At 38.8% G+C, this 510807-nt stretch overlaps 17 protein-coding genes and 2 long non-coding RNA genes across 46 annotated transcripts; 12 read left to right on the top strand and 7 right to left on the bottom strand.

Annotated features, from left to right (window-relative positions):
* Positions 1 to 17639: 17639 nt before the first annotated feature.
* On the top strand, positions 17640 to 19715 carry LOC129773967 (uncharacterized). Its single transcript, XM_055777646.1, has one exon. The coding sequence runs from the start codon at positions 17640 to 17642 to the stop codon at positions 19713 to 19715; it is 2076 nt and encodes a 691-aa protein (XP_055633621.1).
* Positions 19716 to 25736: 6021 nt separating this feature from the next.
* LOC129773966 (uncharacterized protein K02A2.6-like) lies at positions 25737 to 26834 on the top strand. Its single transcript, XM_055777644.1, has one exon. It carries the CDS (start codon positions 25737 to 25739, stop codon positions 26832 to 26834), a length of 1098 nt encoding a protein of 365 aa, XP_055633619.1.
* Positions 26835 to 30296: 3462 nt separating this feature from the next.
* On the top strand, positions 30297 to 31190 carry LOC129773965 (uncharacterized). Its single transcript, XM_055777643.1, has 4 exons — positions 30297 to 30314; positions 30360 to 30527; positions 30579 to 30752; positions 30825 to 31190. The coding sequence occupies exons 1-4, from the start codon at positions 30297 to 30299 to the stop codon at positions 31188 to 31190; spliced, it is 726 nt and encodes a 241-aa protein (XP_055633618.1).
* A 75-nt stretch (positions 31191 to 31265) lies between these two features.
* On the bottom strand, positions 31266 to 32326 carry LOC129779487 (uncharacterized). The gene is made up of 3 exons (XR_008743676.1): positions 32158 to 32326; positions 31731 to 32099; positions 31266 to 31652 (listed from the first exon to the last, which is right to left on the bottom strand). It is a non-coding gene; the product is annotated as an uncharacterized LOC129779487 (long non-coding RNA).
* Positions 32327 to 37944: 5618 nt separating this feature from the next.
* LOC129775376 (uncharacterized) lies at positions 37945 to 50488 on the top strand. Its single transcript, XM_055780066.1, has 9 exons — positions 37945 to 38315; positions 38376 to 38985; positions 39045 to 39107; positions 39168 to 39949; positions 40007 to 40164; positions 40224 to 40593; positions 40656 to 40796; positions 47364 to 49099; positions 49156 to 50488. Exons 1-9 carry the CDS (start codon positions 38022 to 38024, stop codon positions 49736 to 49738), a joined length of 4737 nt encoding a protein of 1578 aa, XP_055636041.1. The 5' UTR covers positions 37945 to 38021; the 3' UTR covers positions 49739 to 50488.
* A 5710-nt stretch (positions 50489 to 56198) lies between these two features.
* On the top strand, positions 56199 to 70305 carry LOC129775378 (uncharacterized). Its single transcript, XR_008742945.1, has 3 exons — positions 56199 to 57793; positions 69658 to 69721; positions 69778 to 70305. It is a non-coding gene; the product is annotated as an uncharacterized LOC129775378 (long non-coding RNA).
* A 282-nt stretch (positions 70306 to 70587) lies between these two features.
* Positions 70588 to 72358, bottom strand: LOC129775377 (CAAX prenyl protease 1 homolog). Its single transcript, XM_055780067.1, has 2 exons — positions 72194 to 72358; positions 70588 to 72133 (listed from the first exon to the last, which is right to left on the bottom strand). The coding sequence occupies exon 2, from the start codon at positions 72126 to 72128 to the stop codon at positions 70773 to 70775; it is 1356 nt and encodes a 451-aa protein (XP_055636042.1). The 5' UTR covers positions 72129 to 72133; positions 72194 to 72358; the 3' UTR covers positions 70588 to 70772.
* Positions 72359 to 74514: 2156 nt separating this feature from the next.
* Positions 74515 to 77974, bottom strand: LOC129779025 (uncharacterized). Of its 3 annotated transcripts, XM_055786262.1 has the most exons (3): positions 76820 to 77974; positions 75557 to 75846; positions 74515 to 75499 (listed from the first exon to the last, which is right to left on the bottom strand). In XM_055786262.1, exons 1-3 carry the CDS (start codon positions 77165 to 77167, stop codon positions 75391 to 75393), a joined length of 747 nt encoding a protein of 248 aa, XP_055642237.1. In that variant the 5' UTR covers positions 77168 to 77974; the 3' UTR covers positions 74515 to 75390. The 3 variants fall into 3 exon arrangements, 2 of the variants coding, with proteins under 2 accessions (XP_055642237.1, XP_055642236.1); XR_008743549.1 differs by having other exon boundaries at positions 74515 to 75846; positions 75903 to 77974; XM_055786261.1 differs by having other exon boundaries at positions 74515 to 75846; positions 76820 to 77971.
* Positions 77975 to 89122: 11148 nt separating this feature from the next.
* LOC129779992 (E3 ubiquitin-protein ligase RNF38) lies at positions 89123 to 130117 on the top strand. 13 transcript variants are annotated; one of them, XM_055787815.1, is made up of 12 exons: positions 89531 to 89774; positions 99734 to 102040; positions 102117 to 102420; positions 108359 to 108584; positions 108659 to 109339; positions 115571 to 115823; positions 115891 to 116595; positions 116655 to 116801; positions 116861 to 117318; positions 117388 to 117572; positions 127233 to 127345; positions 127475 to 130117. In XM_055787815.1, the coding sequence occupies exons 5-12, from the start codon at positions 109167 to 109169 to the stop codon at positions 127541 to 127543; spliced, it is 2103 nt and encodes a 700-aa protein (XP_055643790.1). In that variant the 5' UTR covers positions 89531 to 89774; positions 99734 to 102040; positions 102117 to 102420; positions 108359 to 108584; positions 108659 to 109166; the 3' UTR covers positions 127544 to 130117. The 13 variants fall into 13 exon arrangements, with proteins under 13 accessions (XP_055643788.1, XP_055643794.1, XP_055643789.1 ...); XM_055787823.1 differs by having other exon boundaries at positions 108359 to 109339; positions 116861 to 117004; positions 117068 to 117318; XM_055787824.1 differs by having other exon boundaries at positions 89533 to 89774; positions 108359 to 109339; positions 116861 to 117004; positions 117089 to 117318.
* A 30364-nt stretch (positions 130118 to 160481) lies between these two features.
* On the bottom strand, positions 160482 to 162612 carry LOC129776903 (beta-catenin-like protein 1). Its single transcript, XM_055782836.1, has 4 exons — positions 162483 to 162612; positions 161553 to 162422; positions 160952 to 161458; positions 160482 to 160895 (listed from the first exon to the last, which is right to left on the bottom strand). The coding sequence occupies exons 1-4, from the start codon at positions 162510 to 162512 to the stop codon at positions 160620 to 160622; spliced, it is 1683 nt and encodes a 560-aa protein (XP_055638811.1). The 5' UTR covers positions 162513 to 162612; the 3' UTR covers positions 160482 to 160619.
* Positions 162613 to 173347: 10735 nt separating this feature from the next.
* LOC129775722 (acetylcholinesterase) lies at positions 173348 to 382204 on the bottom strand. 9 transcript variants are annotated; one of them, XM_055780761.1, is made up of 9 exons: positions 244235 to 244949; positions 243286 to 243750; positions 198287 to 198537; positions 188921 to 189058; positions 188323 to 188860; positions 188032 to 188229; positions 187251 to 187958; positions 187008 to 187180; positions 173348 to 176732 (listed from the first exon to the last, which is right to left on the bottom strand). In XM_055780761.1, exons 3-9 carry the CDS (start codon positions 198522 to 198524, stop codon positions 176614 to 176616), a joined length of 2112 nt encoding a protein of 703 aa, XP_055636736.1. In that variant the 5' UTR covers positions 198525 to 198537; positions 243286 to 243750; positions 244235 to 244949; the 3' UTR covers positions 173348 to 176613. The 9 variants fall into 9 exon arrangements, with proteins under 9 accessions (XP_055636736.1, XP_055636737.1, XP_055636738.1 ...); XM_055780762.1 differs by having other exon boundaries at positions 243286 to 243805; positions 244763 to 244949; XM_055780763.1 differs by having other exon boundaries at positions 243286 to 243763; positions 244763 to 244949.
* Positions 200744 to 204907, top strand: LOC129775721 (uncharacterized). Its single transcript, XM_055780759.1, has 2 exons — positions 200744 to 201222; positions 201278 to 204907. Exon 2 carries the CDS (start codon positions 201489 to 201491, stop codon positions 204558 to 204560), a length of 3072 nt encoding a protein of 1023 aa, XP_055636734.1. The 5' UTR covers positions 200744 to 201222; positions 201278 to 201488; the 3' UTR covers positions 204561 to 204907.
* Positions 205220 to 207004, top strand: LOC129773964 (uncharacterized). The gene has a single exon (XM_055777642.1). It carries the CDS (start codon positions 205220 to 205222, stop codon positions 207002 to 207004), a length of 1785 nt encoding a protein of 594 aa, XP_055633617.1.
* On the top strand, positions 262984 to 263769 carry LOC129773963 (uncharacterized). The gene is made up of 3 exons (XM_055777640.1): positions 262984 to 263120; positions 263174 to 263379; positions 263447 to 263769. The coding sequence occupies exons 1-3, from the start codon at positions 262990 to 262992 to the stop codon at positions 263767 to 263769; spliced, it is 660 nt and encodes a 219-aa protein (XP_055633615.1). The 5' UTR covers positions 262984 to 262989.
* On the top strand, positions 302536 to 384372 carry LOC129775723 (fibroblast growth factor receptor 3-like). 2 transcript variants are annotated; one of them, XM_055780771.1, is made up of 5 exons: positions 302536 to 302817; positions 304668 to 305383; positions 374729 to 374910; positions 382143 to 382341; positions 382422 to 384372. In XM_055780771.1, exons 2-5 carry the CDS (start codon positions 305106 to 305108, stop codon positions 382729 to 382731), a joined length of 969 nt encoding a protein of 322 aa, XP_055636746.1. In that variant the 5' UTR covers positions 302536 to 302817; positions 304668 to 305105; the 3' UTR covers positions 382732 to 384372. The 2 variants fall into 2 exon arrangements, with proteins under 2 accessions (XP_055636746.1, XP_055636745.1); XM_055780770.1 differs by having other exon boundaries at positions 304635 to 305383.
* On the bottom strand, positions 344369 to 345658 carry LOC129775724 (uncharacterized). Its single transcript, XM_055780772.1, has 2 exons — positions 345440 to 345658; positions 344369 to 345379 (listed from the first exon to the last, which is right to left on the bottom strand). Exons 1-2 carry the CDS (start codon positions 345647 to 345649, stop codon positions 344825 to 344827), a joined length of 765 nt encoding a protein of 254 aa, XP_055636747.1. The 5' UTR covers positions 345650 to 345658; the 3' UTR covers positions 344369 to 344824.
* Positions 384373 to 391884: 7512 nt separating the features above from the next.
* Positions 391885 to 397740, top strand: LOC129779595 (uncharacterized protein K02A2.6-like). Of its 5 annotated transcripts, XM_055787160.1 has the most exons (4): positions 392362 to 392783; positions 392848 to 393424; positions 393520 to 394459; positions 394585 to 397740. In XM_055787160.1, the coding sequence occupies exons 3-4, from the start codon at positions 394145 to 394147 to the stop codon at positions 397168 to 397170; spliced, it is 2901 nt and encodes a 966-aa protein (XP_055643135.1). In that variant the 5' UTR covers positions 392362 to 392783; positions 392848 to 393424; positions 393520 to 394144; the 3' UTR covers positions 397171 to 397740. The 5 variants fall into 5 exon arrangements, with proteins under 5 accessions (XP_055643136.1, XP_055643135.1, XP_055643134.1 ...); XM_055787161.1 differs by lacking the exons at positions 392362 to 392783; positions 392848 to 393424 and adding an exon at positions 391885 to 392023; XM_055787159.1 differs by having other exon boundaries at positions 392364 to 393246.
* A 26844-nt stretch (positions 397741 to 424584) lies between these two features.
* On the top strand, positions 424585 to 488017 carry LOC129776841 (heparan-sulfate 6-O-sulfotransferase 2). Its single transcript, XM_055782729.1, has 5 exons — positions 424585 to 425584; positions 444338 to 444583; positions 455304 to 455637; positions 483198 to 483597; positions 487316 to 488017. The coding sequence occupies exons 1-5, from the start codon at positions 425381 to 425383 to the stop codon at positions 487452 to 487454; spliced, it is 1323 nt and encodes a 440-aa protein (XP_055638704.1). The 5' UTR covers positions 424585 to 425380; the 3' UTR covers positions 487455 to 488017.
* Positions 488018 to 496597: 8580 nt separating this feature from the next.
* LOC129776842 (SPRY domain-containing protein 7) lies at positions 496598 to 498660 on the bottom strand. Its single transcript, XM_055782730.1, has 2 exons — positions 498431 to 498660; positions 496598 to 497813 (listed from the first exon to the last, which is right to left on the bottom strand). Exons 1-2 carry the CDS (start codon positions 498531 to 498533, stop codon positions 497242 to 497244), a joined length of 675 nt encoding a protein of 224 aa, XP_055638705.1. The 5' UTR covers positions 498534 to 498660; the 3' UTR covers positions 496598 to 497241.
* Between the last annotated feature and the right edge of the window lie 12147 nt (positions 498661 to 510807).

Here is a 510807-nt window from a genome sequence, read left to right as displayed (position 1 = left end):
ACCCGATATCCCCATCTTGTTCGGCTAAACCTTTCTGTTTAGCGATTGCATTTGCCACTCGCCACAGCTTTCACAGTTGGAAAATTTCTTCCCATCCAGCTTGTGACATATTTTACAGTAAATTACATTCAATGGCACGTCGCATTACCACCATTCAGTATCGGATTGGAGGTAATTTTAACCTGTAATTGAACATTTGCGATGACAGTGGTACAGTGTCGACTTTCAATGTGGGGTCATAATTTGGATCTCTATGTTTACAAAAATGTCCAACTAAATAAGTCGCATTACATGTCCGTCCAATTAGCTAAATGTCGAACTAATTGTAGATTACTGTACTTTAAATCTGGAAACAATTTAAGAATTGGTGAAAATTGAATAATCAGGAAAGTCCCCAACTATCAATAAGCTCAGAACAACTGCCAAATTCACATACTCATCAGATCCTGGCAAACAAATTATGAAAACATCAATTTGTGTTTTATTATTATTTTGGATAATGTTTTAGAAAGCATTGAACTTTATTTCCTAAACTCTTTTTTGGAAGGTTTAATGGCCCTGAAAAGCGCCTTGTTTTATGGAATGGTTCCAATTTAGAAAACTTAGTACTCGTGGTTTTGAAAAAAACCATTTCGAACGCCCTCGAAGCCGCCTTGTTCTGGATTTGCCACCAAAGCAGTTTGTATAAAGAACAAACTTTTTTCTTCTGCTACCTGATGCCGTTTTGCGATTGCGTTTGCCACTCGCCACTCGCTGCAACTGCCTGTTGTCTTGATGTCCACCGAACCGAATGTGTTCTGTTCCGAATGCAGGTTTTCTTATCGTCGCGAGCAGTTTTGCCAGCTAACTCGATCACTTCGGCGGCCGAAGCTATATAACGCCGGCTAGGTGGACTGGTGCACTGGAACTAACGCGCTCGGCCTAGCTACCCTTGCGGGGAACTCCAAATCAACACGAGCGGGAACTCCAGATCAAGGTTCGAGCGGGATTTTGCCTTTTCCTTCACTTTTCCTCCTTTGCCATATCCAACCATGGCTGCTTGTGTTGGTTTGTTGATGTGAGGTGATGCGAAACGATGTGGTGTACGGTTCGGATGAGAATGATCGTTACGGCAGCGGAGAGGGGATTTTTAAGCTGACTGGCTGGCTCGAGAATTACGCATGTGTGAGACTGCGACTATTGTTTCCCTCATTTTTTTCTTTTTCCTTTCCAATCGTGCTTCATTCTATTTCGCTGCTGCTCTGGTTGCCCGTTTTGGTCGGTACGATTTGAGGAGCACAAAATGGACCAATAAAAAATGGGCACAGAGTGTATTTGGACAATGCTTGATATTTCACAATTATTCAATTATTTATCTCAAGAAAAATGAAATGTTATTCGTTATGATAGATGAGTAGATATATTTCCTATCAATTGATGCAAAAACCTTTGCGATCTATTGAGAAATGCTCGAGTTATAAGCGTTCCAAATCTTGCATTTTTTCCTACTTGTTCAGTGCCTAGATTTCCATTTCACCCCCTATATCTTCCGGTTAGACGTAGTCCTACGTCAAAAAATTTAGCAACACGGATCAATCTGTGCACCTCGCATTGCCCGAAAGTAAACATTAGTAAACATTCCGCAATATGGCCGTAAGGTAAGTTTATTATTTTCTATAAAAGATTATATTTGTGAGTTTCCAGAATATACCCTCTATTGGGAATCACCCAGCGTAGCTGTTTTAACGGAGAAACGTCTTACCTCGTGCTCGTTGATGATGGAGAGCGAAGTCGAGGATCAATGATTACTAAGCAACGGTTTATGCGGTGTCGGTTACTTTCACACTGCCATAATGACGTCACAGCTAAGAGTACGGCTGTTATGATTGTATGTTTGTAAGAACACATCTTCCCTCTTCTCAAAATAAAATTATAGGAGGTTGTCCCCAAGATACGACCGCATTGTTGACGTAGAACTACGCTGTTATTTTATATAAGTCGCTTGTTTACACTTTCGGATATTATTCTATAGTGTTGTGAAATTTTAGAAACAACTGCTTAGTAGAATAATCTCTTAAATGTTTTTTCATTGTAGAATCAGTTAACGATAATTGATTGATGATTCATTCTTGCCCTCGCATAACAATACACTAGCTGATCATATATCGCAATTAATTTCATGTCAATGCATTAAAAATTTACGTCGAATGCAATTCCGGTGGCCTTTTTCGCAATTGACATAGACTCGGCTACAGTCGATTATATACATGTGGCATCAGCATCATTATTCCACATCTCATAACTACATCAATATATCTTTGGCACCGCGAGGAAACAACAATAATGACAACACATGCAAGTATCAAATATCATGCTACATGTTGTTTAGTATTGCCTCAGTGGAATTGCACCTCTAGGCATCGTTCGTACAACGTAAACTAAGCGCCAAACAAGCGTTCGCCATAGTACGCATACAGAGCCATATATTGGTGGCTTGAAACTACTAAGAATATTAACACTTCTCATCATTTTGCGTTATTCTCAAAAGAAAAGATTCTGCCTCGAAAAAAGTTGCATTACTTTCTCATGCTCGAGATAAGCGCATCTGCCACCCTTAGTGGAGGAAGTGTTTCTACTGGCAAGCGAAACCTAATCACATACAACATATACAACATTCCAGAACGATATTTACTTTCTTGGTGTCTAAACAAGTGAAATAAACTATTTTTGTTAATATCAACAACTTTGAAAACAGTAGCATTGCTTTATTATGATCAAGATTAGCGCAATCCTAGTTGAAGGCAGTTTTGCGACTGGCACGCGAACCCAAATAACTTATAACATTCCAGTACGACATTCAAGATGCTTGGAATTCCCCAAATGATTTTTTGGCGCACAACCTTGATACCTGCTTTGCCATAAAGTCAGTACATGCATTCATGCAATGTCAAAGGCACCAAAGAAGCTCTTATGATGACGAAAAACAAACAATGTTAACTGCTTGGAAAAAGAGTGAATTATGCCACACAGCTTGTACTCTGCTGTAACACCCATCGATGCGAATTCGCTGATGAGTTTGTCAAGAGCGACCGCCTTCACCACCAACGGGGGGAGCTTGATTTTGGTTGCTGCCTGGGTAATAGCGTTTATATTTTCGAGCGTTATAACAAATCTTAGGGATTTTCCGATTCTGTGAGGGATGCACGTGAGAGCTCGGAATGGGAAATAATTATTACACCAATTAATTCACTGACTTCAAACACGTTTATTTTCCGTTTCAGCGATACACCTATCACACCTTGTCTCTAGCGAAGCTTCTTCAATTCTCCGTTTTTGACGTAGGACTACGTCTAAGCGGAAGATATAGGGGGTAAAATGAAAATCTAGGCACTGAACAAGTAGGAAAAAATGCAAGATTTGGAACGCTTATAACTCGAGCATTTCTCAATAGATCGCAAAGGTTTTTGCATCAATTGATAGGAAATATATCTACGCATCTATCATAACGAATAACATTTTATTTTTCTTGAGATAAATAATTAAATAATTGTGAAATATCAAGCATTGTCCAAATGCACTATGTGCCCATTTTTGATTGGTCCATTTTGTGCTCCTCAAATCGTACCGTCCAAAACGGGCAACCAGAGCAGCAGCAAAATACAATGAAGCACGATTGGAAAGGAAAAAGAAAAAAAATGAACGAAACATTGGTCGCAGTCTCACACATGCATAATTCTCGAGCTAGCCAGTCAGCTTAAAAATCCCCTCTCCGCTGCCGTAACGATCATTCTCATCGAAACCGTACACCACATCGTTTCGCATCACATCACATCAACAAACCAACACAAGCAGCCATGTCTGGACATGGCAAAGGAGGAAAAGTGAAGAGAAAGGCAAAATCCCGCTCGAACCGTGTTGGTTTGCAATTCCCCGTAGGTGTATTCACCAATTGCTCCACAAGGATAGCTAGGCCGAGCGCGTTAGTACCAGTCCACCTAGCCGCCGTTATATAGTTCCGGCCGCCGAAGTGATCGAGTTGGCTGGCAAAGCTGCTCGCGACGATAAGAAAACTCGCATTCAGAACAGAACACATTCGGTTCGGTGGACATCAAGACAACAACAGGCAGTTGCAGCGAGTGGCGAGTGGCAAACGCAATCGCAAAACGGCAGCAGGTAGCAGAAGAAAAAAGTTTGTTCTTTATACAAACTGCTTTGGTGGCAAATCCAGAACAAGGCGGCATCGAGGGCGTTCGAAATGGTTTTTTTCAAAACCACGAGTACTAAGTTTTCTAAATTGGAACTATTCCATAAAACATGGCGCTTTTCAGGGCCATTAAACCTTCCAAAAAAGAGTTTACGAAATACAGTTCAATGCTTTCTAAAACAATATCCCAAATAATAATAAAACACAAATTTATTTTTTCATAATTTGTTTGCCAGGAGATAATTTGTTTGAGTATGAGAATTTGGCAGTTGTTCTGAGCTTATTGACGGTTGGGGACTTTCCCGATTATTCAATTTTCACCAATTCTTAAATTGATTTTAGATTGAAAGTACAGTCATTTACATTTAGCTCGACATTTAGCTAATTGGACGGACCTGTAATGCGACATATTTATTTGGACATTTTTGTAAATATAGAGTTCGGGGTCCAAATTTTGACCCCACATTAAAAGTGGACACTGTACCACTGTCATCGCAAATGTTCAATTACAGGTTAAAATCGCCTCCAATGCGACACTGAGTGGTGTTTCGGCACGTCGCATTAAATATAATTTAGGTTGTACAGTAACTCACAGTCACAGTCACAAGCTGGATGGGAAGAAATTTTCTAACTGTGAAAGCTGTGGCGAGTGGCAAACGCAATCGCTAAACAGGAAGGTTTAGCCGAACAAGATGGGGATATCGAGTGATAACAAAACAATAAACTCTTTAGATTAAAGATAATTTTGTGATCCTGAAAAGGACCTTTTTTAGCCTGCATCTGAATCCAACGAGCGAATAAATCGTAATGAATGTATTTTCTTCTTCTTCTTCTTTTTGGCTTTAAGAGGGTTTAAACTTTTCAGTTCATTCGCCTCTATGAATGTATTTTTTGCCATCGCTGCCACGCTCATTCGTTCGTCTCGTTGGACTCGCCCCTTTGGCTGAGTCTACCGATTTGTCTCTATCCTGTGAGCGTGTACCGCTAAAGTACAAAACGCGCGGATCCGCTGAAAAATATATCATTCTCTTTCAAACCGTAAATCAGTGTGGTTGTATGGCATCATTTCACATCTCACCGCATCAACGGATTGGTGCCGTAGCACCAGTATACCTAATAGCGTTTATAGAATTTCTGCCGCCGGAGTGCTCGAGTTGAGCACATTCGGTTCGGTGGCAACAACTAGTTTCAGCGAGTGGCAAACGCAATCGCAAAACGGCAGCAGGTAGAAGAAGGAAAAAGTTTGTTTATACAACCTGCTTTGGTGGCAAAACCAGCCTCCGTAAAACACGGAGCTTTTCAGGGCCATTAAACCATTCAAAGAAGAGTTATTAAAAGTTATTTACAATACCAATGCATTCTAAAGTGACATAATATGACATATAATATGAACTGAATTATTTTGTTTATGCGTGTTTTTGAACTTATTGATGGTTGGGGTCTTTTAAATTTATCATTCAGTTTTCTCAAACCCATACATGGTTTCCGAATAAAAAGTGGCTTCAAATTACAACACATTGTATGCAGGTTGGCATTAACGAATTTTCTCGGTAGCATGAACTGCTTTCTTTGGTTGATAACTGATGTTGAAAATTGACTGACGTTACATCTGCATTGTATAGAAAAATAACTAAGGAGCAACATGATGAGCTATGTAGTTCCTGCTGCTCTGTTCTTATTTTAAAGGACTTTAATCCGATCATCCGTCCCTGTATTTACTGTTGGTTTTTCAGAACGCTTATAGCTCGTTTATTTCTCGACAGATCGTAGAGTTCGTCTCCAAAACCTCAGTTCTTTTTCATTTTTATTTACTTTGTTTGCGGAGACTACAAATCCTACAATTCATTCGTCTCCGAAACCACAGTTTAAGGTACGGTAATGTGCTCAATAGTGAAATATATGATAGTGAATGAGCTGATGACCACCTATGCATTCCCTATCACAGCCATCATTTTGATTGTACGATATGTGCATACGCCAAAAGAAGTTTGTAAAAAAAACGCAAAAACACAACACCAAACGTTCTTTTATGAACCCCCAACATGTTCATAAAGAGTAAACAGTAAACTAATCCATTTTTCAGGTAGATAAGTAGGTATTCACGTAGGAGAAGAAAATAAAACAATATATTTAAAATATATATTTAGCAAAAGCTGTCCCCTTTGTATGGTCCTACGTCACTCCGGTTATGTCCCCGACATTACCCACCCGTCTTTTTCCTCACATCTACACTTTAGTCTATTATGTATTCTCTCCTCTCTCAACTTTCCTAAACTAGGGATGCGTCATCTGATGTGTAAGGGACAAGACATTAATTGTTTTAGTCGAGGGGTAATACATATATCAAGACTCTACAACCCCCCCTTAATTTTATTTAAATTTCTTCATTTCAGTATGGGATATAATCCAATAGTTTTCTTGGTTCTGTTCGAACACGCTTTGAGCGTGCTGGTATTTCATTCAACGACGCTGCATCTTCTGTAACTTGTTCATAAATTACCTCCTCCGTTTGCGTAGAGTTTCTATTCATATGTTCATCACTAGATTCATTCTGAATTGATTGATGATCGATCGCAGGTTCAATTCGTTTAAGATCAGATACATTTCGACGATATTCCTTCGCATCTATTGTTGAACGTATTGAGGTATCTGCACCTGCTCTCCGGATAACAACAAACTCCTCAGGCTTAAACCCGGCACTCAGTTTATTTTCTTTAAGCATATTTCTCATTAAAACTCGATCTCCCACCTTAATGTCACTGAAACCTGCCCGACGTTTCAAATCGGCAGCTATTCTCCCCTTTTCTTTCTGGACTTTGTCGTAATCACGTACAGCTTCATCCATATGAGAACTGAACTGAATGCGAGGCAGCTTGGAACGTATTTTTCGACCAAACATTAACTCTGAAGGTGATCGGCCTGTTGTGGAATGCGGTGTGGCGTGATAGGATAATATATATTGGCATAGAACATATCTCCAACTCTGACCTAGTTCCTGTGCGATTCGCATCCGTTTCAACAGGGAACGGTTCTGCCTTTCAACCTCTCCATTTTGTTGAGGCCAGTATGGAATAGTATTGATTAATCTAATTTCAAACTCATTGCAGAAGGTTCTGAATTCTTCACAGCTCCCACTGAACTGTGGTCCGTTGTCAGCTCGAATGGTTACAGGTATACCAAAACGACTGAAGATTTCACTTAATTCTTCGATTGTATGCTTTGCTGTGGTTTCTTGCATTTCACAGACCTCTATGTACCGGCTATAGTAATCAACAACGACAAGTAAAGTTTCTCCGTTAGGAAGCGGTCCCAGAAAGTCTATGGCAATGTTTTCCCATGGACCGTTTGGCATCTCTTTCCTGACCATTGGCTGTGGAGGATCAGGAGTTGAAACTAGAAGACATCCTCGACACTTTTTCACATATGCTTCCACCGCAGTATCCATCATGGGCCACCACACCACACCTCTTAGATGAGATTTCATGGTACGCATTCCCAAATGTCCTTCGTGAGCGATCCTGATTACTCTGTCACGCAACGAATTAGGTACAACGATTCTATCCGTGCGTAGTAGTATATCACCAAATCGACACAATTCCTTGGCAATTACACGGAAAGCTAGTGGCAATTGATCAATGCTTCCATTGTCAAGTCCTTTTAGTACTTCTTGTAGTTCCGGGTCTCCTTTTGTCGCCTCAACAACTTCCTCCCAGCGAAGTGCAGCGGATGTTGCAGCTGACAAAGCAACGTGTTTAATGAAAAGTTCCTCATTTGGATCAAATGGAACTGGTGCTAGCGTGCTCAAACGCGAGAGTACATCCGCCAAATTTCTCTCTCCCGAAATATGAGTCACTAAATAGTCGAAAGCTTGCAGTCGGAGAACCCATCGCTCTATTCTGGAACAAGGACGTGATCTTACAGCGAATAAATAGACCAATGCTTTACAATCTGTAAGAATATCAAATTGTCGACCATATAAGTATACTTGAAAACGCTCGACGCTCCAAACTATCGCCAAAGCTTCTTTCTCCGTCTGACAATAGCGTTTTTCGGTGTCTGTAAGAGATTTTGAAGCACAAGTAACAACTCTACTGTTCTTTGCTACGTCAGTTTGAAACAATATTGCACTTAGCCCTGTAGGACTAAGGACTAATCGGCCATTACTGTCGTTCTATCCTGTTTATTGTAAAATCCCAACCTTAGGATGTCAGTCATCGCAACCTTGATAGTGTCGAAAGAAGTTTGATGTAGAGCAGACCATTCAAATTTGGTGTCTTTCTTGGTCAACATACGGAGCGGTTCATCCAGTGTAGCCAAGTTCGGAATAAATTTATTGAGATAATTCGCAAGACCTAAAAAACTTCTGACTTCAGCTTCGTTTTCTGGTCGTCGGAATGATCTGATGGCTTACACCCTGCTATCTGCTGGAACAATTCCATGGGAAGTTATTTTGTGACCCAAGAAAACTATTTCTGTGACCCCAAATATGCATTTATCCCAATTCAGTTCAACTCCACGTTCATCAAAACGCTTCAAGACTTCTCTCAATCTCTCATCGTGTTCCTCGCGTTTATTGCCTTCAACTATCACGTCATCAAGGTACCAATATGTTCCTTCACAACCTGTTAATATCTGGTCCATAACCTTTTGGAACATCTCGGGGGCGGTGACAAGGCCGAAGGGAAGCCGTTTGAACCGGAATAAACCTTTATTTGTAATGAACACAGTCACGTCACGCGATTCCTCTGCGAGCTCAACCTGTAAAAACGCTTCCTTGATGTCCAGCTTACTCCAGTATTTTCCCGGACCTAACCTTGCAAAATATTCGTCCACGATTGGCATCGGGTGTCTCTCACGAAGAACAGCTTCATTAACACGGCGCAGATCCAGACAGATTCTAGGTTCCCCATTGTTTTTCCCAACAAACTACCAGTGGTGATACCCACGATGCTGGTCCTTGCTTTACTTCAATGATATCCTTGTTCAGTAGTTGCTCCAGTTTTTGGTTTACTGGTTCTTCAAGCGGTATTGGAATTCTCCGAATGGGTCGGAATACTGGCTTCACTTTCGGATCCATATGAATCTGAACTTGTACATCTTTAATTTTAGAAAATGGTTTCGTTTCGTTTGTAACTCGGTAAGCATCTAAGCCGATCTTGAGGATGCCAAGGTCTTTGGAAGTACTATCCCCAAGTAAAGATCGTTGTCCCCCTTTAACAACATAGAACTCTGCTTCAACCGACCTGTTTCCCACTGTGACGTCTGCTACAAATGTACCTATGATGGACAACGGTACGTCGCTTGCATAACCTTTAAGAACTCGAGAGCTACCTTTTGTACATTTTCGTACAATAGCCTTTGCCTGTTTCATATTTTCCCATACTGAATCCGGAATTAAATTAGCATCTGATCCCGAATCAATAAGGAAATCCAAATTCACACTACCGACATTGCATTTTATATCATTGGTATCATTCCCTGAATAAAAAGTGTAGTACGTCTTATCATTGTCATTTTTCATCGAGGGTCTATCCGCTGTTTTCTCTTTTCCGATTGCCCGAATTTGATTCTTTCCTGGAGGTGGTTTCATTGAATTTCGTAAACGGCAACACGATTCAAAATGGCCATTATTTTGACATTTACGGCACACGACGTTTCGTGCTGGGCACTTCCAGGCAGTAGAAATGTGGTCACGACGTCCACAATTGTAACACCGATAGATTTTTGGATAACTAGTTGTTGGATAGCGATATGTGGTAGTTGAAACTGGTTTATTGAACTTTCTGAAATTGTGCGACGTAGCTTTTGGTCTGAAATTGTTCCCCCTTTCAGCTGCAGCAGTGATTGTGTACGTATGCTGTCCGACTGAATTTTCCTTCGATTTCCCGTTTAGATCTTTTACTTGACTTTCTATGCTTTCCAATGCTACGCCAAAAGACTCTATCTCGGTGAGTGATCGATCCTGTTGGAGAATACGCCGACGCAATTCCATGGATGTACAACCTTCGATTATTGCATCTGTTAAAAATATTTCTGTCAGAACATCTCTGATTTCGTCAGAGTATTTCGTAAACCCACAATCTGAAGACTGTTGACGTAGTCGCAGCATAAAATCAGGAAATCGTTCACCATCCTTTTCTTGATTTGCCTTAATTTGTACCGCTCGAGACAATCTTGTTGACGTGGTTGAAAAAATCTATCAAGCGCATTTATTGCTACATCATACCATTGCTTTTCCACCGAAACCAGAGGAAAATTCTCGCGATCCGGAAGATTATTGAAAACACGTTGAAGTTGAGGGCCACCCAAATGTAGAAGCTTAGCTCGTTTCTTCTTTTGATCGTCGATATCATAGGCATCGAAGTAGCATTCCAAGGCGCCTTTCCAGATCCTCCATTCGTTATGCAAACGGTGTTTTTCGATATCATCACATCGAAACTGTTGCACCGGACGGCTATCATCCACCTGTAATAAGTACATTTGTATAAAATTGCATAATCAACTTTATTAATATAGTATCGTGTTCCACATAATAGTGAGTAACTCAGTTTTCAGCATTGTAATAAAATATCAGTAAAGGAAATATATATTTATTTTATTATAAAATTGAGAATATCACATGCACAAATATAAATCATATCCACAAAAACGGACCCGTGATCAACAATCACCTCCCACAACAACTGCTATGGGCACATAACTCATTTAAATTTTGTTTTACCAATACACTTATAGCAACCACTATAATACATTCTTATCTCTCCCGTGGTCGAACTTGACCACCACCTGTAGCAACTACTACAGGTACTCATTTCATCAAACCCCTGATCATTTGTTCTGTGATCAGCTCCTATAGCAACTGCTATAGGTATATTCCCACAGGCCCCTGATCATCTGATCAGCTCCTATAGCCACTACTATAGGTACATTCCCAAATCTAACTGTTGAGCAAACAGCATATTCCACACCAGAAAATACGCTACGCTTTTTATATCACTACCGATTCGACGATATGCTTTTATATATCACTTTTCTGTCACAAATATCCGTATGTGTATCACCGCAACTAATATTCACAAATGTCAATAGAAGAAAAAAAAAGAAAATATTTCAATTCCGTCGGAATTTGTGCATTTACCAAACATAGATCATTCAGCTTGTATATAGAAAAGAGTACCAATATATGCAAACATTTACTCATACACTACCTCCAGTCTTTTCACCGTTTCACAATTAGTTTTCCAGAACATATAATTTTGAAAATCCCAGCATGATATCCGCCATTTTGAATCAGGCTTGGTTTTTTATCGCAATTTCACAATTTTTCTATTTATATTTCAATAACCCAAATTGAACTGCAACTTACCATTGCTGATCCCATCCTCGTCGCCAAAATTGTGAGGGATGCACGTGAGAGCTCGGAATGGGAAATAATTATTACACCAATTAATTCACTGACTTTCCGTTTCACGTTCACGTTCACGTTTATTTTCCGTTTCAGCGATACACCTATCACACCTTGTCTCTAGCGAAGCTTCTTCAATTCTCCGTTTTTGACGTAGGACTACGTCTTTCATTTCTATACCGGGGTGTAAAATCAAAGTTTCGAAAACGAAAGCGTTACGCCGGAGACCGAGATTTTGAGCGTTAATAGCTCCTAAACAACTGAACGAAATTGTATGATAGACACTTCATTCGAAAGATAAAATGTCTACGCGTTCTATAGTTGTTACTTTTTGATCCAAAAACTTGTTTCAATAGTCTTAAAATTGCTTTCAAAACAGGCTATTGAAATCACCAATCGGTATATAAGCGAGCGCCGCTCGGAAATCCACTTAGTTCTAATTGAACAGCGATTGGAGCATGTTGTCGCTGTTGTGGTGAAGCTCTTCGTTTATCATGAAAGCGCGAATGAACGGTGTCACCAAGAGCCTGTTCGTGCACCTTAGGCCAGAAGGGAATCCATCAGGAGGAGAGTGATGCCACAAACGATTCCCCGGGAAGATCTCGAAGCAGCCGCTACACACACACATACACGCGCGGAATTCTTTCCGTTTGGATGCCATTCAGCATCGAGAAAGATCCGGAAAATTATCTGCCAGTTCCTCTGGGAATTTAAAATTACATTCATGTGAAAGAGTTTATTTTAATGTTTTCTATCCATGTAACACTGTGACCAAATATGTTTCAATCAAGTGCTATTAACAGATGGTTATCGAATTAGCATTAACCACTGGTGGGCTTCCAGTATCGAGGAAAATGTGGAAATATCTAATCGTTACTGAAAATAATCTGCCAGTTCCTCTGGGAATTTGAAAATACATTCATGTGAAAGAGTTTATTTGAATAGGCTTCCAGTATCGAGGAAAATGTGGAAATATCTAATCGTTGCTGGAAAATAACCTGCCAGTTCCCCTTGGAATTGAAAATTACATTCAAGCGAAAGAGTTTATTTTAATGTTTTCTATTCATAAAATATCCAGATAATACATTTGAGTTTGTGATTTGTCAATCAAGTGCAGTTAGCAGGAAAGTTTCTGAAGATTATTCTTCAGAACAAGGTTTTTCGTATCCTATATTGGATGCATAAAACCTTGTCCCCCAAATATTCATTTATTCATTCATTCAGAATGGATTTAGATTCAACTTCAAACAAATAATCTCTAAATCAACGATAGTCCTACGTCACCCTTGCGGTTGTACCATAGGTATAACCCACTTCCTGTTTTTCCTCACATCTACACTCTAGTCTGTTATGTATCCGCGATGACAGTGCTACAATGTCGACGTCTGGTGGAGACTTTCAATTTGGGGCCATAAATTGGGTCCCAAACTCGTTAGAATAATCTCTATTAGATAAGAAAACACGAAGCCAGTTTTAAAATGTTAAAATTTGAATGAAAATTTTCAAATCTTGGTATTTAATTACTTGAAACACGTATTTCCGACTTTTATTTACCTATTTGTGTATACATTTCTAACATTGTTACTATATCTTTTCATTATAATATAAAGTTGTCTTTAAAAACTATTTTCTTATGAGATTTTTTCACAATTTGCAAGAAAAAGTTTTTTTCATTTAAATAGGATGCAGTTTTGATACGGAAAAGTTAAATTTCATTCATAGTTTTAATTTCAAAAAATGTTCATTCCCCCTGGAAATCAATTATTCTTTGATGCTCCCCTAAACTAGTAAACAAAGCTCAATGCCGTCAACGCGAATTCTCTCCTCTCTCAACTTTCCTAAACTAGGGATGCGTCATCTGATGTGTAAGGGACAAGACATTAATTGTTTTTAGTCGAGGGGTAATACATATATCAAGACCCTACAGATTCGTTTACTATGTAAATCGCCAAAATCCGTTCGAGGCAAAAATAGTTATTAACGTTAACTTTATTTCCTAAAAACGTGACCTGTTTCCTGATCTGGCACCCTTAATGAAAGACGTAGTTCTACGTCAAAAAATAATAGTGAAGAATTCTATATGCTGATAACAGTAATCGCTTCGTTTGTACATCTAAATTTGCATCGGGTATCCACCTTTGTTATGTTGTACTTGCACTGGGAGCGATACTGAAAAATGCTGCTATCCATTCCCCTGTAAAGAATCGATGCGAAATGGAAAGCAAAAAACGAATGAATGGACGTAAACAAAACACAAAATGACAAACAAGTTACTTTTACGAAGACCGGAGCATCTCAGAAGGTAAATAAACACGGAATATTGATTCAGTGGAAGTTAATTTTTTTCTCCTTTTTTTTTCGCATCCGTGCTTTGTGGATAACCATTACACAAAATAAACACACATGAGGACGTGATACCTGCCCTTGCCATAGTGGAAATCGACAATCGGCCTTGATTTTGGATTTCCTGTCGTTTCGTGAAAGTCTGCGCGATTTCACCTAATGTTTTTCAGTCTAACTGGTTCCTCGACGTCTGGTCTTAAACGCCTCCGAAAATAACGACCCCAGGTTTCCACGGTCGAGTATGTCCCTATCTAAGGGTGGGTTTAGACTAGTGATATATTCATGTGAAGAAATATGATGAGATTTATAGAAATCGCATCAACCGTTTACACTAGCGTGAACTTCTATAATGAATATATTCATATCTTAGGGTGGGTTTAGACTAGTGATATATTCATGTGAAGAAATATGATGAGATTTATAGAAATCGCGTCAACCGTTTACACTAGCGTGAACTTCTATAAGGCTAGGCGCAAATTGAGAAGCGTATAGCGCTCGTAAGCGAAGGCGAGTCTACCAACACGACTCATACGTGCCACGAACGTAGCGTGGTGGAGCGCATATTGAGCCGCAGTTTGGTGTAAATCAAGGCGCGTAGAAGTATATCCTAAGGTGGGCCAACTTGCTAAAACCACTCTTCAGCCATCTTGGAAGTCTACTGTGTTTTGTTTGTAAACAAAACACAATACGCTAGTGCCGAAGCTCGTTCCTGATCAGTCTGACTCTTTCACGCTTCAAGCAAATAATTCCCCTTCTGCTTTCTTCCGTACTGCTTTCATATACCGCTCCTCTATCCAACTTAGTGACGAAACGGCCTCACCTAGTACCATAGACCCGTCTTGGTGTAAATAACATGCCACTCGCATACAATGACTGATTAACACAGAGTTGCGCGATATATTTATTTACTAACACAATCACCCGACCAGTACAGCCATACAGTGTCAAACCCACGGCGCTATATGATTGTTCACCAACACAACTACTACAACCGGCATGACCAGCACGAAAAACTGTGGTTCAGCCACAGCGGCGCGCGAGTCGTGTCTCACGAGCGCTCTACCATATCGCGTCATCTGGCCAATTTGCGGCCAATTTGCGCTATATCGCGCCAAGTTACTCGCGCTATATGCGTCTCAATTTGCGCCTCGCCTAATTTTTTTTTATCCCATTTATTTATTTAAGGCTCATTAGCATTTTAGCTGTAACAGAGCCGAATTTTAATCGTGTACATGTCACATGGTTATCATATCTATAATTAGCACATTACACAGTGGCCGTTCGCCAGTATTCCTTCTATACCATTACATATGGTACATTCACACAGCAGCCATTTAGGCGTAAGAGAATTCCTTCTGTTCTTCCATTATCCAGTTGGACCACCGGACAGCGGAGACAGTTGATTGATCATTGTTGAGTTATTTATAGAACAGCAGCCCGATGTGTCTTGCAGAGCAGAGCAGTGGTATGGATGAATCGATCTTATTTCGACCATGGATCGATCTCCGTCGCTGATGATTGTTGCGTGGACGTAGCTATTCTGTAACAACACAAAGATGGTCAATGAGGGTCCTGAGTTTTGAACTCACGATCGATCGCTTACTGAGCGAACGCGCAACCAATGTGGCTACGGAGACCCCCTTCGCCTTGCCTAATGAATATATTCATATTTTCGGTGAATTTATTCACCTAAAGTAGAACTGCATCCAACTTTAGTGATTTCTCACCAGTGAGAAATCCACAAGCGTTTACATATGCTGAATTTATTCAAGTTATATATACCTCGAATAAGTGTATCATATTTATTCTCACCCGTTTACACCTATTTTCACGTGAATGAATCCATCTATAACTATAGATCTCCCTAATGTAAACCCGCCATTAGATGAATTTATTCACCTGAAGTAGAACTGCATCCAACTTAATGATTTCTCACCAGTGAGAAATTCACAAGCGTTTACATATGCTGAATTTATTCAAGTTATATATACCTCGAATAAGTTTATCATATTTATTCTCACCTATTTTCCTACACCTATTTTCACGTGAATAAATCCATCTATAGCTATAGATCTCCCTAATGTAAACCCGCCATAAGACAAGACGTGACAACTGGCTTCTTACTCTTCTTTCTGCATTTTCGTCGACCAAGTGCTGGATAACAGGAAAGCGAGATGTGAAGGTTGCCAAATGTTATAAAATTTCGGAAGATTATTTTCCCATGAAAAACATGTGTTCTTCGTATCATGTATTTTCTGATCTGCTCATTTTATTTGTATTAATTGGCGATCTAACGTACAAATCTACACCTAGGCGGTGCTGCGGTGAAAGTGATGATGGTTTTAAATTTTGCCATGTGAGCTTATGGAAGGTTTGTAGTTCTTTCCATAAATTACAATGTTATAATCATAAAAGATTATTTGATTGCGAGGAGTTTGTAAGAAATTTAATTCTGCGCAATTTTATATATCACATGTTATTTATTTACCTCTTTCAATAGTGAAAACTATGAAAATGTTGACAATGGTTGAATTAAAGAAGGAAATTCGAGGGCACAATCAAACACAAGTAGAAAAATGCACGATTCCTGCATGTGAAAACTACCTTGGAAAGCCCGGAAGTAAAATATACGTGATTTGTTTTTGAGTTTTAGTTTACATTAGCATCATTTTCTTAGTTCAAAAACAAAATCCAGATGTCTCACTGATCGTTTACGTTTTGCGTTAGATCGCCAATTGTCTACTATTTCAAACAAGAAGTACTTTCCTGTTATTTTGGTATGCAAAAATATGAAAATATGAAAAATTAATCAGATATCTCAAGTTAGGGTAAGAAAGACGTGCTTCAAGTAAATAAATAACGCCAAGTAAAAATTTTCATTCAGATTTTAACAATTTAAAAGTGCCTTCGGGCCGAGTAGTTGGACTTGTTAAAAACTAATTTCGTATCCAGATGTCGACACCGTATCGTTGTCATCGCGGATACAATTCATTTCGTTTTCACCGTGAAGTGTATACAGGAATAAGGCTTTATAATTGAACTTTGATATCGTTCAAACACTAACAGTACTGAGATATTGATAAAATAATACATTTCCAAAATATAACATAGCGTTTATTCAGGTTTTGTTTTTGTTGGTATGTATGCTTTATTCAGGTTCCAACATGATTTTAAATACTTTTTCTGCTACCTTGGTTGTTATTTGTTATGTGGCCCTAATTTTATTGCTAACTGCTTTACGGTTGGAAAATAATTGAATGTTCATCTCTGATAGGTCGCTGCTATTATGCTATGCTAGATGACAAGAGAATCACAAAAAGATGTAGGGTGGAAATTCCGATGCAATGTTTCCCTCTCTTCAGGAACTGAACACCGGACGTAATAAAAACGAAAACATACAAAGAAACTGTTGTATATGCAAACAGTGTTAGATTATCCTAAAATCGTTCTGGCGCCACTGCCTGCAGTTATAAAAAAATAGATCGAATAAAAGCTACACACGGTTCTCTTTATCCCGATTTCTAAAAATTGTTATTCGCTTAAATTAATACAGTATTTCAATAAAAGTAGTAACATATCTTCGTATATGTGGTTAACACTTCTGTGATTCCTGAATATGTAACATTTTGGTGTCAGAAGTGGGATACAGCAGTAAAAGTTTTTCGGTCGAAAAAAAGTCGCGTACGCTTCGATTCCACGAAAAGCAAAATGGCTTCCCAAGACCCGAATGCAGAGCTAATGCAATCTCTCACAAAAATGATAGCCGACGCCCTGAAGTCATCCATCCAATCCACTTTGGGGCAAATGAATCCTGCCGGAGATGCAATGGTGCCACCCGTGAAACCACCTTCGTTTTCTGTTCCCGAATACCGTATTTCGGACAACACATCCGTTACTGACTATTTCAAGCGCTTTGAATGGTCTCTGCAATTGAGTAAGATTCCGGCAGAACAATACCCACACTATGCTCGAGTGCATATGGGTACAGAATTGAATAACGCCATCAAATTCCTGATAAGTCCTCGCGATCCAGCGGACATCTCGTTCGACGAACTTCGATCGGCACTAGTAAATCACTTCGACCAGCCAAAAAATAAATACGTTGAGAGTATAAAGTTTCGGGAGATCGTGCAACAGAGCGACGAATCCGTGTCCAGTTTCGTTCTCCGGCTCAGACAAGGTGCTGCGCATTGTGAATATGGAGAATTCCTTGATAGAATGTTGATCGAACAGCTCTTACACGGTTTCGATTCACGCGAACTGTGCGACGAAATTATAGCAAAGAAACCGGCGACATTCAATGACGCTTTCGAGATTGCGCACACAATTGAAGCTACCCGTAACACAGCTAAAGAAGTGAGAACGGTAAGACAATCGCTAGTTCCAGAGGGAACCAACAAGTTAGGTTATGAGCCACCGAAGACACGGAGGGGAAATCCAAATGACGTATCTTCGTCACACCTATACAAGGGTAGTGGGAAACCAACATACGACTCTAGAGTATGCAGTGGCTGTGGTGGTCAACATACACGTAGTCAATGTAAGTTCCGCAATGCAACTTGTTTCACCTGTGAGAAAAAAGGGCACATTGCCAAAGCTTGTAGGTCCAGTAAATATCAATCACAGGATCGCTCCACGTCTCAAGTGCAATTGGAGAAGCCTTCTGAAGAAGTCGACGAAGTAATGCGGTTGAGCAAAATTCATTCAGTCGCTGCGTGCCAGAAAAAGGTAGTCAGTGTCGAAATAGACGGCCTCCTGGAAATGGAGGTTGATACCGGAGCCCCGTGCGGCATCATTAGCGAGAAAAAGCTACGAACGATCAAACCCACGTTTACACTAAAGGGCACAGATCGGCAATTCTCCAGTTACACCGGACACAAAATTATGTGCATGGGTCTTCTTCCAGTGAATGTCAGCGTCGGAGCAACTACACACAAACTGAACTTGTACGTTGTGTCCGGGGACTATGACGCCCTTTTTGGAAGGGAATGGATTTCGCAATTCATGAAAGAGGTAAATCTAAACGAGCTGTTCTCAAAAACTGATCCGATACATTCACTAGTATCTACAAAATCGACATGTGCAGTAGAACGAGAGGCTCTTTCGCAGTTGCTGGTGAACTTCGAGGATGTTTTCAGTGACACCCCTGGTAAGCTGATTGGGCCTCCCGCATCAGTGCATTTGAAACCTGGAACAACTCCCATTTTCGTAAAAGCTCGAGACGTACCACTTGCATTGAAAAGCCAATATGCCGAAGAAATTGATAAAAAATTAGCACCCGGTGCCTATGAGAGAGTGGATTACTCTGAATGGGCCTCCCCCACACACATTGTGGTCAAGAAGAACGGAAAACTACGCATCACCGGCAATTACAAACCAACGGTAAACCCTCGAATGATTATCAACGAACATCCGATCCCCAAAATCGAATACATTTTCAACCAAATGAATGGAGCCAGTTTGTTCTGTCATCTGGATGTTACGGACGCTTACACACACCTTCCTATTGATGTGGAGTTCCAACATGTTCTAACTCTCAATACACCAACACATGGACTGGTACGCCCTACAAGAGCAGTCTACGGGGCGGCAAACATTCCAGCGATCTGGCAACGTCGTATGGAAACGGTATTTCAAGGTCTATCTATTGTATTTTGTAAAGAATACTCGATGATTTATTATAACGTATTTATTTTCTTGTCTTTACTCTTCAAACGTACATATCAAACTGATGGCGGGCTCTCCTTGTTCTTCTATCGCACTCTACTGCTCTATTCATGCTAGCGCACACACACTACTAAACAATAGTTACGAGGGGTGCATACATATTGCAACATCCTCCCTTTCCTAATCTAATGTTTATCAGAACTGCAAGCGAAAATCTTTAAACTTTTCTGGTATACGAATTTCTCTTTTTGGACGGTTATTCTGCGACGGTGTAATTGGTTGACGGTTATTCTGCGACGGTGTAATTGGTCGAGTACCCTTATGGTTCGACCCAGGAGACGTAGCTGTGGCTTTTGTTGTTGTTTCTCCTGGTTCAGAATACGGTTGGTTTGAAGATGACAGTAGAGCAGTTGTTCCGGTAAGATGTTCAGTTGGCTCATTTATAATTTCAACTTCAGTTTGATTCAATGAACCAGCATGAGATTCCTGATTTGCAGATTGTACCATCGGTTGGAGAGGAAAATGTTGTGTCGTCGAACTGTCAGGATTATATGGCAAATAGCGACATGGCAACGTAACGGTTTCCTTGCGCGGCTTCAGATGAACCAGTGAACGACGATAGTCTGATCCATTAGCGTGTACCAGGTACGAACGATCGTTGAGTTGGCTCGATATAGTTCCTTTCGTCCAAACTTTTGAGGCTTCTGGATTGAGTTGTACGTAGACTGGTGATCCAATTTGAAGCTCTGGTAAGTTGCGTGATTTCTTGTCATAATGCAGTTTGGTTCGCTTACGGTTTGCTTCAATTTTAGCGGGAACATCCTCCTCTACCTTTGGAAGCAGTTTCGTTGCAGCGGTTGGCACACCGCATCGTGTTGTACGCGACAAAAGTCGTGCTGCCGGACTGGATCCAATATTATTTGGTATGTTACGCCAATGGAGTAGCGTATACCAAAAATCAGAACCGCTTTCATCGGCCTTTTTCATTAAATATTTAGCTATTTTCACCGCAGACTCTGCTTTCCCGTTGGCCTGTTGATGGTGTGGAGCAGATGTAACCAACTCAAAATCCCAATCAGAAGCGAACTTGGTCATTTTCTTATTCACAAAGTTGGTTCCATTGTCAGTGACAACTCGTTGAGGTACTCCAAATCTTGCGAAATTCTGCTTGCACTCGATGATGACAGACTCTGGACTCAAATCCTTTAATTGGTTTACTTCAAAGTAGTCCGAATAATGATCCACCGTTATCAGAAACTTTCGCTTTGCACCTTGAAGCTCACAGAAGAAAACATCCATGGAGACCAACTGGAAAGGATGGACAGGTATTTGGTGGCTCTGCATGGGAGGATTCTGTTGAGACGGGGCAAACTTTGCACAGATGACACAGTTTTTTACGACTTCCTGTATATGAGCGGACATTCCCGGCCAAAAGATGTTCGCTCGGGCCAATCTCAACGTAGCCAAGATCCCATTATGGCTGGCATGACAGTTTTCTATTAATTTCTTTCTCAAAACATATGGAATCAAGATACGGTCGTTGCGAAATACCAAGCCATCCTGGGTTGATAGTTCATTTCTGTAACCGAAATAGATTTTTGCACCATCTGGAACGCAGTCAGCACTTCTCGGCCAACCGTGCTGTATGTATTGGATGATAAGTTGAATCGATTCGTCCTTCTCAGCTTCGCGAATGATTTCGTCTAGTCTCGCACTTGATACCTTAAGGAAATTACTCAGTTTTACATTTTGGATTTCATTGAACACCTTGAAAATACTCTGTTTCGTATAGTTATCGTTAGGCTGGATATCTCGTATTGGTGCACGTGAGAGTGCATCAGCGATCACATTTTCTTTCCCAGTTACATATTCAAGGGATAAGTTGTACCGTTGTAGATTAAGTAGCATATGCTGTAGACGCCGAGGTGCCGACAAAAGTGGCTTTTGAAACACGTTTAGGAGAGGTTTGTGATCTGTTCGGATAGTTGTTCTTGGATTCCCGACCACCAACTGATCAAATCTAACACAAGCAAAAAGAATAGCGAGGAGTTCCTTCTCTATCTGTGCATAATTTTTCTCGGTGGCTGTCAGTGTTCTTGATGCGTATCCGATAACTCCGTTGTTCTGGAACACGGCAACTCCCAATCCTATACTACTAGCATCGCACTCGATGGTAAGTGGTTGATTCATATCGTAATAGCGTAATGACTTTATATCAGATACCAATGTCTTCACCTTATTAAATTCTTTCTCTTCAACAGCTGTCCATTTCCATGGGACCGATTCAGAAATCAACTTTCGGAGGTTCAACAAGTTGGCACTGAGGTTTCTTATAAATCGTCCAAGATAAGTAACCATTCCCACAAATCTGTGTACTTCCTTGCGGTTTATTGGCCGCGGGAATTCCCGGATCGATGCTATCTTAGATTCGTCAGCTTGCAATCCTTGATCGGTTAGCACGTGACCATAAAATTTCACTGACCTTTCACACAGTTTCAGCTTCGATCGATTGAGTTTAACGTTATGTTGATCGAGTCGGCACAACAGTTTCTCCAAGCAGTCGTTGTGATTCTGTAGGGCTTCTTCCATGGTATCACCCATACCATACACAAGTATGTCGTCCGCAATACACTCAACACCCTTAAGGTCCTGGATTACTTCCTGCAGTTTAAGTTGGAAAATTTCTGGTGCTGGAGCTACACCAAATGGAAGACGGGTCCATCGATAGCGACCGAATGGCGTCCAAAAAGTGGTTAATTTGCTGCTGGGTTCATCAAGGACCACGTGCCAGAAACCCTTTTTCGCATCAACGGTGGTGAAAACTTTAGCTTTCCCCAGCTCCGGTAGGATCTCGTGGAGAGTGACAAATTGTAAATTTGGTCTCTTTAATGCCTTATTCAGAACGATTGGGTCTAAGCATATTCGAACACCTGAACCAGGGTCTCCGCGTTGGACTATTACAATGTTACTTACCCAGTCAGTGTGAGCTGTTTCTTTGACGATGATACCGCTCTTCTCTAGATTCTCTAGCTCTATTTTTAGCTGACTTCGTTTCGCTATGGGTACACGACGAGGTGGTTGGATTGTTGGCGTGATGTTGGCGTCGATCTCCAACGCTACAACACCCGTAAACTTTCCATAGCCTTCGAACAAATTTTTATGATTGTCAACTATTTGCTGAGCCTTTACCTGGAGAACTTTTAGTCGATTTCCGTGTTGTGATGTTGTGCTATGTTGTGATGTGATAACAGGAATGTTTGAACCTTCAAAGGAAACCGAGTTGCAAAACTTGATGAGTCCAAGCTCTCTGGAAGCATTTGCCGATAGCAACGGCCGATGATCAACGTTTACCACTTGCAAAACAAGAACAAATTTTCTGTTAAACCGACGACAGGGCACTTTAACTTGACCCAACACTTCTATGGGATTGCCGCCGAAACTCTGCAAGCGAAATTTGGATGGTTGTAGCTGTGGATCTCGCGCACCAGAAAGCTTCACTAGGCATTCATGACCAATCAGACTAGTATTGGCTCCCGTGTCGACCTCGCAAAGAACTGATTTCCAATTTGTACCGAATTTCAAATTCAGCTCCGCTAAGACACTTCCGCCAGTGTTGGAATTATCAAATATTTTCCCAATCTCGTACTCTTCTTCAGATTCTTCTGATTCAGACTCACTTTCTGGCGACGTCTCGTCCGAAGACTTTTCCCCTTCATTTACCTGCTTCACACGTCTTGACTTTTGGTTTTTCAACTTGCACGCTTTCTCGAAATGGTTTCTCTTCTTACAGCGATTACAGCGTTTACCGAGTGCTGGGCAGGCTCCCTTGACAAATTCGTGATAATCGCCGCAAAACTTGCAACGTGCTGATTTCTGCTTAGATTGTCCTTTGGACTTGAATACTTTATTAACCTCCGAATTCGTAGGAAAACTTCCTAACTCCAGAGATCGTCTGGCAGCTATTTCTTCTGCGCGACACAGATCAATAGCCTTATCTAATGTAATTTCTGCGATAGTCAGCATCTTCGTTCTAAGTTGTGGCCACTTGTTAGCTGTCACAACCTTGTATGCAATGAGCTCATTCTCTAGTTCTCCTAACTTTGCCACCTTTGCAAGTATTCGAAGTCGTGCTTTAAAGTCATCTATCAACTCATTGGATAGTTGAGAAGCAGTGAAAAAATCGAAACGGTCGATTATAATGTTTCTTTTCACTATAACTTTGGCTTTAATAGCCGCTAATGCCGCTTCCGGATCTGCTAGCTGCTGCTCGTTTAGCTCAAAGTTGAAATATTTTTTCCTGGCCTGCTCGCCGATAACGGATAGTAATACACTCACTTTTCTCGCGTTGTTTACAGCTTGCCACTTATCCATTCCTATGGCACTTTCATAATTTCTCCAATTCCGTTCAAAAAAATCGAAATTTTCGGACATATCACCTTCCAACGATAGGGGTGATGGTTGAGGTACGGGTACACTGAGTGCCGCTGGCTGGACTGGCTGCTCCTGCGAAGACCGCTGTGACACAGTGGTCATCATCTGCGCAAAAATCTTCGATTGCTGTTCCATAAACAGCCGAAATTGTTCCGAATCCATATTGATGAGGAAACTGGAAAGATAACTGTACTCCTGTGAAAATTTTTTCGTCGATTCAAAATGGCCGCCGATGAAACTCAATTCGTTCACACGCGACTTTCAGACGATCCGATCGAAAAAGAAACGCTATTTTCCGCGATATACTTATTGACGCCGGAAATATTAGAAGCACGCGATTGCTTCTGACACCATATTGTATTTTGTAAAGAATACTCGATGATTTATTATAACGTATTTATTTTCTTGTCTTTACTCTTCAAACGTACATATCAAACTGATGGCGGGCTCTCCTTGTTCTTCTATCGCACTCTACTGCTCTATTCATGCTAGCGCACACACACTACTAAACGATAGTTACGAGGGGTGCATACATATTGCAACACTATCCAATGTCATCAACTTTTATGACGATATTATAGTTTATGCAGACGGGTACGAAAACCTCATCTCAGCCCTTACATCGGTTTTTGAAAGATTAAGGCACCATGGTTCACGTTGAAACCGATCCAAATGTATTTTCGCCTCGCCGGTACTTGAATGTCTGGGTCACAAAATAAATGCACACGGGTTGCACAAATCAGACAAACACATTGAAGCCATACGGGATGCACCCCGTCCTTCAAACAAAGAGGAGCTACAACTGTTTTTAGGAAAAGCCACGTACTATAATTCGTTTATTCCTAATCTCTCAACACGATCTCGTTATCTGCGTGATATGCTACAAGACGAAGCTTTCGAGTGGAAGCCGGAACGAGTGACAGCTTATGAAGACATTAAATCAACACTAATTTCACCACAAGTATTAATGCAGTATAACCCGGCTCTTCCTTTGTTGCTAACAACAGACGCTAGCAAAACCGGTTTAGGAGTTGTCCTATCACATCGCCTGGCGAATGACTTGGAACGCCCGATTGCTTACGCAAGCTGCTCAATGTCTCCTACTGAGCAGCGCTATCCGCAGATTGACAAAGAGGCTCTCGCTATCGTGTGGGCGATCAAAAAGTTTTTTCACTTCCTCTACGCTCGCCGATTCACTCTAATCACCGACCACAAACCGTTGACGCAAATTCTTCACCCTACTAAATCGCTCCCAAATTTGTGTATCAGTAGAATGGCCAATTATGCTGATTATTTGGCACATTTCAATTACGACGTTGTGTACAAATCAACGAAGGAGAACGTAAATGTAGACTACTTTTCTCGTATCACACGACCACCAACAAAGGAACAAGTAAACAAACTTTCACTTCGTGAGGGAAGAGACATCGGTGAAGACGAGTTCGACGTATTTGCTCTTCGTCAAATTGCACAACTACCCATACGCATCACATCGGTCGAGAGACACGCAAAGATTCTAGTCTTGGTAAAATCATTCAACTTTTGGAAGCCGGTTCTGATTTGTCACGATTTGGCTATAAAGCTCCGGAGGTGAAATATTCGCTGGCTGCAGGTTGTTTAGTGTTCGAACACAGAGTTGTAGTGCCGCCAGTGCTGCGACAGTTTGTGTTAAAAGACCTCCATGTAGCACATATTGGGATTGTGAAAATGAAGGGCCTCGCTCGCTCGTTTGTTTATTGGCCAGGAAAAGATGCTGACATCCAAAACACAGCAAAATCGTGCCCTGAGTGTGCTCGTCAAGCACACGCTCCCCCGAAGTTTAGTGAACACCACTGGCAGTATCCCAAAGGCCCCTGGGAAAGAATACATATAGATTATGCGGGTCCAGTGGCAGGCTCAATGTTACTGATTATTGTAGCCGCGTACAGTAAATGGTTGGAGGTGAAGGTCACCAATACCACCACGACAGCATCAACGATTAGTATTATGGATGAGTTGTTTTCGAGATATGGAGTACCAATAACCGTTGTGTCGGACAATGGCCCCCAATTCACTGCAGCAGAGTTTAAAGAGTTTTTACAGAAAAGTGGAGTCAAATTTCACAAGTTAACGGCTCCTTATCACCCCGCAACAAACGGCCAAGCCGAACGATACGTGCAAACTACTAAAGATGCTCTGAAGGCCATGGGAACTACAGCGTCGACGTTGCACATAAATCTCAATAAGTTTCTACAGCTATACCGTCTAGCACCACACGCAACTACCGGTGAATCACCTTCTAAATTATTCCTTGGTCGGAGTATTCGAACGCGATTTGATCTATTGAGGCCCGAAGACGTACAAATGAAAGTTACGAACAAGCAGCAATCTCGTTTTGAACCATCATTCCGTGAATTCGTCCTAAATCAACAGATCTATTTCTTATCCGGCAACCCTCGTATGGAAAAATGGATTCCCGGAGTTATTACGGCTCGACTTGGAGATCTACATTATGAGATCGCCTATGAAGGTAAACGGTTCAAGCGTCACGTCGACCAGATTCAGTCGAGAAACAGTTTCAAGTGTCCACAGCTAATCGAAACAACTGATGCAGAGGATTCTAGCCAACAAGAGGCTCCAAGGCGCATCCATTTCTACGAGAACCGTTCAACTTTTCCGGAGAATTCTTCTACACCAATCAGTGCGAGAAGTGCTCCTGTCCATCCCGATTCTCCAGAGTTCCGAACACCAACTGGTAGTCCAACTCCTACTATCATGCGGCGTTCTATAAGAAATCATCGCCCTCCGAACAGATACTCTCCGTAAACGATTCAATAAGAAAGAAGGGAAGAAATGTTGTATATGCAAACAGTGTTAGATTATTCTAAAATCGTTCTGGCGCCACTGCCTGCAGTTTTAAAAATATAGATCGAATAAAAGCTACACACGGTTCTCTTTATCCCGATTTCTAAAAATTGTTATTCGCTTAAATTAATACAGTATTTCAATAAAAGTAGTAACATATCTTCGTATATGTGGTTAACACTTCTGTGATTCCTGAATATGTAACAGAAACCATAATAGAAATTTTCGCTAAAATGAAATTTGAATGCAACTATTATTCAATTTTGAATATATTTGGCAACACTGTGAAAATGTTGGAAATCCCATTTTTGTATATTTATCTTTGTCAACTATTTTCCTCATCAACCAATCAGAGGCCGAGTTGCAAGTGGTCCGAGTTTGACAGAAAAAGTGGTCCGGAATCGGCCCCCTATTATCATGTCTCGTCTCAGGTCCATATCCACAATGATATATCAATAGCGGATACGAACAGACAAATCAAATCTATTCTACGTACTTTGATGATTGTTCCACCCAAGGCGCCTAGAAGTATATCCTAAGGTGGGCCAACTTGCTAAAACCGCTTTTCAACCATATTGGAAGTCTACTGTGTTTTGTTTGTAAACAATACACAATACGCTTGTGCCCAAGCTCGCTTGTGATCAGTCTGTCTCTTTCACGCTTCAAGCAAATAATTCCCCTTCTGTTTCCTTCCGTACTGTTTTCATATACCGCTCCCCTACCCAACACAGTGATGAAACGGCCTCACCTTAGGATATACTTCTAGGTGCCTTGGTTCCACCCAAGGCGCTTATATCAATGTATAACAGGTGAAGCAACATCATCACTTCAATAAGAAGGGTATTACGGTTTGTGGAGCGGGGGTTGTTTGTTTTGTTATTGCTAGGGCCATTTTTGCATTTTCATATGCGAGAGTCGTGGAAATGAGAATGAAATTCTACAAAATCATCCCTTCTTTTTCACATAAATTCGCGAAAGTCGAACATAGTAGGCATCGTTCGAATAAGCATCGTAGCAGTTTGTAGAGAGCCGCCGGCAGCGTGCTGATGCTGTTTGTAAACAATACCGACAGCAATTCCAATATGGCTGAAAGCGCATTTCATATGATTGTTTCACCTGGTATATATAGAGGCGCCTTGATTCCACCTATTTCATATATATCAATGAAGTACATATAGAGGTGGAGCAGTAGGCGAAGTGTATCTGTATTGGCAAGCAAAATATCGTGTCGTAATTATTTGCATTCAATATGGAATGTATATGGAAGAAACAAAACAATGTGCAATGTACTTACGGTTGCATGATAATTTGAGCCAAAATTCTCATGAAATCATTCAACTGGTTGTTTTTTAACAGATGACAATTATATCGTGGCTTATTTCGATTATTCATGTGGTAAAAAGGTCCAGAGCAGTCAAAGATAAACCCAACGACTGACGTCACTATTTGCGAAATAGTTTTGGCAGCGCATGCTATGTCGCTCGAAACTCAACCATCTTCATTACCTTTTATCCAGGACATTGCATATATATAGGCACTTTGCTCTGAACAGCGATTCTAAGGGCATCCGCACCAATGCGTTACTAAAGGGTGTGTCACATCAAATTGCATCACGGAAAAAACGCTGTAGAAATTCGCCCAGTAGACCGATCCTTTTGAAAATTTTAGACAGTAAAATAAAAACTATTAAACAACTTTTGGCATTTTCTTTTTATTCATGCTTCGAGCCCAAGCCCGTATGCTCGCACCTTCCTCTTTACCCCGTCCATAAGGTTCTGTACAACGTCAGTTTGTAGTTTTTTTTTTTGAACAGAAATCCATTTTCTCTTGAAGTCCGCCTCCGATTTGACAACTTTTGGGTTCTTCCGGAGGGCCTGCTTCATAATCGCCCAATATTTCTCTATTGGGCGAAGCTCCGGCGCGTTGGGCGGGTTCATTTCCTTTGGCACGAAGGTGACCCCGTTGGCTTCGTACCACTCCAACACGTCCTTTGAATAGTGGCATGAAGCGAGATCCGGCCAGAAGATGGTCGGGCCCTCGTGCTGCTTCAATAGTGGTAGTAAGCGCTTCTGTAGGCACTCCTTAAGGTAAACCTGCCCGTTTACCGTGCCGGTCATCACGAAGGGGGCGCTCCGTTTTCCGCAAGAGCAGATCGCTTGCCACACCATGTTCTTTTTGGCAAACTTGGATAGTTTCTGCTTGCGAATCTCCTCCGGAACGCTGAATTTGTCCTCTGCGGAGAAGAACAACAGGCCCGGCAGCTGACGAAAGTCCGCTTTGACGTAGGTTTCGTCGTCCATTACCAGGCAATGCGGCTTCGTCAGCATTTCGGTGTACAGCTTCCGGGCTCACGTCTTCCCCACCATGTTTTGCCTTTCGTCGCGGTTAGGAGCCTTCTGAACCTTGTATGTACGCAGGCTCTCCCGCTGCTTGGTCCGCTGGACGAATGATCTTGACAAATTCAGCTTATTGGCGACATCCCGGACCGAACTTCTCGGATCACGTCTAAACTGCTTAACTACGCGCTTGTGATCTTTTTCACTGACGGAGCATCCATTTTTGCCGTTCTTCACCTTCCAGTCGATTTGACAACTCCGGATTCTCGAAATGAGTGCGCAGGATTAATTCACGACGCTCTTTTTCGTTCGACGACATTTTTCCAAATTTACGAAAAATTGACAGTGAAGCATGGCCAACGTGATCTATACACTCTTATCTGATTATAAGCGAAAGCTGAAGATATAATTCCTAAAAATTAAATTTCTACAGCGTTTTTTCCGTGATGCAATTTGATGTGACACACCCTTTATTCAAGGGTTCTAGATTCGAGTTTTAGCCGTTGCCAATTTATTAACTCGTTGATTTGCGCACCCGTCGTTGCTATGGCGGTTGCTATAGTATCGCTTCTCTTTCGCACCGTAGGTTGCTAAATACGATTTCTATTTCTAAGAGAAATGACAAGTGTTTGTTTGTTTTTTGTTATCTCTGTGAGCTTCGAATAAGAAAAAAATATGGAAAACCGGGAAGTTTTTTCCGAATATATTTCCGAGTCTAGCGACGACGAAAATCAATTCTCGGAACAATTATTAATTTATTCAAGGCAAGCATCAATGCCAAACAGTGAATTTAACCGCGGTAGTTCCTGTCTTGGGAAACGACCCAATATTGATCGTAGAGCGGAAGAAGGTGCCATCCGATTGTTCCACGACTATTTTTCTGAAACACCGTTGTATACAGATGAGCAATTCCGTCGACGCTATCGGATGAGTCACAGATTGTTCCTGAGAATAAAATCTGCAATGGAAAATAATGAATATTTTGTCCAACGGCCCGAGGCAACTGGTAAAATGGGACTGACATGTCTCCAGAAATGCACTGCTGCAATTTGACAGCTCGCCTACGGATCACCATCGGATGCAATGAATGAATACGTTCGGATTGGTAAATCCACAGCCCGAAAGTGTTTGATTGAGTTTTGTCGTACAGTGGTTGCAGTATTCAGCGACGAGTTTCTACGCTCCCCCTCACGAAGTGATTTGGAACGTTTGCTTGAAATCGGGAAAGAAAGAGGTTTTCCAGGCATGCTTGGGTCACTTGATTGCTGTCATTGGGAATGGCGGAATTGTCCTGCTGCATGGGCGGGATAATACAAGGGTAAGGAAAAGAAACCCACTATAATTCCGGGATCCAATAACGACATAACAGTGTTGCATAGATCACCGTTGTTTTCAAACATTCATACCGGTAAAACATCCATCAGTTACGTTTGAAGTAAATGGCGGCACGTACAGCACCGGATATTATCTAGCAGACGGAATTTACCCTCCCCTAGCCACGCTAGTGACGACGATTTCAGCACCTGTTGGCCAGAAACGCAAGGTATGTTTTTGTTTCCTTCGATATAAACTTTGCTGCCATCATTTGCATTTATATTTTTTCCCTTTTGTACAGTATTTCGCAGAAAAGCAAGAGCCAGCTAGAAAGGATGTCGAACGCACTTTTGGAGTGTTAATGGCTCGATTCGCTATTGTGAAAACCCCAGCAAGGTCATGGAATAAAGACGATTTGAATAGTGTTATGCGAACATGTATCATCCTCCGCAACATGATCATTGAAGATGAACGTGAAGATGCTGTGCCCTCCAATGAATCGAGAGACAGTGTCTATGAAGTAACGAGACCTGACGATACTTTTGCAGCGTTCCTGAATCGATACAAAAAAGTACATGATACTAGGCTTCACCATGAGCTGCAAAACGACCTAATTGAGTATCTTTGGAATATGAAAGGAGACGATGAGTTTCATAAAATTATTTAGTATTAAATAAAATTATAATTAATTGTCAAAAAAAATCATTTTTATTTATTGGAAGTCAAAAACATCATCGCCTAAAGACATCGATTCAGATTCCAATTCATGTTTGGTAAATTCTCTGGTTTCGTTTAAGATGCGCTTTTGCTCTAGCACGTAATACTCCTTTGCAGTCGTACTCAAACCTTCTAGGTTCATGGACATTATGGTATGATTTGCCATCCTGGTCAAAGCTACTGCCTTTTACTTGCTGAAGGTAAGACGTTCATTTGCAGCATACGCTAACATTTTGCCAGCTTGAACCATTTCAGTTGCTGTGTTAGAACCAACCTCTTGGTTCCTCCGAGCTTTAGATGCTTTCTGGCCAATCGGACGATTGGAATGTGAAGGGCCAAAATCTGCTTCGTATATATCGTCTAGGGCCAATTCAACAATCTCTGCAACGCATGTTTTCCGATTACTTGATATCTAATAGAAGAAATCTTTCATTAATTCATGAATACATGCATACCTAAATATATTTTCATTATTTAAATATATACAAACCTTTACGGTGTGATATTGTTGCCATTTTGGAGCGCTTTGAAGAATGATGTAACAATGCATTAATGTAAAAGGGGTTTTTTTCCGTTGTTGCAAACAATGCAATGGCTTGCTTGATAGCATCTTCCGGAGAAGCTCCACTTTGGCCACGATTCATGATTTGGGCAACACATCCAGCAAACTTTGCGACGACTCTGTTGATTTGGTGCCATCGAGCTTTTATGCCAGTAGGGGCACGTAATTCTGGATTTTCCATCACTTGTCGTTCGGTGCAGATCTCCAAAAAAAATTCGAATACGGCTAATGTGGCGCATAATTTGCAGCTTTGTTTTTTGTGCTGGTTCATAACGGCAATCAACCGTGCCGGCGAAACTGTAGTCAATGTTTAGTGTTGATTGGATACCATCTATGTAAATAAGTTCAAACTTACGGGATACGTCCGAACGGCAATTCTGACATTACGTTTTACCTTCCACTTCACTTATCTTGGTTGAAAATAGCAACACTTGGCTTAGTTGCTATCGCGTTGCCAAATTTGTTAACTCACTATTCACCGAGAGGCAGATTACTATTTCCCACACCTGAACCGCAACCACCAGTGGGATTGCTGCGTTATACAAGGGACAGACATACAGCTGTACTTGCGTTGTACAGGTACTATCGTACCATGACAGACATACTTTGGTTGTACATTGTACCGTATGTCAAACTGACAATCAGAATTTTTCCAATTTTTACCACATATTTCAATGAAAAAGGTTTTTATTTAGCGTCTAAACTATCAAAAACAATAAGCAAATTTCCACTCTGAGTTATTAACTCAAGAGATAGTCACCCAGCAAATATTAAGTCGTATGAATAGCTATCAACTCAAGAGATAGTCACCCAGCAAACATTAAGTCGTATGAATAGCTATAATTGGAGGCGATATACATACAACCAAGACACATTTGTATGATATATGATGCAGATAACTAGCATATACACACAAAAGTGGAGGCGATATACGTATATGCCATATTTTGTACGCATATAAAGCCGTATATAACGATATGCGATGCTTTTTGGACTGATATGCGATTTAATACGACAACGTTACCACTCAATCCATCGATGACATGGAAAATCGTGTTTTTGCATTTTATGCGATTTTAGATATATATGATCCTAGGTGGTGCGGACTCAATCCACTTCATTTTCAAGCAAATTTATGGATTTTTTCAAGCGATTTCTTGCAATAAATTCTCAGACCACCAGAGATGCCAGATTAACAGATATGTTTGTAAGTTTACAGACATATCTGTAAAATACTTTTTATTTTTGTTGCAAACTTTTTGAATACAACAATATTTCACGGATTTTTGAAAAATGAGAGGCTCTATTTATCACATCAAAGATAATTGACTCATCGTATTACATTTTTCCATAGTTTTAATACATAAAAAGTTTTTATATTTAGTTTATATCAATACACATGACGTTAGACCTATTTTTTGAGTAATTCATGAACACTTTGTCGTCCGGCGTAACCACAGTGGTTATGCTCGCAAACTAGCGCCTAACTGCCGGTGTCACCACAGTGATTACGTGCGCAAAATAGGTCGCATTGCAGTGATGTCGTGAGCATAGTATCGCTCAGTGGCCGACGACAGTACTTCACTATCTTTTGCATTCTGTTGGTGTTTTGTCCGGTAACAATAAATTGTATACGTCAGCGTTTTTCATGATTTCATAAGTACTTTTGCCCTGAAATCATTGCAGACGAAACCGACAATACGATTCTTCACGATGAATGAAAAATTGCATTAAATGTATTTATACTATACTTCAAAATTTCATGACAGTGAGGGAACAGAGTCGAGAACTTATGAGAACTATCGATGAGATTGGTAAAACTTAACAGATTGTAATTTCCCGAGAATATCAAGAACAGCCGACGACAAACCAAGTAAACCGAATTAGCGCTGCCGGCGCCAAGCGAATCATTTTTAGCAAAAGTACGGTGCAACATGTGCGTCGCTAATTTCCTTAAAAATGACTCTCCTAGAGGGACATCTTTTGAGCAAACGACAATGAGTTGATTCTCAAAGCCTTAACCCTTTCGTTACGAGCGGCGTCTATAGACGACATCCGCGCGACGAGCTGTGTGTACGAGCGTTGTCTTTAGACGACATGAAATTCATACTGCTCTTCGATCTAACCAGCGCGATGTGCATACTTTTCGGCGCAGTAATATTAAGATGGACTACATCCGAGCGAAAACGGAGACCGTTTTATCCCTGTCCTCGAGCATCCCTTCAACCTCACACTGTTAGACTATATCTATCTATATAAATGAAGATGGAAGGCCAAATCTGTTCGTAAGCGGGCCTCGAAGAAGGGATGATCCGATTTTAGCCTTCTTTATTTTGTTGTATTCGTCTCTTCCCGTAGATGAATATAGTGGAGAGCAAAATCAGAAAGTTTCCGAAAAACTCAGAAGGAATGTCGGAAAATTCGGAAATATGTATTTCCATATGACCGAAAATTACATCATAATAAACGTTTTAGTCCATTCAATATTTGCGCTAACGAAGTTGATCTATGTTCGAAAATGGAAATGGATTTTCAGGCAAAACAACGCATTCCTATATCTTTTATCTTTCTATATAAATAAAAATGGAAGGCTAAATATGTTGCTTATCCCAAAATCCGATGAAGGAAAGGTCCCTTTTGAGCTGTCTTCATTTTATTGTATTCCAATCTGCCAATCTGTCCAATTTGCTAAATGTCGCATTAAATGTAAACTACTGTATATACAGCCATTTAATGCCAATAAAGAAGTTCTCAAGGGGAAAAATGATTTTTCGGACCACCGGTTAACTTTAAAAATCATATCTCAAAAACAAAAAAAAATTGCATCTCTGAAATTGAGATATGTTATGGATAACATCCGCAGCTTTCTAGAAAATTATAAAAAATATATAGCGCCCTCTAGTCCAAAGCCATAAAAATAATAAAAAAAAAACTACAATCGATAATTACGAAACTAAAATCCTTTTTTTCTTTGCAATTTCAATATATTTTAATGAAAAGCTAGCTCATTGGCTTCAATTAGATATGTCGATAATCTAAATCGGTTAAGTGATTCAAAATTTATGAATTTTTGAAAAAAGTCAGTTTTGGGAAAAACTGGGGAAAAATGATTTTTCGGACCACCCTAAAATGGAAATGGTCACCCTAACGAAAAAATAAAAAAGGGTCTAATGTTTTGCGATAAAGAATAAAACTACCACTTTTCATCGAAATCTGAGAACCACTATATCGGTTTGGCATGGAATGGCTGTATATATAAAGGAAGTACATATACAAAATATACAATAATATACAAAAGACAATCTCACGTGCATCGCGATGTACAAAGTATCAATGAATCTGGAAAAATTAACGTTAAAAGATATTTCTACAGATCCGCACACTTTTACAGACATTTCCACATTTTTAACAGACTTTCACATATTTTTACAGACTTTTTTTTTTAAATCATCTGGCAACTCTTCGTTCCACTTTTCATCGAATGTTTTCAAATCGCAGGAGTAAACATTTACGTGACTGTGACTTCGTTTGTTTTTATTTCATTCGGAGAAATATTATATCAGGGAAAGTGGACATTAAAAATGCGTTGCTCAGTGAAAGGCTGTTCCGAATAAGGATTCGCGTATCTGTGGAGTAAGTACGATGCTTGAATTATTGAAAACCAAAAGTGTAGCAAACCTTTCATACACATTTTCAGGATTCTTTTATAGCGTCTTAATGCAGTGGACTGTAAAAATTGCTACTTAATCCCGCAGCGCGATACCAAAGCAGCCTTTATGCGGATTGCCAAACGTGAGAAACCAAATTCCCCCCGTGGGCGCGATGCAGACTGCCTACATTGCAGTGATGCAGCGGGGATTTTCCATTCGCATGGAACTTCACATCACTGTGGCAGATTGATGGACGCGTTTCATCGGAGACAAAACAAAACACACGCTTAAACTATAACTATGTACATTGTTTTTTACTTAATACTATAGAAATATACATGAAATTATACAGAGTTATAAATTATACAAGCACTTAAATTTCTTCTTAAATTCTGCTTCAAATTTGCTGCTGTTGCGTACACTCTGCTGTCTTTAATCGAACTGATGTGTTGTCCTTGTACAGCAAAAACTATCATCCAATCCGTTGGCGGAGCATGTTCGATTCTTTTTGAAGGAGAGCTGTGGATTGCACTTTAGGGTCTGGCGTCGAGGGATTGCATCGCATGCATCTGTTCTTTCTTCAGTGTGCTTGCGACTGTACAATTTTGATAGAGATATCTCGTTACATTTCAACCGGAAAACAAACATCGAAGCGCAGATTGCTCTACCATTATATTCATAACCAGTACTAGTGGATCATAATTACGCGGATTTCATTCGGCCAGCTTCACTAGCAAAACTGTTTTCACCGACGTTAGAAAAAATAGTTCCCAAAACATTTCACTTTTGCTAGGTATGTACGTATCAAAATTCGCCAATGTCGAATTTCGCTCCCACGTTAAAATCTTGGAATGAACTAAGCGTTATTCGTAGTTTGTTGATGATCGGTCAGGTTCTGATACCTTGCAATATGAGATTCACTTTCAGAGATGCAATGGCCAATTAAACAATTGACGAAAAAATGAAGTTCGTTCATTTTATAAGTTTAATTTTTTTTTGTCTTTGATAACAATACCTTTTTTATAGTGTTGATTATCATAAGAAAAATAACACTCCTAATCGTTGGATCTCTTTTGACATTTCAATTGGATCTTTTTTGACAGCCGTTTTGATTCAGTCCGCACTACCTAGATATGATCGATATTTTGATTGATATTTTATGCGATTGTGATTTGATACGAAATTATATGTGACTTATCATGTGCAAAGTTATACGATTTAATGTTTGCTGGGCAGTGAAAAGAATGTTTGCCAAGTGTTTTAATTCGATTTGTTCATGCTACCCACCACTAACCGTCTATGGCGCTGCGCACAGTACAACTGTAGCCATGTACAGCGGTAAAATAGGTCGGTACAGGTACAGCGATTGTACCGAGTTGCTTGCATGGTTCTAGCGCTGTACATGGTGACAGACATACAATTTTCGAAGTACAACGCTAGTACAGCTGTATGTCTGTCATAAGTATTATGGTGAGGGTTGTTCAAATGTCTGTAACAACGCATTGGTGCGGATCGAGATGAAAAAAAAGGTGGGAAGATTCACGGGTTTTGCTTGTGTTAAACTTTGATTGTATTAGTAGCCAGGAAGATAAGAAGTTCACATACCAGGCATAACAGTCAGTTGTTACTCAAATGGTACAAAATTGAATGTGTCAACGAATAACGTTGAAAGAGGATATACAGAAAATAATTACATATTTCCAAAAAATATTTTTCGCGTGACATTCATCATTTGAAAAATAAACAAAACATGTCACGAACCAAAATGTTTCATTTTTGTTATATCTTCTTATATCAGAATTAGTATTCTAATTTTTACTATGTTTGGATTTTAGAGCATCTTCATGGTAGTTTATCTCTTGTCAGCAATTGTAATTCCTTTTTTCACAATTAGGGTGCTGAAACTTCATTCGTCTAAAACTAAGACGGAAGTAGAAAACTTTTCGTCTCAATTTAGGTCATATGGAGTCTATTCAATTTATTTTTCAAGTGCATTTTACACGGAAAAAAAACTTGCTACTTTTTTCTCATGCGCTGTAAAATGTTTTCCGTCAAAGGAAAAAACGATTTTGTAACTATGACTTTGTTCATTTACGTTTTTGGTCGATGTAACGAGAAGTAAAATAAGATTGAATTAAAGTTTAGAACACCTCAACAATACTCAAATTTCAGTTTCTGCTAAAATTTCAGTTGGGCCCCTATGATTTTGAACGCTAGCATTGACTTAAGAAAAAATACTAATTTGTTCATTTCATCTGCTTGTTTTTACTTTCAATAACAAACACTTTTCCTATGTAGTGGACTATTATAAGAAAAGTAACATACATAAACAAAATCTGTGACGTCACAGATTTAAAAATCTTCCCACCTTTCATTTTCCATCTCGGGTGCGGATGCCCTAACGGATCACTCCACCTTACACAAGATACATTGATGTTAATATATGATGCTTACCTACTTTATTATTATCTTAAAATTATGCAAAATATTGACATCATTCAATTCCAAAACAAACAACCCACAGTGATGGGAATGAGTGCAGAAAGTTTCAAATTATTCCGTACTCGAGATGCCTTACCAAAATAAGCCAACTAGGCAAGCTCCCGTTACGAGATCGGCTAGTGCTGATACATCGAAAGTAAGTCCAGAAAAACGTGCAACTCCGTCTAGAAGAAAACGAAGAAGATCCAGAACATGTAGTTCCAGTAGTGCTACCACCAATCCCGACGAGCTAGAGGATCAAACTCTCGATGAAACAATCCAACGATGTGCGGATATGAATAATCTTACGCCGGAATGCATTAGGAAGCTGCTGAAGAAGTTAGTAATGAACGAACATGTATTAGCGATAGTGAAACTCAAGGTTAGTGTTGTGCTTCGAAATAGAACGAAGTAGATTTTCCTTTTTGTGCGTTTTATTTAGGAGGAAGAAGTGTTGCCACAGTCGGATTCGGGTGGTGATGGAGACGGGGAAGGCGAAGGCGATGATGAAGATGAGGAGCTAAATTCACTTCAACCAAAGCTGACGAGATTGAAGGCGAAACAGCTGAACAAACAACCGTTACCCATAGTTCCACTGAAAGCTCCCATACCAGATGAGGAAGTGGCTGCTTTGATACGGGAAGAACTTGGTTCTGACGATGATGACGAGGAGTATAAACCGACTGAAGGCGACATCTCTGATGACGATCCGAACAATACAATCTCAGACATTGATTCACAGCCAAGAACGCCTGCTACTCCAGCACAAGTGACAGGAACAGAAGCAGATGATGCAAACGCACAGCTCTACACCAAAGATGGACTTTTCAAAATTCCACGAGCAAGAAATGATAGTAATTGCTCCTATTCCGAACAGGAGCAGGAAAATATTGCACGCAGAACCAGATCTAAACTGTGTTTGCAAACAACAGCGATTGAGACGATAGAATCTACATTTATTCCGCCGGACATAACCACCGATATGTACGAGTTCGACTGTGACATGGATCACGTGTGGAAGGAGTTCTTGAATGAATTCACCAAACCATTACGTAAGTAGAACGTAACAAACTATATCTTGAATATTTAGCTAATTATCATGTTTGTTTAGCAAACAATGCTGAAGACGATGACGACACTGATCCCGAATATGTCGCGGCGGAGAAAATACCAAGTAAGTTTATCAAGTGTTATTAAACTTCACTAGCTGTTATATGATGTTTTTTGTTTACAGTGGATCCCGAAGAGCTTCGTGAAGTAAAGGTTTCCAAAAAAGAGCTCAACGAGTTGGTATCCGAACTTCTTGAAATGAGCGGTATCATGGATGAATCATACCTGGATGAAACTGTATTCAACGATGCATTAGCTAACGAAAACAATAGTCAAAAACAGGATGAACAAACAAGTTTAAGGAGTACAGAAAGTTCACAGATTCATACTCCGCAACCGGAAGAATCTGGATTGTCGATGCATGAGCAATCTTCTTGCTTGAATGGAACTGTAAATTATCCAGTATTTCAACCAACCGCCATGTCAACTCCCACAGTTCTTGTTGTAAATAGACAAACAGAGTCAAACACTATCACACCATCTGTTGCTCTCACATATCCTCCATCAATTGCATCAACCCAAATCACGGATCGCCCCAATGGTCAAATGAGCAGCAGCACATTTCGTTCTCCGAATGGAACGACACAAGGACAATACTTCATCCAAGTATCAAAACCAGATGAATCTAGTTTCCGCGAATATTATCAACCTTCCTATAACAACGTGCCAGCCCCAGTGGAAGAACGACCCTTTGTTAAACCATCGGAGCGAAAATATCGCTATTTGTACAATGTTTTACCCGCTCCGATTATTTTCCCTGAAGGACATCAAGGGTTCACCGACTTTCAACTACAATTATTTCATCAACAACTGAGAATACATGTCCAATTAGCCGCACAAAGTTTCATGCAATCTTACGCACATCCCAAATTCTGGAGATTAGCCACTTCTTTCAAGCAAATGTTGGTAGGATAGATCCCTTTTATATTGGTAGAGCAGGTTATAGAACACTATCGTTTTCAGCTGGATTTGCAAGAAGCTTCTTCCACAAACCCTGCTATCAAGGCATTCAACCTTGATGTCGCTATCGAATGTTGTACATCGTGGGAGGATGAGTTACAATTGGAGACAAGCGAGAACAACGAGATGATACAATACCTGCTGGAAGAAGCAGAAAAGGCGTATGTACTAAATCCGTTAGCTTTGCCTTTTTCGTTAATAAAATTACATTTCTCCGCAGCGAAAAAGCGAAACAAAATGGGAAATACTACCAAGGTGGATTCCACCCAAAACTAATGGAAAAAATTATCAACTGTACCGCATTTATGTACCCCAAATTATTGCCGTACACCCCGTTCCGCATGGATTTTAGAGCCGAAAAACGAATCATCAGAGCAGAAGAACGTCTCTTTGCATTCGGTCTGGAAATGTTTTATCCCATTGCTAAAGAAGAACTCGACAAACACAAACCGACACGGGGGAAAACTCCAACCATACAACAGGTTTGTCGATTCATCAGTAGGTATCTCTGCCCGTTACATACCGACGGGAAAATTTACGCGTATGTTATCTCTCGTCGACATCGTGCTACCAATATGAACCCAATCAAGGTAATGATGGTGCATTGCGATGACAATCTATTTTATGACGACGTTTCTGTTTTTCGTTTCAGTATTATTTCTTGCATGCAAAGGCGCTCCCATATCAGCACACCCTTGAAAGCATCGATTTGAACAATGTAATTCCGCCGGCCGCCTACCAATGCGGTATATTACCTCATCTCTGGGACAAATATCTGTACTCGAATGCGAGGGTGAGTATATAGCCATTGTTTATGTACATGGAATCCATGTCAATTTTCCGAGTTACATTAATACCTATCATATTGCGTAATTGTATATCTAAGCCTACAGGTTCATTATATCTGTTAAAAATGATGGACATTTGTATCACATTGGTTGGTAATCGACTGGATGAAGCGTACCATCGGTACCTCGTGCCTTGCAGGCATAAAATAGACCCCATTCGTGGGGTCCTTAGCTTCCTGTCCAGTAACTCCTATCCTTACCTCCCCGCGGTGCCAACTGGGGTACGAGTAACCAAAGTGGAGATCGGGTAACCAACCCCGGTAGGATCTTGGTCGTACGCTGACAGGGAAGGGGGCCTATCTGAGCGAATGTTCACAATCAGGGGGGCTGATCATTGTCCTCGTGCTAGGGGTTGGTGCAGACCTTGCAAGCCATCCGCAAAAAAGGAAACGCACCATACATTCCCGTGACCGAGTGGTTAGCGTCCCACACTATCATGCCGGGAGTTCGGGTTCGATTCCCGTTCTTGTCGGGAGATTTTTCGTCAAAGAAAATTCTTCCGGCTAGCAATGTGGTCACGCGTATTCTAGAGCTTGCCACTCCAGAGTACATTCAAGGCGTGTCATTCGACATAGAAATCTCAACCAAGTACTACTCATAAAAATGACGCAAGTAGTGCTACGTTGAGAAGGCAAAAGTTCCACTGCCATAAAAAAAAACACAAATTTCTGAATAGCTCGAGAATTAATCAAGCAAATGGAGCCAAATTTGTCATGCGAATGTTTTAGGGGACACGAAACGTTTCCATGGTGAAAAGAAACTCCTCCCCCTCTCTAAGGGGGAGCTGCCATACAAATGAAACATACATTTCTGCATAATTCAAGAACTAACCAAGCAAACTGAACCAAATTTGGCATGTGGAGGTTTAAGGGGGCAAGAAATATTTCTAAAGTGGTTCAACACTCCTCCCAACTTTATTAAACATTCTACCCCCCTCTCTGAGGGGGCGGGGGCTGCCATACAAATGAAACACAAATTACAAAGGGCACACAAACACAAACTTCTGCATAACTCGGGAACTAATCAAGCACAATTTGGAATGTGACGATTTTTGGTATGAGAAATGTTTCTTTGATGGTTTGACACCTCTCCCTCCTCTGGAATGGAGAGGGGGTCCCATAAAAATATTACACATATTTCAACCAAACATGACAATTGAAAATTTCGGAAAACTCTGAAGGAAAAAGGGAAAATACGGAAAATTAAATTCCCATCTGTTCTACAATTACATAGTGACAAGTGCTGTTAGTCCATTTGATGTTTGCGCTAGCGAAATTGATTTTTGTTCGAAACTGGAAATTGATTCTAATGTGATGAAACGCACTCCTATATCTTCTTCGATCTATACCAATAAAAGAGTATAGCCGAATGTGTTGATAAGAGCAGAACTCGAGGAAGGAATTGTCCGATTTAGGGCTGTCTTTTTTCTATCATATTTTCTGTATCAAACAAGTATTCCATGTAACGGAGAAACATGTTATTTGCAAGTGGTTGAAAAATCTTGAACGAGAATTGTGTCTGAAAATAATCTGATATGATAAGTTTTGTTAGAAATACTAGGAATTTTATAGTAAAAGGTAAATTCAACTGTGTCGATTAGAAGATCAATCAATGAACAGTTCTGCGATTGAACCCATGAACTTGCTCATAGTAAGAAAACGTGAATGTTTGAAGGTATTGATAACAAAAAACAAATGTTGGGCGGGACGAAGTTTGCCGGGTCAGCTAGTTATACAATAAAGATGGACAGTCAAGATATTTTTTGAAGCTTGACGATTCCAACGCGATCAGAACGACTCCAAGGTCGCGAATGGAATCAACACACTCTAGTATTTCAGGCTCAACTGAATAAATGAATTCAATTCGAGACTGCCGGTGGGTGAACGACTATCTACGACAGTATGCAACAGTACAGACTTCAACATTATGTCGTTGTATTGAAGCACTGGTTCTTTCTTTCTTTTCCTTTCCAGTCAGAAACGACGGAACGCGAACTACCATTCGCGCGGTGAACGTTTCGGGGAAAGACTCCTCGAACCTCACCGGCCTGAATACTTTTATTCAACCTTCTATTTTTCAATATCTACCTTATTTACAAACTTAAAACCTAGAGCGCGCGGTCGTCGCGCCGAGCTTCCGCGCACGCAAGCGATCGCACAATAAACAAATAAACTAACGATACCGCCGGCTCACTGTTGCGTCGTCACGTTGAACTTCCGCGCGCGCAAGCGACCACACAATAAACAAACAAAAACTAACTGTAGCGCGACGAAGTAATTCAACCCCCTAAAATGTGCCAAGTTCACAACGGGGTTTTCAAATTAACTAAATATATCCGCTTCGGACACATCCAGGTCGCTACAGTATTTCGTGTTGTTCACCATTTTCGCAAGGTTTGCCCCATTCTACAGCGACCGCTCGAAATCTGCAACGCTTTACCCGGAATGGTTTTCATCGGTTCTCATTCATACTTTCAAAGAGAAACGCAAAGCGCTGAAAAAGATGCAAACGTATCTCGGAAAACGTTATTCCATACAAACTGCGATCGTTTAACACGTTTGTCGCCCAACGCGACGTTTTTGAGTTTCTTGCACAGCCCAACTTGCGATTAAATTATTAAATGAAGATCAAACTTAGTTTGTAGATAACTTTTACATGATCTAGCAATGTTTGTTTCCAACTGAAAACGAATTGATGACAATAACACATGCCAAAGTCATATTATAGGGGTTTTGCAAAAAACTGCAGTACAAACCATCCGTACTATAAATTAATAAAAAGTATAGTATAAACAGTATAATATTATGGTAATGATTATATTATTTTTCTTTATATCCTATAGTTACATTTAGGTGTCTGTCAAATTCCTTCTAAAAATCCTACTCAATTCGAGCGAGGAAAGTGTCACCCATATCTGGGTGAGGGGCGTCGAAAGTGTTAAAGTGTTACAGCAACATAACATGGTCCATTCCGGAGCTCCGCAAGGTAGTCATCTGGGGTCTATTCTATTTGTTATGATTATGGATTAATTACTATCATTCTTGACTCACGCAAGAGTGTTCATATACCAGATGATGTGAAAATTTTCCTTCCCGTGCAAAACACCTGTCATAACTGTTGTGAGTGAGCTAAATATGCCCCATGATAAGAGTAGCTCATTAAAACGTGATGATAAGACGAGGCGGACTGTTTCCACCTTCGTCGGTAGATCGCGGAGGTCGAAAAAATTACGAGTTGATAAGACGAGGTGGACTGTTTCCACCGTCGTTGATAGGTCGCGGAGGTCGAGAAGAAATTAAAACGCATTGAAAAGACGAGGTGGACTGTATCCACCGTCGTCAGCAGACCGTGAAGTTCGCTAAAAAAGTTACTGGATAGTAAGAATGATTCCAAAGTATAACATTTCTTCTATACCATTACATATGGTACCATCACACAGTAGCCATTTAGGCGTAAGAGTATTCTTTCTGTTCTTCCATTATCCAGTTGGACCACCGGACAGCGGAGATAGTTGATTGATCATTGTTGAGTTATTTATGGAACAGCAGCCCGATGTGTCTTGCAGAGCAGAGCAGTTGTATGGATGAATCGATCTTATTTCGACCGTGGATCGATCTCCATCGCTGATGATTGTTGCGTGGACTTAGCTATTCTGTAACCACACAAAGATGGTCAATGAGGGCCCTGAGTTTTGAACTCACGATCGATCGCTTACTAAGCGAACGCGCAACCAATGTGGCTACGGAGACCCCCCGATCGTGCGCTTGGAGAAAGCCATATCGATGCTAACAAAAATGTTGGGCACGTGCGAACGACCGCGACTGGTAAGCGCAACGCGTCTCAACGTTGACGAGAATTTTACTGCTATTTATGGTTCGAGCGACGGTATTCGAGCTACTGTGAGATGGGATCATATTAGACCTTTCCCGAGTGAAATTTCCGCCAGCTAGATGTAGGAAGAATGGAACCGCTTCATTGAAAATTTCGAAATAGCTTCATCCCTAGGAAACAAGGTCAACGCACCACAGCGATCATGTTAAACAGCTCGAGCTTAGACTTGTTCGATCAAATAACGCGCTTCCAGAACTCCAGCGACCCTGTTGACATGGTCCCTCGCAAACTGAAGTCGTTTTTTTGTTGGTGTTGCTGACCATCGGTGGCTTTTTGGCGAAGTAGCTCTTCAGGTTCCGTTCCACCAAAAGACGTCGAATGGTGCGATTGGAAAGGTCCAGATTCAACCTTTCTCTAATCGGCCGAATGATCTTTCGTGAGTTTTACTTTACTTCCTGGATGATTCGGTCCTCTTACCGGTCGATCGACCACGTTGCCGAGCATCTGATGCTTCCGAATGATCAGTTGGACCGCATCACGGCTTACCCCATTCTACTCAGCAATATTTCGTTGAGACTCCTTACACTGGAAGTCACACACAATCAAATTTCAAACGTGTGTTGAAATTTTCTTCTCACCCATTTTCCGGAAGCTTCTTCAGCGTCAAAAACACGTAACGATGCACGAAATGTTGACTCAACAGTTACGAAAATATGTTTGTGTCAGATGTAAACAACCAGCTGTACACACCAAAGGATGCATCAGTGAAAAAAATACGGTAAAATAAATTTACGCAGGTGTAATACCCTAAAAGTACCCATTTAGGAATATTTGTTTTTCTAATTTATTTATTTATCACTCATACTGAAATGGCAAAATGGTCTACTAATTACTTACTTTTACTTAGTATTGACTGGAATATCGAAAAGATTGAAAAAACTTTTAATATTTGAATACTTTGATTTTAAACGAGAGTGGATTCTTTTTGCGCCCATCAGTGTATTTCTGTTTTCTCGTATTGACCGTGTATGGTAAAAAATGTTGATTGAAATTAGATCGGATATGGAAAGCTTAACTATCACTGACCTTTACTTAATCCATTTTTATTTAAAAAATTCTTGAAATACATCATTATGATATAAATTCATTCATTACAATTCATTCAAAATATGTGTTAATTTTTTTGGCACCCCTCGACAGCGCGACTGTGCCTAAAATGGCTGCGTACTGCTTTCTATCCAAGGCGGTATAATAAGGTGGAACCAAGATGGTGGAGTTAACAGGTGGCTCGTAATTTACACTATTTAGAAAAGACGTATGAGGAATCCTCGTTGATGGCATTGAGCTTCGTATTACGAAATGGGGGAGTAGGCATGACAATATGGGGTTGCAGATGAAATGAACACACTTTTAAAATAAAAATTATGAATGAAAATTATTTTTTCCAAATCAAATTAGTACTCTATGTAAATTAAAATCACTTTTGCTTGCAAGTAGGGAAAAAATATCATACAAAAATTGTGTCTAAAGATAATTTTATATTATAATGGTAAATTTTGGTGAGAATATTTGGAAATTCATAGAAAATAGTTTAAATTAGGGTCATAACAACGTACTTCTAGTAGGTAAATAACGCCAAGAAAGAGATTTCATACAAATTTTAGTAATTTAAAACTGGCTTAGGGCCGACTAATCTGATACAGAAAAGTTGGCCTCATACAAACTAATGTTGTATCCAGATGTCGACACCATTCCGCCGTCAACGCGAATGGCAAGACGAAAAGTTTGGATTTGTTTATGTTATTACTTACGTTGATATGGTTACATTTGATTTCGTCGAAGGTATTTGAAGCAGTATAATAAATAAACAGTTGTCGTTGAAAATTGTAACCTAGTAACCTTTATGCATATGCTTCCGCCAGCTGGCTCGGCTAATGTGATTCAAGGAATGCTTTGATCGTGGTACCGCCACTGGCGTATAATTTGCAGCTTTGTTTTTTTGCTGGTTCATAACGGCAATCAACCGTGCCGGCGAAACTGTAGTCAATGTTTAGTGTTGATTGGATACCATCTATGTAAATAAGTTCAAACTTACGGGATACGTCCGAACGGCAATTCTGACATTACGTTTTACCTTCCACTTCACTTATCTTGGGTGGAACGTTATGTCAGAACTGCTGTTCAGCCATTACTTGAGTTCGATTTGACAGCGGCCAAACGAACGGCTAGGTTTTTCCGAGAAAGAGGATAACGAATGGCATGCAATGAGAAGCGCATACACCTATGTGTTTGCTGTGCATAAACGTTGGTTTTGTTTACGCTGTTGGCATCATCGTTGTGTTTCGGTGACTGCTGCAAGTTATTGTCTGGTATATGTTGATGTGGATCGCTATGTAGCATAAAAATTAGACCTGCTTTGTTTATAAACAAAAATAGTCGCTGTCATTTTTCATTCCCTCTCGCATCTTCCATGCCTTATCATCATACTGTCGAAAACGAACCACCTGTCAATTCGAGCTCCTTGGCCTTATCCCCATACTGTCGAAAACGAATCACCTGTCAATTCCAGTCCCTTGTTTCTATCTATGTTTGGTACAACGTCAAACTTTTCGCATTTAGATGGATGTATATTTTAAATCGTTTCGTAAATATCTAATTCCTGTGCTGTTTCTTCTTTGCAGTTAGCAAAAATTAATGGATACACAGTACAGAAAACTGCCGAAAGCCAACCAGAGGAGTTAGCCTGCAATCAAGAACAATCGAACGTAAATATCACAGTTAGTATTGTGCTAGATGCGCAGCAGTCTTCCTACAACGAGAGTAAAGGACCACTATACATCAACCCACTATTTCTGGATCCCACGTATGATCTGAAAGGACACCGAAATAATAAAAGTTCACCAAAGGAGGATTATGAATCGGCGGTTGTTGGAGTAGAACCCAACAAGTGGCCGGATCAACCCACTGCTGTCAACAATTCGATCAAAAATAGTGATGATTCGCCGGAAATAACTCACGCAAACGGACAAGATGTTCTAAAGAAATTGAACGAACCATCTCCTTGTTGCAACTGTAATTGCCACAAAACTAACGAGTCAACAGATGATGATATTTTGAAACGCCGTTTGGGTAAAGGCCAGAAGAAAGTAACAGATTACTTCCAGTTGGCTCTCAAGTCCCAAGTGTCGGTTAATGTGAACGATTTGAAGGAAAAGCTTTGGGAAATTTATCAGCGTTTCAGGAATTCGTATGAAGAACACATTGTTTTGGGGAATTATGTTTCGCAGCGAGTATTGAAACATTTTAAGCTAATAGAAGGTTTTAGTTATTTTTTAGACGATCTCAAGGAAATGAGTTCCTCTCATGCGATGAAGAAAGTTGAAGGGGAAACTCAGAAGAACGAAAACTGTTTTTCAAATGCGTCTGTTCATAAGATGTTCAAGTTTGCCAGTGCCGAAGAGAAGGATTCAAATTATGCCTATAATTTTTTGGAGAAGGTTGAAAAAAGGCTATTAGATGAGAATAAGCATGCTCAATTTAAGAAATTTCTCGAGATACTGCAAACATTTAACGAGAAGGATCGCGTAGCTGATCTATATTATAAGATCGAAAGCCTACTTGTTGCGGACCATCCGGATTTGGTAGACTTGTTTCTAACTTTCTTGCTTCCCGGACAAGCCGCTGAAGTTGGAAAATTTTTCGAACATTTCATCCTCACCAATGCAAATGATTTTCTAACGAAGTTGAATATATATTTCGCAAAGCAGCCTTCTCAAATCAAAAAGATTTACTCGTGTTTAAACGATCTTTCGAACGAAAAAAACGTCACAATGGATTTGATAAAATTGCGGATTCTTCCACTGCTTAAGGGAAATCCCTTACTTATCGAATGGTTCCTGCAGCTGTTCCCTTCGGAAAAGCCACCTGAGAGCAGCCTTTCAGATCATGAAGTGATTTCCACGAAGAAACTTTCCATGTTGGACTCCCCTGATGCGATTCATACGTATGAAGAAGTTTCCTTCGGTGATATTCCGTCGGAATCAACTGGTGAAAGTACTATATGTGGAACGAAGTACATCCAAGGGAGAATCATATATGGAACGTTACCTGCAAGACTTTCTTTCCTAGCGCATAATTGTACTATATCGCCGTCTCAGAATGGTATCTCGCAACCTAAAGGTTGCATGCACAATGTTAATGTACGCAATGTCGAAAAATCCAGACAAAGTGCCGATTGTGAGGATCAGAACCATACCCAAGACGAAAATCAAGAGACACAACGCTACAAACTTTGCGATGACACAACATTCAAAGCACACGCAATTAGACTGAATCCGCTGGTGCACTCAGGGAAGGGAATCAATTATTCCGATGTGGCTCATCTTCTTATTCCCGAATCGGGAGTCTCTACTGAAAGGTATTTTATCGTATAACGTTTTCTGAACTCAACTAATAACCGCATAATATTTTTAGTAACTCGTCGGTGGAACAAGACAAACAAACATCTCCAAAGAAACAACAGATGAAAACATTGATTAAGAAACGGATAAATTCTCCTGTAAACAAAAAACCTAGCTTGGGGAAAAGTTCACCCACAACCAACAAAAAAGCACCCCAAGTCACTCCTTCCGATTCAGGTGTAATTAGTGTCTCGAAGAAGTTGAAAAGCATGATTGACGAATCTAGCGGAGCGGGCTCGGACAAATTTACACAGGCTTCCTCCCCCTTGACTATGAAACGGAAACCAGTTGCAATGTCGACGCCATCTGTACCGGTTCCGACGAAAAAGGAGAAAATTATTAAAAAGCCATCCGTGGAGCAATCTCTCCCCGAAAATAAAACAGAAGCATGCGAGCCAAAAGAGAAATCGAGTACCCATTGTTGGACAAGGGATGAAGACAAAGTGATATTGGAGGAAATTAAGAGCGGATATAGCACCGTAGATGAGTTGGTGGACCGAATTGGTAGGAAGATTGAGAACCGAAATTTCAGCGAAATCAAAGATAGGTATGAGTTTCTTATGGATGTGTTGAAGAAGGTACAGAGAGCAAACTAAAAAAATATCATTGAGTACGACGAGTAACACACTTGACTGTTGATGGGGAGTGATTCGCACGATTTTGTTTTAATTTTATCAAACATTAGCTGTATATATTTATAAAAATCATTGACGTTATACATTTCTAGTGCTATTGTATAGAACCGAAACGGAAGCTTCCCGGAGGTCTGAAATATGTATTTGGAATCCTTCACTCATTATTGTGTTTAAGGCAAAAGGTTTGTCTCATTTGTGTTTCCCAACTGAACCAAAATAAACAAAGGTTGAACAAACTAAATTTTGATTCGTTAGTTCACTTTCAAGCAGTTTTTTTCACATCGAACCTATTGTGCCTTTTTTCATCTAATGACAATGACAATGGACAATGGGCCTGATCACGAACGTCACTTCACGGTGAAAACGAAGTGAATTGTATACAACCTTATTACGGCGGTCACCGTGTGTGTAGAATCCAGAAGAGTTCATCCGTCGTGACAACTTTGATGAGCTAGGTGTTATTATGAATACCACGATACTGTCACGTCACGGGGAAAAACAAGTATAGGGCCTGATCACGAACATCACTGTCACCTACACTTCACTTAATCTTTTTGTATCTATCATCATTGTCACGGACAGTTGCGTGTAAAAAAAATACTCCGTGAAGTGAAAGAGTTCATTCCTGTTTATAAGAGACATTTCAGATGCATAGTTTCGGGTGTTTGAACGTTATGTCGGTTGCATAATTTCGGACGTTTGAACATTATGTAAATAAAAAAAATAAGTGTATGAGCTAATATTCCATTTAATTGAACGTATGTTTTAAGATGACAAGTTTGCTATTACACCTAGATGATTCGGTATTTCAATGCCAACTATTCGGACTCATTCCATGAATTCCCTTAGAAAAAACCTCGGTCGAAAACTGCTAAATACATTTGGTAATGCAAAATTAGTAGAATGTACAAATTTTTTGTACATATTGTCAACAAACCCGCATCCCTACCAGAGATTAGTATATTTTACTCGATAACATTAGTAAGCTTGGATATTGTCATATCTGAAAACTGGTGAGAAAAGCGCGTATTAACCATTTTCATTGTTCCCATAAGGCAATACGGAGGTATAATAAGGATATAATTCTGATACGTGCATTTTCGGCGAGAAAATGTAGCCGATATTGGGCTTCCGAATCATGGTTCTGCTTGACATATGTGTTTATTAGTACGGTCGAAAATGACTATAGATTGGTAGTATTTACCAAAAAATTCGTTATATTTACTAATTATTTCTCTCAGTGTTAGTTTGCTAAATCAAACGTTGGTTCAAAGATGAGGAGGAATACTTGGTTGCTCTTGAATGATGTAGTTGTAGTATAGTAGTATAGGTCAACGTTAAAATCATTTATTAAGAACCGTTTCTACAATTTTGATGAATAATAATATCTTCTATATCTCAGAATAAACCCGAATTTATCCATCTCATGATCAGTATAATCTGAGCTACTCCCACATGAAGTTTAATCCACTTATCCTTTCCATTCTCGTGTAATTTGATATACGGGACATGAGCTTTGATATAATTATTTAAACAGAAACTGGTCAGTAGCGTCGGACAGAAAAATAATTTTCATATGAAACATCTGATGAGTTTCAAGGAATTTGCCAAAAGCAGAAAATGATTCAGATTTTCTTTAGACGGATATCAAAATTATGGAATGAGAACTAGAGAATAGTTTAAAAAAATATTCATTTAAAAGTTTTGTAATGATAGATTCATTTTTTCCTTATTAGAAACTTAAATATTCTTTCATTCAAAGTATGTCTTCAAAACAATATCGTTGAAAATATCTATTACGTAAAACGAAAGATCAATGGCCTTATTCGATGTAACTATCGTCCTGATTCGGGTCTTGTCTACCAATTGCGAATGTTTGAATTACCAGCTCTGCAATGTTGGAAAAACATTACAGTTATTATTTTATATTCAGAATATCAACAAATCAATATTATACATAATCAATCATGATCGTTTTGGGCCAGTGGCCTCCATTGCCATTTTATGCGGTTGCAACTCTCTGTTAGTCTAATCCTTAAAATAGAATCAAAAATTTTCCATTCATTTAGGACAATCGAAATTAGACCTTTCGCCATGTTTCAATCGGTCTACGGGAGTTACATTTTTAGTCCTCAATTACATCCCATAACGCATTTACCCAGGCCCCGGCCGAGAGGATATGATCCGCGAGTCAAGATGTGTCGCAAATTTAGCTGTCATTGCCAAACTATCAAACTTGTGATAGTTGCTCGTGGCAGATCTACGTAACAAGGTGCTCCCATACGCTAATCATATTTAACTCGAAACACGCGAAAATTTAAAGAAGGCAGTTTTGCAATTCTAAAATTTGAATGGAGATTCTTAAGTTATTCGATTACTTGAAACACGACGCTCTCTTAACCATTTGGCTACATATTTCACAACACACAACATTTACAAAAACTCGCCATTATAATATAAAATCATCATCAGACACAATTCCAGTTCAATATTACGTAATACTGTATTGCATAGAATACATATTCGAAATAGAAAAGCAAATTTTCATTCATTATTTTTTATTTTAGAAGTGTGTTAATGTCATCCTGTAAATTAATGGCTGTAGAGTGGATTTCACATTTTGACCCACCTGGTAGTATGTTAAGCGCCTTGACTTACATCAGCTTGAGAGTTTGGCAGTTCTCGCGAGTGACAGTGGTCACAAATTGCATTTACGACCCGGACATGTTTGACGCTGTCAAATGCAGTGTATTAGTATATGGATGCCCTAGGGCCGCATTTATCGAATCCAAATAAACAAATTTACGTCCTCTGGATACGTCAGGATTTCGTTCTAAAAATGCCACCAAGCGGGTAAATTGCTGTTTGTTTATCTTTTCTTTCTTAAAAAGCAAGACAAGATTCAAAATGTTAGTAAAAATGCTAAATAAATCCGAAAATAAACTTACTCCATTCCGCGTGATTAGCTTTCACCATCTAAAACACAAGTGACAAATATGGGCCTGATCACGAACGTCACTTCACGGTGAAAACGAAGTCAACTGTATACAACCTTATTACGGCTGCCACCGTGTGTGTAGAATCCGAAAGAGTTCATCCGTCGTGACAACATTGACGAACTAGGTGTTATTATGAATATCACGATACTGTCATGTCACGGAGAAAAACAGGTATATTTGTCACTTGTGTTTTAGATGGTGAAAACTAGTCACGCGGAAGGGAGTAAGTTTAATTTCGCATTTATTTAGCTTTTTTGCAAACATTTTGAATCTTGTCTTGTCTTGTTCAAGAAAGAAAAGATAAACAAACAGCAATTTATAAGTAACTAACTCTACTTCCGATTATCCTAAACGAATGCATTGAAAGCAACTTTTTATTTTTTTATTTCAATTTTTAGAAGTAGACTAACAAAAAATTGCAACACCATGAAATGTAAATTGAGACCACAGGCCCAAATATGTTGTAACAGTGTGAGGGAAACAACAAATCGTCAGCTCACATTAGAAATATAACATCATTATGGTTGATTATGGGCCCTATTCCAGAAAACGAGACGAGCAATTCGTCTCGTCTCGTCTCGGTTTCAGTCATTGTCGAGACGAGCAAACTATCCCATTCCAGTACACGAGTTTTATTGAAATGTTTTATTTGGACATGTTTTTGTTTTGAGAAAAAACAACAAACAGTTTAAAAAATTGATCAATCGATACTCTTTTCTCAGTGCCAAAATATTAAAAAAACATAACAAAAAGGAATAAGTTTCATATTTCACCAAAAGATTGGTTCCATTGATATTTTTCCTCTAGCATATGGGTTCATCACTCAGACGTTTTGTTATTATGGATTTATTGGGGGCAATGTTTATTCACCTAATCAACGATTTATCAAGAAAAGTTTTAAATCTATATATATATGTATTTCCAATAAAGTAGTTGTTTTGAATTACTCATTTTCGTTCAATATGTGAAGACCCTTTTCGTGCCGTGTTAATATATTCAAAACAGTCATCTAGCATTCCTGGATATGAGTTCAATGTTTTCATTTGGTTGTGTTGTTTGGAAGAGGCCCATTTGAGAATCTGTAAAATCTAGCAATTACTGAACTGAATTTGATGGTTGCCGTGAAACAATTTTTGAATATAAAAGCGAAGCAGAAGAATACCGATGCTTTCAATCAACAAGGTGAACAAACACATCAAACAAACTAGATGACTCGACGACGAGCGCGGCCAAACGGTCGTCGAGCCAGACGAGCTACTCGTCAGTTTTTAGTCGAGCTCGGCTTCTGGAATATGAAAACAAACGAGACGAGCACTCGTCTGCTCGTCTCGTTTTCTGGAATAGGGCCCTATGTATAATATTGATTTCTTGATATTTTGAGTATTGAATAATAACCGTGAAGGTTTTCCAGCATTGTAGAGCAGGTTCTTGTTATTCAAACATTCGCCCGATAGTTATAAAGAATAAGGCCATCATTTTTTTTTCCTTTTAACATAATAAATATTTTCAACGATATTGTTTTGAAGACATGCTTTAAATAAAAGAATATTAAAAAGGTGATAATAGATTGAGGAGCCAAATGAACTGCAAAGTTTAATGTTCCTTAAAAAACAAAGAATTCAACTGTTAGAACGAGTTTCAAAAAAGGAAAAAATGAGTCTATCATTGCAAAGCTTTCACAAGATACAGTAAACATTCGCTAACTGGGCGAAAGGGGAAGACCAGTTATTGACATTTGCGTTTTAACTGGTCCGACATGTTAAACGTCAAATAAAATCGAGCTTCAATGAATTGTTTGATTCGCGTTGATAATGAAATTGGATAAACAAAAGGATTCCATTGGAAGTTTCGCATTGAGTGTGACAACAGTTATGAAATATAATTTGAGGAAATTATTTTTCTGTAATTTAATCAATGTTTTTGTCATGCGGAAATAATGTCAATTTTCATAACATTTCAAGTTTCATTCGAATGCCCCTCACAGCAAATCTTCCATTTGAATATGGCGTCGATTGTCGATTGTCCATGGACCAGTTAACGTTCGCCCAGTTAAAACGCAGACCAGTTGAAACAGGACCACTTAGCGAACGATTACTGTATTGTTTCGAAATTCTTTTTACATAATGTTGATATCCGTCTAAAGAAAATCTGCATCACTTTTAGAAAATTCCTTGAAATCCATCAGTTGTTTTATATGAAGATTATGTTTCTGACCGATGCTGTTAACCAGTTTCTGTTTAAATAATTAAATCAAACCTCGTATCCCGTATATGAAATTACACGAGAACAGGAAGGACAAAAGGATTGAAATTCAGAATCCTATATGGGAGTAGCTCAAATTATACTGATCGTGAGATGCATAAGTTCGCATTTTCTATGAGTTAAAGAAAGTATTATTATTCAACTAAATTGTAGAAATGGTTCCTGCAAAATAATTCTAACCTTGACCTATATTGAATATTTCTCACTATTCACTATGCATCTCATATACTGTGTTAATTTTACCCGTATAACGTTCAAACGTCCGAAATTATGCAACCAACATAACGTTCAAACGCCGGAATTATGCAATTGACATGCCTCTTACACGTAACTGTCCGTAACTGACAATGATGATAGACACAAAAAGATCAAGTGAAGTGTAAGTGACGTGACAGCGTACGTGGCAGCGATGTTCGTGATCAGGCCCATTATTATTTGAAGCTACTGCATGCAGGTCCACAACTCATGCTCGCTACTCTCCGCCAGAAGTATTGGGTTTTGGGTGGAAGAAACATGGTTAAATCCATCTTTCACCATTTCCACATTTGCACATAAAAGCAAGCCCACACTAGTCCAACAAAGCACAGCCGATTTGCAAGCACCGAGAGTCTCGCCGACAAGACCATTCTCTGTTTGCGGAGTGGACTACTGCGGTCCATCTTTTATTAAGCTTCTCCACCAAGACAGTTCACATAGAGTTGGTGAGCGACCTGTCCACTCCAGCGTTCATAACTGCACTTCGCCGCTTAGTTACTCGTAGAGGAAAAATAGCAGAATTGAATTCTGATAACGCCGCGGCATTCAAGGGCGCGTTGGATGCACTACATCGCATCTATCGCATGCTGAAGGTCGACGAAGATGAACGAAGACTAATATTCGACTGGTGTGCTGAAAACCAAATTCGTTGGAAATTTATTCCGCCACGAGCACCGCATTTCGGCGGTCTCTGGGAGGCCGCGGTGAAATCGGCGGATTTACACATGCTGAAGACTATAGGAAACGTCAACATATCATACGCTGACATGTTGACGCTTTTGGCACAAGTTGAGATGTGTCTCAACTCTCGTCCTCTCACCCCGATGCCGCAGGATCCGTCCGATCTGGAGGTTCTTACACCAGGACACTTTCTGATCGGCGAGAATATGCAATCCGTTTCAGAGGTAGACCTAACGAGGATTGCAGACAACCGTTTGGACCACTGGGAATTAACACAGAAAAGGTTCCAAGTCATTTGGTCTCGGTGGTATCCAGAGTACCTTCAGCAGCTGCGGTCACGTGCTATCAAAGCATGTAATCCACCTGTTTCCATCGAAGAAGGACGGATAGTCATCATCAAGGAGGACAATGTTCACTCAGCTAAATGGCCTCTTATCTCTTAAATTACCAAGCTTCATCCCGGAAAGGATGGTGTAGTTCGGGTGGTCACACTGAGGACTGCATCAGCCAAGGAACTCGTTCGAGCTGTATCCAAAATTGGAGTGAGCGATACCGTCAGCGAAGAAGATTGCACCTTCACTTGTCTGAAGTTTCACGCAAAGAAGGAGGTTTTACGAAGAAAGCTGCCAGTGTATCCGGTATTTCATCCACCTCGAGTGCAGCCGCAGAAGGCATGAGCTGGAGAAAGCCGAAAAGGAATCCGAAATCGAACGGAAGAAACTACACATGGAAAAGCAGTTACCACGCCACATTCCGCCAACGAGAGGGAGAAATAGACGATGATGAGAACAAGTCTATAGCTTCCGGACCGCAACAAAGCAGCAAGGGAAAAAGGTGGAGCAATGGCAGCAGGACCAGTGTGAAGTTCCCATTCACGATCCGATGAATCCAATGCCTAGTGAGATCGAGGTTAACGTTAATACGATAAGTATCGAACATGAGATAGGTGGTGTATCGAAAACGATAAATGCGCTGGGCGCAGTAACGATTAGTGAAGCTAGTATCCTAAAACCAGTTATTCAGAATCAGAGTTTAGAAACAAATAATGCCAATGCGCCTCAAGAGAACTGCCAGGTAGTCAGGAACTATGAACGCTCAATGACAAATGAGCCAAGAGTAAATAGGTATAGAGTAGTAGATCAAATTCCCGATTGTAGTGCTCGTTGGTTTCCAACATTATGCTCTGCGCCAGAAGCTTGTCGAGAAATTCCAAGCGTTGCGAATTTTGAATGCAATCAGATTCCGATGAATAACGTAAGACCACATAACGACGAATTGATGAATGAAGCCCAGAGCAATGTGAACACTTTTCCGTTGCCTGCGCGAGAAGGAAATTTATCTGCCGGTAGACCGATGTTGTATGATAGTGCCTTTGTTCCGTCAGCACAACAGCTCGCTGCGAGACACATAGTGGCGAAAGATTTGCCTTATTTTAGTGGCAAGTGTCAACGTTAGTGTGGGCAGCTGCCGACGTAACCTTATCGATTGAATCGAAGCCGTCACTACATTCAGGCAGGGCCGATAGAGGCAAAAAATCGTTCTTCGGTGCACATGCTGCTGAAATAAATTTAGAAAAAGGGGCGTTAGCGGTGATCTCATTCGTTCATGTTTTGTTTGTAAAAACATCAATCATCGTGTTAAAGACTGTACAGATTTTGCTAATATGAGTCAGCAAGAACATTGGAAGACGGTGCAACTAAATAAGCTCTGTCGCAATTGTCTAGGGGCTCATGGACGGCGGCCATGCAAACTGCAACGATCGTGTCTACAGGATGGGTGCCGGGCGAAACATCATCCACTGCTACATAGACATCAACAGGTAAATAGTGCTATCGTTTCGGGAGCTGTGTCAAATCACCATTATACTGGGCGCACAGTTCTATTCCGAATCATACCGGTTACGTTTTACGCGAATGGTCGTTCAAAAATGGTAATTCAATAAAAACACCTTCGCGTTTTTGGATGATGGGTCATCGAAGACGCTGGTTGAAGAATGTCTGGTAAGGGAATTGGATGTCAAAGGAGAGGCTCAGCCACTCTGCTTGCAATGGACGGCAGGAGTTACTAGGGCAGAAGTAGATTCGCAGCGCGTGGAGTTGGAAATTTCTGGACGTGATTATCAGTACAGATACACTATAAGAGACGTAAGGACGGTGGGCAATTTGGACCTACCCTTACAATCAATTCATTATAAAATATGTGAATATGTGAAATATGTGAAGTGTTTCCACAAATGAAAGGACTGCCGATCACAGACTACGATCAGGCAACGCCACGTATACTGATAGGAAGTGATAACGCTCATTTAACGGCAACGCTCAAGCTTCGTGAAGGTATGCCGGAGGATCCTGTAGCAGTTAAAACAGGAAGTGGGTTTTATCTATGGTATAACCGCAAGGGTGACGTAGGACTATCGTTGATTTAGAGATCATTTGTTTGAAGTTGAATCTACATCCATTCTGAATGAATGAATAAATGAATATTTGGGAGACTTTGAAAACGAGAGCGTTACGTTGGAGGCACAAGGTTTTATGCATCCAATATAGGATACGAAAAACCTTGTTCTGAAGAATAATCTTCAGAAGCTAACCTGCTAACTGTACTTGATTGACAAATCACAAACCTAAATGTATTATATGGATATTTTATGGATAGAAAACATTAAAATAAACTCTTTCACATGAATGTAATTTTAAATTCCCAGAGGAACTGGCAGATTATTTTCAGTAACGATTAGATATTTCCACATTTTCCTCGATACTGGAAGCCCACCAGTGGTTAATACTAACTCGATAACCACCTGTTAATAGTACTTGATTGAAAAATATTTGGTCACAGTGTTACATGAATAGAAAACATTCAAATAAACTCTTTCACATGAATGTATTTTTAAATTCCCAGAGGAACTGGCTGATTATTTCCCAGCAATGATTAGATGTTTCCGGAACTTTCTCGATGCTGAATGGCATCCAAACGGAAAGAATTCTGCGCGTGTATGTGTCGATCCTTCGCCGTCCACCTCCTCCAGCACGTTAGGCAACGATGTTGTCTTGTCGATGTCCTCACGAAAAATGAATGTGTCTCACCACCAGAATATCGCTTAAGTATGCTTTTTGTGTGTGATTGAATCGAGAGAAGGTGTGGTTTAGGATGGCAATTTGGAAGGCAAACTAGAGGGGAATGAACTCTCTGAGCTCGGAACTTTCGGCGACAGAGCAAGAATCGATTGCGGGCGCATACAATATTGGATACGGAAATATTCTACTGATGGGGAAGAAAAATCTTCAGAAGCCATCCTGTTAATTGCGATTGATTGAAAAACCACAAAACCAAATGTATTTGGTCACAGTGTTACATGGATAGAAAACATTAAAATAAACTCTTTCACATGAATGTAATTTTAAATTCCCAGAGGAACTGGCAGATTATTTTCAGTAACGATTAGATATTTCCACCTTTTCCTCGATACTGGAAGCCCACCAGTGGTTAATACTAACTCGATAACCACCTGTTAATAGTACTTGATTGAAAAATATTTGGTCACAGTGTTACATGAATAGAAAAACATTCAAATAAACTCTTTCACATGAATGTATTTTTAAATTCCCAGAGGAACTGGCTGATTATTTCCCAGCAATGATTAGATCTTTCCGGAACTTTCTCGATGCTGAATGGCATCCAAACGGAAAGAATTCTGCGCGTGTATGTGTCGATCCTTCGCCGTCCACCTCCTCCAGCACGTTAGGCAACGATGTTGTCTTGTCGATGTCCTCACGAAAAATGAATGTGTCTCACCACCAGAATATCGCTTAAGTATGCTTTTTGTGTGTGATTGAATCGAGAGAAGGTGTGGTTTAGGATGGCAATTTGGAAGGCAAACTAGAGGGGAATGAACTCTCTGAGCTCGGAACTTTCGGCGACAGAGCAAGAATCGATTGCAGGCGCATACAATATTGGATACGGAAATATCCTACTGATGGGGAAGAAAAATCTTCAAAAGCCATCCTGTTAATTGCGATTGATTGAAAAACCACAAAACCAAATGTATTTGGTCACAGTGTTACATGGATAGAAAACATTCAAATAAACTCTTTCACATGAATGTATTTTTAAATTCCCAGAGGAACTGGCAGATTATTTTCAGTAACGATTAGATATTTCCACATTTTCCTCGATACTGGAAGCCCACCAGTGGTTTATGCTAACTCGATAACCATCTGTTAATAGTACTTGATTGAAACATATTTGATCACAGTGTTACATGGATAGAAAACATTCAAATAAACTCTTTCACATGAATGTATTTTTAAATTCCCAGAGGAACTGGCAGATTATTTTCCGGATCTTTCTCGATGCTGAATGGCATCCAAACGGAAAGAATTTCGCGCGTGTATGTGTGTGTGTGTAGCGGCTGCTTCGAGATCTTCCCGGGGAACCGTTTGTGGCATCACTCTCCTCCTGATGGATTCATGTCTAGGTGCACAAACAGGCTCTTGGTGACACCGTTCATCAGCGCTTTCATGATAAACGAAGAGCTTCACCACAACACCACAACATGCTCCAATCGCTGTTCAATTAGAACTGAGTAGATTTCCGAGCGGCGCTCGCTTATATACCGATTGGTGATTTCAATAGCCTGTTTTGAAAGCAATTTTAAGACTATTGAAACAAGTTTTTGGATCAAAAAGTAACAAGTATAGAACGCGTAGACATTTTATCTTTCGAATGAAGTGTTTATCATACCATTTCGTTCAGTTTTTTAGGAGCTATTAACGCTCAAAATCTCGGTCTCCGGCGTAACGCTTTCGTTTTCGAAACTTTGATTTTACACCCCGGTATAGAAATGAAAGACGTAGTCCTACGTCAAAACCCGATTGGGATAAGCGATATACGGATCAAACCGAAGCTCCTCCGCTCGTCACGTTCATAGCTTTCACATATGTGAATGTGAGCAGGACATTAAGCTGCATGATATGGTATCCACATATTTTTCTATTGATAACCTCGGGGTTTCGTTAACAACATGTCCAAAGTCTGAAGAGGTGAAATGAGCAAATAGAATTCTGCGAGAGACGACCAAACGCATCGGAAATAAGTATGAAACTGGACTTCTGTGGAAGTTTGATGACTTCGAATTCCCAGAGAGTTTCGACGTTTGCAGTGTTTGGAACGACGCATGAGTAAGGATCCGGTTATCGGGCAGAGTATTCGGAGACAATTGGCAGAATACCAGACGAAGGGGTACATTCATAAAGCGACTGCACAGGAATTGAAGGAGGCTAATCCCCGTCGGATTTGGTATTTACCGTTGGGTGTGGCCATAAATCCCAAGAAACCATCGAAAATCCGTATATTTTGTGATGCTGCTGCGAAAGTAGACGGCGTTTCATTGAACAACATGTTGATTAAAGGTCCCGATTTATTGACATCTTTGTTGAGCGTGCTCTTTGGATTTCGCGGAATTTGCAGAATTAATTCACGACGCTCTTTTTCGTTCGACGACATTTTTCCAAATTTACGAAAAATTGACAGTGAAGCATGGCCAACGTTATCTATACACTCTTATCTGATTATAAGCGAAAGCTGAAGATATAATTCCTAAAAATTAAATTTCTACAGCGTTTTTTCCGTGATGCAATTTGATGTGACACACCCTTTATTCGCCGAGAAGATCGGCATTCGCAGAGGCTTCTGTTGCGAACAGATCCGAAACATAAACCACAAGTGTATCTCATGAACGTGGCCACGTTCGGGTCCACATGCTCACCGTGCTCCGCCCAGTTCGTTAAGAACATGAACGCATCGGAGTACGTAAATGAATACCCAAAGGCAGCTCATACCCACAAACACTATGTGGATGACTACCGTGATAGCGTCGACAGTGTAGATGAGGCAGTACGGAGAGCGTCGGAAGTGAAATTGATTCATGATGGCCGATTCCATTTGAGAGGATGGATATCAAACTCTGGTGAATTTCTCTCGCGAATCGGAGAACAGAAAAATCACTTGGAGAAAAATCTCACATTCGGGCAGGTGGATACAACATAGCGCGTACTAGGCATGTATTGGCGCCCAGAAGAGGATGTATTTACCTTTGTGACGTGTATGCCATCACCGATAAATCACCCTACGAAACGACAAGTGCTCCGTACGGTCATGAACATATTTGACCCTCTTGGACTTCTATCATTTTTTATTATCCATGGAAAGATTCTTATCCAAAATATTTGGAGAACCAAAGCAGAGATTAACGAGGAACTTTGTAATCATTATTCCCGATAGTTGGGAGTACTCACCCGGCTTGATTGCGTACGAATTCAACGTTGTTATTTTGCGCATCCAGCTGACGAAATAAAAAACCTACAGCTACACGTATTTTGTGACGCGAGCGAGGAAGCATACGCCTGTGTGGCCTACCTACGAGCTGAAATCAATGGTATCGTTGAATGCGCGCTGGTGGCCGGGAAAGCAAAGGTAGCGCCTTTAAAGCCGTTATCCATTCCTAGACTAGAGCTGGTGGCTGCGGTAATTAGTGCGAGACTGCGCCAGGCAATAATCGAATCTCACTCGTTACAGATCACCCAGACTATTTTGACGTAGGACTACGTCTAACCTTTCAATATAGGGGCCCATTTCAATATTTCGGTGTGAAAAAGTGTTCAGTTTTTGAACGCTAATACCTCCTCAATTAATGAATAGATTTTGGTTCCATAAACACACATTGATAGGAAATATCTTCAGCAATTGTTTATATGCTACACATTACGGGTTTTCAGCTCATATAAAGTTCAAATTGATGAAAAATTGGAAGAAAGAATTGCCTACTTTCCCATACATTTTGTCTGCGCTCCCGCAGCAAACAGCTATTCATTACAAGCAACCACGGGTACGGGCGAACCGTATGGACAGGGCGAAGGAGGGGGACAAAAAAGAGATTATAAATCAATATAGGCGGTCGCTACAACGTCAACTATATGGCTATATAAAGTGAGCGATGGTGGGGCTTGGCCACATTCTATCATCGGACGCCAAGCAGGATGGACGATATCTTGAAATTGATTCTCAGCAAAAGAGATATCGCTGCATTTGCCGGGGATGTATGCGGTGCGATACAGCAGGAATGAGAGACAGAAGTTTCAATGGGATGTGGAGCAGGAGAGCCTATCGAAGTGTGTTAAAAGCGGTGGAAGCGTCGGGCCGGGTGAATGAGTGGCTAATCGCGCTCGATTTGATAGAATACTGGAGTTTTTAAACGGTTTTACTTAGCTGTGACATATTTGTATGTTTGTATGTAATATGTTTGTCTATTTGAAATTTGGAACACACCTTTATCTCATTATAAAATCTATTTATATAAAACAGTCATTATAAAACTGCATATTTCATGATCTTGAAAATCCAAGATAGCGACCGCTACAAAATGGCGGATTACATATTTTCTCAAAGCCCCATCAATATGGGTATCAAATGAAAGGGATTGACTAGTAGAACACAGTTATTTATGAAAAATGCAAATCCAAAATGGCCGCCACCACAAAATGGCGGATTACATATTTTCTCTAAACCCCATCAATATGGGTATCAAATGAAGGACTTGACTAGTAGAACACAGTTATTCATGAGAAGTGTAAAGCCCAACTATATCACGATACCAGACGGTAAATTCCTATTAAGATATGCTTGCAATCAAGTATGTGTTCGTTGCCGGATGAACAATAACCCCTGCAACACTTGCACCGCACGACATTTGCACGACAAATTTTGATTTTTTCGTATTTGAATCTAAACGTTTGAGTGTTTGCTGAGTGCTGAGGTTTTATTTTATCCTTTGTGTTTTTTCTGTAATTTTGTACATCAAAAAATTAATCATTCTGGGATCTGTGCTCCATGATATTCGAATAATGGGCACCCCTTGGTGTAGTCCTACGTCTCTCCGGTTATGTCCCCGACATTACCCAACCTTTCTTTTTTGATGTGATTCAAGAACTGTCCTGGCTTGGATCCATGCATCAGATCCCCGCAAGTATCGACAATTTGTTTCTTGTCGTCTAGGAGAAATATTGACGCTGTCAAAAACTCAGGAGTGGCATTGGGTCTCCACGAAAGACAACATTGCGGATGAAGGCACCAAATGGAGTTGTAATCTAGATTTTTCTCAGAAATGCCGCTGGTTTGCAGGGCCAAAGTTTCTCTACATGTCCGGAAAGCATTGGTACACTTCCGCCATAGAAGACACGGAAGAAGAGCTTCGGCACTGTTTCATACATAAAACGGATGAAATTTGTGAAAAAGTTGACTGGGCGATGTTTTCCAACTGGAAGCGACTCTGGCGTACCATTGCATTTGTGCACAGATTTCTGACTAAACTGCGGGCACGAGTTTCCTATTCAGCGACGCCAAGTGGGGTTTTTACGCAAGATGAACTCAAGGCAGCTGAGGTTTCTATTTGGCAGTACGTACAACGAGAGACGCATCAGAGTGAGTTGATGATACTCAATGACACCAGCAGAAAACTTGAATCGCATAGCAAACTATACAAACTTTCACCTTTCATTGATGAAAACGGAATCATACGATCTGAAAGTCGACTTCTTGCCGCGACATACCTATCATTCGATACTGTTTGTCCTGTAATCATACCGAAGAACCACCACGTAACCTGGCTGCTTGTAAATTGGTACCACAAAAAATATTTGCATGCTAACGTTGAGACTGTTGTGAACGAAATAAGGCAACGTTTTCACATCTCAAACCTTCGAACATTAGTTCGAAAAATAGCGCGGCAGTGTCCACAATATAAAGTAAAAAAAGCTCAACCATTATCACCACGCATGGTACCCCTTATTCCTGCGGGATTAAAAGCACTTTTTCGTGTGTTTTCATTTGTGGGTTTCGATTATTTCGGACCAATGCCAGTACGCATTGGGCGTAGTCACAGAGATGGGTGGCACTTTTCACGTGCCTCACAGTAAGAGCGATCCATTTAGAGGTAGTGCACACATTATCAGCGGAATCGTACAAGATGGCCATTCGTAGGTTTATATCGCGCCGTGGTTCGCCATTGGAATTTTATAGCGATAATGGGACAAATTTTCTAAAATGCAGTAATGAACTGCAAGCTGAAATAGCTATTGGAGACATAGCAGAAACGTTTACGAACCGTGATACCAAGTGGATATTTAATCCGCCTTCAGCCCCACACATGGGATGAGCCTGGGAGCGTCTCGTACTTAGAGGCGAATGAACTTCAAAGTTTAAAGCCTCTTAAAAACAAAGAAGAAGAAGAAGCGTCTCGTACGCTCTGTGAAAACAGCCCTGGTCGATGGTTAGGTTCTCGAAGTATCGTTTTAGTACTCTGCTGACCGTGGATTGGACGATTCCCAGTATCTTACCGATGTCCCGATGTGACAACTCCGGATTCTCGAAATGAGTGCGCAGAATTAATTCACGACGCTCTTTTTCGTTCGACGACATTTTTCCAAATTTACGAAAAATTGACAGTGAAGCATGGCCAACGTTATCTATACACTCTTATCTGATTATAAGCGAAAGCTGAAGATATAATTCCTAAAAATTAAATTTCTACAGCGTTTTTTCCGTGATGCAATTTGATGTGACACACCCTTTATTCGCCGAGAAGATCGGCATTCGCAGAGGCTTCTGTTGCGAACAGATCCGAAACTTCTGTTGCGAACAGATCCGAAACGACTAGAATTCCTGATGAAGAAACTTTTCCAACCATTTTGGCCGAAGCCAAGAGTGTGGTCAATTCAAGACCCCTAACATTTGTACCGCTAGAGAACAATACGCAAGAGGCGCTCACGCCTAACCATTTTATCCTCATGAGTTCTAGTGGCGTCATACAACCGCCGAAATCGATATTGGATCCGAAGAAATAAGGCAGGAGCAACTGGAATCTAGCTAGGGAACTGATCGATCATTTTTGGCGTCGATGGATAAGGGAATATTTATCTTGATAGTTGGAAATAAACGCGTGTGTTCTGGTTGTGCACTGGAGAACTAATGAAAAGTTTTATTGCTCGTTTACTACAGCTAAATAAAGTGGTTGCTACTAAGCAAACCTGTAACTAGGGTTGCTGGGCATAGCGATGTACTAGATCGTGGGTTACTACAACTACAACACTCCTCCTTAACCTACGATGCCAAGTAGCTTCTTGAACTCATCATGAATCTGCTTCGTCAATGGTTTGGTAAAACCGTCCGCTGGCTGCTGCTTGGTGGAAACATAATCCAGGGTAATGTCACCACGGTTCAGTGCATCACGAACGAAATGATACCGGATAGAGATATGCTTCGTACGTGGATTGTAACCTTGATTCCTCGCTACGCATATTGCCGACTGGTTGTCGCACAAAATTGGTACTGGTTGATTTCCGTTGATTTCTCCCAGCATCTGCTGCCACCAGAGCGCTTCTTGCGTTGTCCTTGATAAGGCGACGTATTCTGCTTCACAGGTGGAAAGTGCTACAATATCCTGGCGTTTGCAGTTCCACGATATGGCTCCTCCCATCTTCTTGAAGACATAACCAGTAGTGGACTTCCGGTTTTCTTCATCTCCTCCCCAATACGCATCCGTATAGCCAATGAACTGCGGATTGCCAGCTGCAGAATACTCGAGACGATTGCTTGAAGTGCCCTTGAGGTAACGCATGATTCTTTTAACTGCCTCCCAATGACGTCGTCCAGGGTTGCTGCTGAACTTGCTTACCATATTCACAGCAAACGATGTCGGGTCGGGCACAGGTTGTTGCAGTCCACTTGCATCCCTCGAATGTACGGCTTGATCCTCATTGATGAACGCTACATCTCGGCTAATGATGACCTTGTCCGTATACTCGGCAACCTCGTATACGTATACTCGGAAACCTTTGGAATTCTCTGTATAACCAACGAAAATACCTTCGACAGACTTTGGATCGAATATTTGTCGCTTCTGCTTCGCACAGTGCACCATTACTCGAGATCCAAAAACCCGTAAATGTTTCATGTCTGGTTTCTTCTTATTCCACGCTTCTTCTGGGGTTGTTTCCAGTACACGAGTCGGAGATCTGTTCACCAAATACGCTGCAGTTGATACAGCTTCCGCCCAAAACTTCTTTGGTAGTCCGACGTCGTTCAACATTGTCCTCGCCTTTTCCACAAACGTCCTATTCATCCGCTCTGCTTTCCCGTTCTGCTCAGGTGTGTAGGGGCAACTTGTTTGATGAATAACCCCATCTCGTTCGATGCTCTTCTTCATCGTGGAATTGATATACTCTGTTCCATTATCCGTCCGCAGAACCTTCAATTTTCGTCCAGTTTGCCGTTCAGCAAGTGCCTTGAACTTTTCGTACACTTGTTTAACTTGACTCTTGGACTCGATGAAATACACAAAGACCTTGTGACTGGCATCGTCGACGAAAGTCACGAAGTATCGACTTCCACCCATCGATGAAATTTCAACCGATCCGCATACGTCGGAATGGACCAGATCTAACAGGTTGTCCGAACGTGAAGAGCTTGAGTTGAAGGAACTTCTAGAGTGCTTACCCTGAACGCATGCTACACAATCTGCTACGGCTGCAAGTTTTAGTGGTATTCCGTCGACCATCGTAGAAAGCTTGTTCATATACTGCTAATTCAAATGTCCTAGCCTTCGATGCCACAAGTTTGAATTGTCCACCAGGAACGCTGTTTCCGATTTCTTAGTATTCAACTCGTACATTCCATTGCTTTGAACGCCGGTAACTACAATGTCTCCATCCTCGTCACGAACTTCACATCCATCTTTCTTGAATAGCACGGTCATATAATTTGCACAAATCTTACTGATAGATAAAAGATTCGTCTTCAGGTCCGGAACCATCCAAACGTTTTTGACCTCAATCGACCCTTCTTCTAGTTCAAGCTTCACTGCTCCTCTCGTTACAGATTGGATTCTTTGACTACTGGCAGTGTCAATTGAATGAACCCAGTCCGTTTGCTTGGTGAAACCTTCTTCCGACCGCGTCATATGCGATGTTGCGCCGGAGTCAAAATACCAATCTTCTTGTCGTCCGGTCCCCGTAGCCAACGAAACGCACAGAGCTTTACCTTTAGGCTTCGACGAACTTGCTTTCGACTTCTGGGGACAATTTACAGCAAAATGCCGCGGTTGAAACAGTTTCCACTCTTCTTCTCTGCATCACCTTTCTTTCGCTTCGTTTTCTGCTTGGAGTAAAGTGCGCCTACGCTGCCGGAACTCTTCAATGGCCATTTGACGTCCTGTATGATCTTCGTTTTCACTACATCCGCTGTCAGCTTAATGCCCGATGCTTGAAGACCCATAATCATTGGATTGTAGTATTCGGGCAATCCTTTCAACAGCAATGACGCCAACCATTGATCGTTAACCTCAAATCATCTGCCGTCGTCACCAGCTGGTCAACGTAATCTTCAACAGAATCGCTCTCTTCCAGCTTGATCGTCGTCAACTTATCGAGCAGACCGAATCGCCGGATTAGTCCATCGTCTTGGAATGCTTTTTGGAGTTTGTCCCATGCCTGTTTAGCGGTTTCAGCGTTCTTGACCAATCTAAAGTTGTGCTTCTCGATGCTCAAACAGATAGTCGCAAGAGCCCGATCACTCATATCCGGATCGACCGCCGCATTCTCCAACGGTTTTACTGCACGTCATGTACCTTCGCGTATAAGTGCCATCTTCATAGAAAACGCCCACGAAGCCTAATTCTGCCGTCCTTTCAGCTTCTTCATGGCCGGTAACGATACTGCGCTTCCAAAATTCCGAACAACAGCTGCTGACCGCACACCGCCGCTTGCAGTTGGCCCGTCACCTTCACCTGTCTGTCTCGGATTGCCAGTGTTGTTTCCGCCGCCTTGAGAACTGGAATTCGAATCATCCCTCGGAATCATCTTTGGACTTGCACGAACTTATCCATCTTCGAAAAATTTTCTAACTTTCGGCCAATTCTGGGCCCATAACCTCTTGAGAGTTGGAAATAAACGCGTGTGTTCTGGTTGTGCACTGGAGAACTAATGAAAAGTTTTATTGCTCGTTTACTACAGCTAAACAAAGTGGTTGCTACTAAGCAAACCTGTAACTAGGGTTGCTGGGCATAGCGATGTACTAGATCGTGGGTTACTACAACTACAACAATTTACCCGTTATTGCCCGTCGAGCAAAGTGGTTCGAGGATGTTAAGAATGTCGCAGAAGGCGATTTAGTGATCGTGGTCGACCAATCGATGCGGAATGGTTGGACTAGAGTTCGAGTTGTCGAGGTGATGAAAGGTTCGGATGGACGAATCCGATGAGCAAGGGTTCAGACATCCAACGGAGTGTTTCGCAGACTGGTGTCTAAATTGGCTTTGCTGGACATTGAAAGCAAGTCAAACTAAGTAGAATTAGCAGTTTTACGGGCATGGGAGCTGTGGATTCGATGACCCCTCCAAAGCATGAGATGAAGTGTCAAGCGACAGCTTTGCCAACGATGACGAACACAACACAGCATCAAAACGAAAATTGAGTGAACGAAAGCAGAACAAATTATAATAAGCTACGTGAAATTTATTGAAATCTTTTATATTAAATATCTACGAAATACACATATTGCAAGTACCTATATCGAAATGAGAAAAGGTTTAGAAAAAATTAATTGAGGCTAACAAAATAATTATATATTTAGGCTGACTATCGAATTATTTCGCTGGGAATAGATTTTCTCGAGGAGTGTGAGGTTACAAACAAATGTAAGAAGCCTTTTCATTGTAAAATTTATTAAATTCTATAATAACAAGCTCTTTAGCTTTTAGCGACTCGTTAACAAAATAACCGGCTGATTATTCGCCAGTGAGCGCTCAAAAGACGTCCGAAGATCCTCAACACTCCCAGTCATCGATCATCGAATAACTACGATCCAGGTAGAGCAACCCAAATGGGGGAACTTGCTCGAAGCGCACCTGCGTTCGATCTACCTGGTCTGTTTTCTCTCTATTCTCGGATGACTTGTGACAACTACTCCAAACATCATTCCTGGCAAGACTACTACACCAACTGTCCATCGCATCGCAATCTTGGATTTGAAACTAGCCTAAAATACGTTCTTAGTTGAATCATCTGGCATGATTCAAGGTGGCCGGAATGATCAGAATCGAAATAAAATAAAATCTAAAATCTTTGTCACACACTCACATAACACTCACGCGACGGTATGACAAAATCGTCATCAGTGGTCACTGACCACTGTCCGAGAACAATTCCCCAAAAATGCTGTGCCGAAACACAATGGGCACGAGAAACTATAAATTACGCATGTAATCCACACTCACTCTCTCTTTCGCTAATAAATCATCATACGATATAGTTCAAGTCTTTTTTCATTCGGTGTGATATCACAGCGACAAAAGGATCCGTTTCCGCTTAAGTGACGCGCGTATAATTGTGCATTTCAGTGCGTTTCTGATATTGCACTTATCTTATTTCTAAAGGGACTTTAACCCAAAGGTCATTCGTCCCTGTTTGTTATGCACGCACGCTGATGAAATTTAAACTTGAATGTATCGTAGCGTATGTTTTCTGAAGACTGTCTCTAAATGATCCAAAATTTAAAAAACGATTGAACAGACTCAATTTTCTTCTCCGACAGGATGCTTTATTGTGCAACTTAGCCTTAGCCTACAAAACTACAAGTAAACTGCTTCTGGCAATTCTAAAAAAATGGAATTTGTGTCATATGAAATTGTTTTTTAATTTACCAGACTAGACTCTCTCGATCTTTTCATATGCTGCTTCACTACGAAACTATTTGTCTTTTTTTTGAGTGCTCTTCAGTCGATCCAATCGTTGCAACAAAGTTGGGTGCGAATGATTCCACGTAGAGTACATCCAGTCGTATATTGGGAAGCCCAGGTTGTCAATATTCAATTTAATCAGAGCTTTGCCCAGTTCCGTTGAGTATCCGAGGCCATTTGCGAATTCATCTGCTTGGTATTCAAATCGTCGCGAAAGCATAGTCATTGCGAAGGAAATCAGTGTGTTATAGGGCGCTAAAACGTACATCATGATCACAAGAAACCCAATCAGTATTGGTTGGACATTCTCGGGGAAACCCACTGCTTGGTACAGTGGAGCGTACTTGAAAAGATGCGAAAAGGCAACAAAGATAAGGAACATTTGGATTTGCATTATTATAATGTTCTTTCTGATGTGTCCCAGCTTCCAGTGGCCAAGCTCGTGCGCGAGTACGGCGAGAACTTCTTTATTTTCGCATCCTTTGCCTTTCTCTTCTTCGGTTAACGTTGAATCATCCGGAAGTCCTTTGTTCAGAAGCAAAGTATCGAAAAGAACGATGCGTTTAGCTCCGAATAATCCAGTAAAATAAGCGTTACTGTGGGCAGATCGTTTTGATCCTTCAACGACGAACAGTTTTCCAAGAGGAAATTTAAGTGACGCTGCAAGTTGTTCAATACTCGTTTTCAGCTCGCTATCTTCAAGTGGTCTGAATTTGTCAAACAGGGGAGCGATGTAAACCGGATAAATGCTTATCAGCACCAGGGAAACAACTCCAACGAATGCCCAAAGCCAAATAAAGAAATATTCACCACCAATTTGTACAATATAAACGATCGCTGCTACAATTGGGACAGATAAAACTTGACCCACTAGGAAAGACTTAATTTGATCTTTAACAAAGAATCCCGGAGTTTGCTTGTTGAAGCCATGCTTTTCCTCAAGAACAAATGTCCCGTAAATCTTAAAAGGTAGATCCTTGAACGTTCCGACGATATTGATTAGTATCAGAAATACGATGCTAACGCTGATTTCATGGTCCGGATTTAGACCAAGATTTGCAGTGATCTCGACCGCTCGAGCCCATACCATTGCCACAAAACCGGAATACAACTCAATAGAAACGATGGCGATATCACATATCAACAGCTTCAATACTTCGTAATTTGCTTTATCCAATCCATACAGTCTAGCTTTTTCGAATGTCTCCTTTTTCATAACATCTCGAAGTTCTTCCGGAATTTCTTTACTGGTTCGATACACATAGATCTGTCTTCGTGTTAAGTACAAGTTGATTAGATTTTCCAGAAAAAGGAAAATTAGAATTGAATACAGCGTGAGCTCGTTGATTTGCAGCCCGTCAAACATATTGTCTTGAAGGGGAAAAACAATATTTATGCGATCTTTCAATAGAATATGAATATGTTTCATACCGTAACTTTCTTATTTCGATGCCGGTTCAAAATTTGGTCGTGATGGACTAAACAGCAATATACACGTATGTTGAGAGAGAAAAATCACTTTTGAAATATAAAATCAATCTCAACTGTCCCGCAAGCGAATCTGATGACTGATGTGAACAAAATCTTTTCCAACAATGACAAGGTGTTGGCGAGTTTGCAATCGTTGATCGATTGTGTTCGTTTCTGGCAGCCCACAATCCAGTCGACGAACAAAATATCGACCTAACATTGGCCGAAATGCTGTGACTTCTCTGTCTTGCCTACACCCAGAAAACAGATTACTAAAATATGCCAAATCTTTTGTGAGGCAAACATTAGTAGAATGTACATATTTTCTGTAAATATTAATCAACTGTATGTAAAATCAATGTTAGATGCAATATACATCCCTGCCAATGATTGGTACATTTTACTAAGCGGTATCGGTAACTTTGACGATTGTCATTGCTGGAAACCGTGAAAGAAATGTAAACAGAACATTATTAACCTAATTGTCTAGCTGATAATTGAGTTGAGCGGAACTACTTTTCGATATTGTTTCTCCACAGAAAAAGGTTGAATTTACCCAGACAGGTGAGTGACGTTCTTGAAAATTAATTCAATTTATGTTCTTTAATCAACATTGATACATATTGGACAGCCAAATAATGATCCATGCTCATCTGTTGCGGGAGAAAGTGAAGACATTACTTCAATAATGAGGAATCTGGGTAATTCGAGACACTAAAACGAGCCTAGTTGAGCTCTAATTCCACCGCTATATTGTCGGATTTGGTCAAGGGCAACTTCATAAACTATTTTCCGACGATTGTGATCGGTGGTTCGATCAATTGGATGTTTTCGAAATCGTCAAAACGAAGGTTCCGTTTCCACTGACGCTGCGCTTCAACTCAATTTTGAAAAGGGGCATAGAACTGGCTCTTTGATGTAGTCTATCGTAGCTGTTTGTAGTAACCATTCTGTATTTGTAGCCGAGAATCAAACTCAATAGATGCTTGGTTTATACCGCATTTAGATAGTTCAACAAATGACTAAAATTGCATACAATAGTTCAAAAATTACTGTTATACTGGCTGGTTTTACATTTGTTTACTAATGTTATCGTCTAATATGTACGAATAAAGTGCGCTGCACATACATCGTCCCGTCACTGTGAAGTCAACGTGAAGGAATGAAATGTCAAATATTCTCCCATGGAAATCGTATGGTAACATTCACATACATCATCACCGGAAATTGTGACGTCGGCAGAATAAGTCCAAGAGAGTATTTGACGGGACGATGACGGTGATGTTGTATGTGTACCGCACTTAATTCATATCGCAAAAATCAACTAATCATTGGTAATATTTACCCAAAAATCGTCATATATACCAATTTTTCCTAAGAGTGTATAGTTCATTGGTCGAAAATACGGAATAATTAAAAAACCAAATGGTATCTCTGGTAGTCCGCTAAACTGTCATCTCAAACAAAAACAAATGGACCATATAACTGGTGAGTAAGGAAACTGTTATCGCTTTTTCTTTCATTAATTATTTCATTCTCTTTCAGACTATGATGTGAAAACATCTGGCTTTTCTATAGCCATCAATAGAAACTAGCCGGAAGATGATTTCCCCCATTACCAGTCGCCAAACAACAAGAACAACAGTGCAGATTTTCACCGTTGTCACAGGAGCCAACAACATCTGCAATTCCAATCAGCAGTATCCTCCAAACCCATGCCGGGGACAGCAACAACAGCGGCAACAGCAGAATCGAATCCTCGGGCACAAATGTGTATCAAGGAAATAAAAACTATCAACGCAGGAGGTATTTATCAACGAGCTCAGCTGGACTCGAATCGTCAATCCGAAAACCCCGGATTTAAAAATTTCGCTGTATTGTGGTTATTTGTATATCACAAATACATATTGTTTTGTAATACGTATTTTTTCGAGTAATAACATGACTAAAATTGATTATGTATTTTCCTTTTAATATTTCATTTCATTTTAATAACAAACCAATACAAACAAGCAGCAAGCAGTGCTGGAAGCAGCGCTGCAAGCAGGTCGACGCCTTGCACATGTTGGCGAAAAAGTGGCGTCAAGTTGTTCGATGAATGCATATGAAAGGTCGATAACTCGATTGCAAGGTGGCAGCATTTGAGGTCGATTGTTGACATTTCATCGACCCGATCTTGGCAGGCAAAACGGAATGTGGGAGATGATGACGAGTTCTGACCAAGATCACTGTTAAGGCCCATTTATACGTTGCTAGTAGCTGACTTGACAGTGAGCAGCTACTGACCCGGTGGACTCGCTTGACAATCGGTTGACTCGCCTTGTCTGTTCACACAGTGTGAGTTGTTGGCATGTAACTAGATACAACAGCACGGGTTTACCAGGGATGCCAGGTGATTTTTCAAATGTACATCAAATAATGAGAAACAGGAATCAGATCAGAATTTGACAGATAATTGATCCGAAATCGACATCTCTATTGGCAGTTTTTATCTCAGGTTTTCAGTTGCATTTATTATCACACAATTTGATCCCGAAATACACGCTAACCGTAGTTTATACCGTATACAATGTTGTCCAGCAAAACACGGCTGACTGTAGTTCGTACCGTGACAAAAGCGGTTACAAAAATACTTTGTGCTGAATTACTTCGAGCTGAAGGTACTATTCGGAAAAAGCAGAAAGGCAAAAGGATTTGGGCCAGGAATTGGATGCAAAAAAAAGGAGCAACAAATACAATACTGAACGAACTCTACGATAATGATCCCCGAGAGTACAGAGCAGTGTTGAGAGTAACACCAGAACAAGTGGAAACACTATTGGATTTAATTGCTCCAAAAATACAACGCCAAGATACACTTATGAGGGGTGCTATACCTGCAAGAGTGAAATTAGAAATTACTTTGGTGTACCTCTCCTCTGGAATATCGTTCAGATTATTGTCGATATTTTTTAGAATCTCGAAGGCATCCATAGCTAAGATAATTCCGGAAGTATGTGACGCTATAAATTTCAGTCTAAAAGATTTTATTAAAGTAAGTAGCTTTTTTTATTATCTAAGTTCTATTGTATGGAAAGTGATCCTTAAAAATAGTACAATATTGCATGACTTGGTTATAGTATTTGCGACTGTTGATTTGATTGTGAAGATGTAGGACGTTAGGGTGATCTTGGTGGAAAACCTACAGTCGCCTGTGATGTTTCAGTATATTCGTGATCAGAATATGTGTATTGCATTCTACTGACGCAGAGGGCATTCTTACGGTATCTAGAAAGAATTGCATGTATTTCATCTGTCGCATCAATTCTATCAATTGGGGATAACTGTCTGAGCTGCATTATAACATGTCTTCCAATTGCCTCACATTCATCTTCTGGTTCTCCCATACTCGAGGCAGACACTGTTAAATTATTATTCAGTTCCTTCAGTTCATTCACGGCCGCTTGTATTGTAGACTGCTCAGTTGACAATTTCTTCTTCGATCTTCTGTTCGATGGCTTCTTTGGTAGGATTTCATCAGCGTTGTTTTCATCAGTAGCATCGAGGTACTCCTCATCGATTATTGTAATTTCTTCAGCAAAATCGCTCCCAGATGTTGATGCATGAAATGGTTCCTGAAATTGAAAATATTTTATTTTATGACACTATTCTAATTGAAATCATAACTAACAATTATATTTTAATTTTTCAGATGCCGAATAAGGAAGAATGGCAAGATATAGGAGTAGGATTCCATTCAAGGTGGAACTTCCCAGGTTGCTATGGAGCTATTGATGGGAAGCACATCACAATTCAAGCACCACCTAATTGTGGTAGTGAATATTACAACTATAAGGGAACGAATAGCATAGTGTTAATGGCAATCGTGGATCACGATTATTGTTTTAGATATGTTGATATAGGCTCATACGGTCGTAACGCAGATGGTGGGATATTTCAAAAATGCTCTTTATATTCTCATCTAGAAAACAATATTCTATTGCCTGAAAATGGCGTTTTAGTAGGTGATGATGCGTTTCCATTAAAGCCGTATTTATTGAAGCCCTATAAAAATACACCGACTAAAGAAGAAAAGATTTTTAACTACAGATTGAGCAGAGCAAGGAGAATAGTTGAAAATGGATTTGGCATTTTAGCATCTCGTTTTCGTATTTTGGGAAAACCAATCCAGGTTAGAGAGGATACCGCAATGAAGATAGTTTTATGTGCATGTACTTTACACAACTGGTTGCGTATGTCTGCATCGAAAACGTATACTCCACCAGGAACAATTGACTATGAAGACATAATAAATTTTGAAATTAATTTAGGGCAGTGGAGGTCAGAGATTGAGGGTTTACGAAGCATTCAACGCTCACGGATGAATAATAGATCAAAGGCTATTGCAGAGAAAATGAGAGATAAATATAAACATTACTTTAATAGCGAGGGAGCGGTTACTTGGCAAAATAATATGATTTATTAATTAGAGAATACAGTATAATATAGTGTAGTATAGTTGCAGTATAGTATAATATCGAATCATTTAGTAATGTATATATATATTTAGTGTTATAGTGCATTATATAATAGAAGAAAATAACTTACTAGATTACTTATTGTTTGTTTTTCCTTCAGATGAATAATATTCATGATGTAATCCATGGCATCGAACCATTGGACGGAAGGTTTATATATCTCATCAGTACCACATCCGCTTCGTTTGCTTTTCTCAATTTTTAATTTCTCCTGGTTGTATGTAGAACGTAAATTTTTTATTTTTTTTGTAACTTCTTTCGTATCCGATAACCCCACTTCTGAACGAATGTATTCAAGCGAGGCTTTACGCAAATCTCTGTTTTTATAATTGGGATCCATACAGTTCCACAAAATGGTTTGTTCTTTATATAATTCCACAAAGTGTTCATTTTGTTCCGAATTCCATCTTTGCGTCATTTTTTTGCTTTTAACTGCTGCTGCTAACACGAAAAAACATGCAAACAAACAGAATGCACACGGACTACTATCTCTTCGTATTTCGCCTTGACAGCAGCTTCTTGTGCCGATTTGTGAAGTGAAAATGATAGTTGATTTACAGGTGGAATAAATACGCGTCAAAAATTGAAATTATGAATGAAAATGAACTTTTTCAAATCGAATATGTATTCTGTTTAATAGAACAATACTTTTTCTGCAAGTAGTGAGTGAATCTTGAACGAAAATTGTGTCTGATGATAACTTTATACTATAATGATAAGTTTTGGTGGAAATATAAAAAAAATATATAGGAAAATAGTTTATTGAGGATCAGGGTCACGTGCTTTAAATGGTCAAATAATGTATGTATGAAATTTTCATTCAAATTTTAACGGTTTAAAACTGCCTTCAAGTATACTAATCTGATAGAGAAATTTGCCTCACAAACACGGATGCCGCCATTTAATATAGATATTCTATCTTTGATTAGGGATGCCAGGTATCTTTCTCAAATATCCTTGCACGGCATATGGAATTATCATCTGATGTCTTCACTCATGGATGGCTTATGTTTTTGTTTTCAAGAAAACTATCTCAAAAAGAAAGAGTATAAAACAAAATAACAACGATTTTATTTAGAAACTATGTGGGTTTTATTTGTTTTCCAAGAATTTTCGAGTTTGTTAATATTTTGAAATATCTTCAAAATGGAGACATTTCTTTACGTTTGGCATCCCCGATTCGAGCGCTAAATGCTGTTTTTGACGTTTTTAGGGATGCGAGTGCGAGTAAAGGCCCATTTATACGTTGCTAGTAGCTGACTTGACAATGAGCAGCTACTGACCCGGTGGACTCGCTTGACAATTGGTTGACTCGCCTTGTCCGTTCACATAGTGTGAGCTGCTGGCGAGAAACTAGATACTACGGCACGGGTTTACCTGGGATGCCAGGCGATTTTTCAAATGTCCATCAAATAGTCAGAAACAGCAATCAGGTCCGAATTTGTCAAATGATTGGTCCGAAATCGACTTCTTTATTGGTAGTTTTCATCTTAGGTTTTCAGTTGAATGTATCATTACACAATTTTATAGAGATTACAGAGCAGTGTTGAGAATAACACCTGAACAAGTGGAAAAACTGTTGAATTTAATTGCTCCACAAATACAACGCCAAGATACACTCATGAAGGATGCTGTACCTGCAAGAGTGATAATATAAATGACATTAATATGCCTTTCTTCTGGAATATTGTTCAGATTGTTGTCGATATTTTTTAGAATCTCGAAAGCATCCATAGCTAAGATAATTCCGGAAGTATGTGATGCTTTAAATGATAGTCTAGAAGACTTTTTAAAATTTTATTCACACGCGTCAAAAATTAAAATAATGAATGAAAATGTACTTTTTTAAATCGAATATGTATTCTGTTTCTTAGAACCTTACTTTTTTTCGCAAGTTGTGAGTGAATTTTGAATGAAAATTGTGCCTGATAATGATTCTATATTAGACATTCTCCAGAAAACTATCTCAAAAAGAAAGCGTGCCCCGCCAGCGTGCAAAACGGAATAACAATGATTTCGTTAAGAAACTATGAGGGTTTTATTTGTTTTTCCAATAATTTTCAAGTCTATAAATATCTTCGCATATTTTCAAATATCTTAAAAATAGAGACATTTCTTTACATTTGGCATCCCTGATTCGAACGCTAAATTCTGTTTTTGACGTTTTGAAGCATGCGAGTGCGAGTAAATTCAAAAAACTTTGAAGTAGCTCGCACGCCGGATCACACATGACAATAACTGGCATGATGTGTTCACACGGTGTGAGTAGCTGCACTGCAGTAACTGACTAGACCGACTCGTATGCTTGCTCGCACCGTCTGAACCCGGCTTAAAATCAAAAAACTTTGAAGTAGCTCGCACGCCGGATTACTCATGACACTAACTGGCATGATGTGTTCACACGGTGTGAGTAGCTGCACTGCAGTAACTGACTAGACCGACTCGTATGCTTACTCGCACCGTCTGAACCCGGCTTTATGGAAGTGAAGGTACACTGGAGAAATAGTTTAGTAAAAGCAGCTACCAAATCTTTAGTTGCCAAAACATTGGGAAATTATACAAATGTTTCGTAAATATTACCAAAATTGCGTGAAAGCGATGTCAGACGCAATGAACGTTCCTACCAGAGATTCGTAGATTTTACTTCATACCATTAGTAACTTTGTTTTTTTGTCATACCTAACATCTGTGATGTGCGCACTTTGCAAATCGCCATTTCTATTTTGGAGATTTTCATTACATATATACATATTTAATATTATTAACATATGTATTTCTTTTCTTCATAGAGACACGAGAGAACAAAATGCGGATGAAACGTGCTGGTGCTACCGACACTCCCTACATAATGCTAACTAGAGCGATGCAACAGGAAGATGAACGGGAACTTTCCTCGTGTACGCTGCTCATAGAATAAGTTATATATTATTATTATAATGTATTCTAAGTATGTGGAGTTAAATGTAATCAAATAGAATTTTTCAAATTAAAAATAATTTTTAAAAAACATTTTTATTATCCCTGATGATTATCTCTCACAAATGAGAAGCAAAATTTTCACTGATATTGCACCAATGTTGGACCAACAAATCGTAGTTTGTTTGACGTTTGTGCCTACCACTTTTCTTTCGTAATATGTACCAATGATTAGTAGGGTAGAAAATGACTAGAGAATTGGTAACATGTACCAAAAAATTCGTCGTATTTACTAACTATTCCTCTCAGTGTAATGAAGATGGCGGAGTTACGAGGTACATAGCATGCGCTGCCATCGAGATGAAAAATGAAAGTTGAGAAGATTTTAAAATCTGTGACGTCACATTTTGTTTATGTATGTTATTTTTCTTATACTACACCAGTACATAGGAAAAGTGTTGTTATTGAAAGTGAAAACAAGCGGATGAAATGAACGAACTAGTTTTTTTTTCTTAAATCATTGCTAGCGTTGTAAATCATAATGACCCAACTGACATTTTAGCAGAAACTGAAATTTCAATATTACTGAGGTGTTCTAAACTTAATTTCAATTCAATTTTACTTCTCGTTACGTCGACCAAAAACGTAAATGAACAAAGTCACAGAATCTTTTGTTCCTTCGACGGAGAAACATTTGACAGTGCATAGGAAAAAAAAAGTTGCAAGTTTTTTCATGTAAAATGCACTTGAAAAAAGAATTTATTTGACTAGATTGGGACGAAAAGTTTTCCTTGCTTCAGTCTTAGTTTTAGATGACTGAAGTTTTCAGCACCCTAATTGTGAAAAAAGTAATTATAATTGCTGACAAAAAATAAACTTCCATGAAGTTTATAACATAGTAGACATTAGAATACCAAACATAGTAGACATTAGAATACTATTTCTGATATAAGAAGAAATCAAAGCAAAAAATAAAACATTTTAGTTCTATTTGTTTATAATGCGAAAAATCTTTCAACGCTGTGCGAAAATTGAATGTGTCGTTTTGTACCATTTGAGTAACTGACTGTTATGCCTGATATGTGAACTTCCCATCTTTCTGGCTACTAATACAATCAAAGTTTTACACAACCAAAACCCGTGAATCTTCCCACCTTCTATTTTTCATCTAGCGCTGCCATAACTATTTTTTACATCGTGACGACAATATTTTTGTTTATATTGAATTGCCTTCCACATTCGTGTAAAAATGCTATTTTCAATAAGTATGTTATCAATGAACTTCGACGTGATTTTCCGAATGTTCACTGCACGCTATCACATTATGTTTATAATGCGCGGGAGCATCAATAAAATGTATAATAAAATGTAAATGTATTTTTACTGCCCCACGGCCATATAAACAAACGAACTTTCCTTATTTTGACAATATTATATTAATATTGTTATGGTTTTCAGTGTCAGTGTGTGTGATGTGGGAAAGTAGTCTTCAATTAAGCAGCATTTCACTGAAAATGTCACTGCTTTCGAGGACTAAAACTAGGACTGCTCTCTGGGCCTTTTCACCACATAAATAAGGGAAATAAGTCACAATACAATTGTCATCTGTTAAAAGACAAAAAGTTACAATATTTCATGAGAAATTTGGCTAAAATCATCACGAAACCGTGAGTATTTTGAGCATTGTTTTGTTTCTTCCATATACACTTCTTATAGAACCCAAATAATTACGAAACCATATTTTGCTCGCCAATACAAATATACTTTGCCTACTGCTTCACCTCGATATGTTACTCATTGGACCAAGATGGTGAAATTGACTTCACTTTCCTCTGACGGGACGTTGTCTGTGTGGCGCACATCGAACATACTGGCACGGCAGTGGAACTTCATACAAATCAAGGCTGATTTAGACGATGCCAGTCAGCGCTCTAGTTGAAGTATCCAGTGAACAGAGAACAGACACTCTGTTCAAGATACTTGTACCAGTATCGAACAAGTAATTGGCCTCTAACTTGAACAGAGTGTCTGTTCTCTGTTCACTGGATACTTCAACTAGAGCGCTGACTGGCATCGTCTAAATCAGCCTTCACTCGTCGAAAAGTGTCTCCTTTTTCACTGTTTGTTTACATCGACGAATATATTTTTTTCCACTATGTTTCATAGGAGAGTGTATGCATACTGACAGATTTCTACTACGAGGTGTTTAATGAAGGATGAAGGTGGGAATGTTTATGTTTATATATGATTTATCGTACGATTTAATTGAATGCATGAAAGTTGTCAACAAAACTGGAGTTAAGCACATTTTTAAATTTGAACGAATATTGATAAGAGATTCCCAGCAATTCTTGATGTTTATTACGTGATTTGGTAACTGTATAAGTTGTTTGAAATGAAGGTTTAGTGTAATTATTTTATTTTGAGGATTATATTCACAAACATACAAGTATGATTAATATATATTGCATGTATATGATGCGCCTAGCCAGCCCATACATGCAAACGTGGAGGCGATATACATACATCCTAGAAAATAATAAATCGTATAATTATCGTTTATATTACATCAGATACCCCATATACATGTATATGGCCTCCAATTTCATTTGCATATGCCAGTTATACACATCATACAAGTAATGTGTCTTAGATGTATGTATATCATTAAGGATGCCAAATCAGAAATCAGATCACTTTTTTATGAAATAAAGTTAACGTTAATAACTATTTTTTGCTACGAACGGATTTAAACGTTTTGTATACCAATCGAATTGGAATTTTTTCTAGAATTTTTTTTGTTTGATATGCTATACATTATAATCCCATAGTTTGTATATGGTTTAAATTGATGAAAAATGGAAGCATTCCCATTTTTCCATACATTTGTTCTGTCCATTTGTGTGCTTTCCCGAACAGAGCTGTCAATAACGGGTAACTTATACAGCCGCTAGAACAGAAACAACGAAGGGGGATCGAAAAGAAAAAAATTGCGAAGTAAACTCCACCCTTGCATAGTATGTAAGCTGTCGCTAGCGTATAAGTATTGCATCTCCTCTGAGGAAAATTCTCAGAATATTTTTGTGCCCGAAACAACAAAGGTCGCTTATTCTGCTCGTTTTGTGTTTAATGTATCCCTTCGAGCTGTGAACGCTAGTGAATATTTCACTTGAAGTGCATCTGGCATTGCAATTAACACAACCATCCGAGGCATGGCAAAGCAGACGAAAAAAGAGAAGAGTACAAATGATTTTAGGTCGCTTCTAAACATTAGTGTTTGGTTTTTTTGTGTGTAGCTTGTTTTCATTGCGCAAAACATAGAACTTAGAAACTTTGTTGAGGGTATCGTCCGAGAGTCGAGAAACGATTTTTCATAAACGGTCATTCTTGCGATGTTTCATTTTCAGCACTGCAACTGTATGCATCTGTTAGACGCGTGTTTGATGCTTCTTGAATGGCGATGCACTTCTTCTTCTTCTTCTTTTGAATTATAGACACTTGAAACTCAGAGAGTTCATTCGTCTTCGATGGTGGTGCACGGAAAATCTTCTTCTTCTTCTTCTTCAATGGCACTAACGTTACTAGAGGAACTTCGCCGTCTCAACGTAGTATTACTTGCGTCATTTTTATTAGTACTTAGTTGAGATTTCTATGCCAAATAACACGCCTTGAATGCATTCTGAGTGGCAAGCTCTAGAATACGCGTGATTACAGTGCAAGTCGGTCCCTGGTATTAGGCGCATCATATACCATATATTTTTAACGTAATATTCCAAACATACATGTATTTACAAGAATCTATAATAATTATCATAATTATTAAGAACGTTTTCCGCCATTCGTTTTTGGGTTGTCTGTAGTAAATCGTATTTACGCATGACAATAGTTGTACTAAATGCATGTAGGAGTCGTATATTCATCCATCCAACCATCGTGAATACTGTTGCAAGTGGAAAATAAATGTGTGTTCATCGCTTCTGGCATTATGCATTATGACTAAATAACAACATAATACAGTAATTTAAATTTAATACGACATGCCGAGGAACCACTCAGTGTCGCTTTGGAGGCGATTTTGGTCTGTAATTGAACATTGGCGATGTGAGTGGTACAGTGTCGATGTCTGGTGGCAACTTTAATGTGGCGCCATAATTTGGTCCCCGAACTCGATGTTTACAAAAATTTCCAATTAAACGTGTCACATTACAGGTCTGTTCAATAATCTAAACGTCGCATTAAATGTAACTTACTGTATATAAACAATATTTATTCCCAGCTGTTTTGAGGCATCTCGCACAAATTGACAATATCTTTCAGTTGTCAGTGCAAGTCGGTTCGATTTTTAGAGTGTAGAAAAAGTTCACTGTTTACATAAAAGCAATCTCGAATCGGTCCCACTTTTTTGCTTGAAGTTACTATCCCCTGCTACTGGGCTGGTTCGTCTCTGTAATACCGGATTATAGCATGCTGCGAGGTGAAGAAACTTGTTTTAATAAAAAACAAAATAACAAATTGTGGGGCCCAATAGGAAAGGGGTGTAAGTTACATGTTCAATTTTCTCTTAATCGACTCCCTTTTTTGGTCATAACCAAGGCGCCTCTATATATACCAGGTGAAACAATCATATGAAATGCACTTTCAGCCATATTTGAATTGCTGTCGGTATTGTTTACAAACAGCATCAGAACGCTGCCGGCGGCTCTCTACAAACTGCTGCGACGCTTATTCGAACAATGCCTACTTTGCTCGGCTTTCGCGAATTTATGTGAAAAAGACGGGATGATTTTGTAGAATTTCATTCTCATCCAGTTCATCCACTACTCTCGCATGTGAAAATGCAAAAATGGCGTATCCTAGCAATAACAAAACAAACAACCCCCGCTCCACAAACTGTAATCCCCTTCTCATTGAAGTGATGATGTTGCTTCACCTGTTATACATTTATACAAGCGCCTTGGTCATAACCTCGCTGCAAAAATATTCTCAGACAATGTGAACGAACCTCAACTATCGGTTTCTATAGCAAAATCAAATTTGAACGTTTTTGCAGCTGAGTTATTCACAAAAGATAAAGTTGATGAAGAGAAAATCGATCAAGTCACTTACCCCCCTTTCCTTCTGAGCCCGTCATATTAATGTTACAATGTTTTTTCAGGTTAAATATTATTCCTACGGTACATTTTTATTTTAAGCTGTTTTTTATTCATTGTTGTGTCAATTATTTCGCAGTGCTGATTGTATATACGTATCATGCAATTGATAGGAGCACTGTTCGCATTGCGTGTCCTTAGTTAATAGTTTTGTTCAGGTACATAGACATTTAGTTTTTCTAATAATTCAGCTTAATGTACTCGTTGCGTAATTAAGTCATTAACGAAAGAAAGCATGGCAAATTTTTGGCGTTCTTCCCACCACTGTCGAAATGATGTCGCCCGCATCGATGAATACGAAATACGGTCGGTACGTACGGCGAATACGTTCATCGCAATTAGGAAGCGGGCGGTGGCTAAGATGGTATCTTTTGGTACACCAGTTTCTTCTGAGAAGCGCCTCGAATCAATGTTCTCAACTTTTACCTCGAAGGTTGAGTTTGTCTCGAGATTTTTCACAAAGTGTAGCAAGTTCGTTGACCAAAGATTTAAAGTATCGATATCGCTTTGTTTCGTTTTTATCATTAGAATTAGAATTAGATCATTTGCCATACTCATATACGATTTATTACAGACATGGAAAAATAACAAATGGCACAAAATATTTTCGTGAAATGTTTATTATAGCCTCACGAATCGGCATTCTTATATATGAGTATTTATATTTGTAGAAATAATAATTATTAAATTTACTTATGGTGGGAGTGGAATATAATTGTTTGAAATGGCACAGATTGATGTTTGGTGAAAACTGATCCGATGTGGGTTCAAACTCCGGTCGTCTGTATTATCGTTTTGCTGCATGTTTCATTAGAAGCATGTTTCATCGAACATCAGCAATTTTGAGTGCTGATATTCAGCAGTCCATTTTTGTAAATCCATAAAAAATCTATGGTTTCCTGTAATAGATTGAAATTAAACACGTTTTATGAAATCATTAAAAATTAAAAATAAATTACCATCATCAATGAAGTCATTGAATTGCTGTATTCCTGTAATCTAATCAAAGTCCAAATTGTTTTGTTTTGGTGATTCATTCAACATTCCATTTTCATCTGTTAATTGGTTATGAGTTTCGCTCATATTTGTTTCGATCCATTTAGCTTCTCTCCAGCGGTTGCGATGTTTTGTGAGTAATCGACTATAAGAGCCACTTTTTTTAAATTTAATTATTTTATTCTTCCGTATGTGTTCAGACATTGCTGTTATGAATTGAAACTTGTCAATGTTAAAGCATTTCATTGACATTTCAATATGATGTCATATGTTCTTTATTACGATCTAATGTGATATACTGTTTCATGATTTTCTTCAGCATACAACACGATTTAGTGCAATACTGAATCGATTTAAATTATACGCTTATACGACATACAAACTGCATCAGCGTAATATATGCATATGATGTGGATTAAATATTTTTAATGACAATGTACATAATAAAACTGATGTTTATTATACCGAATTGCGATTTTATTTGATAATGATATATAAAATCGAGTTTTTACATTTTATGCGATTTCAAATATACACGATACATACTTTGATTGATATTATATGCGATTATGATTTATTCTGATTTCTTGTAAGACCTAGCACGTGCAAAATTATACGATTTAATGTTTGCTGGGTATATATAACATCATATGCCCTAAAATTTGGTTGGCATATAATGCGCCTAACTGGCATATGCATGCAAAAGTGGAGGCCATATGCATACATGGCAAATGCTTACGGAATTTGTTTGGATGAATATGCAACTTTGACCGGCTATAATAGTGATTATGTTGAAATTGAATTGCGATCTAATACGAATATATTCATGAATTGTCAAAGCGCCAAATACGACTTTTGCCATACTCATATACGATTTATTACAGACATGGAAAACAAACAAATGGCGCAAAATATTCTCGTGAAATGTTTATTATAGCCTCACGAATCGCCATTTTTATATATGAGTATTTATTTTTGTAGATATAATAATTGTTTGATTGACTTGTGTTGGGAGTGGAATATGAATGTTTAAAATGGCACAGATTGATGTTTGGTGAAAGCTGCTCCGATGTGGGTGCGAACTCCGGTCGTCTGGATTATCATCCACCAGCTATCTCGCGTGGCTATCTGAAATTTAATTCAACAGCGGTTAAAACTTTCGAGTGCATCAGCATTTCATTGGCATTTCAATATGATGTAATATGTTCTTTATTAGGATCTAATATGATTTACTGTTTCATGGTTTTCTTCAGCATGCAACACGATTTACTACAGTACTGAATCGATTTAAATTATACGCTTATACGACACACAAACTGCATCAGCGTAATATACGCATATGATGCGGATTAAATATATTTTACGACAATGTACATCATAAAATTTATTATACCGATATGCGACTTAATTTGATAATGGTATATAAAATCGAGTTTTTACATTTTATGCGATTTCAAATATACACGATACATACTTTGATTGATATTATATGTGATTATGATTTATTCGGATTTCTTGTAAGACTTAGCACGTGCAAAACTATACGATTTAATGTTTGCTGGGTACCCAGCAAACAATAAATCGCATAACAAGCGTATATATAACATCATATGCCCTAAAATTTGGTTGGCATATAATGCGCCTAACTGGCATATGCATGCAATAGCGACTTTTGCCATACTCATATACGATTTATTACAGACATAGAAAAAAAAACAAATGGCGCAAAATATTTTCGTGAAATGTTTATTATTGCCTCACGAATCGCCATTTTTATATATGAGTATTTATGTTTGTAGAAATAATAATTGTTTGATTGACTTGTGTTGGGCGTGGAATATGAATGATTAAAATGGCACAGATTGATGTTTGGTGAAAACTGCTCCGATGTGGGTTCGAACTCCGGTCGTTTGGATTATCATCTACCAGCTATCTCGCGCGGCTATCTGAAATTTAATTCAACACCGGTTGAAACTTTCGAGTGCATCAGAATTTCATTGACATTTCAATATGATGTAATATGTTCTTTAATAGGATCTAATATTATTTACTGTTTCATGATTTTCTTCAGCATGCAACACAATTTGCTACAGTACTGAATCGATTTAAATTATACGCTTATACGACACACAAACTGCATCTGCGTAATATATGCATATGATGCGGATTAAATATATTTTACGACAATGTACATCATAAAATTGATGTTTGTTATACCGAATTGCGACTTAATTTGATGGTATATAAAATCGAGTTTTTGCATTTTATGCGATTTCAAATATACACGACACATACTTTGATTGATATTATATGCGATTATGATTTATTCGGATCTCTTGTAAGACTTGGCACGTGCAAAATTATACGATTTAATGTTTGCTGGGTATAGTCACCATCCGCTTCAGAAAGATGTCACGCGTTAGACAAATACTGAGTTAAGCAATCACAAAACTCTCCGAGAATTCTATTTAGTACGAAATCTTATCTTTTTATCGGGAACTTGCGTTATCCTATCGCACTCATACAACGCGAAATATAAATTAATAACTAATAACCATTGGAAAATAATTGATTTTTTTCCTACTTCGAAAACAAGATATTGAGAAGAAATATTATAAAATAGACGAAATCAATCGATTAAATTATTAAAACTTTGTGAATATCCTCTGCTTATCCAACATTCAACAGCAAGCACTGCACCAAAATCGGGAGATTTGTCGACAGACTAACTAATGCGGGATAATTATTCGATCTGTTGCAAAACGTCACTATCGTGACCAACTCGCGTTGACGGCGGAATGGTGTCGACATCTGGATACGATATTAGTTTGTATGAGGTCAACTATTCTCTATCAGATTAGTCGACCCTAAGGCAGTTTTAAATTGCTAAAATTTGAATGAAATTTTTTTCTTTGCGTTATTTGCCTTCTATAAGTACGCTGTTCTGACCCCAATTTAAACTATTTTCTATCAATTTTCAGATATTCTGACCAAAACTTGCCATTATAATACAAAAGTATCTTTAAACACAATTTGTGTATGATATTTTTTTACTACTTGCAAGCAAAAGTGATTTTAGTTTACCTAGAGTACTAATTTGGTTTGGTAAAAATAATTTTCATTCATAATTTTTATTTTAAAAGCACGTTTATGTCTTTTGCAAACCCATATTGTCATGCCTGCTCCCCCATTTCGTAATACGAAGCTCAATGCCGTCAACGCGGACTGGGCGTTGAATGAAATGGTTGAGCTTTCGTGAGCCACACAGCGGGAGCTTTTCATTTATTGATCAAAACGAATATTCCATCTGTCATTCATTCAGTTCACAGAAAACACAAAGAGAGGTAATAGTCGCTGGTTACTTGATATTTTTTTTTTGAAAAATGGCTATCCATTCTGCTCTGAATTTGGTCAAATGCGTTCGTACAGGGATTTCAGTTTTCAGTTTTAATTTACTTCATCGTAAACAGTGGAAAATTCATTTTTGATTGGTTGAAAATGATAAAAAATATTCCTATGGAATGAAAAGTGGATAATGATCCGCACCTACAAGTTTTGCCAGTGGATCAATATAATGTGTTTTTCTATGTATTGTGGGCTGAGCGCTGTAGCAATCTCGAACGCGTTTATATAAAAGTTTAGCTGTTCTGCTGTGTGATTATACAGCGTAATCACACTGGTGACGAAAAATTAAGTTGGTGAGCATACGGGAATTTAACAACAGTGCACAGAAAGCTTCGTCGGGAAAAAATTAACGATGGAACCCATGGTTTTGGATGTAATTCAATCTCTGGTAGTAGGAAGCATGTGAAAGTGAAAATGATGAGATAATCTGCTGAAGAGCATACGACAATTTCCGAAGAATACCGTGAATGTAACAAATAAAAGAAAGACGAATAATGCATGATAGTATTTGTAGTGTGTTCTTAAAAGTAATGTGTAAATGTTGAAGTAACCATAAAAGTAAGTTACATGTATTCATTATCAATGATTTCTTGGTTGAGTTCCGGTGGCATCTAAACATACGTATTGAATGGTAGACCAATGATTCAGAGTTTTTTTTTGTCGTATTAGCGTGTCTTTTTGTAAGGGGATTTTGGAGCATCGTTTGGAACATTCGTATGCGTAGCACTCAATCCTAGTCATTATTGTTTAGTTTAGATTCTAAGATATGAGTTTCAGCAATGAAAATAATCAGTAATTTAAGGTTTCGGGTTCTTTGAACACCCTAAGTGTTGGTTTTCCAAAAGTTATCCTGAAATTATGTTCTACAATGTTGGAAGAATATTATACCAATATCAACAAAAACGTTTTGAGGAATGACGAAGTAATCGCCTACAATTACCTTCCGTTGAGTCAATGACAGCAATTGGTATCAATACATATTTATACACAAACATTACTTCAGCTTAGCGAGCAGCAGTGTAAAGATTCTTTTGGAATAATTATTTCTGGTGGACAATTTGGTCTGCAATTAGAATAGATGTTTATTTGATGTAGATTATCTGAAAAGCGGCCGTTGGTTCACTCGCTCGCAACATTAGTATCCGTATTAGGGAATAATTTACACACTCACCATCACCCAAACACAAACCTTAAACAAAGGCGTCGCGATTCATAAATAACCTTGGTGGAGGTTTCGAACTGTCTGCCACGCACACAACCGTAACCACAAGTCAGCAGTAAGTTTGAATAATAATGAAACATTAAGGCGTTTTCCGTATCATAACACATTTCCATGATATGATGGGGCAAAGCTTGAACAAAAAAATAATACTCTGGTGTAGTCCGGATAATAGAGCGTAGTGAAACAAAAGAAGTCTAAAATACAACATTTCAATGACATTCAGCGAGCATAAAATTGGATGTGGAGATGAAATAAGATTTTTTGTTGTTGAAACGCTCGCTGGCATAACGCAACTCTGCCAGACATGTTCATTTTTGGTTCGAGGTCGCGCTGTTGTTGCTGTATCCATAAAACATTGTTACACAGCATAACAGTTGCCGTTTTAAAACGCGGAACACCAAGGAATTTCAATAAATAAAGTGACTTCAACAGGGGAGCTTTACCCTTTTGTTTAATATTTAGACATATTCGTTCGATACTGTTTCAGTGAAGTCACGTTTGTCACAATATGTTATTTGCGGCATAGCAAGGATCACACCGAATCCATCTATCATGAATATGAGACGGTTAATAGTTGAATGATTCATCAATGTAGTATTAACATGAGATACAAATCACCTTGGATTTGTGATGATAATGAATGATTTTGTCACTCCAATGCCTGCGTTAGTTGAGATTTGATTGTCTTACGAAAGTAACGTAAAACGTGGTTATATCGGAAAAAATAAGCATGCTGAAAGTTTAAATTTTGATGAAACTTCGTGTTGAATGAGCACTTCAGCACTTCGTGTCATTTCATTTAAATGTTACAAGCGTTTAGGTTTGGAATATTCCTGTAACATATTTTTACTTCGATGTGTGCATGGAAAAAATATCACAGAAACAAAACAGAAACAATTTTCCTGTTTTTAAAAATATTTTTTCAAGTTCTAATATTTTGCGTTGCATTATAATATTATATCGGACTTATAATATTAGTAGGGGTAAAAGGGGGGGAATTTGGACCACCTAAGCAAATCGTCTAATATTTCCAAACCAATACGGTCTAATTCAAAAATGTTACCTTGAACTTTGACCTACACTTGTTTTCTCTCAATCAATAATGTTTAATCAATATAAGAAACTTCAAACTACCAAATATATCATAGAATAAAAGAGATGATTTTTGGTCATGATGCGGGGTGATTTGGCCAAGTGTGTGTTTCATCGAAAAAAAACATACTTATGTTTATGTAAAGTATTTTGGGATAATGCTACAATCAGTAACAGTGTTCTGGGATCGATACCGAAGTCTTGGCCTGATTCCAGACCAAAAAAATTGGATTGAGACCATCTCGAATTCTTTATGGATCTATTCACTGTTGTTCGAGCATTTTCAAACCATTTCGAATCTTGGTCAAAGAAAATCCGCTCTTGATGGCCTGCGTTGCTCTTTCAAGTTTCTCCTTCTTCCAACGTTGTCTGCCCATTTTTTTTAAATTCAGCGGTATCTGGAATCAATTAGACCAAAGAAAAGCCTCAAACCTGTAGGACCAATTCACCCCACAGAAACGTGTCCATGTCAACCCACACAACATGCAAACATTAAAATGCAATTAATCTCATTTATCGTTATCAAACTTACAGTTTCGCAGCATCAAATTGTTCCTCTTCTGAAGACGAACAGAACTTTACTTTACACAATACACGAAAAGTTTGTTCAATCAGCGGGAAAAACCTTAAAACCACGATCGGAAAACTCATGTTTTTTTTTGACAATCAATGTGCTTGTCGTGTTCATGCTACCGTTTCCTTCCACCTGTCGAATTTTACCAAAGTTTTTTTTACGTTAGGTACATATGGTTAAACAATAAAAGGAGATGACATTATAAAAAATCCAAGTTGAGTTATACTTTTTGAGATAAAGGGGTAGTCCAAATCACCCTGTATGTCCAACTCACCCCGTGTTACCTTCTTTTATTAGTAACGCGTCATTATTTTATTATTAACGCCTCATTTATTTGTCAAACTCAAAGTTTGTTTATGGATATTATGGTTTTCCCAACGTTGATATCTGAATTTCCTGAAATACCCCGATAGCATTGCTTTGACTTTCTTGGCCGAGCCAATGCAAGGTTGTACTCAATTGTTGACGTGGCTTGAGTGCGCTTCCACAATTTAAAAGCTCGATGTAGGGACCAATTACTCGCAAAAATTGCACTACCTTCGTAGGAGTTATCCGAAGCGCTGCAAAAAAGCAGTGTAAACAACTTGCAATATTAGACTTGTAGATTTGTACTTCTAGTGCACCCGTGGCCGAGTGGTTAGCGTCTCACATTATCATGCCGGGTGTTCGGGTTCGACTCCCGTCCTGGCCGGGGAATTTTTCGTCAAAGAAATTTCCTTCGACTTGCACTGTGGTCACGCGTATTCTAGAGCGTGCCCCCCGGAATACATTCAAGGTGTGTTATTTGGCCTAAGAAATCTCAACTAAGTATTAATAAATGACGCTAGTTAATGCATACGTTGATACGGCAAAAGTTCCATAGGGAACGTTAACGTCATTCAAGAAGAAGAAGATTTGTACTTCTAGATTCATTATGGAATAGGAATATACAAGTTATAAGCTACAAGACTAATATTTTAGTTTTATTAGTGAAATTTTGATTATGTAACAGGGCCCAGGTGGTTCAATACGTTTGTGAACTCTATTCCATATGGCACTACGTGCGCACGTTTTTCTTATACGTAAAACGTTTATTTTTTAATGAAATACTAGTAGCAATCGACCCACTGAGATTATTGAGAGAATGCAGAATTTCAGACGCTTGTGGCTAACCTCTCTTTTTCACACTTCTGGTAAGCTGCCTCCCTTTTGCTTCCCTCCATACCAATATATCGTTCGCCTAACTCACTTAGTGACCAAATGTCCCTACCTTGTACCATAAACCCAGAGATGGGCAAATGAGCACCGCGGATCATCCGCTCGCGGATAATCGAGGCTCTACTGTATTTCTATTCAAACATCAAACACAGCACTACAAAATAAGCAGTGATGACTATCGGGTTCAAACCATTCATCTGAACACGTCGTCACTTAAACAATTTTCCGCATCTTCAAGTGCAACAGGGCAAACGTAGTCAGCTATGTATGAAGCGATCACTACTACTAATACGCTGTCTTGCGTTAACGTGATATTTGAGGCTCGAAGTTATCTACTAAACTAAGCCGATGGAAACGATAGAAAACAGTTGCAACATTGTTGATTGAACATGTAGCTCACTTGGCCACGCGTCGCCTCTGAGAAAACAGGTGAACGATTGCTTAGTATTTTTGTAGGAGCGATTTTATAAATATATTTTTTGAACATTGATATAAGAAAAACAGAGAATGTCGTGTTTCTCGTGTTAAAGTTCGCATATCCAAATCATTTTTTTTTTCTTCGAAAGTTTACTTGTGAAAATAAACAGGATTAACCCTTTGCGGTCGTATTAAATTTGAACATGAGTATCGTACTGGTTGTAATTATTATTAGTTGAAAAAGCAGTGATGTATAACTTTGTGAGATTATATGCAGAATATTCATAACTAGTGAGATTATGAAAGATGGAAATGATTAATTTTTCTGTAAACTTCAGATAAGTATTTACAAGATAGTATAAATAGTATTTACAAGACTGGGGGGAATGTGGTCACCCTAAGGAACATGCCCATTGCCTGTGTCCACATACCACTAAAATTCCCGTTCTTTGAATAATATTGTAGCTCAACTTATTGTAGTTAGTTATTGTAGTAGTAAGCGGTTTTTATTATGAAAATTGAAAATAGTTTATTTTTCATCATTAGAAAAAAGGTTGAAAAATCGAACATTTTTTTAGTGTGTAGGTAAAGTGGTCACCTGTGGGGTGACTATCAATACGGTGTCAATAGTCAATAGTTATACTACCAAACAAGCAGGTGACCACTTTATCCCACGTGCCCACATTACCCCCACTACCCCTATGTGTTTCAATGTGTTACTTTCAAATAAAGAATATGTGTAATTTTTTTTCTTCGTGTGATATCTTTTGAAACAGTCCATAAAATGCAGCTCTCATTTTCGCATATATCACAAAAATAATTAGTTTGATGTGTTCCGGCTTCAATCTTTCTGTTTGAACAAACAGAACAATGCTCTTTACATCTACATATTGCCGCAATGCATGAAATTTTGCATTAAGCCTTTCCACAGGCAAGGGTAACAATTTTTGTTTATACTGAGTACCGTTGTTTATTATTCATAGGAGTACTATTCTCATTCGTGAACAAGTTCACTAGACATTAAAATTCGTTTATAAAAAGTGTGAACTGATAAATTGTTGCGTAAAGTATAAGATTAGTATAGTTCCTTGCTGTGGTGTTTGAGAGCAGACAAACGACCCCAAAGAGTTAATATTAATTGTTCTAGGGCCATTATTTGGAGTATTGGATTAATTAAATTTACGGATTTCTGAACAGTTACGAACACACAACTGAAATGTAGTTGTCCCTAATAATCATTGTCTTACGCCCTTCTCCTTTTTTATCTTATCGATACATATAGTAAATTCTGAAATTTAGTGCTCCCTTGGCCGAGTGGTTAGCGTCATAACTAACATGCCGGGTGTTCGGGTTCGATTCCCGTTCTGGTCGGGGGAATTTTTCGTCAAAGAAATTTCCTCCGACTTGCACTGTGATCACGCGTATTCTAGAGCTTGCCACTCAGAATGCATTCAAGGCGTGTTATTTGGCATAGAAATCTCAACTAAGTAGAAATAAAAATGACGCAAGTAATACTACGTTGAGACGGCGAAGTTCCTCTAGGAACGTTAGTGCCATTGAAGAAGAAGAAGAACATATAGTAAATTACACTAGACTGCCTATTATACGTAAAAGTATCCCTTTGGTTCTTGTGTTCAATTGGACGTACAGCGGGATAGTGGATAGAATAGAGTGTTCCTTTATTGTGTTATCAATAGTCCTGAATGCCCGATGTTTCTTGTTGCAAGTAGCAGAGAATGTGAACGGAGAGAGAATGGATCTTCATCTTTTCACGATTGTTGCGTGGACGTAGTTATTCTATAATTACAAACAAAAATGGTCAACGGACCTTTAATTAAACTAAAGCTTAATAACTGTAACTTTATTTTATGAGTATGGGATATGGTTTACAAAATTCACACGTTCAAAACATCACCATTCTGTATTCATATGAAAATCACGAACTTTGCGCTTCACTTCAGCCGCAAGAGTTTTTACAATCTTCTTATTGACGCTACTTGCAGCTCTGGTCTAGATTTGTTGGAATGTTTGGCACTTGTGACCCTTCTGCTTCTTTCCAGTAAAAAAGCTCGCTTCATCAGAGCCCAATACCTTTCGATTAGGCGTACCTCAAAACAATTGGAATATCAAAACAATGGCTTCATATATCCATTGGTTTCATATTTCCACCGGTTAGATAGAGAAGTGAAATCTGTGAAGGTTGTACAGGAACGCGTCGTGCCAAACGTTATCTAACGCTTTCTCTATGTCCAGCAATACTTGTTTGCGAGATTGATTTTAGCTGTTTGACTAAATTCATAACCAACTTAACTGCGCCGAAAAGTATGCATATCGCGCTGGTGTGATCGATGTGCGCTATCACCCTGATGTCGTCTATAGACGACGCTCGTAGCGAAAGGGTTAAGCTGGTCTATAATTGAGTAAACTTGGTGAAAGCATTCAAGCATTGCTCCTCAAGGAGGATGTTGTTCGTTTCGGCGTGTTTTATGAGTTTGGTATAAATTAGATTCTCAAAGAGCTTGCTGAGCGAGGAGAACTAAGAGATCGGATGATAGCGGGACGTCGAAGTCTGTGCTTTATGTTAGTCAGTCTGTCGAAGTCAGGTGCTTTATGTTATTAGTTATTAGACCCAGTTATTAAAATTTGATAGTCGTCAGCAACGCCTGGAATAATTCAGTAGGTTCCTAATATCTCTCGAAAAATGCACCAAGCCTTTTTACGAAAAATTAAACATTTCCTATATGGTTATAGATCGTTAGGGAGTGTTCAGATATGTACGAAACTCTTACGAATCTATCAAAAAAAGATGTATAAGAACATCTCAACCAAGCAATCGGAGTTTTTGGCGCGTCACACTATTGACCTGGTAACTTGGCGTTGTCCTGAAGGAACACAATTCCTCTTTCGGCTGAATTTGGTCGCTTCAGGGCAACGCGAAATCCAGATTACGAACGCCATTTATTAGAGAATAATAAGTATCCCTCTACTACTCCTTATATTTACTTATTGTTCATTCCTTCTCTATCCTAACTACGCTCCATACGAATTTTCCTAAACAGTGCTCCACTGTCTTTTAGGACCAGAAAAAAAGAACTAAGATATTATTAGCATTTCCAGTAACTTTAGACCATTACAAGCGCGAAAATATTACCATTCTAAATATTATAAATAAATTTTACGTACACGAAATCGAAATTATGCTAATGAAGACTACAACTATCGAGATTATCGAGTTTACAGGTGTGTGATGCACGACATTCGAATTCGACACAACGCTTCATGTTAAACAGCTGTCGTTTGCGCATGTATGTTTGTTTTGTAGCAGCGTCAGTTACAGTCAATCGCAAAATTAAGTATACACCCCGTGTTGGTTTGTTATTTTTGAGTTTTTCGGGGTTAAAAAGTAAATAATTAAAAGCGACTCATATTCATCGTAAAGTTAATCCTTTTCACTCTCATGTAGTGATAAGAAAAAAAAATTAAAAGGTCACATTTCTACTTCATGTTTAAAAAACAAACAAAAAATCTTCGATTTAGACGTTGCAAAATTGAGTGTACAGTTCAAGTTTTTATTAAAAGGAAAATTGAAATCAGTTTAGAAATGTTAGACTTTTCAGATAGCAAAAATCAATCTCCTAGTATTTGGTATGGCCCCCCTTTGGCGTCCAACACTTCCTGCAAGCGACGAGGCGAGATTTCTGGTCACTGTAGACGGAAGTGCCTCCCAGATCTCCGTAATCGTCGTTTCGAGTTCCGCTTTGTTCCCTGGATTTTTATTTTTCAGGTGGTTCTTGATTTCCCACCAAAGATACTCAATAGTGTTGAAGTCCGGTGACTTCGAAGGTGTTTTGAATTGGTTGGGTCATTATAGAGCAGGTATTCCCGCATGGTGAGGTCAGTTTGCTTCGGGTCATCATTCTGTTGAAAGTACACCCAAAATTGATTTTTAGCTCATATTTTGTCAACCCGATTTATGTCATTACATAACAGAAAATGTCATGATTCACAAATACTGGTAAGCATTTGTGAAATATAGATGGTACAGCAATATAAGATTAATACGAGCGAGTGAAACAAAAGACAAATAAGCTTTCCGCATACCTCGCCACATACACGGCCCAGACCGAGATAGATATTGTTCTCTTTCATGCGCTCCTTTTTTACTCTTAGAAAACACTTTCCAACTTCATTATATAATCGGGTACAATATTATCACGTATTTGCTGAACAACTGCCGAAGCATCATTACCCATGAGGATAGCGTGGTCATGTAAAATAGCGTTGCATTCCAGCCGACCTTGGTTCGATCCCCATTGACGTGACGTCGTATAATTTTTTTTTGGCACAATCCCAAATGAAATGAGAAAAGAAAACAGAAAGAGATGTCTGCACGCATACATACAAACAATTTCTGAGCTATTAAAACAGCTCATTATTTGCGCATTTGACTCTCCAACACACGGAATGGCATCATTTCTGCCAAAGATGACATGTTTTCTGCCAACGCTAGTTTGGGTGTAGTAATCACGAGAGCCAATCTCTATACGGGACACTGAAGGTCACGTTCCAGGATGTTCAATGAAGCCATGTTGTCCATCGCCGAATCGATAAACTCTATGGTTCCAGTTCCAGAAGCCGACATCGTACCATACATCATCTGACTGCCGCCGCCGTGTTTTACTGTGGGAACCAAATGCTGAGTCTGAAGCATCAATCCTGGTTTTTTTTCACACTATCTGTCCTTCATCCGATTCAAAGAGATTGGTTTTCATCTCATCCGTATAAAGGACCTTGTTCCAGAACTCCATATGCCTTAGCAAACTGTAGCTGTTTTTTCATATTCGCCTTTGAGATGAAAGACTTTTCACGAGCAACAAGACCTCTCAGATTGTTCCTGTATGAGGCTCTCCGGACAGTGTCTGTGCTGACAGGTCTTCCAATGATGCCGACTACTTCGGTAGTCAATTTAGGAATGTTTGTTTTAGAGTTCTTTCGAATTGTTCCCACAATTACTCGTTCATCATTAGAAGACAGGATACGTTTGAATCTTCTACTCGGGAGAGTTTCCATGGTTTTCTCGTATTTCCACTTGTTTATAATTTTCTTTGATGTATAGTGGGTTCTTCCGACTATATCTGCTATTTCCTACAATGTCTTTCTACGACAATTCATATTTATTATCATTGTACGTGTAACAATATCTCTTTCTTTCCTCTAACTTGTCATTTTGATAAAAACTTTTTCAAACATCAATAAAAAACAAAAACCAACACTGCCCAAGCAGTGGTTAAGTGTTGATACCAATCACTGACGAAAAAAGTACGTTAATTCAAGGTGTACACTCAATTTTGCGATGCCTAGAATAGAGATTGTTTTCAATTTTTAGGAATAAACAATTAGCAGAAAAATATTCGCAGAATTTTATTGCACGTACAGCTAGTTAAATGTGTGAGTAATTAATATGCATAAAAAAAAAACAATGTATTCAAAATATTTTATACCAAATAAAAAGTATCGTCAAGTAGCATTTGTACACTTAATATTACGATTGACTGTATATTGTTTGATATTCGCATCTCGTACTCTGCATTGAAATTTGTTAACTAGCCAAACCAGCTTCTGCGCTCTGGTGGACGAGGCACTGCAAATGTTTAGCGTCGCAAAACTAAGCCCCCACAGTGTTAAATATGATGCTTTACAACTATTTGCCCTCCAAAGCATGTTTTGAAATTATTTAATTACTATGAAGCTTCAGTAAACATGTCGGAATGAATATAAAAATACGAAACACTTTGATGGCCGGACGATTTTAAAACCATTAAATTCATTTCAATCCATAATCACAAACACTGTGTGAAAGTCGGTAGATCGGATGATAGCCATTTTTCATTCTAATAACAAGTCACACATGTTTTTTTACACTGTGAGCTCATCACATTTTGTGTACATATCATTTTTATACCAAATAACAATTTCCCTTTTTTCTCTTTCTCTTTTGTTTATTTATTTTTGTAGACTAAAGACATAACCAGATGGCGTTCCATATAACTTCTGTGTCTCTCTTCTTGCACTTTTAACTCTTTAAATATATCATACTCCTTGGTGAAAAAGTGTCACGAACAGACATCAGCTAGTATCATGCCAGTGCTACCGCTAAATGAAGAATATGCATTAATTTGCTGCTGGAACCTCTAGTAGAAGTAATAATCACAACGCAGTTAGTGTTTCCTTTTTGATAAGAACCTTTCGGTCGTGTATATTTCATTCACACGGATATAGAGAGAGACACTATACACATCTAACTTAGTAGATGTTCGACTGTGATTGTTTTCATGATACGGTAGTTGTGAGTTGAGTTGTGAGGCATTGTATATTAACAGCTCCTGGGAACAAGTACTGATTAATATTCTATCGTCTTATGTTTGCTTTTATTATTTACACTTTTTATTTCTATATGGACGTGTGTTCTCTTGCTCAAGCTAGCGGATGCCTCTTCGTTGGTATGGAAGTATCACGATGATTCAGAAAAAAAATATGAAATGACTGTATTTGACCTCTGTTTTTCAATGTGTTCTCGTGTGAAGTAAACAACACCAGTGACTCTATGTATCACCGACATTGTGCTTCGTGCGTTTTACAAGTATTCGAATATTTCAATGCGATACTAAGCCGGGATTCCACTGGGGTAGCTTTAGAACACAATCTTTCCATCCAGACAACACGAAGCGACAATCCCACTTTTCCACATGAAATTTTCGTGTCAAATATTATGTTTACTATTCGACAGATTGGTGTGGCTTACAGTACAGTGTTGGCTTGGTGGAATCCCTGCTTTGAAATATGTGCGGATTTGTTTGACTCAATTTAGATCGCCGAGTTACTTTTCACATTCATTTTTCGTTGCGTTTCGTTGTTTCAGTTAAAGTATTAAATGGAAATATTTGGCTTCAACGTACATGATGTCAGAATAAGATGCAGGAAAGAGTGGTCAAATATAGTCGTCACCCGTTATCTCGAAACGGTTGGAATGATCCTTCCATGCCAACGAAAATATCCAATAGGCGAAAAAGTACCGTTTCGTGCATGCCTATATCCATTTTTTTCATCAGAATGATTTGTTGCCTACATTTTTTATTAGGTTTCCAAATAAATGCCATTGCTACAACCAGTATGTTCCTTATTAATGATCGTTCGTTTTTGTAGCAAGTAAATACAGTAATCTCGGGTAAGAATAATTCCATGGAAAGTGGTGACAAACAATAATTGCATTATCTAGAAGTTGTTCAAATAAAGTTGGACGTTCCCATCTATTGTTGCTGTTTGCTTGAATCAATTTAATGTTTAACGATCATTGAGATGAAACTATTTACCTTTCCTTTGGAAATCAACAGTATCGGACGATGCAAAGAGAACACACGATTTCGACTGTTATTTAAAGCTGTGAGCAATCTTATTGTCCTTGAATCTTCGAGCGTCGTATGCATTAGATAGGAATATGAGCTGTGTTATTTGTAAGTGGATACATTATTTGAAGTGTATATGTAATTCATAATGTAACATTTGTAAAAGTTTTATTGTATTCCCCAAGTATTTCAATTTAATGACTCCGACATCGATGAGTGCTTCATCATTTTATACAAGTGTTGTTTAGTTGTTTGATTAGAGATAATTTTGTCGGCGTATTTATTTCATTTCAATGGTTAATAGTATTACTTCTGGTGAGTTATAAATTAGATTCCAAAATTTGTTGAAAACATCTCTGGAATCAATCGTTCTTTTGTAATATGAATAAACGCATCTACTGTATAATAGTTGAATGATCATATATACACTCGTTTAACATCACGTTTCGCTCGAATTGCATGATTTGCTTTCACACCTAAGTATAGATAAATCAACAAAATTTGTATATACATTACCTATTCGATTAATTATATTATATATTTGTACCACATGGAGATCTCAATAAAATATAGTGTTCGTTTTAAACTTGGGAGTTTTTCTTAATAAATTCTATTTGCCTCACTAAACAACTGCGCTTTTTTATCAATTGGTCAAATGGGTTTCCTCTCGTGTTCAAATTAACATGCGTCAGACAGATGACACATATGCCCATCTAATTCTGTGTGCCAAAGCGTGATAACTTCCAATGGACAAATGGTAATCAGCCAGGCTTGCGTGCTTCCTCGGTAGCTCTTTTTTGCTTTTGTGATTTCATCCTTGTTTTAAACGTGAATGTATCATTTTGATCAGTGTTTCCCGCACGAATCTTCGGGATAAAACATTTCGCCTGCGTTATTTGCAAAACGCTTCTTTTCACCAGTAAGTAATGGTTAACTGACGTTGCGTTCTTATTTCCCCTAATATCATTACCCCACTATTTTCATCTTTTTTGCAGGTGCATTTCAATAGAACTACTGCAGGGCTTTTTCGTATCCGCACATCCATGTCACTCTAATAAATCTATCTCTAACATATGCACTGTAAAAGCAACGTTTATAGCTGAAACAGCAAAACTCATCTATAACTCCAGCGTGTCCTGCCTGCATTCCTGTCCGATACCAGTACCAAAGCAAGATGCCATTTTATAGCGTATATTTCTCGTAGTTGAAAATCAGCTGCTACTTTATTTGTAATGTTGTTTGGTGGTGTTTGGTGTTATGGTAGATTTCGATCACATCTTCTTTCGTTCGAGGTGACAGGTTGGTATATCAATCATTTATTAGTCTTATAATAACCTTATAGTACATTCTAGTTCATGAGCGGTCATTTTAAGCTGTTTATAATGCATATAGTAGTCGTTGTATAATAACATGGCGGGATGCTGAACATTACTGAACATTAATTCTTGTATTTTATGCACCTGTGTTACTACATCTTAACGAGTGTTCTTTGAGCCTTGATTACCGTAGTTTTGCGATGAACATAATGATATTGAATGATGATTTGACGAACATATAACGCCATAGAGTAATGTGAGACGAGTGACTTTTTGTTTCTTTTAAGATGGTAGCAAAAATGTCTTCAAGTTGTTTGGAACCAAAATATTCCAATTTCGAATCGATATATAAGTGGTTCCTAGTCTTTCTACCTCTAGCACCTTTTTTGAATCAATTAAGTCTTCCGCGGGCCCTGAATGAAATCATGGATGAATCATGCGGCGGTCAAAGAATCGTTGTTTTGAAACGCTTGTTTTCCTTATTATTTTGTTTAAATCTCATGTTATATAGGGCAACAACTCATTCGATGGGACTTCCTGCACTTGATATACTATTTATGTAATATGATGCTACATGTTTGCAATAATGCAAATCTCATATCAACGTCCAATTCGGATTTTGACTTGTCTTGTCTCGATTTAAAAAAAGAGTTGAAAGTTAGCGGGGATATATAGAAACAAAAGGAGCTGTTTATGAGCTGGGAAATCATGTCTTGTATTTCTATGGAAAATGTGACCCAAGTAGATACAAACAGGATTGAGGAATGGAGCAGCATTTGCGCGCACTAGAAATCCAAATGAGCAATTATTTCCGATTTAAGATTCGTGTACAACCCGTCCCTTTTGTCAGTCATAATGCTGAGCCTCTTGCGATATCGACCTTCAGGTGATCGTTCTTAGTCTTTGCCACAAATACATAAATAACATGTAGCTTAATCAGTTAAATTTGCTTGCCCTATAGCTTCAAGTTTCGTGAATTCAGACACTCATACACAGTATGCATTTTAAGTTCTGAGACTCAGACTATCTTGTATAGCCATGAATGCTGTCGTATGAAAATTCATGTCTCGAAGACTCATGTATGTACAATGCACTCACCAAGCTGTAAATCTTCCAGCAAAATACGCCTTATGCTGCGCTTGGAAACGTTGCTAGACTCTTGTTTGCGGAAAGGTTTGCGCCGAACAGGTACACGAACGACATGGATGACATTGTGTAGCCGTACCGAGTTCGGACGCACCCTCTATCTTTAACTGAGAGAACTATGAAAAACTCAATTAATAATTACAGGAACACAACCAAAATTTTTCGCTAAAGTAATATGTTTTTTTTACTGATTTACATTTTAAGTTAATGTTTTTCATTTGTCGTACCTAGATATTTCGAAGTTTATTGCTATGAATTTGAAAAAAAACTAGACTTCTTTATTGTATAACTGTTGATGGAAAAACTACATACAGATTTAAAACTTTTCTTTATGAATCATTGATAAGGTGAATAAACAATGACCCAAATAATTTCATAATAACGTAACGTCTGAGTGATGCAACCATATGCTGTTACCAAAATATCAATAAAATAAAAAGGTATATAAAACTTATTCCACTTTTCATGATTTTAGGATTTTGGCACTGAGAAAAGAGTCTCGATTGATCAATTTCAGAAATATTTGTTCTATGTCTGTTTTTTGCTCAAAATAAAAACTTCACATTTGACATCACTGATCATACCAAGAAAAAGTGTCAGAAGTCTTTCCAGTCTACCAAATAAAACGTTTCAATGAAACTCGTGTATTGGAATAGGATATTTTGCTCTACTCGACAGTGACTGGAGCTGAGACGAGATGAATTGTTCGTCTCGTCATATGGAATATGGCCCTATATATAAGGAGATTGTTACACCTGACCGAACAGCTATATATAAGGAGATTGTTACACCTGACCGAACAGCTAATGGACGATATTACCCCAGAGTTTTGAAGCATTTGACGGCCAGAATCCTCCGAACTCCCCAACCCAAACCTCACAATCCAGGAAGTTTGGCTCTTCTATAAAACAATGAGAGTATTCAGATCCACATATTCGATGAAGTTTGAAGACCATATCAAACAATGGTTCCGGCAGAGTCTTACTGGCAATGTCATATCGATGAACCATACAATTAAAACCTTCGGCGTTTGGAGCACGCTGCTTAACCTTTTACTGAAGCATTACTTGGTCACTGGTCCCTCAATCCAATTCGAAAAAAGCATTGATTTAGGCCATCATATATTCAGATTTGGTAGTATCTTCCAAATCGTAAACGTACCACACAAATGTCTTCAGTTGGGCACAGGATCTGACATCCGTAGATTCATCGTGTTGGATTGCAACTGATTTGTCAACAATTCATTGATTTTTTATATCACACTGGATTCTTCTTGTACGTGATTTTTTTCGCGATTCACTCGAAATACGCGATTTTTTTACGAGATTTACTCGAAATTAAGCGATTGTTTCCAAGCGATTTTCTTGAGATTACGCGTTTCTTTACGCGTTTTTTAGCCCACACACGGCCACTCGCCACTCTAGTGGGTAATCTAGCAGAACTTTTCCGGAAAATAAAATTTTGATCCTATCTAATTTGTTTCAATGAACAAAAACCACAAAGTTTCACTGCAATCTGAGATGGTGCTGGCAACTCCTAAGACGAATTGGTATGAAATTCGTCATCTTCCCCTTTGCGATCGAAGACTGTTGACAATCTTCAACCAATCTTCAGATCTAGGATCAGTCGATCTTTAGAAAACGGTCGATCTTGGTGGATGATTTTCCAAACGGCGTAGGGATCGATTCACTGATTAAATCGGTACTAAAGAATCAATCTTTGAAAAATGGAATTCCTTTTTTCCAATTTACTTACTTATTCTATATAAATGTCGCCTTTTCTTTAATCCTCGATTCATACAATATATTTACGATTACATTGTTCATAAACATATGTCTCTGATAAACCATACTTTAAAGTCACCTAATTGAAGTATTACGGAAGATATTAATAAAAATCTACAAATATTAGTTCGATTCAGAGGAAGATACTGAGAGTTCTTTTAGTTGAGGGTGTATGAGAATCGTGTGTTTATGAATCTAGGGTTAAACATGGAATAAACATTCCACATTTCTATTCAAACATCAAAGGCATTTTTTTATTCTGAGCATGAAGGTTACAAAAAGAAAACTTGAAAGTCCAGAAAAATAGTATTTTCCAGGGCATTTACCTTGTACCGTCCTGAAATCATTTAATATAATAAAATAACTGAAAATTATTAGAAAATCAACAACTGATATTCATCTAGAACTCCGCCAAACGTCGGGCAGTTAGTTGGAAACTTAATAGTATTCACAGTTCTGGAACAAAACTTTTCGGCCCTGATGTAATCATCCAGTTCCGTCTCGATTTTCACTGTCAGTTTAGTGTATATGTTGGCGTAAATATAACTGATTGTTTTGTAATTATCAAACTTACAAAACTGCTTCTCCTAAATTTACGACCACTAATTTGACAACCTTGAAAAGGATCCAATGTTTATGAAATTTGTCAGGTGGTTTTAAGTGTGATTAAAATCAATGTTCATTGGAAAATTAAAAATCTAAAAAATCTGCTATCAAAAAGATCCGAAATATCGAAAACAAAAGATCGATTTTCTCGATTGGATTGGAGTACAAAGAATCGATCCGAAAAATCGGAAATAGGAGAGGGAAAGCTCGATCTTCTAAATATCGATCCAAAATCGCCCAATCCTAATTGGATCTACAACAATACCAAACCCAAGAAATCATGGGTAGACCCAGTATAACGAGGTCGCAACCAAAACGGAAGTTCCGCAGTCAGTCTATCTTCTATCTTCTATCCATATATATAAAAATGGATTTCTGTCTGTCTGTCTGATTCTTATAGACTCGAGAACTACTGAACCGATCAACATGAAAATTGGTATGTAGGAGTTTTCGGGATGATGGCCCCCCTCTCTAAGGGCCATACAAATGAAACACAAATTTCTGTATAACTCGGGAATTAATCAAGCAAATGGAACGAAATTTGGCATGTGAAAGTTTTAGGGTGTAATAAATATTTTTACGGTTGTTAGACACTCCATACAAATGAAACACAAATTTCTGCATAACTTGAGAATGAATCAAGCAAATGAAACCAAATTTGGCATGTGGAGGTTTTAGGGTGCAATAAATGTTTCTATGGTGGTTAGACACTCCACCCCCCCTCTATAAGGGGGAGCTGCCATACAAATGAAAAACAAATTTCTGCATAATTCGAAAACTAATCAAGCAAATGGAGCCAAATTTGTCATGCGAATGTTTTAGGGGACACGAAACGTTTCCATGGTGAATAGACACTCCTCCCCTCTCTCTGAGGAGGGAGCTGCCATACAAATGAAACTCAAATTTTTGCATAACTCGAGAATTAATCAAGAAAATGGAACCAAATTTTGCATGTGGAGGTTTTAGGGTGCAATAAATGTTTTTACGGTGGTTAGACACTCCACCCCTCTCTCTAAGGGGGAGCTGCCATACGAATGAAACGCAAATTTTTGCATAACTCGAGAATTAATCAAGCAAATGAAACCAAATTTGGCATGCGGATGTTTTAGGGTGCAATAAATGTTTTTACGGTGGTTAGACACTCCACCTACATCTCTAAGAGGGAGCTGCCATACAAAATTAGAGGATCAATCAATGAACAGTTCTGCGATTGGACTCATGAACTTGCTCATAGTATGGAAACATGAATGTTTGGAAGTATTGATAACAAAAAACAAATTTTGGGCGGGACGAAGTTTGCCAGGTCAGCTAGTTTCCAATAAATGCTTATCCTCAGCCTTTTTCTGACAATATTTTGAGAAAAACTTGAGATCCCACGCTTCAAATATTAGGTGCGTGTTGATACTTGAATTATTTGCAAGATCTGAAAAAAACGTAATAGCTCTGAGTCAGAGACTAGGAGTTGGTAACTAGGGCATTACTTAAGCTATTACAAGCCTGGAAGGCAAACACTTCCGTATCAAATCACAAGCAAGAAGAAACCCGTTTCATCATTTCTCGCGTTGTATCCTCTCTCTACGAACACGTTGTTATCGGTAAGGATCTGTTAAAATGTTGCATTTTTTTCTTTTTTCATGCATTTATTCGTTAACGGTGTTTTTCCAAAATCAGTTGCGTACTTTCGATACATAGCCATAACATCTTTTGAAATTGTTTCCAATTTTATTTTGTAATGGGCAAATAATATTAAAATATTTATGATTTATTTTTTTTTCGACCGAATACTCTCATCTGTAGCTATACAAATATCTCTGATGTTAACGCTTTGCACCACAATCATTAATGGGGCTAGTGTTTCCAAACAAGACCATGGCATTATTTGTTGTTATTCCGATAGAATTCACCGGATGGCGACAATATGAGCGTGACGCATGTGCATAAATTACAAGCAAATGTGCGCAAGACCGAGGCCACAGCCTCTTGCTTACAGCATAAAAAAAAATTCATGGCTTTTTGAAATTAAAGTAAAACGCGTACCGATAATATATGTCGTACAATGAAATTGCTCCTGTTTATATGAAGCAGTTCTGTGGGAACGGAAAAGAGCACATATTTGTTTAAATGTTTAGTTTACATTCTTGGTGGTAAACAGTCCACAGTGAAACTATGTTGCGTTCACTCCAGCCAAGAAAAGGTACATAAGAAGAAAGCGTGAAGCCTATTTGAGTTTCTTTAAGGTTAAGTCCACAGTTCTCTTATATAACTGTTATAAAAATCTTACGACACAGCAGACACACTGTACATTAAAATCGAAAGTTCCGATGGTGAAATTAACATTTTTCTCCGCTATTTCTCTTCATCTTTTCCTCCCGATCTCTTCCGCAGATATTTGGACAACACCAACCCAGTTACAGTCAAGTATATGTGCGTATCGATTTGCGAAGCGGTTTGAAGGGAAGAAAACTCCATCAAATCACCGGCTCTGAATAGTGACAGGCAAGATTCTTCGTTCCAGCTTGCTCCCTGCTGCGGAAATGAACATAAGACTACTGCACTGAAACGCGCGAAGAATGGTCAACTCACCCTCACCTGCAGTTGTTTATTTCTTGGTGTAAGCTGCCTCGTTAGTTTATCACGTGTTTGCCTGAACTTTTACGCTATTCCACCTATACATACTATTTGTAGTTGTCAACCATAGGATTGCGTTCGCGGTACATGTAAATGGTGAAATATAGACGTTGTGCGGCCGGTTTGATTCATGAATGAATTAGACATCGATATGACGAAGAAACGTACTTAAATCGTGTTGTGAAACGTATCGTGCGAAATAGTGTGATACATGCTTATGCCTTGTCGAGAATAAATTGTGAAAATAAGCTAAATTTCGATCGGTCAATATCGAGCTAATACAAGGCGATTTATTGGTGTACTGATTAAATAAAAAGACATCACTGACAACGAGTGAAAGCAAAGTGAAAAATAAAGGATACAAATTCAGAGAAAACATCAAATCATTTTAGTCATAGAAACCTACGCACTTCATTGTGAACTTTGTGGAAAACTTAGCAGAGAGAATATTTGTGGCTGTGTAATTGAAACTGCTTGGCGTTATTGTTACAGGAAAACAATCCTAAGGTGACAGTAGTGTTTGTAATATTGTCGTGAATCGTAGCCGGGGGAATACAGCCAAACTATGAATCCAGGGCATTCGGGAACATCGAGGCGACCCTATTCAAGGGGAAACGCTCCAAGGAATCGCTCTCGTATTCCGTTTTCACCTCATCATTCCCATCATTCCAACCGCAACCATGGTGGACATAATCAAGCGTGGTACAATAAGGACATGGAAAGCAGCTTTAACTATGGGTATGTATTAGCCCAATATTTTAATGAAGGGATACAATAGATTTCCTAACAAGTTTTGTAAGATTAGAAATGAAGAGATTCTGCAATACAAATGAAAGGCGTATACTTTTGAAGTCTTTCAAAGATTTATTTTTGTTCATATTGATATGAGAAGCACGTTTTGTAGAACCCCTCATAATTTTGACAATGTGATGTGAAACCGCGTTCAAAAACTGCAAAATTGTATGGGCACTTTCATTTGTAATGTAATGTTATATATAAACAACATTGAAACCAATAGTATCTACATAATATGGAGTTTTTGAAATATATCTATCAATTCGAATTTTCATGACAAAATAAAATGGTTTCATTTAGATTCTAATTGCACCAAACGAAATAAAACGTGATTTCAATCAACTAATCATCTATTTAGACTACCTGTGTATACAAAGTTTCGCCGTCAGTGAAACTAGGTTTATTTTGTCATGAAAATGCTTTTACAATCACCAACATCCAAACCAGTCAACTTTAAAGCCAATTGCGTCCACACGGTGGTTTTAATTTTCTTTATGTTAGTGTTATGCTAATGATTGAGCTATGCGTTGAGATTGGTATGTGAAATTCAAAGCTGTTGAACGCCGAATATCTAATCTTCACGAATGCATCCTAGTAACCGTTTCTATGGAATATTGCTACATCAGTGTTTCTTTATTCTCATGTAGTTTGAACCCGTTATGCTCCATCAATACATATTGCAAAAAAAAAATGATTCATGAGTATTCTCCTAATCAAAAGCACAGCACATAAACCCACTGTTTATACCGGAAAATCAGAAACTATTCGCGTAATGCATCTCGTAATCATAGCTTAAAATGGCGAAGGTTCGCCTACTGCAAATGGTGATTTCGTTTTAGAATTCAATGTTCATCTTTACTTACTGCATATTAGGGTATGTGTTGCTAATTAGATGATAATTTCCTTGCTATTCTCGACAATACATCACGTTTATGTACGCAGAAACTAATCTATAGTATACATTAGTTTGCTTTTGGTGTGCGATGGATCTCCGATCGCCACATATACTACCTTTGGTCACGGACACCTTTCTTCGTGTTGCTTAACCTAGATTTCAAATGCAATGTCACCAACAAACCCCCGTCCTCAGTTATTTTGAATCATTTATTTGTGAGACTTGTTTGACGTTAGCTGACGTTTGACTTTAGATGTAATCATAAGAAAATGTTTATTTACGTATTTTCTAAAAACTCCAATGTTGCGTTGTACGATTACGATGTTTCGCATAAAACACAGCTCTCAGATATTTTTATTATTGCTTGACTTAGCATTTTTTGAGAGCATCACTGTGAAATAAGACCAAATTTCAGAGTTTTACTTCGATAAGGGCGGTTGAAAATATGCAGATTGTTTATGGTTTTCATACTGTAACAACCAATTTCGCGCATGGTGATGGTCGAAATGAAAAGTGGCTAAGTGTGTGTATGAATTGCTCCCTTACGGCCAGACTCCTGATTCGAACCAATATTGTCAACAATGAAACCGCCTGTAGAAAGTAATCGTCCAAAAGCGAAAAGCTATGGCCTATTGAATGGGGATTGTGTTGCATCAGCATAAGGTTATGCCACACTCATCGATAGTGACTTACCAGAAACTCCAAGAGCTTGGTTGGAAAGTTTTTAGGCAAAAAAAGAGCTTATGAGGATTGTCACCGTTTTTTAACCAGTAAGGACGATAGTAGCATATCATAAAATTACCTCCAAAATGTTAAGAATTTATCGAACAAATATTTGACCTAAATCGGAGGAGATATGAGATAAAAAAATAATGGATTTTTTACAATGGTCTACAATTTTAGAGTAGATTATCACTTCATTTCTCCATCGTGGTGGTAATTCATGAGCATTTTCTCTGATAAACGAACTTCTGAACGTGGCGAATGTCAATAAAATGAGTATTTATTCGCGAGTATACCGAATGCGTGCTAATGTTTGCATCGTTGAGCAATGTCAACATTTATAACAATCTCAATTTTAGATCAATTTTGTTTATTTAAAAGAGAGATGTTTCTGAGAGTCTTAAACTATGTTAATCATCGATCCAGTTTACACTTGCTGCAATTGCGGTCTCCATAAGCTTCCGGAACACCCGGCAGGTTCTAATAATGTAGCCTGGATCCATTTCTCTGCAGGTATGGGCCAACGTTTGTCAGATGCCTAATGTACTCGGGTGGCGTTTAGAACATGCCTTTTCTTTCATGGCGCGCCATACTGGGTAATCTAACGGATAAAGATCGGGGCTGGATGGCGGACACAAATTCTTCGTCTAGAACGGTAGATGTTCCGGCAACCACCTCTGAGTGTTATTCGAGGCAGGGGGTCTCATCTTGTTGAACTACAACATTTGGTTTCTGGCCGTACTGCTCTTTGAACATACAAGAACATACTTACTTAAAAGCCCAATGTAGATCTCCCTGTTTACTTTGTCGCCCTCTGGAATGAACGCAGGGTTCATTTTTCGCCATCGGAAGCCACCAATACAAACACCATAACATAACGTTAGCAGGATGTTTGGTGAGATACACTCATTTCACATTAAACGATGTAGTGATGACAGCGACAACTCTCGGAATCCGAGCTATCCTCGGATGATCTGTGGTCACCTTCGTGCATAGTTGTAACTTCTTTTCTCGGTCCCCCGGGACACTCCCACGACGATCGAAATGTCTTTTCGCGATATTTGCTTGTGGGACAAATCACGGATACACTGCCACTTCGCTCATCAGCTAAACAGCTCAGCAGCTCATCAGCTCTACAGCTCAGCAGATCATCGGCTCCAGCTCCGTAATGAGCTGATGAGCTGCGTTTTTTTTATTGCGAGCTGATCTGAATCCGCTCACTATGATGATGCGATTCGAATGAACAGCTCATGAGCGAATGGCACATCTCTAGTGTAAACATTATCACGCATACGGTAGACGCGATGCGTACATTTTCAACATAGATTAAGTAATCATCTAATGCTGAGGGTATTATGGGTATTATCATGTTGAGTGCCACGGTTTTATAGCGCCTTTATGGGAATTTTTGAACGTATTAGGCCATCGTTTCTTATCGTAATGTAAGGTATTTTTGTTCGAAAGGGAATGCTTATAGGCTTATATGTTTATATCAGTTACCTCTATTATCATATGGCATACTGTTCGTCACCGGTGACTGACGCAGCCTGAGCGAAAACTCGGTGTCAGTCCCCGGTGACTGACGTGGCAGTCAACGTGTTAAATAGTTTCTTGGAGAAATGTGAAATAAAATCTTTCCAAGAAATCATCTTCCGGAAGCTTCGAGGAAGAGAACAATGATTTATGGTATACCCCTGTTTCAGGGGAAGGTTTCATTCGCTATACTCAAATTCATTTCCTTGTCCATTTTTTTGCCAACAGCAAAAATGTCGAGATATATTATATATTTATGATTTATTCTTATCAACGGGTACAATTATGTCCTAATGACGACCACTTACTGAACTAAACTTACATTTTATTAATATATATATATATATATATATATATATATATATATATATATATATATATATATATATATATATATATATATATATATAAACGTGAAAAAAAAATCAATCGCTAATAGCAGTGGCTGTAATTGCGGAGGTGTATCGTTTTTTAAGCAATGCGCGAGACAATCCGAAGTCGAAGAAACGACTGTAGCAATTGGCACATGCTCAACATAGGCTCATTGTAGCCATAGTTTGTGTTAGAAAACGGTATTTGAAGGAAACTGTGAGACCTCAGGTTTCTTGTTTGCACGTTGAAATCAACCTTTTGCAGAAGCTCTGGACAATCAATATGTGACAATATCAAATCTGATATGAAGCAGGTTTTGGCAATCCTTCGACGATCATGCAATGTTTCTATTCCGATAAGTTTACAGCGATTTCATAGCTGGGAAGATTATGATGATTACTCCACGGTAGATGGCGCAATGCAAACCTCATGAACTTCCGTTGGACAGCTTCCACACGTATAATACCGTTTTGGTAGTAAGGTGCCCAAACAACAGAGGCGTACTCCAATAATGAGCGAACCAGAGCACAGTATAAAGCTTTGATGCAATAAATGTCCCTAAAATGTTAGGTCGAGCGAAATATAAAGCCAACTACTTTAGATGCTTTAGAAATTATGTATGCGCCATGCTGGCGAAACGTAAGAAAGAAAGAGAGAAATTGATGTCGTTGAGGGAAAGTAACAAAATATACGGACCGAGATGACTTTCTTTAGGAACTCCTGATGTAACCCGAAAGGGCCCGAAAGATACTTTTGAAGGCAAAGTTTTGGTAGCATTTGAATATTATGGTTTTTTTCCAATTCGTTTATTTGTAAGGCTCAATCGCATAAGCTTTGCGGAGCCGCCAATTCATGATTTGTTTATACAAAATTTCAGCTTAAATATATGTTTAGTAGATTTTGACCGATTACTCGCGGTTTACTCGAGGTTAGAGGGGCAACAAGAATAATATGGTTATTATCCAGTTAGTTGGTTGGTCTGAATTAAATTCTGTTGATGTAGAAAAAAAAAGATAAGGAAACAATGTATTCAATCATGTAAAAAAACTGAGTTTCTGCAGTTTGTTACGACTTCTTCTGAGCTTGCTTACATTAATGAAGATCGACTTTGGTCACTCTGTCACCATTAGTCCAAAAGGCACTCCAATTCTGTCTCTATGACCAATAGCAAGGTTTCAATTGACGTATACATCAAGCTGTGTGGTTACGAGAATGAAATAACTAGAACAATGTTCTTTCATTATCGATTTGGCTTCTGGGAACAGTACTTTTGACGTAGGACTACGTCTTACATTAAGGGTGCCAAATCAGAAACAGGTCACGTTTTTATGAAATAAAGTTAACGTTAATAACTATTTTTGCTGCGGACGGATTTTAACGATTTGCATACCAATCGAATCGGAAGATTTCTAAGATTTGTTTGATATGCTATACATTACAATCCCATATTCTGTATATGGTTTAAATTGATGAACATTGGAAGCATTCCCATTTCTCCATACATTTGTTCTGCTCATGTTTGTGCTTCCCCGAACAGAGCTGTCAATATAGGGTAACTTACGCACATATAACCAATTAGTGTATTGTTCTCGCAAAGAAAAGAAAAAATCGTTGCTTCTCCAAATGATTCTACAAAACCACGCAAGCCATTAAACCATTTCAGGGACCTCGGAACTTTTTACTAAAGAGTTATTTATGAAAGTTCGACGTATTCGCAAATAATATCCGAAATGATAAACTGACGAATTAAAAAAAAAAGATTGCGTAGTCCTACGTCCTAAACGGTCGTGTCTCGGATTTTTTTTTACCCTCCAGTGGTAACTTTAACCATAACCACAGTCAGCTTTTTAAGATAACTGTTTCTGCAGTTTGTTACGGCTTCTTCCCAGCTTGCTTACACTAATGAAGATCGACTTGGAATATATTCTGTGTACTGCCTCTTAATATTCATGATTGTTCCGAGACTATGTGTCGGGTATCATGCACATGGAAACAAATCGATCAAAACATCCTGTGTATGATGTTGACCATGCATTCTATCGCATTTCATAAATTCCTTATCGAATAAAGAGATCTCGGCAACTTACATTGAAATACTTCTATTATAAGCCTGTCTTATGTGACCGCAAGGATTATCACTAGCACAAAAGAAAAACAGGCTGTGTATATTAGTGGATACATAAATTCTATAATAATGATCTGTAAACTTGAATGATAGCTCCTCTGAGAATTGATTACAATTTGTGATATAAATAGTTTCATGTAGCGATAATGTGTTATATTTTGTTTGTGTTAAAAGAAAACGTTGCACATTCTAACCAATAATGATGGTTTTTCAGAAATTTCCCATATTGAGGTTAAGGTTTTTTTCACGGTAAATAGAGTGATCGCATTGTTCTTGTTTTATATCACAAATAGCTTTTCAATACATAGTAAACGATTTCAATCTCTTCATATAACAGTTTTGTAGGCAATCAAAAATATCAATAAGCTTATCATAATCGTAATTTATTTTCTAATTAATATATGATTGTTTTTTGATTTTTCTTCCGCATGCTTTTTGTCCTTTGTGGTAAATAAATTGCAAACATGTTTAAATACACACGTACTACTACTTTTCTACTACTGCTACTACCACTACCACTCTGCAGTGATAATAATGGGAATAGTCCTAAAGAATCCTACACATATTCACCAAAATCCCCGCCAATGCAATTACATTCCCCTTCCATCACAAATCGTCCAATCTTAATGCCTTACGGTGCTACTGATGATGGTAGTGTTAATAATAGATCTCAACAAATTCTTAGAGCTGGACCAAGTCATATTGACCGTCGTAATAACATGAGTATGCAGGATAGAAACCGGCATACGACAAGTATTTCAACTGTTGATCGACATTCGGTTCGTACTATACTATACTATATGAAAAGCATGTAGTCTACGTTTCAAGTCCTCTTAATTGTTTCAGAATCACTTTGAAGGACCTTCTCACTCGTCTAGAGGGTCTGATTTGCATCTTGACAACAGATCTCTGTTATCGATTGATTCGATGCGAAATAGTCGTGAGAATAATAGGGAACGTGTTAGCCCTCCGTATCATCAGGTTAGTGGTTCCCACTCTAACCACCAAACTCCAAGTCCTCCATACGGCTCTGAGGGAAACAATGGTATAAAATCGGATAGTCCGTCTCGTAAACGACGTCGTGTTTCGAGAATGCCTAGTCAGTCTCCACCAGCCATTTGGGAGAATCGAAGATCACCTCGAAATTCTAATAGTCATCATAATAATCAACACAACCATCTTCCACAACAACAGCAACAGCAACATCAACAACAACAACAACTTCAACATGCAAATCAACTTCTTCAAACTCAACATAATCATTTACATCTGCCTCAGCATCAATCTGGTTCTGCACAACTGCAACAGGGCAGTCCACCATTGCGTAGACCACGATTCCGAGAACAGCCACGTCCTTGGGAATCGATGCCACAGGTTTTCCAACAACCATCACCACCTCAACCACAGCATCCATCGTTAATGGTTGATATCAACCAGGTCCCTGTGAGCCTTCCACTGGGCCACCATGAGCAGCTGTGGACATATTCGGCGGGACCACACATCTCAATATGCTCAGGACATCCAGCTGCACCTCATATACCTCCGTGTCAGGTAATTCTAGGCGCCACACTTGTTACTGAGCATTACTGAGTTGTCATTTCTATTCCAAGGTCCATGGAGTTTATTCACAACCTTTTGCTCAAACATGTAATATTGGCGGACATTTTGGAGCATTCGCATCGACACCCACTGCTTTGGCCGTACCTCACCCGCAACCCCATCAGCCACATTACCAACACCCACATCTGACTCAACAGGTTTGGACTTTGAAATTTCCAATGAATATATTTATGTACAAACTTCTGATCAATTCCAGCGCACTGATGGGTTATCTCTTGACGGTTTGGACCATGCTAGTGCTTCGCCCCTGCATGTATCCCCACTTGCAGCCGCCCATATCCATTCCTCTCCACAAATGGCTCAAATATCTCCGCCCCATCCGATTTATATTTCAACCGAAGTAAGTATACAAGATAGCAAAACTTGGGCGTTTCAGATGTTTCATATTATTTTCCAAATATCGACCGTGTTAAATATTCTTCAGGGACGTACCACTCAGTTCGAATTGCTACACAGAACGGCGCGCCGGGCCATAACCGCTCCACGCCGGAACTTCACTCGTTTCCACTGGCCGGCACCACCACCGTCCCACCCTCATGCGCATCCAGCTCATCGCCATCCAAGTTTGCAGCATCAAACGCTGCCACCACAGCCAACGCAGGTTTCACTATCTGCCACACCGTCCGCCTATTCTGGCATTCTGTTGAACTTCCTGTAAGCGAATATCGGTTGGTCGCATTGTCATCTCAATCACTAATGTTTTGTTATCTACGTTATCAACAGAGCCATGTTCCCGTTGTCAACATACGGTCAGCCGGATCTTAATTCACCCGACACAAACGAAACAGAGAACTACGAAGCCCTGTTGAGTTTAGCAGAACGTTTGGGAGAGGCAAAACCGCGAGGTTTGGCACGGCCAGAAATTGATCAGCTGCCAAGCTATAAATTCAATGCTGAAACCCATACAGGTACGTATGAATCAATATTTCTGTTGTATTGAATTATATATGGAGCAATCCAACGCCAATTAATCGATCGCTGACCCGATTCTCTTCGATTTTTTTAAAACTCATTTCCATATGACCAAATGTACAATCACACATTTTATTCTTGAAAACCCGTAACTTAGGAGCCAGCTGTTTTATTATTAACCCCTTTACCTTCAACATCGAGTCTCCCTCGTGGTGCACTTGAATATCATAGGGCGCTAAGACGCTAAGCAGAGTAGTAAAAATACTCGATGCGTGACCGAATTAAATTATAGGCTAACGGGTCCTATTATTTGATTAAATTATCTGGTCCTATTCAGTTATTTTACATGTTCGACGAAGTAGTTGATTTTTTTAGGAAAAAAAAAGGAATATTGAATACACTGCTAGTAAAATTTATTATTATTTTTAAACACTCTTCTCAAAACTCTTAGTATGATTCTTGAATGGCTAAAATTCCTCAAAGTATTGAAATTCCAGCAATTTTCCAAAAAAAAACAGGAAGTGGGTTATATCTATGGTATAACCGCAAGGGTGACGTAGGACTATCGTTGATTTAGAGATCATTTGTTTGAAGTTGAATCTGAATTCATTCTGAATGAATGGATATTTGGGGAACTTCGAAAACAAGAGCGTTACGTTGGAAGCCAGTCTTCAGAATTCAACTCGGTGCTGATGCGCAACAAGATTTTTGTACCCAGTTGAGCTCCCACTCCGTGTTTGCACTTGCGCTCTGGCAAATGAGCACAGATTTGCGTCGAGTGTTAAGCTGAGATTTATACCCAGTGCTTTCGCCGTATTTCTATACTGTGCGCTTGAATCTGGATTGCTCTCTCTGTTGAGATATTCTTCTTCACACAAGCGTATACGGTTCAAATGAGGGCGCGCTGTTGTTTTTATGCTTTGCTTAGAACGAACGAAGACAAAGCGGGCGCTAGAATTTGATGTGTATGTGTGTGTGTATAGAATGAGACGCGCATCACACAAGTGAGAAGCAAGTTAAAGGCTGATTTAGACGATGCCAGTCAGCGCTCTAGTTGAAGTATCCAGTGAACAGAGAACAGACACTCTGTTCAAGATACTTGTACCAGTATCGAACAAGTAATTGGCCTCTAACTTGAACAGAGTGTCTGTTCTCTGTTCACTGGATACTTCAACTAGAGCGCAGCCTTAAGGCTGATTTAGACGATGCCAGTCAGCACTCTAGTTGAAGTATCCAGTGAACAGAGAACAGACAATCTGTTCAAGTTACTTGTACCAGTGTCGAACAAGTAATTGGCCTCTAACTTGAACAGAGTGTCTGTTCTCTATTCACTGGATACTTCAACTAGAGCGCTGACTGGCATCGTCTAAATCAGCCTTTAGTATCTGAGTTCTGTGCCGGGTACATTTTGCGCTGTCGTGCTTATGAATTTTGTGCGCTTCGCACCAAGAGAGAACACAAGTGTTCTTTGAGCCGGCGCTGATGAAAATTCAACTCAAGCGCACCGCTGGGTTTGGTTTTCTGAAGACTGTTGGAGGCACAAGGTTTTATGCATCCAATATTGGATACGGAAATACCCTACTGATAGGGAAGAATAATCTTCAGAAGCTATCCTGTTGATTGCGATTGATTGAAAAATCACAAAACCAAATGTATTTGGTCACAGTGTTACATGAATAGAAAACATTAAAATAAACTTTTTCACATGAATGTAATTTTAAATTCCCAGAGGAACTGGCAGATTATTTTCAGTAATGATTAGATATTTCCACATTTTCCTCGATACTGGAAGCCCACCAGTGGTTAATGCTAACTCGATAACCATCTGTTAATAGCACTTGATTGAATCATATTTGGTCACAGTGTTACATGGATAGAATACATTCAAATAAACTCTTTCACATGAATGTATTTTTAAATTCCCAGAGGAACTGGCAGATTATTTTCCGGATCTTTCTCGATGCTGAATGGCATCCAAACGGAAAGAATTCCGTGCGTGTATGTGTGTTAGCGTCGTGCTCCCTTGGCCGAGTGGTTAGCGTCATAACTAACATGCCGGGTGTTTGGGTTCGATTCCCGTTCTGGTCGGGGGAATTTTTCGTCAATGAAATTTCACCCGATTTGCACTGTGATCACGCGTATTCTAGAGCTTGCCACTCAGAATGCATTCAAGGCGTGTTATTTGGCATAGAAATCTCAACTAAGTACTAATAAAAATGACGCAAGTAATACTACGTTGAGACGGCGAAGTTCCTCTAGGAACGTTAGTGCCATTGAAGAAGAAAAGAAGATGTGTGTGTAGCGGCTACTTCGATGGTCACCTTCTCTTCTCCTGAAGGATCGGCTTCTCTGTGCTCCCTCACAGTTTCAAACAAACTGCTTGCGTTTCAGGGCAGATCTCGATCCTTCGCCGTCCAGCACCCTCAGCAACGATGTTGTCTTGTCGATGTCCTCACGAAAAATGAATGCATCTCACCACCAGATTATTGCTTAAGTATGCTTTTTGTACGTGATTGAATCGAGAGAAGGCGTGGTTTACGATGGCAATTTGGAAAGCAAACTAGAGGGGAATGAACTCTCTGAGCTCGGAACTTTCGGTGACTGAGCAATAATCGATTGCGGGCGCATACAATATTGGATACGCAAATATCCTACTGATGGGGAAGAATAATCTTCATAAGCTATCCTGTTATTTGCGATTGATGGAAAAATCACAAAACCAAATGTATTTGGTCACAGTGTTACATGGATAGAAAAAATTCAAATAAATTCTTTCACATGAATGTATTTTTAAATTTCCAGAGGAACTGGTAGATTATTTTCAGTAACGATTAGATATTTCCACATTTTTCTCGATACTGGAAGCCCACCAGTGGTTAATGCTAACTCTGTATGGTTAATTTGATAACCATCTGTTAATAGCACTTGATTGAAACATATTTGGTCACAGTGTTACATGGATAGAAAACATTCAAATAAACTCTTTCACATGAATGTATTTTTAAATTCCCAGAGGAACTGGCAGATTATTTTCCGGATCTTTCTCGATGCTGAATGGTATCCAAACGGAAAGAATTCCGCGCGTGTATGTGTGTGTAGCGGCTGCTTCGAGATCTCCCCTGGGAACCGTTTGTGGCATCACTCTCCTCCTGATGGATTCCCTTTTGGCCTTGGTGGCTCTTGGTGACACCGTTCATCCGCGCTTTCATGATAAACGAAGAGCTTCACCACAACAGCGACAACATGCTCCAATCGCTGTTCAATTTGAACTGAGTGGATTTCCGAGCGGCGATCGCTTATATACCGATTGGTGATTTCAATAGCCTGTTTTGAAAGCAATTTTAAGACTATTGAAACAAGTTTTTGGATCAGAAAGTAACAAGTATAGAATGACGAATTGAATGAGAACATCACACCACTTGAATTGTTGGTTGAATTACTCAAGGCACATTCATGATAAATCTGATGTTTTTTTCAGATATCAAATATAATAATTTTTAATTATGATAATTTCACGAGGGTTGCACGTTAAGCACGTTATAGGTTATTCAAGAAAAATGTCACCTCCCATTCTTGTCACGCTTGATCTAAAATACGTTGCTCCAACGACCTTGATATGTAGCTCAATTTTGCCGGACACAATCATCCTCTATACGCCTAGATTCACGAGTCATTTCATGTTGCCATCTCACCCTTAGTGGTGGCCAACTTGACCCGTCATGATTTTAGTAGCACCTTTTTCATACCTTTTTTAATTTATCATATAACATTATGAAATAAAAAGAGAAACTTTTGGAAGTCAACGTGATAGCGGAAAACATCCTAAAATCGATGCTGAAAAAATGGAATGCCTCAATTTTGTATGTATAGTGTTTAATTGTACTTTATGCTTAGGGTGGCCGTCTTACCCCGTTTTCCCCTATTCCTAGAGCAAAATACATCGCCCCTAGTTCCGCAACATACACTGAGTTCGAGAGAGGTACTGGAATTTTTATTTAAAATGTCGAAGACAGTGGATCTACTACATGGGCTGAAAAATCCCGGGATTTCTAATGAAAACAATCGTTTTCTGGACAAAGCTGTATTTATTCCTCAACATAGTTTCTGTTGCCACAGATGCACCGCTGGAAACCCTTTGAAATGCCTACGGCCTCAGTTAACTCGCGTAACTTCACTTTACGATCGCTCAAAACGAGTCGATGCACTTGTTTTACGATTTCAGAATTCGTAGCCTCTTTAGGCATTCTAGAGCGACTGTTTTTCTCTGTTGTTCTCGAAGGAGCAGAAGTTGAATAACATTTCGTCAACCACTGCATTGATTGTTCAGAATTTTTCCCATCAAAAACAATGTTTGATCAAAATACGATATTCCTCTTTTTCCATTTTCGATACGAATGCTCAGGTAGTGATACTTAAACATCTGTAGTTTGTGAACAAATGTCATGGAATCTTACACATAAACTAGTGACAGATGATCCTCTCGCAATGGATCTTGTTAATTTTTTAGTAACACCATCTATTGAAAAATTTCGGGACTTTTCAGTCCATGTAGTATATCTCCTCGTTCACCTCAAGCCTCACAGAAAAGAACAACGGTCTGGTCAATTCTTTCTCGCTAATCTTCAGTCACAGAAGGACCATCTTCGGGCTAGAGGCGAAGGAACTGAAAAGTTTAAACCCTCTTAAAGCTAAAGAAGAAGAAGAAGAAGAACTTGGCGTGGAAGATATATTTGATGCCATCGCTTATCTCCGCGGTGGAGGACGTAACGTATCCGGCTTCCTCACAGTCGTTACCGTTCAATGACCCCAGCACATCCAGCCTCCTGGCTGATTGACCGTTGCTCAGACACGGATGGCCTCGACTGAGGCTCTTCCCCGTAAAAACCCGGAAGTGGGTTATATCTATGGTATAACCGCAAGGGTGACGTAGGGCTATCGTTGATTTAGCAATCATTTGTTTGAAATTGAATGTGAATCCATTCTGAATGAATGAATAAATGAAAATTTGGGGGACTTCGAAAACGAGAACGTTACGTTGGAGGCACAAAATTTTATGCATCCAATATTGGATACGAAAATATTCTGCTGATGGGGAAGAATAATCTTCTGAAGCTTTCCTGCTAACTGCACATGATTGACAAATCACAAAACCAAATGTATTTGGTCGCAGTATTATATGGATAGGAAACTTTAAAATAAACTCTTTCGCTTGAATGTAATTTTCAATTCCAAGGGGAACTGGCAGATTTCTTTGCAGCAACGATCACATCTTTCTGGGTTCTGCTCGATAACCAGCAAACGGAGTTGCGCGCGTGTATGTGACTGGCGATTGCTCGATGCATCCAATGCACCAGTTTTCGATGCTGGTACTCTCTTGGTCGCCTTTTCAGTGACATCACTCTCCTTCCGATGGATTCCTTCTGGCCTAAGGTGCACAAACAGGCTCTTGGTGACACCGTTCATAAGCACTTTCATGATGAACGAAGTTAGCTTCACCACAACAGCGACAACATGCTTCAATCGCTGTTCGATTATTACTGAGTGGATTTTCAAGCGGCGCTCGCTTATATAACGATTGGTGATTTCAATAACCTGTTTTGAAAGCAATTTTAAGGTTATTGAAACAAGTTTTTGGATCAAAAAGTAACAACTATATAATGCGTAGCATTTTATCTTCCGAATGAAGTGTTTATCATACTATTTCGTTCAGCTACACAACTTACAACCCCCCCCCCCCCCCTCTTTGGAGAGGGGAAAGGAGTGCGAAACCACTATAACAACATTTATTGCTATCTTAAACTTCCATATGATTAGTCCTCGAATTATGCAGAAATTTGTGTTTTATTTCAATGGCCAATTTTCATGTCGATCGGCTCAGTAGTTTTCGAATCCATAAGAATCGGACAGACAGACAGACAGACAGATATATATATATATATATATATATATATATATATATATATATATATATATATATATATATATATATTTTTTTTTTCTTCATTGTTTTGATTGGAAATTTGAAGTCATTTTTCTGTAGCATCATGTTTTCATGTGTATCAAGCTTTTGGCTTTGATGTAATGATTAAAACAGCGTGTACGTATAAGAAGTGTGCTATTTTTCGATCAAGACGCATCCGTGGAACTGTAGCTATACCTATATAATCATCTTTCGTGATATCTGATATCGATAAATATCATAAAGTAAAAATAAATAAATATCATGATAAATATCATAAAGTAATCAAAGTGTAAAGGGAAAATTTTTTCAATATTTTTTTTCTGATAGAACAATAAATTATCTGTATTGTGATGCTAAGACAAGTTTTGTACCTTCAATCAATCCCGAAATCCAGCTGGTTTTATGATTCCGGATTCTAAATGAATCAAGCTTTACTCAACAGTACGAAGGGAAACATCATGAGAAAGGCTGGGTTCGTCTTCTGATTGAAGCTATTCATTAACTGTACTAAAACAGCAACACAATAATGTATTATAGACTACGTTTGTGAGTACTTTATTGTGCTTCGATATAACGTACAATTCGATACAACGTACAATTTTGAAAGTGAAATGTACGTTATATCGAAGTTTACCTGTATATATATATATATATATATCGTGAATCTAGGCGTATAGAGGATGATTGTGTCCGGCAAAATTGAGCTACATATCAAGGTCGTTGGAGCAACGTATTTTAGATCAAGCGTGACAAGAATGGGAGGTGACATTTTTCTTGAATAACCTATAACGTGCTTAACGTGCAACCCTCGTGAAATTATCCTAATATTTTAATTATAAATTAAAATTACCCTCGCGAAATTAGTTCTCGAATTATGCAGAAATTTTTCATTTTTCGAATGTGCTTTTGACTACGTCTAACCGGAATATATGGGGGAGGTGAAATGGAAACCTAAACACAGAACATGCAGGAAAAAATTAAAGATTTCGAATACTTATAACTCGAATATTTCGTAATAGATCGAAAAGATGTTTGCATCAATTGATAAGAAATATTTCTACGCATCTTTCACTACGAAACAAATGTTATTTTTCATAAAATAAACAATTGAATATTTGTAAAATGTCAAGCGTTATCTAAACGTCATAACGACCACGTTTTGTTCGGTTCAATTTACGGGTTCCACAACACCGACTTCGAAATCAATGTGGTTGGGGGAATACACTTTTTATTCCGGACATGAGTTTGTGAAACACAAATATTTGTTTTGATTTTTGCCACTTTCTGTCAACAGCTAGGTGCAAAAGATGTTATGGTTTCGGTATGATATTGAATATAATGACAAAGTGTCCGGATTAAAAAGCTGTCCGAATTCAAAAGCATTACTGTAACGCTGTTATTTTTTGAGTACATACAGGGTTGCTACGATTAGTGATGCATAAGTGAATTACGTCGCAGTCTATGGCTAAAACTAAAAAAATAGAAAATCGCTAAAACCAGTGCATTTTTTCAATGGCATAAGTTATCAACAAGAATATCAATGCTATGATAAGAAAATATGATGTTGTTCTTTTGGGGAGTGAATGGCTTGTATACTGCTAAGAATATCCGGAACAAAACACTGGTGATCAGGAGATAAGGACTCAATGGTTTTCATTGCGTGATATATTGTAGCCAATTTCGCAGCATACACTGAACAGGGGTATCCGAGTTTGTGAAAGCTAATGTGATGTTCATCAAAGATGTCAAATCCAGTGGACATTTTTATTCTTGAACCATCAGTGAAAATCATTCTTGTAGATAGCATATGGTTATATTTATAAATTTGAGGGATTATCGATAGTCGAAGATAATCTGGAACAGAAAATCCACAAATTTTATCCTTCATAGAAATATCAAAATCAATGGTAGATCTGCAGAAGTTCGGTAAGCTAACATTATGAGAGATGTCTGATTAAGGTTTCATTTCTTGGGAATTGTAAATATTGTAGGGGTTGTCTAGATTTACGATTCTCGATCGTTGCTCCAATTCTTACACTTAAAAGCGTACAAGCGAAAAGATAGTTCCCAAAACCTAACCTGCAGTGGTAGAACACCTGCCACGACTTCAAAACTCATGTACACCGGAGCAATAAGTAACTGACAACTAATAACATGCAATAAGCAAAATTATCGCCAATGGGTTTTTTCCATTGAATTCTTGTTAATCTCGCACACCGACGCAATACGATATCGCAATTACCTTTGTAGAGCAACATATATCGCTAGTAACACAACGTGCCGGTTGAAAAGCAACTATATCACCCATGATTAAGCATGTTTCGTACATCAAGCAGATTGTTCACATAATTTCAGGCGATTTATAATGCTTTGGTATGCGACGTACAACAAAATATGTTGCCTGTTGCATATTGCCTATTGGTGCTTGCTAGTTGCTTATTTTCTCGGTGTGCGAGCCGCCTAATGTGCGATTCACATAGCACGTTACGGAGAAGAACGTCTACGTTCCGTCATCGTCTCCACCAATTCACACATGCAGTCAATGCTTCCACCAGCACCGTCACGTCAAATGCCAAACGAATGATTTATTTAATTTTATTCATGGTGTCGCCACCTACAACAATTTTAAATTGCAATGCCCTCTTTCAAATCAGCATGCCTAGAATCAGTTCTAAATTTTGAAAAATTCAATGAGAATCATTGAATTCAATTATTTAAATGATTAAACCCCGTAGTCCGACCCTTATGCAACAATAATAATAAATAGAATAATTCTTTCAACTAGTCGCGAATGATTTCCACTCCGAAATTTGGAGCTAAGAGATATGTTGGCATAAAAGGTACAGTAAGTTACTTATAAAGCGATATGCTGAGGCACCACTCAGTGTCGCATTGGAGTCGGTTTTGGCCGGTAATTGGACATTTGCGACTGGTGGCGACTTTCAATGTGGGGCCATAATTTGGGCCCCGAACTCAATGTTTACAAAAATGTCCAACTAGAGGTAAAAATGTCTAATTAAACGTGTTGCATCACAGATCTGTTCAATTACCTTAATGTCGATGTAGATGTAAATTACTGTACAACCAAATCAAAACAAAAGCCGAGACACAAACCCAGACAAAAACCAAACGAGCCGTCCGTCTCCGTCAATTATTCTTTTCTACAAACCCTGCCGGTCGTTTTCGTTGAACGTATGCTGACGGGTCGTTACGTTGCTGGTGTATGTGAATGTTTTCATGAGAATTGCATTGTAGAATCATTGACGTATCGTGACGTGACGGGACGTGAACGTGACGTGTATGTTGTATGTGAATCGCACTTAAAGCAAACCGATGATACTTTATCCTCTACAGTTGCTCGATGTTAAGTCAGACCGGTGTATGTGATCTTTTTTTAATTCGAGAAAAACGAACTTGAAATTTTGTGCTATAAGGGGTTTTCGTTGATCTTTCAAAGCAATTTCGATCCGTTATCCCTGCTGTACGCTTGATTTTTCAAAGCTGATAAATGTGGTATGTAAAAATGCTTAACCTAATGCAGTCAATAATTCGAAATTTTTGATTTTGAGGAATCGGCACCATATGCACAGAGTTAAAAAAATTGAAGAGAGTCGAGTAAGAATTAGCTGTTTTTCAGCTAATTCAGTCACGCACAAGTTCTGGAACTGCAATTAATTTTTATATTTCCTTTCAGGAGACCAAACTTCCTGCGTTGTCTGTATGTGCGATTTCGAGGCAAGGCAGATATTACGCGTTTTGCCATGCTCACATGAGTTCCACGCTAAGTGCGTTGACAAGTGGTTAAGGGTAAGTTAATGATTTGTTTGAAAAAGGTTCGCAAATAGTTGCAAAAATCAGTGTAAAACTTTTCTCTAAGATACCCTCAAACCGCTTTCAAGTATATTTATTGATTTCCACGAATTTTATTTCTTTCAGTCAAATCGAACCTGCCCAATCTGTCGTGGTAATGCGTCTGAGTATTTTGAAGGCACCGAGGAACATTAAATTAGTTTAATTCCAATCACATGCAGGTTCGCAGAGCTAACATCGAAGCTTTACTTCGTTTGTAATGACTTTTGTGAAACTTCTGCCGTACAAGTTGTGAAATGAAGATGCTGTCACTTTGTTTGATTGCACTGAAGAAGGCCGATGGAAAAGCAAATTTATCCTTGCTATGAGACAGCATGATCGGACTACATCAGAAGAGATGATAATGTATACGTTGCTTTTCTCTGACATGCAGTTTCGCTATCACTAGTGATTGGGAATCGGTTTCGAGTTCCGCTGATCAGTAAACACATCTTTATCAAATATTTGCAAATTATTGGTCCTGTGAAAATTTTCAACTCGTATGGTTTATATATTAGTACATGTTGTAGTTTAAATAACGTAAGTTTTCCTCAAGCATAAAAACTGTTATTGCAGTAAACAGACTTGAATTTTTCTAATGAACGTCGATATGTCGATTCGGAAGATGCACCCGCCTCTAAGACATTCTCAAGTAGCAATAAAGCAATTTTATACCCAGTGAAAATCGTATTTTAGAGAAAAAAATAGCATTAAGCGGTTCTTGCAAAAGCATTTATTGTTCTTTCCCCCCAAATAATAAAATTTCTAAATCTTCTATTTTTTAAATATGATATGAAACTAAAAGTAAACACAGAATATATGGTGTGAGAAATAATGCAACGCATATTGTTAGCTTTATTTTTGTAATCAGTGTAATCCATAGAACGAAAAAATATATCGGTGTGATCGGAGTGTTAATAAACATTTCCAAGTTATTGTCTAAAATAATAACATAATATAAAATTTCACAGTAAAGTTCAGCGTGACAAATGACGGTTTGAACACTGTCAGGCCAAAATGAATTTTCACCCATCAAGAAAGGGTCGCTTGAATGAGAAACAATGTGTGGCTAACTAATTCTCTTCGCTAATCGATGTGCTCTTAATAAATCTTCTCGATATTTCGTAACCAACGCCGTTTGAACCTTCTAGATTGACTTTTCGAATAAACTGAACTTGATGCTTCTCAGTCACATTATTATCGTATTACGTGTTGACTCAATAGTTTTCCTATAATATTGAGTCAACTGTCAACGCAACTCGCGATTCTGTAGCTTAACAAAACAAATGTTAAAACTGCATCAGGACGATTCAGTGCTTTATTTTTGAAATTAATTGACATATTTTTCGTAATTCAATGGTGGCAACAATTTTTTGATAATTTTCAGTTATGTTATCTCTTCATAAATAACATCATATTTCAATAACTAGAGAATCAATCCGTAAACGTAGTATAATGTTAGATTTCTTGATTACAATTCGTACATTACTTTATATTCACAATGACGAAAACCAAAACAACTTGAGACTACATTTTCGGTCATTTTCTTCATTGTTTTGATTGGAAATTTGAAGTCATTTTTCTGTAGCATCATGTTTTCATGTGTATCAAGCTTTTGGCTTTGATGTAATGATTAAAACAGCGTGTACGTATAAGAAGTGTGCTATTTTTCGATCAAGACGCATCCGTGGAACTGTAGCTATACCTATATAATCATCTTTCGTGATATCTGATATCGATAAATATCATAAAGTAATCGTAGTTTTGAACCATAGTGTTATTGCGCTTACCAAATCTTGTTTGTGTTTTGTTAAAGCAATAGATTCTCAAGTGAATAAGTGATCCTGCCATTGATAACCATGATCGAGCTCTTTGAAATTGTTTCTTACAGTATGTAGTGCTGTTGTTGGTGAACATGATGTTTGACTCATACCGATGCATCATTCTAACATTGTTAACGAAAAATAACTTTCCGATTTTCGACATTTGATTCAGAGGGAGGAAGTCTTTCTTTCCGGTTTTGATTTTCAACAAATTTGGCTGCGATATTCTCCCACTTTTGAATCAGACTTCGATAATGCGAATGGTAATAACAGAAAAAAGGAACACTCTAATAACATCCACTACAACATAACATGTAAAAAAAAACTAATGTGTGCCATTTTGTACTTTCAAGTTACAGTAGCCATTACCGTGCTTCGAAAATAAGTGAAACGAATCAAAACAAGAGGTTCTAACTGTTTTATAGCGTAAACATTGAAATAGTAGAAATTCAGATGAATAAATCATATATTAATGTGGCGTTAATTTGTCTAGATTTCTTATAAGTGATGAAATATCAGAAATAATACAGGAATATAGATTTCGAATGTCATATTTGCTAACAGAGAAGAAAAAACAAAAGCACCAGGTTCAATAAAATCACATTACTTAGAAATTTATTAGTTTCATTGCAGAACGAAGCACACACATATATTTTTTATGTCCCAGGAACATGTGCTTCGTCAGGTCACAAACTACAGACTGTCATTTGCGTTGCATCTATCAGTAAGTAAGCACGTTCGGGTTCATTTATTTCAAACTCAATTAGAAGGATAGAAATTTTTCCTATTTAGTTTATAAGATGGAAAGTGTTTTGGTCTGTTCTATGCTTTTTGTTCTTAGTTGTGTAGCAGAAAAAAAGATGAAATAATTTAAGCACAATGTTACTCGAGAATCTTTTTTCCATAATACTATGTTCATTGCTTTAGTGTAGCCTAAATGGGATCTTTTCAATAAGCCAACGAAACATTTTTAATTACTTCAAAACATATGCGCACGATCCTCAAGCAGTACAAATTTAAAAATGTCCCCGCATACGACTGGAAAAAATGCTGAATCCTGCACACAATGCAGGAATGAAATGATGTGTCATCGTTACATTTTAGAGCGATGATACATAGTTCTCCATAGTCAATACTATGATTAAACCGACTGGTTTCGTTTTTGATAGTAATGATAACGAAATAATTAGCTGAGCACGAGATGTTGATGGCTGGCTTGCCAGATTAGATTGGCATTCTTCATGCTGCATAATCGTGATTGAAGAGTTCCTCCTGTGTACACAGTAATTAATGTTTTTTCACTTCACCATCATCTAATTTTAATAGAAATGAAATGGTTGAAATAGTTAATTTACATCGATAAAGTACAAAAAATCAAAGCACTGAAAAGCATACAAATAGCATGAAATCCATCAATTTGGAGAATTTGAAAGAATTAACCTATTTTCACTAAATTTTTGAGGGAGGATGAAAAGTTTCTGGACTGACACGGAAAACATCCCCGAGCCATTTTTAGAGCTGACCCATTCCAGCGTGACGTGACAAGGTTTTGACTCACTGAAAACCTTTTTTCTCTCTCTTTCATGTATAAATCACACGATTCCTAAAAAGCAAATGATGTCAAATTAAAATTCGGTTGAAGAAAATTTCATAGTTGCATCAGTTTGTTGCCTATTCAATACACCCATACCTCGCTATACGGCAGCTCTTTATACGGCATTTCGTCGAACAAGCTTGGAACCGATCCGATAGAGTTTGTATGAATTTGTATTGGAATAATTGAATTGTTATACGGCTTTTTTCTTAGCGGTTCAGGAACGTATCTAGGCCGTTAGGCCATAAAGCGAGGTATGGGTGTACTTTTGTGACGTGACAACATCTGACTTTTTTGCGTTTTCCGACAGTTGAAAACTAATGTTATATTTTCTGTTCCGTTTCAGAACACACAAATGAACTTTGTTCTATGATTTGTCTACAAAAGATGAACGTAGATTCCTGTATAATCAGTTTTTCAAGAAACTATACTATATATTAATTTTTATGTTGTTTATTATACTGAATACTTCTCACTTTCCTCTGAGACATCCCTTTCCCCATCCAAAGGTTCGACCTATAGGGGAAGGTGGTCTTGAACCTATCATCCATCAGTGGCTCGCACACGCCTAACTTATCGGTGGCGCTCACTACTTGTTTTTGCCATTATAAATTATTTGTTTTTGATTAACTCTATGTATTTTCATCTGTGTGTACATATGCGCGTACCTGTGCAAGGGTGTTTATGTTTGCGTGTTGACGATTAAGTTGATTTTGACCGTTGACTGTTGACGTTTGCGTGTGCATTTGTATGCGTATTTTCTTTATTTTACACTATTTTGTATGTGTATCAGTAAAAAAACCCTAAGCAATCATTATTTATTTTTTGTCTTTCAGTAATGGTACCGAATCAGTGAATAGAGCATGCAGAAGAAATATCAGATGCAGGGTTCGTTCTACGGACAATGTGGATATGAAAAATTTTACAATTTAAGCTCCACCCTTTTCGACTTATTGAGTATGAACAAGCTATTCGCGATTTCTCAGCATTTATCCGTCATCCGGCTAGCGACCAGTCAGCCGTGAGGTTTTTCCAAATATAGCCAAATTCTTAAGGCCGAGACTTTGGTTTAGTTTTCTACATTGGCCTTTCTCAAGGCTAGAAGCGAATGTACTGAGAAATGTTAAAAGCTCTATAATTCAAATCATGAACATCATTATTGAAGTCATAATCTCTCCTCAGCTAGCAGCAGCTGTCTTCATCAATGCTAATGTCAGACACAGCTGTTTTGCTATATACAAAGGAAGAATGTGAGATGGATCGAGAACTCACGTCGATTTTCATGCCGTCTGATGGAGAATGTTTCTATATTTTTTTTACTACACATTTTCTGAATCTGTACCGAGGTGTAAGTTTGGGGTAAAAGGATTTGAACGTTAATATCTCTTTGTCGGTTGAACGAAGTGGTATGACCACTATTCCGAAAGATTAAAGGTGTATGAGTGATGTTTGATACTTATTGACCTAAAAACATTTTTTCATAGCTCAAAAACTGCTTCGAAAGCCAACTATTGAACTATTGAAGTCCATCGATGTCGAGATTTGTAAGAGTTTCATGCATATTGTCGGATGGCCGTGAAAGCGAGTTTGATGCATGTTGTCGGATGGCCGTGAAAGCACTTTAGTTTCTATTTCGTTACCGTGTCGAACGGACGTGCAAAAATTTTCGCCTCAGAATATGCGCAAAGAAAGCATGGTGCAGAGCTTGCACTAATGGGCAGAAGCAAAGCAGAAGATAAATGTTGACGAGGACGTACCGCGTCGAATTTCAGTCGTGTCGTGGACACCACTCTCCTTTATATGTTTTTTTTTCGGCCGTGACACCATGACCAACAAGTGTTTGTGGCCTCTGAGTTAAAAATGTTGAGTACCACTGGTCTAAGGCTAAGTTCTTCCCACTCTAACATTATCTCCTTCTCACTCAAATACTATCTGCCAACTATAAAACTTCATTTACTTTATCATTCTTCCGCATGTCGAAATGAATGATAATATTCTATATTCTAGAATCTGTTTGTTAAATGTTTTGAAATGGAACTGCAATTACTAAAATTAATCATTAATGTTAAACTATCCGAAACAGCACAAAGTCAGATGTTGTCACGTCACAAAAGTATTTGACTAACAACAAGCCAATCAAACTATTGGATTGTACGAAAAGTATTGCCGATTTTTTTCAATTATATAATTTCCATTTTATTCCAAGACAATCTTTCTGGCAACTTCACGATTCCACGCTCGTAGAACTTTTGATTTTCGTCGGCAAAATCTGATTCAAGGGCGATTTCACAGCTTCATTATCATTAAAAGTTTTACCATCCAAGTAGTTCTGAAAAGATCGAAACAGATAGCAATCTGATGGTGCAAATCAGGGCTATATGGTATATGTATCATCAATTCCCAACCATGTTCCATTAATTTTTGGCGAGTGACCAAAGGTGTGTGTGGTCTGGCGTTGTCCTGGTGGAAGACGATATCCTTACGATTGAATAATTCTGGACGTTTTTCGATAACCGCTGCATTCAGTTTGTTTAGTTGCTGACAGTAGACCGTATTGATCGTTTGATTCCTTGGAAGCATCTTAAAAAATACCACTTCTTTCCAATCCACCCATTGAAAGCAAAATCTTCTTTTGATGAATATCAGCTCTCGATGTGGTTTGTGGTGATTTATCATGCCATCATGCCATGACCACGATCGTCTTGTAAACAATTGTAAACAATCCATTTTTCATCGCATTTTCGCTTCAAAAAAAGGTCGTATTCTTTGCGTTTGGGATGCATACCGCAAACATCAATAAGCTTTATTAATTGATTGTTTCCAGTTCGTGGGGTACCCAAATATCATGTCCAAGACGTTTTATATGATCGTGGATTGTTGATTTCGGTATCACAACTTCTCTTCAATCTCTCACTCAGTTACATGACGATCCAATTCGATAATGGTTTTGATTTTGTCATCATCAATTTTCATTGGCCGACCTCCACTTTGGCTTCTTCACAATACACAATACGCATCTTGCGCTGGTTCTTTTCTTTCGGAAATAAAAAAAGCAAAATATGGCGAAATGCTCGTTTTCGGACTCCTTACTAAAACTGACGCCAAACTAACAATTTTAATCGAAAACCAGTGCAATTCGCTTCTAAAGCTTCTAAACCAATAGTGACAGCTAACAAACTTCAGAGGAAAACAAATCATAACATTGACATAAAACATTCACAAACACCATTAATGCCATCTATGTGTGAAATCGGCAGTTACTATTCGGGCTACCCAATATAAAACATTCTCCAATGATTCCTGTACGAAATTTTTCCAATTTACTATAATATCGTTTAGTTTTGTGTTATTTATTTTATGCATAAAAACGCGAAAAAAACTGTAGTGAGTCAACATTTTGTCACTTTTCGTTACGTGACAACACCTTCTTGAGATAGTTCATACTTCTCTATTTGTGGAGCGATCTTAACCAAATTTTGTGGTTTATCAACCCTCGTTGTTTGCTAAAAGTAACTCATGTATAAAAATGTTTGAGCTTAAGTTCATCTGATAAACTAAAAAATGCTCTATTTTTGTGACGTGACAACGCTTCAAAATACCTATTTTTCAAATTGTTTCTCATAAATTCAAAATGAAACCTGTGTCTACCTACTGCTCTTCAAAATAGGAATTTATTTATTCGTTCAATGATACAAAGACATTGAATTTTGGTTAAGAAAGTGCAGAGATATCTCAAGGAACATGAGAATAGCGGAAACTTAAAATATTCTAAATATAATTATGCAGATTGTTAGACACGCCCTTCTAAGAGGGCTTATCCATAAAAATTTAATTCGTTTCAAAGAACTTATATTATAACTAATGTTTTAAAACGTAATCATTTTTTTCCTAACACTTGATCCTAAATTTGGTTCTTTGGTGCATAACCTCATGGAATGGGTTAGCTATTGAACAAATGAAGGCGACTAGTTCTAACTAGGCGAGTGCACACATTACGTAACGCTAAAAATTTTGAGTTTGAACCCTCTCACTCTCTTTACGTAACGCAATTCGTATCTCTAATAATATCGTGCTCCCGTGGCCGAGTGGTTAGCGTCATAACTAACATGCCGGGTGTTCGGGTTCGATTCCCGTTCTGGTCGGGGGAATTTTTCGTCAAAGAAATTTCCTCCGACTTGCACTGTGATCACGCGTATTCTAGAGCTTGCCATTCAGAATGCATTCAAGGCGTGTTATTTGGCATAGAAATCTCAACTAAGTACTAATAAAAAATGACGCAAGTAATACTACGCTGAGACGGCAAAGTTCCTCTAGGAACGTTAGTGCCATTGAAGAAGAAGAATATACAGTAAGAAACGCAACCTTGACTTTCTTGCCACCCGTCCCCCTTCTCGCGTTACGTAATATGTGCACGACACTCTTTTAGCGTTATCCTTCGGTTAGGTCTTTGCAAATGTGGAATACATTGATGATAACAAGCAGCAATCATAACTGTTTGAGGCAATCAAAAACATAACTTAGCAATAATAGTTACGTTGTGGTCTTTGAATATGTTAACTATCAAGATTTGTTTTGTCGGATACTTTATGTGCAAAAAAATAATTTTATTAGAAGCAGTTTGTAAAAATTTTTTCTTCAATGATTATGGCCATTGTGTTGAATGATTTTTTTTCGCACTATTTTACTACTCTCATTTGTTATCACACGTGCGTGTAATATTCTATTCTCGTTACTTTCGCATTTAAGTTACAGCGGTGGATTAATTGTAAAATTATGGTTTATCAACTTATTAGGATCAATAAATTTTCATAGCATAGCATATGTTTTTGTTGGAATATTATATTTAACATATGGGTTTTCAGTGTATACATTGTCTTCTAGTTTACGTTTTTTTGCAGCAATCATGCTTTTTTAAACATTCCAAATTAATTGTAACGTTAATAATTCAAATCTACACGATTGAAGCTGTTGGGAATAGTCCACACGACCGCTCAACACCATGATTGGCGTGAACGATCGAACAATCATAAATCCGATTCACAACAATGATTGTGATTCCAACTATGTTAGCGCTTGAACGTAAAAGGCTGTTTTCCGATTTATGTTTACATCGATCACTGCACAGAAGCGAGTAACATATTTAATTCCCCTTTATACTTATGGCAAATCATTTACGTGAAAGAGAAAATGCCAAAAAATTACAGCTAGTTACAGCGTATGGGGAACACTTTGTGTAACTGGATGCTTCTTTTTACATCCTATGACGTCAACATATTTCAACGACCAGTTTTATGCGCTCGACCTTTTATCAAATGTATATCTGCGATATTACCTATTTTACTTCTGCTTGAATTACGACACTAATCTTTGTTTTAAATGTTATGGTTGTTTTGCCTTTTTAGCAAGCATATTTTAGTACACTAAGTATATAGCTGTTTGCCACTATCACACTGAAAAATCCCCGAGAATTTGTCCATTGTATATATTTCAGAAATAGGTTATGAACAAAGTTAAGATAAACCAAAAAAGACAAAAAAAAGACGAATTAGGTTACGGAGTGTACATATATTATTGAAACTAAATGTAATAAGACATTTTAATAATCGATAGCATTGTTTTACAGTGATGTTTGAATTGGAACGACAAACAAGAAAAAAAGAAGAAAATAACGACTATTTTGGGTGTGCCTTTTATACATTGTACAATTTTAACGTGGCCACGTAACTGTATTGAATTGATCAACTTTTAGCGTGAATCTTTGTACTATCCTTATTTTATATATTCTGTAAACCTATTATTATATATAACTTTTATTTGCTGAACCCCTTTTCATAATGTAGCTATTTCACTTGATCTTTACACACAAGCATTATGTGATATCAATGTATATGATATTCCTTTTCGCCAAGTTCAAACGTTGTGAAAATAAGCAAGTTCAGTTATCTAACACGCATGCTTCTGTTGTTTACGTTGTAAAGCAAATCAATACGAATTAAAACAACCCCAATAAAACCAAACAATAACAAAGAGTAATCTAGTTGAGAATAGTGATTTTATTATATTTTAACGATATCAGCTATAATTATACACAATAAAAGATTATCATAATAAAATAAGCTTTTTGTAATATTTCTATATAGTGGAGGTGTGTTGGTTCTATTACGTACTCGAGAAAATCATTGTTATCATTTTTGGCGTATAATTATTTCATATTTTCAATACTAATGAAGCAATAGTAGATTTTTTCAAAAGCTTCGTTGATAAACAGTTTCATGCCTATCGGTTTTAGAATGCATCTTCTCTTCGTCTTTGGTTTTCTTTTTCAGATTTTGCACATACAAGGTGAATTTTAAATTATTGTATCTCAAACATAAGTGTGACTAATAAATGATCAGAATTTCCTTCTACCAGTTTAAACACGTTTATTTGTCCCCCTTCAGCATGGCGTGTTCCAGAGCTTGATACTTGATTTCATTTATAAATTCCCTATTTTATTTATACCCATGCGTAAATTTCACCCACTGCCAGTTGCCACTTGTCGTTTTTGTAGAATAGTGTTTAATGAAATTGTAATAGAATATTTCTCAAAAACGATTTGTTTATCTGGCTGAGTCGTTCTAATGGCTTATTAGTGTTATGAGGTCATCATATTGGCACCTTTGATAATCTTTACTTACAATGGATTTTTACGTGATTGATGCGCCCGCGCCAAACAAAATCGTGATAAAAATCGTGTATTTTTGGGCAAATTGTGTAAAAAAGATCGTCTCGTCATGGTCGCGCTCGTCGTCACAGATCGTTCACAGGCGATGCGCCGATTAGGCAGTGCTAAATCGCATAAAAAATCATGTAAGAAAATCACTCAATTTTCGAACTGGATTATTTACAGTTTACAGTTGTTGTAATCCTGAATATTCCAGGTGTGCGAGATGAAGATTTTCGGGTTTTATATGTTGTACTGTCTTGTCATTTGAGAAATCTACAGTTTATTATTTTTCCAAAATATATATTTTTATCAAGGCTCATATGGCGTTAGCCTGACGGGGCCGGGAGTTCAATATTTTGACAATTTTTCTTATTATCTATGTTAGTAATATGTAACCGATTACTCGCGATTGGCTCGAGATTAGTATTACAAGTGTTTTCGTAATTAGGATGTTGCTGTCTCCAATGCTCTGTACGTGTGCCCGACACGGAATATTTCCTATTGGGATGCAGCTGACCATTAATCAGCAGCGCTAGTCTGTACCCCATATCTAGCGTGGTGCGACTCCTCGACTCGAGGAATCCAGAATAGAATGGTCACTAGCCGGCATAATCATCAGTTCGTGTAGAGTTGTCATGAGCGGTACAACCTTTGGCTCTTGTTGAATGATCATTGGACTGCACAACCTGTGTGGTATGCGCCAGTCTCTTGATTGTTGTGTAACGCGCACCAATATAAAGTCCCCTGGCTCTCGGTCGATCGATTGATGCTTGCACTGGTGTGAGTGCTCGCCTCTCGTCATTCGGCCGTTGCATATTAATCTTCGCTGGAGGTAAGTCGCGTGCGGCAATCATTGCGAACCACATATTGTGCGCGTTACACAACAATCAAGAGACTGGCGCATACCACACACAACCTTCGATCCGTGTATCGGTAAAGAGTGTGTATGTATTGCTGCGACTAAGTAAAATTTTATAGATCGGATAGGAGGGATATGAAAAAGGGACACAACGAAGGAAATATCATGAAACGTTGACTGCGGCGTTTCTGAGGAACAGGTATAGATGAAGCAGAAGATCAGGGTCACGGCTACCTAAGATATCCCGGACGGGGATATCCGATTGTCTACCTTGTACTCTCAGTGCTCTAGAGAGCTGAGAGCGAGCAGCATGGAACCGGATACACGACCAGACAATATGCTCGATGTCGTTGTAGCCACCGCCACAATCACAAAGATTGTTTACTGCGAGCCGAATGCGATAGAGTTGCGCGTTTAGGTTGTAGTTATTGGACATAAGCCGAGATATCACGCCAATGAAATCACGACCTACATTCAATCTTTTGAACCATGCATTCGTCGAGACCTTAGGGATAATCGTGTGTAACCAACGACCGAACTCATCTCCACTCCACATGCGCTGCCAACTTACGAGTGTGTACTGACGAGGAATGTGAAAAAAAATCGTTATAAGCAATTTGCCTTTCAAAAAGTGTGCCTTCTGAAGCGCCCACCTTAGCTAGCGAGTCCGCTTTCTCATTCCCCGGAATCGAGCAATGAGAGAAAACGCATGCTAAGGTAATCTTTAATAATTTTTCGACCAAAACACTCAATAGATGTCTTATTCTTATTACGAAATAAGATAAGAAGAAAGTTGATAAACTTTCATTGAGCGAATTGCCTCTATTGAGCTGAGACTGTCTGAAAAAATAAAATAATGGTCGATGGGCAGTGCTTCAATGATCCCTAGTGCGTAGTATATCGCACCCAGTTTAGCGATGTACACGGAACAAGGATCTTTGAGTTTGAAAGAGGCACTGAAATTTTCATTGAAGACGCCGAAGCCAGTGGACCCGTTCATGAGTGAACCGACAGTAAAGAACATTATCCGATATGATTTTCCCATATTTTTCCGAAAATATCGACGGAATAACATTGGAGCGTAGATGATCTGGGGTTCCATGGATTTTTTGACGTAGGATTACGTCTTTCGGCAACATATTGGGGTACAAATTGAAAATCGAATGCCGAGCACATCGTGAAAATTGTCCAATTTCAAACGCTTATTGCTCAGCCATTTCATGATGGATTGATGAAATTTTTGCGTCAATCGATTTCGGCACTCCATAACAATTTTTTATATTGAAAAAAATAATATATGTCATGAAACTAACTATCGAATAATTGAAAAATCACAACCCCTATCCTAACGGAAATACCCACTTCTGATTGGTCGAAATTGACGACACATGCGGCGGGTCCCTAACAGAGACATCTAAATCAAGCTGACTGGGGGAAATCGACATTGCAAATACATGAAGGTAGGGGAAGCCTTTGTTCCTACCGAAATATGTTCCTTAACAGAGACATCAAAACCAAGATGCCCGGGGGAAATCGGCATTGCAAATATATGCAAGTCGGGGGCATTTTTATATTGCAAGTAAGGTGAGTGATACGATTAAATTGAAACATTAATGTTGGTTGCTTCGTGAAATTTCATATCATTGACCGATCATGTATTGTGAAAAATTTAGCACAAGTGTAAGTATAAAATTTCATATGGTAGCGGTTGTGTTAAAAATGACTTGATATATGAAACGATTTATTTCAATTTTCATAAATAAAAACCAAGGTGTGCTCCCGCTCGAGAACGGATCGTTTGGTTCAAGCTGTCTGTTTTGTTGTGTTAATTTTCACCCAAGGAAAGTTTATACGAGGAAAAAATTGGAAAAGTGAAGAAACATCAGAAAAAGTGATTTCCCTTATACTCCACACACTCCACGTATAGTATTAGTTGTTGTTAGTCCAATTAAAATTAGCATTCGGTTGAATAAACACTCAGAAAGTAAAAATTATAAAAGAAAATTACCTTTTCCATTTCAAATATGTCTTCTCTATATTAAAGTAACATTGATGAGAAAAATTGATAATAGTGTTCGGTATTGGTAGTTATCTAATGTTACATTTTCTTTAGTTCAACCATACATAACACAGAAGGCATCTCGTCTAGGATCACAGAGGTTTTCATCATATCTCGTTCCACTTCGGTATCTTTTATCTGATACGCATCGTACACACCATCCAACGACTGTTCACCATCCTTCTGTCATCATCACTCGGTAAACAGTGGTGGAGTGAACAAATAATACCCAACAACTAAACAAAACGGCCCTTTTCAGAGCCACCAAATTATTATCAAAGAGTTTAACGATGTAATTCTTCAAACATATCCGAAATCAACAGATAGCCTAACGGAATCCTACGTCAACTATGCGGTTGTGCCTCGAACACAACCTCATGTGACTTTTTGTCGCATGGACAGATAAAAAATTACAGAGGAATTGCAAAAGTATGGAAAGCAAACTTGGTTGGAGATGCCTGGTGAAGGGCGCACGTCGTGGGTATGGTACTCATGGTATAAAGACATCTTGACTGAGGAGTGAGTGGATATATGATCTTGCAACGGATGAGAAATCTGTAAGCTAACTCTGTGAACCGAAGAGTATACGGGGTTACTCCTGCCAATACTTCGAGACTCATCGTATGTGTCGAATGCAAACACCCCATGGCTTTACGCAGGCAACGATATTGTGTCCTCTCCAGCTTGAGAATATGAATCCTGGCAGCTGATCGGAAGCAAAAACTGCCATATTCTAACACTGATAATATCGTTGTTTTGTACAACTGAATGAGGTCTCCTGGATGGGCACCCCACCATGTTCTGGTTATTGTTTGGAGAAAATTGATTCTTTGCTGGCATTTCTGTTTCAGATACGCAATGTGTCTCCCCCAATTTATGACCACAATGTGTGTATGACATTCTGTAGGTTCTCGTGTGGCAAATAAAGAACATTAGTAAGAAAGAAAACATGACGCCTGAGACCATTTTTTTGTATGAACCCAAATTAGACGGTTAATCGCGGATAGGTTAGTGTATCACAAGTAGTTATTTTTTTGTGTGTGTGTGTTGTGTTTTTCTATTCATTTATTTATTTATTTATTTATTTGTTTATTAAATTATTCACACATTTAGAGTCTATCGTTTTTTTGTTCAGTTCATTGCTTATCCATTTATTTATGGAGTTAGCAATATGAAATTCCTAGTCTCTTTCAAAGTGGTTCAGGAATTAATTATAATAAAGGGTGTGTCACATCAAATTGCATCACGGAAAAAACGCTGTAGAAATTCGCCCAGTAGACCGATCCTTTTGAAAATTTTAGACAGTAAAATAAAAACTATTAAACAACTTTTGGCATTTTCTTTTTATTCATACTTCGAGCCCAAGCCCGTATGCTCGCACCTTCCTCTTTACCCCGTCCATAAGGTTCTGTACAACGTCAGGTTGTAGTTTTTTTGTTGAACAGAAATCCATTTTCTCTTGAAGTCCGCCTCCGATTTGACAACTTTTGGGTTCTTCCGAAGGGCCTGCTTCATAATCGCCCAATATTTCTCTATTGGGCGAAGCTACGGCGCGTTGGGCGGGTTCATTTCCTTTGGCACGAAGGTGACCCCGTTGGCTTCGTACCACTCCAACACGTCCTTTGAATAGTGGCACGAAGCGAGATCCGGCCAGAAGATGGTCGGGCCCTCGTGCTGCTTCAATAGTGGTAGTAAGCGCTTCTGTAGGCACTCCTTAAGGTAAACCTGCCCGTTTACCGTGCCGGTCATCACGAAGGGGGCGCTCCGCTTTCCGCAAGAGCAGATCGCTTGTCACACCATGTATTTTTTGGCAAACTTGGATAGTTTCTGCTTGCGAATCTCCTCCGGAACGCTGAATTTGTCTTCTGCGGAGAAGAACAACAGGCCCGGCAGCTGACGAATGTCCGCTTTGACGTAGGTTTCGTCGTCCAGGCAATGCGGCTTCGTCAGCATTTCGGTGTACAGCTTGTGGGCTCGCGTCTTCCCCACCATGTTTTGCCTTTCGTCGCGGTTAGGAGCCTTTCGAACCTTGTATGTACGCAGGCCCTCCCGCTGCTTGGTCCGCTGGACGAATGAACTTGACAAATTCAGCTTATTGGCGACATCCCGGACCGAACTTCTCGGATCACGTCTAAACTGCTTAACTACGCGCTTGTGATCTTTTTCACTGACGGAGCATCCATTTTTGCCGTTCTTCACCTTCCGGTCGATGGTTAGGTTCTCGAAGTATCGTTTTAGTACTCTGCTGACCGTGGATTGGACGATTCCCAGCATCTTACCGGGACATCGGTAAGTGACAACTCCGGATTCTCGAAATGAGTGCGCAGGATTAATTCACGACCCTCTTTTTCGTTCGACGACATTTTTCCAAATTTACGAAAAATTGACAGTGAAGCATGGCCAACGTGATCTATACACTCTTATCTGATTATAAGCGAAAGCTGAAGATATAATTCCTAAAAATAAAATTTCTACAGCGTTTTTTCCGTTATGCAATTTGATGTGATACACCCTTTACGCAGTTTTATAATGATAGCAGAGATAAAGTTGTGTTGACAAGAAGGGGGTAAATTTCTATTATTAAGTTAGTCGCCTAGCGCGATTCGGAAGTGTACCAAATGTGCCATTTGTGGCATTTGTGCCAACCGTGCCATGTGTACCATGGCACAGTTCTGTGCCGTACCAAATAGCAATTTTTTCTTGCCATGGTACGTGCCGTGCCAATGGCATACGCATATTACCCACAACACATGGAGCATCGTCTTTCGAACGAAACGATTTGGCTTTGCAGTGAAACTAGAAATTGTAAATGATAGTGCAAACATATTGAAACATATATCCTCCTTGAATAGGGACTTCGACCCCATTACATTGACCTCAGAATAAATTTCGAAAACGAAAATGAAAAAAAAAAATTTATAATATTATCGGCGTTATTGATTACATTTTGTTAAGCATTACGTATACAATACCCGACATTTATCAGATATGGAAAACCATGCATACAGCAGGAATGAGGGATTGAAATTGTTATGATTGATCAACGAAAACCCCTCATAGTATGTAGTCAGAGTGAACCGTGTAGGGGTAGTGGGGGAAAAGTGGTCACCTGCTTGTTTTTAGTATAACTATTGTCTATTGATACCGTAAAGTTAGGCATATTATTTTTTTTCTTTCTTTATTAAAGAGATTTTCAGCCAAAGGCTGATTCATCTCTAACGGCATCTTATGTTTGTAGAATTTTATGACTTTTGAATCACCCTGTACTTAAGTGGAGCTGTCACATGTCAAAATATAAATAAAAACAAAAATCGCTCTCTCGGTAGACATTCGGTCGTAGTTTTGTGCGTTTAGAATTTAAGGAATTTCTAGTGAAATTTAGTTTATTTGACCTGATAATTGCGACAAATCAACAGTTTGGACGACTTTTCACATATTCTAGGAGTGGTGAACAGATATTTTGTTCAATTTCAGCTATTATTCGCATAGAAATTACTTCGTTATTTGGGGGCAAAGTGGTCAGTGGAGGATTACTATTGACAATTTCTGTTTTCAAATGCTGATATACCTTATCACCTTCTGCTCTTCGAGGGGTCCCTTTTGTGGTGTAGACCCAGAAAAAATATGTATTTCCTATTTTTTTGTACGTATGAGAAAATTTCAATTACGACCCTAGGTTAAAGTGGCCAGATGGTCAGAGGTCTAACGCGAGACATAAAAAATAAAACGTTTTGCATATACGTTTTGTGAACATAAACCATAGTTCAACGAGTCTAAACTGATCAGTATTATTTTTTCCGAGTATCTACACTCAGTTGTGATTTTTTGGAGGTTTAGATTTTGTTTACGCCCGAAAATCACTCGCTCAATCAGAGCATTTACGACTGGCAAGCACGATTCAAGTTCTACAATTTTCTTTAAATTACCGAATGGAATGCTCGAAAGTTCCATTTCATTTTTCATCGATTTTGGTGCATTAAAAAAATGGACTAAAGTCTGCTTCATTTAATATTGGAACACAAACAATTGCGTGTAGTTCAGTCATTTATTAACGAATTCATAATTTGTTTTTCATACAAATGTAGCATTTTCTTTACTCTTTCATAAAAAAAAATTAAAAAAATTATTCATTGCTGTTTCGAAGAAATTCTCGTACTTTTCCCGTAATACGGCACATTAGGCGGCGCACACCCTTTTCGGCCACCGTTTTGGCGATTTGATTCCACCAGTTCTTCATTTGAGTCATGTTCCTAACAAGTTTTCCCTTTGCCTTAAGCCTCCGCTTCGTGATTGCCCAGTATTTCTCTATCGGCCGGAACTGGGGGCAGTTTGGGGAGTTGAGGTCCTTCGGTATTACGCTGACCCCGTTCGTTGCGTACCATTCCATAACCGTTTTGCTGTAATGGCAGCTTGCGAGGTCCGGCCAAAACATTACTGGACGGTCGTGGGCACGAATAAACGGCAGAATCCGTTTCTGTAGGCACTCTTTTTTGTAGACTTCTGATGTCATTGTCTTGTCCATTCGATCTTTGCGCTAACGAAATTTTTTTTTTATTTATTTATTTCTATAAAATTCATAATACAAGTAACCTAATAATGGTTCTCAAAGTATGTAATACTACCGCTATCTATAAAGAATCTATTCACATAAATGCATTTTACACGCTCTTCTGAATTTATGGAATGATGTTGTTGATTTGATCGTTCGTGGAAGGCTGTTCCATAGCCTTATTGCTCGATGCTCAAAAGAAACTCTCAAAATATTTGTTTCACATCTTGGGAGTAGCAAATTATGAGTTCGTGGAAGTGATGACGCAACGAAAAGGTTTTCCAAGTATTTTGGGGCATTTCTTAGCATTTTAAAAGTCATAGTGCACGTTCGGAAATCCAAATATTCGCTGTAGCTACAGTTGAGGATTGATTTTGAAAATTCAGAGATATGGTCAAATCTATTGAGTCCATACACAAATCTGGTAACTGAATTAAAAGCCAATTGTAATTTGCGAAAATTTTCGCTCATTGATTTGGCATAAAGTACATCTCCATACTCAAATAGTGGAATGATTAATGCTCGAACAAGTTTCAATTTGATATGCTGAGGGGTAAATTGTTTGAGAGCCACCAAGGTCTGCATCGCATAGTACACTTCTTGACACACTGCATTAGTCTGAGCTTTCCAGTTTAGGCTACTGTCCATTAAGATGCCTAGGTTTTTCACAACTTCCGAGTAACTTATGTTCTTGGTATCCATTTTGACAGACGGAGCTCCATGTACATCCATGTGTCTTGATTTAAAAATTATAGCTTGAGTCTTACAAGCATTGAGGATTAGTCCATTGTTATTGCTCCAAGTAATAATATTTTCAATATCAATGTTGATCATGTTTACAATGTTCGTTAAGTCATTCAGCTTACCTGATAGGTATAACTGGCAGTCATCGGCATACAGGTGAACCATGCAGTAGTTCATACGGTTAGGCAGGTCATTTATGAACATGGAAAATAGTAGAGGGCCTAAGATCGACCCTTGAGGTACGCCACTTTCAACCTGGACAATATCAGATTTTGTACCGTTGAAGTCAACATATTGAGAGCGGTTCGACAAATAGCTTGATATCAATGCAACAGCAGATCCATGCAGCATAAAACAGCGTGCAAGTTTTTTGTAAAGTAACAGATGATTTATAGAATCAAACGCTTTACTGAAATCAAGCAGTACTAATACAGTTAACATCTTTTTGTCCAGTGCGCGTCGAATATCTTTATCAATTTTTATCAAGGCGGTCGTAGTGCTGCAGTTTTTACGATAGCCTGATTGAAAGCGACAAAGTAGTTCATTCCTATTTAAATATTCGTTCAACTGGTTTGAAAGAATCTTTTCAAAAATTTTAGAGATGGCTGGCAGTATGCTAATTGGTCGGTACTCTGACTCGTTTACAGGATTATCAACCTTTCCAATCGGAACTACTCTAGCAATTTTCCACATGCTTGGGAAAGTTGATGTCGTGACACAACAATTGAAAATATCAGTAATGTACGGTAGCGTTACTGAGAGAGACATCTTTAATATTTTTAGTGGAATTTCATCATTTCCAACCGAGTTACATGAAGCAGACGTAATTTCAGTAAGAACCTCATCTGTGGTAATACCTTGGAAAGAAAAATTTGTAGTAAAACTATTTTCTAATGGAAACTCGGTAAGAGTACGCGGAACATAATGAGAGATGAAAAAGTTATTCAAACTCGTTGCTGAAACGTCAATTCCAGGGGATCCAGTTGGAGTTCGTTTGAGGCCAAGTCGCTTTATATTGTGCCATAGTTTATTTGCTGGAAGGTTTGCATTCAGTTGAGAAGTGAAAAATTCTCGCTTAGATAAACGGATATGACGGTTTGTTATATTTCTCAATCGAGCAAAAGTGTTCCATTTTGTTTCATTTTCTTTATCTTGCTTCCAACATTCATAAACTTCAGATCTGTTCTTAGATCTGTTCCCCTGCCAAGTCGTCGAATTTGGGAATTGATCCACGGGGCACAACGATCATGAATTAGTTTTTTCGTAATTGGTGCATGTCTTTGAATCACTGCTAGGAGTGAATCATTGAAAACAGCCAATTTGTCATCAACATTATGACAGCAATACATTGCATTGAAGTTCGAGTGACTAAGATCACGTGTGAATGCATGAAGATCAATCTTGTTATAGTCTCGATACCAGTGTTCTTCAGGTGGTAATTTCTTATTTTTAACGCGATAATCCACACATAAGAAATCATGATCACTAATTCCAGCCATCGCCGACTGATAACAATTGTTCACTTTACTTAGACAGTTTCCACTCACAAAATCAATCTGGGACGAGCGACATCCACGTTTATGGCATGTTGGGGATGAGGGAACAATTTTAAAGATTAACGAATGTAGGTTGTCGAACAATATGCGAGTTTTCGGCAAGTCAGTATCAAGTAAATTGATGTTGAAATCTCCCATCAGCATGATATTAGATTCTGTCGATGAAATGTCTGAAACCAGCTCGTAAATCCCATTCATCAAACCAATGGCGCTATCTGGTGGCCTGTAAACAATGCCACACAAAAGATTGACAGATTTAAGTTTTAAAAATAAAAAATCGATTTCACTCCCAGGTTTAGATCGAGCAACGACCGAATATTTCATACCTTTCTTCACATACAACGCTACACCGCCTCCTCGTTGCTTTGTCTTCGAGTAACGATCCGATCGAACTATATTATATCCATTCAATTCCACAGATTTACTTGTGTTGGATTGTTTCAGCCAAGTCTCAACAATCCCAATTACTGTTAGCTTAGAAAATTCAAAAAACAGTCGATATTTGTCAATGGTTGCTAGGAGACTACGAGCGTTTTGAAATCCAATTTTAACAAAATTCTTGGAAATCTTTTCAACGATTACTTTCATTTCCAAATCACTTATGTCGCGTTGTTTAATTTCATAACAAAACATTTGATCAAACACAGAGCGTGTAATAGTGCATTCATTTGATTGAGTCGAGATTACTGGCCCTACAACTGCGCTGTCAGTGAGAAAGACTTTGGTTTTCTGTCCACAACATTAAATATCCCCTGCCAAATCATGTACTTGCGGGCGAATTTATCCGCAAACACGAACTTAAATTTTGCAGGTACATCCCCCCGAGCCGTCGCCAAATAAAATTTTTGATCTGGGATTTGCCCAAAGTCCGCCTTCACGTAGGTCTCATCGTCCATCAGAATACATCCGTCGAACTTGGTCAGCACTTGGTCGTACAGCTTTCGAGCACGGATTCTGGCCACATTGTTCTGCTTCAGCGTCCGATTTGGCTGTTTGCTGGCTCGGAATGACCTTATTCCTTCCCGGAGACGAATTCGTCGCACCGTACTGTGAGCGGCCTGGAACTTATTGGCCAAATCGCGGTCTGAAAGATTGGGATTCCTCTTGACGGCCTTGATGACTTTCCCACGCAGTTTCCGGTCGACAGTTCCACTCCGACGCTTCGAATGCGGCTTCCGAGCCGTCGTCAATGTTTCCTTGTACTGCTTGATAACACGCCATACGGTATTTCTGGGCATTTTAAGCTGTTTAGCTAGCTTAGATGCCGACAACAATGGATTTTCAAGAAAACTGTGCACAATTTTATCTCTCCGTTCGGCTTCCATGGCGGTTGTTTACAAAATGCTATCGTTTGGTGTTATGACATAAATACATGGTGAAAGGTAATGAATTTCCCGACACGTGGGTGAAAAAAGTTTCCAAATCCGTCCACTAGGAGCGCCACAATGAGCAAAAGAATTTGTTCCAATATTAAATGAAGCAGACTTTAATTTCGGATGGCGATGAAAGATAATTCCGTAAGACCGCCCAGCGCTTCATTTACGATACTTCATCAAACAACTCTGCTTCTTCCTGTCGAGTATACACTAGTTCTTCCGGCTCATTTAAAACGTTAAGCCCTGACCGAGCTAGGGGACCAAAGATGAACTTTTTGTCTGACTCACGTTGATCCCTGCGGATCAATAGGGGACTTTTATAAAAATCATTTTCCAATTTTGTTGCTGTCGCTTCCAGTTGACATTCTCTAAACAAAAAGTCCAATGTCGGTGCGATGAAACCAGCCCAACGTATTGATCTTTGGATGCATTAGAAGCGCTCTTGAACAGTCTGCCAAATAAAAGCTTTTATGATGTTCATCCATTTAAGAAAATCAACATGATCAAATCGTGATATTGAAATATATTGATATCGCGGGATATTTTCGTTTCTTCTGCTAAATGCGGGGCGCTTCGCGGGACGGAATCTTTCGCGGGACATTTTGTTGAAATGCGGGACTGTCCCGCGTAACGACGTCTGGTCAGTTTACCCTAGGTGAATAGGCCTAGCGCATTTCATATATGAGTTACCGAGGCCATCAATTCAATCTCCCGCGGAAACAACATTATGCTATTCACCCGGGCCACACCAACTCCGGCGTCAGCAAAATAAGCATACGCCAAATATTTGGGGCACGAGGTGCTTAGCTTGACAACAACATGCACGAGGCGCTGACCTGGACACCACGCCACCGGCGACTCGGTCGTTGGACTCCGGAAGAGGAATCAGCAATATAACAATAGGTTTCATTATTAATCTTGAGTACAAATAAATTCATTCTGTGTTAAACTGTAGTTGCGTGTAGTTCGTTTTCGAAAGTTTTTTAAAAACCCTCGTCGGAAGTCTAAATTAATAACTTATGTACCTACTATTTCAATAATGATTTAAACAAATTTAGACAAATTTTATTTTATCAAACGAAACTTTTTCTTGAAGCTAATGGGTACCTTGTTGAAATGCGAACCCGTTAGCGTATAAGGTACACATTTTGAGTTTATTAAAAAATGAGCGGATCAGTAAAAAATACTGGTCTTCAGTGTGAATGATCGCAAAATGTAGGGGAAGGGTTATAAAGACGGACACCTTAAGTTAACGCAAATTTTTGTCGTGCATTTCACAAAAAATATATAGCTATCTAACCACCAAAAGTCTAAGTCTCCTTTTGTAATACAATTTGAATGTGTCCGGCTTTTTTGAAAAAATAAGATTGAGTCGGGAAAGACGGACACCAGAGGTGGGAAAGATGGACACTAACTGAAAATTCAAGTTTATGTTCTCGATGAGCTTTGGAGGGCTTCGAATATGCCTTTAAAACCATTGAACAAAAAGGCTAGACTAAAATCACCTAGAAGGGCTTGTAATTTTTATCATTTTTTCATGTCTAAAATAGCTTCCGGAATTCGGAATGACACATTCGGATTACGTTCTAAAAATAGCTCTGCTGATTCGTCCATGATATGTGGTTGCACTTGCAAACTTAGTTAGCGGACATCTGTTAATAAAAGAAGGAGGAGATAATCAAATTGTATTCAAAACAAAATGTTTGCTTTTCTCTTCGGTGGGGTGTCCGTCTTACCCGACTTGAAAAGTATTTTATTATCATCAATATTTCTGGAGTAAAAACGAAAAAAAAATCGATAAACTGGAAAAGAAGTGAGGGAAAAACACTCACGTAACGAAAAATACCTCAGAGAATTACTCGATAACAATGAGAAACTTATTTTCTGCAGACGAAAATTTTCATCAAGCTGCTCTTTGTAGATATTTTTTTTTCATTTACAATTTTAACAGAAATCCAGCTAGGTGTACACAGGTGAGTGTCAAAAGTATTGATACACTGTATTGCCAGTTTGTACATACACTGAGAGGAAAATTTAGTAAATATGACGAATTTTTTGGTACATGTTACTAATTCTCTAGTCATTTTCTACCCTACTAATCATTGGTACACGTTACAAAAAAGAATGGTAGGCACATATGTCAAACAAACTACAAATTGTTGGTCCAACATTGGTGCAATAACAGTGAAAATTTTGCTCCATATTTGTAAGAGGTAATCATCAGGGATAATGACAAAAATTTTTATAATTATTTTTAATTTAAAAAATTGTATTTGATTGCGTTTAATTCTACATACTTAGAATACATTATACTAATAACTTATTCTATAAACAACATCAATAATTCTCGTTGGAATAATTCTAACAACTGCGTACAAGAGGCAAATTTTAATCGCAGCCTCAACCACCTCAATTTGATGAGCATTTCCAAAGCAAGTTCCCGTTCCTCTTCCTGCTGCATCACTCTGATTTGTATTAGCTGATTAGCAGACTGACGGTGGAATTAGCACGTTTCATCCGTATTTTGTTCTCTCGTGTCCCTATGAAGAAAAGAAATACATATGTATGTTAATGATATTAAATATGCAATAAATTATGTATGTTCACCTTAAGTTTTTTACGGTCGATGATGTGTTGAAGAAAGATTCCAATCTTAGCGACAAACTCGCCGTTACCTTCAATCCCATAGCTTGGATGGTTTTTGGTAAACAAGTATTACGAGTCTGGGATCATGCCAGCTGTAAAGACAAGGAAAAAGGTCAATAGTGTTGTAATGTACAGAATATAACTGATGTTTATCCTTGGCGGGAATATGAAAATAGTTTCCCGACCGAGGTGACTGATGTAATGATGTAAAAAAAACGAATACTTATCTCCGATTTGTTTATGATGAATGATTGAACTGCATATAATTTTAAGGCCAACTAAAAAAGAAAAAAATGGTATTAGGTCAATTATGTTAATATGGATCAAAATTTCTTGTGATATTTTCCCCGCCGAAAAGATGAAAACAAATTCTCGGGGGAGATGAATACATAATTGAATTCAATAAAAACAAAGTGCTTACCTCCCAATCGCTTCGTCTCCAAAAGACAAAAGACAAAGTGCGCACATCACAGTTGTTAGGTATGACGATAAAAACAAACTTACTAATGGTATGAAGTAAAATATACGAATTCCTGGTAGGAACATTCATTGCGTCTGACATCTTTTTTACGTAATTTTAGTAATATTTACAAAAAATGTGTATATTTTACCAATGTTTTTGCTACTAAATATTTGGTAGCTGCTTTTACTAAACTATTTCTCCAGTGTAGTTAAAATTTAAAATAAAAACCTAATTTCAATTATACAAGGATGTCTTTCCTACCCTGTCCGTCTTTTTCGACTTTCCCCTATTATTCCAGAATGTGGTTTAGAGAGTAGTAATGACAATGAATTCGAATTTGGCGATTCTATTGAGGAATACTGCCAAAGATGAATGAAAAAGGGAAGTATATGCTTTAACATGTAAGCCGTGCAATCGTATTCATTCATGTAGTAGATGGGAGAGACTATCATGCTGCACGCAACCAGATGCTTATGCAGTTCCAACCTCACACCCCTTTTCGCTCCAATTTTCATAACAGAATGGTACACTTTGACTCACAATTGTTAATTGATTGAGAAAAAAACCGAAATTGTTCAGTCATAGTGAACCAAGTCTCAAAAAGTGCTTCATTGGTTCAGTTAGAGCGGACTATGTACGTATAGAAAGGCAAATAACTGTCTGTTTTGGGCATGAGACATGTTTTTTTGCAATTATCATACGTCATAGTATTATCAGCCAACAGCCAACAGTTGTGGGAACAACATTGCACAAAAAAAAATTGAAAGCTTCGAAAATTGTTCGAAGCTTTCAAAAAAAAATCGATGCCACACAGGTATGCGTGCAAGACACGAGGTCGACGGTGGACTCGCGTCGCGTCATCTTGGCGGCTTGGGCCGCTTCGATTCATTATCCTCGTTGAATGAGAACTTCGCCCCCATTACATTGACCTCAGAATAAATTTCGGAAAACGAAAACGAAATATTAATTTATAATGGAAATTACGCTTTTTCTGTGAGGCAATTATATTCATTATGTTTTTCCCGCGCCACAATATTTCTAGCCTACCACACTTTTTCTGAGCGGTCGACATAGCGGACATATAAATAAAATTGTATTTCTTATGATTTACAGTAGTTTTATAGGATACTTAGGATTCACACATTTTAAAGGTTTATAAAGTCTATCTTCTATTTGTGTGAATGCGCCTCTTTTTTGAATTAACTTTTAATCAACCACCAGATGATTATTTAGTACGTATTCAGACCTTTTCTGGATTATAACACTTCCATATATTGTAAACATCATGCTTGCACGCCATTTGTATCAGATTTCTACATTTAAATCATGTAACAAATACATTCCGATGACCTAAATTCTGATCATGGTTTGTCCGATGCACTGATGTTAGTTCGTTCACATGATTACTATGGCGGCCGCTTGGCGCGCTGCAATTTGTTTGTGGTGTCCATCGCGCGTATCAGAAATTAAGTTTCTCTGTGTTGAATGCTGGTCACCTTTAAAATTCCCAAGAAAAAGCAATTTTCTGAAGAAAGCCTAAATTTTGAATAGATCAATATGATGACAGTAAACTCAGAACAATGAAAAATGCAACATCTACTTAAGAATTCGGATATCTTCGTTCGAAAATAGTGATTTGAAAAACCGGACAAACCATGATAATTCTTCGCACGAACCATGATCAGAGGTGGATAATCAATGGTCATAATTTCTCTTTCAAGAAAATCGTTGAAAAACTTAAATAATTGAATAATTTGAACGTCTTAAGGTATTATTAGCAACTAGAGACTTGGGGTTTTTAACAAACCCAAACTAGTCTTGATTACATGTGATTTTCATGAAGAAAAATAATTTGAATTCATTAGTTGGACAATTGGACAAACCAACGTCATTTACACTATATATTTCAACACAGTTCACCGGCCCTCCAAAATCGTTTATCGCTTTGCAGCAGCCCCTGGCCAAGAGGATATGATCCGCGAGTCAAAATGTGTCGCAAATTTAGCTGTCATTGCCAAACTATCAAACTTCTCGGTGAGCTCAAGGCAGATCTACGTAATAAGGTGCGCCCATTCGCTAATCATATTTAACTCATAACAATCGTCAAATTCGGGAAAATTTAAAGAAGGCAGTTTTGTAACCTTAAAATTTGAATGGAGATTCTTAAGTTATTCGATTACTTAAAACACGACGCTCTCTTAACCATTTGGCTATATATTTCAAAACACATAACATTTACAAAAACTCGCCTTTATAATATAAAATTATCATCAGACAATATTCCAGTTCAATATTACGTAATACTGTATTGCATAGAATACATATTCGTAATGGAAAAGTAAATTTTCATTCATAATTTTTTATTTTAGAAGTGTGTTAATGTTATCCTGTAGATTCATGGCTGTCACATTTTGACAGCCACCTGGCACTATGTTAAGCGCCTTGATTTACACCAGCTTGAGAGTTTGGCAGTTCTCGCAAATGACAGTGGTCGCAGTGGTTGCATTTGCGACCCGGACATGTTTGACGCTGTCAAATGCAGTGTATTAGTATATGGATGCCCTAGGGCCGCTCTGCAGAGATGCCAGGTTTGAAGACATGTCTTCATTTTTATGACATTTGATTTTGTGAAGAAAATTTGAAGACATTATGAAGTATGTGAAGACATTTCAGTATGATAGTGTATGTGGATTTTTGGGAGATATTAAAAATATAAAATTCATACTATTGGCCGAAAATATCGCCAGAAGATATCTCAGTGTCGTTCTCTCGCTTTTTTCACGACAACCAGATAAATCGGAGGTTTTCCGGTTATATGCCGTTACAATAATTAGTTTTATTGATATGGTTTTAGTTACAACCTAAACTTCAAAGCTGAAATACACAAATTGAGTTATTTATTAAAATTGTTTTATAAATGAGAGGCATCCTTTTTATGTTTTGGCATTTGAACCTACCTTAATAGAAAACTTATAGTTCCGCTTTTGTGGATGAAATGGGGCGATAGTCAGATGATCAACGGTGTAGCAAGTCAATTATCATTTCTAAACTCATACAATTTAGTTTGTTGTTGCGCAATATGTTTTTTGTTCACATTTATTGAAAACATTGAAAACATTTCTTGTATATTTCAAAAACTCAGGGAAAGTTTAATGAACGCTCGATATAACAATATTCATTAGAATAAACATTGAATAATCTACCAAACAATGTTCAAAATTAAATTAGGACTGTCCGCATACCAATCGGACAATTTTGGGGGGGGGGTTTCACGTACACGTTTGTCCACGGTGAGGGCGGAGGGGGTTTCGATAATGTCCACATGGACACGTTAAATAATTTTTTTAAGTAAAACATTTTATAGTAAAAATTGGATGAGATCTGCTCTGTATTTACAATATTTTTTGAACATTACGACTTCCTTGAGTACTCTGTATTCATCAATAAAAAGATTGAGTTGCTTGAGAGTGCTGCCTTGTCAAACATTCATATTTTTTCATATGGTTGAACATCTTCCGTGAAATGTATATTTTGGAGAAAACACAAATGAACTGGGATCGATCAATTTATTCCAATCGATATTAGAGGGTCATGAATTCCACCAGGATGAAGGCAGCCAAAAATATAATGAATGTTGAAATTTTTGTAGTATTAGAAATCACGACTTAAGTGAGTGTTTTAATTCAGCTTTTGTTCTTGATGACAAAACTGCTTCGTTTTTATTTTTCGAGAACTCCCAAAATTTTCTAAAAAATTGAAACGAACAACAATTTTTTCCATGAGAGACGGGCCTCATCTCTGAAGATCTGTTTCTTGCAATGATGTTTTTTCATAATTGATATCTAGTAATTTTTGCAATATGCTACTATTGGGTTGTCTGGAAAGTTCATGCTCCTACTGATGACAATCAAACTTATCAGGATTAATCCTCGATACACAACACGTGAATTAGTAGATGTTTAAAACCACCGTTCATGAGTACCTAGTGAAGCGTGGGTACGAGAAATGCTACAATGTATGGACTACATATTAACCCATAAAGGGTGTGTCACATCAAATTGCATCATGAAAATTTTAGACAGTAAAATAAAAACTATTAAACAACTTTTGGCATTTTCTTTTTATTCATACTTCGACCCCAAGCCCGTATGCTCGCACCTTCCTCTTTACCCCGTTCATAAGGTTCTGTACAACGTCAGGTTGTAGTTTTTTTTGAACAGATATCCATTTTCTCTTGAAGTCCGCCTCCGATTTGACAACTTTTGGGTTCTTCCGGAGGGTCTGCTTCATAATCGCCCAATATTTCTCTATTGGGCGAAGCTCCGGCGCGTTGGGCGGGTTCATTTCCTTTGGCACGAAGGTGACCCCGTTGGCTTCGTACCACTCCAACACGTCCTTTGAATAGTGGCACGAAGCGAGATCCGGCAAGAAGATGGTCGGGCCCTCGTGCTGCTTCAATAGTGGTAGTAAGCGCTTCTGTAGGCACTCCTTAAGGTAAACCTGCCCGTTTACCGTGCCGGTTATCACGAAGGGGGCGCTCCGCTTTCCGCAAGAGAAGATCGCTTGCCACACCATGTACTTTTTGGCAAACTTGGATAGTTTCTGCTTGCGAATCTCCTCCGGAACGCTGAATTTATCCTCTGCGGAGAAGAGCAACAGGCCCGGCAGCTGACGAAAGTCCGCTTTGACGTAGGTTTCGTCGTCCATTACCAGGCAATGCGGCTTCGTCAGCATTTCGGTGTACAACTTCCGGGCTCGCGTCTTCCCCACCATGTTTTGCCTTTCGTCGAGGTTAGGAGCCTTCTTTGTATGTACGCAGGCCCTCCCGCTGCTTGGTCCGCTGGACGAATGAACTTGACAAATTCAGCTTATTGGCGACATCCCGGATCGAACTTCTCGGATCACGTCTAAACTGCTTAACTACGCGCTATTGTGATCTTTTTCACTGACGGAGCATCCATTTTTGCCGTTCTTCACCTTCCGGTCGATGGTTAGGTTCTCGAAGTATCGTTTTAGTACTCTGCTGACCGTGGATTGGACGATTCCCAGCATCTTACCGATGTCCCGATGTGACAACTCCGGATTCTCGAAATGAGTGCATAGGATTAATTCACGACGCTCTTTTTCGTTCGACGACATTTTTCCAAATTTACGAAAAATTGACAGTGAAGCATGGCCAACGTGATCTATACACTCTTATCTGATTATAAGCGAAAGCTGAAGATATAATTCCTAAAAATAAAATTTCTACAGCGTTTTTTCCGTGATGCAATTTGATGTGACACACCCTTTATTCCGGAACTCGATCAGATTTGACAATGTTGCAATATTTGCACAACCCGATACGATTTGTCTCGACAAGATTGAACAGCACGACAGTGTGCTAATTTCAAATCCGACAGAAAAACCGATAATTTACTGAAAAAAAATAATTGAAGGAACGCATCTCAAGGTGCGATTCGTTTCAGAAACGCTTCGGAAAGACATATCTGTAGCGAATTGTGAAGGACAAATCATTCACAATAATATTGAGTTACAAAAATCTTGGGCAAGTTAGTAGAAACCTGAAGCTGGTTTCACATGAATGAAGTCGTGGTCTGGGTCTGGTGGTACTAGAATAAAATCAGTATCAAACGCTTCTTTCAAGTAACTGGTCTTGATTAATTCCAACAAGTACTGCTCGCAACTGCATGTATAAAAATCACGATCAAGAACGCTTCTAGGGCTGGGGCACTTCTAGGATTCCACCTCGCCTAACTCACCAGATATTGCATCTTCAGATTATTAACTGTTAAGATTCCTCTAAGAACTTCAACTCACTGTATAGTATGAAAAAGCACCTTGCCCAGTTGTTTGACGAGAAAACAAAGAAGTTCTGGGAGGATGGAATTCTCAAGTTACGTGAAGATTCTGAAATATTGTGGAACAAAATGTGGTAATGTGGTAATAGTAAAATAATGTTATGCGAATAGTAAAATAATGTTATTATGAATCCACGAATCGGTTAAATGAACAGCATCAGGAATTGAACAATGTCTAACGTAACAGCCGGCTAGCTTTAAAAAAATAAAGGGTGTGTCACATCAAATTGCATCACGGAAAAAACGCTGTAGAAATTCGCCCAGTAGACCGATCCTTTTGAAAATTTTAGACAGTAAAATAAAAACTATTAAATAACTTTTGGCTTTTTCTTTTTATTCATACTTCGAGCCCAAGCCCGTATGCTCGCACCTTCCTCTTTACCCCCTCCATAAGGTTCTGTACAACGTCAGGTTGTAGTATTTTTTGAACAGAAATCCATTTTTTCTTGAAGTCCGCTTCCGATTTGACATCTTTTGGGTTCTTCCGGAGGGCCTGCTTCATAATCGCCCTATATTTCTCTATTGGGCGAAGCTCCGGCGTGTTGGGCGGGTTCATTTCCTTTGGCACGAAGGTGACCCCGTTGGCTTCGTACCACTCCAATGTACTGGAAAAAAGGTAATGAAGATGGTAGAGTTTCGAGCGACATAGCATGCGCTGCCATAACTATTTCTCAAATGGTGACGTCAGACGCGGTGTTTATCTTTGATTGCCCACCGCATCCATGTGAAAATGCTATTTTCAGGGCGTAATTTATCAATTAAAAACGTACATTTTTTTAGAGTTCTCGCTGAATATGAGGCTATTGTGATAGCGTGCAGTGAATATTTGTGAAATGACGTCGAAAAAAGGCGGATAAAAGTGATATTTCCATGAGCCATTTTCACTCCCCCACGTTCATACAAACAAACGAAGCTTCTTTATTTTAACGTTATGAAGTTAATGTTTCGAAGGTTCTCAGTGTCGGTGTGTATGATGTGAGAGAATGATCGCCACTTAATCAAAATTTCACCGAAAATGTTACTGCTTTCGAGAAATAAGAAAACGACTGCTCTCTGAACCTTTTTACCACATAAATAATCGAAATAAGCCTTTGAATGATTTCATGTGAATTTTGGCTCAAATTATCATGCAACCGTGAGTACTTTCAACATTGTTTTGTTTCTTCCATATGAATTCCACATTGAGTGCAAATAATGACGACACGATATTTTGATTGACAATACAGATATACTTCGCCTACTGCTCCACCTCTATATGTATCTCATTGGTACCACTCCAACACGTCCTTTGAATAGTGGCACGAAGCGAGATCCGGCCAGAAGATGGTCGGGCCCTCGTGCTGCTTAATAGTGGTAGTAAGCGCTTCTGTAGGCACTCCTTAAGGTAAACCTGCCTGTTTACCGTGCCGGTCATCACGAAGGGGGCGCTCCGCTTTCCGCAAGAGCAGATCGCTTGCCACACCATGTACTTTTTGGCAAACTTGGATAGTTTCTGCTTGCGAATCTCCTCCGGAACGCTGAATTTATCCTCTGCGGAGAAGAACAACAGGCCCGGCAGCTGACGAAAGTTCGCTTTGACGAAGGTTTCGTCGTCCATTACCAGGCAATGCGGCTTCGTCAGCATTTCGGTGTACAGCTTCCGGGCTCGCGTCTTCCCCACCATGTTTTGCCTTTCGTCGCGGTTAGGAGCCTTCTGAACCTTGTATGTACGCAGGCCCTCCCGCTGCTTGGTCCGCTGGACGAATGAACTTGACAAATTCAGCTTATTGGCGACATCCCGGACCGAACTTCTCGGATCACGTCTAAACTGCTTAACTACGCGCTTGTGTCTTTTTCACTGACGTAGCATCCATTTTTGCCGTTCTTCACCTTCCGGTCGATGGTTAGGTTCTCGAAGTATCGTTTTAGTACTCTGCTGACCGAGGATTGGACGATTCCCAGCATCTTACCGATGTCCCGATGTGACAACTCCGGATTCTCGAAATGAGTGCACAGGATTAATTCACGACGCTCTTTTTCGTTCGACGACATTTTTCCAAATTTACGAAAAATTGACAGTGAAGCATGGCCAACGTGATCTATACACTCTTATCTGATTATAAGCGAAAGCTGAAGATATAATTCCTAAAAATAAAATTTCTACAGCGTTTTTTCCGTGATGCAATATGATGTGACACACCCTTTACTCACAAGATTCACAAGCGATATTTTGATATGGATATGAAGATGACGTAAACGGAATTCGGATGAAAACAATGAGCTTCCCGGACAATGTTAAAAAAATTGAAGAGTTCAAAACAAATCATTAATATTGAAAAGACTATCATGTTTATCGATAAAACATGGAATAGAAAATAGAAACAAACTTTTTAAGTGACAAAAAATTAAATTTTCTTGATTTTTTTCCAAAAACAGGAAGAATGCCCACGTGGACAACATGAGGTGGGGTATAAGGAATGTCCTCGCTTGTCCACGGGATGGGGTGTCTAAAACCGCGCTTTTTCTGTCCACGTGGTATGCGGACAGCCCCTTATGGATTTTAGTTTCCTTCAATATGATTGTGAAAATATATTTTCGTACCATGAAAGATATCTGAATAAATCACCTGACATTCATGGTCTACTGTTCGATGAAAGAAGTTTGTTCATTCTTTTGATTTATTCCAACCGTTTGCGAACGGTACGACCCGTTTGCGATCTCGGGTTCAAACCGTAATGACAGAAGTACAGTGTCGACATCTGGTGGCAACATTCGTGCTTATAAGGCAAATTACATCTATCAGATTAGTTCAGTTCAGTTCGTTTTTAAGAGGCTGTAAACTTTGCTACATCATTATATTGTTTTATTTAGTTATCAAAAAATAGAAAACTCCAGTTTATATGTTTTTGGGTATATTTGAACCCCTACGGCCAGACAGACGGTTGTTATGTCTAGTATTTTTACAATTCTGAAATATACAACTTGTTTGTCTATTCATTGCAAAAGCGAACCTTTGATTAGAATCGATCTACTAGTTGGATAATATGCGCCTGTTCTTGTTCTCGCCAATCCGAGTCGCCAGCATCTCCCAAATTACCAGCGTATTCACGCATCACATGTCGAATTGTTTTCATAGAAGCATTTCGAAGGTTCAATATTTGCAATATACGTTGCTTAACTACATCCGTTGAGCTTATTTCCAGAACAATATAGTCAATCAACTGTAATGTGAATAACCCACCCGAGAGTCTCTTCAAATAAGTCGCATCTTCGTCTTCTTCTTCGCCGCCATTCTGCGAAACATTCAGAGATGAATAATTGTTATTGTGGGTAAAATGAAAATTTATACCATTTGTTGATCAATGTCTCGATCCACGAGCTCCACTTTCTCTAAATATTTGAAATGAAGTTCCATTAGTCGTTCGACCTTCTCAAAATCGTTTTCAGTGAATTTGGTGAGTAGCCTTTGTCTTTGCGCTCCTTTACAGTTCCTAAGCATACTTGCAACAATAGATACAACGTGTTCTTCGTGTTCCTCGGTGCTTAACAAACGCTTTTTGTTACGTTTTGGGGTTTTCATGAACAGTGGAAATATGGTTCGTAAGCCCAAAATATCTACAAACTTGTTACAATTGTCTCGCCCGTCTTGACCAGACATCGCATGATCGAGTACTTTAAGTGACCCATTTCTGGAAAGTTTTTTTTCGCGCAGCATCAGATTCATCAGCTGCAATCCTTCGCCTTTAAGAAACTTTTCACGATTTTCGGCTGCCATCAGAGCTGAACAGAGACTGTTGAAAAGATTTTCCATGAATTCCTGTTCTTCGGTAGAGGATGGATCGTGGCGTTTGTAAACCTAAAAAAAAATCATGTTGGATTTTTCGGTACTCTCATTATTATAGCAATTATAGGGATGTAGGAACTACTGCATTTTGCAGAATATTACTTACAGCCAATTGCTGCAGAAGCACATCAATTCCGTCCAGATTACCAAGTAAAAGCCGGTTTTCATTCGTATCTTGCAGCAAAATCGATAGAATTTCACTGGCGTACAACTTGTTCACATCGAATGGCATTTTAGCCCGTAAACGCTTAAGGATCCACTGGAGCAACCCTTGTTCAGCTAATTCCTTAGCAATATCGGAATTTATTTCCATCAAATTTTCGAAAATCGCCAAAGTATTGTGAACACCATCCGCTTCCTCCTTAACTGTTTCATCTAGCCTTTCAAGATTTTGAACCAGAAGCCCGGCAGCTTGCTGGTTCCGCAGTGCGTCTATTAACGTTTCGGCACCTTCCAAACTTTCGTGGAGTATGTCAACATCCACTAGTTCCTGAATTAAATCTACTACTGCTACGCTGATGTCTGTATTCTGATGCGGCAATAGCTCCAATAAACTCGAAACGCCGTTTAGCTCCACTAACAGTGGATATAGATCAGGCACTGTTGCCACTGCATGCAGCTCTTGAATGATGTCATTGAGTTCAATTTCACTTTCCATGAACTTCTCAGGGTTGTCCGGGAATTTAATACGCATTTCCTGGTTTTTGAGTATACGTTTCTCAAACAGCAATAAAATTTTCTTTAAACCGGCATCGTCCAGGATTTCGCCTTCCGCCTCTTCCGATTCGACGAACCTAAGAATGTCCAACCTTTCCTTCTCACTTATTTGGGGTTCCTGAGTTTTGGCCTTTACGTTCGACAGCCGTTGCTCTTTTCTCACTTTTGTGGGTGGTTCCGTGGTTGTATTATCTGACCACTCTGGAGAATCTTCTTCATCGTTATCGAAGTCCGATGGACGCTTTGGAGTTTGCTCCGGCTATAAACGGTAAATATTAATGATTTTTTTTTTATTTGGATGATACAAATATTTAAAAACCTTGAATGATAACAGTTCTCCTACATCCATTATTATATATAGTGGTTTTTACAAAATCAACCGAATGAATGAAATCGAGGAACAATGTTTTGTTTTCAACCTGCTATTTGACGCAGCGATGCCAGATTTACAGACACGTGTGAAAGGTTTACCGACATTTAATTTTTGTTACAGACTTTTTGCAATCACATTAATACAGTAATTTACATTTAATGCGACATGCCGTAGCATCACTCAGTGTCGCATTAGAGGAGATTGTGACCTGTAGTTGGACATTCGCGCTGACAGTGGTCAGTGTCGACTTCTGGTTACGACTTTCAATTCAGGTCCCGAACTAGATAGTATAATCTCTCTCAGATTAGAAGGCCCGAATCCAGTCTTAAAATGTTAAAATTGGAATGAAAATTTCTACATCATGTTATTTAATTACTTGAAACACATATTTTTGACTCTTATTTAACCGTTTGTCTATACATTTCTAATATTTTGACTGAAACTTTTCATTATATATATTATGAAATTGTCTTCAAACATAATTTTCGTATGAGATATTTTCACCACCTGTAAAAAAAAGTGTATTTTATTTAAATAGAATGCTAATTCGATACGGATAAGTTAATTTTTATTCATTATTTTAATTTTGGATACGTGTTCATTCCGCCTGAAAATTAATTGCAATCCTTGACGCTCCCGAAATCATGAAACGAAGCTCTGTGCCGTCAACGCGAATTACGAAAAACAAAATGTGAAAAACAGGTTAGAACCAGAAAAGAAAAACAGCAAAATGGACTCAACTTTTGTAGACATTGGTGAAGGATACATGCAAGCAGAATATTTAGATGAACATTTAGAAGATCTACTACCGGCCAACATTCATTCATTAGAACAAATCACCGTCAGACCCCCCCCCCCAGCAAACATTAAATCGCATAACAAGCGTATATATAACATCATATGCCCTAAAATTTGGTTGGCATATAATGCGCCTTACTGGCATACGCATGCAAAAGTGGAGGCTAGATACATACATGGCAAAAGCTTACCGAATTTGTTTGGATGAATATGCAACTTTGATCGGCTATAATAGCGATTATGTTGAAATTGAATTGCGATCTAATATGAATATATTCATGAATTGTCAAAGCACCAAATACGACTTTTGTCATACTCATATACGATTTATTACAGACATAGAAAAAAAACAAATGGCGCAAAATAGTTTCGTGAAATGTTTATTATAGCCTCACGAATCGCCATTTTTATATATGAGTATTTATGTTCGTAGAAATAATAATTGTATGATTGACTTGTGTTGGGAGTGGAATATGAATGTTTAAAATGGCACAGATTGATGTTTGGTGAAAACTCCGATGTGGGTTCGAACTCCGGTCGTCTGGATTATCATCCACCAGCTATCTCGCGCGGCTATCTGAAGATTATTTCAACAGCGGTTAAAACTTTCGAGTGCATCAGCATTTCATTGACATTTCAATATGATGTAATATGTTCTTTATTAGGATCTAATATGATTTACTGTTTCATGATTTTCTTCAGCATGCAACACGATTTACTACAGTACTGAATCGATTTAAATTATACGCTTATACGACACACAAACTGCATCAGCGTAATATACGCATATGATGCGGATTAAATATATTTTATGACAATGTACATCATAAAACTGATGTGTATTATACCGAAATTAATTTGATAATGATATATAAAATCGAGTTTTTACATTTTATGCGATTTCAAATATACACGATACATACTTTGATTGATATTATATGCGATTATGATTTATTCTGATTTCTTGTAAGACTTAGCACATGCAAAATTATACGATTTAATGTTTGCTGGGGCGAAGCTAACAGCAAGCCCGATCAAAATTACCGTCCAGTGAAATACAAGAGACGAAAGTATAATGCCCTCACCATCAAAGATAAAAACATAGTCTTGGACCTGCTAAATTGTGGTAAGACTGTTCTACAAGTGGCTGACGGAACGAGCCTTCCACGGTCGACGGTTTACGGAATCAAGAAGCAAGAAATAGCATTGTGGCATTGCAAGACGTTGACCAATAAGATTTCCGACGCATGTATTGCTAAATGAAGCCGTCTTATTGTGGTTCTACGGAAAACGTCAGAAACCATAACATACAATACCATACCATACGTCATACCGATATCAGATGCACTCTTAAGTGAAAAATGCAAGCTTCTCCACGAAACATCGTGCACGACCAATTGTCGACTCAGTGCAAGTTATGGTTGGTTACGTAGCTTCAAAGCTAGAAACGGGATCAGAACGTTAACTGTCTCGGGAGAGAAACTTCACGCGGATATTGCTGCGGTTGAACAGTTTAAGAATAAATTGACGGATATTATAGTGCAGATGATATATAACGCTGATGAGACGGCATTAGTTGTAAAGGCCTTGTCTACAAAGTCAATGGTTAGTTCTAGCGAAAAAACTGCACCCGGACGCAAGTCGTTGAAGGTGCGACTGACAATTACACCTTGCGACTGACAATGCAAGTAGTAGCCACAAATTACCATTTCAAGTGCTTGGCCGCGCATTAAATTCTAGATGCTTTAAAACGCAAGGCGTGCCTGATGGGATACACTATTTTTCAAATAAGAAAACATGGCGAACTAGAACGACGTTTACTGATTGGTTCTACTTTGTTTTCGTTCCTGAAATCAGACGGAAGGCAGCTGCACAGAATAGACCGACTAAAACGCTTCTAATTCTAGATAATTGCACCGCACATTACAGTAAAGATAAGTTTCAAGTGAATGACGCGGAAATCCAGGTGATCTTCCTTCCTCCAAATGTGACAAGTATTCTGCAGCCTATCGATCAAGGAATCATCAATGCTTTTAAGGGTAATTATGTAATGAATATTATTTTTATTTTTTAGTTATCTACAAATCGAATTTTCTGCGCCGTGTTCTGCTAGAAACTGACAGCGATCGTCCAGTTACAGAAATTATCAAATAATTTAGCCTTTATGACGCTATTCAACTAGCGACTGATGCGTGGGCCACTGTAACTCCAGAAACGATTGCTAATTGTCGGCGCAATCTCTTAAGTGTCAGTCAAGATCAAAACTATAACTCGTTCAACGATTTCACAATTTCATCACCAACAAGTGACCCCGCGTGTTGCTTTCTAAATTGCACTACTACTACTACTGCTACGACTACTCCTCGTTGATCCAAACTACGTACTGACCGAAGAAGAAGTTCAAAAATGACTAAGCAACTTAGACAACATAGATGTAGCGCAAATAAAGGGTGTGTCACATCAAATTGCATCACGGAAAAAACGCTGTAGAAATTCTATTTTTAGGAATTATATCTTCAGCTTTCGCTTATAATCAGATAAGAGTGTATAGATGCTTCACTGTCAATTTTTCGTAAATTTGGAAAAATGTCATCGAACGAAAAAGAGCGTCGTGAATTAATCCTGTGCACTCATTTCGAGAATCCGGAGTTGTCACATCGGTAAGATGCTGGGAATCGTCCAATCCACGGTCAGCAGAGTACTAAAACGATACTTCGAGAACCTAACCATCGACCGGAAGGTGAAGAACGGCAAAAATGGATGCTCCGTCAGTGAAAAAGATCACAAGTGCGTAGTTAAGCAGTTTAGACGTGATCCGAGAAGTTCGGTCCGGGATGTCGCCAATAAGCTGAATTTGTCAAGTTCATTCGTCCAGCGGACCAAGCAGCGGGAGGGCATGCGTACATACAAGGTTCAGAAGGCTCCTAACCGCGACGAAAGGCAAAACATGGTGGGGAAGACGCGAGCCCGGAAGCTGTACACCGAAATGCTGACGAAGCCGCATTGCCTGGTAATGGACGACGAAACCTACGTCAAAGCGGACTTTCGTCAGCTGCCGGGCCTGTTGTTCTTCTCCGCAGAGGACAAATTCAGCGTTCCGGAGGAGATTCGCAAGCAGAAACTATCCAAGTTTGCCAAAAAGTACATGGTGTGGCAAGCGATCTGCTCTTGCGGAAAGCGGAGCGCCCCCTTCGTGATGACCGGCACGGTAAACGGGCAGGTTTACCTTAAGGAGTGCCTACAGAAGCGCTCACTACCACTATTGAAGCAGCACGACGGCCCGACCATCTTCTGGCCGGATCTCGCTTCGTGCCACTATTCAAAGGACGTGTTGGAGTGGTACGAAGCCAACGGGGTCACCTTCGTGCCAAAGGAAATGAACCCGCCCAACGCTCCGGAGCTTCGCCCAATAGAGAAATATTGGGCGATTATGAAGCAAGCCCTCCGGAAGAACCCAAAAGTTGTCAAATCGGAGGCGGACTTCAAGAGAAAATGGATTTATGTTAAAAAAACTACAACCTGACGTTGTACAGAACCTTATGGACGGGGTAAAGAGGAAGGTGCGAGCATTCGGGCTTGGGCTCGAAGTATGAGTAAAAAGAAAATGCCAAAAGTTGTTTAATAGTTTTTATTTTACTGTCTAAAATTTTCAAAAGGATCGGTCTACTGGGCGAATTTCTACAGCGTTTTTTCCGTGATGCAATTTGATGTGACACACCCTTTATATACCGAGGGTTAATTGGTCCAGTATATTGCCTCTGGTGGTGACTTTTTGAGGCCATCCATGAAGAGCAAGATTGCGATGCTAAAGAAAGTGCTGAGGGTGATCTTAGTACTTCGGGTTATATGTACTATGGTATGGAGCAGTCAATACGAAAAACGCAATGATTATAAGAAGGCTATCAGCATCATGGATGTACTTAAAAATGTTCTTATTGCTGTTGGTGATGACCATAAATTAGTGGAAGTCGGAAAATGGAAAAACGAATATGGAAATGAAATCATTCGCCTTCTTGACGAATAACAATAGTGAGATGTTATTAAGTATATGGCATGATAACAAAAATACAAAATGATTGATCGTATCACCATAAATTGTTTTGATTGGAAAATGGTTGAAAACACTCCTAAAAATTTATCGTGTTGTGAAATCTCGCACAATGGTATATTCGTGTTGACGGCATTGATTTTTCGCTTTTAGTTTATCGAACTGTTCTGTTTAGTTTATCTGGCTGCTCTCGGATTAGCATTGCGACTGTGCCTCGTTTCACACCCACTGCTGCTCCTAAGTCTTTCTGACTCGGCTTATAGCAATATGGGATTTCTGCAACGAAAATAACAATCCCGTAAAAATTGAGATGCGAATTAGAGACTTCCGATTAGATATTCGACTTTATTAGACTTTTTTTTTTGTAAATTGCAACCTCCATTTCAACACACAATACACACATTGCTTACCCTGTTTCATTATTCCGCGGACGCACTTGAACATTCTTTAATCCATATCGTAAATAAGATTCGTGTTTTGAGGCTGCAATTAATTAATATAGATAAGAACATGCGAAAATAACATTAAAATATCCATCTAAACCTTTTTTGATAAGTTTATGAATGTTCTTGGTTAAATTCTTCGGTGCCATGGGTTGAGCGATTGCATTCGTATTTTTAAGTTTCACATCGTATCCTTCCTTAACGATAGTTGTGTCGATTTCTGCATTTTTTTTATCTGTATTATAGTGACTTTCAACTCATTTGGTTGGTTCGTAACTATAAATTCCATTTTTGGAAGAATGTCGGGAGTGAGAATTGAACTCGTGACCTTTAGCGTGAGAGGCATGGATGTTACCACTACGCCAGATCACCTCCACTCGATTTCGGCATCTGGTTCCTCCACCTTTATATTTCCCATTATTATCTCGAAATCAGTGGATAGTTTAATTGACCAACGTCTTGCAATACCACAATGCTATTTCTTGCTTCTCGATTTCGTAAACTGTCGACCGTGAAAGGCCCGTTTCGTCAGCCACTTGTAGAACACTCTCACCACGATTTATCAAAATGTTATTCTTAGTCCATATTGATGTTTTTCTTTTCTGGTTCTAACTTGTTTTTCACATTCTGTTTTTCGTTTGTGCTTTGTTTGTTGATATTCGCGATGACGGCACTGAGCTTCGTTTCATGATTTCGGGAGCGTCAAAGATAGTAATTAATTTTCAGGCGGCATGATTACCTTTTCAAAAATTAACTTATTCGTATCAAATTAGTATTCTTTTTAAATGAAATACCCTTTTTCACAAGTGGTAAAAAAATCTCATACGAAAATCGTGTTTGAAAACAATTTTATATTATATATAATGAAAGGCTTCAGTCACAATATCAGAAATATATAGACAAATGATTAAATAAGAGTCAAAAATACATGTTTCAAGTAATTAATTAACATGATGTAGAAATTTTCATTCAAATTTTATTATTTTAAAACTGGCTTCGTGCCTTCTAATCTGATATAGATTACACTCACGAGTTTTGACTGAAATTGAAAGTTGTCACCAGACGTCGACACTAACCACTGTCAGTGCGGATTTACCTCTGTCCAATGAGATGTAAACATGTCCAATTAAACGTGTCGCATTACAGGTATGTCCAATTAAAAAAATGTCGCATTAAATGTAAATTACTGTATATATTTAATACCAATTAGGTTGGCCCTATGGAGAAAAAACAATCTGGATATTTTTTTTTATAAATTTGGCCTCGAACACTACATATAACCACAAATTTAAACCCCCATACCCTATTTTTAATCGAGATTTTAGTATTTTTGTATAAACAATATTCAAATAATTTAACCGTCGTTCGTTTTTCAAACAGAACGAAATCATCTATGTTGTTCAATGACAAATGGCTCGCTACATCGAATTTTCATCCACACAATCGCAAGTAACCTCACTTCGTCTGAAGCCAGGCGTATCGCCGGCGAGCTGGGAGTATTTTTGAATGAGCACAACGAAATACTTTCTCGGTTTACAGAATGACAATCACGTTATTGTCATCAATTCTGATAAAAATCTGCGGAAGAGCACGTGTCTAGATTCAGTGTGCAAGCGTTACTAAAATCATAGAAGGTGTCTGCATAATGACACGAGAAATTGTGATTCGAAGAAAAAACAATAATCTGGAATACACCGTTAACGCACATCGTTCATACGACTCTCTCCATGTTCTTCTTCAATATCATTTTTAGTAGTACTTAATTGAGATTTCTATACCAAACAACACGCCTTAAATGTATTCTGAGTGGCAAGCTCTAGAATGTGTGTGACCACAATGTAAGTCAGAAGACATTCGACATTCGATCGAGTTTCAAACCAATCGGATTCCGGGATATGAATAACTGTTCGATACTGTTACCACAATAATGGTGTATGGTCCATGCGGTGATTCGAAATCTTTATCGCCTTGCATGGTAGTTGGAATATGTGCAAAGTTTCACGATCGCAAGCGTAGGCAAATATCTAAAATATCAACGAATAAATATTGAGAATGTAATCCACAAATATCAACAACGCAGATATTGAAATTGAAAATCGTTGAGTAGTACCATATTCGCCTCAGCTGAGCAAAGAGAAATTGATACATTTGCAAGTCCCTGGGTAAAGGAAGTGGCATTATGGCTATGATTCTAAATTAGAATACCGCTGAGGATACTCCTCGATTGAATGACAACAACGAAGTAATGCATTTCCAAATAAGAACGATACATCAGCTCCATCGCGTATCGTTGTTTTCCCAATGAAAATGAACAAGACCGTGTAGTTATAAATTTAGCCATGCATATTGAAAAAAGGAGCGCGTATTTTCCTCCAACGAGATAGCATTTGAACGATATGAATATTGACTTTCTTTATTTCATTTGTCAACTTTACGACAAAAATCTATTACTATTTTTCTCTTCACATTTAACTTTTGAGAGATCAAACATATCAGTTCATTTTCATTTTCATGAAATACATTGCATTATGAAACATCATACAAACTTCTGTTGAAATAGTTTCATTCGTTATTTTTATCGATCACATTCGATTAATTTCGTAGATTGTTACAACATTCAAATATTCTCTAGAAGAAATTTAAATGGCAGAACAACGTTTGTCGGGTCAGCTAATGTTTATACTATAATTTTTATTAATTTATAGTGCGGATGATTTATACTACAGCTTTTTGCGAAACCCATATAATATGACTTTGGGATGTGTTATTGTTGTCAATTCATCTTCAAATTAAATAAAATATTGCTAGATCATGTAAAAGTTGTCTAAAAACTAGTGATGAAACGGATAGCAGTTTGGCCGGATACCGGATATCGGATATCCGGCAAGCTTCGAGGCCGGATAGCCGGATATTCGGCTTTATGGTTGTGAATAAGAAACGGGGAGAAACTGCATGTGTACATGAAGCAAATAAAGAAATAGGGGAAGTGGGGGTAAAACGGACATGTTAAGAAGAACTTCAATTATATTTTTGGAAACTCGTGTTTCCCAAAAATTCGATGCAGTTTCTTGCGATTAAATATACTGTTTTTCTACATAATAGGCCAAATATTTTATAAAAAAGTATTTTTCAATGTTTTTTACTGAAAATAAAACAGACCGAAAAGTACAACATTTTTTCGATGCGGTTAATATGGACATATAGTGGGGCTAATATGGACAGTTTTGTAATATATAAAGCGTAGTGGTTTATCGATCGCGAGAGGAATAATTTTATTCAATCAAGGTCTGAACTCATCACGAATGTCCGTTAAATGATGAAAAAATCGAATTAATCCACCACGTGCTTTTCAGCAGTATAAACTGACAGATCGTCAACTATTTTGCCTTTGGGTCCAGCCAGCTTCCAAACAGTCTACATTTGGCGATTTGATTTCCGTTTATAGATGCAGATCATTCCTTAGGAATAGATTAAACAGACTTTTCACATTTCAATCTCTATCTCACTCCCACTGACAACTGTCCATTTAACCCCACCAGTACCATTATTTCAATAATTTAAATTTTCCACTCAAAAATGAATTAACTTTTCCTTACATACCTAATATCGCTTCTCTGTTAACTCACAAACCGAAATATAACCATCAGCGAAATGAATTTTAATATTAAACCGCTCTAAATGCTTAATATCGAAGCAGCTAAAAAAAGATCCTCACGCGGTATCTAGTATGATTTTCAGTTTTTGTTTCCCTTTTCCACTTTTGATCAGTATTCCTTGCCATAGGGTGGCTCAAATATTATAGAACAACATGTAGAAGGTGTTCTAATTAACAGAAATTTGAAATTCAAAGTGTAACTATACCAATCAACCAGTATTACCCCCATGTCCGTATTACCCGCGGTTCCCCTACATTTAAGCGACAAATGAACATTTTTACTTTAAAATAATGAACGATGATTAAATTTTTTGTTTAGAATGAATATCCTTTGATGGGGTATCAAGCTTTCTGCAAAAACAGTTTTTTTTCTGATAATGATTTTCTATTACAATGTAATGTTTGTTGTTGATATTTTGAAATCGAATCCCGAGTTTCAAGTTCTTGTAAAGGAAACAGCCCAGAAGAGAAATTAAAATTAAAAAATTATTACACTATATAACATATCTTGCGATGAACCTCCTGAGATTTTTAGAGCATTTATGAGCATTTCAGTAATCAAACCTTATTTTTAATTATGTATGAATTATGTTAATGAGTTGTTGTGTTATGATTTATCTTGTGTTGATGAGAAATTATTATTTTTTTGTATATATAATAAGTTTGATCTTCATTTAATCATTTATCCGCAAGTTGGGCTCCGCAAGAAACTCAGAAAAGTCGCTTTGGGCGACGAACGTGTTAAAAGAGCTCTAATGCCCAGTTTACACAGTATTAGCTTCTACTGAATTTATAGGCGGTTGGAAGAGCTTAACCGATTGATAACCTCTGACCTCCGGCTTTTCTATAAGCTGTGGCGCCCATTTGCGAAACAAGAGCTGCACCGAAAGGTAACGGGTCTTCTTCTTAAATGGCGTTCACGTTCCCTGTGGAACTTTTGCCGTCTTAACGTATGCATTTAACTAACGTCATTTGTTAATACATAGTTCTTCTTCTTCTTTTTGGCTTTAAGAGGGTTTAAACTTTTCAGTTCATTCGCCTCTAATTAATACATAGTTGAAATTTCTTAAGCCAAATAACACGCCTTGAATGTATTCCGAGGGGCAAGCTCTAGAATAAGCGTGACCACAGTGCAAGTCGGAAATATCTTTGAAGAAAAATCCCCCGGCCAGAACGGAAATCAGAATGATATTTTGCATAGGCTAGTGTTTTGTGGGATCCAACATTTTTAATCAAGTTCGCTTTGAAAATTCGAGACGGCCATTTTCATTGGCACTCTAGTGTAAATATGTGGCAAAGTAATGCGTGCTTATTTGCAACGCGTCTCTTGTTTCACTCGCTCGTATTAATCTTATATTGCTGTACCATATATATCACCAGTATTTGAGAGTCATGACATTTTCTGTTATTTTGAGGCTCATTTTATATAATAAATCGGGATGACAAAACATGAGATTTGGTGTAGTTTCAAACGCTGCGTGGCAAGTTATTCCGTTTTGTTGAATCCACAAAAAAGGAAGATCCGATGCTAGCACTTCGAGCAGAAAAACCCGTGATCATCAAGCTCTAATTATAGTATCGTGGCAACAGTCGCACCAAACAATGATTTTTTCTGGATGCATTGGCAGTTCTTGTAGAACCTAACACTGCTTATAACGTCAAAGGGAAACATTTTGTTTGTCGACACCATCATCGACACCCCATCGGGAGTGACATAAAAAACTGATACACTCAAATATATTTTTAAAATTGTGTATTTTATTTCCTATACACAACATTTACATTTAACAAAGCATTATATATTTTATATTTCTTTCATTTTAGTTTTGTTATTCAAATGTCAATTATTTTCAATTAATTCAAATACATTTTAGTTCAATTAGTATTTGCCATTTCTTAAAATTTACTTCTCATACTTATTTTAGTATTCAATTAGAGATCTAATATGTATAATCATTATAAATCTATTATAATAAATAATGAATATAGCAGAAACTTCATTTGTTTTGTATAAGAAGAAATTGGTAACAAAAATAAACTATTTGCTTTAATTTAGTAAAACTATTTGTTATTATCCCATAAATAGTTCGTACATTGTAATATTCATGGGCTTAATTAAATGCTGCTTTAATTGTTTTCTTGACTTCGGAGAGTTGGAGAGTTGATAATATTTTTTTATTCAATAAAATTCATCGCTCTACTTAATGAAAGCATTAATAAGAGTAATATTTGTGTGCAGGTCTGATGTTTGATATCGTTAGGCCAGATATAGTTTATGCCACTTTAGTCAAAAGAAGCTACGTGTGGGATCTTCTGAGTAGGATTCTGAAAGCATTTTATTGGAAAGTGAGCGGTGAACTATAATATTGGTAGGCGTACCAAAACTTGTTGTTATGCTATGTTTCATCAGTGAACATGTGCTCATAAACAGGTTGACATATATTTAAGAAATGGATTTCTGATGTTTGAAAATATTATACCTTCTAAATTATCACTTGCACCAAGGCAATGAAAGTTAACATATAAATACATAGTCTCTTTTAATGTGCAAAAGTAAACAATAATATCAATTTGAAGAAGCGTATTCCTGCTCTTTTTACTCACGTGGCGTTCCGTTTAATTTTACATCTCCGCTATTTATGTTAGATATTTTTAATTAAAATATTTGTTTCCTAAAATGATTATACATTCTAAGATTAAATGATATGTGTTATGAACATTTTTATTCCAATCTCCTTTCTCTTCACTTATATTACTTATCTGAACTAGTTTTTATTTTAATTTTGTCCATTACTTACGTTAAACGATTTTCATCGGCTTATGTTCAACTTAAATTATAGCTGTTTTTTTATTGGTTATTTTAGCAATCGTTGATTCCGTTGTATTAAAGAGATGTTTAATTTGTTTGATAAATTGTTTTGGGTGCTATAAATCTTAACCTTGGAAATTACGAAAACAAATGGTAATATATTCCGTCTCTCATTTCAGTTGCTCTTAAACCAACTCTTATTCTTGTAACTTGTGTGGTAAATTCAATTTACTGGGACGCCAATTTTTTTCTACTTTGAGTTGAAACTAACACTGTTTGCTTTGTAATTTTTGTACTCACTGCTTTTCCGTGGTTTTGCTCACAAAAAAAATTATTTGACTATCTCTCTTTCTATCTCTTAGAAACATACACCTGCAAGATCATAAGCGAACAAATGGCAACATAACTGGATGGTCTGTTTCAGTTTATATTATCAGAGGCCGAATGAGATTCCCAAGAACTGAGAAGCGATAAATAGCAGCATTGCTTTTTCAAGTAATACAATTGTATATTGATTAAACATACGAATAGCTCACAGATCATTCACAGGTTTAGCTTATATTGTTCAAAAATTGGTCCGTATTCACCGAAAGTTGCCCGACACAAAATGAAAAACAAAATTATATGATAATATGAACATAGAATACTGATTTAATTTGAGTTTTAGGGGACTAGAATATCAAGACGCGTATGTAACGTATGTACGTATGTAACTAACGCAGAAGTTTGTGATCACCGCTGCCGCTGCCTTTTCGGTTTTAATTTCAAAATGACGAAATGAATACTGTGAGACGTAGATATAATAGCCGAATTAAGAACTGAGGCGGCAGTAACCTAATCATACTTCCCTAACTCATTATTGACTCACTGTAATTACATTGAAGTGGACCATAAATTTGAAGTTTAGGTTTTTACCAAAACTAAATTTCAGCGTGTTTCTGTTGTGTAATAGAGTTGTTAATATAGAAGAAACAGTGAACAAATTCATAATTTCAGAAGATAGCTTTTATCAAGCTAGCAAACTTTCGGTGAGATAAATTTTGATAAATATTAAATTTCATGACATCTTTGCATATGAAATAATCACAATACTTTTTTTGTTGGGTAAAGCTTAATATTTTAGAAATAAAATGATACACTTCAATGATACACTACAATCTTCTAGTGTTTTGAGAGAATGAGTGCAACTAGTAAAGAAATTCAACATCCAAACGTCGCAGCCTAAACACAGTCGCATTTGTTTCATTTATATTATATTTTTTATAGCGTTTTGTTATTTTTTTCTTTTGTATTCTAATGTGTTTCTACTATACTCTTAGTCTTAATATTGTATAGAAGATTTTTCAAACTTCTTTCTCGCAGCTAAAGAAATTGGGTACACAGAGGTTTCCCTTTATTCATTTCATTTACCTTTTTTAGTTGTTTTGTTTCTCCCAACTAGCATTTTTTTATCGTATTAAAATTGGCCACCATAAATTGTATAGAAATATTTAACTACACTTGGGTGATTTCATTTGTTTTTCTTCTTTTCTGTCAATAGCATACAACGAAGTTGCATAATATAATGATATGTTTTCAGTTTTATCTTGTTTCGATTATTTTGAAGGTGTTATCCGCATTCTGAATTTTAATGCTCTAGGTTAAGGTAATCTAACATTGACTATTGTTGCCTAATGTGTGTTGCAAATGTCTTCTACAATTCCATTTCATCATCGTTTCGCGCCGTTCATTCTATATATGTCTTGTATAACAACGGCTTAATGTGGCTCAAATAGAAAGTTTGTTCAAAATTCAATAACGTAACTTATTGATTTCGAGAATTAGGTGTGTCGGATTTATTGTATCGTGAATTTTTCTCATATTGATCTGAAATTTATAAAGACATTTCCTTCATATTTGATTTTAAAAGCAATCTCTCTTTGAAATTACTGAGCTGGTTTTAGTTTTCACTTGTTCCTAGTAGCTGTAAGATTTGTTCAAAAATTCCCTTTTCTAAAAATTAAGTAACTTTTATGGGTTAAAGGGTTTAAGCGAAACTTTCATCACAATTCATAACAGGAAGTTTTTTGTGAGTTTCATGAGTAGTAAATTATCACCGTCGCTTACATAATATCATTGAAAAATAATTAAACTTAACCATACGATCGTCACAAAGGGAATCGTTCGCCTCGAATCGATAAATTACTGAGAAAATCTGAATAGTACGGTCTTATTGTTTTCATTTCAATTATCATTACTTTTATTATCATTAATAGTAGTAGTATTGATGCATTCTAGTTCATCTTTCTCTTAACTGATATTGTAAGCATAACAAAATAGAGAAATTACTTCTCGATTTGGGCTAATAGGACTAGAATTATAACTAGAAATAGAAAGGGTTGATAGGATCTGCTTGCACTGGTTTCGCAAGGTACGCTAGGTGCTGGAGTAACTTGTAGATTGGCTGAAAGACAAAAAGATGAAAGCGAACACTACAATAGCAATAATTTAAATTGTATAATAAAAAGATGAAAATTCCAAAACTAATTATATTTTGGCCTTAGGCGACTTCCTGTCATCTCTGAAGCCGAAGAGAACGATTGAAGGACGACGTTTTGCAATTATTGATCCCAAAAGACGAGATTGCGAGCTGAACGTCATTTAGACAGCGAATCGCTGGAGAAGTTTCTTTGTTGACTTCTTTTCTTTTTTATCCTTGTATAAATCTACATACCGTGGTATTGGAATGTGCCCATGAATATCAAAACTCTTCCATACCACGCAACCGATTGTTCTAAATCATTGGGGTCGTTACGTGAATCACCTTGTCATTTTTCTCATAATAAATTGTATGATGTTTATACATGTTGTTGAAAATTGCTTTTCTTGAATTTTCCGTCAATTTCATCCTTAACACTCCTCCCTACCACGCTGATGAATGTGGAATTATCAAAAAGTGTCCCAAAAAACATCTTTAGTAGTAATGGAGAAGTGAGGTGACATTTCATATGGTTCAACATTTTTATAAATCAAGGTACATATCTTTATGACTCAACGAAAAAAATACAAAGTTTATTAGTAAGATGGTAGACAGAGAAAATGAAGTTAATTTAACATTTAAATTTGAATTTGAAAAAAAAATATCTTAAAATTCTGTATCTTTGCAGAAAATCTGTAATTCTGTATACGAGGTATGGCTATTAAATAACGAGACTGGTTACGAAAAAGGGATATATTTTAAAAATTACGGTACAATGATATGCTCCCCCTCAATATACTCCCCTTGGCTCCTCACACACCTTTCCATACGTTTTATCCATTGTTCTAAGCAGTGCTGAAACTCTTCTTTTGTTTCTGGCGTTCAAAAGCCTCGTCGCTTTTTCCTTCGCCTCTTCTACGGACTGAAATCGGGTAGGGGAAAAGGGGGGAATTTGGACCACCTAAGCAAATCGCCTAATATTTCCAAACCAATACGGTCTAAATAAAAAATGTTACATTGTATACTGAGCTACACTTGTTTTCTCTCAATAAATAATGTTTAATCATTATATAAAGCTTCAACCTACCAAATATATCATAAAATAAAAGAGATGATTTTTGGACATTAAAATTTGATGCGGGGTGATTTGGTCCAGTGTGTGTTTCATCGAAAAAAACATACTTATGTTTATGTAAAGTATTTTGGAATAATGTTACAATCAGTAACAATGTTTTGGGATCGATACCAGGTGTCTTGGCCAGATTCCAGACCAGAAAAGTTGGATTGAGACCATCTCGAATTCTGCATGAATCTTTTCACTGTTGTTCGAGCATTTTCAAACACTTTTGATGCTTGGTCAAAGAAAATCCGAAATCCTGCGTTGCTCTTTTAAGCTCCTCCTTCTCCCAACGTTGTCTGTTCATCCTCTTCTTGTAATTCAGCGGCATCTGGAATCAATTAAACCAAAGAAAAGTCTCAAACCTATAGGACCAATTCACCCCACAGAAACGTGTCCATGTCACCCCACACAACACGCAAAAATTAAAATGCAATTAATTTCATTCATTGTTATCAAACTTACAGTTTCGCTACATCAAATTGTTCCTCTTCTGTAGGCGAACAGAACTTTACTGCACAATACACGAAAAGTTTGTTTAATCAGCGGGAAAATCCTTAAAACCACGATCGGACTCACATGACGCTCAAAGTACTTGTTGTATTTATGCTACCGTTTCCCTCTACTTGTGAAGTTTTACCAAAGTTTTTTTTACTATAGGTACATACGGTTCAACAATAAAAGGAAATTACATTATAGAAAACCCAAGTTGTGCCGTAATTTTTGAGATAAAGGGGTGGTACAAATCACCCCGTGTTACCCTACCTTTCAACACGGATTTGATCTTGGGGAACAGAAAAAAGTCGCATGGGGCTAGATCTGGCGAGTACAGGGCATGTTCGAGCACTGGAATGTCCTTATCGGTTAAAAATTGCTTCACCGACAGCGCGTTATGGGCAGGTGCGTTGTTGTTCGTATTTTTTGTCACACATGATTTCCGACGCGCACTACAAATCACGTTCCATTCAAACCACTGTTGCTCGCAAACTACTATAATGACAAAAACGTGTTTTCGTACGTTTATAGCAGACACCTCAAGCTACCGAACGCACTATTCGTTTTTCCTCCACCCCTCTAGGGCGTTATTTAGTTTCGTTATTTAATAGCCATACCTCGTATACAAATTCTATATCTGAAATTTGGCGAAAAATCTGCAAAATACAGAATATTCTGTATATGTGGCAACCGTGAAAATGACTAATATCTTAGTAGAAAATATTATTGCTGTATGTTTTAAAAACTCAACAAGACGATGAGTGTGCAAGATGAAAATAAAAATGTATAAAAAGTACAACATAAAAATTTCGGCAAGTAAAAAAACGTGAACAGGTGGGTGCAAGATAATGTGTTTGAGCGTACGAGTCCTTTAGGCATGTTTAACATCTCTCTGTATTCTAAACATATACGTGATCATCAAATTCATGTTCAAACATACTCCTGACATTTTACTTTATAACAAGCTTGCCCTTAGGTTGCAAGTTCATATGCGTTCTGAAATACGTTGGAGCTTAAATGGATAATGAACTCAACTTCTAATTTAATTCAAGAGCCATTTTAGTAGTACCGGTAAAAGCACGTATTTTTCATGGGATAATAGTGTTTGCGAGAGAAGGACAACTGTGTGGCGTTTCACTGACACGAATCCTAGAACACATTTGAAAAAATGACAATTGAAATGAAACAATACTGAAGTTAAATGTATGAACGATGTGTTCCGATGAACAATTGCAAATATAAATATATATAGAAGGTGTATTTGCATATGAAGTGAAATTCTGATTGTATGCGATCTTAACATGAGCAAATTTATAACACACGCTAATTGGGGCTCTTTTGGTATTAACAAATTCTTTCGCACAGTAACTCGATGTTGATAATTCCTTAATATTTTCCGTCGTTGATCGTATTGTTTTCACATATTTATGTTGGAGAGCCTTAACCCTTCTCTTCGTTTGCCGTGGCATTTTGATCGAATGTTATACTATTGCATTTAATATTTTTGACCGCAGAGGCAGCTGTGGCTGTGTTCCGAGCTCTGCAATACAATTTTCTTACCCAATGTTGAAGTTGCGAAAACGTACATTAGATACCCATTAGACGTAAAAATAATAACTGTATTGATATCAACACAATTTTATTTTATTGATTTTCATGACATGAAACGCTATGATTCAGGAATAACATTTTATTGAGTGGTATTTATATCTGTTTTAATGATGTTATCTGGCACCAGTGTCGAAAAAATAACGATACTTTCACCAATACAAACAAAACCATTGCGGAACATTGAAAAATGACGATTTAAAAAAAACGAAGATATCAGAGCACTGGCTCGAGTTTTCCAACGTTTTTTATTAGACATTGCGACGGCAAATGAAAATTTAATATCTTGTGAGTAATAGATTGAAGTTTGGTTGATTTAACTTGATGGGAAGTGTGCGAAAACGATAATTTTCTACGCAATGTTTCGCAAAATTATTGAATTCGCCTGTCGGGCGAGGGGTGAGGGAGGGAAATGAAAGAATTGCGCGCCATTATTGCAGCCATTTGTAGCTTCCTTTCACCTTCACCTTAAGATTCGAAGTTTATTCGTCTCTAACCTTGGAAAAGACCATTTGGAAAACTGTGAATGGGAGAGAGATTACAAGGTATTTACATAGCTAAATGAAGTGAACTAGAATAAAGTGATTGAAAAAGAATGCACAAAATGTACGCCATGCACATAGATGACCAAGCGTTTTGTGCATTCAAATTTAAAAAAAAAATATTTCAGGAAACTTGAGATGGGTCGCGAAGAGGGAAAAATGTTACGAATCGTTCATTCTGAGAGTCGCTCAGGATTTTGTACTTCTGGTACGATTTGCGATTAAATACTCCTCTATTTTATTTCAAACTTTAAAAAATCGGCTAGAAAAAACGGCCGAACGTTTCAATATGAAACGTTCACAGACGTTTAGGGAATACACTAGGCTAAAATTTTGCCAGCAAACATTAGAACTTACTGCGATTATTGCAGAATTGCAGTGGATTTTGTGAAATACTCTAAAAATCCTGTTTTTGACACTTTTTTGAAATCGATGAAAAAAATTTGAAGATTTTTTTTGTCAAAGTAACAAATTATTCTAGTGCAGAATTTATTGAAGTTTTCAAAACTGCCTTTCGATTTTTGTGCGATGATTGTTTATTGAATAATTATCAAAGACGGAGGGGTAATTTTTCATTCAAACTGAAATATCGCTGTATGAAAAGGTCCTACAGGAACATTCTAGGAACCGAATAATAGCTGGTTGATAATGTTAATCGGTTAGCAAAAAAAATTGTGTTAGCCCAGAAAATCTTTGACAAAACAGAGAAAAATCGAATTTTCATTTCATTCCGATATTATGGCTCACTACACCTACACACACCAAGGTAAAAATATGTACGTAAAATATTCTAATACTAACTAATTCTTCTATTATTAATAAAGTTGTAGCTTCAAAATTATGTACATTTCATTGATATGCGTTGATTTTTCACGAAGTTACAGCATGTCAAAATTACTTTAAATGTCCGACTTCGCACTCTGTTCCTCTATTTTTTTTTGTCGAGTGTGGACCAACAGATTTTCCCTCCAGCTGTACGAGTCAATGTAGAGCTCTGTTGTTAGGATATTTTCGATATATTAAAGATGAAATATGTGCCAAGAAATGATTTTTGCTACATATATGAAGACTGATACCAGAGGAGAATTGATCGTTTTTTTACCGAAAAAGCTATTCCATGGAAGAATATGGAGACTGATGGTGCACCATCGTCATCGTAGTTTTACAGCTCACTCAAAGTTATAACTGCGTAAGATACTGGCCATTCATTGCGTGATTCACAGATAGCATTTAGTAGCAAAAAATCTGAGCCCTAGATTGCATCAGTCTCTACTATATGTTATGAGTGCTATCAAAAACCTTCGAAGCAATTCTTTGAACATTCGATTATTTGCTCAGTTAAATGAGAAAAAACGACGAAATACTTCTACACGCTGGAGTTCGCTGACCACCAAGGGTCCCTTACATAGCAGGATTTTCAGCTTTTTTGAATTTGTGTTTCAGCTGCAGGGTGACGATTTCAACTTATTTGAAACAATATCAATAATACCGGCCCTTCTGACAAAACTTTTAAAACAAAGTTTAAGTAGAAGAGAATATTTACAGTTTCCTCATTTGTCAAAATTATCACAAATGCTTCAAGGCCATGTTATATTATCATATGTCACTCACCAAGGTGATAATGCAAGAAAAGTTGATTATCATTAGCACACATGAGGCAGGGGTGCAACCAAAGTTGTCATATGTTCCAGTTATTATATAACGAAACATAGGAAAACATTATCTTGTGATACGAGACTCTGCTGAAACATATCTTCTCGTTTTCCTTGTTGATTTAGTTTACAAACAAGTTAGTTTTAAGAAGTATTTGTAGATTAGTTGTAAGGTTCGATCATTAGGGCACTCATGTGAAGCCTGTTTACGTTTTATGAATAAATTTAAATGTAAATACAACGCAATATGGTTGTTTACTTTCATTATTGCATACAATTTGTACGACCACTTTTACGCATCCAGTGTCACCGCCGCCTCATTCAGGCAACGATGAACGGTGTGCCGTGGAGTATATCTGACGATTTGTCGGAATCGCATGGAACTCACAAGGGACTTTGACAAGGCGATGGACTCTTCTATTTGCTTTTCAACGTGACACTGGAAGGTGTTATGCAGAGAGGGGATTTAATATGCGGGACAGGACGTGAGTGTAATCGGAAGAACTCGTGCGACGGTATTCGATTAATATATCCGAATGATACGCGAAGCAGGCCTGATTGAGCTTAGGATTAATGCGTCTAAATAAATGACTAAATGTATGCCAGGGTAAATGTATCGTAATAGAATCACTCTCTTTAGCAACGTTGTAATCGACGGCGGACGAGTTTGAAGTGGTAGACAACCATCTACCTTGGAATAATCAACAAAACGAGCTCCACAAATCCCTAACGTTTAACAAATATCGACTCCGTACGAAGTGTACCATAAGACGATGACGATTAAGACGATGATGTAATAATTGCACGAAGCATGGACGATACTCGAAGAGTCTTCGCAAGCACTTGGTTTTTTTAGAACGCCGAGTGTTCAGAGCTTCAAAGTGCTCAGAGTTCTACAGTGGTGTACAAGAAAACGGTGTATGGTTAAGGAGTATCCAGCATCCAGCAAGTCGTCAAAGCTGGATGACCGCGATGAGTGCAACATGTTACTAGAATACTAGACAACAGCTCCGCACAGAGAGTGTTCGTATCGAATCTAGTGAGACCAAGAGAGCCCACCGAGCGGGTTCGTTGGACTAGATGTAGCTGGACTTGCTGAGAATTGGTGACACCCGAGGTTGAAGAACTGCAACTGAGAAACGGATGTGTTGGTGAAACATTATGAAGATCCAATTTCTTAATGAGATGTAGAGTCATTGTCATTAGGTCATTGATACTAATTATCGTGGCTTTTCAATACTGAGCTGCTTTAGCAAAATCTCGAAACAAATGCAACACATGCAACACTTTTTTTTGCATTACTTTTTATTGCATGGGTTAAAATCATGAAATTTTTGGTAAAACAAGTTCAGAGTGTAATGTGCAAAATTCGTCACAATCTGTCAGGTGTTCATCGAGATGGCTATCATGCAAGAAGTTCTTCAACAAAAAATTATGGGAGCGGTCGTGGAAATCCAGGTCAGTCCCACAGTTGGAAATCGACCATTCGACTGTGTCGCGTGTGGTGTAATCATTCAAGGAGACCCAGATGACACAGCGGCTGAAAAGCGAAGACGACCGACCTGGTGAAGGCAGGGAGGGTGAGGGATTACTTCAAGCGCAATTTCAATTTCGTCTGGTTTATCCAGCAGACAATGAAGCGGAACGGAATTCATCTTTTCAAGGTAATGAAGGCGCCTAACCGAACCGAAAAATAGAATCCGGGGGTCAAATCCCGCATCAGGAAGCGGTACCGCGAATGGTTGGTGCAGCCGAAATGTATCGTAATGGGCGACGAGACTTACATAGAAACGCAGATCCCCGGCCAGGAGTTTTCCGTCGGCTAGTTGCACCAGGATGTTCTGAAGAAGTTCCGGAAGGTGACAAATTTGCAAAGAAGTACTCCATCTGGCAGGCGATCTGTTGGTGCGACGAATTCAACGAGCCGTACATAACAACCGGTACCATATATAGAGATGAATGCCTCCAGAAGCGCTTGTTGAACTTTCTCCAGGTCGCTAAATTCGCCAGAACTTCTTCTGATAGAAAAATGCTGGGCATTTATAAAGGGCAAGTTCCGGAAAACAGGTCTTCAAAAACAACCAGAATTTGAAAAAAAGTGTGTAGGAAAGATGGCGCAAGTGTTGCACAGGATTTGATGGGTAGCGTTAAGTTCGAGGTGCGGGCATTTAGCCTGGGAGAGGAGGTTGAATAAGCCAACTTTGAAAAAACATAGCTAATATGTGTTTATTTATTCCCTAAGAATTTAAAAAACATCCGACTCAAACTGAAGTTTTGGTGATAATTTTTTTCTGTTGCATTTATTCGAGTACGGTCTTTAGTCGACATGGCTTCATGAGCCATTGGTCCACTACAAATAAACTAATGTGTTACGACACTGAAATAAAACTTAGACAGCAAGTAGACTTGGTGTATGTCGGTGCGTCACTGAACCGCATACCATTATCACTAACAAGGTGTAACGTATTCCTGATTGATTTATGGAGAGGCTATCGTCATACTTCTAGGAGCGTTCCGCATACGTGATGATCAAATCTTCACGATATAGATAATATAGTATTACGTCTGGTGTGAAACAGCCCAGCATCCCCGGCCCACTGTTCTTCAACATAGCAAATGGTTATAATCGAACACATACCGGATAAGTTCATATGACTCGTTTTGTGTCTACTTTCTTGGAATGATACAACCTTCCTCCCTACTCTGACTGAACGATTTGAGAACCCTGATAAGCAGAAGGGTTAAAATGCTACAATTATTCGTCTAATCCAGGGATTCTCAAAGTGGTCGATATCCCCTTGGGGTCGATTCCGATTTCCCAGGGGTCGAAAACTGAGTTTACTCACTTAACTTAGATAAAGATAATGTTTAAAATAAATTTAGTTATAGGGGTCGATGGTATCGATCCATTCTGGAAAAGGGGTCTTTTGCCCAGAATAGTTTGAGAATCCCAGGTCTAAACGATAAGGTAATATTCACTGTATTGAAACTAAATCTCAGGGAAATTTAAATTTTCTGCTCTAATACGACGAAGTCTGCGGTTGAGGATCATTGGGTGTTCCCAAATACTTAAATTGAGGCAAAAAAAGTTCGAGTCACGTTTATTTTCTTGTTAACAACTGTTTGGAAAGAGAACGGGAGTAATATTAGGCTGTCAAAAAAGTCCTGCGGTATTTCCGCGAGGTGTCGTTGTAAGCGCGTAGTTCTAGTTGTATTCATTGTATTGGAAAGGTATTTTTGCGCGCTATAATCTAGTCCTTGACAGTGTTTTGTTTGATTGAGTCGTTCGTGAGTTATAGTGTCGCAAATATGGAGCGAAATAAAGAGAAAATTCGACATATTTTACAGTACTACTATGACAAAGGCAAAAATGCATCTCAAGCTGCCAATAAGTGCAGTTTATGGACCCGATACAGTTTCCATTTCCACCGCACAACGATGGTTTCAACGTTTTCGTTCTGGTGTAGAGGTCGTCGAAGATGCGCCACGCTCCGGAAGGCCTGTCGTCGAAAATTGCGACAAAATCGCTGAATTAGCCGAGAAAGACCGGCATAGTAGCAGCCGTAGCATCGGCAAAGAGCTGGGGATAAGTCATCTTCTTCTTCTTCAATGGCACTAACGTTCCTAGAGGAACTTCGCCGTCTCAACGTAGTATTACTTGCGTCATTTTCATTAGTACTTAGTTGAGATTTCTATGCCAAATAACACGCCTTGAATGCATTCTGAGTGGCAAGCTCTAGAATACGCGTGATCACAGTGCAAGTCGGAGGAAATTTCTTTGACGAAAAATTCCCCCGACCAGAACGGGAATTGAACCCGAACCCCCGGCATGTTAGTTATGACGCTAACCACTCGGCCACGGGAGCACTAGGGGATAAGTCATCAAACCGTTATTAATCATTTGAAGAAGCTTGGATTCACAAAGAAGCTCGATGTATGGGTGCCACACACGTTGGCGCAAAAAAAAACATCTTTGACCGTATCGACGCATGTGAATCGCTGCTGAATCGCAACAAAATCGACCCGTTTCTGAAGCGGATGGTGACTGGCGATGAAAAGTGGGTCACTTACGACAACGTGAAGCGCAAACGATCGTGGTCGAAACCCGCTGAAGCGGCTCAGACGGCGGCCAAGCCCTCATTAACGGCCAGGAAGGTTCTGCTGTGTGTTTGGTGGGATTGTCAAGGAATAATCTATTATGAGCTGCTTCCCTATGGCCAAACGCTTAATTCGGACCTGTACTGCCAACAACTGGACCGCTTGAAGGTAGCACTCATGAAGAAGAGGCCATCTTTGATAAACAGAGGCCGCATTGTCTTCCATCAGGACAACGCCAGGCCACACACTTCTTTGGTGACGCGCCAGAAGCTCCGGGAGCTCGGATGGGAGGTTCTTTTGCATTCGCCGTATAGTCCGGACCTTGCACCAAGTGACTACCACCTGTTTTTGTCCATGGCGAACGAGCTAGGTAGTCAGAAGTTAGCCACAAAAGAGGCCTGTGAAAATTGGCTATCCGAGTTTTTTGCCAATAAGGAAGCGAGTTTCTATAACAGGGGTATTATGAAGTTGGCATCTCGTTGGGAACAAGTCATCGAACAAAACGGCGCATATTTGATTGTAACTAATGTTATGAACAAATGAAAATTCAAAAAAAAATACCGCAGGACTTTTTTGACAGCCTAATATTTGCATCACATTATTTACAAGTACACGAATGAACATTTGATGGTTTCTACTCGATTTTTTGTGGAGTAGTTTCCGATGTATAATGAATGCACATGAAATAATATCTAACTTTATAAGATTAAAAAAAACTATTTTCGAAATCAAATAGTATAATACGTACAGGTAGCTGCTACTAGCTGCGGCAAGTATTTCTTCCAAAATGCGCATTGTCGCAACCTAGGACCTCGTCCCACGAACGTTGTGTTGAGTCCAAGTTCCAAATAGTGTCTACCGTGAGCGGTGTGCTTCGGCCATTCAGGGAAGTCGGAGCTCGGAGAACTTGGGTTAGGGTTGCTGATGAATGATAATGATAAGCATTATATTGTGTTTGATTTGTCAGAATTGTCACAACGGCTGATCTTACCCAGTTTTGGCGAAGTTGGACCAATATCGCATTATTTTTCTACTGAAATCTTTTTCGTCTTCCATGTATCCAAGTGTTGGATTCAGCGGCTCCCCGAACACATAGTTTATCTCGTCACCATGCATAACACCAGTCCATCTGGGCCAAGGATTGCCTTTACTCCTGTGAGTGTATAAATACATGAACACATTGTTCCCTTCTTCGGCGTATCTTTGCGCGAACTCATTCACGTTGCACGTGAAATGATAATCTCCAACCATTTTATCGAGGGCATCGCGATTGCTGTTTGGATTTTCTGGATCGGTCCAATCCGTATATTCGAACACGATTGCCTGTCTCGCCGCACCGTTGACATATGGGTTCAACTCTCTAACTGCTTGGAGGAACTGTTCGCGTGATACTGTGACTCCTTCCTCCTTTCTAAGCAACTCAGTTAAATAGTAAATTATAAAATAGTAACCCTCTTCAGTGTTACTTCCAGTCAGAATATCAGTTTTTTTGAATCGACCGCTGGCCAACGAACGCTGTGGCATTTCATCTAGGAATGCTCCGTCAACGACAGGCACGAACGGGAATTCACAGATCCCCAATGTGCCCCACTCGTTGTCGACAAGTACATTTGGATCTTTGTTGCGGAGACATTCTACTGTTTCGGTGAGCTTCGTTGCATCGTGCGGACAGTTGACTGCCTCGGCTAGTCGAAGCGCTCTGATATTGATAGTTTGAAAAAGAAACAAATAATATTTTACCAATGGTAGGTGAGGACATCGCTAGAACATACCTGAGAGTAGCTTCTTCCCTCGAAACCAAAGCCCATGGTGCAGTGGGAGATCCACTTTGGAGAATAGCACGTTGGAATAAATCTCGCGATAGAGCTGACAATAAATGTAACGACACTGACACTGCTCCGGCACTTTCTCCAAATAGTGTCACTCTCGAAGAATCTCCACCAAATCTATGAATATTGTCGCGAACCCACCTGGAATGCAAATAAGATACAAGAAATATAAATAAATCTTTTCTACACGGACTATAACATATAATATAAAAATTATAATTTTAAAATCCATACCTTAACGCCAAGTTCTGATCAAACAGACCAGCATTCCCTGGTGCCTCTGGCGTACCGAGAAACAGGAATCCTAAGCTGGCAACACGATATTGCAATGAAACTACGATAACGTTTTCTTCCGACGCCAAAGTGCGATGGTCGTACACGTCCAACGTTGCTGTACCGGAATAAAATCCACCGCCGAAAATCCACAGCATCACAGCGGCATTCTTTGGTCTGGGATGTGGCACAACCACATTAATATATAAACAGTCTTCGGATAATGGTGTATTCGGGTTCCACATGGTGGCACCCGGGAAATCTCCAAACACGGTATCCACAATTTGGACACAAGAATTTGGTGGCTTTGTGGCATTCAGGATACCAGACCATTTTTCGACGGGTCGTGGATGCCTGAATCGGAGCGGTCCGATAGGAGGTTGTGCGTATGGAATGCCCATCCATGCATCTACTTTCTTACCACTGGGTGCTTCAAGTGTTACTCCCCGAACCTTTCCCTTGTCAGTGTTGATAATAAGCGGATCATTGTCAGATGAATCTATATATTCAAATGTAAGTGAATCAGTTGCGATTGTTCCTATATGATGCATATAGTTACCGGAACTCGATTCCCTCCTTGTTAATCCGCGCCGTCTGGTCGTAGTGCTGTGTATGTGTTCGCGCTCTAAAGTACCCAGTTCAGCATCTACAATTCGAACAGAATCTCCGTGACCTATATATGGTGTAAAAAATGCATCTGAAAATTGAATTACAATACTAAGTGTAAGAAACAACAACCAACATGGAATCGTTCAAAATGCATTCAAAAGGTGTACTGAAGTACGGGTTGTCTGGAAAGCTTATTACTCGGCAAGCATGTACGCTATCTGGATGAATTTGGGAAAATCGGGATAAAAAACTGGTTCGTATATCCAATTTCATCTTATAACCTTGCAATGTTTTAAAATGAAATCAAACAAACGTAGGTAACACCGAACATTTTGTGACATTTTAATTACAGCGGGAATTTCACTTCCAATTTGCATATTGAAGATTGGGATTTCAGTCAGCTTTCTAGTCACTAATAGCCGGCTCTAATAATGAGACTAAGATTAGTGTGGGTTCCAAAGGCTATACCGCATTTCCATGAAAAAAGGTCTAAGAAAACTTGGTTTAAGAAAGTTTATTTAATTTTTCTGAACTGTACACCCATTTACAGAAAAATTGTAACTCTTGTACTAGTTTTCAGACTAAAGGTAGGAAATGAAAAAATAATACCTTCTTGAATCTTCGATATATCATGTAAAAAATTATAAGCTTCGAAAAAAGAAGGGTCTGTTTAGACAGAACAAGAACGAAATTATCAGAGTATCGCCTAATAGTAAGCTCATTACCTTCAATTTGCTGTGCAAAGATCGTAAATCGATAAATTTTGGAAAGATGGTATACTTGATACAGTCGATCCCAACTTAGGATGGTATACCCTAGAGGTGTACATTTCTCGGGAACTTTCTTGGTTTCTGTAGACCTTATTCCCATGGAATTTCTGAATAGTAGACATGGACGTTATCTAATGTACTCTGTTTATCTCTTAAGTATATGTTACTATAAAGGTTCTGTGTCACCTACGACAATTATCTTTTTAGAATTCATTATAAAAAAAAATATCGAGATTAATATAATACTACCGATGGACTACTGTCCGGCCTCGAGATGAAAGGAAATGCGCTTACACAATACAACTTTACTGGACTGATGCACATTGTTTATCTACTTACCTTCTTCCAGGAAGAATACAAATTCGAAGGAGGGTTCGTCCCTGATAGTATGTTTTTTTTGTTGTGAAATAATAAATTCATAATTGAATATTCAAAACGAATTTAGTTCTTACAAAGAGGATATTCGTAGCCAAATTTTGTTGCGTGTACGCTTACTAGCGAACGATAGTGGGTTGATAACTCAGGTCTCTCAATCGATCTTGTTTGTGTGTTATATAATAACTACTTCCATGCAACTACTACATGGGCTGAAAAGTCCCGTGATTTTTAATGAAAACGATCGTTTTTTGGGCAAAGCTATATTAATTCCTCAACATAGCATCTTTCGAGAGCAATCACTTGGGATAGCAAATTTCCAACATTTCGATTCCATTTCTGTAGTACGAAACGTCTGAGTCTTCGAAATATGTTTCTGCGATGACTTCCTCATTCGATGTGAATCTCTTTTCCTGGAGTCATCGCTTGTGTTTGGGAACATAGAGTGGTCGCTGGGGGTCAAGTCTTGAGAATATGGTGGGTGAGCAACCAATTTGAATCGTAATTGGTCCAACTTGGCCATCGCTTTTCCCTTTTCCCTTCTGCAAGTAATCGATGAAGATTATGCCATGCGAATCCCAAAAAAAAACAGAGGCCGGAGGATTACCTTTCCGGCTGACCGTTGGTCTTTCGGTCGATTTGGCCTGCTTTCGTGGCTTGTCACCACTCTGCAGACTGCCTATTAGACTCATGAGTGTGGTAATGGATCCACGTTTCATCCATTGTCAAAAAACATCGAAAGAAGTCCACTCGATTACGCTTCAACAACGCCAAGCTGTTGAATCATCATTGCGACGTTATTTTTGGTCGACGGTCAGTAAATGCGGCACCCATTGCGCGGATAGCTTTTTCACGTACAAAATGCCGTGCAAAATGTATCCCACTCGTTCTTTTGAAATGAATGCCTACGGCCTCAGCTAACTCGTGTAACTTCACTGTACGATCGTTCAAAACGAGTCGATGCACTTGTTTTACGATTTATGGATTTGTAGCATATCTTGGCCTTCCAGAGCGAGGTGCATCTACGGTGCTTGTAATGCCTATTTCAACATCACTAAATTACCGATAAACTGTTGTTCTCGAAGGAGCAAAAGTGGAATAACATTTCGTCAACCACTACATTGATTATTCAGGAGTTTTTCCCATCAAAGACAATGTTTGGCCAAAGTACGATATTACTCATTTTTACGAATGCTCAGGTAGTAACACTTAAACAACTGTAGTTTGTGAACAAATATACATAAAATATACATAAATTAATTTTGCTCATTTTTATTAGCGTCATCTGTTCAAGAAATCCTGGGACTTTTCAGCCCATGTAGAATCATTAAGTGATGAAGATCCAGTCGCTTTCCGTCCACTCACGATGTGCTACTTGCAACAAGAAACATCGGACTATTTGTGCTGGTAATAACAAAACAATGGAAGCCCCATATCCTCTGTCCCGCCATACGATCTAACTCAGAGGTACTCAACTTTTCTTTTTCATGGAGCCACAAACACGTGTTAGTGATGGTGCCGCGGGCGAAAAAGAAAGAAAAGAAAATAAAAAGAATGGTGATGTTCAAGACACGTCCGCACTGTTAACATAGAACTAGGCAATTATTGCCGGCGAGCACTAACATTGAAGAAATTTAATAATAAAACTCTTTGATACTAATATTTGATAGCAATGAGAGCCAACAAATGAATGCTTTCACTGAGTGAGGAGCGAGAACTTCTTGAATATCTAACTGAATTTTCAGTATCTCTTAGTAAAATTACATCTCCAACGCAGAGCGAAGCATCACAGTAGACGCAGAACAGTAACAGAAAATCCGAACCGAGCCTATTATGTGGTGGCTGCGGAAGCGAAAGCAATACCATCGAAACAATGAAATCACGAAAGTTGAACGATCGATTGAAAAAATCACAAATCAGTCATTCTCGGTTTATCAGTTATCCAAGCAGCCATGCTTGCTAAATAGTATTTCTGTAACGCCTCTGTAATCCTCTGTAACGAACACAGTGAAATAATTTATGTAACCATGCCAAGGTCAATTCTTAAAGATTATCTGAATAGTTAAATTTCACTGTAATATTTTGGCAGCACATTTAGTCTACGCTGGTTTGAAGAAATAAATAAATAAATGAATTTTTTTTAAAATTATGTAACTTGTTAAAATCCTGTTTTGGATTAAACGGATAAATTATTCAGCCAGCTCTTTTTAGTTTTAAGTAATTAATTTTAAGTAGTATTGAGAATGTATCGGTCTACAATAGATTGGTGACAATAAAAAAAAAACAAACCAAAACAACAACTCGTACAATCTCTACGATGTGAAAACCGACAACGTACCTCCTATTCAATATTTCTCTTCAGCTTTGATTCGCTCTACACTATGCTTGCTTCTAAAGGGTGTGTCACATCAAATTGCATCACAGAAAAAACGCTGTAGAAATTTAATTTTTAGGAATTATATCTTCTGCTTTCGCTTATAATCAGATAAGAGTGTCAATTTTTCGTAAATTTGGAAAAATGTCGTCGAACGATAAAGAGCGTCGTGAATTAATCCTGTGCACTCATTTCGAGAATCCGGAGTTGTCACATCGGGACATCGGTAAGATGCTGGGAATCGTCCAATCCACGGTCAGCAGAGTACTAAAACGATACTTCGAGAACCTAACCATCGACCGGAAGGTGAAGAACGGCAAAAATGGATGCTCCGTCAGTGAAAAAGATCACAAGCGCGTAGTTAAGCAGTTTAGACGTGATCCGAGAAGTTCGGTCCGGGATGTCGCCAATAAGCTGAATTTGTCAAGTTCATTCGTCCAGCGGACCAAGCAGCGGGAGGGCCTGCGTACATACAAGGTTCAGAGGGCTCCTAACCACGACGAAAGGCAAAACATGGTGGGGAAGACGTGAGCCCGGAAGCTGTACACCGAAATGCTGACGAAGCCGCATTGCCTGGTAATGGACGACGAAACCTACGTCAAAGCGGACTTTCGTCAGCTGCCGGGCCTGTTGTTCTTCTCCGCAGAGGACAAATTCAGCGTTCCGGAGGATATTCGCAAGCAGAAACTATCCAAGTTTGCCAAAAAGTACATGGTGTGGCAAGCGATCTGCTCTTGCGGAAAGCGGAGCGCCCCCTTCGTGATGACTGGCACGATAAACGGGCAGGTTTACCTTAAGGAGTGCCTACAGAAGCTCTTACTACCACTATTGAAGCAGCACGAGGGCCCGACCATCTTCTGGCCGGATCTCGCTTCGTGCCACTATTCAAAGGACGTGGTGGAGTGGTACGAAGCCAACGGGGTCACCTTCGTGCCAAAGGAAATGAACCCGCCCAACGCGCCGGAGCTTCGCTCAATAGAGAAATATTGGGCGATTATGAAGCAGGCCCTCCGGAAGAACCCAAAAGTTGTCAAATCGGAGGCGGACTTCTAGAGAAAATGGATATCTGTTCAAAAAAACTACAACCTGACGTTGTACAGAACCTTATGGACGGGGTAAAGAGGAAGGTGTGAGCATACGGGCTTGGGCTCGAAGTATGAATAAAAAGAAAATGCCAAAAGTTGTTTAATAGTTTTTATTTTACTGTCTAAAATTTTCAAAAGGATCGGTCTACTGGGCGAATTTCTACAGCGTTTTTTCCATGATGCAATTTGATGTGACACACCCTTTAGCATATTCTGAAGATGCATGTTCAACACAGTAGCAAAATAGAAACTGAGATTCGTCAGGGCGAGCACAGTATTTAAAGAACTTTCGCTGACAGTCAACGACATGCAACGACAAGTCTTGACTAAGATGTAATTTCAAGCAGGTACTTATATTTATAGTTTTTTTTATTTCAATAATTTACTTTCAAAGCAGTTTTGAGATATTGAAACAAGTTTTTGGTCAATTAGTAAACAGCATTACTCATACAACTTTTATCTTTCGAATGATGTGATTGACATACCACTTTGCATAACTGACAAAGAGGTGTTAACGCTCGAAACATTGTACCCCAAACGTAACGCTCTTGTTTCCGAAATTTTAAACTTACACCCCAGTACAGATTCAAATATGATGTGATGTAAAAATACAAAGCTACTCTTCAACAAACGGCATGCAAATCGACGCGGTGCCCCCACCGAACAAAATCGCACCATACAGTGCGATATCTATCATTCATTCTTTTTTTAGAATCGAGCAAAACCATCGTGTGTGACATCAGCATTGAGAGAGACTGCTCTTTGATATCTGGGCGAGACACACAACATGTGTATTCTTCCAATTTTCCTTAATTTAAATCATATGATATCATTTAAAGACATGTAATGTGTAATGTGTTGATCTCATGTTTCCTAAATGATTTCTTAAATTTTCGTTATTGTTACACATACGAAATTATAACGGGCCAGGCGAGCCAACCAAAAGAGCCTGGTAGGCCGCATGTTGAGTATAGCTGGTCTAACTGATCAGCGGAACAAAAGAAATACACTAACACCGAAAAAGGTAGCATTGTGTAATTTACAAACAGTGAGACACATTGATTAGTTTGCAACTGTCAAATGTGTGAGTATAAATTCATGAAATTTTGACTCATACTAGCTCAAAGTGCAATGTTGACATTTCATCACAATCTGTCACTTGATTATCGACAAATCGGATTGCGGCCAAAAGATGGATCTATAATGGACAAACAGCTGGGAATCAATCATTCGATGGCGTCGTAGGTGTCTATGGAGATCCAGACCAACCAGGGGTGATCAGACAGAGACAGAAAACCGTAGATAGCTGTCCTAGATTAAACCAGGAAGATGTTGCGTCTGTCCAAGCCTCGGCCGAATCTTTCGATTCGCGATGCAGCAAAGAAGGTGGATGTTTTTATCTGGATTGACAAAGAAATGATGAAACGTGCGTTCTCTATGTCTACAAGGTCCGGAAGGTACCGTAAGGCAGCGGAACGGCAATCAATATACAGTGTCCAAAAACTCGTGGATGCTTTAGCGTGAGTGACTAACGAAACCGAGGTGCGTCATGTTTTACGAGACTTACGTCGAAGCTGACACATAGCAGTGGCCCGGGCAACAGTTTTACGTTTTATGAGGAGGTAAGGAAGAAGAAAGTGGAAAAATTAATCGAAAAGTTATTGACTTGGCAGACCATCTGTGTTTGTGTCAGTATGAGCCAACCCGACGGGTACCATCAAAGGGCAAATCTACCAGGACGAGTGCCTCCAGAAGCGATATCACGGAGGCGAGACACTGATTTGAGCGAATTTAGTTCTCTGCGCGATCAATATTAATGGTGAAATAAATCACCTTTAATAAAACCTTTTTTGCATGGTGAAATAAATCAAGGTCCTGACACGATCAACTTAAAGTGAACTTGTTCTTTTATATAATTTTTGGCCATTCAATGTTATAATGGAAATTTCTACCATTATGCAAAGAAGGGTTAGGCCGCAATTCCATCGAGGCGATACTCAACGACATTTGATATAAGACTTCTTTATACTTGCGCAATTTTGATGTAGGATTACGCCTACTATTTCTATACTAGGTTGTAAGTTCAAAGTTTCGAAGACGAGAGCGCGGAGGTGCAAGTTTTTTCAGCGTTTATATTTCTTTGCCGGCTAAATGAAGTGGTATGATAATCACTTCATTCGAAAGATAAAATGTCTAAGAGTTATATGCTTCTTACTCATTGACTCGAAAACTTGTTTCAATAGCTTAAAAATTACTTTGAAAACTATTGAAATCACACAAATCTGTATATAAACGGGTTACCGCTCGAAAATCCACTTAATTATGATTGCAAAGTGGCTGGAGAATGTTCTACCTCCCTCACCAGAGCGTCAACCAATCCTGTTTCTATTCTGCTGCCGACTGAACGGAGCGTCTAGCGAGAAACGAAATTTCGATGAGAACTCACTACTGATAACTCATCATCACTACGCTTCAGAAACCGAATTGAGAAACCCGATGTGTTTAATGTTATGTTTCCATGATGTTGTTCGACTATTTTACAAGTTTTTATTCATTAAGACGATGTTGTCAGATGAATGTTATATCTAAATAAATAAACAAATAACTCAGGGACAAATGGCTTTCGAGACATAAGGAACATAAAAGTCCCTTAATTCCTTAACCTACGGTTTAATTTCCAAGAGGACGAGCTAAATTTGAACGCTTCGATGGCTCACATCTCGATAAATTTTGCTACTCTGCCAAGAGTCCTAGCGCCCTATGATATGCAAGTGCACCACAAGTGAGACTCGATGTTGTAGCCTCTGACAGTCATCACACCTCGAGTGAGATTCGTTGTTGTATGTGAAATATATATATAATATGCTCTGAATATAAGAGAACAAATCCTCTTATATTTAGAGCGGTGTTGGACAATGTGTATAGGCCTAAACAGAGTTGAAGAATTAAAACAAATTTACCCTAAACAATAAGGTACTTTTTTTTGCACGAGATTTACAAACAACCCTCATATTTTCGTTTTTACCAGCGACCAGACATCATCCAAACACATAGGTTTTGTCCAACTCGAAGTCTGAGAGGGTCGGTAGTGTGGTGAATGACAGACATCACTCCGCAGTGCAATTTTAATCTTCAAAAAAATCCTAGGAGGCTCGATGAAAAGATTAATCACGTCGATTTACCGTTAGGTGGAGAGTGTTTATATACGATTTAACCACACGTAAGCAATGTTAATTTTACTCGCGGTGCACATTCAGTGCAGTGCGTATAAACATAAACGAAACAGAATGCGACATATGTCCAGCTTAAGTATGGTTCTCTTTAATATAAAATTAAATTTTTGAGTGGGGTTTTTTAACAATGCAATCTAAACAACTTTGTGAAACATCATAATTTAATCAGACATCCGGATTTTCACAATTTTTTGGTAGAAAGATGATTTTGAATACGCATTGCTAAAAAATCAGTCTTAGTTCAAATTGGTCATATGATAATGTTCACCATATGTACCAAGTTTCAATAAAATCGGAGAGGCTAGTGTCAAAATTGTCGTCATCTTGTCGTCTTTCAAATGAATGAATTCATCAATTGTATATAGTAAATCTGTCAATATGAATTTCTCCATTGAATGTCACTTGGAATTATATTGCATCGTGAAACGATTATCAAGCTTACCTTACAGGCAGTTGGTTCACAAAGTCTGAAAGACTGTTGATTCGTTAATGTTGGTTCAAACAAAAACACATTATTTCACTGATCAAATGATTATCATTCTCAGACTTGCTATAGTTCCATATACCATGAGCAGCAAAATGTATCTATCGTGTTATATCTGAATTGTAATAATTATTCTAGAATCGAATTGTAAAAATAGACACACCCAGCGAAATAATTAAGAAGAAAAATACTCTGGCCTTCTGTCGTACTAGAACATAAAAATGTTAATGTTTGAGTACACAATTGTTTCCATGAACAATAAGGAAATATTATTTTTTGTGTAATATATAAAAAACAAAATATAGGAAATTGAGAGATAATAGATTTGAATAATAGCGGAAGGATCTCAGATAGATGATATTGAAGCTCAACCATCCATTGATGTCATACTAAATTTCATATTAAATACCCCATGAAAAGCAAAAAGCAGTCAAACCATTTATTATTTCACTAGTGTTTAACCCTTTCGCTACGAGCGACGTCTATAGGCGACATCCGCGCAACGACCTGTGTGTACGAGTGTCGTCTACGACGACATCAGGGTGATACTGCACATCGATCACACCAGCGCGATATGCATACTTTTCGGCGCATTGCTCCGTTCAGCAGTAGCACTCCGATGGAGCACACTGCCGTAGAGAAAGGGTTAAATTTATTGAACTATTTTTGTTGTTCTAGTCTGCTCGTTAAGCTAGAAGTTTAATCTGTGTTCAAACACCGTTGTTTCCGTTTGCCATTCTCCAAATTATTTCGCTGAATGTAAAAACATAGAGAAGAGTGGAAACTACGATAATTAAAAAAATCCGCAGATGAAGTTCATTCAATATTGAAACACACACAGGCACAGAAGAAACCTTGGAATAAAACGTGGAAGATATAGTTAACTGGAATTCAACAAGATTTGCACAATCGGAAACATACGTATATAAGAAATAAAAGAGGCATAAAAAGAGAAAGAAGTGGAAAAAATATAGAGCAGCTAATAATATGATTACCTGAATCTTTATTCAGCATCGGCTCTTCTGCTAACGAGGACGACGGTTGCGAGGATGACGATAACGAGGATGATTGTGAATATTTCGACCCTAGCTGATGCACCGCAGAACTACCGATGTCATGATGTCGACAATGGACTGACTGCACCAGAAATGAATGAAGTGCCAAGCTGCACAGTATGAAGTGCCGGAAGTGACATGGACCCAGCAATCGGGTTGTTAGGCCTCGAATCTCCATGGCTTGGAGAAGTCTGTGGAAAAAAATGTTCATAGGCTCATCAATTAAAGAGGGATACTATGGTGATAGTGTTTAATTTGCTGGAAACAAATGACATTGTTTTTTTTAGGAATATTGGTTTTGATTACAAGCTTCAATCAACATTAGGATCATTGACCCACTCCATGAGAATATGCAGTACCAAACCAAATTTCAAAGCAAGTATTTGGAGAAAATGTAAAACTTTATTTTTTAATAACAGACATATTCAGAATTCTTCGATACATATCAGTACCAAAGTTTGATTTGATTTATATAAACTACATAATTCTGGTTAGAATAACTAACGTTTTTACTTGCTAATGTTTTTTGATATATTTCTGTCTTTGTCGAACCAAATACCAAATTATTGAAGCGTCAGTTAAATACGTGTTCCTAGTAATTAACAAATTACGTTACGGGTGGGGGTCGTGTTACTTGCTGTGTTAAGTATACGATTTGCGTTACGTAAAGGTGACCGGAGTAGTAAATAACGAGAGGTCGTCAAATTTTAGTTACGATCGGACCACAAACAGGAAAGTTACAACTGCTTCGAAAATCATTGTCTGTAATATATTTGCATGTCATAGAAATTTACAGTTCACCCATAAAATTGTTTATCATGAAATAATACATTAAAATCACAAAACGGAAAGCGCCAATAGTATCAATTATGAAGATAGTTGAGGGGCTCAGAAGCAAAGGGGTGTAAGTGATTTGATCTTTTTCTCTTCATTAACTTTTTCTTTAGTTAATAACTCAACTGCAAAAACGTTTCAATTTGAATTTGCTATAGAATCCGAATCCGATTTGTATGTTTGTATGTTTGTATGTTTGTATGTTTGTATGTTTGTATGTTTGTATGTTTGTATGTTTGTATGTTTGTATGTTTGTATGTTTGTATGTTTGTATGTTTGTATGTTTGTATGTTTGTATGTTTGTATGTTTGTATGTTTTTTTTTTTTTTTTTTTTTTTAAGAGGTGAGGAACGCTTTACCAGCCTTACCTGGGAAGGGTTAACCCAGACGTCGAGTGGGGATCGCACCCACAAAAACCAAGCCCTCTACTCGTTGCCTTATTCCCCCTGGGACCACATCTAGGCGACTACTTCAGGGGGCGGCTGTGCTCATGCACTTCTCGAGTTTTCAACGCTAACTAGCGTTGTCCTTCCCTTTTTCTCAATATTTTTTTCTTTCCATTCGTTATTAATTCCACTGCGCTGATGTCCTCTTCGCAGGCATTTTGAATTTACCCGTCGAGACGTGAACCGATTAGGAATTGCCCTCCTACTTGACGCGCAACCCGTCACAGCCACCCTCGCGGGGTTTCTCACCTGTCGAGACGTGAACCGATTAGGAAGCGCCCTCCAACTTGACGCGCGCCCCGTCACAGTCACCCTCGCAGGATTTCTCTTCCCAACGGAGCGCCGATTAGGCAGTGCCCTCCAACCTGACGCGCACTCCGTCACAGCTACTCTCGTGGGGTATTCACCATTTTGATCGTGGCTTCATCCTTGATGCTCGTTCCTTCGAAATGTTCGCGGTGTTCCTCCATCCAGGCCACGATCAGGCGTTGTCAGGTAGGCCTTTTGCTGTTCCGCGGCAGTATCCGTTTACCTGTCGAGACGTGAACCGATTAGGAAGCGCCCTCCAACTTGACGCGCGCCCCGTCACAGTCACCCTCGCAGGATTTCTGTATGTTTGTATGTTTGTATGTTTGTATGTTTGTATGTTTGTATGTTTGTATGTTTGTATGTTTGTATGTTTGTATGTTTGTATGTTTGTATGTTTGTATGTTTGTATGTTTGTATGTTTGTATGTTTGTATGTTTGTATGTTTGTATGTTTGTATGTTTGTATGTTTGTATGTTTGTATGTTTGTATGTTTGTATGTTTGTATGTTTGTATGTTTGTATGTTTGTATGTTTGTATGTTTGTATGTTTGTATGTTTGTATGTTTGTATGTTTGTATGTTTGTATGTTTGTATGTTTGTATGTTTGTATGTTTGTATGTTTGTATGTTTGTATGTTTGTATGTTTGTATGTTTGTATGTTTGTATGTTTGTATGTTTGTATGTTTGTATGTTTGTATGTTTGTATGTTTGTATGTTTGTATGTTTGTATGTTTGTATGTTTGTATGTTTGTATGTTTGTATGTTTGTATGTTTGTATGTTTGTATGTTTGTATGTTTGTATGTTTGTATGTTTGTATGTTTGTATGTTTGTATGTTTGTATGTTTGTATGTTTGTATGTTTGTATGTTTGTAGTTTGTAGCGCTGACCCACATTAATAGAAATTTGACCCCTGTTGACCGATTGATCTGAAATTTGGAACACACATTTATCTCTGTAGTCATTATAAAACGGCGTATTTCATGATCTTGAAAATCCAAGATGGTGGCCGCTACAAAATGGCGGATCACATATTTTCTCAAAACCTCATTGTTACGGCTTCTTTGGCCGGCCATGGAAAGCCCCCTCGGCGAGAGCAATGGACCATTTAGATGGACCACGATAATGAAGGATGCTGAATGAAGGATGTTTAGAAAAGAATAAGAAGAAAATAAAATGTCAAAAAATATCAAAAGAAAAACAAAGTGTAATCAGAGAAAAGATAACAAAGTGAATTTATTGGAATTGAAAAATCCAAAATCGTATCATCTCTTTGCCACCAAATCGATTGTAAGTAGTTTGAACTGCGTAATATTGAATGATCGAATGATTTAAATTATTGTAGGCTAGAAAGAAAAGAATTTAAGGGCATAGAAGAAGGAAGAAATTGTTGGTCAGATAGAACGGATACGAAGTGTGAGTAGACAGAGGTTAAGTTATAAAAGGAATGAATAAATAAAACATATATTTACAGCTTTTAGCTGTGTCCAACAACGATACGTGATCTGCTGAAAAGATCCGGGAAATCTCGCCAACAAATCTAAAAGACTTCCGAGATGCAGAGTGCAAAGCAAGTAGAATCAACTTGCCAGGCGTGCAATGAGCCGGATGATGAGCAAATGGTAGCGTGTGACCGATGCGAGACGTGGTGGCATTTTGCGTGTGTGGGCGTTGGAGAAAGCATCAGTGCAAAGGATTTTCTGTGCCCGAAATGCAATCCACCAACCGAGACTACTCTCGTGACGCCAAACAATACAGAAGAGACTCCTCGTATTGTACCTCCACGAATTGCGGCCAGCGTAGCAAACAGTGCAGCTACCGGAAGCTCACGAAGACGAAGTCAACTGCGGCTAAAAAAGCTAGAAGAGGAGAAAGTACTGATGGAACGTCAGTTAGAACTGGAAAGGAAGGAAAAGGAGAATGAGATCGAGAAGAAAAAGCTTGAACTGGAGAAAAAATTCAACGAAGCGAAATTTCAAGTGCTGGAGCAGGAACTCGAAGAGGATGAAGACGATCGAAGAACCCGTAAATCCCAGCAAAGCAGTCGGAGTAAGGTCAAACAGTGGATCGGAAGCCAACATCTAGGGGACACGGGGGCGATGGATCCTGTCACCCAAGAGAAAGAGCTTAACCAGATACCGTCTCCGCAAGATGCAATGGAAGGTACTTCGACGCAGCAGCAGCCTGCTAACGAGCGAACTCCCATCAATAGGGATCAATCCTATCAGATTACGCTAGCTCAGTCCTCGGCCATAAAACAACCGGTGAATTCTCCAACAAAACCTAGCGCACGCAACGCCTTTCCTTCAGTACAACGGACTGACGGTCCGATGCGTCCCTTGGATCCGATAAATCCAAACGGACAACGGCAGACGCAAGCTAGATCCTCAACAGTACCGCCTCCGCTTCCCAATCCTCCTGCAGTGGACAATCGTTACTCGTATGCACCTCCAGAGGACATCTCGAACGTCCCACTTGGAATCCCACATTCGGCTTACGTAGGGCCCGCACCACACCAGCTAGCAGCAAGGCAGGTAATGCCAAAGGAACTCCCGGCGTTCTCTGGAAGCCCAGAAGATTGGCCGTTATTTATCAGCGCGTACAAAAACTCCACGCAGGCCTGTGGTTATACAAATGCGGAGAATCTAGTGCGACTGCAGCGGTGTCTTCGTGGGCATGCACTGGAAGCTGTGCGAAGTCGACTATTACTACCTGCGTCCGTTCCAATGGTGATAGCTACACTGCGTACACTTTATGGTCGACCGGAGCTACTAATACACACACTGCTTCGAAAGGTGAAAGAAGTAGCTGCGCCGAAATCTGAGAAGCTCGAGACACTGATTGCGTTTGGTATGGCGGTGCAAAATTTAACGGATCACCTGATAGCTTGCAACCATGAAGCACACCTCAACAATCCTACTCTCTTGTTCGAGTTGGTCGAAAAGTTACCTGCCAATCACAAGTTAGAGTGGGCTTTGTATAAGCGCCAGTTTCAGCGGGTAGACTTACAGACGTTTGCAGTGTACATGGGGAACCTTGTAGCAGCAGCGACGGAGGTTACGCTGTACGTCGATGGCAAGCAAAATTCATCAAGTAAAACAGAAAGAATGAAAGATAGGAGTTTTCATAATTCCCACGATGTCAACACAACTGCCGAAGCGATGAAGGCACATGGACACTTAGATACGGGTAGAGAGATACCGAAGGGTTGTCACGTGTGCAAGGACCTCAATCACAAAGTTAGGGACTGCGATACGTTCCGACAGTTGAGTGTAGAGAATCGCTGGAAAACGGTACAACGGTTGCAGTTGTGTCGAATCTGCTTATATTCACACGGAAAACGCCCATGCAAATCCAAAAGGATATGTGAGGTGGACGGATGTACGTTACGACATAATCCGTTGCTGCACTCCATAACTGAAGCGTCTGGTCAACCTTCAACGAGTGGTACATGCGTCAATAATCATCTCCACCATGGTCAAATATCTCTATTTCGTGTTGTACCGGTTACGCTGTTTGGCAAGACCCGGTCACTGAACACTTTTGCGTTCTTAGATGATGGGTCGTCTGTTACGTTACTAGAGAAGTCAGTTGCTGATTATCTGAACCTAGATGGAGAAAGCGACACCTTATGCCTGACCTGGACGTCTAACGTGACGCGAGTAGAGCCTGAATCAAAACGGGTCAACGTGGATATCTCGGGGGCAAGTTTGTCTCGTAAATACAAAATTGCACATGCACGGACGGTTCAGAAATTGAATTTACCACGGCAAACGCTAGACTATTCGAATTTAGCTTCGGCTCATCCACACTTGAAACAATTACCGATGGCTGACTACAAGGACGCAATTCCGAAGATTCTAATCGGCTGCGATAACGCGTACCTTGGGGCGGCGTTGAAGATAAGGGAAGGCGGACCGAACGTAACGATAGCTAGCAAAACACGCTTGGGATGGTCGATCCATGGACCACTGGGTTCCAATGAAGCGGTGGCAGAATATAGCTTCCATATCTGCGAATGTTCACCGGACGACGACGATCTGCACGAGTTGGTGAAACAACATTTTGCCATAGAAAGTTTGGGAGTTTCCTTGGAGCAGTGTCCAGAATCTGCAGACAACCAGCGGGCGATGCGAATTTTGAAAACGACTAAGAAACGCGTCGGACAGCATTTCGAAACCGGACTGATTTGGAAATATGACAGCTTCGAATTCCCCGACAGCTACTTAATGGCAGTGAGGAGATTGCAGTGCTTGGAAAGAAGGATGTATGCCGACCCTGTTATAGGAACCAGCGTTAAAAATCAGATGCTTGAGTACGAGCAGAAAGGATACATCCACCTAGCAACGGAGCAAGAACTGAGGGAGGCAGACCCCAGAAGGACGTGGTATCTGCCGTTGGGGGTTACCATCAATCCCAAGAAACCTGGGAAAATACGCATCTTTTGCGATGCGGCGGCCAAGGTAAATGGAATCTGTCTCAACACCATGTTGCTGAAGGGACCAGACTTGCTCGTGTCGTTACCAGCAGTACTGTTTGGATTCCGAGAACGCAAGGTGGCAATCTGCGCAGATGTGCGAGAGATGTTCTACCAAATATTCATCAAAGAAGAGGACCGACATGCGTAGCGACTTCTGTGGAGAGAAAATCCAGCTGACGATCCGCAAATCTTTTTGATGGATGTTGCGACATTTGGTTCGAGCTGTTCTCCATGCTCGGCCCAATTTATTAAAAACGTCAACGCCTGCGAATACGAGGTGCTGTACCCTGAAGCAGCGAATGCCATCAAACGAAAGCATTATGTCGACGACTATCTCGACAGCGTCGACAGCATCGAAGAAGCCGTACGACGGGCGGTGGAGGTGAAATACATCCATGCGTGCGGCGGGTTTGAGATTCGGTCATGGATGTCGAACAGTGACGAGGTTCTTGCACAAATCGGAGAAGAAGCATCTCCCAAGCAGAAGAGCTTGTGTCTAGAGCAAAATAAAGAAGCTGAACGCGTCCTAGGGATTATATGGCTCCCGAAGGAAGATGAGTTTACTTATTCTCCAATGACTGGTGAAATTCCAGTCTGGCCAACGAAGCGGGAAGTGCTGAGAGTCGTAATGCGGCAGTTCGATCCATTGGGGTTCCTCTCACACTTCTTGGTGCATGCGAAAATCCTAATACAGGACATATGGCGAAGTGGAACGAAGTGGGATGAACGGATTTCCGAGCAGTTGCAGTTGCAGAGGTGCGGCTCGCCCGCAGCTACTTTCCGGGGTACACGATTTCGGAAATAAGTATGTTACAAATTCACGTTTTTACGGACTCCAGTGAAGCAGCTTTCGCCTGTGCGGCTTACCTCCGGGCTGAAATTGCCGGAACTGTCCACTGTGCGCTAGTAGCAGCAAAATCGAAAGTTGCACCTTTGAAGCTGCTCTCTATACCGAGGTTGGAGCTTCAAGCGGCGGTTATCGGAGCTCGCCTATTAAATATGATTACGACTTCTCACAATCTGCCAATAACAAGTAAATACATCTGGACAGACTCCCGAACGGTGTTGGCCTGGATCAACTCGGACCAGCGGAAATACCGGCAGTTTGTGGCATTCCGGATCGGCGAGATCTTGTCCAAAACAAACGTTGGCGATTGGAGATGGGTTCCCTCCAAAATGAACGTGGCAGATGAAGCCACTAAGTGGGGCAGTGGACCACAACTTAGCTCCGGCGGTCGATGGTATCGTGGACCCAGCTTTTTATATGAGCCGGAGAGCTGTTGGCCAACACAACCTACGAATTCAATGGAAACTACAGAAGAGTTACGAACTTGCGCGGTGCATCACCACGAATTGCCGACACATGTTGTATGGGATAGGTTTTCCCGGTGGGACCGTTTACTGCGCTCGATCGGCTATGTACGTCGATTCATTCTGAACATCGTAGAGAGGCATAGGGCCACAGATTTCACTACAGGACCGCTGTCCCAGTGCGAACTCGCTGCTGCTGAGGAGGTTATACTACGTCTAATTCAAAGAGAATCTTATCCGGAGGAAATGGAGATCCTAACTTCGGCGAGAAACTCGCAGCTGGACGAGAGGCAAACGAAGAGATTGCTCAAGATGGAGAAACAAAGTAAGCTTTTCCGACTATCTCCGTTTGTAGACGAAAAAGGTGTGTTGCGCCAGGAGAGTCGCGCAGCTCAAACATCGTTCGTACCATACGACACCCGGTGTCCGATTATCCTTCCCAGAAGTCATCGCGTCACGAAATTAATAATTGCTTGGTACCATATGCGGTATCTTCATGAACACCACTCGACGGTGCTGAATGAAATGCAGCAGCGTTTTTATGTGTCTAACCTGCGATCGTTGATCAGGAAAAGCAAACAGGACTGTATGTTTTGCCGAGTCTACACAGCGAAGCCTACCATACCTCGGATGGGACCGTTGCCCGCGGCCAGAATGGGAGCCTTTTTCCGCCCATTCACGTTTGTGGGCTTAGATTATTTTGGACCAATGACGGTGCGCGTCGGTCGGAGTCTCGTGAAAAGATGGGTAGCCCTGTTTACCTGCCTATCCATTAGGGCAGTCCACTTAGAGGTTGTGCACTCCCTCACGACGGTGTCCTGTAAAAAGGCTATACGACGTTTTGTCATTCGTCGAGGGGCTCCGCTCGAAATATATAGCGACAACGCCACGAATTTTGTAGGAGCCAGCAATGATCTAATCCAGGAGAGCAGAAGCATCAACGGACAACTTTCTCAAACCTTCACGAACACGCAAACGAAGTGGTTATTCATTCCCCCCTCCGCTCCGCACATGGGCGGAGCATGGGAAAGGCTAGTGAGGTCAGTAAAAACTGCCGTCTACGCTATGTCTGCATCCGACAAACCGGATGAAGAAACATTTAGCACGGTGATGGCGGAAGCTGAAGGAGTGGTAAACTCCAGGCCACTAACGTTTATCGCTTTGGAGTCTACGAGTCAGGAAGCATTAACTCCAAATCACTTCCTGTTGCTCAATTCTAACGGAGTCGTACAACCACCACGGGATCTGCTAGAACCGAAGGCTGTCGGAAATAACGACTGAAAGTTGTGTCGAGAGATGGTGGATCACTTTTGGCGCAGGTGGATCAAGGAATACCTTCCCATGATCACCAGGAGAACGAAGTGGTTTGTAGATTGCAAGCCCTTGAAGCCGGGGGATCTTGTAATAATAATTGAGGAGAAAACCAGAAACGGCTGGACCAGAGGCCGAGTTCTTCAAGTCATTGAGGGCAATGATGGACGTGTTCGCCAAGCCTTGGTGCAAACCGCAAATAAGGTGCTACGAAGACCGGCCACTAAGTTAGCCCGATTAGATGTGCAGGAGAGTAACCCTGGTGCAGAAGATACCCAGTCTTACGGCCCGGGGAATGTTACGGCTTCTTTGGCCGGCCATGGAAAGCCCCCTCGGCGAGAGCAATGGACCATTTAGATGGACCACGATAATGAAGGATGCTGAATGAAGGATGTTTAGAAAAGAATAAGAAGAAAATAAAATGTCAAAAAATATCAAAAGAAAAACAAAGTGTAATCAGAGAAAAGATAACAAAGTGAATTTATTGGAATTGAAAAATCCAAAATCGTATCATCTCTTTGCCACCAAATCAATTGTAAGTAGTTTGAACTGCGTAATATTGAATGATCGAATGATTTAAAGAAAAGAATTTAAGGGCATAGAAGAAGGAAGAAATTGTTGGTCAGATAGAACGGATACGAAGTGTGAGTAGACAGAGGTTAAGTTATAAAAGGAATGAATAAATAAAACATATATTTACAGCTTTTAGCTGTGTCCAACAACGATACGTGATCTGCTGAAAAGATCCGGGAAATCTCGCCAACACTCATCAATATGGGTTTTCCAGAACCCCATCAATATGGGTATCAAATGAAAGGGGTTGATACGGTTATTTATGATAAATGTAAATCCAAGATGGTTGCCACTACAAAATGGCGGACTACATATTTTCTCGAAACCCCATTAATATGGGTATCAAATGAAAGGGCTTGACTAGTACAACACCGTCATTCATGAAAAATGCAAATTCGACATAACTGCCACTACAAAATGGCTGACTACATATTTTCTCAAAACCCTATTATTATGGGTATCAAATGAAAGGGCTTGACTAGTAGAACACGGCTATTTATGAAAAATGCAAATCCACCAAAATCCTACCAAATGGCTGACTACATATTGTGTCAAAACCCCATTATTATGGATATCAAATGGAAGGGCTTGACTAGTAGAACACAGTTATTTATTAAAAAATACAAATCTATGATGGCTGCCACTATCAAATGGCGGGCTGCATATTTTCTCAAAACCCAATTAATATGGGTATCAAATGAAAGGGCTTGAATAGTAGATCACAGTAGATCATGATAAATCCAAACCCAAGATGGCTGCAATCACAAAATAGCAAATTACTTTATTAAACGGTTTAATTAGCTTGAACTGTTCGTATGTATGTTTGTATGTCTGTATGGTTGGCCCACATTAATAAAAATTTTATTAATAAGAACTGACCGAATTTATATAATACCTTTATCTCTGCTGCATTTTAAAACTGCTTATCATGAAAAATCCAATTTGGCGGCCGCTACAAAATGGCAGATTCCATATCATCTCAAAAAAAGGTTATTGAGAAATGTGTATCAAACAAACGAACTTGACTTGGAGAACACACTATGTATTTTCTGCAATCCACTCAATATCGGTATCAAATGAAATTTTTGACTGATAGAATACAATACAATGGTTTTATTGTAGCGAAATATTCTAATGAAAAAGATAATGTACTAAAAACTAGAAAATAAAATAAGTAAAAAAAACTTTTTAAGTTAAACGGTTTAATTGTGATTTAACATAATAATGTACTAAAAGCTAGAAAATAATTAGGCAAGTAGCAGTTAGCAATTATCACACCTCTCCTTCATTAGTCTAGGGCATTGATGAAACTTAAATAAAATCGTGGGGCACGTTGGATTTCCATTATCCACAATTAGCAACTTCATCATATGTCCAATCCTCATCACAATTATTGGCGACATTGCCCTGTTTTGTCGTAATGTCGTATGTTGTGAAAATTTCTGCTGAATAAAATCAATCCTAGAAATCCAGTTTGCTTTGAACGGGTCACAGACAACTGCGCTAAACTCCAGTATAGTTCGAACTATCGAGCAGTATAGAAATCAGAGACAGTGTGTATCACGGAATTTGCTTGTAATTTTGAGAATTAATCCTAACTGGAGACTGGCTTTAGCGTTTATTTCACTGAAGTGTATTCAGAAGCTGAGTGCATTATCGAGGACCGTTCCAAGATCACGGATGTGGCTCACTCGCGACAGAATTTAACCAGAGATAGTAGGTGTTAAGTCAGACCGGACTATGTGATATTTTTATGATTTCAACGTAGGTATGATAATTGTAAAAAAACATCAAGTATCATGCAAAAAAGGCAGTTTTTTGGTTTCCTATTTGTACATGGTCCACTCTGACTGAACCAATAAAGCACTTTTTGAGACTTGGTTCACTATGACTGAACAATTTCGGTTTTTTTTCGATCAATTCACAATTGTGAGTCAAAGTGTACCATTCTGTTATGAAAATTAGAGCGAAAAGGGATATGAGGTTGGAACTGCATATGCATCTGGTTGCGTGCAGCATGAGAGTCTTCCCCATCTACTACATGATTGAATATGCATGGCTTACATGTTAAAGCATATACTTCCCATTTTCAATCATCTTAGGCAGTATTCCTGAATAGAGTCGTCAAATTCGAATTCATTGTCGTCGCTAGAGTCCAAACCGCACCCTGAAATAGCACACTCTGAAGACCAGTATTTTTCACTGATCCGTTCAGTCAGAGTGGACCAAGTTCATTTTTAATATATTCGAAATGAGTACCTTCTACGCCAACGAGTTCAAGAACATTTCAACAAGGTACCTATTGGCTTGTCACATGGTCCACTCTGTGTGCACATGATAATTATTGAAATGTAAGTAAACAAGATATAAATAAATGAAAAAAATCGAGAAAATATTTTTCTTCAACTTCATTCAGTTTAAATAGTCATTTAACACAGTCTCCTCAAAATGAAATTATTTTTATTCTCGGTCAGTGATACCGTATGCTCGAGTATAGGAGGGTTAATAAAAAGAAAATCGTTATACGTTATACTAATTAATATTCAATGATAATTTATTCTATATAATAAAATAATTATCGATTACCGGTCTGAATCATATTTCGGACGCTTAAGGCATATGATGCAGAAAACATATCACAACATTATGCACAGGTATTATTTGGTTGATATGTTTAATAAAATAGTTCAATAAGCTTTTAAGCTTTCTACTTTGGTACCTATTTGATTGAAAAAATAAAAAAATCGTCGAATAAAATGCTTTTCGAATCAAGCGAATAAAAATCAAACTTCGGACACTAAATCAAAATTCAAACAGATTGAATTCAAATTTCGGACACTTTATTTTGTAATTTTTTGAACGAAAATTACATTACACTTGATTATATTTTATAGTCAACTGCGAAACACTCACCAAGCAATCACAGTAACCTGATAACGATTATGAGAACTGATGAAACACGAGAGAAATTTAAATATTGATGAAGGGGTAAATGCAACATGCTCACGCTAAGCAAACGTCAAACGATAATGAGTGGATGTTGGATTTTGGATGGATTTTTTCCCACTATGTAATGATTCAAATGTAATTCTCAAATGAAGTGATAGTGAAACCAAGGGATTACTCTAAGGAAGAAATTGTGATATTAATTTTATAGTTAAATTATCAGTACATTAAGTATTTCCAGATATTAGATCAAAGTGTCCGAAATATGATTCAGAACGGTACTAAATAATTGATAAGTTATACTTTATTTCTGTAAAGTCTCATCAATCAATATCGTTTATTTTTACAAAGAAATTGTCCTTTGTGAACATACAATGCATTTATTTTTCAATAAAATACACCCAAGATGATTATTTTTTTCCTCAATTACCAAAAGGTATAAGAACTAGAGATGAAACGAATATCCGGTCAATATTTGCTATCCGGCCGGATACCGGATATTAGAACAAAATCAATAATTTCTCATTAACAAAAGATAAATCTTTTTTTTTAATTAGGTTGATATTAACTCATAACATCTATTCATTAACGCTATTACTTTTAATATAATGTTTTTTAAACGACCGAATAGGCTTTGCTTCGTACTCCAGGCTAGAATATTATGAATGCAACAAGCAAATCAAACAGCTCGAAAAATTATGCCGACAGCTTTCACCCGACTGTAATATAACAGCAAAATAGAGCTGACGAATAAAATTCTGTTCAACTAGACACCATAATAAGGTCCAATATGTAATTTTAGAAATTTTTAGTCTCTCATGCATCACTGTTGCTTCATTCATGACTATATTTCTTGAATGAAATTACCACAATTAATTCACATTGCTCATCTCATCTGTCCAGCATTTTCAAATGGTCATTTGGCAAATGCTATGCATGGAGAAAAAATTGTAGAAATTGCTCCTAGTGACAATTTTTTGTTTTATTACAAGTTGTGGTCGAACAACTGGATGTGTTAATATGAACTAACTGACAATCTGAAAAAAATATATAAAAACAGAAACTTTAATGAAGATATATCTACTCTTACAACTAATTTTGGAGGTGACATTATTCTAGACCAGCTGGCGGGCACCTAAGAATATATACGCGGGATTCTAACCCAAAGTTGTTCGAGAGTGTCAAACACCGGAGTAAGATGAAAAACGCCTAATTAAGATGAGACGGCTAGCAAATACTACCTCCGCGTGATTCGGAGCTGTTTCATGGATTACGATCGTTACGGCAAACGGTGAACGTATTTCGTGTTTTGTGGGGAAAATACGGTCGTCTAGCCAGGTCTTTGCGAGAACGATAATATTGTAATACAGCCATTTCATGTCAAACCGATATAGTGGTTCTCAGATTTCCATGAAACGTGGGTGTTTTGTTCTTATTCGCAGAATATTAGACTCGTATTTTTTCTTTTTTACGTTTGGGCGCCCTTTTCAGTTTTAGGGTGGTTAAAAAAAGCCATTTTTGGGAAAATTCATAACTTTTGAACCACTGAAACGATTTAGGTAATCGACACATCAAATTGAAGCCAATCAACAATGAACTTTTATTAGAAAATATTTAAAATATTTTGGGATGAATTTCATTTTTTTTAACAATGGTTGTAGTCGTTTTTAATTGTTTTCATGGCTTTGGACTAGAGGGCGCCATATTTTTTATATTTTTTCTTGTAAGCTGAGGATTTTTTACATAATATATCTCGAGATGTTATTTTATTCGATTCGAGATATGACTTTTCAAAGTTAACCGGTATTCCAAAAAAATAATTTTTCTGCTCTTATCCAAAAATTGCTTTCTTCAAAAATTCATAACATTTGAACTACTGAACTTCTTCTTTGAAAAAATGCATTTGGATTGAATTTTTGTCGAGTAGGTCTAGTTTAGTCACACAGGAATATTGGACGAAGACTTAGAACATGTTAAATTTGCAAAATAATAACTCGAAAACAAAAAGAAATCAGCATCTTTGATGTCGAGATATATTATGTAAAAATCCTCAGCTTTCAAGAGAAAATATAAAAAAATATAGCTCCCTCTAGTCCAAATCCATGAAAACAATAAAAAAAAACGACTACAATCAATTATTACGAAAATGAAATCCATTTTTCCGCAAGATCAATATTTTTTTAATGAAAGGCTAGCTCATTGGTTTCAATTTGATATTTCAATCATCTAGATCGGTTCAGTGATTCAGAAGTTATGAATTTTTGAAAAAAGGCATTTTTGGGAATAGGTGCAAAAAATGATTTTTCGGACCACCCTAAAATGAAAATGGGTACCCTAATAAAAAAATAAAAAAATACGGATCTAATATTTTGCGATAAAGAACAAAATTACCACTTATGACGAAAATCTGAGAGCCACTTTATCGGTTTGGCATGGAATGGCTGAATATAATTTAACGCAGTCCCCGGAAGTTCTGATAGCAAATCAGTAGCCAGTTAAGTCATCACTGTACTATTGTGAAATTTTGGACCGATTAAGAACCGCGATTAAGAATAAAAGGGCAGGATTATTGACGAAAGGAGTGTTCCTCATCAACGATAATGTGCGGCTCTATTCTGCTCGCGTAACTCAAGAGCAATTTAAAAAATTTAAACGGACTGTGTCGAGCATCCTCCTTACTCCCCGGACCACGCCCCTAGCGACTATAACTTATTCCCGGTGATGAAACAGGCGTTCGGCGGTCAACGATTCGATAACACTGAAGAAATTCGTGACGCAGTTACATCGTACTTCAAAAGTTGGACGCTACGCACTTCACGCTCGGAATAGAAAAACTCGTGCCACGCTTTGAAAAATGCCTCGAACGTTACGGCGATTATGTAGAAAAATAGAAAATAAAACGTAGATTACGAAAATCGCCTTGTTTTTTGTCCTAACTTTATTTTTTCCGCGATTTCTGAGGCACTGAAACTTATTTTTTGAACTACCCTCGTATATGACTATCGGTGAATAATAATTTGAGTATAGTAAAGTTTTCCATGTGATTGTAATAAACGTATATTTTCAATAAAAGAAAAAACAACACCTGGTAACTATTACTGCTTCTTTTTCAGAATTTGAAATGTAAATTATGGTTTCAACGATTGAAACTATTTAACACGTTGAGCCCTGCGTCAGTCCATGGAAATCGATACTGGATTTTCGATCTGATTCGCACCAGTTCCATCGACAGTGAACTTTTCGTTTGGAGAGCGTTACATAACAAAAACAGTAACAAAGTTATAAAATGATTTTAAACACATGATTTTTAAATAAATAAAATACCGGAAAAAAAGTAGGTAGGCCGCAGGGAATGCGGTGCCCAAGTTCGACCGAGGTTCAACGTGTTAACTGAATTGATAGGTTTTTGGCAAAATAATTTGCTTTGTCCACAAAATAACTTCTCCAAATGAATTCTGCATGAATTTCTATTAATCGAACATTATAAATAGGCGAAAACTGTAAAACAAAAACAAAGTTTTTATCGGTATCAACATTGACATAATCATAGTCTCAACTTCAGATCCAAAGCTTTTCCAAGGCATGTCAAGAAAATTTCCAACCCGGGAAGATCCTTGACTGATTGGGAACTTAACCCAATATCTAAAAGTGTCCACTTAGAACATACTAGATATCTGCCACTATTCAGAAATACTCGATATAACCATCTGATAAAAAGATAGTTTACGGCAATTCTGAATAAGCTATCCCCATTCCATTTTCCTCTTCAGACCCCATATAAAATTTCATTGTGTATCAGTGTTCTGCCAGTGTTCACTATTAACATAGTCCAGATCTACCAAACACCCGTGCACCCGTGGCCGAGTGGTTAGCGTCTCACATTATCATGCCGGGTGTTTGGGTTCGATTCCCGTTCTGGCCGGAGGATTTTTCGTCAAAGAAATTTCCTCCGACTTGCACTGTGTCACGCGTATTCTAGAGCTTGCCCCTCGGAATACATTCAAGGCGTGTTATTTGGCTTAAGAAATCTCAACTAAGTATTAATGAATGACGCTAGTTAATGCATATGTTGAGACGGCAAAAGTTCCACAGGGAACGTTAACGCCATTCAAGAAGAAGAAGAAGATCTACCAAACGCGCCGAGGCTCAAACTTTCGTAGACATCGCTCGTTATTATTTTTTACAATATACATTAACAACTAAGATAAAAAAACATCATTAGTTGTGAATATTGTAGTTTTACCTGTGAATGAATTTAGTAAATGTCAATCTATCTATATCTATATATATATAAAAATGGATTTCTGTCTGTCTGTCTGTCTGATTCTTATGGACTCGAAAACTGCTGAACCGATCGACATGAAAATTGGTATGTAGGGGTTTTTGACCGGGGAAGGTTTTCGTGATAGTTTGAGACCCCTCCCCCCTCTTTGAGGGGGGGGGGGCTGCCATGCAAATGAAACACAAATTTCTGCATTACTCGAGAATTAATCAAGCAAATAAAACCAAATTAGTTATATGGAGGTTTTAGAGTGTTACATAACAAAAACAGTAACAAAGTTCTCTGAAGGAAAAAGGGAAAATTCGGAAAATTAAATTCCCTTATGTTCTACAATTACATAGTGACAAGCGTTGTTAGTCCATTTGATGTTTGCGCTAACGAAATATCTTTATCTTCTTCTATCTATACCAACAAAAATGGATTGCCGAATATGTTGATAAGAGCAAAACTCGAGGAAGGAATTGTCCGATTTAGGGCTGTCTTTATTCTACCATATTTTCTGTATCAAACATTTATAACATGTAACGGAGAAACATGTTTTTGCGAGTGGTTGAAAAATCTTGAACGAGAATTGTGTCAGAAAATAATTTGATATTATAATGATGAGTTTTGGTAAAAGTACTAGGAATTTTATAGTAAAAGGTAAGTTTAACGGGGTCGATTAGAAGATCAATCAATGAACAGTTCTGCGATTTGACCCATGAACTTGCGTTTAGTAAAAAACCTGAATGTTTGAAGGTATTGATAACAAAAAACAAATTTTGGGCGGGACGAAGTTTGCCGGGTCAGCTAGTATATATATATATATATATATATATATATATATATATATATATATATATATATATATATATATATATATATATATATATATATATATATATATATATATATATATATATATATATATATACTGTCTGTCTTTCTGTCCTTCTGTCCGTCTGATTCTTGTGGAATCGGAAACTACTGAACCGATCGACATAAAAATTGGTATGTAGGGGTTTTTGTGGTCGGGGAAGGTTTTTATGATAGTTTGAGACCCCTCCCCCCTCTCTAAGGGGGGCTGCCATACAAATGAAACACAAATTTCTGCATTACTCGAGAATTAAACAAGCAAACAAAATAAAATTTGGCATGTGGAGGTTTTAGGATGCAATAAATGTTTCTATAGTGGTTAGATACTCTCATTCTTTGTGTGGACACCGACTGGACAACATCGTTGCTGGACGGGCTGGACGGCGAGGAATCGAGTACCTTTCTCAAGGCAAGAGGGCGGAGGTGGTAGCGCTGGAGTAGAGTAGAGTAGAGTTTTCAAAGGGCCTTTCTCAAGGCTAGAAACGAATGAACTGCAAAAGTTTAAAGTCTCTATAATACAATACCTTCCTTCCCTTCCTTCCTTCCTTCCTAGATACTCTTCCCCCCTCTCTTAGGGGGGGCTGCCATACAAATGAAACACAAATTTCTGCATTACTCGGAAATTAATCAAGCAAACGGAATAAAATTTGGCATGTGGAGGTTTTAGGATGCAATAAATGTTTCTATGGTGGTTAGATACTCTTCCCCCCTCTCTAAGGGCATCCGCACCAATGCGTTGTTACAGACATTTTGACAACCCTCACCATAACGCAGCAACCCCACTGGTGGTTGCGGTTCAGGTGTGGGAAATATTAATCGGCCTCTCGGTGAATAGTGAGTTAAAAAAGCTGCCATACAAACGAAACACAAATTTCTGCATTACTCGAGAATTAATCAAGCAAAAAAAACCAAACTATACATTTAGAGGTTTTAGGGGGCACGAAACGTTTCTATGGTGAATCGACACTTCTCCTCCCTCTCTGAGGGGGGCTGCAATACAAATGAAACACAAATTTCTGCATTACTCGAGAATTAATCAAGCAAATGAAACCAAATTTGGCATGTGGAAGTTTTAGGGTGCAATAAATGTTTTTACGGTGGATAGACACTCCACCACCCTCTTTGAGGGGGAGTTGCCATACAAACGAAACACAAATTTCTCCATTACTCGAGAATTAATCAAACAAGTACAACCAAATTAGGCATATGGAGGTTTTAGGGGACACGAAACGTTTCTATAGTGAATCGACACTTCTCCCTCTTCTCTAAGGGGGGCTATCGTACTAATGAAATACAAATTTCTGCCTAACTCGAAAACTAATCAAGCAAATGGATTTGGCATGTGGAGGTTTTAGGGGGCAAGAAACATTTCTAAGGCGGTCCAACACTCCTTCCACCTCTCTAAGGGGGGGGGGGCCATAGAAATGAAACATAAATTTCTACATAACTCGAGAACTAATCGTGCAAATGGAACCAAATTTGGCATATGGAGATTTAAGGGAGCAATAAATGGATTGTGTCTGAAAATTTCAAGTTTTGGTAGAAGTACTAGGAATTTTATGGTAAAAAGTAATTTTAAAGGGTAGAATTTCTCAATCAATGAACAGTTCTGCGATTGGATCTATGAACGTGCGTTTAGTAAAAAAACGTGAATTTGATAACGAAAAATAAATTTTGGACGAGACGAAGTTTGCCGGGTCAGCTAGTCAATTATAAACAGAAATGAATTATTAAGCAAAAATCTTATAGAAACTTGTTTACAAAACAGATCTTACGTGTGAAATACACATTTTCTTAAGTTCTGCCATTGTTACCGCACGTTTTATTTATCTGGGCAACGAATTGAAAATATTTATACCTTTATACAACCACGAATTCTGTGACCTACTAAATACTAGGTGTGAAAACCTAATGAAAGGTAATTTAATAACGCCCACAGCAACACCAACACGATTGTTGTAACAATCAATCATTTATGCACGTATCGATCATAGCGTGTCTGAGGGGCGGTAATCCACATATATTGTAAAAAAGCCATAAATAAATGGATGTAGACACAATGGTAATTTCGAAATTTCGAAGAATGAAGTATATTCATTGATATCGACAATTTATTGAAGTCATATCGTTTGATTTTTTATAAACAGAGCAGATAACAGTCAGAAAGGTACAATAAATTAATTTTATACTTGATGGCTTAATGTATGAATTATTCTTCAAAATTGAAAAAAAATTGTGCTGGACTGCTGTAGTGAGATTAAATATACTGCTGTAGTGATTATGCAAATCAAAGTTTTTCTACATTTATAGCAAGCTCTAATACACTGATTATCACTAAAATAAATAAAATAAAATTATTTACCTTTACTCTTCGGGCAGTAAAGCCATTTGAACAAATGCTGCACTCTAACGTTAAGCTAACAACATGATTTATGGATTATTTAGTCGCAAGAGCGCGATGTCCAGATGCTACAGCTATCCGTTCGCAAACTATCCGATACCGATGAGCTTGCATTCCGAATGGCATTCACATTCAAGCTCGGCAAACATCGACAGGTAAAATGCTGTTACCATTCAGTATTTTTTCATTGTTTTCACCTGAGAGCAAACTATGGCCAGGAGAGTGGGATTTTAATTGGAAGCGGGCTGCTTGACATCAGAACCCGGCAATATCGTTTGTCACCCTTTCACAAATGAATCCGATGATAGCTGAACTAAAACTATCTTAGTCAGAACGACGTATACTTTCTGTTATTTTCTTTCATTGTTACATCACTTGAGAGTGCCTTTGAAAGGGTTCTGGCGAGGATTCGTGGAATGAAAAAAACTACTCTACGTATGTTTGACAAAGATACATATTTTTTGGTTTGACGTGATTTAAAACTCTTGTTTCTCCTGAATCATGAATTCTCTACTTCAATAGGGCTTCGATAAAATAAAACACCTGTGTACCGATGCAATTATATCGGCAATAAATCAACTTGTAATCATTAGTTATCTATGAAATTTTAACAGAGCGTCGCTAGAAGATTCTCACTCAGGCATCCACCAATCCGCGTAGACGGCATTGAGCTTCGTTTACTTGTTTAGGGGAGCGTCAAAAAATAATTGATTTTCAGGTGGAATGAATTCGTCTTTGAAATTAAAATTATCTTTTTTGTATCTTTTTTGTATCAAAAAAAGTATTCTATTTGAATGAGAAACACATTTTTTGCAGGTGGCGAAAAAATTTCATGCGAAAATTATTTTTGAAGGAAACTTTATATTATAATGAAAAGATTTAGGTAAAATGTTAGAGATGTATAGACAAATGGTTAAAAAAAAGTCAGAAATACGTATTTCAAGTAATTAAATAAAATGATGTGAAACTTTTCATTCAAATTTAGAAAATTGAAAACAGCCTCCGTGTCTTCTAATCTTATAGAGATTACACTAACGAGTTTAGGACCCAAATTATGTCCCTATTTGGAAGTTACCACCAGACATCGATACTGTGGCACTGTCATCGCAAATAGGTAATGTCACTAGAATGTTGTGTTTTTGAAAAAGTGCAGTTTATTTGACAGCGCATCTTGTATTGTATAATGTAACTTAGCTGAAAATTAGAAACATAAAAACTCGGACGGTTCGAGGATCACAGTTCTAGATTTCACTTTATCGAATGCAGGATTTAAATCTTCTTCTATATATATATATATATATATATATATATATATATATATATATATATATATATATATATATATATATCAAGCTAATGGAGCCAAATTTGGGATGTGAAGATGTTTGGATACAAGGAATGTTTCTATGATGGTATGACACCGCTCCCTCCTCTGGAATGGAGAGGGGGTCCCATAAAAATAATACACATATTTCAACCAACCATGACAATTGAAAATTTTCGAAAAACTCTGAAGAAAAATGGGGAAATTTGAAAAATTCAATTCACATATGTTCTACAATTACATATTGACAAGCGTTGTTAGTCCATTTGATGTTTGTGCTAACGTTCGAAAGTGGAAATGGATTTTATTGTGATAAAACGTTCTCCTATATCGTCTTTTAGCTATATAAAAAAAAGGATCGCCAAATGTGTTGATAAGAGCAAAACTCGAGAAAGGAATTGTCCGATTTGGGGCTGCCTTTATTCTATCATATTTTCTGTATCAAATATTCATCCCATGTAACGGAGAAACATGTTATTTGCAAGTGGTTGAAAAACCTTGAACAAGAATTGTGTCTGAAAATAATCTGATATTATAATGACGAGTTTTGGTAGAAGTTCTAGGAATTTTATAGTAAAAGGTAATTTTAAAGGGCAGATTAGAAGATAAATCAATGAACAGTTCTGCGATTGAACCCATGAACGTGTGCTTAGAAAGAAAACGTGGATTTGATAACGAAAAATTAATTTTAGGTGGGACGAAGTTTGTCGGGTAAGCTAGTTGAAAATAAAATTTTTATTTACACGGAAACTCAATAGCCATTAATATAATTTGTTGTCTCATAATCTCTATTATTGTTCCATCAACGGTCTTAAACATTAAAATGAATGTATGCCAAGATCATAAAAAAGTGTTGCGAAAGTTGTACCGGAGTGAAATAATTCCTACAATGTAATGACCTCCGCAAGTGCGAGTACACGGTTGAACGGCAACGAGAACGATTGTGTCTTGATCCGGTGACCTTCATTTGATTGGACTCCATTTCAAAAGATATTGACATAAACTTGCCATGCAGGAACTAAAAATCACGCGATGTTATAAACAACAAATACTTTACGCCACGTTTGTTTTGATATCATTAATTCAAATATTCTCTTTCGAGAGCACTCGGGGTTGTGTTTTCTATATTTGCTTTCGTGTAGGGTTGAATGCGAACATATCGATTTAATTCGGTGTAAGGTAACTTGCATGTGAAATTTTCCCCCGTCTAGGTTCGATGCTTTATTTTCAATGTCGAGAGGTTTTTTTTTTTTGTGGAGGCGAGTTCGAATATGCTTGTGATTGAACTGACTCCGTGAACGTGAAAATTTACCGCATTGCGACACTTACATTGAAAATATAGGGCTCATAATACTTAAAATTTTTATTTTTTGTTATAAACGAATAGCATTATCATCGTTACCAAAATCGACATTGGCTCAACTGTTTTCAGTATATCGGTACAATTACCGAACAGAACATGCTTCATTTAGAATATGTATGCGCTGCTCAATTCACTACAGTGCCGCTAATGGTCGTATATGGAATGTCTTGCCTCCCCTTCCCAGAGGAACTTTTGCCGTCCCTACGTAGATATTACTTACGTCAATAGTAGTACATACAGGGTCTTTCAGATTAAACGCTCACGCAAAAAAATCGAACAAAAAAAAATGAACTGTCCGTGGTAACACTGCATTCCCCACTTCGGGACGATAATATTCGGCTACTCGTTCAGTCGCATCGGATGTAAAAAAAAGATGTGCAATTTACAAGAACGTGTATTTTTAGTGAAATCGTATTACTCGAGCAACCGAAGCCTTAATGAAACTTTGTCCTCTTATGGTAAGAATTTCAACATTTCTCGTCGTCGATTACTTCCTCTGGGGGTACGCGAAGGACCGTTGCTATGTTAATAAGCAACAAAATTAGGAGGAACTTAAAAAAGAAATGATTCGGATTTTCAACAGCATCGAAGTCGTTTTGTTAGAGTTGTGCATGAAGAACCGTTTAAAAGGGGTCTTCGAAAAAAGGGGTGGTCACATCGAAAATGTCCTAAAATAAGCTTTATTTTCGTTTTTTAAAAATAAAATCGGTTCACTTTCATAGAAGTTATTAAAATTTGTTGCGTGAACGTTTAATCTTAAAGACCCTGTAGTTGAATTTCTTAATGACTTATTTTCAGCTTGAAACACACTGCCCTCATTATTTTGATGACAATAACAAACGAGTTCATTTTGTTCATACCCCTGTTGTATGAGCAAATTTGCTATAATGAATGAATGCGACATTGAGTGGGGTTCATAACTTCGCTGTTATTTATACTTTGGATATCAAAAGCAACAAATTGATATTCATCACATCCGAAACGATATTCGTTCTGGATGCAGTGAATTTAAGTTCAAAATAAATTTTATTTGGCGAGACGGCAGCAACGGCATATGCAGAATGGATACAACGTGTGGTTCTATCTACCGTCAAGTCATTTGCGACATCGGGAATTTCATAAGATATTTCCGATTACGGCATCCGGCAACTGCAAAACCCAACCGCACACAGCAGCCTCAGGTTAGAAGTTAACAACAGCTGATATTCATTTGGCTGAAATGAAATTTAGTTCTGACGTTTCCGATAATCAAAATGAAAATGACACTGGGTGGAAAAAATAAACATCAAAACATATTGAAGAACAAACGTTCATTTGCTCGTATTCAATGGTTGCCTGGATCTGTCATTTTAATTTTCGTTTGGAATATATAGGTTTTCGATGCAACCTAGCCCGAAAATCTATGCATTTGATCTTAGCGAAGATGATTTTTTCCAACACTGGGCTTGACCATAACGCGGCCATAACGGGAATCGAACTCGAACCCTCGGCATGACAATGTGTGACGCTAATCTTTCGGCCACGGGGCACTTGAAAGTCTTGACAGCAGATTGTTTGGAAAGATCTCCTCTTCCGGCGGTGAAATTTCGGGAACATATTCGTGTTGACGGCATTGAGCTTCGTTTACTAGGGGGTGGAATAGACACGTTTTTAAAATAATTTTTTTTAATTAAAATTAACTTCTCCGTTTCAAATAAGTATTCTATTTAAATGAAAAACATTTTTTTGCGGGTGCTGAAAAAATCTCATATAAAAATTGTTTTTGAAGACAACTTTATATTATAATGAATTGTTTCAGTAACAATGTCGAAAATTTATAAACAAATGGTTGAATAAAAATCAGCAATACGTGAGCAATTCCCAATGGAATCGACAAATGACAAAACATGAGTATTTTTGATTCGAATGAAAGTTTGTATTCCGTTTGGGTTGGAGGAATTATGAGTTTTCCACAGCATTTGGGAGTTTTTTGACTAAAGTGTAACTTTTGAATGACACTTATTCTATTATTCAAATAACAAGAGATATTTATGTGAACAGTAGTTCTGATCCTTATGAACAATTTTTTTCATCACACCGAAGTGTAACAATGGGTAAATTCTTCTGTTATGATTTTTGTCCCACATCCCTATGCCAAGGGTGCCAAATAGGGAAAAAATCGACCCTGAAATTTCAAAATGTTACCCTATACAAAATGTTCACCATCTCGAAAAAACACCCTATGACAAATTTCAGCTCAATCGGACTTAAGGGAGAATGGCGCAAAGCGGTCAAAGTTTGAGTTTTTTGAAAATAGAAAAATCACCCAATGAGGGAGTAAAGGAAAAAAAAATTCAAAAATTTTTTTTGATGCCAAATGTTTTAAAATGGCGTGAAACGTCGAGATCTAGTGTCATCTCGAACTTTTTTTTTGTCAAAAATCGACACTCTGGGACTTTCGGAATACGAAACGAAAAGTATGGTTTAGGGTGCCAATAAAAATAGTTATCTCGATTTTTCATTCGGAACTTGCAACGAAATGTTGATTTGCACAATAATATACTCCATGTAAAATATTAGCTCATCCGGACTTTATTTACTGGTGTCGCAGACGTAAAAATTTGAGTTTTTTGAAAACCGAAAAATCACCGGAAATCGGGGTTTTTAAAAACAATTTTTGATGCCAAAAAATTGTAATGGGTTGTATCTATCGAATTATATTATTCAATCCACTTGTTCATCAATTCGCATATTATTTTAGAATGCATCGAAATTTTTGTAATAACTTTTTAGCTATTTTATTTTTTATTGCTTTAGTAGACTCGAAAGAGTCGAGTAGAGTCGAAAGCTATCAGCACATCTCGTTTATTTGGCTCAACTCGCATCAGACTTTCTCCTTCCCTCTCAGGTATCGATCACAAACTATGAACCCTTTTGCTCCTATATTCCGCTTGAAATATGATCGAAATCCATAACATCCATTACCCTGCTGGAATTTGAAAGAATATTTTCATGGAATATACGTTTATCTAAATAAATGCAGTGTATATCTATATTCCAAAATTCTGGATACTCTTCCATATCCACACTAGCACAAAAAATCTCGTATGCTGCTCTTCTTTGTCGTAGCACACCTCGATACAGAGGGCTTCCTTTCCTTGTATCGAGCTGTGTGTGTATGTGTGTGAAATCAGCATTAGGCATGAATGATATCCGCTCATTGTGTTATGCTAGCTCACTCGCATCTGTATTTTCATTCTATCCTATTTTTGGTTTCCGCCTCTAGCCCTGAGAAGGGCCCTTGTGGAAAGAAACTCTATTCTATAATTCTCCTTCACCCACAAGAAAACAATCCTCTCCCGCTCGACGCTCTGCGACAACCATATTGCTTTGATGACCACCAAACGAGAAGTGGTGTGACTTCAGGATGGAAGGTGATGTATTATAGAGACTTTAAAATTTTCCGTTCATTTGTCTCTAGCCTTGAGAAAGGCCCTTGGAAAACTTTACTCTACTCCAGCACTACACCTCCACCCTCTTGCCTTGAGAAAGGCACTCGATCCCTCGCCGTTCAGCTCGTCCAGCAACGATGTTGTCTAGTCGGTGTCCACGCAACGAATGGTGTGGCTTCAAGGAAGGAAGGAAGGTCTTGTATTATAGAGACTTTAAACTTTTGCAGTTCATTCGTCTCTAGCCTTGAGAAAGGCCCTTTGAAAACTCTACTCTATTTTACTCCAGCGCTACTACCTCCGCCCTCTTGACTTGAGAAAGGCACTCGATCCCTCGCCGTCCAGCTCGTCCAGCAACGATGTTGTCCAGTCGGTGTCCACACAAAGAATGGTGTGGCTTCAAGGATGGTAGGAAGGTATTGTATTATAGAGACTTTAAACTTTTGCAGTTCATTCGTCTCTAACCTTGAGAAAGGCTCTTTGAAAACTCTACTCTACTTTACTCCAGCGCTACCACCTCCGCCCTCTTGCCTTGAGAAAGGCACTCGATCCCTCGCCGTCCAGCCCGTCCAGCAACGATGTTGTCCAGTCGGTGTCCACACAAAGAATGGGCGTGTGGCTTCAAGGAAGGAAGGAAGGTCTTGAATTATAGAGACTTTAAACTTTTGCAGTTCATTCGTCTCTAGCCTTGAGAAAGGCCCTTTGAAAACTCTACTCTATTTTACTCCAGCGCTACTGCCTCCGCCCTCTTGACATGAGAAAGGCACTCGATCCCTCGCCGTCCAGCTCGTCCAGCAACGATGTTGTCCAGTCGGTGTCCACACAAAGAATGGTGTGGCTTCAAGGATGGTAGGAAGGTATTGTATTATAGAGACTTTAAACTTTTGCAGTTCATTCGTCTCTAACCTTGAGAAAGGCTCTTTGAAAACTCTACTCTACTTTACTCCAGCGCTACCACCTCCGCCCTCTTGCCTTGAGAGAGGCACTCGATCCCTCGCCGTCCAGCTCGTCCAGCAACGATGATGTCCAGTCGGTGTCCACACAAAGAATGTGTGGCTTCAAATCGCGGATGGCTTATTTAAACCAAATATGTTGAAAACGGGCAGACACGAATGTATCAGTTGCTCGTTATTGTCAGCTGTGTTCTGGAATGCACACAATCTGCAGAACAAATGTATGGGGAAATGAGAATGCTTCAAGTTTTCATTAATTAAAACTGTTTATGCATTAGGGGATTGTTATGTATAGTATATCAAACTGTATAGTATATCGAAAAAAAAGTTCGAAAAGTTTTTCATTCAAACTTTGACCGCTTTGCGCCACTTTCCCTTAAGTCCGATTGAGCTGATTTTTTGCATAGGATGTTTTTTCGAGGTGGTGAACATTTTTAATGGGGTAACTTTTTGAAATTCAAAATGACCATTTTCATTGGCACCCTAATGTACGTGTCTCGTGAAACCAATGTTATAATATTAAACACAAAGGTCTGTTATATGTGCTCCTATAGAAAACGATATGTTTTTTAAGCATTTCGTTGAATTATTGAGGCCTTTTTTCTCGGCTCATAACGGGGTTGTGGGAGTATGTTAGTCTAGAAATTTGAAAAAAAATTCATATTTCTGTAGTTTAGGCATTCAAGAATATACCCTAGAAAAGGCTTATCGAAAATCCTATTATTCACCGAGTTAGAGCCATTTTGGTAATGCGATATCTACGATATCTACCTGGTACGGCCATAACAATGAACTTCAAACGCGTTTTTCTCGAAACTATTTTTTTTCAAACTGGCGTATACGATATCTCTAGTTCTACTGAACCGATTTATATCGAATTTAAAATAAAAAATAAAAAAAACTAGGTAAATCTTTTTGATGAAGGCGAAAATACAAGTCAGGAAATTGGGTATGGTGTTAAAGGTACCGATATTCTAACAGGCTATTACATACAATTTTGGTTTCGTTTATTCGATGAGCGTTTACCAGTATCAATAAAATCACGAAATCATCAATGTAATCCGCGGTCGCGGCAACAGCCACAATCTGGCTTGCTTGCGCTTTCTGACCTGGTGGACAACATTTTAAATGCCTTAAATATAAACGACCCTCTTAGCAGCATAATATTATGTTTGCTTCCGATTGTGAGAACATTTTTGAAAGAAAAATGTGGTTTTCTGGCAGCGTTCATTCCCCTTGATGCCTGGATTCAGTGCAAGAGGTCAAGGATTTGACCACTATAATACAGTGGAATTGCAGAAGCATCATCCCTAAACTAGATCAATTTAAATTTTTAGTTCATAGTTCTAACTGTGATGTATTTTCCATCTGTGAAACGTGTCTTTCTTCAGTCGACGAGCTGAATTTCCACGATTTCAACATTATTCGCCTCGATCGAAATGACTCGTTTGGTGGCGTACTATTGAGGATTAAAAAATGTCACTCCTTCTATAGAGTCACTCTCCCATCGATGACAGGCATTGAAGTTGTCACTTACTAGACACAAATCAATGGCAAAGAACTCTTCATTGCTTCGATATATATTCCTCCCAGGACTACGGTAGGCCGCCATCAGTTCTTTGATACTATCGAGGCATTGCCGGAGCCGCGGTTAATCTTAGGTGATTTCAACTCCAATGGAACAGCATGGGGATCACTCTACGATGACAACCGTGCCACTTTGATTTATGATCTGTGCGACAACTTCAAATTAACAATTTTGAATACTGGGGAAGCAACTAGAATAGCCAACCCTCCTGCACGGGCAAGCATGCTAGACATATCTCTGTGCTCTTCTTCGTTATCTCTGGATTGCATGTGGAAGGTAATCCAAGATCCCCACGGTAGTGATCACCTACCAATAATTTTATCGATCGCTAATGAATCAAGCTCTCGTGAGTCAGTCAAGCTCTCGTGAGTCGAGTTTGATTTACGAAAGCGCACTTCAAGCTCAAAAGGAACGTGTTCCTGCTACCACTTTCCGACGTCGTCCTCCATCACTTTGGTGGGACAAGGAGTGTTCAAAGGTCTACCTTGGAAAATCATCCGCTTTCAAAAAATTCAGCAAAACTGGATTAGTGGAATGGTTTCGAAAGTACCAAGCTCTAGAAGCCAAACTAAAAGGTTTGATTAAAGCAAAAAAGCGTGGATATTGGCGGAAGTTCGTCAATGGTTTGTCAAGGGAGACCGCTATGAGCACTCTTTGGAATACGGCTAGGAAAATGCGTGGCTGGAACCATACAAACGAAAGTGAGGAATACTCTGACCGTTGGATTTTTAACTTTGCACGGAAGGTTTGCCCAGACTCCATTCCTGCACAAAACGTCGTACGCGACATTCCACTTCAAAGCGATTATGAGAATTTTTCGATGGTGGAATTCTCAATTCTCCCTTCTCTCATGTAACAATTCAGCTCCGGGGTCGGACAAGATTAAATTCACCTTGTTGAAGAATGTTCCCGACTTGGCAAAACAGCGTTTGCTGAACTTGTTCAACAAGTTTCTGGAGCTGAATATTGTCCCGCATGACTGGAGACAAGTGAGAGTGATAGCCATAAGAAAACCAAACAAGCCGGCTTGCGATCACAATTCGTATAGGCCGATTGCAATGTTATCCTGTATTCGTAAATTGTTAGAGAAAATGATTCTACTTCGTTTGGACAAGTGGACGAACAATTTGCTGTCAAATACGCAGTTTGGCTTCCGCCGAGGTAAAGGGACGAATGATTGTCTCGCGCTGCTATCTTCTGAAATCCAAATCGCATTTGCTCGCAAACAACAAATGGCTTCCGTTTTTCTCGATATCAAAGGGGCATTTGATTCAGTTTCCATGGAAATTCTCTCAGAGAAGCTTCATAATCGTGGACTTTCACCAATTCTCAATAATTTCCTGTACAATTTACTGTCAGAAAAGCACATGATTTTCTCTCATGGCAGCTCGAAATCTTCTCGTTACAGTTTTATGGGCCTACCGCAAGGCTCCTGCCTAAGCCCCCTCTTGTACAGTTTTTACGTCAATGATATGGATGATTGTCTAACTAGAGACTGCACGCTGAGACAACTTGCAGACGATGGAGTCATTTCCATCACGGGTACTAATCCCGTCGTTCTGCAAAAGTCGTTGCAAGATACCCTGAACAATCTGTTCACGTGGGCCCTTAAGCTGGGTATCGAATTCTCTACGGAGAAAACTGAAATGGTTGTTTTTTCTAGGAAGCACGAACCCACCCAATTCCAGCTTCACCTATCCGGCAAAACGATCATGCACACTAAGTTTTTCAAATACCTGGGTGTATATTTTGATTCTAAGTGTACCTGGGGAAGACACATTGCGTATCTGAAACAGAAATACCAGCAAAGAATCAATTTTCTCCAAACAATTACCGGAACATGGTGGGGTGCCTATCCAGGAGACCTCATTAAGCTGTACAAAACAACGACATTATCAGTGTTGGAATATGGCAGTTTTTGCTTCCGATCAGCTGCCAGGATTCATATTCTCAAGCTGGAGAGGATACAATATCGTTGCTTGCGTATAGCCATGGGGTGTTTGCATTCGACACATACGATGAGTCTCGAAGTCTTGGCAGAAGTAACCCCACTTACTCTTCTGTTCACAGAATTATCCTACAGATTTCTCATCCGTTGCAAGATCATGAATCCATTGGTGATCGATAACTTCGAAAATCTACTCCAACTGAGTCCTCAGTCAAGTTTTATGTCTTTATACCATGAGTACCTTACCCACGACGTGCACCCTACACCAGGCATCTGCAACCAAGTTTGCTTCCCATACTTTTGCAATTCTTCTGTCATTTTTGATCTGTCCATGCGACAAAAAATCCATGGAATTCCAGATCACCTACGCTCCGATTCTATTCCGCCGATATTTTCGGCAGAATATGGGAAAGTTAGATCTGATTAAATGTTCTTTACTGACGGTTCATACATAAACGGGTCCACTGGCTTCGGCATCTTCAATGAAAATTCCAGTGTCTCTTTCAAACTCAAAGATCCTTGTTCCGTGTATGTCGCTGAAATGGGTGCGATATACTATGCTCTAGGGATAATTGAAACACTGCCCATCGACCATTATTTTATTTTTTCAGACAGTCTCAGCTCAATAGAGGCAATCCGCTCAATGAAAGTTGATAAACGCTCATCTTATTTCCTAACAAAAATAAGACATCTAATGAGTGTTTTAGTCGAAAAATTATTCAAGATTACCTTAGCATGGGTTCCCTCTCATTGCTCGATACCGGGGAATGAGAAAGCGGACTCGTTAGCTAAGGTGGGCGCTTCAGAAGGCACACTTTTTGAAAGGCAAATTACTTATAATGAATTTTTCCACATTCCTCGTCAGCACACGCTCGTAAGTTGGCAGCGCATGTGGAGTGAAGATGAGTTCGGTCGTTGGTTACACACGATTATCCCTAAGGTCTCGACGAGTGCATGGTTCAAGGGATTGAATGTAGGTCGTGATTTTATTCGCGTGATATCTCGGCTTATGTCCAATCACTACAACCTAACTTCGCATCTTTATAGCATTGGGCTCGCAGCAAGCAATCTATGTGATTGTGGCAATGGCTACCACGACATCGAGCATGTTGTCTGGTCGTGTATCCGGTTCCATGTTGCCCGCTCTCAGTTCTCCAGAGCATTGAGGGCACAAGGCAGACAATCGGATATCCCCGTCCGGGATATCCGTAGCCGTTAGGTAGCCGTGATCCTGATCATCTGCTCCATCTACACCTGTTCCTCAGAAACGCCGATGTCAACGTTTAATGATGTTTCCTTCGTTGTGTCCGTGTTTCATATCCCTCCTATCCGATCTATAAAATTTTACTTAGTCGCGGCAATACATACACACACTCTTTACAGATACACGGGCCGAAGGTTGTGCAGTCCACTGATGATTCAACAAGAGCCAAAGGTTGTACCGCTCATGACAACTCTACACGAGCTGATGATTGCGCCGTCTAGTGATCATTCTATCCTGGATTCCTCGAGTCGAAAAAGACACACCACGCTAGATATGGGGTGCAGACTAGGGGGCGTTGCTGATTAACGGTCAGCTGCATCCCAATAGGAAGTATCCCATGTCGGGCACACGTACAGAGCACTGAAAACTGCAACATCCCAATTATGAGAACACTTGTAATACTAACCTCGAGCCAACCGCGAGTAATCGGTTACATATTACTAACATAGTTGTAAGCAAACATTGTCAAAATATTGAACTCCTGGCCCCGTTAGGCTGACGCCATATGAGCCTTAATAAAATATATATATTTTGGATAAAAAAAAAATCAATGTAGATCGGCATGTTCACTGTCGGAGTAACGCACAGAAGCTAAATATACAACGTTAAACAGATTAACAAGAAACATGGTCGATCGAGTTTCCATCTGCCAAACTTTGGAATGGAATCGATTCATTTCAGAAGCGGATGGTAGCTGGGGAAAAGATATATACGACAACATTGTGTAAAACCTATTACCACCTGTAACTGTCTATGGTAAGCGATTTTGTCGTTGAAAAAATCGCCACAGGGAAAGTTTGAGGAAATCAACTTCACATATTTTACCAAAGCATAATATGAAAGTAGTTACATTATGCATGGCAGCAAATTATTGAACAAAACGGTGCATATTTAATCGGATTATTCTAACTATGCTAAATAATCTCTTGAAATTTACGTACAAATAATAGATTTCCTTTCCCCCAACTATTACTTTGGGAACTATTATTTAGACTGTTGTTGCTATATATCGCGAGGCACATCATCTTTCACAACCGAGGTGAGGATAACCCACAACCGACACCCGACGAAAAGATATGATATTTTAATTGTGTGTGTAGGATACTGCTGGGGTACGACCGAAGAGAACCGGAGAAAAAGGCTAATGGGAAGGTTTTCCTTTCTATATGATGCAATGCGGATAATTATTTAAACGCAAGGTTGCTCAAGAATATTTTCCGTTTTCCTTTACTTTATTCGCGCTGACCTATGACAAACAAACGAGAAGCGTTGTGTATTGACTGCAGAGAACGTTATACTGCAAAACTTTCAGAATAATGTGAAGTGTACACCTTAAGGATAAAGCAACAGGAAGTTCAATGATGTACGTGAACAATTATTATATGCCATAGAGCAAATGCTTATCTATATACATGAAATAATGAAATTTCGTTTCTTTAATCAGTTACAAAGACACTCGAATACTGTCATACAGACAATACACAACAAACACAACACCTGTAAATCAGTCGAAGCTCTCTTTTAAAGTGACGTGAAGAGATTCAAATGTTGTTAAAAAATGGAAGAATTGTAATCTGTACGAATCTTTGTTTTGATTGAACAGCTCATTCAAACTAATTCTAAAGGTACGATAAAATAGATAAACATGAAATTATGATTTGTTAACTTATTTTTCCATTCCCATTCTATGCTAAACTGACAGTGTTCGTTTCAATATTAAATACTTGAATATAACTACAACTCTCTAATTGTTTGATTTGTGCTCCCGCTATATCGGAACCTTTTATGTTGGCGAAACGAAAAAAATCAATAGTTTATGAATAAATAAAGCAACATTTGAAATCATCAACAACAGTCCATAGAATGTATATTAATATAGAGCACTAAATGTTACTCTGAATATTTGTTTTATTGAGTTTTCATCGCATGTCAAGAATTTAATTGATTACAAAAAAGTCTGTTATCATTACTACTACTCTCTAGCTAATATTTGTTGTGTTCAAAAATTGAATTTATACCACCGTCATGTTTTCTTTTCTTCTCCTCATTAGTAACACAACGAGTCTCCTAGCGAAAAAGTCAAACGTCTCTAAAACATCGCGTGTCATAGTACCATTGTTGTGTATCCATCATAATTATAATGAAGAGGAAAGCATTTTGTAGTTAATTACCATGTAATGGGATCAATAGTTCAACAATAGTACTCATGTCACCCAGCTGTTCGTGCCAGGTGCCATTTTAAAGGCGATTACGTCTTGTTTACACATTTGTTACTGCTGATTAAGCCTTACTGAAACTACCAGTTTGAACCAATTATTTCACGATTATCCTTTCCTATCAGACGTTACCATATGCTTTATATCTTTTTCCAAAAACCATATCGATAGTCTTCAAGCATTTTATACGAATCATTGCATCGATTATCCGGGAGGCATAATCTTCCCAACCAAATTGAAGTAGATAATTTCGTTGCAGGCATTGTCCATTCATACGAATCCAACATAATTAATTACCTTCCGGTTAAACTAACTCCACTATGGTGTCAGTGCTCTTGTGTATGTAGTGTTCAACAGTGCTATCGCTATAAGTTTCCATTGGAAACATTCGTTTAACATCACTAAGCCCATGTGGATTATACTAGAGAACGCTGTGCATTGAGAGATGGAAGAAACCAATAGGTTCCTCCGGAATGAAAAACAACAACGAGTTTCTGTGTCTGCCAGTGGTTATGGCAGAAGCACAACGTCCCATTCGACACGGGAAAACACATATGTACGAGCACCCGGGGAAATGTGATTAGGGTAAGCTTCACGATAAATCTCAAAGACACAAACAGCGAATGCACAAACTCTTTGATTTATTCCAAAATATATGGTGTGAGATTTGAGGTTGAGATAATTTAGTCAATTTATAGAAACACTGGGGAACGGGCAAGAGCCACTATTGAACGTTTTCCACAAAACATATTAGCCTTCATCTATAGTTGAAGGTGTTCAAGCACTGAAAACATTAGTTAATTAAAATGTGTTTTAATGCTCGTTATCAATGGTGAGCTCCTGGTTCACTAGCATCTTCTAGAACTGAATCTTACCGACCAGACTCATATACACAAGAACAGATCACATAGCATTAGATTTCGTCTGGAGAAAGGGTGACCAAAGCGTGACCCGATGTCAGATCAGTATTACCACATATTGATCAGTTGTGGAGGGGTTAAAAACTTTTTCATTTGTAGAGACAGAAGATTTATTCCTAAAATATGTACAATTAAAATATTTGTAGCACATCAAAATTTGTTTTATAAGCATAAAACTACGGATGGGTTATACCTATTATATAACCGCAAGGTTGATGTAGGACAGCCGTTAGCATAGTAATCATTTGTGTTTTTTCAATTAGCAATAATCGCACCTCGGATGTTTCCCGTTGGGTACGATATCGCCGCCGCGCAGAGGTATCCTTTGCATGTATTTTCCGCCCCTCTTCCGTCAATAGAATACCTTTCGCCATTCCTTTAAATTCTACGTAAATCACTAATCTGACCAACTTCTTACGTTGCACATCTAATACTTGTTCCCAAGTATTTTTTTCAAATACTTGGGAACAAGATAAAGGCTTGGTGATTATGCGAAAACTCGATTTTTATGCCCTGCGGCTAAACTTATGTCTCGGGAAAAAACGACGTTTGAATGTTTATTTCCACCGATGCCGCCTCGTGTGTGTGTGGTCACAATCACGTCCTTTCAATAAAAGTGACTTAAATATACTATCACTACAGCAAATAAGTATCCCGATAAAAAGAAAATTCCTAGTTGTTTTGTAAGTGTTTCAATTTTTTTTAAGTGCGGTTAAACGATATTTATCACTGTATTAGGAAGGTCAAATTTTACGCCTCCATGTTTTTGGAAAGGTAGACTGTGGTCTACTAAACAGTTACTTTTGCTGTCTCGGTTTCAGACACATGAATGAATCAGACAGAGGGGCAACCTGTCGCCAGTTTGATCACTACTGCATCACGCCTTCCTTCAAGAAAAGTACTTTTTCATTTGCTGATTGGCAGACGATGAGCAATGGTTGCAGACAGTCAACCTACCGAACTTTGTACTTCTGATATGTATGATAAATTGAGTAATTCCGACGTAATAGACGAATTTCATGTCAACTCGTCTTAGTAGTTGGCAGCATCATCTCAGATAGCAGCACAACATTGTGAGTGTAAAGACATTGGTCATTTAAGCAACTTTGCAAACTTGAAACGTTAAAAAAAAGAATTAGACTACTTTTGGGAAAGAGCCAAAGTTTTTTCATATTTTTTCCAAAAATAATATTACTCAAAAATTATAATACCTACAAATATGAAGGGAAAAAAATATTTTTTTCAATTTTGTAGACTAGAATACTGCTTTAAATGACCAATGTCTTCACGCCCAATACGTTTCACTGTAGTTTGAGATATACCTGCCAATGGCCAGTGGAGTTGGCATGAACCACGTTTCATTTTTTCATTTCATTTATTTAATGCACGTGCTACCGTGGCCGAGTGGTTAGCGTCACACATTTTTCGCAAAGAAATTTCTTCCGACTTGCACTGTGGTCGCGCATATTCTTGAGCTAGCCATTCCAGAATACATTCAAGGCGTGTTATCCGGCATAGAAATTTCAACTAGGTATTACTAACAAAAATGGCGCAAGTAATACCTACGTTGAGAAGGCAAAAGTTCCACTGGGAACGTTAGTGCCATCCAAGAAGATACTTGCAGAGTAAGGACTTCTCTTTTTTAAATTCTGCAATTCTATTCTATACAACCACATCCCAAATTTTGGACTAGAATTCAATGAATAACTTTTTTCTTTCAAAATTCTAATCCCTAATTTCCTCCTTCTAGCCAATTTTAATTTCAGCTGCTAGCTGGATCCACTGAATAATTGCTCGCACGAAGTCTGTTATCAGTCTCTAAAATGAGAAGTATTCACTTATGGCAGGACAAAGTTTCGGGTTTGCGTACTTTCAAAAGAAGTGAGCATAAAAAAAGGGACCATGATGTATTATTCAAAACAGAAAGAGGATGTATCGAATTTCAAGAAAATTATGGAAAGTACACCCCAGTAGCTGATGGTATGCCGAAATTCTCCCAACAAATTGGGAGGAATACATTCTTGATATACAAATAGAGCGATTTGTAGTCAATCCTGATAAGTTTAAGTATTTTGTCCTTTTTTTAATAATTGAGCCTACCGCGTATGTTACACTATTATACAAACAATGTTCTCGGCAGGCAAAACAATATCTTGATTTCTTAATTTTATGCTTGAAGAAAATTTTAACCTTCAGGGAATAAACTATAACATTATGATTAGGTTTCCAGCACCTTGCACTTGATGCCACTCATAAGGTTTCGGACACTTATGGGGCCGACTTCTGTTGATACCTACACTCTGCGTTTCCACAAAACCAGCTCGTTCTCCAACATTTTCGATGTTTTACGAAGTCTTGCCTCCATCTTGGCAAAAAACTTTTCATTCGGTTGAAGGTTCAGCGGGTTCGGTGGGTTGACATCTTTTGATACAAGAACAACAACAAACCTCGTGTATTACCTCCAAATTATTTAAATTCAGAGCAGATATGGGTTGAAATATCATCCGGAAATCAAGCCATATTCGTATGTGTCGTTTACTTTCCACCGAATCTGACCAATGATCTCGAAACTATCAACCGTCACATGGCCTCAATCACCTGGATCACATCTCGCATGAAGCTGACTGATAACATTATCATACTTGGTGATCTTAACCTGCCAGGCATTGCTTGGTCTAAAGGAACACGAGCTGATTTATTTCCTGATTTGTCACGTTCCACTATTAACGCGACAGCAACGAAATTACTTGATGAGTATCCTACTGCAGGTTTATGTCAAATGAATGATATGCAAACGATAATAATCCTATTCTTGATCTGTGCTTCGTATTATCCAAAATGATTGTTGCTAGAACTCCCGCCGCACTTGTAAAAGCGTGTCACCATCATCCTCCACTTCTCGTGTCGTTCATTCAGTTCAGTATAACTAAATTCACAAATACTGCAGAATCAATATACTATAGTTATCATTACGCCGACTTCGACGATCGATGAACTGTTTCCTTGACGCTTTGAATTGGGACGAACTTTTGATTCAACAGGATGTTGATGCAACTGCTGCAACTCTTTCTCATGTACTTTTATATGCTATAGACCAATTTGTTCCGATGAAACAAAAGAAAGTTCCTGTCCATCCACCATGGTCCAATTCCAGCCTACGACGCCTGAAGACTAATGAGAAAGCTGTGTTGCGAAAATTCTCGAGATACCGTAATGATTCGTGGAAATCTCGCTATGTTATCGCATGCAAAAATTACAGGATCTTGAATAGGAGACTTTTTGGCGAACACCAAAGTCGAGTTCAACGTAAGCTAAAGCTTAATCCAAAATGTTTTTGGAAACACATTGATTCGCAGAGGAACGAGTCAGGGTTGCCATCTGTTATGACTCTCGAACAGGATGAAGCATCTACGATCCCTAGCATTAGTGATTTATTCCGTCGGCAATTTAGCCGTGTTTTTGTTGATAATGCAATCAGCGATATTCTCATTCAAAAGGCAGTTGAAAACACGCCAGTTCTACCTGAAATTGGTTCCCATCCAACCATCGCTCACAACGCTTGCTCAAAATTGAAAGCACCAACAAACTCTGGGCCTGATGGAATTCCATCCATAATCTTGAAACGCTGCTCTGCTAGCCTTTCTCTGCCATTATCAACCTTATTGCTCTATTCAATCCGAAAATTTCCCCAAATCATGGAAACAATCTTTTGACAGCAAATTGCTTGGAACACCTGTATCGGTATAAATTTTAGAGTACGCGTCGTAGTGGAACTTAAAATCGGAAGCTGATGTTGAAGGTATTGAGAACAATTAAGGCAAACCCGGGACTCGCGGACAATATCGTCAAACACATACAACTCTAACCAAAGTTTTATCCGGAGAACCCGTATGCAAGAAGGCTATCGAAAGTTGAACGACAAGATTTGATGAAGTACGAAGGATACATGCTGATGGATAACGAAACGTACGTGAAGAAGGATTCTGACAGCTCCCAGGCTTTAAATTCTATAAGGCTACTGCACGAGAAGATGTCCCCAAATTTAAGTTCATTTTCGCTGATAAATTTGACAGGAATTTAGTGCTTTGGCAAGGGATTTACAGCTGTGGACATAGAAACATGGTTCGTGACATGGACATAGAATCAAGGTTATGAAAACAGCGGTTTCATATCGAGAAACTTCTTGTCCATTTTACGCAATTAATTCGAGTAACCATGGATCGTTTGCGTACCACTTTTACCACAAAACGTATCGTCAGACACGTCGTGCAGTGTGTGGTCACGTTGGTCCAGTTCTTTTAAAAAATGACACTGGCCAGAACGTAACAGTTATAGGACTATGGTAACCGATTTTTTGGCGTAGGACTACGTCTTACATTAAGGGTGCCAAATCAGAAAATCCCATAGTCTGTATATGGTTTAAATTGATGAAAATTGGAAGCATTCCTATTTCCACATACATTTGTTCTGTCCATTTGTGTGCTTTTCCGGAAAGAGCTGTCAATAACGGGCAACTTATGCAGCCGCTAGAACAGAAACAACGAAGGGGGATAGCGAAAAGAGAATCTTTGCGAAGTAAACTCCACCCTTGCATAGTAAGTGAGCTGTCACTAGTATTGCATCTCCTCTGAGGAAAATTCTCAGAATCTTTCCATGCCCGTAACAACAAAGGTCGCTTATTCTGCTTCTGGCATTGCTTATTCTGCATCTGGCATTGCAATTAACAAAACCATCCGAGCCAAGCCTAAGCAGGGGAAAAAAGAGAAGAATGCTAATGATTATAGGATTATAGGTCGCTTTGTTTGTGTTGTGCGAAACTTAGATCTTGTTCATTTCCTGTACATGTGAATAGTACACTTTCGATACTTTTAGTTGCCATTCGTATTTGCTCTCGTGTGCATCGGATCTGTTTTGATGCAACAAGCTCCTAACTTTGTTGACGGTTTCGACCGAGAGTCGAGAAACGCTTTTTCATAAACGGCCATTCTCGCGATGTTTCATTTTTAATAGTGTACATCTGTTAGACGCGTGTTTGATGCTTGTTGAATGACGATGCACGGAAGATGTCTCTCGTTAAATACTCAGTGCAATGCGTGCATTGATATAAAGGAACAAATTACGTCATATGACCAATTAGTGTATTGTTCTCGCAAAGGCAAGAAAGAATTGTTGCTCTCGAAATGATCTTACAAAGCCACGCAAGCCATTACCTTTTCAGGGTCCCCGGAACTTTTTACTAAAGAGTTCTTTATGAAAGTTCGACGTATTCGCAAATAATATCCGGAATGATAAACCAACAAATTAAAAAAAAAATTGCGTCGTCCTACGTCCTTAGCAGGCGTGTCTCGTATACAACCCCTCGAATTTTTTTAACAATAATTAAGTGCCCTCAATGTGGAGAAGCAATGGTTCAACAAGACTATGCATCATGCCAAACTGCTCGTCAATGAATCAATGCATTGAAAGAAACGTCAGGCGAACTTATTATTTCTCGTAACAGACTCGTAATTGGCCTCAAATATCATGTGATTTATCACCATTGCCCTATTTTTTAAAGAATTTTAAAGAATTTTTAAAAAATTATAAAAAGTGAAGTATTATCTAAACGACATTTCCATGTTCTGATTGGCGCATTGGTATGAACAGTCTGTGCTACTCCCGCTGTGCCGCCATAAATGAGCAAGTAACTTAGTGACGAGGTGCCGCGCCACAGTATAAAACTTGTTTTTCGAGATTTCATTCAGTGAGCAGGCGTTAAGGGGGGACCCCGGTCTGGAAGGCCGAAATTCGAATCGAAATCGAATTTCGTTGGGAACCTTATGCCAAATGAAATGTTATCCTAGAAAGATTTTTCGACTTTTGGTTTCGTTGAAAAGTTACAGCCAAAAGTATGAGGTCACCTAAGGGATACAGTATTGCTGTAGGAATTTTTACACACGTTTTTCTCGAAACCATGTTTTTCAGCTGGTGGTATCGATTTCTCAGGATCTACTCGACCGATTTGGATGAATTTTTTTGTCAGCATTTGTTTTTATGAGCTACTAAACAGCGATTTTTCAAGATAAATAACTCATTTTTAACAAAAATGGCCGCCGTTTTGCCCATTATTCGAATTTTCGAAAACCCCTATGTAACGCTTTAGGTATTGTGCCGAAATTTCAAAATATTCATCGAAATTCGTATTACGACACTCCGTTGCTTCAGATCCGATACCACCAGTAAGGTACCGATTTTCAGACAGCATTTATACATCCAGCTGTCGACAGCGTAATAATCATTATTCATGCACTCAAAAAATGGAAAACACATCTTCAAATATACCTTAAACAATAACTAAAATACCGGAACACTTACGCTACAGCTCATTTATCGAAAAAAAAACATTAACGAATAATTTGATTTTTTGATTTTTAATATTAACTCCGGAGGAAACGAGAAGCAAAATTACGCCTTTTGGTACTGATGCACAAACAGGTACTATCGAAATATCACACTCCCAAAAATGTAATATGTCGCTAGCGAGTTACTATCGCCTATTCCCAGTTGCGATAGTGAGGTTATCGATGAAGGTCATGCTGAGTTACTTGAACGAGAAGACAAAACGAGACCTCGGTTATATTCACAGTATTTTCATTGCAATGCATTTTTAATAGGATTCTTTTTTTCTTTGTCAAAACAGATGATAGTCACTCGACCTGCCTTTGAGTATTTTAGTGCTGTTTTCGTCGAATTAATTCATTTCGCGTCAGTTTGAATTTATGTGGGACAACTCTAACCATGTGATATACAGTATCTATAGGAATTGAATATTATATGCAAGACACTTACTATACTCGAATTCAATCATGAAACCCGAAATAAAAATCTTGGGAGGATAGCCAGTATCCTGAAGCGGATTGTTTTTTTTTTTTGTTCAACAGCTGTGCAATAAAAATGGAAGCAAGCACTACCGGAATCAACATTTTCTAAATGTAAGCAATGAGCTTAATTATTGCAATAAATATTGTGAAATCAATTACGGCTGATTACCATTGATAATCCGTAATTTGATTCATGAACTTCACAATTCTCATTAGTATTCACAAACGGAAGGATCACTGCATCATTCGCGACGTGTTTATTTTTGTCCTGTTTCATATATTTGTATGCTCAGCATTTTCAGCTGCATTATGCTGACTCAGCTATAAATTGCAGTCCATCCTGCAGTCGATTTCAAAATGACAACCTTTTACATTGTACTTTGCTCGTTCCGTAGCTCCCACGTTCTATGCAATTCGAATTGTTGGTACACGGTTTATCACTTCGTTATGTAGGTACATATCATCCAACGAACAAACTGTAGCAATGGACATGCAAAACAAATAAATAAAACATGATATACTGTAACGTACTGCACAAAGACAAATTCATAAATTATACCACGCCAACTTTATATTAGATGATACATAACTTTGTCAAGTTAGATAATAGAAAATTCTAGTAGCTTTAAAAAAACTTCAGTCGATATCATTCTTACCACATAAGTATTCGTATAATTGAATTGAATGTTTATTTTTAATTTATTCGCTGATTCACTAGTGTTCAAGTGGTGAAATTTCATTTCGGTTTCTTTTCATAAGTTTTGCTTGGCGAAGAAAAAACATTTGACACCCATACCGAATGTCCGACTTGGTTAGATACAATAACGCAGAATTGACTAAATTCACCGTATACGACGTCTAAAACATTTTCGAGAGCGGAAAACTTTGGACAGAATGGATTAAAATGCGCTTTGTCTTGAATTTACAATCGGAAGTTGCCTTTCGAGATATTGAGAACAATTAGATCAGGTCCAAGGCTCTCAGATGCAGATGTTATACACATCGTTTCATAACTATATGAACACTTTTACAAATTTCCACTGATATATAAGAGTTCGGTTCGAATGCTGCGCTCTTCGTTCATAAAACAAGCTTAATACTCTTCATTTGGCCATGCGTGAAAAACTCAAAAAATGAAAAAAGTGTTTTATAACCCAGCTGTGAATTTATTACTTCTTCACAAAATCAACATCAATTTCGTATGAATTTTTGACACGATTATAAAGTGAAGGTTCTTCTTTGATCTAGATAGGTCCTTCGTTGAGAGGAACGACATATTAAAATGATACAAAACTCATGAAACGGTGTACAGTTCTTTTTGTTCCAGCAATGAATCAAATTGAAGCATAATGTAGTGGCGCCCGGTAATTGTATAGTAAGGATGCTCACTCATGGATGACGAATCGGACGTGAAGATGGATTTTGAGCACCTTCCAGTCAAAAAACTAGAAGTGGATTATATCTGCGACATAACTGCAAGGTTGACGTAGGACTACCGTTGACTTAGCAATCGTATAGCTCTTAGATATTTCATTTTTCGAATAAAGTTATTACCTTACCACTTCGTTTATCCGGAAAAAAATTATAAACGCTCAAAGAAGAAATCGATCTCCTCGGAAATACCAAGCGCAAATAATACCTCCCCTCCAACAAACATTTCATTTTCTCTGCTATCAAATCCATAGCCAATTTGGCTTGCGTGTCTCGATTTCAATCCTGAATTATTTGGTCAGCCTATTTTTGAGAGGTTATGTGAAGTCTCTCGACTCTTCGATTGAGACCTTGGAAGACAATATTATACAGGTCATAGGTGAGCTCAACGTTATGGTCATAATGGATGACGAGACCTACTCGAAACTGGACGCAACGACTGGGAGAGAACCGGGCATTTTACTTCCCCCAGAAGTCAAATAAATATCCCACAACAAATTACCGATGAAAGTCTTTCTGTGGGCGAGAAGAGTATGTCCAAGCTGCTGCTTGCGGTGAACTGAGAGATATACAGTACGAAGTGCCTTCATGAAGTTGCCGTCTTCATAAAGAAGTATCAGGTGAAACAGGATGTGATCTTTTGGCCGACCTGATTTCTGCTGAATATGTCACGAGATCACTGGAGGATATGGACCGATTGAAGATAAATATTGCACCAAAAACCACCAATTTTCGCAGCAATTCTCGTCAGTTGCAACCGATGGAAATTTTTTAAGCGAACCTCAAACGCAGGATCTTTTTTCACGGAAGAGGAACATGCCGAAAAATGATTCGAATTGTTTACTAGAGGCGAGTGAACTGCAAACATTAAATATTCTTGAATACAAACGAATGAACGTTTTTTTTACGTTCCGCAGCACGTTCTCATTTTAGAATTGTACTCGCAGATGTTCAAACCATGTATCATTGTCATAAGTGTTCAGCAACTCGGTGCTGTGTTCCGTATCTTGGAAAGGTTCAAGGAGTCTGGAAATCTTTATGTGCAGCACTGGTTAAAAGTTCGATGCACAGAATCATCAGAGAAAATCTTAGGCTTGAATCGCACAAAGTACATGGTTTGACAGCGCGTAAATATGGGTCAAAAGAAGCAAAACTCTTTTGATCCCTCTAGGAGAATGTTCCAGATGTTTTTTATTTCCAGATCAAAAACTGTTCCAAAAAGTTCTTTAGGACAATCGCCTTATGTTTGCCTAAAGTCTTGCTGATGCTTCGAAAGACACAGTTCAAGAATGTGTCGAAATTCTTGGTTTGATGAATCATATCGCGGAAAGAGAAACTTCACTCCTTTTCATAGGACCTAACTGAAAAGCCCCGAAATTTTAAATGAAAACAACCTTTTTCCGAGCGAAGCTGTATTTATTCCTCAGCATAGTTTCCTTCGAGGGCAATACACTTGGTACAACGAGTTTTTAACATTTCAATTCCCTTTCTGTAGTACAAAACATCTATGTCTTCGAAATATGCCTCAGTGCCACTCTGCAGACTGCCTATTGGACTCAGGAGTATGGTAATGGATCCACGTTTCATCCATTGTCACAAAACGTCGAAAATTTAATTTTTGGATGAACTTTTACGCCCGAGAACCCGAGCCAAACCAGATACGCCGTAAGAGATTGTATTAATTTCCGGAGATTTTTATTAGGGACCGGGTTTCCGGAATGAAATCAAACAAATTCGTAGATCCACGGATATTTCCGCATGGATTATTCGGATTGATTACCATGAACTCTTTTCATTCCAAATTGTACAGTGCATCATCAATGCGGCGTTGAATTGAAAGTGAAAAATATCACACATTTCGATAAAAACATAAAAAAACATCGAAGCATTTTTACTCACCACCAATAAAGCTATAAGACTATTGAGAGCATTTATTGAAGATACCGATTTCCCAAGTACTGTTCTTCCGCTGTATTGTTCACTGCACTGTTTGTAAATCCTTCCGATTGAATTGGTTAATTGATACTGCACATCCACTTACTAAGAGATGCAGGGAAGGTAATTGGTTTCACTTATGCTATGCTCGCTTACACACTTGAACTGTATGTATCTGTTCTGCCTAAAATCTACTACCAGATATTTTTTTTGGTTAACAAATGATGTCTCTATTTCTGCTTTGAATGAACTCGTTAACGTGTATTATTCTGAACAGTCTCTGCGAACATTACGATGTCGAAGGTCTTCAACATATTTTCCTCGTTGTATAGAATTGTTGGCTCACACAATTTCGAGAAATTGAATGAACAACAGGAACACACAGCAATGGCTATGCTTTACATTACATTCACTGGACGATTCGTAGCTCTGGAAAGGTATTCTTTTTTCATATGGAACATCAACATGAGTATCTGGTTATGTACTGTAATTGTAGATCTTTCCTTATAACAGTTCTCTCAACAAATGCGAGAATATAAGAGAAGTAACGAGAGATCTATATCAGCACTTCGGCACTGGATTGAGAGAGTGAATAATCAGGATTGATCAGATATCAGGAAAAGTTCACAAACAGTTATTTTTCGTCTCCAGGGTTCCTTATTCTATTACTTGTGCCGATGCCAATAACCAAGTAATAGCCACTGTTACCACGAAAAGCTCTACCGATTAAAATCCCATTCTTATACCCGTGAGTTCTCTGTTTGCCTTGTTCTTATTCTACCGTGGAAGATGAATAAGGCATCGGGTCGCCTTTACAACTTTACGAGCAAAGTTCACCGAAGTAGAAAAACTGTACTAATTTTATTTGAGTTTTTGATTTTCCCTCTCTCTCATGTTATATGCTTGCACTCACTCTCGTACCAGCTGTCGCGAATTTCAGTTACCGTTCCCTCTTCCTATGTTATCCTTTTTTTTGCTTTTCCGACTAGCGCTCACGCTTTTCTCTCTTTTTCTCTTATCTCTTCCTTTTGTATCTTATGTGTATTATTTTGAAAGTCAAAAATATCACATTTTCGTCTGTTCCACCATTGATTTTCCTGCAGAGATCTAGTCCCTCCTCTGCTTACTTTCCCTCTGCTGCAAATATCCCATCCGCTATACTGCTTTTCATTTACTTTATCTTCTCCTGATAGCCGCACTTTTTCTGCTTATAATTTTGCACTGCATTGCAAACCTCTATGTAGCAAAAAAGTACGTAATTCCGCCACAGGCTCTGCACTACGATGTGTCTAGTTCCGGTAGATTTTCATTCCGTTTACTTTTTTCTTCTTCAAGGATATTAAGCGTTCAGCTGGCAGCTGCAGGCTATTTGAAAATTGTTTTTTCTTCTTCTGAATCTATCGCATTTGTCAAGATTACATTGAGTGAAATTTATACACACACTCAAACTTTCTTCGCTGCTAATGATTATCACAAAAAATTGACTTTCCAGCACAGAATAAAATGATTTCCTTTGAGACAGCTCATTGCGGCATAGACATGCGATGTGGAAAAGTTTCAGGCTCACACTAGCAGCAGCTCGCACTGACGAAAAGCTTGGAACTGAGATGGAAAATTCATCGGGAAAAATTTAGTCGCATTGAACGGCTATTCTGTTCACCAATACATTTCCATTTCCAGATACGGCTTTACACTTATTTTCCTCGGTCGCTAGCGCTTTTAAACATTGCTTTCCTGCCAAAGTTAGGCAACGTTTTACAGAAGTGAACTGAGCGGAGCAAGGAGAAGGCCAACAACTGAACTCATCGTCCTTTCAGGAGAGCGGAATTGGCGCATGATTTCATTGTTATTGATGTTGTTGTTGTATTGCACACTATGTACATACATACAGACTTTGCAAAACAACAATGTGGATCCTGCGAAACTAATGGGGGAGTGAGTGAGAGTGGTAGCTAGCGGTTTGTATCGGTATGCATAGCAGCAGCTGGGAAATAGGCACGTCAATGAAAAAGGGGAAAACAGTGAACAGATCAATGACGTCATTGCCGCCTCGAAAGCTCACCAGTGAAGTTGGGCAACAAAAGCCCAAAGGAGAATCCGCTATGTCAGCGATGAGCTTTCATCCAAAGCTGAAAATTTGTTGAAACTTGATAACTGCTCTACGATGTCTTCAAGACAGGTTTATAATTTGTCACTATCTGGTTCGAACTCCTTTGTCACGTATTTGTAGCGCTATATAATATTTATTTATACCAAAAAATGAGGCGAAAAACTCCCGGTTCGACATCTTTTTGACGTGGAACTACGTCTTTCAGAAAGGGTGCCAAATCAGAAAACAGGTCACGTTTTCATGAAATGAAGTAAACGTTGATAACAATTTTAACAGCGGACTAATTCTGATGATTTGCATACCAATCGCATCGGAAATTCTAATTCTAAGATTTGTTTGATATGCTATACATCACAATTCCATTATCCTTAAACAGATTAAATGAATGAAAACTGGAAGCATTACGATTTCCTGTACATTTGTTCTGCCGATTTGCTACCTTCCCGTACCGTCAAAAACGAAATAAATTTCATTTGTTATGCACTCCACAAAAAAATTAGAGCATGAAGATAAGATGAACAGGCAAACTTTTTTTTGTGCGGAAGATAGGGACCGCATAGAAAAAATCGTGCAAAACTTCACCAGTAGCTTTAAAAAATCGTGTTCGGTACACATTTTGAAAAAAAACTATTTTTGTGCGGTAGATAGGGACCGCATAAAAAAAGTTTCCCCCAAGAAAAAAACACAAATCCACGCAGTTCACAGTTCAATTTCCTTTTGTTTCCCTGGTTTGCGATGGGACAGTTTGCCTTTTGGGTTGCGCGTGGCTGTTTTGTGCTTTTAGTTGCATGTCGAAACGAAATCATGTCATGCAAACACTTAGAAAAACATTTGATGAGGGGTAGGGAATGATATCAGAAGTGGATAATTGAGACGCAAATATGCTTTTTTTCGCACTGAAATGCATATAAACCATCGAAAAAAAACTGAATGGACGATAACTTCGTCAAATACGCTTCTTTTCATATACCGCACAAAAGAACCGCACGAAAGCTACGATTCTGAGCGTACGCGTAGAGTTTTATACTTCTGTTATCGTTTGCGATATAGTATTTCTCGAATTTACTCCAAACTTTCAACGATCGGCAAAAAAACGGCTAAACGTAACAATATGAAACGTTCACAGGGGTTTTGAGTATATACTAGGCTCAAAATTTGTCTACAAACATTACAATTTAATGCAACATTTGCAGAATTACAGAAGATTTTGTAAAACACTTCAAAAAAAGCTGTCTTTGGCACTTTTTGAAATCGATGCAAAACAATATTTTTTTCTTCTAAACAATTATTTCCGATTCAAGAGCTAGATCACCCTCTTCTTTGTCAATCGTGGTGCAGAGTGTCTTGAACATTGTAACATTTCCAAAATTGAGCCTCCTGCTTCCAGTATCTAATATAAGTCGGGCTCGATTATATACAGTTTGAAAAAAGATATATTTTTTCATATTTAAAATATGGCTTATTTCAAGAAAAAAAATTTTTCAATGTTAAGGTGCAAGTTAATTGGTTACAATAAGTACAGTTGAGTAAAAATCGTGATTTTTGAAGATTCTCATTGAAGACTCACCATGAACTGCTTAAAATGATATTGCAGCAAAACTAATAAACATAGTAGTTGGGTGTCAAAGAACAAATTGTAGAGCGGTTAGAGAACTTTAATTAGGTTGATAGAAACAATCAAGTTTATTATGCACTAGCTGACCCGGTAAACTTCGTCCCACCCAAAATTTATTTTTCGTTTTTACAGTACTTCTACCAAAACTCGACATTACAATATCAGATACAATTCTCGTGCAAGATTTTTCATTCACTTGCAAATAACATGTTTCTCCGTTACATGGAATAAATGTTTGATACAGAACATATGATAAAACGAAGACAGCCCTAAATCGGACAATTCCTTTCTCGAGTTTTGCGATCCATTTTTAGTTATATAGATAGAAAACGATATAGGAATGCGCTTTATCACATTAAAATCCATTTCCACTTTCGAACGAAGATCAATTTCGATGGCGCAAACATCAAATGGACTAACAACGCTTGTCACTATGTAATTGTAAAACAAATGCGAATTGAATTCTCCGATTTTTCCCATTTTCCTTCAGAGTTTTCCAATTGTCATGTTTGGTTGGAATATGTTTGGTAGAAATATGTGTATTATTTTTACGGAGCCCCCTCTCCATTTCACAGGAGGAAGGAAACATCATAGAAACATTTGTCGTACCCAAAAACCCTCACATCTCAAATTTGGTTCCATTTGCTTGATTAGTTCTAGAGTTTTGCAGAAATTTGTGTTTCATTGTATGAGAGCCTCCCTTTAGAGAGGAAAGAGGAGTTTCGAACCACCATAGAAACATTTATCGATCCCTAAAACCTCTATATGCTAAGCTTCATTCCATTTGTTTGATTAGTTCTCGAGTTGTTCAATAACCTCCCCCTCTCTTTAGAGAGGGGAAAGGAATGTCAAACCATCATAAACACATTCATTGCTCCCTAAAACCTCCATCTGCCTAATTTGGTTCCATTTGTTTGATTAGTTTTCGAGTTATGCACAAATTCGTGTTTCATTTCTATGGCAGACCACAGCACCCCCCCGTTTAAAAGGTAGGAGGAGTGTTGCACCAGAAATGTTTCTTGCCCCCTAAAACCTCCACATGCTAAATTAGTTGCATTTGCTTGATTAATTCTCGAGTAATGTAAAAATTTGTATTTCATTTGTATGGCAGCCCCCCCTTAGAGAGGGGGGAGGAGTCTCGAAGAACCTTCCCCGACTCCAAAAACCCCATGTCAAACCGATATAGTGGTTCTCAGATTTTCGTGGGAAGTGGAAATTTTGTTCTTTGTCGCAAACCATTAGACCCGTATTTTTTTATTTTTTTTGTTAGAGTGTCCGAACAATCAAATTTTTCCACTTTTTTCAAAAAATGATTTTTTTGAAAAATTCATAACTTTTGAACTACTGAACCGATTTAAATGATCGACATATTAATTTAAAGCCAATTATATATTTTTTTTTAAATACAGGAGTTGCACAAAATTTTGATTTTGGTTTCGTTATGATTATTGTATTTGATTTTCATAGTTTTCATGGTCTGGGGACCAAAGGCGCTATATTATTTTTTTTTTGAAAACTGAGACTTTTTTACATAACATATCCCTAAACCAGAGAGGCGTTTTTTTTTTGTTTTTATGTAATATTTTTCAAAGTTTACCGCAATTATTTCTTAATTATTCATTGTAAAATTGTGAACTAAGATGAAAAAAGTGAAATTAGATGGCAGCATTTCCAACATTTGCAGAAATTGCCACTGTCGACAGCCAAGGTAAGTTTAAGGTTTCAATAAACTGACTTGAGTGTATTATCAAAAATTCTAATAACGAATCTAATAAGGTCATTGTTCGCAAGGTTGCTAACTATATATTTTTAATTAAATTTCAATGTCATTACCGTCGCTAGAAACACTCAGTTTGATATCAATCAGGAGTATTGCCAGCGTACCTTCTACAAGCGAGGATGAAATCATTCAGCAATTCAAGGAAAAGTTTCGAGAAACTCATGACAATAATGAGAAGTATCGTATTATCACCACTTTGCCTAAAAGTTGGACAGCCTATAAAATAATGAAGGAATTCGATGTCTCTCAACATATGGCAGAGAGGGCCAAAATACTGCAGAAAAACAAGGGCATAATGACAACACCGCAAAAAGGCTAAGCAGTGCGTCTTTGGCAGAAGAAACTCTATCACTCGTGCGTGATTTCTATACCAGTGACGAAAAAAGCCGAGCGTGTCCAGGAAAACGAGACTATGTTATTCAAAAAAATGTTGATAGCAAGGTATATATACAACAAAGATTGGTGTTATGTAATATACAAGAAGCTTACGCCATTTTCAAAGAACAATATCCTGCAATTAAGATACGGTTTTCAATGTTTGCAAGTGACCACCCAAAGTATTGCATTCTGGCAGGAACGAGCTGTACACACACTGTTTGCGTAAGTGTTTATCACCAAAATATCAAACTAATTTTCAAAACTCTTCATGATAGAATGGCACTTCCAGCTGATGTAAAATCATACCAACACATATTGTTAAATACTCTTTGAACCAATCCCACAGAACAGTGTTGGTAAAAAGCCAAGCATAACCACGTTGCAGTTCGTTTATTCATTGTAGATTGTGTGAATTTTATCAAAAGGAAGTTGCCTGACCTTAAGAAAGTTCACTTTTTCTCAGATGGATCAGGTAGTCAGTACAAAAATAAGATGACAGCCTTTAATTTGTGCCAAATGAAAAAAGAGTTTGGTATAGATGCGGAGTGGAACTTTTTCGCCACATGCCGTGGGAAAGGTCCAAGTGATGCTTTAGGAGGAGTTTTGAAGCGGAATGCTGCTAAAGCAAGTTTCCAGGGTCATCACATTACAACTGCAAAAGAACTTTATACATGGGCTATTTCCAAAATAGATTCGAAAATGCACTATGGTTTTTTTCAGAGACAAGTTATAAAGCAATGGAAAGAAAACTTAAAACCCATTATAATCATGTGAAGTAAATTTCCGGAACTCAGTTATATCATAGTTTTAGACAGGAAAATGAACATTATATTATCGTAAAACGATTCTCGTTCTCGGAAGAAGAACATTCTGTGAAACTGTAAAAGTAGCTTTAAGCATGCTTTAAGCTTTATACCTAGAATAAAAAATATGAAAAATATAACAAAATATAACTCTCTACATTTCTTGCCTGAGATATCTTTACCTGATACCTATTCCTATTTTCTACCCATTAAGCTACCTGCGCAAAAAAACATTTTAACTTTGGAAAATCATAACTCAAAAACTATTAAAAACGCCTCTCTGATTTTTGTATATATTATGTGAAGAAACTCGGCCTTCAAGAAAAAATATAAAAAAATATAGCGCCCTTGGTCCCGAAACCATGTAAGCTACAAATAATAAATACAATGAATAATTACGAAACCAGAATTAAAATTTTGTGTGCCTCTGGTATTTTTTCAAAAAAGATCAGCTAAAAGTTTTAATTTGATATGTCGATAATTTAAATTGGCTCAGTAGTTCAAATCTCATGAATTTTTGAAAAAAGTCATTTTTTGAAAAAAGTGTAAAAATTTGATTTTTCGGACAACCCTAAAATGGAAATCGTCACTCTAACAAAAAAATAAAAAAATACGGGTCTAATGATTTGCGACAAAGAACAAAATTTCCACTTCCCACGAAAATCTGAGAACCACTATATTGGTTTGACATAGAATGGCTGTATATATACAGGTCGAACTCGATTATCCGGAATTCGATTATCCGGAATTTTAGACTCGATTATCCGGAGAATTTTATTTTTTTTTCGGAAATTTTGAATAATTTGCATAATAATTCCATAATGAATAGCTAATATGAGTATCAAATGAAAGGGCTTGACTAGTAGAATGCAGTTAAGTGCGATTCACATACAACATCCACGTCACGTTCACGTTCCGTCACGTCACGTTGCGTCAATTATCCTTCCATGCTATTCTTATGGATGCATTCATATACACCATCAACGGCAAGTCGAAATTTCCGTTGCCGGTGTATGTGAATGTTTTCATAATAATTGCATGGGATAGTAACTGACGTAACGTGACGCGACGGGGCATGAACGTGACGTGGATGCTGTATGTGAATCGCACTTTATTTATGAGAAAAGCAAATCCAAGATGGCAGTCAGTACAAAATGGTGGATTACATATTTTCTCAGAACACCATCAATATGGGTATCAAATGAAAGGGCTTGAATACAGTTATTTATGAAAAACGCAAGTCCAAGATGGCGGCCACTATAAAATGACGGATTTTATATTTTCTCAAAACCCCATCAACATGGGTATCAAACGAAACGGCTCGACTAGTAAAACGCAGTTATTTAGGAAAAATGCAAATCCAAAATGGCCACCACCACAAGATGGCGCTATATGCAATCATCAATATGGGTATCAAATGAAAGTGTTCGATTGGTAGAACACAGTAGATCATGAAAAATCCAAATCCAAGATGACCGCAGTTCCCAAATAAACAATTATGTTTCAACGGTTGTATTCAGCTTGCCCTGTTTGTATGTATGTTCGAGTGTTTGTAGGGTTGTCTCACATAATAAAACTGCGTATTCCATGATCTTTGGAAATTCAATTTGGCCACCGCTAAAAAATGGCTGAATACTTGGAGAATACACTACACTATGAACAACATAAATTCGAAAAGGTCGCCGCCACAAATTTTTTTACTATGTATTTTTTACAATCTCCTCAATATTGGTATCAAATGAAATGATTTGACTAATAGAATACGGTACATCATCAAAATATTCCGAAAAAAGTTAGGTAACAGATAAAAAAAACATTTTTTGAATGGTTTTAATGTAGAGAAGTATACTAATGATACAGATAATTTACTATAAATTATAAAATAAAATAAGTAAAAAAATTTTTTAAGTTAAACGGTTTAATGTACTAAAAGTTGGAGGCGATCTGGCGTAGTGGTAACATCCATGCCTCTCACGCTAAAGGTCACGAGTTCAATTCTCACTCCCGACATTCTTCCAAAAATGGAACTAAAAGTGACGAACCAGCCTAATGAGTTGAAAATCACTATAATACAGATAAAAAAAAAATGTACTAAAAGCTAGAAAATAATAAGACAAGTAGCAGCGTTTATTTCTTACCTAATTTTCTTTGGAATATTTTCATGATGTACTGTATTCTATTAGTCAAATAATTTCATTTGACACCGATATTGAGGGGATTGCAAAATATACATAGTCGACCATTTAGTGGCGGCGACCTTTTTTAATTTATGTTGTTTATTATGTTTCGTGTTCTCCAAGTCAAGTCATTCAGCTTTTTTTAGCGACGGCCAAATTGAATTTTTCAATACCATGAAATACGGAGTTTTATAATGACAGTAGAATTAAAGGTGTCTTCCAAATTTCTGATCAATCAGTCAACAGGAACGGGGTCAATTCTCTATTAATGTGGGGCAACAAACATTCAAACATACATACAAACAGGTCAAACTGAATGAAATCTTTTAAAAACGTAATTAGTTGTTTAGGAACTGCAGCTATATTGAAATTGGATTAGTCATGGTCTGCTATGTTCTACTAGTCGAAAACTTTCTTTTGATACCCATATTGATGAGGTTTTGAAAAAAATATATATGGTGCCATTTTGTGATGGCCGCTGATTTGGATTTGCATTTTCCATAAATAACTGTATTCAACTAGTCAATCCCTTTCATTTGATATACATATTTATGGGGTTCTGAAAAAAATATGTAATCCGTCATTGTGTAGCGTTCGCCATCTTTGATTTACATTTTTCATAAATAATTGTGTTCTACTGGTCATGTCTTTTCATTCGATACCCATATTGATGGGGTTTTGGGAAAATCCACATTGAGAAAATAAGCCCTTAATCCGCCATTTTGTGGCGGCCGCCATCTTGGATTTTCAAGATCATGGAATACGCAGTTTTATAATGACACCAGAGGTAAAAATGTGTTCTATATTTCAGATCAATCGGTCAACAGGAAGGGGGTTAAACTTGTATTAATGTGGTACAACGCTACAGACAAAGTTACAAAGTCACAAACATACAAATGGGTCAACCTAGATAAAACTGTTTAATAAATAAGTGCAAATAATATATATTATGTTTACCGAGAGAAAATTGTTTTTTTTATATACAGGTCGGACTCGATTATCCGGAGTATTGACATTTTTCACACCGGATAATCGAGTCCGACCTGTATATATAGATTTTTGGGATAAAATTAATAATAAAACCTTCAAAGCCACTAATTTTTCAGTTGATCACTTCCAGAATATTATTTAAATCAACTAATTCAGATGTCTCACAACTATATCCTGTACCAAAACTCTCATCTTTCAAATGGAACCAACAGAATCGTCTACGTAGCGTATTTGTTGAAGTAGAGCCAGTTAGAGGCAAACAGAGAACAAGAATAATAACTCAGTCATTGCTGGATTTCGAACATATGCGTAAAAGGATTTTTTTTTCATCAAATATGATCCTCTATCACCTCCTGAAGGAATTCGAATTTTTTATGTTGAAAAATATTTTCAGACTTTAAGGGGGAACACCTGCATGGAAGGTCGAAAAACAATGAATTTTCGTGATTTTTTTTCGGATGTGAGGAATAAAGTGAAGTGTTTGGGTATTTTAATTATTGTTTAAGGTATATTTGAAGATGATGTTTCCATTTTATAAGTGCGCGAATAATGATTATTATGCTGTTGACAGTTGGATGCGTAGATGTTGTCTGAAAGTCGGTGCCTTACTGGTGGTATCGATTCTGAAGCAACAGTGTGTAAGAACGCAGACCGAATTTAAACGAATATTTTGAAACTTTAGGACTATACCTAAAGCGTTACATAGGGGTTTTTGGAAATGACGGCTATTTTTGGTAAAAATTAGTTATTTTTCATGAGAAATCGTTATTTAGAAGCCCATGAAAATCGGAAAAATCTAAAAAATATATCAAGAAACGGCTATGTAGCACTTTAGATAATTCATTTTTACATGCTGATAAAAAATTTCAGCTAAATCGGTCGAGTAGATTCTGAGATATCGAGACCACCAGTTGAAAAAACATGGTTTCAAGAAGAACGCTTTTAAAAATTCGTACAGCAATACTATATCCTTTGAAGTTTCCTCATACAATTGACTGTAACTTTCTAACGAAATCAAATATTGAAAAATCCTTTTAGGACAACATTTTCCTTTTTTAAGAACTGAAATTTTTGAATATGTTTGCTTGACCTGTTGGTTCAAGTTTTGCTTCTGAAAAAACTTATGTCAGACTACTTCACTAAAATTAGGAGAGATAACGCTTTTCCCATAAGATTCCTATATGATGTTGTCCCTTAACACGTTCGTCGCTCAACGCGGTCCGGTTGAGTTTCTTGAAGGGCCCAACCTGCAAATAAATAAATGAGTGATGGTCAAACATTGTATACATCTTGTACATAATCTAGTTTTTTTTCAATTTGAAGACAAACTAACGACAATAACACATGTCAATGTCACATTATATGGATTTCGCATGAAACAGTAATACAAACCATCCGGAATGTAATTTAATAAAGAGTATAGAAGAAACATCATATTTCTATGGATTTGATTCTATGATTTTTCTACATATCCTAAATTTATATTTTGGTGTCATTTCGATCAAATTCGGCTTGAAAGTCCACTTCAATTTGAACAAGGAAAGTGTCACCCATATCTGAAAACTCTGCACGTGGAATATAGATAGCCTTTTCAGAAGTTTGTGTGTAGTGTATGAACAACCCTAAACATTTAGTACCCTAGACAACACTGTTTCTGTTATTTTTACTAGACTAAACTGTTTGAAAATAGTATCGCTCCGTCTACCCCGCGGGTGGCCTTACTTAGAGTTTCGAGCAAAGTTTAACATTACGTAACATTGTGTTCGAGCATTTTTCAACTCGAAACGAGAACAAATGTCTCGACAAGAAATGGTTGATCGTCGTATGGGAAAATGCTAGTGAAACGTTGATTTTAATGCTAAACCTTACATCAAAGAAAATTTCAATTGTATTTCCTTTAGTTTTGACGTTTATTTGTACAAGTATGAGTATAAATACAATACTTTTATTTCTGCACTATGGAACACAATGAAATACAATAAGCATCACATTTGCAGTATATTTGTTCATTTTCCGTAGGCCTTAGAATGGGTATATGAGTACCTTCAATACACCTGGTTTCTTGAATTTGTCGAAGAAATATTGCTTTGTTTCATTAAACTATGTTGTATCCATTTCGATCCATTTTTCGCATAAGCTTCTTTCCAGAAGTGGCATCATCTCATTGAACACTGATGGAGCTGTTGGTTGAGCCGTACCAAGTAAAAAGTTTTCTCCTTCATTACATTAATTTGGTACGACCAGAAGCCAGAAGATTCAAAACGGCCGCTAATTTCAAAGCTGCAGGAGTAGCAGTGCTTCTGAAGGCTGTTTGGAACACGGTTGTATTCGAAATATTTTGAAATGTTTCTCGACTAAGTCTGATATACTGCTAAAACCTTGAAACAAAAGAATAATTATTATCATTTATATCGGAAACGTATAAAATACAATCCTCAACTCTCACCTCTGTGGAATAAGCGTGCTCTCTCTTCACTATCGCTATCGTCAAAAAACATTTCGTGATCTTTTCTTTTTAATCACAATTCTGATATAATATCAAATTAAATTTCTTTTTCGGCTTTGATATTTGCAATAGCCCTAAAGTTTGCTTTGTTTACAAACTCAAAAATTTGACATTTCTCTTCGAGACACATTTTGCTCGAAATCTAGTACACAGAAAATAATAACTTGAAAAAGATACATAATACTAAAATCGATTCGATTCGAGTTTGAATTATCTCGAAACGAGTTATTCGTTTCGAATAGGACTGCATTTTGGAGCCTGTTTCGAAAGATATCAAACGAAGGAGAATTATAGCATATACTTTATACACATAACTATAAACACATTTTGTTAGTAAATACTCTTCTGAAGTTTACAAGAAAAGGCATACAAGGCATATATTATACATATACTGCATACAATCTCAGTTGTACATTACTGCTTTTTCAAGTCAAAATAATTCCCCCCGCAAAGGGTTAATATGATAGCCATAATAAGAGTTTCCTTGATTGTGATGTTTAGTACTGCCTCTTACACTATATATCCTTGCAATAGAACCATTCAATTTTATTGAGTTTCAAAAGCTCGGTTGAGCCACGCTATTTTTCGACTCGTAACTTTGGAGATGAGATTTTGATGGTTCGGGTAAAGTTTTCACAAATAGGGTTGGTTCGGATAGCCTTTCCATCAATACGAATGAACATTCAAAACTACAACTAAGTACTTCGGAATCATTTACTGTCATTTTTGCACTACACGCACCGTGATTATTCGGTATTCCATCGGGGTATTGGCATCAGCTCATATTAACCGGACGGCCATGACATGATTCAATGAACAGGAGCTGCAGATTCTGAACCAGTCAGCATTTTTACCATATCAAACCCCAATCGAGAACTTAGGTGGAGTAATCGTACGAAGAGTAGATCTGTTGGATGATCCACAGCTTATTTTCCTTCTTCGTATTAAGAAGGCTGTAAACTTTGCAATTCATTCGCCAGATCGTGCCTACAAATGGCTCTCTTAGAGCAAAAATCTATTATCAACACTTTCCAAAAAGCAAATTTACGCAATTTTCTGAAATTAAAGCCGGTAATAGTTATAATTTTAAGTTGGACAATGATAGTTAGATTAGTTAAGTTGGTCAATGGTTTCAATTTCATGAAGAAAAAAATTAGGATACTCATACAAATATGGATGAGCAAGAGTCATTACAACGTGTTCCAGGTATTCAAAAAAGCATTAAGTAATAATTTTTATTCAAGCTTTAACCATTTGAAACTGTGTTCATGTATGGTAATCTGATAATGTGGGGGTATGATGGACAGGTGGTTGATTTGTATAGTTGCATTATGAATTTCAAATTTCTGTTGATGGGAAACCCTTCTACATGCTATTCTATAATATTTAAATCATCATATGACAATGAATACTGATCAAAAGTGGAATAGAGAAACAAAAACCGAAAATCGAACATAATTCCGCGTGTGGATGTAACTTTTGCGGCTTCGATATTATGCATTTTGAGTGGTTTAAATGCAAAATTGAATTCGCTGATGGTTATATTTCGGTTTGTGAGTTGACAGAGAAGCGATATTAGGTATGTACGGAAAAGTAAATTCATTCGTAAGTGGTAAATTTAAATTATTGAAATAATTGCACTGGGGGAGTTGAATGGACAGTCACTTTCATAATCACATCCAATGCATGATGGAAAGAGAAGGGAAGAATATTGAACTCTTTTTTATATTGCTTTCTCTTTTCGATCTATTTCAGTTACTGGACGCACAAACACTGAGAGAGAGAGAGAGAGAGAGAGAGAGAGAGAGAGAGAGAGCGATATTATTCCTCTCGCGATAAACCTCTACGCTTCGTATATTATGAACCTGTCCATATCCCCCCCCCACACTACATGTCCATTATAACCGCACCGATAAAAAAAGTACTACTTTTCGGCTTGTTTTATTTTCAGTAAAAAAACATAGAAAAACACATTTTTATAAAACATTTGGCCAGTTATTTCAAAAACCAGTATATTGAACTGTGAGAAACTGCTTTTAAATTTTTGAAAACATGAGTTTCCAAAGATACAATTGAAGTTTTCCTTAACATGTCCGTCTTATCCCCATCTCCCCTATCGAAACTTTACCTCGATATCGTGAGTTTTGAGTTGTCATATGATAGTTATGAAACAAACCATTTTCATTTTGATATCGAGATAAATATTAGTCTGTACACAACGAAGCCATGATTATAGCAACATTGCATGCAAGTTATAGGAAAGTTTATGGTTGAAATTTCATTTTGAACCAGAGAATCTGTCAATTCGCGTTGACGATCTTGAGCTTCGTGTGTCGATTTTGGGAAACGACAATAACAATTGTTTTTCAGATGATTACATTTTAAATTCGAAATTGAAGAAAATGAATTTTCCATATCATGTTAGTATTTTTCGTAAATTAAAATTACTTTCATTTTGCAAGTGGAGAAACAATCTCATACTAAAATTACGTCTGAAGATAATTTTATATTATGTTTAAGATATAGTGGTTATATCGAAAAAATTATAGAAAATGTGTTAAGTTTAGTATCGTCAGTGGTCATTCTAAGTTGGGGTCAAATTAATTTCCCAATTCAATTAAATAGCGCCACGAAAAAAACATCATTCAATTTCGAGCTTGCTAATTTGATAGAGAGTAGCTTGCCTCGTAAAAACTAATGTGTTCTCAAAATGACGGCATCGCATCGCATGATTGACGTAAGCACCGAATTCGTTTTTCAATTGAATCGAAGTAAAAAAACAGGAAGTGGGTTATATCTATGGTATAACCGCAAGGGTGACGTAGGACTATCGTTGATTTAGAGATCATTTGTTTGAAGTTGAATCTAAATCCATTCTGAATGAATGAATAAATGAATATTTGGGAGACTTCGAAAACGAGAGCGTTACGTTGGAGGCACAAGGTTTTATGCATCCAATATAGGATACGAAAAACCTTGTTCTGAAGAATAATCTTCAGAAGCTAACCTGCTAACTGTACTTGATTGATAAATCACAAACCCAAATGTATTATATGGATATTTTATGGATAGAAAACATTAAAATAAACTCTTTCACATGAATGTATTTTTAAATTCCCAGAGGAACTGGCTGATTATTTCCCAGCAATGATTAGATCTTTCCGGAACCCCCTCGATGCTGAATGGCATCCAAACGGAAAGAATTCTGCGCGTGTATGTGTCGATCCTTCGCCGTCCACCTCCTCCAGCACGTTAGGCAACGATGTTGTCTTGTCGATGTCCTCACGAAAAATGAATGTGTCTCACCACCAGAATATCGCTTATGTATGCTTTTTGTGTGTGATTGAATCGAGAGAAGGTGTGGTTTACGATGGCAATTTGGAAGGCAAACTAGAGGGGAATGAACTCTCTGAGCTCGGAACTTTCGGCGACTGAGCGATAATCGATTGCGGGCGCATACAATATTGGATACGGAAATATCCTACTGATGGGGAAGAATAATCTTCTGAAGCTATCCTGTTAATTGCGATTGATTGAAAAAGCACAAAACCAAATGTATTTGGTCACAGTGTTACATGGATAGAAAACATTCAATTAAACTCTTTCACATGAATATATTTTGAAAATTCCCAAAGGAACTGGCAGATTATTTTCAGTAACGATTAGATATTTCCACATTTTCCTCGATACTGGAAGCCCACCAGTGGTTAATGCCAACTCGATAACCACCTGTTAATAGCACTTGATTGAAATATATTTGGTCACAGTGTTACATGGATAGAAAACATTCAATTAAACTCTTTCACATGAATATATTTTGAAAATTCCCAAAGGAACTGGCAGATTATTTTCAGTAACGATTAGTTATTTCCACATTTTCCTCGATACTGGAAGCCCACCAGTGGTTAATGCCAACTCGATAACCACCTGTTAATAGCCGCGCGTGTATGTGTGTGTAGCGATGTCTTCCCAGGGAACCGTTTGTGGCATCACTCTCCTCCTGATGGATTCCCTTCTGGCCTAAGGTGCACAAACAGGCTCTTGGTGACACCGTTCATCCGCGCTTTCATGACAAATGAAGAGCTTCACCACAACAGCGACAACATGCTCCAATCGCTGTTCAATTAGAACTGAGTGGATTTCCGAGCGCCGCTCGCTTATATACCGATTGGTGATTTCAATAGCCTGTTTTGAAAGCTATTTTAAGACTATTGAAACAAGTTTTTGGATCAAAAAGTAACAAGTATATAACGCGTAGACATTTTATCTTTCGAATGAAGTGTTTATCATACCATTTCGTTCAGTTGTTTAGGAGCTATTAACGCTCAAAATCTCGGTCTCCGGCGTAACGCTTTCGTTTTCGAAACTTTGATTTTACACCCCGGTATAGAAATGAAAGACGTAGTCCTACGTCAAAAATCATAAAACCCTTCCGTCCACTTTTGACCTTTAATATTTATTGAGTAGAGACAGTTTATTCAATATAATTTTTTACGGTAATAATTATTCAGTTAAAAACAAGAAAAAAGCGTTATCCATCACTGAGTGGTGTTGGTGGTTACGTCAACCATGCATATTTGAAACGTAAGAGGTTTCCATTCCGGACCAATTATTTGTCAAACTCGGACATTTTCCAATGTCGCTCAATTACGCGAGATTGCGAGGCTCAAATCACTCTTGAAGGAGAACTGACGTCAGACCAGTCGTGAATTGACGGAACAAACGTGGACAATTGCTATACCCATTAACCAAGTGGACTTTTTCCATTCTTTAAATTAAAAAAATCAAGCAAATATTTTTATTGTGCCTATATTGCATTTGTGATTTGTTTTATTTGATATTTGATTTTTTTTTATTAAGGGGGTATTCTAGTCTAGAAATTTGGAAAAAAAACTCCTACTGGAGGATTGGGTCAGACATTGGCACATGTGTGTTGCTTCAGATGGATCATATTTTGAAAGAGATAAAATAAATTTGACTGAAATTTAACTTTATTTCGTTTTATTTAAAAATTCCCGGTTCTGTTTGATCATAGGGTATCTTCGATTTTTACCAATCAGAACGAGATATTTCCGTTTGGATAAAGGTTGAGATTTTTTATTTGTTCTATAGTTAGAAAGACGTAGGTGAATTGGGGTAAACTCGGCCACATAAGCGAAAGTATTCTTTTGTGAGATCTGAGGCAAATATTGTTATGTTTCTCTCACAGAGTAATTGTCTAGCTTATTTTCCATCATATATAAGAAATATCAGGGCTTTAAGCGTTTCTGTGCATGTTTAAAAACACTGATATTTTTTATATATATTATACTTTCTTATCAGCCATTCCATGCCAAACCGATATAGTGGTACTCAGATTTCCATGAAAAGTGGTAGTTTTGTTCTTTATTGCAAAATATTAGAACCGTATTTTTTATTTTTTCGTTAGGGTGACCATTTCCATTTTAGGGTGGTTCAAAAAATCATCGAAAATCTGAGAACCACTGTATCGGTTTGGCATGGAATGGCTGTTATATTATACTCATTTTAGTCAATCTTCAAAGCTGACATAAAAACAGAGTTCACCAACCAGTGCGGGTGAAACCGGCACCCCATGGGGGTAACACCGGCACCCTCAATTTGTCAATAAATATACCTGACACCAGCTGAACCAGTTTAAATGTGGCAACCGCCAAATGGGAGATATTCTAATTCTCGATGTAGCTATCGAATATGGTTCGAATCGCTCAACTGATTCCGGAGATATGGTCGGAACAAGCTCCGGTGAACATAGAATATGGAAAAGAAAGGAATTTGATATTGGGCAAATCTATCATGCGGCACCTCAAACCACATCACAATACAATTACTAGTTCGATGGAATCTATGTCCTAGTTTCGAGCTAACCACCTTTCCCAAAACGTGATCCTGTAGACCTGAGGATTCCAAAGTCTTGGAAGCACGTTTGATAGAAACCAACGATAGCCTCTTTTGCAAGGTTGAGGTTCTCCTGGGACCCACTCTCACAATTCGATTTCCTTGGGAGCTGCGAGGCATCTGAAATAGATATATAGAAATATGTTCCAATAACCTTCAACTAACTGGAAATCATGTCGGGCTTACTCCACTCAAAGGGTGACGGTCTTACCCCAACAGCATATATTTTTTAAGGAGACTATTTCTATTAATTGATTGCTTTAACTTAACTCAACTCGAATCCCAGTGATAGTTACCAATTCAGAGGACATATTTAGAACAACGAAGAATGATTTGAAACCTCGTTCAAGAATAAAGGCTTAAGTTCCACTAACGAAAAGTTATATCAGGTTGCACATCATCGGCACTCGCGTTTGTTTTGACTAATATATTAATTACTAACATGTACAGTGTTCAAAAACATAGTTAATGAGAGTTTTCTAGTAAAGCTCAAGAGGTACCGGTCTTACCCCTAGTTCTCGTAATCCTCGTCAAAAATATAAAAATAGAAAGAAAATAATTGTAACGATACCAGTGAAGTACCTCTCGGCTCTAGTGAAGTCTAATCTGATTAAAACTTCACAGGTCCTTCGTGTGCTTTAATGTATGGGAGAATATGTTTTTTCGAACACTTTTACCTGCACATGTTCTAGCCCATAATTCTGTTTATAACATCTTTTCGTCCATTATTGGAAATCTCTCGCCAGATCAGAACAAAATAAGGAAATTTGTCAGAGTTTTCCAACGTGAACTTGCTTAGGAAATCTACTCTCACCGTTCGTTTATAGATCCTTTTTTATCGGATTCACGTACGAATCTTCATTCATGATTAACAGAGTAATGTACACATATCCACTTGCTTCTGAGTATGCTTTAGTTGTTTGCTGATACAATAAGAGTGATCGAGGACGGAATCCGTCTTGAGCATTTTACAATATTTATATTGTTGGTTTAAATTTCTCCAAAAACCTTCCCAAATTTTGAAAGATATCTATTGAGAAAAATTTAAACTCTATAAATTTCCAGTAGTTGATTCGTCGTTATGAGACTATCAGATCCATCCAATAGTTGACAACTAGCAGTAAGATTAACGTTTATCACACTGTTATCAGCCTAGATTACGCGTTCAATACTCCCCAGTTTTCTAAGCTGAAACGCATTGAAATTGATGTGTTCAAAACTATCGGTACATTTTGTTCACCTCCTTCGATCAGTATCTTTTGCCGTAATCGAAATGAAACATAAAAACTTGTTTCCACTGTTGGTGTGTTTGATTCCAATTAGCTGTGCTAAAAACCTACATAATAATGGTTATGAAGTTCTGGATATCACCCTACGAGGAAACCTCAATAAAATGCTGATAAATTTGATCGAAAGGTTTAAGATCATAATGCCTTGTGGAATCCTTGAGCTAGGAGTCCCAGTGATGGTACCATTGAAGCTGAATCATACAAACTTTACAATTGATCAACACGGGTGGATTCAGTAAATTCTGTAGACTTTATTTAGATTGCATAAATTATTTTCATTCTTTTTAGATTCGACGCGGAACTCAATAATATCTTGATCGAGGATTTGGATAAATTTGATATTGTTGATGTGAACCTGAAGATATTGCAATTTCAATTAGATTTCAATTTGTTCTTTCACTCCATCAAAACCACTGGCGAATATAAGGCACATGGAAAAGCTTTTGGACTTATACCTTTCAACAGAAGTGGTAGTTTCACTTTCAACCTGATTGGTAACGCTATTTGTACAGTTTGAATGTCACTTCGATGCTAATTTAAATGCTATATTCATTTATTCAGGCCTACATCTTGATGGCACAATCAAAATAGGAATGAATAGTGATCAAGTAATGATAAACGACTTTAAAATACGACTAACCGTCGATTTGGTTGAATCAAAGTTCGAGGAGGTATTCCTGTTCCCTTTGAACACGCTGATATTTAACAAAATTATTGAGGGACTGGTACCTAAACTACTTAAGGATTATCAGCAGCAAGTGTCGCAACATCTGGAGAATTTTATCAAACCACAAGTGAATGAAATTCTACGAGGTTACACTGTACAAGAGTTAGGTAGTTTGGTGGAAAACAGCTCGATACTTCTAACTAGTTGTTCAAGATAAATAGAACGTGGAAAAGTTTTCTTCGTGTGATTAAATATCAAAATATAGATATAAGATTTTATCCCATTTGCTTATTTATCTAGGCTCCTTAGTATTTCGGCTGCAACAGCGCTGGATTAAATTGTGTACATTATACATTATACATTGTTTATCGTGTCGATATTATTGTAAATTACCCAATAGTCATTTCGGCGTAGAAGTATTTCTTTTGCTCAACTGTTCAGTAGGACCGGACAGCGGAAACAGTTGATACGATCATTGTCATGTTTTTGACATGTTGGGCCCCGTGTCGGTCCCTAGGGACTGACGTTGATCTTTTTGCGGAATGTTCTAGCTTTTCGCAGGCGCTGTTCTATAACAGAATGGAAAGCCTTGTCAAACATCATCTCATCTTGTGCTTTGAAATTCCCAAATCTGTGAGAAAAATCAGCCTTTATCGCCTGGGGTGCGTCAACGTATTTACAAGCTGTCGATCTTCTTCTGTAGGAGCCTTGAACTACTGCGACCATTAATTTGATTTATTGTAGTGATAACCTAGCTGACGATACTTTGTAAATTCTCAGTGTCAGAAAATGGGCACAAATCAATTTTCCATTCGTTTTTCGAACAACATGAATTTGTTCTAATTTTTTTTAATTTGGTTGAGTTGTGAACCGATTTACCTTGCAGGCCCAAGTATTCAAAGCTAAAATTAACCGGGCAAACGTATACCCTCCGACGCACGCTAACTAAAGGATTTTCTAAACGACTTTCTCCTATGTTTCAAAATAACTGGGCAATCGGTGAAGCACAGGTTTTCTGGCGGTCGACTCGGATTGCGTCACCTGTGCGCCTTGGGGCCGCCTTGTCTTCGTTAGATGGGGACCTCAGAATAAGTTTTATTACGAAAAAATAAATGCATAATAAAAAATGCACCTCGGTGGCGTTAATACGTAGTGGAAAAGGGGGGGGGGGTTACCTACTAGATGTTGCGCGATAATGATGTGGCTGCCACCCGAGAAGGTATCTGCGGAAACAAGCCTGGGCTCTGTCAGAGATAATCCCGGGATCGATGCAGCTATTGTACACGATGCCTGTAAAAAATTGAAAAAATCTTCAAATCCTGGACTGGATAGTATTCCGTCTGTTGTCTTGAAGATGTGCTCTAGCATCCTCTCGATACCGTTGAGTAACTTATTCCGCCGCTTCATGCTCTGCGGAAGATTTCCGAATCTATGGAAAAAATCATTCGTCTTCCCAGTATTTAAAAAAGGTTACAAAAAAGCAGATGACATTATAAAAAAGACGGGTGGGTAATGTCGGGGACATAACCGGAGTGACGTAGGACTATACAAAGGGCACAGCTTTTGTTAAATATATATTTTAAATATATTGTTTTATTTTCTTCTCCTACGTGAATACCTACCTATCTACCTGAAAAATGGATTAGTTTACTGTTTACTCTTTATGAATATGTTGATGGTTCTGAAAAGAACCTTTGGTGTTGTGTTTTTGTTATCACTCGATATTCCCATCTTGTTCGGTTAAACCTTCCTGTTTAGCTATTGCGTTTGCCACTCGCCACAGCTTTCACAGTTGGAAAATTTCTTCCCATCCAGCTTTGTGACATGTTGTACAGTAAATTACATTCAATGCGACGTGCCGAAGCACCACTCAGTGTCGCATTGGAGGCGATTTTAACCTGTAATTGAACATTTGCGATGACAGTGGTACAGTGTCGACTTGCAATGTGGGGTCATAATTTGGATCTCTATGTTTACAAAAATGTCCAACTAAATAAGTCGCATTACATGTCCGTCCAATTAGCTAAATGTCGAACTAATTGTAAATTACTGTACTTTCAATCTGGAAACAATTTAAGAATTGGTGAAAATTGAATAATCAGGAAAGTCCCCAACTATCAATAAGCTCAGAACAACTGCCAAATTCACATACTCATCAGATCCTGGAAAACAAATGATGAAAAAATCGATTTGTGTTTTATTATTATTTTGGATAATGTTTTAGAAAGCATTGAACTGTATTTCCTAAACTCTTTTTTGGAAGGTTTAATGGCCCTGAAAAGCGCCTTGTTTTATGGAATGGTTCCAATTTAGAAAACTTAGTACTCGTGGTTTTGAAAAAACCCATTTCGAACGCCCTCGATGCCGCCTTGTTGTGGATTTGCCACCAAAGCATTTTGTCTAAAGAACTAATTGTCTTTTTTCTTCTGCTACCTGATGCCGTTTTGCGATTGCGTTTGCCACTCGCCACTCGCTGCGACTGCCTGTTATCTTGATGTCCACCGAACCGAATGTGTTCTGTTCCGAATGCGGGTTTTCTTATCGTCGCGAGCAGCTTTGCCAGCTAACTCGATCACTTCGGCAGCCGAAACTATATAACGCCGGCTAGGTGGACTGGTACACTGATACTAACGCGCTCGGCCTAACTACCCTTGCGGGGAACTCCAGATCAACACGTTTCGAGCGGGATTTTGCCTTTCCCTTCACTTTTCCTCCTTTACCATGTCCAGACATGGCTGCTTGGGTTGGTTTGTTGATGTGTTGTGATGCGAACCGATGTGGTGTACGGTTTGAATGAGAATGATCGTTACAGAAGGAAGGAAGGAAGGTCTTGTATTACAGAGACTTTAAACTTTTGCAGTTCATTCGTCTCTAGCCTTGAGAAAGGCCCTTTGAAAACTCTACTCTATTCTATTACTCTACTCCAGCGCTACCACCTCCGCCCTCTTGCCTTGAGAAAGGCACTCGATCCCTCGCCGTCCAGCTCGTCCAGCAACGATGTTGTCCAGTCGGTGTCCACACAAAGAATGTGATCGTTACGGCAGCGGAGCGGGGATTTTTAAGCTGACTGGCTGGCTCGAGAATTACGCAAGTGTGAGACTGCGACCAATGTTTCGTTCATTTTTTTCTTTTTCCTTTCCAATCGTGCTTCATTCTATTTCGCTGCTGCTCTGGTTGCCCATTTTGGTCGGTACGATTTGAGCAGCACAAAATGGACCAATCAAAAATGGGCACATAGTGCATTTTGACAATGCTTGATATTTAACAATTATTCAATTATTTATCTCAAGAAAAATGAAATGTTATTCATTATGATAGATGCGTAGATATATTTCCTATCAATTGATGCAAAAACCTTTGCGATCTATTGAGAAATGTTCGAGTTATAAGGGTTGAAAATCTTGCATTTTTTCCTACTTGTTCAATGCCTAGATTTCCATTTCACCCCCTATATCTTCCGGTTAGACGTAGTCCTACGTCAAAAGACGTCAGAAACTACAGAGGAATTGCTTCCCTATGCGCTATCTCCAAGCTCTTCGAGGTAATAATTCTGGATTTCATACCGCATGCGTGCAACAACTACATTGCAGAAGAACAACATGGTTTCATGCCCAAAAGATCAACTGCCACTAATCTCGTTCTATATACATCGTACATCATCGGCTCTTTGGAATCGAGAAAAGAAATTGATGCGGTATATACAGATTTCTCTGCAGCATTTGATATTATCAACCACGACATCGCAGTAGCCAAGCTTCATCGTGTCTTGGTTTCAAAGGTCCACTTTTGAAATGGCTTCACTCCTACCTCACTGACCGCGTAATGTCAGTGAAAATAGGCGACACAATATCCCCTTCTTTTCGAGTAACCTCTGGTGTTCCTCAGGGCAGTCACCTTGGTCCTTACCTGTTTTTACTGTATCTCAACGATATAAATTTCAGTTTGAAGTGTTTCAAACTCTCGTATGCAGATTACTTCAAATTGTTCCTCCCAGTGAACTGCATCGAAAATGCTGAGATTTTACAACTGCACTCAACATTTTCGCCGAATGGTGTGCAATCAACAGGATGCTTTTCAATCCATCAAAGTGTAATATCGTTCTCACGCAAGCGTTCGTCGATAATCTTCGAATATAAGCTGCATGGTGTTATGCGTGTGCATGTGTGTCAGTACCATTACGGACCTCGAAGTTATGCTGGTTTCGAAACTCACTTTTCGTAACCACGTATCCTATATCATCGCTAAAGCGTCCAGAACACTTGGATTTATCTTCCGCGTCACAAAGCGATTTGAGGACGTGCACTGTATCAAAACTCTCTATTGCTCGTTGGTTCGCTCGATTCTAGAGTGTGTTTGTGTGGTGTGGTCGCCATACTACCAAAATAGTGTTTATCGAATTGAGTCGATCCAGCGGAAATCCATCCGATTCGCACTACGCAGTTTACCATGGAATGACCCAATAAATCACCCTAGCTACGAGGATCGATGCAAACTAATAGGACTTGGCTCATTAGTTTCACGGAGAAACGTTACCAAGGCCCTATTTACTTCGGACTTAATTACCGCTAACATCGACTGTCCTGAGCTCCTCCGGTTAATCAACTTCAATGTTAATCGTCGTGACTTGCGTTCTCGTCATTTTCTCTACATCTCCTCAACACGAACAAATTACGGATACCATGAACCTGTGACTAGTATGTGCCGTGTGTTTAACCGTTGTAGCTCCTGTTTTGACTCTCATCTTTCACGTTCGTCCCTCAGAAAAATTGTATGTTATTGCTCTCACATAATGTGAAATTTCTTATGTATTAGTTTTAGTACGCTTAGTGAAAAATAGTTTTAGTTTTATTTTTTTATATCATACATTAGGGCATGTGTAGCCTGTTGTACCGTTCAGAATCATACTTCGGACGCTTAAGGCATATGATGCAGAAAACAGATCTCAACTTTATGCACAGGTATTATTTGGTTGATATTTTTAATAAATTAGTTATAATATGCTTTCAAGCTTTCTACTTTGGTACCTATTTGATTGAAAACATAAAAAAATCATCGAATAAAATGCTTTTTAAATCAAGCGAATAAGAATTTAACCTATGACACCATTTATAAAGAAATCAAATTTCAGACAGATTGAATTTAAATTTCGGACATTTTATTTTGTAATTTTTTGAACGAAAATTACATTACACTTGATTATATTTTATAGTCAACTGTGAAACACTTACCAAGCAATCACAGTAACCTGATAACGATGATGAGAACTGATGAAACACAAGAACAATTTAAATATTGATGAAGGGGTAAATTCTGCGTGCTCACGCTAAGCAAACGTCAAACACAAACGATATTGAGTGGATTTTTGGTTTTGGATGGATTTTTTCCTTCTATGTGATAATTCAAATGTAATTTTCAAATGAAGTGATAGTGAAAGAAAGGGATTACTCTAAAGAAGCAATTGTGATATTAATTTTATATCATCAGTGCATAAGGTATTCCAAGGTACTAGAACAAAGTGTCCGAAATATGATGTTGTCCGAAATATGATTCAGAACGGTATTTGTGAATTAAATAAATAAATAAATAAAAGAGGGGAATTTGGACCACCTAAGCAAATCGCTTAATATTAGGCTGTCAAAAAAGTCCTGCGGTATTTTTTTTTGAATTTTCATTTGTTCATAAAATTAGTTACAATCATCTGTTTCAAGTCAAATATGCGTCGTTTTGTTCGATGACTTATTCCCAACGAGATGCCAACTTCATAATACCCCTGTTATAGAAGTTCGCTTTCTTATTGGCAAAAAACTCGGATAGCCAATTTTCACAGGCATCTTTTGTGGCTAACTTCTGACTACCTAGCTCGTTCGCCATGGACAAAACAGGTGGTAGTCACTTGGTGCAAGGTCCGGACTATACGGCAGATGCAAAAGAACCTCCCATCCAAGCTCCCGGAGCTTCTGGCGCGTCACCAAAGATGTGTGTGGCCTGGCGTTGTCCTGATGGAAGACAATGCGGCCTCTGTTTATCAAAGATGGCCTCTTCTTCATGAGTGCTACCTTCAAGCGGTCCAGTTGTTGGCAGTACAGGTCCGAATTGAGCGTTTGGCCATAGGGAAGCAGCTCATAATAGATTATTCCTTGACAATCCCACCAAACACACAGCAGAACCTTCCTGGCCGTTAATGAGGGCTTGGCCACCGTCTGAGCCGCTTCAGCGGGCTTCGACCACGACCGTTTGTGCTTCACGTTGTCGTAAGTGACCCACTTTTCATCGCCAGTCACCATCCGCTTCAGAAACGGGTCGATTTTGTTGCGATTCAGCAGCACATGCGTCGATACGGTCAAAGATGTTTTTTTTGCGTCAACGTGTGTGGCACCCATACATCGAGCTTCTTTGTGAATCCAAGCTTCTTCAAATGGTTAATAACGGTTTGATGACTTATCCCCAGCTATTGGCCGATGCTACGGCTGCTTCTATGCCGGTCTTTCTCGGCTAATTCAGCGATTTTGTCGCAATTTTCGACGACAGGCCTTCCGGAGCGTGGCGCATCTTCGACGACCTCTACACCAAAACGAAAACGTTGAAACCATCGTTGTGCGGTGGAAATGGAAACTGTATCGGGTCCATAAACTGCACAATTTTTATTGGCAGCTTGAGATGCATTTTTGCCTTTGTCATAGTAGTACTGTAAAATATGTCGGATTTTCTCTTTATATTGCTCCATATTTGCGACACACACACTCACGAACGACTTAACCAAACAAAACACTGTCAAGGACTATATTATAGCGCGCAAAAATACCTTTCCAGCAAACTATAGTATGACTCGATACAATGAATACAACTAGAACTACGCACTTACAACGACACCTCGCGGAAATACCGCAGGACTTTTTTGGAAGCCTAATATTTCCAAACCAATACGGTCTAAATAAAAAAATTCATCTTGAACTCTGAGCTACACTTGTTTTCTCTCAATCAATAATGTTTAATCGTAAGAAGTCTTGAACTACCAAATATATCATAAAATAAAAGAGATGATTTTTGGACATTAAAACATGATGCGGGGTAATTTGGACCGTCTGTGGGGTGATTTGGACCACTGTGCGTTTCATCGAAAAAAACATACTTATGTTTATGTCAAGTATTTTGGGATAATATTACAACCAGTAACAGTGTTCTGGGATCGATACCAGGTGTCTTGGCCAGATTCCAGATTGGCCAGAAAAGTTGGATTGAGACCATCTCGAATTCTGTATGGATCTTTTTTTTGTTGTTCGAGCATTTTTAAACCCTTTCGATGCTTGGTCAAAGAAAATCCACTCTTGATGGCCTGCGTTGGTCTTTCAAGCTCCTCCTTCTTCCAACGTTGTCTGCCCATCCTCTTTTTGTAATTCAGTGGCATCTGGAATCAATTAGACCAGAGAAAAGCCTCAAACCTGTAGGACCAATTCACCCCACAGAAACGTGTCCATGTCACCCCACACAACATGCAAAAATTAAAATGCAATTAATCATTTCAATCATTTATTGCTATCAAACATACAGTTTCGCTGCATCCAATTGTTCCTCTTCTGTAGACGAACAGAACTTTACTGCACAATACATGAAAAGTTTGTTCAATCAGCGGGAAAAACCTTAAAACCACGATGGGAAAACTCATGTTTTTTTTGGCAATCAATGTGCTTGTCGTGTTCATGCTGCCGTTTCCTTCCACCTGTCGAATTTTACCTAAGTTTTTCTACGTTAGGTACATACGGTTCAACAATAAAAGCAGATGACATTATAAAAAATCCAAGTTGAGTCGTACTTTTTTATGTAAATGGGTGGTCCATAACACCCCATGTTACCCTAAGTATCAACATTGATAGCAATTACTGCAGTTACCCGCATAAATTAATGTTAGTGTCAACAGAACAGCAGAACAGCGAAAAAGTTCATTGAAAAGTAACAAGAACAATTTTCAGAAGATTGAATTAGCAAAGAAAAAAAAGACGGGTGGGTAATGTCGGGGACATAACCGGAAAGACGTAGGACTACACCAAGGGGTATCCATTATTCGAATATCATGGAGCACAGATCTCAGAATGATCAACTTTTCATGTACAAAATTACAGAAAAATATCGATGGATAAAATAAAACCTCAGCTCTCAGCAATGAATCAAACCAAAATCAATTGGTTATTGTTCAGCCGGCAACGAATACACACTTGATGACAAGCATATCGTAATATGAATTTACCGTATGGTATCATGATATAATTGGGCTTTGCACTCCTCATGAATAACTGTATTCTTCTAGTCAAGTCCTTCATTTGATGCCCATATTGATGGGGTTTAGAGAAAATATGTAATCCGCCATTTTGCGTTGGCGGCCATTTTGGATTTGCATTTTTCGTAAATAACTGTGTTCTACTAGTTAATCCCTTTCATTTGATACCCATACTGATGGGGCTTCGAGAAAATATGTAATCCGCCATTCTGTAGCGGTCGCCATCTTGGATTTTCAAGATCATGAAATACGACTAACGCGCATCTCTATCGCATTGGGCTCGCAGCAAACAATCTTTGTGATTGTGGCGATGGCTACCACGACATCGAGCATGTTGTCTGGTCGTGTATCCGGTTCCATGCTGCTCGCTCTCAGCTCTCTAGAGCACTGAGAGCACAAGGCAGACAATCGGATATCCCCGTCCGGGATATCTTAGGTAGCCGTGATCCTGATCTTCTGCTTCATCTATACCTGTTCCTCAGAAACGCCGATGTCAACGTTTAATGATGTTTCCTTCGTTGTGTCCCCGTTTCATATCCCTCCTATCCAAACGATAAACTTTTACTTAGTCGCGGCAATACATACACACACTCTTTACAGATACACGGGCCAAAGGTTGTGCAGTCCACTGATCATTCAACAAGAGCCAAAGGTTGTACCGCTTATGACAACTCTACACGAGCTGATGATTGCGCCGGCTAGTGACCATTGTATCCTGGATTCCTCGAGTCGAGAAAGACGCACCACGCTAGATATGGGGTACAGACTAGGGGGGCGTTGCTGATTAATGGTCAGCTGCATCCCAATAGCAGGTATCCCGTGTCGGGCACACGTACAGAGCATCGAAGACTGCAACATACCAATTATGAGAACACTTGTAATACTAACCTCGAACCAACCGCGAGTAATCGGTTACATATTACTAACATAGTTGTAAGCAAACATTGTAAAAAAACAGGAAGTGGGTTATATCTATGGTATAACCGCAAGGGTGACGTAGGACTATCGTTGATTTAGAGATCATTTGTTTGAAGTTGAATCCAAATCCATTCTGAATGAATGAATAAATGAATATTTGGGAGACTTCAAAAACGAGAGCGTTACGTTGGAGGCAAAGGTTTAATGCATCCACTATAGGATACGAAAAACCTTGTTCTGAAGAATAGTCTTCAAAAGCTTTCCTGCTAACTGCACTTGATTGACAAATCACAAAACCAAAGGTATTATATGGATATTTTATGGATAGAAAACATTAAAATAAACTCTTTTGCTTGAATGTAATTTTCAATTCCAAGGGGACTGGCAGATTATTTTCCAGCAACGATCAGATATTTCCACATTTTCCTCGATACTGGAAGCCCACTAGTAGTTAATACTAACTCGATAACCACCTGTTAATAGCACTTGATTGAAAAATATTTGGTCACAGTGTTACATGGATAGAAAACATTAAAATAAACTCTTTCACATGAATGTATTTTTAAATTCCCAGAGGAACTAGCAGATTATTTTCCAGCAATGATTAGATCTTTCCGGAACTTTCTCGATGCTGAATGGCATCCAAACGGATAGAATTCCGCGCGTGTATGTGTCGATCCTTCGCCGTCCACCTCTTCCAGCACGTGAGGCAACGATGTTGTCTTGTCGATGTCCTCACGAAAAATGAATGCGTTTCACCACCAGAAAATCGCTTAAGTATGTTTTGTGTGTGTGATAGAATCGAGAGAAGGTGTGGTTTACGATGGCAATTTGGAAGGCAAACTAGAGGGGAATGAACTCTCTGAGCTCGAAACTTTCGGCGACTAAGCAGTAATCGATTGCGTGCGCATACAATATTGGATACGGAAATATTCTACTGATGGGCAAGAATAATCTTCAGAAGCTTTCCTGCTAATTGCACTTAGTTGAAAAATTACAAAATCAAATGTATTTGGTCACTGGTTATATGGTTGGAAAACATTAAAATAAACTCTTTCACATGAATGTATTTTTAAATTCCCAGAGGAACTGGCAGATTATTTTCCAGCAATGATTAGATCTTTCCGGAACTTTCTCGATGCTGAATGGCATCCAAACGGAAAGAATTCCGCGCGTGTATGTGTGTGTGTGTAGCGATGTCTTCCCGGGGAACCGTTTGTGGCATCACTCTCCTCCTGATGGATTCCCTTCTGGCCTAAGGTGCACAAACAGGCTCTTGGTGACACCGTTCATTCGCGCTTTCATGATAAACACGAAGAGCTTCACCACAACAGCGACAACATGCTCCAATCGCTGTTCAATTAGAACTGAGTGGATTTCCGAGCGGCGCTCGCTTATATACCGATTGGTGATTTCAATAGCCTGTTTTGAGAACAATTTTAAGGCTATTGAAACAAGTTTTTGGATCAAAAAGTAACAAGTATATAACGCGTAGACATTTTATCTTTCGAATGAAGTGTTTATCATACCATTTCGTTCAGTTGTTTAGGAGCTATTAACGCTCAAAATCTCGGTCTCCGGCGTAACGCTTTCGGTTTCGAAACTTTGATTTTACACCCCGGTATAGAAATGAAAGACGTAGTCCTACGTCAAAATTGAACTCCCGGCCCCGTTAGGCTGACGCCATATGAGCCTTAATAAAAATATATATTTTGGATCATGAAATACGCAGTTCTGCTGCACGCTGATTTTGGATATGTTTGAAGAATTACATTGTTAAACTCTTCGATAATGATTTGGGTCCGTTTTGTCTGGTTGTTAGGTATTGTTTGTTCACTCCACCAATGTCCATAACCGAGTGATAATGATAGAAGGATGGTGATTAGTCATTAGATGGTGCGTATCACGTACCAAAGCTGCCCTCTGTGGTCTTGGACGAGATGGCGCCTGTGATATGTGTATGGATGAAATAAAGAAAAAAAGCTCATCAAAGCAATATAAGATAATTATCATTATCGAACCCAATTTTTCTCACCAGAAAAAAAGTATTACTTTACTATAGAGAAAATATATTTGAAATGGAAAAGTAATTTCATTCATAATTTTTTATTTTCTGAGTGTTTATTCAACCCATTTTCTTTTCGCTTTAAACCCAACGGAACACGATGCTACATGCCTCAATGCGAATTTCAATTGGGCTAACAGCACCCTATACGATATGTAGAGCGTATGTGAAATCACTTTTTCGAATATTCCTTCATTTTTCCAATTTTGCTCGTCGCATGAACTTTCCTTGGGAGAAACAAATCGTTTCATATTTCAAGTCATTTTAACACAATAGATACCATACACAATTTTACACTTACAGTTGTGCTAAAAGTTTTACGAAGTAACCAACATAAAAGTTCCAAATTTATATTTTTATTTATATTCTATCAATCATAAGTTCTATTCAGTTCATTGAAACATCATTCTTCAATCGAAAGATTCTTATTGGAACGAAAAAACACTTGTTGATCGCTCCCAACTTATTCGCCAGCACGTCTGCAATCAGCAATGTCCACGCTAGTTACAATGAGCACTATCCATTTGTGCGTGTCGTTAGTTAAACTATCGAGGGTATTTACATGCTCATTTCTCCCAGACACCATGGATTTGAAATCTCTGTTAGGGAATACATGTCAGTGGGAAAAAAATCTCCCCCTACTTTCATGTATCTGCAATGCCATTTTCCCCTAGGCACCTTGGTTTTGATGTCTCTGTTTGGGACCCGCCGCATATGTCGTCAATTTCGACCTATCAGAAGTGGGTATTTCCGTTAGGATATGGGTTGAGATTTTTCAATTGTTCGATAGTTAGTTTCATGACATATATTATTTTATTCAATGTAAGAAATTGTTATGGAGTGCCTAAATTGATTGACGCAAAAATCTCATCAATCCATCATGAAATGACTGAGCAATAAGCATTTGAAATTGAAAAATTTTCACGGTGCGCTCGATTTTCGATTTTCAATTTGTACCCCAATATGTTCCCGGAAGACGTAATCCTACTTCAAAAATGGGAAACAGAAAATGATCAGCTCGGATACACACTGTGAACAAGAACTACTCACAAAGTTATTTTTATTCAGTTTTCTGAAGAAATTTATAACTATATTCATGCATCACTCAGATGAAAAATAATCCATCATTTTTCAAATCAGGTCGCGGGCCGCATGAACAAAGCCGGAGGGCCCGCGGCTCGCTGGTTGGCTACCACTGCCCTAAACTATACAGGTCGGACTCGATTATCCAGAATGTTAGACTCGATTATCCGGAGTATTGACTAGGGCTTGACTAGTAGAACATAGTTATTCATGAAAAATGCAAACCCAAAATGGCCGCCACCACAAGATGGCACCATATATGATTTTTTCACAACTCCATCAATGTGGGTATCAAATGAAAAGGCTTGATTAGTAGAACACAGTTATTTATGAAAAATACAAATCTATAATAGCCGCAACTACAAGATGGCGCCCCTTCCATTTGATACCCATATTAGTGGGGTTTTGGGAAAATCCATATTTATGGGATTTAGAGAAAATATGTACATAAAATTTATAATGCCACCAGAGATAAAAATGTGTTCCAAATTTCAGATCAAACGGTCAACAGGAAGGGGGTTAAATTTCTTTTTAATGTGGTACAGCGCTTCAGCCAAAATTACAAAGTCACAAACATACAAACGGGTCCAAGCTAGATAAAACCGTTTAATAAATAAGTGCAAATCATAATTATATTACGCTAACCGAGAGAATTTCGTTTTTTATGACTCGAGGATTCGATTATCCGGAGTGAAATAAAAATCAATACTCCGGATAATCGAGTCCGACCTGTACTACCAGAAAGAGTTGGGTTACATGAAGTTCTTCTTGCCAACGGGCCTAGTCCTAGACGTGTTGACCATAAGTGTTTCAGTTATATATCAGTCAGTATATAACCGACCGTCGCATATATTATTTCGTTAACCCCCAATTAAACAATGTCGTCCGTCTTTACTTAAATTATCGAGGCAGCCGACAAAGATGTGGTGTAATATAACTTGGGTCTCGCGGATGATCTTCTGCAGGATAATAACGAACGCTTGGTCCAATAGCTCCCCACAATTCGGGATACTATTGGCGAATTACGAAGAAGGAAGAGATTTAGGAATAGAATTGTTTACGCGCAAATCAGGATCGCATTATTGCGGTGGTTCTCAGAATTCAGCTAGTTGTCTTTTTTTTTATCTATATAGGACATATTTAGGTAGAATTAAACTAATACTTTCGAAAATGAAGACAACATTACACTGAAATTGACACTGATTCTAATTGTCTATGACCTCTTTCATTCAAATAAAGGGTGTGTCATATCAAATTGCATCACGGAAAAAACGCTGTAGAAATTCGCCCAGTAGACCGATCCTTTTGAAAATTTTAGACAGTAAAATAAAAACTATTAAACAACTTTTGGCATTTTCTTTTTATTCATACTTTGAGCCCAAGCCCGTATGCTCGCACCTTCCTCTTTACCCCGTCCATAAGGTTCTGTACAACGTCAGGTTGTAGTTTTTTTTAACAGAAATCCATTTTCTCTTGAAGTCCGCCTCCGATTTGACAACTTTTGGGTTCTTCCGGAGGGCCTGCTTCATAATCGCCCAATATTTCTCTATTGGGCGAAGCTCCGGCGCGTTGGGCGGGTTCATTTCCTTTGGCACGAAGGTGACCCCGTGGGCTTCGTACCACTCCAACACGTCCTTTGAATAGTGGCACGAAGCGAGATCCGGCCAGAAGATGGTCGGGCCCTCGTGCTGCTTCAATAGTGGTAGTAAGCGCTTCTGTAGGCACTCCTTAAGGTAAACCTGCCCGTTTACCGTGCCGGTCATCACGAAGGGGAGCTCCGCTTTCTGCAAGAGCATGTACTTTTTGGCAATCTTGGATAGTTTCTGCTTGCGAATCTCCTCCGGAACGCTGAATTTGTCCTTTGCGGAGAAGAACAACAGGCCCGGCAGCTGACGAAAGTCCGCTTTGACGTAGGTTTCGTCGTCCATTACCAGGCAATGCGGCTTCGTCAGCATTTCGGTGTACAGCTTCCGGGCTTGCGTCTTCCCCACCATGTTTTGCCTTTCGTCGCGGTTAGGAGCCGTCTGAACCTTGTATGTACGCAGGCCCTCCCGCTGCTTGGTCCTCTGGACGAATGAACTTGACAAATTCAGCTTATTGGCGACATCCCAGACCGAACTTCTCGGATCACGTCTAAACTGCTTAACTACGCGCTTGTGATCTTTTTCACTAACGGAGCATCCATTTTTGTCGTTCTTCACCTACCGGTCGATGGTTAGGTTCTCGAAGGATCGTTTTAGTACTCTGCTGACCGTGGATTGGACGATTCCCAGCATCTTACCGATGTCCCGATGTGACAACTCCGGATTCTTGAAATGAGTGCACAGGATTAATTCACGACGCTCTTTTTCGTTCGACGACATTTTTCCAAATTTACGAAAAATTGACAGTGAAGCATGGCCAACGTGATCTATACACTCTTATCTGATTATAAGCGAAAGCTGAAGATATAATTCCTAAAAATTAAATTTCTACAGTGTTTTTTCCGTGATGCAATTTGATGTGACACACCCTTTATCTAACACAAAGCTACAAAGTGAAATACAATCACTGCTGAGTTCGTGAGCATATTTTATTGTGACAAAATTTATAAACCAATTTATATTATACCCACCATGGCAAATCATTGAAACTGTTGAATTGTCTCCCAATTATGTTGTCTAACCAAAATTCGCGGAATGAATGGGTGTGTCACAAATACATTTATGGTATTCACGGCGCGCATGCGTTTTACCGCTTCTATAATCACGTTTTCATTTTGTACAACAAGTATTGGATTCTTGCAGATACGAACTATGATTGTGGTTGATATTCGGAATGACATTTTATGTCATGTTTCTGAGTATGAGTATGTGGCGAATGTTTAATGTTATATGAGAGGCATTTCCCATTAGCTACTGGAAATCAAATTTTTCTGTTGAAGGAGTTTCAAACCCTAATGGTTTGTTCTTCCATGTACAGGTTCTTAGAGTAAACAGTGGAACCCAGATTGCGGATTATCCGCGGAAGCGAGTTCCCTAGTAATTCTATAGATCTTCCCGAAAATTGCCGGTTAGTGGTAGGGTATTGTTTTTTTTTGTTTTGGTCATGGATTTCACATTATCTGATCACTTAAGTGGTGCGGACTCAATCCACTTCATTTTCAAGCAAATACATGCATTTTTTCAAACGATTTCTTGTAATAAATTCTCAGGCCACCAGATATTCTAGATTTACAGATATGTTTGTAAATTTACAGATATATCTGTAAAATACTTTTGTTTTTGTTGCAGAATTTTGGATATAACAATATTTCACAGGTTTTTGAAAAATGAGAGGCTCTATTCATTGCACCAAAGAAATATGACTGACCGTATAACTTTTTTCCATAGTTTTAATACATGAAAAGTTTTTATATTTAGTTTATATCAATACACATGACTTTAGACCTATTTTTTGAGTCATTCATTAACTAATTTATAGAAAAATAGTTAAGTTAGGGTCAGGACTATGTCTTCTAAGTTTTTGAACAACATCGAATAGATATCTCGTTGGATCTCTTTTGACATTTCAATTGGATATTTTTGACAGCCGTTTTGATTCAGTCCGCACTACCTAGGTGTACACGACCTTACAGATTGATAGTTTAATGATTTCTGTATTGATGTAGCATAGTTTTCATGCTAGTCAAGTCAAGCTCTTTCATTTGATACCCATATTGGTGGAGTTGTAAAAAAATCATATATGGTGCCATCTTGTGGTGGCGGCCATTTTGGGTTTGCATTTTTTATGAATAACTATGTTCTATTAGTCAAGCCCTTTCATTTGATACCCATATTGCCTATTCAATATGGAAATATTAAACAATTTATTATTACTAGTTTTCATGCTAGTCAAGTCAAGCTCTTTCATTTGATACCCATATTGGTGGAGTTGTAAAAAAATCATATATGGTGCCATCTTGTGGTGGCGGCCATTTTGGGTTTGCATTTTTTTATGAATAACTATGTTCTACTAGTCAAGCCCTTTCATTTGATACCCATATTGCCTATTCAATATGGAAATATTAAACAATTTATTAAAATTTTCCGAAAAATATTTTTTTTTTCATGTTTACACTTCATGTTTAGACCATTATTGCGTTATCTGCGATTTTCGTTTTACGCGGTGACCTAGCCCGACTATTCCGCGGATAATCGGGGTTCTACTGTACTTGAAATTTGAAACTTGTCAGTACCATGAAAGGTAAACTGACCAGACGTCCCGCATTTCAACAAAATGTCCCGCGTAAGATTCCGTCCCGCGAAACGTCCCGCATTTGGCAAAAGAAACGAAAATGTCCCGCGATATCAATGTATTTCAATATCACAATTTGATCATGTTGATTTTCTTAAATGGATGAATTAAAAAAAACTTTTATTTGGCAGACTGTTCAAGAGCGCTTCTAATGCATTCAAAATTAATACGTTGAGCTGGTTTCATCGCACCGACATTAGGCTTTTTGTTTAGAGAGTGTCAACTGGAAGCGACATCAACAAAATTGGAAAATGATTTTTATAAAAGTACCCTATTGATCCGCTGGAACCAACGTGAGTCAGACGAAAAGTTCATCTTTGGTCCTCTAGCTCGGTCAGGGCTTAACCTTTTACATAAGCCGGAAGTAGTAGTGTATACTCGACAGGAAGAGGCAAAGTTGTTTGATGAAGTATCATAAATGAAGCAATGGGCGGTCTTACGGAAGTTGGCCGGAACCTGAACCATGGCCGATGAAAAGATTTATATCGGGGTGATATTTTACCTTTTCGTGGTTTTTGGGTCGTCTGTCTCTCTATTTTGACCATTCGCCCAAAAGTTTTCTATCGGGCGCAGCTAGGGAATGTTGAGAAGGTTGGTGGTCTTCGCGACAATGTTTATCTCCAGCCGATCCATCCTCCAGTGATCTTTTGGCAAAATGGGCTGATCCCAGGTACGGCATAAACACCAAATCACCTTCCCAACTCCGGCAAGCACTTCGTACTATATATCTCCCCGTTCACCATATGACTCGAAAGAATAGCGGCTTGGACATTCCCTTCACGTCTGTCAGAGAAGGACCTTCTTCGAGAACTTGATGCGAATGATATATTCGACATCATCGCTTACCTGGGGAACGTAAAGTACCCGGTCCCCTGCCATTCGTTGAATTCTAGCATCAAGTACGTCTCGTCTTTCACTATGAGTACGAAAAGAAGTTTTTCATCAGCACCTCAAGCTACTCCTTCTGGGTGATTGCCTGCTGCTCAGATACGGCCGGTCTTCGTCAGACGCTTCCGCATAAAAATGTCCATTTTGGCCAGATTCTTCTCCACGGCTGCTTCGATCTCCCGGCTTAAGGAGCGGCAAAGAGATGATATTGTAAATACCAGATCGGCTATATCTGGCGGACACAAAGTGCCTCAGGATGTCCAACTCCTTCACTGCGGGGTGGAGCTTGAAGTATGGAAAAATCATCAAGTTGCTTGACAGTGCTGCTGCTGCGAATCAACAGCCTTGAATCATTTTTGTTGTAGACTTAATAAACGTAAGATTTAAAGAAAATTTGTTCCTATAAATTATCTTTCATCGCCATCCGAAATTAGTCCATTTTTTTGTGTCGATGAAAAATTAATTGGAATGTTCGAGCATTCCATTCGGTAATTTGAAGAAAATTGTAGAATTTAAGTCGTGCTTGCCAGGCGTAAATTCTCTGATTGAGCGAGTGATTTTCGAGCGTAAAAAAAATCTAAACCACCGAAAAATCACAACTGAGTGCCGATACTCAGAATGAAATAATACTGATCAGTTTAGACTCGCTAAACTATGGTTTATGTTCACATAACGTATATACATAACGTTTTGTTTTTTGTGTCCCGCGTTAGACCTCTGACCATCTGGTCACTTTAATGAAAGGGCAAATATCGTGAATGATATACAACTTGCCATTTTGAAGGTTCTCTCATAGAATTCCTCGTTTCGACATGACAAAAATCGCTCTCAATTGGTTGTTACAGTATCGGGAGCATAAACACTATGCACAATTCACCCCACCGTGATGAAGCGTGACATCGTTGAGGAATCGTACAGGGAAAGTGTTAAGTTAATCAGGGATCAGTTCAACAGTATCTTCCTTAACGAATGTCTCAGTAACGATTAAGTTTCTGCATCCGTCTGTAATGTTCCCTGCCTCTAATCATCCTGAAATAAACACTATAGTTGTACAAGGTGACTGCTGCAAATTAATGAAATCCTGGACTGCAGGATCCGACGGTATCCCACCTACCATACTATGTGCTCTGCTAGTTTCTCGTTACCTATGAGTATATTATTTCGGCGCTCTATCTTATGTGGAACTTTTCGGAATGCATGGACGAAGTCATTCGTGTTCCCTTTTCGAAATTATCATCTTGGATTCTATGTTTCATGCTTGCAACAATTACATCGCTGAAGAACAACATGGATTCATGGCAAGCGATCAACTTCAACGAATCTCGTCCTTTACCAATAATGTATTGATCGTTCTCTAAAATCGCGACGACATATCGATGCAATATATGTATACTGATTTTTCAGCGGCTCTTGACCAAATCAACCACCAAATTTCAGTAGCTAAACTTATACGGCTCGGGTTCCACGGCCTCTTCCTTAGTCAGCTATGTTCTTACGTCCAATCATGAGATGTCGGTGACAATATGGCAATATGCAACATTATATCTACTTTTTTGGCGTGTGACATTTGGCGTTCCTCAAGGGAATCATCTCGGTCTATATATTTTCCTGTTATGTTTCAATGGAGTTAATTTAACTTTGAGGTGCTTCAAACTCTTTTTTTTATTAAATGAATTTTATTCAAGTTTTCTTAAATCTAATACAATTTTTAGTTCACATGTCAATTGATCAACCTTGGGAACCCGGCAGCTTCGTTCAGTTATCTTTTAAAACTTTATTACAATTTATCGTTTGTGATCTAATTTTCAATTGATCCCGGAAAGAGGATATATTAATTTTTAATTGGGAAAAATTTGATAACCTACCTAACTACAAAAATATATCAAACTATGGGACAGGCTCCGAGATTGCGTGCGGGGACCGCTGGCAAGACTTGATTTGATCAGGATTTGATTTTTTCGCTCTTCTAGCACCTGAAGACCAGGCAACCGGTGGATCTCGGAATTTCGTGTCCTAAGTGGATTGTCCAGGATCATCCGAAGGATCTTGTTTTGGATGACCTGAAATTTACAGTGGTGGCTATTTGCGTAACCCTCCCGGATCGGCTTGGAACACCTCGTGGATGTTTTGTTCAAATGGGAAGCGACGTTTAGATTCCTGTCCAGGGTGAGCCTAAGGTAGACTACATCACTCGACCAATTAATGGGAGTGCTGCTGAGGTGGAATTTCACGTCATTTGGCGGAACAAGTCGTGGTGATTTTGAGTGTCGAAATATTATGGTTTGTGTTTTCGCCGCGTTGTTACATATCTGATTTAAAGTAGTCAGGAAAAACATCCAGTCCTCTCTGCAAATTCCTAGTTAGCGGACGTATCACTCGGCCCTTGTAGAAGATAGCGGTGTCATCAGTGAACATTTTTCGTTGAAAAGCTAGAAAACTGACTCGAAATGTTAATTGATTCTAGTAAACTAAATATACTAGCTGGTGCCTTCAATATTAATTGGTGTGATAGCTATAATTCGAATCATTTGAAGCGTTTAGCTGATTTTTCCAATTTAAAACAAACTGTGAATGAATTTACGCGTATTTTCCAGCACAGTGAAACTTAAATTGATCATGTGTATTCCAATTTTGATAGTATTTGTTCATTAACGGATACAGAACTAAAAATAACTGATCATGAGACCATAACATAACATTTTGGGTAGTTTTATTAACAACGATGATTTTGTGAAATTGAAGTGCTGGAGAAAATATTCGAACAGGCTGTTTCGAGCATTGTGGTGAGAAGCCTGGATTTTCCATTTGGGACTAGATGAATCTGGTTCTAACAACGTCCTGAAAACGTGTACAAATCAGCTAGTTACTCAAAAGTTTGTGTCTATGAACCTCGAACAGCTGGTAAAATTTGGATCTTTTACGGCTTAAACGTAAGAGGGACAGATAGTACAAAAAGTTATGGAATAATTATATTCATTGGAGTATTTACACGATCGCGCACAATGAATATTCACAATCCACAAAGTGGAGTCGATCTGGCGTAGTGGTAACATTCGTACCTCTCACGCTAAAGATCACGAGTCAATTCTCGCTCCCGACATTCTTCCGAAATGGAAGTAAAAGTGACGAACCAACCAAAAGTGTTGAAAGTCACTATAATACAGATAAAAAAAAACAACCCACAAAGAAAATTCGTTGTGAGTATTTACAGAGGAACATTGATCAGTATCAAAACAACAGCAAAGAGTTATGGAGAATTTAAAAATCTTTATTAAAACCTAGTAATTGCAAACCTTTAATGGAACATTATAACAATCTGAGCAAGTAATAACATCTAAGTTTAACGATTATTCTGTCGATAGTGTTTCATTGATCAATCAATCTTTTTAATTGGTCGATAAACCCGATGAAATTAAACAGCCGATTAATAGTAATTGTAGATTTGCAGATTTCCACCCAATTACATTAAATGAACTCATAACTATTTGCTTCTCATTAGAAATAACGGCTGGAATAGACAATGTTGATGCTGACGTTGTTCAAGATTGCTTTTATATGATTTGTTACGTTCTACTGGACTTTATAAATAAATCTATTGCTATTTGGGCATGTGCTTCAAGTATGGAAAGAATCTTTAGTATTTAATGCACATACAAAAGGTTACTGGTACGATTGAAGCCGAAGAGTTTCGTCCCATCCACATGTTGTACATCTTAGAGAAAACATTGGAACTAGTTGTGAAAGGCTAGCTGTTGTAATATTTAAATTGTAACTCTTTGCTAATACCAGAACAAGCGGGATATCGGAAAGGTCATTCGTGTAAAACCGCATTGAACTTGGTGTTAGCAAAATGGAATGAAAAATTAGAAGACAAAGAAACAATTGTTGCTGTTTTCTTGGATCTAAAGCGCGCTTTTGAAACAATTTCTAGGCCCTTGTTGTTAAGAACGATTAAGCGCTTTGGAATTACGAGTACTACATATAAATGGTTTGAAAGCTATTTGTATGACGAGAACTCAACGGGCTGTTTTCAACGATTTCATTTCTAGCCCTGTCTTAGAGTACATCAGGGAAGTGTATTAGGGTCCCTTTTATTTATTATGAACATAAATGACATGCGAGGAATCTTACGATTTTGTGATATTAACCTATTTGCAGATGACACTGTATTATTCAGATCTGCTTTCTTTAAGTAGATGGTTGAAACATAAGCAATTGAAATTGAATATAAGCAAAACCAAATGTCTGATAATCTCGCGAAATCGAATAAATGAAAACGTCTCTATTGTTATTGACGATGCGACTATTGATCGCGTTCGGAAGGTTAAATATCTCGGCGTGATTATTGATGACAAGCTTCAGTTCAACACTCACATTGACAATGTCATCAAGAAATTGCAAGAAGTATGGAATCCTATGTTGACTAAAAAACGATTTAACTACTTGCAGTTAAATACATACAAATCAACCATCTCTGCTAGCCTAGAATTTTGTTCTTCTGTTTTATTTATGGCAAATGAAACACAAATATCGAGATTACAGTGCTTGCAGAATACAACAATGCGTTTGATTTTGCAATGCATCAGGTGCACTTCCTCATCTTTGATGCTGGACGCTCTGCAATGGCTAAGCAAAGAATTGTTTATTTAACTATGGTGTTTTTTAAAGTAGTTAGCGGTTTGCTACCTCGATATTTGTGTGAGCGAGTTGAAAGAGGAAGTGACTTTCATAGATATAACACTAGGAACGCGGATGGATTAAGAACACCCCATTTCTTAACATGTGCTTCAAAAAATTCAATGTACTTCGAAGGAATAAATGTTTTCAACTCGATGCCAAGACATATTAAACGTGCAATTACACTAGCAGAATTTAATAGAAGCTGTACTTCACACGTGAAAGGTGTATTTTCCAAACAGTCGAACGAAATGTTTGTTTCTTATATAAAGGCGAAGATTTTAACTGACGAAGTGAGGAGGCGATCTGGCGTAGTGGTAACATCCATGCCTCTCACGCTAAAGGTCACGAGTTCAATTCTCACTCCCGACATTCTTCCAAAAATGGAAGTAAAAGTGATGAACCAGCCAAATGAGTTGAAAGTCACTATAATACAATAAAAAAATAAAAAAAAAAAAAAAATGACGAAGTTCTATACGAACGGATAATTTATGTGAACAGTTTTTGCCGTCTTTTTATTTTTTTTAATGAATATTTTACCTGACGATGTTTTATTGAATGGAATAGATTTTCTAGACAATTGAAATTTTTTTCCCATTTTTTTTTCTCTAATTTGGATTTGGCTCTATTATGTCTGTCATGATCTTGATGATGATGGACAATTTTTATTTTCATTTTGTTGTTTTATATTGTATTAGTTAAAAAAAAAATAAAAGTAGTCTACAAAAGTTTGAGCATCTCGAGCGTGATACAGATATAAAGGATGAGAATATAAAAGTTTTGTAAGGGCCGCTCTAGAAATTTTTCGTAAAGGAAAACTACTCGATTCTATGGATGGGGATATTCAGGTCAATCCAAAACAATGCTGGCGGTTGAACTTGTGTCTAGGTAGACCATTTGGCTGTAAGAGCTTTGTCGGGGCCGTATCGACTCTGTGACGAGCAAGATTGGGTATTGGCTTGTCTGCTGACATTGCATTTTTTTGAAATTATATATGTAAATAAAATCAGTTCGTTTTTTTTTTTGCTAAACTGATGTCAATGCTGGTAAAAAAATATTTTTTAGATAACTCGTCCTGCTCAGGCCTCTGTAGGGGAAGGAGGCGGTACCTTCATCAGCACATCGACACACAGTGATACCTCAGAAATTCTAGGTTACAGAAAAATGAACGACAATGCCCGACCGGATGAATGGTTTACTTGTACTCTATAACCTTCAAGGCATCTAGTATCACATATGGCAACAGTGTCCGTGACGATATACGACGTGGCAACGTAGTATTTGATGCAGTGAACCAGTGTAGCGATAAACACGCATGTTTTTCAAATTTTGCACAAGTGGTACAAAATACGTTAAAAAATAATGTGATGGAATTCTGGATAAAGTATTTTATGCTGATTTTGAATTTGTATTCCGTTTTTAGATTGAAAAATTTTGAAGCTGTGAAATGAGTGTTTGAAAGTAAGTACATTTTCTACATTGAATTTATACAAAAGTAGACCTATAAAAAATTCTCCAAATAACTCCTTTATAACAACATATTTTCCTTAGGGTCCCCTCTATACTTTCCCTTTATGACTTCTGGTTACTTCCGACTAATTTGCGAAAAATGCCATAAATATTTTGATACTACATACGTGTTTTTTCCACAAATTTGTAATTTCATCCCCTCCCCCTGCACCCCCTTTTGAATTCTGGGTGAAATGAATATTAAAAACGTGTTCAGGGTGTTTGAAAACATACATTTAGACACCCCACACGTGTTTTTCCGAAAATTTCAAATTTTATCCCCTCTCCCTGCCGTTGCTTTGTGGTTAATAGCCAAAATGACTCAAAAATAGATTCAGCATCTTATGAAACCCCCGTACACCTAATTTCAAGGCATTTGCATTCATTTTTCTATTTGATGCCACCCAGAATTTGTGAGGAACCACTGTGCGACAGCACGTCATCTCCAGGTAGGGGAGGAACATCAGATGTATAGATGTTAAACAGGATAGGATCTAGTAGGCTACCTTGCGGAACTCCCGCTATGACGTTGAACATATCGGAGAACAGGTTGTTTAAAGAGTGCTGGAAAGTCATGTCCAAGATATAGTTCCCGATGAACTTGATGAGGAAGAAGTTGAAACGTCGTCGCTTGAACACAAGGCCATTGTGCCAGACAATGTCGAACGCTTGTTTGACGTCCAACAATGCCATGGCAAATGTTTTGGACACGGACTTGTTCCGCCTAATGATGTACGTGACTCGCGCAAGCTGGTTGATAGTGGAGTGACGTTTCCTGAACCCAAACTGCTCACGGAGTAAGATGTTATTCTGATTTGCAAACTCTAGTAAACGACTAAGAACCAGTTTTTCAAACAGATTTGAGATAGACGACAAGAGTCTGATGAGGCGATAGCTTTTGGCACTGGTAGGTTCTTTACCAGGCTTGTGGATCGGTATTATTTTGGCTAGCTTCCAGCGAGACGGAAAGTTGCCAAGCTCCAAGCACTTGTTGAAAACCGATACGAAGTGCTCAAAGAAACCAACGCTCAAGTTTTTTATCTTGAGGTTGAGCGTTAAACCCGGCGGCCTTAATATTTCTTGTGTTACAGATCGCAGCTATCACCTCATCAGCCGTTATTCTCGATTCCTCGTGTAGAACGATAGAGGTATTAGCGACATTACCCACATCCTCCTTGACGACTCACCAAGATTGTGAGAATCCACGAAGTGTCGACCAAGCGCATTTGCCTTTTCGGCAGATGTAATTAGCAGAGATCGAATCCGGTGATCTGAATGGAGGAATGGGTTGGTTTTTGGGATCTTGGCAGTTTTCCAAAAAGGTTTTGTGCAATCTGGGAGCGAAGATGATCTGAAAATTGTATATTCCTGGGATCCACAATCCTGGCATTGATGATTTTCTTGAGGCGATTGCCATTGATCTTCAGATGGAGGAGACCAGTACGTTGATACTGGCGACGGATGGAGTTGCGGAGTCTAATTAGATTCTTAGTTAATCTGTCTAGATTCAGGGAGTTACTCACCACTCTTGAAGCCGGAAGGTGTCGGTTTCTGGCTCGGGAGATTACCTCGTCGATAACCTGAAGGGAACGGTTGATGTCGTCGAATTATTCGGGTACAGTCGATATCAGTGTCGACGCACTGCTGGAACTGTGACCAGTCGACGCGGTGGTAGTTGCGACGCGAAGTCTGGAATCTGTTGACGGAGGAGCCTACTTCAAACACCACTGGATAGTGATCAGAGCTAAACTCTTAGTAGACGACAGGCTTCGAGATATTTTTCGTGTTTGTGATAAATATGTCGATGGTCGCGTGGCCGGCTCAACCAGGGGGACCATCCGGACTTAGAATGGTGTACTCTGCTTCTTGGAAATCATCGTGCAGGATCATACCGTTTAGGTTACAGCGGATGTTACCCCACGCTTGATGCTTCGCAATTGGGTCGTCACCGATGATGAACTGCTGCCGCCGCCGAGTCAGTCGAAGAAATGCTGCTGAGCCGTTCCGTGTGTTTGTTTGTTTGGGGCAGGAAGCTGCTAATATAGTAATGGAACTGGCTGGGGTAGAAACTCAACGAGCTCAATGGATTGCTCTTGAGCGAGCAAACGTTCCAGTTTGCTATACGCAAGATGTTACTTGGAGACGAGGGCGAAAACAGCCTCAAGCTGTTCATTCAATTTCTTGCCTGTGCGTTGAATCCTGATGACCTCGGAGACTAGCAGAACGAGCTCCTTATCATTCAGAGGTGCGCCCTAGGCGGTCTCGCTGAATGTTACACGTGAATATGAGAGATCCAGGAGGGGGTTTTGATTCTGCCATGACGCTGCGTCCATGAGTCGATACTGCACTGAAGAGCCACTAAGGACAACTTGGTTGCTTGCGGTTGAGGTAACGGGCTCGCCACAGTTTCGTAGATTATTGAGTGGAAGAGGGGGTAGATTTGGAGCTGCACCGCGTTGCTGAAGCGCGGAAAAGTGCACATCGCTGACTGATGGTGGAACGTGAGTACGTTTTCGGATCTCGATGTACTCTGCCCTCTTCGGACACGCACTGCTGGTGGGTTTGTGACCGGCTCCGCAGGGACATGGACGCCATGTGTTCACATGCGTCAGCGTCGTGGGTTTTGCCGTAATTAACACAGCGAGATGCCATGTGGCAGTTCATTTTATAAATTTCAACTGGCTTGAGCCCGATCTTTTCGAGTTCTGCCGATAAGTCCTTGGAGTACATATCGTGGAGTCCGCGGAGCACACCCTTGAGCGGTTTCTCAGCCTCGATGTCGTATGAGAAATACTCACCGTTCCGCTGGTTTAGTACCTTCTGTACGGCCTTGTTGTGGCTATTGGTAGGAACCATCAAGCCCTCCGCGCTTCGGCGAATGGTGTACCTCAAACCCATCTCGATGAAAAGGCTATTCGAGCATGAAGCCCCTCCGGAAAGTCTTTCACATAGATCGGGGACAATTTCTCCTTTTTTCTAATAACGTTTCGTCACCATTCTCGAGAACAGCATATGGATTGTTCGCCAGCAGCTTCGGCCGACGGATCACGGGATTCACCCGATAGTTCGACGACGTTTGTAGATCGGAGGCGCTTCCTTTGGTGCTACCGATTGCGCCAGAGCGCGTATTGCCTGCCGGTTGGTTCATGAGGACGTTGACGTTCAGCGCGAGAGAACTAACACTTTTACTTTTATTTTTCTCTACAAGACACACGAGCAAACGAGAACACGTGTTTACTGCTCATCCAACAGCAGATAATACACTTCAAACTCTCCTATGCAGACGACTTTTGGCTGTTCCTTCTTGTGACAACAACAGCAGTCAAATATTTTCGTGGAATGGTGCACCACCAATAGAATGGTTTTGAATTCTTCGAATAGTTCAGTTATTTCGTTTACAAGCAAGAGATCTTATATTATTTTTGAATATGAGAAGCACGCTAAAAATCTAAGCCGTGTAGATATTATCAAAGACCTTGGGATTATGTTAGATTCCAAGTTAACCTTTCGAGATCACATCTCATACATCGCTTCTAAGGTGTCTAAGACACTTGGTTTTATTTCTCGGGCAACAAAACATTTCGGAGATGTACATTGCATGAAGGCTCTGTATTGCGCATTAGTCCGCTCGATCCTCGGATTTGCCCGTGTAATATGGTCTATCACAACAGTATCCAGCGAATTGAGTCGACTCAACGTCTGATCTTATTTCATCAAATATCGACTGTCCTGAACTCTTTCGGTTGATAAATTTAAATGTTCATCGTCGTGTTTCATGCCCACACAACTTTTGACGTAGGACTACGTCTTTCATTTCTATACCGGGGTGTAAAATCAAAGTTTCGAAAACGAAAGCGTTACGCCGGAGACCGAGATTTTGAGTGTTAATAGCTCCTAAACAACTGAACGAAATGGTATGATAAACACTTCATTCGAAAGATAAAATGTCTACGCGTTCTATACTTGTTACTTTCTGATCCAAAAACTTGTTTGAATAGTCTTAAATTTGCTTTCAAAATAGGCTATTGAAATCACCAATCGGTATATAAGCGAGCGCCGCTCGGAAATCCACTCAGTTCTAATTGAACAGCGATTGGAGCATGTTGTCACTGTTGTGGTGAAGCTCTTCATTTATCATGAAAGCGCGGATGAACGGTGTCACCAAGAGCCTGTTTGTGCACCTTAGGCCAGAAGGGAATCCATCAGGAGGAGAGTGATGCTACAAACAGTTCCCCGGGAAGATCTCGAAGCAGCCGCTACACACACACATACACGCACGGAATTCTTTCCGTTTGGATCGAGAAAGATCCGGAAAATAATCTGCCAGTTCCTATAGGAATTTAAAAATACATTCATGTGAAAGAGTTTATTTGAATGTTTTCTATCCATGTAACACTGTGACCAAATATGTTTCAATCAAGTACTATTAACAGATGGTTATCGAGTTAGCATTAACCACTGGTGGGCTTCCAGTATCGAGGAAAATGTGGAAATATCTAATCGTTACTGAAAATAATCTGCCATTTCCTCTGGGAATTTAAAATTACATTCATATGAAAGAGTTTATTTTAATGTTTTCTATCCATGTAACACTGTGATCAAATACATTAGGTTTTGTGATTTTTCAATCAATCGCAACCAACAGGATAGCTTCTGAAGATTATTCTTCGCCATCAGTAGGATATTTCCGTATCCAATATTGGATGCATAAAACCTTGTGCCTCCAACGTAACGCTCTCGTTTTCGAAGTTCTCCAAATATTCATTCATTCAGAATGAATTCAGATTCAACTTCATACAAATGATCTCTAAATCAACGATAGTCCTACGTCACCCTTGCGGTTATACCATATATATAACCCACTTCCTGTTTTTTCTTCTTCTTCTTTTTGGCTTTGAGAGGGTTTAAACTTTTCAGTCCATACGCCTCTACACAACTTTTTATATCTCCCACTTACCCAAACCAATTACAGTTATAACGAACCTGTAACAAGTATGTATGTGCCGTGTGGTTCATGTTGTTCGGTAATTTAAAAAAAATGTAAGGGGTTGTATCAAGGACACGACCGCATATTTTTGACGTAGAACTACGCAATTATATTATGCAATCCACTTGTTTACCACTTCGAATATTATTTTAGAATGCATCGAAATTTTTGTAATAGATTATGTTCTTCGATACAAGTAAATTTGATGAACGTCCTTCTACGTTTGATGTGATGCCTAGGACTACCAAAATATGTGAACGGAAGAATTGTCAAACGATCAATGTATTTTATATCTCTGAAATTAGTGCACATCTCATGCTTACGTAGTTCTCGAACCGCGAAAGTTCATTCTGAAATCCCTCTAATATCTGAAATGAAAATTTTCCCATGCGTCTCAGTTCAAAAGTACGTTTAAGAAAAATATATTCCGGTCTGCAAAACGACAATCGAGTACAAAAGTACTCAACACCAAAAAATAATTTTGAAGTCTGTGTTGGGGAAACCGTAAATCGGGCCAATCAAAACTTGGCAGTTAGGGCGTTTAAATAACGCTTGACATTTTACAGTTATTCAATTGTTGATCTTATGAAAAATAACATTTTATTAATTGTGATAGACGTGTAGAAATATTTTCTATCAATTGATGCAAACAACTATCCGATCTATTAAGACATGGTCGAGTTATAAGCATTCGAAATACGGGTAGAGTTAGCACACAAATCGGTACAACAAATGTATAGGAAAAATGAAATTCTTCCAGTTTTCATGAATTTAAACCGTTTTGAGATAAGCGTATTGTAATGTATGTTAGAGAATTTCCGATTCGATTAGTATGTAAATCATAAAATTCGTTCACAGTGAAAATAGTTATTAGCGTTAACTTTATTTCATAAAAACGTGACCTGTTTTCTGATTTGGCACCCTTCCTGAAAGACGTAGTTCTACGTCAAAAAACTAGGTGTGTCCATGTTAGAATGTGGTTAGAGATTCTACCTCATCCTACCCGTTGAAATGATATCCTCCATTTGAAGTATCAAAAGAATACACATTAAAGATATTTAAACAATGAAAAATCTCAATTCAAATGCGATTACTACAAATAATCACAGTCCTATTGAAAAAAAAAAACTTCCGGGATGATAATCCGAGAGAGGGTACACTTAATTAACACGTTGACTGCCACGTCAGTCATCGGTGACTGACACAGAGTTTTCGCTCAGGCTGCGTCAGTTACCAGTTAATAAAGGTAACTAGCATAAGCATATAAGCTTATAAGCATTCCTTTTCGAATAAAAATACCACTAGCCTTCCTTCCGATATTCCTGATACGTTTAAAAATTTCCACAAAATCGCTATAAAACCATGGTACTCAACGTGTTAACTACAAATCAAAAAAATTATTAACAAGCATTACAAGTTCCGGTTATGATTTATCTTCTGTTAATGCGAAATTATTGTTTTCTTCTAATATCCGGTATCCTGCCGGATACCAAGTATTGACCGGATAGGCTGGATACCGAATATCTGTTTCATCTTTAGATTAGACTGTTGTTATGTGCTAACTGTTATAGCTACCTGCTCCTCTTTGCTAGGCCTCTCTGCTAACTGACAGGAGACTCACAAAGGCGTGAGGTTTGTGATGCAGTTTTCGCTTCTCTACAGGAACTGAACAAATGATATTAACACATTCACATAAGATTTAATTTACAACAGAGTGGATCAAACAAATATGCTTCGGTCGGACATAGTGCTATTTCATTACACTACTGAGCGTTCAAAAGCGCCCTATGAGATGCAATTGCACAACGTGAGAACGTGGGATACAACCATAATAGCATAACAACCATAACATAACAACGTACAACCATAATAGGAACAAGGCAGCTTTCGATATTGCGATAATTGGCACGTAGATGTAAAATTGTACCAATTATGGAAACAGAAGAACAATGTTTCGCATGGAATCAAGTACCAAAATCGACAATAAAGAGATTTCTGATGTCTAAAAATCATATTAAAGCCTTTAAAAATAATACATGTTTTCTAATCTAATAAAAAAAATAAGAGGTTGTGTCCAAGACACGACCGCATTGTTGACGTAGAACTACGCTGTTATTTTATTCAAGTCGCTTGTTTATAACTTCGGATATTATTTTATAATGCTGTGAATTTTAACTGTTTAGTAGAATGGTTTGATCGCCCTGAAATGGTATTTTAAATTGTAGAATCAGTTGTGGATAATTCATTGATGATTCATTATCGCCCTCGCAGAACAATACCCTCATCCTATCGTATGTCACAATTTGTTTCATGTCATTGCATTGAAAATTTACCTTGAACGCTATTCCGGTGGTCTTTTTCGTAATTGACATAGACTCGGCTGCAGTCGATTATATACTTGTTGCACCAGTACCATTATTCCACATCATATAACTACATCCATATATCTTTGGCACCGTATGGAAACAACAACAAGAACAATATTCGCAAGTATCAAATATCATGCTAAATGTTATTTAGTATTGCCTCAGTGGAATCGACTTCTAGGAATCGTTCGTACAACGTAAATCAAGCGTTTGTTAGCATGCATACAGAGCCATACATTGGTGGCTCAAAGCTACTAGAAATATAAACACTTCTCATTATTTTGCGCTATTCTCAAAAAAACGCTTCTGTTAATATTGGCTGGTCTCGAAAAAAGTAGCATTACTGTCTCATGCTCAAGATAAGCGCAGCTGTCATCCTTAATGGAGAAAGTTTTGCTACTGGCGAGCGAAACCAAATCACATACAAAATTCCAGAACGACATTTACTTTCATGGTGATTGAATAAACGAAATAATCTCTTTCTGTTAATCTCAACAACTTCGAAAAGAGTAGCATTGCTGAATATTTGCCTCAGCAGAAATTCATTACTAATACCCTAGCGCAAATATTTCCCTCCCACAATCTTTCCTCCTTGTTTAAATTTATCATTACGGCTGCATAATTTGCACCATCAATGCACACGGGAGCAGATACAAATGGGGTTTCAGCGTAGCGAAGATGTACTATTTTTACATACGGGTTATGAAGCACGCACGTACGCATACAAATATCCATATATCGATGGCTTGAAGCATCTAAATATACACACACTTATCTCCGTTTTGCGCTCTTCTCAACAGCCTTTTCTATTAATATTGCCTGTCTAGATTAGCTGTTAGCTGTTAGCCTTGGTGGAAAGAGTTTTGCTACCGCCATGCGAAACCAAATCAAAACATTAATGCAATGGCATCAGTTTGATGCAATGATTGCAATGCGATGCGAGTGAGTAACTTGGTCGCGTCCACCCCAATTGCTTTAAGAAAGGCACTCGATCCCTCGCCATCCAGCTCGCCCAGCAACGGTGTTGTCCAGTCGGTGTCTTTACGAAGAATGAACGTTTGCCTCAATTCATTTTTAAGAGGCTTTAAACTTTGCAGTTTATTCGCGTCTAAACTTGCCTCAGCGAGATCCACTCTTTATAGGCACTGTAGGCAAACATTCCCCTTCGTTCTTCTTCTTTTCCCTTGTTAACGGAGATAGTGATCCCCGATAATCGTTCGATTAATCGAATACTTCCTACAGAAATCGATTATTAATCGAACGAATACTGCACAACCAATAATCGAAGCGAACGAATAATTTACGTCGATTAATCGATCCAAACTCAGAGAGAAAAAAACGTACGGCCGCTGCAGTTTTATCCTGAAAACAAATCATTATCTTTGACGCTCCCCTAAGTTCGTAAACAAAGCTCGATGCCGTCAACGTGAATTGAGCTTCGTTTACGACTTTAGGGGTGAGTAAAAGATAATAATTGATTTTCAGGCGGAATGAACACTTTTTTGATTCCATATGGCTTTCTAGCAAATGACAAATAATAATCTAACTAATTATTTCTCTCAGTGTGGCGATTAATCGATTATTTGGGCCGATTAATCGTATCGAATAACAAACTGCTGAAAACTATTCGATTAGCTGATGAACGATTAATTTCAAAAATCGGGGATCACTACACGGAGACTTTAAATCTTACGATTTCTCCTTCGTTGCTCGTTATTGACAGCTCTGTTTGGGAAATCACACAAATGGACAGAACAAATGTATGGGGAAATGAGATTGCTTCCAATTTTCGTCAATGTAAACAATATACAGTAATGTATAGCATATCAAACAAATTTTAGAGAATTTCCGATTCGATTGGTATGTAAATCGTGAAAATCCGTTCACAGCAAAAATAGTAATTAACGTTAACTTTATTTCATAAAAATGTGACCTGTTTTCTGATTTGGCTCCCTTAATGTAAGACGTAGTTCTACGTCAAAACTCACTCGTCTTACCATAATAGGTACTATAGTGATGATAGGTACAGTAGAACCCTGATTATACGCGAAATAGTCGAGCCAGCTCACCGCGAATCAGGGCCCTGCATAGTCATAGTCAACTGAGGATAGTCAGCTGACTATCTGACTGACAATATCCGTAGTCAGTTAGTAATGACTTTTGGCTTCTTCACGCAGTTTCTACGCCAAAACGACTAAATAGTCAGTCGGGCGTTTAGTCGCTATCTCTTCCCAGTCAAATTGTCCTCATTGCATAATGAAGTGACTTCCCCCAAAACGAATTCACTCCTCTCTTTCTTTCTTCCATGTACATGTGCATGCATCGATGTTTGAGTTCAACGTTGTTTGACATACGCTACAGGTGAGCTATATTTTTTTGTATCGTACACGAAAATTACTTACACGTATAAAATAGCGTGCAGTGTGTGTGCGCAATATTTTGTACTAATACTAATACTAACGCGAGGACCTTTATAGCATACTTGATAAATGTTTAAGCTCGTTGGTTTGAGTTCACGATGGGTAGACAATAAACCGTTCATTGATGGGGTAACTTCTTTTTTGCATCAGAAATCATGTTCTCGTTCCTCGTTATATGGACAAAGAAATAAGATTGCGTACGCGGGTATACATTTCGTTCCTAGGGGAGTAGAAATGTGGATTGAAGTCAGTTGAATGAAGAGGCAGATTTGTATTCATTAACCGCGTCAGTTAAAATAACCACTGACTGGACTAGTTCACCAGTCATCCTTGCTAGTCAACGCTAGTCAATTCATTTTCTAGTCAAGTCACTTTTTGTTGTGAGCGACTGCCGAAGCAATTCTAGTCGAAGGGAAGCTACTGAGAGTAGAGTCGGTCTTCATTTTGACTACGTCTTTCATTAAGGGTGTCAAATCAGAAAACAGGTCACGTTTTTATGAAATAAAGTTAACGTTAATAACTATTTTTGTCGCGAACTGATTTTGGCGATTTACATACTAAACGAATCGAAAATTCCGTAAGATTTGTTTATTATGCTATACATAAGAATCCCATGGTTTGTAAATGGTTAAAATTCATGAAAACTTTAAGCGTTTCCATTTTCCCATACATTTGTTCTGTCCATTTGTGTGCTTTCCCGAACAGAGTTGTCAATAACGAGCAACTTATCGACGACCGACGGAGGGGAAATCGTAGGATTTAAAGTCTCCGTGAACAAAGGAAAAGTAGAAGAATGAAGGGGAATACTTGCCTAGAGTATAAACAGTGAATCTCGCTGAGGCAAACTTTCATTCGGCATCGGACTGTAAAGCAATGCAGTTCACTTTGCTTTCGCTGCGCTTCGATCTAAGATTGGACTCCACCAGTGGTAATCCATCTTAGATATCGTTGTTTGGTTTTTCTGTTCGTTTTTCGAGTTATTCGTATCGTGTGTTTTTCTTTCCGCGTAATAAATTGGACGCTTCGCGTAATGTGTGATGAGCAAGAAGAAGAGGAAGGCAGGCTCGAGCCCTGCTAAAAACCTGAGAGAGAGGAGCCAGCTCGCGTTTGTTGTGATCACCCTCATGTCAGCGCGAACCAGTCACGGTGAACCAAGGGGAAGTATTGAAATATGTAGAAAATTTCAACACGACATTTTTTCGCAAGACATTTTATGTAAAAATAATTTTAACGTCGGACTATATCTTTCTTTTTTATACTGGAGTATAAGTTCAAAGCTTCGAGAACGAGAGTGTTACATTGGAGAAACAGGATTTTGAGCGTTATATGAGTGTTACTTATTGATCCAAAAACTTGTTTCAATAGCTCAACAATTGTTTTGAAAGCAAGCTATTGAAATCACAAAAATCTGTATATAATCAGGTGCCAGCTCGGAAATCCACTCAATTATAATTGTACAGCGGTTAGATCATTTCGGAACAGTAACTGCTGCAAAAAAACAGGAAGTGGGTTATATCTATGGTATAACCGCAAGGGTGACGTAGGACTATCGTTGATTTAGAGATCATTTGTTTGAAGTTGAATCTGAATTCATTCTGAATGAATGAATATTTGGAGAACTTCGAAAACGAGAGCGTTACGTTGGAGGCACAAGGTTTTATGCATCCAGTATTGGATACGGAAATATCCTACTGATGGGGAAGAATAATCTTCGGAAGCTATCCTGTTAATTGCGATTGATTGAAAAATCACAAAACCAAATGTATTTGGTCACAGTGTTACATGGATAGAAAACATTAAAATAAACTCTTTCACATGAATGTAATTTTAAATTCCCAGAGGAACTGGCAGATTATTTTCAGTAATGATTAGATATTTCCACATTTTCCCCGATACTGGAAGCCCACCAGTGGTTTATGCTAACTCGATAACCATCTGTTAATAGTACTTGGTTGAAACATATTTGGTCACAGTGTTACATGGATAGAAAACATTCAAACAAACTCTTTCACATGAATGTATTTTTAAATTCCCAGAGGAACAGGCAGATTATTTTCCGGATCTTTCTCGATGCTGAATGGCATCCAAACGGAAAGAATTCCGCGCGTGTATATGTGTGTGTGTGTGTAGCGGCTGCTTCGAGATCTTCCCGGGAACCGTTTGTGGCATCACTCTCCTCCTGATGGATACCCTTCTGGCCTAAGGTGCACAAACAGGCTCATGGTGACACCGTTCATCCGCGCTTTCATGATAAATGAAGAGCTTCACCACAACAGCGACAACATGCTCCAATCGCTGTTCAATTAGAACTGAGTGGATTTCCGAGCGGCACTCGCTTATATACCGATTGGTGATTTCAATAGTCTGTTTTGAAAGCAATTCTAAGACTATTGAAACAAGTTTTTGGATCAAAAAGTAACAAGTATAGAACGCGTAGACCTTTTATCTTTCGAATGAAGTGTTTATCATACCATTTCGTTCAGTTGTTTAGGAGCTATTAACACTCAAAATCTCGGTCTCCGTCGTAACGCTTTCGTTTTCGAAACTTTGATTTTACACCCCGGTATAGAAATGAAAGACGTAGTCCTACGTCAAAAACAAATTTGCTGCTGTGAAGACAAACGGGAAGTGGGTGTTGTGAGGAGGGCAGAGTGAGTGCAACATTTATGTAGACTGATTCGAAGCGACAGATATGTTGTCTATGGGAAATGGTATATAAATTATATCACACATAAAGGGGAGAAAGAATCTTGATCCTTTTATTTTTGTGGACAAGACTAATTGGATCACCTTCACTATCGGTCAATTCGATTGGATCTTCAGTGATACTATTGCCTTGTTAAGCGACATGCATGTCAAATTTAAAATTTGTATATGAATGGTCCATCAGTGATGGGCAGAAATATCATGGCAAAGATGACGAGAGACTGGTAGGATAATTCTCATCTTCATCCGAATCGTGATCACTGCCTGTTAAAAATGCAGACACAGCATCCTTTTTAGTCAACATATTATTATTTCCATCGGACACAAACATAATTCCCTCAAAATGCACCTGAGAGAAATCAATGTTAACTCTTTTCATTGGAAGATTAGCACTTACTTTATATATTCCACATACGCTGCATATTCAAATTGAATCGGAGAATATACAATCATCGCCCACATTGCAAAAATCGATTCATTGAGCTTGTAGCAATAGGTCAACCTGGAACCAGTGAAAAAATTAATGAAAGAATGAAAGAATTCGCGAAAACTGAATGAACGTTCGGTAAAAGTCACAAATGAGCCCAAAACACCCATAAATTCACACAAGATCTCCACCGACAAACAAATCATAAAAATCAGTTTGCTTTTTATTTCGGATACTGTTTTAGAAATCATCGAAACAATTCTTTAGGACAACTATATCGAAATTATCAAAAGTAAAAAAAAAACTTGTTTGAATAGGCCGATGCTGCTGGAAGCCATGATGTGGGCTGACCTGGTACATCTTTGATTATTTCCTACATGATCAGTGTTCAAATTTTTTACCCCCTATATATTCCTGTTAGACGCAGTCCTACGTCAAAAATCAAATCGGAGATAAAAAAGCACAAATTTACTCACAAACAAAGGTTCACGTCAAGTTTGAACACTTTTCTCATAAATGAATGACAACAACTTGCTTGATTGAAATTTTTAGATTGGAATTTTCTTGATGAGAATGGGTAAAAAGAATAAGAAGAAAACAAACTATCTGTCATTCAGCTGGCTCCTCTCTCTCAGCTAAAAACGATCGCATTGCCAGGGGCAATAACATTTCGAGGCAAGTGTCATCTGATGATGCACGCGATGTTGGTGCAGTGAAAAGCGCTCGCACCTAACCGAGCCTTCGCGAGTGTGACGCCGCATCGAACAACAACGAAGTAGGCGATTACGGCGCGTCTGTCGAAAATGTAAACGCCGTTACCCAGGCAGCAACCAAAAGTTCCCCCCGCAGGTGGTGAAGGCGGTCGTTCTTGACAAACTCATCAGCGAATTCGCATCGATGGGTGTTACAGCAGTGTACAAGATGTGTGGCATAATTCAGTTTTTTTTCCAAGCTGTTAACATCGTTTGTTTTCCGTCATCATAAGGGCTTCGTTGGTGCCTTTGAGAATGCATCATCAATGCATTATGGCGAAGCAGGCGATAAGTTTGTGCGCCAGAAAATTATTTGGGGAATACCAAGCATCTTGAATGTCTTACTGGAATTATTTGGGTTCGCGTGCCAGGTGCAAAACTGCCTTCAACTAGGATTGCATTTATGCTAATATTGATCATAATGAAGCATTGCTACTGTTTTCGAGGTTGTTATGACCAAAAAGAGTTTATTTCGCTTGTTAAGTCACTAAGAAGAAAACTTCCTCCACTAAGGGTGACAGCTGCGCTTCTCTCGAGCATGAGAAAGTAATGCAACTTTTTTCGAGCGCAAAATAATGAGAAGTGTTTATATTCCTAGTAGTTTCAAGCCTAGTAGTCGCCATACATTGACTTATATAAAATAACAGTGTAGTTCTACGTCAACAATGCGGTCGTATCTTGGACACAACCTCCTATAATTTTTTCACTTTCGAAGATTTCGAGCCCTGTCGCGGATAACGAAAATCGCGAATAACGCAATAAAGGACTAAAAATTTGGTGCAAACACGAAAAAAAATGTTTCAGCATGAAAACTATGTGTTATCAATGCAGAAATCATTAAACTATCCATCTATAAGGTTGTGAACACCAGTGGCCGAATAATGTAAAAGCCACGACCAAAAAAAAAGCATGAGCCTACCACTCATTGACAAATTCCGGGAAGGTCTATAGATTTACTATGGAAGTCGCTGTCACGGATAATTCGAACCGCGGATCATCCGCTCGCAGATAATCAGGGTTCTACTGTACTTCTACCATAGTTCTTAGTTGAGATTTTCATGCCGAAAAAAACACGTCTTGAAAGTGTTCTGGAATGGCAAACTGTAGAATACGCGTGACCACAGTACAAGTCTGAAGAAACTTCTTTGACGAAAAATCTCCCGGCTAGAAACATTTATTATTTATTTTTATTTGAGAAATTTTCAGTAATGTGCTGGTTCGTCCTGAGATCATTTTTATGTTATGCAAACTATAGTTATATTTGAAGGTAAATTAAATTTTAAATAAATTCAGATGTACAGATATATTTCAATGTGTACAAACTATCTTAGAAAACGTGTTTCATATTTGGAATGAAGCTGTGTGAAGAATATGCGAACATCTAAATTATCAAATTGAGAAAACCACGGTCTTCTTGAACAACACGCCTTTCCCGGCTCCTTTTATAATTTTCGCCAAAGAGGGTCCGTATTCACACGTTCAGTTTTACTTATACATGATCAAAATACTCTCGAGGGAGAACGTATTACTGTGTGTTGTGCGCAGTTTCTTTCTTTTTTTCCATAACAACATCATCATCATCACAGCGATTTCCTAGTATTTTGTTTACAATCGTTCTCTTTCTGCACACTTAAATTCGCCTTTTCCGATACTGACGCAAGCAAGCAAGAATGAACGTTTTCAGTCCAAAGCGAACCGTGTGCCAGAGTGGACGTGTGTCACTCGAAGTTCAAAGCGATATAAAGTGTGTGCCGGTTTTCCTTTTTTTCAGTTCTCGTTCCTCTCCGTGTTCCCCCTGTTTATAACACCCGGTGCTAAACGTGAAAACATTGTGCGGGATAAACAAATTTGTGCTATATTTTGATATTCTGGGAAGTACGAAACGAACCTCAACGCAGAACCTATTCAGCTTGTTCAGAGGTGAGCCAATCGAGTGCTGTTAACACAGGAGAGTGGAAAATATATTTCGGAAAATTGTGCAAATTCCACGAATTCCAAGGGAAAGTCTTACCCAAGAATTTGTATGTTTTCAATAAGTTGGAAGTACGTGGAAAAGTGCTTTGATATGACCATGGAAAAATTCGTCAGTGTATATTTTATCGAAACGAAATTGAGATCTCAAAGTATGAGAAGCCGAATCAAGCCTAATTATTCCAACGTTTATGCCCGCGGAATGAACGTTATGTTACGTTCTTTTATGTTATTCCACTAAATTTGTTTCAGTCGACAAAATTCTTCAAAGTATATTTTTATTCAAGTAAAATAAACTGAATCAATGTACAATTTGCTATAATTTCGCAATTGCTTTCGAGAAGTTATCAGTGTATTTATACCAATCGGCTGAGCTGCTGATAAGCGATGATTCAAGCAGGTGACCAATTTGTTTAGAATTAAATTTCTACGAATCGCTTGTCAACGATCAGTGCAATAGATACATGGTAATACATGTATTGCGTTAGCAGTGGAATAATTAAGCTTTAATGAATATAATTGATTTAGTAGCGATGATGTAATATTCGTGAAAAATAATTTTCACAAATAATTGTTTATTTTTTGAAGGGGGTTATTTTAAAATCTATTTAAACTAGAACATTGCCACACTCCATAATAACCTTCGTGAATGTTTTCTCTGCATGCTTCCTCCATATAGTGTGTTGGTTTCATTATAAGTTGCTAAAACCATTAATCTCAAACAAAACCGTCGCGCATCGTAATGAACATTGCGTTTTTGTCTCAACATTTGTATAGTGGACACAAGAGCAGATCGTTAAAATGTTGAAATTCCTGAGAACTCCTCAACTCGAGCCGTACTTGTAATATCAGTTCTCTTTTTCATTTCAGGTACTAATTAAACCGACCAGCCCAACCCAGCTTTCTTGGAAAATATTGTCATAACACATGGTTTACCTTCCCCGCGAACATTCGGAAAGTGGCACCGAGACGAGTTGAAAATATTCTACGAGTGAAGCGCCGTACCATCGGCTTGTAATAACTTTTAATTGAATCTTCGAGTGTCGGAACTTTGTGGCCGAGACAAAATACCAGCGCCAAGTACAATCACCACTGTGTTGGTACTCGCAAGGTTTATGAAGGTTTTCAGTCAGGCGATAAGTGAGATAATTTAAACCGCTTCAGAATCGCTAGCAGCCTGGTAACAAACGTGATCCATTAACTGGCATGTTTGAGCATCGTTTCGTCGGCTGCTTATTAGTGTGATGATAAACTAAACGAAAATTTTTGCAACAATCGAGCAAAAAAGACAAGAACAGTGAGATATGTTCCCGAACATTCTGGTGGAAAGAACGATAGATGAATGTTGCACCTGACACCGTTAGCGATCCACAATATTTGGGAAGCGAATACTTGTGAGATCCCAGGGACTAAGTGGACTAATAATACTCTTTTCATTGCCGATTGTTGCAAAAATAGTACGACGTGACAGTGCAAAGTACAGCGCTGGATCGCCCAGTCTAAATCCACAACAAACTAGTTTTTTTTTCTTCATAATTAATACGTCTGGGATAGGTATTTGTATCTGTAGAATTCCCAGGAAAAATATAAAAGTGCTTGCTCACTAGCAATTCTGGTTTCGCAACGTGAGTGGATGAAAATCGGTCGGTTAGACTGGCGCGCAATTTCCAATTTGTGGACTAATTCGTTCGTAGAATTTTGTAGTGGCGCTATACATCCGTTTCGCCCGGTCCACTTCGTTGCGACTAATACATCTAATTATATAGTTTCCTTATTATGTTCCCAATACTGTGAATCAGTAATACGTCTAGCGGAAGTGTGTCGGCAAGAAACAATAAATAATCATTTGAACGGGGAAACGGCTATGCCAAATAGAATATAGAAACAGGAATATCGCCTCACATGTTTGCGTATAGCCTTCTCAAAGTGAAGAAAGTGTGATCTTAAAGCGTGTTGAATACAAAAAAAACACTGTTGGATAATACGTGTGAAGAAAAATATAGTCACAGTGATATTATTTGTTTGATTTATTAATGAGCATATTACTGTCACCATTTGGAGTGTATCCATTCTTGTTCGCTGTGCCGCGTGTCGTTCCGCATGTCATCAACATATTTATCGGTAACACTACACCTTTGAATAAGACAAAACAACATAAAGACGTCGGTGTGCGGTGAGTCGTTTGTTGAGCTCTTTTGTGCTGCCCAAGCAACAATACACAGCATAAATCATTCGACATGCTGTCGCACAAATGTTTACTCACCGAAATGAAAAGGTGTTACGATGTTGCCGTTCGAAAGCCACAGACTTTGCTGGTTGCCATCTGTCTGATGATCACTACCCAACTGTTCAGCGAAGCGCGAGGGGAGGATCACTGCAGCCGGTACAGATACAACAATGCACTCACCACGGATCACATGCAGTTCACCAAAGAGATACCCGATTTGGAGTACGGCATTCTAGGACAATTCAAAAGCCTGCATTGTTGTGCGAAGGGATATCGTAGCATCGAATGGTGAGTTAGAACAATATATCGTACATATAATTGTTGAGATTTCCTCTATATATAGATGATATTGTACAGATTTCCTCTATATGTATACAGTTTAACACTATAATGATTATGCTAGCAGAGCGTAGTCTGGGCCCATAATCTGTTGAGATATCCTATTTTTGTTTTGTGTTTTTAGATATTCTATATTGTTTAATTTTGTTCCTCTTCTTTCTTTGTTTTTAAGAGGCTTTAAACTTTGCAGTTCATTCGCTTCTAGAATTTTTTTTTGTTCTTCTTCTTCTTTGTTTTTAAGAGGCTTTAAACTTTGCAGTTCATTCGCCTCTATTTTTTGTTCGTCTAAATTATCCAAGATGATTGAAAGACTACATGTTGGTGTAGTGATGCATTATCACTAATCATACTAATAGTTAACGATAGATTACAATTATCTGATCTCGCCGCACTGGCAATGCGATATAGAATTATACAAATGTTCGAGTGTAGAAACAATCAGCCAGTTATGTACCACAGTTGATACCTACTTCTACACACTTGTGTTCCCATAAGGAACGGATGAAAATGGAATTGTTTACAAACACAACGTGATGGCCCCAAAACAGTTATTCGCGTTTCTTCGAAAGTGAGATGTGTTTTTCAACATAATATCCTTTCCATAAGGCTACGGGGGACAGGGACACAAATGTAGTAAGAGGACTATGCACTATATGATGCACGTAAACCAGTTTCTTCGTAATACAATCGAATCTGGGTTGTTGGCTCGTTTGTGCCAAACATTGCATCACAACAATCGTGAAAGTTTATAAACTCATTTTCGCATAGGCAAAACAAATGCAAGTTCGTCTTATATTAACCAAATTTTAATGCTTTGTATGAATCTTTTTCATAGATTACTCTCATGCATCTATAAGGCATAAGGCATCTATAACCGTTATTCCCGGTTGGGCATTGTTCGAAAAATTGAACATTGACCAAAACCTGATTTTTTTTTCCTGTAGGGATCGAATGGGTTTTGTCCTACATCACAATGTGCTTTCTTTCATCAAATTAGTACTGTAGAAAAAGTAACATATTTTTGTATTTTATTAGGTTTTGTTATTGAAGCACATTCCGAGCATAGTTAAACTGAATTTTCTGCCCAAATAAGTTATACAAGAAAAAATAAATTTGTGATAAATGGAAGCTAATAAATTAAGCTATCATTTGGTGCAAAAACATTATCATATGGTTGCTTTCCAATGCCCCGAAAAGTCATCAAATTTGCTGTTCGTTTTCTAGAACAGCATGCCGTTAACTGGTTAAACATCTTTTTTAAAGTTTAATTACTATAGAATACAGAAAAAAAAATTCAACTAACCTTCCGGTTGAGCGAACCCAAATTTCTAAGCATTTTGTTTATCTCCTACCATTAAAGTCTGAGCCTTATTACATACTTAGACAGTTTTACATACACTCATACCTCGCTATACGGCCGCTCTTTATACGGCATTTCGCTATAACGGCCCTATTCAATTAAGGCATGTTTTCGATTTACGGTCTAAAATGTCTCGCTATAACGACACAAAAACTATTTTCGACGTCGATATACAACTGATTCTTTATACGGTTTGTCGCTTTGCGGCCAAGTTTCGTGGAACGTATCTAGGCCGTAAAGCGAGGTATGGGTGTACTCGAAAATGGTTGTCGCTTTACCTCTTCCGGTTTTCGTGTAAACATTTGGGTTTGATTCGGAGAATTCTCTCCATTATATGCTTTAAAACTATTATACTTTGCATTGAAAGAACACAGAACACAATACTTGTGAAATTTTTTTTTCACTCAAGCAATTCTGTATTAGAAATCTAGACTTGAATGTTTTGCATGACTTTGGTCTAATATAAGAACTCGGAAGTCTAATGACGCTTAGTTATTGTAGTCTTATATCAGTTGTGAATGTTTTATTCAATACTGTAGATATATTATTCAATGAAGGTGTCAGTTACTACATTTTTTCTTATACATAATACAGTGATGGCGGAAATATAAAATACATTGTACAAGTTATTTTACACGTGCTTGTTTTACTTGCTGGATGCTGTGATATTACCTTTTTTTGTGATCTGTGAACACGTTGTTCAAATGGGAGATAGAGATATAAACGAGATTTTTTTGTCGGTAATTTCTTAATATTTCTGCAAACACTAGTATCTGGTAGGTGTCGGAGAAATAAATCCACTACCGGGAATGAAACATTAGGTGCGAGCCTAACCTACCGTCTTCCGACCTACATTTGTTGCGCGTTCTCTTACTAAGCGATCGAAACTCAAGGCCCTCAATCTACTATCTGTGTGTTGTTATAGAATAACTACGCCCGCGCAACAATCATCATTGATGAAGATCATCGATTCACGGTTGGAGTCCTGGCCTCTCTTCATCCATACAAGCTCCGCTTGAAACTACTTTGCACTGCAAACAAACATCGGCCTGTTGTGCTATGATTAACACACAATGATCACATCAACTGTCTCCGCTGTTCGGTCCTACTGAACAGTGGAACAGAAGGAATACTCTTACGCCTTAGCATTAACCGAGTAATTTACAATTAAGGATACGATAAACATGTAACATGTACACGATTAAATCCGGCTCTGTTACAGCTGAAATGCTAATAAGCTAAATAAATACATTCCATACCATTTCGTCAGACTGGATGGAATCCTAACATTGATCGTGAAAAAAGGAGCAGTAGGATTATTGTTTCATTCTGAAAAAAATGTCTATATTTTTCCCAGTTTTTAAGAAAAACGATGAAAAGAGAATTCTGCGGAAAAGCTCTCGCTAATTTAAACGCGAGGGAGCATTTTCGCAGAATTCTCTGCTACAGGGAATTCAGGGAATTCATTTTGGCCCTCTGATTTTCGTATTGGAAGGCCGTTATTTGAAGTTAGTCAATTTGAAGTTAGTTCTCCACGTGAATCCAAGCAAATGTTTCACGACTACATTTACAGAGAGAAAAGATCCTGTTTGCTACATCTATTTTATTGACGATGTTCCGCTAACTAAGCTCGACTGTGTGAGGGATCTAGGAGTCAATCGATTCGTTCGGTTCACTTTAATAAAATTACCCTAGAGTAACCCGCAACAGCTACCTTAGATCGGTCGTTTTTTCAGCTTCCAACAACTGACCCAGCTACAAAAAGGGAGGGGTTTCTCCAACGCATTGTGGTTTTCGATAAAAAATGGACTCACCCAGCAACCCAGATATAAGAACTTCATGGGGACTGTCCAGTTAGGCGGCTCGCACACCGGAGCAATCGGCAACTAGCAACATGCAATAAGCAATATTATCGCCTATGGGTTTTCCATTTAATTTTTGTTGATTCTGTAAATCGACGCAATATGATATCGCTATCGTCTTTGTAGAGCAACATATATCGCCAGCAACACGACGTGTCGGTTAAAAAGCAACTATATCGCCCATAATTTGATAAGTTTCGTTCATCAAGCAGATTGTTTGCAAAACGTCGTAAGACGTATGATTGCATACACGGTATGGTTGCTTATGCTCCAACGGTGCTGTGTATTTGGGGCTGTTGAAACCGATCGAAATAATCACATGAGAACGGTATCGCATTCAATTGATGCGATTGAACCGAAATCTGCGCGAAAAATTGCCACATAACGAGCAGAAGCGCGACTCAATCCGAGGTGTGAAGTAATTCTACAACATGGCAACTTGTCGGTCTCATGTGCCATACCCAATGAAAACTACTTGGAAACATTCAATAGTGAAGTCCATCGTTATTGTGATATTAGCTTATCAGTTCATTGTACATTGTGTCGTCCGAACCAAGACGGGTTTATGGTACTAGGTGAGGCCGTTTCGTCACTAAGTTGGTTAGGGGAGCGGTATATGAAAACAGCACGGAAGAAAGTAGAAGGGGAATTATTTGCTTGTAGCGTGAAAGAGACAGACTGATCACCAGTGAGCTTCGGCAATAGCGTATTGTGTTTTGTTTACAAACAAAACACAGTAGACTTCCAAGATGGTTGAAGAGTGGTTTTAGCAAGTTGGCCCACCTTAGGATATACTTCTAGGCGCCTTGGTCTGAACAAGTATTAATTTGTTCCGTTCGATGACATATGGTCCGGCTCAAGGCGCTTATATCAATGTATAACAGGTGATCAACATCATCACTTCAATAAGAAGGGGACTACGGTTTGTGCAGCGGGGGTTGTTTGTTTTGTTATTGCTAGGACACGCCATTTTTACATTTTCACATGTGAGAGTAGTGGAAATGAGAATGAAATTCTACAAAATCATTCTTTCTTTTTCACATAAATTCGCGAAACCCGAACATAGTAGGCATCGTTCGAATAAGCGTCGTAGCAGTTTGTAGAGAGCAGAGCTGCGATTTGTCGTGAGAATCAAGTGATGGTACTCACACAAAGATAATCAACAAATTTTGTACGACGATTATCTTTGGTGACCATCTCAAAGCCAGTTCAATAGTGTGAGAAGAGTATTATCACAACACTAACACATGGTGAGCTTCTACTTGACAGTAGAAATCCGAGCTCTTTGGTGAGTGTCCTGTTGCTGAAATGTCAGAATAGTGCGACACTCAAAAGTCTAGCTGATGGTTTGGTGTTTGGCGATATTCACAACATTCGCCTCTTCGTGTTCGTTCTTTACGGTCAGGGATGCCAGATGTGAATATACAGTTTCATTTTAAATACAATTTGAAGAATATTGTATTTTCAGGCATGTATTTTCTTTTCATCTTTTCAGATGGCCTTAATGTTTTTAGTGGCACTTCGCCGACTCTACGTAGTATTACACGTGTCATTCGTATTAGTACTTAGTTTGTGGAATAACACGCCTTGATTATCCCCTCTATTGCCGATCCCGATTGGGTTTGAAATTAGTAAAATGATGCATTTTGAAACCCGTTCGACTTCGATTTTTTTTTACCAAATTTGATTCTCATCGTTGCAACGATGCTAAATTTGTAGACATATTCGCAATTTTACTGATGTTTGATGTCCTGCCTATCCTGTTGCAGACTTATATTTTCAGTTGCAAGCTGCAGGGATATGGCATATCTACTCTTTATTTACTCTGGAGGTGATGACATTTACTTTGACAAAGGCCAACACGAAAACAACAAGTCACCAAGTATTTTTGTATACATTATACATCAAATATTTTTGTGTACAATGGCTCTCTGGGTTGACCGCTACCAACCGCGCCAGCTATCCAAACTGGACTACCACAAAACGCAAGTTACGCATCTGATCAATCTTTGCTCCCAGGGAGACTTCCCGCATGTTCTACGGTCCTTCCAGGCCAGTAACAAAACTCGCATCATGTGTCTGCTGCGGAAACTTTACCAACCGGGCGCGGAACGGCTACGCAATGAGATAATGAATTTCACAACGCCCTCGAACCGGAAGGTGGAAATCAGGAGCATCAGCAGTAATTACCACATCGAGTTGAATTCATCGGTTGCCGTGATATATAACAGGGTGTTCGTGTCGAATTTGATCAAGCAAATTGATCCCAGTGGGTAGAGGGAATATGAGACTCGTCTTGTCCGAAGTGGATTAGCTGATCAAAGATACCCAGGATGCGCTGAGAAGAACCATTGAAAAGTATTTGTCTACGTGCAGATTGATTTTGTGCGCCAATTCTACTTCGCGGGTTATTCCCGCGGTTAGGAGTCGTTGCTTGAGTAAGAGTGTCGGCTCAATCTTAGGAGGATATTCTTAAAATTTTGTATGTAAGATTGTCATTTGTTTGTTTCTTGAATGTAACAACACTATTTGCATTTCAGCACATTCCTTCGGAGCTAACGAAAAGAATTACGCTATCCTCATGCTGGAAGCTTGCAAGGTACAACTGTAACTGTTCACGGTCAACTATAAGGTGCCGTAAATCGACAGGCAAATATTCCTTCGAGAAACCGCCAATCAGATTGTCCTCGAACAAAGTCCACAGAAGCTGGAAGTGGTGACGAAACAGCTATACGAACTGCTATCCCAAGGCGTTCTATGTTATAATCTGTGGATTGGTACCGAATCTGGTTAAAAATTGCGACGAGTCTGAAGACGCAAACGTTGAATTTTGCCGGGTACTATGAACACCGGATGCAGCAAGGAAGCAAACATATATTCCATCTGGAATTGTTCGTGGCGCAGTTAATGGCACGGTATAAGAAGTTTCTCAATAAAGCCTCAATGCAAGTGGATGATTTTTAAGCGATTCTTCGAGATCGCAATTTTCTTTCGTTTTATGAAAAAATAAAATTTTTGTGTTCATCACACGTTTATTAACTAAACTTCAATAGTTCTGGTAATGATTAACTCAAAATAAAAAAAAAACACGCATTGTCGGTTTTCAATCGGATCGTTTTCATGATCCGCAAAATAATTATGAAATGGTAAATTTATAAATATACTTAAATACCATTTCATTCAAAAACCATTATGCTGCACCATCTTCATTTGAAAATTATATTTAATGTAACTTTTAAAATCATGACACCATAATATTTTTTATTATATATGTCTGTTCATTTTAACTACAAGAAATAAATATTCGCTCGATTAATCGAATACTGAAAGACAATTGTTCGAATGAATTGAATATTGGCCCCACGATTAATCGATAATCGAATAAACGAAAAATTTAGACATCTCTAACAACAACAACAACTTCTACTTCAACAAACGAATCTAAACAACCGTCGCGATTGTCAAAAATGATTGGAACTGTCTGATCACTCACATTTCTACTACCATCATACGCCACAACCACCGCTCTCGTAACGTAAAGTTGTAAACAGAGCGATCGGCAGTGAGAGGCATTGGAACCAACCGTCATTTGGTTAGGTGTCAGAAACAAAATAGTGAGTATCACTACTGAATATTTGGATCTCACGTGCCGTGAGAGGAATTGAGTGACTATGGTCAGCTTTTTTGTGACATTGATGGTGATGGATTGCAGCTCTGGTAGAGAGCCGCCGGCAGCGTTCTGATGCTGTTTGTAAACAATACCGACAGCATTTCCAATATGGCTGAAAGTGCATTTCATATGATTGTTTCACCTGGTATATATAGAGGCGCCTTGGTCCGGCTGGTGGTAGTTCTACTCATATGGGCACCTTACACGATCAACCGGATTGACAATAAGTGTCTTCAATATCGTGACAGCTAGGCTTTCAACATCTGATCTAACCTCAATCAATATTTTTCCACCTTACACGGTCAATATCGCCCTCAACCCGAGACAACGAAAATATCCGCGATGGCTAGTGGCGACATTTGAGTTTGGGATCCAAACTATTCTCTATCAGATTAGAAGGCTAAAAGGCAATTTTCAATTGGTAAAATTTGAATGAAAATATCTACTTGGTATTATTTAATTAGTTGAAGCGCATAGTCCTAACCTTAACATAACCTATTTCCCCTGAATTTTCAGATATTCCTACTAAAATGTATTATTATAATATAACGTCAATTTCAGACATAATTTTTGTATGGGATTCTCTCACCACTCGCAGAAAAAAAGTGATTTGCATTCACATAGAATACTAATTTGATTCGTAAAAGTTAATTTTCATTCATAATTTACACCTTAAAATTCGGTTTTTCTTCTCAAAAATACATCATAATACTCGTTTCACAAATACAGACTGTTCCTTTCAGTTTCAGAGATGCCAGATTCTTTTAGTTTGCGAAAATATATGCAAGTTATTTTATCTGAAAGCAAATGTTTTTATTCCATAAATGAGACTATGACAGTAGAACCCCGATTACCCGCGAGCGGCGAGCCCTGCGGATTATTCGTGACTGCGAGTTCCATAGTAAATCAATAGGCCTTTCTGGAATTTGTTATTGAGTGGTAGGCCCATGCTCTTTTGTTGTGGTCATGGCTTTTACATTATTTAGCCACTGGTGTACACGACCTTATAGATGGATAGTTGATTGATTTCCGTATTTATAGAACATAGTTTTTATGTTGAAACATCTCTTTTCGTGTTTGCATTTTTTTGTCCTTTAATGGGTCATCCGCGATTTTCGTTAATCGCGGTGAGTTTGCCCGACTATTCCGCGTATAATCGGGATTCTACTGTAGCTTGAATTAACACATGATGTTTTTTCATCTGTGATTTTCCCATCTCTTCTCATTCTCCAAATTTTATAGCGGAGTGTGAAGAAATACACAACACGCTCACTAGCGCAAAGAATGACCGAGTTCAACGTTAAAAAATTCCTAAAACGTTGTTAAGTTTCATCCTCTCTCTCACCATCACATTGTCAGTTTACTTTGATGTTTTGATTTGTATCGTGAAAAGTACCGTATTTTGCTATTCAAAGTATAGGTTTTCCAAACCAAAAGCTTCCATTTATGATTCCTACAATTTCAGTAGTTTATAAATTTTAATTGCAATCGCAAAAAAGACTAACAAAAATTAAATTTGCGCTTGCATATCTGGCAACTCAGTCTGGAAGTCCGTGAGGTAAAACGTCAACATCATGCATCCATATGAAATGTCACGATATTGATGCTCGAAAATCAGAAAATTCGGATTTCTGCGTCGTCGGCCATGTTCAGCTGTCATTATGCTCACAAATGTCATCATATTGTCAATAAAGTTGACCGTGTAAGGTCCGCTATACGAAAACATTGAAAATTGACTTGATTAACGTGGATAGTCTTAACAGACGAATACATTTACCGAAACGGTATTCGAGCTCTGCCAGAAAGATGGGAACAAGTTGTAGATAGCGATGGTCAATATTTAGAATGATTCGTCTATGACCGACAATAAGTTTGAATCTTTATAAAGATACAGTCAGAACTCGGTTGCGCACCTAATCATAAATCACGTCATAATACTCATTTTCTATCATTCTTTGTGGAGCACTTGTTACCACTTTTTCATAAGCTGAAACAGAAAGACATAGTATTAAGTTCACTTTCTGTACGATTTGTCATAAGACCATTTTATTCGTCAGACAATTTTTTGGAGGCAGCGGTTCCCCATACAATAGTTTTATATTTTCGTTTTGAAATCATTTTCGTGTTTCCAAAAATCGAGTATTCATAGGATCATGTCCTGCATGAGAATACATCAAAGCGACACGTGCTTTTCGGCATCATGAACGGCTATGTTAATATTCTACGTGGCGTTATACGTAGAATATTAACATAGTCGTAAGCATTCATTGTCTCCGTTCTTAAATGAATAGATCCAACACTAATCATATAAGAAAAGCAGCCCCACATGGTAATTTTTCTTACTCCAAATTTCATTGCTTTTGTTATAAGAACTTAAGAAAAATACATAAAGTCATACGATTTCATACGATTTTGCGGGTTTTTTTGTTAAAGGGCTATCATTTGAAACATAACGTACTGCAACTTTATTTAAAGTATGCTTCATCCGAAGCCATAGCCTTGGCCCTTCTTTCAGGCAGCTTTCCCCGCTGGTAGAAGTCTGGCTATATTGAAGCGAGTTATCAAGCCAAATTTTGATACCTTCTCAGATCGGAACGGCTTCCCAGAGAGGACGCTATGGGCCGGATCGAATAAGATCTGAGGGAACAAAGGCTAGGGTATATGACGTTAAACCTCCCTGTGCACTCTTTATAAATAATTCGTGACAGAGCCATAAACATGTGGTCTAGCGTTGTCATGCTGTAAAATTATCTTATTTTGTTTTATTCTCCCATTCTGGTCGTTTTTCCTTCAGAGTTGTATTCAAATTGTGATCAGCATTATCAGCGATAGTTTTTTTTTTTCAGTACATATTGATGTTCTTTGTTATTCAAATCAAAATCAATGCTTCTGAATCGTTGAAACCACTTTCATCACATGCTTACTGAAGGAGCATATGTTTTGCAAGCATCGACTAGAAAACGATGACTTTTATTTGTTCTTTTTATAGAAAAAAAAATAATGCAAAAACAGGAAGTGGGTTATATCTATGGTATAACCGCAATGGTGACGTAGGACTATCGTTGATTCAGTGATCATTTGTTTGAAGTTCAATCTGAATCCATTCTGAATGAAGAATAAATGAATATTCGGGGGACTTCGAAAACGAGAGCGTTACGTTAGAGGTACAAGGTTTTATGCATCCAATATTGGATACGAAAATATCCTACTGATGAGGAAGAATAATCTTCAGATCTTTCCTGCTAATTGCCCCTGATTGAAAAATCACAGAACGAAATGTATTTGGTCGCAGTGTTATATGGTTAGAAAACATTAAAATAAACTCTTTCGCTTGCATGTTATTTTCAATGCCAAGGGGAACTGGCAGATTATTTTGCAGCAGCGATATCTTTCCGGGTTCTTCTTGAAGTCCATCACTAGAAAACATTAAAATAAATCATTTTAATTCTTTTCTCATCATTAGAAAACATTAAAATAAACTCTTTCGCATGAATTTATCAATTCGCAGGGGAACTGGCAGAATATTTTTCAGCAACGATAATATTCTTCCGGAATCTTCTCGATGCTGGATGGCATTTAAACGAAAGAAGTTCCGCACGTATATATGTGTGTGTGTGTCGGCTGCTTTGATGTCTCAAACAGAATCGTTTTTCGGTGCTGATACTCTCTCGGTCGTCTTCTCTTCTTCTGATGGATCGGTTTTTATGCGCTCCCTCACAGTTCCAAACTAACTGAATGCGTTTCATGTCAGGTAATGAATCTCTTGATCCCTCGCCGTCCAGCTCATCCAGCACGTTCAGCTCGTTCAATAACGATGTTGTCTTGTCGATGTCCTCACGAAAAATGATTGCGTTTCATGATGATGATGTTGAATTAAAGAGGCTTTAAACTTTTCAGTTCATTCGCCTCTAACAGATTGCGTTTCACCACCAGAATATCGCTTAAGTATACTTTTTGTCCGTGATTGAATAGAAAGAAGGTGTGATTTACGATGGCAATTTGGAAGGCAAACTAGAGGCGAATGAACTCTCTGAGTTTGAAACTTTCAGCGACTGAGCAATAATCGATTGAGAATTATGTTTTTCGCGATGCGGAACATTTTCCGTTGCGCGCGCATCCAATATTGGAAACGAACATATCCTACTGATAGGGAAGAAAAATCTTCAGAAGCTTTCCTGCTAATTGCACTTGATTGAAAAATCACAAAACCAAATGTATTTGGTCGCAGCGTTATATGTTAGAAAACATTAAAATAAACTCTTTAGCATGAATGTATTTTTCAATTCCCAGGGGAACTGACAGATTATTTTTCAGCAACAATAACATCTTCCCAGATTCTCTCCGATACTCGAAGCCCACCAGTGGTTAATGCTAACTAGATTACCACCTGTTAATAGCGCTTAATTGAAAAAATATTTGGTCGCAGTTTTACATGGATAGAAAACATTAAAATAAACTCTTTCACATTTATGTATTTTTCAATTCCCGAGGAACTGGCAGATTATTTTTCAGCAGCGATTAGATCTTTCCGGAATTTTTTCGATGCTGAATGGCATCAAAACGAAAAAAAAATCCGCGCGTGTATGTGTGTGTGTGTGGCGGCTGCTTCGATGTCTTCCCGGAGAACCGTTTTTCGATGCTGATACTCTCTTGGTCACTATCTCTTCTCCTCCCGATGGCTCGGCTTTTCTGCCCTCCCTCACAGTTCCAAACAAACAACATGTCTTTCAGGTTAGGTCAGGCTAGGTAATGAATATCTCGATCCCTCGATCCCTCGATCCCTCGCCGTCCAGCTCGTTCAATTATGATACAATTATGTTACCTTGTCGATGTCCTCACGAAAAATGAATGCGTTTCACCACCAGAATGTCGCTTAAGTATGCTTTTTGTGCGTGATTGAATCGAGAGAAGGTGTGGTTTACGATAGCAATTTGGAAGGCAAACAAGAGGCGAATGAACTCTCTGAGTTTGAAACATTCGGCGACTGAGCAATAATCGATTGAAAATTATATAATTTTCGCGATGCGAAACATTTTCCGTTGCGCGCGCATACAATATTGGATACGAAAATTTTCCACTGATGGGGAAGAATAATTTTCAGAAGCTTCCATGTTAATTGCGATCGATTGAAAAATCACAAAACAAAATGTATTTGGTTGCAGTGTTATATGGATAGAAAACATTAGAATAAACTCTTTCGCATCCATTTATTTCTCAATTCCCTGGGGAATTGGCAGGGTATTTTTCAGCAACGATTAGTTTGTTCCAGATTTTCCTCGATACTCGAAGCCCATCAGTGGTTAATGCTAACTCGATAACCACCTGTTTATAGCACTTGATTGAAAAATATTTGGTCGCAGTGTTACATGGATAGAAAACATTAAAATAAACTCTTTCACATGAATATATTTTTCAATTCCCAGGGGAACTGGCAGATTATTTTTCAGCAACGATTAGTTCTTTCCAGATTTTCCTCAATACTCTAAGCCCACCAATGGTTAATGCTAACTCGATAACCACATGTTAATAGCACTTAATTGAAAAATATTTGGTCGCAGTGTTACATGGATAGAAAACATTAAAATGAACTCTTTCGCATGAATGTATTATTCAGTTCCCAGAGGAACTGGCAGATTATTTTTCAGCAACGATTGAATCTTTCCGGAATTTTCTCGATGCTGAATGGCATCCAAACGAAGAGTTCCGCGCGTGTATGTGTGTGTGTGGCGGCTGCTCCGAACTCTTCCCGGGGAACCGTTTGTGGCATCACTCTCCTCTTGATGGATTCCCTTCTGGCCTAAGGTGCACAAACAGGCTCTTGGTGGCACCGTTCATCCGCGCTTTCATGATAAACGAAGAGCTTCACCACAACAGCGACAACATGCTCCAATCGCTGTTCAATTATAACTGAGTGGATTTCCGAGCGGCGCTCGCATATATACCGATTGGTGATTTCAATAGCCTGTTTTGAAAGCAATTTTAAGGCTATTGAAACAAGTTTTTGGATCAAAAAGTAACAAGTATATAACGCGTAGACATTTTATCTTTCGAATGAATTGTTTATCATACCATTTCGTTCAGTTGTTTAGGAGCTATTAACGCTCAAAATCTCGGTCTCCGGCGTAACGCTTTCGTTTTCGAAACTTTGATTTTACACCCCGGTATAGAAATGAAAGACGTAGTCCTACGTCAAAAATCTTCTCGCAAATGACGCTTTTATGGTACAAAATTAGCATTTTCTATGTGATAAGAATATTGGATGTTGACAATTCGATCAAATGAACTGAACTACGTTCTGACGCTGAAGTACACACTGGTTGCCAAATCCAATATAATGCAAAATCCAATATCATGAATCGGTAAAGTCGTAAAGTAAAGTAAAATGCTCTTAATGCATTTTAATCGAATGAATGATGCTTATCAGTTTCCTTGCTAACAGTCTCCTATTTGAAGCTTTTATTTTGTCCTCATTTTGAGTACTTTATAAGTACTTGCGTGAAGCGCGTATTCATTATTTTCGTCATCACTGTAGTTGACAAGACTTTGGCTTGATTGTAGTTGCGAGCCATAAAAATAAGATTTAATCACGGTTCATTTTTGTTTTCAAGTAGAAGGGTCTGAGCCTAGGAGCACGGACGTAAGTTTGACGTAGAGCTGTGATTGTTCGGAACAATTGTTTTTTATGTAATTCTTTTCACTGTTCAGAAATCTCATATGCAACGAAAAAAAAAACAAAATTGGCTTTCCTGACAGAAGCTCAACTGTTCAACTGTCTAACTGAAAAGAACTAACTAAAATCAGTGTGACACATAATAGGGTGGAATGGTAGACGAAGTATATAAGGTTCGGTAAACAAAAAAAAAAGAATCGTCATTATTACATTGAATATGAAGAAGAAACAAGAAATGCTGAAAATGTTTACGATTTCGTGATATTTTTAAGCAAATACACATGAAATCATAAAACTGCTTTATTTTTATTGGACATGGTATTGTAATTCATCGGGAATAGTAGCTTTTTCGGTGAAATTATGTTCGTTTGCAGACTGATGTTCGTTGCATACTTTATTTCCGTACACATTCCCGGAGAAAACGAAATGATCGGCACGCCATTGAACTAAGTTTTACAAGTTAGTGAAGCGTCAAAGATAATAATTGATTTTTAGGCAGAATGAACACCTTTAAAATAGAAATTATGAATGAAAGTTAGCTACTGCGTATCAAGTTAGTGTTCAATGTGAATGGAAAACTTTGTTTTCTTCACGTGGTAAAACAATATTTTACATTAATTGTATCTGAAGATAGTCTTAAATTATAATACTAAGTTTCAGTGGAAAACTAATTCCGTATCCATATCTCGACACCGTACCGTTGCGCCGCGGATACACTTCATTTCGTTTCCACCGTGAAGTGTATTCGGGAACAAGGCCCAATGAATTTCTATGGAATTGCGGCCATTTTACTAACTCACTCCATCATCTACATAACCCTTATTCCTACACATTGACTGGATGTCCAATTTGTTTGATAGCTCGAACTATTGCACACAATCTTGTATTGCATACAACATTCACGGGAGCCAAGTTGAATGAAAGAAAGATAATACAGGATTTATCTTTGCATTCGCTTGCAAAACATACCTCATTTATTCGTTAAATTGCTCACTTGTTTTACTATTTCCACTGTTGATGTCTCAGGCGAAAAAAATACTGGATAAATATGCCTTCTAATGGTATATATTATAACATATATATCGTAAAAACGATTCTGCTCTTAATTTTTCGTTACATTTTTCGTAGAGTGATCCCCCTATATAGAAACCGAAGCCGTAGTCCTACGTCAAAATTTAATAACGAAAGAAAAAAAAATTGCAGAGGGGCAGTGCTTCGAGTGTAAATTGCTGAAATTTCATAGTTATTCATATGACCCCGTCAGTGCACTATTGACGTAGGACTACGTCTTTTATTTCTATACCGGGGTGTAAAATCAAAGTTTCGAAAACGAAAGCGTTACGCCGGAGACCGAGATTTTGAGCGTTAATAGCTCCTAAACAACTGAACGAATTGGTATGATAAACATTTCATTCGAAAGATAAAATGTCTACGCGTTCTATACTTGTCGCTGTTGTGGTGAAGCTCGAATTCGCGGAATTCTTTCCGTTTGGATGCCATTCAGCATCGAGAAAGATCCGGAAAATAATCTGCCAGTTCCTCTGGGAATTTAAAAATACATTCATGTGAAAGAGTTTATTTGAATGTTTTCTATCCATGTAACACTGTGATCAAATATGTTTCAATCAAGTACTATTAACAGATGGTTATCGAGTTAGCATAAACCACTGGTGGGCTTCGAGTATCGAGGAAAATGTGGAAATATCTAATCGTTACTGAAAATAATCTGCCAGTTCATCTGGGAATTTAAAATTACATTCATGTGAAAGAGTTTATTTTAATGTTTTCTATCCATGTAACACTGTGACCAAATACATTTGGTTTTGTGATTTTTCAATCAATCGCAATTAACAGGATAGCTTCTGAAGATTATTTTTCCCCATCAGTAGGATATTTCCGTATCCAATATTGTATGCGCCCGCAATCGATTCTTGCTCTGTCGCCGAAAATTCCGAGCTCAGAGAGTTCATTCCCCTCTAGTTTGCCTTCCAAATTGCCATCGTAAACCACACCTTCTCTCGATTCAATCACACACAAAAAGCATACTTAAGCGATATTCTGGTGGTGAGATACATTCATTTTTCGTGAGGACATCGACAAGACAACATCGTTGCCTAACGTGCTGGAGGAGGTGGACGGCGAAGGATCGACACATACACGCGCAGAATTCTTTCCGTTTGGATGCCATTCAGCATCGAGAAAGTTCCGGAAAGATCTAATCATTGCTGGGAAATAATCAGCCAGTTCCTCTGGGAATTTAAAAATACATTCATGTGAAAGAGTTTATTTGAATGTTTTCTATTCATGTAACACTGTGACCAAATATTTTTCAATCAAGTACTATTAACAGGTGGTTATCGAGTTAGTATTAACCACTGGTGGGCTTCCAGTATCGAGAAAAATGTGGAAATATCTAATCGTTACTGAAAATAATCTGCCAGTTCCTCTGGGAATTGAAAAATACATTCTTGTGAAAAGTTTATTTGAATGTTTTCTATCCATGTAACACTGTGACCAAATATGTTTCAAGCAAGTGCTATTAACAGATGGTTATCGAATTAGCATTAACCACAGGTGGGCTTCCAGTATCGAGAAAAATGTGGAAATATCTAATCGTTACTGAAAATAATCTGCCAGTTCCTCTGGGAATTTAAAAATACATTCATGTGAAAGAGTTTATTTGAATGTTTTCTATCCATGTAACACTGTGACCAAAAACATTTGGTTTTGTGGTTTTTCAATCAATCGCAATTAACAGGATAGCTTCTGAAGATTATTCTTCCCATCAGTAGGATATTTCCGTATCCAATATTGTATGCGCCCGCAATCGATTATTGCTCAGTCGCCGAAAGTTCCGAGCTCAGAGAGTTCATTCCCCTCTAGTTTGCCTTCGTAAACCACACCATCTCTCGATTCAATCACACACAAAAAGCATACTTAAGCGATATTCTGGTGGTGAGACACATTCATTTTTTGTGAGGACATCGACAAGACAACATCGTTGCCTAACGTGCTGGAGGAGGTGGACGGCGAAAGATCGACACATACACGCGCAGAATTCTTTCCGTTTGGATGCCATTCAGCATCGAGAAAGTTCCGGAAAGATCTAATCATTACTGGGAAATAATCAGCCAGTTCCTCTGGGAATTTAAAAATACATTCATGTGAAAGAGTTTATTTGAATGTTTTCTATTCATGTAACACTGTGACCAAATATTTTTCAATCAAGTACTATTAACAGGTGGTTATCGAGTTAGTATTAACCACTGGTGGGCTTGCAGTATCGAGGAAAATGTGGAAATATCTAATCGTTACTGAAAATAATCTGCCAGTTCCTCTGGGAATTTAAAATTACATTCATGTGAAAGAGTTTATTTTAATGTTTTCTATCCATAAAATATCCATATAATACATTTGGGTTTGTGATTTGTCAATCAAGTACAGTTAGCAGGTTAGCTTCTGAAGATTATTCTTCAGAACAAGGTTTTTCGCATCCTATATTGGATGCATAAAACCTTGTGCCTCCGACGTAACGCTCTCGTCTCCTCTCTTCGAAGTCTCCCAAATATTCATTTATTCATTCATTCAAAATGGATTTAGATTCAACTTCAAACAAATGATCTCTAAATCAACGATAGTCCTACGTCATCCTTGCGGTTATACCATAGATATAACCCACTTCCTGTTTTTTACCACTATTATTTTAAGAAGATAAGTGTTTATTTTCTCGCTACTTCTACAGCAAATCGCCTTCTCAATTATCGACACTCTACTTTAGTTGGGACATAGACTATTTTTCTATCGAATGGAAATGAAGAAAACATACTTTTGCAATCGACAAGTGCTACGCCCGCGAAAACGAAAGGCCATGCTACATCTGCTCGTGTAAATATATGCTCAAAGCATTGTTTATAATTAGTCAGAAAAGTTGATCACCTCACCACGTTTCGACGATGTTTACTTTTCGCTGATGAATTGTTTCATTGCCCCGATTGCGATTGGCTTCTTGTTTCTCTTTGTATGCCCAAGCGGCCGCTCATGATTTGTTTCAGCCCGACGCGAAACAAAGTCAGGAACGCATTGTCGGCTGTTGCCTTCTGCCTGATCATTGTTACTCAATTTGCTATTCGAAGTTTGTGGTCGGTTTGTGGCGTGGGATGAAAAATATAAACATAGCTGTTTGTTGATGAATACGGCTTGTATGTTGGTAAATAAATCCGCGATGCCGAGGAACATGCGATGCTTCAGTGCGAACTTTGTCAATATAAGGACTAAGTTTGAATCTATTCAGAACGATCAACAGAACTATGCTAATTCAAACGAGTAAAGTATTGAGCAGCTTGTAACTTGAAAATGATCTCATAAACGGGCACTTGTCAAACTTGCGACTTGAGATATAAGACTAATACGAGCGAGCGAAACAAGAGACACGTTTCAAATAGGCATGCATTACTTGGCCACGGCCAAGTCCGAGATGGATATAGATCTCCTTTATGCTGGAAAGTATTTTCTAGGAGCAAATTAGAAAACACTTTCCAACTTCAATTTGTAATGAGATGTAATATTATCACGCTCCTCCCCAACAGCATCATTAAGACGCGTCCACATTACGCCAATCGGCCTTGGCCGCCCGGTAATGTCGACTAAATGTGGACGTACCGCCCGGGCTTGCCGACGTGCCGAAAACCGACTCGAATCAAACCGAACCCAACCCGAAACAAAAGGGTCCGGTTCGAGAAAATCGAACCAAAACAAAACGAAGTAAATTAGCGTTGACGACATTGTGCTTCGTGTGTTCGTGACGGCTTCGTGCATCCGATGGGACTTCGGCTTCGTGCACCCGATGAGGCGTCCACATTACATAACGAACCGAATATACCGCCTGGTACAGGCCGATCGGCATCATTTGGCATAATGTGGACGCGCCTTTAGGTATGTGAATAGCGTGATCGCGTAAAACAGTCTTGCATTCCGGACCGGTCTTGGTTCGATTCTCGTTGACGTCGTTTGGACTTTTTTTTGGTGCAATCCCCAAAAAAGATGAAAAAAGAAAAATAAATGTCTGCTTCCATACATACACACATTTTAAAGCGTTGGGGACGGATGATATTATTTGCCTATTTGACGCTTCAAGGCAGGACATGACATGTTTTCTGTCGAAAATGAAATGCTTTCTGACAACGCTAGTGTAGTCAAAGATTCGAAGCCATTTCAAAGTAAATCGGATGAAAAGCGTGATGAGTTTCATGGACTGTCCCATGATTTCAGTAAAAAATGTGCACAATTCACAGGCGTTGTTCAGGTTTCTGTCTATTCATGATGAAATGACAAATCAAACTAAATCCGAAACAAGTGGTTAGCGTCCCACGCTATCATGCCGGGGGTTCAGGTTCGATTCCCGTTCTGGTCACTGTGGTCACGCGTATTCTAGGGCTTGCCATTCCAGAGTCCATTCAAGGCGTGTTATTCGGCATAGAACTCTCAACCAAGTACTACTCATAAAAATGACACAAGTAATGCTACGTTGAGAAGGCAAAAGTTCGACTGGAACGTCGTTAGTGCCTTCCAAGAGTACGCATGCACAGGGACATCATATCCCTGAAACCAATTCACTGGAGGAAATATAGATTATTTGAAGGGGAAGTGGGGGCATAGTGGCGACCCTAAGGAATATGCCCATTTCCTGCGTCCACATAATGGCGCTTACTATAAAAAATTGAAATAGTATACTTTTCATCATTAGAAAAAATCGAACAGTTATTTTGCTTGGAGGTAAAGTGGTCACTCGCACATATCAAGCTAAATGGGATAAATTCATGCGTGTTTTTTTTCGTCCAAATTTGTTCAAATCATATTTGATATAGTAGGTAGATGTATGAAATAAGCTTGGCCTATTCACCTAGAGTCTCGATTTAAATTTTCTCATGCATACAAAAACGTAGTAAGAAACATATAACGTTCCGCATAATGAGGCTCCGTTTAGTTGCAGTAGCATATTTATCCAGGGTCAAAGTCACAAAAGGATCTTCTTCAAGAGCAGAATGTGATGCGGTATATCAGCTTAACAAAACAATAAACAGAACATTGTAAGTCGTTATTCACCTAGGACCACTATGCCCCCAAACATTAAAGTAATTTCTATGCTAATTAATCGCTGAGGTTAAACAAAATATACGTTCACCTCTCCTAGAATATGTGAACAGGTGTTCAAACTGATGATTTGTCCAATATATCAGATTGAATAAACTGATTTTCACGAGAAATTCCTTAGATACCATGCGCACAGAACAACGGCTGAATGGCTATCGAGAGAGCAATTTCTGTTTTTATTTGTGTTTTGACATGCGTCAGCCTTACTGAAGTACATGGTGACTCAAAAGTCATCAAATTCTTCAAACATAAGGTGACTTTCAATACGGTTTCTATAGTCAATAGTTATACTACCAAACAAGCAGGTGACCACTTTGCCCCTCATGACCAATTTGCCCCCACTACCCCAATATGGCGTTTCGTCTCATATTTTTCGTACTCAATAAAATCAAATGGAATCAATTCGTCAGCTGTTTCCAAATGACTCCGACAACTCAATTTACTTCATCTTTTTACCCTGCTTTTCCGCCTATAAACAAACATATTCGAATATGCTAAAGCTGCAAAAATCGTCGCAGAACGCACGCGCGCCGTCTGATGCCAATCTCCAATTTGCCCCCAAACCTCGACAGTTTCGCTGAATATTCATCCAAATCCCAAGTTTCGTTCTCTGTATTGTGTTCGGGGAAAAGTTTATGTTCACCTTAAATTGTTCGCTTCACCGAATCCAGTCGCATCGAAAACCTCGCCCGGGAGTTCTGGGAAGATAACTGGAAAAATACCTCCAACGTGTATATATCTGCTCTGCCAGAGCGAACGCATTCTGCTGAAATGCCCGTCGATGATGACACATCCGAAAAAAACCCACCATCGAACTTGCTAAACTCGAATTGACAAAGCTAAACACTTCACAGCGTTTCGTAACCATGCTAGACAAACGCTGTGTGCTGTTCTGAAAATCATCAGTGCGCCACGCTTCAGGGAAGTGGGCATTAATTTTCCCCTTCGTGGAAATTCTTTTTCAGCTGCTTTTACTTGCGCTCGGCAAAGTAGCAAGAAACGTTGCTAGTTCGCAGGTGGAGAATATGAGCCAATATTTCGGGTGGGAGGGAATCGCCAGAGTATCTATTATTCGCTGCAATACCACGCCATTTGGGGATGAAATTATACAAATAGTTGTACCAGATAGAGGTGTCGCAACATTCAATACGCGCAACACTGTAATGCTCCTGTTTCGATTTGTTTACAGGCAATATCCCAGAGAACGATCGATAATCTAGCATTTCTTCATCGAGCAGAACTATGTTTGCTTGTATCCTTATGAATTATCTCGCTCGTGTTGATTTTTATTACGAAACTGTGAAGGTTAAGCACCACCTCGTGTTCATATATTGAAATTTGTTACTATAACCAGAACAAATTTGTTTTAGTTTATCAATATTCGTTTGGGGACATAGATGTCATGCTATAGATTAAATTGTAGGGAAAAGTACAGAGTCAGAGGAATGTTCGTACGCGGGTCACATTCATAGGGTAGTTGAATCTTAGAAGTGATAACCATATGGTAACCATTTACTACAAAAGAGCTAGATTTTTTATCGTACACAAAATTAATCAGACAGATCTTATTTTATACCAGACAACAGAGGTGTCGATTCCAGTCGAATTCGGTCAAATTCGAACCAGCTTCGTGTCGACTACAAATTTTATTCCTGAAATAAAATTCCATGATATTCCCTGATTTTCCAGAAAAAATCGAGACGTAGGTAACTAGAAAATATATGGGAAAAATGCTTCGAAAATCAATTTATTTAGAACAACAAAATTTATAAACATTTTTCGATGTTTTCTAATTAATGAAAATTAGTTGTTTTGAGCTTGAGTTAAATGACGACTATGAAGAGGCATAAAAGATAAGCAATATGTCTAATTTATTAATATAGATCAAAGTGACCGTCACAAAGAAATTATTTTTTTAACAGAAGCCATTGGTGTAATTTTGATTATTGGCGTTACAGAAACCTCAATCTTCAAGAATTATTTCTTCTGTTCTTCCGTTTTCCGAAAAATGCAAAAAATTAAAAAAAAGCGCCAAACAAAAACATTGACCAAATCCTACATTTTTGTTCCTGTAGGAGGTTCAATCCAGTGCCATTTTTCCTACATCACAATGCGTGATCTTTTATTCAAGTGATATTGTACAAAAGTTTACATATTTTTGAATTTTGTAAGGCTTTGTTTTTTATTAGGTTATGTGAGGTTATGTACTTTCCGCACATAGTTGCTTTAAACCGATTTTTATGCTTAATAAAGTGATAAAAATTTGAAAGAAATTGATAATAGGGTGTAGCTAATAGACTAAGCTATCATTTGATGCCAAAACCCTACCATATGGTTGCTTTCCAAAGCCATGAAAAATTATCGATGTTGCTGTTCGATGTTTCGAACGCTTGGCATAAAACTGGTTTCTGGCATAAAACTGTTTCTCTCAAACTAGACATTTTTGATTTCGACATCTATCTAATTGGACAGACCTGTAATGCGACACGAATGATTGGACATTTTTATAAACATCCTTTGTGCAAGTTTCTGCAACACGATAATTTTTTAGGAGGTTAATTGTTAGATTTTCAATGATATTACTGTTTTCACTTGTTTTTCACATTGTGTTGTGTTTTTTGATATTTACAGGTCACAATCGCCTTTAATACGACACTGAGTGGTGCCTCGGAATGTCGGATTAGAGACAACTCTCTGTACCACATAGATTTCGAGTTAGGAGCACAATTTATTATTTTTATTTTTGATCTCTTTTCAACGATGTTTCATGGCAAAACGAGGTTTAATATTTATCTTACATTTTGATCCGATTGCATAATTTCGACCTATTTCTGTGTGCTTTCGGTAATTTGTGTTCGTTTCATCTCACGAGATTTCGTTTTACTGTTTTATGAACCTCGAATTATTTGACACAAGAGCTTCATTATTCGTGCATCCCTTCTATTCTAGATAAAAAGAAGTTAGTTGAATTAGTTTGTTCGATATTTGAAAATATACCTCTACTTAATGTTCTTACAGTACTACTTGAACTAGGTTTGAGGACAAAGAATAATAAAATATGCAATTTGTAGCAAAATAGATGACAGTTCCGTATTAAACCAACCAAATGTATTTGGTAACAGTATTTGGTTAAGTTCAGGAAATATATGATATATAGGACATATTTGAATCTTCAAAAATCTTATAACATTTGAAATCTTGACATCTTGCGTGGTTTGGCATCCCTATTGTTCGTAATTCATCGAAGAAAAAGTAAAAAGAAAAGCAAGAAGTCAGTTGTCATGTCTAGTCTCAGACACAAATTAGAGAGTGTGCAGAATAGTCATGTTTTTTTTTATTAATCCGTTTATTTTTACAGGCTCAGTTACATAAGTTTAAAGGAACCAAACTCTTAACTATATTTCAACTAGCATATATTAACATGTTGTTTCCTTAATTCTATGGTTAATGAAATAGGAAACCGATTACTCGCGGTCCCAAGTTATATATACAATCTAACTATGTTCCACTGCAGATCGTTCTTACAATTGACTCCATCAATGCAGAAAAACCTAATCAATATTTTTAATGTGCAACATCACGCGCTTTCTGAACTAGAACTCGATAATAATTACCGCTTTTTCTTCACCGAGCTCAATTTTGAAAAAGAAAGACAAAAAACGGTTTTAAACTCACAAAATTCTCAAAACGGTTACTAATTCTGAACCAAGCGTCGCGATTCTGCTGATTATCTTATCTATGTGAGTAATTTTGTTGATGATGTGAAAAAAATCAGCATACCCGTCACGAAATTCGAACCACTTTGGGCAAACAAACTAACTAAAATTCATGACTTCCATTGTTCGAATACGTTGTTATGCAATGGTTTAAAATAAATTAAATATATTTATGTCGAGCTATATTACGATTCAATTTTATTTGATCTTGTTGTTGAAGTTGAAGAGGCTTTAGTTACGCTGTGAACAAACTAAATGAAAAATCACGCTCAAAATTAACAATTAAAATCACTGACAGTAGTACCAACTCTAAAAAAAATTGAAAAATGTTCAGCAGGAAGATTTTAAAATTTCAATTTCCCGGTGTATATTTGACAGAATGTAAATTATTTTACATTATACAATAAAATGTACGAACAGTTGATGTGGTTTGAAAGTACACTGAGCGTGTATTTGAGTTTCGTTAAAAGGGTGCTCTTCAATGAGCTCATTAAAAATCCGCTGATCATTCCTATCATTTCTATAGCTGTAGCTTTCCAAATTATTTTGCATTTAACGGAACGCTTCGAAAAACTGGTTGGTTGGATGGATTGGTCATAAGTTCCGAATTAGTTATAAGTTAAATCAATAACATACGACGCAGCGAGATATGTCATTGTCCCTCGACCCAATAAAACATCCGTCCGTTCGTTCCACATCCATTAGCTCGGTTTATTTATAATCGCCGGGTACCTGCTTGCACCTTCCGTTTAACCTGGCTGCTGTTGGTGGTGCACATGAGGCGTTTGCCCCGTTTGCGTGCTTCACTACATGTCCTATTTTATTTATCAAGGATTCTTTCGTTCCGGGAAAACACTGATGATCTTACATTACTTTCTTCCTTTTGTTTTCCCCCACATTGCAAATAGAATCGGTTTCTGTGTATCGGCAGAAGGCATTGTTTGTCGTTTCTGGGTGTGCCGCGCCGAGCATTCGTAGCAATGGGAGTAGTTCGAAGATCATTATCGGACTGTCAATCACAGCTAGGGACAGTTTATCGGCTGCCATATGGCCCAGAAGGTTTTTATTCAGGTTCCGAAATTGACGAAATGAAAATATACGGGATGATGGAAAATTAGACACTGATTTGTTGTTACCGATTGAAAATCTTAGCATATGTTTACTTTTTTTTATTTATATTTGCTATTTATTTCTATGGGATTGTTCAAGCGAAACGATATAAAAAATCTGAAGACTGTCCCATCCAGAGTTTTTTTTCATTAACAGGTTGGCTACATCTGTTAGTGTACAATCTGTGTGACATTTAGTGCCAGACTGGGAGTTCAATCAAAACACCGACATATTTATTATTTATTACTAGTTGACCCGGTGAACTTCGTCCCGCTCAAAATTGATTTTTGATATGAATTCTTTCGAACATTCACTAAGGCAAACGTTCGTAGATTTAATCGCAGTATTCTTCATTGATGGATTTTTTAATTGGACCTTTACAAGTTTCTTTTACTATAACTTTCCAAGTACCTCTTCATTATAATCTAAAATTTTTCGCTCAAGATTCTTGATTCACTTACTTCACGTAAAAATTTTCATTCAAAACTTTTATTTTCAAAGCACGTTATTCCACCTGAGAATCTATTGCCATTTTCGCTTCCCACCAGCGGAACACGATGCTTAATTCCTCAAACGCGAGTTCCAACTAGACTACTAACGATGTAATTGTAAAACATATGAGAATTATTTTTTTCCAAACTCTCTTTCAAATTCAAATTTGTGTTTCACCATAATATTGATCTACGGACAAAAACGATTACAACAAAATGAAGACGGCTCAAATCGGACGATTCCTTCCTCGGGTTTCGCTCTCAGCAACATATTTGGCCTTCCATGTTATTTATATAGATTACAGCATTATTGTAATACTGTTAAATTGTAGTACTATCCATAAAAATTGACCAAAAAAACTTGTATCAAGTGAAACATATTCCAGTGGAAACACTCTGTATGTAGCGAAGCAAGTGTCAAGCATTTATCACGGTGGTTCTGGTGCTAAAAACTGGTAAATGGCTATCTAAACCAGGCCTCTTTGAGAAAATTCCATCATCTCCAATGTTGCGAGTCGTAAAACTGTGTAGTAAACATCGGGTTCAATATTTTAGGTGATCTTCTCAGATGAAAATAAATTCAACCTGGGCAGTATTGCTTTCTTCTGGCTTACGAAACTAGTCACGTATTTTTTAATTTGTAACTTTGGAGGTGGAAGATTGATATCTTGGGAAAGAGTTTTTTAAAGAGGTCTGGCTCAGATGGCTGTTCCATCAACACGAATGAACATCTAGGAGTACAATGAAGTGCTTTAGAACCATCATCAGTGCTATTTTTGCACCGAAACCACCGGTGTGATTGGATGTTCCAACAGAATATCGCATCAGTTCGCATCAGACTATTTTATTATATCTGCAGTATTTATTTCCGATATTTTAAGCCATACTCCAATGAAACATCATTTCATTCATTTTTGAAAATTTTCCAAATGAGCTGATGTTCATCCGAACCTGACGCTCTACAATCACCGTATCTCTGTATTCAACACGATACAGACGAAGCTCTCGTCTGCGACCTTCTCGCTTTTTGGCTCATAATTTAAATTGATTGGCGGAACAGCTGCTGTAATCGGGAGTTTAAGAAAAATTGCGGTCGTCGCGAACCGCTACTGATTGAACCTTACGCATTCGTCCCATTTCAGTCAAATCCAGTGCACGAGTCGCTCCCATTTTTGTAAAACACGAAAGATCCAGCCCGCTACGAGTTGGGGTCATCTAAACTTAGCGGTTGCCAAGAACCGATTCCTATATCATCAATCCAAATTCTTCTAGACCCTCGATCTATTAAGAAGTTCACCGTTCCAATGCAATGGTAGCGAATTGTTTTAAACACTGAAAACACTGAAAAAACGAATGAAAACAAATTCACAAATTCAACAATCAAACAAAAAGATACTCGATTCCGCTCCGTTCCTCTGCGGTCAAATAAGTAACCGTGTGAAAGAAAGTTCCAGTTTCCCGACACGGATCGCCGATATAAATGATCGAGCTCTTTGAGTACGCCACATTGCAATATTTGAAATAATTGTCGATCCTTTTTTCTTCTTATTTCTTATTTCTCATTTCTTCTTTCTTCTTTTTTTATTCTTCTTTCTTCTTTCTTATTTCTCATTTATTCTTTCTTCTTTCTTCTTTCTTCTTTCTTCTTTCTTCTTTCTTCTTTCTTCTTTCTTCTTTCTTCTTTCTTCTTTCTTCTTTCTTCTTTCTTCTTTCTTCTTTCTTCTTTCTTCTTTCTTCTTCTTTCTTCTTTCTTCTTTCTTCTTTCTTCTTTCTTCTTTCTTCTTTCTTCTTTCTTCTTTCTTCTTTCTTCTTTCTTCTTTCTTCTTTCTTCTTTCTTCTTTCTTCTTTCTTCTTTCTTCTTTCTTTCTTCTTTCTTCTTTCTTCTTTCTTCTTTCTTCTTTCTTCTTTCTTCTTTCTTCTTTCTTCTTTCTTCTTTCTTCTTTCTTCTTTCTTCTTTCTTCTTTCTTCTTTCTTCTTTCTTCTTTCTTCTTTCTTCTTTCTTCTTTCTTCTTTCTTCTTTCTTCTTTCTTCTTTCTTCTTCTTTCTTCTTTCTTCTTTCTTCTTTCTTCTTTCTTCTTTCTTCTTTCTTCTTTCTTCTTTCTTCTTTAACGTTCTTTCTTGGAACGAAGTGTACCAAACTCATTAAACATGAGAACATCGCTTCTCACTCGTGTGATGCGGGTCTTATTTTACACATACACACATATCAAATTCTAGCGCCCTGTATTGTTTTCGGTCGTTTTAAGCAAATCACATTGACAACGGCGCTGCATCACTACCAATCGTATGCGCTTGGGCGAAGAAAGAAGACAACTAAATTCGAACGCGATTCAGTATATGAACACGTTGCAGTAACGATGTTCGAACCTTGAAATGATTGATGTTGACAACAAAACATTTGATGTATCGGTGAGTGTTCATTCACCAGAGCGCATGTGAATACAATGAGTGAGAGTTCAATCGAGTGTGGAAAACTTGTTGTACAGCAGTACCGCGTTGCGTTCTGAAGACTGGGTCACCAGCAATTAGCAACAACGATGTGTAAAAGCTCGAAACTAAAGAGAGGGGGAATGAACTATGGGAGAAGTTGAGAAGTTGTACCTCTATTACAATGAACTAAGTGGACTATCCGATATATCAATAGGAGTAACTAATAAAAATCTAAATTGTTCTGAATCAACAAGACCATAAATAAGTCTAGCAAAAATTATTCACTATGTTAACGGAATAATAATGCAGATTTATCATTTGTTGTTAAATTTTGAAACCACTGGGGATTGATAACATTGGTATACTCTCTACAGACATGGTTTCTGGCGTTATAAAACGAGTGCTCACCTCACTAATTTATCACAACCAATACTTCTTTCCACTCCTCTGTAATTTGGTCGTAATTTTCGATACGTCCGTGCGTCAGAAAATCTATCGTATCTCATCAGTTCGTGCCCCTCAATTTTGCATGTTGAGTTTCGTATGACCCATTATCGTTACATATCGCCATCTCGTCATCAAACCTGCCTTGCCACACTACATATCCTGGGGGTTAGCACTCGGGCCTATATTTACCAGCAGTCTCTCTCATAAATCATATAACCCGGACGCCTTTCTGGGAAACTGGAAAATGCCGCTTCCTTCGGGGCATTCGTTATATGCCAATCAATCGTTTGTCCGTGCGTCGTGCTCGCAAAAATGAATGTGTAGCTCTTTCCTCAATTGGTTTCATTTTCCCACTTCGCAGTTTCCCTTCCGGAGACCTCGGTTTCGTCGTTCTTCCACTTACGGTCTGGGGTGTCATAAATCAAGCAAAGGATAGCTTAAATGCAAACAGGTGCGATTAAAGTATGCTGCTGTTTATCAGAAAGGCGATTGCGAGTGAAGCGTAAAATTCCTCTCGAATGAAACAACAACAGCTAAAAAATTACGGAAACAATACCAACTTTATTTAGATAAATAAAAAAACTTGGGCGGTAGAGGGTTAATTTGATAAAAGAACAAACACTGTAATGTAAGAAAAAAAATCGACTGAACCTCCTACACAAAACAAAAATGCTGGTTTTGGTCAATTTTCGATTTCTAGATTATGGACTTTTCGTCACTTCCCGAAAAATGGGAGATGGTGTCTTTAACGCCAGTGATCGAAGTAACATCAAAAGCTTTCGTCTGAAAAATATTTTTCAAGTTCAGTAGGAGAAGGTGGCCCTGAATTGCAACGACCTTTCATTACAACGGCATTGAAATGTATAGTATAACTCTTCAACTATGTGTTCTACTGGTCGATGGGGTTCATGAGTATTGAAAAATGGGAAGAAGAGGCCAAATCGGAAGTTAAGTGAACGTGATAAATAATAACGAAACAACTTTTTGAAAGGCAAATTGATTATAATGAATTTTTCCACATTCCTCGTCAGTATACGCTCGTAAGTTGGCAGCGCATGTGTAGTGAAGATGAGTTCGGTCGTTGGTTACACACGATTATCCCTAAGGTCTCGACGAGTGCATGGTTCAAGGGATTGAATGTAGGTCGTGATTTCATTCGCGTGATATCTCGGCTTATGTCCAATCACTACAACCTAAACGCGCATCTCTATCGAATTGGGCTCGCAGCAAACAATCTTTGTGATTGTGGCGATGGCTACCACGACATCGAACATGTTGTCTGGTCGTGTATCCGGTTCCATGCTGCTCGCTCTCAGCTCTCTAGAGCACTGAGAGCACAAGGCAGACAATCGGATATCTCCGTCCTGGATAACTTAGGTAGCCGTGATCCTGATCTTCTGCTTCATCTATACCTGTTCCTCAGAAACGCCGATGTCAACGTTTAATGATGTTTCCTTCGTTGTGTCCCCGTTTCATATCCCTCCTATTCGATCGATAAACTTTTACTTAGTCGCGGCAATACATACACACACTCTTTACAGATGCACGGGCCGAAGGTTGTGCAGTCCACTGATCATTCAACAAGAGCCAAAGGTTGTACCGCTCATGACAACTCTACACGAGCTGATGATTGCGTCGGCTAGTGACCACTCTATCCTGGATTCCTCGAGTTGAGAAAGACGCACCACGCTAGATATGGGGTACAGACTAGGGGGCATTGCTGATTAATGGTCAGCTGCATCCCAATAGGAAGTATCCCGTGTCGGGCACACGTACAGAGCATTGGAGACAGCAACATCCCAATTACGAAAACACTTGTAATACTAACCTCGAGCCAACCGCGAGTGATCGGTTACATATTACTAACATAGATAATAAGAAAAATTGTCAAAGTATTGAACTCCCGGCCCCGTGAGGCTAACGCCATATGAGCCTTGATAAAAATATATATTTTTGGAAAAAAAAAACGAAACAATAACAGATGATCGTTTCAGGACCATCCCGACTTTTCTCAGAAACGGTACACCGTGTACTACAGACAACAGTTAAATTCAATTTACAGTAAAACCTTTTTTTGTGCGGTTTTTTTTTGTGCGATTTTTTTTCCCCTATCCCCCGCACAAAAAAAAGGTTTGCCTGTATATATATTGTTCTGAGCAGACCATAATCAATTGAAATTGCCTAGTTTTGTAATTTTTCGCCATTCAAAAGAATATTTGATTCATTTCCCGTACAGGTAAAAAATCTATCTTTTTCGTTTTGGAAGCACGCCAAAACGCTAGAACTAGGAGGGCAGAGAAAAGATCGCCATACAACCAAATCGCCAGCGTTGTAACACTTTTCATCTGAGCGATTTACTTTGAATTGATTTGGTTTCCTTTGAAAATCTTTTACGAGTATAGACACAAACAAAACTCGCTAAACTCAATACCTGGAGATCACGGAGAGATGTTAAACTTTTCCTAATGTTTCATCATGTTACGTATTGTTCTTTGGCACAATCGGCTATTTATAACAACAATTCAATGAAAGAAACCGAATCTACCGAAGAAATTGCTCTGATTTGTTCAGAATTTTTTAGGAAATTCTAATAATTCGACACTACCGATTTTGACGATTTTTGAAAACTCATTGCTTCTGAATCGCTGAACCTACTCCCGATCTGTTACCAGCAAATGGATGGTATTTAAGTGAACTGTATGTGAAAAGTATTGAGTCGGACTTCGAATGGCTACTCTTTTGTGAAACCCTTAGAATATTAGTTTACTCTGGTTTTGGAGGTGTACAGAGACCCTAGCTGCTTATATCATTTCCGGAAATCTGAGACATTTTCATATAACATATCAAAAACTCAAGAAGATTTGCATTGAGATATTTAGTTTTTTTTCTCATATTTTCGCTGAATTCAAGGAATATACTACTAGGGGGTCTCCGTAGCCACATTGGTTGCGCGTTCGCTTAGTAAGCGATCGATCGTGAGTTCAAAACTCAGGGCCCCCATTGACCATCTTTGTGTTGTTACAGAATAACTACGTCCACGCAACAATCATCAGCGATGGAGATCGATCCACGGTCGAAATAAGATCGATTCATCCATACAACTGCTCTGCAAGAAACATCGGGCTGCTGTTCTATAAATAACTCAACAATGGATCAACGACTGTCTCCGCTGTCCAGTCTTAACTGGATAATGGAAGAACAGATAGAAAACTCTTACGCCTAAATGGCTACTGTGTAAATGTGTACCATTTGTATAGAAGAAAATACTCTAACACCGAAAAATGGCAACTGTGTAATGTGCTAATTATAGATATGATAAATATGTGACATGTACACAATTAAAATTCGGCTCTGTTACAGCTAAAATGCTAATAAGCCTAAAATAAACAAAAAGGGATAAAAAAAAGAATATACTTCTTTGAAAAACTTATCAACAGATCGACCGATTTTCGGTTCTTTGTACAGCAAAATTGGAGAAGTGCTGGTCAATAAGGCCATGTTGCATCGATCGAAAAAGGTAGTAATCGGACGGAGAAATGTCTGGGGAATACGGTGGGTGGGATAGGGCCGCCCATTTCAGCGTTCGACGTCTAGTGGCACCCAATGTCCTATCTTTCGGATCATTCCCATTGCTTTTAAACGATCGGATATGGTTTGCTGAGCTACTCCAAGTGTATCTGTAAGTTCTTGTTGCGTTTGTGACGGATCTTGACCAAATAAAAATTACCACTTTTAAACCGTGCAAACCACGTCTGACACGTTCGCTCAGTTGGAGCATGGTCACCATAAACTTCCACCAAAATGGTTATTTTCCGCGGCTTTTTTCTTCATACTGAAATAGAAAAACCGCAAAAACACTCTCGTTGGTACTAAGTTAGACATATTCGAAGTGGCAAAAAACTATGCTGTTTACGCTTCAACTTTTTGACATATACTGAAAAAGACGCGCAATGACAGTAATTTTCCAACGAATGTTTGGAAATATGATTCAATGGAATAATAATCAAGTTACGCCATCTGTTGTAAAACCGAAGAAACATGCAGGTACACCTAATAAATCTTATCGTAAAAGTCCAGTGGTGAATCGTGGATATCAATTATTCACATCAAGATAAACTCAACAAACCGGATTTAAAATGCACATTATACACAGGTAATAGTAACTAATAGCATTTTTGAGATGGAAATAAATGACAAAAAAATTATAAATTCGTTCGTAAAGGTAACTCGATACCTTTTGAATTTAATTTTAGCGAAATGCGTGGCACAGCGCCGGGTGTGGCTTGTATTTGCTTCAATTTTGATTAGTACTTGAATGGAAAAGATTGGATTTCTAATATTTATAAACGAGGTTGATTAGACAATCGCATTTAATTAAGTATATATGGATGTCGCTAATCTTATAGTTGACAGCAATGTGTAAACAAGCATGGCTGAGAAGAAAATCGTTTCAAAAAGAACTCCAGTTCGTGACATAACTAGAATGGAAAAATATACCTTCACATCGTCAAGCTTTATGATAACGTAACTATTTCCAAAAATGTTTTCATTAGTCTTATTTAGTAAACGGTCCACGCTGTCAAAATAACACCTCTCGTTTGGCCTGTTGCGGGCACGTGTTATGCTGTTGTTTAATTTATGACACTGAATCCCAATAGATTCGGCGCACTCAATGTGCGGTGATTCTCGTATTCGCTACTCATTGTATATTATTTTAGCCGCGCCTTATGATTCTTCATACAGCATTATCGGCAAGTCCCCCGCTTATGGATGACTGTCTTTTTCCTGTGCAACACAGTGATGATGGGTTGTGAATATTGATTGATTTTATGTCTGTGCGATTTTTATCCGCTGTACTGTGAAGCCCAAGTTAGTTTTACTTATTCAACTCCGTTTGGTATACCAACAAGCGGTACCCAGATATTGAAGTGCCAACAGCAACTGCATTGGACTTTCCAACTCTCCAATCATAGCAATTTTTGTATTTATTCATTATCTTCCATTATTTCCGCATGAAAGCATACATCAACTCCGGCAGTCACTTGCATGCAAATTTAATGAATGACCTGCGTTGAACTTTCGGACTGTCTGCAAAGCGAGCGATTAGAACCATTATTGTGCCTTTTCCGCATATGTTGAATATCCCATAACGATATTTATTCCGCTAATATCCGTTCACTGGAGGGTTAAACTCATGCTCCAGAGGTCAACTACGGTTCGAAACAATTGCACGCAATGAATTTGTGATTCACTTATAAATTCGCTACGCCAAACATAGTCCAACACGTGAATTAATTGACCATTATTGTGTTTTTTCCTGTAGTGGGGAGATCCCATAGGTATTCGGAAACAAAAATTTTCTTCGAACGTCGAGACGGGTGAATAATGAAATTTTATATGGAAGAAAATGAACAAAGTAAAGAAATGATGAAAAGAGCCTCTGCGCCTCTGTTTATACCGATAGTAGCAAATATGCACACTGGAGAAGACTTTCGTGTCCTTCTTTGTGGTTGGACAGAGCTTCCAAGAAGTGATTATCGCATCTTCAGTCTTTGTTTTGTCTCTAGGCAGGAAAATAAAATTGTCCCTTGCTTATAATATACGGAGCAGCCTTCGATGAGAAGGGGATTCTCAGTATGCTTGAATACTTTCGGATTCCCAACCCTCTCGAGGATACCGCAATGCAGAAAGAAATTTCAAGGATGGATCTGCTCAAAATACTGATGCCTCCCCGTAATGGTGAAAAACCAACATTCATGGATCCAGAGATATCTTGGAAGATTTGCGGTGTCATATGATTGTAATGGCGGATGGAATATTTCCTTACAATTGCATTTCAATATGAGTTTTTCTTTTCTTCGGAAAATGAGTAAGATGTCAGATTTAAATTCAATCATCGACAAAGTGTGGAAAAATCAATGAACTTTCTAGGAAAGTGAATAATATATTTACAAAAATGTTACTCAAAAATTGAATCTAATATTAGGAATTATTATATCCCAAAACATAATTGTTCACATTGCTCAATAAGAAAAGTTATCTAACATTGTACAAATAAAAATTGTTATTCAATATTACCTCTATTACTTTTATCAATCAAATTAATCATCTCAATCCTCTATACGATTTTTTCTTTAGTCACTGACTACTATCTCATCTACACTTGGTGCAGTTTCATTTTAAACACATTTAAATACCTAGGATCAGCAGTATGAAACATCAAAAAACAAAAATGTTTCATTTGAGGCGATGAGCAACATCAGATACAATGACAATAACTACCAATGCTCCCAGAAAAAATCAATTGATATCTCGTTATGGACATGTAGCTTGGGCAGCTAGATTGTGTGATATGAAACCCCTAGACTAGTTTTTTTTGGGTTACTTAAGATACTTTAAATGGATCTAAACGAAAAGACCAACAACGATTGAGGCCCTGGAGGACGATAGACGATATACAATATTAGTGAGATATTGCAACCAAAATACTCGGAAAAGTGGTGCAAAATTTATCTTTTCGTAACATGGTATATTAAAACGGGGTTTTCAAAACAATTTTTTTGATGCTAATTGTCTTCAAACTGCATGAAAGGAGGAGATTTTCTGTCGTCTCAAAAAAAAAATTGTCAAAAATCGACACTCTGGGACTTAATCGTTTTTTCGGAATACGGGGCAAAAGGTATGGTTTAGACTGCCAACTAAAATGAACATCTTGATTTTTTTCATGCGGTACTTCCTATGGAATGTTGATTTGCACTTTAAAATACCCTATGCTCAATATTAGCTCAATCGGACTCCATTTACTAGTGTCGCAGACCTCAAATTCTATTTTTTTTCGAGGTGACAGTAGATTTCGAAGCTCCATGGAGTTTGAAATCATTTGGCATAATTTCTTTAATCCCCCAATTTCATGTAAGCAATCTCCCCCTTTCGAGGGTCAATAAATAAAAACTATGAACGCTTTGAGGTACCCCTGAATTATGTACGATTGAGCTGAAATTTGGGGGGCTGCCATACAAAAAAATGAAAAACAAATTTCTGCATTACTCAGCAATTAATCAAACAAACGAAACCAGATTTCGCATGTGGAGGTTTTAGGGGACAATAAATGATTATATGGTGGTTAGACACTCCTCATCCCTCTCGAAGGGGGGCTGTCATACAAATTAAAAACATAATTCTCAGCATTACTCGGAAATTAGTCAAGCAAACGAAACTAAAGGGTGTGTCACATCAAATTGCATCACGGAAAAAACGCTGTAGAAATTTAATTTTTAGGAATTATATCTTCAGCTTTCGCTTATAATCAGATAAGAGTGTATAGATCACGTTGGCCATGCTTCACTGTCAATTTTTCGTAAATTTGGAAAAATGTCGTCGAACGAAAAAGAGCGTCGTGAATTAATCCTGCGCACTCATTTCGAGAATCCGGAGTTGTCACATCGGGACATCGGTAAGATGCTGGGAATCGTCCAATCCACGGTCAGCAGAGTACTAAAACGATACTTCGAGAACCTAACCATCGACCGGAAGGTAAAGAACGGCAAAAATGGATGCTCCGTCAGTGAAAAAGATCACAAGCGCGTAGTTAAGCAGTTTAGACGTGATCCGAGAAGTTCGGTCCGGGATGTCGCCAATAAGCTGAATTTGTCAAGTTCATTCGTCCAGCGGACCAAGCAGCGGGAGGGCCTGCGTACATACAAGGTTCAGAAGGCTCCTAACCGCGACGAAAGGCAAAACATGGTGGGGAAGACGCGAGCCCGGAAGCTGTACACCGAAATGCTGACGAAGCCGCATTGCCTGGTAATGGACGACGAAACCTACGTCAAAGCGGACTTTCGTCAGCTGCCGGGCCTGTTATTCTTCTCCGCAGAGGACAAATTCAGCGTTCCGGAGGAGATTCGCAAGCAGAAACTATCCAAGTTTGCCAAAAAGTACATGATGTGGCAAGCGATCTGCTCTTGGGGAAAGCGGAGCGCCCCCTTCGTGATGACCGGCACGGTAAACGGGCAGGTTTACCTTAAGGAGTGCCTACAGAAGCGCTTATTTATTTATTTATTTATTTATTTATTTATTTGGTAAATCAACAGACACTTTCTGTCCTAATGATATAATGAAAATTTCTTATCATAACAATGAAATTTCGCCGAACCGCACTTCGTGAAATATGGTAGTCGAAACCCGAAGCTACTTTGTTGAACAGCCGCTGCAGGCCTTGAACGGCTGAGTTGCATCCATAGCTAGTACGACGGAAAGGTACTCGAAGGAAGACGTAGTTTCGTAGAGTTCGAGATTGAATGTTAAAATTGATGTTTTCGAGGATCACTGGGCATTCAGTCCTAGCCATCAAGACGTCATACATCAGTAAGGCGTGGTTTAGATCTCTCCGTACATGTAGCGTTTCTAGACTTATTAGTTGGCATCGGCTCTCGTAACTTGGAAGCTGATGAGGGTTGTTCCACGGTAGATGCCGTAAAGCGAACCGAATAAACCGTTTCTGCACGGCTTCAATCCTGTTGACTCCATTCAGATAGAATGGTAGAGCGAACTAAAGCACTGAATAGAGATTTCAAGCAATAGACATCGGTGAAATCTCTCGCAATACGCATAATGAACCCAAGGCTGCGGGAGGCTTTACCTACGACGTAGTTGACATGTGCTTTGAAGTTGAGTTTGGTGTCCAAATAAACACCCAGATCCTTCACACATTCGACTTTGTCTAGTGGAACACCATCTAGATGATAGTCGAAATGAATTGGATCTTTTCTTCTTGAGAAAGTGATCGTTGAGCATTTATTCGGATTCAGTGTCATACGATTGTTCACACACCATATCTGGAAAATTTCCAATTGCCGTTGGAGAGATAATGCGTCAACCTCAGACTTCACGTGGCAAAACAGCTTCAAATCGTCTGCGAAGGAAAGCCGAGGGCCCTCCAAGACTAGATTTACATCATTGAAGTAGATCAAAAAAATCAAGGGACCGAGATGACTTCCCTGAGGTATTCCTGATGTAGCCGAAAATTCAACAGAGAGGCCATCGCAAATTTTCACCGTGAGAGAGCGTCCGGTCAAATAGGATTTCAACCAATGCAGGAGATTTCCGCTGAAACCAAGCTTGTCTAACTTTTGCACTGCAATATCGTGGTTGATTTTGTCGAAGGCGGCTGACAGGTCGGTGTAGATAACATCCGTTTGGTTCACACCATTGGACATTCCATCGAATATGTACGTTGTGAAAGAGAGAAGATTCGTTGTGGTAGAACGCTTCGGCATGAATCCATGTTGATCGATGGAAATGTATTGCTTGCAATGGGAAAATATCGGTCCCATAACTACGAGTTCAAAAAGTTTAGAAACCGCGCTCAGGGCAGAGATTCCTCGATAGTTATCAACGTTCATTTTGTCCCCTTTTTTGTGGATCGGAAAAATGTATGCTCTCTTCCAAAGCGACGGAAAGATACCCGTTGACGGACAAGCTGAACAAAATCCGCATTGGAGACATCAATCCAACAGCACATTTTTTTAAAATCAATGATGGGATTCCATCCGGTCCAACAGATTTCGAGGATTTCAATTTGTTGAACGCTGATTGTAGCATTGAATCGTCGACATCGATGCGGAAAAAAGAGTTGTTCTGAAGTGGAACGCTTCTTGTGGCCATTGAGAGTTGCTCTTGAGAAAGGCTCTCATTTGAGAAAATGCTTGAAAACTTCGCTGAGAAAAGATTGCAAATTCCTTGAACATCAGACGCGCTTTGTCCGTTAAGGAACATAGATAATGGAAGTCCCGACTCTTTACGTTGCTCATCGACGTATTTCCAAAATGATTTTGGATCTCTTCTAAACTTTCTTTGAACCCCACGTAGATATATTGCATTTGCACGTTCTTTGGTACTGATGGTTCAGTCGTAAATAGTGTTGCTTGAAGATTGGGAGACGGTTCTTTGAATATCTCCTGAGTGCAGCCCTCTTGGCAGTTTTGAGTCGTCGAATTTAGATGGTTTGCCACGGTTGGTGAGTAGATGAATGTCTATTTTTCATAGGAACATGCCTGTCAATTAGGTAGCTCATGATGTTCGTGAAGGTTTGAACAGCACCGTCCACGTCGTCCTTGTCCAAAATTGCGTTCCAGTCAATATTCAAGAGCACATTAATTATGCTACTGATGTCAGCCTTTTTTAAATCGTAGTAGACGGCGATAGGAACGGCGCTGAAACTATTCGCAGAAACTTCCAGTGCTAAACATAGTGGAGGGTGATGAGGTACTAATTTCACAAGAGGCGCTGGTGCTACCGATAGTGTTGGAGCTTCGTCAGTTTTACTCGCAAAGCAAAGGTCGAGCATGCGGCCGTTCTCATTACTAACGGAATTGATTTGCTGAAGCAAGTTGGAGCTATAGCCGTCTAATAAAGCGTTCGTACCCGCATGAAATGTCGATTTGGCCGGATCAGCGAACAGAAATCTTCCAGACCCTATTCGCCACTTCAGATCTGGGAGGTTAAAGTCACCAAACATGATAATTTCATCTGCTGGAAGCACACGTGCAGCTATAGTTGACAGCGATTGTAGATGAACGTCGATCAATGCGGTATCTCGAATGCGATCGGGAGGAAAATACACAACGCAAATATACAAAACTCTCGCTGCTAGTTTTATCGAAACCCAAACTTGTTCGACACACGACCATGCGTTTTCAGCAATCAGCTGGGCTTTCAAACGTCGATGGACAGCTATCAGAACGCCACCTCCAGATGACTTAATACTGTTGAACTGATCTCGGTCCGTTCGGAAGACTTCGTAGTTTTGCCCACAAACTTGATTGGACAGAGTGCGGTCATCAAGCCAAGTTTCCGTCAAAGCGATGATGTCGTAGTAATCATCAGAACAAGCGAGCAAATAATCGTTGATGCAGGTGTTAATACCACCAACATTCTGGTAATAAACACACATTTTTCTACACCGACGTACGCTAGAAGGCGAGGATTCATCAGCAGCATCGAGATCGGTAACTTTTTGGTACTTGCCTTGAGCAGGTGGGTGGGAAACCCCTGGCCGCACATCGACAGCAGGACCGGAACGACTCCGCCGACAGGATAGATCAAAAAGCACGACTGTGTCTAGTGGACTATGGGTTCCCATGGAGCTATCATCAGTGCATTCCGGTTCACTTAACAATCCAGCTGAGTATGATAGAAGAACTGTACTATCCTTATAATGCACGGGATCGCTGGAAACGGGACGGAATTCAGGAAGCGAAGAAGCGATATAACATTCGTACTTGCCTGAATCAGCACATTGAAAGACCCCCTCACCAACTCCGAACACAGGAACGGAACGGCTGCGGTGGTTGCTAAAATCGGCACAAGTGAAAAAGTTGGGACGCTCGACTGTGTCAGGCGGTTTGGGGGCTTCCATAAAGACGTTAGATGTGCGTTCCGTTACTAGATGAAATTGTGGACAGGACGAACGGCTCGAAGCATCACTCATTGCGTTGAGGCTGTTACTGGGGTTCCTTCGCCAATCCGCGGATGTTTCGCTGGTACCCAAAAATCCTTGTTGGTTTCCTGCGACTCGAATTCCCTGAAGTATATTCCTTTAGGCCAGATTGATGGATCCAAAGCCGTTTCCTTGAGCTGCAAATCTACTCCGATTTTGAATGAAATAAATGCATATTGATTCAGATCAGCATCTTTTCGCACGAGTTTTCGAACATCCACGGATTGTTCGGTTTGTAGACAGGATTTCACTAGCTCAGAGACATCATCCTCGGTGACATGGCGGGCAATCCTGGACAGGTAAATCCAGAATTTCTCCGGAGGTTTTGGCACAGTCTCAACGGCCCGTGTCTGTTTCTCTACGGATTTGGTACCACTAACAAGTTTAGTACTCGGGTGGGCTCTTGGTGTTTCCCGCTCCGATTTGTCACGAGTTCGCTTAATCCTCGGCCATACGGGCTTCTCACGATTTGGTTCAAAATCATTAGAGTGCAGTTTTTCAGTGAGCGATTTCGTCAACTGTTTAGTTTCATGTAAATCCTCCTTCAATTCCGAGAGCGAACTATGAATAACCTGGGAAACAGCTAATACAATATCGTTTACCGTAGTCATTGGTTTATTCCTCACGAATTTGAGCAAGTCGATACATTTGTCGCAGAACCATAATAAATTGCAGTGTTCGTTCACGAAATCCATACTCGGTCGTTTCAGACTAACGCATTTGAGATGCGCCGCTTGATTGCAAAAACCACTACATTGCATGAACTCAAGCGATTTGATCGGCTTAGAGCACTGGTAGCAGTTTGTATCCATTGCGAAAGCTTGGCGCTAGATGAACAAAGTGCGCAAGAAAAGCTTCTGACGAATATAATCCACAAACAGATGGCACTGTTGACAATGAAGATGAAGGTGACGTCAGACTGATGGAAGAACAAACAATATCACTCGTATCAGAGGTGCAATTTTCAGACACAAATTATCACAAAACTTGATATTGTCACTACACACAGATAGTTGATAACGATAAAAGGGTCGATAGCACGGTTTATAATCACACTTGTATCAATAAAAACATTAATGTTCACCATAAAAACGATTAAATAAAAACAACAAACAATAACACAGGTCAAAACATTGCAAACAATATACAATGACAACCACTATTGAAGCAGCACGAGGGCCCGACCATCTTCTGGTTGGGTCTCGCTTCGTGGAGTGGTACGAAGCCAACGGGGTCACCTTCGTGCCAAAGGAAATGAACCCGCCCAACGCGCCGGAGCTTCGCCCAATAGAGAAATATTGGGCGATTATGAAGCAGGCCCTCCGGAAGAACCCAAAAGTTGTCAAATCGGAGGCGGACTTCAAGAGAAAATGGATTTCTGTTTAAAAAAATCTACAACCTGACGTTGTACAGAACCTTATGGACGGGGTAAAGAGGAAGGTGCGAGCATACGGGCTTGGGCTCGAAGTATGAATAAAAAGGAAATGCCAAAAGTTGTTTAATAGTTTTTATTTTACTGTCTAAAATTTTCAAAAGGATCGGTCTACTGGGCGAATTTCTACAGCGTTTTTTCCGTGATGCAATTTGATGTGACACACCCTTTATATTGAAAACTTTCACTATACACTGAATAAAAATGAGTTGAGAAATTGAAGTTACTTTAGTTTAAGACTTTGCCGTAGTGCGGCGAGAAAATACGTTTTTTATCGAGACTTTTCGCTTGGAAAAAGGGGTACCAAAAAATAGCCGGGCAAATGATGTCGTATGTCGTATATGATTATATATATACAATGTCGTATATGATTATCACAATATAATAATCGGTTTCAGCTGCGATAAATTCTTGGTTTTCGTCGACGAGTGAAGAAAGGCTCAATTGTATATTTTATTATCAGGACAGCTTGGGACCAAATGACAAAAAAAGAGACAACTAAACAGAATCCTGTTATCAGAAACAATAACAAATACAGCATATATTAGGCTGTCAAAAAAGTCCTGCGATATTTCCGCGAGGTGTCGTTGTAAGCGCGTAGTTCTAGTTGTACACATTGTATCGAGTCATACTATAGCTTGTTGGAAAGGTTTTTTTTTTAATATAGTCCTTGACAGTGTTTTGTTTGGTTAAGTCGTTCGTGAGTTATAGTGTCTCAAATATGGAGCAAAATAAAGAGAAAATCCGACATATTTTACAGTACTACTATGACAAAGGCAAAAATGCATCTCAAGCTGCCAATAAAATTTGTGCAGATTATGGACCCGATACAGTTTCCATTTCCACCGCACAACGATGGTTTCAACGTTTTCGTTCTGGTGTAGAGGTCGTCGAAGATGCGCCACGCTCCGGAAGGCCTGTCGTCGAAAATTGCGACAAAATCGCTGAATTAGCCGAGAAAGACCGGCATAGTAGCAGCCGTAGCATCGGCCAAGAGCTGGGGATAAGTCATCAAACCGTTATTAACCATTTGAAGAAGCTTGGATTCACAAAGAAGCCCGATGTATGGGTGCCACACACGTTGACGCAAAAAAACATCTTTGACCGTATCGGCGCATGTGAATCGCTGCCGAATCGCAACAAAATCGACCCGTTTCTGAGGCGGATGGTGACTGGCGATGAAAAGTGGGTCACTTACGACAACGTGAAGCGCAAACGGTCGTGGTCGAAGCCCGCTGAAGCGGCTCAGACGGTGGCCAAGCCCTCATTAACGGGAAGGTTCTGCTGTGTGTTTGGTGGGATTGTCAAGGAATAATCTATTATGAGCTGCTTCCCTATGGCCAAACGCTCAATTCGGACCTGTACTGCCAACAACTGGACCGCTTGAAGGTAGCACTCATGAAGAAGAGGCTATCTTTGATAAACAGAGGCCGCATTGTCTTCCATCAGGACAACGCCAGGCCACACACTTCTTTGGTGACGCGCTAGAAGCTCCGGGAGCTCGAATGGGAGGTTCTTTTGCATCCGCCGTATAGTCCGGACCTTGCACCAAGTGACTACCACTTGTTTTTTTCCATGGCGAACGAGCTAGGTAGTCAGAAGTAAGCCACAAAAGAGGCCTGTGAAAATTGGCTATCCGAGTTTTTTGCCAATAAGGAAGCGAGCTTCTATAACAGGGGTATTATGAAGTTGGCATCTCGTTGGGAACAAGTCATCGAACAAAACGGCGCATATTTGACTTGAAACAGATGATTGTAACTAATTTTATGAACAAATGAAAATTAAAAAAAATACCGCAGGACTTTTTTGACAGCCTAATATTACACAGGACGCAAAGCTCGTTAAATAAATATAAATTTGTGTAAATTCAATGAGACTATCAAAATTTCTATGAAATGTAAAAAAAATCCTCACGTGGGAAATGTTCAATTCTAAATACTGTAATTTGCACAAAAAATAGCTGAAAATGCATAAATTTAAATAAACCTTAGTTAACAGAACACTTTTTATGTAAAATCTCATTCTGTATCAGGATAGACATTTTTGACGTGGGAACTTTATCACTCGTAGCAGGAATAGAGGTACATGGAAACGATCATCGCGGTTTGTCTTTTTCCCACATCAATTTTTGTAGTCAGTATTCGATTAATCGTTTAATCATACGATTACCGGACATCTCTATTTACACATAGAGGTGCAACTTTAGAGCGGATTTCAAAACCGCAGCGTGGGCTCAATGAAGCGACGCGCTACGCCGTTTTTGTGAGAGTATTTGTGTAGCTTTATACGTGCTCCCGTGACCGAGTGGCTAGCGTCCTACATTATCATGCCGGGGGTTCGGGTTTAATTCCCGTTCTAGCCGGGTGATTTTTCGTCAAAGAAATTTTTTCCAACTGCACCGAGGTCACGCGTTTTCTAGAGCTTGCCACTCCAGAATACATTCAAGGCGTGTTATTCGGCATAGAAATCTCAACTAATAGGTACTCAGCGTAGGTATTACTTGCGTCATTTTTTATTAGTAAATGACGCAAGTAATACCTACGCTGAGAAGGCAAAAACTCCACTGGGAACGTTAGTGCCATCCAAGAAGAAGATTTGTGTATCTTTACTTAATTGACAGATGACATGAACACACTGTTGTTGTTCTCACTTTCAATGGTAATAACGTTCCTAGAACAACTTCGCCATCTCAAGGTAGTATTAGTAGTTGTACTAGTATTACACCATTAATGTATGTTGAGTGACAAGCTCAAGAATGCACGAATACCTTAGTGCATGTTGGAGAAATTTCTTTGGCAAAAAATTACCCGGCCAGAACGGAATCGAACTCGGAGCCCCGGCATGATATGTGTGGCGATACAGCTAAAAAAGATAAAAGTATATGCTACATTGTAAAAGGGCCTTTACGAATATTTGTTTGTCCATTGATGAATGATGTTCTATTGAGATGTATATTTTTTGACGTAGAACTACGTCTTTCAGGAAGGTTGCCAAATCAGAAAACAGGTCACGATTTTATGAAATACTGTGAACGAATTCTCATGATTTGCATACCAATCGAATCGGAAATTCTCTATGATTTGTTTGATATGCTATACATCACAATCCGTTAATCTCTAACTGGTTTAAATTCACGAAAACTGGAAGAACTTCCTTTTTTATACGCGTCTATCACAATTAATTCAATACTATTTTTCATGAGATCAACAACTAACTTCAAAATGTCAAGCGCTATTTAAACGCCCTAACTGCCAAGTTTTGATTTGCCCGATTTACGGTTTCCCCAACACAGACTTCAAAATTGATGTACCTGTGGAAATCCGCTCTGCAAATATACATGCAAGTCGGGGGTATTTTTGTTCCCACCGAGCTGTGTTTCCCTAACACGGACTTCAAAATCGATGTGCCTGGGGGAATCCGCTTTGTCAAAACATCCAAGTCGGGGGTATTTTTTCCCACTGTGCTGTGTTTCCCTAACACGGCCAAATTAATATGCTTGGGGAATCCGTTTTGCAGATACATGCAAGTCGGGGGTAATTTTTGGTATTGAGTACTTTTGTACTAGCTTGTCGTTGTGCAGACCGGAATATGTTTCCCTAAAACGTACTTTTTAACTGAGAAGCCTTAGAAAACCGCCATTTCGGGTGAATGAACATTCGCGGTTCGAGAACTACATAAACATAAGATGTGCAATATTTTCAGAAGGAAATGTAAAATACAATGATCGTTTGACAATTCTTCCGTTCACATATTTTGGTAGTCCGAGGCATCATATCAAACGTAAAGGGACGTTCATCAAATTTATTTGTAACGAAGAACATAATCTATCACAAAAGTTTCGATGCATTCTAAAATAATATTTGAAGTGATAAACAAGTGCATTGCATAATATAATTGCGTAGTTCTACGTCGAAAATATGCGGTCGTGTCCTAGATACAACCCCTTACAATTTTTTCATTCATTCGAATAGGAAATCATCGTTGGGATACTAAAATTAATCGATTCATTCAATGATTGTCTGTCAATATTCGTTAAATCGACCTAATGTTTGCTTTTGTAATAATAATGTACAGGAATAAAATCGTATTTCAGCATGTTGTAAAATTTACGAATTCATGATTTAGGCGAACGATTGAAAAACGAACAGACTATGAAAATGAAGCACATTGTATTATTGCAAAAACGTATAATTTTTTTCTTTTCAAAATTGCTTGTTCGTAAACGTTGTTGGGATTTGTTCGAAAGATTCTGTCTGAAAGTAATGCTCCATCCCCTGTAGACGAAGGACATTTTACCAATGAATTTCTATCATTATCATTTCTAAAACATATTCAGAAATTATTACAAATATCTTCAACTATTTTACAGTTCAGCCAATCGTTTTCTTATCACCGTAGCACTGAAAATTAGCACACTAATTAAGCAAGGTGATTTTATCTTTGCGATTGCCTTTCCGTATCTCCGAAAGTATTAGGTTGTTGAAAAAGTAATCCATTATTTTTGGGTGAAAAACTATTTTTAATATGCTTCGGATTGTCCGATTTGGGTCGAATATGCACCGTTATGTTGAAAAATTTGTTGCCATTCTAAATGTAGCTTCATCATGTCTCTATCATAGAGGTCTTGGTCCTTATAGACGATAAACTCTAGTAATAGATTTTTACAATCTTCTCCCCATTCCAATTTCTAATCACTCTGGAATTTTTTGAATGCGAGGAAAAGGTGGTAATCGCTTGGTGCCAAGTCCGGACTATATGGTGCATACATAAAAACATCCTAATCGAACTCTCGGAAATCTGTGGCCTTCCGTTGTACTGATGAACCACAAAACCTCTTCTGTTAGCCAGTTTTGTACGTTTCTGGTCAATTGCTAGCTTCAAACGGTCCATTTGTTGATAGTAGAGGTCTCAATTTAGTATATTGCGCTGACATAAAAATTAAAAAAAAAAATTAAAAAAAAAAATTAAAAAAATTAGAAAAAAATAAAAAAAATTTGAAATCGGGGAAGGCCTCCCGGGTCATGGAGGCCTTGCCAACCCGCTGTCTCCCGGGCAAAGGAGATACACCCAGAAAATGGAGCTACGTTCACGAAGAATACTCAGAATGCGATCGCCCGAGAAGGGTCCCCGAACTGGAGCTGGTCCTGGAACGGGCGTAAGAGCGAGCGGCCAGCGGCTGGAGGGCGATGTGCAAGAGCGGGCCACCAGCCGGGTTCAACCCGAAGAGCTACCGCCACACGGAAACAGCAGCCATCGACATCACCAACGAAACGCTGCGCCTACGAGGCGTGTTGCGACTGTCAGACGACAGTCGTCCACACTTGTGGGTACTACTAGGCGACGGATCATGTGGACACACGAAATGAACGAATTCGTGATCCGCGCCTATTTCATCTGCACTGCTTTGGAGACGGACATGAGCGGTCGCCCTCGAATACTCGCAATGTTCGAGGAAGCGTATCCAGAGTTCGTCGGGAGGCTTGACCAAAACGCGATGAACGCGAGGCGTAGAGCGATTGTACGCAACAATATGCTCTCCCAAACGCAAGTCGACGAGATCAAGCAGCAGGTGCAGAGAGAACTAAGCTCCAGAACAAGCAGAGCAAGCGATGTGTCGAGACGAAGTTCAGTACGGCTGAGCAATTCATTCGCGAGTGGGGCACGCGTATCAGCACCAGTGGAGGCACAGTACAACAACCCCCTGAGCCGGAAGATCCACAGCCAGATCAACAACTACTACGCGATCTGGTCTTCCATTACGACGAGGCGATCTCACAGTTCCGCGACACGGACCCTTTGTCGCGCCCCAGGATCCCGAAGTTGCAGCATTCCCGCAGGCTGACAAGTGCAGTAAAGCTCATGAACGAGCACGTTCTTCCGCTGCACTTGGTTGATGCTGAGAACATGGAGGAGCTGCAACTGAAAGTTTACTGTGCTGCTGTGGCGACCGCCAAAAGTTTAGGATACCGTATTAGGCCAAGAGGCGGACTGCTCCAACATCTCCGTGAAAGGCGTGAGCCTCCATGGCGAAGGAGATTGGAGCAACGGATCCTAAACAAGCGCGCCGCAATTGGAAGACTGATGGCGTACAAAAGAGGCAGCAGATCGGTGAAATTATGTCGCCAAGTTGCTGTGATCGTGCGGCCTACTGAACTTCGCCAGCTGGGAGCTCACCAGCTGACGGAAAAACTCGACACACTGGTACAGCAATTGAGCGTCCTTACAAAACGGCTGAAACGTTACTCTGACTCTGCAAAGCGCCAGGAACAAAATCGGATGTTCAGAGATAACGAGAAAGCGTTCTACGACCACATTAGCGACGAGAAGCCCGACTACCGCGAAGGTTTGCCAGATATTAGCGATGTGACGAACTTCTGGGCTGGTATTTGGGAGACCCCAGTAGAACATCGCGACGGGCAAATGTGGTTAAGACGGGAGGAGGAGAGTTGTGGTGAAATTGGAGAGATGCCAGCTATCATCGTCGGAGAGAACGATGTCCGCGAAGCCTCGCGGTACCTGAGGAACTGGGCAGCACCGGGCCCCGATGGTGTCCAGAACTTTTGGCACAAGAAGCTGACCGTCGCTCATCCAAAGATAGCTGAGTGCTTCAACAAAGTGCTACGTGACCCACACAACCTTCCTGAATTCGCCACTCGTGGCGTCACATTCCTCCTCCCGAAAGACAGCAACACATTGAACCCATCAAAGTACAAACCGATAACGTGCCTATCGAGTCTGTACAAAATACTGAGCAGCATAATTACCGCCAAAGTTTCTGCTCACTGCGAACAGCATCACATCATCGCAGAAGAGCAGAAAGGATGCAGGAAAAATACGCATGGCTGCAAAGACCAGGCCATCATCGACGCAGCCATAGTCGGCCAGGCGGTATATAACCAGCGGAACCTAAGTATGGCCTACATCGATTACAGGAAGGCTTATGACTCCATACTTCACTCGTTTCTCGTCCGGGTATTGGAGCTCTACAAAATTGATCCCGTCGTCGTTAGGTTCCTGCAGCATGCGATGAGGCAGTGGAGCACGTCTCTGCACCTCAGTGATGGGGAAAATGTGTTGCAGTCTAGAACGCTGCAGATAAAGAGTTGGGATATTCCAAGGCGACTCTTTCAGCCCGCTTTGGTTTTGTCTGGCACTGAACCCCCTCAGTAGGACGCTCAATAGAAACGGTCATGGCTATAAAATAAGGTATGGCGACGGCGCCCACGAAGAAGTGACCCATACCTTCTACATGGATGATCTCAAGGTCTACGCTGATTCAAGTCAGCGTCTAGGTGTAGCTATCCGGGTTGTCGAAGACATAAGCAGGGACATCTGTATGGAGTTCGGCCTCGACAAGTGCCGCTGTGTCCATCTGCTGAAAGGGCAGCTTACCGAATCCGGAGGTTACGAGGTCTATGACGGCGAGTTTATAAGAGACATGGTTCGTGGTGAATCCTATAAATATCTTGGATTCCGACAGCTCACCGGGATTCGCCACTCCGACATCAAGACGGAGCTGCGAGACAAGTTCTTGAGTCGAGTGAACTGTGTCCTGAGGACTTTCCTCAACGCGGGGAACAAGGTACGCGCGATCAACACATTCGCGGTTCCCCTGCTGACCTTCAGTTTTGGTGTAGTCAAATAGAGCAAAACTGACCTAGAGGACCTTGAGAGGAGGATGAGGAAAGCATTCAAAAAGGCCGGAATGCACCATCCTCAATCGGCACTGGAGAGAGTTTCACTGCCACGCAAAGAAGGGGGACTTGGAATATTCGACATATCTGCACTGTGTGTTGCCCAGATACGATAACTGCGCGAGTAGTTCGCAGAACGCGCCAACCAAAACGCGCTATACCGGACTGTCTGCGCCGCCGACAGAGGATACAGCGCTCTGCACTTGGCGCAAGCGGGGTACCAACTCAACTGCAATCTGCAGACAGTGGAGGAGAAGATTGCAGCTTGGAAGCAGAAGGCAGTGCATGGTGCCCACCCCCATCAACTGGACCGGCCACACGTCGACAAGGCCGCATCTAATCTGTGGCTAACGCGTGGTGAACTCTCTTCAGTAGTAGAAGCCGACATGATAGCCATCCAGGACAGGATAATGCCGACGAGAAACTGCAGGCGGTACGTCTGGCATCAAGACGTTGATGACATTTGCCGGATGTGCCATCAACCAGGTGAAAACATAGAGCACATTATGGGAGGCTGTCCTGTTTTGGCCAACGCAGCCTACACCGAGCGCCACAACAACGTGGCCCGTATTGTTCATCGACAACTGGCGCTCCAATGTGCTCTACTGGAAGACAACGTACCAAACTACCGGTACCTGCCTGCACCTGTCCTGGAAAATGACCGTTTCAAGCTGTACTGGGATCGCACTGTTCTGACCGACCTCTCGATCCACCACAACCGTCCAGATATAATGGTTTACGACAAGAGCGACCGCAAAGTCACCATCATCGATGTCGCTATTCCACTGAACCAGAATCTGAAGGAGACCCACGGTCGCAAAATCTGCAAGTACCGACCATTGGCCGTGGAGCTCAAGGAACTGTGGGGGCTAAGGGAGGTCCCAAGAATTGTTCCAGTCGTTCTCTCTGGAACTGGAATTGTCCCGAAGACACTTCTGGAAGCGCTAAAGGTGTTGAACATGGAGAAGGAATTGGCCGGCATCCAAAAGTCGGTCATCCTTAGCACCTGCGCGATTGTCCGACACTTTCTCGGTCAGGACTGAAACAGCACGAGCATGCAGATACGTGCATTCCGCAGAGCCTAGTCCCCCTTTGGTATTCAGAAGCCCGGGGGCAGGTGAAAATTCTGGCTAGGTTCGCCTAGTTAAGAAGTGAGATAAGTCTGCCAAAAAAAAAATGAAAAATAAATTAAGTTGCTCCTATTTTACTGTTGCAGTATCGACACCACACACACCAATCGCAATTCAACGGCCTGGCTTGAATTTTCGCATTTATAAAAGAAAAAGTGTAAAGTGTACCGAATTTTCTCTTTGTTGACCTTCATTGTTAACACTCTGTAACTCACAACTGAATGGAACAAACAAAAAATAGCAATTTTTTTAGTGTGAAATGTCACCTTTACAACGAGCCAAAATTTGAAATTCTATGATCGATATTACACGAGATATTGATCACTAAAGCCAGCTATCGAGAAAATAATGGAAAACTTTTTCTCCAACCTAATATTAATCGCGATGATACACTAGAAATCACATAAAAATTGTTTGATACACACAAAGCAACTATTTGATGTGGCAGCTGAGAACAGCATACACCTAGTGTATCACAAAATAAAAACGATTGAATACAGAAAAAAAATAACAAAATGTCAGGTCACAATTGATGATTATCTTTAACTCAAACCGTCCGTTGAGAAAGCAATCCCAAGAAACGGGGAGATTACGTTATACAGGGGGCAGAAGGTAATGGCAAACTCTTCACTGTCATGTGCCAAAAAGGGATTGCGCAATCCAATTCTAGGAAATCCATTTTTATTCGGTCATACTTTTCTCGGAACACGACGAGTACAGTAATGAGCGGGGAAAAGGTCGCAGCTTGTTTCCAATGAAAAAGTATGTGTCATTTGGCTGAAACGCAAGGTTCAATCGGGTAAGCGCGAAACTAATAAAAAAAAGGAAACTCCGAACAGTGAGATAATAATAAGCTGCAATTTGTTCAAACCCGCGATGTCTGAACATCACTGTGGTGCGTTGGAGATTCGCGACCGCGTATCATCGCATACAATTTGTATAATAATGCAAAACGTTATATACGAAGGAAGTGCACGACTGCGGAAAACAGTTCATTAAAAGAAATCAATAATAAGCACCGTTGCGCCGAATGAGAATAACGTTCGAACATAATTGACAGTGAAAAGGGAGGAAAAGATTTTGAACATTGGTAAAGAATGCAAAAATGGAAGAAAAAGGTGAATATTATTATTGCATTCCATTTTATGCTTCCTTTTCTTTTCGAAAGAGGCCCTTCACACTATGGTAGCACGGGTGAGTTTCCCTTTCACATTCAATAGGCACTAAAAACATCATTCTCCGATCAGCACAAAAGAGAACTGAATTCCTGGAATGTTTCCCGTTTGCACGCGAAGTGCTGATCTGGAGATGAATGCATCGTCTGAAGGATTTTCGGGGAAAGGTATGATTAAAGGCGCAGATTCCGAAAGTTTGTCACGGGAGCGGTAGTCTTTTGAAACAAACATTTCCTGTGTATGTGTGGGAACAATGCGAATTCATATTTGGCAATGGTGAATACGAATCGGTAATTTAATCATCATCCATCATCGGCACTATCGAAGAGAATTGTGTACGTCTGTAATATGACACCACCGAACGACAAACGCCTCGGTGTAAGACAATCGAATTGTCTTATCAAGATATAATGAAAATGACATTATTTCACTGCCAATACATTTCATCCTGTCATTGTCTTAAAATTTGTGCACACATAGAGAGGAAGCACTTATGCCCGTATTCGCACACCATTGTGTCGCCTTTATTGCGGCTTTTTTCGCGGAAAATGAAATGTTATTGTTTACTGTGGATGATTATTATTTCATGAGGTTCCTCCTTCTCGTGTCCAGATGATGCTTGATTGTTTCTCGGTAGCAGTTCTGATTCAGACCCGACAATTCGATGCGATCGAATAACGCGTTGTATTGAATCGGGACTTTCAATAAGTTCTCGATCTTTGCCAACAGATGACGCTATAAGAACCATGTGAACTTAGTTTAACCATTAACCACTACGAAAGCTGTATATATCTTTCGAAAGTCGTATGCTACCAGTCTTTCAGTATACAGTAGAACCTCGATTATCCGCGAAGGCAAACTTCGTAGTATTTGTGTACCCCCCTCTTGTTTTGGTCATGAGTTTTACATTATCGGGCCACTGCTGTACACGGCCTTACTTAAGGATAGTTCAATGTTATCAATACAGATAAACATTGTTTTCAGGCTGAAATATAATAATATCTAATGGAACAACTAACCGAAGGGCATTGATAAAAATGTTTCATTTGTTTAACTTTTAATTTAGATGTTCGAGTAATGTTTTGTGAAAAAATATCGCATCCTTTGAACATCTTCACCTGATAAAAGTAGAATGTAGGTTAAGAAGTTCCTGCTTGTTTGCTACTATCAACTTATTTTTTTCTTATCGTGTTTCTTAGTCCGGTCTGCGTCCGAACCTAATTGTCATATTATTGAAACGTCAAAAACAGTCGAACTAAAACGCTCATTATGTTCGCTATGGTAGTTACTCAAAATAAGTGGGATTTGTAAAATTTCAACCCTCTTTGAAATGCTATAATTTCGTTAAATATTATCTGATTTGTGTTCTTCTTGTACCATTTGAAGCCTGCTTCAGTTATAATTTGGTTTTTTAATGAATTTGAAGGAAATTATTCGTCAGCTTTTCGGATGATTTTTCCAACTTTTCGTGTGATACCACCCATCATTTTCTGCACAATACTGCTGGTAACCGTGTTTGCTGTCTGGCTCCACCACTTTCCAATTGAGCTGGTTTTTTGATGGTACTGCCTCATTTCTTCAGTTTTTTAGTCTCGCGTAATTTCCCAATATCTCTCGATGGGACGATGGTGGATTGATAGTTTTTTCAACAAATTGACCTTGTTCTCCTTATACCACTTGACGACATCGTGACTGTGAAGGCAGCTTGCCAAGTCAGGTCAGAACTTCACCGGACCTTTGTGTGATCGAATGAATGGCAAAATCCTGTTCTGAAGGATCTCTTCCTTGTAAACTTTTCCATTCATTGTTCCCCAGTCATAAAAACCGTTGTCTTCTCTCCACAACTACAGATCCCTTGCGATATCAACAACTTAAGGGCAAATTTATCTGTGTAAACACATTTGAACCTACCCGCAACACCCCCTCTACGCTTGGCAAAGTGAAATTTGTTACCGACTGTTTGTGTGAAATCCATTTCTACGTATATTTCATCATCCATCAAAATTTATCCTTTGTACTTGGTCAACACTTGTTCGTACAGCTTCCTTGCATGGGTTTTAGTAACCAGGTTCAGTTTCAGCGTCCTATTGGGGTGTTTGTTGGCATGATACGACCGCAAGCCTTCTCGCAGACAAATTCGCCTAACTGTACTGTGGCTCGCCGTGTACTTTTTCGCCAAACCCGCAAGGAGAGCCCAGGATTATTGTGGACTCCTCAAATCACCTTTGCTTGTAGATTACGATCATATGTTCCACCTCTACGCCTGATTGGTTTCGCCCGCGCCAACGTAATTGTCTTCCGGTAACGTTTTAGAACGGTATTTACCGTCGATTTTGGAAATTTCAGAAATTGTACGATCTTTCCTCCTAACCACGTCGGGTTCTCAACGTGAGTGTGCAGAATCCCGTCTGTTCTGCCTTTCGCGTTCCGTTGTCGATAACTTTTGAACGTATCCTCCAAATTTGATCAAATTTTCACTACTGAATACACAAATTATCGGGATCAAAACGCTGTCAATAGTTTCTCGATGTGACAACTAGGGGCGCTGCAGTGAATAAAAATAAGCGACCAAATTCTGACTGAAACACACTTTAACAACAAATTGAAATCTCATATAGCAGCAAGCCTTGGGAATAAGGTGACGTATATTTCAAATCATCACGAATAAAAACGTATTTTCCGTTCCTTTTTTTCTGTGATTTTCAGTTATATTCAAGACTATTTTTGACGGTATTTCGAAAGAAGCCGGGACAATATACTGAGAAGAAAGGAATTTTCTTGAAGTCGGAATTATTTTTCAAGTTTTTTTTTCCCATCAAAATTTATCCTTTGTACTTGGTCAACACTTGTTCGTACAGCTTCCTTGCATGGGTTTTAGTAACCAGGTTCAGTTTCAGCGTCCTATTGGGGTGTTTGTTGGCATGATACGACCGCAAGCCTTCTCGCAGACAAATTCGCCTAACTGTACTGTGGCTCGCCGTGTACTTTTTCGCCAAACCCGCAAGGAGAGCCCAGGATTATTGTGGACTCCTCAAATCACCTTTGCTTGTAGATTACGATCATATGTTCCACCTCTACGCCTGATTGGTTTCGCCCGCGCCAACGTAATTGTCTTCCGGTAACGTTTTAGAACGGTATTTACCGTCGATTTTGGAAATTTCAGAAATTGTACGATCTTTCCTCCTAACCACGTCGGGTTCTCAACGTGAGTGTGCAGAATCCCGTCTGTTCTGCCTTTCGCGTTCCGTTGTCGATAACTTTTGAACGTATCCTCCAAATTTGATCAAATTTTCACTACTGAATACACAAATTATCGGGATCAAAACGCTGTCAATAGTTTCTCGATGTGACAACTAGGGGCGCTGCAGTGAATAAAAATAAGCGACCAAATTCTGACTGAAACACACTTTAACAACAAATTGAAATCTCATATAGCAGCAAGCCTTGGGAATAAGGTGACGTATATTTCAAATCATCACGAATAAAAACGTATTTTCCGTTCCTTTTTTTCTGTGATTTTCAGTTATATTCAAGACTATTTTTGACGGTATTTCGAAAGAAGCCGGGACAATATACTGAGAAGAAAGGAATTTTCTTGAAGTCGGAATTATTTTTCAAGTTTTTTTTTTGAGTGTGAAGTTGCCATTGGACCCGCTTCAAGGATTTCAGAAGTTCTCTATCATTCATCTAGATACATTTAAGATAAGTTTTCGTTTTATTTTTCTTTCACGCATACGTATACATATACATATACATACACATATTTCATTTTATTATTTTTTTTTTATTTTATCATTTAATATTTACGTGTTCTAAAGAATCTTCTCTCTCATTTTTACGACTCTTTCGACTCTTTTTTTTTTAAAATGGAGGGTAATGAACCCTCCGATGCTGAAATGAGGGTCTTAGACCCTCCTCCAGATGATTTTACGGTTTCTTCAGGAAAAAAACAAAAACAATCGCAGTCAAACTCTTCGTCTGTACCAAATAGTGACTCTGTTCCTCACTCTTCGACACAATCTCTGCCTAATTCTGCTCAACTTCCACGTATTAGACAATACCAGAACGCCCCGGCATCATCGAAAAACCGTTGGGTGGTATTTTTCCGTCCGAAAGGGAAACCTCTAAGAGTATCTCAAATTTGCAAAGACCTGACGTCTAACTACTCAGGTGTCTTAGAAATGACGAAAGTCAATAAAGATAAACTTCGTGTTGTGCTCTCAAATTACAAAGACGCTAACGCGATAGTGAAAAACTCTTTGTTCACTAATGAATATAGAGTTAATATTCCGGCTCACATTGTTGAAATCGATGGTGTAGTTACGGAAAAATCTCTTCAACTTCAAGATTTTGTAAAAGCTAAGGGTATCTTCCACAATGCAAATATTCCACATGCTAAAGTTTTGGAGGTGAGATCTCTGAACTCTTTGAAATCTGAGGGTACAGAAAAAAAGTATTATCCTTCTGGCTCTTTTAGAATTTCCTTCGAAGGCACAGCACTTCCAAATTATGTGCTTATTGACAAACTTCGTCTTCCAGTTCGGTTACCTATATATATAAAAATGGAGTGATGTCTGTCTGTCTGTCTGATTCTTATAGACTCGGAAACTACTGAACCGATCGACATGAAAATTAGTATGTAGGGGTTTTTGGGGCCGGGGAAGGTTTTCGTGATATTTTGAGACCCCTCCCCCCTCTCTAAGGGGGGCTGCCATACAAATGAAACACAAATTTCTGCATTACTCGGAAATTAACCAAGCAAACGAAACCGAAGTTGGCATGTGAAAGTTTTAGGGTGCAATAAATGTTTCTATGATGGTTAGACAGTCCTTCCCCCACTCAAAGGGGGGGCTGCCATACAAATGAAACACAAATTTCTGCATTACTCGAGAATTAATCAAGCAAATGAAACCAAATTTGGCATGTGGAGGTTTTAGGATGCAATAAATGTTTCTATGGTGATAAGATACTCCTTCCCCCTTTCTTAGAGGGGGCTGCCATACAAATGAAACACAATTTTTTGCATTACTCGGAAATTCATCAATCAAACGAAACCAAAGTTGGCATGTGAAAGTTTTAGGGTGCAATAAATGTTTCTATGATGGTTAGACAGTCCTTCCCCCACTCAAAGGGGGGGGGGGGCTGCCATACAAATGAAACACAAATTTCTGCATTACTCGAGAATTAATCAAGCAAATGAAACCAAATTTGGCATGTGGAGGTTTTAGGATGCAATAAATGTTTCTATGGTGTTAAGATACTCCTTCCCCCTCTCTTAGAGGGGGCTGCCGTACAAATGAAACACAAATTTTTGCATTACTCGAGAATTAATCAAGTAAATGGGCGGGACGAAGTTTGCCGGGTTAGCTAGTATATTTCTAAAATAATGACTTGCTTAAATTGCAATCAGTTAGGTCACACTAAAACCTACTGTTGTAATAAAACGAAATGCTCAAAATGTGGAGACGACTATGACGAAGTCACTTGTAACAAAGATGTTGATAAATGTATTTTTTGTGGAGATGTTCCTCATACAATTAAGGATTGTCCGAAATACAAATTACGTTCGATGAAACTCAAGCAATCACTTAAGGATCGTTCTAATCGATCCTTCGCTGATATGCTCAAGGCAGCTTCACCTCAGGTACCCGAGGCTTCAGAAAATCCTTTCTCTGTTTTATCAGAGGATGATGATTCGGATTCTCAATTTGATCCAGTAATCACAGGAAGAGTCAGGAAGAGAAAAATTGCTTCTTCATCTACGCCATCTAAACAAAGAGGATTGATCTCTAATAATCCAGAATCTTCAAATTATTCTGCTCTACCCAAGAATAACCCTCCTGGTTGGAGATCTTCTAATTATGACGTTCATTTCCCTGAATTGTCAAGCCATTCTCAATTTACTTCTCAATCGGTTCCTGAATCCTCATCTTTTTCAGGAGGTATATCCTTTTCATGAATTGTTTAATGGATTCTTGATTTTTTCGGAATATCAGATTCAATGAAAGGTTTAATTTTTGCTTGGCTTCCTTCTATCAGCCAGATAGCTAAACAAATGACTTCAAAATGGCCCCTCCTCTCGATCATTAATTTCGATGTCTAATTTATTGGATGAGCCAGGAAAATCCTCTATTTTGCAGTGGAATTGTAGAAGTATTCTTCCTAAACTTGATTCTTTCAAGCAAATGCTCCATTTTTTGAATTGTGATGCGTTTGCTCTTTCTGAGACATGGCTTCATTCGGACAATGTGTTAAACATCCATGATTTCAATATTATCCGTTTAGACCGCAATGATTCCTATGGAGGAGTTCTCATAGGTATTAGAAAATGCTACCCATTTTACAGGATTCCCCTGCCTTTAGTCACAGGAATTGAAATTCTTGCGTGTCAGGCACGTATCAAGGGTAAAGATTTATGCATTGCTTCTATTTATATTCCTCCAAGAACTATGCTTAATTATAGAAATCTTGTGAATATTGTTGAACTTTTACCGCAACCTAATCTTATTTTGGGAGATTTCAACTCTCATGGAATTGGATGGGGTGAGTCTTTTGATGATCGAAGGGCCAATTTGATTTATGATCTTTGTGAGGACTTCAACATGGCAATTTTGAATACAGGTGATGTAACAAGAATTGCTCCATCTTCAGGCCGCACTAGTTGCTTAGATTTGTCCCTGTTTTCTTCCTCTTTTTCTTTAGATTGTTATTGGAATGTCATCCAAGATCCACATGGAAGTGATCATTTGCCAATCACTATTTCCATTTCAAATAATTCAAAATCGTCTGAAACAACAAATATTCAGCATGATTTATCTAGAAACATTGATTGGAAGAGATTTTCTTCAATTATTTCAGAATCGGTGGCATTAGTTCATGAGTTACCCCCGCTGGAAGAATATAATTTTCTAACTGGTTTAATTCTTGACAGTGCTATTGATGCTCAGACGAAGCGCTTTCCTGGTAATTCGTTTCGTAGACGTCCTCCTAATCTATGGTGGGACCAAGAATGTACAAATCTCTATAAAGATAAATCGAATGCGTTCAAGGATTGGCGAAAATTGGGCACCCGTGAACGTTATGATAACTACATTTATCTTGAGCGTAAATTCAAAAGCTTCATTAAAGCTAAAAAGAGAGGCTATTGGCGTCATTTTGTAAATGGGCTTTCACGAGAGACTTTCTTGAGCACTCTTTGGAGAGTTGCCAGACAAATGAGAAATTCATCTCATTCAAATGAAGAAGTTGAATATTCAGAAAGGTGGATTTTTGACTTTGCCAAGAAGATATGTCCAGACTCAGCCCCCGCACCTTCTCCCTTCTTAGAGATCTGATGATGTTGAGCCTCCGTTCAGTATGACTGATTTTTCTCTTGCTCTTCTTTCTTGCAACAACACGGCTCCAGGGTCAGATAGGATCAAATTTAATTTGTTGAAAAATCTATCTGATAATGCGAAGAGACGTTTGTTGAAACTGTTCAATGCTTTCCTTGAGCAGAATATTGTTCCGCATGAGTGGCGACAAATTAAAGTTATAGCTATTCTGAAACCTGGTAAACCTGCGTCTGATTATAATTCTTATAGACCAATTGCAATGCTATCTTGCATTCGCAAATTACTAGAAAAAATGATTCTCCATCGTTTAGACAGCTGGGTTGAATCTAATAATCTTCTCTCGCCTTCGCAGTTCGGGTTTCGTAGAGGCAAAGGAACCAATGATTGTCTTGCGCTTCTTTCATCAGAGGTTGACTTTGCCTTATGTAGTAAGCAACAAATGGCATCAGTGTTCCTAGATATCAAAGGTGCGTTTGATTCTGTTTCCATTGAAGTTCTTTTTCAAAAACTTCGTCGAAATGGGTTTTCCCAGAAATTAAATAGTTTTCTGTTTAACCTAATGCGTGAAAAACATATGAGTTTTTCTCATGGTTCTTCGTCAGTTTTACGCATTAGCTACATGGGTCTTCCTTAAGGCTCATGTCTTAGTCCAATTCTTTACAACTTCTATGTAAATGATATTGATGTTTGTTTATCGGGAAATTATATTTTGAGACAGTTTGCAGATGATTGTGTAGTATCGGTAATGGGCAAAGACAGCACCGATCTTCATAATCCTTTGCAAGATTCTCTTAACATTTTGATTGATTGGGCCTGTAGATTGGGTATTGAATTTTCTACTGAGAAGACAGAGATGGTTGTATTCTCAAGAAAACATAATACTGCACAAATACAGCTTAAACTTTTGGATAGACCTATTAGTCGCTCGATGTCATTCAAATATTTAGGTGTTGTGTTTGACTCCAAAGGAACATGGGGTAAACACATAGGCTACTTGAAACAAAAATGTCAGAGAAGAATAAATTTTCTTCGATCCATAACAGGAACATTTAGTTATACCTGCGATATTCCTGTCAAGGTATAAACATATTGACCCAACTTTGGTATATTCAATATCAACTTCTTCACTTTCCGTAGGCTTAGTTTACCTTGTTCGGTGTTTGTTGCAGAATTGGCTGCAATATACATGGCCTTACTCCATATTCAGACCTTGACCCCAGATCACTTTTTTATTTTTTCTGATAGTCTCAGCTCTTTAGAGGTACTCCGTTCAGTGAGAACTAGATATGCGTCGTATTTCTTATCTGAAATCCATCAACTTTTAAGTGCTCTGATAACTAGTTCATTTAATATCACTTTTGTGTGGATTCCGTCTCATTGTTCGATACCAGTAAATGAGAAAGCAGACTTTCTTGCTAAGAAGGGCGCTATGGAAGGAGACTTATTCTATAGGCCTATTACTTTCGATGAATATCTTCATTTTCCCCGTGAACGGGCACTTGTATCTTGGCAGTCAAGTTGGAATAGTAGTGATAAAGGCCGATGGCTATATTCTATCATTCCTAGGGTTTCTCTCAAACCATGGTTTAAAGGGTATAATTTTTCTCGTGATTTTATACGGGTAGTGTGCAGACTCATGTCTAACCATTATTCTTCGAATGCACATCTTTTTCGAATTAACATCAGTGATAGTAACCTATGCGTGTGTGGTATAGGATATCAGGATATTGATCATATTGTGTGGTTTTGTTTTGAGTTTCAAAATGACAGGTTATCTTTAATAGAAAATTTTCGCAATAAGGGAATGCCACTTAATTTTCCGATTCGCGACGTTCTGCCTACTCGTAATATTGATGCTATTTCTTTAATTTATGATTTTCTCAAATCCATACACTTTCAAATATGAATATATATGTTTAGTTTTCCTTTATTGTTTTGATTTTTATTATTAGCGTTTCCTTTTCTCTATTGCAACTTTCTTTTTCAGAATTCGAAAAGTGAGCAGATTTTCATCCCTTCCTCAGTCCCAAGGAGATAGCAAGTTCCTAGGAGATGGACATCTCTGTAATAAGAAGCTTAAACAAGAAGCCTATAATATTATGTTATTGTGAATTTTGTCATTATCCATATTGTAACATTTTACGAAAAGATAATAGGGTTTTTATGCCTTTTAGAGAAAGAACATTGGAATTGTTCTACTCAAATAGGCTTTTCCCTATTCATTAACTCGGCTCATTGTTACTTATTTGTTAATAATTTTGTTCTGTATAATGTATAATGTTGTTCTGTAAGCTCTGAAGTTTGGCCATGTTCTCTACGTAAACCTTACTTTTCGACTAGCCCAAAAAAAATATATTCTGCAGGTGTCACATCGCATAAATGAGCTTCATTTCCGCAGTGCAAAATTAAGCGATGCCCAAGCTTACACTGCAACAAATCGATAAACGCACTTGTGCTGTGACATAACGTACCATCTTGTTAAAAATAAATATCATCTATGTCTATTTCATCAAGTTTAGGGGGAAATAGTCATTAATCATCGCGCTGTATCGTTGATTGTTCATCGTAACCGTCTCGCCTCGTCTCATCCTCAACAAAGAAAATGACAGACACCTTTCGATCGCATGGCATAGTAAATTGTCATTTTCTTAGGTCTTCAATCTGTTTTGGATTTTCGTTTGCCCAAATGCGACAATGTTGTCTATCTATCGTGTTGTACTATGTACAACTATGCAATGTTCTTCAGGATTTAGTAGGGAAACACGTTTTACATCTTTCGTTTTCTTTCCGTTTTACATGATAGTTTTGTTGTTAGATTCTTACTATCAACTTGGTAAACTGATTTATCAGTTAAACGTATTCCTACGATAAACTATAGGTAAGATAAAAGAATTGCAACAAAAAATCATCTCCACTTACTGAATCTTGGTTGATGAGAAAATAAGATTCAACTTCACTAAACAGATGATCATGAGCAGGCTAAACCCAGTATTTTCCTGATAACTTCTTGATTTCAACATGGATTTGACAAGAGTAACTAGGAAGTGTACAGTCTACCCAACCACAAGCTCAAGCTCAACTGCATTTGCTTCTCTGTCACAACGCTTCACACGGGTAATCGAGGCTCTACTGTATATCTAAATATGTGACAGGTGCCCTGATTTTCAACTCTTACAAGATCTCATCCCTAGTAAGACGGACCTTGGTTTTGACGTAGTTCGACATAGTACAACTGCCTGCCAATCAGTGTCGCTAGGTTATGTTTTGTCATTCAAACAGATGGTTTTAATATTTATCCGTCACTGTACATGAGAACCATTTCTGGCATGATCAGGTGCCGTTACATCTCAATCATACGTTCTAATATTTCTTGAACCATTCATGAGTGACACCTTTGGAGGATCTAATCTCATTTATAATGAGAGTCTGTTTTGATGATACTATCACACTGAGTCATGTAGTGACTTGTTTCAACTTGTATTTACAGATCGTATCCTTAGACCAAAGAAAAAAAAAGGAACAAGAAACGTGGATACAACACACAGCAAAAGAACGACACAATAAATAAGCAGACACCTTTCTCTTATCTTGCCGCTTCGATCGCGCACCGCCCTGTGTTTCTCCTGCATTGGGTCAACAACGAACCGAAATGTCTTAGATCATCCGTAAAACAAAACGAGTGAATGGCTTGGGAATAATTGTGTGAGAAAAAGGAAATCAGGTTGATCGCATTACTACGATCATACACAAACGATCGCTCCATAGAAAGATATTTTGCAGTGCAAATCCTTATGCGTTATAACGCTCAAATATACATCCGACGATCATAGCCTCCTTTTTCAGTCGCAAATAATTACCGTACTATTATTTTCTGTTTTTTCACTCAGAACATGTTCAAAATCCGATCCGCGGATTCCCAGAAACAAAGCTCTGGGCATTTCATAAAGTCCGCTAGTGGGATTCATCTCGCGCCGTTCGGATTCCCTTTGAAGCCGGGTTTTAAGTGGTAGCAACAAAAGGTACAACAGGCGAAAATCAATGTTCGCTCCGTTGAAGTTGAAGTTTGTTCCTTCTTTTGTTGCCCGGTTCTGGTTGCACCTCTCCCTCACCGCAGGCAGGCTGTGTTGGTGGGCTACCCGGAATAAGGTTAGAGCGCTGTAAAGAAGCCCAACTGACTCGATTTGGGAACGGCGCTGCAAATGACGATCGTCGTCTCTCTTGCTTTCGGAATTTCTTTATTTTCCAGGAATACCAGGTTGTGTGTATCTTTACCTCACCATGTGGAACGTCGATTATTCAATCTCGAAATTGAGTTACCGTGTGCAGTGGAAGAAAGAAGTAAGGGAAAAGTAGTTCTGAAAGAAAATTCGTCGGATGCTTCTCTGTACACCTTTTTTTTTGCTCTGCTGTTGATTGTCTTGAGATGCACCCGTGAGCATCGCTTCGGTGCAACTTTAGCAGACGAACGTTCTCACTTTGCCCTGTCGCTCACACGCGCGGTCACTTCAAATTCTACGAAATTTTTCTGCTGTCGCGTTTTTGCCGTTCGCGTAAATTTGGGGCATCATTAGAATTAAACTAATTCTTGGGATTTTCACCCAACACAACACAATTAGGAATATTTCAATTTGCTGCCCAAATTTCCAGGAAATGCTGCCTGTGGGAGACCTTTCACTAGAGGTTTGTAGAAGGTTGGATTGTATTAAGATAACGGATAAATTAAATTTCAATAAACTCTGCCAAGACATCAATACAAACGGACAAACGCCTCCACCAGTCAGTTGCCGGCCTGGCAATCGTAGGCATCATCAAATAATGCCACCCCAAGCAGAAAGAAAAACAGACCAGCAGGATGTCGGCAGCTGTTAATGAATGATGACGGCTTCTTGGTGAGCCATATTCTTAATTCGCATTACACAGTGGGCTCTTCCACCGGGAACGGCTTCAAAATGGACAAAACATTTGACGAACAATCAGTGCGCAAATAAGCTGATATGATGAGGGTGATGCATTGTTTGGTATCATACAGTTGTTCCCATAATGGAGCGTACAGTATGGCATCTATTATTTCAACAGACAGGCAAACTACTGACATTTTATGATAAGTTGCATGCTAAAATATGGTGACCAAACGTACGAAACGTTAACGGGACAGTATCATTTTTTCGACCTATTTTGATTGTCCCGTCTTTTTATCAATCTGTACCGTATTTTGAGTATGAAGTATAGAATAAAAAAAAATATTTATTCCAATGTCATTATTTTCAACACATTTATTTGAACGAATTTGAAATTTGATTTGAAATTGTGCTCAGTGTTTTCGTATTTATGTAGAACAATTGAAAAGTTTTTTGATTTCATCGGGGAATATTATACGAAATTGCCTGAGCATAGTAACACACGATTCTTCTCTCTCTCTCTCTGACCTTCTATCGAGAGGTTTTGTATTTTTACGGATTGAATTCCATTTTTTTTCACAAGTTAAATTGCTGTTCTACGCGATCTATTTGGAAACCCGTGACTTTATTAACAAGAAACCTTTCGGACATTTATTGGTGTTATTGAGGGAGAATGTTGCTGGGGTTGCTGTTAATTTTTATTAATTTATCAGAACTCCAAACATAGAGAGGATAATCACATATAATCGATACGAGTTTGGGTTTACTGAAAAGCCCCAAGTCTCTAGTTGCTAATACTACGCACTTCTATATGAGGCGTTGAAATTATTCAAATTTTTATGTTTTTTAGCGATTTTCCTCAGAGAGAAATTATGATCATGGTTTGACCACCTCTAATCATGGTTAGTCCAAAAAATTATCATGGTTTGTCCGGTTTTCGAAATTACCATTTTTGAATAAAAAAATAGAATTTTCAAGTAGATGTTGCATTTATCATTGTTTGAGTATACTGTATACTGTCATCATATTGATCCATAATTTAGGCTTTCTTCAGAATATTGCCTTTTTTTGGGTATTTTAAAAGTGTTAACCTCAACATACTCAACATAGAGAAACATTATTTCTGCTATGCGCGAAGGACACAATAAACAAACTGCAGCGCGCCAATCGGTTGCCATAGAAATCATGTGGACAAAACAAACATTAGTGAATTGGATAACTCATGATCACAATTGAGATAATCGAAATGCGTTAATTTAATGGATTAGCTTTGTAAATTTGATACAAATGGTGTGCAAGCATGATGTTCACAATATTTGTAAGTGTTATAATCCAAAAAAGGTCTGAATACGTGCCAAATATTCATCTGATGATTGATTAAAAGTTAGCTCAAATGAGGGGCGCATTGACACCAAAAGAAGGTGTATTTTCTAATCCTTTAAAACATGTGAATCCGTAAAAATATACTATAAAACTACTGTAAATCATGGAAAAGATAATTTTATTTATATATTTTGAAACATTCGAATACCTGACTTGACAAAGGTGTGCTGAATTAGAGCATTCAAAAAAGTGGATAAACCATGATCATATTTCGATTGGACAAACCAAAATCATTTACCTTACAAAAAAATTAATCGTCAAATTTGTTGCTTAGTACAAAACACGAGAACAGAGATGCAATGTAATGGCAATGGTTTTTTAGGTGGGATAACGCACTTCTATATCTATATAAATGAGAATAAATCACCTAATAAGTTCAAAATTCTACGAAAATTTTTTGTGTTCATCTCTGCCCGAAGATGCGAAAGCGAAAAGATTGGAAAATTTTGAAGGAAAATGGAAAAATGTTGAAATAAAAATTCCCATATGTTTTACAGTGATATTTTTGTTCAATTGAAATTCGCAGAATTTAAATTCGTGTTACGTAACTATGTAACGAAAATAGCAATGCATCCTCAAGTGGTGTAAAACATTTCTTTTCATTTATAACTAAAGATACTTTCAACTACTAGGTTCATTCACTACAAAGAACTATTCAATGATTGAATAGTTCTGGGATGAAACCCACGAACGATCGCTTTGTTGGAAACGTGAATGTTCAAATATAAGTATTCATATAAAAACATGTTTGGGAAAGACGAAGTTCGTCGGTTCAATTAGTTTTTTTTGGCTTACGTGTCCCGTTTTTGATCATAAACTATTTGGTCAGTCTATGCTAAAACCATATTTTAAGCGTTACGTTATTTATGTACCTCGTCCGGGTTTCAGATATTGATTGTGGCTGAGTTTGATGGAACACATGATTTTTTCCCCAGGGAAATATTTCAATGTTTGAAAACAAATGACAATGACATAATCGGTTATCAATCGAATACAAAAAATATTCTAAAATCTGGAACGAACGATTAAGCATATTTTAATATTTTTAAGAATCGACTCAGTAGAATATTGATAAAAGAATAGTATCGAACTATATGAGGCGAATACAATCTACTCAAACTTCTTTGTATTGAACTGATGACTCATGATCTTTTTGATTAGTATGTAAGATTTGGAAGACGGTCAGTTTGGAGTTTTAATAACAAAACAAACTCCATGGAATTTTTCTCACGATCAGACGTTTGGTGATTTCGCTCGTTGTGCCTCCATCAGAGCAGTTGGGTGTTGATTTTCTCTGAACCACCCGCATTCACTCTGACTGGCGAAGTCAACAAAGAAAGGATAAAAGTTCAAACGCCAAGCACATTTCAGGAATTATGAGCACGTATGCAATACACGAATGCCGACGAAAGCATTTTGGCGTTCACTTCGAAAACTGGACACACGTTTGACGAGTGGATCGTATGACATAATCAATTCAATATTCCACTTTTAGTTCCAATGAGAGTTGCACTCCTCAATTTAAAAGATTGCTGATGAATTCAATATTTCAGTGACTGCTCATTAGCTACACCTATGAACATCAATGGTGTTCTTTAATAGAAAAAAAATATTTTTCCGCCACGCGCAGAAAAATATATAACATATATAACGAAGTGTTCGCAAGTGCTTAAACCACGCAGATAATTAAGAGGATTGCTGAATATTGATGAAGATTGCTTTGAAGTTCAACGATGAATTGATGGATCAAAAAGGAATCGTATCGTTATTATTTTCCTGTCGTTGGCATAATTCAATGAAAATAATAGTGATGAAACGGAAAGTTCATTGGCCGGATACCGGATACCGGCGAGTATCGAGGTCGGATATTCGGCTCTATATTTGCGAATACGAAGCTGGGAGAAACTGCATGTGTGCAGTGCAAATAAAGGATTACATTTTATGGAGTAATAAACACATTTTTACATAAAAATAATGAACTATGATTAAATTTTCCATATAGAATGAATATCTATTAATAGAGTATAAAGTTTTCTGTAAGGAATATTGAACAGATTTTTTTTTGTTAACGATTTTTTAGGTATTTTTTAACATTTGCAAGCCTCGAATCACTCGTGCGTTTGATGATAGTCTTTCTAAACTTATTGTTAATTACATACCAGCATTAAATAAAATTTTCGATCTGCCATCACGATGTTCAATCAAATCTTTTGATCTTAAAGTTATATTCATCGTGTTGTTGCTAAGCCGATTTCTGAGCTTATTATTGTTCAGATTATACAGGGTGGACTCGATTATATACAGTCTCTGATTTTTTTTTCACTGTATATAGACGAATTCTGTATATCGAGTCAAGAAAATTGTTTTATTTGTTTTTTATACATATATTTTTCGTTTTTTGAACATAAAAGAAGTATTGAGTTTTTGATTCATCCAGTCATCCAGTCAGAAAACACCTTTCTCTCATAAAAAAAATAAATTCATCCAGAATCTCTCAAAAGATGAGGAAATTTAGTATAGGATATGGTTGTGTAACATCAAAATTAGTGGATTCAAACAACATTTTGGAAGTGACAAACTTAAAAGAGAGAGGATTTTATGGTGTTTATTTTAATTTTAACGCAAAAATTCAGAATAAACTTGATTGTTTCTATTAACAAAATTATCTTAACGTTGAAATATTACATTTTTCCTGAAAATAAGTCATATTCGAATTATTACAAAATATGATGCTAAGATGGCAGCCTTTTTGTAGCCAGCATAGAAAATCATGTGCATAGAAATCATAATCCAAATTAAACATAAAGTGCATCGTGCAATATTTTTGCGGTATTTTAATCGCAAATCGCAAAATAAAGCTTCCGGATTGATATCCAAACATCTAAGAACTATCCAACGTAAACATTGGCTATTAACTCTTAAACATATAATTTTATCATAATGATGTATTTGGAAAAGTTGTTAAAAATTATAAGCAAATTGATAAAATTACCTGAACATGACGGTATAACACGACAAATATATTAAAAGGGCCTATTTACTATAAAAAAGACAATAAATTAGAAATCTTTTTTAAATATTTCGAGAACGGCGGCATTTAGAAGGAGATTGATAATGAGCTTTTTTTTTAATCACATCAAAATTCATAATGTGTGGCTAAAAATGATTGTTAAAATACAAAAATTGAGAAAAAAAATACATATTTTAGACATTGCAAATTCATGTTTTTTTTGGTAAATAAAAAAGAGTTATATTTTTTTTCTCATAGCATATCATAGCTCATAGCTTAAACATCAATATTCTATAACTCTTTCTAGGACACTATTTTGGTACGACTCATAGTTTTTTTGAAATAGAAATTATTAAATATTTCTCTTCATTCGAATCAAAAATACTCATGTTTTGTAATTTGTCGATTTCATTTGGTATTGATCCATATGATTTCACTCTGCATAGGTACACAAAATTCATTCCTGATCATTATTGTAGACAAATTTCGAGTTGCTGTTTACTACAACTGATCAACAATGTACAATGAATGCAAAATTTGACACCCACAAGAGAGTGTGACATATATTCATCCCGAAATATAATTTCCTGTCAATATTTTACTAGCAAGAAGCCTTTCAAGAGAAGCTTCTCAGTACCGGTGCTGATGCAGTTTGAAACACTCAACAACCATATTGAATTTCAAGTTGGTACCTTTTTGTCGGCTTTCCACTGAATTTCACGCTTGCAAAAATCACTTTTCAATAGGAACATTTTATATTGCTTTCTGGTGTCGTTATGCACCCTGTGTCTTCGGTAACGACGGAAGGTCGTACGGATCTTAATCTCTGACACAATGCCGACATGTAGGATCGAATGTGTAAATCTGAAGCCCTTGATTCGCCCTGATTAGCAAGATCAACCGCAAGAGGGTTCTGTTACGAGATGTTAACGTCGGCCAAACAAACTGCACGGAGCAAGTGAATGTTCGCCGTTTTTTTATATTCTCATGTTTTATGCTGAAGCGAGTTTCATTCTCACACCTTCTGTGCTATCAATTTTAGTTGTTTCTTTTACACCGATCATGTTTTTTTGCGGGAACCCAGTTTCCAGGAGTTTTCTGAAAAAGTGAAGACCAAAAAACCAACCAAACCGATTTCTCGTCCGCCTTCGGCGTTTTGTTGTTTGTCAAGTTCCATGATTAGCAAGCTGATAGTAAAAAAGTTGACTAGCTGACAACTCCCATATTCATAACGGAAGAAGGCCGCCAACAGAAAATATCTTCGCGGGAACTTACGTTGTTAGTAGGTTATACTTTATCATGCAATCAAAAAGAAAAAAAAAACAACGGCGGTAAAAATGTAGCGCTCGTGAGTTAATTGTTCCTGGAACCACTTTAATTATTACGCCAACAGTAAACAAAGTGTAATGGAACCGACCGAGAACATCGAACACAAAAAATGGTCTCAAAGTGGCGTTTTCCACTAAATATTTATCTTGGTGGCATTCCACATTCACGCGTTATAATTTGGGTCCTATTAACGCCTGTCACCAGATTCTCAATCGGGCGAGAGGAACGTAATTTAGATGTGGATTTTTTTCAATGATACTGGCGTTTCGTTGCGGGTTCGATAGTTTTCTAAATCCGAGCATATCGTTGGTTATCATACTCAGAGGAGCATCGAAGCGGTTCCAAATAAATCAATTACTTGGCCTCGGCGGGAATTAAGCACTGCCAGGGGATCTAGAGTATTGAATGATTTAAGTAGACAGTCACAAACGCTCCATATCATGCTATGCTTTCATACACACATATATGCTTTAACCGTTTATTTTCTTTTTGCATTCTTTTTTCAGGTTCAAAAATGGTCAACCTTACCCGTGGGGAGGGGATATTTCTTCGCTCATTGTTTATCCGGAGGCGGCGAATCAAACCATCTACACTCATAGAGTTGCGGAAGCTGACATAGGGAATTACTCCTGTGTGCTACGGAACGATACGAGCATTATACGGCACGACATTGAGTTGCGGATGCAAGGTTAGACATAGTCAAAGTTTATTTTCATCAGACAAATTCTACGAGTTAAGCAAAAATTAGGTTGGCATAGAAAACCACAATATTTGCGAGGCGAGATATCATGTGGCAACGGTGGCTGCTAAGTATGCTATGTTCTTCAATGTGAATGAGGCCACGGAAAATTACCCTGATTAGGTGCACATCGATAGTTTGTTTCATCACTCCTCGAAACCCAGGTTCTGAATATCAGATTGTATATACAGATAATGCTTTCCCTGGAACCTCACCATTCAAGCAACCATGAACAATGTGCGGATCTCGGACGGCCTGTCGTATGGGGCTACCTGAAGGTGATGTACAGAATCCCTCTTGGTAGTAAGTAACTCTGTAATCGCCGGATAAACTTGAGGTTGAGGATGTCGACAAATTTGTCTATCTTGGCTCGCTGTTAATAAGACACATTCCGAAGACACATAATTGACGGTCATGCTTAATTATGCTTAATGTTACTTACAAATTTGTACATGCTGATAAAAATTTTCAGCCAAATCGATCGAGTAGATCCTGAGATATCGACTAACTGAAAAAACATGAAAAGTTTTGACCTGATGCTGTAACTTTCCAACGAAATCAAATATCGAAAAATCCTTTTAGGACAACATTTCTGAAGGAGTGAGCTTTCTAAAAATGCAAACAAAAACGATTTTTTCGATCTTCAAGACCAGGGTCGCCCCCAAAGAATTTAGCTAGTATTCTTCGAAAAAAAGATTATACTAACAAAAAAAATTGGATTTTGCTTCTGTAATTATTGATTGCATTTGTTTTTAATGGTTTACATAGTTTGAAAATAGAAAGCGCTATGTTTTTTACATTTTTTCTTGATAGTTTAGTTTCTTTCACATAAGTTATCCAAAATCAAAGAAGTTTAATATGTCTTCAGTCTTCACACACAAAGTAACGGTCGCAGGCGATTTTTTTTTTCACCACTACGATTATTCTACATTCTACACTTAGTAAAGAAAACATAACAATATACCACTTAGATCTACCTTTGTCAGAGCATAAGAAACAATAAGGATCAGTCTAGTCGCATAGGAACATTGAATGAAGACATGTTACATGTTATCTTCTGTGACTTTTAAATATGTTATGTAAGACCTAAGTTTCAAGAAAAAATATAAAAATATATAGCGCCCTATAAATCTGTAGACTATAAAAAAAACAAATACAATTAATAATTATGAAAACAGAATGCATATTTTTTGCAAGTATAATATTTTTTTCTTTAAAGAAGACTTATTGACTTTAACTTGATATGTCGATCATCTCAATCGATGCAGTAGTTCAAAATTTGAATTTGAGTTTGAGAAAAAAGTTTTTTTTAGAAAAAAATGGGAAAAAGTTTATGTTCGATGAAGTGTAAGTGGTATTGCATTACACGTATACCTTATTGTTTTTATGCTTTGACAAAGGTAGTTTGTGTCAACTTTCCTCACAGCGTCGTCGCGATAACTGTTGCGGGTAGAAATGCCAACCTTCCTGATTTTTCAGGTTTTCTGCGACTTTTTGGCGGCGTTCCCTGATACCCTGAAAACACTCAATTTTGCCTGATTTTCCCTGATTTTTGTACTTTTCCCTATATCAGAATGAATGGATCCCTGTCAAGGTATTCCTGTTTAAAAATGACAACTCTCTTAATACCTCTCCGCTCTAAGTATGTAAACCTTACATTAAATTAATCCTGATACAAAGCTGTACCCAACTTTTTAATCAATATGTGTGATCGTACATCGACTGAATAAGTTTTTCCATGGCGAAAATCCCGAATTACACTCACAAAAACAATTGTTTCAAGGCATCAAACAGTGCTAAATAATGTCATGAAACCATAGTGTCTGAAGATTTTAGGAAATAATACAGCCATTCCATGCCAAACCGATATAGTGGTTCTCATATTCTCGTGAAAAGCGGTAAATTTGTTCTTGATTGCAAACAATTATATCCTTATTTTTTCGATAGGGTTACCATTTTTGTTTAAAGGTGGTCCGAAAATCAGTTTTTTCACCTTTTTCCTAAAATGACTTTTTTCCAAAATTCCTAACTTTTGAACTACTAGACCGTTCTAATCACCTCCCTTTCAACTAAACGCCAATCACCCCGTCTTTTACTACAGTTGCAAATAATTTATATTTTGTTTCCGTTATTATTGATTGTATTTGTTGTTTTATGGTTTTCATGGTGGCGGGACTAAGGGTGCTATATTTTTTTATATTTTTTCCTAGAAAGCTGAGGAAATTTTGCATAACATATCTCAAAATCAAAGATTAGAGTTATGATTTTTCAAAGTATACCGATAGTTCGGAATATCAATTTTTTCCTCTTTTTCCTATTCTCAAAAATTCATAACATTTGAGCTACTGGACCGATTTAGATGATTGATATATCAAATTAAAGCAAATGAGCCACCTAGCTTTTTTGAAAAAAAAACATTTGTGAAGAAAATTAATTTTGTTTTCGTGATTACTGATTGTATCTGTTTTTTATAGTTTACATGGACCAAGGGTGCAAAGTTCTGAATTTTTGAAAAAAAAAAATTTTGGAAAAGAAAAAATTGATTTTTCGGACCATCTTAAAACGGAAATGATCACCCTAACGAAAAAATAAAAAAAATACGGGTTTAATTGTTTACGATAAAGAAGAAATCTACCGCTTTTCATGAAAATCTGAGAATTACTATATCGGTTTGGCATGAAATGGCTGAATATCTAGATTAGATTTGAGGAACAACAGTACCTTGCATGTACGTGTGTATGTACGAGTAGCCGCAGAGTTATTGATGAAGAAATTCTTAGAATATTACTCAAGAGAAACATTTTGAATTCAAAGTCAATATAATGGGATTTTATGCAACATTTTAGTTAAAAAGTCATTCCGAAGTATGGATGATAAATTCTGAGAAATATATTGATTTCTCTCAATGGTCAAAAATTCAACACTATGGTCATTATAAAAAAATATCTGGGAAAGTTTATTACGAGAAATCAATACAATATAAAATTGAATGAATGCAAGTCTGCCTGACGTGTTTTCCCAAAAATCGGCACGAACTTACCAGACAACTCAATATCAGATGTCCTGATTTCTTCCTGTTTTTTATTTTCATTTTTCCTGATTTTTTTAAATTATTGATGGCAACCCTGGTTGTGGATAACCCGCTGAAAACTACGAGAGAGTTGCCTTTGATCTACTAATTGAACATTTTCATAGTAGAGACGAATGAAATTTCAAGTTTAAAGCCTTCATATCACACGGGGTTTTTAGAGGCATACGATATTATACTGAAATAAAACACAGATAAATGTTGTAATTACTATTATTCGAGTTACAGCTTTTTTGCCATTTTTATTCGAATATCATTTCCGGCATATACAGCATGTTTTGTTTTTCGGTATCTTTTTGAAAATTCGAACCTTTCAGAAATACAAGAACCAGAAGTTTTAGTCTGCCTCAATCCAGCAATTCCCATAATCGCAATGCCTTCATTGTATGAGCTTCTATTCTGTGGAATCAACTTCCCGTTGCTGTTCATAGTATTCAGTCCCGAAGAAGGTTCCATCTTGAGTATCTGGTTTGGCCTAATGGAGGGAATTGGTTGTCTATGAATTATCTATATTTTAGTTGAACTTGGTAGTATGAGTTAATTTTTGTTCCGCACAAACATGCAATTGTTTGTAGAAATTAAAAAGAAGTAGTCCTTAATCTACAGGTCCGAACAAATAAATGAAATGAATACCAAGATAACTACTTAGCTGTTTGCATTTGTTTTATAATTTTTTAATATTCATTTTCTAATCAAATTTAGAAAATTAGAATTATCCTTACCTTAAAGAATTATGTCATGAGAAACTAGAAACGAATGTTTTGCTTGTAAATGTAAAAGAGATTATCCATCCAAATATACCCAAATATACTCAATACCATTATGCTATATACTACTTCGTTTCTGTTTTCGAATGTAAACATTGCATACAGTTGTAATTTCGTTGTTTGGAAGGTTTCGTGGTGTTATTTTGCTTCAAAACCCCCAAAAACCCATACATTTCTCCAAGTATCCGAAAACTGTTAGGAACACTATGCCTCTGGCAGAAGCCACCGTCAAATTGCTGATGTTATCTGAACTGAGTAAAGAAACGATTGCTAAAACAGTTTAAAAAGAATGGTTCATTCCTACCAGCAATTCGATCAGGACGTTCATTAAAGACATCTTCTAGAATTAACAGTGCTGTCGTATCATCGAGTTTTACCGGCTTCTAGAATTTCAAAATAAATAGATAGTGAGTATTCCATCCATGTAACCTCAAACAGTGCGAAATCGACTACATACAGTGACTCGAACTCGTAATCGTACTCTCTTTTCTTTTTTCCCTTCATTTGAAAGAAGAAAACAAGCTTACGGAACATTGTATTTAGATAAGGTCATTGTGTAACGCGCTTGAAGTTTGGTGCTATAAGGGGGCTGTACAAAACAACGATATTAACAGTGTTAGAATATGACAGTTTTTGCTTCCGACCAGCTGCCAGGATTCATATTCAAGCTGGAGAGGATACAATATCGTTGCTTGCGTATAGCCATGGTGTGTTTGAATTCGACACATACGATAAGTCTCGAAGTCTTGGCAGGAGTATCCCCGCTTACTCTTCGGTTCACAGAATTATCTTATAGATTTCTCATCCGTTGCAAGATCATGAATCCATTGGTGATTGATTACATCGAAAATCTATCCCAACTGCCTCCACAGTCATGTTTTATGTCTTTATACTATGAGTACCTTACCCACGACGTGCGCCCTTCACCAGGCATCTCCAACCAAGTTTTCATACTTTGCAATTCCTCTGACATTTTTTATATGTCCATGCGACAAAAAATCTATGGAATCCCAGATCATCTACGGTTCAATGTTATTCCGTCGATATTTTCGGAAAAATATGGGAAAGTTAGATCTGATTAAATGTTCTTTACTGACGGTTCATTCATAAACGGGTCCACTGGCTTCGGTATCTTCAATGAAAATGCCAGTGCCTCTTTTAAACTCAAAGATCCTTGTTCCGTGTATGTCGCTGAAATGGGTGCGATATACTACACACTAGGGATCATTGAAACATTGCCCATCGACCTTAGTATTTAGACCGTCTCAGCTCAATAGAGGCAATCCGCTCAATGGAAGTTGATAAACGCTCATCTTATTTTCTTACAAGAATAATACAACTATTGATCGTTTCGGCCGAAAAATTATTCAAGATTACCTTAGCATGGGTTCCCTCTCACTGCTCTATTCCGGGGAATGAGAAAGCGGACTCGCTAGCTAAGGTGGGTGCATCAGAAGGCACACTTTTTTTCTCTATTATAGTGACTTTCAACACATTCCGGCTGGTTTGTCACTTTTACTTCCATTTTTGTAAGAATGTCGGGAGTGAGAATTGAACTCGTGATCTCTGCGTGAGAGGTATGGATGTTACCAGATCGCCTCCACGAGAAGGAACACTTTTTGAAAGGCAAATTGCTTACAATGAATTTTTCCACATTCCTAGTCAGCACACACTCTTAACTTGGCAGCGCAATTGGCAATTGCTCATGTTAACAAAATGGGATGGAATCGAGAATTCAAGACAACACCCCAGAGCACAAGCCATATAAAGTTCGCACATGGTTACATTACAATGGCTCAAAAGTTATTCATATTCCTCCACAATCTTCCGACAACAATCCCAGTAAAAAAAACCAAGGAAGTTATCTGTGTAGGAAATTTAGAAACCATCAAATTTCTAAAACTAACGATTTTAAAAAAACACTTGATGAAAAAAAGGATCAATATTCCTGCCGAATACACAAAAAAACATATAGATAACGAATAAGACAGCTAATAATACTTGCAATAAACAAGGAATACCATACTAATAATAAAATTCTGAAATTGGTCAATGCCTTCGAAATCGAGTCAAGAATATTCTGGACAAACCCAATTTTTTGCCAACCAACTCAACAGCAAATCCAATTAACTTTATCAAGCAGCTTATATTTGGTTCCAAGGACATTCCTGTAGGACTTTTCCACACGGAGATATTTCAGATTGAATGAAAAATTACCCCTTCGACTTTGATGATGAATAATTCAATAAACAACCATCGCGCATCGGATGTTTAGGGAATACACTAGGCCAAAAATTTGCCTGCAAACATTAGAACTAACTGCGATATTTACAGAACTACAATGGATTTTGTAAAACACTATAAAAATCCTGTTTTTGGCACTTTTTTGAAATCGATGCAAAAAATTAAAATATTTTTTTTTCGTCGAAGTAATAAATCATCCTTGTGCAGAATTTATTGGATTTTTCAAAACTGCCTTTCGATTTGCGGTGCGATGGTTGTTTATTGAATTATTCATCATCAAAGACGAAGGGGTAGTTTTTCATTCAAACTGAAATATCTATGGGTCCTCCCTGGGTCCTACAGGAACGTTCTTGGAACCAAATAAAAGCTGATGGGTAAAGTTAATTAGATTTGCTGTTGAGATGGTTGGCAAAAATTTGGGTTAGCCCAGAATATTCTTGAAAAAATAAAGAAAAAACAATTTTTCATTTCTTGCCGATATTGTAGACCACTACACCTACACACACCAAGATAAAAATATGTACGTAAAATATTAAAACACCTGAAAGTTGTAGCTTCAAAATGGTGCACATCCCATCGAAATGCGTTGATTTTTCACGAATATACAGCATGTCAAAAATCACTTGAAATTTCCGACTTCGCATTCTGTTTCTCTAATTTTTTTGTCGAGTGTATATTGATTTGAGGGTAAAAAAATTCCATCACTCTTCAGATGATTATTCCACTTAGGAACACAGAGGGAACGAATGAAAGCATGCAATGACTTCATATCACTCATATAATATTGTCCAACGAAGAATGTCTGTTTCACACAATTCATAAAATCAACTTACCTTCAACATTAAGGCAATAAAATCAAGCGCAAATAAAGTCTGTTCACGAGAAAATCATTAAATTCAGAAGAACCTATCGTGACGCAACCATTTCATACACACGTATGCAAATTGATTCATCAAACAAGTATTTCTACGATAAGACCTTCCAAAAATACCACACAATAGCACAAATTAATTGCAATTGATGTATCTCATTCGTACACTTGGATTTTCACAACACTATGCCGTTTTTTTCTCTACTTCCAGAAGACAAACCAGACTTCCCACTGCCGACGTTCAGGCCGAAAGATTTGATCATCAGTCTAGGTGAAACCGCGCGCTTCTACTGCGAGGCATTCGTGGGCAAGCTCGATCTACCGGATGCGACCAATAAAGTTGTGTGGATGCAGATGCTGGACGACAAGCCAGCATCTGTACTGGACGCCAATCAGTTGAATGTGACGAGGTAACAAATAGCATCATTTACTCCATAACGATATAACGGGTCATACGATGCTGACTAATTTTTTTTTTCGCTCGTTTTAGGGAGGACGGCCAAATCATTGGTTCCTATCTGTCGATACCGAGAATTCAGCAGCACCATTACGGGCGGTATCGCTGCCAAATAACTTCCGGCAATCTCGCCCGGCCACTCGAACTGAGCGTTTCACTCTCACCAGCGCAGGTGACTGCCGTTGAGGAGTCCGAGTTCGAGTTTTTAGCATTGATAATCATTGTGTCGATAGCGTCTCTACTCGCAATCATGCTCTTCGTTCTTTGTAAGCTAGACCAGCGAAAAGGCCATAGTGAAAATCGCTGTTCAGCGCAGTTTATTGCTGACAACGAGAACATGTAAAACTTAGTGGGTATTAGATCGTAGTACTATGTATATTACTTAATCAACCTATTTATTCGTACCAATTATAGCTGTAAGCTATGACTATACATTATTTGTTAATAACTCCTCAGTACTATATATTGTTTCGAATCCGTTGCCAATTGTGAACGCAACACACAAAAAAAACAATATTGTAAATAAATCATTCATAATGGTAATTGGCTAGACGCCGGTTACCTGCTGTTAGTTACTTTGTTTTCTCATGGACAAAAAAGGGTAGAACCATAATAAAAGCCACTTATGAGACTGACTTTTGTGATTATGTAGAGGTCTATTTTACTGTCTACGGTGCTGCCAATTAGCATGCTAGAAGAGGGCGCAGAACTAAAACAATGCGAGAATAATTTCTGTAACAAATCAAACACCTCAGAAGCATAATCGCCTCAATACATGTGTGTGTGTGTGTGTGTGACAGCTGTTATACACGTTAAACGTCAAACGACAGTGATGCAAAATCGAACGTATATATGTTGGCTTGGAAAGTATTATCTCTATTATTAATAGTTGGAATGCAAAAATTAGCTAAAAGCAATAATGAATACATTATATGATAATAATCATGAGTACTAATCGAATTATTTATGTATAATGTTTGTAGGTTAAGTGATGTACCAGTGATTGAAAGCACAAATCGGTTTTAGTTTCGATTTTGAACATTCCTTTTGATTTCAAACAAAGTTTGAACTATAACAGTCGAAAGTAGTCATCCGTTATGACAGTACTTGAGCAGAACGATTTTGTGTCATCGGATAGACATTAACATATAATACGGGAAGAAATGTATAATGCAGCTAGACATTTCTACCAATATCATTTCAATTGTAAAAACAAAAACGAAGTGTTGTGTAATGGAAATGTAAACAATGTAATAAAGTATTGTAAATATACTATTCTGATAAATATATGTCTACTGCTATTACCGCTACTTTCGCGGTACACATATAGGTAGAGACGAAAGCACGTGATGTGCAGAACCTCTTAAATGAAACAAACAACTGTACAAGGAAAACCCAATTGCTCATCATGGAAGTAATATACCACGAACCTGCAGTGATTTGGTACGTTGGTCTTCAAATGTTTTAGATTTGTTGAATAGGGCCTAATGTTCGCTATCACCACCTAAAACTCACGGTATCGCATGTTATCATAAACTCAAGCACATCAAGAAACACGTAGCATCAAAAATAAACTTTAGAGCCCATATGACTAAATAAATGTCTTCGTAAGATAAGTTATGCCGATGATGATACGGTGTCGACATCTACCGTGGTGTGAAGTGAATTATTCTCTCTTTTTCTCTTTTTTCTATAAATATCCCAATAGTTCCCCTAAACTGCATAATAAAACTGTAAAATGCGTTTCAAATCACTGAAATCAACTTTGACAAAGGGAGGTTAATTTTCATTTCAAGAGTGTGTTTATTGCATCTGAAATCCGTTACTATTTTCGTTTCACACCAATGGAACACAAAACTCAATGCCTTCAATACAAATAGTTTCTTGGTCGATTAGTTCCATGACTAGCAATGTACCGTATATCTATTTCATAGGTCTTGTAAACTTCACGATAAATACAACGCTTTCGTGGACAATTTTTAAATGAAGCAGCATATTTAAATATCCGAAATATCATATAAAATTAAATCAATATCGGCTTCGAGCGGAGGAAGAATGTCTTACGTTATAATAATAAAAAAAAACAAACAAAATACGTTTATCAGCTAACGAAAATGAATATATATCAAAAAATGTACCAACAAGTTGATATTTTGTGAATTTTGTGTTGTGTGATGATTAGTTGGTATCATTTTCATTTTCATCGTCATAACAAAATTTGGTTTATCATTTATTCAATTTTAAAATGACACTGCATTCCATCCTAAAATTGAACCTTATCCACAACAACAAAAAGAGCCTCTTCACGACACATTTTTCGGATGCAGTTCTCCTGCCTCTTGTTTCACCATTCCGTGCTAAGTATTGCTTCTATAGATCCTGACATCTCGCATCCTGGTGATCTATTCTGATCGTCCCCACCCGATTTAATGTTCGCCCTTTAACAGTTGTTCGCCATTCCCACCCACTGGACCAGTTTCAAGGACGTTATGAATGTTGGGTTCGCCATGAAGTTGCTCCAATTTGTGGTTTGTTTTTCCTTTTCCCATTCCGTTTTACTATACACCATCGTAGATTTTTTAAACTCGACATTCAAAACATCCAGTTTTTGAGAATCCTCTCCGCCGACCCGAGCATTTAATTTACTGATGACAATTTTGATGACGTGTTTTGGGCAGCGATTGTACTCACGTTTTCGTGTCGTGAAGGATCTCTCTGTATCGAACTCGGTGTTAGCAAAGTGGACTCGGAGATGATAGTGAGCCGAAGAAGTGGCCTCGTACCCTAAATTTACATATTCTTTCGTTAATTGGCCAAACGCCCGTTGCTTGTCGTAGGATCAAAAGAATCCGACCTGCAAGGACCCTTGCAAGATACTTGATATTCACTATTTTTCAACCTGGGTCACTGGTCTAGGAATCGAGTTCTCCACGGAGCAAACAGAGATCGACTTTTTTTCTAGGAAGCATAGACCAGCAGAACCAAAGCTTTGATTTTTGGGTAAACCGAGCACTCATGCCATGTCATTCAAGTATCTTGTGCTCTGGTTCGATTCAAAATGTACTTGGGGCCTCATATTAGGGGCGTAGCATAAAGGGCGGACGGGGCGGTCCGCCCAGGGTGTCACCCTTAGAGGGGTGACACCCATAACCATTACAAGTATATTATGTTAAAAAAAATCATGATTTTGAATGAAGGTAATCGGTTATTACGTATGATATTATCTAACAAAATAAATCACTATGGAAAAAATCATGTTATAGAATCTTTCTTGGTTTTTTATGTTCATTACTTCGTTATGCTACACATCTCTCATTTCTGTACTAGGTTGTAAATTCAAAGTCTTGAAAACGAGGGGGTGACGTTCGAAGTACAAGGTTATGAACGTTAATATCTCTCTACGGTATGAACGAAGTAATATTAAAATAACATTATTCGAAAAAAAAGATCTACGAGAGATATTTTCTTCACTTATTTTCAATAGCTCAAAACTGCTTCGAAAGCAAACTATTTAAATCATTATAAATAGCGATAGCTTCTTGAAGTTGTAAGGAGTAAAATACGATTTCGCACACATTTGGGCAGTCTACTAGGCGTTTCCGTGATGATTTTTTATATCACGGAAAAGATGTTTCGGATGTACGGAAGATTGAATAAGCTTGGCTTGGTGATTTGAGTGTCGAACGTTAAAAAGAGACCCCAAGCGAAAGAATATTATTTCGTATATATTTGAACAAACCGCAAGACAATTCCAAGGGAAAACAAAATATTCATTCATCAATTTATTGAGAATTGATTTAGATGCAACTTCAAACAAATGATTACCAAATCAATGGTAGCCTTGTTTTTTCGTTTCGGGTGGGAAAAGCCGCAGATTCATAGGGTTAGTATAAAACGCTTTGGACTTATGAGGATAACATGAATTTTCTTTTTATTCTTCTTTGTTTTAAGAGGCTTAAAACTTTGCAGTTCATTCACCTCTCAATTGATTTGCTAAGAATCTACAGTGTGTAACATGTTTAATCTGTTTACTCGTTTTTCCCGGTTTCAACTGATCGCTGATAAATGTTTCTGAGTCACACAGTTAAAAGATTGTCGCAAACTCGATGGGGTGCTCATTATAATGCTGGGAAACCAATTTATGGGCTGTTCACAGTCACTGGAGTATTGTGCGGCTGAAATATTGGATCAAGTTCACGGTCCCTCCTACCAGAATTTTATGATTTAATACTTTTCTGTTATCTGTACTTCTGATGCGTTGTACTTAATGAAGTAGATCTAGCGCAGAATATTTGCAAACCAAAGGATCATCTCTGAGTAACGTTGTGATCGGACTCGATGCACTGATTTTTTACGCCTTCGAAAGAAACAGACTAGTCGAAATTCAATTTTTAAGAATGTTTTATTAAAATCCTACGATTAAATATTTGCAACCGAAAGGAGAATTCCTCATAAGATAAGTAAACCAGGTGAAAGACTTTCCGGGCCCGGTCCAACGATGAAAGAGGGAATTTTGGAGGACATTAGTCATTTTTATCGAGAATTACAAGAACGGTCAAAATCGTCAAAAGAAGAAGCTGAACTTTTGGAAGCAATTCAAGCTCGACACATGTTAAGAGTACCTCGATTTGACAAATTGGCAACTATGAAGTTAGACGGCGCCAGTGGTTGTATGGTTAGCGTAACAGCCTCACAATCCGATCGGCCTGGGTTCAATCCCAGCTGGCGTCGTTGGGATTTTCTGAGGCGAAAAATCTCTGGTTACGTCTTCCTTCGGAGCGGAAGTAAAAGAAGTTGGCCCGGCTCATGAGTTGTTGAGTCTGATAGGTAGGAACAGGTGGAGTCGCCTCCCTGATGTCGGTGATTGGCACTTAAGTGGCGGAAATAGGCCGACGAAAAATAAGCGAAGATAAAAAAAAAAAAAAAAAAAACTATGAAGTTTCGGATAGGCAGCTTTTGCTAGAGATACCAAGACTTCGTATACATTTGAAGGCCACTGAAATTAATTCTAATGATGTCATTAATGAGATTGCATTGAATGTATTACAGTTCGTCATGAAGAATCGGTTCGGGCTTCCAATAATCGGTTCCAAATCTTTCAGTGAAGCTGTTCCTAACCGTGTACGTTTCTGTGCCATCTTGTGGAGAGGCTTATTGCTGCGCATCCCATTGAGCCTACAACAAGAGAGCGAAAGCTTACTTAACGGCTTATCAGCTCCCAAAGACATTTATTTGATAAGATTTATTTGAGTCACATTTCGACATCCACAAATAAACCATATTTTATTTATTTTTTAATTTTTTGATTTTTCATTCGAAAACAAAAACTAAGTATTATAGAGGTGTGACACCCTAGTAACTCGCCCCGGGTGTCACCTGGTCACGCTACGCCACTGTTAGGGGCTGTCCACATACCACGTGGACAATTTTAGGAGCTAGTTGTCCATATTTGTCAATAAAAGTGTGTGTTGCTTGATATTTATTTCAAATAAATGTCAATTTGTTATAATAAATACTTTTCCTGTTGAGATAAGTTTGATTTATTTTTCATCCGAGAACAAAAGCTAATTATTATGGAGGAATGACACCCTAGTAACCCGCCCCGGGTGTCACCCGGTCACGCTACGCCATTGCTCACACGTATAAAATAGCGTGCAGTGTTCACTAATACTAACGCGAGGACCTTTAGCATACCTGGTAAAGGTCTAAGTTCGTTGGTTTGAGTTCACGGTGGGTAGACAATAAACTGTCCATTAATGGTGTAAGTACCTATTTGCACTAGAAATCAAGTTTTCGTTTCACTTTATATGGGCATAAAAATAAGATTGTGTACGCGGGTAGAGATCGTGTTAGGGAGAAGTATAAATGTGGGCTGAAGTCAGTTGAATTAAGAGGCAGATTTGTATTCATTAGTCACGTCAATTGGAATGATCACTGACTGGAATAGTTCATCAGTCATCATCGCACTTGCACGCTCGTCAATTTATTTCTAGGCAATCCAATGCATGTTGACGGCGAATGCCGAAGTAGCGTTAGTCAAAGCGAAGCGACTGAGAAGAATGTCGATATTCATTTTTCATATTCGAAGATTTTGGGCCCTGGTTGCGACGAGAGTCGATGGCGAAATCAATCCCATCCCATTATTTATTTTATTTTATTTTATTTTATTTATTATATTTAAATGTCGTCAGTATATGGTAAGAAAGTTAGTGTTTTGTACATTTACGTTGTCGCCGCTAGCTGAAATCAGCTGTTAGCGTTCGTTCAATTTTCCTTCCACCAGCTGTAAAGCGACAATATGAGCGCGCTGCCGTGCCACTGACCGAGCGGAGGATCAGATTACAAAGAGCTGATTCATTACGCGCACGCGTTCGCGAGTATGGATATAGGTCAGTTGTGCTAGGATCAGCAATTAGATTTCGTCGCGGTTTAACCTAACCAGCGACTGGAAGAGAACATACTGTATAAAAAGTATAGCATGGACACATATTCCCGATTCGAAAGGGATACCGAATTTGAACGCCCTTTGCTTCCCGGGTGGCAAAATATTATTGAATGAAATTGTAACTCCTTTCACACTGGGAAGCAAGGGGCATCAAAATTGCTGACAATCCATTATCTTAGTATTTAAGAACCCACAAAGCATGTAAATAATCAGTATCAATAAAGTATCCAAAGAATATTCAAGTAGTACGTTCGGGTCCTCTACATCCGAAAAAGGTTTTCCTCCGGCGTGAGGAAGTTTACTAAGTTGCATCTTTCACTTCGCTACAAATCCTGAGTTACTCTGTTTCACTTGTGCTGCAAGTGGAACATAGAAACTTACAACAAACTTGGAATTAGAATTGGCCTGTACTGCAGGACGGTTCTAACCAAACCCCTCCCTTGCAAGGAAGTTATCATTGGAGTTCTCGTTACGCGGGATTTTCATTGTCTAACTTCTGGTTAAGTCTTGGACGGTCTGTTCAGCAGAACGTCGAATACTGACCGGCAACCCAACTCGCGTCGTAAGGTCGGCGTGTATCGATCGCCGACATATGGTGGCTCCAGAGAGGACTCGTTCGAATTAAAACGCGACGCGAAGTTAAAACTCGTAAACCGAATCACTAAAGTGAAGATACTCCGAGACCGGTAACAGTCTCGTTAACGCGAAGTGAAAGAACAGAACCACGTAATCCGAAGAAGCATGACGGAATACGTGAACAATCCAAATGGACACTGCCGTTTGTGTACGGCAGAGGACACTTCGGACCGGACTATGGCCGAGTGCTCCAAGTGTAAACACTGGTTCCACATCACTTGTGTGGGACAGGAACTTAAGCCCTCCAAGAGGGAAGCATGGAACTGTCCGCAATGCGTCAAAGAGATCAACGAGCTCCAGCAACTGAGAAAGGAGATCGAAGATTTAAAGGCGACGCAACGCAGTCGTCCAACGGAGCAACCAACAGTAGCAGATCCGCTCGAGATAATTCGTCGCCAATTTGAGTCTCAAATGGAGAGTCAAAAGAAGAGGGACGAAGCCTACCAAAAGGCAATGCAGGATCTGGTATCGAGCCTGGGATCTGGAGGATCCAGGACAAAAACAGAGGTACCAGCGGGCACGTTAGCCCCAACGTCGGTAACCCTACCGACAGAGTTAACCAACTTGCTGCGGAAACAAGCAGCAACATCTTTACCCATGTTTCATGGGTCATACAAGGAGTGGCCGAACTTCAAACGTTTGTATGACGAAAGCAAACAAACAGGAAACTTCAGCGATGCTGACAACGTGAGCCGTCTAATGGCTCAATTAGGAAAAAGGCCAAAATCATACGTCAGCGCCCTAATGATGGACCCTGGCAACGAAAGGCAGATCATCGAAACACTATCAAGTATATACGGCCAACCAATGGCGATATACAACGAACTGTGGGCAGACTTAACCAGGTTGAGGAACCCAAGAATGGAAAACCCACAAACAATGATCGAGTTTGTGGTCACACTAGGGAATTTAGTGTGCAACATGAGGATGATAAACCAAAGATCATACCTCAACAACCCACTCCATCTGGCAGAAATAGTAGGAAAGCTTCCCTTGAACATCAGAGAGCAGTGGGCCGATAAAGAAACTAACTGTCTTATGCCCATGGAAGGGCAAGAACCAATCAGATTAACATTGGAGGATCTGTACAACTTTTTGGTGCCACAACAAAGAAAGGCGACGCTACTTTTGGCCCAAAGAGTGAATTATGAAAAACCTTTGCTGAGAAACGAAAATCAAGGCAGAACGAATGTCCACAATGAAGGCATCAAGCAAAATTGCTCCCACTGCTCCCAACAGCATAGGATAAACATGTGTGAAGCTTTCAAAAAGCTCGATAGCAAGAAGAAACAGCAAATAGTCCAAGATAAACGGTTATGTTTCAACTGTCTTGGTAAAAACCATCAAAGTAAGGACTGCAAGTCCACCCGAACATGTGCAGTGGCGGGATGTAAACGTCGACATCACACGTTGCTGCATGAACGATCTACTTTGAAGGAGGAACCGGAAGCTAAGAAGGTTCAGAATCCAGCGGAAAGGGAAACATCAGCCAAAAACACAAGACAAGAAGGAAAACCATCAACGTCAAAGGACATCGAAGTGGAAGAGGAAAGGACAAACCTGCATGCCGTGAGGAAGAACAAAATATACTTCCAAGTCATTCCAGTAACATTATCAGCAAGAGGGAAATCCCTCGATACTTTCGCCTTTCTCGACCACGGTTCCTCGAACAGTTTGATTCTATAAGATGCAGCTGAGGAACTTGAGTTACATGGACCATCCTCACCCCTTAAAATGTTGTGGACCAACGAATCGGAATATTCTGACCCAGAGAGTCAGCTGGTGTCGTTTGGTATCAAAGGTACTAATAATATAACCCATTCGACGAGAAACGTCCGCACAATCAGAAAACTCTCCTTGCCGAGACAAACACTGGATTACGATGAATTAAAGGAAAAATACCGTCATCTAAGAGGACTTCCAATCCACGGATATCAAAACGCTAAACCGACCTTGTTAATTGGGCTAGATCATCCCTTATTATTGACACCAACGAATCAACGTGTCAGCAAAGAAGGTCCAGTAGCGGCTAAAACACCACTGGGATGGACCATATGCGGGAACGATAAATTGGAAATAGACTCAATCTTCACGTGTATTCAAATGGAGACAGAATCTCTAAGAGAAGAAATTCAAAAATTCTTCTCTACAGAAGAATATTGGCCTACAGAAAAAGTAAAGCCAACAACAACCACGGAAGAGGTGAAAATATTCAAGATAGACCAAATACCCGATGTAAAATTGCAGCTAAATTGGTGTTCAAACTGGCAGAGGTTGCGGAAAGCCGTAGGATATTGGATCTTCTACGTGTAGAAAAGCAATAAACATAAAATACATCGTCTAGCCCCTTGTCGAAATATAGAGAGAACTGAAGACGGCGAGAACGAGCGAGTTCTGAGCGCAGGGCAGAACAGTGGCGAATGTTAACGTGAGTGGAAGTAGAAATTAGCATTTTCCAAGTGCCATAACCGGAAACCAATAAATAACCGGAAACCGGAAGCGATAGTCATCTGAGGAGAACTCTACAAATTGGCGCAGTCGGTACGATTGCATGGTGAGTATTTTAGTACGAAATCATCTATGGAAATGTTATTCATTGAGAATCAAAATGGCCGTTTTTTTTTTCTCTGCATATAATTGTTGAGTTGTGTGGTTCATGTGACTCGTATGTTTGATGTGAGGGTGCTCAAAATGGAAGGTACAATTTTCTGTGAACGCTGCGCAAGAAAAAAAAACGCATTTAAAATGGATGAAATTATGAGGAAAAGACGCGAGAACGGCTGACGACCGTGGTACACAAAGAAAAAAAATTAAATTAAAAGAGAAAAAAAAATAAGAGGAAAAGATACGAGATCGGCTGACGGCCTTGAAAAAAAAAATAATAAAGGGAAAAGATGCGAAATCGGCTGACGACCGAGGCACAAAAAAGAAGTGAGAGCGAAAATACGAAGAGCCGGCTGACGACCGTAGCGCAAATGGAGGCAAGTGAAGGGACGCGAGATTGATGGATGACCGTGCGGGAGGATAGCATGGAAGTTGCACGACCGGCTGAAAACTGACGTACAACATGAGGGACAGTGATCGTTGTATCTGTAAACGAAGAGCCCATCTAACGAGTAAACCCGAAAGCTCTGCATGAACTTTGGAGCTTTTACATGTTTACCACTACCATTACAGTTTGGAGTATTAGTAAATAAAAAGAAGCGACAAAAGCGAAGTGATGCAGTAGTGGTTTAATGAACTTGATTCATGTTTTGTTTTGTTTTGTTTTGATGTCCCAAGACAAAATTTCAGTGCGTGACAATATATATCATGTGAAGTTATATGAGCTAGTCATCCCTGTTATGCCTAGTTGACAACTTTGTTTACCATCTCCAGCTGATCATTGTGAGTCTTATATTGACGACGACAGTGCAAATGAGATTATCAGCGGGGACATCGAAGCCGACGAAATTATTTCCCCATTAAAAACTCTTGGAAACAGGACCGCAAGTTGACTTTCACGGGAGAACAAAGGATTTCGTTAATCTCCTGCGAACAGACCGCAACCTATGAGGAGACGAAAACGAGCAAACGATGACGATTTATCACTGCTTCAATAAAGCTACTGTTTTGTTTTCGTGGCATCCGTCGCTGATGAGTACCGGGTACCTATTTGCCGTTACGCTGTACGTCATCACCAATCCCATCGTGACCACCATCAGCAGAAAAAAAAAACAAAAACAGAAGAAAGAACAGCGCTAGGAAAAACTATTTCGTTATGGAAAACACCCTTTTGTGAGCGATTTATATGTTGTATGAGAAGTGTATTTCATGATAAAAGAAACCATGTTTTATAATATAAATTTATAATAAAAACATTTGTTCAACTCATTTTGTTTCGTTTTTTCTCGATCGGTTTGATTAACGAGCTTGGAATTGCAGTTTACCGTATTTGTTATTCGAACAATTTGATGTTAGTTATCAAAATTCTATAAAAAAAAAACGTACATAGTGCTTATTTGAATGAAATCTGTAGGGTAAAACGGTTTGTTTCGTTTTGAATTTCAGATGGATTCTGAGAATCATTTCCCGTTAGATCCATTCAATGATGCCACTGATGCCTCCAATCTGCGTCGTGAATGGGAGGAATGGCACCGCTCATGTGAAATCGTTCTGGAGCTGAAGAAGATCGAATCTCAGCACGAAAAGCTTCTTTTTCTGCTGGCTCGGGGAGGTAGGGGCCTACAAAGAATTTATCACCACCTCGCACCCGTGGCGGGAGAAATCCATCCAGAACCGGTGAAAGTTCCGTTCGCTCCACAAGACGCTCCGGAGTACGACAATGCTATCATGCGCCTCAACGCCTTTTTCGTGGGAAAACGTAACGAAAGAGTAGAACTGGAGGTTTTCCGTTCTCTCCGCCAGGCCGCTGGTGAGACATTCAATCGCTACTTGTTGAGATTGCGTACGCAGGCCGCATGCTGCAATTTTGGTGAGCGTGAGGAGAAGGAGTTACTACAACAAATAACTGTCGGTGCGATGGATGAGAGAGTGCGAGATAAAGGTCTCGAAAGTACCCTGAATCTGGATGAGATCGTGAACTATGCGATTAACCGCGAGGTTTTAAACGCATCCATTTGGATCCGAAAATGGAGCCGTGGCAGTGGTTAAGCAAGAATGGACAAAGAAGGTGATGCCAAGGAGTGGATATTCCACACGACCGGTTCAGTACGAGCGAAAATCGGATGGTAGAGGAAGAACAGAATGTAGCCGGTGTGGATCTTGGCGGCACCAACGAGAATCTGAAAACTGCATTGCCCGAAATACTACATGCCACAGCTGCGGCGCTGTGGGCCACTTTGCAAGAAAGTGTACAGCTAACCGGAATAAGTCATTTAAAGCTCGATACTCATGGAAGAGAGCGGAAACTAATGCTTTGCGAGATGGAAATAATCAAAGCCCGGGATCTGGATATCCATTACGACGCGACGAACATAAATCTTCAGAGGTAGAATGAGTTCTTCATTTTTGCTAACTATTAGTATACAAACTGTAAAAGTTAAATCTTGTCTAATTAAACGATGAATAAATAAGCAAACACTAATAGTATTTTCAAATTATTTATTTTGTTAGGTGAAGACACAGAATGATGGAACAATCGTGGGGTTTATTGACCAACTTCCAATAGAATTTTTGATTGATTCTGGGGCAACAATCAACACCGTTACGGAGTATGACTGGGAAAAGTTGGTGTCTAACAACGCCAGGGTTTTTAAAAAAAAACTGCAAAGCGATCGACGATTTTTGGCATATGCTAGCCAGGAACCCCTACGGGTAGTGTGCATTTTCGAAGCATGGGTCACTATCAACGACACAAAACCCAAAATGTTTACCGAATTTTTCGTAATTCAGGGAGCACACAAATCTTTGCTAAGTAGAAGAACCGCAGAGGACCTCAAAGTCTTGAAAGTTGGACTAGAAGTTCAAAACATTGAACAGAATACAGCTCCGTTCCCGAAATTCCCAAATATACAAGTAAAATTATCTATTGATCCAACTGTGGCCCCCAGAAAAATGGCTTACCTCAAAATTCCGGTAGCGATGGAAGACAAGGTCAATCAGAAAATCCAGGAAATGTTGGAAACTGACATAATTGAGCCAGTAACAGGACCATCCGATTGGATCTCCCCAATGGTTGTGGTTCCAAAGGGAACTAACGATATCCGCTTGTGTATCAATATGCGATACCCGAATCAAGCCATTCAACGGGAGCATTATCCACTGCCACTAATTGACACGCTGCTTAACAAGCTGAAAGGAGCGACAGTGTTCTCTAAGATCGACATAACCTCTGCATACTATCACGTGGAGTTACATCCAGCATCGCGCGAGATTACTACGTTCATGACGAGTAAAGGTCTAATGCGTTTTAAACGATTAATGTTTGGTATAAACTGCGCGCCCGAGATCTTTCAACGGATAATGTGTGAAATGTTGGCTGGCATTGAAGGTGTCGTAGTTTATATTGATGATGTGGTTATTTGGGGATCCACAGTAGACGAGCATGATGAGCGACTACGAATGGTCATGGATATTCTTGAAGAGAATCACGCGTTTCTGAATAAAGAGAAGTGTTTGTTTCGAGTGAAAGAGCTTAAAATACTAGGATTCAAGGTTAGTGTCGATGGAATCAGCCCTACTGATGATAAAGTTTCGGCTATCCAAAACTTCAGGATGCCAGAAACGAAGGAGGAAGTACGAAGTTTTTTGGGCTTGATCAATTTTGTTGGACAGTTTATACCGCATTTGTCATCGAGAACGGAGGCTCTCCGAACATTCATCAGAGGGGAAGTAGAAACATTTGGCAAAGAACAACAGAAAGCTTTCGATGATCTTCGTAACGAATTATCCAGTGCCGTTCATCGCTTAGGATTCTTTGACCCGAAGGACCAGACAGAGCTTTACGTGGACGCATCGGCGGTGGGCCTTGGGGCGGTTTTAGTCCAGAGGGATAGTATGAACAAGCCAAGGATCATCAGCTTCGCGTCAAAAGGCCTTACAAAGACAGAAAAAGTGTACCCACAAACCCAACGCGAAGCCTTAGCCGTCGTTTGGGCGGTTGAGAAATTTTATTCGTATTTATTCGGAATACACTTCACGGTGCTAACTGACCATAAGACACTCGAATATATATTAGGAGGAAAACACCAGGAAGGAAAACGTGCTTGCTCTCGTGCTGAGGCCTGGGCGTTGCGCCTACAGCCCTACGATTTCAAGGTGGTGCATGTTCCGGGATCCCATAATATCTCCGACATTTTTTCGAGATTGTGCCCGCAGTCAGATGTTCCATTTGACGAAGCTTCGGAGCATTTCGTTTGTGGAATAGGTGAAGGACCATCGGCAATAACATTGGACGAAATCCGGAAAGAAACGGATCTTGATGATGCACTCAAGGAAGTAGTTAAGTCTATTAATACGCAGGTGTGGCCGTCAAGCTTGTTCGCCTATCAAGCTTTCGCGAAGGAATTGGGAGTAATGGATGGTGTTGTTGTGCGTAATGATCGCATCATTCTTCCTTCAAGATTGCGACAAAGAGCATTGGATATCGCGCATCGAGGACACCCTGGAGTAGTTTCAATGAAACGAAATCTCAGGGAGAACTTGTGGTGGCCTCAGATGGACCGTGATGTTGAGCATAAGGTGCAAGAGTGTGCTGGATGTACTTCAGTAGCTTTACAAGGTCCTCCAGAACCTATGCAGCGCAAAGAAATGCCAAATCGGGCATGGCAAGATTTGGCTCTTGATTTTTTTACAGCTAAAGAATGTGCGACCTTCTTGGTAATTGCTGACTACTATAGCCGATTTTTGTCCGTTACTGAAATGAAATCAACAACTGCGAGTAAGACGATAGAGGTTCTGGAGAGTTTGTTCAAGCAGCACACGTACCCGGAAACAATTCGTTCTGATAATGGGCCCCCTTTTGCTAGTGAAGAGTTTGCGAACTACTGTGTTAACAAAAATATTCGACTAGTGCACAGTATCCCATATTGGCCTCAAATGAATGGCCTGATTGAACGACAGAATCAGGGAATCCTGCGAACTCTGAAAATTGCTCGTACAATGAAAGAAGATTGGCGGAAGGCGGTTAATGAATATGTGTATTCGTACAACACTACACCGCACTCTGTCACTGGAAAGTCGCCAATGGAGTTGCTATAGGTCGGCCCGTAAAAGATCTGCTGCCGTCACTACGTACCGAACCCTACTGGAATCGCGATGAAGAACAACGGGATAAGGATATAATAAGAAAATTGCGAGGTAAACTATATGCGGATAAACGTCGGCATGCAAAGGTGTCAGATATAGCTGTTGGAGATACCGTTATGATCAGGAATTACGAGATGGGGAAATTGGAGCCAACCTTTCGACCGGAAAAGTATTCAGTGATTAAGAAAAGCGGAAGCGACGTAATTGTACTGAGCGAAGATGGCGTGCGGTACAGACGCCCTATGTCTCACCTGAGAAAGTATCCAACTACTGGTGAACAAGATGAATCCGAGGATGAATCTGAGCAGCAACCTCGTACAACGGATCCTGTCGGGACACCAGCTACAGCGGACAAACCAAACGATGTTAAACCCCCACCCACGAAATATCCAAAAAGAATAACTAAGATGCCAGCACGATATGATGATTAATTTCCTTAAAGGATTTATTTTTTTTTACCGCTATTAGTTATTTTCATAAAAAAAAAATTGAATAAACATATATATTTTTTTTTCGTTTTTTTATGGGCCAGGTTAGGGATGTAGAAAAGCAATAAACATAAAATACATCGTCTAGCCCCTTGTCGAAATATAGAGAGAACTGAAGACGGCGAGAACGAGCGAGTTCTGAGCGCAGGGCAGAACAGTGGCGAATGTTAACGTGAGTGGAAGTAGAAATTAGCATTTTCCAAGTGCCATAACCGGAAACCAATAAATAACCGGAAACCGGAAGCGATAGTCATCTGAGGAGAACTCTACACTACGTCCGAAAACTCCAATCGAAAGTGCGAGGAAAACCACACCGAAACTTTGTAACGGTCAGCGACTACAGAAATGCCGAAATATTGATCATAAAACAAACACAAAGAGAATCATATCCACAAGATTTAATCACGCTAGAAAACAACGGAAGGGTTGAAGTGAACAGCTCCATAGCTGAACTAGAACCAACACTTGACAGTGATGGGGTAATAAGAACTACCGGTAGATTGGACAAAGCAAGGTCACTACCATACGCGGTCCGACACCCAATAATAATTCCAAATAAGCACCACGTGACCGACCTCATTACGAAGGATCACCACGAGAGATTCCTCCATCGCCAATTGGAAGCAGTAATTGCAGCGATCAGACTAAACTTCTGGATAGTAAACACCCGCAGTGCAGTTAAACGCGCATTCGCGAAATGTCAGTGATGTAAAAACCAAAAATCCACCCCGCAAGCACCTCAAATGGGATTACTACCCGAATGCAGGACTAGCCCTTCAACGAAGGCCTTCATTCACACTGGAATCGATTACTTCGGCCCCATGGAAATTACAGTCCGCCGGTCAACAGAAAAACGTTGGGGCGCATTATTTACTTGCATGGCTACCAGAGATGTACACCTAGAACTAGCAGACGATCTTACCACAGACGCTCTTATTCGATGCATCCTCACTCTACAATACAGACGTGGCCAAATAAAAGCTATTTACAGCGACAACGGCACAAATATGCAAGGAGCGAGCAACCTCTTCAAGGCATTGGAAAAAAGAACCGCAAGCAAAGGGATTGAATGGCATTTCATCCCACCCTCAGCACCACATTTTGGCGGTGCTTGGGAGAGAATGGTTCAAGAAACCAAAAAACTGCTCAAGCAAAAACTATGGGGAAATTCAAAACCCAATGAAAGTGAATTGAGGCTTGCACTCACGGAAATAGAGTACCTGTTAAACAGTCGCCCATTAACACATATACCGCTAAACGTGGACGACAACGAACCGCTGACCCCCAATCATTTCCTAATGGGTGCTGCTGATACACCGTACCCATCATTAAGTGACGTTAATAAAGCAGAAGCGAGCAGGAGTCACTGGCTCAAAGTTCAGCATGCCACACAAAACTTCTGGGAACGTTGGACCACAGAATATTTACCAAAGCTAATGAAACGCGAAAAATGGAGAAAACCAATGGAACCTCTACAAAAGGATGACATAGTTGTAATGGCCGACGAACAAATTAAAGGAAAATTCCACAAGGGAATAATCACCGAAACAAATCCATCATCAAGCGGACAAGTGCGATCGGTGACAGTTAAATTCGGAAAGAACCAATTAGTTAGGCCGGCCGTTAAACTTGCAAAACTCGATGTGAAGACGCCGAGTACAACCGTCTTCACAGGACATATCAACCTAACAACACTGCCCGATGAGCCTAAGAGAATTAAACGAATGCAAGAGATCGGCCAAGACAACTTCCAACATTAGGCAAAAAGGCAAAAAATTGATCTCGACAAAGTAAAGGAGCTAGCTAGTCGGATACCTAAGGCTAAACCAAAAAAGCCGATAAGAAAAACCAAACCTAACATACTGGCAAAATTCCTAACAGCGACTGCACTCCTCTCCGCAATTCAACCAAGTAATACGATAACCATCAACCCAATAAACGATCCAGGCATACTTTTTGACCATGATGGATCCTACATGTTAAAACGAGGCATCTGGTACACAAACGTCGATACAAATCTTTCGCCGATGGAGGACCTAACCACAATTAACAGAATTTATGACAAACGGTTCGCGATGACTCCATATTAGAAATGAAAACTTCTATGGAACAACAGAAAATGGTAACCACACAAGAATTGTTGGCCCTCAAGAGACATAAAAGAAGCAAAGGAATATTCGGTTTTCTTAAAGATATTCTATTCGGCGGAGACAATATGGAAGAAGAAATCGACGCAATCAAAAATCGCCAAAATTTAGAGATGCATGAAATATCGGACAAAATTATCAAAATGCACGCCAAAAATCATAAGCTAAATGACTACATCAATAACAAAATACAACATATGAACCTGAAAATCCAAGGGCTGAAAAGAAAATATACAACACAGGCAGCTGAAGATACAGTACGCCGATTAACCGAGTCTATACTGCTGGCCAACCAGTTCATGGAGAATACGGTAAACAAATACAAGGCTATCCAATCGCACCCATTCAACTATACGGAGACAGAGAAAATTATGAAGGAAATAAGTAACCAACTGCCGAATGGATATGAAATTTTAAACGATCCCCTCGGCACACAATTCGGCTTAGAAGAAACAAATGGACATCTCCATATTACTATGCAAACAGTTATAATAAGCAGCGAAATATACGAATTATTCAGAATCATACCAGTACCCTCGCCAGCAAACCGAACCATCATCGTTTCCGATCATAACTTCATCGCAATGAGTCATACGCAGAAGTTCTTCTACCCAGCACCAGATAGAGAACGCTTCAACAAGAGCCATTACATTTCCGATCAACACACCATCAAAACTGAACCAGATTGCATCACAGCGGCACTTCTTAAAATTCATACAAAGGAACAATGTAAACTCGAACAACTACCATATGGAAATAATACCTCTGGCGAAAGTTAATCAATTTATCTACTACACACACAATCCAAACAGTATAAGAATACACTGTGACAAAACGATAACTCCCAGTTATTACGCGGCTTTAGTGAAACTAAACACGGATTGCGAGATACAATCAAAGAAAGGCGTAACATATGCAACCATACAAGAAGAAAGTAATACAACAAAATTGTATCATCGAACCAAAACCGACACTTTACACATGATATGGAACCAAGGAGACAAACCACTCACCAAACTAGATCCAACTGAAGAAGAAGAATCACCTACTATCAACACGAATTCAAACCACCATGGTTTGATCATAGTGATAATCACAATCATCTGTACCACGATATCGGCCGCAATAGTGGCATACTACTTCATCGGCCGAGAAAAGGAACACACAACAGATGGCCCGATAGCTATCTCCCGTGAGACGACCCCTAGAAGAAGCGTGAGAAGACCACCACCAAGACCAATACCCAGGATCATGATGACTAACGAAGCAGATAGTATAATATGAACAAATAACAAAAAACTGTACCTAGCACAATTGACAAATTTATCGTAATTCTGTCGAGCAGAATTACGGTGGGCCGGTATGTCGCCGCTAGCTGAAATCAGCTGTTAGCGTTCGTTCAATTTTCCTTCCACCAGCTGTAAAGCGACAATATGAGCGCGCTGCCGTGCCACTGACCGAGCGGAGGATCAGATTACAAAGAGCTGATTCATTACGCGCACGCGTTCGCGAATATGGATATAGGTCAGTTGTGCTAGGATCAGCAATTAGATTTCGTCGCGGTTTAACCTAACCAGCGACTGGAAGAGAACATACTGTATAAAAAGTATAGCATGGACACATATTCCCGATTCGAAAGGGATACCGAATTTGAACGCCCTTTGCTTCCCGGGTGGCAAAATATTATTGAATGAAATTGTAACTCCTTTCACACTGGGAAGCAAGGGGCATCAAAATTGCTGACAATCCATTATCTTAGTATTCAAGAACCCACAAAGCATGTAAATAATCAGTATCAATAAAGTATCCAAAGAATATTCAAGTAGTACGTTCGGGTCCTCTACATCCGAAAAAGGTTTTCCTCCGGCGTGAGGAAGTTTACTAAGTTGCATCTTTCACTTCGCTACAAATCCTGAGTTACTCTGTTTCACTTGTGCTGCAAGTGGAACATAGAAACTTACAACAAACTTGGAATTAGAATTGGCCTGTACTGCAGGACGGTTCTAACCAAACCCCTCCCTTGCAAGGAAGTTATCATTGGAGTTCTCGTTACGCGGGATTTTCATTGTCTAACTTCTGGTTAAGTCTTGGACGGTCTGTTCAGCAGAACGTCGAATACTGACCGGCAACCCAACTCGCGTCGTAAGGTCGACGTGTATCGATCGCCGACACTACTGTTCATGATAAAGCACAACAGAAAAATACAATAATACACAACAATTTTGCTTTACATCGTCCAAATGTAACTATTCATAGAATATATTATACGAAAGCATATGTTAGGAACTTAAAAAACAGTCTTCAGAAATTTTATCTCATTTGAAACTTGCCATCTAGAGTGGTTCGGTATCCATGTTGCTCGCACTGGGTAGAAGAGTAAGAAGCCAGTTGTCACGTCTTGTCTTAAGCGGATCTTACACGGTCAACTTTATTGACAATGTGATGACATTTGAGAACATAATGACAGCTGAAAATGGCCGACAACGCAGAAATCCGGATTTTCTGATTTTCGGGCATCAATATCGTGACATTTCATATGGATGCATGATGTTGACGTTTTACCTCACGAACTTCCAGACTGAGTAGCCAGATCTGCAAGCGGACATTTAATTTTTGTTAGTCTTTTTTGCGATTGCAATTAAAATTTATAAACTTCTGAAATTGTAGGAATCATAAATGAAAGCATTACAGGTCTGTCCAATTAGAGAAATGTCGCATTAAATGTAAATTACTTTACTTCAAATAGCAAAATACAGTACTTTTCACGATACAAATCAAAATCTCAAAGTGAACTGACAATGTGATGGTGAGAAAGTGAATGAAAATTAACAACGTGTTAGGAATTTTTTAACGTTGAACTCGGTCATTCTTTGCGCTAACTAATGCACTTTAGTCTAAGTTGTGTGTTTCTTCACACTCCGCTATAAAAAGTGGAGAATGAGAAGATATGGGAAAATTACAGATGAAAAAACATAATGTGTTAGTTTAAGCTACAGTAGAATTCCGATTCTCCGCGGAATAGTCAGGCAAACTCACCGCGAATAACGAAAATCGCGGATGACCCATTAAAGGACTAAAAGAGAGATGCAAACACAAAAAAAAATGTTTCAACATAAAAACTATGTTTTATTAATGAAAAAATCATTAAACTATCCATCTATAACGTCGCTCGCGGATAATCGGGGTTCTACTGTCATAGTCTTATTTATGGAATAAAAACATTTGCTTGCAGATATAATAACTTGTATATATTTTCGTAAACTAAAATAATATGGCATCTCTGAAACTGAAAGGAACAGTCTGTGTTTGTGAAGCGAGTATTATGATGTGTTTTTAAGAAGGAAAAACGAATTCTTAAGTGTAAATTATGAATGAAAATTGATTTTTCCGTATCAAATTAGTATTCTATGTGAATGCAAATCACTTGTTTTCTGCAAGTGGTGAGAAAATCCCATGCATAAATTATTTCTGAAATTGACGTTATATAATAATAATAAATTTTAGTAGGAATATCTGAAGATTCTGAGGAAATAGGTTAAGTTAGGGTTAGGACTACGCGCTTCAAGTGATTAATTAATACCAAGCAGATATTCTCATTCAAGTTTTACCATTTGAAAATTGCCTTTTTACCTTCTAATCTGATGGAGTATAGTTTGGATCCCAAACTCGAATGTCGCCACTAGTCATCGAGGATACTTTCGTTGTTTCGGGTTGAGGACGATATTGACCGTGTAAGGTGGCAAAATATTGATTGAGGTTAGATCGGATGTCGAAAGCCTAGCTGTCCCGATAATGAAGACTCTTATTGTTAATAATTTTGATCGTGTAAGGTATCCATTAGATATCATTGATTGTGTAGCCGCCGATACGAGAAGGGTTTGCAGTATTTTCAGCGCAACACATGCTACTCATCGTTTACCTAGTTGAAAACAAAATAAAGTTACAATACTTATACCATGCCATTCGTCATAATATACATACCACATTGTAAAATGATCATTTTCTAGCCTTTTCAGCATAGAAAGAATACTCTGGAAAAAATTTAAGGAAAATTCGTATTTTTCTAACAAATTTAAGGGGGGGACCCCTTTCTGGAAGGCCAAAATATAATGAATTTTTGTGATTTTTTTCGAATGTTAGGAATGAAGTGAAGTGTTAGAGTAGTTTGGTTATTGTTTAAGGTATATTTTAAAATGTATTTTCATTTTTTCGAGTGCACCAAAAATGATTATTACGCTGTTAACAGCTGGAAGCGTAGATGCTGTTTGAAAATCGGTACCTTGTTGGTGGTATTGGTTATGAAGCAACGGGGTGTCACAGAACGAATCCCAATGAATATTTTGAAACATGAGGTGAATATCTAGAGCGTTACATATTGCCAAAATGGCGGCCCTTTTTATTAAAAATGAGTTATTTTTCATAAAAAATCGAAAAAATTAGATATCAAAAAACGGCTATGTAACGCTTTAAATAATTCATTTGTACATGCTGATAAAAAAGTTCAGCCAAATCGGTCGAGTAGATCCTGAGATATTGAAACCACCAGTTGAAAAAACATGGTTTCGAGAAAAACACGTTTAAAAATTCGTACAACAATATTATATCTCTTGGGGTGACTTAATATTTTTGGCTGTAACGTTCCAACGAAATCGAATATCGACATTTCTGAGGGCATAAGCTTCCCAAAAATGCAAAAAAAACAAAAATTCAATTTCTTTAACCTCCAGACCAGGGTCCCTCCTCAAACGAATTTCATACAAAAATGAAACTGTTTAAAAACTCATCATTTTACTCACTGCGCCATCTAGTTGCAAATCTAACGTGAATTCGTCAATAGAGATTGATTTGTAGAGTATGGTCAACGCAAGTTGCTTCAAATGAAACACACTAGATGGCAGCACAAAACGTGTAGCTGACTCTGGTGGCAAGTAGCTATAAATTCGAACCAAGGTGAATAAATATATTATATGATGGGATGCTTTTGGTTATTTCCAAGAAACATGCTACGATGATGAGTTTATTACACAAATAGCAAATCAGCTTAAGCATTAAAAATTGTAGTGAAATACAATACAGCCTAACAATGAACGATAAAGTTGTGACAAATTCAATAATTTTTGGTATAAAGTGTACGATAACGTAAATTTCATTGATTCTCACCAATTGTATTAATAACTCTTTCTACAAATGGATTCCGATGTTTTGCATATCAATCGAATTGAAATATTCTAATACCAGGGACAGACATACAGCTGTACTTGCGCTGTAAGGGTACAGCGTTGTACAGGTACTATCGTACCATGACAGACATACTTTAGTTGTACATTGTACCGTATGTCAAACTGACAATCAGAATTTTTCCAAATTTCACCACATATTTCAATGAAAAAGGTTTTTATTTAGCGTCTAAACTATCAAACACAACAAATATGTTCCCAATCTGAGTTATTAACTCAAGAGAAAGTCAGTGAAAAGAATGTTTACCAAGTGTTTTGATTCAATTTGTTCATGCTATCGACCACTAGCCGTCTATGGCGCTGCGCACAGTACAACTGTAGCCATGTACAGCGGTAAAATAGGTCGGTACAGGTACAGCGATTGTACCGAGTTGCTTGCATGGTTCTAGCGCTGTACATGGTGACAGACATACAATTTATGGAGTACAACGGTAGTACAGCTGTATGTCTGTCATAAGTATAATACCAGGGACAGACATACAGCTGTACTTGCGTTGTACTTCGAAAATTGTATGTCTGTCACCATGTACAGCGCTAGAACCATGCAAGCAACTCGGTACAATCGCTGTACCTGTACCGACCTATTTTTCCGCTGTACATGGCTACAGTTGTACTGTGCGCAGCGCCATAGACGGTTGGTGGTGGGTAGCATGAACAAAACGAATCAAAACATTTGGTATACATTCTTTTCATTGACTTTCTCTTGAGTTAATAACTTAGATTGGAAACATATTTGTTGTGTTCCATAGTTTAGACGCTAAATAAAAACCTTTTTCATTGAAATATTGGTGAAAATACAATGCAATAAATTCAAACTTCTGATTGTCAGTCTGACATGCGGTACAATGTACAACCAAAGTATGTGTGTCATGCTATCGTGGTACCTGTACAACGCTGTACACGTACAGCGCTAGTACAGTTGTATGTCTGTCCATGGTATTATCGCTGTACATGGCTACAGTTGTACTGTGCGCAGCGCCATAGACGGTTAGTGGTGGGTAGCATGAACAAGCAGAATCAAATCACTTGATAAACGTTCCTTTCATTGACTTTCTTTTAAGTTAATAACTCAGATTGGAAACTTTTTTGTTGTGTTTGATAGTTTAGACACTAAATAAAAACCTTTTTCATTGAAATAAGTGGTGGAAATTGGAAAAATATCTGATTGTCAGTTTGACATACGGTACAATGTACAACCAAAGTATGTCTGTCATGGTACGATGGTACCTGTACAACGCTGTACACGTACAACGCAAGTACAGCTGTATGTCTGTCCCTGGTATTATACCTGTGATACAACCGCAAGACTGTTATAGGACTACCGTTGGCTTAGTTATTATTTGTTTGAAGTTGCATCTATGGTATTTCACGTGGCGTTCGGAGGCGTTAAAAGCACATTTTACATTAAAATGAACGTTCTTTACTCTGTGGAAGTCAAGTCGAGAATGTTCGAGAACACGCGTTGACGGAAGTTTACAACCGCTTAACCTAAAGCGGACCTTACACGGTCAATATGATTGTCAATATGATGACATTTGAGAGCATAATGACAGCTGAACACAGCCGACGACGCAGAAATCCGGATTTTCTGATTTTCGGGCATCAATATCGTGCCATTTAATATAAATGAATGATGTTGACGTTTTATCTCTCGGACTTCCACACTGAGTTGCCAGATTTACCAGATTAGAAAGCGTGCCTGTAAATTTGCAGACATTTCGTTTTTGTTAGTATTTTAATACGATTGCAATTGAATTTTATAAACTTAAGAAATTCTAGGAAACATAAATGTTATTTTTAATAGAAAAATACGGTACTTTTCGCAATAGAAATCCATACCTCAAAGTAAAATGACAATGTGATGTTGAGAGAGTGGATAAGACTTAACAGCATTTTACGAGTTTTTTTTAATGTTCTGAATTCGGTAATTTTTAGCGCTAGCAAGCGGGGCAACCATTTTAGTCTAAGTTGTGTGTTTCTTCACATTCCGTTATGAAATTTGGGGAATGGGAAGATGTAGGAAAATCACTAGCAGCAAAAAACTGGCGTTATTTTTTTTTCAATTTGCTTTATTATAGAGATTTTCAACCGTGGGCTGGTTCATCTCTTTATTCTTACAGTTTTAGTTCTATTGATTGTTTGTAACGTTGTCTGTTCATGCTTCTAGATTCTTTTCCCAGCTATTTCAGATGTGATGGAAGAGACCTGCGTCCTTGAGGAAGCAGATTAATGTTGCTGATGAAGATTAGTCATCTTGGAGTACATCGCGGATGCTGTTTGATATTCGGTATTTGTCTCGGAGGTTCTCATACTTGGGACAAACGCATAGAAAATGCTCGACGGACAATCGCACTTAACACAAATCGCAGTCTACATGGAAGGTTCCGCCACTCATGTTGTGTGGAATCTTGGTGTGGCCAGTGCGAAGACGGGTTATTATTCTTTGCTCTTTAAAGTTTGGAAGATCTTCCCATCTGTTAATGCAACTTTTAATTTTGCGCAAAAACAATGCCGTTCGGTTATACCAAATAGTTGACCAAGAGTTGCGGAAAACCGAATTCAGCCACGATTTGACATCATGACCAGGGACTTTGTCTGTGTACTGATTTCCTCTTGTCCCGGAAGTTGCTAAATGATCCGTTTTTTCGTTTCCGAGGATACCGCAGTGGCCTGGTATCCATGCGAAAACAGTGTTGGATGAGGCGCTATCCTGTATGGCTTGGATCCACGGGTGGCGTGAACGTGGAGAGGGAAGGGCAGTGATAAGGCTGGCAGAATCAGTTAAGATCAGAAGTGGTTTTTCTGACGCTGTGGTGGCTGCTATGAAGATTGCTATGGCTTCGGCGGTGAATATTGAGCATGACTCGGGCAGACAATAAGAAGCGCAGAGGTTTGGACCCGATATACCGATGCCTACCCCAGCGGAGCTTTTCGAGCCATCCGTGGTGTAGCGAATACAATGTCCGCTGTATTTCTTATTCAGCCATTCTGAAACCGATTTTCGTAGAGCGATTGATTTATCACCAGCTTTAAACTTGCTTCTAATATGGTCGTCGACTTGGATTTCGGCGAGACTCCAGTTCCTTGGACCAGCGCGAGGGAGTTCGCATATTGGTGGCAGGTTGAGATTGCAATACTGGTTCAATAAACTGTTGGCCTCAGTAATCAGGCTTGATTCCCCATTTCCGTATGTTATTTCCGTGTAACCAACCGCTCGTTTACAAACTGTGAAAGCAACAACATGTGAGAAAGGAAGGATCCCCAACTCCGCACAGGCTGTATCAGCTGGAGTCGAAGGCAGTAAGCATGATACGGTACGGATTGCCTTGTTGTATGTTGAATCTAGTTGCTTTATAACTAACTCAGTTACTGAGGATAGGATTTCTATGCCGTAAAGAAGTTTTGATTCCACAATGGCTTTGAAGACTCGCAATCGAATGTCTCTATTGTTGCTATGGTGAGGTTTCGCAAGAGTACGCAGGAGATTCAGGCGGGATTTGCAGTTTTCTTTCACATCTCTCAGGTGCTCCATGAAACTGAACCGACTATCAAGTTTTACTCCGAGAATTCTGATCGTCTTCTTATACGGAATTTGGTGATTGTTGATGATGACTGGTCGATATGGGGGCCGGTGCCTGAATTTGCATATATGGGTACGTACACTTTTGGCTGCAGAAAGGTCGAATCCGACAGAGTCGGTCCAACGAGCTATAGCGTTTACCGCTGCCTGCAGTTTTCTTCTTAGCTGGAGCGGATTTCTGCCTGGAACAGCCAACACGATGTCATCTGCATACAAAAGTATATATATACCATTTGGTAGCTGATTGAAGATACCGTTCATCGCAACTAGAAAAAGGGTGACTACCAAGACTGAACCTTGGGGTACCCCAGTCTCTTCGTTGGCTATTCTCGAGCGGTGATTCCCGATTGTCACTTGGAAAGTTCGTTTCATTAGAAAGTTCCGCAGAAAGTGCAGAATGTTCCCTGAAAGTCCCCACAGGATCAGTTGCTTTAATATACCCGGTGTCCACGTTCTATTGTAGGCCTTAGCCAGATCGAGAGAGGCGATCTCTACGTGTTGGTCGTTGTTCACAGCTTCGTTGAGTATTTGACTAAGTGCCGCAAAGTACGTACTCGTTCCGTGCCCCGGCCGAAAAGCATGCTCACGATGATCAAGGAAATTATTTTCTTCGAGGAAGCTCACAAGACGGCGATTCACCATTCTTTCCATTATTTTACATGCACAGCACGTGAGTGTTATGGGCCGATAATTGGAAGGTTCTGGAGATGAACCATTCTTTGGAATAGGTACTACAAGGCTATGTCTCCATTCAGCTGGAAATGTATTTTCGAGCCAGATCTTATTCAGTGTCCTAAGAAAGGTAGTTTTGACTATTGGGGGGAGGTGTTTTAGCGTAGGGTATCCGACATCGTCTGGACCAGCAGAGTTTCCTTTACTATCGGCCAGTGCTCGATTTAGTTCTGCTCTGGAGAATGGTTGATTGATGAATGTTGGTTCGGAGTCGTTTGGAATTAGAAGGTTTTCCAGTTGATCTACCGAGACATTTCTTCGTGTAAAGGTTTCTTGATACTGTCGGGCTGCAGAAAGATCTTCGAAATATCCCGCAAGGTTGTCAGCGACTATACTGGGGTCCCTCGTTATCCCGCCTGCATTTCGAACGGCGATGCCCAAAGATCTTCGCTTACCATTTAGTGCGTTTACTCTGCCCCATATTTCAGCAGGGCTGTGGCCCGAATTGATGCTATCGAGAAAGGATTCCCATGAATCTTGCTTCGCTCTTCGGATTATTTGTCTACACTCATTTCTTTTGGTACGGTAATGCTGAAGGGCCGCTTCCTTATCTGGATGCTGTGATGGAAGACGCTTGGCTGCACGAAGAGCCTTTCGTCTCGCTTTTATCGCACCCTTAGTTTCTGGAGACCACCAGTGTAATGCTTTACGACCGGGACTCGAGCTTGACTTTGGAATGGTTTCTGTAGCTACGTTGTGTACAATGCCCAGGAGTTCTGTGACATCGTTAGGCTCATTGCCATTGAATTTTTCGTTTATAAGACTTTGGAAAAGGTTCCAGTCCGCCTCGGCGTATTTCCATCGTGGTCTTCTCGAGGTTTCTGGACGAGATTCGCCAAGATTGGATAGTGGTCGCTTCCCATTGGTTCACTAGCTGTTTTCCAACGGACTCTACTGGCCAGATTGGAACTTACCATGGACACGTCGATTGCAGTGTTATGTAGGCCACGTGTAAATGTATAGGAACCGTCGTTCATGGTGATTAGATCACATGTTTCGGCCACATCAGCTAGTATTGAGCCTCTTGTATTGTTGCTTGGACTGCCCCACGTGAAATGATGGCCGTTGACGTCGCCAAGGAGCACCACAGGTTTTTCGATAGAATCAATAATTTGTAAAAGTTGATTCCGGAGGTTGGGTATTCTCCCACAGGGTAAATAGATGCTGACGATCGACATTGGAAATGGCGATTCGATTCTGACTGCAACGAAAGGTAGGTCACCACGGATGTCTATGGGAGTATATGGTATTGGTAGTAGGATACCGATGGCTACCGAGTGGTACACATTTTCGTTACACTTGTATATCCAGCGGTATCTCCCCGATAGCGATTTGTTAAGATGGTCGACGGTAGTTTTATGTATTTCTTGTAACACCAGTGCAATAGGGGGATTATCTCCAAGCAGTACTTCTAGATCAGTGACATTTCTATGGAAGCCATTTATATTCCACTGGATAATGCGGTTGAAATCGTCACTGGTGACGTTGTTCGCTGATCTTGGCTCATTATTCGTTCTATTTGGTCTGCGGGTGTTCGACGATCCTTCGCCAGATGAACTTGGTTGAGATGATGCTGGGTGTGGATGGAAAGCGGCAGAGTTTGTAGAGGATGAGATAAAGTTATCACTAACCTGTGAGACAACTTGTCCCACAGTGTCAACCGCTGTCGTATTGATTGTGCTGTTTCTTTGAATAAGGTCGACTGCGGTCGACACTGGGGAAAGGCTGTGTCTAATTCTGCTGTTGAGTATTGTTGTTCTTCGCTGTTGTTCACTGGTGTGAGTATTTGTGTTGAAACACGCTGATGTGAGGTCGGGTGTTGCTGTCGGTGAGTTGAGTTCGATCGACGGTCGGCCGCACAGGAGGTTTCACCATCAACGGGTTGGGATATGACGTCCCGGATAGCTTCACCATCCTGCTGCGCTTCTTCTAGAAGTGAGGGGGGTACTACACTTTCCCACCCCTCAAACCGACGATTTGTGTTGTTGTTCGGCATTTTGTTGTAGTAGGTAGGGTGAGAATTGGACTGTGGTGTGCGGTTGTTATTGCTTTGCAGGTTCATTATGGGTCATTTTAGGCGGCTTGGAAACATCTGAGTCATGTTCGGAGTCTGTTAGGTCTACCTCTTCGTATGAAGGTTGGTTTGTGGTTCTTCTAGTTTTGATCGGACTTCTTGCGTTGGAAATTTTTTTTTTGGCGGTGGTGACATATCTGACGGTTGATTAGAATGCGTTTGGTGATATTGGCCTGTTCCTCGTGTTGTTTTTTTCCTACTTGTTTCCGGTTCTGTTTCGCTGGTCATTGAATTCGATCGTGTTCTAATCTGTGTGGCTTCAATATATTTCTTCATTTTCTGGTTTTGCGCCACAAGCTTTGTAAGTTTTGCATCTTGATTTTGAATCAGTTTTAAAAGTTCGTTAATTCTGTCGTCTTTCTGTTTGTTTTGCTCAATAATTATGTTCAGTTTCTCTTCAATTGCTTGTTTTTGTTGGATTTCCTTTGTGAGTTTTGTTATTTCATTATCTTTCTCCGCAACCTGATGTGATAATGCCGTCAACCTGACATGATCAATACGAGGTTGTGCAGCTACCTGTGCGTAACTACCGCTTCCAATTGCGACCCGTTTCCTTGCGTCTACATATGACAGATTAAAATCTATTTTTGTGCGGATTACAGCGACTTCTGTTTTGTAGATTTCGCATTGTCGATTGCTAGGCCTATGATTCCCTTTACAATTACGGCAAAATGGTTCTTCCTCGCACGCGTCTCTTTCTTCGTGTTCGTTGGAACAATTATAACAACGTTTGGGGTTTGGGCAGTTAATTCTTGGGTGACCGTACTCGTAACACTTGAAACACAGCATCGGATTTGGATAGTAAGGTCGTGTTCTTACACGTAGAACGCCGACTTTTACTGTTTCCGGATATATGCTTTTGTTGAAAGTTAACACTATAGCTGGGGTTTTCTCCTTATTGCTCTTCAGAATTCGTCTTGCTTTCATAACACCTTGTTGCGCTAAATGGTCTTCGATCTCCCCCTCGCTCAGTTCCAACAAATCAAAAGAGGATATCATGCATCGACTAATGTTGAGCGTTGGATGTAATTCAATTGATATCTCTGTCCCATCATACAGCTGAGTCATTTCCAATAGTTTCTCCACCTGGGAGGCTTTTCGAGTTTTTAACACGTACCGGGTGCACTTCGCTTCACTTTTCGCATGCTCGATCGGCCCAGCAAAATCTTCAAGACTTTTCCCGATCAAAAACGGGTTTTGAGGTAAATTATTACCATTTCTTCCAGTTAGGAGAAGAGTGGTAACAGCTCCAAACTCATTTCTTGGATCCATATATCTCGGAACCCTCCTCCCGAATGACCCACCAGGGTCATCCCCACACGTGGACACCATGTAGTACACACGAAAGTTAAACGCTAATTTTGAATACTTTCTCACTCAGTTGTCAAAACTACTCTTTTCTGCTATCAAGTTCGTCACTTTTACTTAATTGGGGTACGTAGAATTTATGGAGCAACTGGGTTTTTCTCTAACACTTTTCGAATTTTTAAATCAGGTGGAGACGCCTGTCACCCTATATTTAAATTTTTTAAATTTTGATGGAGACGTTAGGAACTGGTTTAGCTCTTTCTCGTTCATGTACCCTAGTACACCGATGCGTGCTTGAAACCGGAATTAATGACTTCACCCGCGACTACGTAACAATCGTGCGGCCGGTGGCAGAACACTATACTGGATGTTCTGGGTGGCGTAGTTCCACTTTTAAGCCAAGAACGATATATAACTTGGGTTTAGAGAAACTCAGTAAAGCGACCGATTGCTCTCGATGCTCTACGCGAACTGAAAAAACTGGCGTTAATTTAAGGTATAGGGTGAATATGATCTGTAAATAATATATGAGGTGCTCAAAAGGAAAGGGGTGTGAGTGACTTGATCGATTTTATTTTCATCAACTTTTTCTTTCGTGAATAACTCATTTGCACGGAATGTGTTTGCAGTTAAGTTATAACCAAAGTGACCAGAGTCGATGAAGAGAAACTCGAACATGTCACTTACACCCCTTTCCTTCTGAGCCCCTCATATAATCTTATTCATAAAATAAAAACATTTGCTTGCAGACAATATTGCATATATTTTCGCAAACTAAAAAAAATTGCATCTCCGAAATTGAAAGGAACAGCCTGTATTTGTGAAGTGAGTATTATGATGTGTTTTTGAGTAGGAAAAATGAATTTTAAAGTGTAAATTATGAATTAAAATTAACTTTTCAGAACCGAATGAGTATCCTATGCGAATGTAAATCACTTTTATTCTGCAAGTGGTGAGAAAATACTCTACGAAAATTGTGTCTGAAATTAATTTTATATTATAATAATAAGTTTTAGTAGGAATATCGATAAATTTAGGGGAAAGAAATTAAGTTTGGGTTATGACTACGTGCTTCAAGTAATTAAATAATGCCAAGTAGAAATTTTCATTCAAATTATACCAATTTAAAATTGCCTTTAAGCCTTCTAATCTGATGGTAAATACTTTGGATCCCAAACTCTAATATCGCCACTAGTCATCGCAGATATTTTCGTTGTCCGGATTGATGGCGATATTGATCGTGTAAGGTGGCAACATATTAATTGAGGTTAGATCGAAACGAAAAGCCTGGCTGTCACGATTTTGAAGACTCATATTGTCAATAATTTTTGATCGTGTAAGGTGCCCATAATGGGTGTATGCAAACACTAACTTGTCATACTGACGGGTGACATTTAAAAATTCGAGGAGCAAATTTTCCTAGATAGGACAATATGCACAAGGTTGCTATACATCTGAATCAATTCTCAATGAATGGATATTCATGACTGAGTGGATTTTGAAGCGGGTGCCCATGTTAAAATATCCAGTGCAGGAATCGATTGCTCTTTGAAAATATTCAGATATACTGAAAAGCAGAAGAGAAAATTTGCAATTTAATTTTTGCACCGTGAGAGAATAGAAGAGATGTCATTCTTTATTTTCATCCTGCTCGCTTCAGCCAGCTTTTCTTAAGCCTGAGGGAACTTTAACACAGTGTGATAAGCTACCATTGATCTGCAATGCAGTTTTCTAACCGATTGGTAGCTGACTAGAATGGCTTGGATGATAACTTTCCTGATATAAACCTGAGTGATGCGGACTCAATCCACTTCATTTTCAAAAAAAAAAAAAAAATCATGCATTTTTTCAAGCGATTTCTTGCAATAAATTCTCAGACCACCAGAGATGCCAGATTTACATATATGTTTGTAAATTTACAGACATATCTGTAAAATACTTTTTATTTTTGTTGCAGACTGTTTGGACATAACCATATTTCATAGGCTTTTGAAAAATGAGGGGCTCCATTCATCACATCAAAGATATTTGACTCACCGTGACATTTTTCCATAGTTTCAATACATTTTTATGTTTATTTCACGCTGGTTATAATTTCGTAGTACGTTCATTTTTGTTTTGCGGCCCACGACACCATGCCTAACATGGGTTTGTGGTCCCTCCGAAAAAAAGGTTGAATACCACTGCGTTAGACCTATTTTCTGAGTCATTCATTAACACTTTGCCGTTCACAGTGGTTACGTGCGCAAAATAGGTCGCACCCCAATGATGTCGTGAGCATAGTATCATTCAGTGACCGACGACAGTACTTCAGTATCTTTTGCATTCGGTTGGTGTTTTGTTTGGTAACAATAACTTGTACACGCCAATCATTTTTATGATTTGATAAGTACTTTTGCCCTGACATCATTGCAGACGAAAGAGACGGTACGATTATTCACAATGAATGAAAAATTGCATTCTCTGCATGTAGGGAAAAATCTTGAACGAAAATTGTCTCTGATAATTGTTTTATATTCTGGATAAGATTTTTTTTGCTGAAATGCAAGGAGATTTATAGAAAAATAGTTAAGTTAGGGTCAGGACTATGTCTTCTAAGTATTTATGCAACATCGAATAAAAATTTTCATACAAATTTCAACAACTTGAATTTGCGTTCGGGTCTGCTTATGTCGAAATATGGGTTACTGTTCGATATTGTTACCACAGACATGGTTCATGGTCGTGCGGTGATCTAAAACTTTCATAGCCTTGCATGGTGGGTGGAAAATGTACACTACATTTTCTTATAAATTTCACCAACGACACGACCGTAAGCCTTGGTGGATGTCCAATATATTAACGAAGAAATACTGATAATGACGGAAAATCATTCATAAAAATTAACAACGCCATACTCACCTCAGCTGAGCAAAACATTCAATGCTCATATTAATGTTAAGTTCTGTGGTTCGATGAAGAACAACACATTTGCAACAAGGAAATTTACATTGTTTTTCTTTATTTAATTTGTCTGCTTTAAGACAAAAAAAATCAGTTTTTAAATTTAACATTCAACATTCAAGAGAACAAACATGTCAGATTCGTAAATGAAATACATCGGGAATGGAATACAAGGAATGGTTTGAGTTTTTGTTTATTTTTGTCGATGGTGATCGACTTGGTGTTCTATTCCTCGGTATGTAAAACACAAGTATGAACACAAGAATCACGAACATTTCACGTATGTGTAGATCGTTAAAATATTTAAACATTTTTTATGCCGGGTATATATATATATATATATATATATATATATATATATATATATATATATATATATATATATATACAAAATACAATCTTATGCCAGGGACAGGGACAGTACTAGCGTTGAACGTGTACAACGTTGTACAGGTACCACGGTAACATGACACACATACTTTGGTCAAGGCGCCTAGAAGTATATCCTAAGGTGAGGCCGTTTCGTCACTAAGTTGGTTAGGGGAGTGGTATATGAAAACAGTACGGAAGAAAGCTGAAGGGGAATTATTTGCGTGAAGCGTGAAAGAGACAGACTGATCACAAGCGAGCTTGGGCACAAGCGTATTGTGTATTGTCTACAAACAAAACACAGTAGACTTCCAAGATGGCTGAAAAGTGGTTTTAGTAAGTTGGCCTACCTTAGGATATACTTCTAGACGCCTTGACTTTGGTTATACATTGTACCGCATGTCAAACTGACAATCAGAAATTTGACCAATTTTCACCACATATTTCAATGAAAAAGGTTTTTATTTAGCACCTGAACTATTAAACACAACAGACAAGTTGCCAATCTGAGTTATGAACTCAAGATAATGTCAATGAAAAGAATGTTTACCAAGTGTTTTGATTCAGTTTGTTTATGCTTTCCACCACCGTCTATGGCGCTGCGCACAGTACAACTGTAGCCATGCAGAACGGTAAAACAGGTCGGTACAGATACAGCGATTGTACCGAGTTGCTTGCATGGTTCTAGCGCTGTACATGGTGACAGACATACAATTTTCGAAGTACATACAACGCTAGTACAGTTGTATGTCTGTCATAAATATTACGTGCATCGCGATGTACAAAGTATTAACGAACAGGTGAAAATTAACGTTAAGACATTTCTACAGATCTGCACACTTTTACAGACTTTTCTACATTTTTAACAGACATTCACAAATTTTTACAAACTTTTTTTAAAAATCATCTGGCATCTCTTCGTTTCACTTTTTATCGAATATTTTCAAATCGCAGGAGTAAACATTTACGTGATTCTGACTTCGTTTATTTTTATTTCGTTCGGAAAAATATTAGGTCAAAGAAAGTGGAAATTCAAAATGCCTGCCCGAATACGAGTAAAAATGTTCGCACCAAGCTTTTATTTTTGCGGAGACGACAAACTAGTTCCGAATAAGGGTTCCCGTATCTGTGAAGTAAGTACGATGTTTGAATTATTTAAAACCAAAAGTGTAGCAAACCTTTCATACCCATTTTCATGATCATTTATGGTGACAAATACATCGTTTCATTTCAACCGGAAAGGAAACCTCGTGAGAAACCGTAATGCCTCCCCAACAATTAAGTTAGTGTTTTTCAATTGATCCATTCACAGAATATATCGAATTATATATTTCGTTCGTTCAAATATGATCTTATAGAAATCATTTCCTCCAGCGGCATTCTTTGTTGTTACGTCCTACAAATCACGACACAAAAGAGAACGAGACCACTCTGCTTCGGTTCGCACTTCATGATACACCAGCACGCAAGCAATACCGTCATGTACGTTTTCGGAACAGGAAGTATATTTTTTTCTTTGCCTCTAACATATACATATCGAACCTCTCTATGCATCATGAAACAGCAGGATCATACGGACTACGCAAAGCGAATGATTCATATTCAACTAATGTAGCAGATCCTGATTCTTAAGTCTCAGAGAGAGCAAACTATATGATTATTTAGCTCGATAGAGGCTAAGGGAAGGGTAGTCAGATCATATTTTTCATTTGCAACGCTGCTGTCGCGAAGTTTTACTAGCAACACCGCTCCAGTAAAAACAAAAACTCTCTCGTTTTAGCTTTTTTCCCATTCGCTGCTCTCCGCAAATGGTGACCGAATGATGACTTTTTTTTTGTATCACTTCTCGCTCTGCACTTGTTTGTGCAGTGGTTTTCGCGACGATATATGCGGTTCAAACTTGTATGCAGGCTTCGAAAATGGTGTGCGATGTTTGGTACAGCTCGGATATGCGATCAACAGTCTTCGTTCTTCTCTTTGTTTAATCATTTAGTGTTACACAAATGATTAGGCGGGGGTGACACTGGATGCGGAAAAGTGGTCGTACGAATTGTATGCAACAGTGAAAGTAAACAACCACATTGAGTTGTATTGGTGTGCTTACATTGCTTGCCCCTTGCTTCGTTCGAATTCGTCAGCTTCTATCCAACAATATTGTTTGTTTCTCTTCGTACAATCAAATTTTCGTGCGTACTCCGATCCGAAGTAACCTTAGTCTTACTGTCATTCATACAAGTATCTGAACAATCCACTCTTGTTGGGTAATATATTCGTGAGAGGTTACCTGCATGATACATTGTGTATCATTCGATATTGATCGAAATCCAAACACTGCCGGTAGTTGACTCAGAAGATTACGTCCATCATCAACACGAAGCGCAGATTGCTTTACCGTTGTATTCATCACCGGCACTAGCAAATCATAAATACGCAGATTTCATTCGGGAAGATCCTAATCCATATTCTGACAACATCGTAGAATCTTATTGTGAAATTCCGAAAGCATCAAAAAGCCATGCGAAGTCCTATCCATCTGTTCGAGACAAACTCAAAACATTAAAATGTTGTGCTAAATATCAGATGTAGTTTTTCTGCTTATATGAAACATATCATTCAGATTATTTTAATTGTAGATTGCTTGGTTCATGGCCTAGACGAAGACAATTGCGGCATATATGCTATAGCTATATAGCTATAGCTTGTTGTTCCTGACAGCGTCGTTGCGTTCCATGACCTTACAGCTTTGAAACCTAGATACCTACCTAGATTATCCGTTATCTGGTAATGCACCTTCAGACGAACAGGACTTCCTAGGATCCTTTGTTAGTGATTCATGTGTTGTCAAAATGACTGCTATATCTTTTTGTTGATTCAAGAACTTTCTCCCGCGCTGTTTGAATAAAATGAGGGTAAATTTAGAGAAAAAAGAAAAAAGAACTTCGCCCGCATGTTTTCTTTAAAATAAAATTCTAGATTCTAGTTTGGTTCCTGGCCTTTCTCCATTTTCAACACTTTCCAGTTCTTCACTTGATTCCCCCGAAGACGAAATACCAGCGTTTGAATGAATTATTCCTTACGCTGCTCTGATTCCACTATGCATACATTGAGGGGCGCATTCTCTTAAAAAAGCTGGAACACCAACGAGCCCGATAGCCATTTTGATGCCGATTTCCTTTGCTTAACCTCTATCACTTTTGCTTCTTCCGAAACTCTACGCAATATATCGACCTCCACTAAAGTGGTTCCTGGCCTTTCTCCCCAGCAAACATTAAGTCGTATGAATAGCTATAATTGGAGGCGATATACATACAACCAAGACACATTTGTATGATATATGATGCAGATAACTAGCATATACACACAAAAGTGGAGGAGATATACGTATATGCCATATTTTGTACGTATATAAAGCCGTATATGACGATATGCGATGCTTTTTGGACTGATATGCGATTTGATACGACAACGTTACCACTCAATCCATCGATGACATGGAAAATCGTGTTTTTGCATTTTATGCGATTTTAGATATATATGATCGATATTTTGATTGATATTTTATGCGATTGTGATTTGATACGAAATTATATGTGACTTATCATGTGCAAAGTTATACGATTTAATGTTTGCTGGGTCCATCCTCAACACTTTTCAGTTCTTCACTTGATTCCCCCGAAGACGAAATATCACTCACCCGCTAAAAGACACTCATGTTTACAGAAATTTAACAATAAATATTGTAAATATTCGCGTTCGCAAACTGCGACTGGTATCAGTGCAAGCCATTTTGAATTTAAAATTTTGGAACGTCAACGCTGCTTATTTTCTTCTGTTCCATTTCATGAGCGGCAGTGTGGCTGTTTTTTGTAAATATATAATTATTTCAATTAATTTATTTTTAAAGTTTGTTTATTTCTTTCATCCATTCACTTGTAGATGCTGGTATTAGGCATTACCAGACTCAGCTGTTTTGTGGTAAACAAGTTGGTCGTGAACTTGACCCGACCCAACTGTTCCTTGTGTTACACTCAATAAATTTTGATTTCTTTATTTCATTTATTTGTTCTTAGTACAAGTTGGCCTTGGGCTTGACCCGACTCAACTGCAACCGAAACTCGATGTATAATTTTTCTGTACAAGTTGGTCTTGGGCTCAACCCGACTCAACTGTTTTGGCCTAGAGCTATACTTGACTCAAAATTTTTAGCAAAAGTTGTCCTTGGGTTTGATCCTACTCAACTGTTTTGACCGTGATTTATATTCAGTGTGATGCTTTTTATTTATAAGATGGCCTTGGGCTTGACCCGACTCAACTGTATTGATCTTAGGAAAATCATTTTTCTGGCATCCCTTCTCGCCAGTTTCATTTTGAAATACTGGAAATGAAGGTAATGAAGATAGTGGAGTTACGAGTGACATCGCATGCGCTGCCATAACCACCTTTCACATCGCAACGTCAACACTTGTGTCTGTTTCTTCTATATTCACATAGAATGCCATATTCACAATGACGCCATCACATTTTGCTTACCAATACTGATATATTTCTTTTAATACTCCACCTCGATATCTAACTCATTGTTTTCATCTGTTTACCCGTCCAAACTAGAAACAAAAATATTATTTATCATTTCTCTTTTTTATCACTTACCAATCTGAGAATTTGAATACAATCATTCTCTTATCCAGCGAATCTAGTATGGCAGGATCGCCAATGTGATATTCCCACTATCAACAACACACAAAACTATCAATTGTTCAACAACCGACATTCATTTCTCTCTAAATGTAATAATCAACACACTCGTGCATTCTAAATCTAGAATACCACAGAAGGTAGTCGAATCTCGGGAAGCTTGACCTTTGAAGATGTTGTTGTCACTTCTGACGAACTACCACGGACAATGACTGGAGAAAAGTTGGAACTACGCTGAAATTCAAGCAGCTTGGATTTCAGCCCGTAGAATTGACCGTCGAAGTTCTGCATCACCTGACAATTTACCGTCTCTTGCTGTAATACAGATTCTTCCTTTGAATCGGCATCTAAATCATCCGACAACTGGTTCTCTAACAGTAATTAAGGTTCTCTAACAGTAATAAAACTCCTTGGACACTTCTTCGAGACCTTGCAGACGTAAGCCTAGCTTACCCTCAGTGTAATCTTCCACAAAGTGAGCGATCAATAAAAGACGATTCAGCAACTGTCGCTCACGTTTTTGGAAAGTACGCAGTTCAGTCGGCATTTTACGCCTTATGTTCACTGTTAACTGTTGAGACAGAATTGATCGACTCGACGCTCCAGTATTGAGACCTTCCTTGACCTAAATGGTTCAATTTGGCGAATAATAAACCCATGCATACAACACTCAGCAATCAGACTATGAGAAAAACAGACGAACAATACTCGCAACTAGTCAAACTAACCGCCAAACAGGGACACAACAAAGCCAATAATGAATGAACACAAACTCGCATGCACTTTTTTATTTTTTCCTTTTTCCTCCGGTGAGCCATAGCATCAAGCCACCAATATATTACTTGCTGCCTTTCTTGTCATTGGATCCGTAGAACCGCTGCGATCCGAAACTGAAACTTCTTCGTTAATTGATGTTGAATTCTCCGGTGATCAATCAGCTCAGCACTCAGTCTTTTCAACAAGTGCCCGAAAACTCTCTTCACTTTTACATCCGATTCGTAGGACCAAAACAGGAAGTGGGTTATATCTGTGGTATAACCGTAAGGGTGACGTAGAACTATCGTTGATTTAGTTGTCATTTGTTTTTAGTTGCATCTGAATCAATTCTGAATGAATGAATAAATGAATATTTGGGGGACATCTCTGTTGCATCAAATCAGTCTACATAATTTTTGCGTTCGCTCATCATTTATCACAACACCCATTTCTCGTTAGAGAAATTGTTGAATAAACATCGTTTGCCAGTACGCGTAGAACGGGAATTCCATCTTAAGATTCATTGCACCTCTAATAAATTGCCGAAAGACGTGGTCTTACGTTGATCGCACTTGATTGAAAAATTACAAAACCAAATGTATTTGGTCGCAGTTTTATATGGATAGAAAACATAATAAACTCTTTCGCTTAAATGTAATTTTCAATTCCAAGGGAACTGGCAGATTATTTTCCAGCAACGATAACATCTTTCCAAATTCTCCTCGATAGCCCACCAGTGGTCAATGCTAACTCGATAACCACCTGTTAATTGCACTTCATTGAAAAATCACAAAACCAAATGTATTTGATCGCAGTGTTATATGGTTAGAAAACATTAAAATAAACACTTTCGCTTGAATGTTTTTTTCAATTCTCAGGGGAACTGGCAGATTATTTTTCAGCAACGATGACATCTTTCCGGAATCTTCTCGATGCTGGATGGCAACCAAACGAAAATAGTTCCGCGCATGTATGTGTGCGTGTGGCAGCTGCTCCGATGTTTTTTGATGCTGATACTTTTTTGGTCGCCTTCTCTTCTCCTTTTGATGGATCGGCTTTTCTGCGCTCTCTCACAGTTCCAAACAAACTGAATGCGTTTCAGGTCAGGTCAGGCCAGGTAATGAATCCCTCGAACCCTCGCCGTCCAGCTCGTTCAGTAACGATGTTGTCTTGTCGACGTCCTCACGAAAAATGAATGAGTTTCGCCACCAGAGCATCGCTCAGGTATACTTTTTGTCCGTGATGAATCGAGAGAAGGTGTGGTTTACGATGGCAATTTGGAAGGCAAACTAGAGGCGAATGAACTCTCTGAGTTTGAAACTTTCAGCGTCTGAGCAATAATCGATAGAAAATTATATGATTTTTGCGATGTGAAACATTTTCTGTTGCGTGCGCATCCAATATTGGATACGAAAATATCCTACTGATGGGAAAGATTAATCTCCAGAAGCTTTCCTGCTAATTGCACTTGACGATAACGATAATATCTTTCCAGATTCTCCTCGATACTCGAAGCCCACCAGTGGTTAATACTAAATCGATAACCACCTGTTAATTTCACTTGATTGAAAAATCACGAAACTAAATGTATTTGGTTGCAGTGTTATATGGATATAAAGCATTAAAATAAACTCTTTCGCTTGAATGTTTTTTTTTCCAATTCCCAGGGGAACTGGTAGATTATTTTTCAGCAACGATAACATCTTTCCGGAATCTTCAAGATGCTGGATGCGCGTGTATGTATGAATGTGTGTGTGGTGACTGCTCCGATGTCTCAAGCGGAACCGTTTGTGACATCACTTTCCTCCTGATGGATTCCCTTCTGGCCTAAGGTACATGATTCCCTTCTGGCCTAAGGTACAAACGAGCTCTTGGTGACACCGTTCATCAGCGCTTTCATGATAAACGAAGTTAGCTTCACCACAACAGCGACAACATGCTCCAATCGCTGTTCAATTATAACTGAGTGGATTTCCGCTCGCTTATATACCGATTTGTGATTTCAATAGCCCGTTTTGAAAGCAATTTTGAGGCTATTAAAACAAGTTTTTGGATGTTTTGGACGCTTTCGTTTTCGAAACCTTGATTTTACACCCCGGAATAGAAATGAAAGACGTAGTCGTACGTCAAAAACAATAGAAAACAGAACAAACAGTGAAATATACTGTCGGCAAAATTGGATCCGTGAAATATATGTGCTTGTATATCGTGACTGTGTTTGACTTCAAATATCTGTGTTTCTATTAAGTATCCGAAAATACGATCGATGCGCGCGAACGGTGTCCACCACTGCGCTTGTTGGTGAAGAAACCAATCAACCTAGTCAGAGAACTATCGATATGTTCTTGGCTGGTACCTTGCAATAAGATAAGCTCTTTCAGAGATTCAATGGTCAATTAAACAAAAAAAATATATATAAAAAATATATTTCGTTCATTTCATAAGTTTGATTATTTTTGCCTTTGATAACAATACCTTTCTTATAGTGTTGATTATCATAAGTAAAATAACACTCCTGATCGTTGGATCTCTTTTGACATTTCAATTGGATCTTTTTTAACAGCCGTTTTGATTCAGTCCGCACTACCTAGATTAGTACGGTAGAAAAAGACTATAGATTGGTAGTATTTACCAAAAAAATCGATATATTTACTAATTAATTCTCTCAGTGTAGAATAATAGCGCCCCTGCGAACAGACGTCAGTTGCGAAGCCGTCATCAAATGTTATGGATGGATAATTTTTTTGATGGTAAGAAATACCAAGGCGCCTAGAAGTATATCCTAAGGTGGGCCAACTTGCTAAAACGACTCTTCAGCCATCTTGGAAGTCTACTGTGTTTTGTTTGTAAACAATACACAATACGCTAGTGGCGAAGCTCGCTCGTGATCAGTCTGTCTCTTTCACTCTACAAGCAAATAATTCCCCTTCTGCTTTCTTCCGTACTGTTTTCATATACCGCTCCCCTAATCAACTTAGTGACGAAACGGCCTCACCTAGTACCATAGACCCGTCTTGAGAAATACATAAATATACGAAAACCAATGATGTTACTGTCAGCTTCAGGACGAAACAAGCAACACAGAAAGCAGACGTGAAAAAAATTCGAAGAAAACAGAACGGAACTGTGCAGCATCGTTCGGAGTATTTTTCGTAGAAGCTGTAGTATGTATGAAAACATATATAGTGTATTTGTGCTTCGCTCAAGTGAATCGCAATTGATTTTTTCCTGCATTCATTTGATGTGATAAGTTATTGGAACTTGTGGAATATCTCAAGGATATCGTAGAAAACGTAAATTGGGTGCACAGTTTTGGAATCCAGTTTTTTTTAAATGCAAATTGTAATCGAAGTGCATAAGTGCAAAGTTGTAAACAGAAAAAGGCGAAATTTCCGGACAAGAATTCATGATATCAAAATCAGCCACTAAAGATGAGATCCAATGGTCCCTTATAGAGGAACCGAAATGAAAAGACAAGTGCTGGTGGTGTTCCCGGAACCAATCTCTACTGGGATCCGACGTACGGCCATTCGTAATACCGTACCAAGCCGGAAGTATCTGTCGCGCTCGAAGGTGGCCAGCATCAATTCTCGTAATTTATGTGATGTGTTCATGGCTACCATAAACAGTAGCGAACGATTGCAGCAGTAGTGGCAATGAATGTGTGATGCGCCGATTGAATAATATTGTGGTTAAAATCGGCAAAGTGAATCGCATTGAAGAATATCAAACAGATCTCTACGGAAAAAAAATACTCGACGCGAAAAAGTGGTATACGGCGAGAGACTGCGACAAGTTTTTGGTTGGGCCGTAAAAACACGCAAGCAGCTCCAATGAGAAAAGTAATGATACCTTCGTTGGATATGAAAAAGAGCGTTTCGGTTAAAGTAGATAGTGATTTGACATTACTACTATCAAGTGGAGTGTATGAAATCAAAAAAATGGAGCCTCGCAGGCGGCTCCGTCCCATTGTGATAATCTGTTTGTTTCTCACGATTGCTGGCATTATTGGATTTGGGTACTTCTGTCCCGATCAGGTAAATTAATTTTGTTGTTATTCTATTTGCTTTCGTTTTAATTTATCGAGATAATTTTCTGGCAATTATGGAATCTGTTATAAAAAAATTTTATGAACAAGTTTTTCTTCGTATATATGAACCTTTTGCAGTCGTTTGTCTGCTATCAGCCACTACAGCTACTGAATACTTTATTCAACTATGTTTACACTTGTTCTAAGCAAATTTTAATGTCTAGAGAAACTGTTCACGAATTAATACAGTGATTTTATGAATAATAGATAACGGTACTCTGTATTAACAAAAGATTGTTAGTCTGGAAAGACAAGATTATGTCTTTCAAAGAAAAATAATTCCGACCGCAAAGGGTTAATCATATAATTGAATTGTTGTCCTGTTATTATGATGTTTCATTCATCTCATAATCATTCTTCTTTAATTTACTAATTTTATACCAAAAAATCATATCGGAATATTGATAGTCATCCAATAATATGAGCCGTTTAGTTATCGTGCAAATATAACATATGATTTCAGTGCATATTCTACTTATGCTGTTTGTTGCAGAGTGCAACAAACGAAACAATTTCCCAAATGATAACTTGTAAACTTTATTACAGAGTTAAAATTTTCCTGTAAATTACGTTTGTTTCCTAGTACATATTTTTTTAGGTTATTTAATTTATGCTTACGTTTGTTGGTTTCGTGGAATTCGTTGCATTCGTTCCCTGAACTATATTATATACACCTCAAATTCGAGAATCTCACACGACCTCACAGAATATAAGTGGAGACAATTGATCAACCTAGACTACAAGCTTCATGCTTCACACATGCAACAGCCCCCCCAGTGATTGGGTCCTGATCCTGGTCACTTATCTCTGCACCTACATCCAGCACTGCCGGGCGCTCGTAAATTCTTCTTCTTTCTTTGTTTTTAAGAGGCTTTAAACTTTTGAAGTTCATTCGCCTCTGCTCGTAAATGCCTGCCGCTGTCTGTACCGTCGCTGATCTAACTTGACCATCTTTGGATACCTTCGTTGCGATAATCCTGCCTTTTGGCCAACAATTTCGTGGGAAACCTGGGTCCACAACAATCACGATATCTCCAATCTAGATCTGACGACCGGCCGTGAACCGTTTACTACTCCAAAACTTGTTTGCCAATATTTGTGATGATTTCCAGGCACTTCGGAGATTTCCGGGCATTTCCAGGTACTACACCGCTGTCATCGTGAAGTACTAAAGGTTTTGAACCATCTGTGGATCCCAGCAAAAAACTATTTGGAGTGAGTGCCGGGGCTGCTTCGTCGTCAACTGGTACGTAGGTCAAAGGGCTTGAGTTAATAACATTTTCTATTATAACAAGAGCGTTTCTGAGTGCTTCATCGGTAGCCGTTTGGTCGGGAGAATACTGGTTAAAATCTTTTTCACTGATTGTATCAGTCTTTCCCAACTTCCCCCCATATGAGGGGAAGCAGGAGGATTGAAGACCCATTTGAACGAACGTGATGAATTATAGAGGTTTTAAACTTTTCAGTTCATTCGCCTCTAGAAAGACCCATTAGAGGTTCTCGGTTGTGAACTCTTTCATTAAACGTTCTTTGTCTACCTTTCCTAAAGCTTCTTTTAGCTCTTTACTTGCACCGATCAGATTTGTTCCGCGATCACTTATGATCTCGACAGGAGTTCCACGCCGCGCTATTATGTTTTGCAGACACATGATGCAAGAATCCGTTGTTAATGAATGAGCCAGCTCGATGTGAATTGCTCGAGTAGTCAGACAAGTGGCTAGTACGCCCAGCGCTTTTCGACACGGCGGCCAACTACGATCTGCATCGGACCAAAGTAATCAATACCTAAGTATGAAAACGGTCTAACAAAGGCGGCGAGACGAGCCTTTGGTAAGTCGGCCATGGGAGGAGGCTGTGGCTTAGCTGTCATAATTTTGCACTTCTGGCAATCCCGACGAGTTTTGCTGTACACTGTCCGCAACCGCGGAATATAGTATCTGCGCCGGATTTCGTTCAAAACAGTCTGATGACACTGATGATGAAATTCCTCATGAACTTTCTGGATGATTAGAGAGGCGATGTGATGTTTTCGAGGGAGAATAACCGGCTGTTTTGTAGATTCATCAATTAAATCGCACGCGCCGATGCGACCACGCATACGCATCACCCCAGCTTCGTCAAGATATGCTTCGACTTTGTATAGAGAGCTGCTTTTGGGAAGAATCGGAGTACCATTAGCACGGTTGGGTTTTGCAAGAAACTTCCTTTCCTCTCCGTAGATGTTCTCTTGAGCTCGACGATAGATGTAATTTGCAGCATCGGTTAATTCCTCCGCATACAACTGTTCAGCTGCAGGTGTTTCTGCAGCTTTCGTTCTGCTCAAATTTCTTGGGAATCGCATAACAAATGCCAAGGTGTGAAGCAAACGCTTCCTACTTGAAAAGTTCGCTGGTGTAACACCCAATTGTCAACGTCATGGTGGTTTAAAAAATTTGAACGGAGTTCTTCCTTGGAGGATTCTAAAGCAGGAAGCTTCGGCCAGTTTTGTTCCTATTGTAGCAGAAATTCGGGGCCATTGAACCAACGACTATCATACTTAAGACTGGGTTCACATTTCCATTTTGTGGCTTGGTCGGCACGTTCAATTTGGTTGGCACCCATCGCCATTCAGCAACATCCGTTGTCTCCAGAAGCTCGCTTACACGAAAGGCAACGAACTGGCTTTACCTTCGATGATCGGAGTTCAGCCAGCATAAGACGTTACGAGCATCAGCCCAGAAGAACCGTTTCGATATTTTGTATGTATGGCCTTGTTCTACGGCATTTGCCAGTCGAGCGTCGATGATACCTGCCTGTAATTCTAAACGCGGTATAGATACAAATTTGAGTGGTGCGACACGACTTTTTGCACCAATCAGCGCGCATTCGACTCGGCCATCCTCTTCAATCCGGAAATACCATACAGCAGCATATCCGTTTTCGCTAGCATCCACGAAGGTGTGGAGTTGAACGACGGAGTTTATCGATTCAGACGGTAACAGCGGGGAATCCGTAAACTTTCAAGCGATGGCAGAAATTGCAGCCAGGTATTCCATTTCTCCCATTCACGTTCAGCGTCCCAACCGACTCCGGATCGCCAGACCTCCTGCAGAAGCATCTTCAAAAACATCAAATAGTGTGCGATGAGACCGAGAGGGTCATAGACACTCATCATGGTTCTCAAAAGTTCCCTTATAGTGGGGCGTCGCGTTCCAGAAAGGATGCCCTTGTTGCGTTGCAGGAATAGTTTGTAGGTAAAAACATCTGATTCCGTCGACCACCACATCCCGAGTACTTTTTCATTGGCAACTTCGATCGTCGTGTCTAAATTCTTTTCAGGAACCTCTGATGCGTCCAGAACTTCAAGTACGTCCGGCGAATTAGAAACCCAGTTGGTCATCTCAAACCCACCGTGAGAATGAATTTCCTTGACTTGCTTGGCTAGAACGATTGCTTCCTTTTTGGTGGGGACACTCTTGTACATATCGTCAACGTAATGTGACTTTATGATTGCGTCCACTGCGGTTGGAAAGCGACGGTCCTCTATGTTTTTTGAGGCAACATCGGCAAAGTTTGCGTTCTCTCACATTCTGCCATCGCGTTGAGTGATCAAAACTCAAGAACTTCTTGCAGCGCTCCACTGAAACACAGGTTCCGTTGCAGATACAACAGATTGCATGTTGATCCTCATTGATTTGCTTTCGGTCTGACAACAAAAGCGTTTCATGGTGTGAATTGAGGAAACCATCATCTTTTCGACCGCGTCTTGGCTTCGATTCAGCAAATGTGGTCAACGAGGGAATCGTTACAGTGCTTGCGGCTTCCGCTAAGCTGTTCAGCCATTCGCTGAAGTCACCTAGTGATACTTGGTTCTTGCCCTGACGATACATGGCCCAATTTAATTTGATAATTGGAGGCAAACGATCCACAAGTTCCTGTAACAGAGTGATGTTGTACAGGTACTCATCCAGATTACACGCATGGACTGTAGCAACCATGTTCCGAACAGCCACTGCGAAATCCACTATTGATCCCAACTTATCGACCTTTGGTGCTGGCAGTGCATGAATCTTCCGGATTACTGAATGAACGATTATCTCCGGGCGACCGAATAACATTCTTAGTGTAGATATGGCATTGTCCACATTCATCGCATGGAGTAGCTGACTCCTAACAGTCTCTTGCTTTACCTCATAGGCATTTCTGTAGTCGGATTATATTTTCCTCCTGACTGAAACCGCACACCCGTGTTGTGCTCTCGAAAGTTGCTACGAAAAGGGGCCATTCTTCTGGATCACCATCGAAAGTTGGCAGATCCCTGGGTATGGCCTGGCGTGCAGCAATCTGGCTCCGGTTCAACATTATCAAATTAACCTCTGCGTCAGCATGATCATCGTGGTTTGGGTGAAACGAAGCTGCGCTCGACCGTAGATGTGAATTAATTGGAGATGAATGACTTACTGGGGCTCCGAGGAGATCACGACATTATGCTCTAACAGTGCGGAGGATCCACCAGCGGCTTCCATCATAATCTCGTATTTCCTCTGAAGATATTTTCGCTCGAGAGCCTTTTCTTCCTAAAGCATTTTCATCCGTATCTCAGCTTGTACCGTTGGCAAACTTCCTTCACTTCTGCTATCATTCTGTTTGACGGTCCAGGGGCAAACAAACTGTTGGGATCTAAATTCTCCATTGTCGTCATCGTCGCTCCCTTTTGAGTTCTTGTTGCCTGCTGAAAATCGACGGCAGCTTCTTGGGACTGCGTTGGTTGGTTACCTTGATGAGAGACTTGTTCTTTGGATTTGGCTGCTTTTTTAGCCAGCTTCCGTGCATTGAGAGCAGCTCTAGTCGTGGTTCTCAACATCTTCTGTCACTCCCACACAGTCGAAATGGTACCAAATGCTACAATCGTCGCATTGGACCATCCGGCTGTTATCGTACTTTTTGCAGATAGGGCAACTATACTCCCGTGGTGGAGTTCGATCGATTGGCATCTTCCAATTTTGTCCGGGAAAACGAAAATTTTAAAAATGTTGCAGAGTGCAACAAACGAAACAATTTCCGAAATTATAACTTGTAAACTTTATTACAGAGTTAAAATTTTCCTGTAAATTACATTTGTTTCTTAGTACATATTTTTTTAGGTTATTTAATTTATGCTTACGTTTGTGGGTTTCGTGGAATTCGTTCCCTGAACTATATTGAATAGAACCTGAATAGGTACACCTCAAATTCGAGAATCTCACACGACCTCACGGAATATAAGTGGAGACAATTGATCAACCTTGACTTCAAGCTTCAAGCTTCAAACGGAATAGGATACAATAATTCAAAGCGTTCATAAACCACTCTAGTAATCAAGCCACGTATTTCAACTATCTATTATAATTTTGTGCTTGTCAATTGACTAAGCGAACTAATTTTAAGGTTTGAGCAAAAAAAAGTTTAAGTGTGTGAGGTAGACCTTATAGCTGGTTTGAAGGTGCGTTGCTACACGAGGGGTGTCGCAACAGCTGTTATAATTTTTTTTTTATTTCGATAGATATTTTTTTTATTATTAGTATATGATATCGTAAAAATAGTGGTTTATATATTTTTGACCTTCTGGTATGAATTGAAATGATCTTTATTAGTTTTTACAACTTATTATTATTTAATATTTTACAATTAGGTCGTATAATGGCTGGAACCGAATGATTATAGAGCAATTCAAGCCACATCAGCCGGCCGTTCCCTCGACCCTCTCGATAAACCCTTCCCTGCAAAAATAATAATCGATTGATCGTCTTTTTTTCAGTTTATTTAGTTTTACTGAAGGCGATAGAAAGCCACCATCTTACGGTACATTCTTAAACTTGAGTTTAAATAGCTAGCTTGCCTCGGCGATATTATCCTTGTCTGAAATATTTCGAGAGCCCAAATAGATCGCCAGATGATGCAGAGTAGATATTTTATCACCGTAAGTTCTCCCTTGCGGAATTTATGTGGATTCTGTAGTGAACCGATCCTAACGAGTGCTGCTTATTTATGAGTGTACTCTTTCGAACCTCAGGTTGGCAATCAGTTTAGTTCTTTCATAGTAACATTTTCGACATTACCAACATACTTAAAATCATATCCTACATTGAGCTTGAGCTTGGGTAGACTGTACACTTCGTAGTTGCTCTCCGTGATTGACCTGAACCAGCGAAATTGCACAAAGAGCACACTGAATGACGCTTGGGAGTAGCAAATCATTCTCATTGCGCAAGTTTCGGCGATTCGAACTTTAAATAGTCAATAACGACGCCAGCCACGTCCTTACAGTCACCAGGGGAAGGAAAAGAATGTTAGTATGATATTCGCCGCCCGAAGGCCAGAAGGGTCGCCTCTATAGCGTGGTTCCCAGCGTTCATCATGGGATGGATAGTTGTTAGTGGGGAGAGGTAAAAATCAGGATTCACTGAGGTGAATGATATGATTATGTAACCTAAGAAGGTAATCGAGAGCACTTCTCTAAAGCCAATCGACACAAAAAACAACCTAATTACTACACATATGATTTATGATTTAAAATTTAAAATTTCAAATTTTATCATAAGTACTTATCTTGCTATGTATGACACACCCTGTGCTTTGCCACTTCTCATTCTTATAATCTCTCCGGGAAGGCTGTCAGTTCTTTCTCCAGAGAAACACATTCCCTCTACATATAGGGCTCTTGCTACACATACATACAGAACATGTGTTGGGCACACATCGCTTGTTTACATTCGTAGTTTCTATGCAGCAGAAGCGGATTCTTTATCAATCGGCGTTCTTGTAGATGATTTAAATATAGTTGCGGTCTTTCTACTAACGCGAAATATTTCATAGAACTAACATGAACTTTGTGAAACAGTTAGGCAAGCCTTTTTTGGACGAATGTCCTGCCAACTCGACTAGCCGTCGGCAGCACTATCTCAGATGGCAGTGAAACGTTGTGGGTGTAAAGACATGGGTCATTTAAGCAACTTTGCATACTTGAAATATTCGAAAAAGAATTAGACTACTTTTCAAAAAAAAAATTTTTTTTCTTAATTTTTTACGAAAATTTATGACTTAAAAACTACGATACCTAAAAAAATTTTTGTCAAAGGGTGAAATGTAGGAAATTATTTAAATTAAATATATTTTTAAAAATTCTAACGTTTGACATCAAGTATGGAAAAGTTTATTCGCTCATTTCTCCACACCTGATTATAAATCACTCTTGTATCTGCTTGGAATAATCATGGCGAAAAGAACGCAGCAAACAATCGCACGATGAATAATTTCACACTCCCCGACCATCTTCATTCGGGACTGATAGAAAACATAACAAAACAAAGAGTGGAAAACAACATTCAATGAATGAATATTCCTTTGGAAGGATCGCACGAAGCAAAATAACAAGTGAGTCAAAATAGATTGAATCTGCGTGTATGTATGATTTTATTTTCCCTTGTATTCTTTTCCTTGTCAGCATTCAAGTGCACATGAATCCACCTTCCCGCTCACCAATAACTTGTGTTAATATGCTCTTTTGCGTTGGCTTAGATCGTTTCATACTAGAAACAAAAAAATATCATTGCAATAGTGCACAGGAAACAACTCGATTTCAACTATCTACCTATATTTTACTGTCGCGATCGAGGCTCAATGATTGCTATTTGAGTGAAAAACGAAGGATTTTACAGAGACACACGCTGGCTCAAGCAAATGAGGCAAATTGGGAAATGCAAAAATTTCTGAGAATAGAAGAGCGGAATCGAGACAGTATTTTTCCGTTCTAATCGAGAATGAACTTTGCGAAGAGGATAGGTGAATGTTTTCTGTCTCAAAGTGAGGCATAAACGGAGAATGAAAGGGTGAGTTTTATCTGTGAATGAGTGTTGTTGAACGAATTTCGATGCGATTTTGCCCATACTTGCCCTGGATTCCTCGAGTCAAGAGAGATGCACCACGATTGATATGAGGTACAGATTAGGGGGCGTCGCTAATTAATGATCAGTTGCACCCCAATAGGAAGTATCCCGTGTCGACCACACATACAGAGTACTGGAGACTGCAACATCCCAATTATGAGAATCTTTGTAATATTAATCTCGAGCCAACCGCGAGTAATCGGTTACATATTACTAACATAGTCATAAGACAAAAATTGTCAAAATATTGAACTCCCGGCCCGTCAGGCTAACGCCATATGTGCCTTAATAAAATTTATATTTTGGAACAAAAAAACAATTTATTCATGTTTTTCTTTGAAAAAACACTATTAATGTTCAATTCGTAACATTTTTATGTAATTATCACAATTCACATGCTCTGCTAACTTTTTTCTATTTAGAAACATGTCAAACGTTAGAATTTACACAAAAAAATGTTACGAGCAAAACATTATTTTTTTCAGGAGTCTTCCTACAAAAATTTCTTATATTCCAAAAACCATAAAAGATAGAAAATTAATGTCTTCGACAAAAGTTCATATTTTAATGAGATCTAAAACTTTGACGAATACACTCTATCGCTATCTTGACTTTAAACAAAAATAGGATAATTTTTTCAAAGAAAACATGAAAAAGTTGTTGTTGGATGTTGTAAGAGCTATTCACATCTTTATATATAAAAGAGAGTTTTTCCCACGTACGTATAACTCATCATCACGGGAGAACTGCTGATCAGATCTACGTCGTCCATATATTTTGTGAGTTTGTCTTCACTCAAATTAGAATGATAGAGTACTTTAGAAAAAATTTGAGATGATTTGAAAAATTCGAAAAAATTGACTATGCACTTCTTTATATATAAAAGAGAGTTTTTCCCACGTACGTATAACTCATTATCACGGGAGAATTACTGATCAGATCTACGTCGTCCATATATGTTGTGAGTTTGTCTCCACCCAAATTAGAATGATAGAGTACTTTGGAAAAGATTCGAGATGATTTGAAAAATTCTGAAAAAATTGACTATGCATATCTACTATATATAAGAAGGATATTCAAAATAAAAAGGGAAAATTCTAAAATAAGAGGTACGTATATGTATTTTTTTTTATATAAATCGTTTATTTTTACAGGCTCAGTTACATTAGTTTAAAGGAGCCGAATTCTTAAGTATATGTTTTAAAACTATACATAAATAATTTTCCTAACACTATGGTTAGTAAGGTGGAAAACCGATTACTCGCGGTTTACTCGAGTTTAGAGGGTGACATCTTTCAGGAAAGGGATGGGATATAAGGGAATTGTTACAATGTTGATGATCACACTCGATTCTTAAATCTATTGTATATTTACATTTCAACTTATTTTACTGTTTATACCAAGGGGGCCAATCGCTCGCAATGGATGAAAAGGAGGGTATAAGGACATAGGTACAATCACACAAGAAGATCGATAGATTTAAGGAAAACATATATTTGGGTCATGTAATCAAGGTCTAACCGAGCCAACACATCTCTCACCGGCACATTGGGCTGTCTTCCTCGGGCCCGAAGGGAGTTTTCTAAATTCGATCTGGCGACAAGATACACCTCGCACGACCAAACAACATGCTCGATGTCGTGATAACCTTGACCACAGACGCAGAGATTGTTGCTGGCAAGATTGAAACGAAAGAGAAGCGCATCTAACGAACAGTGATTGGACATGAGTCGGGAGAAGGTGCGAATAAAGTCCCGACTCAAGTCCAGACTTTTGAACCACGGTTTGAGGCTAACCTTAGCGATAATCGAGTGAAACCACCGGCCCAATTTATCTTCGTTCCATTTGCGTTGCCAGTTAGCGATGGTATTTTTATGGACTAAAGAAAAAAAATCATTGAAGGCGATTTGACGCTGGTAAATGTCGCCTTCAATCGCACCTACCTTTGCTAATGAGTCAGCCCTCTCATTACCCTGAATTGAGTAATGTGAAGGGACCCACACAAAGGTAATGACATAACAGCGTCTGGATAAAGCACTCAAAATTTCTCGTATTCTCTCAAGGAAGTACGGCGAGTGCTTTTCCGGCCTCACTGAACGGATAGCTTCGACAGAGCTAAGACTATCCGTTACAATGTAATAGTGTTCAACAGGTCGTGAGGCGACGCTGTCCAGCGCCCAGTATATCGCTGCCAATTCAGCAATATACACTGAGCAAGGATTCTGAAGACTGTGGGAGGTGCTAAAAATTTCGTTGAACACTCCAAATCCTGTGGACTCATTCATAGAGGACCCATCAGTAAAGTACATATTATCACAATTGATACCCCCATACTTTGAATCGAAGATCGTTGGAGCGATCCTCGATCGTTGATAATCTGAATATCCATGGATATCCTGTTTCATGGACAGATCAAAATGCACAGAGGAATTGATGTAGTCAGGAAAACAAACACGGTTGGGAATATACGAAGAAGGATCAACCTGCATGGAGATGAATTCATGATATGAACTCATGAATCCGGAGCGAAAATTTAGCTCGATCAGCTGCTCAAAATTCCCGATCACCAATGGGTTCATAACTTTACACCGGATGAGGAACCGAAGAGATAATAAATTGAAGCGATCTTTTAGTGGGAGTACGCCTGCCAAAAACGAGGCTCATGGTATGCGTTGAGGGCATACGTATATGTATGTTTCGCTTTGAAAATCATCATTTAGATCAATTTGACAGATCTGAACAATAACAAATAAACTCTCTTGAAGTATATTCGTTATTTTTACCAACCAAAACATTCTCTAGAAATACATTATATGGCAGAACAACGTTTGCCGGGTCAGCTAGTATATATATATTTTTGGGAATAAAAAAAATACAGTTTTGAGAAAAAAATATTTTAATTTTGAGAAAAATTAATCCTAACTCCTAAGACGGGTTGGCATAAAATTCGTCTTTGGCGGAACAAACCACCGATTAAGGATATCTGCACGCGAATGTTCATTATAGTCTACTTCTTCACGAGACCAACATTCCAGGGCAAAAAGCACAAAGTCTACATGGGAACATATTCACCTAATCCGGCTATACAATCGCAATGTGCAGTTTGCACTGTTCCTGTGTAACTTTTTGAATAATCAATTTGCTTCCATTGATATGGATCATAGCCATAACAGAAATTTAAAATTTTCTCCGAGTATATGGCTTTGACGCTAAAAGTAAATATTTCTATTTAAAGACACATATGTTCGCATTATATTAAAATAGAGTAGTGCGTAATTGCTGTTACTATTTCGCTAAAATAATTATTTAAACAAAGCTCAGTCTTGTCGATCTATATAAATCCTATGCAGTGATTTTTTTTGCCTGCCCAATAGATCACTGCAAACTAGCGTTGGCAGAAAACATTTCATCTTTGGCAGAAATGATGCCATTTCGTGTGCTGGAGAGTCAAATGCGCAAATAATGGAACAAAATATTTGATCATAAAAACAATAACATCACAACAGATATGTTGCGATCGCATACTACTGTGTAGTGGCTGAGGTGGAAACAAGATAGAAAATTGCGCAAGTATAATATACATTGTTGTTCACCATTGACTTGTAGCATGTATCAAGTCAGATAGATGAAATGTCGCCTTAACCCTTTCGCTACGAGCTTCGCCTATAGACGACATCAGGGCGATACTGCACATCAATCACACCGGCGCGATATGCACACTTTTCGGCGCAGTGCTCCGTTCAGCGGTTTCACTCTGACGGAGCACTCTGCCGTAACGAAAGGGTCAAAGCCCGAATTGCATGCAAACATGTTGTTTGTTGCTCTTCCCCCACAGCGCAAGCAGCGAATAAAATCTAAAAAACATACCTTCCTTAATTGTCATATTGTTCACTTGTTTTATTATCTTCTTTGTTCGTGTTTTAATCTAAAAAATTGCTGAATGAATTTCCTATCTAATAGTATATAATAAAGGGTGTGTCACATCAAATTGCATCACGGAAAAAACGCTGTAGAAATTTAATTTTTAGGAATTATATCTTCAGCTTTCGCTTATAATCAGATAAGAGTATATAGATCACGTTGGCCATGCTTCACTGTCAATTTTTCGTAAATTTGGAAAAATGTCGTCGAACGAAAAAGAGCGTCGTGAATTTATCTTGTACAATCATTTCGAGAATCCGGAGTTGTCACATCGGGACATCGGTAAGATGCTGGGAATCGTCCAATCCACGGTCAGCAGAGTACTAAAACGATACTTCGAGAACCTAACCATCGACCGGAAGGTGAAGAACGGCAAAAATGGATGCTCCGTCAGTGAAAAAGATCACAAGCGCGTAGTTAAGCAGTTTAGACGTGATCCGAGAAGTTCGGTCCGGGATGTCGCCAATAAGCTGAATTTGTCAAGTTCATTCGTCCAGCGGACCAAGCAGCGGGAGGGCCTGCGTACATACAAGGTTCAGAAGGCTCATAACCGCGACGAAAGGCAAAACATGGTGGGGAAGACGCGAGCCCGGAAGCTGTACACCGAAATGCTGACGAAGCCGCATTGCCTGGTAATGGACGACGAAACCTACGTCAAAGCGGACTTTCGTCAGCTGCCGGGCCTGTTGATCTTCTCCGCAGAGGACAAATTCAGCGTTCCGGAGGAGATTCGCAAGCAGAAACTATCCAAGTTTGCCAAAAAGTACATGGTGTGGCAAGCGATCTGCTCTTGCGGAAAGCGCCCCCTTCGTGATGACCGGCACGGTAAACGGGCAGGTTTACCTTAAGGAGTGCCTACAGAAGCGCTTACTACCACTATTGAAGCAGCACGAGGGCCCGACCATCTTCTGGCCGGATCTCGCTTCGTGCCACTATTCAAAGGACGTGTTGGAGTGGTACGAAGCCAACGGGGTCACCTTCGTGCCAAAGGAAATGAACCCGCCCAACGCGCCGGAGCTTCGCCCAATAGAGAAATATTGGGCGATTATGAAGCAGGCCCTCCGGAAGAACCCAAAAGTTGTCAAATCGGAGGCGGACTTCAAGAGAAAATGGATTTCTGTACAAAAAAAACTACAACCTGACGTTGTACAGAACCTTATGGACGAGGTAAAGAGGAAGGTGCGAGCATACGGGCTTGGGCTCGAAGTATGAATAAAAAGAAAATGCCAAAAGTTGTTTAATAGTTTTTATTTTACTGTCTAAAATTTTCAAAAGGATCGGTCTACTGGGCGAATTTCTACAGCGTTTTTTCCGTGATGCAATTTGATGTGACACACCCTTTATAACATGTCTAAATAAAAATGGAACGCCAAATGTGTTGCTAAGCGCGAAACCCGATAAAATAATCGTTCGATTGGATCCGCCTTTATTTTGTTGTATTCATTTCTGCCTGTAGATCGAGATCACAGTGAAATTTTTTTTTGCAATTTTTGAAAATCTTGAAGGGAATGTTCGAAAAAAATTATTCTTTTATGTTGATTTATCGTTTGCGGAATTAACTTTCGTTTTTCGTTAAAGTGAAGTGGAAATGGCAATATATTCTCAGGTGAAATAACGCGCTTTACGACTTTTGGTAGAAGTACAAGGAAATTTTAAGGAAATTCAATTAACACGTTCAGCCTCGAATAGTTCTGGCTACACTTTCCATTCAGCCCACATCAAGAGTGTTTGGACAATGAAAGTGTCGGTCTTTGCTCTCAAAAATATTTATTGAATAAAAAGGAAAGTGATAGCAAAACATCCGAAACGAAGCTTTTTTTAAAGATTTCCTCATTTTGTAATTGTCAGTCTAAGTGATCATCGTTTTTCTAACGAAAAGCTCAACGTCAGTCCCTAGGGGCCGACACAGGGTTCAACGTGTTGATGAATAGTTCGCTTAGTATGAAAACGTAAAGTTTCGAAAGTATTCATATCAAAAAATCAATTTTGTGCGGGACGAAGTTCGCCGTGTCAGCTAGTTTTGCAATTAAGATTTTGCGTAATATGCGTTTGAAATTCCTTAATTTTTTGTTACATTTTTCGTACTGACCTTAAGACGTAGTCCTACGTCAAAAATGTTCAACATTACATTAAATTTTAGAGTAAGAATAAAGTCTTGAAGACTTTTTAACAATATATTTGGAATATTACTTTTTTTCTTTATAGTTCGATAATTATCCAACACTTTACCCTAGATCATATTTTATCGGGCATCTTGATTTCGAGTTACGATTTGTTTTAAAAATATGAATGTGGGTACGCTCTTATAGAAAATCAGTCGTATCCTTCGAGAGCATCTTATATTACGATTATAGCCAAACTAGTATCCGAATGAGTAGATGTAGATTCCGGGAAGTGAGTTTACATTAAGTTCAAAAGTAAGTCTAATACTTTTGAGGAAGCTTTTGTAAAGGATCCGCTCGAGTGGTCAAGAGCTTTTGCGAGAGTCTGATTGAGTCTTGCAACGATTGGGGTACTTTCAATGCATTCGCAGTTATATACCCAGGATTTTCGTTTAGATCGGTTTCTCTGCTAGATTTGGTTCTCATGTATTGAGACCAGTCCGACTTAATTTTAGCTTTATTGAACAGTTTGCTGTTTTGTGATTATACAAAAAATCAAGCCGGATGAGTCTACAGTGATGTTCGTAATTGGGAAGTTTGCTGGGACCATTCCAAGATAGATGACGTAGAGAAAATTTCCGCCGTACTGGTTATGGACTCAACTCAGTCGTTCTAGGTCTATAACGACTGCTTCGGTTTTCGTCTTCTACAATTCAAAAAGTAATGCTTGGAAGTACTCGTTCAAACTCATATAATTAGGGTAAGGCTAAGCTTACTTTGGATAGGAGTACGCACGAAAATTTGATTGTACGAATAGAAACAAACAATTTTGTTCGATAGAAGCTGACGTATTCGAACGAAGCAAGGGGGAAGCAATGTAACCATACCAATACAACTCAATGTGGTTGTTTACTTTCACTATTGCATACAATTCGTACGACCACTTTTCTGCATCCAGTGTCACCGCCGCCTAATAAAGTGCCGGTTTTGTCTGCCATGCAAATGAAACACAAATTTCTGCATAGCTCGAAAACTAATCAATCAAATCGAGCCAAATTTGGCATGTGGAGGTTTTAGGAGGCACGAAAAGTTTCTATGGTGAATCGATACTCCTCCCACCTCTCTAAGGGGGGCTGCCATTAGAATGAAACACAATTTTTTACATAACTCGAGATCTCGAGACTAATCGAGAAAACGGAACCAAATTTTGCATCTGGAGGTTTTGGTGTGCTCCCGTGGCCGAGTGGTTAGCGTCAAACCTAACATGCCGGGGGTTCGGGTTCGATTCCCGTTCTGGTCGAGGAAATTTTTCTTCAAAGAAATTTCCTCTGACTTGCACTGTGGTCACGCGTATTCTAGAGCTTGCCACTCAGAATGCATTCATGGCGTGTTATTTGGCATAGAAATCTCAACTAAGTACTAATGAAAATGACGCAAGTAATACTACTTTGAGACGGCGGAGTTCCTCTAGGAACGTTAGTGCCATATAAGAAGAAGAAGAATATGGAGGTTTTAGGGGGTAATTAATGTTTCTATGGTGGTTCGACACACTTACCCACTCTCTGAGAGCATGGGGACTGCCATACAAATGAAACACAAACTTCTGCATAACTTGAGAACTAATCAAGCAAATGGAGTCAAATGTGGGATATGAGAGTTTTTGGGTACGAGAAATGTTTCTTTGATGAAATGACACCCTTCCCTCCTCTGGAATGGAGAGGGAGTCCCATAGAATTATTACACATATTTCAACCAAAAATATTCCAACCAAACATGACAATTGAGAATTTTCGGAAAACTCTGAAGGAAAATGGGAAAATTTTAAAAATTCAATTTCCATATGTTCTATCATTACATAGTGACAAGCATTGTTAGTCCATTTGATGTTTTGCTCTAACGAGATTGATCTTTGTTCGAAAGTGGACATGGATTTCAATATGATAGAACGAACTTCTATATCTTCTATCTATATAAATAAAAATGGATCGTCGAATGTGTTGATAAGAGCAAAACTCGCGGAAGGCATTGTCCGATTTAGGGCTGTCTTTATTCTATCATATTTTCTGTATCAAACTTTATTTCATGTAACGGAGAAACATGTTATTTGCAAGTCATTAAAAAATCTTAAACGAGAATTGTGTCTGAAAATAATCTGATATTATAATGACGAGTTTTGGTAGAAGTAAGAGGAATTTTATAGTAATAGTAATATATAGTAAGATTATTTCAAAGGGTTGATCTTCTAAATCAATGAATAGTTCTGCGATTGGCACCATGAACGTGAGCTCAGTATACAAACGTGAATGTTTGAAGGTATTGATAACAAAAATAAATTTTGGGCGGGACGATGTTTTTCGGGTCAGCTAGTTCAATAAAAATGATCGCATGGTAAATGAAGAAATTGACAATTACTTCTCTAGCAACCCAATACAATACGTCAACTATTCTCTTCGACTTATTTTGCCGGCGTAGAAGAGGTGCGATTCCATTGTGGCAATACTAAATAACATGTAGCATGATATTTGATACTCGCAAGCAGAGACGCCAACCTTCCTGATTTTTCAGGGTTTCCCAGACTTTTCAGCACGCTCTCTGATATCCTGACGAACACTCAATTTATCTTGATTTTTCTGAAATGATCCTGATTTTTCCTGATTTTTGTACTCTTTACATTATTCGTTATAAATATACTGGTTTCTATGAGAAAGTTTTCTGTCATAATAGTTTTCCGGTTCGCACTTGTATCTAACATAAAATTAAATTCTCTAGATGCAAAGCTGTACTTAACTTTTTTATCTCTACCCTCAATTGTTTTGTGGCTTTTCAAAACAGTGCTAACAAAATTCATGAAACCGGATTGTCTGTCGAATTTATGAAATTACAACGAGATTAAATTTGAGGAGCAACATTGCTTTATCGAGGATAATGCGTATGTAGACGTATCTCCAGAGTTATGAATGTAGGAATACGTTTCAGAGTGTAAAATTACTCAAGAGAGAATTTTTGAATCCACAGTCATGTAATTGTAGAACATATGGGAATGTCATTTTTCGAATTTTCCCTTTTTTCAGAGTTTTTCGAAAATTTTCAATTGTCATGTTTGGAGGGGTGTCATACCACCATAGAAACATTTCTCATACCCAAAAACCCTCACATCCCAAATTGTGCTTGATTAGTTCTCGAGTTATGCAGAAGTTTGTGTTTCGTTTGTATGGCAGCCCCCTTAGATATGGGGGATGAGTATATTCACCATAGAAACGTTTCGTGTCCTGTAAAACCTTCACATGCCAAATTTGGCTCCATTCGCTTGATTAGTTTTCGAGTTATGAGGAAATTTGTATTTCATTTGTATGACAGCCCACCCTTAGAGAGCGGGTGGAGTGTCTCACCACCGTAAAAACATTTATTGCACCCTTAAACCTCCACATGCCAAATTTGGTTTCATTAATGGATAGCTGTTAATTCTCGAGTAATGCAGAAATTTGAGTTTCATTTGTATGGCAGCCCCCTCTTAGAGAAGGGGGCGGAGAGTCTAACCACCATAGAAACATTTATTTTTTTAATAATGTTTTTGTTTTCCCAAAAATCGACATTAACTTTTCGGACAACCCAATACGAGCTATCCTGATTTTTATTTTCATTCTTCCTGATTTTTTAAAATTATAGTTGGCAACCCTGCTTGCAAGTATTGTCATTGTTGTTGTTTCCATGCGGTGCCAGAGTTATATTGATGTAGTTATGAGATGTGGAATAATGGTGCTGGTACAACAAGTGTACAATCGACTGTAGCTGAGTCTATTTTTTTTCCAGAATATATATTTTTATCAAGGCTCATATGGTGTTAGCCTGACGGGGCCGGAAGTTCAATATTTTGACAGTTTTTCTTATTTTCTATGTTAGTTATATGTAACCGATTACTCGCGGTCGGCTCGAGGTTAGTATTACAAGTGTTCTCGTAATTGGGATGTTGCTGTCTCCAATGCTCTGTACGTGTGCCCGACACGGGATACTTCCTATTGGGATGCAGCTGACCATTAATCAGCAACGCCCCCTAGCCTGTACCCCATATCTAGCGTGGTGCGTCTTCTCGACTCGAGGAATCCAAGATAGAATGGTCACTAGCCGGCGCAATCATCAGCTCGTGTAGAGTTGTCATGAGCGGTACAACCTTTGGCTCTTGTTGCATCATCAGTGGACTGCACAACCGTCGGCCGGTGTATCTGTAAAGAGTGTGTGTATGTATTGCCGCGACTAAGTAAAAGCTGAGTCTATGTTAATTGCGAAAAAGGCCACCGGAATAGCGATCGAGGTAAATTTTCAATGCATTGACATGAAACAAATTGCGACATATGATCAGCGAGTGTATTGTTCTGCGAGGGCAAGAATGAATCATCAATCGATTATCGTCAACTGATTCTACAATAAAAAAAACATTTCAGGGCTATCTGAAATTGCACAGCATTATAAAATAATATCCGAAGTTATTACCAAGCGACTTATATAAAATAACAGCGTTGTTCTACGTCAACAATGCGGTCGTATCTTGGACACAACCTCTTATAATTTTTGCTTTTCCAGTATTCCAAATAATTTATTTTTAAAAATCATGATTGTTTTTTCTTCTGTCAGTCATGTTCTAATTTTAATCAACCGAAAATTAATTATACAGTGGAGCAGCGTTGCGTTTGAAAAACAATGATGACCAAAATTAACTCAAGATTGTATTATTTATAAACGGTTTACTTACATAATTTGTGCTATCATTGTTTGCAGGTGTGTGCTCTTTCACGGAGGGAATCAACTAACAGCCAGGAGTTGATTTCCGGCTTCGAACACGACAATCTTGGCAAACCGGTGCAGCAGAATTTGCTCGCGAATCCTGGACTTAGCTACGAGGAGGTGCTGAACGATGATTTTCAATTTGATATGAACGCACACGACGTGATGGTGTTCCTGCACATTCAGAAAACTGGCGGGACATCCTTCGGGAAGCATCTGGTTCGCGATTTAGATTTGAAGGTAAACTTTGTTTATGATAAAATTCATTTTTTTCATGATTTCAGAACTATTAGAATATATTCTGACTTGTTAACGGTAACATGTTGCACAAGGTAACATAAAACTTTCTGATCGTAGTCATCGGTAATAGGATAGAACAATGTTTGGAATGCAAATCAAACTTCCTTAAGATAGCATACTTGTTTGGATTGAATGAGCAATGATTATTTTTAGCCACCTCGCGCTTAATCGCGTTTGTCGCTACATGAAGTCTTCTCTCGGCGCCAACTATCAATCGGCGCCGATTAACACTGCGAACCACCGCTGAACATAGGAACATAGTTTGTTAACTATTTTTATCGATCCACTTCTATTTTGCATTTGCTGCGTAACGTCAGAAGGTGTTGTAATTTTAACAGCAGAATTACAGCTACGAGATAATATTGAAAAAAAAATTAATTTTTTGATAACTTTTTTGATTAGATATTCTCAAATCAGTTTTTGCATGAAAAACACGATTATCGCGCGAGAAATCATCGGGGCCACATACATCCAGCCTGTTACACTTTCCTTCCTGAAGTTTCCAACGGAATCTGAAAAAAAATTATCGTGACGATTGATTGAAGAAATGCATAAAACATTTTTTCCAGCGCGTGTGTGGAATTTATAATTTCTTGTTTTATGTCAATCCACACGTAGAATAGTTCTCCCCCAAAGAATTTTCGCCAATTTGTCTGTTCAGGAATTCACCAATAGATGAAGCTTTCAACGCCAGATAATAAAAATATGCCTAACACTTAGAAGACAAATCTACGGCAAAAAAGAATATCAAATGTTCCATCACTGTGGAAGAAGTGGCAAAAATGCGGTTATTATTAGAACTATGTTGTGAACGGTTTCTTCAAAGTCCGTTATGAGGATTTCAAATTGTTTTATGATGACGTGTTGATGTTAATGACTCAAAATTTTGGTTCATAATGTAGCTTAATTTACACTTGTGGAAATATATCTACTATGATTGTATTTGAAAAAGATGTTCTGTATTAGAATGTAGGTTTGAACCTACCTAAGATTAGAATATTAAAATAAATCACGACGAATTGTTGGAAAACGCAATAATGTATTGCATAATGATCAAATACACATGGCTCGAAAAACGAAGCACTTTATAGACCGCTATCTCTGGAATATGTAAATAAATAATATTATGGGAACGTCATCCAGCAAACTTTGTTCCCGTGTTTTAATCCAGGACAATAAACTTTGCCGGCTGTTTGGCTTCGCTAAATATTATGAAAGCATGCGTAGTGCAGATCATAGTTCAAGGAGTGATAAAGATTGATTGCAATGTGGCGACGACGACGACGACAATTGCCTCAGCGACGAATGAATGCATGCATCCATGCAGCTCGTGCATACATTAGTGCACAGAAGAGTTCACTTTTTTCAGTTTTCTTACTGAATGGGTTTCGCCATTGCAAGATGTACTGCTGTGTGCCATACGCTACCGATGTGTACAGGAGGAGTGAGTGATCATGGACAAATATGAATGTGCATCAAATTTAAATATGTTGGGCATTGAGACGTGATTCGTTTGCAAATTGCTCTTTCCCGTACCGAGCATTGAGAGGTTTCAAAAAATGAATTGCATCGCTTCCCTTTCCTGGCAGTCGTTTGGGATATTGTTATCGCGTGGTGGAATTCTTTAATTAATTCAGGACAGGAAATCGCAAATCATTTTGGCTGTTGATGCTTGGAAACGATTTGAATGATGTTTGATACGAGACTGTTCTGGAAATGAAAAAAAAAATTCAATGACTATCGTTTCCTCGCTATTGTCTTGTATGTATGATTAACTTCTTATTTTCATATTTTTTTGTTTCTCTGTGTTGAACATTTAAAATCTTTAAAATTAAGTATGTATATAATTGACTGGTTGGCGGCGCCAGTGTCAATCATTCTCGTGAAGGCTTTGAATTCTATCTGAATAACACCTAAGAAATGTTTAGATTAGAGAAATCTTGATTTTACACCATTCGAAATATCTCAACGCTAATTTATTTTCTCTTAATTCAGTACGATTATACTAAAGGCTGTCTTTTGGTAAATTGGGCAATTGAACACACAACAAGTTCCGCCAAAAACTCTCCTTGAACTCTTTCGTTTCAAACATTTTGAGAATTATGTAAACAGAAACGAATAAAACAAGAAGTCCGTTATTCATTGAAACAGATTCAATTGACAGGCTTACTCAAAAGAAACTCGAATGATATGTTTTACATGAATTTGTATTTTTATTTACACATATTTTATAAATGCATGAAGATGTCATATACGGGAAAACCTGTTTTTGTTCGGTTGCTTTTTGTGCGATTTGTTTAGGTGCGATATTATTATTTGTGCGTTTAGTTTGTGTGATTCAAGATCCGATGTCATAATAAAATCGCAAAAAAAGAGTCGCACATACGAGGAATCACGCGAAAAGGGACCGCACAAAAACAGGTTTGCCTGTACCTCACTATCAACCAGCTTTCATTTGGTTCCTAGAACGTTCATATATGATCTTTTCATACAGAGATATTTTTGTTTGAATGAAAAATTACCGCTTCGTGTTTGATGATGAATAACTCAATAAATAATGATCTCACCGCAAACCGAAAGGTAGTTTTGAAAACACCAATAAATTCTTTATCAGGCTAATATGTCAGTTTGGGGAAAAACCATGATTTGCTTTTTTTCATCAGTTTTAAAAAAGTGGCAAAACATGTTTTATATTGTTTTAGAAACCCTTGTGTAATTTTGCAAATATTGCGGTAATTTCTGATGTAAGCAGGCCCTACAAATACCCTACAAATGAACGATAAAGCTGATTGATAGCGTTAATTGGATTTTGTATTAAGTTGGTTAGTATAAAATTGTTTTAGTCTACAAAAAAAAAATGAAAAAACAGAATGAAATGGACGTTTTATTTCTTCCCGATATATTTATCTACTACATCTAAACTAAGGTGGCAATGGATGTATGGAAAAAAATCATTATCGAATTTCAAAAACCGACCATGTACATTTTGTTTATTGGTCCAAAAAATGACCTTTGCAAAGTTTCAGCTCAATCGGACATGATTTAGGGGTGCTTCAAAGCGCAAAGCGCGTGAAAGGCTAAGTCCCAAAAGGTCAATTTCGGCCAAAATTTTTTTTTCGAGATAACATCATCAAAAAAATCTATTTTCCAAATTTCCTCTACTCCTTGGAAGATTTTCGACGATCAAAAAATCCAAACTTTGAGCGTTTTGAGGCACTCCTAAATCATGAAACCCGCGATTGAGCTGAAACTTTGTAAAGCCAATAAACGACCAATAACCGATTTTGGGCCAATAAACGAAATGTACATGGTCGGTTTTTGAAATTTGACATGATCAATTTCGCTGCCATCCTAATCTACACGCACCCATATAAAATGTGTTCGTAAAATATTCCGAAACATGAAAGTTGTAGCTTTAAAATGAGGTTCATGCGTTGATTTTTCACGAAGTTACATCATTTCAAAAATCACAAAAATTCAGTCACTAACCGTTCATCTAAGTGAATCAGTTCTTTTGAACCGTTCTCTCGCTCTTCCGTTCAGCGATATTAAGAACAACATAGACAGCTATTCATTGATATCGTTGGATTGGATAGTGTACGTATGGGCTTTATATTTTTGATGTTTATAGGGGAAAGATAAGGTGCTTCTTCTTTAGAAGTTGCAAACTGTATGTGAAAATATGTTTATTTTCCGACAAAAGTATATGTAATAATTGGATGCGCACAAAATATGTGCAATTTTTCATATTTTCTGTTTGAATAACACATATGTTTTATGTAAGATCATATTTTAAAATGTTCATCCAGAGAAAAAAAATCAACAGCGATTTTCACTAACAATCAATTATACAAAACAATAACTATAACACGTACACGCAATAGGATTGGAAGCAACGATTTTTTTTCTCAAATTGCCCTCACTATAAGATTTTATGTTTACCTAATCCATGAATCGCCCCAGCTTCCCCCAGATTTTTTTTCAGATAATCAGGAAGTAGGGATTGTTAACCGGTTTTATCGTTACCAGTTTTACCGGTAATACCGGGTCATTTTCCATTACCGAATTACCGATAATTTTACAATCAATAACCGGTAATTTCGGTAATTTTTAGTTCTACACCATAAATAATGTTTGCCTTTATGTCGCTTTGAAATATTGCTCTAGAATCAAATAAGATCTAAAAGACCTCCGAACTTCAGTTCAAAAAGCGCTGCTAGATCTGAAAACCTAGAGGCGAATGAACTGAAAAGTTTAAACCCTCTTAAAGCCAAAAAAAGAAGAAGAAGATCTGAAAATGAAACAAAACGTGAAAACGTTCTTGTAAATTATACATCTTGACACTAAAAACCATCCGATCAGACTGAACGAGTAATTTTTATAAGGAGCTATTCGATCTTTTTGCGTTAACGTAGAATCTGAAAGACCCTGTACATGACAATGGTATTCGATACTCTTCTACCCAGCATAATTGGACTCTTTCCTCTTCTGGAAACTTTGTTAATGAGATCCGATCTACGACAAAATTAACATTCTCTGTGTCCTTAAGTATTACTTTAACCAGCAAAAAGTACGTTTTTTATCGGTAATTTACCGGTTTTACCGGTAATGAAATTTTGATTACCAAATAGCCGGTTATTGAAATTTTGACACGGTAATGCAATCCCTATCAGGAAGTATATGAATGTTACGCGGAATTTAAAGAATACATGAAATGCATGAATTGCTCTGCCATTAAAACTACAAAAATTTAATTTTTAACCCAAAATTGAGTATGCATTAACGAAATAAACCCTGCGTTACATGCATTTTGCTCATAAATGACAATATCGTTATTTTTCTTACAAGCGTTCTTCTTATATAGGGTTAGGGGAAAAGAAATGTCGTATTTCTGATCGAAATTTGACGCTTTATTTAAACATACTTAAAATTATCCAATTTAAGTCAAATATGCGCTCTTGACGTAGGACTACGTCTAACCGGAAGATATAGGGGGTGAAATGTAAATCTAGGCACTGAACAAGTAGGAAAAAATGCAAGATTTGGAACGCTTATAACTCGAGCATTTCTCAATAGATCGCAAAAGTTTTTGCATCAATTGATAGAAAATATATCTACGCATCTATCATAACGAATAACATTTCATTTTTCTTGAGATAAATAATTGAATAATTGTAAAATATCAAGCATTGTCCAAATGCACTATGTGCCCATTTTTTATTGGTCCATTTTGTGCTCCTCAAATCGTACCGACCAAAACGGGCAACCAGAGCAGCAGCGAAATAGAATGAAACACGATTGGAAAGGAAAAAGAAAAAAAAAATGAACGAAACATTGGTCGCAGTCTCACACATGCGTAATACTCGAGCCAGCCAGTCAGCTTAAAATCCTCGCTCCGCTGCCGTAACGATCATTCTCATTCAAACCGTACACCACATCGGTTCGCATCACAACACATCAAAAACCCAACCCAAGCAGTCATGTCTGGACCTGGCAAAGGAGGAAAAGTGAAGGGAAAGGCAAAATCCCGCTCGAACCGTGTTGGTGTGGAGTTCCCCGCAAGGGTAGCTAGGCCGAGCGCGTTAGTACCAGTGCACCAGTCCACCTAGCCGACGTTATATAGTTTCGGCCGCCGAAGTGATCGAGTTGGCTGGCAAAGCTGCTCGCAACGATAAGAAAACCCGCATTCAGAACAGAACACATTCGGTTCGGTGGACATCAAGACAATGACAGGCAGTTGCAGCGAGTGGCAAACGCAATCGCAAAACGGCAGCTGGTAGCAGAAGAAAAAAGTTTGTTCTTTATACAAACTGCTTTGGTGGTAAATCCAGAACAAGGCGGCATCGAGGGCGTTCGGAACGGTTTTTTTCAAAACCACGAGTACTAAGTTTTCTAAATTGGAACCATTCCATAAAACAAGGCGCTTTTCAGGGCCATTAAACCTTCCAGAAAAGAGTTTAGGATGTTTTCTAAAACAATATCCAAAATAATCATAAAACACAAATTGATTTTTTTCATTATTTGTTTGCCAGGATATGATGAGTATGTGAATTTGGCAGTTGTTCTGAGCTTATTGATAGTTGGGGACTTTCCTGATTATTCAATTTTCACCAATTCTTAAATTGCTTCTAGATTGAAAGTACAGTAATTTACAATTAGTTCGACATTTAGCTAATTGGACCAGTAATGCGACATATTTAGTTGGACATTTTTGTAAACATAGAGATCGAAATTATGACCCCACATTGAAAGTCGACACTGTACCACTGTCATCGGAAATGTTCAATTACAGGTTAAAATCGCCTCCAATGCGACACTGAGCGGTGCTTCGGCACGTCGCATTGAATGTAATTTACTGTACAACATGTCACAAAGCTGGATGGGAAGAAATTTTCCAACTGTGAAAGCTGTGGCGGGTGGCAACAAATCGCTAAACGGGAAGGTTTAGCCGAACAAGATGGGGATATCGAGTGATAACAAAACAATAAACTCTTTAGATTGAAGATAATTTTGTGATCCTGAAAAGGACCCTTTTTAGCCTGCATGTGAATCCAACGAGCGAACAAATCGTAATGAATGTATTCTTTTGCCATCGCTGCCTTTTAACGATCATTCGTTCGTCTCGTTGGACTCGCCCCTTTGGCTGAGTCTGCCGATTTGTCTCTATCCTGTGAGTGTGTACCGCTAGAGTACAAAACGCGCGGACCCCAAAAAAATATCTCATTTTCTTTCAAACCGTAAACCAGTGTGGTTGTACGGCATCGTTTAACATCGCATCGCATCACATCATAAAAAGAAAACAAGCAGCAACGTGTACGTGTGGACGTAACAAAGGAGGACAAGTTAAGGGAAAGGCAAAATCTCACTCGAACCGTGCAGGTCTCCAGTTCCCTGTTGGTCGCATTCACTGATTGCTCCGCAAGGGTAACTAGGCCGAACGGATTGATGCCGGAGCACCAGTATACCTAACAGCGATTAGAGAGGTTTGGCCATCGGAGTGCTCGAGTTGGCTTGCAAAGCTGCTCACGACAATCAGAAAACCCGCATCAGGAACAGAGCAGCTTCGGTTCGGCGCTCATCAAGGCAACTACTAGTTTCAGCGAGTGGCAAACGCAATCGCAAAACGGCAGCAGGTAGAAGAAGGAAAAAGTTTGTCTATATATTGTTCATATATTGTTTGCCAGGATATGATGAGTATGAGAATTTGGCAGTTGTTCTGAGCTTATTGATGGTTGGGGACTTTCCCGATTATTCAATTTTCACCAATTCTTAAATTGCTTCTAGATTGAAAGTATAGTAATTTATATTTAGCTCGACATTTAGCTAATTGGACGGACCTGTAATACGACATATTTAGTTGAACATTTTTGTAAACATAGAGTTCGGGGTCCAAATTATGACCCCACATTGAAAGTCGACACTGTACCACTGTCATCGGAAATGTTCAATTACAGGTTAAAATCGGCTCCAATGCGACACTGAGTGGTGCTTCGGCACGTCGCATTGAATGTAACTTACTGTACAACATGTCACAAGCTGGATGGGAAGAAATTTTCCAGCTGTGAAAGCTGTGGCGAGTGGCAAACGCAATAGCTAAACAGGAAGGTTTAACCGAACAAGATGAGGATATCGAGTGATAACAAAAACACAACACCAAAGGTTCTTTTCAGAACCACCAACATGTTCATAAAGAGTAAAGAGTAAACTAATTCATTTTTCAGGTGGATAGGTAGGTATTCACGTAGGAAAATAAAATAAAACAATATATTTAAAATAAATATTTAACAAAAGCTGTCCCCTTTGTATAGTCCTACGTCACTCCGGTTATGTCCCCGACATTACCCACCCGTCTTTTTTTATTCGCAAACTTGTTGCCATTTAGAAGGCAACTTCATGACCCCCTCCTTATTTGCAAAAAACTCAGATAACTAGTTTTCGCAAGCTTCTTTTAAGGCCAACCTAGTATCACCAAGAGCGTTTTGCATGAACCGGAAGAGATGATAATCACTTGGAGCCAGGTCTGGACTATACGGTGGGTGCAATAGGACATCCAAACCGAGCTCCCGTAGCTTCTGGCGGGTCATCAAAGATGTGCGAGGCCGAGCGTTGTCCTGGTGGAAAACAACACCATTCCTATTGATCATTTCTGGCCGCTTCTGGACAATCGCCTGCTTCAAACGGTCAAGCTGCTCACAGTAGAGAACCGAGTTGAGGGTCTGGCCATAGTTGAGCAGCTCAGAGATTATTGGATTATTGGATTGGAATTATTGGATTATTCTAATCCCACCAAACACACAGCAAAACCTTCCTGGTCGTCAATCCGGGCTTGACGATGGTTTTGGGCCGGCTCACCACGACTTTTTTCGCTTTAGGTTGTCGTACTTGATTCACTTTTCATCACCAGTCACCATCTTCTTCAAAAATGGGTCGAGTTCGTTCGGTTTCAGCAGTGCATCGCAGGCGTTGATTGGGTCTAAAAAATTTTTTTTGCGTCAACTCGTGTGGCACCCATACATCCAGCTTTTATTGGAATCCAATCTTCTGCAAATGGTTCCAAACGGTTTTATGGTCTATACCCTGTTCCTGGCCAATTGAGCGCTCACATGCCGGTCTACTTGGATGATTTCAAGGATTTTATCGGTTTCCACGACGATTGGCCTACCAGTACGGGGTGCATCTTCGACAGCCACTACACCAGAACGAAATCAATCAAACCAACGCTGTGCTGTGCGAATCGTTACAGTATCGGGTCCTTAAACTACATGAATATTTTCGGCCGCCTTCGTTGCAGTTTAACCTCGCAGGTAGTAAAAACGTAAAATATGGCGAATTTCTTGCTTGGTGGACAACATTTTGGACGCGCTATAACTTGAGACTGAAAAGGACAATCACAACACTGTCAACACGACACTTGTAGCACAGATTGTCGTCTTTAAATAAGCGTATAGTATGACCCGATGCGATAAGTACAACACAAGATATGTTTATGTGCGTGCGTTCTGAACCAGTTCGCTCTCAAACAGTTCACTCGCAAATCGTTTTGTCGGAATCAGTTCGTGGGGAGAACTACCGTTCTTTGAAAAAGAACGACCGTTCGTTCACTCTTTTCGGCGAACTAGTTCTTTTGTGCCGCTCGTGAATGGTTTGCCCATCTCTAGTATTAATCGATTACCCATTGCTTCGTACACCAGGCCAACTTCAGAGAACACTATGTTCACAACGAACATAGTGTTCGTTGTGAACACTATGGCAAGGAACTGAAAGATAAACTCTAGTAAACCTTCCCAATTGAGGGTACAGGTCTGACTCGATTATATATAATTGCAATTTCACTTTCAACATTAATTTTCGAATTCAATACATAATCAAATCACGAAAAAGCCATTTTTCTATTAATGTTAGACATTCAAACATTAACGAAAAAATTGTTTTCTTGAGATTCGCTTATGTATAGGATTTGAAAATAGTTGTTGAAAAATTTATATATATATAAATGGATTTCCGTCTGTCTGTCTGTATTTTTGTCTTTCTAATTCCTATGAACTCGGAAATTACTGAACCGATCTACAAGAAAATTTGAATGAGAGGGTTTTTAGAGCCGGGAAAGGTTTATATGATAGTTCGAGACCCTTCCCTCTCTCTAAGGTAGAGATGGGCGAACGCTCACGAGCCGCCCATTTGAGCGGGTTCGTCAGAACGAGCGTACGATCCACGGTCCTTTACAAATGAACCGCGGTTCAAAAAAGAGCCGCTTTTCAAAAGAGTCTCGGCTCAAAAAAAAAACCGCGATTCAAAAAAGAGCCGCTTTTTGAAAGAGTCTCGGCTCAAAAAGAGCCGCTTTTTGAAAGAGTCTCGTCGGCTCAAAAAGGGCCGCTTTTTGAAAGAATCTTGGCTTAAAAAGGGCCGCTTTTTGAAAGTCTGAGTCTTGATTCTCTCAAATGGGCCGGCTCGCTTCAATGAACGAGCGCTCTGAGCTGCTCACTGAAATGAACCGTTTTGCCCACCTTTACTCTAAGGGGAGGGCTGCTATACAGATGAAACACAAAGTTTTGCATAACTCGAGAACTAATCAAGCAAATGGAACCAAATTGGCGAGATTTTAGGGATTGATAAACGTTTCTATGGTAGTTCGACACTCCTTCCCCCTTTCCCCGAATGTGTTGATAAGAGCAAAACTCGAGGAAGGAAGGTCCGATGTAGGGTTGTCTTTATTCTATCATATTTTCTGTATCAAATATATAATTGATGAACCAGTCAAAAGTGTTGAAAGTCACTATAATACAGAAAAAAATGTATCAAATATTTATCCCATGTAACGGAGAAACATGTTATTTGTGAGTGGAAATTTTTGAACGAGAATCGCGTCTGAAAATCTTATATTATAATGACGATTTTTGGTAGAAGTACCAAGAATTTGATAGTAACAGGTAATTTTAAAGGGTCGATTAGAAGATTAATCAATGAACAGTTCTGCAATTGGATCCATGAACGTTCGCTTAGCGAGAAAACCAGAATGTTTGAAGGTATTAATAACAGAAAATTAATTTTGGGTGAAACGTAGTTTGCCGGTTCAGTTAGTAATATATAAATTCAAAGTTTATTATCAAACACGCATATTTTTTTGCATTCAAATCAATTTTCGAAATTTCTTCACCCACAGCGTCCTTGCACATGTCAGCGCAAGAAGAAACGATGCTACTGTTTCCGGCCACATCGCAACGAGAATTGGCTCTTCTCGCGGTACTCCACGGGATGGAAGTGCGGTCTGCACGCCGATTGGACCGAACTGACCGGATGTGTGGATCAGGAGCTGGACAAAAACGAAGGGGAAACCGCGAAACGACGATACTTCTACATCACACTGCTACGCGAGCCCATAGCGAGGTATCTGTCGGAGTTTCGTCACGTTCAACGGGGTGCAACCTGGAAGAACTCGCGACACTGGTGTCTGGGACGAACGGCGACTCCGGAAGAACTGCCACCATGCTACCATGGTAAGTACATTATACTCACAAGATGCAACGTATGTCAAGATTGAAATCATTGTGTTCATATTTTCCCTCCATAACTCATATTTGCCAAGTTCATTTTTTATATGTTTCTTTTTCACCTGGTGATAAGACTTCTTTACTCTGTCATACAGACTAGTGATATAATAATAACTAAAACTAACAGAAGGTTGTAAAGCGATGACTGTCATCTAGTTTCGAAACAATTGATGCTCAGAATTCGCCAACTTCTATATGAACATCACAATATATAAAGTTGAATTCTTCTACATGATACTGCGCTGGGTCACCATTACCAGAAAGTGTGTGAATTTCTGGCTAGAAATCGCGTCAAAGTTCTAAATCATCCGGAGGATACAAATGTTGAAATAAATTTGTTGAAAGTTCATTTTCAACATCAGTCCCAAAATTTTATTGACACACTGTTTATTGTTATAATTTGTTATCTCTGAACAACTAACAACAATTTACCCCTTTTGTGTAGAATTTAATTTTATGGCGAACGAAGTTTTTTTCATTGTTTAGGGTACTATGTATCAATAACTGTAACTGAGACGCTTCTATTTATCTATAGTAATCAAGAAAGAAATCGAAAATCTTTTGCTGGAACGCCAGAGAAACCTTCATTAATGACAAATGATAATTTCCTGCTATTGGTTTCTTTCTTCACGTTCGAACGAGATAATATACACAGGATTTTTCTGTACCCACTGAACAATTTTGCCATCGGTATTATATGCTTGAATGTTCAAACAAATGTGAGATGAATGCATACATTCATAAAATTAAATCTCTATGCGGCTAACGAATGTGTCTATCTATGAGGACGCTTCGTACCAAGGCTTTGCATAAAACAGAGGAACGAGGATATGCTCATGAATACAGATAATCATTGTTGACATGAAAAGATAAGCATCAGGCGAAAGGAAAAGCGGGAAAAAGTGCTATGGAAGTCATGTTTATCATCGTTATTGGGTCTCTTCCCATATTTCCATCTCTATCTCTTTGCGTTTGTCGCAAACAAAATTATTCGAAAACCAGAATGATCAGCGAAGGGTGGATAGATAAAAGGATCGGGGGATTTGTAATTTGATTTTTTGTTCTTCAATTCGAGATTATGAATTCGAATTTGTTTTTGTACATGGTGTACCGAAATTGCTCAGAATTCATACGTGAAATTTATTTATTTAAACTCTCAAATTGCGCTATTGAACTCTGAATTCATTTACGATTGAAAAAAAATTGCTGGCTGATTGAGGTATCGTAGTTTGGGTGCTGCGTTATACCAGTGTGTTGATTAAAAGATATAAAATCAAACATTGTAAATTTATGCTTCAATTCGATGTTTTCATAATATATATTAATAAGAATCTCAAACGAAAAGGTATAGGTGTTTGGCTATAGCATTATACGCTTAATGTTGATCTGCATGCTTCAATCTCGTTCCTGGTGTTGAAACAAATGTAGTATTAAGGTTTCATCACAAACTATGCAAATTCTCCTGAACTCAATAGTTCCTCTTCTTCAGATAAGCCAGAATAAATATAATTAAAATGAATACAATCCAAGGCCCCACGGTCAACAAACTGCAGCTGGAAGTTAGAAAGTGCAAGTTGAAATGGTAAGACGAAGAAGGCAATTGGAAGCGAGCGCGGGGTTGCAGCAGCGAAAGCAATAAAAATTTCATAATGAAACCTTTTATTTGCTCTTCGAAATTAAACGCTCGTCGTGGAATTTTACATCCACAGACGCTCCAGATGTAGGGTTCTTCGTTCTTGCTATGCTTACAATCAACAATTGTTTGCGAGAATATGGCGCAAAATATTAAATACGTACGGATTATTTGAATTGGAAGCGGTTTTATATCGTTCAAACAGCTTGTATCGAGCAACGCTCAATTTAGAAAAACTGCGACACGTTCGTTTTGCGTGACGAAACAATTAACAGGTTGATGCTGTTGAATGGTTCACGTAACACACTTTATCTAGTCTAGAATTATCTTAATTGTAATGTAACGCATCCAGTTTTGATGCAGATCGTTGTCGTAATCGAGACTGCTGGTTGGTGTCACCAGCTCAAGCACTGGTTGAATTAATTCGTTAATCGTTTGGATGTGTATCAACTATCCACCCTGCTCAGTCATACGGAGTGCGAGTGTTAATTATTCTGTATGTGGTATTTGTTTTGGCGTTTCATCATTTGATTAAGAGTTTGACGGTCATTTTAATTACATTCGTCGGAATAGTAAGCATTTATACATTGTCTGGCACATAATGTAATCCGCTTCCACCAGCCTCAATTCTAATTATTTGTTTGTTTATTCTGATATCTCTATCCGATGAATTATTCCGTTGCTAAACAGAAGGTTGCTCAAGCGAACCAGAGAAAACAAAACTATTTCTAGCCAAACTTCGACCGCTTCGGCTTCAAACCATAATTTGTATATCAACTAATGTTTATTTATCCGTTTTATGGCTTCATCTGTGTGCATACAATAGGAATACTAAGTACAGACCGACGAATTTTGTGCATCGCGTTCTAGCATTTATTTATTTTGAATCTGCTTTCACAATCTGTGCTGGGAGCGGACAGCCCCGTATAAAGTATTAGATGGAATCGTGAAACGGCTTGACACACCGTCGTCGCGACTGTGTGTCAAATGTGGATGAAATTTGTTCCTTTTTTGTATATTACATTATTCCATTATTGTTATTATCAATTTGAACGAAATCAATGTTATCCAAATATTGCTTCAAAAAAACAAAACGCTATTAAAATTGGATTTGAAGGATTTGGGAATCAAATCTAATATCGAGCTATCCAATAAGGAAATAAGGCGATTGGTATCGACATTTCATCGATTTCAGTCATTCATCATACAAAATATTCTCTTTCTTAGTTCATAGTGAATATTTGAAAGAGAAACGAAATGTTACCCAGATTTCAAAATCCGTGTGAATTCGAATGTCTGCGTAGAAGAACAAGGTCACCACAAAATCTACTTGAGAATCGTAATAGGGTGCGGCACTAAATTTAATTCAAAATGTTTGAATGTTCAAAAAACTTTGGCTGAAGGAGGGAAGGAGGGATGTGAATTTAAAAATCCGCGTTAATCCGAAAATCCGTGTAAAAAATTATAGGAGGTTATGTCCAAGACTCGACCGCATTGTTGACTACGCTGTTATTTTGTTCAAGTCGCTTGTTCATAACTTTGAATTTTATTTCATAATGTTGCGAAATTTTAGAAATAACTGCTTGGTTGCCCTGAATTGTTTTTTTTGCAGGATCAGTTGATGATAATTGATACATGATTCATTCTTGTCCTCGCAGAACAATACACAAGCTGATCGTATGTCGCAATTTGTTTCATGTCAATGTATTGGAAATTTATCACGAACGCCATTCCGGTGGCCTTTTCCGCAACAAAAATACACTCGGCTACATGCGATTCTACACTTGTTGCACTAGCATCATTATTCCTCATTTCATAACTATATCAATCTATCTTTGGCACCGCATAGAAACAACAACAATGGCAAGAATCGCACCTCTAGACATCGTTCGTACAACGTAAACCAACCAGCATCAAACCAGCGTTCAGTATAGCATGCATACAGAGCCATACATTGGTGGCTCGAAGCGACTTAATACATAAGCTCTTCTCACTATTTGCGCTATTCTAAACAAAAACGCTTTCTGTTAATATTACTTGCTTCGAGAAAAGTTGCATTACTTTCTAATGCTCGAGATAAGTGGAGCTGCTATCATTAGAGGAGAAAGTTGCTACCGGCAAGCGAAACCAAATCCCATACAAATTTCCAAAACGACATTTATTTTCCTGGTGACTAAATGAACGAAATAAACTCGTCGATAAGTTGCTCGTTATTGACGGCACGGGTAGGTTAGCTCACAAATGAGCAGAACGAACGTATGGGACAATGGAAATGCTTCTTGTTTTCATCAATTTACCATTTACACACCAGGGGATTGTAATGTATAGCATATCAAACAAATCTAAACGAATTTCCGATCCGTTCGCGGCAAAAATAGTTTTTAACGTGATCTGTTTTCTGATTTGGCCTCTTTAAGGGGGTATTCTAGTTTAGAGACACGAACTTTGAACGTTTTTTCGAGCTCCGTAAAAATAAAACAAAGAATATGTTTGCTATTAATTATATCCTTATTTGTTCATCTATTTATCTATCAATGAAACAAAAAATGAACGGAGAAAAATATTCATAACTAGAATAGTAACAAGCTGATGAAGGAACGAGGTTGAAAAATAGTGCCATGGCGTACACGATTCCAGCCCTTCTGGTCATCTGAAACAATAAAATCGAACAGATTCTGAATCAGTAAAGATGCCGCTATCGCATCAATCTCGGATAAGTCAAAACACCTTTTATGACAGAATAGCGGTTGTTTGAAAAACAAAAAGCGGATAAAAACGTTTTTTTCTTAGGTTTCCCGATTGTGTAAATAACAGTAAAATTTTAAAAATATATTATAGTGGTTCATGCGATATATGCAGATTGTTTACATATAAATTCGGTTCAGTAGAACTTGAGATATCGTGTACGCCAGTTTGAAAAAAACTAGTTTCGAGAAAGCCCGTTTGAAGTTCATTGTTATGGCCGTACCAGGTTAGATACCGCATCACTAACTCGATAAATAATAGGATTTTTGATAAGTCCTTCTAGGGTATATTCTTGAATGCCTAAACTACAGAAATATGAAGAAAAAAAAGACGGGTGGGTAATGTCGGGGACATAACCGGAGTGACGTAGGACTATATAAAGGGGACAGCTTTTGTTAAATATATATTTTAAATATATTGTTTTATTTTCTTCTCCGACGTGAATACCTACCTATCTACCTGAAAAATGGATTAGTTTACTGTTTACTCTTTATGAATATGTTGATGGTTCTGAAAAGAACCTTTGGTGTTGTGTTTTTGTTATCACTCGATATTCCCATCTTGTTCGGTTAAACCTTCCTGTTTAGCTATTGCGTTTGCCACTCGCCACAGCTTTCACAGTTGGAAAATTTCTTCCCATCCAGCTTGTGACATGTTGTTCAGTAAATTACATTTAATGCGACGTGCCGAAGAAACACTTTGCCACTCACTGAAACTAATTGTTGCCTTGATGAGCGCCGAACCGAAGCTGCTCTGTTCTTGATGCGGGTTTTCTGATTGTCGTGAGCAGCTTTGCAAGCCAACTCGAGCACTCCGACGGCCGAAACTCTATAATCGCTGTTAGGTATACTGGTGCTCCGGCACCAATCCGTTCGGCCTAGTTACCCTTGCGGAGCAATCAGTGAATGCGACCAACAGGGAACTGGAGACCTGCACGGTTCGAGTGAGACTTTGCCTTTCCCTTAACTTGTCCTCCTTTGTTGCGTCCACGATGCCGATGCCGTACAACCACACGGGTTTACGGTTTGAAAGAAAATAAGATATTTTTTTGGGGTCCGCGTGTTTTATACTCTAGCGGTACACACTCACAGGATAGAGACAAATCGGCAGACTCAGCCAGAGGGGCGAGTCCAACGAGACGAACGAATGAGCGTTAAAAGGGAGCGATGGCAAAAAAATACATTCATTACGATTTGTTCGCTCGTTGGATTCACATGCAGGTTAAAAAGGGTCCTTTTCAGGATCACAAAATTATTTTCAATCTAAAGAGTTTATTGTTTTGTTATCACTCGATATCCCCATCTTGTTTGGCTAAACCTTTCTGTTTAGCGATTGCATTTGCCACTCGCCACAGCTTTCACAGTTGGAAAATTTCTTCCCATCCAGCTTGTGACATATTTTACAGTAAATTACATCCAATGGCACGTCGCATTACCACCACTCAGTATCGGATTGGAGGTAATTTTAACCTGTAATTGAACATTTGCGATGACAGTGGTACAGTGGCGACTTTCAATGTGGGGTCATAATTTGGACCCCGAACTATATGTTTACAAAAATGTCCAACTAAATATGTCACATTACAGGTCCGTCCAATTAGCTAAATGTCGATATAAGTGTAAATTACTGTACTTTCAATCTAGAAGCAATTTAAGAATTGGTGAAAATCAATAAGCTCAGAACAACTGCCAAATTCACATACTCATCATATCCTGGCAAACAAATTATGAAAAAATCAATTTGTGTTTTATTATTATTTTGGATATTGTTTTAGAAAGCATTGAACTGTATTTCCTAAACTCTTTTTTGGAAGGTTTAAGGGCCCTGAAAAGCGCCTTGTTTTATGGAATGGTTCCAATTTAGAAAACTTAGTACTCGTGGTTTTGAAAAAAACCATTTCGAACGCCCTCGATGCCGCCTTGTTCTGGATTTGCCACCAAAGCAGATTGTATAAAGAACAAACTTTTTTCTTCTGCTACCAGCTGCCGTTTTGCGATTGCGTTTGCCACTCGCCACTCGCTGCAACTGCCTGTTGTCTTGATGTCCACCGAACCGAATGTGTTCTGTTCCGAATGCGGGTTTTCTTATCGTCGCGAGCAGCTTTGCCAGCTAACTCGATCACTTCGGCGGCCGAAACTATATAACGCCGGCTAGGTGGACTGGTGCACTGGTACTAACGCGCTCGGCCTAGCTACCCTTGCGGGGAACTCCAGATCAACACGGTTCGAGCGGGATTTTGCCTTTCCCTTCACTTTTCCTCCTTTACCATGTCCATACATGGCTGCTTGGGTTGGTTTGTTGATGTGTTGTGATGCGAACCGATGTGGTGTACGGTTTGAATGAGAATGATCGTTACGGCAGCGGAGCGGGGATTTTTAAGCTGACTGGCTGGCTCGAGAATAACGCATGTGTGAGACAACGACCAATGTTTCGTTAATTTTTTTCTTTTTCCTTTCCAATCGTGCTTCATTCTATTTCGCTGCTGCTCCGGTTGCCCGTTTTGGTCGGTACGATTTGAGGAGCACAAAATGGACCAATCAAAAATGGGCACATAGTGCATTTTAAAAATGCTTGATATTTCACAATTATTCAATTATTTATCTCAAGAAAAATGAAATGTTATTCGTTATGATAGATGCGTAGATATATTTCCTATCAATTGATGCAAAAACCTTTGCGATATATTGAGAGATGCTCGAGTTATAAGCGTTCCAAATCTTGCATTTTTTCCTACTTGTTCAGTGCCTAGATTTCCATTTCACCCCCTATATCTTCCGGTTAGACGTAGTCCTACGTCAAAAATTTGGATTTTTTTCAGATTACAGGTCGGACTCGATTATCCGGAGTGTTTTATTTTTCTTATTTTTAAATCGGAAATTTTGAATAATTTGTATAGTGATGATGATGATGATGGTCCCGCCTCCTTCCCCTACAGAGGCTTGAGCAAGACGAGTTATCTAAAAGATAATTTATTTATTTTTCTCAACATTGAAATCAGTTTAGCAAACATGAAAACGAACTGATTTTATTTACAGATATAAGTTCAAAAAATTGCAATCTCAAAAAACAAGCCAATACTCAGTCATGTCCGCCACAGAGCCGATACGGTCCCGACGAGGCCCTTGCAGCCAAGTGGTCCACCAGAGCACAAGTCCAACCGCCAGTCTTGTTTTGGATTGACTATGAATACTCTCATTCAGAGAAATCGAGAAAATTTCCTTTACGAAAAATTCCTAGACCGGCACTTAAAAAAACTTTCAATTTCTCTGCTATGTTCTACTAGTAGAGCACTTTTATTTGATTTTTCCCCTGTTGGGGGTGAACCACTGCGTCCATTGTTTGGAACTATTGTGGTATACCCCTTTTTTATACTACACTTCAAGATCATCTACTGCTTATTGATGAAGGAGTAGACTGAAAGCTATAGCGAGATAGGTGCTAATCAGGAATAATCTGTTTGATAAAATTTATAATCCTGATCGGCGATGCAGACCAAATTTCCTTGAGCTCCAGAATAGCTTTCTCCAGGTGTGGAGGTCTGCGGACTGCTCCGCAGTTACAGAGCAAATGTTCCGAGGTTTCGCTTTCGGCATTACAAAAGCGACAAATATTATCTTGTGCTAAACCTATGTTTTTAAGATGGTATTTACTCGGACAGTGTCCTGTTACAAGACCAGTGAATATGCTGAAGTTTTTCTTATTAAGGCTCAGCAGTTGTTGAGTGATTTTAATACTCGGTGTAATATTTTTTTTCCCTGTTTAAACTTTGCAGCCATCCAATTGGCTGTCATTTCCCGGTCTTCCCATTTCTTCAGCTCTCTTTTCAACACACAGTCAGAAAGTCCACAGAATGGTTCTGGACCAGTGAATGGTGAGTTTGAGCCGTTCCTGGCAAGTTAATCTGCTCGCTCGTTGCTCTCTATACCGCAATGGCCAGGAATCCAGTAAAGTTGTACCGAACTTATCTGACTCGATTACCGTAAAAGGGAAATGCATTCCCAGATAATTTTTGAAAAGCATTTAAAAGCATTTCATTTGATGATGTTTTGAAAAAAATATATATATATGAAGCCATTTTGTAGTGGTGGCCATATTGGATTTGCCATCTTGGATTTGCATTTTTCATTAATAACTGTGTTCTACTGGTCAAGCCCTTTCATTTGATATTCATATTGATTGGGTTCTGAGAAAATATGTAATCCGCCATTTTGTAGTGGCCGCCATCTTGGGTTTACATTTTTCATAAATAACAATGTTCTATTAGTCGATCCATTTCATTTGATACCCACATTGATGGGGTTTTGGGAAAATACGGAGAAGTTAATTTTCACTAATGATTTTTTATTTGAAAAGTGCTCATTCTGCCTGAAAACTCATTATTTTCTTCGACACTTCACTAACTCGTAAAACGTAGTTCAATGGCGTGCCGTTTATTTCGTTTCCACCGTGAAGTGTATTCGAGGCACATGTGGCGTTATTTTATTAAGGCACATGTGGCGTTAGCCTGACGGGGCCGGGAGTCCAATATTTTGACAATTTTTGTCTTACAACTATGTTAGTAATATGTAACCGATTACTCGCGGTTGGCTCGAGGTTAGTATTACAAGTGTTCTCATAATTGGTATGTTGCAGTCTTCGATGCTCTGTACGTGTGCCCGACACGGGATACTTCCTATTGGGATGCAGCTGACCATTAATCAGCAACGCCCCCCTAGTCTGTACCCCATATCTAGCGTGGTGCGTCTTTCTCGACTCGAGGAATCCAGGGTAGAATAGTCACTGGGCGGTACAATCTTCAGCTCGTGTAGAGTTGTCATGAGCGGTACAACCTTTGGCTCTTGTTGAATGATCAGTGGACTGCACAACCTTCGGCCCGTGCATCTGTAAAGAGTGTGTGTATGTATTGCCGCGACTAAGTAAAAGTTTATCGATCGGATAGGAGGGATATGAAACGGGGACACAACGAAGGAAACATCATTAAACGTTGACATCGGCGTTTCTGAGGAACAGGTATAGATGAAGCAGAAGATCAGGATCCCGGCTACCTAAGATATCCCGGACGGGGATATCCGATTGTCTGTCTTGTGCTCTCAGTGCTCTAGAGAGCTGAGAGCCAGCAACATGGAACCGGATACACGACCAGACAACATGCTCGATGTCGTGGTAGCCATCGCCACAATCACAAAGATTGTTTGCTGCGAGCCCAATGCGATAGAGATGTGCGTTTAGGTTGTAGTGATTGGACATAAGCCGAGATATCACGAGAATGAAATCTGACCTACATTCAATCCCTTGAACCATGCACTCGTCGAGACCTTAGGGATAATCGTGTGTAACCAACGACCGAACTCATCACCACTCCACATGCGCTGCCAACTTACGAGTGTACTGACGAGGAATGTGAAAAAAAACCGTTATAAGCAATTTGCCTTTCAAAAAGTGTGCCTTCTAAAGCGCCCACCTTAGCTAGCGAGTCCGCTTTCTCATTCCCCGGAATCGAGCAATGAGAGGGAACCCATGCTAAGGTAATCTTGAATAATTTTTCGACCAAAACACTCAATAGTTGTCTTATTCTTGTTAGGAAATAAGATGAGCGTTTATCATCTTTCATTGAGCGGATTGCCTCTATTGAGCTGAGACTGTCTGAAAAAATAAAATAGTGGTCGATGGGCAATGTTTCAATGATTCCTAATGCGTAATATATCGCACCCAGTACAGCGACATACACGTAACAAGGATCTTTGAGTTTGAAAGAGGCACTGGAATTTTCATTGAAGATGCCGAAGCCAGTGGACCCGTTTATGAATGAACCGTCAGTAAAGAACATTTTATCAGATCTAACTTTCCCATATTCTGCCTAAAATATCGGCGGAAAAGAATCGGAGCGTAGGTGATCTGGGATTCCATGGATTTTTTGTCGCATGGACAGATTAAAAATGACAGAGGAATTGCAGAAGTATGGGAAGCAAACTTGGTTGGAGATGCCTGGTGAAGGGTGCACGTCGTGGGTAAGGTACTCATGGTATAAAGACATAAAACTTGACTGAGGAGTCAGTTGGAGAAGATTTTAGAAGTTATCAATCACCAATGGATTCATGAACTTGCAACGGATGAGAAATCTGTAGGATAATTCTGTGAACCGAAGAGTAAGCGGGGGTACTCCTGCCAAAACTTCGAGACATACGATTGTCGAATGCAAACACCCCATGGCTATACGCAAGCAACGATATTGTATTCTCTCCAGCTTGAGAATATGAATCCTGGCAGCTGATCGGAAGCAAAAACTGTCATATTCTAACACTGATAATATCGTTGTTTTGTACAACTGAATGAGGTCTCCTGGATGGGCACCCCACCATGTTCCGGTTATTGTTTGGAGAAAATTGATTCTTTGCTGGCATTTCTGTTTCAAATACGCAATGTGTCTCCCCCAGGTACACTTAGAATCAAAATATACACCCAGGTATTTGAAAAACATAGAGTGTTGGATCGTTTTGCCGGATAGGTGAAGCTGGAATTGGGCGGGTTCGTGCTTCCTAGAAAAAACGACCATTTCAGTTTTCTCCGTAGAGAATTCGATACCCAGCTTGAGGGCCCACGTGAACAGATTGTTCATGGTATCTTGCAACGACTTTTGCAGAACGACGGGATTAGTACCCCTGATGGAAATAACTCCATCGTCTGCAAGTTGTCGTGCAGCGTGCAGTTTCTAGTTAGACAATCATCTATATCATTGACGTAAAAACTGTACAAGAGGGGGCTTAGGCAGGAGCCTTGTGGTAGGCCCATAAAACTGTAACGTGAAGATTTCGAGCTGCCATGAGAGAAAATCATGTGCTTTTCTGACAGTAAATTGTACGGGAAATTGTTGAGAATTGGTGAAAGTCCACGATTATGAAGCTTCTCTGAGAGAATTTCTATGGAAACTGAATCAAATGCCCCTTTGATATCGAGATAAACGGAAGCCATTTGTTCTTTGCGAGCAAATGCGATTTGGATTTCAGAAGATAGCAGCGCGAGACAATCATTTGTCCCTTTACCTCGGCGGAAGCCAAACTGCGTATTTGACAGCAAATTGTTCGTTTCGACCCAGTTGTCCAAACGAAGTAGAATCATTTTCTCTAACAATTTACGAATACAGGATAACATTGAAATCGGCCTATACGAGTTGTGATCGCAGGCCGGCTTGTTGGGTTTCCGTATGGCTATCACTCTCACTTGTCTCCAGTCATGCGGGACAATATTCAGCTCCAGAAACTTGTTGAACAAGTTCAGCAAACGCTGTTTTGCCAAGTCGGGAAGATTCTTCAACAAGTTGAATTTAATCTTGTCCGACCCCGGAGCTGAATTGTTACATGAGAGAAGGGCAATTGAGAATTCCACCATCGAAAAATTCTCATAATCGCTTTGAAGTGGAATGTCGCGTACGACGTTTTGTGCAGGAACGGTGTCGGGGCAAACCTTCCTTGCAAAGTTAAAAATCCAACGGTCAGAGTATTCCTCACTTTCGTTTGTATGGTTCCAGCCACGCATTTTCCTAGCCGTATTCCAAAGAGTGCTCATAGCGGTCTCCCTTGACAAACCATTGACGAACTTCCGCCAATATCCACGCTTTTTTGCTTTAATCAAACCTTTTAGTATGACTTCTAGAGCTTGGTACTTTAGAAACCATTCCACTAATCCAGTTTTCCTGAATTTTTTGAAAGCGAATGATTTTTCAAGGTAGACCTTTGAACATTCCTTGTCCCACCAAAGTGATGGAGGACGACGTCGGAAAGTGGTAGCCGGTACACGTTTCTTTTGAGCTTGAAGTGCGCTTTCGTAAATCAAGCTCGATATAAAGTTATACTCTTCGAGTGGAGGAAGTTCATGCATTGAAACAATTGCTTCAGATATTATTTCTGCAAATTTTCTCCAGTCAATATTCTTCGTGAGGTCATACGAAATATTGACTGACTCACGAGAGCTTGATTCTTTAGCGATCGATAAAATTATTGGTAGGTGATCACTACCGTGGGGATCTTGGATTACCTTCCATGTGCAATCCAGGGATAATGAAGAAGAGCAGAGAGATATGTCTAGCATGCTTGCCCGTGCAGGAGGGTTGGCTATTCTAGTTGCTTCCCCAGTATTCAAAATTGTTAATTTGAAGTTGTCGCACAGATCATAAATCAAAGTGGCACGGTTGTCATCGTAGAGTGATCCCCATGCTGTTCCATGGGAGTTGAAATCACCTAAAATTACCCGCGGCTCCGGCATTGCCTCGATAGTATCAAAGAACTGATGGCGGCCTACCGTAGTTCTGGGAGGGATATATATCGAGGCAATGCAGAGATCTTTGCCATTGATTTGTGTCTGGCAAGCAACAACTTCAATGCCTGTCATCGATGGGAGGGTGACTCTATGGAAGGAGTGACATTTTTTAATCCTCAATAGTACGCCACCAAACGAGTCATTTCGATCGAGGCGAATAATGTTGAAATCGTGGAAATTCAGCTCGTCGGCTGAATAAAGCCATGTTTCACAGAGAGAAAATACATCACAGTTAGAGCTGTGAACTAAAAATTTAAACTTATCTAGTTTAGGAATGATGCTTCTGCAATTCCACTGTATTACAGTGGTCAATTCCTTGACCTCTTGCACTGAATCAGGCATCGAGGGAAATGAACGCTTTTCTTTCAAGAATGTTCTCACTACCGGAAGCAAACATAATACTATGCTTTTAAGAGAGTCATTAATATTCAAAGCATTCAAAATGTTGTCCGCCAGGTCAGAAAGCGCAAACAAGCCAGGTTGTGACTGTTGCTTTGACCGCGAAAAAGGAATCGACGTATTGGGTGTTGTTCCGGAACGTGCTGAGGACCCCTGGTTAGTAGAAGAACCGTGTAAACCAGGAGGTACTTGCTTCGGTTTGTTTTCAGCACGTTCGGTTCGAAGTTTCAATCCAACTTGGGAAATTTCGGACTTCTTACTGGGGAGTGATGGAAAAGTAGTAATTTTCCTTTTCCTGATGGCACCCTGCGATGTACCAGAACTTCCCGCGTTGGGAGCGTCAGCGACAGGCTCGTCGTTCTGCAGGAGGGAGTAAGGATTGTCCTGCGTCGTTGGGACGGAATTCTTAAGCATTTCTGCATAAGTCCGTTTTGAAAATCCCTTTAAGGAACGCTTTATTTTTTCCCCTCTTTGTATGTACACCGGGCATTGAGAAAGATCATGGGGGGCCCCGTCGCAATGAAGACACTTGCGCTCTTTTGCGCAAGAAGTCCCATCATGACTCTCTCCACATTCTGCGCAACGCTTTTTGTTGCAACAGTAGACGGCCGTGTGACCAAGTTGCTTGCAGTTGTTGCAACTCATTACCCGGGGTACAAACAATCGAACAGGTAAACGAAGCGCATCTATCGAAACGAAGTTTGGAAGGGCGGAGCCCTCATAGGTTACTCGAAAAGAATTTGTCGAACTGATAACTCTCTTATTATTTATAATAGATACGGATTTCAGTTGGTCGCATGCAAGAATCTTCACAGTTTTAAGCGAAGAGTTCTTGAAGCGACCGACTCCATCCTTGAGTATATCATTTCGGGTCAAACCCTTTTCGGTGATTACGCCGTCGATTTCTACGTTACGATAGGGCACGTATACGCGATACTCAATCGCAAAGAGATCGCAACGGGTTATATCATTTGCTTGGGTCCGGCTGGAGACGACAACTCGTAATTTGTCTGGCCCCATCCGAGTAATCTCGGTAACATCTGAGAAGTTTTTTGTCAGCTCTTTAGATATGCAATAACATTGAGGGGTTTGGATTTTCGCCTAAAGTACACAATGAATGGGCCTTTGGAGCCCTCAGGGTATACTTTTTGACGAAAATCCAGTTTTTCTTCATCCTCCTCATCATCAGAAATTACGTTTTCTATTTCCTTTCTTCTTCTAATTTCTACTTCACCTTCCGGTTCTTCAGGGGGTTCCGTATCAGAGATATACGTTGGCGTCGTTGCGGGATCCTCCCCGCCTTCAGCCATAGTAATAAATTTCGTCAACTGTTCGATATGAACAGAATTTATTGGTAATAAAAAAAATTAAAAAATAAATATAATAAGATAAACTTCTATTTTAGTTACAGTAGAAAATTATAGTTATTCAAACTAATTTTTATTAAATTAAATTCAAAAATGAAAAAAGTTCCAACAAATGTTCAAGTGCAATATATATGAAGATGGTCACCCTAATGCCAACGCTTGATGATTACGTAAGTCAAGTTTTCGGGTCAATAATTAATAAGCAACATTTGGACATTTTTGGACGCGTGGATATTTTATCTTCCGATTATGTGATTACATTACGACTTCGTTTAGCTGAAAAAGAATAATTAACGCTAAAAGGAGGAATCGATATCTCCTCTAAAATACACAGCACAAATAATACCGCCCCTCGCAGGCTATTTTAAGCTATTGAAACAATTTTTCGGGTCAATAAGTACCAATTATAAAAAATCTTGGACATTTTATCTTGAATGAAGTGATTTTCATACCACTTCGTTCAGCCGCCAGAGAGTTATTAACGTTCAAAACCTTTCACTCCAAATGTCACGCTCTCGTTTTCGAAACTTTGAACTTACACCCCGGTACAGAAATGAAAAACGTAGTCCTACGTCAAAACATCTCCCCTGCGGAGTGCGAAAGCGTGGTCATAATGGATAATGTCCCGGCCAACTGCCGTTAAGCCACCCGGCAGGGCGTCGAAGCATTTTCACAGAAGGATCAATAAACGTAGGGTTCAAGGAAAATTTGTTCCGTTGAATTATCTTTTGTAGTTTTTTTCATCGCCATCCGAAATTAGTCCATTTTTTCAATACAAACGTTAATAGAATCTAAATGAGAACTTTCTCCTCCATTCGGCATCTTTCTTCGATACTATGCTTTGCATTCGCGTTAATGCTGATTGAATCTTTCCCTATTTAACCAACATTATGACAGCGACTTCACCTACAAAAGTTGTCGAATTGGAAGGATTGAGCCTTTTGGTTTCAATAAATCTGCACTGATGAACACGTTTTTCTTTTACCATCGAAATCTCAACAAGTGTCTGAATGATGCAACTAATTCAACCTTGGGGGGCGAAATTCCACCGAAGAGTTGGTATTAATGAAGAAAGAAAAATGTAAATATTATACAATGCAATACTCATTACATATGCACCATTATCGAATATGCTATACGACAGACAGACGGAAAATGATTCAAACACGAAACGAAACACGGACGTCTAGAACTCAAGCTAAACCTGTTGTCATAACGCATGCTTGAATACGAGTGTCATTCTATCTTTATTTGCATAAACATATCATCGTTTCATTCTACTTTATACTATAAATGTATTTTGTTGCCATGTGAATAATGACACACCCATCGATTAATTGATTTGTTTTCAACCTGCTGACAAATCACAGCGGGTTGTGTGGTGATCTCGATTTCACAATGATAGTTCATCAAACATTTTTATATTCATTTTAAATGAGAATCGTATCTGACCTACACTGCCCATGTTTGCATAGGAAACGTAATCAACAACACCATTAGTGTTGGGAAAACGCAATTTTGTTGTTGTTTTTTTGCCTACAAACGTAACCATGCAAATTTCCAATAAAATAATATGTCCAGTTGATGGATATCATCGGCAAAAAGATGAAGATTTTTTTCAACGAGAAAATAAATTACTATGATTAATCTGATATCACAGTTTTGTAAGGTATATATTTCTTAACGAACAAAAAAATAGATTGGTGTCAATTGGACTGACCCCTGAATAGCCGCAACCGGTTTGTTGAACCTTTGCATCCAAAACCTTGTGAACTGGTGGGAGTTCTACAAGTTTTTCTAGCGAACCGGTTTCAAGCAATGATTTTTTTACGTAATCTTGGATATATTTCCAGGAGGCGATCTGGCGTAGTGGTAACATCCATGCCTCTCACGCTGAAGGTCACGAGTTCAATTCTCACTCCCGACATTCTTCCAAAAAATGGAAGTAAAAGTGACGAACCAGCCAAATGAGTTGAAAATCACTATAATACAGATAAAAAAAAAAAAAAGGATCCCCATTTGGTTCTCAAATGGGGATCAACATAGGGTAGGAGCCTGCCTGTTGGTCTCAAATGTTCCTATCTCACGCCTCCACGAAGATCATATGACGACATTTTTAGATCGGGCGTGAACTGGAAACACACACCTGGTCTTGGCTCCGAGAACGGGTGTCGAAAGTGGCTAAGTGAGGGGGTGCGAGCGAGTCAGAGCGCTATATCTCTCCCGGGGAAGGCCTCCCGGGTCATGGAGGCCTTGCCAACCCGCTGTCTCCCGGGCAAAGGAGATACACCCAATAAAATGGAGCTACGATCACGAAGAGTAATTAGAATGCGATCACCCGAGGAGGGTCCCCGAACTGGAGCTGGTCCTGGAACGGGCGTAAGAGCGAGCGGCCAGCGGCTGGAGGGCGATGTGCAAGAGCGGGCCACCAGCCGGGTTCAACCCGAAGAGCTACCGCCACACGGAAACAGCACCCATCGACATCACCGAAGAAACGCTGCGCCTACGAGACGTGTTGCGACTGCCAGACGACAGTCGTCCACACTTGTGGGTACCACTAGGCGCCGGATCATGTGGACACACGAAATGAATGAATTCGTGATCCGCGCCTATTACATCTGCACTGCTTTGGAGACGGACATGAGCGGTCGCCCTCGAATACTAACAATGTTCGAGGAAGCGTATCCAGAGTTCGTCGGGAGGCTTGATCAGAACGCGATGAACGCGAGGCGTAGAGCGATAGTACGCAACAACATGCTCTCCCAAACGCAAATCGACGAGATCAAGCAGCAGGTGCAGAGAGAAATAAGCTCCAGGAACAACAGAGCAAGCGATGTGTCGAGACGAAGTTCAGTACGGCTGAGCAATTCATTCGCGAGTGGGGCACGCGAATCAGCACCAGTGGAAGCCACAGTACTACAACCCCCTGAGCTAGAAGACCCACAGCCAGATCAACAACTACTACGCGATCTGGTCTTCCACTACGACGAGGCGATCTCACAGTTCCGCGACACAGACCCATTGTCGCGCCCCAGGATCCCGAAGTTGCAGCATTCCCGCAGGCTGACAAGTGCAGTAAAGCTCATGAACGAGCACGTTCTTCCCCTGCACTTGGTTGATGCTGAGAACATGGAGGAGCTGCAACTGAAAGTTTACTGTGCTGCTGTGGCGACCGCCAAAAGTTTAGGATACCGTATTAGGCCAAGAGGCGGACTGCTCCAACATCTCCGTGAAAGGCGTGAGCCTCCATGGCGAAGGAGATTGTAGCAACGGATCCTGAACAAGCGCGCCGCAATTGGAAGACTGATGGCGTACAAAAGAGGCAGCAGATCGGCGAAATTATGTCGCCAAGTTGCTGTGATCGTGCGGCCTACTGAACTTCGCCAGCTGGGAGCTCACCAGCTGACGGAAAAACTCGACACACTGGTACAGCAATTGAGCGTCCTAACTAAACGGCTGAAACGTTACTCTGACTCTGCAAAGCGCCAGGAACAAAATCGGATGTTCAGAGATAACGAAAAAGCGTTCTACGACCACATTAGCGACGAGAAGCCCGACTACCGCGAAGGTTTGCCAGATATTAGCGATGTGACGAACTTCTGGGCTGGTATTTGGGAGACCCCAGTACAACATCGCGACGGGCAAATGTGGTTAAGACGGGAGGAGGAGAGTTGTGGTGAAATTGGAGAGATGCCAGCTATCATCGTCGGAGAGAACGATGTCCGCGAAGCCTCGCGGTACCTGAGGAACTGGGCAGCACCGGGCCCCGATGGTGTCCAGAACTTTTGGCACAAGAAGCTGACCGTCGCATATCCAAAGATAGCTGAGTGCTTCAACAAGGTGCTACGTGACCCACACAACCTTCCTGAATTCGCCACCCGTGGCGTCACCTTCCTCCTCCCGAAAGACAGCAACACATTGAACCCATCAAAGTACAGACCGATAACGTGCCTATCGAGTCTGTACAAAATACTGAGCAGCATAATTACCGCCAAAGTTTCTGCTCACTGTGAACAGCATCACATCATCGCAGAAGAGCAGAAAGGATGCAGGAAAAATACGCATGGCTGCAAAGACCAGGCCATCATCGACGCAGCCATAGTCGGCCAGGCGGTATATAACCAGCGGAACCTAAGTATGGCCTACATCGATTACAGGAAGGCTTATGACTCCATACCTCACTCGTTTCTCGTCCGGGTATTGGAGCTCTACAAAATTGATCCCGTCGTCGTTAGGTTCCTGCAGCATGCGATGAGGCAGTGGAGTACGTCTCTGCATCTCAGTGATGGGGAAAATGTGTTGCAGTCTAGAACGCTGCAGATAAAGAGGGGGATATTCCAAGGCGACTCTTTCAGCCCGCTTTGGTTTTGTCTGGCACTGAACCCCCTCAGTAGGACGCTCAATAGAAACGGTCATGGCTATAAAATAAGGTATGGCGACGGCGCCCACGAAGAAGTGACCCATACCTTCTACATGGGCGATCTCAAGGTCTACGCTGATTCACGTCAGCGTCTAGGTGTAGCTATCCGGGTTGTCGAAGACATAAGCAGGGACATCTGCATGGAGTTCGGCCTCGACAAGTGCCGCTGTGTCCATCTGCTGAAAGGGCAGATTACCGAATCCGGAGGTTACGAGGTCTATGACGGCGAGTTTATAAGAGACATGGTTCGTGGTGAATCCTATAAATATCTTGGATTCCGACAGCTCACCGGGATTCGCCACTCCGACATCAAGACGGAGCTGCGAGACAAGTTCTTGAGTCGAGTGAACTGTGTCCTGAGGACTTTCCTCAACGCGGGGAACAAGGTACGCGCGATCAACACATTCGCGGTTCCCCTGCTGACCTTCAGTTTTGGTGTAGTCAAATGGAGCAAAACTGACCTAGAGGACCTTGAGAGGAGGATGAGGAAAGCATTTAAAGAGGCCGGAATGCACCATCCTCAATCGGCACTGGAGAGAGTTTCACTGCCACGCAATGAAGGGGGACTTGGAATAGTCGACATATCTGCACTGTGTGTTGCCCAGGTACGACAACTGCGCGAGTACTTCGCAGAACGCGCCAACCAAAACGCGCTATACCGGGCTGTCTGCGCCGCCGACAGAGGATACAGCGCTCTGCACTTGGCGCAAGCGGAGTACCAACTCAACTGCAATCTGCAGACAGTGGAGGAGAAGATTGCAGCTTGGAAGCAGAAGGCAGTGCATGGTGCCCACCCCCATCAACTGGACCGGCCACACGTCGACAAGGCCGCATCTAATCTGTGGCTAACGCGTGGTGAACTCTCTTCAGTAGTAGAAGCCGACATGATAGCCATCCAGGACAGGATAATGCCGACGAGAAACTGCAGGCGGTACGTCTGGCATCAAGACGTTGATGACATTTGCCGGATGTGCTATCAACCAGGTGGAAACATAGAGCACATTATGGGAGGCTGTCCCGTTTTGGCCAACGCAGCCTACACCGAGCGCCACAACAACGTGGCCCGTATTGTTCATCGACAACTGGCGCTCCAATGTGCTCTACTGGAAGACAACGTACCAAACTACCGGTACCTGCCTGCATCTGTCCTGGAAAATGACCGTTTCAAGCTGTACTGGGATCGCACTGTTCTGACCGACCTCTCGATCCACCACAACCGCCCAGATATAATGGTTTACGACAAGAGCGACCGCAAAGTCACCATCATCGATGTCGCTATTCCACTGAACCAGAATCTGGAGGAGACCCACGGTCGCAAAATCTGCAAGTACCGACCATTGGCCGTGGAGCTCAAGGAACTGTGGGGGCTAAGGGAGGTCCCAAGAATTGTTCCAGTCGTTCTCTCTGGAACTGGAATTATCCTGAAGACACTTCTGGAAGCGCTAAAGGTGTTGAACATGGAGAAGGAATTGGCCGGCATCCAAAAGTCGGTCATCCTTAGCACCTGCGCGATTGTCCGACAATTTCTCGGTCAGGACTAAAACAGCACGAGCATGCAGATACGTGCATTCCGCAGAGCCTAGTCCCCCTTTGGCATTCAGAAGCCCGGGGGCAGGTGAAAATTCTGGCTAGGTTCGCGGAGAATCTGGGGAAACCTATTTCATCAAAATCGGAAGGACCGTTCCGAAGGAAGAACTCCAACCAGTTGGCAGAACTTAGTTTCGAGAAAAATGCGTTTTAAATTTTTGGTCCGCGCAAAGACGCAAAGACTTTGGAACGGACCATCGGACAAACCTGGGACAAAACAGTAAAGGGGACATCCTAGAGAACATTTTAGGCCAGATTTTTTTAATTTTTTTTCTAGTTTCCATAGTGTACTACTCCCTTAAAACATTTTTTTCCATTTGGAAAACGCTTGCGTCTATTTATGCGGACAATGAATCGTTTCAATAAACATTTGTTCGCAAAGCTAGACGTAATCACCAGGTTGCTATGTCTGTAGCGTTAGTATTAAACAAGGCGCCTCTATATATACCAGGTGAAACAATCATATGAAATGTACTTTCAGCCATATTGGAATTGCTGTCGGTATTGTTTACAAACAGCTGCCGGCGGCTCTCTACAAACTGCCACGACGCTTATTCGAACGATGCCTACTATGTTCGGCTTTCGCAAATTTATGTGAAAAAGAAGAGATGATTTTGTAGAATTTCATTCTCATCCAGTTCATCCACTACTCTCGCATGTGAAAATGCAAAACTGGCGTATCCTAGCAATAACGAAACAAGCAACCCCCGCTCCACAAACCGTAATCCCCTTCTTATTGAAGTGATGTTGCTTCACCTGTTATACATTTATACAAGCGCCTTGGTATTAACATTTCCGATAATAGTCAAAACGTCTCCGTCGGTAGTTTCAGTTGTTATCAGATAAAAACAAAAAGGTTTGAAAAAAATTTAGTGAAATGTCTTGAAAATTTTCTGGATTTGTTGCGAGTCTATGATAGTACTTTTTTCCTGAATACTCTGGGAAATGATAAGAACAGCAGGTTCATGTTTTTCAATTAATTGAATTTGTAAAGGCAATCTGCAATGTTGCTAATTTTAGCAACATGATTTACCGATATCACGATCAATCGCAAGATGGTGGAGTAACTCACACTAACTTAAATGCTGAGTATGTAGAATAAATCGATGTCGAATCCGAGCAGTTATAATGCTATGAACCAATATTATTTTAATTTTATACTGATCTGATTGTTTCATTATCTACTTGAAGATTCAAATGCAACAAAACAGGAAGTGGGTTATATCTATGGTATAACCGCAAGGGTGACATAGGACTATCGTTGATTTAGAGATCATTTGTTTGAAGTTGAATCCATCCTGAATGAATGAATAAATAAATATTTGGGTGACTTCAAAAACGAGAGCGTTACGTTGGAGGCTCAAGGTTTTATGCATCCAATATTGGATACAAAAAACCTTGTTCTGAAGAATAATCTTCAGAAGCTTTCCTGCTAACTGCACTTGATTGACAAATCACAAAACCAAATGTATGTAGTCGCAGTATTATATGGATAGAAAACACTAAAATAAACTCTCTTGAATGTAATTTTCAATTCCAAGGGGAACTGGCAGATTATTTTTCAGCAACGATCATTTCTTTCCAGGTTTCTTCTCGATAACCAGCAAACGAAAAGAGTTGCGCGCGTGTATGTGTGTGTGTGTGGCGGCTGCTTCGATGTCTTTCCGAGTAACCTTATTTCGATGCTGATACTCTCTTGGTTACCTTCTCTTCTCCTTCTGATCGATCGGCTTTTCTACGCTCCCTCACAGTTAAAACAAACTGATTGCATTTCAGGTCAGGTCAGGCCAGGTAATGAATTCCTTGATCCCTCGCCGTCCAGCTCGTTCAGTAACGATGTTGTCTTGTCGATGTCCTCAGGCGTCGTGCACAAATTACGTAACGCCTAAAATCCGGATTTTGAACCCCCTCCCCCCTTTCGTAACGCAATTTCCTATCTCTAATAAACAGAAAGTAACGCAACATCTACCCCCTCCCCCCTTTTCGCGTTACGTAATTTGTGCACGACGCCTCACGAAAAATTAATCGGTTTCACCACCAGAATATCATTTAAGTATGCTTTTCGTGCGTGATTGAATCGAGAGAAGGTGTGGTTTACGATGGCAATTTGGAAGACAAACTAGAGGAGAATGAACTCTCTGAGTATGAAAATTTCGGCGACTGAGCAATAATCGATTGAAAATTATATAATTTTCGTGATACGAAACATTTTCCGTTGCGCACGCATACAATATTGGATACGAAAATATCCTACTGATGGGAAAGAATAATCTTCAGAAGCTTTCCAGCTAATTACACTTGATTGAAAAATTACGAAATAAAATGTATTTGGTCGAAAAAAAACATTAGAAAACATTAAAATAAACTCTTTCGCATGAATGTATTTTTCAATTCTCAGGGAACTGGCAGATTATTTTTCAGCAACGATTAGATCTTCCCGGAATTTTCTCGATGCTGTATGGCATCCAAACGAAAATTCTCGTTTCAGTTTGGCCTGCAAAAAACTTTTCTGAACTTTAATCCATCAAATTTGGAGCCCTGAAAAGGGCCGTTGATTATATGCTAAGCTAATATAGCACCCTCTCCTTGGATTCGACGGGCCAGCTGAATGTCCTTGGGCATGATGTGACGCGTTTTGTGTGGATAGCACACAAATTTGTATCTTCGAATAAGCCTCCTGCAGCGTCATAACCGCGGAACTTTGGATGCGCAAGTCGGTTTTGAAGTCATGAGCAATTTCGGTCGACTTCCGATAGCGATGAATTTCACGCAAAGTTCCCGGTCGATAACGATGTGGCTTCTTCACCTATCCTGCGGCTGGTGCGCTTATCCGAGCTGCTTTCGTGTGCCTTACCACCGAAAGACTAACGAGCTATCTGCTTGGTCCCAAACAAACGAGTCGTCACGGTGCGAGAGTAGAGTAAGAAATGAACGAAAGCAAAGGAAGCGTCATTTTATAAACCATAAAAGTAAAGAATCTAAACCCCACCCTTATTATATTCGTTGCTTACCCTGAGCGAGAAACGAATAACATCGAAGTAAGTATACAGTAATGTATTTGAATCCGGACACTTTGCGTTACATTTAATACCATACCGCAGCCACAACATTTTCTGCATGTTGAATTAATGCGATTGATTAGTAACTATCAAGAAACTATCAGTAACTATATTAGTAACTATTAATCGCATAAATTGAACATGAAAAAAATTTTATGGCTGTGAAATGATATTGAATGTAATGCAAAGTGTCCGGATTCAAAAGCATTACTGTAAAAAAGAGTTAACTCGACTGAAAATTTTTCGCCTGCAAAAACGAAATTAAGAGCCCCGCAGACTGCAGACTGACTTGTCAACCGGCTGAAAAACATTGTCGGCTGAAAAAAAGTCTGTAGTGTGCGGGAGCTCTAATTGAAGAGTACAACATAATGCATAGACGTAAGCATGAGCTTCCCAATCTCACATTCCGATAAGATTAATGGGTTTCCAAGTGGGCGCGCTACATACGGATACGAATGATTTCAATAACCTGTTTTCGAAGCTATCATTAAGCTGTTGAAACAATTTTTCGAATCAATAAATAGCAATCATATAACTCTTGGACATTTTATCTTTTGTATTAAATGATTAAATAATTATCTGTTCCGTTGATCTGAAGCAGAATGTATCACGCTTAAAGAAGGAATGGATTTTTTCTTGGAATTTACTCAGCAAAAATAATGCCCTTTCCCAACAATTAAAAAAGACAAACGGTAAACAGTTTCATCAAAGTGATTTCTTCGATATGGGGATATATTCACTACATCATGTCATATATTTCATATTCTTCATTATGAAATCCATATCCATGGCACCTATCGGTATCGAATTATCATCGACACCACGATTTTCGCTAAATGCTCCTTTCAGTTCGGCCTGTAAAAAACTTTTCTGAACTCTAATCCATCAAATTTAGAGCCCTGAAAAGGGCCGTTTATTTTAATGCTAAGCTAATATAGCACGCTCTCCTCGGATACGATGGGCCAGCTGGATGTCCTTGGACATGATGTGACGCGTTTTGCATGGATAGCACACAAATTGGTATCTTCGAATAAGCCTCCTGCAGCGTCATAACCGCGGAACTTTGGAAGCGCAAGTCGGTTTTGAAGTCCTGAGCAATCCCACGAACCAAATGCTGCAAAGGTAGCTTGCGGATCAGCAATTCGGTCGACTTCTGATAGCGACGAATTTCATGCGAAGTTCCCGGTCGATAGCGATGCGGCTTCTTCACGCTTCCTGCGGCTGGTGCGCTTATCCGAGCAGCTTTCGTGGTGCCTTATCACCGAAAGACTAACGAGCTGTCTGCTTAGTCCCGATGAAACGAGTTCTCACGGTGCGAGAGTAGAGTAAGAAATGAACGAAAGCACTTTTTTTCACTTAAATTCTTTTTATTTCTTAATTTGGTTTACATTATAATAAAGTACTACATATCAAGTGATCAACCTAGGGTTCTACATCTTTAAGTTGAATGAACGAAAGCAAGGGAAGTGTCATTTTATAAAACATATCGAATGTAAACCCCACCCTCTTTATTATATAAGCTTACTGTATACTTACTTCGATGTTATTCGTTTCTCTCTCAGGGTAAGCTACGAATATAATAAGGGTGGGGCTTAGATTCTATACTTTTATGGTTTATAAAATGACACTTCCTTTGCTTTCGTTCATTATTTTACAATAGGAATATGAAACAATCGAATAATGTGTATGATACAAATCATTACAAAACTTGACATTACAACTTAAAGATGTAGAACCCTAGGTTGATCACATGAAATGTAGTATTATATTATAATGTAAACCAAATTAAGAAATAAAAAGAATTTAAGTGAAAAAAAAGTGCTTTCGTTCATTTCTTACTCTACTCTCGCACCGTGAGGACTCGAGCTCGTTATTCTTTCGCTGACAGCTCGTTAGTGTTTCGGTGGTGAGGTACACGAAAGCAGCTCGGATAAGCGCACCAGCAGCAGAGTAGGTGAAGAAGCCACATCGCTATCGACCGGGAACTTTGCGTGAAATTCGTCGCTATCAGAAGTCGACCGAATTGCTGATCCGCAAGCTACCTTTGCAGCATTTGGAACGTGGAATTGCTCAGGACTTCAAAACCGACTTGCGCTTCCAAAGTTCCGCGGTTATGACGCTGCAGGAGGCTTATTCGAAGATACCAATTTGTGTGCTATCCATGCAAAATGCGTCACATCATGTCCAAGGACATCCAGCTGGCCCATCGTATCCGAGGAGAGCGTGCTATATTAGCTTAGCATATAATCAACGGCCCTTTTCAGGGCTCCAAATTTGATGGATTAGAGTTCAGAAAAGTTTTTTACAGGCCGAACTGAAAGGAGCATTTAGCGAAAATCGTGGTTTCGGTAATAATTCGTTACCGATAGGTGCCATGGATATGGATTTCATAATGAATAATATGAAATACATGACATGATGTAGTGAATATATCCGAAGAAATCACTTTGGTGAAACTGCATTATAAAATTATTTGTGTACGAATGCCGCAATCGATAGTCGACTCTAATTTGCGCTGGGTAATTTCCTCGGAGGACTCGATTCCTCCTTTGAGCATTAAGAAACTCTTTCTGGCAAAACGAAGTGGTATGAAAGACGTGGTCTTACGTTGATCGCACTTGATTGAAAAAATCCAAAACGAAATGTATTTGGTCGCAGCATTATATGAGTAGAAAGCAAATAATCGCTCGATAATGACTTGATTTTCGCGATGATGTTTCACGTTTTTCATGTTATGCATCCAATATTGGATACGAAAATTTTCCGCTGATGGGGAAAAAAATATTCAGAAGCTTTCCTATTAATTGCGATTGATTGAAAAATCACAAAACCAAATGTGTTTGGTTGCAGTGTTATATGGATAGAAAACATTTAAATAAACTCTTTCGCATGAATGTATTTTTCAATTCCCAGGGGTAGAACTGGTAGATTATTTTTCAGCAACGATGATAGCAACGAGGGTTCCGCGCGTGTATGTGTGTGTGGCGGCTGCTGTTTCAAGCGGAACCGTGGCCGTGGAACTCTCCTCTTGATGGATTCCCTTCTGGCCTTAGGTTTACAAACAGGCTCTTGGTGACACCGTTCATCAGCGCTTTCATGATAAACGAAATTAGTTTCACAACAACAGCGACAACATGCTCCAATCGCTGTTCAATCATAACTGAGTGGGTTTACGAGCGGCGCTCGCTTATATACCGATTGGTGATTTCAATAGCCTGTTTTGAAAGCAATTTTAAGACTATTGAAACAAGTTTTTGGATGAAAAAGTAACAAGTATATGACGCGTAGACATTTTATCTTTCGAATGAAGTGTTTATCATACCATTTCGTTCAGTTGTTTAAGAGCTATTAACGCTCAAAATCTCGGTCTCCGGCGTAATGCTTTCGTTTTCGAAACTTTGGTTTTACACCCCGGTATAGAAATGAAAGACGTAGTCCTACGTCAAAATAGGTAATTATAACATTAAAAAACATAATTGCTTCTCTTTGCTCATCGCAGTGCAGTGTACAGAAAATAGTAATTATACGAGCAGCGTTTCAGTGGTTTCTTGTATTCATCTATTAGGAAACACTAAGTAATAAGACACTATCATGAAAGCTATGTTTGGACTCTACAGAGAATGTGATTCAAATGTTGATTTAGCTTATAGCAAATAATACTGACAATTGTTGATTTTGCTCAAATGTTTTCGAACAAAAAATGTTTGTTTGCATGTTGGGAAAACGTATTACATTGCGTAGTATGCATAACGGCGAAAAAGTCGATTTTGTTCATTTTGTCGCTTACGTCTCCTATACAAACAAGGGCAGTACACATGATACATATCTGGGGAAGCTTTTATTTATCAGAAATAGTTTGGAACTCCAATTTTTAGTCTCACCATATCAAAAGTTGCAAATTCATCATAATCTCAATCAAGTGTTCGCCCTCATAATCATTCTTTTAGCGTTATATAATTTCTTTTTCTCTCTTCTTTCCTCAGGTGAAAATTGGAACGGCGTGCAGCTGGATGAGTTTGCAGGCTGCGAGAGCAATCTCGCGGCCAATCGTCAGACCCGTATGCTAGCCGACCTAGCGCTGGTTGGCTGCTACAACAAAACCTATATGCCATCGGCGGAACGTGACCGCATCATGCTAGCTAGTGCCAAGCGCAACCTCGCTGCCATGTCCTACTTCGGTTTGACCGAATATCAAAAGATCTCGCAATATATATTCGAAGAAACATTTAATTTACGCTTCGCTATACCGTTTGAGCAGCACAACAACACCGTATCTACGAGCACCATGAATGGGCTAGCATCCGGCCAGAGGGCTAAAATTGATAAGCTAAATGCACTCGACATCGAGCTATATGCTTTCGCGAAGAAATTGATGTTCCAAAGGTAAGGGTGAAGTTTTCCGTGTATGGTGTGGGTCTTTTTTCGTTCCCTTCAGCTTAAAGCATAACGCTGATATGGTACAGTACTGGACGAAAGATTTACAACTAATTCAAAGCAGTCGCATGGTTCATCAGAGGGTTGAAGAAAAATGATAAAATTGTGAGCAAAATGTATGCTGCCGTTCTAGTTGTCCCATGTTACTTTTTGACAATTTTCACTTTTCTTCATAAAACGATGTTTTTATGCATAACTAGCTGACCCGGCAAACTTCGTCCCGCTCAAAATTTGTTTTTTGTTATCAATACTTTCAAACATTCGCGTTTTCTAACTATGAGCAAGTTCGTGGGTTCAATCGCAGAACTGTTCATTGATTGATCTTCTAATCGACCCTGTTTAATTTTGTATGGCAGCTCCCCCTTAGAGAGGGGGGGTGGAGTGTCTAACCACCATAGAAACATTTATTGCACCCTAAAACCTCCATATGCCAAATTTCGTTTCATTTGCTTGATTAATTCTCGAGTTATGCAGAAATTTGTGTTTCATTTGTATGGCAGCCCTACCTAAGAGAGGGGTCGAGTATCTAACCACCATAGAATCATTTATTGCACACTAAAACCTCCACATACAGAATTTGGTTGCATTTGCTTGATTAATTCTCGAGTAAAATTTGAGTTTCATTCGTATGGCAGCTCCCCCTTAGAGATGGAATGACTATGTAATTGTTTTTAGATTTTGGAAGAAAATTTTAATGCATCAAGGTACCTACATAACGACAAGTGAGCCTTCTCTAGAGCTGGTGCAGCGTGTTTTGTCTCTATGGGCAAAAAATGACACATAGTCTTGATAATTTTCTTTCGCATTTCCAGTCCTTCTTAGTGCATCACAAATGCACTAATTTTCAATGTTTAACGTTCATTTTGCCATATTTTCCTTACATTGGAAGAAGAACGCAGCATACAACATTACATTATAAATTATAAAGTCATTCCCACAGGACTTTCAATGCATTGATCGATAGTAACAAAGGTAAGCCAAATGTTTTGAATAACACAACACGATGCTTGTCAACGAAATTATTTCGGTGTGCTGTCATGAAACAGCTAATCATAATGCAGATCTGCAGTACATAACTCTCTGTTTCGATTTCGAAGCATAGGAATTTAAATTAGTCGCAAATGTTTTGTCCGATACTGTACCTCGTAGAAATGCTCCTATCATATAGAGAATAATTTATGCATCATCTATTTCGCGCTTTCCTGATGAGCTGATAACGAACTACTATTAGCTTAAGTTGTGAGTAATGAATACGATAAGTGCTATATCTGTTTTTTAACAATCCAAAAACGGATTTGTATTCCGATTATGCAATGGGCTAAGTGAAAGCTACATGCAACGTTCAAATTATGACTGCTTTATGATAACATTGTTTGTCCGGTGACCAATCGGCGCAAAAAAAGATCCACGCTTTTGGGTATTGAAGATGAATACCTAGTAATCTATACTTATCTTATAACATCATTGACGTTTTCTCCAATACCATTAGCTAAATTCCATTTTAATTGCTAATGATATTTGATTGATATTTTAGTTCATTGATAAGTATATCATTTTCAGTTAAGCTAAGTATATCATTTTCAGTTAAGGACGTTTTTTGGAGCTCTGAACAAATGAAACAAAGAATATTTCGACTCTACTAGCCATTTCATGCCAAACCGATATAGTGGTTCTCAGATTTTCGCAAAATTCTTCACAAAAACGTCACAGAGCAGCCCAACGCTTGAGATCGACGAGTAAGAGACTGACTTGGGTTCTTCAATTGATGCGCTAGCGGCAGCAATATTGTCGGCACTACGGACACTTCTCTGCCTCACTGGTACGGAAACATTTTGTACTGTGCCTGTGGATTCAAATTTTTCCACTAGACGCTCAATTTTTGATCTGGCAGGACGATTATAACGACCATAAATTAGACGTTGAGTCAATTGACTCCGAATTTCGGTAGTAAATTTGAATAATCTCGACTCGTTGTTGGGGATCGTATATCTTTCCATTATGAAATGGCAAACTTTACTGAAGAGAAATGTCAAGAGACACTATTGAAATACCCTTTACCTATCCGTCATCAATTCAATGGTTGGTGTACCTATGTCAATGTTATCGGCGAAGCAAAATATCTGAAAGGTCACCCTGAAATCGCAATACTTGAACAACGTACGAGGGCGGTTCGATAAGTACCGCTCTGAATCATATTTCGGACACTTTGTTCTAATATATTGGAATGCTTAATGCACTGATGATATAACTGTAAAATTAATATCACAATTGCTTCTTTAGAGTAATCCCTCGGTTTCACTATCACTTCATTTGATAATTACATTTGAATTATTACATGGTAGGAAAAAATCCAACAGCACTAATCATTATCGTTTGTGTTTGACGTTTGCTTAGCGTGAGCACGTAGAATTTACCCCTTCATCAACATTTATTTTTTATCGTGTTTCATCAGTTCTTATCATCGTTATCAGGTTACTGTGATTGTTTGGTAAGTGTTTCGCAGTTGACTAAAAAATATAATCAAATGTAATGTAATTTTCGCTCAAAAAATTACAAAGTAAAGTGTCCGAAATTTGAATTTAATCTGCCCGAAATTTGATTTTTTTTATAAATAGTGTCCGAAGTTTGATTTTTATTCGCTTGATTCGAGAAAACGCAATTTTCAGATGGATTAAATAAGTTGAAGCATCGCTGGTTCAAGTGTATCGAGCTAAAAGGAGACTATGTTGAGAAATAAATCGCCACTTTTCCAATTTTTTTTTTGTAGACTAAGTACTTATCGGACTGCTCTCGTACATCACTGGAGATCGAAGTAATGAAGTATCTTCCTCGAGACTCGATCAATTGTGTGAATATAAATTCGTAGATATATTTTATTCGCGACACTACTGCAGAATTCTGATCAAACAACAACACTGTTAAGCAGTTAATTCTAAGATATGATCTTTTGAATTGCTCTACAGTTTGTTTCATTTTTTCTATAATTTCATAAACATGGTTAGGGTTAGGGTTGGCATTCGATCGTTTTCCTCTTGAAGGTCTGTCGCCATATTGCTTTCGTTCTCTGCTACATCGCGGTTGAAGTGTTCTTCTTAAAACTGTCATCGCCTTTCAATTACTTCACGAATGTTTACGTATTCCTTTTGATGCTTTTCGTATCGGTCACTGTATATCAATGGAAAATCGACTAGGAGTTAACAAGCGGTTCCAAGTAATTATCAGCGGGTTTAAAACAGTTTCATAACTTATTCACATATTTAAGTCACGTCTCGAAATCCCTCCGGTTTTAATTGTGACTGACGAATACCATCAGAGCACATGATTCATATGTGGCTTCTAGCACATATCGGTATACAAATCGCATCGGTAATAAGTTTCCTCCAGTGAATGAAATTTAATGGCGACGATATTTTTTCAGTTTATCGGATGCACTTCTGAAGAAAGGCATACTGACGGATTTGATTGATGTGTGAATAAACGTAATTAAACTGCAAATTATCTCTGAGGGAACCCAAGACCGGGTTGCATTATAACGTGACTGAAATACGCGAATGAAACTTCAGATGCAATTCACGTATATCATTTAGTTCGCGAATAAAAAATCATGATATTATCACTACTGCACAAACAAATGAACTAATGACTATAAATTCCATTTCTTTTTCAGATTTGAAAGACTAAAAGCCAAAGATAACGACTTTAACGTAAGATTCGCGCATTTAGGCAACCTAGGAGTTAAGAACGGTGTTACCGAGTTTAACTGGGAAAGTAATATCGACGAGGTACCGAGTGGGGAACACCACTGATACAAAGCGTTGAAGGATCGTGCCGAGGCGACACTCCCGCACAATCCTTTGAACCGAACGACACAAAAGCCGTTGCCATCACTTCGCACCCTGAATCGTCCTGTGCCGCTGTCATTAACTATCAATACCGTCACGTTTTCCCGCGTTTATGATGTTCCCGCCGAAAGTCGCCTGCCAGCAGCAGCGGTGGGCGCAATTTCATCATTCTCAAACACCAAACCACACGCTTCCACTAGTCCGAACGATCGGAAGCAGCAGCGTCGACAGCCACAGGAGTACGGGAAGCGGCCATTCAAACTCACCAAGCAACAGATTACAATGCAAACGCTACGCGATAGCAACCTTCACCCAATCAAGGGAGCTAAAGATCAACAACGGCAGCAACAGTAGCCAGTGATGTTGGACAGTTATAGGGTAGCTCCCAGTGTTGTTTGCATATTGATTTTAGCATTTTTAGTACTGACGCAGAATGTTTTACCTAATACAAAAACAAAACTGTTTCATAGTAGTTTAAAGAATAAGACAAAATAAATTACACCCAAATCGAAAAGTGTATAGAAATACCTCTTATTTTTTTTTTACTATCAACGAACATCCTCTATTTAAGGATTGAAAAATGTTATGAATTTCGTAGAACATCATTATATGATACTGTAACATACTACAAGACCGGGTTATGTTTGCTCCTCGAACGAATGTGTCTAAACCTATTTGTGTGTGATTGCTGTATGTGCTCTACTTTCTATTGAATACATTCGGTAGAGCTGTTTAGTGTACCGTTTATTCTGTTCATGCTAAACATGAATTGCAGATTATGAATCATTAATAAGCTCATTTCTCTCAATTCTCCTAATCCTACCAATGCTTGAAATAACAACACTTTTATTAATAGAATCATTGGGAAATGAATAGCGTTAGATAGCGTAAATAGAATCTATGATATACATGGATAATGGAAACGTATTTTTTTCCCGTTCGAACAAATTAAAAAGAGCAGTTTCACCATGAGCAATTCCAAATGAAATCGACAAATGCCAAAACATGAGTTCATATTCCGTTTGGGTTGGAGGAAATATATATGAGTTTTCCAAAGCATTTGGGACTCAAGTGCAGCTTTGAAAAGGGGGTATCGATTTTAGTAAGAGATTTATGTCTCAAAAACATCGTACCGAAACAGTATCTTGGAAAGAGTTCTAGAGTTATACATTGAGAAAAAAAACTTTAAATGAATAAGAATACGTTTTTTTTGTTTTCATATAAAATAAAAGTCATGCAGAAAATTTAAAAAAGCAGTCCAAGATGGTAAAACTATTTTTGACGAAATTTGTAGAACTTCGAATTTTAATGAATTTTCGAAACTTCAAATTTTTGTATATTACCAATCATTTTTAACCACAAATTATGAATGTGATTTAAAACAAAAAAGCTCATTATCAATCTCTTTCTAAATGCAGTCTTTCTCGAGATATTTGAAAAATATTTCTAATTTTTTGTCTTTTTTATAGTAAATAGGCCCTTTTAATGTGTTTGTCGTGTTGTACCGTCATGTTCATGAAATTTTATTAATTTTCTTATAATTTCCAACAACTTTTGCAAATACATAATTATGGAAAAAATATATGTTTAGGGGTCACGTTGAAAAATATTTAAAGACATGTGGGTTAATAAAAAACGTAGCGATATTAAAGAACCTCCTTTATATAAATACAAACTTTTAACATATTAGGTTGAGGGTAAAGATACCCTTTATTTTCTCGATAGCTGGATTTAGTGATCAATATATAGCGTAATATCGATCATACAATTTCAAGTATAGACTCCTTGTAAAGGTGACATTTCACACTAAAAAAAAATTCGCTGTTTTTTGATTGTTCCATTCAGTTGTGAGTTATAGGGTGTTAACAATGGAGGTCAACAAAGAGAAAATTTTACACTTTTTCTTTTATAAGTGCGAAAATGCAAGCCAGGCCGCTGGAAATGTGAATGGTGTTTATGGTGCCGATGCTGCAACAGTAGAATACGTGCAACCTAATTTATTTTCCAAAATTTTAATTTTTTAAAATTTGTTTTATTTATCAACAAATGGACCGTTCGAAGCTAGCGATTGACCAGAAACGTTCAGAATTGGTGTTGTGTTTCCTCAGGACAACGCAATGCTTCACGATTCCGTGAGCTTGATTGGGATGTTACAATGCATCCACCATATAGTCCGGACCAGGCACCAATCAATTAACATCTTTTTTGACGTAGGACTACGTCTTTCATTTCTATACTGGGATGTAAAATCAATGTTTCGAAAACGAAAGCGTTACGCCGGAGACCGAGATTTTGAGCGTTAATAGCTCCTAAACAACTTAACGAAATGGTATGATAAACACTTCATTCGAAAGACAAAAAGGAAGGAAGGTCTTGTATTATAGAGACTTTAAACTTTTGCAGTTCATTCGTCTCTAGCCTTGAGAAAGGCCCTTTGAAAACTCTACTCTACTCTATTACTCTACTCCAGCGCTACCACCTCCGCCCTCTTGCCTTGAGAAAGACACTCGATCCCTCGCCGTCCAGCTCGTCCAGCTTTCAAAACAGGCTATTGAAATCACCAATCGGTATATAAGCGAGCGCCGCTGGGAAAGCCACTCAGTTATAATTGAACAGCGATTGGAGCATGTTGTCGCTGTTGTGATGAAGCTAACTTCGTTTATCATGAAAGCGCTGATAAACGGTGTCACCAAGAGCCTGGAGAGTGATGCCACTGAAAAGGCGACCAAGAGAATATCAGCATAGAAAAACGGTTCCGCTTGAGACATCGGAGCAGCCACCACACACACACATACACGCGCGGAACTCTTTTCGTTTGCCAGTTCCCCATGGAACTGAAAATTACATTCAAGCGTAAGAGTTTATTTCAATAATTTCTATCCATATAATATTGCGACCAAATACATTTGGTTTTGTGATTTTTCAATCAAGTGCAATTAGCAGGAAAGCTTCTGAAGATTATTCTTCGCCATCTGTAGAATATTTTCGTATCCAATATTGGATGCGCGCACAACGAAAACTGTTTCGCATCGCGAAAATCATATAATTTTCAATCAATTATTGCTCAGTCGCTGAAAGTTTCAAACTCAGAAAGTTCATTCGCCTCTAGTTTGCCTTCCAAATTGCCATAGTTAACCACACCGTCTCTCGATTCAATCACGGACAAAAAGCATACTTAAGCGATATTCTGGTGGTGATACGCATTCAGTATGTTTCGAACTGTGAGGGAGCGCAGACGAGCCGATCCGTAAGGAGGAGAAGAGAAGGCGACCAAGAGAGCACTATCATCGAAAATTGGTTCTGCTTGATGCATCGGAGTAGCCGCCACACACACATACACGCGCGCAACTTTTTTCGTTTGATGGTTATCGAGTTAGCATTAACCACTGGCGGACAACGGGCATCGAGAAGAATTCGGAAAGATGTTATCGTTGCTGAAGGATAATCTGCCAGTTCCCCTTGGAATTAAAAATTACATTCAAGCGAAAGAGTTTATTTTAATGTTTTTTATTCATATAATACTGTGATCAATTGCATTTCATTTTGTTATTTTTCAATCAAGTGCAATTAACAGGAAAGTTTCTGAAGATTATTCTTCCCCATCAGTAGAATATTTTCGTATCCAATGTTATATGTATAAAATTTTGTGCCTCCAACGTAACGCCCTCGTTTCCCCTCGTTTCGTGCCGTTATCGCCACACCATGTCAGCACTGTGTTTATATCTTCCTGCAAGGCGACATGATCCAGGGGTGAGATCCAGGTGCTCCGATAAAATTTCAGATCATCGGCAAAAGAAAGCTTAGATGAAGAGAGCATTGAAGACAGGTCATTGACAAAGAGGTTGAAGATCAGAGGGCCAAGGACGCTACCCTGAGGTACGCCAGACGTGATACTGAATGGTCTAGAGTTTGTAGAATTAACCATTACGTACGCGGAACGATCCGTCAAGTACGACCATAGCCACTCCATAAACCAATCGGAAAAGCCCATGTGCTTCATTTTGTAGAATATATCTTCCCAACATTTCATTTGGGAAGATATATTCATTTTGCAGAATATATCTTCCCAACAAGGCAACGACGATAGGTAGAACGCGTAATTTAGAGAGAATCGCATTAAAAAACGCGTAATTTCGTGAGAATTGCATAAAAAAAATCGCGTAAAAAAATTACGGAAAAATCGCGTAAAAAAAGAATCCAATGTATTCGTGTTTTAAATCATATTTGTAAATTGTAAAGTGTAATTTCAAAAATTAAAGGCAATCTTATAAATTAACGATTCAATAATTGCTGGTTTATTATAACTGAGTTTGCCAGAAATCATCTAAGAGTTTCCCGGAACAAATCGCATTAGGAAACAACAACAGAAAAACAATTACTCAGAAAAAGTGTAGTAAGCTAGAAATATTGTGGCGCGGGAAAAAAACATCATGGGTTGAAGATGGACTGTATTACCGTACGCGTGATTATGATAAGGGCAAATAGATCCACGTTTCATCCATTGTCATAAAACGTCGAAAGAAATCCACTCGATGACGCTTCAACAACGCCAAACTGGTTGTTGAATCATCAACGCGCCGCTGTTTTTGGTCGGCGGTCAGCAAACGCGGCACCCACCGCGCGGATAGCATTTTCATGTCCCAAATGACGTGCAAAATGTATCTCACTCGTTCTTCTCAAAAGCATACGGCCTCCGCTAACTCGCTTAACTACACTTTACGATCGTTCAAAACGAGTCTTGTTTTGCGATTTCTGGGTTCGTAGCATCTGTTGGCCTTCCAGAGCGATGTGCATCTGCGGTGCTTGTACGGCCCATTTTAAATTCACTAAACCACCGATAAACTGTTGTTCTCAAAGGAGTTGGAATAAAATTTCGTCAACCACTGCATTAATTGTTCAGGATTTTTTTTCCCAAAAACAAATTTTGATCAAAATACGATATTCCTCTTTCTCCATTTTTATACGAATGCGCAGGTACCATCATGTTTTTTTCCGCGGCACAATATTTCTAGCTTATCACTGTTTTACAGTGGAATTGTCGTAGTCTTATCCCTAAATTGGATACATTCAAATTTCTAATTCATAAGTTCAATTGTGATGTTTTTGCTCTGTCCGAAACTTGGCTTTCTTCGCGAGATGATCTATCTTTCCACGATTTTAATATTATACGCTTGGACCGTGATGACAGATACGGAGGAGTGCTATTGGGGATCAATAAGTGCCACTAATTTTTTCGAAGTGACCTTTCACCTATTGGAGGGATCGAAGCTGTTGCTTGTCATGCAAACATCAGAGGCAAATACCTCTGTATAGTCAGCTTGTATTGGCCTCCGAGAGCTGCGGTTAGCCGCAAGCAACTTGTTGACATGTGCTCACTCCTTCCTGAGCCACGATTGATCTTGGGAGACTTCAACTCTCACGGAACTGCCTGGGGGGAACAGTACGACGACAATCGTTCACTGTTGATATATTTAACTTTTGTAATAGCTTCAATTGGACCGTTTTGAACACTGGGGAAACAACACGTGTACCTAAACCTGCTGCTAACCCAAGTACTCTTGACCTCTCGTTTTGCTTGAATTCACTATCGTTAGATTGCAAGTGGAATGTAATCCAGAACCCCAACGGTAGTGATCACTTACCAATCGAAATTTCCATCACCATTGGTTCGAATTCTTCTGAATCTATAAACATGGCATATGACCTCACAAGACACATTGACAAATATGCGGACGCGATTACTCTAGCCATCAATTCCAGAGATGGTTTACCTCCATTGGAGGAGTATAACTTCCTTTCTCGTTTGATCTATGATAGCGCGATTCGCGCTCAAACGAAACCCTCCCCAGGTTCCCCCATCCGTCGAAGGCCTCCCAATTCATGGTGGGATAGCCAATGTTCCAAGCTTTATCAGGATAAATCGAACGCATTCAAAGCTTTTCGGAAACGTGGAACCATTGAGAATTTTCAATCGTATTTGGACCTTGAAAATCAATTTAAAAACCTGATCAAAGGGAAAAAACGTGCTTATTGGCGAAATTTCGTGGGAGGGTTGTCACGAGCAACGTCAATGAAAAAAATTATGGAAAGTGGCTCGAAACATGGGAAATCGCTCTTCAACGAATGAAAGCGAAGAATTTTCGCATCGATGGATTTTCAATTTTGCACGGAAGGTTTGTCCTGATTCCGCTCATGTGCAAAAAATTGTTCGAGATATACCACAAGATGTTGCTGAGCCAATTGAAAATAAATGATTTAAAAAAAAATATATACCACAAGATAGGTACGATCTTGATTCCGAGTTTTCAATGGTAGAATTCTCTCTTGCTCTCCTTTCATGTAACAATTCGGCTCCAGAAACGGATAGAATTAAGTTCAACTTGTTGAAAAACCTCCCTGATGTGGCGAAACATCGCTTGTTGAATTTATTCAATCGGTTTCTGGAGCATAATATTGTTCCAGATGATTGGAGACAAGTACGAGTTCAAAACCCGGAAAACCCGCGTCCGACTTCAATTCGTACCGCCCAATAGCAATGCTGTCTTGTATTCGGAAATTGTTGGAGAAAATGATCTTGTTTCGCCTTGATCAATGGGTTGAAACGAATGGCCTACTCTCAGATACACAATATGGGTTCCGCAGGGGCAAGGGAACGAATGATTGTCTTGCGTTGTTTTCTTCAGAAATTCAAATGGCTTATGCCGAAAAAAAACAAATTGCTTCAGTATTTTTGGACATAAAGGGGGCCTTTGATTCAGTATCAATAAAAGTCCTGTTGGATAAACTCCATTCTCGGGGTCTGCCGCCTCTATGGAATAATATGTTATATAACTTGCTTTGTGAGAAACATTTGAATTTTTCTCATGGGGATTCGACAGTAAGTCGGATCTCCTACATGGGACTCCCCCAGGGTTCATGTTTAAGCCCCCTTTTGTACAACTTCTATGTAAGCGATATTGACAATTGCCTTACACAAAATTGTAACCTAAGACAACTTACATATGATGGAGTGGTGTCTGCCGTAGGATCAAACGAATCCGACCTGCAAGAACCCTTACAAGATACTTTGAACAAATTTTCAACCTGGGCCATTGGGCTAGGGAATGAATTCTCCACGGATAAAACAGAGATGGTGGTTTTTTCTAGGAAGCATAAACCAGCAAAACCAAAGGTTCACCTTTTGGGTAAACCGATCACTCATGCTATGTCCTTCAAGTATCTTGGGGTCTGGTTCGACTCCAAATGTACTTGGGGGGCCCATATTAGGTATCTGAGTAAAAAATGTCAACAAAGAATAAACTTTCTCCGTACAATTACCGGCACCTGGTGGGGAGCCCATCCAGAAGATCTTATAATGTTGTATCGAACAACTATTCTCTCAGTGATGGAGTATGGAAGTTTCTGTTTTCAATCAGCTGCCAAAACACACCTCATTAAACTCGAGCGAATTCAGTATCTTTGTCTCCGTATTGTGTTGGGATGTATGCCCTCAACGCATACCATGAGTCTCGAGGTTTTGGCAGGCGTACTCCCACTGAAAGATCGCTTCAATTTATTATTTCTTCGGTTCTTCATCCGGTGTAAGGTTATGAACCCATTGGTGATCGGAAGTTTTGAACAGCTGATCGGGCTAAATTTTCATTCTGGATTCATGACTTCATATCATGAATTCATCTCCATGCAGGTTGATCCTTCTTCGTATATTCCCAACCGTGTTTGTTTTCCTGACTTCATCAATTCCTCTGTACATTTTGATCTGTTCATGAAGAAAAAAATCCATGGAATTCCAGATTATCATCGATCGGGGATCGTTCCTACGATCTTCAATGCAAAGTATGGGCGTGTCAATTGTGATAATATGTACTTTACTGATGGGTCCTCTATGAATGAGTCCACAGTGTTTGGAGTGTTCAACGAATTTTATAGCACCTCCCACAGTCTTCAGAATCCTTGCTCAGTGTATATTGCTGAATTGGCAGCAATACACTGGGCGCTGGACAGCGTCGCCTCACGACCTGTTGAACACTATTACATTGTAACGGATAGTCTTAGCTCTGTCGAAGCTATCCGTTCAGTGAGGCCGGAAAAGCACTCGCCGTACTTCCTTGAGAGAATACGAGAAATTTTGGGTGCTTTAACCAGACGCTGTTATGTCATTACCTTTGTCTGGGTCCCTTCACATTGCTCAATTCCGGGTAATGAGAGGGCTGACTCATTGGCAAAGGTAGGTGCAATTGAAGGCGATATTTATCAGCGTCAAATCGCCTTCAATGAATTTTATTCTTTAGTTCTTAAAAATACCATCGTTAACTGGCAACGTAAGTGGAACGAAGATGAATTGGGCCGGTGGTTTTACTCGATTATCCCTAAGGTTAGCCTCAAACCATGGTTCAGAAGTCTGGACTTGAGTCGGGACTTTATTCGCACCTTCTCCCGACTCATGTCCAATCACTGTTCGTTAAACGCGCTACTATTTCGTTTTGATCTTGCCGACAGCAATATCTGTGCTTGTGGCCAAAGTTACCACGACATCGAACATGTTGTTTGGTCGTGCGAGGAGTATCTTGTTGCCAGATCGAATTTAGAAAACTCTCTTCGACCTAAAGGAGGGCAGCCCAATGTGCCGGTGAGAGATGTGTTGGCTGGGTTAGACCTTGATTACATGTCCCAAAATATGTAATCCTAAAAGTTATCGATCTTCGTGTCTGATTGTCCTTATATCCATATATTCTCCTTTTCCTTTTCCTTCGCGAGAAATCAAATCCCTTCTTATTAACAATAGAATAAGGTGAAATGTAAATACATATTAGATATAAGATAGGCTTAGCTTGAGTGTAATGAATGTGAGTGTGAATGTGAGAGTGAACATTGTCAACCTATCCTTTTATCCCTTCATTATCCGAAAGAAAATATGTCACCCTTCTAATCGGTTATCTACACCATTAAAATTAGAATTAAGGAAAAATGTTTATATATACTTGTAACAATACAGTCAGGAGTTTGGTTTCTTTAAACTTATGTAATTGAGCCTGTAAAAATAAACGATTTAAAAAAAACTATATTTCTAGCCACTACACTTTTTTGTGCGGTTGTTTCCTGCTACGATTTATTCCGGTCACGGATAAAAGGATTCTTCGGCTTTACAAATATTAATAGAATACAGTTTCCTTACCAATATTTATTTGTTCTTAGTACCAATCACATTCCATATTTCGCTTATTTTTTTGTTTCGGGATATCAGAGAATATCGAAAGAGACGGACCGCGTGTTAAAGAGTGGTAATGAATGGAATGTTGGAATTACAATGCGACATTTTACAATATTTTTAGCAAAATATATCTTCTCTTGGTCCACGATAATCATATTGAAATGGCGGACGTTGACAATATTAATTTGATAGATTGTTATATGGTAATAACGGATCAATTAGCGGAAGTAACAACATAATAACAACACGATTGTCTATTGTATTAAATTTTGGTAGAGGCTTCCAAGAGTACCTTTTTTATAGGTTGGTTTACCCTATTCATGACGTTCACTTCAGTGCAATTCCAAATTTAAATATTACGGATTAATTGTTACAAATGCAGCAAGAAACAAATTTTCCATTGAACATTGCAGTCGATTAATGTAATATAACATTAATTATTATTGAGAATAAATACACTCATATTTTTTAACGGCGTTAGTTTTATCTTAATACTATTCATAAATAATATGTATTACATTCATAATTGTACCACACATTTGATCATAGAAGCGACTGCTCTACCAAAATTCGTTCAAAGCCTGGAGGAGGACTGAAGCTAAAGTTATCGAGGACGATGTCTAGAATTGCTCCATCATCTACAAACAGGCAAGGGAACACTGTTCCGCGGATGTTCAGCACCGGAATATTCAAATTCGTTCCATTTAAGTAGAAATTGAGCTCCACATGGTCGAAAGCAACTCCGATGGTATCGCCTTCTTGGGGAATGCCGGTATTGTTTACCAGACCAGTACTAACGGCCGCATCCTTTTTCGAGAGGATTACAGAACCTGTTTCAATGATACCGGGTTCCTCGGATTTTTTCTCCAGTTTGTGTATTGGTTTTGCATTATGATAAAGGGCATTGTCCGAAGTTAGGCACCACGATTCTCTGTCATATCCACCTTTGGACTGATTCAGATCAGTTTGTTGTGTGGCCAAGCCAACCGACCAGATTCCACTCTGCTGCAGCTTCACTTCGAAATAAGATTTAGACTGTAGCAGTGGTATGTTTGTAATTACGCCACCAGATCCACACGCTCGTTGACCTCCTTTAATAACAACAACTTCGTGACCTGAAAGTAAACAACAATATGACCTTAACATTGATGATGGATAACAACTTCTTTGGATTTATAATGTGGAAAATTGTCTCCAAGAATATTTAAAAATCAGTATTTAGCATATTCAAATTCGACATGTTTCAAGTTTCGCATATATGCCTTTTTTTTTTTTTTTATCTTCGCTTATTTTTCGTCGGCCTATTTCCGCCACTTTAGTGCCAATCACCGACATCAGGGAGGCGACTCCACCTGTTCCTACCTATCAGACTCAACAACTCATGAGCCGGGCCAACTTCTTTTACTTCCGCTCCGAAGGAAGACGTAACCAGAGATTTTTCGCCTCAGAATATCCCAACGACGCCAGCTGGGATTGAACCCAGGCCGATCGGATTGTGAGGCTGTTACGCTAACCATACAACCACTGGCGCCGTCCGCATATATGCCTTGAATTCAGCCAATTCTACATTTTAGTAATTGAAGACATTTCACAAATAAATTTCGTGCATTCCTAATTTATATCTTCAATTTTGGCACACACAAGTCACTTCATATCGGATCACTGAGATTCGGATTCGCTTCAGCTAATGCTAGACGAAAATGCAATGAAAGTTGCCAAGGAATTTACTCACCCATATGTGACGTATCCAACTGTATCGGCTCATGTTCCCGCCTCACTTGCACGGTTTGCGGGGCAAGTACACCGTTTAAACAGTTTTTGAGACAACAAAACATTGTGGAAACCTAATAAAACGTAACAAATTTATACATTTATTCATTAGTCAGTTTGTGTTGTCAAATATAAGAGCAACCGCACAGTGTGCAACATTTCTGTCTGAGCTGTTTCTTGTGTTTTTCAGTCAATCTGTTTGCTCTAGGGATGGTAAAAAAATGAAGAGCAATATATTCGATATCTCATGATTGCATATTTTTTAATTTTTCTATCAAACTGATGTTCCATAATACCGTTATCGCATGAATAATTCTGTTGTGCTAGGAGTTAAAATGAAATAAAAATATATGATGTATTGAATATCGATGTTCAAATTCCTGTGAACAACCCTATTTACTGAGTCGTCAATTTTGCCACATGGGAAATCCAAGGCGCGTAGAAGTATATCCTAAGGTGGGCCAACGTGCTAAAACCACTCTTCAGCCATCTTGGAAGTCTACTGTGTTTTGTTTGTAAACAAAACACAATACGCTTGTGCCCAAGCTCACTCGTGATCAGTCTGTCTCTTTCACACTTCAAGGAAAAAAATCCCCTTCTGCTTTCTTCCGTACTGTTTTCATATACCGCTCCCCTAACCAACTTAGTGACGAAACGGCCTCACCTAGTACCATAGACCCGTCTTGGGGAAATCTATGCCAAATCGCGATGATAGTGGTACAGTGTCGACGTCTGGTGGCGACTTTCAATTAGGGGCCATAATTTTGAAACCCAAACTCGTTAGTGTAATCTCTATTTGACGAATTTACGCAAAGCTGAATCAAGGCGCTTATATCAATGTATAACAGGTGAAGCAACATCATCACTTCAATAAGAAGAGGATAACGGATTGTGGAGCGGGGGTTGTTTGTTTTGTTATTGCTAGGATACGCCATTTTTGCATTTTCATATGCGAGAGTAGTGGAAATGAGAATGAAATTCTACAAAATCATCCCTACTATTTCATATATAATTCGCGAAAGCCGAACATAGTAGGCATAGTTCGAATAAACGTCGTAGCAGTTTGTAGAGACTAGTGATTCCCGATAATCGTTCGATTAATCGATTAATCGAATACTTCCGACATAAATCGATTACTAATCGAACGAATACTGCGTAACCAATAATCGAAGCGAACGAATAATTTACGTCGATTAATCAATACAAACCCTGAGAAAAAAAACGTAAGGCCGCTGCAGTTTTATCCTGAAAATCAATCATTATCTTTGACGCTGTCCTAAACTGGTAAATGAAGCACAATGCCATCAACGCGAATTGAGCTTTGTTTACAAGTTAAGGTGAGCGTAAAAGAGAATAAAGAGATTTTCAGGCGGAATGAACACTTTTTTGATTCCAGAATGCTTTCTAGCAGATGAGAAATATTAGTTTAATTAATTATTTCTCTCAGTGTGACGAATCATCGATTAATCGATTATTTAGGGCGATTAATTGTATCGAATAACAAACTGATGAAAAGTATTCGATTAGCTGATGAACGATTAATTTTAAAAATCGGGGATCACTAGTAGAGAGCCGCCGGCAGCGTTCTGATGCTGTTTGTAAACAATACCGACAGCAATTCCAATATGGCTGAAAGTGCATTTCATATGATTGATTCACCTGGTATATATAGAGGCGCCTTGAGCTGAATCAGCTTAGAGAGACGAATGAACTCTCTGAGTTTAAAGTCTCTCTAATTCATTACCTGTTACCTGAATCAGCTTATGCGGCATCTACTTTAGAGCTCAGAACCACAAAAGTGAGGGTTTTTGTTTATTTTACGCACTAAACAGCGCGATTCGGTCGTGATTATTTTCATTAATTTCTATTTAAAATCATTTTAGCCATTAAATGTCATCAGTAAATGTTAAGAAAATTATATTTTTGTCTATTTACAATGATGGTCTCAACACGCGATTGGACCAAAGTCATAGATAATCTTCGAAATGTTTATGTTTGATAGTAAATATAGGTTATGAGTACTAACATCCAGACATTTTTCAGAAGCTCAAACTGTGAATAATGACGATGCAATCGATATCATATCAAGTTGGTTGATACCATTGATTATGCAGGAGCTTCCTTTCGACCGATACGATAAGGATCTGCTATATTTGAAGCGCAACAAATGCCACCCATCATTTACCTAGTGAAAAACAAGAAGTGGGTTATATCTGTGGTATAACCGCAAGGGTGACGCAGGACTATCTTTGATTTAGTGATCATTTGTTTTTAGTTGCTTCTGAATCAATTCTGAATGAATGAATAAATGAATATCTGGGGGACTTCGAAAACGAGAGCGTTACGTTGAAGGCACAATATTCAGCAAAAAAAGCAATCACACGAAAGTTGTATAATACATAATACATTGCTTGTATTGGGATATGATTTGTTTTCCATTTCCAATAGACAAAATAACTGTTGCATCAAATCAGTCTACATATTTTTTGCGTTCACTAATCCTTTCTCACAACACCCATTTCTCGTTTGAGAAATTGTTGAGCAAACATCGTTTGCCAGTGCGCGTAGAACGGGAATTCCTTCTTAGGATTCATTGCACCTCTAATAAATTGCCGAAGGACGTGGTCTTACGCACTTGATTGAAAAATCACAAAACCAAATGTATTTGGTCGCAGTATTATATGGATAGAAATTTTCAATTCCAAGGGAACGAATGAATGCGTTTTAGGTCAAGTCAGGCCAGGTAATGAATTCCTCGATCCCTCGCCGTTCAGCTCGTCCAGCTCGTCCAGCTCGTTCAGCTCGTCCAGCTCGTTCAGCTCGTTCAGTAACGATGTTGTCTTGTCGATGTCCTCACGAAAAATGAATGCGTTTCACCACCAGAACATCGCTTAAGTATGCTTTTTGTACGTGATTGAATCGAGAGAAGGTGTGGTTTACGATGGCAATTTGGAAGGCAAACTAGAGAGGAATGAACTCTCTGAGTTTGAAACTTTCAGCTACTGAACAATCGATTAAAAATTATATAATTTTCGCGATACGAAACATTTTCCGTTGCGCACGCATACAATATTGGATACGAAAATTTTCTACTGAGGGAAGAATAATTTTCAGAAGCTTTCCTGTTAATTCAGATTGATTGAAAAATCACAAAACCAAATGCATTTGGTTGCAGTGTTATATGGATAGAAAACATTAGAATAAATTCTTTCGCATCAATGTATTTTTCAATTCCCATGGGAACTGACAGAATATTTTTCAGCAACGATTAGTTCTTTCCCGATTTTCCTCGATACTCGAAGCCCACCAGTGGTTAATGCTTACTCGATAACCACCTGTTAATAGCACTTGATTGAAAAATATTTGGTCAAAGTGTTATATGGTTAGAAAACATTAAAATAAACTCCTTCGCATGAATGTATTTTTCAATTCCCAGGGAACTGGCAGATTATTTTTCACCAACGATTAGATCTTTCCGGAATTTTCTCGATGCTGAATGGCATCCAAACGAATATACTCCTTTCAGTTTGGCCTGTAAAAGCTTTTCTGAACTATAATTCATCTAATTTGGCGCCCTGAGAAGGGCCGTTGTAAACCCCACCCTTATTATATTCGCTTACCCTGAGGGAGAAACGAATAACATCGAAGTAAGTATACAGTAAGCTTATATAATAAAGAGGGTGGGGTTTACATTTTATACTTTTATGGTTTAAAATATCACGCTTCCTTTGCTTTCGTTCATTTCTTACTCTACTCTCGCACCGTGAGGACTTGTTTGTTGAGGGACCAAGCAGTTAGCTCGTTAGTCTTTCGGTGGTAAGGCACCATGAAAGCAGCTCGGATAAGCGTACCAGTCGCAGGAAGTGTGTTAAAAAGCCACATCGCTATCGACCGGGAACTTCGCGTGAAATTCGTCTATCGCTATCAGAAGTCGACTGAATTGCTGATCCGCAAGCTACCTTTGCAGCGTTTGGTTCGTGGAATTGCCCAGGACTTCAAAACCGACTTGCTCGTCAATGTTCCGCGGTTATGTCACTGCAGGAGGACTATTCGAAGATACCAATTTGTGTGCTATCCACGCAAAGCGCGTCACATTATGCCCAAGGACATCCAGCTGGCTCATCGTATCCGAGGAGAGCGTGCTATATTAGCTTAGCATATAATCAACGGCCCTTTTCAGGGCTCCAAATTTGATGAATTAGAGTTCAGAAAAGTTTTTTGCAGGCCGAACTGAAATGAGCAAAATCGTGGTGTCGATGATAATTCGATACCGATAGGGGCCATGTATATGGATTTGATAGTGAAGAATATGAAAGACATGACATGGTGTAGTGAATATTATCCATATCGAAAAAATCACTTCGATGAAACTGCATTATAAAATTATTTGTGTACGAATGCCGCAATCGATAGTCGACTCTAATTTGCGCTAGGTAATTTCCTCGGAGGACTCGATTCCTTCTTTGAGCATTAATAATCTCTTTCTGGCAAAACGAAGTGGTATGAATCACATTATTCAAAAGATAAAATGAAGATGTTTTCTGCCAATTTCCTTCGACCTCCAAACATCTCTTTCTCCCGTTTGTCGTTATTGCGTTCGCTAATCCTTTCTCACAACACCCATTTCTCGTTTGAGAAATTGTTGAGTAAACATCGTTCGCCAGTGCGCGTAGAGCGGGAATTCCTTAAGATTCATTGCACCTCTAATAAATTGTCGAAAGACGTGGGTTTACTTTGATTGCACTTGATTGAAAAATCCAAAACGAAATGTATTTGGTCGCAGCATTATATGAGTAGGAAGCAAATAGTCGCTCGAAAATTACATGATTTCGCGATGTGAAAAATTTTCCGTTTTTCATGTTATGCATCCAATATTGGATACGAAAATTATCTACTTATGGGGAAAAATAATATTCAGAAGCTTTCCTGTCAATTGCGATTGATTGAGAAATCACAAGGCCAAATGGATTTGGTTGCAGTGTTGTATAGATAGAAAACATCAAAATAAACTCGCATGAATGTATTTTTCAATTCCCAAGGGAACTGGTAGATTATTTTGCAGCAACGATGATAGCAACGAGGGTTCCTCGCGTGTACGTGTGTGTGGCGGCTGCTCCGATGTTTCAAGCGGAACCGTGGCATCACTCTCCTCCTGATGGATTCCCTTCTGGCCTAAAGTGCACAAACAGGCTCTTGGTGACACCGTTCATCAGCGCTTTCGTGATAAACGAAGTTAGCTTCACCACAACAGCGACAACATGCTCCAATCGCTGTTCAATTATAACTGAGTGGGTTTACGAGCGGCGCTCGCTTATATACCGATTGGTGATTTCAATAGCCTGTTTTGAAAGCAATTTTAAGGCTATTAAAACAAGTTTTTGGATGAAAAAGTAACAAGTATATAACGCGTAGACATTTTATCTTTCGAATAAATTGTTTATCATACCATTTTGTTCAGTTGCTTAGGAGCTATTAACGCTCAAAATCTCGGTCTCCGGCGTAACGCTTTCGTTTTCGAAACTTTTTACACCCCGGTATAGAAATGATAGACGTAGTCCTACGTCAAAAATGTAAATTATAATACATGTATCGAATCATTCGTCCGGGAAATTTGTAGAAAATTTCAGATTTTTTCAAAACAAATGAGCCAATTGGTGATCTAACGTACAAATCTACACCTAGGCGGCGCTGTGGTGAAAGTGATGATGGTTTTAAATTTTGCCATGTGAGCTTATGGAAGGTTTGTAGTTCTTTCCATAAATTACAATGTTATAATCATAAAAGATTATTTGATTGCGATGAGTTTGTAAGAAATTTAATTCTGCGCCATTTTATATATAACATGTTATTTATTTACCTCTTTCAGTAGTGAAAACTATAAAAATGTTGACAATGGTTGAATCAGAAAAGGAAATTCTAGAGCACAATCAAACACAAGTAGAAAAATGCACGATTCCTGCATGTGAAAACTACCTTGGAAAGCCAATTGACGAATTTACGTTGGATTTACAACCAGATGGCGCAGCGAGTAAAATGAGGATGTTTTGTTTTTTTTTGGAATGAAATTCGTTTAAATTTTCAAGAAAAATCAGAATTTATCTTCAATTTTCCTGGTTTCATGTATTCTTTCTGCTCTAAAAAGTTAGAAAATCGCCATTTTACAATGTGATATGCATATTTTGAAAAATGGCTTGGTATAAGTATCATAACTTTATTATTTTTCAACTAGGCAAACGCTGAGTAGCATGTGTTGCATTAAAAATACTGCAAATCCTTCTCGTATCGATCCCTATATAATCAATGATATCAGCCAATTTGATATGTTATCGATTTCATCGCGATTATCCATAGTATCAATAACCGGTATGCATTATCAAACTTAAAATTTTCGAAGATTATCTATGACTTTGGTCAAATCGCGTGTTGAAACCATCGTAAATATACAAAACTCCGGGCCTGATTCTCGAATACACTACGAATACACTTCACGGTGGAAACGGAATGAAACGTATTCGCGATGACAACGGTACGGTGTCGACATCTGGATACGAGATTAGTTTCCCACTAAATTTATCATTATAATATCAAATTATCTTCAGATGAAATTTTTGTATGAGATTGTTATATCACATGAAGAAAACAAAGTTTTCCGCTCACATTGAATACCAGTTTGATACGAAGAAGTTAATTTTCATTTATGATTTTTTATTTGAAAAGTGCTCATTCTGCCTGAAAACTCATCATTAGCTTCGACACTTCACTAACCCGTAAAATGTAGTTCAATGGCGTGCCGTTTATTTCGTTTCCACCGTGAAGTGTATTCGAGAATCAGGCCCATTATTGGCATTTTTGAAGATGGATCTAATTCAAAATCATTTGGATGACTCGATGGCACTTTCAAAAAGTGTTTGCAAGAATCGCATTACTACCGGATTTTTTTTCCCCAAAATATATATTTTATTAAGGCACATGTGGCGTTAGCCTGACGGGGCCGGGAGTCCAATATTTTGACAATTTTTGTCTTACAACATAATAATATGTAACCGATTACTCGCGGTTGGCTCGAGGTTAGTATTACAAGTGTTCTCATAATTGGTATGTTGCAGTCTTCGATGCTCTGTACGTGTGCCCGACACGGGATACTTCCTATTGGGATGCAGCTGACCATTAATCAGCAACGCCCCCTAGTCTGTACCCCATATCTAGCGTGGTGCATCTTTCTCGACTCGAGGAATCCAGGGTAGAATAGTCACTGGGCGGTACAATCTTCAGCTCGTGTAGAGTTGTCATGAGCGGTACAACCTTTGGCTCTTGTTGAATGATCAGTGGACTGCACAACCTTCGGCCCGTGCATCTGTGAAGAGTGTGTGTATGTATTGCCGCGACTAAGTAAAAGTTTATCGATCGGATAGGAGGGATATGAAACGGGGACACAACGAAGGTAACATCATTAATCGTTGACATCGGCGTTTCTGAGGAACAGGTATAGATGAAGCAGAAGATCAGGATCACGGCTACCTAAGATATCCCGGACGGGGATATCCGATTGTCTGCCTTTTGCTCTCAGTGCTCTAGAAAGCTGAGAGCGAGCAGCATGGAATCGGATACACGACCAGACAATATGCTCGATGTCGTGGTAGCCATCGCCACAATCACATAGATTGTTTGCTGCGAGCCCAATGCGATAGAGATGCGCGTTTAGGTTGTAGTGATTGGACATAAGCCGAGATATCACGCGAATGAAATCACGACCTACATTCAATCCCTTAAACCAAGCTTTTGTCGAAACCTTAGGGATAATCGTGTGTAACCAGCGACCGAACTCATCTTCACTCCACATGCGCTGCCAACTAAAGGCTGATTTAGACGATGCCAGTCAGCGCTCTAGTTGAAGTATCCAGTGAACAGAGAACAGACACTCTGTTCAAGTTACTTGTACCAGTATCGAACAAGTAATTGGCCTCGAACTTGAACAGACTGTCTGTTCTCTGTTCACTGGATACTTCAACTAGAGCGCTGGCTGGCATCGTCTAAATCAGCCTTAACGAGTGTGTCCTGACGAGGAATGTGAAAAAAATCGTTATAAGCAATTTGCCTTTCAAAAAGTGTGCCTTCTGAAGCGCCCACCTTAGCTAGCGAGTCCGCTTTCTCATTCCCCGGAATCGAGCAATGAGAGGGAACCCATGCTAAGGTAATCTTGAATAATTTTTCGACCAAAACACTCAATAGATGTCTTATTCTTGTTAGGAAATAAGATGAGCGTTTATCAACTTTCATTGAGCGGATTGCCTCTATTGAGCTGAGACTGTCTGAAAAAATAAAATAATGGTCGATGGGCAATGTTTCAATGATCCCTAGTGCGTAGTATATCGCACCCAGTACAGCGACATACACGGAACAAGGATCTTTGAGTTTGAAAGAGGCACTGGAATTTTCATTGAAGATGCCGAAGCCAGTGGACCCGTTTATGAATGAACCGTTAGTAAAGAACATTTTATCAGATCTAACTTTCCCATATTCTGCCGAAAATATCGGCGGAATATAATCGGAGCGTAGATGATCTGGGATTCCATGGCAATCTACCTTTATCATCATATTTTATACTGTCAGTCACCGATGACTAACGTGGCAGTCAACGTGTTAACTGGAATTTTATTCAAGATGTAGCTCTCAGATTTTATACTAAAAATCTACGAAGGGTGCCGACAAACGTAGGAAATGGTTCCTAACTTAACCGTAACTTCTCAAGTTATAGTGCAAAATTAAATTGAAATAGACTTAACCAAAAACTCAAACAGAAATAATTACAATATTATTCGATTATATATAATATATTTTCAATTCTATGATACGGAATTTTCGGACGAAACTGATCAACTGTTATATTTCCATGAGCCAGCTTTTGAATTCATTAGCTTTCAAATGGTTGAGGAAGCTTAGATGAAAGCTTTCGAAAGTTATGTTCAAAGTTAATCTGAACTTAAAATGGAAAAATCGTAAGTATCGTCCTCTATCTTACTCTAACATTGCGTTGAAGAAATCAATGGTTAAAAGAGCCTTTAAAAAGTTTGTTGATTCCTGTTAATATGAACGAGAGATCACTTTAACTTACCATTTTAGACGAAAATAAATAAAGTGTATTACATATGAAAAATCTATTACGGGGCGGACTTGATTATATACAATCTCCAATTTCTTTTGATTTTGAATCGAATCAAAAAACAATTGAGGGGTCTAGTTCCAAAACTCACGCTTGTACCCGACGTGATTTTCAGAAACCGCGAAAAAACTGTGTAGGTGTAGGAAATGTTTTAGTCTATTTTCGAGACATTGACCAGCTGTACATAGATAGAATTAAGGATCTAAAATGGCAAGTGTGAGTTTCGTCTCCAAGGCCTTTTTTTGCAGAGTCAGAAAATTTAATAGAACAAGATTAGTAGAGCTTGACAATTGAACACTTTTTGCCTCTTGGCAATTTTTCGTCAACACTATAGTTTTTGTTGTATAAACGAGTTTTGACCAAATTTTACATCATCAAATTTCATTTTTTTCTGTTCTAAAAATCGATTATTCGATCGTGGAGTAGTTTTTAAAGGAGTAATTTTTGGCTGAAAGAAGACTGAATGTAATCTAAAGAATGCTACTGAAAATAACATACTTTTATCTTCGAACATTATTAAAGAAAAAATTGGAAATTGTTGACAAAAAAAAACAAAATATGCAGAATTATTACGTAAAAATCTTAAATCATCATAGTTTTCCTTGAAGGTGATTACACGATTAATTCAGGACACTCCATGATCTCCATACACTCCGGAAATGGAACAACTGCTACTTATTCCGGCTCATCAACGGCCTCTTTATATTCAACTAGTGTCGGTTCCGTCCCTGGTTCATAATCTTCTATTCCTATACATAGTAGCTCCACAAAGAATGAAAGGAACGGAATACTCATCCAGTGTTCACCATAGTGTTTCTCAAGCAAACTCGTAGATCTTCAACTTTTTTAGGATTAATATTTTTTCCTCGAAGCACAATGCTCCAAGTAAAATGCGAGACTGATTTTCTTCTACTCCAAATACTAAAGATGTTGTTGAGGCTCTGATCAAACAAGTAGAATAATTCTCCTCGACCATCACAGTTTTGAGAGTCTTTGCGATGTTAATTCTCTTCAATTGCGATATGGAAAACTCCCAACTCTGTGTCATCTTCACTACTTTATTCATGGAATCTTTGAAATTGTAAATTTCAATATGATCACTGGTCAAACGTGTTACTACAGCAAATGTAATCTTCCGGTGTAACGATGGTATTAATCTTCCTAACGGCCTTCTCGATTTGTGCAAACACTCGATCCAGGAAATACCATTTCGATATCTTTAATATTGGAAGGTGCCCATTCTTCGAGATATTTTGATAGGTAATTGAGGAATATAATAATAATCTCGAGTCTATTTCTATGGAAAATAATTGCTTTGTATGCTCATTAATGACGAATTCCTGAAAAAAATCAACGAAATCAACTTTACAGAAAATAAAGTAATAATTATCAATTGTTTAGTAACCGATAATTATTTTTATTATTTTTAGTTTTTTAATTTATTTTTATCGTTGTTTACTTTAAATAATGTTTCGTATTGCAAAATTACAGAAACACGCACGGTCTGTGACATACAAGTTATGATTTTGCGCGCGAGTACAGGAGGGTCAAAGTGGAAACTTATCAAACTACTTTAAAAACAGGGTATCACTCAATTGTTAATTTTATTTAACAGCCTACCCAAGAATCAATGTGCTACACTGTGTTTTAATTTATATTAATATCGGATGTTCCAAACCATTCTGAAGTTCAGACCAATTGATCTACCATTCCATTCGCGACTGGTTCAATGTCCATAGAAAGAAAATTTACCCAAAATAGTTCATAGAGTCCGCGAGCTATGCAGGCTCTGAGAAGGTCATAGAGTAAATGATTTCCATTGACTTTAATTGATATAAATATAAAACCTAAGTAACCTTGCTTCCGTTTACAACAAATGGATATAAGTTTCTCATAGTCACTCGAAGGAATTTTAGTTCTAAATATAATTAATTCAATTAATGCAAACAAACTCCCCTTAATAGCTGATAGCTAACATGCATAAAATGCATGTGGACCATAGTGTATATTTTGCAAGAAAGCATACTATGCATATTTTTTCAAAAGTACTTTCTCGAGCTAGGGGAAATATTTAAGGGTCCCTCATATTGATCTTGATACCGAAATTTGGTTTGTAGAACCCTAATATAAGATGTAAATTAGCAATGAATAATACCGAAAAAAATTGAGAAAAAAAGGTTCTCAATACCAAAATTTGATAATTTCAATACCAAAGTAATACTTGAGCAACGTTGTTTGTGGTTATTTGAGTATTAAAATAACATTATGAGAAGTTGTTTATGGTATTTTTGTTGGTATTTTACCTCGTATCTCATGCTAATCCGTGCCTTTTTGAGGTATCGAACTATACGCTACGCCCTTCTATCAGCGATTTTATGGATTTTATGAAGCGATAAATACGAAACTCTTCAAGTTTTGCCCAAATAAAACCATCCCTCAAATATTGTTTCACAGTAATTACAGTTACAGTTTTATAAACTACATATAAACACTACACGAAGCATAAAAAATTCTTTTTCTCAAGCATTGAAATGGGTAAAAAAATCAATTCAGATAAATCATAGCCGGTCTTCTTAAAATAAAAAGGTTTTACAGGATCCAGTTTTCTTTCAGTTTTTTTAAGAGCAATCTTCCAGTTTTTTCAAAAATATTATTGGCAACCCTGGTCACAGGGTATTAACATTGGTGGTTGTAAAATTGAAATGTTTATCGTTGTGACCACAAGTGGGCAATGCTAGTAAACCAGGAGATTTGTGCTTGTAAAGAGATGAGAAGAATTAAAATTTTGTTGTAAACGTATGCCAGTAGACTCTTGAAATAATAACGGAGCACGAAACTCACCTGCCGGTTTTCTTTTCATTTTTCTCCCATGTTTTCGGACGTTTTTGTCGTTTTCGAGTTCGAGGTGCCATATTTATTATTACTGTTGCAAATTATTCACAAACGTCACAAGACATATAATAAAATTAATTTAGAATTCTATAGAAGCAATAAAGAAAAACCACATTGTATATTTTTCACAATCTACATTAGCGTCGTTAGTGTTATCTGCACAGATAACATAGCCACCATAGGTTCACCCCGAAACTCACATTTGCCATTGGTAAGTGTGAGTTTTGTTTCCAACTCATGACTTTGAAGGGCGATTTCAGGACGAACCGACCCTTAATCGAATTTTT

The sequence above is a fragment of the Toxorhynchites rutilus genome, chromosome 3 (genome assembly GCF_029784135.1).
Source record: "Toxorhynchites rutilus septentrionalis strain SRP chromosome 3, ASM2978413v1, whole genome shotgun sequence".
Taxonomy (NCBI): domain Eukaryota; kingdom Metazoa; phylum Arthropoda; class Insecta; order Diptera; family Culicidae; genus Toxorhynchites; species Toxorhynchites rutilus.
The sequence above is the reverse complement of the archived record's forward strand: the minus strand, read 5'-3'. Positions and strand labels throughout refer to the sequence as shown.

Excerpts from the sequence above, each read along its gene's own strand:
- LOC129775377 (XM_055780067.1), bottom strand. The coding sequence starts at position 72,128 with ATGTTTGACGGGCTGCAAATCAACGAGCTCACGCTGTATTCAATTCTA.
- LOC129779595 (XM_055787161.1), top strand. The coding sequence starts at position 394,145 with ATGCCAAGGAGTGGATATTCCACACGACCGGTTCAGTACGAGCGAAAA. Across the intron at positions 394,460-394,584 it reads ACGAACATAAATCTTCAGAG|GTGAAGACACAGAATGATGG; the intron begins GTAGAATGAGTT and ends TTATTTTGTTAG.
- LOC129773965 (XM_055777643.1), top strand. Across the intron at positions 30,528-30,578 it reads ATGGGCGGGATAATACAAGG|TGTTGCATAGATCACCGTTG; the intron begins GTAAGGAAAAGA and ends ACGACATAACAG. Across the intron at positions 30,753-30,824 it reads CTGTTGGCCAGAAACGCAAG|TATTTCGCAGAAAAGCAAGA; the intron begins GTATGTTTTTGT and ends CCTTTTGTACAG.
- LOC129775376 (XM_055780066.1), top strand. The coding sequence starts at position 38,022 with ATGCCTTACCAAAATAAGCCAACTAGGCAAGCTCCCGTTACGAGATCG. Across the intron at positions 40,797-47,363 it reads ATCTGTACTCGAATGCGAGG|TTAGCAAAAATTAATGGATA; the intron begins GTGAGTATATAG and ends TCTTCTTTGCAG. Across the intron at positions 49,100-49,155 it reads TCGGGAGTCTCTACTGAAAG|TAACTCGTCGGTGGAACAAG; the intron begins GTATTTTATCGT and ends TAATATTTTTAG.
- LOC129775722 (XM_055780767.1), bottom strand. The coding sequence starts at position 198,524 with ATGGAGATTCGAGGCCTAACAACCCGATTGCTGGGTCCATGTCACTTC. Across the intron at positions 188,861-188,920 it reads AAGGAGGGAATCGAGTTCCG|ATTCATCTGACAATGATCCG; the intron begins GTAACTATATGC and ends TTGAATATATAG. Across the intron at positions 187,959-188,031 it reads AGGGAAGAAGCTACTCTCAG|AGCGCTTCGACTAGCCGAGG; the intron begins GTATGTTCTAGC and ends TATCAATATCAG.
- LOC129773967 (XM_055777646.1), top strand. The coding sequence starts at position 17,640 with ATGGCTTCCCAAGACCCGAATGCAGAGCTAATGCAATCTCTCACAAAA.
- LOC129776903 (XM_055782836.1), bottom strand. The coding sequence starts at position 162,512 with ATGGATGTAGGAGAACTGTTATCATTCAAG. Across the intron at positions 162,423-162,482 it reads GAGAACTGTTATCATTCAAG|CCGGAGCAAACTCCAAAGCG; the intron begins GTTTTTAAATAT and ends TACCGTTTATAG. Across the intron at positions 160,896-160,951 it reads GAGACATTGATCAACAAATG|AATGGCGGCGAAGAAGAAGA; the intron begins GTATAAATTTTC and ends AATGTTTCGCAG.
- LOC129779025 (XM_055786261.1), bottom strand. The coding sequence starts at position 77,167 with ATGACGCAAAGATGGAATTCGGAACAAAATGAACACTTTGTGGAATTA. Across the intron at positions 75,847-76,819 it reads AACAAACAATAAGTAATCTA|GAACCATTTCATGCATCAAC; the intron begins GTAAGTTATTTT and ends TTTCAATTTCAG.
- LOC129775723 (XM_055780771.1), top strand. The coding sequence starts at position 305,106 with ATGCTGTCGCACAAATGTTTACTCACCGAAATGAAAAGGTGTTACGAT. Across the intron at positions 305,384-374,728 it reads GGATATCGTAGCATCGAATG|GTTCAAAAATGGTCAACCTT; the intron begins GTGAGTTAGAAC and ends TTCTTTTTTCAG. Across the intron at positions 382,342-382,421 it reads AATCAGTTGAATGTGACGAG|GGAGGACGGCCAAATCATTG; the intron begins GTAACAAATAGC and ends CGCTCGTTTTAG.
- LOC129776841 (XM_055782729.1), top strand. The coding sequence starts at position 425,381 with ATGAGAAAAGTAATGATACCTTCGTTGGATATGAAAAAGAGCGTTTCG. Across the intron at positions 425,585-444,337 it reads GGTACTTCTGTCCCGATCAG|GTGTGTGCTCTTTCACGGAG; the intron begins GTAAATTAATTT and ends CATTGTTTGCAG. Across the intron at positions 455,638-483,197 it reads ACTGCCACCATGCTACCATG|GTGAAAATTGGAACGGCGTG; the intron begins GTAAGTACATTA and ends TTCTTTCCTCAG.
- LOC129773964 (XM_055777642.1), top strand. The coding sequence starts at position 205,220 with ATGTTACAAATTCACGTTTTTACGGACTCCAGTGAAGCAGCTTTCGCC.
- LOC129776842 (XM_055782730.1), bottom strand. The coding sequence starts at position 498,533 with ATGTTTTGTTGTCTCAAAAACTGTTTAAACGGTGTACTTGCCCCGCAA. Across the intron at positions 497,814-498,430 it reads GTTGGATACGTCACATATGG|GTCACGAAGTTGTTGTTATT; the intron begins GTGAGTAAATTC and ends GTTTACTTTCAG.
- LOC129775724 (XM_055780772.1), bottom strand. The coding sequence starts at position 345,649 with ATGGATACAAACTGCTACCAGTGCTCTAAGCCGATCAAATCGCTTGAG. Across the intron at positions 345,380-345,439 it reads GGAATAAACCAATGACTACG|GAGGATTTACATGAAACTAA; the intron begins GTAAACGATATT and ends TCGGAATTGAAG.
- LOC129775721 (XM_055780759.1), top strand. The coding sequence starts at position 201,489 with ATGCAGAGTGCAAAGCAAGTAGAATCAACTTGCCAGGCGTGCAATGAG.
- LOC129773966 (XM_055777644.1), top strand. The coding sequence starts at position 25,737 with ATGAAGGGCCTCGCTCGCTCGTTTGTTTATTGGCCAGGAAAAGATGCT.
- LOC129779992 (XM_055787813.1), top strand. The coding sequence starts at position 109,167 with ATGAATCCAGGGCATTCGGGAACATCGAGGCGACCCTATTCAAGGGGA. Across the intron at positions 116,802-116,860 it reads ACCCACATCTGACTCAACAG|CGCACTGATGGGTTATCTCT; the intron begins GTTTGGACTTTG and ends GATCAATTCCAG. Across the intron at positions 127,346-127,474 it reads GCGTTGACAAGTGGTTAAGG|TCAAATCGAACCTGCCCAAT; the intron begins GTAAGTTAATGA and ends TATTTCTTTCAG.
- LOC129773963 (XM_055777640.1), top strand. The coding sequence starts at position 262,990 with ATGCTGATAAATTTGATCGAAAGGTTTAAGATCATAATGCCTTGTGGA. Across the intron at positions 263,121-263,173 it reads GATCAACACGGGTGGATTCA|ATTCGACGCGGAACTCAATA; the intron begins GTAAATTCTGTA and ends CATTCTTTTTAG. Across the intron at positions 263,380-263,446 it reads TTTCACTTTCAACCTGATTG|GCCTACATCTTGATGGCACA; the intron begins GTAACGCTATTT and ends TCATTTATTCAG.